At 39.3% G+C, this 575163-nt stretch overlaps 5 protein-coding genes, 1 long non-coding RNA gene, 3 other non-coding genes and 1 pseudogene across 16 annotated transcripts; 8 read left to right on the plus strand and 2 right to left on the minus strand.

Annotated features, from left to right (window-relative positions):
- Nucleotides 1-37120: 37120 nt before the first annotated feature.
- On the minus strand, nucleotides 37121-37429 carry LOC106539400 (transcription initiation factor IIA subunit 2 pseudogene; annotated as a pseudogene).
- A 59050-nt stretch (nucleotides 37430-96479) lies between these two features.
- Nucleotides 96480-325377, minus strand: PREX1 (phosphatidylinositol-3,4,5-trisphosphate dependent Rac exchange factor 1). Of its 2 annotated transcripts, none has more exons than XM_087720448.1 (40): nucleotides 324963-325377; nucleotides 214389-214460; nucleotides 209342-209464; nucleotides 205928-206032; nucleotides 204123-204224; nucleotides 191171-191332; nucleotides 184849-184982; nucleotides 178103-178218; nucleotides 176309-176458; nucleotides 174044-174191; nucleotides 168604-168704; nucleotides 161879-161982; nucleotides 161009-161058; nucleotides 158961-159036; nucleotides 154729-154801; nucleotides 149494-149636; nucleotides 147296-147388; nucleotides 138357-138505; nucleotides 137700-137785; nucleotides 137088-137224; nucleotides 135432-135603; nucleotides 133744-133931; nucleotides 131988-132149; nucleotides 131107-131317; nucleotides 129140-129404; nucleotides 125227-125430; nucleotides 119865-119953; nucleotides 118727-118809; nucleotides 116756-116846; nucleotides 115018-115146; nucleotides 113512-113553; nucleotides 112577-112794; nucleotides 109679-109778; nucleotides 108868-109011; nucleotides 106918-107032; nucleotides 105768-105834; nucleotides 104382-104569; nucleotides 102607-102709; nucleotides 101710-101777; nucleotides 96480-99854 (listed from the first exon to the last, which is right to left on the minus strand). In XM_087720448.1, exons 1-40 carry the CDS (start codon nucleotides 325152-325154, stop codon nucleotides 99812-99814), a joined length of 4998 nt encoding a protein of 1665 aa, XP_087576574.1. In that variant the 5' UTR covers nucleotides 325155-325377; the 3' UTR covers nucleotides 96480-99811. The 2 variants fall into 2 exon arrangements, with proteins under 2 accessions (XP_087576574.1, XP_087576573.1); XM_087720447.1 differs by having other exon boundaries at nucleotides 191159-191332.
- Nucleotides 325378-362831: 37454 nt separating this feature from the next.
- ARFGEF2 (ARF guanine nucleotide exchange factor 2) lies at nucleotides 362832-410279 on the plus strand. Of its 2 annotated transcripts, XM_087720449.1 has the most exons (39): nucleotides 362832-363154; nucleotides 372594-372624; nucleotides 374208-374331; nucleotides 374814-374960; nucleotides 377113-377292; nucleotides 378095-378314; nucleotides 379715-379786; nucleotides 380083-380246; nucleotides 381618-381748; nucleotides 382577-382811; nucleotides 383064-383163; nucleotides 385827-385966; nucleotides 386342-386450; nucleotides 387073-387274; nucleotides 387824-387935; nucleotides 388913-389118; nucleotides 389918-390002; nucleotides 390092-390263; nucleotides 391244-391395; nucleotides 391763-391891; nucleotides 392321-392479; nucleotides 393369-393516; nucleotides 393973-394072; nucleotides 394671-394711; nucleotides 394798-394967; nucleotides 395974-396125; nucleotides 396229-396401; nucleotides 397474-397634; nucleotides 398145-398275; nucleotides 398376-398505; nucleotides 400167-400302; nucleotides 401595-401733; nucleotides 401822-401876; nucleotides 402152-402260; nucleotides 403205-403335; nucleotides 403555-403723; nucleotides 403940-404078; nucleotides 405258-405375; nucleotides 405976-410279. In XM_087720449.1, exons 1-39 carry the CDS (start codon nucleotides 363016-363018, stop codon nucleotides 406150-406152), a joined length of 5388 nt encoding a protein of 1795 aa, XP_087576575.1. In that variant the 5' UTR covers nucleotides 362832-363015; the 3' UTR covers nucleotides 406153-410279. The 2 variants fall into 2 exon arrangements, with proteins under 2 accessions (XP_087576575.1, XP_087576576.1); XM_087720450.1 differs by lacking the exon at nucleotides 379715-379786.
- A 4023-nt stretch (nucleotides 410280-414302) lies between these two features.
- CSE1L (chromosome segregation 1 like) lies at nucleotides 414303-442045 on the plus strand. The gene is made up of 25 exons (XM_014054364.2): nucleotides 414303-414437; nucleotides 418526-418618; nucleotides 419084-419226; nucleotides 420050-420151; nucleotides 421823-421968; nucleotides 422103-422193; nucleotides 422505-422612; nucleotides 423919-424011; nucleotides 426021-426188; nucleotides 426279-426408; nucleotides 426969-427034; nucleotides 427252-427454; nucleotides 428592-428676; nucleotides 429081-429142; nucleotides 429694-429830; nucleotides 430188-430291; nucleotides 430826-430923; nucleotides 432995-433145; nucleotides 434152-434360; nucleotides 434909-435006; nucleotides 435136-435221; nucleotides 435792-435873; nucleotides 438099-438245; nucleotides 439363-439594; nucleotides 441543-442045. Exons 2-25 carry the CDS (start codon nucleotides 418534-418536, stop codon nucleotides 441630-441632), a joined length of 2916 nt encoding a protein of 971 aa, XP_013909839.2. The 5' UTR covers nucleotides 414303-414437; nucleotides 418526-418533; the 3' UTR covers nucleotides 441633-442045.
- A 4562-nt stretch (nucleotides 442046-446607) lies between these two features.
- STAU1 (staufen double-stranded RNA binding protein 1) lies at nucleotides 446608-483086 on the plus strand. Of its 6 annotated transcripts, XM_014054367.2 has the most exons (17): nucleotides 446608-446785; nucleotides 454931-455000; nucleotides 458775-459054; nucleotides 460978-461102; nucleotides 462111-462267; nucleotides 464651-464789; nucleotides 468551-468716; nucleotides 472791-472889; nucleotides 474372-474602; nucleotides 475026-475163; nucleotides 475841-475987; nucleotides 476343-476415; nucleotides 477340-477656; nucleotides 479511-479633; nucleotides 479935-480020; nucleotides 480614-480669; nucleotides 480762-483086. In XM_014054367.2, exons 3-17 carry the CDS (start codon nucleotides 458850-458852, stop codon nucleotides 480767-480769), a joined length of 2070 nt encoding a protein of 689 aa, XP_013909842.1. In that variant the 5' UTR covers nucleotides 446608-446785; nucleotides 454931-455000; nucleotides 458775-458849; the 3' UTR covers nucleotides 480770-483086. The 6 variants fall into 6 exon arrangements, with proteins under 6 accessions (XP_013909842.1, XP_087576577.1, XP_013909840.1 ...); XM_014054365.2 differs by lacking the exon at nucleotides 480614-480669 and having other exon boundaries at nucleotides 446609-446785; XM_014054366.2 differs by lacking the exon at nucleotides 480614-480669 and having other exon boundaries at nucleotides 446609-446785; nucleotides 474390-474602.
- Nucleotides 483087-486347: 3261 nt separating this feature from the next.
- LOC106539561 (uncharacterized) lies at nucleotides 486348-490182 on the plus strand. Its single transcript, XR_001312818.2, has 5 exons — nucleotides 486348-486489; nucleotides 486939-487067; nucleotides 488203-488323; nucleotides 489666-489743; nucleotides 490102-490182. It is a non-coding gene; the product is annotated as an uncharacterized LOC106539561 (long non-coding RNA).
- LOC148044727 (small nucleolar SNORD12/SNORD106) lies at nucleotides 486741-486832 on the plus strand. The gene has a single exon (XR_015697443.1). It is a non-coding gene; the product is annotated as a small nucleolar SNORD12/SNORD106 (small nucleolar RNA).
- Nucleotides 488042-488132, plus strand: LOC148044728 (small nucleolar SNORD12/SNORD106). Its single transcript, XR_015697441.1, has one exon. It is a non-coding gene; the product is annotated as a small nucleolar SNORD12/SNORD106 (small nucleolar RNA).
- LOC148044729 (small nucleolar SNORD12/SNORD106) lies at nucleotides 489499-489590 on the plus strand. Its single transcript, XR_015697442.1, has one exon. It is a non-coding gene; the product is annotated as a small nucleolar SNORD12/SNORD106 (small nucleolar RNA).
- A 17089-nt stretch (nucleotides 490183-507271) lies between the features above and the next one.
- Nucleotides 507272-525481, plus strand: LOC106539552 (somatomedin-B and thrombospondin type-1 domain-containing protein). The gene is made up of 5 exons (XM_014054358.2): nucleotides 507272-508007; nucleotides 513661-513855; nucleotides 516766-516844; nucleotides 518794-518970; nucleotides 523874-525481. The coding sequence occupies exons 1-5, from the start codon at nucleotides 507773-507775 to the stop codon at nucleotides 523989-523991; spliced, it is 804 nt and encodes a 267-aa protein (XP_013909833.2). The 5' UTR covers nucleotides 507272-507772; the 3' UTR covers nucleotides 523992-525481.
- Nucleotides 525482-575163: the final 49682 nt, after the last annotated feature.

Below are 575163 nucleotides of genomic sequence, written 5' to 3' on the forward strand. Positions count from 1 at the left end.
TTTACAATAAAGTTCCAGTTGGATTCTCCTCAGTGCCTGTGTTCTCTGTGGATTTTACTCTGCTAGTCATTGACGACTATAGGGGTGGTGCTCATCTCCATTTCAAGGCCATTGAGCCAGCACTGTCTGAAGACATTTCTCTGGTCATGTGGCCAGCATGACATCATGGAGCACTGTCACCATCCCACCAAAGTGGTATCTATTTATCTATTCACATTTCCATGTTTTTGAACTACTAGAGTAGCAGGAGCCAGCTCAAAGACAGGAGCTCATCTTGTCACATGGAGCTTGGGTCTCGAACCTGGGCTGCTGGCTTTCCAGCCAACAAACACAGCATCTTAACCACTGAGCCACCATGCCACCCGTACATTGAGAACATAGCAGGAATTAATCAATAAATTTAATAAAAGACAAGTACTGGATTTAAGATTTTCTGAAAGCGTCAAAGAACTATAAGGAATAACTCAATGAAATGAATATAGACAGAGTCCCTGTCTTTCCTATTGGGAAAATATCTGGTAAAATATGGATATCGCTTCTCGGCCTTTTGGCCAAGATCAAATGCTGTGTGTGTGTAACAAGAAACATGAAGGAGGGTGGAATTATCATGATTGCAACTATTGCCAATTCTAGAAGCTTTGAATAAGTCCTTGAAAAAATTTCAGTTTCCATAATGGAGGAATGAACAAAAAGACAGATTGAAAATAGAAAAAATAATGTGTATTTCAATCTGAGTGACAGAAAGAAAATGACCTGAGCTTTTTTAAAGACAGTGACCTGATGAGAAGAACAATATTGTGAAGCAGCAGTTCTACATGCTCTAGGAGGGGGAAAGTATGGTGAAATAGTAAATTAGAAACGTAGTTATAAAGTTATCATTTAGCATTCAAGCAGTTCCGTGAGGCATTTTAAGCAAGGATTAATATAAAAACTTGTTCGAGGATTTCTTTTAATTGGAGATTTCAAATATTTACCCTCCCTAAACCTAACCCCAGCCTGCTCCTTCCAGGTGTTTGACCCTGCTTGCTGTGAATTCTGCAAATTGAAATATGGACTCTCCAAAAAGCACCAGGTTGCAGAAAGCACACAAACACAAAACAACTAAGCTAGCTGTGGGTATTGGAAGTTGTAATCCATCTTTAGGGCACAAGGTTACAAATGATTGTTGCAAAGCAAATAGATTTGCTCTAACATAGCAAATACTTGCAACCCCACACTCTAGTCATAGTAACCTCTGCTTTGTGTCTTGAATCGCTTCTTGAAGTTCTGGCATGTCTTATCCCCATGATGCTTTGAATTCTGAAGAGGCACATTGATCTTGCTCACTAGCGCACCTTTCAGTATGACATATCTACATGCTGGGTTTCCATAAGCAACTGCTGGGCATGGCAGGCAACCCTGAAGCCGTCTGGCTCTGTAAAACTCATTTGGCAGATATGCAGAACACTTCTCATCAAGGGTTTCAGCTTGAGTGGCTTGCTTTTAAGATCCCTTTTTTTTTCAACAAAGCACTTCATTTAGGAGATCGTGGTGATACCATTATAACATGCAAGGTTTTTATCCTGACTTTACAGAAAATAATCACATCCAAAGTCTTATTTACTGGAATTTGCAGCTGTTTGTGGGCTATTAAGCAGCTGTTTGTGGGCTATTTTGATGAGAGGGGGGGAAGGGAGGGAGAGAGAAAAAGAGGGGGGAGGGAGGAGAGAGGGAGGGAGGGAGAAGGAGCGAGGGAGGGAGGGCAAAAGAGAGAGAGAGAACTAAAAATAAAAAACCAAACTTGTCAGGCCTGCAGCCATCTTTTCTTTTGGATCTTTGGCCAGCCACACTTTCTATTGTGGGAAAATGGGAGGTGGGATTGTAGGAGTGAGATGTTGTTTAGCCATAACAAAATTCTTTCCAGAAAGCCAAGGTCATTATTTGTCTTTGCACCTCTGCACCTGACCAGAGCTGGATGGGTGGAACTGCCAGCATGGCAATGGAAGATTGGACCATGTGATGGACTTGTGGGTGTGGGGGACAAGATCTTGAACTTTCAACTGGATGGGGAAAACCGGGAAGCTTTCAGATTCGGGTTTTCCCAGATGTGCCAACATGGCTCTCTTAATAAATTGGAACTTTGAGCAATACTTTGCCTTGGACTCTGATTTACTTTTGGATGCTATTTGGAACCCTGACACAACTTATATTTGTGTATCCCATCATTTCCTTCATAGTCTGTTCTACCCAAGAAATGATTTATACAACAGAGCATTTAGGATTGCTATGAAACATACATTCATAGCAAAGAGCTCTTTGCTTTTAACTAGACTTTCATTTTCAAATAGAAAATGCAATCATATTTTATGTTTTAGGTAATGCTTGTAAGCAAAGAAATACATTTCAAAAGAAAAAAATGCGGGGTGCTTTCAATAACTAAGAACTATGTAAATTATTTGAGCCGGATTCTACAATCTCATTATTGGATCTGTTTCCTTCTATTCTCTTTCTCTTCTGCTTGTTTCCACGGCATGTCACATCTTGGGCATTCCTAATTTGAGGCCAGCCCAGTATCATGTTTAAATTTTCTCCACAAACTTAAAAAAAATGGCATTGCCAATCATTATAATTCCTTAAAATAGTGGACTTAAATAATAAAAAAGAAAGGGATTCAGAACAGACCATTGATTAACCTAGTAATGGGTTGCTTAGAATAGGAGTCAAATTCAAAGAACACACACATTCAAAATGGTAAAGCACTCTATGCCGTGATGCTTGGTTGTGTTTAATAGACACAAAGGATTACGTGACCCTGGAAAAATAAACTAGGAAGTTTACCAGAATGAATAAACTATGAAGTGGAACTGAATGAATTATCTAAGGTGGGTCGACCCAACCAAAAGCATCAGAAAGTTCTGCAGTTCAACCTCTAATTCAGTTTTGGCAGCTTGAGTTGAAGTCTATAGATGGTCTAGTTGCCAAGATTCTAATTGATCGCAATCTGTTATAGACATAGTGCAAGAGATACTTTCATAACAAGAAATCAAGAAAATTGAGGGCAGTGAACCATATATGCCAGTTATGGCTAAATGTTTTGTCATAATGTGCCAAAAGTGCCTGTGTGCGGGTGACAGTGCATGTGCATGCATAATGCAATCCGTGTGTGACTCCCCCGATCCCCCCGTGGATGTGGGGGTGACCCCTGTGCTCCCCCACCCCCTGCACTTGCATGGGTGGTCTCCTCCGCATGCACCACACCCATGCGGATGCACATGTGACTCCCCCATGCATGTGCATATGTCTCCCTCATGCCCCCTGCCCCCCCACATGCACAACAGAGACCTGAAAACCAGCTGTCCAGTGGGAGGCGTGCGTGCACGCACAGTGGAGCTGAGCTGGGGCAATAGCTCGCGTGTCCGCAGAGAGGGCTCTATGTGCCACCTGTGGCACCTGTGCCATAGGTTCACCATCATGGACATAGGCTATTGCAGAGAATGGATATTTGGAAAACAGTTGCTTCAGAGATGTACAGCTTGACTTGCCTGAAAGGAGCATCTGGTTTATTTCTATATAAGTTCTGCTGCAAAGTAATTTTTGCAGCTTTTCACATGCCAAGCCTTAGATTGTATAATAGTTAATGCTTTCAACAATTCCACCCCCAAATTAGCAACAGACAAGAATAACTAAGGGTATTGTAGACAAGGTGCCTGGTACTTAGAGCAAAGTCATAGTGATTCATATGTTAAATCATATATTCCCAGTATATCCTATGAAATGGCAGTATTTCTCCAGATATAACATATGCCGTATACATTAAGAGTATTTTCATGGTAACATTACAATGAAATACATGTATCCAGTTTTTGTATCATTTTGATCTATCTGTGCCTTTTGATATGTTAATTTTTTCATTATTCATATTCAAAGATCCATATGCCGTCTTTGGCAAAACTTAAACATAAACAAGATAAATCCATAAATAAAAGGCAATAAACTAGGTTTGCAAATAAAACAATTATGCACAAGAACAATCTAGTGTTTCTGTGTGGGTGATATTCAGCTTCCACAGCCAGAACGATGTTAAAACTGCTGTGGTCGAAGTACAAGAAGGAAAAAAGAACATTTCTTCAGTTCCATCAATGGAGTTGATGCATCAAAGTAATACATATCATGGCTATTTGGCTCTGGCTTAGCAGGAGATGGTACTCTAGCCATTATAAACCATGTTTTATTCTGTCAGTGGGACCCAACCGATTGTGGCTTAGGCAAGGGTTAATGATTTATGATTATGATTGATGATTAATTGGACAATGATAATGTTTTAACTAATGCAATCATAACCCAACAATTGATTCCAGGGCTAGTGTAATTTCAGGCCAACTATGAGGAATATTGGGATATGAATGCACGCTCTTATGCTCATAGGCTTATGTGCAGTGGTGGTATTCAGCCGGTTCAGACCAGTTCAGGGAAACTGGTAGTGATGACTTGCGGTTGGCCCGCACACATGCCTTGATGCTATGCTGGCCTATTTAGCCACATTTTCTAAGCCATGCGCATGCGTGCAAGCCGTGGATGTGAACAAAGTGCATGCATTGAAGGCCGTGCACATGCTCCCATTTTTGATGTGTGGCAAATCGGTGATAAAATTATGTGAAACCCACCTCTTCTTATGTGGGTACCAGGACAATGGGGCAACTCTGGATTGTAAAGGAAAAGTTTCCCTGTCCAGTTGTGTCTGATTCTGGGGCATGGTGCTCATCTCCATTTCTTGGTCGAGGGAGCCAGCATTGTCTATAATGTTAAAATAAGTTATATATCTTTAGTGTAATGTAGTAAATGCTAAATACCATGTTTGAAATTTTGGAAAACCGAGTTTCTTTCACATGATGTTCAGTTGGATATATTACGAAATTGTTTCTGGATTAAATTCTAACTGCTCAATTGCTGATGCCCAGTTTCTAGGTCTAAGAACTTTGGCTTTAAAAAAAATGAAATGGTTCAGCCAGAAATTCTTTGACATTATACTACAGAGAAGCTTAAGAGTCTGCCGCATTAAGTTAAAGGTCTAATCTCATTCTGCAGCCTGCCTCCTATTGCAACGAGGCAGATGGCTCTTCAAACCAGGCAAACATCAAGGCCAAAGAAAGTTGACTCCTTCAGTACTTTTCAGTTCTGAGCCAACCCAAAGCAATGCCACTTACCCAGGCAAAGATATATCAGTTATTCTCCAGTTTTTTTGAGAATGTAAAGGACTACAGAGGATGAACTAATAATGTAAAATAGGCAGAACCTCATAACGCACTGTTGAAACCAGATTTTTCAGGGCTCTGTTCTTTTTTGGGGAGAGGGGAGGAATTGAATTTTTTAAGCCCACCTTAGAGTTTACAAAACACTTTTACGTATTTCATGCCATGAGAAATCTGCTCCGTTCATTTTAGCAATCCCACTGTTGGAATTTGCAGCATTGTTCAAGTTGACTGCAGCATTTGCAAAAATTCGCCACTGTGGTGAAGATCTAGGCCATACTTTTTTGCTATGCACTAGAAGAACCCAAAGCATTTCTACAGTTAATTGCTTTCTACATAAAAGTGCAGAACTGAAATATTGTTATTTACCATATTTTTTGGAGTATAAGATGCTCCGGAGTATAAGATGCATCTAGATTTTGGGGAGGAAAACAAGGGAAAAATATCTGCTTCTGCCTCCCAGCAATTTGACTCCTTGCAACAAACAGTACAGACAATATACACTGTTTGTAGTGTTATATTTCAGACTATACTTGTACAGATGCTGTTAAAATTGATGTGCTTTGTGGAAGTATAGTTATTCTCTGCTATTTAAAAGAATAGCACTTTTTAAAACAATAGCACTGGGCCTCTTCAGATCAAGCATTTATTTTAAAAAGCTTCTTCATTTTGTTAAGTTGTCTAGAACAATAATAAAGCAAAGTCTTTAAAAAATAAGTCTAATAATTTGAACATTCTATAGGCATTTATAGTTGTTGACTTGCCTCCTTGCAGCAAACAGCTTGATTAGCACAAGAAAAAAAAACCTGCCAATTTGCCATGTGAAACAGCTAATTTCACTTTCAATTTGAGATTGAGGTTTATTCGATTTATATGCCGCCCTTCTCCCAAGGACTCAGGGCGGCGTACAACATTAAAAGAAACACATACTACAAACATTAAAAAGAAATTAAATAGGATATCCCCAAACCCAATTAAAATTAACAATGACACATTTTTTAAAAAGAATTCAAACTAAAATTAACAATAATCAATACTTTGATTTGTTTTGTTCAGGCCAGGCTGGCTTGTTGGAGAAGCCAACTTTTTAGGGCGCGTCGGAAGGATTTCTCCCGGTCATCAGCTGTTAGAGGCTGCAGGGATTGCTATAGTTTATTGAAGCCTCCACAAGCTCCCATTTGCTGCAAAGAGGTAAATTGCTGGGAGGCAGAGGCCAAAGGGTGGGGGCCGGTGGGTGGGTGGGGCTACATTAGGTGTATAAGACACACCCAAATTTTCACCCTCTTTTGGGGGGGGGAAAGGTGAGTCTTATACTTTATACTTATACTTTCAAATTTATTAAGAAAATGTATAGGGCCACTCAAAACACTCTTGGTAACTCCAGGTGGCTTACAGAAATAAAACCCCAAAGACAAAACCCAATAAGCCTCTATTCCCCTAGCAACTAACTACTTGATGGAATCCATATCACCCTAAGATCCTCAAGCCTTCTGTTTCTTCAGGCCTTTTGAAAGATGTCAAGGTGGGGTCCAACCTTATTTCTGTAGGGATGATATTCTACTGCAGGGGTGTCAAACTCAAGGCCCGGGGGCTGGTTCTGCCCCATGGGATTCTTAGATCTGGCCTATGGGGTTGCTCTGGAAACAGAGAAGGACTGGCCTGTGATACCTCTGCCAGAAAAAACAAAGCTCAAGAGAGCCACAGGTGGCCCTCTCAAACTCCATTTTGGCTGGCATAAAGTTGCAGGAGGGCATCGCAGCCGAAAACGGAGCTCAGGAACCCATTTTTGTTGGCAGATCGCTCGGGCCTCCAAAGGCACCCCTGACATGAGTGATGATGAGCTGGCCATGCCCACCCTGGCCACACCTACCCTGGGCCCTTGAGGTCAAACACAACCCTGATGCTGCCCTTAATGAAATCGAGTTTGACACTCATGTTCTACAGAAAGGAAAGCATCACAGAGAAGGACCTCCTTCTTGATCCCGCTGGATGGAGCTCCTTAAGAGGGGGACCGGTACCCTGTCTTGCTGCTCTGGTGGGTCAGATAGATATAACTGGGAGACGGGGGCAGAGGGACAAGAAAATTGTAACTGGGGAAATACGAGAACAATTTTTTTTTAACTAAAATCTCTTTTTACAACTGTAATACTGCTAGCCCAAGTAAACTAATTTCTAATGAATTCACCATTTCCATCCACAGTCACATAGGGTGGCTCAGTGGCTAAAACACTGAGCTTGTCGATCAGAAAGGTCTGCTGTTCAGTGGTTTGAATCCCCAGTCCCACATAACGGAGTGAGCTCCCGTTACTTGTCCCAGCTTTTGCCAAACTAGCAGCTTGAAAGCATGTAAATATGCAAGTAGGAAAATGGGGACCACTTTTGGTGGGAAGGTAACGGTGTTCTGTGCGCCTTTGGTATTTAGTCATGCTGGCTACATGACCACAGAGACGTCTTCAGACAGTGCTGGCTGTTCAGTTTTGTAACAGAGATGAACACTGCCCCCTAGAGTCAGGAACAACTAAGACATATGTGCGAGAGGAATCTTTACCTTTATCCACAGTGAGCATCAAGATGACAGTTGTGGCAGTGCAATTAAAGCTGTGTTCCTTCTGTATGTGTATTACTGTTGTACATACACAACCACATAGGGAAGGAATTTTAGTTACACTGCTGTAACAGTGGTCCTGACTCTTTTGCCAATGTTCCCTTCATCACCTGAACACTGCTGAACCTGAATGCATATGAGTGTTGTTTACTGGTATTTTTAAGAAAAGGTACATCTATCCAGGAAAGTAATATCTATCCTTCCTTCCTCCCTCCCTCCCTTTCTTTCTTCCTTCCTAACACTAGACAATGCTAGATGATCTCATATACATGTATCTATGTGAGTCTGCCTATATTGTCTAACTTGTCTGAATCTGCCTGGCCTATTGTTCTTTCTTAATGTACTTCAAAGCTGTCCAAGGAGGAGCAAGTGTTGAAACATGTACATGTGCTAATGCTAGTATAAAAGGGTGGAATTTCAATGGTGACTCTGCAGTTCATATGTCACGATTTGTATATTGTTGTAACTCTGCTAAGCACACCAGTATTTTTATAGCAAAATTTCCTCTAAATATACAGCTAAATATTGTTGCCTTTATTTTATTCAATGAATCCAAAAATAAAACAATGGCAAGAGGAAAAAAAGAAAGGATAACAAAAGGAGGGGAAACACCTAAGTCTGCTGTTGCCCTGAGCAGTAACTTGCAAAAACTAGCTTCATAAATTCATCATCTGGAGGCGTATAGAATTGAATTTCTCATCCCCCAAACTTCCCTCAGATCTCTTGCAACCACATGAGCTGTAATTATTAGTTTATATGGGGTGCACATTAAATTCAAAGCAATATTCTATTTCTTTAATTGCAAGTTTATGTTCTTTGTGTTTATTGCATAAGTCTAATCACTTACTGTAATTAATAAAGCCGAACTGTTCTCAATGGAGTGGAAAAATAAGTAGGTATATTTCACCCTATACTGAGGTTTTTGTCTCACCAACCAAATTAATAATAACCCTTTGGAAGAGGTGACAAAGTGATAACTAAATATGAATTAAGCTTCTTATGAAGGAACCAAGGAGTTTGGTACTGATTTTGCCCAAGCAAAATGGTCAGGAGTGGTAAAAGTGACTCCACCTTCAACCATCAAGTAATAAATATCCATGTCTGCCACAGTCTATAGACACTAGTAGAATCTTGGTGACTGCACTATCAACAACAACATCAAGCAAACATCTTAAATTGACCCCATGGCAAAAATCATGTTGGGAGACAAGGGGAAACATTACTATAAAGGAAAGAGCTTCATACAGTTTTAAGCTGCCTCCACTGTAGGTTGGGAACATAATGAAGACAACATTAGGAGGACATATCATTTAAAAGTTCAAAGCATATATTCATGTTATAGTCAGAGGGATGTGCAGATGGCCCTGCAAATTTTATCACGTTTTTTTTTTCCTTGCTGCAATCTGCTTTCAGGTTAAAAAGCTCTACACAAAAATAGATGGAGGGATGAAAAAATTGGCATACAATGAAAGATATTTTTTCCATAAAACATTCATAGCATATCATACAGGGGTGGGTTCTTGCCAGTTCTAACCTTTTTTATAGAAGAGGTTCCACAAATCTACAGTGCCATTTAGAACCAGTTCCAGCTCTCTCCCCCCGCCCGGCCGCACATCATCAAAATGAAGAGCGAGAGGAGGAATTCTGGGAGTTGAAGTCCACAAGTCTTAAAGTTGTCAAGTTTGAACACCCCTGGTTTTTTTTCTAAAGGGTTAGGAGTGCAAGGGTCTTGTAACTTGACAGCTTTAAGACTTGCGTGCTTCAAATGCCAGAGTTTCTGAGCCAACATTTTGGTTGCTAAGCAAGAGTGTTGTTAACTGAGTTTCACCACATTTTACAAGTTGGCCATGCCCACCCAGTCACATGACTGCCAAGCCACTCCCACTCAGTCACATGGCTGGCAAGCCACTCCCACAAAGCAGGCCACACCTACAGAAGAGGTTCTAAAAAATTTTTGAAACCCACCACTGATATCATATGAAGAATTACAGTGCTAAGTATATATTTTGTAAAAAAAAAAAAAAGATTATAGAATCAATGAATGTAAGGAAATCATCTAGATCAGTCACTTGCCCAGTGAAGGAATCAACTTCAATAGGTCAACTATGTTGTGGCCCGCCAGTGGCCAGCAGAGCTGGCAGCAGATTCGGACATTGAGGAGGTTAGGGAGGAACATGTGCCAATCTGGTGAAGGCTCTGATGAGGGCTCTGTGTCAGAGGCAGAGAGGGAGCCAGAGTCGTATGCCAGTTATCAGCTGCCTTCAGAGTCAGACATCAGTTTGGCAGACAAACAGCTGGAGCCTATTCCCAGTGTGTGCATGCACAGAGTTGCCAAATGATGGGAACAGCTAACGAACAGCGGTCAAGTAAGGCCACAGGTAGATGATGAATGACTCCTGCCAGGGGAAATAAAAGAGGAACAAAAGGGGAGTGAAGTTTGTAGGAAACAATTAGTTTGCTTAATTGATTCGTGACTCTCCAAGACTCCTTGCCAAATTTTGCAGATATCAGCCTGTCAGCTCTCCAAGACAGATGAGGTCTGTGACTGTAAATCCTCCATTGAAAGACTATGCTGGAGGTGAATGAGCAGAATTCACAGTAAATTAATAAAAGGGGTGTTTGTCTGGACAAAGCTTTTGCTTCATGCTCTTGGGAAGCCTAGGTCAGAATAAACTACAAGTCAAAAGTGAAACAAATACAATTCACTCTACTTCCTTAGAGTTCTAGTAATCTGCTATGATAGGTGTAGCCAGCTGTAGGACTCTGGATACTGCTGATCTATGAATTATAGCACCACTAGTATTGTTGGCTGGACACTATAAAAGATGATACTGGGATGACCATGGCAGGAGGCAGTGCGAGGGGGCCATGGAGAGTGCTGATTCATAGAGTGGCCTCGGGTCTGGCATGATTGAATGGCTGACAATGAGGACGAGAAATGTTGAGAGGTGAGGAACACTGAGAATTGCAACTCAACATTCAGTCTGAACTGAATAAGTTGTCTCTCTTTATTGTAGCAGATTGGAAGTAATAACACTTTATTGCACCATAGCCAGGGGCGATGCTCAAATCTGTACTGAAAGCAAAAATACTCATTGTGACTCAGGAAAAAGCTAAACATTTTCATAGCAACTGTGTTTGCTTTTCCTGGGAATACTGCTAGGCAATCTGCAACCACACCCAATTCTTTGGTTTATAAATTATATACAGTATAACACTGCGTTGCACACACATGTAGCTGGACTGGCCTACGGCTGGATTGGGACAATCATATATAACATCAAATAAATTGTGCACATTGAGTTTTGCCCTACAGCTTGCAATCTGTAGTCTGGATGCCTGGGATAGGATTGCATAAGTGCTATATATTTGTTAATTGTGGAGATGTCCAAACCTGTCTCCTAGCAAATCAGCTCCTCACTATTTTCTTTAAGGCAGAAACAATTAGATAGAGACAGGTTCTAATTTAAACATTGTATAGAGTCCAATATGTTTGGCACCAGCAGGTGGTTATTTTGATGTCTTTTAACATGGTGCTTTCGTATGATAGTATCAAAATGAAACCTTGATTTTTCACAGTTTCATTTAGTGGCCTTCAGAAACAACAAACCATATTGTTTTACTGGAAAGAAGAAACTGAGTTGTGCCAAGCCTATCCAGAAAGCTTGGAATCAACTGAGAAGGGGAAGAAGTTTGCCCCATGAAGCTGGTATAGGAATGCAGCAGGAAAAAAAACGGGGAGACAAGGACAGGAGGGACAATGCAATGGAAAGCCTGGCTATTGAGGTAGCTCTTGAGAAGTTGGTAATGGTTTGCCTCAGAGCCAGCTCCCAGCTGGCAGCTGGGCTGCAAGGAACTCTTCCCAGTGACCTCTGTCTTTTCTTAACCAAGGTGCCTGGAGACATATGGCACCAAGGTAACCTGCATAGCTTTAAAAGTTGATTAGATAAATAGATGAATGACAGATCTATCATGGCCGAGTTCTGAGATTCACTATTACATGTAGTCCTTGCTGAACAACTACTCAGATGGAGACTGTTCAAACTTACAATGGCACTGAACAAGGAATACTTGCAATGGTTTTATTGGTTGTGGCTGTCACAGTACCCCCACATGCAGAGGTGGCACTCAGACCACTTTGCCCAAACTGGTAGCAGCAATTGCAGGTGGGCCCACCCTGCTCTGCCCTGCCCTGCCCATCCACCCCCCCTGGCTCTATGCCATTCTATTTAGGCACATTTTTTAGGCCTGGTGCATGCGCAGAAGGCCCGTGTGTGAGCAAAGCACAAGCACGAAAAGCTGGGCGCATGTGTGAGCGAGTGCAGATGCGGCAAATCAGTGGTAACATAATGTGAAACCCACCACTGGTCATGTGGTCATGATTTGGGCACTTGGCAAATAGCGCACAATTGCAACGTCACAATGTCCCATGAACATGTGATTGGCATTTGCAACCTTCACTGCTGGCTTCCAGCAAGCAGTCATTGGGGAAGCTGACAAGAGATCTAGTAACCATGTGATTGTGGGATGCTGTAACTATGCAAGATTTACCTAACAACAGCTGGGACTGCTGGAATTGCCATCCTACATGAGAGCTGTCACATGATATTGTGTCTTACAACTGTGTTTTTTACCAACAGGGTTCTTAGTCCTAATTATTGTTGATTAGCAAGGATGAACTGTATTTGCAGGTCAACACAAAGCCTTTAAACTGAAGGGGGCAGGCAAATAACCCTGAAATAAGATACTCAGTTGAGGATTCCTGCACTGTAGAAAATGGAAATGTTGCTTAAATTAACCTCTTAAAACCCCTGGAATTAAAATGAGGAAAAAAATGGGCTCATAGCATTCATCGCCTTCACTGCCTATGTACTAATGCTTGGAGTGATGAAAAATAAATGAGATGAGCTTGAGCTGTTAATAAAAAAGCAAATATGATTTAACAAGACTTTGTGGGACATCCCTCATGACTGAAGTAGAGTAACTGAAGGGTACAGAAAGAAATGGAATAGCACCATATTACAAAAGTCAAAATAAATACTGGTAAATAGGAATTATTCTGAATTTTCAGTCTTGGATTATAAAAATATGCACATTTTCTTTTTTATGAGGTGGCACTTTTTTCCTCCCAGTTGAAAGACTGCCTGAAGTCAAAGTTCAATAGTTTATTTTAAAACTTCAGCTGAATTTTATATGTTCAAGCTATAACCCGGTGTTGCCCGGATATTTATTTATAGGAGGAAAAGGCCTCTTAACGCCTCCACAAGTCCTGTTTTTGGCCTCCTCGGCATTCAGAATGTGGGTGGGGGCCAGCGGGTAGGTGGGGTGATGTGGGTGGGGCAGCCTCATGGTCCCACATGGGCTGGATTAATGGCTTCAGCGGGCCATATCCAACCCGCAGGCTGTAGTTTGAGGACCCCTACTCTAATTCCTACTTTATTCATTTATTGAAAATTTTCAGTTTTACTCTAGCGGGGGGACGGGGACACAAGTGTTTTTCTTCTGTCAGAGGTTTTGGAAACAGGGTCCAAATTCCTGTCCTTCTGAATGATGTTACACGGTTTGAAAAGAAATAAAATGCAGCTTTGTAATGTCTTGGCACCAACAGTGAAATAGCTGAAAAATGTAGTTCCTATACACTGTTGTGCTTGATCTTATTTTCCTCATATCAGCAGCGATATCATAAAAATATATAAACTTTGTGGTGCTTTATAAGCCTGTTTATGGCAGGGTTAGACCAAGAGATTGATAAAGATCCTGCACAAATTCAGCTGCTGTTGGTGCGCGCTATTAATAGCATAGCAGCTGGTATATCTGCTTTGATTATCAGTCTGAGGACCATTAAACTTTAGGAAGCCAATGAAATTATATCCAACAATATCTGACATTAGTCTGTTACAGTTTTACACAAAGCCAGATTGGAGCTATTAAAGCTCCTTTTCATTTATCTGTATTAAGCTGCAAATTACTCTGCAGATGCGGCTGAATGTATAACATCCAAGGAAAAAAAATGTTCTCCATTTCAACACACAAAGCAATGTTGTATTACTTTACTAATGAAGTGGCGATATTATAACACAGTGTGTTTCAGCATTTCCTTTTTGCAAAGAAACATTGCAACACCTTCACATGATGGACTGCTATAGCCTTACACAAAATCAGAGTATTGATCCATCTGACTTAATGCAGAAACTGAATGGTCCTCCCAGATGCCATGCAGCTGTCCTATTCTATACTATACAAGAACACCAAAGATTCATAAGTATGTAGTTGGGGCTGAGGGTAAATAGCAATGAAACAAGTACCGCACATCAGGCATTGGGATGTAAATACATACAAGCAGGTTTTTCATCATGTAGTCATCGTGTTATATTTGTGGCCTTGTAGTTCATTGCAAACATTAGTCTTTTTTCCTTCATCATCCTAAAGACTCTCTCTTGTGAGTATTTATTCCAGAGTCATGACAGTGATAAATGGAGCTAGTCTCATGGTGCAAAAAAAGCTGCTGTAATCAAAGCTATTACCTGGCACCTGAGCACTAAAACTAGCATTTTGGTCAATCAAACAGAATTTTCTTGAAAGACTTAAACCTAGACTTAGAATTAAAATGGGTTTGTTATAGTTACCTCAGAGGCAGGAATGGTTAGAGAAACAAGAATATGTGTATGTCAAACGTTCAACAAGAAGAGAAGAATAGCAGAGTTGGAAGGGACCTTGGAGGTCTTCTAGTCCAACCCCCGGCTCAGGCAGGAGATCCTATACCATTTCAGACAAATGACTGTCCGGTCTCTTCTCAAAAGCCTCCAGTGTGCTCCCACAACTTCTGGAGGCAAGCCGTTCTACCTGTTAACTGTTCTCACTTATAACTGAGGGCCTCCATTATTTTCCATAGCCACTAATTAAAACTTGAAATCTTCAGGAAGATGTCAGAAATCCAAGAACTTAGAACAGAGATTTGTTTTGCTTCAAGAAATCTTAAGTTTCTATAGATATAAAGTGTAAAGTGTTTAGTCAAGAAATAATGCAAACATGTAATTCCACAGTTCCTCTTTTTCTTTATTTTGTTTGGCCACACACGAATCATCAATTCTTTAGGTACCCACTTTCCAAATACTATATCATCATGTTTCTATGGGGTACACTATAAACATTTCCTACAACCAGCCTTTTTCAGGAGTATCTGACTCCATCCCATTGTATTGTATTGTATTGTATTTGGTTTATTTGTATGCCGCCCTTCTCCAGGAGGGACTCAGGGCGGCGAACAACTCAGGGGGGAAAGGGAACATTCCTTCCAAAAGGAAAAAAAAAAAAGGGGGGGGAATCCCAAGTAAACCAAATGTTGGCAAACAACACATTTTAACAATTCACTGCAACATGTCTGATCTAGATTTCTTCTAGTGCTGAGCTGTAATTCTTTTAGACAATCCATTTGCTGAAAAGTTAACAACTCTTGAAGTCTTTATAGATTTTAAGTACTGGGGTTATAGCCAAAAAGAGTATATGCATCTTTAATATACAGTGATCGATTTACAGTCATAAAAACATTTACTATCTCTTTGCAGGTGGTAAAAAAAATAACCTGGGGAAGCGAGCAGGATTACTCATCTTCACCTTGCATTAGCCAGTGGAGAGAATCTCTGTCTTCTTTCTCATTTACAAGTGTCAGATCTGTCAATCTATTTTTTTTAAAGTTCTCCAAAGTACACCAGTTTGCTAGAAATTCATTCCTTGCCTCTCGTACTACAAACCTTTAAGACAGTGCTAAAAAGTGTTGCTTTTGTATTCATGGCACCATTCATGATAATGAAAATATAATCTCTAGCTACCAAATAATCTGCATTTGTCAGATGCTTGTAAAAACACATTCTGATGTCTTCTTCTATCTAATCAATTAATGTTACGAGTAAAGAAAATCCAATCCATTGAAGTCAGAAGGAGAACTTTTTTCATCTCAACCATAATATTATTTTGATTAATTCGGTATTAATTTGTTTGCTTTAAATTGCTAGATCATGAAGGACAATCCCTATACAATTCCTTCTAAATTCTACACTACCTATCCCTACAGATCGAACTACTTATTAAGAAAAATACAGATTCATGCTGACTTCATAACCCAGCTGTAACTGTTGACTTCAGATAGATAGTCCAAAGAGGCCATATATGGTATATAATGTAAGCTAAGGTAAAAAGTCAGAATTACCTGGAGAAAAATTACAGTTAATTGCTTCATAAAACTTATTTCTCTAGGTCAGCTTGTCTCATCCTAACACACAGACACACACACACACTTGCTCTCTCACACACATTTTGTCTCTAACACACATAAGCATATCAGGGAAGAAGGTGCCTTGAATATTCAAGATTTGCTTGTAATGAACAAAAGCAAGGAGATGAGATAGAAAGGAATGGGAAAACTCATTTAAAAAGGGGACCTAATTCTGCCAGATTGGTACCAATAAATCACAGAGAGGTTTGCAAGTAAAAGTTGCTTAGTATTCTAACTGGGGGAAACCGTGACCATTATTGTTTGAACAATAATGTCCTATGCATCACTGAACAATGTTCGGTGAAGAGCAAGAGAAATTTGAATGTGGCAGAGACATCACCTTATAGCAGGCAGTGACATTAAGTGTTGGAAGTACTGACCTTTTGTAGTTATAGGTTGCGTCTGTTTCCACTATCCAAAGCACGGCCACTTCATTTCCTTGATTACTGTGTAGTGTTAAAAAACATGATCAATGTGCTTGGTAAGGCTTTCTGGGATCAAGGGTTTCTGATCAGAGAAGCCTCCCTAATGATTTCCCAGACAAATTACACATACCAAGAGCTGCTTTAGATAATTTGTTGAGATTGTAGCTATGTATGCACTGTTACAAATTAAAACTAAAGTCTCCCTTGAGTCATGCTTAACTCCTGCTGTTTCTTAGCAACAATATGTGTGTGTCCGATTATGCTTTTTTTTAAAAAGACTTCTCAGTCTAATTTCTAAGTAGTAACCAGGCCCAATCCTAGTTAGGTTTTTCAAGATCAGTCATGATTAGGTACGTTTTCCTACTTGCTGTAATAAGGTAGCCTAAAAGTGAGTAGTCAGGATATGGCCTGTGGAAATACGGTCTCTGAATGTAGTGAAACAGAGATAGGGAAGATCAAGATGGAGTTGTAGTAGAGATGGCAGAGATTGAAGTGGTGTTGAAATGAGCAGCAATGAGAATAATAGTCCTGGGCTCGTTAGCTCTTATCTGGTTTAAGAATAATTTCATAAGGCTCCTCGATATGTTCAGTTTCTTATACACAGGAGGAAACTCACTCAGAGAACAGCCTCCAGAAAACCAGGTGAAAAAGAAAGGGCGGAAGACAAGCAGAGTCAAGATCTGACAATTCTATGAATAAGTTACCACTACCTTTATGGAGTAGCATTTTTCTAAGTAACTTTGCTCCAAGAAAGGGAATTAGCCTGGTCTGGATGATAGAGACAAGCGCAATCAACCTCTGACCCCACCCAAAGACAGTTGAACCAGATCCAGTCTATCATCCTTCAACAGGTTCTTCCTGATCAGCCCTGTCAGGTCCATCCGTCTACAACTAAGCATTCCTCTGTCTCTGTTTGATGTTCCATCTTCAGATGCTGGTGTTTTCAGAGATTGGGTGCAAAGGGCTCTTCAGCTGGATCAGAGACTACAAGTTCAAAAGTAAAATTGTGAGGTGTGTGACTACCGCAGAATCATTGATGTGGGTCTGATTTTTAGGACACCTCATCCTGCTTCTCTGTCGTGTCTGAATGGGATTGTGACAAGAAGGCAGCAAGAGTTAGACAGATTAAAAGGAAGAAGGGAGTGATCCCTGAATTAGAAGAGAGGAAAAGAAGAGAAGAGAATTCTTTATTCTTTAGAATTCTTTATTGGCCAAGGGTGATTGGACCCAAAGGAATTTGTCTCTGGTGTATAAGCTGTAAGTGTACATGTAAACAACAAAGTGATAGGTCATAGGTCATAAGGCAAAGTTACAATCATTAATCATAAGAAACAAACAGCAAGTGATAAATCATAAGATACCAATAGGAGAAGATAATAGTAGGAAAGATAAGAATATGAGAAAGAATGAGAAGATGAGAAGATGAGAAGGATAATAGCCTACCACATGGCTAAAATATCTTTAGGCGTATGCCAATTAAGTATTTAGCAGAGTGATGGCATTGGTGGGGGAAACTGTCTATGTGTCTAGTTATTTTGGCATGCAGTGCCCTATAGCATTGTCCTGAAGGGAAAAGTTAGAGATAGAGTTAAAGATAGAGCCCCATGCACGATGAATACTCTGCAAGGACACAGGTTATGTCATGGCCAACTGCCTCATATTTGGCAGTGCATTATTTCTCTTTTGTGCATACTCTTTTCCTATTTCACAATATTAAAATGCCATCTTGCGTTCTATATAGATGGCGTATATTGATTCATTCATTCAATCAGTCAGTCAATCAATAAATCAATCAATCAATTTATATAACTATCCTTCCCACAACAGTGACTATGCACCATTTACAACTTTAAAAAAAAATCATAAAATTTGCCAACTTCACAATACCAATTTCAAAGTGTAAAATCATCATATCAGTCTCCTCTTGAATACCGTATTTTTTGGAGTATAAGATGCACCTTTTTCCCTAAAAAAGGAGGCTGAAAAGCTGGGTGTGTCTTATATATTGAATACAGCATTTTTGGCCTCCCAAAACCCCACTCCTTCACCAATATGGCCATGCATAGCCTTTAGGAAGCTTGCAAAGAGCTCCTGGGGGCTGGAGAGGACAGAAATGAGTGAAAAACAGGCCTTTTTTGCTCAATTTTGCCCCCCCCCCCAGCCCTCAGGAGCACTTTATAAGCCTCCATAAAGCTATCCATGGCCTTTTTTTTTTTTGATAAAAAAACAGGCCTGTTTTCGTGAAACATTGGCCCTTTTTTGCTCATTGGGGGGATGACTCCCAGGAGCACTATACAACCCCCTAAAGGCTATTCATGCCTTTTCTTGGGGAAAAACAGGCCCATTTTTTGCAAAAAATGGGCCATTTTTGGGAGGTTTGCAGAGCACAATTTTTTTTAAAAAAAATTGCCTCTTCAGAACCTTGGTGCATCTTATACTCCGAAGCGTCTTATACTCTGAAAAATACGGTATATCCTATACCATCAATATAGGTATAGTGTTAAATTGCTTACAGCAACCATGTTGATCAAACAATCTGATTACCTAGTATTCATGATAAAAAATATAATTCTCAACGTTAATTAGAAGTTTGAGGCTGTTCAAGATATTTTAACAATCTAGATGCATAATCATTTTACATTATGGCCTCTGTTAGCCCAAGAGCAGGCTGAATTTATAGACTTTCCTCACTTCGTTTTGGCAAGTTTTTCCTCAAGAAGTCTGGGAGCTACCCTGAAAAGAGCTTCACATATCACACTAACATCTTTAGCATGACAAAAGCGAAATGTAACTGCAATGAAATAGAAAAAGATCGATAAACCACACTGGAAGCACTTATTAATTAACTTTTTAGGGAAAGTTATTTATAATGGTTAAATGGACAGGGAAGTCATTCTAGTTCAGAATCTCTGATTATCTGAATTGCTCAATTAACTTCTTTTCTTCTCTTGAGAAGATTTGACAAGTTCCATTTAAAGTCAATAACTCTGGAATGGGAACAATCACGCTACTTTGTCTTAAAATATGTTCCTAAATTCACGAATAATGAGTTCCCCCCTGTCTTTCTCCCTTTCCTTTCCCCCTCTTCTTTCTCTCACTACAATAACAATGTTACAAAAAGTATTCAGGTGTTCCTTGATGAAATAGTAAAGTATCAGCATTCATTGACATGGCTTTTATCTGAGTGCTTTTAATGTTCTACTTTCAAATCCAAGGTATAAAAGAATCTATTTCTTACCAGTTGGGTGTCTGGTAATACAGTTTTTTTGAGAGAATGAGAAGAAAGTGATTGAAATGCTTTGAGAGTATTTCACATATAGAGTGCCACTGAAGAAGGACTAGTGCAAAACACTTTGGGATATAAAAACAAATATTTACAATAGGAAGTGAAAGGTTTTTCCCTCCCTTTGATCTTTACCATACTCTGATTTTCATGCCTTCCATGAGCTTTGACCAAACTGCTTCAAAACTTGCAGGGCACATCTTCAATCCCATTGTTTTGCCCTACAGAGAAATGATCTTTATATACTTCCTTCTCATAGTTCAAACGAGACAGATTCTTGGGTGATTCCAGGAGCTGGACTTCAAAGTCTGAGTAATAAAATTTGATTTTATTGGGAGCTACCCATAGTTTTCTGAAACATGGGTGGCTATATAAATGTTTTAAATAATTAAATAAAAAATAAAATAAATCTACACATAATGAGACTGTGCTTCTTAAAGGAACAATGTACTGAATAGAGATTCTTCTGGCTCTAGTTCAGACACTGAACAACCACATAACTTCTATGATGATTCAGCTGACACGTTTCAGACAGATGTCGATAAAATGGCCACCAGAGGACAATTGGTAGTACTGCACCTACAGTATTGGGGAGGTGGGGTTGTGGGAACAATTACCCAGTAGATAGTAATGAGTCCTTTTCTGTCTCACATACTAGTCAGGGGTGTCAAACTCAATTTCATTGAGGGCCGCCTCATGTTTGTGTTTGTCCTTGGGGGGGGGGATTGTGGCCAGGTGGATGTGGCCAGCTCAATGTCACTCATGTCAGGGGCACCTATAGTGGCCTGAGCACTCTGCCAGCGAAAATGGGCTCCCGAGCTCTGTTTTTGGCTGCAACAGCCTCCTGCAACCCCCTGCCAGTAAAAATGGAGCTTGCAAGGGCTGTACAGCGTCCTCAGCTCTGTTTTCTCTGGCAGAGGCACCATGGGCTGCTCCTTTGCTGTTTCTAGGGTGGCCCCACTGGCCAGATCTAAGTACCCTGCAGACCGGATCCAGCCCCTGGGTCTTGAGTTTGACACCCTTGTACTAGATCCTCTAGCTAAGTTTTATATCTCATTCCTATAGAATCAGTGAGATGTGAGAAGTCCCATCCTAATTTTTATTTTCTCATATATATTTACATCAACACTCTAGCTATTTTGCATCCCAGAAAAAAACAATCTGTTATCAAACACAAATGAATCACGCATAATCCACAGAAAACCTTTTTCTATATAAATTCTCGGACATCCAGGTCATGGTTGTCCCTAAAGGTGCTTTTTCAAAAGGCAGCTGGGCTTACTTTGTTTTTGCTTGAAGATGGTTTTGCTTCTCACGCAACAAGCTAAAAGATTCCTTTTAAAAAAGCACATTTGCGATCACAGACTACTTCTTTAGCCATTGGCCATTGGAAGGATTTGGACAAAAGGATGATAGGAGATAACTCCAAACTCTCCCCGTGGAGTTTAATTGAATTAACTCCATTGTATTTTTTTTTTGTTTGGATGGCAGATTGGTGTGTTCCTTTTTTCTTGTTTTATGTTTTTTTTCTTCCTTTTGGCTTGTTTTATTGTACTTTTGGGAATAGATGCTGCATTTGAACTGTGCTCTGCATATACACTTACACTGATACGTGATTAAGCAGCAAGCATTAATTTTTACAAAAGGTGACTGAGTCATTCGCTTCACCGGGCAAGTCTGAACCATTTTGACAGGAACAACTAACAGCTTAGAAGAATAGGATTTTTTTAAAAAAAATATTTTATTTCTATCATAGCAGTTGCGTAATATATTGTTTCCCATGAAATGGAATTTGGAGGAAGAAGAAAATTATTTTACATGCAGCCTGCAGGTGCATTAAACTGATTGGGATCCCAATTAAACTGAATGCGCCATCAATAAAGAGACTCGTGTTGCTTCTCCTTGCATTAATTACCATCTTTTGATCACTTAGCAGCCAGAGTTCTCATCAGAGGCAAGGCTGGATGGTTGAAGGTCAAACCTGCACCTGTCTCTTAGGATGCATTAAGGAATTCTTCTTGCCAAAAGGGACAGCTTTTCTTGACTGGTTTCTCCTTCACTTCACATGTTGCATTTTCTAATGAAAGGAGAGAAAGCCCTACTTTTCAATAAAGAAGAAAGGCGGGGAGGAGAAGAATGGAATGAAGCTTTTAAAATCGCTCAGACAGTGAGGTGGAAGAAGCAAGATGACAGGAAAGTACTGCATTTATTAGCAGCTAGTAGGACATGACAACAAGCCTTTAGAGAGGAGTAACAGCTATATCCTTGCAATCTAAGTAGTGCAACGTGATTGAATTTTTATGGAAGGCAATGAGGCCCCAGAACACTATTTCTCCCACTGTCATCCTGATGCTTGCTATGTTTTCACTGGCTCTGCTTGTGACAGAAGAAAACAAAATTAGCATTAGCTTTTGTGCTCAACTGTCAGGATGGGTGGTTGGTTATAGATGGGTAATTATTACAGTAAGGGTGAATTATATAAATTCCAACTTGCAGAAACCTGCAGAGGCCCTGAAAACGTTCTATTAAAAAGCAAATATTGTCTTTTCACTATCAGAAGCTTAGTGAAAGCAGCTCTTTTGGGCAGAAGGGCAAAAATGATAACATCTCAGTGGTTCACTGCTCACAGTCTAATCCTGTAATGATTTTAATATAGTCTCACAGATGCAGGAGATTCTTTCCTCCAAAGCAGAAACCGGGATTTGTAACAGGCAGATGGAGCAATGCTTTTCATTCAAGGTATTAAAATGCAATCTCAAGAGTCATTTCAGCAGTTTAGATTTCTCACATATGCTTTAATAGAACATTGGCTTCAGTGGATGAAAAGGAAGGGAGAAAAAAAATACAAGATGCTAGGGATAAAAGTGGCCAAAATGAAATTCATATTTAATTTTCTACATCTCAGCCTTGATCCTGCACATGACTCCTTCCAGATTTGGCCATTTGTATTCAAATGACTAGTTGAGGACTTAATTTTACCAAGAGTCGTAGAATCTTCATTCTGAGATGCAGAAATGGATCTCTTTAAAATATTGTTGCTTAATCCACATCTCCCTTCCATTTGTTCACCAACCCTTTTCTCTTGTAAGGCTTCCGTTAGAATGAAGACACCATCTTTCTCAAATGTAAAGAATGTGTAGCATTGTAGGTTGCAATATTGTCATAGTATTTATGTGTTTGAAGTGTTTTCTTGCACTGATAAATTACATTCTCATACGTGTTCTTTCCCTCTTCACTGACATTTCGTTCTTCACACCCTTGACAGATGTAGAGTTTCCGTACAAATGTCCATACACCTTCTCAACTCCTTCCTTCCTATCATGTTTACACAGTTGTAATCCATTAAGTCATTGAACTCAAATTAACTCATGCACACCTTTTGGCTTATGCCAGAAACGTTTTGTGTAGTCTTGATTATTCTATCTGTGTGATTGTTTATAACAAAGTCATTCTGAAATCTCTTTAGAATTTAACTCATGTATCAGAACTCAAGGAAGCTGGAATGCTAAAGCATGGTCCTCGAGCTGGTACAACTTCTGCTGTCCTGCTCTAGACTAATAATTAAAAAAAGGAACAGCCAAATATGAAAGATGATCTGAGCATAGCAAAGGACTGATTTTTTTAAAGTCAACTTTCCTCAGATCATATACTAACAGAATCTTATGACAACAGCATGTATCAGTGGTGTAATTATTTAGAAAAAGGCATAGTTCTGATGGATTCCAAGAATTCCCAAACCTATCCCAGCACCAAAGAATGGGCAAAATCTGCCAGCAGCCCAGTGCTGAGGTTAATGAGATTGGAAAGAGAGTGAGGTGGGAATGGAGATTTTGCAATATCCTTCTCCCAGGAGTGGAGAGGGAATGGGGATTTTGCAGTATTCTTCCCCTGCCAGGCCCACCAGGTCACAGCCACAGAACTGGTAGAAAACAAAACCTTGAATTTCACCACTGCACCATATCTCTCCCTAACATTCATATCAAGGCTAGTGTAGTATCCAAAGCCCAGCTGGGCAAACCAGAGAAACACCTCCAGACATCCTGGTTTCAGTGATGAATGCCAGACCCATTTTCTTCTCCAAGGTGAATAGATGTGGCAACATACAGACAGATCTGGCATTCCACAGAAAAAAAAAACTAACTGGAGTTCAAGTCATTCAGGGCCTTGGATTGAGGCTAGGGAGCAAAAAAGAAATCAAATTTCTTTTCCCCCTATCCCTATAAAGGCTCCTTGTTTCAGCATCTCCTATTATGCATCCCTTTTCCCATCACTGCTACACTCCACTGCTCATTCTTTGGCCTCCTATTAGTTTTTATAGATACTCCTGTGCCCACAAATGTAGCCTTCTGTCAGCTTTGATTCCACATAACCTCCAAGTGGCACACCTGAATAATCTCTGATGTTTAGCCAGAACCTTCTCCAGCACAATGGGCCATGGAGCATCACCAGGTTCTTTTCTTTAATGAGGACTCCTTTCCATTTGTCCCATTCCTGGGGCAGCTGTTAGAAGAAAACTTTTAATTCAGAAATAATTTTATTCATGAACTCACTTTGAACTCTTTTTCGTTATCAACATGACCTGCAAGCAGCCAAAACCAGGAGAAACTTCATTGCGAATGAAGACAATACACTGTTGAGGGGATCACTTAAGCTTCTTCCAGTTGGCAATTAACAGCCAGGCTGAAACCTTGATAAAACTGTATCTCTCAAAAGAATAAGCAAATATTTTTCGGAGTATAAGACACACTGGAGTATAAGACACACCAAGATTTTGAAGAGGCAAATTAAAAAAAAGGGTTTGCACTCTGCAGACCTCCCAAAAATGACCCGTTTTTCGTGAAAACAGGCCCGGTGGTGCAGTAGGAGCCAAGGTGGCGCAGTGGTTAAATGCAGCACTGCAGGCTACTGCTAGATCAGCAGGTCAGCGGTTCAAATCTCACCGGCTCAGGGTTGACTCAGCCTTCCATCCTTCCGAGGTGGGTAAAATGAGGACCCAGATTGTTGGGGGCAATATGCTGACTCTCTGTAAACCGCTTAGAGAGGCCTGAAAGGCCTATGAAGCGGTATATAAGTCTACTGCTATTGCTATTGACAAAAAAGGGCATGAGTAGCGTTTAGGAGGCTTGTAGAGTGATCCTGGGGAGTTGGGGGGGCAAAACTGAGGAAAAAATGGCCCATTTTTCACAAAAATTGACACATTTTTGTCAATAAAAAGGGCATGCATAGCCTTTAGGAGGCTTGTAGAGTACTCCTGGTGGCTGGGGGGCAAAATCAAGCAAAAAATGCCCCATTTTCACTCATTTTGCTCTCCCCAGCCCTCAGGAGCACTCTGGAAGTCTCCTAAAGGCTATGCATGACCATTTTGGTGAAGGGGCGGAGTTTCAGGAGGCCAAAAATGCTGTATTCAGTGTATAAGATGCACCCAGATTTTCACCCTCTTTTTTGAGGGAAAAAGATGCATCTTACACTCCGAAAAATATGGTAGGTAAAATCCCTTCAAGATTCAGAGCTGTCCTGAACACACAACTGTGGCACCCGAAAGCCAGCAAACAAAAGGGAAGAAGATGCACACATTCAGCAAAGTAGATGCATCACCTTGTTATAACTTTAAAAAAATCTCACCGAGTTTTCCCGTAAGAGTTCCTTATATTTTATGCTTAGTGAAATATAGTAGGGCTATATGTCTTCGGACAAGCAGATATTGACCAACTGCCTGGTCTTGAATTCACCATTTTGCTTTTCACAACTTCTTCTGCAGCATTGTGACTGCCACATTATTAGTGATCTGTAAACCTCACCACATGGTTTATAATTATTCCTTCTGCAGTTTATCCTCAAATATAAAGGTGACTCAAATATATATCCAATAGCCTTCAGACATTAAACTGAACAGCAATAATTTGACTGTAAAATCTAATCTTAATCTTATTGTTGCAGTTATGAAGAACAGTTACTTACTAATACTGTTAATACTTCTTGTTGTTGTTAGTTGCAAAGTCATGTCCGACCCATCACAACCCCATGGACACTGTTCCTCCCAGTCTTCCTGTCCTCTACCATATTCCAGAGTCCATTTAAGCTCACACCGACTGTTTCGGTGACTCCAGCCAGCCACCTCATTCTCTGCTGTCCCCTTCTTTTGCCCTCAATCTTTCCCAGCATTAGGCTCTTCTCCAGTGATTCCTTCCTTCTCATTAGGTGGCCGAAGTATTTGAGTTTCATCTTCAGGGTCTGGCCTTCTAAAGAGCAGTCAGGGTTGATCTCCTCTAGGACTGACCATTTTGATTGCCTTGCAGTCCAAGGGACTCGCAGGAGTCTTCTCCAACACCATTGTTCAAAGGCCTCAATTCTTTGGCGCTCAGCCTTTTTTTATGGTTCAACTTTCACAGCCATACATTGCAACTGTTAATACTAGTGACCCATTATTTAGAAGAACTACACAAGAATATCCACTTTCACTCTTCCTTTTTCATATTTGTGCAGAACTCTTGGCATGTATTATCAGATAAATGAGGAAGATTTAAGGAGTAGTACATAATTCAGTTGAATATAAACTGTTTTTATTTGCAGATGATAGTCTTCTGTTTATGTTTAAATCTCACACTACTATTCTGGTGTTGACGCAAGTGATTGATATCTCTATTAAATAGCAGAATATTCTACTAACTGGTCCAAATGAGAGTGGATGTCAATGGGTGAACATTTGGTTATCCATCCATTTAAGGAATATCAATTCCTTATCTGTACAAATCCATTAAATATTTAGGTATGTATATACTGAAAATATAACTCAGTAACATGTAATATCAATAAAATATATGAGATTTCTTCAGATATGGATAGAAGGGAGTCATTAAACCTCACTCTTTAGGGAATGCTCTCAAAATGAATATTATTCCCAGATTACTTTACATTTGGGGAGGAATTATATTTGTTCAAATATCTATTAAAAAAATTCAGAAAATAAATTCTTTATTTAGAAAAAATGTATGAGGTTCTTAGGTTCTGGATATATCTTTATAGAAAATGTAATTACCAGTTAATGAGGGAGGATATGGTTTTCTGAATCTGTAGCTATATCATCAAGCTTACCTGCTATTAATAATGAAGCTAACAATTTTTGTTAATTTTCCAATTGGTCAGCTTTCGAATATAGATATATAGCTCCTTAGGTTGGATGGACAGTATTATGATTTACATCCCTGTGACGGTCCCTCAACAACTGGAAGTCTGCTATCATATCAGCCCTACTCCTTCTATGCTTTAGACCAGCATATCTAGTTTCCTCAATCATTCATTATATGGTTTAGCCTCCAAAAGCCTTATCATCATCATATTAATTAATATCAGTTAGAAAGCTATGGAATGTAATGTCTAATAAAACAGATTTGATCTTTTCCCCATGTTAAATTGACTTTATAGGGAAATCCAACTTTAAGAGAAAAGCTGGTAATATCGAAAAACTACATGAAAGCGGGGATATTGACTTTAGACAAATTGATGCTAATGAGGATGAATTTTTAACATACACTGTGCTGAGAGATAAATATCCTCTCAGATGTAACTCAGTGACAATTCTCACAGCTACAACATTTGTTAACAACATTGTTTGGACCAGCAGCATTTTCACTTGAGATACTGGAACAGCTGGTTAAATCTTTTAAAACTAAAAAAACCTACTGCACATTTTATAGACATTCATTATCAATAATTTGTGATTCTTGTTCTGTACATGTCTCCTCATACTGGCATTTTTTTTTATTTTCCAGCACCAAGATAAACTGTCTGCCCATTCTTCCCGTTATATTAATAGGACACCCACGGGATGGACTTTTATTCAATGTACAGTTTAATTATTCTGTCATTTTAGATTTTACACAAAGAAATACAAGGGGTGCATTCCTAAATGCATTCATTGGGTGTAAATAATTAAAATCAATAAAATGTTAATCTACAGAACAGAATTATAACCAAATAATTTGCTTGAATCTTGGTTATAGTTAGATTGCAATTTTGAAGGTATACTTGTTTTTCAGATGTAATGAAAAGAAACCAAGCGATTATGCCTTAGCTAGAAAGTTTAAACTCCTACTCATCTGCTTCTTCGTTTATGTCCTCTCTCTATATATATATATTGAGTTTCAACTTGCAGACTCCCCAATCATCATAGAAAACATTCAAAAGAAAAATTGGCCATGTTATTGATTTCCCTTGTGAATCGTACCTTCGCTTACACTTTGCTCCTTATGTATAAGTGATGATCAACTTTACAAAGTTGATATGAGAAAAAAACTGAGAAAAGCATTACCAGATTTTGAGTATGAAAATGACATTCTTTTACATAGTTTTCTGGGTGTTAAGCCTTACCAAACACATTGGGGCTTGTTCCTGAGTAAAGTTCCACAGATTGCATTGCATTGTCAACTCTGTTGAAATATGTCCAAGCTTACAAACCTTCCATTATATATCTGATCACTTTATGTACCATCTGAGCAAATACTGTTAAAAGTTTAAAATAGCAATAGTACTTAGATTTATATACAGCTTCATAGTGCTTTATAGCCTCTCTAAGTGGTTTACTGAGACAACATATTGCCCCCAACAATCTGGTTTCTCATTTTACCAACCTCAGGGGCAATGGAAGGCTGAGTCAAGCTGGTCAGGATTGAACTCCTCGCAGTGAGCAGAGTTAGCCTGCAATACTGCATTCTAACCACTGTGCCAGTATGGCTCTTTAAAGAAAATAAAGAAAAAGAAGAAAATGTTAATCTGTGTTTAATAATGCTGAGCATCTCTTTATTGGTTTTACAGATCATATTGAATCAGAGGAAATATGGTAAGTCAATCTTCCTAATTCATAGGAAGTATCAATTATTCTCCATTCATTCCTGTCATTTAAGATGGTCTTCTACTGCAAATTGTGAATTTGTGAAATTGTGAACAGTATCCACAAGGACATTCAAAAAAAAAACCAAGATAGTGGCCAAGACTATGCAATGACAGCTGTCATCATAACTTAAAAAAAAATTCCTGCAGGCACTTCTGAACTTTAAATGAGCAACCAGAGTTTCCCAATCAACAGAAGTCCAACACACACAAGCCCCCATATTAGCATATGATGACATCAAGTAACATTTCTAATAAATTGCAGCTGCTATGCAGATCCAGCCTAGAAATAACAATCCTACATTCCAATCACTTTTAAGGTTAGGAAACAATAGTCTTAATAGGATTTTGGTCCCTGAATATTTGGACAGTTTAGGACAGTGGTAGTCAACCTGGTCCCTACCGGCCACTAGTGGGTGTTCCAGCTTTCATGGTGGGCAGTAGGGGTTTTGTTCGATACTGAAGCACTTTCCTTTTTTTTAATTTAATTGACTTTTTAAAAAAATTCACAGCATTATTTAAAAACATTTTCATTAGGTTTTCATAAAATCACTACTGTGGAACCGGTGGGCGGTTAGAAAATTTTACTACTAACAGAAATACAAAAGTGGGCGGTAGGTATAAAAAGGTTGACTACCCCTGGTTTAGGATAAGCTTTTTACTAAACATTTACTCATATTGTGAGATTATGTTTCCTGCACTGGAGAACTTATAAAGTGCTAAGAAGAAGATGATGATGATGCTATGTAGATGCAAGCTTTTTTTCTTTTTCTTCTTCACAAAACAAACACTGTAGAACAGGGTTGTCAACATTTGGCACTGTAGTGCAGGGGTGTCAACTCAAGGCCCATGAGCCAGATATGGCCCCCAGGGTGCCTAGATCTGGCCCTCAGTTTCATCCTGGAAACAGTGAAGAACTGACCCATGGTGCCTCTGCCAGTGAAAATGGAGCTCAGGAAAGCAGCATGCAGCCCTCACGAGCTCTGTTTTCACTGGCAGAAGGTTGCAGGAGGCTGTCGCAGCCGGAAACGGAACTTGGGAGCCCATTTTCACTGCCAAAGCAATCGGGCCCCCACAGGTGCCCCCGACATGAATGATGTTGAGCTGGCCATGCCCACCCTCCCTCCAAGGTCAAACACAATCCTGATGAGGCCTTCAATGAAACAAGTTTAACACCCTTGCTTTTGGTGAACTCTTGAATGCATTATTTTCAAAACTATACAAAAAAACCCTCTCTTTTGCATTTGTTTTCATAGCCAGTTGACTATAGTGTGAAGAAAGAGAACTTTACTGCTGTGTGATGAAGAGAAATTCACTTAAAAGAGAAGGTACTTTAAGCGAAAATTTCAGGGAAGGGATGTTGAACTTCTTTAGTGATGAAGTGACCCTAGGGAGTTTTTTTTAAAGTAGCCTGTGTTTTGAAATACAAATATTTCGCAGCTTTTTTGACTTCAACAGTCATCCAAGGGGTGGATGGAAGTGTCTGTGTGAAGAGGGAATGGGGGAAATTATAAAATAAGCTTCATGACCGCAGGATGCCCTGCGTCTTTTGTATATCCCCGTGGATATGAAAGGACCAATGGAAGAGAGGAAGAGTGAATTCTATCTGTGGCACAGTTAGGGACTCTTTTATAGTGAAGAAAAGATGTGAACAGAAGAAGCAAGTCCACCAGTAGCACATTCTTGTAATCTTCAGCAATAAACTGAACTCAAAATCCCGCCGAGAGGAATTCAGAAGGAATTCTCCAGCATGCTGAGAATGAGCTAAAGAGAATAGAAGCTAAAAAAGAAAACATTTGAGAATGTGCCAGGCAGTTTTCATCATGTCATCAGTTCACACACTGTCATCAACTGACAAGTTATTGTTTGTCAGATATCAAGTGACAGATACGCTTGAGTGACTTGGATCCAAAATTGGCTCATTGTAATATTAAAGAAAATTTCCTCATGGATTTCTAAAGGAGGAAACCAGAGGGAAAAGACAGGCAGGAGGAGCAGGCAGCATTTCCTCTAGCAACAGCGTCTCGGTGTTGTTGGCTAGATCAGATTTTGCAAGAGAAATTTATAATGAAGTATTTGATTTCAAGCATCTTATTTTTCCTAGTCAGTGCAAAGTTTGTCCTGCATTGCTGCAGGATTCCCTTAAGTTTTCTACCAGGTTTTAGAAGAAATATACATCTGTCATGTTTCCTTTCGGCCGGTTTATTTTAAAACTCAGCAAATGATTCTTCCCTCCCCATTATCATTCATCAGATCCACTTCCTGTTCTCTTTGTGTCCATGCTTAATTCCATATGACAGGGCTGAAGGAAACATGTTCACCCGCTATTTATTTTTTTCTGATTGAGTTCAAGAAAATATTACAGTTTCCTTCAAGGCCATTTATATTCATTGTCTTGGAAGGACTATAATAATAGAACAATCATGTTTTCCTCTTCAAAATATAATCACCTTTTTATCTCAATGGCTGCACTATAATTGCTATGGAAAACTCCTGCTATCTATAATACATCAACTCCAGACCATGGCTTTAATACACTCATTTCTATCTGTCAGCCCTCAAGTCTTCCTCTCGTCAACAGATTCAAAAGGGCACATCCTTTTATTCACCAGGCCATCACTTTCATCAGGCCACTAAATAACCACTTAATCATATCAGTGTTCCACATTATGAATTGATTTGGATGAGCAGAATGAAGTCAACAGTGCTCAGTAAAGGACAAATATTTTTATCCAACTTTTTAATAATGAATGTGGAGAACAGGTATGCAGAATGAAAACCTTATCCATTTCTTCAGTTTCTCTCTTTTTCTCTTTCTCTTTCACTTACTCACTCACTCACTCACTCACTCTGTCTGTGTTTATGCATATAAGCAGGATCAGACCTGGTTAGCATCTATATGAGCCCCGCAAAAAAACACCAAGACTCTAGCTTAGACTAGAAAGTTTGAAAACCCATCTCATAAGAAAGAAGAGGTGTAAGGCTTCTGTAAGGTTGCCATGTCCATAAATTCACTACAAATCAAGTCTGACTGAGCAACAGTCAAACTGTTCATGAGAATATTAAGAGAATTCTAAAAGATCAAATAAGAAGCAACCTATTGTCAAATTTGATTTCATTGAGAGCCGCATCAGGGTTGTGTTGGACCTCGGGGGGGGGGGAGGCGGCAGGGTGTATGTGGCCAGGGTGGGCATGGCTATTTAAACACCACTCATGTTGGATGGCGCTAGTGGTCTGCCAGCAAAAATGTGCTCCCAAGTTCCGTTTTCCGCTGTGATGCCCTCCTGCAACCCTCTGCCAGGGAAAATGGAACTTGTGAGAGCCGTCCATGGCTCTCCTGAGCTCTGTTTTTGCTGGCAGAGGCACTGAGGGCCAGTCCTTTGCTGTTTCCAGGGCAGTCCCACGGACCAGATTTAAGCACCCCACAGGCCAGATCCAGCCCCCAGGCCTTGAGTTTGACACCCATGACCTACTGTTTCGTGAAGTCATCTGAACAGTAGCTAACCTGACTAATGAAACAATTACATTTGTTTAAGATTATCTTTGGCATAATGAAACAATATCCCACATTTGAATCAATGCAGCCCTAGTTTTTGCAGAGTGAAGATTCAGCATGGTCAAGGTGAGTTAAATTTAGCTGCCACTTCTTCCTTGCATTGGAATAGTTATGTCATAATATTGTGGAATTTTGCTAATTGGCTGCCAACTAACTACAATTAACCATATGATACAAATGCAATTTTCAGCTACAGCAATAGATATAACAATTTCCAAATCATAGGAGGTAAATGTTGCACTCTGTTCTGTTTTTGTCGGAACAGACTCCCAGTATTTTATCCTGTTTCAGAAAATGCTCTTATAAGAAGGATTCAGAGAAATAAGAACAGGTTCAGAAAAGCATATTAAAGATGATCAGGGCACTGGAAGCTAAACCTTATGAAGGATAAGGAGCTGAGTATTTTTAGCCTTGAGAATAAAAGACTTGAGCAGGGGCATCACAGCACTTTTGAAAAACCTGAAAAGATGTCACACAAAGAGAGGTCAGGACCTCTTCTCGCTCATTCAAGAGTGGAGGACATGGAATAATAGATTCAAGGTATAGGAAGGCAGATTCCAACTGAATGTTATATGCACAAGGCACGCTTTCTCCTATCAGTAAGAATAGCTTCCCAGTGAAACCAATTTCACAGAAAAGTTAAATTTATCAGAGATGTCTGAGGTTGTTTGAGATGCTTTAATTTGGCAAGATGTTGGATTCAGTCGTCTAAATGGTCCTTTCTAGATCTATGGCACTAAACACAGCGCATGAGGCTATCCATCACGTTGCCTATAAAATGTGGGAGGGTTAATAAAACTGCCTCCCTTGCCTGCTAATTGCAATATAATCAATTCAGTGGTTGTGGTGCCGAAACATAATGTCCCATGTCAGGCAAGCAGCTGTTTCAAATAGTTCAGCGTGAAATATCTCTTATGCATATTTTTTTTCAATCCTTCTCATTTAACTCAAGGAAAAAGAAATAGCTTTCCTTTTTTGTTTACTTTGAAAGAGGATAACAGTTCCATAACATTCTCACATTCACCATTCACACCCTGGTCAGTGTCTCTTCGCACTTCTACCATCGGGCAGAAGACATCAGAGCATAGCCAGCTGAATAAATAGGTTTAAAAATAGTTTCTATCCTTGGGCTGTCAGACTCTTAAACACAACCACAATCACTCCACGCACATGCGGACTAGTTTTTTTTTCTTTCTTTTTTTCCCTCTTTCCCCCTAATTACTTGCACTGGGATTATTCCTTATACTATTTATGTGGTTTGTATTTGTTGTCATGGATTGAACCAGTGAGGCTAAAACCAATTTCATCATATTTATTTTGTACAATGACAATAAAGACTATACTGTACATTCTCATGGGTATGTCTAGTATGCTGAAAAGAAGGACTAGGGGTGATATGATAGCAGTGTTCCAATAGCTCAGGGGCAGCCACAAAGAAGAGGAAGTCAAGCTATTCTCCAAAGCATCTGAGGGTAGGACAAGAAGCAATGGGTGGAAGCTAGTCAAGGAGAGAAGCAACTTAGAACTAAGGAGAAATTTCCTGACAGTTAAAACAATTAATCAGTGGAACAACTTTCCTCCGGAAGTTGTGAATGCTCCAACACTGGAAGTTTTTAAGAAGAGGTTGGATAAACATTTTTCTGTAGTGATGTAGGTTTTCCTGCCTAAGCAGGGGAGTAGACTAAAAGACCTCCAAGGTCCCTTTCAATTCTGTTATTCTATTCTATTCTATTCATAAACAGGCTATGGAATTCATACAATTATCTGAACTCTTTTGAAAGAGCCGGGTGAATGATTGATCTCTTATAAATATTTAGTCTAGTTCTATGCTAGCATTCTTGCTCCATATTAATCTCATGTTGACTTAAAAGGAATGGGATATCTTAAAACTAAGCAGGTAGAGTGAGAAAGCCAATAGCCCATGTACTATCACAGTCCTGAAAGGTAACATCATCTTCTTTCTTCTTCTTATAGAAGATCACTTGATCAGCATAATATCAAACAAAGACACACCAGTGTCCATAAGGAAGGGTTATGGCAGCATGATCAAAGACGTGTGTGTGTGTGTGTGTGTGTGTGTGTGTGTGTGTGTGTGTGTGTGTCAAAAGAAGTGAAGTTTTTTGTCATACAACTACAAATATCATCTTTCCTTTTTTATGTTTCCCTGCAGAATCAGTGAACTAAGAAAATGTTAATACTTATTATTGTTGTTTTAAAGAAAACAAGAAGAAAAAGAAAAATCAACCAAGTAAGAAATTCTTGCCTCACAATGACTAATCCATTTTTCCACCAGGAGGAGATTCATCTCCTTTGAAGGGAATAAACCCCCTATAAATGCTAGACCATGAATGTAGCCTGGCATTGTGTTAATCCCTGACTTCCTATTCATTCCCTTTATGGATTCAGTTAATACAAAGGGCAGAAATAATAATTCCTCCTACGGGGCTGCAGAGATACATAAGAGAAAAAGCAGCTCAAGTACACTCTGACCTTTTATAATCCAAATTTCCAAAGAAAGAAAGGGTTTTTAAAAAAACAACAACAGGAAGCCGCAACCATTAGATCACGAAAGGGCAACCCAGAATTATCAGTGTGGCTAGTCTAGTGAAGAGAAGGACCAGGGGAGACATGATAGCAGTCTTCCAATATTTGAGGGGCTGCCACCGAGAAGAAAGGATCAAACTATTCTCCAAAGCACCTGAAGGCCAGACAAGGAATAAAGGATGGAAACTGATCAAGGAGAGATTCAATCTGGAAATAAGGAGAAGTTTTCTGACAGTGAGAACCATCAACCAATGGAACAGTCTGCCTTTGGAAGTTGTGGGAGCTTCATCACTGGAAGCTTTCAAGATGAGACTGGATTGCCATCTGCCAGAAATGGTGTAGGGTCTCCTGCTTGGTGGAGGATTGGACCAGATGACCTACAAGGTCCCTTCCAACTCTATTAATCTATATCTCTATCTGAAAAACCTACAGAATTCACAAAACTCCATTTGTATTCCCAAGTCCTTCTTAAGTGGGTGGAACTGAATATTTTTTGCATTTTTTTTAAGTTTTGGGGATTTAAAGATCTAAGCATACTTAACGATTTCAGTTTTTTAATCGGGCAAAATTTCTATTGTTAACTCCTCCAACTCACAAAACACACACAAAAAAAGTGAAAAGTTCAGTCCTATCACTTCTGTGATAGTTCACAGATAATATATAGTATTATAGTAGAGCCCCCAAAGCCAAAAAGGATTGTTAACCTTGGGTTACATTGCTGAATTACAACCAGGGAATGTTCAACTTCATTGAAGCTCAATAGACGGTTTGGGGACCAATTTACTTAGAAAACTTGTTGCTATGGGGATAAAATTAAAGAAACGATGTACGGCTCCCTGAACTCCTTAAATAAAAAGAGATGGATTTAAAAGGAAATAGCATTTGCCAAAAAAAAAAAAAAACCCTTCAGAGATTTTGGAAGACTGATTTCCACACATCATCAATCCCTAATTCCTTTATGGGAATACTGTTGATTAAGACTGGGAATTCAAACACCAAATATAAAATGTCATGTACCACTGGACAATGAATAAAGTGTAATTATACAGCAGTTCTGCTTTATATTTTACATATATCTGCTTCTTTTTATTCTATCCACTTCACTCAGATGACTCTTTACAGAAGTGTTTCCAACTTGGAAATAAAAATAAGAGAAAAGGAGTTTGAGCACTGAAGTCCCTGGTATAATTATTCTCCTTTGCCTGACAATCTAATTTAAACCAGAATGATGCAGTAATTCATCACAGTTCTTTCAGGAACATACAGAAAACTTTAGTTTCTGTCCCCCCCCCCCCAACTTCCAATCAAGCTCCGTGTAAATGAGATGAGCTGGAGTGCAACATTCACTACCTCTAATCAGTCATGTTCTTGGTTTATAAAGGTCCAGTAATACAAAATGCTAAAATACATATAATATTTTTTAAAGTTTTAAATAAAATATTTATTGGTGACCTTGATGAACCCAAAAGTAGCTATGTAGGTTTCATCTTTATTTTTAATCCTCTTTTTTTAAAAAAGCAAGCTTGCTCATCTTTGACACTGAGCCAATGCTCTGAGCTGCTTTATGGGACCTTGATAAGACAGCTTACTATAACATTGCCAAAAAGGTATTAAGAGTTGTTAACCTAATTCTGTGAAGCTTCTTCTCCGGTAACATTGTACTGCAAACTAGGGCATACAAAACCTTTGCCAGACCAATTCTCTAATACAGCTCATCTGCCTGGAATCCACACTGTATATCGGACATTAATACAATTGAGTGTTTCCAGAAATATTTCACGAGAAAAGTACTCCACTCCTTTGCTACAAAGTGTCTGCTACAACGTCTTACCTACCAATGACTACATCATCTTCAACCTCAATAATACTCGGGAAAACAATAGATACAAACTCAAGGTAAACCGCTCCAAACTAAATTGCAGAAAATATGACTTCAGCAACAGAGTGGTCAGCGCCTGGAATGCTCTACCTGACTCCCTTGTTACATCTTCAAACCCTCACAGCTTCATCCTTAAACTGTCTACCGTGGACCTCACCCCATTCCTAAGAGGTTGGTAAAGGGGGCGTGCATAAGCGTACCGGCGTGCCTACCATCCCTGTCCTACTGTCCCCATTTATTTGTACTCATTTTTTTCGTTCATGTCCATGTTTGACAAAATAAATAAAATAAATAAAAATAAAAATAAACAGTTCCACAAGAACTTCCAGAAAAGGCCTGCATTATTAAAACAACTCTGGACAGAGTCTTTCTTTGTCCAGGATGCTCCCCTGGAAGCCCTGCCCATTCCAGTCCACATGGGCTCAGAGGCCCCGATTCCCCTTCATTCCGCAGCATTGGAACCTGTATTTTTCCCGTCGGAGGTTATGATTTTGACTTCATATGCTTTCACCACCTCGGTAGCCTCTCTGAATTCCACATCATTCAGTACAAAGGTCCAAACATTGTCGCAAAACCTGGACGCGTTCAGAGAGCCCCTGAAATTGTCTCTATTTCTGACCCGCTGTGCCAATGCAGCACTGATAGTTTTGTCAAACTTTAGGAGGACAGCAAGCTGAAGCTGAATGAGCTCATCCAGGCTTTCTTGAAGACTGTTTCCCCGGATAGTGTTTCTATACAGTTGGTAAGCCATGGCTCAAGTAGACGCTGATCATCCACAGATCTGAAACCACCTGATTTTTATTAAAGATCTCTTGCCCGCAAGGGGCCTACCAGGTTCCTCCAGACCTCCAATGGGCCACCGGCTCCTATCCCTGCCTCTTTCTGATACCACCCAATATAATCTAAGGTGCTAATCTAGGAGCCAAGGTGGCGCAGTGGTTAAATGCAGCACTGCAGGCTGACTGCTAGATCAGCAGTTCAGCGGTTCAAATCTCACCGGCTCAGGGTTGACTCAGCCTTCCATCCTTCCGAGGTGGGTAAAATGAGGACCCGGATTGTTGTTGGGGCCAATATGCTGACTCTGTAAACCGCTTAGAGAGGCCTGAAAGGCCTATGAAGCGGTATATAAGTCTACTGTTATTGCTATTATTGCTATTGCTTTCAAATAAGGACCATTAAGGAAGACATAAAATGATGGACTCAGGGATTTTAAGCCACACATTGACATCATTTGGAGTTTTCAACATAGGTTACATACCCATTGTTATACACCACCTACAGAATGTGCAGGCAAGTGTAAAAAAATATTAACATGTGGCAGAAATTAACAAATTAAGAGCCTCAAAGCCTCTAATTTTGAATGCCACTATAATTTTATGTCCAGACAGACAGACCAGGACTGAGCACACGAATAGGACTGCAGTAAACTTTGAAAAATTCTAGTTCTAACACATTCTGCAGCTTCAACTCATTGCCATCCACCTGAGAAAATTATGGTAAGGAAACATTAAAATATTTTTATAAGTTTCACCAGAGAAGCAAGAATGTCTTCTGAGGGAGAGAGAGAGAGAGAGAGAGAGAGAGAGAGAGAGAGAGAGAGGGAGGGAGGGAGGGAGGGAGGGAGGGAGGGAGGGAGGGAGGGAAGGAGGGAGAGAGAGAGAGAGAGAGAGAGAGAGAGAGAGAGAATATAAAGAATGATGCTTGCATAAGTTAATTTTACATCCTCCTTCACTTACCTCATGCCTTTAATGTCTTTCTCTTGTTATTTCTTGCTCCTTTTTTGTTCACTGCATAATATCTGGAGAGAGAGAAGTTCCCTAAGGTTGTGCTCCAGCACGAGTTCAAAAGCTTGGAAGAATAAACCTCAGGTCACGGTGACCGACTCAGATTGGATACTGCATAATATTGTTTATCCAAAAAGTGAATTATGTGATAAGCAAGCAGGATGTTTACAAGTTGGGAAATTTGCTGCCCATTTTTTTCCATACTTTTTAATCTCAGAGTTTGGTGCAGAATTTTGTCGTCTATGTTCCATGTCAGAATCACTGCGTCTTACTGAATCTGATGCTTCACAGGTATTTGACAGTCCGAGAATTACTTGATGCTCTCTGAGCGTGGCTGTTTGCTTGCCAAAATGTCATTTACCTGTCTAGATTTCCTCTATACTTCTTTATTTCAACACTCATGTACTTCCTTGTAGAGGATGCTAAGAAGTTTTACCTTTTTCTGTAACTGCCTATTTACCTAAATTCTGCATATCTTTGTCATGCCAGAAAAGGAGCGGATGGGTTGTCACTTTGCCTATGACAATTGCATATAATTTTTTAGAGGAGTTCATTGTTCCACCTACCAGCATTAGAAATTTTAAAGGCAGTGGAAATTTGCCAGCAGAGCAAATGTCAAAATCTGAGGGAAAACAGTTTATTACCTTTATTTTTTGTGAAGGGAATAAATTGTACTGTGCATTTAAAATATGGACCACAGAAGCTGAGATGAGTCAATTCTTGGCTGGCAATTCTTAGCAGTATATGTATATGTGTCCATGTTTAGGCCAAAATGCAAATGTATTAGAACAGAGTGAAAAACAAAAACTCACCAACTACAATCCAGTACAACTTCAATGCATTTAGCTGGATTTAGAGCTGTTGGGTGATAAAAAGATTGGTTGCCTAGAATTGCCTAAGGAACTTGCTCTTAACCCTTCTAAAAATGTTACACACAGCCCCAGAAGGTTACGTATTTCTGTGTTAATGGAAACAAGAAGAGGTAATGTGGAAATGCAAAATTTAAGGCATACATAGGAAAGCATGCTACATTTGGCTAGATGGACTTGTGGTGTGTCTTAAATCATAAATCATCTTCATTGAGCAGAGCTAGATATGAACCAAAGCAGCTGCCTTCCATTTATTAGACTAAGTTGTAAGACTTGTAAGTGATGTACTTTGAGGTCCATTTCAGTAAGAAGTTTTGACAGTCATGTTAAAACACTGGCTGTAGTTTGTTTGTTTTTAAAAAAGAGTTTTGATGGCTCACAAGTAAGGAAATTTAGAGGATGTCTATCTCATTCATACAAATATATCAGACTTCCTGACAAACAATATTATAAAAATAATAATAGCCACAGAGCAGTGGTGGGATTTAAAAACTCTTACTACTGTTTATGTGGGCGTGGCTTGGTGAGGGTGGCAGAGGAAGGATACTGTAAAATCTCCATTCCCTCGCGATCAGCTGGGACTCGGGAGAGAATAGATGGGGGCACTCAGAGGTGGTATTTACTGGTTCTCCGAATTACTCAACATTTACACTACCGGTTCTCCAGAACTGGTCAGTACCTGCTAAATACCACCTCTGCCACAGGGCATGTTTCAGAATATTTCAACTAACTTTTGTTGAACGTATCCCCAAAGTAACCAAATAAATGAATTTCTTTAATGGTTGATGATTGGAAGAAAGCTTCCCTGATTAAAGACCAGAACTGACAAAGTATCAATTACTGCTTCTTTTGATTAGGCCCCATACTAATCTTTGTCACTGTATAATGACTAACTTGGCAAACAGAGTCTGATTGCTTCAGGCAATTCATTTGCATTAATCAAATAAAGTTTTAAAAAAAGACAAGGATGCACTTGACTGTACAAGGCAAGATGGTACGTATCTCATTGAATAATAAAAATGGTGTGAATTCACAAATATGAGCATTGATCTGTGGAATTCTATGCATTAATCAGGTTCTGCATGCATTTGTGAATCTCCCTTAGCTGGAGACACATTACTGGCAAACCTATCCAATATTTTTTATCCTGACTACATGATATGAGGGTACATTACATTTAACTGCCCCCTTTGGGGGAGGGATTTACAGTCTGATAACTTTTTTTTAATTAAACATCTGTAGGAAGAAAAATCACCAGACTGGACTTTGGGGAAGGCAGAATTTCACTTACTTTTTAAATTATTCAAGGTGACTGAGTGGGAGCCTCCATCAAATTTAAGAAGCTTCATGTTGTTTGCTGAACTAGAAGCCTCTTCTTTGAAGCTTTCCTGAGGAGACGGAGGTCATCTAGGACAGGGGTCCCAGCCCCCTGGTCCATGGACTGGTACCAGTCTGAAGCCCGTTGGTAATTTCCTGACAGTTTTTTTAACAGTTAGAACAATTAATCAGTGAAAAAACTTGCTTCCAGAAGTTATGAATGCTCCAACACTGGTAGTTTTTAAAAAGATGTTGGATAACCATTTGTCTGAAGGGGTGTAGGGTTTCCTGCCTAAGCAGGGGGTTGGACTAAAAGACCTCCAAGGTCCCTTCCAACTCTGTTATTCTATTCTATATTATGGGAATGGGACCACGGAAGCAGTGGGCGAGCATATAAAACTCCATTTGCACAAGCAGTGGGCACGCACAGGAAACCATCCTCACTCACATATACACCTGCTGTTGCCACTGCCACTACTAGCCCATGGAGCCAGAAAAGTTGGGGACTGCTGATCTAGGAGGTGTCTTGGAAAAAGCTCTAAAACTGGAATGAACTTAACACTTAAAGTTAAGTAAGAAATTATATCTTGGTTTAGTATCCAGACTATAGTTTTTAGCCCATTTCATCCAGATGAGGCATATTACAAAGGAAGCATGAATGGATTTGTGGAGGTGGATTGTTTAACTTTTTTCAAATATGCCTTCAAGTGTAAAGGCAGTTTTCTTTTTTTTAAAAAAAAAAAACTCCAATTATGACCCCACATTTCAAAACTTTGTGACCTTTATATCTTCTCTTTTATAAGGTACGGCAGAAAAGATATATTTCTAAATACTTAAGTCTACTATATCTTTTCTTATTTGGAAACAATGCTGTTGTGCAAATCCCCTTTATTCTTTGTATGCATAGGCAATAAAGTCATATAAAGCAACTCACAGATGGAGAATAGCGGTTGATGAGATGATTTGCTGTTTACTCTGGCGCAAAAAGTTACTTAGAAATTATCTCTATGAAAATCTCTATTTATTTGAGTTTAGCAATTGGTAGGACTCCAATGTTGCTGTCCCATAATTCCCAGTCCTAATCAGCCAGCATGGTGATTGGCCAATTATCTGAGGATGATGAGAATTATGGTCCCACACCCTGGGATGGCATCACCTTTGAAAATTCGGCATAGTGAATTACAAATAAAACCAATAAAAACATTTATTCTGTATATTCTGTGAGGTAGTGTTGATGTTATCTAAATTATCTTAAGCAATCTTTTGTAACCTGATACCTTCCAGGTGCCCTAAATGCTATTGTCAAAATCCCGGCGTCCCAGCATAGACCAATCACCATTCAGACAAAAAGTTAATATCTGGATGGTATCAAATTATAATATATCTTACACCCATTCTATGAAAAAATATTTGAGAATCACACCTAGAATATTGATTGTATTACCCTAGGCTCCCTGCTATAATAGATTCTGTAACATGAATAACATCACCGAAGTCTTAATGAACATTCCCTGCTCTGCTAATTGTTATTTTTTTCTTGTCTTCAGTTGACCAAACCTGTTTTTGTGCCAAATAATTGATGCCTGTAAGGTGTTGTGTATGATCTCAGGGCCACCGTCAGAATAAATAATTACTTGGAAAAGGGGATGATGTGCAGCTCATTATGTGCTGCATTCCTTAATTTAATGCAAATATTCAAGATTAGCTTTCTTCACATTGAATTCCAAGAACTGAACAAATAATAAGAGACGTCTATAAAAATGCATTCAAGAAATATACATATAGTAAAGTAAATTGAAAGAAAGAAAAGGAGTGACAAAGAAAAAGGAAGATGGAAAAAGAAAACATGAAAAATATATAAAGAATCAGCTGAAAAAAAAAATTAATACTATTTTTTTTAAAAAAAGATGATAGGTTGATAAATGAAGAACAGATCAAAAATATGTGCTGCAGCAAAAAGATAAATTGAGCTTGTCAAAAGTTCTAGGCAGTGATGGTTTAAAGAGGTATGCCATTCTCAATTTCTGATAAACCACTAGGATTTAAAAGTTACTGAAGTTTTCCCAATGCTTGAATATCTCCTTTAGTTTCTCAAATTCCATTATCAAAATCTGTAGTCTGATCATGAATCAGTTTCTCTTAATGTGACCAAATTCTTTTAGGCTGTATGAAAAATTAAGCAGAATTTGACTGCCCACAGATAACCCACCATCAATTGTAATATCTTATTTTTTCAGTGTTTTAATGATTTTATTTGTAATGCTGGGACCATAATGAAAATTGATTGATTGATGATAGTTTGAGATCAGTGATTTGACTCTGTTGCAAACACATCCCATACTTAGATAATGAGATTGGCCAACAAGCTTCACATTCAAGATTAACTCAGCCTTCCATCCTTCTGAAGTTGGTAAAATGAGGACCCAGTTTGTTGGGGGGCAATATGCAAACAATGCTAACATTGCAAACTGCCTAGATAGTGCTGTGAAGCAGTATGGGGTGGTATGTAAGTCTAAATGCTATTGCTATTCATGAAGAACAGGTTCTGAGTAGGTCATGGCCCATCCACAACAAATGTTGCCAACTAGAAATCTGTGCCAAGAAGAATGTGTCATTGGCAGTCAAAATCATTTCAGACATCATACTCTACAGTTTGGTTGAAACAGAATAAAGTACACAAAGTTCGCTGGATTTGGGTTGACGTAGCATTTAAATTTGGCTGTCTCCCAATCTGTTATGGCACGCCTGGGTGTTCATAAAAGTAAGATCATTTTACAAAGCACTATGTGGTCAAGGCATTCATAAACCATAATCTCTTTAATGCAATATCACATTTTTCTACTGCCGTGCCATAGTATTTTTAGAATATTCCCTGATGTATTGACAATGCCAGCGGCTACAGCCCATAAATATTTGACGGTAAAGCACGGGATTTCTTTTTTAAAATGTCCTATGGTTTCTCAAAAGATCAGCTGAAAATCTGCCTACACAACTGTATCTGTAAATCTCTATTTGTATTTAAAACTAGGTCATAGTACTCAGCATAACAATTTTTCAGTGCATTTGAGGCCTTCCTTGAACAGTGCCCCTAGGTCAATCTTATTTTTAGTTTGGTTTGTTTGTTTGCTAAGAATTCATCTCAAAACAGAAGCTGTGTTCCATACAATATGAAAATATAACATACTGTTCAATCGTGTTCCAGTTGCTTAACATATGTACAGTAAGAAAGCTACTATGCTTAGTATAATTTTAAAAACCATTATATCCATAGAAATATATATGTGTGCGCAAGAAGAACCAATGGCAGGTTGACCAAGCCAATCATAGAATGGATTCCATTTGATAATAAGCACCCATGAAAGAGACCTAAAACAAGATGGATCAACAACATCAACAAGTACTGCGGGCCCAATTGGCAAAAGCAAGCTCAGGACCATTTTGATTCGAAATGTACACGGGAGAGGCCTTCATCCTGCAGTGGATAGACAATGTCTAGAATGATGGTATACTCTAGTTTTCAGTCTATAAGAGGCTCGGGACCATAAGATGTACACTAGGTTTGAAGGAGGAAAAAAAGAAAAAAAAAAGGGCACTGCCTCTGCCTCCCAGCATCTATCCGGTATTCATCTGGCTAACATCCTTGCAGCAAACAGCAAACAGCCTGGTCAGCTTCAGCACATAATCACAGCCCCAGCACGTGGCTTCTCAGGGCTCTGCTCCATTGCAGCCACCACTGGTCAGCTGAGCAACAGCTGGATCCTGGCCTCCCGTAGCCCCACCAATCAGTGGGCTGGCCAACTGGAAACACTGCCATTACTGCCTCCTCCATGTCTGTCCACTGGGAACTCTGGAGCCCTCGCTACCAAGCAGCTGATTGGCAGTTGGAATACCAATGATCAGCTGTTCTAGGCAGTGAGGGGTTGCTGCCATTGCCATTTGCTGCTGCCACCTATCACCTCCACTGATCATGATCAGCAGTAATAGGCAGCAGCAGCGATAGGCAGCAGCAATCCCCGCCACCTAGAATAGCTGATCAGCAGTATTCCAGGAGGCCGATCCAACCACCAATCAGCTGCTCAGCAGCAAAGGCTCCAGTGTTCCTTGCCAGTGACAAACAGCGGCAGCAGCGATGGTAATCAGCCGTGATAGGTGGCAGCAATCCCCGCCACCTGGAACAGTTGATCGGCAGTATTCCAGGAGACCAATCCAACTGCCAATCAGCTGCTCGGCAGCAAAGGTCCCAGCGTTCCCCAACAGTGGCAAGCAGCGGCAGCAAATGCCACCGCCACACCAACCCCCCCTCCCCTGGCCACAGACATTTCCACCGACTTGGGTGGGGAGAGAAGTGCATCTTATAGACCAAAAAATACAGTATGTGTGCATATAATGTCTTTTAAATTATAAGACTAAGAGCTGGAGAAGTCTCTATACTCATATAGCAGGGACTTTCTCACTATACATATTTTAAGCATCTGGAACACGTTTTCAGTTGAAAAGCTCATTTCTTACATGGAGCTTTGAACCAAGATAATATTAATGTGTTTCTAAAGCTGATTTTCCATTGGGCAGAACCAGGATTCTTTTTTTTTACTCATTCAGATTTAATCTTTATTCTTATACCCATCTGTCATAATAGTGAAAATAAGATTTATTTTGAGACATTCACCTTTCCCCAAAGGATGAGGTTTAATGACTCCCATCTAGCCATATCTAAAGAACCTTCTTTATATATTTTATTTATATTACATGGTACTGAGTTATATCTTTGGATATGCACATACCTAAATATTTAGAGAATTTAGTCAAGTGCAGAATTGATATTTCTTAAACAGATGGATAACCATTATTTTTTTAATGGCATCAACTCTGATTAGGACCAGTTGATATAATATTCTGCTATTTTAGAAAAAATATCTATTTACCTTGCATCTACATGAATACATAAATCTCCCTAATGTTTTCTCAGAAAGCAATTTCATATTAGAAATACACGCATGCACGCACGCGCGCGCACACACACACACACACACAGATAATGTTTGCATTAGATAGCAATAACAATAGCACTTAAACTTATACACCAATTCACAGTGCTTTACAACCCTTTCTAAGTGGTTCACAGAGTAAGCATATTGCCCCCAACAATCTTTGGGGTCCTCATTTTACTGATTTTGGAATGATGGAAGACTGAGTAAACCTTAAGCCTGGTGAGAATTGAACTCCTGGAGTGAGCAGTGAGTTAGCCCTGCAGGAATGCATTCTAACCACTGTGCCACCATGGCTCAAGCAATTGTAATTGTTTGTTATAGTGACATAGTATACAATATAGTTTTGTTTTGTTTTTATTTTTGGTGGTTGTTTTATTTTTTTTAAGCTCCTGTGTATTTTTTAAATAATGTATGCATTTTGTGTTCTGTTACTTTTGTGGGGGTTTTTTTCTTTTCTTTTCCTGTTATAATTTTAAAAGGATTTTTTTTAAAAAAATTAAAGGATGGAATTAATGAAAGATGGAGGATTGATAGAATCCTTGCAAACTCCTTCAGTTGCAGCTCCAATTTCAGAGAATATTGAAAGAGAAAATTCACAGTCAATTTGGTAAAAATACCTGTTTGGGGGGCATAATAAATAATTGGTTATTTTCAGTCTAGTTTCAAAAGAGTCTCCTAGCATTGTACTCAGCAAAAGAATAAAAATGAAGGAATCCCACAGTCATTTCTTAGCTGGCATGTGTGACAGAAGGAATGAATTCAGGTGTTTTCATATTGAATGACAATGCTTGCAACAAACCAAGTTAAAAGAGGCATGCTGCATGGAAGCCCAGACTGTATGGCCTACATGTGCAACTTTTAAAAAGAAAGAAAAGAGGGAAATAGAGACTATTGCGCAGCTAGCATCTTGTCCTAGTTCACATTCAGCAGGATATTTCAGCTCTGGAACTTGCTGTACTGCTTCCCACACCTACAGTGCATCATTTGGAAGGTATAAACCAACTGGGATATTACAGGAATAGTTAACAGAATACTAATAAAGGAGAATATTTGGAGCTCATGATTGACATGAGAGGTTTTCTTGAAGACAAAAAAACAAGCCAAGTAAGTAACATTATCAGACGATAATGAAATGTCTACAAGAAAAAAGCAAGCTCAAAGAGCACCAAGGACCCCTCAGTTAATAATAGTTGGAAGGAACCTTGGAGGTCTTCTAGTCCAACCCCCTGCTTAGGCAGGAAACCCTACACCACTTCAGACAAATGGTTATCCAACCTCTTCTTAAAAACTTCCAGTGTTGGAGCATTCACAACTTCTGGAGGCAAATTGTTCCATTGATTACCGTGTTTTTCAGAGTGTAAGACAAACCTTTTTCCCTCAAAAAAGAGACTGAAAATCTGGGTGTGTTGGCCTCCTGAAACCCCACCCCTTCACCAAAATGGCCACGCATAGCCTTTAGGAGGCTTCCAGAGTGCTCCTAGGGGCTGAGGAGGGCAAAAATGAGCAAAAAAATGGGCTGATTTCCCCCCCAGCCCCTAGAAAAAATGCACCATTTTTCTCATTTTGCCCCCCCCCAGCCCCCAGGAGCACTCTACAAACCTCATAAAAGCTATGCATGCCCCCTTTTTAACTAAAAACGGGCCCATTTTCACAAAAAACTGAGGTTTTTTAGAAGGTCTGCAGAGTGGAAAAACTTTTTTTTTTTAATTTGCCTCTTCAAAATATTTGGTGCGTCTTATACTCTGAAAAATACGGTAATTGTTCTGTCAGGAAATCTCTCCTTAGTTCTAGGTTGCTTCTCTCCTTGATTAGTTTCCACCCATTGCTTCTTGTCCACCCCCCAGGTGCTTTAGAGTATAGGTTGACCTTCTCTTCTTTGTGGCAGCTCCTGAGATATTGGAACACTGCTATCATGTCACCCCTAGTCCTTCTCTTCGTCAGACTAGACATGTCCAGTTCCTGCAACCATTCTTCATAATGGGAATTCTGTTGGGGTTTCTGGAAGTGATTGGCGAATGAATCAGAATGTAGCCATTTTTATGTTTACGTTTACGCCATCTTGCTTTAGGAATAGCCAATTTACAAACTGGTATATATGGTGGTTCATCTAACTTTCTGTTATCTCACAAGACATTGTTAAAGAAGAATGTAAGAATGTAAGAATGTGATGGCTCATCCAACTGTACCAGCTATAAGGATGAACACACTAGTAGGAAGTTGTTTGTGTATTGAAGTACATTTGTAGTTTTGCTGAATCGATCCTAACTGCTCCAAGTATAATTATCTTATTGAATATGCTAAACCTTAGAAGGCAGACTCAGAGGAAGAAAGGGTGGAACCTCTTTTTCCTTACTTGCAAGCTTAAATAAACATTTGTCTTACTGTTACCAACTGCATTCAATAATTGTCCGTCTTCAGAATGTGAATCCTTTCTTGTCATATGCAATGATTGTCCCTGAATAAATGTAGAAGCTGTAAATTATTCTGTTGCATCTTTGAAATTATCACAAGCAGTGTAGTAGATCTACCGGTACCTTTTTGAATTGTGTCTGACAAGTACCAATAACCATAAGAGTCTTGATGGATTAAATATGGATTAAAATATGCTCTATTCAAGTACAAAGTCTTTTTCCTTGCATTGTAGTGCTACAAGCGAAGTAGGGTCAAAAATAGAATTCATTACGTTGCATCTGAATGGCTATATACCCACTTCACATTTTCAAATCAATACTTTAAAAAACTGAAAATAATTTAGAAATTTGCAGGAGTCTAAATTTGTCATCAATTAGAAAATTGTATATCAGGAAAATGTTTTCATGAAAATCTGATGTAAATAATGTTAAAGGTACATTATATTAGGATACATTATTTGCAAAATAGGGCCAGATCTTTTTTTTTACCTTTGAAGAAATGGATGCCAAAGATGTAGAGACTTAAATAATGCACATTTAATTTTCAAGTTCAGTGAACTGAATATGAGGCATGTGCAAAAAAATAAACTAGGAAATTAAACTTCATATATATGCTTATCTTGGGTAGAAACCTGAGAAGCAGCATGTGACAACAGTGGCAGTCCCTGAGCAGCTTTTGGGGGTTATTTGTTGTGTGTTATTGTTGGTTTATTAGGATATTCTTTTGATTATGTGCCATCAAGCTATTTTCAAGTCCTAGTGACATAGATTTTCTCCATAATTATCTTTTCTGACCCCCCTTCTCCGTCCAGGAACGAAAGCCAAAAATAAACATAAATGAGAATGTTTTTTAATCAGTCCAGACTCTCGTTGGCTGAAAGCCACAAAAACAAAGAGATAAGCACTCTGGCAGCAAGTCCTACAAACTTTGGCAGCAATGCAAACAAACTCTGGCAGCAATCCAGCCTGCCAAGTTTGTTTCTCGTTAGTCCTTAACATTGACTTCTGCAAGAAGGGCAGTCTCTTTTATAATCAGGAGAGGATCTTAATGAGCATCAGCTGAGCGTAATTACCTCCTGTAATTACGTAGTTGTTCTTGATGCCGAGTAGCCCTTCGATGGCGTGCATCCCAGAACAACTTAGAGGTGGTTTCTGGATCACTCACTCTTGTCTCCTCCCCACTGATCCAAGGCTCAGGCGCCACCTGGTGGCCAACCAGTCTCTCTGCGCCCTGCTCAGAGTTGGAACCCTGTCCAGGGTCCTCCACCACATCCAGGGCCGACTCATAAGACCCCTCGCTGTCGGTGTCTGGTGGCAGCTCCAACGGCTCCTGCCGGGCCACAACAATTATCTGTTTCTCACCTGGTCTTTTAAGTCTTCCAATCATGCACTCATTGCCTGCTGCTCTTCCTCTTCTTCTCTTTCCTTCCATCTTTCCCACCATTACAGCCATTCCCATGAGCATCTCCTCAGACACTCCCTTCAGACACTCCCATGAGTGTCTGAAGTTGGATAATTCGAGCCTGGTCATTTGTGCCTTGAACTGTGGTCTGTTTTTGACAAATCATTTCTTTGTTTTCTTAGCTATCCACAGCGTTCTTGTCCAACACCAAAGTTCAAAAGCATTAATATTCTTCCTAAGGGATGCGGTAGCTCAGTGGCTAAGATGCTGAGCTTGTCGTTCAGAAGTTCAGCAGTTCAGCAGTTTGAATCCCTAGCGCCATGTAATGGAGTGAGCTCTTGTTACTTGTCACAGCTTCTGCCAACCTAGCAGTTCAAAAGCACGTAAAAAATTCAAGTAGAAAAATTGGAAGGTAACAGCGCTCTGTGCGCCTTCAGCATTTAGTAATGCCAGGCACATGGCCACGGAGGGGTCTTTGCACAGTGCTGGCTCTTCGGCTTAAAAATGGAGGTGAGCACGCCTCCCTAGAGCCAGAGACGACTAGCACACATATGCGGGGAATCTTTACCTTTACCTTATTCTTCTTAATCCACTGTTTCAATGTTTCTTTTGTATTAGATAATAGAAATACAAAACTGAAAAGGGATTGCTTAAAACAGACAGACCCCCCTGTGTTCTGATAGACTCTCCTGATAGACTCTTTGCTATGGAGTCCTTTTCCAGAAGTGCCCCTTATTCTTGTGGTAGTCGCTTTAGAAGCATGGTTCAGTCTGTGGCATTCCTCAGACTGAAATCTTGCAGGGTGGCTATGCCTCCTGCTTTTACAGGCCCTTCATGACATGCTGCTTTGGCAACCATTTCAGAATAATGCATGAAGGATATCATACATAAAATACTGTTATTACAAGAGACTTCTTGAGCCTTGGGGCTCAAATTTCAATCATTTATTTCAGATGCTTTTGAATTTAGCACCCGGGCATAAAGCACAATAATGAATGATTGTGGTTAGCATAAAACTATCCTTATTTATTGTTCCTTAAAAACAGAAAAGTGTTGCATTGAAGGGTTGAACTATTAAAATTTAAAATGCATAAAGCAAGAAACTAATAATAATCTTAGCTGTGCATATCTGAAGATGTTGACAGGAATCTGGGAAGCCATATAACCCTTAATTTCATGAATTCATCATTCTGGAGCATTCTGGGAAATTTTAAATTCCAGAATCCCAGACTTAACTTAGCAGTGGGAACAGAGGTGGTATTCACTTACCTTGTGCGTGTACCTGTATGTGGCGTGCACCTCACTTCATTTGTATGCGCCACCTCCATGCATGCACTCTGCCTTAGGCGCATGCGCTTTGCCTTTTAAAAAAGGTCTAAATGGAATGCCGTAGAGCTAGGGCAGGTGGGCAGGGCCACCCATGATTTCCGCTACCGGTTTGAGCAAACCGGTCAGAACCAGCAGAATAGCACCTCTGAGTGGGAATGTGTACAGCAGCTGATTAGCAGTAGGCCAAGCTGAAAGATTTCTGTTCTGATCTTGTCTCTCCTTCTATCTCATTTTCTTTATAGGACCTCGCATCCTACCTTATCTTTCACATGTCCTAGCATTAAATTTGGGAAGATAACATAAGCCCATAGGCCACATGTGCTTTCATCCCCTCTCAAATTTGTAGTCCCCAAAGCACACTGAGATTTCACCACTGAAATTCAATAGCAAAATGGAAGTTATAGCAAAATAGCAAAATGAAAGGTGATACAGTGACGGCAAGACAAGAAAGAATGGATGGAAACTGATCAAGGAGAGAAGCAACTGTGGAGAAGAACTAAGGAGAACTTTCCTAACAGTGAGAACAATTAACCAGTGGAATGGCTTGCCTTCAAAAGTTGTGGGTGCTCCATTACTGTAGGACTTTAAGAAGAGACCGGATGGCTACTTGTCTGGTACGGTATAGGATCTCTTGCTTGAGTAGGGGGATGTGGATTAGAAGACCTCCAAGGTCCCTTCCAACTCTGTTATTCTGCTATTCTGTTATATACTTAAATAGATCTCCAAGTGGAGATGTCAGATGTCATTACTACTTATGATGTGACATTACTAGATATTCCCAATACATGTCTTGCAGGCCAAAATACTTTCTTTTTTAAATGCAACCTCCAGGCTGAAAAGGCTTGCTGATCCCAGGTTAAGGGAAATATCATACATTCTTAGGAATGTGATTCAGGCAGCATTTTTCATTTCCTGGGGAAAATCACACCCAGAGTACATTGGATGCTGGCTTCTGGAATCTAGATGACTTCCTAATTTCCTATTGTAGAGAAGGTTCAGTTTTACCTATATGAGCCTTTCTTCTTCCCGTTGGAAGTATTGGGGGAAAATCAGACCTAATAAAAACTGAGGAGAAATAATGGAAACAAGGTTATATGAAAACCACAGGGCAGTAAAGGTAAAAGTTCCCCTTGCACATGTGTGCTAGTTGTTCCCAACTCTAGGGGGTGGTATTCATCTCCAAAGAGCCAAAGAGCCAGCGCTCTCTGAAGACGTCTCCATGGTCATGTGGCCGGCATGACTAATTACCGAAGGCGCATGGAAAGCTGTTGCCTTCCCACCAAAGAGGGTTCCTATTTTTTCTACTTGCATTTTTATGTGCTTTCCAACTGCTAGGTTGATAGAAGCTGGGACAAGTAACGGGAGCTCACTCCGTTATACGGCGCTAGGGATTTGAATCGCTGAACTGTTGACCTTTCTGATCAACAAGCACAGCGTCTTAGCCATTGAGCCACCATGTCCCCTGAGCCACCATGTACAGGACAGTACTGAACTATATAAGGTATCTCACATACTAAAGCCATAGCTTACTTCTAACTGAGCCTCAAACATAGAAAGCTCAGAGGTCATTCTCAAATTCATGCCTGTTATCATTCTCAGGTTGGATGTTTTTGCAAATCCCAGGCATAAACTTCCTTAGGAAAAAAAATGTCACTAATTAGCTATAGCTCAGTTAATTCATGTATTCCTCTAGTTGTTAGCAGATTTACATGGTCCTCCTGTCAAAAAATGGGAAAGAAGCCAGACAGGATCTCATTATTCCACCAGAAATCCTTGACCACTAATGAGTTCTTGATAAAGGTTAGATAGCTCCCTGCCGACATTTGGCTATTAAATTGCATTTATACCGTAGCCCTATAAACACTATAAATTCTCTTTCATTAGTTCACTGTTCACAAAGCCCTTTGAAAACAGAAATTACATGGAGAGCATCTGCACCAAGCAGCATTCAAATTAAGGCAGGAGGGCCTCACACAGTTATAATTTCTCAGTGGGTAGAAAGATTACAAATAATTTCTCAGCCATTGGGTGGTTATGGAGCTTCCAAGCAAGGCTACAGAATGCAAGGCAGAGCAATATGACTAATTTTTTTAATTAAAAAAAATAGGTGACAATGTGAAAAACAGACCCTTTAGTCAACTTCTTGAGTGCATTTCTTATAATTTACCAAGGTCTATGACAACCATATCCTGGTGAAAAGTCAAAATATGCATTCCCAAACCAGGATTGGCTGGAGATTGACTCCAACTTCATCTGTCTGGTTTTCTTGTCATATTATGAAAAATAATCTGGTACTCTTTTCTACTGAGGATCGTTCTTAATTTCCCAAGGGAAAGCAAATGGGATTTTTCAGATTCTATTTATTTCAGATTCTATTTCAGATTCCAAAGGAAGATATGTCCTCTTTTTTGTCCTCATGTTCAAAAGGCACAGCTTTAAAATCAAATATTGTCCCCCTTCATGTGTATCTTTTTTTATGGTTTCCACAATAACAGTCATTCAAATTGTCATTTATTGTCCATGTAAATTGTCTGCTTTTCTTCCCCACCCCCATCCATCAATAGACTTGACAATCTAGACATATATTATTTAATCCCTGATTCCAGTAGCTGATTTCAATCCAGCCCCTTCAAACCTATGATTGCCACAGTTTGTAGATCACATAATTCTGCATACATTTCTAAGGTCAGATTTGAAAAGCACATCATCAACAATTCATTATTAGTGCTAGTATATCTTCCTGAAAATAGATTTGTTGTAAAAATATCTAAATCATTCATTCTGATATTGGAAAAAATTAATTTCAATACGTATACGTTGATGGTATTTTTTTTTCAGTTTTCCACTATAATTATTTCACGGATGCTAAGAAAGTTAAACAGTGAATGTGCCCACTTTTCTCCCATGGTTCTTCTTTCCAGCTGTGTATGTCCTTCTTTGGCCTGTTCAGATCACTTGTAAACCAGTGGTGTATTCCGGATCCCATTCCAACTGGTACATACCTGCCAGCGATGCCTCCGAAAGCCTCCGCGATGCTCTAGCTGCTCGGCGGAGCGTCGCGCAGGCGCTGTACGTGCCATGCACATGTGTAGAAGCACCGAAGGCTTTAAAGGAGAGGTAAAGAGCTCGGGTGGGTGGGTAGGCCCACCGGAGCACCGTACCAGAATGGTACCTGGTGCTCCGGGCAGGCTCCAGTACGCCCATACCGGGGCGTACGGCCTGCAACCCACCACTGTTGTAAACCTAACCAAGCCCACAAGATTTTTTTTAAAAAAATCCAAGCCATTACGGGTACTAAAAAAATGGTTGTAAGGTTTGAACATTCAAAGTTACAATGGCACTAAAAAAAGTGACTCATGACCATTTATCACACTTACAACCATTGCAGTAATCCCATGATCAAAATCTGGACATGTGGCAACTAACATGTCTTTATTGCAGTGTCCTGGGGTCACACAATCACCTTCTGCGACCTTCTAACAAGCAAAGTCATTGGAGAAATCAGATTCGTTTAACAACTGCATCACTAACTTAACAACGGCAGTGATCCACTTAACAATGATGGTAAAAAAGTTTGTAAAATGGGGCAAAATTCACTTCACAACTTGCTTAGCAATGGAAATTGAGGGTTCAGTTGTGGTTATAAGTTAAGGACTACCTGTATGCTTTAAAAAAGGTGATGTATTGTGATAAAGTACCCATAAACAGCTTATGTTCACCAAAATTCAATAATGAGGCCAAGCAATCTTGCTGTTCTCATGACATTTAATGGGAGCTAGTTTCAAGGTTTCAACTGATGGGTTCCCTGTTGTTGTTCTTTCCCTTTCCAATCAGGGTCACCTATTGGCACTAAAGTCAGCTACCAATCCCTCACCTGATCATGTGGCAGAGAGGGGTTGGGAGTCCAAGCTTCAGTTTTTAATCGCTTTGTTTATTTCATCTTATTTCCATTATTTGTAGCATGCTGCTTCTAACACAACGATCGATCTTCTGGGAGATCGATTGTCCTGTCAGAGAAATAGAAGATCAATTTACCTATGCCAAACAACCCACCCACTCATCCACCCAAAATCTGCCTGACTGATCCAAAATACAAGTTTGAAATACAAAGCAAAAAGCTTGAACCAAAGAGCTGTCCGTGCTATAACATCTCCGAATCATTCCTTCAATTCTTCTTCAGTCCTTCCAATTTTCCTTGCTAAGTGTTTTTGGCCCAGCAAAAAGACTTTTTGACTCCTTTTTCACATTTGTAAGTATAGCTGTTGTTTCATGTGTTTTTTTCCTGCCTTGCAATCATCCCAGCACACACACAAACACACAAATAGCTGGAATTCTGACTGATAGATTTATTTACCTCCAGGGAATTCAATATTCTAGTATAAAAAGTAAATTCACCACAAACCCAATCTCTCTCACAGTCAAAACCAAATTAGCCAAGAGGCCCTGTGCTAGTAACAGATGAGGAGAGGACATAGCTTTCGCAAAGTTGGTGGACTAATTCAATGGAGAAGACTGCTTGTCTTTCACCGTGTCATCTCCTGGCTCTTTCTGAAGATAGTTTATATTGTCTACATCTGAGATTTTGTGTGGAGAGGAAGAACATGTTGCACTCCTCCTGAATCAACTGGTGTTTTGGGGTACCTCAGCAATAAGCTAAATGTTCTGGAAAAAAATGTCTCTCAAAAACAGTTACAAGAGTACCTATGAGCCATGCCAAGTGAGACATGAGAATAAGACCCAGCGGCTAGAAAATGCTTCTGAAAGTGTCAGAAGAGATTGACAGGAACTGTGGCCAATTTGCAAGGACCTCTATAAAAGTAGTCCTCATCTTACGAACACAATTGGGATCAGAATTTCTGTGTTAAGCAAAATGGCCATTAAATGAATCAGGTATGATTTTTTAAAATTTATTTTTAATTTATTTCTTTTGTCAAGCATGTTTAGGATAACAGATATAAGTACATACAAGATTATGAATGCATGAAATGAATGCGTATAAATGGGGTTGTTAGGACAGGGATGGTAGGCACGCTGGTGCGCTTATGCACGCCCCTTACAGACCTCTTAGGAATGGGGTGAGGTCAACAGTAGACAGTCTAAGGTTAAAGTTGTGAGGGTTTGGGAAAGAAACCACTGAGTCAGGTAGTGCGTTCCAGGCATTGACCACTCTGTTGCTGAAGTCGTATTTTCTGCAATCGAGTTTGGTACAGTTTACCTTAAGTTTGTATCTATTGTGTGCTCGTGTATTGTTATGGCTGAAGCTGAAGTAGTCACTGGCAGGTAGAACATTGTAGTAGATAATTTTATGTACTACGCTTAGGTCAGACTGAAGGCCGCGTAGTTCTAAGTTGTCTAAGCCTAAAATTTCAAGTCTGGTGGTATAAGGTATTCTGTGGAGCAGTGGAGTGGAGGACTCTTCTCGGGAAATATCTCTGGACTTGCTCAAATACAATTTTCACCGTATTTGTTAAGTGAATCACATGGTTGTTATGCAAATCTGGCTTCCCACATTGACTTTGCTTGTTGGAAGCTGGCTGGGAATTTCATGAATGGTGATCACATGACCTTGGGGCACTGCAATGGTCATAAATACATGCCAATCATCAAGCTTCTGAATTTTGATCATGTAATTATGGGGATGCTGGAATGGTTGTAGGTATGAAAAACCAGCTGTAAGTCACTTTTTCAATGCCATTGTAACTTCGGTCACTAAATGAATGGTTGAAAATCAAGGATTACCTGTATGTAGACATGTCCTGATTAATCTTCACTCTGTTCATTTTAACAAAAATATAATTTATTACATCACCCTTATTTATCATATAGTTGTGTTTCCCAGTGTATTCTTTCTTGTTGTTTATTTTATTGCTCTATTATCTTGCTTCTGTTCACACTCCTTTCATTTCTTCCTTTTTATTGTTGGAAGCTGCCTAGAAGTGAGATAAGCAGCAAATAAATTTAACAAACAAATAAATGAAATGTATTTAATTACATTTTTTCCCAACTGCTTTCCAAAGAAGTAGAAGCCACGAGAAGCAAATCAAGCAAACGGGTGGACCACAGCAAATCCTTAATGATGTCTGGCCCATTATGTCACTTGGTCCCTAGACTGCCAATCCCTATTTAATAGTTCCTCACATCCCTGTTACATCAATTTACATACCTTGCCTGTAATCCTTCACATAGCATCTGACAGAAGATCTTTTTGACAAACATGAAGGCATACACTGCTGGCTGGAGGAGAGGAATGGATAATAACCATATTAGTTTCTAAGCCACGCTCACAGACGGCTACATTCATCTGGGAAAGTCTCAATCCTGGTCTATTGATTTTGCTTCTTCTTATTAATGGTAGCCTTGCAATGAAGATTACCTGCTTGCTTGTTTCAGTCTCTGCAAGGAAGTTCAGTGCCCTGTAAAACATCAGTTCAGTCTCATAATGACAGAGGGAAGGACTTCTTGGTATTCAGGTCTTAGCACATCAAAAAGCACAGTTTCAGCTGCATAGCATAAATCCTACTGAAACTAACTTATTAATACATGCAATTAAGACTAGAGCTTTGGGTTCATTAAAGCAGTGAAGCTGAGCATGTACCCTCACACAATGCTTAGAGTCAGAAATCGGCACCCTGCTAGTGCCACCAGAACCATTATTGCTCTACCTGTCCCTTGTTAGATAGCTAGGTCTAAGGAGTTTTTAAAATACCCTCAGAAGGAGGGGGAACTGTGACTCTTATATGACTTGTGGACTTCAACTCCCAGAATTCCTGAGCCAGCTGGACTATCGTTCCCCACCCCTGCTCTATGGCAAAAATGGGATGATGAAAATTGAAGCCAGACAAATTTTGAGCCTAGTAGAGAAAGAGAAGTGAAAAGAGCTTTCTTATGAGCCCTTCAACTCAATAGCTGATCTGTTAATCAAAGTTGGGAAACCCATATACTCCAATGTAATGGGAGTAATGGTATGTGGGAAAAATCTTGGGAGACAAGGCAAAGAGATGTTGCCTAAGGAACAGTCAGATAAGAAGTAGTATAGCCCACAACTGCATTGTGGGTAGGGCAAGAAGCTTAGAAGGATCACTCTGTAAGTTTTGGGGTTGTAATAGAATACCTTATGCCACTAGGCTTGAAATTTTGCACCTGGACCACCTAGAACTATGCCGCCTACGATCTGATCTAAGCTTAGTACCCCAAATTGTCTGCTACAATGTCCTACCTGTCAATGACTACTTCAGCTTCAACTGCAATAATACATGGGCAAACAATAGATACAAACTCCAAACTCAATTGCAGAAAATACGACTTCAGCAACAGTGTTGTCAATGCCTGGAACGCACTACCTGGCTCTGTGGCGTCTTCCCCAAACCCACAAAACTTTAACCTTAGACTGTCTACTGTCAACTCACCCCATTCCTAAGAGGTCTGTAAAGGGGCGTGCATAAGCGTGCCTACCATCCCTGTCCTACTGTTCCCATCTATTTGTACTCTTTTTTTATGTATATACATATACCTGCTTATACCTCAGAGGTGGGTTCCTACCAGTTTGCACCTATTCGGTAGAACCGGTTCGTCAAATCTACTGAACCGGTTAGAAGAGGTTCCACCAGTGGATCCGGAAAGCAGGCCACACCTACAGAAGAGGTTCCAAAATTTTTTGAAACCCACCACTGTTATACTTATATGTTTATATGCTATATTCATATGTAGTTGTTTTCTCATACATGCTTGACAAACCAAATAAATCAAATAAATAAAGTAAAAGTGGCAGTGGGGAGAATTTGACTTGAGAGCCGAGGTGGCGCGGTGGTTAAATGCAGCACTGCAGGCTACTTCAGCTGACTGCTAGATCAGCAGTTCAGCGGTTCAAATCTCACTGGCTCAGGGTTGACTCAGCCTTCCATCCTTCCGAGGTGGGTAAAATGAGGACCCAGATTGTTGGGGGCAATATGCTGACTCTCTGTAAACCGCTTAGAGAGGCCTGAAAGGCCTATGAAGCGGTATATAAGTCTACTGCTATTGCTATTGCTATTGCTATTCTGCCAATTACCTCCCTGCGACCAATTAGATCTCACAGATTGGGCCTCCTCCGAGTTCCATCTGCCAGCCAGTGCCGGCTGGCAACTACAAGGAGGAGAGCCTTTTCAGTTGTAGCTCCGACCCTTTGGAACGATCTCCCCGTGGAGATTCGTACTCTCACCACCGTCCAGGCCTTCCGCATAGCCCTTAAGACCTGGCTAGCCCGTCAGGCCTGGGGACAAAGATAATTGCCCCTCCCGAATGATGAATGAATGTTGCTCATTATTTTATTTTATATTTGTCTACGTTATTGTTTGTATTTCCCTCCCCTGATTTTATGTAAGCCGCCCTGAGTCCCCTCAGGGAAAAGGGCGGCCTATAAATGTTAATAAACCTATAAACCAACCTATTTTACTTTCAATATTGCAATATTCTATCAAGGTAGCTTTACAATAAAGTAGATTTATCTGATTGCATTTCTTTTCTGGACTACCTGACAAAGCTGACATCCACTCTTTAATTCCTAGGCCCACCCTTGCATCATTGCTACATACCTGCAGCATTCAGACAGCTGATTGCCATTATTTGCAGAAGTTCCATTCTAGAGAATTGCACCAAACATTCCATTAGCAAATGCTGTACTTCAGTTGGGAATATGTGGGTAGGGTGACTCAATTTTTTTTTTTTGCATGTCTGCAAATAACTGCAAAAGTATTGATTCAATAATAAAGGCTGATTACATATCCTGACCACATTGTTTTTGATTGATTGCTATCTGGAACATTGAATGAACCCATTCATGGAATAGGGCCAACCTTTACAGTGGGAACTAAAGAAGGGTATGTTGAATTTTGATATACGAGAACAAAATAGTTTCCGTCACAGCATTCTGGAAATGATTACTTCTTAGGCTATGTTACAGTTCTGGGGTTTCCTGGTAATCTGCCATTATGTACTAATCAAGTCCAACCTTGCTTAGCTTTTGAATTTGGATGTCAGCTAAGAGCTGTCACCAGGAGTGAGCTGCTGGGGGTTCGCAGGGGTTCCAGAGAACCTCTAGCTAAGATTCTGTGTAGTTTGGAGAACTCCCAAATCCTACCCCTCACCTCCCAGAAGTCCCCAGGGAGAATGAAAAAACGGCCTACTGGAAGTTCAGGAAGACCAAAACCAGGCCCATTTCTAGCCTCCAGAGGACCTCTGGAGCCTGGGGAGGCCATTTTTGCCCTCCCAGAGGCTGGAAAAAAGCCTCCAGAGCCTGGGGAGGGCAACCCCCCCCCCATGGTGCAGGAGGCCAAGTAGGCCATGCCCACCATGCCCATGCCCATCCAGCAACCAGGCAGAGAACCCCTTGCTAAAATTTTGAAGCCCACCCCTGGCTGTCATAGATAGTTAAAACAAGATGGCTTCAAAGAATATCCACATACTTTGATGTTTCATTGCCTTATGAGATGTTATTTTTACATTCTCCATCTAGGAATTTTAGGAATTCATGGTAGTCTCCTATTTAGGTACCATTTGATTGGGGAAAATGTTTTTTTTTTAAGTTAAACCAAGACTAATTTACCATCTAATAGAGAGGTGGGCTTCCATTCGGGGGTGGAGAACTATGGCCCCTTTATGATTTGTGGACTTCAACTCCTTGGCTCAGGAATTCTGGCTCAGGAATTCTGGAAGTTGAAGTCCACAAGTCATAAAAGAGCCTTAGTTCCCCACCTCTGATTTACTACGATCTTTTTCTGCTGTATTATCTCTAAATGACTGTGTTTTAAAGGGGATTCCAACATTTGATGAACTGATCAGAGAATTTTTCCTTCAACTATTTCTCCCCCTTGCCATGATGAAGATTGATAAAGTAAACATTATTATTGTTAAGGACCTGCTGCCATCACCTGGTTAGCAAATAAAAATGAAATGTTTACCGCTCCTGTCTGCTAAAGTAGTTACCAGAGAATGGGGGAAGTCAGTCATATGACAAAGGCATCTCCATGGGTTAACTTCCTTGTAGAATTGGGCCATTGTATACAGACACCTGGATAATTTTCTAAAAGAGTTTCAGACCTTTTTCAGACTCGGAGTCCTGGAGTCTAGATTGAATGCCAGATATAAGCAAACACCATCAAAAGTATCCCAGGGCAAAGTCAAATAGCAAGGGCTTTCCACATCTCTTACTCTCCCACACCCATGCACAATGCAAATATATCCTGTTATTGATCTTTAGGCACATTCACAGATAAGAAGATTGATACATCCACCCCCAAAGCAATTAAGCTTAGAAGCAATTAAATTTCCATTGAAAGGTCTGTGGCTACAGGTCTTTGGGGAGAGAAAAGGGGTTTGATTGTATGGGGCCATAGTTTATAGAGCAGTAAAGTTAGTTCTTCCCTAAAACAGAGCATTTTTCATGCTTCTATGGCTCAAAATCACGTTTGGAAACAGAAAATCTAGGATGGTAAAATTTGCACCTGTCTATTAAATCCAATTAAGCTTCTCATTTAATATTGTCATCGAATGAGAGGTAGCGTTACGAAAGATATAGACACCAGGAGAAGATTCTCTCTTTATCTTCTACATATTGGAATGCAGGATATCGAATTATTCTATCTTAGAAACAGATTGATATATTTTAAGTTATTTCATATGTTTACTACCAAGGAACAATTTAGAATAGAATAGAATAGAATGGAGATGAGTGGAATGGAATGGAATGGAATGGAATGGAATAGGAATAGGAATAGGAATAGGAATAGGAGTAGGAGTAGGAGTAGGAGTAGGAGTAGGAATAGGAGTAGGAATAGGAATAAGAATAGGAATAGGAATAGGAATAGGAATAGGAATAGGAATAGGAATAGGAATAGGAATAGGAATAGGAATAGAATTCTTTATTGGCCAATTGTGATTGGAAGGAAGGAAAATACCTTCATCAAGACTCATAAGATGCAACACTTAGTGATAGTTATAGGTTACTAATAAGCAATCAAATCATACTAGGAAACAAATAAAACAATATAAATCAGAAAGATAAAAGCAACAAGGTTATAGTCATAAGTGGGAGGAGATAGGTAATAGAAAGGATGAGAAGAATAATAGTAATACACCTAGTAAATAGTTTGACAGTGTTGTGGAAATTAGTTGTTTAGCAGAGTGATGGCATTTGGGGGAGGGGTCTATCCTTGTGTCTACCGTTACCATATTTTTCGGAGTATAAGACGCACCAAGGTTTTGAAGAAGCAAATTTTTTAAAAAAAGTTTTCGCACTCTATAAACTTCCCAAAAACGGCCTGTTTTTCATGAAAACAGGACTCGGGTTTTTTTTTTTTTTCAAAAAAAGGGCATGAATAGCACTTAGGAGGCTTGTAGAGTGCTTCTGGGGGATTGGGGGGACAAAATTGAGCAAAAAACGGTCCATTTTTTTCTCATTTCTGCCCTCCCCAGCCCCTAGGAGATCTCTGAAAGCCTCCTACAAGCTATGCACAGCCGTTTTGGTGAAAGAGGCGGGGTTTCAGGAGGCAAAAAATGTTATATTCAATGTATAAGATGCATACAGATTGTCAGCCTCTTTTTTGAGGAAAAAAAGTGCGTCTTATACTCCAAAAAATACAGTACTTCTACTGGTGTGCAGTGCTCTATAATGTCATTTTGAGGGTAGAAGTTGAAACAATTTATTTCCAGGATGGGAGGGGTCTGTAGATATTTTCACATAATAACACACAAATAACTAAAGAGTTATTTATTTAACATAAATAACATTTTAAAAAACCAGAACAAATCCAATCTCCTTCTCCACATTCTTTCTTGCCAACTTGTTAACTATTAAAAGGCTTCCTCCTCCTGATACTATCTAGATCTGTTGGGATTATATCTCCCAGAATTCCCAGTCACTGACTCTATTGGCAGTGCTGTTTAATAATAATTGAAATTTTAGTTCCTGTAGAATTGGACAGAAAGGAATGAGGGAAGGCCGATTAAAAGTTTATATGTGAAGAAAACACATTTCCTCCCTGTGGATGTCCATCAGCCAAGGAGAGGACCTTCATCTGCAAAAATTTAAAATAACCACCCTTGACTTGAAGTTTCAATATTAGCAAACTTTGCCCTTTGTCTGTTCAACGTTCTTATGTACATTGAGTGCTACATGGCCTGGGACTGTGAAACCAGTTTTAATAAAAATCTGTCTTCAGTAACTCTTAAATCATGTGGCTGATACAACCCATTGTTTAATTTCCTGCATTTGGTTTTCACCTTGGATTTTTTCCAGGCAACTATCAACACTGAAACTCACTTGAATCCAAAGACTAATTATTAGAATGGTCTGTATTAAGGGGATTTAAATATTTTGCATATAAGCTACATTCATTAACTAATTAGCCTGCGGCATTTACAAACAATCTAAATATCTATGTGGACAGCCATCTGTGACACGAGACACATTAAATGGGAAGAAAGACAGGGCATTACCAGTGTTTTGTCAATTTTATAATTTTCCTTGTGTCTCAGCTTGTTCTTCTTCTGGGCTCAAACTTTTACCCAGACTTATGGACCTCTCATTGCACAGAGAATCTGGTGTCATAACAAGCTCATCCAAAGAAAGAACAAATATTGCAAATACATTGTTCCCAAATTGGAGTAAAGGTTTCTGAGAAGTGGCAGATCTATTACTGAAGCCATATGGCATTATACTTACACTAACCAAAAACAGCAGTATTTGTAAGAGGTGAAAGATTAAATTTCTGTAAAAATATTTACTGTCAATAATCAGCAGAGCTTCATTTGGCCTTGCATAATCCCAAAGGCTTCCAAAGCATGACTACAGGTAGACATGTTTGAGTTATATGCATATGTATTGGGAAAGGAAATTAGGAAAAGATATTACATCTTATACAACAATGTTCATCTTTTCATCAGGATAGGCAAAAGAGGAAATAAAAATGGAATACCACTTAGGGTTTATATGGAGAAACAGTCCATACACAGAACAAAGAACAAAACCTCAAAATTCATCTTAAATTCAGCTTCCTAGAATGGATTTGGAGAAAAAGAATGGAGAGAGTGATGCTCCCGTACTATCTGGCCATTTGGTATGAGTATGTCTATTAGTCCTTTTTCAGGCCTTCTACATTGGGCTCCTGCAAAATAAATGGTAGACCATGAAAGTGAGAGAGCCTAGGACTGTGATGGTGAATCTGTGGCATGTATGCCACAGGACCAGGGACGTGCAGTCAGGGGAGGCAGGGGAGGCAGAGCCTCACCACTGTCATTATGAAGAAAAAAAATGTAAAAGGAAAAAGGCAAGAGCTGACGTCAGGCTGAGCTAGTTGCTGCCAGAGTCACCATGGATGACTCTGCTTAGTGTTTCACTATTTAAAAAATGCCTCTAAAAAAGTGCCATCTACAGGAGGAGGCAGGAGAACGATGTGCCTCATCTAGTCTGGCATTTTATGATCACTTGAGCAGAGTTGAGCAAGGGTTAAAAGCCTAAAAATTCCTGACATAGATGAGGCACATTGTTCTCCTGCCTCCTCCTGTAGAGGGTGTTTTTTTAGAGGCTTTTTTAAACAGTTAAGCAGAGTCATCCACGGTGACTCTGGCAGCTACTAGCTCAGCCTGACCTCAGTCTTGCCTTTTTCCTGTTACATTTTTTTTTCTTTTCGTGATGGCAGGCACGAACAGAGTTAAAATCCTCTCTGAAACAACTGGAAAAGGTATGTGTGGGTCGGAGGGAGGGGGCGGAATTCAAACTTCATCCTCAGGTGTAGATCCCTCCCCAAGTGTAGTTTGATTGCAGTCAGAGCCACATTGCCTTTTCAAACATACACACACACACACACACACACACAGAGAGAGAGAGAGAGAGCTGGATAAAACTATATAAGGCCAGCTTCACTGATTACAAATTTGAAAAGGCAACGTGGCTTCAACTGCAATCAAAGGCTCGGATTGGCTCCAATCCAACTTCTGTGTTTGTGTTTGTTTGAGAGAGAGTGAGTGAGAGAGGGAAGGAGATAGTCCAATCCAACTTCTCTGTGTGCGTGTGTCTGTTTGAGAGAGGGGGGAGGGAGGGAGAGAGGGAGGAAGAAGGGAGAGGGAGAAGAAAAAGAATGAAGGAAACTTTTTCGCAAAGGAGAAAAACAAATGCTGTCACTTTAAATCGGAACTGAGCATGCCTGGCTGTGGAATTCTGGGAGTTGAAGTCCACAAGTCTAAAAAAATTTGAAACCCCTGTGTCAGTGCCTCACCAGCCATAAACCTCACCGCACGTCACTGCCACAGGTGGCACATGGGGCCCTCTCTGCGGGCACACAATCCATTGCCCAGCTCAGCTCCATTGCACATGCACACATGCCTCTTGCTGGCCAGCTGATTTTTGGGTCTCTGCTGTCCAGGCAGGAGATGCACATGCATGTGTGGGGGCAGCACGCCCCCCCCATGCCCCGTTTTTGTTCCCAGGAGGCTTCAGGGAAGCCTACTAGGCCCAAAACATGCCATGGGGGGGGGGAGTGCGGCCCATTTTTAGTCCCAAGAGGCTTCAGGGAGGCCTGCTAGGCCCAAAACGGAGTGTGGTGGAAGTGCAGGAGGGTTGTGTGTGCATTGCATTATAGGTGTGGGCATGTATAAGCAGTTTCGGCACGCATGCGTGTTTTTATCGCACAAGGACAAAAAGGTTAGCCATCACTGGCCTAGGAAAAGTCATTTTCTCCCTGCATAATAAACCATCTTAACATACGTCTTTCATATGGATCACTCAATACTGCAATCCTTAACCATATCTCACCTTATATTTTCACATGCATGTCTTAAGTATTCTATTTTCACTGCAATTACCCATTGTTGCATTTATCTTGTCAGCTTACATCTTCACATAAAAAAGTAAATGGAAGCACATCCCTTTATGCAGAAGTTTTCACTGCTTTTGGCCAACATTCATTCTTCAGAACAGACCGCACAATATCTATCTACTGTTGTTCATGTGTCTTCAAATTTCTCCATTTATTTTCCCATACTTAGTTAACCAAAGTATGCTAATTTGTTTACTTGCTTTAGTTTTTCACCCTTTTATGTGAAACTTGATTCACATAAATCTAATCCTAACCCAAATTCATCTTTGATTCTTTCCTTTTCTGATCAATATTCCACATTGCATCATACAATTTCTCTAACATTATTCGTAATCATTTGGATTATCAACCAATAACACAGCATCATATGCATGCAAAACTACATGTATATTCAGACCTCAAACCAAAACACTTCTAACATCACTGTTTACCGTGGACCTCACTCCATTCCTAAGAGGTTTGTAAAGGGATGCCTACCATCCCTGTCTTACTGTCCTCCTTTATTTGTATTCATTTATTTCATTCATATCCATATTTATATGTATATGTATATATATACACAAATGTAACAAAGGCAACAGTAAAATATTGGGCTTTCTGTCTGGATGGTCTCTTGTGACGAGCTGATGGATAGAGAATGGAAGCAGTTAGCTTTCTCCCATAATTGGGGCATACCAGGGGTTGTGACTTTATATATACATATACATATACATATACATATACATATACATATACATATACATATACATATACATATACATATACATATACATATACATATACATATACATATACATATACATATACATATACATATACATATACATATACATATACATATACATATACATATACATGTGTGTGTGTGTGTGTGTGTGTGTGTGTGTTATATTTGTGCTGATAAATAAATAAAGGGAGACTAGTATAGATCTATTTCAAGCTATTTAGCTCTCATCAGCTAGCCATACCCTTACTGGGATTCGAACCTGTGCTATATTACATCTTAGGCAGACGTCTTAGCCACTAAGCCACAGGTCTCCTCCTTATATATATATATTCCCCATACACCTGTAATGTTCTCAAATTCCAGTTTAGAAATGTGCAAGATAAGAGACTATTGCTATTCTACTCCATGCTATCTGAGTTATTATAGGGATTACAATAGAGAAGGGCAAAAGATTAAGCAAAAAGTTTACGTCTTGTGCTATAAAATATAGCAGAAGGTATACCGGGGGAAAGGAAATTATCCAAATTCTCCCTCCTGAATCACCCCTGACATCATAATATCTTGCAGAACGAACTAACAAATGAAGCACGCAGACCAAACAGAAACTTCAGCAGAATACATTTCAGGTTAGAGATATACCGCAACATTTTATTGTAACTTAGTTGTTTTCCAGTTATTAAACTTGTATTTTTCTTTAGGGAGCTTTCATGTTTGTATGGAAGTATTTTAAATGCAGTTCCAGCACACTTTCAAAAGAATCGGCCTTCTTGACTTCAATGGCACTTTTGCATGAAAGTTGCCCTGTTCGTGACTTAACCAGTAACCAGAAACTACTTCAGTTTTTTAAAGGAACAAAATCTTTCCACTGAAGACATAATTTAGCCAACCTCACCCATTTCCTTTCTGACTTCCATTCACTGTTGAAGTATTGTTGAATTGTATGGCTCTTAAGTCAGTCTTTTAGTTTATTCTGTGCTTATATTAAAAGTTCTGTAAGAATAATTTTCCTGTGAACCTTTACGGTGGCATAATTGTTTCCTACAATTGCTAGAAAACTGGGAAATACAAGAATTACAGTTGCTAGGAAAATATAAATACATCCACACTATTTGTTGCCAAGATACCTCTAAGAGAATGTATATAACAATTACAGTCTGGAGAAACACAGATTCATATCTCTGTTCAGCTAGGAAAGTCAGATACCATCTAGCTTACCTCACATACAATCATATAAATACAGTCAAAGAAAGGGTGGTGGCCATCTTGAGGTTCCTAGATACAGGAATCCAGGCTTCATTTTAACATCAAGCCAACAAACAGCTCTTAATTATAGCCATGATGTGCTCAAAGTGGAATCTAGACATTTACCTAGGACAGCACAATTGACCAAGTATGGACAGCAGATAGCCTTAGTTGATATGAATTAGTAGTAGAGATAGAGAAAACTTTCATCAGGGTCACATGAAGTGTTAATACCACTTTATAATGCCATGCTAAGGCCACACTTGGAATACTGAATTCAGTTTTGGTCATCACGGTGTAAAAAAGATGTTGAGGCTCTAGAAAGAGTGCAGAAAAGAAGAACAATGATTAGGTGACTGGAAGCTAAAACATATGAAGAACGGTTGCAGGAACTGGGTATGTCTAGTTTAATGAAAAGAAGGACTAGGGGAGATGTGATAGCAGCCTTCCAATATCTCAGGGGCTGCCACAAAGAAGAGGGAGTCAAGCTATTCTCCAAAGCACATGAGGGCAGGACAAGAAGCAATGGGTGGAAACTAATCAAGGAGAGAAGCAACCTAGAACTAAGGATAAATTCTCTGACAGTTAGAACAATTAATCAGTGGAACAACTTGCAGAAGTTGTAAAGACTGGAAGTTTTAAAGAAGTTGTTGGATAACCATTTGTCTATAGTGGTGTAGGGTTTCCTACTTAAGCAGGAGGTTAGACTAGAAGACCTCCAAGGTGCTTTCCAACTCTGTTATTCCATTCCATTCTATATTGTCCTCTAGTGGATAATAATTATTATTTTTTTACTGTCCAGATCTGGGAGAACTAGCACTAATGCACCCTGCCAGTTCTGCATTATCCCTAACAAAGGGATCTATGCTGCAGCTGCTGCAGCTTACATACCTCCTTGTGTGTCCAAGCACCAGACACCAGAATTGGCTTGCTCTCTTCAATTCAACCACTAACTTTCTGACATGTCTAAAATTAGAATAAAGGGCCCTTCTAAGAGTTAGACCCTTAGGTCTAAAGAACTCTGCCAATGCTCCAGCTTATAGGATTGTTTTTCAAAGAAAGAATTGGAGATGAGCTATTGTTTCCTTGCTTGCTCTGAACTTCTTCAATAAAAAGTGGATTTCATAAATAATCCAAACAATTACCAACTGTTCATTTGTCTTATGCCCACAAACAAGTTTCTGGATATGCCATTAAGTAGTGGGGGGGAGAACTCTTTGATATCATCATTCAAGTTACAAATTAACTGTCATGCATCTTAATACCACAAGTTTTTGTCTTCATGTTGTGCATGTGTCACACATGTTTAGGGCTTCCACCCAACGCAGTTATTCTGTAAAGCATGACATAGGAAACAAGGGTGGGCCAGACGGTCTCCCAGACAAAATATTTTATACTCACGAATATAACAGTAATATATTAGAAGATACGTTCCATCCAGTCTTAGAAGATGGAAGGGGGAAAAAATTAAATTGCTTTTCCAGGTTGACCAAGGACTATGTTGTGTTTTCAAAATATACTGCATAGCAATGCCTTACAGCTTTTATCACACAAAAGCAGGTGTGCATTCTGCAGAGAAGATGGGTTATATTCCTAATGCAGGCTCAAAGAAAAGAATATTTTATTTTCGCAGGATTGAGAAGAACAGACAGCAGAAACATCAGTTGCCTTACCTCCCAATGTATCATTGAAAAAAACTATCATATGTTATTTTCATTGCACATTTTTATGCAAGTCAAGAAACATAGTCAATAAAAACTTCCAAAAAAATCGGCATGATTTCCAAAAGCCTGTATTTGTCAAGAGCAAATCATAGGATACAAATCTTTCCTTATGATTTCATTTTCTGTTAGGTGGTTCCTTAGTAAATTGTTGGAATGCCCAGAAGACAAGAGAGCAAACAATTAGTTTACCTTACAGAAATACAGATGGACATTAGGGGGGAAAAAAAGTCCTAATCCTAAAAGCAAATTAACAACAGAATAGTATGATCTTGGAAGGAGGGTGATTCTCTTTCATTCCAGGTTTCCTGGTTTAGGGAGAAAGTTTGACCCTTCCAACCTTTCCATTCTATAATTCTGATTCTGTTGATATTTGGTATCCTTCTGCGAAGACTGCGGGAGGTGGGAGTGGGAGGCACCGTGTTACGGTGGTTCTCCTCCTACCTCTCGGACAGGTCGCAGTCGGTGTTAGTGGGAGGGCAGAGATCGTCCCCAAGGCCCCTGAAATATGGGGTGCCGCAGGGTTCGGTCTTATCCCCCCTACTATTTAACATTTACATGAAACCGCTGGGAGAGATCATCCGTAGGCACGGGATTAGATACCATCAATACGCGGACGATACTCAATTGTATCTGTCCGCCCCGTGCCAAATCAATGAAGCGGTTGACGTGATGGACCGGGGACTTGAAGCCGTCATGGACTGGATGAGGATTAACAAGCTTGTGCTCAACCCAGAAAAGACCGAGTGGCTGTTGTGCTTCCCTCCCAAAAATTTGGCCATTAATCCAACACTCAGGCTGGGGGGTCAAATTTTACACCCCTCAGAGAGGGTTCGCAACTTGGGAGTCCTCCTGGATCCACAGCTGTCATTCGACCATCATATAGCGGCTGTGACCAGGGGGGCATTCGCCCAGGTACGCCTGGTGCGCCAGTTGCGACCCTACCTGAACCGGGAGGCCCTCACAACAGTCACTCGGGCCCTCGTGATTTCTAGGCTGGAATACTGCAACGTGCTCTACATGGGGCTGCCCTTGAGGTGCATCCGGCGACTTCAGTTAGTGCAGAACGCAGCCGCGCGAGTGATCGCGGGTGCACCCCGATTCACCCGCATTACACCTATCCTCCGCGAGCTGCGCTGGCTACCTGTCGATCTCCGGATGCGCTTCAAGGTGCTACTGATCACCCATAAAGCCCTACATGGCAGTGGATCTGGATACTTGAGAGACCGCCTTCTGCCAATTACCTCCCTACGACCTATAAGATCTCATAGGTTAGGCCTCCTCCGTACTCCATCGGCCAGCCAGTGTCGGCTGGCAACTACAAGGAGGAGGGCCTTCTCAGCAGCGGCCCCGACCCTTTGGAACGAGCTCCCCGTAGAGATTCGTACCCTCTCCACCGTCCAGGCCTTCCGCATAGCCTTGAAGAACTGGCTCGCCCGTCAGGCCTGGGGATAAGGACCATTACCCCGCCCGAATGTTGTATGCATGTTGCTTATTATTTTATTATGTGTTGTCGTCTTAGTGCTGTATTTCCCCTTCCCTGGTTTCTGTGAGCCGCCCTGAGTCCCCCCAGGGAAAAGGGCGGCCTACAAATAAAATCAATTCTAATTCTAATTCTAATTCTATTTTCCTCTGCTTTCCAAAGAAATAAAAGCTGCAAGCTTAATAAGAGAAGGTCAACTGTTTCTTTGAGAGCCGTGGTAGCACAGTGGTTAGAATGCAGGCTAATTCTCCTTACTGCCAACTGCCAGCAGTTCAAGTCTCACCAGCTCAAGGTTGACTCAGCCTTCCATCCTTCCGAGGTGGATAAAAAGATTGTTGAAGCAATATGCTGACTCTGTAAACTGCTTAGAGAGGGCTGCAAAGCACTGTGAAGCGGTGTATAAATCTAAATGCTATTGCTATTGCTTTGAAGAAAGCTTTGATGTTCCCAGTGTTGGAAAGTAGAAAACTCTATGACAGGGATCCCCAAACCCTAGGCCATGGCCAGAGGTGGTATTCAGCAGGTTCTGACCAGTTCTGGAGAACCGGTAGTGGAAATTTTGAGTAGTTCAGAGAATTGGTAAATACCACGTCTGACTGACCTCACCCCCATCTATTCTCTGTCTCCCGAGTCCCAGGTGATCAGGAGGAAATGGGGATTTTGCAGTAACCTTCCCCTGGAGTGGGGTGGGAATGGAGATTTTACAGTATCTTTCCCCCGCCGCGCCCACCAAGCCATGACCACCAAGCTATGCCACGCCCACCAAGCCATACCATGCCACGCCCACCAAGCCATGCCCACAGAACTGGTAGTAAAAAAAATTTAATCCTACCACTGGCTATGGCCCACTACTGGACTGTGACCTATTCACAACTGGGCCATTGGCCAGCGCACATGTGGGTGCAGCTTGCATGGCTCAGTTTCCCTCTCTCCCCCCCCTCAGCCAGGCCACCAAGCCACAAAGGTTGGACCACTGCTCTACAGCACCTCCACTAGGCAGGCCGCACACCAGACCTCTTATAAAATTCCACACCAAGGAAGAGATTTACAATCTAAGAACAACATATCCCCTTAGGACACAGAACAACTTTCCTTTCTGGAATTCACACATTCCCAGGGCAAGAACCAGTGGTGGGATTCAAAAATTTTTACTACCAGTTGTGGGCATGGCATGGCTTGGTGGGCATGGCAGGGGAAGGTTACTGCAAAATCCCCATTCCCTCCTGATCAGCTGGGAATCAGGAGGCAAAGAATAGATGGGGGTGGGGCCAGTCAGAGATGGTATTTACTGTTCTCCAAACTACTTAAAATTTCCGCTACTGGTTCTCCAGAACTGGTCAGAAGCTATTGAATACCACCTCTGGCAAGAACACTTCAATTTACACATATAACACATCTCACGATCAAAGTTCATTATTACTATAAATATTGCTTGTCTCAGCATTATGACTTCATGGCTATCTTTGAATTGCTGACCCTCATTTTGCTGTCTGGCTTTTTGAATGAACTCTACCTCTACCACCTCTACTTCGAGGTAGAGTTTTTGAATGAACTCTACCTCTACCACCTCTACTTCGAGCCATTTTTCTGCATCTTGGGTTCCCAATTCAGAATTGGACCAAAACTTCTTCTAGCACCAGCTAGACAAGATGCCTGTAGATTAGAAAGTTCTCTTAGGTTTTTTTTTCCTAGATAGGCCAAGAACTGCTTTTTATTACAAAAGGCCCAGCTGCTCCATGCTCTCTTTCACCCTAAAGAAATAAGCAAAGGCTGCTAGGATAAATTTGAGATGAAATTTCTGTGATCAAAGGCACAACGTAGCAGTAGGATCCCATCTAAAGAAAGACAGGAAAGGAGATGTCAGCATTTTATGCAGCTGTGCTATTACCACTCTAAATTCTTTCCCCTTCTCCTTTCTCCTTATTTATGTTGTGGCCTGAATCCAGGCCGTGTCCTTTCTCTACTTTTGGGATAGGTCTATTGGGATTTAGTAAAGGCAATTGTTTCAACCTTCTCTTTTGTTTCTAGGGAAGATTTCATTCCACAAATTGGAATCCTTCCAATTTTCACTTCAATCCCTTGAAGTGATATATGGGCATGTGCTTGAATTTTTCTCTTTTCTTATCTTAAGCTTTTTTTTCTCCCCTACCTCTGATAACAGGGAAAGACAAACCTGATTCTCTTCATTTAAACTTCTCCCTTTGTCATAATGATCAAAATGTTCAGCTCCTGCCAGCAGCCATTTCATTGCTTTTCTCAAGTCAATTCCACATCACTGATTGTCCCGGACCAAATAAAATAGCATCATTTAAATCCACAAGCCAAACTCCTTAGTCCAACCTTAACTGCAAATACGCTTATTTCCTATGTGTATTGCACAATGCTAGTAGTAGTACCTATTTGAGCTTCACTGAATCCTTATTTTACTCTTTAATTTGCATTTTGAATTGGAGTTCTAATTCCCCTCCTTCAGTCATTTGAATCTGTAGTATGTTTACAGTTTTTGCTAGTTCCTCCCCAACATTAGTGAAATCCATTGTGTCTGTATGTTTTGTGCATTTTAATTGGAACAGACTGTTCTGAATGCTATAAAAAATGTAAAGAGGCCTTAGAAGGTGGGGCATTGGGCACTACGTCCCTCATTTTGAACATTTGAAGAATCTTTTTCCATCCTATTTTTTTTCTCAGCCTGACCATACAGTATCTCTGGAGACAACCGATAAAAGCTTCCTAAGCAAGTGTGTGAATTTGGAAAAAGACAGGAACGCTTTAAGGATTCCAAAAGAGATGGATAGCTATCCACACCAATATGTTCTGAATCATCACTTCAGAAGGATTTCACAGCCTTAAAGTCTGCACATTTTTGTTTCATTGGTTGCAACAGTGAAAAAATAAAGGGGTTGATCTTGGCCAATACCTCCAAGAGAAGAATTCTGATTTAATAAATAAATTATTAAAAAAACTCCAATGCAGAGTTTGAACCAGTCTCAAACCATGACTGTTTTTCATTTCTCATTTGTTCCCATTATAATTTTGTGAATGAAATCATGAAGAGTTCCATTCAAACCTGAATCTCCTCACTTTACAATCACAACTGAGCTCGGAATTTACGTCGTAAGCCATTACAGATGTTAAGCAGGTCACCATATGAGCTGACTCAATTTTATGACCATTTTATGGTAGTTGTTAAGCAAATCACTGTGGTTGTTGAGCAAATCATATGGCGATTTAACAAATCATGTGATCATTAAGCCAATCCAGCAAATGCAGTAGGTGTTTTTGGCCATTGTCTGCTAGAAAACAGCAAAGAAAAAAAAATGCAAATCACGCTCACATGATGGCAGGGCGCCGCAACTGGCCATAAATGTGAGTCGGCAATCACGTTTCCAAAATGCAATTATGTCATTGCAAGGGGAGGTGCAACAATTATAACTTCAACAGATCATACGTAGCTTTTTTTCTAAATCTGTCGTAACTTCAAATAGTCATTAAGGGATCGTTCATTAAGTGAGCAGGTAGTTGATTGAGTCATCCAAGATATTCACAAAAGATTAAAGACATGAACTCAGTACTGAATATGTTTCTGGGCCTTTTCCTACTTGTAGCTAACCTTGGCACAAACTCTTGTAAAAGAATATTTTGCTGTGGCATCTCAATGCATCAACATTAGGAACAGCCATTATGCCCTACACTTCTCTTTCACTGTCTGCATAAGCAAAAGTATTTATAGGTCTCTGCCATAAGCTGTTCAGGGAAGTTAGCTGCTCATAAATATAACCTTTGCTTTCTAAGCACTTATAGTTCTTTTCCTAGGCATCAACAAGGGGAGACTATAGTATCTTAAGATCAATGTTTCAGTCTAGCTGAATAGGTATTTTCTCTGTTTGTTTGTTCACCTTGCCCTAGGAAAACAGTAATAGCTCTGTTATCATTGTGTCTCCATTTTGTTTTCTTTCTTTCTTTTTTTTGTCTCTCCATTTCTGTTTATATCCTCAAGTATAAGATGCCTGTTCCTCAACTAGTCACTACGAATGTCTGCTTTTATTTATGGCAATCTTTTCCAACTGTCCCAACTCTCCAGATATGTCCCAACTATAACTTTTGGAACTGTAAGCCACTGAAAGTCATAGCGGTGGACAGCTATAGAAATTGAATGAATGAAGGAATTAATTAATTAATTAATTAATTAATTAATGCTGGAACTACACTGCTAGATGTAGTTCCAACACATCTAAAAGGTGCTAGGCTAATGAAGATTGCTTGTTGGCCTTTTTAGGGGATCTCCAAAGCAGAACCATTTGATCTGTGCAAATAAATGAACATTAAAGGCTGCTGCCATAAAGAGATTACATTTTAATTCTCTAAACAATGCAAAATGCATAACTGTTCACTTGCACTTTTCTCAATTCTGTCAGTCTTGGAGGGACAGAAGACAACAGGGTCTCTAGATATGTTGTCTTTGGTAAGTTTGCAATAAATCTGTTCTGACAGATACAGTTTGTTAGAAAGGAGTGATCATTATATGACCTGCCCATCAGCATGAAATTGGCCAATTCTTATTCTGCCTCTGTTGCTCTGCTCCCAGCCACTGCAAGGCATCTGACTTCCTTCCAAGGCAAATGGTAAACAGATTTACACATCTTTAGGCTGCCCCCAGGATGGACTTTGGGCTGTAGGAAGGTATAAGTAGGGGGGGGAGTCTTTTTAAAAATACTGATGCAGGAGGATTTCAGTCTTTCTTAGGCAAGGGCTGGCAATGAGATTATGGCGATTTCATAGGGTCATGGCAAAACAGAAGTTCTCCTCCTCCTCCTCCTCCTCTTCTACCATTCAGTTGGCCACTAATTAAGAAAAAGAAAATACATCACCTTCTCCAAAATATAAACCACAGAAAGAGGCAACTGATTTGCTTCATCACTTTGATCAAATTATCTTTGAATCAAATCTTCAAACTGAATATTTGCACAGACCTAATGTGATTAGTTCTCTCAGATCTTCCAGATGTTCACTATTCACTGTTTCAAATTTCCAAATGCTTCCCCTTTTTCTCATTTTTCATAGCACACTGAATTTGGGACACTGTATTTAATACAGATACTGCATATCTATTAAATAACAGATGTATTCAAACAAAGGACTATGCCCATCTTAATATGAAAGCTTTTTCCTAATAACATTGAAGGATGATCACACTTTAGTGGAAGAGAAATAATGACAATAGGTGAAAGTTTCTAACACCTAATTTTTTAGCAGTGGCTAAAGTGAGTTTGTGCAAGTTTATGCTCATAGCACCAACTCTATTTGGGCTTGTTGACGTGATGGGTTTTGGGCCTGGCATGAACCCTTCTCAAAAGCCGAGATGATTTTGCATCTTGGATTCCTTTATCCAGCATCAGAGTCCTGGCAATGGAACTCCAATTATCCTGTAATCCTTGAAAGCAGTTACAACAGAACATGATTTACATGAATTGTCAGTTTATATATTGCAAATCTGTGGTCGAGTTCAATTCTGTTTCTAACAGCTGTACTGTGTTGTTGGGTTGGTTGGTTTCCACTTTGGGTGCATTCTTATTTTTTCTTTCTCCACCTTCTACACAGAGGGGTGTTATTCGAAGCCTTGCACATAAAATGGAACAGTGATGATGTTCGTCCATCATGTTTGAAGAGGATGTTGACATCTAACAGATTGTGGGCGGTCCACGATGTGTCTGCAGCAGAGGTGGGCTCCTACCAATTCGCACTGTCTCGGCCAAATAGGTAATAACTCGGCTTGCCGTGCCCCCAAACCGGTTCTCTCGGCAGCGTCATAGGCGCCACTATCTTGTTTTTTTGCTTCTGCACATGCACAAAAGCTTTTTTAGTACTACGTATGCACACATAACGTGGATCAAGCGCACATGTGCAGCGAATCCCTGAGCAAACCGGCAGTAGCAGCAGCTGGAATCCACCACTGGTCTGAACATGGCTGGTAAGGCCTATACGGGCACAAAATGTTCTGCCACATGTTGGGCACATGGAATGTAAAATAACCACAAAAACACATATTCATTCACATACCAACAAATTATATTTTAGACCATATTATCAACCATTTCATAGCCCCGTTGCCACCTCCCCTCCTTCTCAACCATGTTTCAGTGAACTCTATTTCCTTATAAAATTGCCTGAAATCAGTGATAATATAATTTCCTTGCTTTAAAAGCAAGGGCAGGGGAAACGAAGGGAAAAAATTAGTCTATTTGTGCAAGAATATTAAATTGTTGCATTTGACAAACGAAAGCTGCTGGAATCAATAACTAAGCAGAGAACAGTATTAAGTGGTGTACATAGCAAATGGAAAAACTGTTGCTTTTTTTAAAAAACTTTCAAAAACAGGCAGAAAATGGGCACTTCAAGTGAATTTTTTAAAGAATAGAAAATAAAGCTGAATTCATTCATTTACTGAAGCATTCAGTAGGCAAAAAGCCACAGAAACATCAACATTTCTCTTCCATATTCTGATGAGACAAAAGGCTGCTTCCTAAGAAGGCTTTTATTTTCCTTCACAATTGACTCAGGGTTGAAGATGAAGTTACTTAACCAATTTTTCACCATGGCATTATTTATTTTTTTAACGGCTGCCTTGAAATCAGATGCTTAATGGACATGGAAATCAAGACATGGAGGGGTAGTTTTTTCTGATGGCTACATTCAAATAGCCTGTGTTATTTTACCTGCGTGTCAAGGATTCTTGGTTTGACCATTTCTGTCTGTAGCAGTTTTGAAGAAGGAGATAGCTAGTCATAAATCTTTCTGCCATTGAAAGCTATGGATGAAGTAGCTCTGTCTTTTCTAATAGCATATTTGGGCTTTGGTCTAGTTTAGTTTATGAGGCAGTTCTGCAATTCCTTGAAAAATGAAATTTATTGCAGCAACACATTTCATTTTAGGTCTATGGCTCAGCATATTACAGTCATATCCAATTTGGCATTCTTCTGGTGTCTTAGAACTTCAGCTGTAGAATTCCCAGCCAATAAGGTTGGAAATGTTGAGAGTTGGATGGCATATCATTGTGTCATATTCTGTAGAGAAATATAGATATGGCCTTGAAAAAAGTATTGGGCAGCTAATTGTAAGAAACAGTTTATAGCCCAAGAAAGAAGGAGGGAGTGAGAAAGAAACTCAAGATCACCCCACTTTGATTCTCTTTGGAATAGGAGGACAGAATCTGACAGAATTTAAAGATGCTATTATTATACACTGCAACAATAAAATAATGTTTCAATAGACCTTGGTCCAGTCTGTTTCCTGATTTGGCACAGAGGTTCTGACCAGTTCTAGAGAATCAGCAGCAGAAATTTTGAGTAGTTCGGAGAACCTCTGATTGGCCCCACTCCCCATCTATTCTCTGCCTCCCGAGTCCCAGCTGATCTGGAGGAACTGGGGATTTTGCAGTAACCTTCTCCTGGAGTTTGGAGGTAATGGAGATTTTACAGTATCCTTCCCCTGTCACGCCAACTAAACTTTGCCCACCAAACCATGCAACGCCCACCAAGCCACGCCCACAGAACCATAGTAAAAAAAATTGAATCCCACCACTGATCTGGTCTATCTCAAAAGGATGACATAATCATTATTTTTAAAGTTATTTAAATAATTTTGCCTAAATAATCAATGTTGGGTAGACCAGTAGTACAGGTAGTCCTTTACTTACGACCACAATTGAGTCCAAAATTTCTATTGCTAAGTGAAACATTGGTTAAGTGAATTTTGCTCCATGTTATGGCTTTTCTTGCCACAGTTGTTAAGTGAATCCTGCATTTCTTAAGTTAGTAACATGGTTTTTAAGTGAATATGGTTTCCCTATTGACTTTGCTTGTCAGAAGGTCACAAAAGAGGATCACATAACCCTGGGACACTGCTACTGTCATAAATATGAGTCAGTTGCCAAGCATCCGAATTTTGATCATGTGACCTTGGGGATGCTGCAACATTCGTAAATGTGAAAAACAGTCATAAGTTCGTTTTTTTCAGTATCGTTATAACGTCACTAAATGAACTATTGTAAGTTGAGGATTACCTATATTTCTAGGAGTGGAGAAAGGGAATCACTTGGCCAAAGTTCAATTTTAAACATAATTCTGCAAGCACTTCCCTGGAAATGATACTGTGCTAAAATCTTCTCCAATTTCCTAATATGTTTTTCATTGAGAAACATCTTTACATTTATCTCATTTTAAAAGCAGTTTTCAGCCTGACTTATCTGTTGTGCGATGGCTGGAGGTGCTGGATGTTTTGATATTGCACACCTCTTTAAATTTCATCAGCCTCCCAATTGCCCTCACTCCCTAATCTGAAAAGCTCCTCGTGTAGCAGCTTCCTCGGGAGATTTTTGTGCTGTTAGATCTCAAGCATTGAGCAACATGGCCTAATAGATTCTTGGATGAGAGGGGATTTTAACCAATAATTTTTGTAACCTCATCTCAAGGCATTTTATTATCTGAGAGAAAAGGAAAGATGGTTCCCTTCCCCTTTCGGATATTTTACTTTAGCAAATTGCATTATGTGTGGAATTTATCAACAGTGATGTTGGAATAAGATCTCCTATTTCCTTAGTTTCAATTGCTGGACTGCGTTTGTAGCATCCACAAATCTCTCAGGTCAAAGAGAGAGCAACGGGGCACACCACTGGCATACTTGTGGGTTCACTTATAATGTGTGTTATACTGTATTTTTCAGAGTATAAGATGCACCTCAAAAAAGAGGCTAAAAATCTGGGTGCATCTTATACACCGAATAAGCATTTTTTGCTTCCCGATACCCCACCCCCTTTACCAAGATAGCCATGCATAGCTTTTAGGATGCTTTCAGAGAGCTCCTGGGGACTGGGGAGGGTAGAAATGAGCGAACAATAAGCAGTTTTTTGTTCAATTCCCCCCCCCCAGCTCCCAGGAGCACTCTATAAGCTTCCTAAAGGCTATCCATGCCCCTTTTTGGACAAAAATGAGCCCGTTTTAGCAAAAAATGGGCCATTTTTTTGCTCTCCCCTCCACCCCCCAGGAGCACTCTACAAGCCTCTTAAAGGCTATTCATGCCCTTTTTTTGAAAGAAAAAAAAACCAGGCCCGTTTTTGCGAAAAATGGGCTGTTTTTGGGAGGTTTGCAGAATGCAAAAACTATTTTTTTTAATTTGCCTCTTCAAAACCTTGGTGCGTCTTATATCCCAGTGTGTCTTATACTCTGGAAAATAGAGATGCTTTCAGATTTGTATATGTACTGTACATGTCTATGTAAACCTGCTAAAGATATATAGTGTTATTGTTTCATACAAATAGTAGAGTAATGCTATACTCAAAGGGACATGGTGGCTCAGTGGCTAAGATGCTGAGCTTATTGATCAGAAAGGTCGGCAGTTTGGCGGTTCGAATCCCTAGTGCCATGTAACGGAGTGAGCTCCAGTTACTTGTCCCAGTTTCTGCCAACCTAGCAGTTTGAAAGCACGTAAAAATGCAAGTAGAAAAATAGGGGCCACCTTGGTGGGAAGGTAACAGCGTTCCGTGCACCTTTAGTCATGCCGGCCACATGACCACAGAAATGTCTTTGGACAGCACTGATTCTTCGGTTTTGAAATGGAGATGAGCACTGCTCCCTAGAGTTGGGAACAACTAGCACATATCTGCGAGGGGAACCTTTACCTTTTACCTTACTATACTCAACTTTGGATTCTGAATGCCAGCAACAAAATAAAGCTGTTTTTCTAAATAAATGTTGAGTCCTTGTTACCACCTATACTAGGCTCTGCAGGTTTTTTGCAAGATTTTTCAGCAGTGGCTTGACATTTGCCTGTTTCCTATGGCTGAGAGGGAGTAACTGGCTCAAGGTCAACCAGCTGACTTAGTGCCTAAAGTAGCACTAGAATTTATGGTCTCCTGGTTTTTAGCCAGGTGCTTAACCGCTACATCAAACTGGCTCTCTACTTTCTACATTAAGTGGAATGGTATTTTGTTTTGGCTGTACCACATGAATTACTCATTCTTAATTCTCAGCAGATGACAGCCTCAACTAACTCACTTGGGAAGCCAACTCAATGTAGTATGTGAACGGGAGACTGCCAGAGAATCCTAGAACTGTCACTAGAATAGAAAGTTTTACTTTTTCTGGGAATAGTAAACTGGTTAGATGGCTCAGTGGCTAAGAAACTGAGTTTGTCAATCAGAATGGTCAGCAGTTCGGTGGTTCGAATCCCTAGTACAGGACTCCTGTGTGAGCAGGGGGTTGGACTAGATGACCTCCAAGGTCTTTTCCAACTTTGTTACTGTTGTTATTAAACCATTTCTATATTGTCCATGATGCTAGGCATTCATGAAATCACCCAATCAAATTCCATTCAAAGGAGACTTTGCTTAACTTTCTATAACACACGTTTCCTACACCATGGTTAAAAGACTGTTAACTCATGTCCTGCCTAACTTAAAGATGTATGATGCATGATGGAGCAATCCAAAGCCTGAATTCCATCTAGCCTAGGGAATCCAGTTTCAAGGCTCTACTGTTTCAGCCTTTACAGGGTCATGAGGATAAAACAACTGTGAAGCCAGGGAATCCTATTTTTGAACTGCAGGCTATAAATCTAATAAAGAATGACTCAGTTCCAATAGTATAGAATAGAATAGCAGTCTTTATTGGCCAAATGTGATTGGACACACAAGGAATATGTCTGTAGGAAGTTATCACACAGCCCTCTCCCAGAAAAATGAAATATCCTAGGAAATATTGAAAAGGCAGAATATTTCTCTGGATGTGAAAAGGAACAAACATGTTTTAAAAAGGCAAAGTAACTCTCCCTGCAGCTTCCTGCCCACACCCACTTTGTCCATGAGCCATTAAAGCCTGAGCCAGTCCCTTTACATAATAAAGCGTTCTCCCCTTCAGCTCCAGGGAGTGGGATTAAGGCATGACTAGCCTTTACCCAACTGACCATATGGCATCTGAGAATCCAACCAAACCTAGACTCAGCCTAGATAGTTGCCCCTGCATGGCCCCATATGAGTCTGACAACCAATCAGAATACATTTCTTACACAGGAAAAGGAAACAGATAGGTGGGGCTGAACAGATTATAAAAAGCCCTGCAAGCCCCTCCCTTGGCCTTTCTTCTTCTTCACCCAACACCTGGAAGCATGTGATCACCCTTTTTCCCCAGGACCTCAAGCCATGCGGTCCTGTCTACCATTAAAACATTAAACCATCTTTCTAAGCAGCCTCCATTCCTCCAGTGTCTTTTTCCCCACTTGGAGCCGAACCCAGAAGGACATTTCTTCCAACATGTCTTTGGTGCATATGCTCTCAGTGTACATAAAGAAAAATAAAATAGAATACATTCATCAAGAATCATAAGATACAACACTTAGTGATAGTCATAGGTTACTAATAAGCCATCAAATTATAGTAGGAAACAAATAAAACAATATAAATTTTAAAGATACAAGCAACATGGTTATAGTCATAAGTGGAACAAGATAGGTACTAGAAAGGAAGAGAAGAAGAATAGTAATACAATCTTAGTAGATCGTTTGACAGGGTTGAGGGAATTAGTTGTTTAGCAGAGTGATGAAGATTTAGTATTTCCAAGGATTAGCACTTGCCTATTATACCAGCAGCACAAATCAGGGATGACCTGGAGAATCCGAAAAGTCAAGATGAAAGCCACAATCATGCAAAGCTCTACCCTTTTTATATATCTCATACCCATGTTTGTGACCCATGTTTTTTTTTAAAAAGCAGTGGGTTTTCTAATCATAGTTGCAATTTACTTTTTTTAAGCTCCCACCCCACCCCCTCAAAAGATATGGCTTGGTGATTCAATGCAGACTAGGTTGATCGAGGCTCACCTCCCGGTCTGTTTCTCCATTATTCCATAATTATTATATCTTTTCCAAACTCTTCAGTTTTGTTTCTTCCTCTTCTCCTCTCATCTGTGTGAACTCCCTCTTCATTTTTACTTCCTTGCGGGCTCCATTCTGTCTGTTAGAACCCTTTTTATCTCATCCTGTGATCTCCTGTTTATGTTTACATTCTCTTCCCATTCTTCCAATTCCTGATAATTGCAAAGTCCCGCCACTCAAATTCCTAGCATCACATTTGTAGCACTGGAGTTAGTTCTTTGCTTCCCGTAGCAAATCTCTACCAGTTTCACTGATTTCCCCACCTTTATCACAACCCTCTGGCTTACAAAACTTTCTAAAAGGAGAAATTGTAAATAGAAACATATAACATGTTAAAACAGTCAGTTAAAACAGTAATGAAAACCGCTAGAAACAGAATTAAGACTTGAAAGCACAGCTGCAATGTAAATATAAAGTTAATATTAAAAACCCCTGGAGAAAAATTGTTCCTTAACACTAAAAAGATAATTAGGTAGTTGTCAGGTCAGGATATTCCCAGACACTATGGAGAAGACATGATTGTGAGTGGCAGAGTTTTGCCAACATTTTGGGCCTTTTAAATCACTTCAGCTCCAAAGTCATCAAGATTTTATAGCTTGGTGCCAGCACTTTGAACAGGGCAAAAAAAGAATAGGAAGCCAAAAGAGATGGGTATGCTATGTTTCTGAGGGGTTTAGGACTGTTCGCCACATATCCTTCGCCGTCTCTTGTTCGCCCCCAGGGTTCTGCCCCCAGCCATTGACCTCTACCATTTCTCCTCCACTGAAAAGACCCTAGCTGTTCGTCCTGAGCAATAGGACCCAGCCTCTTTGAGGGAGAGATGCAATTGCATTGGAGAAGTTGCAGTAGATAGAATATTCCTTTCTTTGGCCTGACACTACTAGAACCAGAGGTGGGTTCCTACCAGTTCGCACCTATTCGGTAAAACCGGTTCATCAAATCTACCAAACGGGTTAGAAAAGGTTACACTAGTGGACCCGGAAAGCAGGCCACACCTACAGAAGAGGTTCCAAAATTTTTTGAAACCCACCACTGACTAGAACCATCCAATAGACTGGACTTGATCAGCATCTTGATCAAACACCCTCAATATTTGTTTCTTTATGTAAAACAATCTACACCTTTTTTTTTTTTGCATGACTCCAGGAGATCAAATTCCAGTTGTTGCTGTTTTAAATATATATAGTAGTTTGGGGCTCTGTGTTATATTCAAGCAATTAGTGCCATCTTCTGGTCAATGTGAAGCCCAAACTCATTCACAAAAGGGATGATATTGTTATTTTAATATTCAGCCTTGGCAATATGTAAACTTTGCTGTTTATTTTTTCAGACAAACTTCCTATCTATCTTTTAACATCACAAGACAATTCCAAAATATTCTTAAGGAGCATTGAGAGCTACCCAACATACAAGATTTTGTTCCTGCACTTCATTTATTTGGCCTCCACATGCCTCTTTCTATGTAATGCATACATTCAAAAATCAACTGATGGTTCTCCATAATGATTAAAATATTTCACTATGTTCATTGTCATTGAAGTGTTGCCCTATAAATATATTAGAATTCTGATAGGCCCAACCAGAGCTTTTTGCAGCAATGAATAATGTTCTGGGATTTGTTGTTGTTTTTGTTATATTTCTTGCAAAGAAAAAGGATGGCGGATGATGAAAGGATAATATGGTGAAATCAACATTGTTATAGATGTTATATGTAGGAAATGATAGCATGAGTGGTAGCATACCTCAGTTCTCTGAGCTGCATTAGACCACCACCCCACCTGTGCAAGTATGTCTCCCCCCAAGTGTTTCTACCTACCCCATCAGATCCAGGCAAAGAAGTATGCAACAGGTCTTATCAATTAAGGAATGCCATATGCCCATGATGGCGAACTTATGGCATGCATGCCCAAAGTGGCACTTGAACCCATGTCGCCTGGCACATGTGGCATCGCCCGTTCCTCTTCCGGGTTTCTGGAGTGCATGCGCACACAACGATCAGCTGACCTTTGTGCGTGCAGCAGTGCTGGAAATTGGAAGAGTTGGTCTTCTATTTTCCAGAGTGAGCATGCACACCAGCCAGCTGATCGGTGTGCGCATGAATGGCAGTAATCAGAAGACTTGCCGCCCAGTGCACATGTGTGCCCCACAAACCGGACGTTCATTTTCCAGTGCACGCATATCCCCCGGGCAGCTCCTTTTCCCGGTCACAGACCAGACGAGGATGCACAAAGTGCCATCACTGCCATATGCCCTTTGGAGCTTCCTTCTATTGGAGATTAGATTGGTCCTTTTGCAAGATCCAGAAGACAGGGCTGTGTTGCAGAGCTTGGAGAGATGGTTACGTTAATTGTGATTCTACCAATTTTATTTTATTATTTTAATCCTTTGTTGTGTTTTTCACTGCTGTTAGCTTCCCAGCATCACCATGGTGAGATGGGCAGCCTATAAATGGAATAAAGTCAATAAATATAATTGAATTGAAAGTTTTTTCCTAAGGAAGAATGGGATCTTGTGGTCCTCCAGCAATGGGTGGGTTTCAGCTTCCCACAGCTTCAATAGCATGTGGAGTACTGAGAGATGCTGGGAGCTTTCAGCTGCATCCAAAGAGCCGTGTTTTCCTAGCTTAGCTCTGTTCATGGTAAAAAAACATTTTCTCAACCTGGTAACCTTTTTGGTAGACTTTGTCTCCCATATTTCTTAGTCAATATAGTTAGCTTGGGGGAAAGCTGGGGAAAGCTCATTAAGTATTGAATGCAATAGTTCAGGCATGCATATTGCATTAAGCCTGTGTGCGCTAGTGAGACATTTCACAGCCTGAGGTTTTGACTGTGTGGTTTGTTGCAATGTTATTGATTCCTAAGGCAAAGGACGGGATGTGTGGGGAGGAGGGGTGTATCTGCCCATGTGATGCATTTAAAAAGGGTAAATTCATAGTCTGTCTACCCCAAAAGGCAGAGTCAAAATGAGAAACCTGAAGAGTTGCTGGAGTGCATTGAAACACCAGTCGTTCTTTTCTTTTTTAAGCCACATCAATTCTGAAATCCACTCATAATTGGAGTGAATGGAAAAGACATCATATGCTAATGTTCACTACTCTCAAGTTGCACTAGCAGAGTCAGTGGCCATGGTCCAGCATAAATCCTCATTTAGGTTAGGCTTTCACAAGGGTTTTAATGCAGGGATGGTAATGTAATGCAGGGACGTGCAGTCAGGGGAGGCAGGCGAGGCAGAGCCTCACCGAGTTCAGGCTGAGCTAGTTGCTGCCAGAGTCACCATGGATGACTCTGCTTAGTGCTTAACTGTTTAAAAAAAGCCTCTAAAAAAGTGCCCTCTACAGGAGGTGGCAGGAGAACGAGGTGCCTCATCTAATGTGACTTTATAATCACTCGAGCAGAGCTAAGCAAGGGTTAAAAGCCGAAAAATTCCCGACGTAGATGAGGCACGTTGTTCTCCTGCCTCCTGTAGAGGGCGTTTTTTTAGAGGCTTTTTTAAACAGTTAAGCAGAGTCATCCACACAGTGACTCTGGCAGCAACTAGCTCAGCCTGACCTCAACTCTTGCCTTTTTCCTTTTACATTTTTTTTCTTTTCATGATGGCAGGCAAGAGCAGAGTTGAAATCCTCTCTGAAACAGCTGGAAAAGGCACGTGTGGGTCAGAGGAAGGGGGAGGAATTCAAACTTCATCCTCCGGGTGCAACTTTGTGTGTGTGTGTGTGTGTGTGTTTGAGAGAGAGGAGGGAGGGAGCATATTGAGACAGTTCTTTAGTTTATGCACTATGTAACACTCTAATACTATGCCTTTGGGGTCTTCTGAAATTTTAATTATCCAATCATAAGCAAAAACAATGTTTTCAGTAGAATGAATTTCCACTTCTACTTACACCTGCCAGCCAAAATGCTGCTAGTAGTATTGCTAACATGGGTTGAGGAGGAAAACCGAAATTTTCTGAATCCTGGTGCAACTTTGTGTGTTTATGTGTGTTTGAGAGAGGGGGGAGGGAGGGAGAGAGGGAGAAAGGAGGAGAAGGGAGAAGAAAAAGAAAAAGAAAGAAGGAAACTTATTTAGCAAAGGAGAAAAACAAATGCTGTTGCTTTAAATCGGAACTGAGCATGCCTGGCTGTGGAATTCTGGGAGTTGAAGTCCACAAGTCTAAAAAAATTGCTGCCTCACCAGCCATAAAACTCACCGCACGTCACTGGTGTAATGATACTTTTAATCAGAGGCGGTATTTGATTGGTTCAGGCTGGTTTGTCCAAACTGGTAGCAGAAATTGCAGGTGGCTCTATGGCATCCCATTTAGGCCTTTTTTTCACCAAAAAGCACATGCACACATGCTTACATTTGTGAACTGGTAGGGAAGATAAGTGAATACCACCCCTGCTTTCAATGCATAATCATCCCTCCACCCCTTCCATCCCCAAGACATATAGATAAAAACACAAAGCAATCACTGCAAAGAAAACCCTTTCCTAGAGACTTAAAGCTGTGTTCTTCTTTAGCCAGCCTTGAAACCTTCAGAGAACATTGTTAACACCAGTCAAGGTGCTTTTTAGTTGGTTTTGTCCACTTCGTATGAACATTTTTTTTAAATCTAAGAACAGTCAGAGATGGAGCATATCCAGATCCCTCAATAGCCATCACTGAGTTGTCCTAGTCTCCTGGATGATCATCAGACCCAATTTAGAGGAAGTCTTGGCAGAGCCCTGTGTGTCAGAATAGTTCCAGCTGTTATTTAACTGCTGCTATGGTGCCTGGCATCACCTTCTTCCTCTTCCTCCTCTGTGAATCTTCTCCAAAGACTACAGTGGGAGACTTGGCAGGAACTCCTTCACAGCAGATGGTGGCTTCTGCTCCATCATTCTTCCACAACTTTTTCCTAACACTGGCACAAACACACACGTCAGCCTCCAACTGCTCCCACATCTGGACCTTCTGGTAACACCTGCCTCTTGTCGCTAGGTAGCCCATCCATGCTGAAAGAATAAGAGCCTTGCTGGCTCCTGCCATCACCACTGGTCCACTACCACTTCCACTGAAGGGGAAGCATCATAACCCGCATGCCTCTTCCTCTTGCTTGGCTCAACCATTTTGGGAACATTAAGCCAAAAGGTGAAGTGGTTGCTGTCTCATTAGATAACAACCCTAGCAGTTGCATTTTAGTTGCAAAGTGTGTGCTGCCTATAAGTAATACTAATTTTTATCCTCCCAAGCCTTTTGAAATTTGTGATTTTTAACTTTTATCCTATTGCTGTGATGGTGAGCCTGTGGCACGCCATGCTGCCTGGCATGCGTGATGTCACCCATTCTTCTTTGGGGTTTCTGGTGCATATGCACACACAATGATCAGTTGGACTTCATGCATGTGGCAATGCCAGAAACCTGAAGAGCTGGACTTCTGTTTTCCGGAGTGAGCATGTGCATTGGCCAGCTGGTCACTGTGTGCGCATGCACAGCTGTAACTAGAAGGCTTGCTGACATGCACACACTGAAAACTGGAAGTCCATTTTCCGCTACACGCATGCCTCCGGGGGCAGCTCCTCTTCCTTTTGGTGGCCCAGATGAGCACATACATGCACGGACACTCCCTTTTTGGCCCTGAAAAGTGCTGAAAAGGTTTGCCATCACTATCCTATTGAATATCAACGGAGCCTTTGAACTGTGCTCTGAAACCTCTTTATTTATAATGTTATGCCCTCTATTGTGTTTCAAATGTTGCAAGCAAAGTTATCTATGGACCTTTCATTGATTTTTATGGAAGTTCATCGTAGTGAGTACCAGAAAGAACCAATTCTTCAGTGTTGGAAATCAGCTTTGTACACAGCACCTTTCACCATCTATAAACCTACTGACCAACAGGGTAAGACATGTAAACATAGATAATATTCAGCGTGGTTGTTTTTTTACAAAATTTTGCACATGTCTAAATATCAAGGCTTTTACAGATATTCTGGAGGTTTTCATTACTTCCTTCCTCTCTCAGTTCCCTTCTCTTTTTCTTCTGCCTTTGAACTGGGCAATGTGGGGACTCCTCTCTCCATAATGGAGGACAGCATGCTGCAAGTTTTTAGCCGTAGAAAGATTAAAGTAAGCTTTCTACCTGCTATTTCCTAAAGAAATCTCATCTTTATTTTTTTTCACAGGAAGTACGTTGCAAGAATATTTTCTTCTACAAGATACACTCCTAACTTCATTGGTTTTTTTTAATCCATGCATCTCTTCCACCAAGAACACCTCAAAGGCCTCATTGCCTGATTGCCACTTCTTCCCTAGTTGCCAAGTAGTGATGTGTCAGGTGTTCAGTTGCAGATTATTTTTAGTTTATCTCCCTCTCCTTCCCTGATTTCTCCCTCTTCCTCTGTTGCTCCCTCTCCGTCTTTCCCCTCAACAAGTTGGGTAGGTGTGATATACACTGCCAAACAGAAAATTATTATTAAATAACATAAACATTTATTAATGTAACTAGAATGTATTATAGTTAAGATTTTCAAGACCTGCTAATAATGAATGAAGGCAAATATACACATCCCAAGATAATGATTGCCCAATCAAATCTGGGTCACCTTAGTCTTCCAAGTTTTTGAACTTCTGTCTATCTCAAGTTCCCTGAGGATGGACTCCAGCAGAGGTGGTATTCAGCAGGTTCTGACCATTTCTGGGGAACCAATAGCAGATTTTTTAAAAAAGAATTTTAATTTTTTTAAAGACAAAGACAAATAAAACATAAAACATAAAAACATCTTCCAGTTACATCTAGGGTGCCGGTTTGTTGCAAAACTTTTGTGCTTCCTCTCCACAGCATATTATTATAATTTTTAATCTTTTATTTGACTATAACTATTATTCCTTCATTTTATATGAGATATTCTAAATTTTAAATTAATTTATATTATAACAATTCACTACATTCTCCTAAATCCATCCAATAATAGTACATCTTTATATTATATTCTATGTCATTCCGTTGTCCTTGTATTGTAAAATTCTCAGTCATCTTTCATTTCCATGTTTTTTTTTGTCTAACCATTGATAAAATAAATGTCATATCTTATAAAATTGTTTATCTTCTTGTTCTCTAATTTCAAATGTCAATTTACTCATTCCAGCACATTCCATTATTTTATAAATAACTTCCTCCTGCGTTGGTGTTTTCTCGTTTTTCCACTTTTTAACAAATACAATTCTAGCCGCTGTTAACAGATTTACAATCAAATATTTTAATTCTCTGCTGTATGTTTCCGGTAAAATCCCCAATAAAAATATCTCTGTTTTAAGGTCAATATGTTTTTCTAACCAACCATGTGTGGAATTTAGTCCAGTATTTTTTAGCTTCTGCACACATCCACCACATATGGCAATATGAACCCAGTATCTGATGACATTTGCAACATTTTTCGGATTTGTTCTTAAACATTCTTGCAATTCTCGTCGGGGGTAAGTGCCACCTGTAAAACATCTTATACAAATTTTCTTTATATGCTTTATATTGTCATTTTGTAATTTTGAGACCACAATTTTTGCCATTTGTCTAAATCTGTAGCGGAAATTTTGAGTAGTTCGGAGAACCAGTAAATACCACTCCATCAGAGTCCGGGCTAATGCAGTTTTCACTACAAGCACTTACCAATTGATCCAGCATCAGATGAACTAGCAAACTGTGGCCAGTCCCGGTTTACTGATTAACAAACATTTTGAAGTTCCTGGACAGCTCATATTTTTTGCTTATTAACTATATTAAAATAGGTCTTTAAAATAATAAAGTTGGTGCAAAATATATGTGTCCCAATTAAGTTAAAACTACACTTTCTGGCTAGCTGGTTGTATACCAATGTTTGTGTGTAAAGAGATTTATTTTCACCATTCCCATTTCTTCTTTCAGATTAAAAAATGGCATGAATTTCCAGTTTCTCATGTTTGCATCCAAAGACCAGAAGGGAGGATTAATCTCTAATTAATTCTCCTGTCCAGATTATGTGTGATGACGCAAATAAAGCAACCAGCCAACCAGTCAGGCTTGGTTGGTTGTGCACAAGAAGCTGTTGCGTGGTTTGCCTGCCCCACGGCATGGGAGCTCTTTGAGGATAAGGCCTCTCCTCTCCTTCCATGGATGGACATTTTTCTCAAACATTATAAGCAATTGTCACTTCAACCTGGGCAGGAGAGGAGATGCATCACCACAGTATGAGCAACCCCATCATTTCTCAGGGCAACAATATTAATGTGTTCACAGAGCCACAAGAGATCTGAATGTTGTACTTCCAGGAACCAATACTTAGATCCTTAAAACAGATTGTAAAGATTTCTCTTCAGAAACTCTTTACAAAGCAGCGATGAAATAATGGAAAACAGCATGCGTTGCCATGTGGGCTGCCCTCATTCCACTCCTGTCACGCCATTATCTTGCCAATAATTGTGTGTGTGTGTGTTTTTTTTTAAAAAAAACTTGGCATCCTGATAGATCTAGCAGGGTAGCAGTTGCGAACAAGTCAACACGTTCCAGGGATGAGTCATCGAGCAATGCTGGCAGTGTGAAATAACTCAGGATAGATCAACATCTGATACATCCAACACTTTCTTGCAGAAGTTTATTGAATCAAGCTGTGAGAACTTTTCACAGCTGAAAAACATTTGCAAGCTTTCTTTTGCTTGCTTGCTTTCTGCTCTTATGTGTGCATGGAGAATGAGACTGACACAGCAAATCGCTTGTAATGGCTGGAAAATTAAAACCCAGCATATACATACATACATACATACATACATACATACATACATACATACATACATAGTTACAGAAGCCGGTTCCACCACAAACTGCGCTCGACTAAACCGCATCCGACTAAACCGCATAGCTGACGTTATCAACAGGGCGACAACAGCGCGGAGACAGAAGCACGCTGTAAACCCTAAACCTAAAATTAACCCCTAAACCTAAACCTAATCCCCTAAACCTAATCCTAAACCTAACCCTAACCCTAACCCTTAACCTAACCCTAAACCTAACCCTAAACCTAACCCTTAACCTAATCCTAACCCTTAACCTAACCCTAAACCTAACCCTAACCCTTAACCTAACCCTAAACCTAACCCTAACCTTTACCCTAACCCTAAACCTAACCCTAAAGCTAACCCTAAACCTAACCCTTACCTTAAGTTGAATCGGCTTGCTTTCAAAGCGCTATTTAAAGCGCCCTTCTTTCTTCGCGCTGGCTGTTGTCACCCTGTTGATGACGTCAGTGACGCGGTTTAATCGGGCGCAGCTTAGTTGAGCATGGTTTTGACGGGTCACGACAGAAGCCATTGCATGAAACTAATGAAATTATCATTTTCTCCTTTCACTGGTCACAGTGAGCTTTTATAAGTTTAATTGGCATATAAAAAATTCATTGTAGCAGCTACTTGTAATTTTTTTTTGAAAAAAAAAAGCTCTGTATTTTAAAGAATTTGTAGAGCATAGTCACTCAAATCCAATATACCAGTTCCATCCTGTCAAAAAAAGTAAAGGTGGCAGTTGCAACTGTGCAATTTGAAGCTCCCCCCTTTTTTTCATGGGCATTGCACACGTGCCACACACATACAGATGGTGTGGAGCAGTGGTGGAATACGACCGGTACACCCTGGCGGTACAGGTAATGTTTCGTTACGGTGCTCCAGAGGGCCTGCCTGCCCTCCTTACCTGTATTTGAGCCAATCAGGATTTTCGCGCATGCACACGGAGCATACGGCGCCTGCACAACACTCCACCGAGCACCTGGAGCGTCACGGAGCATCGTGGGCGACAAGTACGCATATGCGGGCTGCATGAGTGCTGCATGCGTGCATGTGGTGGACGCCCAGCCCAATTGCACCATACTGGTTGCAACAGGATCTGCAACCCACCACTGGTGTGGAGTTTCAGTCAGGGAATTACTGGGAATTGGGCAGTATGCAATTAATAACTTATTATTTAGTTTTTTAGGTCGTGAGCAGAGGTGGTATTCAGCTGGTTCAGACCGGTTCAGCCGAACTGGTAGTGGAAATCTCTATGCCATCCTATTTAGGCACGTTTTTGAGGCCGGGCGCATGGGTGGAAGGTGTGCATGTGAGCAAAGCACATGCGCAGAAGGCCGGGCGCTTGCATAGAGGAGACGCACGGATGCAAAGCGGGCGGGTGAGGGCAGGTTGAACTGGTAGTAACAAAACAGGAAACCCACCACTGGTCGTGTGCCATTGAGAGTGTATATATGATATAAATATACTCAATAAATAAATGTTTCAGCCTTGGAATATATTATGAATTAACCCTTTGTGGCTTATTCAATAATCCATGATTAAGCACACCATAAATCAGTGTAATAAAAATTTGTTTCTGTTTTCCCACTTGTACATGCACATTAAACTTAGTATTAAAATAAATGCTTAACCTAGAACTAATCTAGAACTTTTCTGAAGTAGAAATTGCAATTATTCATTTAGAACAGCAGTCACCAACTGGTGGTCCGTGAGAAAATTTTGGTGGTCCGCAGAAACATTATTTGCATTTTTTATATTGCACTAAATCGGGGGTCCTCAAACTACGGCCCCTGGACTGGATACATGCAACGAATGCTTGTGCTGCTGCAGAGAGTCTCTCTCTTCGGGGTCTTTTGGTCGGAGGGGGGCAGAAATTCTGACTTGGGGTCTACTTCAGCCTCCTGGTTGAAGGGACTTTGGGCAAAGGCTGGAGGGAAGCGCTGCTGGTGACAAAGAGTCGGAGCGCCTCATTCCAGTGGGACTGCATCATGGACTGGAACTGGCTGACCAGCTCAGCCCGCTGAGCCTCGAGGCACTGGCACCTGGCCTTGCACTCCTGCTGGGAAAGCTTATGCTCATAGTCCTCAGTGAGATGCCTCTGCTGAGCCTCTTTCTCGATCAGATCCAATTTGAACTGAGCCAGCTGTTTTGCCAACTCTTTCTCATGGTGGCTGCTTAGCTCCAGCAACTTTCCTGTTGAGGCCCTAAGGAGCCCGGGCAGGCAGGCAAGGAGTGGCGAGTAGAGGCTGGCAAGGCGCCCCTCGATGTGACATCAAATTGGCCCCACCCACCCAGTCACTATCACCTAGCCACGCCCACCCAGCTGGTCATTAAGCAGATGATATTAGTGGTCCGCAGGATTTAAAATTATGAATTTAGCGTGACCCGACAAAAGCGCTAACGTCATAAGCGCACCGACAACACTGCGGCGCTAAAACCGCGATGTCAAAAGCGTGCCGACAACAGTGCGCCGACAACAGCACGCCGACAGAAGCGCGATTTAATTTAAGGTAAGGTTTAGGGTTAGGTTTAGGGTTAGGTTTAGGGTTAGGTTTAGGGTTAGGTTTAGGGTTACGTTACAGCGCGCTTCTGTCGGCGCGCTTTTGTTGGCGCGCTTTAGGGCTAATTTGTCGCTCATTCGTCGCGCGGTTTTGTCACCGCGCTTCAGTCACCGCGGTTTAGTCAGGTGCGCTTTTGTTGTGCGCGCATTTGTGGTGGAACCGAATTTAGTGGTCACTGAGGTCCAAAAGGTTGGGGCCCCTGATTTAGAAGATGTTTTCAATTTATGCAGATTCAACAATGTTAACAGCCTGGCAATTTTAAGTATGAGAAGAATCTACTTTATCTCTGGAATAACACTGCTGTGTTCACATTACATATTATACCCAACAAACTAAACCATATTATGGCTTAGGTATGTACAGAAGCTAACAATCCAATCAATCCTTCTTCAAATCACATTACGCCAATTATTCTGGAGTGATCCATTAATCCTCCAAATTAGAAGTAGCTAGTGGCAATTGTGATATTCTGCACATGGCCTAACTCCACAAACAAGGCTGTTTTGTTTGGAAAACTGCATCACAGACAGCTTGGTAGGTCTGAAGAAGGAACAGAACATTCCAGAATTCTCACTGTTGGAACATTCCAAATGTTGCACCTCCAGAACACTTGGTTTTGCACATTCTGATAATGGCTTATCACAATAGGCTACTTAGCATGCTAAAAGATGCCGGGTTTTCATCACATTCAATCACAGAATACCTAGGTTTTTTTAGCCTAGCTTAGGATGTTAAGAAAATCCAATCAAGATTTAGCTGTAGTTCTTGATGAATGGAAGCTTATGACCACACATCTTTACCGATATAGACAGGAATGACATCACATCAGAGGTGATATTCAGCAGGTTCTGACCAGTTCTGGAGACCAATAGTGGAAATTTTGATTAGTTTGGAAAACTGGTAAATACCACCTCTGACTGGCCCCGCCCCCATTCTCTGCCTACCGAGTCCCAGCTGATCTGGAGGAAATGGGGATTTGCAGTAACCTTCCCCTGGAGTTCGTTTACGTTTCGTTTATTGGTTTTGTATGCCGCCCACTCCTGAAGGACTCCGGGCGGCTCACAATAAAACAGGGGAGGGGATAATAAGACAATACAAACAATATTAAAATACACAACAATCACAATTGAAGCGGGGCTGGATACTTCAACAGCCCCCAGCCTGCCGGAACAGCCAGGACTTAGTAGCTTTATGGAAGGCCGGGAGGGTAGTAAGGGTCCGGATCTCCACGGGGAGCTCGTTCCAGAGGGCCGGAGCAACAACAGAGAAGGCTCTCCCCCGGGGAGTTGCCAGTCGACATTGGCTGGCAGATGGAACCCAGAGAAGGCCGAGCCTGTGTGATCGAATCGGTCTTTGGGAGGTAATTGGCAGGAGGCGGTCTCTCAGGTACCCAAGTCTGATGCCATGCAGGGCTTTATAAGTAATAACTAGCACCTTGAAGCGAGTCCGGAGACCGATGGGCAGCCAGTGCAGCTCGCGGAGGATAGGTGTAACGTGGGTGTACCTAGGTGCACCCACAATCGCTCGCGCAGCTGCATTCTGGACTAGCTGAAGTCTTCGAACACTTTTCAAGGGCAGCCCCATGTAGAGCGCATTACAGTAATCTAGTCTTGAGGTAGCGAGGGCTTGAGTGACTATCTGAAGTGCCTCCCGGTCCCCCGAGTGGGGTGGGAATGGAGGTTTTACAGTATCCTTCCCTTGCCGGTCCCACTAAGCCACGCCTACCAAGCAACACCATGCCCACAGAACCGGTAGTAAAAAAAATTGAATTCCACCACTGTATCACATACTGCATTTTCATCTAGACCCCTGGGACCCTGGTCTGGATTATGGGCTGCATTCTTTTTTGAACAAAGTTCTCCACCAGTTTTTAGTGAAGATATTTGCAAATTTAATGGGAAATGGCCCTGAAAGTGAAACCCAAACTCACAGTAACGTAATGTCTGAATCAAATGCCAATTTTTCCATATTATTCTCTTCATTAGGACAGTAAGGATCCTCAGAGTTAATGAAACACAGATGCTATTTAATGCATCAGGTCTGCTTTTAACTACTGATAGCTTATGTTGAGATTTCCCAAATGAATTTGCCCTCCCTCCCCCCAATATATATATATATATTTCCCACTTTCCCAGCTAAGAGGTCTGGCAGAAAAGAGAGGAATTAAAATCTTCTCCCATCATGGTTATAAAACCAGGAAATGGCAACTTTTTTAAAAAAAATAAAACATGGTTTTAAAAGGAACTTTTCTGTGGGAACTGCCATTTCATAATAGACAAATATCTGCTTGAGAGATTAATGAAAACAAAAACAAAATTTGATTCATCAGTTTTCTATTGAGTTATGAGAGTAACCAATTTGAGAGGCAAACAAGCCAGCACCAATAGAAACCACATGGATCATCAATGAATGGACAAAATAGGTTAGACATCAGATGTATTACCTCATTTATCTTATCACATACACATATACATACCATTAGCAATACAGCAAGGAAAAATGAAAGAAAGCAACTGGAGCGGACCAGGACGGTGTACTTTTTATATACATACAGTACATCTGAAAATGCCAGTTACATATTGCTATAAAAATATGTTCTGTTACTTCCCCAGATTGGCAAAGCCAATGTCTTCAGAAAAATCCCATATAAGTTTATTATAAAGAGAAGCAATTGCTCCTTTACTGTGTATGACAGAGATGAGTAAGGGAGCTTCCAGGAGCCTGTTTCAGTGCTGCGATTGGGGAACTGTCAGTTGCAGGCTTCTAAGGGAGGAAACCATGAAAAACATGCAATGGATGTTCAATGTAATTGCAAAGGGAAATTTCACCTAACACTTACTATGCCAGGGCTCTCCAACCTTGGCAATCTTAAGACTTGTGGACTTCAACTCCCAGAATTCTTAGCTGGTGAAGCTGGCTGAGGAATTCTGGGAGCTGAAATCCACAAGTCTTAAAAGTTGCCAAGGTTGAGGACCCCTGTACTATGCTACCCAAGTCTAACCCTCTACAGAGCAACAGTGTGTGACAGCAGCTACTTAAGCATTACTAGGCAATGGCTGCTACAGCTAAGGATTCTGGAAGCTGACATCCAGCATATCTGGAGAATTAGATGTAAAAGACTGAATTTAGGACATGGTAGTGGAGTTCAGCTGGAGTAGCAAAAACAGCTCTACACCATGCTCTCTGTAGTTGGTATCTGTCACCACGCTTTTGTTCTTCTACTGAACCTATTCCAAGGTCTTGTGATCTTTTCAATGTCATAATATATACCTGGTTCTGGTTTGCAGGCGTTCTCCAAATGTGCAAATGTTGTTGCAAGAGCTGTACTTCTACTTTCTCTTCTGTATGCTCCCTTCTGTGCACTGGACAATGCTTAAGAAAATATAGACTGCAGCCTTGGTGAATTCTCACATGCCAAACAGTTCAAAATGTGCAGACTTGAAGATGAAAAATGTGAATTAAGCCAAACAGCAAGCAACTGGTTCCTTTGAAAAGAATCCTTAACTATCCCATAAGGCGTTTCATGCTTGTACATTACTCCAGCAGAAGAGCCTATGGTACATGATGTTTACATTCAATGGGGTGTATGGGAGGCAAGAGCGCCAATAAAATTCTTGACATTCTAATTAGGCCCCAATATTAGTTACATGAATCAATCTTCACAATTGTCTCAATGAAACTGAAGGGCACAAGGCAGATTGATTGATGCTGGGCCATGCAGATTAATCGATGCAACACTTAAGATTCCAATCTAATTTTTCCCTAGCTCAGCAATCACGTATAGACAAGCTTCGTTGGTTGTAGACCTAGATGCAATTTGCTGAGAAAGTCTCGCGTAAAATATTAGTCTCTATCCTGGATAAACTATTTGAAATGAGCCTATAATTTGGATGCTCACCATGTTACTGTATATAATGGGGAGAATAAACTGTTATGTTTCAATTATAGCATCCAAGCAGCATGGACTAAGACGATTACTCCAGTTTGCTGAGCAAATCTTCCAGAAAATTTTACTAACTTTAAATGAGTCCCATTCAGTAACTTATTAAAAGCAACTATTAAATGTTATTTTTCCAACTAAAATGGATTTTTTAAAATCCATTTTGCGGAGGGGAGGGTAGTACAGTGGTTTTCACCAAGAAGCCTAAGACTGCCATCTGCTGGCCATTTAGTTATGTGACGGTTATTTATTCTAATACAAATAAACGAGTCTTATGCACCAATCAGAAATGAAATTGTACGTTTAACGAGAATCTCAAATAAATTCAGATATGACAGCATGTTTCTTCCTCATCAACTTCCTCACCCAGAGTAGAAGCAGAGGGGCCATTTTCAGTGTAACACATAAAAAATAAAGTTTTTATTATTAGCAAACACTGACGCTTATTAAATGCCCCCATCAGACTCCCTCCCTCACCACGCAATTCTTTTCTGCATGCCTTAAATACCATAAGTCACTTTAAGGAATTTCTATGCATGCCCAGAAATATGCATTTTCCAGCATATTATGCTGTTAAATTATTATTGATATAGACAAGTATTAGTTTTATTCCTCTTAATTTATCCTAGTCACTTGACCGACTTGGATAATTAATTTAAGGCACTCACTCCACGAAAACATTATTTCTGGCCTGAGATTGCTCTTTTTTTTTAGGAAAAAAAAAACCATTGCAGATGGTAATTTAAAAGTAAGTCACCATTCCAGTAATCATCCTGATCAAACTAAAAACATTTCTAAAATTGGAAAAAATTAAGTACATTATATACACAACCAAATTTTTGTTTTAAATTACAACCTAATTGTATTCTATTTTTTTTAAAAAATGATTAAAGTCTACTTAAATACTGCAACGTTTTAAATATCACAATAATATTTTCAGTAAACTACTACATAGCTACCAGTCTATTGGCCCCTTTGAAACAAATACTTTTTTATTTAAATCTTGCATATATAGTAACATATTCCGAAACAGACCTTCTATGCCACATAAATAAGTATATTTCTGTCCTTGCTTCAAAAACCTTCACATGTTTAAATTAATGAAGCAAATAGCTGCATCTTGCTTCTCTTTTGTAACAACTTTTTTTTAAAAAAAAAATCCTTCATTGTTATTCTCACTGGTAAAATATAACTGTATTTCCAGAATACATAATGGACCATTAGTTTTTTTTTAATGTGTTAACTTCTGAATTTTACAGTAAAAATTAAAAGGAATTTCTTGTAAAAAGTCTCATGGAATGTGTATTTTATAGAGTTGAGCTTTGTTTATATTAATAGGAAATGAAAAATTCTTTGAACAAACCAGAGAATGTGTGCCATTCAAAATTTCAAAGTGCAAGTGAGTGTTTGTGAGACTCTTATTCAAGGCAACTGGCCAACATTTTGCTAGAAACTCTGTGTAGTCCAAACACCATGGCAGGTAGGTTTGCATTAGCTTGGATCATCTGTGCCCATCCAAAATTCAGAATCCACAATGTTCCATGTCAGGCAACCTGAGACAGGTGATTCTTCCATCCATCCCCTGGAGATTCAATTTTGAAGAACTTCTGCATCGAGCCCAGAGACATTAAGCATGCCTGCTCTCGTAATTTCGCAGGAAACAAGGGGAAAGAGAAGTCCCTAGTGCACTAGAGTACCTAAAAAATAGAAAACGGGACTGTCCCATCTTCTGGACTCAGCACCACTGGCATGACAGTACTCAGGCAGAATTGCTGTCTGCTGAACCCTTCTGTGACTCCAAGATAATCTGTTTCTTTTCCTCTTACAAGTCTCCATCTGCAGGAGGTTGACATAACTGGTAGAGTCTGTAAAATGTGGCAAAAAAGTTGGTGTTAGAAAAGGATCCTTAAGGATAATGTGGCAGACCAAAGTAAACCAAATTGTTTTAAAACCGCCATATTCAATGTCTTGCCCTCCAGACCTTAGATGCCAGTAACTTTCATACATTCAGTCAAACTGGTGAGGAATTAGGATGCAGTCTATGATATCTGAAGACAATCTATTTATTTGTTTACTTGTTTTATTTATCACTGGACTTATGCGGTTGTGCAACTCAACAACATGACTTTGGGTGGTGTACAACCACAAAAAGCAAACTGTAAACCTAAAAAGGACCACATAACTTTAAAATGTACACAATATATAAACATACAGTATATAAACATAAAACACAGACTGTAAACTGGTGACCTACACCATAATAAATCAAGAGGTGACTTCCTTCAAGTAGCCCCAAAATGCCAGGGGTAAAAGTCAGGTTCAGTTTGGGACAGGGGTATGCTAAATTACCTCCATCAAAGGAATAGATGATTAAAAGTAAACTCTAATTTACCCATGAAATATAAAGATTCATTTGAATGCTTTTTTACTCTCTGGAATACTGAATGATATGAACATGCAAAACTAATTCACATTGATGAGATTATTGGATCATTTTGTCCTCTACTGTTTCAGCAGCTGCCTAATAGTTAAGAGCAAGTTTTTTTCTGATTTCAACTATACCAAAAGGTGCTTTTTCTAAAAGCAGTTGAACTTTCTTTGTTTTTCCTTGAAGGCGTTTCGCTCCTCAGCCAAGGAGCTTCTTCAGTTCAGTTCAGAACTGAAAAAGGTTATTGAATGAGAAGCGAAATGTCTTCACGGAAAAACAAAGGCAGTCCAATTGCCTTTTCAAAAAGCACCTTTGAGGCAACCATGTCCTGAGGACTGAGAATCTCCATAGATATTTACTTCAACTATATTTTACATGCAAAATACTACTTTGCCTTTGAGATACAGCCAATGTCTACTATGATTTGCTAACAGATAATAGAAAATGGGCTGAAAAAGTATATTGAAAATTCAGACAAAATACGGGACAAGGGAATGTTGTCAGTATCTTCAGACAAAACTTCTCTCCTTCCCTTCTTGCCCGAAGAGTAAGGTGTCTGTCAGATGTCTGATAGATGATCATCTGAACAGATAACGCAACTGGTAACTCGGGAGCAGCTATGTTTAGCTGCTTCCAGCAGTAAGTCCCGCCCAGGAACGAATTTTTTTAACAGGCATAGAAAAAATAAAAACAAATTAAAATAAAAGTTTAAAGGAAAAGTTTTAAAAATTCAAGAGAAAGAAAAAAAGAGAAAAAAGGAAGAAGAAATAAAGATACTAATAAAGAAGTGACTTTCAATCTACAGCATACTGAGCACTAACTAATTATACTTTTTACCCTCTTTTAACATTTCAAACAAACTTCCTATACTATAACTTGTATTTATATATGCAATCCAGAAATCTTCATCTGTTTAGTCCTGGTTCAGAAATAGCCATTAGAAGCTACCACTTGTTTCAAAGAAATTATTTCTCCCTGATCAAACAGTCCAATTTTATGTTCCTTTCTTCTGCATTTAACAATTGTGGCTTTTAAATCATCTCAGTGGTTTCCTCAGGATTTGATTTTTCATCAATACTTTACATTCCAAACATCCCCACCCCCAAGATTCTTTAAAAGAGCCATATTGACACAGTAGTTAGAATGCAATATTGCAGACTAACTCTGCTCACTGCCAGGAGTTCAAACCAGGTTGACTCAATCTACCATCCTTCCCAGGTCAGTAAAATGAGGAGCCAGATTGGAGTGGTACATGAGTCTAAGTGCTATTGCTATTGAACCCAGCTACCTACCGGGGTGCGGATTGCGGCATCTGATCCATCACTTTCAGGTTTTTTGCAGAGATTTCAACTCTTGGTCCCTAAAGAAAAACATACAAAAACAGTTAAGCATGGCCCTGGAGGAACACCAAGGTAGAAATACAGTATTTCCATTTGAAAAATCTGTTCATAGCTATAAAGCAGTTCTGGAAAGGGGGGAGCTGGCAGTGTAGTCTTCTGTGCTTGCCTAAGATGAAAATCTTCAATATATCTTGCAGCTCTAGTGAGAGTGCGACAATACCATAGCACAGGGATCTCCAACCTTGGCAACTTTAAGCCAAGAATTCTGGGAGTTGAAGTCTTCCAGGCTTAAAGTTGCCAAGGTTAGAGAGCCCTGCCATAGCACATTGAGAACAGAGGTGGGTTCCTACCGGTTCAGACCAGTTCGGATGAGTAGGTAGTAACTCGGCCTGCCACGCCCCTGAACCGGTTCTATCACCATCTTGATTTTTGGTTCCGAACGGCAGTAATGCTGGCAGCAACCCCCCCGATCGACGAGTGTCCTGATTGGGTACATGAGGATATTCTGCACACTGCACTTCTCTCTTGAAACCAAGGATGGGCAAACTTGTGGTTTTTCAGATGTTGCTTCCTTGCCACTTCGCAAAAGGCAGGGCCAGTAATGAAGCACACTCAAAACTGTAATTTGCTAACATCTGGGAAATCAAAACCATTCTGTCTTGCTTAAAGCAAGACAGGTTTGTAAATAGTTATCATAAGCATGTCATTTTTATTATCTCTTGTATCATTAAATGATATAGAGACTGCATATAAAAATTCTGTGTAATTCATACAAATATACATATTCAGTGTCCCATTTGGAAATTTATGGTTCTAATATTACTTAGTGAATGCTTCATTAATACTCACTTGCTTTCTCATTATGTCTGTTGCCTGCATAATACACTTGGGCAAGAGTCCATGACTTCGAGCTAATATTGCTGCTTGTTCCAATGACACACAGAGTGTGCTCCTAATAGTATAACAGCAAAGAATATTGCATTCAGAAACTCAACACTTCGTCAGAAAAGCTGATTTACCCACCCACCCACCCCATCCACGTTATGGATATCCATAACGTGTAAGCTGCCACCAGCCACACTCCTCCCAGAGCATCCTTCAAAACATGTCAGCAAATTAGACATTTCAATTGTCATAGGAGTGAAATGATTGAATATTACATTTATGCATTTACTAAATATTATATAATTTTAATTATCTCCACATTAAATTCTATTATCTTTGGGTTTGCTACAGTCCCTACAACTTCTTTGCCCTGTTCCCACTCGTTCTATCTTGTTCTTGCATACTTTAGGGAATGCAACACTAAAGATAAAAAGGAAAGACCAAGTGTGGGACATGGGCTAAAACACTTTCTGATCTACATTTTTTTCCTGCAAAAAAGGAAAGGTTTCAGTCATGTCTGACTCTAAGGCATGGTGCTCATCTCCATTTCTTAGTCAAGGAAGCCAGCATTGTCAGAAGACAATTCCCATGGTCTTGTGGCCTGCAAGCCTAAATGTCAAAGGTGCACAAAACGCTGTTTCCACCAAAGTGGTACCTATTATTTTATTTGCACTTTGCATGCTTTCAAATTGCTAGCTGGGCAGGAGCTGGGGCGAGTAATTGGAGCTCAACCTATTGCACAGAGCTCAGGTCTTGAATCCGGGCTGTCAGCTCTCCAGCTGAAAAGCTCAGTGTCTTTAACCGCTGAGCCACCGCACCCCCCACATTTTTCTGCAAGTTTATTCCTTGAGCTTGTTTGAAGGTTCTAGCAGGGGAGCGCAGCTATCGTATACCCTTGACCGAAGATCAGTACACTCCTTCTATCTGGGATGGTCGTCCTCTTCCACTGAGCACACAGCTTTGGGAGGGACGTACGTGGAGCGGTGAGGGAGGAAGGGGAGACCTGCCTAGCCAGCCAGATCAGCCGAATCAACCCTGGCGATCAATGGGGTGACAGATGTCACAGCCAGATCGCCCTCACATCTTTTCTGCAAGTTTATTCAAAGGCACGGGACCAGGGGTGGGATTCAGCCGGTTCGCACTTGTTTGGGCGAACTGAGTGTTGCAAAGACTGACTGGCCCCGACCTCCCCTCCCCTCCCAGGAGTCTCCACGGTGCCCGTTCATCATGCCAGATTAGCACAGGGCCCATGTAGAGGCTCTGGGAGGGCAAAAGACGGGCCTACCAGAAGTCCGAAAACAAGCCTGTTTCTGGCCTCTGGAGGGCGTATAGATCCTGGGAGGGGCCGTTTTCGCCTTCCTGGAGGCACGCAGAGAGCCTCTGGAGCCTTGGGAGGGCAAAAAATGGGCCTAGTGGAAGTTCTGGAAGTCCAGAAATAAACCCGTTTCTGGCCTTCGGGGAGCCTCTGGAGCCTGGGGGAGCTCATTTTCGCCCTCCCCGAGGCTCAAGGAAAGCCTCTGGAGCCTGGGGAGGGTGAAGCCCCCTGCATGAGGAGGCTGAGTAGGCCACGACCCCCATGGCCAGGCCCAGCCAGCAACCGGGCAGAAAACCAGTTGCTAAAAATTTTCAATCCCACCCCTACACGGGACGGATGTCTAAGAAATACTTAGGAGATACAGATAGGGATATAGCTAATGTTTGCACTTCATTCTTGATCCCACTTCTTTCTGAAGCCTCACCTTTGCATCCCGGTGCCACACATTACAACCTGGCAGGCTCCAAGGCGGTAGCAGAATTCAGAAGATATAGGCAGCAGTCCAGCCCCTGCTACAGAATTACTAGAGTACCCAGACTGATTGCTTTTTGTGCTGACGAACGATTTCATTAATCTGCAAAGCTCCTGCATTGCATTGATGGGCCGAATAAGCTGCAAAAGAACAGAAAACCCGTCTCAGTACAACTTAAGTCTTTTACCTTCCTGAAAGCCATATTCTTCAGATCTCTTAAGACAATAACTATTCAGTATTAGTTCAATATTTTGTGCTTTCAAGTGATGCTTGGCAAATAGGTTAAAAAGTCTATGCAATTCTAGGAGTTTCTAAATTAGAATATAGGACACAGTTTGGTGCAGTCGTTAAGGCATCTGCTTTAGACTATGAGTTCAAATTCTGCCTTAGGCATAAAACCATCTGGGTGACCTTGGGCCTGTCACTCTCTCTCTCAGCCATAGGAAAGAGGCAATAGCAAATCACTTCCAGAATCTTGCCATGAAAACTGCAAGAACTAATCCAGGCACTTGCCAGGAGTCAAAAGTGACTCGAAAGCACAAAATAAATGAAAGAAGAATAGAATAGAATAGGAATAGAATAGAATAGGAGTTGTTAGCCTATTGAGAATTGAGACTATATGGAAAGTTATGCTGGAGGTCTTCATTTAATTGAAGAAAAAGCAGCCATAGAAGAAAATAGTGAATTGAATGAATATTTATGTTTTAGGGAATGATTTGAATCTTTGTCTGTGCAATAAGGTCCTAATCCTAATTATTCTTTAAAGCTGAGTTTAAATCTGGGAAGGGAGAAAAAATCTGCACTCTTAAAACATTTGGAGTCTCTAAATCTTTTTTATGGTGGTTAACTACAATCCCAAAGGGCAAATCAGATCAGGATTATGAAATGAAAACTAGAAGACCATTTTACTCATGAAGTAGAAAAAACAGCTAGGCCACAAGTAACCTTGGAATTTCAGCAGTTTGACATTCCTGACATTTATTTCTTTCTTTTTTTTAATCTATATTCTTATGTACTAAGAAACGTGAAGGACAATTGGAAAAAACGCTATTTCACTATTTTGCATTGGATAAAAATATTTGGTTATGCCGGCTTCCTTCATCCAATCACCTTTCAAATACAGCAGGGATCAGGTTGGAAGGCACCTGGTTCTGGAATCCTTCTTTAGCTAGTAATGAGGTCTGGTTTGACCAGTTTCACTGAATAGGTTAAGCTTGAACTCTTTTCCTTCTGTGACTGTTAGGTTAGAAGCACTAACTTTCATCCTAACAGTAGCCGCCTCTCCCAGTTCCCACTTTGCCAAATATCTGAATATATATAGACAGAAAGTTTCTATACCTGATGAATTTTCATAGCTGTGGTGTTTGAATCTGTAGGCAAGTTAGATCGTTCAAGGTAAAATGTCCTGAAATGAAACAATAATTACCTTGTAATTACATAATTTTAAGCACTTCTATAAAGTATTTTAATTTCCAAAAGGAACCAATTACTACATGTGTCTATCAAGATTCTTATTCTTGGATGAGAAGCAAAACATCTTCAAAGAAGTCTAGTTGCCTCTTGAAAAAGCACCTTTGGGACAATTACTACAGGCCCCACATGGACTAGCTATATTTGGATGGTCCAAAAAATGACAAATTAAAAATTAGACAGATTTCCAGTTCCAATTCGTCTGCAATTTTGAGAGTCCCATGCAAATTATTGTGTGAGCTCACTTCTTTCTTCTCTCTTGTTCCTTTTCACACTCATCCAGGGGTGGGATTCAGCCATTTCAGAACGATTTGGGTGAACTAGACGATAATTTTAATCTGGTTTGCCAAACTGGTAGTTAGGAGGTGTAGCTACCATGCCCCTTTCCTCCCAGGAGTCTTCACATGGCCCATTTTGGATGCCAGGTAAGTACAGGGCCCACATGGAAGCTCTGGGAGAGCCAAAAACGGGCCTACCAGAAGTACCAGAAGTTCGGGATCCATTTCCAGCCTCCAGAGGGCCTCTTGAGCCTTGGGGAAGCTGTTTCGCCCTCTCAGAGGTTCTAGGAAAGCCTCTCAAGCCTGGGGAGGGTGAAAACGCCCCCCCCCCAGCTGTGGTGCAGGAAACCGACTAGGCCATGCCACCATGGCCATGCCCACCTAGCAACCTGGCAGAGAACTGGTTGCTAAAAATTTTCAATCCCACCCCTGCTCTCATCCCAAAACCTAGCAACCAGCTTTGATGGTCTATTTTCAGTCCCAGCCCACATTGCCTGATCTCTTTGATCTTCTTCTTTCTCTTATGTATTATTAACATTCAAAATAAAACTTGAAAGGAATTCCAATTTGTATGATCTCAACTAAAACAGTCAATTTCTAGTAGCACAATAAAGCTTCCTATCTTCACTAACGTGGCCTGCCAAAGGCGAGAGTAACAAAAAGGGGTGCACTTTTTAAGAATAATTTTGATGCAGTTGCCAAGACTATTTACAATCAGATTTTTATTAATGCTATAGTACCTGAGCTTGTGATAATACTGTTGAACCTTCTCAAGAGAATAGGAATTGATTTGATGCTGAAGCTCCTCCTGAGGTGAACCATTTGGTAGGACTTGGCCATCCAGATTTTCAAGGACTGTAAATAATTTAATGAAAAGTTTAAAGCAACTTTTAACAATTATCATATGTCTGTTGTATCTATTATTACCATTGTATGTATGTATGTATGTATGTATGTATGTATGTATGTATGTATATATGAGTGTGTGTGTGTATGTATGTATGTATGTATGTATGTATGCATGCATGTATAATGGGTGGGTGTGTTCCAGCATAACTCTGGAATGCCTTAAGCAATTTCAACCAAACTTGATACACAGATACAATACAATACAATAGCAGAGTTGGAAGGGACCTTGGAGGTCTTGTAGTCCAACCCCCTGCCTAGGCAGGAAACCCTATACCCTTTCAGACAAATGGCTATCCAACATCTTCTTAAAGACTTCCAATGTTGGGGCATTCACAACTTCTGGATGACTTACTCTCTGGAAACAAATACTGTGGGGATAAGACACCCTAACATCCTTCGGAGGGGGGGGTGTTCTGTTAAGATACAGCCTATTGTGCATTAAAAGGGCTTCTACCGTACTTCTGTAAAATGCCTTCTGTTGTGCAGCGCAGTGGAGTTGCCATGGTAACACCTTCACAGTACTCACAAGGGGGCTCCCTCTAATAAGGGGGAAAATCCAACATTAGAAATTACATTTGGTCTGGACATTTTCAACAAAATCAGGGCTTTTCCTGTCTAATACAGGATTAGGATAAAAAAAACCTGGGCAACTCCAGATTATCAGCTAGTTCTACAATAAGAAGGGGGAAACTTTTGAATTTGGATCTATTTGGATCTATTTATTGATTAAATTTGTGTGCTGCCCATCTCACTATTGGGCAACATTTATCCCTCTCATCTTGCAAATCTATCTTATTCTCCTTGCCAAGAAGAATGGATGTGTTAAGTTTTAAAAAAAGGAATGCTTACTCATGGGGTGTGGGGGGAAAGGACTTCTTCCTTGTCATGACATCCCAACATACGTAGTGGAACCCATCGATAATGTGAATTGTGTAGTTCTTTATGTCATGATGGAAGTAATGCAAATGACAAAGCTTGTATCATTTACATGAGGATGTCATGATGAACATGATGTCACTATGGATCACCAGGCACTTGTGTGTGCTGGTGATCAAATGAAGTCTTGGGAAAATGTAAGAACAAGCACACTGAATTTATTAACAAATGACCATCCTTTTTCTTATATATCTAGCTTACACTGAAATAAAAATAAATAAATCTAAATAAATAAAATAAACACAAAAATAAATAAATAAAAAATAAATAAGCAAGCAAGCAAGCTAGCTAATGCACCTCTTTCTCAGAATTGAACAACTTGCTGCAGCCAACTCGTCATTGTCAACTCACCCTGGTCAACCCATCACAGGACAATTTGGTGAGAGCATTCAGAGAGTTTAAAACTAAAAATGGCTGCAAAAAATTATCCTGCTTATTCCAGAGGTTGCAAATAATTGTTGGAATTATGTCCATCCTGCAGATTGCAAATATTGCACCTATACGATTAAAAATGTGTCTACAATCATTATTTAAATTTTCAACAGCTGGTCCAATGGTCCAATCATTCATTCCAATAAATCTGTAGCAACCCTGACTGCTCTTTAGCATGAGCTTAAATGGACTCCAGAGGATGGTAGAGGACAGGAAGGCCTAGAGGAATGTTGTCCAGGGGGTTGCGATGGGTCAGACACAACCTCGCAACTAACAACAACAACAAGTATCTACTTTCTATCTGCCTTGATTTGGCTTTAAAATGTGAAATTTCTATTTAACATCCATTAACTTGACCTTCAGTTCGACTGTGTTAGGAGCTCAATATAAATGAATGAACATTTGTCTTGTACCTTTTGTAAAGAGCACTGCATGCAGTTTCAGACTTCCTCCATTCTGAAATCGGGTAGGTAGCTTAGAAAAGTAGTAACTATCCAGGAATAAGGTCACTTTCAAAACTTGCCGATTTCCCTCCACGTGATAAAATACATGAGTATCTGGAGGAATCAAGGAAAAAGACATTACAAATTTCAGGGGAAATAGTAACACAAGATAATTGACACGTGAATACTGAAAGAAGGAAACCCACTCATGGTCAGGCCTGGAAGCCATCTTTTTTGCATTGGGCCTTCCGGCCTGCCACATTCAATGCTGTGGGAAAATGGGAGGAGGGATTATACAGACTATGGGTGATAGATAGTCAAAATAACATTCCTTTCCCAGAGAGTCAAGGACATCTTGCCCTGCACCTTGAAGGGTGTGGGTGCTGGGCAGGGACTTGAACTTTCAATTGTGTGTGGAAAACCTGGAAGCTTTCCGATTCGGGTTTTCCCAGATGTGCCAATATGACATTTCTAACAAAATGGAACTTTGAGGAACTTCATGCCTCGGAGTCTTCTTTTGTTGGGGGTGTTACTTGGAACCCTGAAACTCATAGGTTTTTGTCTTTTTGGGGTGGGGCATTGCTCTTAATCAGGGATGTGCTACTTCTGTTGAACTGAGTGTTGCAATAGGTATATCTTAGAAAAGGTGAGGTTTTGCAGCTTCTATTGAAATTCCAGTCTTGGTGAACTTAAGACAACCGAAGGCATCGTTTAACTGTTCAAACAAATAGAGTCATAGGAAAAATTCAAGGGAACCCATGCATCTAGTGACTCAACTTACTTGCTACAAAACATTCATCCAGCTGCTTGAAATAAAAGGCAACCTTGTCCAGCTCGGAAAGGGTGGCCTGGATATCTTCCAGCATGGTTCGCTCTTCTTTCTAAGGGAGGAAGAAATAGGATAAAAATAGATGAATAGATTGCAAAAAGGAACAGATTCAGGTAGTTCCCAACTTATGACCAGTCATTCAATGACTCTGAAATTATGATGCAATAAAAAGCTATTTATGCCTGCCCCTTAGAATTGTGACTGCAGATGTTTATGCGCAGCAGTTAGGTGATCACATTTCAAGTGCTTACAGCCTCCAATGCTCACATAACCAGTTTACTACAGTGTCTGCTGTTTTCTGGCAGAAAATGGCAAAAAAAAAAGTCCAGTGAATACACTGAATTAGCTTAATAACCATGTGGTTCAGTTAACAATCATATGTTTTGTGTAACAATCATCGTAAAAATGGTCATAAAATTGAGTCTGGTCACACAGTGCCTCAGTTCAGGACTGTAGTAACTTATGACTGAAATCCAGAGTTTTATTGTAGTCGTAAGTATACAAAACATTCTCTTCATAATAACTGGAATTATAAAAAGGAGAATAGATGCATTCCCCAAGCCTAGGCATCACAAGCATCAAAGGTTGGTTGTGACTGTAACTAAAACCATATCTAAATCCTTAGGGGACTGGAGGCTAAAACATATGAAGAACTGTTGCAGAAACTGGCTATGTCTCGTCTGATGAAAAGAAGGCCTAGGGGTGAGCTGCGTTCCAATATCTCAAGGGTTGCCACAAAGAAGAGGGAGTCAAGCTATTCTCCAAGACACCTGAGGGCATGACAAGAAGCAATGGGTGGAAACTAATCAAGGAGAGAAGCAACCTAGACCTAAGGAGAAATTTCCTGAGAGTTAAAACAATTAATCAATGGAACAACTTGCCTCCAAAAGTTGTGAATGCTCCAACACTGGAAGTTTTTAAGAAGATGTTGGATAACCATTTGTCTGAAGTGGTGTAGGGTTTCCTGCCTAAGCAGCGGGTTGGACTATATTGTATATTCATTCATTCCCTTAAATTTACTGTGTTTTTTTAAAATGTGTCTCATATCTGTAACACACATTGTCCATTACAGGTCTCATATATTTCTCATATGGGTTTTCATATTTTTGGTTTTATATATTTGGGTTTTATATTAAAAATTTGTGAGCAACAACAACTTGAATTTTCTGTTCAAGAAAATTGCTATTATACATGTTTTTGGTACCTGTTTCAAATACATTCAGTGCAATGCAAGATACAGTTTCTCATCAGCAGAGGGCAGAATATTTCAACACTTCACACAACTAGTTATCATTTACAGCACTAATATGTAGCTAATTTTAAAAAAAATAGCAATGAATGTTGCTATTACAGTACTTTTTTTGCTCTTAGCTTGTCTTTTCGAGAAGCCAAGGAGATAAAATTCTTGCACATGTAATATACTTATGCAGGTCACAGAATATGGTGAGGTACAGCTTGTCACTTAAAGGGGCAGAAAAGACTGAATAGATGAATTTGTTGTACTGTTTGATGAATTAAACTATTGGTCTGATTATTCAGTATTGTCTGCAATCAATGCAGTAGCAATCAGAAATATCTTCCCTGCCAGAATTTAGTCTTGCATGCAAAGCATGCTCTCAAGCAATGAACTGCACTTTATTATTTTTCTCTTAATTATTAAAAGAATAAATGTGATGTTATGCAACTCTTTCAGAGTGTCTTGCACAACAAACAAGGCCAGTTTCTCTCTTCTTATGCATATTAAGGTAATATGCACATACCTAGAACCCATAGATCCCTTCACGCTATTGTCCAAAGTAGCTTCTCCCACTTCAGTGGTTTCAAACTCAAGGCCCGGGGGTCAGTTCTGGCCCATGGGGTACTTAGATCTGGCCCATGGGGCCGCCATGGAAACAGCAAAGGACTGGCCCATGGTTTTGTCAGGAAAAAACAGACTCTCGAGCCCTGTCTTCGGCTGCTACAGCCTGCTGCAACCCTCTGCCAATGAAAATGGAGCCCATTAGGGCCACATGCAAAGTGCTGGGTGCATAGGTGCCCCCAACCGGAATGATGTCAAGCTTGTCACACCCAACCCTGGCCATGCCCCCGCAAGGTAAAGCACAACCCTGATGTGGTCCTCAATGAAATCAACCCGCCAATATGTTGTGTCAACTCCAAACCGACTTTAGCTGAAGCTATATCTTTTTTACTTCATTTCTTGGTTGTCATACATATGGGGGGGAAGGGGAACTATGGGGGGCGGGATAATGTCCTCCCAGGTGCCAGACATAACAGCGATGAGGCCTGTGAGAATCAAGGTAATCTCAACAAGAGCTCGTAACAGCCAGAGGGAGTAGCTGAGTAGCCTGCCATCTACCTGATTAGTCAACGTGACCAGTGACACTAGCGGGGTAGGTGATATCTATCTCTCTTATTATACTGAAAACACGGGAAATATTCAAGAGTTGGATTCACATATGAACGTGCCGATAGGATGTATCCAATAAAATGGACTTCTAAGAAAAGCTCTCAGAATCCTGAATTGATTGGGACCATTACTTGGAACAATGATATGTTGCATATAGGAAAGGTTTGGCTGCACGGTTCAACACAGCTGAAAGGCTGCTACCACGCAATGGGTCACACTTACTAGGTTGAGATTTTGCACATATATATCCCAGCTATACCAGAAACCAGGCTGAGTAGGTGTGAATGGGGTTTGAAATGCAAATGCTACCACACTGCAAACAACAGCAGTTTTATTTCCCCAGCCTTTGCTAATATATTTAGGTCAGAAGATGAGTAATGAAAGAACTGCCTGGTTCCTTATTTTGGTTTTCTGTGTTTGAGGAAATGGTCTTCTAGCCTTACCACACTGGGAGACAGCAAGGACTGGTAGTTGAGCAACACTCCTGTGGCTGCTATCTGCTCCAGCCACTTTTTACTGGCTTCCCGACTGCTTTCTTCATACTCTCCATTGTTATTGTATCGATAGTTGAGTGCTCCCAATAACTGCTCCGAAAATGTGCAGACGGCTGCCACCAGGGCCTGGCAGAAAATTACATCTCGTCTCACTTGCAGTTCTGTATCTGGAAGAAGAAAGAGAGACAAGAATTGGGACCAATAGGCTAAGGTTAGGGTTAGCATGTATGGTTGGAATTAATGCCCCAAGAGTGGTTTTGGCTTTTCTTGTTCAGGGTAGCTCATATGACACTGATGATATTTGGGGAAAGGTGCCTCCCTGCTCCTGAGTGTTTATTCTCTCATCATCACCCCAGAGGAGCAGAGAATTTTTCACAAGACCAGCAAGAAGATTAGGATGCATAGAGGTATCCACATTAATTATTAATCTTGAAAATAATGGTTTAATGCAGAGGTTCTCAAACTTTTTTTCACCACAGACCCCCCTTTAAATAATTTTTGAGGCCACAGATCATGGCCATGCCGCCCCCCTCCCAAGACTCGACTCAAGATTTAAATCATAACATTTCTTCAAGCCTTTGTGGATCTCCTGGGATGACCTCACGAGCCCCCCCCCCCCCGAGTTCTGGGACCATAGATTGAGAACCACTGGTTAATCCCTGAAATGAAATGAAAATATTCCTCAAACTGCATGTCTGTCTCTTAACACTGTTGAGGTGGTCAGCTGTAATGGGCATCAAGGAGCTGCTTAGGTAATGAGGTAAATGACAAGGGATTGAATTCATAGGTGATATAGAGTCTCCTAGCCAGAAGGATGAAAGGGAGCTTGGGAAAAGTTCTCTGCAACAGAAGACAAGTCAGTAGTATGCAAAAAGCTGCTTTACCTGTGCATTTCAACAAAGCCAACAGGAGCTGATTCTTTCCATCTAGAAAAGAAAAATGAAGCAGAATTTATTCACCTTAACTGAAATGACAAGGCAAGCTCAGACGCTTATTGATAGATGCTGGAGCTGAAGCAGAGTTGGAAAGAGAGCACTGTAATCAAGTATAGGGAAACTGTACTTTGTAATAAAACCCATAATGAAAGTGCTAGAAACTATAAACTATTAATGTCTAGAGCAGTGATGGCTAACCTTTTTGTCATTACATGCCAAAAACGTGTCCGCACACAAACCCCATAATGTAATGTGCATGTGACACACATCCGGCATGTCCCGCCCCTTGAGCATGCATGTGCAACCCTCCCATGCTCCCCCCCCGAGGCCCCATTTTGGGCCTAGCAGACCTCCCTGAAGCCTCCTGGGACCAAAAACAGGGCACAGGGGGTTCTGCTGCCCCTGCGCATGCATGTGCATCTCCCACATGTGTTCCACACCAGGCGCATGTGCAGCAGAGACCCAAAAACCAGCTGTTTGATGGGAGCACAGTGGGGAGCACACTGCGCATGCACAGTGGAGCTGAACTGTGGCGACAGCTAACGTACTCATAGACATAGGTTCACTATCACCGGTCTAAGGACTGCAAAGACAGATGCCACCAGAATTCATAAAATTTACAGATGAAGGGGCCATAGCTCTGTGGTAGAATCCATTTCTGGAATTAGCTAATACTAATGAATATTAATATTTAATTCCAGGCATTTTCAGATAGAGCAGAGAAACCTAGTTTTAGTCTTCTATTAGTCACACATGTCGCATGTCCTACCCTTCGGGATTGGGCGGCCTATAAATAAAATTAAACTTAAACACCAGTGGTGGGATATGACCAGTATGCCCCGATACGGGCATACCATTGCCTGCTGGGAGCACCAGGTACCGTTCCGGTACGGTGCTCCAGAGGGCCCGCCTGCCTGCCATCCTTACCTGTATTTGAGCCGATCAGGGCTTTCGTGCACATGCATGAAGTGTACGGCACCTATGCGACGCTCCAATAAGCATTTGCAGCGTCACAGATGGTAACTACGCATGCGTGTGCATGTGGTGGATGCCGGGCCCCGTTGCAGCATACTGGTTGCAATGGGATCCGGCACCCACCACTGAGTCACACTTATTGAGTATGCGCTCTTTCAGTCCAACCTGCCTCACAGAGATGATGCTATGGTTTTGAACTGTAGTTTTGTACTAGGTGTAGACATAAGTGTATAACAAACAAAATGCTAAAATTAATTCCCATAACAGTTGAATAAGAAATAATATTGAAATAGATTATGGCAACTTCCTTTTCTGTTCCTAAGATTCAATCTACCTTCATATTCTAGTTACGAAGATCTTATCAGCAATTTTCCATTATTTATTTAGTTACCCTACTCCTTCTGATCCCAACCTTCTCTACTACTTTCTTTATAACATTGAAATTTTTAACAGCTCTTTTCCAGCTTTCCATTCACAAACCTTCCACATATTTCTGAATGGTATCAACAAGATTTTTAATGCGAAGTGGGAGGTTCCAGGGATCTTCCTGTATGCTGATCTGAATCTTGTTCCTGCTCCGAATTGTGGTTTCTTCTTTCTGCTTAAATTCTGCAGAACAAGAAAAGATTTCTTATTAGATAGATTTAAAGATTTGTGCAGAGGGTTTGGAAGGCCTGCAAAGTGCTCCTGGGAACTGGAGAGACAAAAAAGGAGCAAAAGGCGGGCCATTTTTTGCTTGTTTTTGCCCCTCCCCCAGTCCCCAGGAGCACTTTGCAGCCTCCTAAAGGGTATGCATGCCCTTTTTTTGGTAAAAAAATGGGCCTGTTTTTGAAAAAAACAGGCTGCATTTTGCTCATTTTGCCCCCCCCCCCAGCCGCCAGGAGCGGCTGTTCCACTCTTCCTTGCGCTCCTCCCAGGCTCATGATGCCCTGGCCAGCTCTCCCTGCAGAGCCAGGGCACCTCCATTGCCGCCACCACCCCCACCGCCATCCCAGCATGGCTTTTTCGGCGGCTTCCAAACCGAGTCTTCCAGCAGTGGCCACTTTGGCATACGCTCTATGGTTGTATGCTCTGCCGGCATCTGGCCCACAACCATAGAGCGTTTGCCCAGAGCAGCCACTGCCGGAAGACTCGGTTTGGAAGCTGCCAAAAAAGCTATGCTGGGATGGCGGCGGTGGCAGCAGAGGTGCTCTGGCTCTGCGGGCAGAGCTGGGCCAGGGCATTGTGAGGCTGGGAGGCACGTGAGCGGAACAGCCGCTCACGCAACCCCCCTCTCCAGCGGTGCAGAGCGCCATTCATTGGCATTTCGAAGGCACCAAGCCGCGGGATCCGAGCGGCAGTGAACAGGCTTGGTGACACCCTAGGTCATTGAATGGTGCTGTGCCCGGCTGGAAAGGGGGTTCGCCGGGTGGCTGCTCATGAGCGTGGTCGCTTCATGGCTGTTGTGTTACGCTGCTGGGACATTCGTCCATGAGGCTGTGCACGGCTCTTTGGGAGCCTGCTCGCAAGAGAGCAGCCACCCAGCAACCCCAAAACAATAAACCCTCCCCTCATAATAAGGCCCAAGCATGGTAGTATCTTGTTAATTTCTGGCTAAGGCTTAGTTTTCTTTTGTGTACTTTTTGAACATGCTCATCTGATTTATACATTCTCCTCTTAATATTGCCTTCACCTTCTTGGTATTTCATTATTACTATTATTTTTTAAAAAATTAAAGTTTGAATTAATCATTGCATTGCTGGTACACTGCACAATAAAATAGGATTAAAATTATAAATCCCTATCCAAATAGAGCAAATTCTGCTTAGCATTTTTCAGTCAGACACTACCACTGGCTGTGAAGAAATAGGGGAGGGGGGGATAACATTCACATCATCACTAGTTTGATCATTCAGGAGGATGAGGCAATGCTTCTGAAAAGCAACCTCTGAATCAAAACCAAATAAATAAATGCACACTGCAATTTGCCATTTGTAAATAGCAAGCTCAACTGAGGAATGACCGCTATTTTGCCCCCACTTTCCCAGTACGGACATAATACAGATATCTCTGAAAATGATTGAGTGATATTTATATACAGAAGGACAGGAAGAGAGAGAGAGAAAGAGATAACCAGACTATACAGAGAAATTATCTCAGTCTTTTAACAATTGACAGGAAATGGAGAAATTATATTGTGCCATTTAAGAAACACTTTTCCTGAGCCAGGCAAGATTACCTTGCAAAGTGTGATCTATTGGGAAATGTTTGGTTTCTTCAAAAGCTTTGCTTATTACTGGTCCTTTGAGAAGGACATTGATAGCATCCACCTGCAAAGAAGCACATTTATTCAGTCTTTAACATTCTTCTGGCCTTTTTGGAGATAAAATCCTATTTGCAAAAAAAACCTCTATAGTAATTACATTTTATCTATTGCACTTTGATTGAAAAGCAACCTGGAGCAGATTAAAAGTACTGAATTTCTGATCTGAAATGAGAAAACAGTAGCAGGAATATTGCTTCCAGTAAAGCTATTATTAATGAAGACTGGGACAGCAGTAGGACATGAAATACTAGTAGAAACTAATACTTATTAACTGTCTATGTATACCCCCCAAAGGTAAGCCAAGAACTATTAATTTAGATAGAGATGAACATTTGCTGCATGTCCTATGTGATTAAGTTTTTAAAGTCTAAGTTAGAAGATGTATTTATTCAATGTTTGTATTCTATTTTCTTTCCTGAGAAACCCCAAAATAGCCAACTATATAATTTTAAAAGATCAAAATGAAGTAAAATAAAATAGTCCTTTTCTAATCAATCAATAATCTTATTAATTATTAATACAGAATAAATTATTACTATTTCAGTTAAATCTAAAGTAAAGGATTAAACCAGGGGTGAAATTCAGCAGGTTCTGACAGGTTCTGGAGAAACAGTAGCCGAAATTTTGAGTAGCTCGGAGAACCAGCAAATACCACCTCTGGCTGGCCCCAAGAGTTGGGAGAGAATGGAGATTTTGCAATATCTTTCCCCCAGGAGTGGGAATGGGAATTTTGCAGTATCCTTCCTCTGCCAGGCCCACCAAGCCACGTCCACAGAACCGGTAGTAAAAAAAATTGAATTTCACCACTGGATTAAACATTCTACCATATTAACACCAATCATTCAATTTAGTAAAAAAAACAACAATCAATCATGCATTAATATTACATTACACAGGTGAGATTTAGGAACTGAGTACAAAATTGACTTGCATAGGAGAAATCCAATTTTACAGTTCAATTTCTTCAGATACTCCAACAAGGCACTTCCAGACTAGAAACTGGGAGACTGTGAATTTTAGTCCTGCCTTAGGCATTAAAACTGACTATGTGACTTTGGGTCAGTCACTCTGTCTCAGCTCAACTCACCTCACAAGATTGTTGCTGTGGGGGAAATGGGAGGAGGAAGGAGTATTTAGGTATGTTTGCTGCCTTGAGCTCTTTTTAAAAATGATAAAGGCAGGATAAAAAAAATATAAACTCCAGAAGTGACAAAAGGTTTATGACTAAACCCACAAAGAGAGCCATAACATCTTTTCCCTTACATTTTTCTCTTACATAAAAGGAAAGAGGAACATAATAAAAAGCTCTGGATTATGACCTCATTGAGGTCTAGGAAGAGTCAGTCTAGTACAGGGGTGTCAAACTCGTCATGTGATGTATTGGGATTTTTTTCTCCTTCACTAAACCGGGCGTGGGCGTGGTCAGCTCATGACGCATCCAGACCGCGGGCCGGGAGTTTGACAATCCTGGTCTAGTATCCCATTTAATTATTACCTGATAACTTTTTAGCTTTGATTTTTCTTCCCTAGAATTCTCACCTGAATCATGACGGATGGCAAATACATTTGATAAACAAACGAAAAAACAATGGTTGGCAGAAATTAGCAAGTGACTTTAAAATGTTATTGGCTACATAAATTAAAGGAAGTTTTTCCCTGAAGGGCAGGCGCTGGTGACAAACATTAGGAAAAAAACACAGTGTTTTCATGCCATGACTATGAAATTCCAAAGGAGTGACAACTAGTATTAGAAGCCATATGTTGTGTTAAATAATGCTTGATGCCTTGAATGACAGAATATCTAATCTAACCCTCCTTCAGAATCTGCTAATACAACCTCCACATCATTAATTGTACAACTATAAAAAGGTAAAATCTCTTTACCTGGTTAAAAAGATGCTCAAGGCAGCCATGAAGCTTGTCTTGTTTGTCTGAGGGTATTCTCATATCACTGGGAAGTTCATCACCTAAAATGAAATAAATAAACTTTGATCTTTATTCCCACGCTGAACTTCACAAGCACACACTGATCTTTAAATTTGCTCACATTTTTTCTTTCTCTTTCATCCTATATACATTTTCCACTCCTTGTTCATTTCCCTTCATATTTCCATCTAACTATCCAATGTCTAGCTTTTGATGAATTCCACAGCTTCCCCTAAATTCTTAGACATGATCTCTTTCTAACAAAGCAGATTCATTATTGGATTCATTTACTGAAAAAGCAAAAACAAAAATATTTGCATTGATTGGGAACACAATTTTGCCCCATTTCTAATAATGTTTTTGGAACAAATTATATGAGCTACGATAGGGAGATTTCATCAGATAACCTGCAGTTAGTTAAAGTGCCTATAATTAATAGGGCTGCTGAAACTCTTTTTCACAAGCTCTGGATAAATAACTATGTGCCAAACTGAAGTGGCAAGATTCCTTGAAACTGATGGCATTGCTCATGTCATTTTGAGAAACAAAATACATAAAAATTATAGCAAGCTATAGATCCTCAGTATGAGCCCTAAATGTGCTAATATGCCAACAGAGCATTTCCTTAGCAGCCTACATTAATTAAATTCATTTAATTCTTTTCTCTTTTTTTTTTACTACTGAATCTGCTAACCAGGAATGATTAGTATTGTACACCAGTGGTGGATTGCAGGAGGTATGCCCCGGTACTGGCATACTGGAGCCTACCGAGAGCACCGGGTACCGTTCCGGTACGGTGCTACAGAGGGCTCACCCGAGCTCCTTACCTATCCTTTAAAGTCTTTGGGTCTTCCGCGCACACACATGGCACATACAGCGCCGACCAGCTGGAGCATCGCGGAGGCTTGTGGAAGCATCGCTGGTAGATACGACGCATGCGCACACCGCGAGCATCCATGTGGGTGACGCCAGACCTGTTCCAACCGTACCGGTTGGAACAGGATCCGGAACCCACCACTGTTGTACACATCTGGAAAATACTAGTGTGGTGTATCATTTAATCCGTGTTGAAAACTTCTATATAGCATTTACTTACCTGATCCCATTTCATCACTGCCTAAGTAAGAGCTGTTACTCCGGACACTGGTATAAGAAAGGACTGAATCCCTATTGCTGTTACATTCACTGGAAAGAAAGAAAAAATGGATATAATATATAGCTTGGGAAAAGAAGAAAACATAGAGAGAACTTGTTCATTTCTATCTTATCCATCTCCAAGAATTAAGACTCTGCTTACAAAATTCCATGAAGGGAATACTAGCCTTTAGTATTATTATTTTTTTAATTGAACTTCCATCTTTCATACTTTGTCTTCTACTGATGAAGATGCATTACAGAATTAATACATTACTCTTGATGAGAATGGCTAAACATGATAAAGATTCATTATTAAACCTGTCATGGTTCTTCATGACCTTTAGAAACCACATCCTGTAAGAACCAATTAATATAATCAACACGATAGAAATCATATTCATATGAAAAGCCATTCATCTTTTGTTTATCTGAATGAAAATTCTTGCCATATGCAATGGGACTTACTTCTCAGTAATATATATTCCAAAAAATATCAGAATAACAGAGTTGGAAGGGACCTTGGAGGTCTTCTAGTCCAACCCTCTGCTCAAGCAGGAGACCCTATACCATTCCAAACAAGTGGCTCTCCAGTCTTTTCGCAAAAGCTTCCAATGATGGAGCACCCACGACCCAATCAGAAATCAAAAGGGCTGAAAGCTGTCTTCCCTGAACATTGAGGTTTCCTGGGTTGGTGACTCTTCAAAAAAAATATCTCTTTTAAAATAACTTTCTACTTATAATATTTCATTCCCCCAAACATCTCTTTCTCCCATTTCTAAACAGGATACAACATACAGGTAGAAGGAGCCAAAGATGTATACAGGAAATTAAGGGATATAATCAGTGGTGGGATTCAGCCAATTCGCACCACTTAGGGAGAACCGGTTGTTAACTTTCTGAGCAGTTTGGTGAACTGGTTGTTGGAAGAAATCATTAGGGCAGCGAACCAGTTGTTAAATTATTTGAATCCCACCACCCTATCAACAAACTCTTTTTTTTATCATTCTTGTAAACTTTACATATCTATTCTCCAATTTGAAAGCTATCAAAATATATTTAATTTATTCTTGAACAGTTGTTCTGCAAGAACTATGTTTAACTGTTTATGTCTCAAGTACATTTTTCATTTCACTTTCATTTCTGTCCAAATCTGAAAGGTAATGGCTCCTTGAGGAATTTGCTTTGATCTCGGTAATCTAGGACAGATTATTCTCAGTAATAGAAAGCATTAACCAAATCATGATGCAGAACTAAAAGCCATAAAACAATGAATAAAATCAAAGTCAATTGGTACTGACACATATTCATAGTGCATTGAGTTTTAATGTGGAGGCACATTGCCAACTGGGTAGTTTGCTGCTGTTTTGCAAAATATTCCTAGACTATCAAAACCAGGGATTTAAAGCATACAAATGTGCTCTTTTATTTGTGCAATGAACAGCTCTTAAGAGGAAATAAATACCATTAATTCCTATGACTAGGAATCTTGAGCTCATGACATCAGTGGTTTAAATTTAGAAAGGAAAGGAAATAACATTTCACATTGAATTGCTATGGCCCACTCCATGCAATGTGCAGATGCAAAACATGTTAAAAAATTTCTATAAACTCCCACAGACATTGACAACTCTTGGCTTCTACCTCAGAGTCATTTATGTTAGCTGTGGCTCAGAGAAAACAATATTTTTCTTGCCAGCAGAAACATTCACTCCACCTGCATAGTCATGCTCATAACAAGTTTAAAAAGTTACCATGTTTGGGAACCTCTAAATTATGAAAGAGATGTGAAAGTAATATCAATGTGTAACTGCTATTCTACTCAGCCAAGAAGGACTATTGTGGTAAACTACAATCATGTGATGTCCATGCAAAAAAGAAATACTGTACTATTTTACTCTTTATGGCCTTTTTTCATTATCATTTACTTTTAAAATTGAAAAACAAAACTGTGTATATTATATAAAACAGTGTTTCTCAATGTTGCCCATTTTAAGAGTTTTAACAGTCAGATAAGACACAGCGAAGCCTATAGCTGGATGGTAGGCTGGACAAGATACTCAGAAAGGACCCTCCCTAGTTTCTTATGCTAGAAAGAGATAGTGGGACAATTGTATTTTCAGAATTGTAAGCTTTACAACAAAGTAGAATTAGCTTATCTGGTCATGATCTTTAATTGGTTGACCACGAGCTTGCTATTGCTACACATCTTCAAAGTCTTTGTGGCTGTCCTCTTTTGGAAGTTTTTAACCCAGACTCCAACTATGTAGTTTTAAAAAGTTTTAAATGAATACATTTAGTACACCCCTTATTCTCCCCCTAAGCAGGGCAGCAGGTATTTGAACTGTTGCATAAAAAGAAGGAAAAGGAAAAGGTCAGATTAGTGTGATGATAGTAATGTATTCCAGAGATATGAAACAAGAAACCTCTGAAATAGAACAAGTGGACTTCTGGAAATAAGTGCATTTCAAGCCTAAGGCAAAGGTAAAGTTTCCCTCGCACATGTGTGCTAGTCGTTCCCGACTCTAGAGGGTGGTGTTCATCTCCGTTTCAAAGCTGAAGAGCCAGCGCTGTCTCCATGGTCATGTGGCCAGCATGACTAAATGTCAAAGGTGTACGGAACATTGTTACCTTCCCACTAAAAGTGGTCCCCATTTTTCTACTTGCATTTTTACATACTTTCGAACTGTTAGGTTGGCAGAAGCTGGGACAAGTAACGGTAGTTCACTCTATTACACGGCGCTAGAGATTCGGATCACCGAACTGCTGACACCTGCTATTTCAAGCCTACAATGTCTTTTTATCTAGAGTTCTGAATTACAAAATGAAGAAACCTCTAAGAAGGCAGTTTTTTCCAAAGCAGTATATTTTCTTCTGTTCTACTCTGCTCGTGCTTTGTATAACCCAGACTTTGTTCACAGAAAATGTAAAATACAAAATGCCATTGCTACCATTTCTGGTTGTGAGGTGCCCCCCCCTCCCCCAGCAGCAGGGCTGTGGTTCATTCTGTGTACTTTTAACTGTCTCAGACTGGTGCCTATCATTTTGAGTCATAGAGCCCTTCTTGTGATTGACGTAATCATTACTTGAAAGTTCAATTATTCTGTGTTTTCTGTGGATGGTTGTGTTTGTGCACATAAGACAACAAATCATTGGTTCTGCAAACAACAGCTGCTGTGCTGGTTTCAGACTAAAAGGCTTGAGCTTCTGGAAAACCCACAAAAGATTCTCTCCTTCCAGCTGCTTTACTTTGCTGGATAAAAAGGGAAGAATTCTTCTTTCTGACCTTACCTGACCTGCCTGAACCTTGAAACCAAGTTGTAAGTTGATCCTGTGACAGACATATGAACCATGTCTAATTATGGAGGACTTTGCAAAGGATACACTTAAATTCATGCCGTACTGTCAACAATTACAGACTGGTCAAATATACCACAAATGTTCTATGGTGCTCTGTAAAATATTGAAGTCCTCATTCTATAGAAATAGTGTTCCTATAAATTTATATACTTATCTAGTAGTTGATTTTAGGCAATCAGTGCTTTTCCAGGAATTGACAAGACTAAAAAACAATACTTTTTCAGCTTCAGGAAAGTAGGACTGAAAAACATTCCTGAGAAAATCAAACTAACTTTGCCAGGGAATATTACATGCACTCTGAATCAGAAGAAATAGTGCAAAGATTTGGAAGAATCATGAATATTGTGTGGAAAAAGCTATATGTAATGATACATAAACTCTTACAATGTAGAAATGGTGATATTTGATGAATTTAAATAATAGTGAACCTTAAACTTCATTCTTTTCTTTTTTTTTTGCTTATAGCTGGGGACCCCAATCCCAATTCACACCCCGATACTGGGCCATGGCCCATTGTGAACTGGGGCAGGCAAGTGCATGAGAACACAGAGCTCCATTTGTGTAAGTGGCGGACGTATGCGTAAAACCATCCCCTCTGCCCCCGCTGCCATCGCCAGTCCACAGAGCCAGAAAGATTGACGACCACTGGCTTATACACTAGGTATTCCTTTTATTCAAAACTTGGGCAGATTTTATGTATGTTTGTATGAATTCCTCCATGGCAATAAGAGACATAGTAGAGGGCAAAGGGATCTTCTGTATCCTTCATACAGGGCATTTTCTAACAAAACCCAATAGGCACAAACACACAAATATGTACTTTTAAGCAATTATGTGTAAGTATGCACAAAGTCCATAATGCATTTTCATTGTTTCCAAAGTCATAATGAAAACAATGGCTGAATATAGTTGTCAGAAGTTTCAACCTTTCTTGCAGGACAGAGTTCAAAAGATGGAAGAAAAAATGAGCAAAGAGATAAGAAAACTGTGGATACTGACAACAAAGTGAGCATGGTTGGTAATGGCAAGAGCGGAATATGGAAAGGGGAGATGGATGGATTGGAACTCTACCAGACTTCAAAGCACAGAAGAAGAACAGAGAGAAAAATTAACAGAGATAAGGAGAGAAATCTTGATAGAAGCACTAGCGATAACCAAAAATAAGCTGATGGAAAGAGCAGATGTTGGGTTTCAAGCTTTTGTGAGATACGAAAGGAACAGCATGTTGCCAAGGGAGGTTTATAAAAGATTTATTAAGAAAGTAACTAGAACATTAATGCTATAAATGGCAAGAGATATAAGACTGTACTCTTGCTGTATGGATACAGGTTGATGCAATGAAAATGTATAATAAAAATTAAGCTAAATTTAGTTTACTAGTAGTATGTATAAAATGAAGCGACAATAGCTATAGTTAAATAATGATTAATAATGATAACAATACATATAGATATATTAGTTTGATAATATGAAATTTTATATAAACAATATATGGAGATTATGAGAGGAGGTTTAAAGCTTTATCTAGAATATGTTATAAAGATGTATTGTGATTGGATGATTTTAGGATGATTTAATGGAATGTTATCATATAATCCTATTCTAGATTTTGAATATTATATATAAAAGGACGTAAAACCAATTATAGTCAAATTAAGGTTGAGATATAATAATTGTGATATACATGAATATAGGTGAATTTAAAATATGCGTTTTGATATGAAAAGCAGGTGGTGACTATGGAAGAGATGCATGGAAATACTGTAACTAACTGACACACTTTCTACAATTTGTAATAGAAGATGGTTTTTTTAATTTTAATTTTTATGTTTGTTTATCCTTGTTCAAAAACAAATAAAAATTGTTTTTTTTAAAAAAGAATTTTCAACCTTTCTTATCTGCCTTTCATTTTCTTCTATGTATCATTTTACTTCCTTCCAAGCAGACGGTTTCACAGGACTTACCTGTAGGAATCTCTGAAACTGATTGTATCGTGTCCAGAGTCTTCCTGGTCTTCTTCAGATACTTTAAAGCACACCTTCTTCATGCCATGCTCCGCTTTGTCAATGTCACTTTCATCTGCAACCAAAGAAGTGGAGGATATCTCCTCTGTGGTGGGAGGCTCACATAATTCTTCTGCTGTTGGTTCTGTGATAGTCGACAAAAGCCTGCAAGTATAGAAAATGTTATGATAAGAAAGGTAAAAACTATGCCTGGGAGGGACATAGTTATTTTGCTAAGCTACATAGGAATGACATATGTGCTAGTCGTTCCCAACTCTAGGGGGCGGTGTTCATCTCTGTTTCAAAGCCGAAGAGTCAGCGCTGTCTGAAGACGTCTCTGTGGTCATGTGGCCAGCAAGACTAAAAGCCGAAGTTGCACTGAACACTGTTAACTTTCCATCAAAGTGGTTCCTATTTTTCTACTTGCATTTTTACATGCTTTTGAAGTGCTAGGTTGGCAGAAGCTGGGACAAGTAATGGGAGCTCACTCTGATACGCGGCACTAGAAATTCAAACCACCGAACTGCTGACCTTTCTGAACGACAAGCTCAGCATCTTAGCCACTGATATAAAATGGAGTTTTGTAAAGTCCCATATGAGCTTCATTTTTAAATAAAGCACAGAGCATATTCCTTAAAGTGCTGACTGAAGCTAGGACTTAGTGAAAGCATTATGATTCTGAAATGACCCTCCCGAGGATACTCAAGTGTGCGTTTATTCGTTTTAACTACAAAGGTGGCAACCTTATTTGTCCTAGTATTTAATAGATTATGTTTTAATTGTTGGGGTCAGCATTTTGGGTAGCTATTAGGTACTGTGTTACAATCTTGCAAGGAGGCAGGATATAAGTATGTGCACTGAACCCTTGCTAGTCTTTATGAATTATAACTCAATTATAATCTAAATTTATCCCCTTGAAATATATAGAGGGAGTGTTATAGAAGAAAGACTGACCAACTGATCCTGAAGAAAATTCGGTTTTGGAGAGAGGCAGGTCTAATAATACACCTGAAGTTCATTAAATGAAACGTTTTTATAAAAGAATTCAGGGAGGAGAAAAAGTCACCTGAAAACACAGGGAGTCCCCAAGTTATGACAACAATGGAGCTCAAAATTTATGTTGCTAAGTGAAACATTTGTTAAGTGAGTTTGCCCCCTTTTCTTGCCATAGTTGTTAAGTGAATCAGTGCATTTGTTAAGTTAGTAAGGAGGTTGAGTGAATCTGGATTTCCCATTGTTTTTGCTTGTCAGAAGGTTGCAAAAGCTGATCATATAAGTATAATATTTATTGTCATTGTACTTAAATACAACGAAATTGACCCTGGGACATGGCACTGTTATAAATATGAACCAGTTGCCAAGCATCTGAATTTTAATCACGTAACCATGGGGATGCTGCAACAGTCATAAGTGTGAAAAAGCGGTCAAAAGTCACTGTTTTCCGTGCCATTGTTAATTTTGAACAGTCACTAAATGAACTGTTGTAAGTTGAGGATTACCTCTTTGCTTTCGCTTATAACAGGCACACAGAAATAAACAGTACATTTTAATCTGCAAAATATTTGTGAAGCATTTAAAGTTTAGTCACCCAAATAAATTACATAAGCAAAATTTCACTTTTGCATGGAATAAAAACAAAAACAAAATGATAGATGGCATCCCCCCCAGATTGATGTAATTAAAATTGTCTGAAAATATCTAATTCTGCATGAATGTGAACTGAATATCTCAGAATTGATACTGACAATCTGAAGGTTAAAGCATTTTGGATAAAAATATGGTGGATTATGCAAAATGTTCTTTAAAAAAGGATAAAGTTTACCTCTCAGTTATTTTTGTTGGTGGCGCAATACTGGAAGAAGGAAGATATGCCTACTATTCAAGAATGGACATTGAAAGTAACAAACCTACCGAGATGCCCAAAATATCTGCATATCTTAAGGACCATTCAAACAAGAGATACAAACTGGAGTGGAAAAGATGGATTGACTATACTCAAAACAAATATGGGACTAAGAAATTCCAGATAGTTTATGATTAGAGACCAGGAATTATAAATTGTCTAGAGCTAGTCCAGCAAGGAGGAGCTAAAGCTCAATTGAAAGACGTTATTAACTATCTTTTTTGGTTTGTTTGTTTTTTAAGTGTACCTTAGATTGTTTTTGTTAAAGATTTATACCCTGTATTGGTTCTGGGAAGTCGGGAGGAGGGGGAAGGTTGGGGAGGGTTGGGGGGGCTCGCGGGGGAGGGTGGGGTGGGAACTAAATATTTGTAAAAGTTTGTTTTTTAAAAAATGCTCATTAAAAAAAAAGATACTGACAATCTGTAATCAAATAGAGTCCTCAAATTATGACTGGTTGCTTGGCAACTATTCAAAGTTATGATGGACCAACTTGAAGCTACTTATAACCCAGATTCGAAGTTCCACTGGCTAGGCATCGCCTGCAGTCAGGTGATCAAATTTTGGGCGCTTAGTAGTAATGCCACATTTACAGATGTTGCAACATCCCTGTGTTATGTCCCAAAGGTGCTTTTTCAGGAGGCAACTAGAGAAAACATGGCACACTACAGGAACCAGGAACACTACTCGATTGACCCTGAGGACACAGATAAACCTCTAAGTGCTTCAACGACCCTCTAAAAGGATGCAAATGACCAGCTGTCTCAAGGAATATAAATCCTTCCATTCTCCACTATCCTGTCAGAGCTGAAGAAGCTTCTTGGATGAGAAGCAAAATGTCTTCAAAGAAAAAACAAGAAAATGCAGTTGCCTCAGGGGTGGGTTCCTGTCAGTTCTAACCTCTTCTATAGAAGAGGTTCCACAAATCTACTGTGTCGGTTCCAGCTCCCTCTCCTGCCCATCCGCACATCAGCAAGATGAAGAGCCAGAGGAGGAATTCTGGGAGTTGAAGTCACAAGTCTTAAAGCTGGGGGGGGGGGGGTGTTTCCCTAAAGGGTTAGGGGTGCAAGGGTCTTGTAACTTGACAGCTTTAAGACTTGCGTGCTTCAAATGCCAGAGTTTCTGAACAAATATTTTGGTTGCTAAGCAAGAGCGTTAAGTGAGTTTCACATTTTAAAAATTGGCCATGCCCACCCAGTCACATGGCTGGCAAGCCACTCCCACCCAGTCACACGGCCGGCAAGCCACTCCCACCTGGTCACATGGCCGGCACTCCCACAAAGCAGGCCACACCTACAGAAGAGATTCTAAAAAAATTTGAAACCCACCACTGAGTTGCCTCCTGAAAAAGCACCTTTGGGACAACCATGATCTGGATGACTGAGAATCATAGTGCCCATAGTGAACCATCGGTTTCATTAATGATGGTGGCAGTTGCTTTACGTACAAAACATTTGTATATCTATCCAATTTAAAAATTAAGTTCTAAGCAACTTACAACCTAGCAATAAAACCAATATATATGCAGGTAGTTCTTGGTTTCCAACTATTCGTTTGAAGTTATAACAGAACTGAAAAAGTGACGTACAACCCGTCCTCACGCTAACGACAGTTGCAGCATCCCCATCGTCACATGATCAAACTCTGGGTGCTTAGCAACTGGCATGTATTTGTAATGGTGACAGCATCCCGGAGTCATGTGATTGGCATCTTCCATCTTTCCCGCCATCTTCTGACAAGCAAAGTCAAAGGGGGGAGTACAATTCGCTTAACAATCATATGACTTACTTAACAATTGCAGTGATTCTCTTAACAAGCAGGGTAAAAAAAGGTTGTAAAATGGACAGAACTCATTTCACTGCTGCCTTGCTTAGCAATGGAAATTCTGATCCCAGCTGTAGTCCTAAGTTGAGAACTATCTGTACCCCTATAAAACAAACAACAACAACAACCACATCCCAGTAATCGACTTACTTATGTATCTGAAGGACATATTGCTTCATTTCCTTAACTGCTACATCTAGCTTGTTGAACAGCTGTAAGTAGGAATCCTGTATCTCCCGATCTTCTTGCTTCAACAGAAAAGCAAGACCTCTATCTTCCTGAGCAGTTCCTCCATTCTCTTGCCCATAGTAACCATCATACTGTCCATCTTCATTTTCTGGAGTCAAACACCTCCATGATGGCGCAGCCATCGTCGTGATGCAATGCTGAGTGTATGAGACGGGATTTAAGGTTCCTGTTAAACATTAAAAAACTGTTCAAGCTTAAACCACTGCTTTTTAAAGATGAGCATTTGAGTTACTTTAATATGCTAAATAAACTGTCAGGGTTGTCACTGTTTTTTTTCCCAAATATGCTAAGCAACAGTGCCTTATTGTTAAACTGGTTGTTTTTAATGCACAATAAAATGGAATAAAATTGAATGTGTTTGATGGAATTCTTAAATAATTAGCTAAGATTTAAGATTACAGGTGAATGTCGGTACAGACTGTTGGAAAAAGACCATTAAAAATACTCTACCCCAAAAGAATATGGGAAGTTCCTTGAGATGCTATTTAGTATATTAATGATGAGAAGTGGAAGAGGTTTTGCATGGAAAAAAATCTGAAAGCATCCCTAAAATACCAAAGGTCTGTTGCTAATCTGAGTCAAATGACTGTCTGGTATACGGCAACTTTCTATATAATTTATGTCAAACCAATTGTGAAATAATAAAGTCAAAGAACAAGATTGATTGTGGACATAATTTAGAAATAGAGTGATAAAGAGTCCTGTTGTAGCTTTTCTATCTAACCATTGAAGAACCTCTGAAGACTCAGTAAAGAAATTATCTGAAATTCATCAAGACCATCAGAATGTTATATGTGGTATGTACGTAGTTGAAATTAATGGAAAGCTAATAGATATATGGAAGCTTATCAGAGCTCCCTTAACACTTAATTAGACCAATGAACTTCCCTTCCCTGGTGCCAGTATTTCAGTAGCTTTTGCATCATCAGGAAATTTCTCAGAAAAATGCATTAGGAAACAGCAATTAAGATTAATGCTATTTAATTGTCTGCTTACAAATTCCAAGCCTGGTGGCCATGAGAAATAGGCACAAGGATGGATCTCTTTAATCATTCAATATCTTTTAAGGTAAGAAGACTATACTTTCTAAATAAAACCACAAGAAAATCTGTTCTGTTCTAGCTATTGTCATGTGTAGGGTATTAACTATGTCTAGGGGTGGGCTTCAAAAATTTTAGCAAGGGGTTCTCTGCCTGATTGCTAGGTGGGTATGGCCTAGTCACCCTCCTGCACCACAGTGGGGGAAGGGTGGAAAAAGTGGGTTCCTACCAGTTCAGCTGAGTAGGTAGTAACTTGGTCAGTTCCCCCCCCCCACCTCGAACCATTTCTATCGGCTTGTCTTCTGCTTCTGCGCATACACAGAAACATTTTTTTTTTACCTACTGTGCATGCGAAGCGCATCCCTAAGCAAACCGGCAGTAGAAAAAGACAGAACCCACCCCGGAGGGGGACATTTTTCCCTTCCCCAGGTTCTGGAGGCTTTCCTCAAGCTTCCGTGAGGGTGAAAACGGCCTCCCCAGGTGCCGAAGGAGTTCCAGCATTCCTAAACGTCCGGTAGGCCCATTTTTCACCCTCCTCAAGCTTCCGCACACCCCCTGCATTTACCTGCATCCAAAACGGGCCACGTGGGATTTGGGGATTCTCCAAACCGAACAGAATATTAGCTAGAGGTTCTCCCAAACCCCAGCAGCCCACCCCACCTCCATAGACTGTCTATGGACTTCCTATGACAGTCAAATATTCCGATGTAAACTTCAAAGCCTGTCTGACATTTTTGCAGAACTATCTTTTAATGCAATCTTAATTCCAGTCAATCATTTCACTCCAGGGGAAGATAAGATACTACTACTCTTATTGTTATTAAACACCTTGTTCTGGATCAAGGCCAATAATAGAAGGCTTCCGTCCAATGCGAATGCTGAATGACCTTCCCGTTGAGGTAGTGGTTTTGGGGTATGACACTTCCATGAGGTTAATGTGGCAGTTGGTAGGGCAGAAATCCATGCTGCACAAGGGGTGAAGATCTGTTGTGGCTCGTTTGAAGGATGGGCTCACTTTCATTTTCAATTCATCTGAAAACTAGAGCAAGGAAAAAGAGGTTTAGACCACTATTATGAGCACATTACCTCATAAAATAACATGTACCTGAGATCTTTGTTTCTTCTATAATTACTTCACCCACCAGAGTAATTAAGTTCTGTGGGCAGTTTTCAATAATTAGAAAAATCCAAAAGGGGGCAAATATGTTCACAAGAACTACATAAATCCATGTTACATAAGTAACAATCAAAATACTCAAAAATTCCTGGAGGAGAACATGAATATGAAGAAAAACAGCTGTGACAGAATATTGATCTGCAAATCAATGTTATTGAGAAGATCACTTAAAAGAAAGAAGAAGTAGATGTGTAACTGCAATGTTTTAAAAACAGCTAAATGTCAATAATCACCCACTGGATGGAGAAAGCAGTTAGGGACTAAACATATTTAATTAACAGGAAATTCCATTTTGCAATTTAATATGTATATGCAAAGGCTGTTCACCGTATGAATGTGGGTGTTCTATAATGAGATGCTACTATGAATTTGCCTGCTCAACAAAATCAATAAAGCCATTGAACATTGAAAATATGTAATTGAATATGTACACACCTACCCTCATAAACCTTGTTGTTAAGGTCCTGAAAGCATACTAGTTGAAGTCATCACTGTGCTGTTTGACACATAAGATTGTGCATTATTATCCTACCTCTTGATAACTGTCAATTCTTCTGCTGATGCTTTCTAGCTTTGTGTCACAAATGTGCCGGAACTCATATTGTGGCATGGTGACCATTGCATTGCTGAGAGACATGAGCCTTCTGCAATTCTTCACAAAGTTGCTGTCGTCTGTTGCAAAAGCCTCCAAAATCTAAAGCAGGAAAAATATATAGATTTCCTCAGTTGGGTTATTGTGACACAGGTTGCTAAGCAGAGGTGGGTTGCCAATTTTTTTACTACCGCTTTGGGCACACTTCCAAGTATTTACCAAGTATTTTTGGTACTCTTCTGTTTTAATTTGAGAGTCGGCATGAAATACTGTACATCCAATGTAACTACTAATCCACTAGAAGCTTATTTAGAACAAAAATTCATGGGATTTATTTTCCAAAGAGTGGAATTACATAGAATCGTCACCTAGTTGACTAAATTTTTGTAATTGTGGGTAGTCTATTTTCCACAGTCTAAGAATTTAGTGGGCCAGGTGACGAACTGGAAGCATGTTGACCTGATTAATCAACAGACTGATGGTTAGCTTAAAAAAATCCTCCACAACATGACAATTAACGCCATACATTCCACATACCACAAATTCTAGTTTACGGTATCAACTCTATAACCTTTTCTAGAAGTTCAGGGAATAGGTCTTAATCAAAGGCTTCCAAAGCTCAGCAAGAGAACCATTATTTTTTCCCAAACTTTGGTCTAGCCGCCGTGATTGCTCCTTTCATACAGTAATTACTAGATATTGTTGCAATGTGTGAGTCTAGCCTCCAAGATCAACTGGAAGCATTGTTGGATACAAGACTTGCAGGAATATATTATAACTATACACACCATCTTTATCTCCTCTGCTTACTTCCATCAAGAGTGAGATGTCAAATGGTAGGGTGAAAAATTGGGCTTTGGCTGTTCATTGAATGCAACTGATTGGATTGCTTCTCCAAGGCTGTTTTCTTCAACCCACTGCCCTTAATGCATTGATCTTAGTTAATGCAGCTATTAGTCATCCCCTAATTCCAATTTCCTTGATTGCATATTTTCATCAAACAAACCCATTCTTATTTAGGAAAAGCACTGTTGTTGAAATTTTAATTTTTCTGTTTGGACAGCTAAAACGTTATCTAAGCCTACTAGTTTTAGACCTATTATTTCAACCTATAAATATATATGTATTTTTTTATGATCGCCTTTCTACTTTATTATTGTGCTTTCCCCTTCACTTTTGATACTTCAGAAATATTTTTATCAATTAATCTCTAATGTCTCTTATAATTTTTTTTAAATGAAGATTAATGTCTTTCTCATGCTACATTGCTAATGCATTCTCAACTGTTTATTAAAACCTCCTAATAATGATCACTGTGTAGTCAGCTGTTATAGTAAAAACATGCAAATCTCAGCTATTGAGACTTCTGCATTTTCAGGCCCCACAGTTTTCAGTTGCAGAAAGCTATATAAATAAAATAGCTGGAATTTATTTTTACCAAGTTAATATATTTTCTACATGGTTATTATCTAACTCTGAGAAACTCTTATTCCAGAGAGAGAAATCTTAAAAGCTACAACCAAAATATCTGCCATCAGCAAAAATATCTATTAGTGAAACCTGCATTTTAATCCATCTTTATTAAAACGTATTACTCCTGACTTAAAACTTTATTAATCCTTAATATCCAGACAGGAAAAGGAGAAACCTGAAATCTGAATTGAGAAAATAGAAAATAATGCCCAGTGATGTAAACCTTTGCTGTGAGGATGAAGGACCCCTTCGGTTCAATGATCTTCTCCAGGACAAAACATTTGATTCCAGCAGTGCTGACATATTCGTAAACAACAGCATGTTCTAGATGGACATTGTCCACTGTTAGACTTATAAGATGAGTGTCTTCTCTTATAATTAGAGGAGAGTCAAAAGTCTGAAGGGGCAAGTCTGAAAATCAAAGTTTAATTATTACAATACTATACAGGGATAAGATGACTGTCTGTATAGCCTGTTGACACAATTTGTCCATATTTGTAGAAATTGCATGTACATTGAATAAATGGTGCAGTTTATTTATTTATTGGATATTAATAGTTATACTTCATTTACTTTCTTCATTTATGAGTTTTATAATATACACATATGAACAAATCTTAATGGCACTACCATCAGATATCAATGTTACTTGTTGACTTTGACTCCCTTTATATACCACTAAGACTCACATGAAGCTTGGGAAGCACAAAGTGATAAACATTTTGAACATCTAAAAGTGGCAATTTACTTTTCACAGAACTATGGAGCTCAGCAACAATCCGAGCCCAGCTTTCCCAAATGTGCTATTAGGTTTGTCCAATCCAATCACAGCGGTTTTATCATATATAATTTAAAAGTTTTATTTTTTCTCCGCTTCTGTCCCAAATTAAAACATTGCTTCCGAACTATGAAGGGTGACATTGGATTGATCAAATTTATGGTAAACATTTGATTTTATAGTAAATAAGAAAAGTTTCCTCTCAGTGAAGCTGTGCAATTCCTTTCAGAGGGAAGCCACGTAGACAAAATATCAAACAGGGATCAGATGTCTTGAATAAACTTTCCCTTTTTATCTGGTTCATAGTTATAGCCCTTTTCTTGACAACATTCTTGTTAAGACTCCCACAGATCAGCTGCAAGTATATCACTTCCAATTTAGGTAACCAGCTAAAAGAGACGGGCCTGAGCTGGCATCTTACGTGGCACACTAAATACGATAATTCTGTTTTTAAAAATACCACAACCACATTGCTCACTATGACAGATGTGGACATGCCAAGACACTATGTAATTAGGCTGGTTTGTGGCTTGGCATTGCAGCTACCAAATCAATTATCCTGCACCATCACTTCCAGTAGATTAGTGATTTTTCTTTAGTGGGCAACTGATCTGCCTGATTTCTTGCTACTGCCTCACATTAATACAGAAGCAAGATATTGTTTCACCAGCAAAAGCTAAATATCTCTCCATTGCTTCCAGAACAGGTCCTGAATTGACTGGAAAGCTTAAAAAAAAAGTTCCTTGCAGACAATTTCAGCACTTGATTACCAAATAACCCACAGGTTTCAGGAACAGTTCAGTTATATATAATTGTGTTTTTCTCCTTACATCAGTAGTTTTTTTTCTTGTCATAGCACCATTCCCTGAGGTATAATTCAGACATATGAAACTACTTTACATTGAGGCCTACTTTGGTCAGAAAAGCTTAATTTCTCTGGAGTTTAGAAGTTCTCTATTTCTCTTTTCTTTTTTTAGGAGGAGATGGCAATATCTACACCATCTGAATGTAAAGCACACAATATCTGAATGTAAAGGACACAACTCATCATTCAAAAAGAACTACTCCCTTTTGGAAAAAAAAAGCTACCTGGATCATTTTCTCTATTAGTATAGAATAGGTTTTCCCCATACCTTCTTCCTGCCGGCTGTCATTAAGGGGATCAAGATCTGAATTTTCTTCAATTGAGAGGTTTCCTTTAAGCATCTCTGAATGACTTCCATTCAGGTATGAGTTTGAAGCTGCCTGAAGAGCTCTCTCCTCTTCAACATCTTCATGCGTTCTGTAAACCCATTGGTAGAAACCCTTCCAGGAAAGTAGGAATAACAGAGAGTCAGACTGAATAATTCACCAAGCACTGGCTTTAAAGAAGATTTACCATTGCTTACTGTCATCATTGTATACTAACTGACTTGATTTTGTCTTCTTGGAGCTTGGTTGTTTTCTTGCAGAGGTTTCATTGGAAGAGTAGGCAATAGTACACGGGAGAATGGAGTTTCCTAGTTGTTTATAGGTACTTCTCAACTTATGGCTGGCCACTTAGCAACAATTTAAAGTTACAACAAACCTTATGACCTAGTTCTAAAGTTCCAATGGCTGCTCTCCAGATACAAGGTCAAATGACCGCATGTTCAGCAACCAGCCTGCATTTTCAGCCATTCGTAGCATCCCACATTTTTGCCATTTACTTCTGTTTTTTGGCAAAACTGGGCCATAGCAAATCATTGGTTTGCTATCAACTGTGCTTAACAATCACTTAATAACTGCCATAAAAAGGATTGTAAAAGTGGGTCAGTTTTATGGATAATTCTATTTACCACCATCAGCACTTATGGCCATGATGTCCACGCACCATTATAACCATTTGCTGAGAATTACCTGTGTTATTGCAATCTTGGTGAGGGTAAGGATTTCTCCTATGGTGGTTCTTTGATTAGGATGCTGTTTCTTTTCTTTCTCACTATTTCCTGCTTATCTGAGTATTCACTACCCTGGGCTGTTTATTTTCTTCTTTTGATTTTACCTTTTCTAAAAAAAAGTTATAGACATGGGATTTACCCTTAAATGTCTGCTGATGACTGAATTACCTGAATGCTTAGCTTTCAGAAACTCCCTTGCACCTTTGGACTTGGATTAGTCTACAATGTTGACAGTCTTTCCAAAATATAAACAACCAGCAAATTCCACTTCCTGGTGCATTGATGATGCTATTTCAAACGAAGCATCTGCAGAAAAACAGCCAAGCTCAAAGGACACAGCGAATCCAAGAGTTTAGCCCTGAGCTACAGTACATGTATTCCCTATATGTTCTACAAATTAAATTGTTAAATGGATACATGATATAAAAAAGATACACAGGTGGATTTATATGATGCCTGCAGAAACTAAATTAAGTCTCCTGCATTTGTATTCAATTTCTCTTGTTCTCTTGCTTCACCTTCCCACAAAACAACCAATATTCTTCATGGCGCCATCTGGAAGAAGAGAATAGCAAACCTCTGAATGTATTGTATCTGTCTCTGTACATTGCCAATCTAGGGCTTTGTTAGCAGGGTTTATCCCAGCAAACTAAAAGGGAAATTATCTGTTGTATCTGTCAGAATATTTGTGTCTGAAAGAAATATATATATTTTTTTACTTCTGAACAGCTGAAGAAAGGATATTAAAACATTTATTTAGCAGATTAGTTTCATCACAAAGTATTTTTTCTCTTCTCCCTTCCCAAATCATTGTAAGAAAACACACTATTAAAAAAACCCATCCCTTCCTTCACACACCTACTTACTCACCAGAAATTCTTGCTGCCTATTCCTATACGATGAAAAGTGATCCAGAACTTCAGTGTAATTTTCACTCATCACGTTATTTCCATTTACTTTCAGGACACATTGGCCTGGGTGAAGCCCCAAAGCTGCTGCTTCTGATCCTTAGAGGGCAGACAGGAGAATCTCAACAGATTTTCTCAATAACAGGATAGATAGATAATGTGTTTACATCTTCTACATATATATAAAAATGGCTGTGTGTATGTTCCAGCATAACTCTGGAACGCCTCAACCAAACTTGGTACACAGATGCCTTACTTTCTGGAAAAAAAATACTGTGGAGGTAAGACACCCTTAATACCGCTTGGTGTGTGTGTTCTGTTAAGATAAAGCCTGACGTCCTGTACTGGCTTCTACTGTACAGCGCAGTGGAGTTGCCATGGTAACAAATTCACAGTATTCCACAAGGGGGCTACCTCTGGTAAGGGGGAAAATCCAACATTAGAAATTATGTTTGTTCTGGATATTTTCCCCCTATAAATAAATACCCGGGCAATGCTGGGTTATCGGCTAGTAATATATCAAATACAATGTAAAATGTTGTGCTTTTCAGAAAAACACATATTCTTTCCTTACCTCTCCCCACAGCATGGACATAGGGTGGTGCTTCTCCGCATATCTGGAAACACAACTTGTCATTGAAATCTGGAATTTTGATAATCCTGCCAAAAATTAAGAGAATTACATATAAGACAAAAGTCGTGACTGGCAAAGTATGAATATTAAGTTCTGTTTAAGTTATTCCATGTCACTGAATATCTAGGAATATATTCTAAAGGGAATTAAAACTAAATCAATCGATCAATCACAGCTCCTAATATGCTGTTTATTATAAGTGAAACTACCAAAATTAACAGACTATCAAAGGTCAAATGAAAGAATAAAGAAATACTAATTATCAGGAACATGGTATCAGAAAACTCTGTTCTAAAGATGTTGCACTAGGGAATTATTTTATTATTGTTAAATATATGTTTTCCCCAATTCAATTTCAAGCGTATGTTTAAGCTATTAAGTCAGATTCATTGGATAAACCTTGTGTAGTCTCTTTTATGGTTAACAGAAGACTATGAGTCATGCTTTTGGAATCCAGATTTATAGGTTGTTCTCTGAATCAGGGGCACAAGATTATAAATCTATTGTGTCCATATTCACATGTGTTCTCTCTATCTCCCTTGGAATATGCTTCCCATACAAGAATCCTCTCCTGGCTGCATTTCTTTAGGATCTTACTCTTTAGATTTGGTGGCCACAAGAAGTCGAAGAGGACGCCGAGAGCAGAAAGACTGGTTTAAGATGGTCTCAACCTCTTGAAATGAACGCAGGAACACAAGGTCCTCATTCATGGAATAAATTTTTCGACCAACCTGCAAGCCCGCCATCTGAAATGATGTATAAACATTACAAGCTGTGCCACATTATTAAACATGTGAATGAAAAAGCAGAAGACAGTTAGTGTGTCTTTTCCCCCAAGTTTTGCTTTGGAGATCTCTATTTTCTTATAGAAAACTGAGACATATCAACAGGTAAGCTTATAAAAAAGAATGTTTACCAAATTCTGGTGCAATAAAAGTCTGATTAATGTAAGAAAACACAGGGTATACTCTAAAACATTCTTGATATACCTGGGCAAAGATGAGACAAATAAATAGCTCCCAAGAATAAGAACAGTAGGAACTATGCCTAAAAACATACACTGTGATAACACACTATGTTCCTGGCATATGTTCTGTTATTCTTTTGTCAACTGATTTGCTATGATGCACCTAATTGGAAGATTACCAGGAAATACTGGAGGTTAAGAGTGTGATGACAGAAAATAAAATCCAGAGATTAACATTGCAAGTATACTTTCATACTATAGCTAAAGAAACCTCAAGGACATGTCCGTGAAATCATCAGGATGCAAACTCAACTCAAAGGAGACTTTATCTAGGGAGAAGAAAACTACAAGAGTGACAACGGAAAAGATTTCACAATCAAAGCTACATTCTAGGTTTGGTATCAACTATTTTTCTTCAATTTACCAGAATAACTGCTATCTTCTTAGAAATCCTATACATAACTTTCAACAATTTACACAAAAAAAAAAAAACAATGCACAACCATACCAGTGGTTGGTTGCCTTTATTGTCACTCCTGTTTTGGTGATTGTGCATACATGCCTTCTGTTCATGCACACACCTGACTCACTGGCACAATACACTGCCCCTGTGACAACCAGCTGATTGTCAGGGCTCGTGCAGGCCCTGCCTACTGTGTGCATGTGCGCAATTTACCTTTTGCCATAAAACAGGTATAGACCACAGGCGGGCGGGTGGGCCAAAAGAGCCACCATAATGGTTTGCTCTCAGCTCCTCTGGGCCACTACCGGTTCTACTGAACCAGACCAAACCAGCAACAATCTACCTCTGAACCATACATTTAGTAAATAAGCTATGATGCATAAGTGTACAATAAATTTAGCTACAAACTGGAATTTCAAAAAGTGGCAGCAAATTTAAAACAATGCAATTAATTGAAATAGTTACTGTATTCCCTGTTTCAATTCCTAATAATCAGGTATAGTTAGCTGGATGTTGGCTTTCTATGTGAGCTTTTGCATGGTCATAGATCAAACAGTTGTTAGATGCTATTAAATTAAGTTTCAGACAGCTGGTTGTCAAATGTTTCCTCAAAACCGAGAAGTAAACATGTTTGAGGGAAAGCGCCTTGGTTTGTTTCTTCATCTTGACTGTCTGTGACTGTATTTAGTATGAAACACGCACAGATGAAATATACAAATAAATTCCATCAAACTTGACTTACTCAATCATTTACAGAGCTAACAATTTTCCAGAGTTGAAAGCATCTATTGACAAGGCAACACGAACCCAAAAATTCTGTAGAAGCCTGAAAAGGTACAAAGGTCTTCAGCTTCCAGAAAAAGAGGTTTCTAGATTATTTGAGAAGAATTAGGAGTGATCAAGTTTTGGATTGGGACATTTTTCCCCTCCCCATAAATTTAGTAACTGAGTTCTTGTGGGCTTGAGCACCTAATTAGAGTATAAGGATAGTCATAATGTTGCCTACGTTATTGCAAATATTGAATCACTAAAAATTATAAATTATTTTGACCATACTAAAGAATTTTATAAATGACATTACTACTAATTGTTATTGATGATACTAGTGCGTGAAATGTGACTCAGAACAGAATCTGCTGCAGCTTATGCTATATTTCTATCTGCATTTTATTGGTATTGTACTGTAATGTACTGTACTGTACTATATAGGAATTGCCACAAAGAAGAGGGAGTCAAGCTATTCTCCAAAGCACCTAAAGACAACACAAGAAGCAATGGATGGAAACTAATCAAGGGGAGAAGCACCCTAGAACTAAGGAGAAATTTCCTGACAGTAAGAAAAATGTATCAGTGGAATGACTTGCCACCAGAAATTGTGGTTGCTCCATCACTGGAAGTTTTTAAGACGATGTTGGATAACCGTTTGTCTCAAATGGTATTGGATTTCCTGCCAGAGCAGGGGGTTGGACTAGAAAAGCTCCAAAGTCCCTTCCTACTATGTTATTTTGTTCTGTTCTGTTCTATATTCATATACTAGCCAGTTTAGTATACTGGTTAAGGAGATTGTGAGTTCTAGTCCTGTCTTAGGTATCAAAGCCTAAGTCAAAGTGACTTTGGGCCAGTCAGTCTCTCTTAAATAAATGACTGCTCTTTTTCAACACACCAAGCTAATGAATTAAAGAGGGATTTTTGGATTGAACCTCTCATAGGAGTTTAGATTAGAAGAAAATCTGCCTACTGTAGTTTACAGGTAGTCCATTTGTTTAATGAATATTTGAAGGTGCAAAGGTACCAGAAAAAATGACTGACAATTGGTCCTCACATAACTGTTGCACTATCCCCATGGTCACATGATCAAATTTTAGGGGCTTGGCAGCTAGCATGTGTTTGACAGTTGCAGTGTCCCAGTCATGTGATCACCATCTGTGACCTTTCCAACGAGCTTCTAACAAGCAAAGCCAGTGGGAGGAGATGGATTTGCCTAATGACAGCTTAAGTCACTTAATAATTGCAGTGATTCAGTTCGTTGTGGAAGCACAGTAAAAGTCAGCTGTAGAGGCAGCATGGCTCACCTATGTCGAATAAGTAGGTGTGTGTGGGGGGGGGGGGTGGGTGGGTAGGTGGATAGATGGATAGATGGATAGATGGATAGATGGATAGATGGATAGATGGATAGATGGATAGATAGATAGATAGATAGATAGATAGATAGATAGATAGATAGATAGATAGATAGATAGATGATGAAAGAAAGAAAGAAAGAAAGAAAGAAAGAAAGAAAGAAAGAAAGAAAGAAAGAAAGAAAGAAAGAAAGAAAGAAAGAAAGAAAGAAAGAGGATCCACTTATAATTCTGATAATATTAAGTGGCAACAATATGCAGAAATTCAGAAAATCAGAAAGAATACTTTTTCAGAGAAATGTAAATGTCGGTTGTTTTCCAAAATCTTCTGAGTTGAAAAGTGAATTGTTGTCTTGTTTTCCTTTTTTAGATATTACCAAGAACCCCAACTAATTTGGGCATTTATTAATGTTGCACATAAATTAATGAAATAACTACTGACTACCCCAAGACCAATGCCAATTTATTATTTGTGTAGGAAAGCACATTGGACTAACATGCACATAAACAGAAAGAGCAATAAATTTGCATGGATTCTTTTCCTAAAGATCTACAAAAAAAGGTTATAGGGAAAACTGTCACTTTTGAAATCTTATTGGACGAATATTCATCCTTATGACATACGTAATATTTTGTGTGACTTTTCCTCTATAAAAAAGAATTATGTTTATTACTAAAAGGTGTCCCTTTCTACAAGAATCATATGCTTACATCTTATTTAATTTATCAGAAAATTGCTTCAATTAAGTTCAGAGCAGTATGAATTCTATGTGGAGTATGTTTTAAAATGTAATATTTGATACCAACAATGATCAAGGTTTTCTAAAGAATTTTGGATTTTTTTAGTGGGAAAAAAATACATTCCTAAAATTTTTCTCAGATTATTCTCAGTTCCTGGCTCATGGTTACCATAACCACAGTTATGCAAAACAATCAAAACTAGAGAATATAATATGCAATTATACAACCACCTATATTTTCTGTAACTTTTACTGGACTTCAAATATGTTTTCTGAAATGCATGAGGTACAAAAGATTATATAAATGAGTCTATATCTTATTTCTCTTATTATTCATATAGTGTCAATAAACACTATTTAATATGACATTTTACAATCCCATAAATATCACCAAGATTTTACAAGCCTATAAATATCACCAAGATTGTATAGCTCCCAGTCTTCAACCTGGAGAGCATCAAGCCACCAGAGGTTTTAACAAATGATTTTTACCTACTTAGCTAGTTCTTTTGCTTGATGCTTTGCAATCAAAACACAATTGAAGAATTGAACAAAATATTATTGTCACAAGATTTCAAGTCCTGGAAACAGAGCCAATGGTTCATAGCAAAAATTTAAGGAAAGGAAGCAAATATATTTTTAGAATGTTTTTTAAACCTTTTTTAAAAACACACTTGCCAAATTGTGTGCAACTATAGCCTTTTCTGTTTCCAACAAAACCCTTTTAATAGGTGACTGTCCTATGAAACTAAAATAATGATTGGTCAGCCAATAGTTCAGCTATTAAAATACTCTCTAAGCAGATACCATCAATCATGACAAAATAGATAATCAAGCACAATCTTCTCCAGCCAAATGACCTCTGGATGAAGTACATCTCCCATTAGTCCCACTCAACGTGGCCAATGTCTAGAGATAGGAACTGTAGTTCAGTCTTTCTACAGGATAATAGGTTGTAGTTGTAATTGTGCGGACAAGCACAATCATTTTACACAAACTGCTTGGGAGGCAGAATGCTGCCCTTGGGAAACTAAGCAGGTCTGGAAATGCTTAGCAAATAAAAAGATAACCATCCAGCAATTCCTTCCTTCTACATGAGAATATTTCATCTCAACACCTAATCAACTCCTTCAAACCAGTGACTTTTTAGTGAGACCAATGGGAGCAACAGCCAAGTAACCTTTGCAAGGAGAGGATCTACCTAGGGTTTAGTTCAGCATTTGAAATGATTGGTTTTTTAAAAAAAATATTTCAAGAGAGTCGAACAAATAATTTAGGTTTCATAGCAAAGGTCACATTTCCCCAAGCTCGTGGTCTCCAGGTGTTGGCAGGTAGTTTTTTTAAACTTATTATAGAATTGGAATACAGCATCTAGTTCTGGTCACAATACAAAAAAGATGTTGAGACTCTAAAAAAGAAGTGCAGAGAAGAGCAACAAAGATGATTAGTGGTCTGGGGGCTAAAACATATGATGAACGGTTGCAGAAACTGGGTAGGTCTAGTGAGTCTAACCAAGAAAAGGACTAGGGATGACATGATATCAGTCTTCCAATATTTGAGAGGATGTCACAGAACAGGGGGACAAAGCACTTGATGGCAAGGCAAGAATTAAACTTATGGAAACTAAGCAAAAAGAGATCCAGCCTAGAACTAAGGAGAAAGTTCCTGAGAGTAAGAACAGTTAATCAGTGAAGCAGGTTGCCTCCAGTAGTTGTGGGTGCTCCACAGTGGTGGGTTTCAAATTTTTTTAGAACCTACTATGTAGGTGTGGCCTATTTTGTGGGTGTGGCTTGGCAGTCATGTGACCGAGTGGGAGTGGCCAACTTGTAAAATGTGGTGAAAATCATTTAATAATGCTCTTATTTAGCAACCAAAATTTTGGGCTAAATTATGATCATAAGTTCTCTTTCTTTTTCTTCTTTCCTTCCATTCTTTCTTTCTTGTGTCTCTCTCCCTCTTTCTTTCTTCTTTCCATCTTTTCTCTTCCTTCCTTCTGTCCTTCGTTCCTTCCTTTGTTCTTTCTTTCCTGTCTCTCTCTTCCCCACTTACTTTCTCTTTCTTTCTTTCTTTCTTTCTTTCTTTCTCTCTCTTTCTCTCTTTCTCTCTCTCTTTTTCTCTTTCTCCCTCTTCCTTCCTTTTATTCTCTCTTACTCTTTCTCTTTCTTTCTCTCCCCCCCCCCTCTCACACACATACCTTCCAATTGGTGAAAATTTCTGTTTTGCCAGCTGGGAAGCTGGCAAAGAAGACTTGTTCTCCCTGCTGCCTGCAGCTCTCAGAGGAAGGAGGCAGGGAAGCGAGCCCCGGGCTTCATCTCTGCCTCCTTCCTCGAGAGTTGGCTCGGGGATGGCCAGCCTCTCCTGTCACTGCGCCCTTCACTCGCATTTCATCCGGAGATTCTGCGAGTGGGGCACCTTCCATTTCACCTCCCGAGAGAAGCTCGGGAGATACGTGCAAACAGCTACAACTTGAGGTTCCCGAGGAGGACACTGGACACTGGGGGTGGAGGTGGCGCCCGCCGCTGATCCTTCTGCTGCTCCCAGTAATGCAGGCTTCTTGAAGAGCATTAAGTTGCAGGCGCACAAGGAAGCTGAGTTTTGCCTTGAAGCTTGCTGTTTCAGCAACCTAAAAGGGACATTCTCCCAGCGACATCTCAGGCAACTTTCTCTCTTGCCGCACAAGGAAGCTGGGTTTTGCCTTGAAACTTGCTGTTCCAGCAACCCGAAGGGGACAGTGCGTGCCCTTGGGCTTGTGCAGAGCCGAATCCTTACCTCCTGTTCTTTAGCTGCTGCACAAGCCCAAGTGGCGTGCGCTGCCCTCTTTTCTCTTGACAACTGCCTGGTTAAAAAGAAGAACGAGGCTCCGCTGGTCCGAAGCCCATCTGCGGGAGGAGGGGTCCCCCTCACATTGCTCGTCTTCCCGGATGGGCTCTGGACCAGCGGAGCCTCATTCTGCCCGAATGTTTGAATCAAGGAGGCTGCAAACTCCTTTGCCCTCGGCTATGCAATCTCCTTTCATTCTCTGCTGCCCAAACGAGTGAATGAGGCAGATGGAGAATGAAAGGAGATCGCGTCGGGCAGGGGGAGCGAGCCAAGCGTTCCAACCAGTTCTAAACGGCATGGAAGATTTGTGGAACCTGTTCTACCGAACTAGTTAGAACCGGCAGGAACCCACCCCTGTTGCTCCATCACTGGTGGTTTTTAAGAAGAGATTGGGCAGCAATTCGTCTGGGATGGTATAGGGTCTCCTGCGTGAGCTTGGATTAGAAGACCTCCATGGTCCTATCCAACTCTGTAATCTGTATTTTGCATATAGACCAGGGGTGTCAAACTCACGTTGTCAGGTGACATATTGGGACCTTTTTTCCCTTCACTAAACCAAGCATAGGAGTGGCCAGCATGTGGCTCATCTGGCCTGTGGTCCTCGAGTTTCACAGCCCTGATATAGACATAACATCTGAATCCTTCTTTGGATTATAGGCAGCCCAGGATCCTCTTTTGTTTACTGAGCAATTTGAGGATATGAAATAAACAAATATACAGCAAGACCAGAGTTACACTGTACAAGTTCACTTACGGTGTAATAGTGCTGGTATCAAAGAGGGCTTATTTTTTCCACCTCCTCTGTCTCCTCACTGAACATCTCACATACACACACATCTCAAGGTCTTATTTGCTGAGACATTCAACATATGCTGACCCTTAAATTTCATTCCATACGTTTGTTTTCCACCATTTCAATGAAATTCCAGCAGGTGTCAGCACTTTGCTGATATTTTCTGAACTTCAAAAGATAAGCAAATCTGGCCTGGCTATTCAATAGGAGATCATTAGGCAATCTTAGATTTGGGAGACCAGACTGAAAAGTTGAAGGAACTGGAAAAAGGCAATAGCCAACTAGTTCCCCATTGTTAAGTAACTACATAAACATGTCCATATAATCATCAAAGTTGAATTTGATTCAAGGGAGCCTTTCTTATCTCAATATGATCTGCTGTGCAACTATATTCTCAATTATCAGTTTTTTGATCATCAGAAAATGATTATTACTACCATATATAGTATTTTAATTTCCAGCTGACACACTTTTTTCCCCTTAAGAGCCCTATAAGCATTTCAGGGAAAGCTGGTGATCAGGATCTCTTGTAGCATTTTATTTTTAATTTCAGAGCAATCAGAAAGGCTATTAATTTAATGAGGAAATAGCTCTGTAGGTGGGTTGTGGAATTAACCCTTTCATTTCACTCTCGTTTCCTGATCTTAATCCTTTCCCCTAAGATATTAATCGCTCTGCTGCAGAGAAAAAAGGCAAACCACTTGCAATGATTGAAGATTGAAACGCAGATTCATAGCAAATAGATTCACATTTGCAAAAGGGTACATTATTCTGCCTTTTGGTACCGTCGATGGGGTTTTGAAGTATTTGATGAAACTCAAATACTTTGGCCACCTAATGAAAAGGAAGGACTCACTGGAGAAGAGCCTAATGCTGGGAAAGATTGAGGGCAAACGGAGAAGGGGACAACAGAGGATGAGGTGGCTGGATGGCAGTAGGAACTGCCCCCCGTGGAGATTCAGACCCTCACCTCCCTTCAGGCTTTCCGTATAGCCGTTAAAACCTGGCTTTTCCGGCAGGCCTGGGGTTGACGAGTTCCCTTCCCCACTCGAATTGTGTGACTGTTGATTGTTTTTAAATTTTTCTCTGTATTTTGTCTGTTTGTGTTACCTTGTGTGGACTACCCCCCCCCCCCCGGGGTTGTTAGCCGCCCTGAGTCCCTCAGGGAATAGGGCGGCATATAAATGCAATAAACCTTTAAACCTTTAAACCTTTTAGGTGTGAGCTTAAATGGACTCCAGAGGATGGTAGAGGACAAGAAGGCCTGGAGGAATGTTGTCCATGGGGTCGCGATTGGTCAGATATGACTTTGCAACTAACAACAACAAAAACATTATTTTGGGCTTTTACTGTATTTATCACTTCAACCAACTTTCATAACTGGATGCCTTTCAGATATGAAGGCTTAGTGTTTGGGAAATGAATAGAATTTTAGCCCCAACATACCTGGAGAGCAGTTTACTGAATTTTTCTGCAAAAATGCTAGATCCGAGGGTGAAAAACCTTTCAGTACCCCAAAGCAATTTAATGAATCAGGGATTGTAGAAGGTGCTATGTGTTTTACCATTTCTTAAAAACATGAAACTCTGAAGTTTTATTTAGGAAGAAATAGTTACAAATCAGAAGTGCTTACCTCTGCATGTGAACCTCGGTGAACAGACTTTACCACAATGGCTTTATTCTTTTCTTCTATGTCAAATCCATAATCATCCTCTTCTGGAAGAACCTTAGAACAACATTAAAAAATAAAATCTTTAACACACAAGGGTTCTTTTTTTTGCCAAATAATAATAATAATCTATTTGGCTCCAAATAGTTTTGCTATTCCAATTCTTTCTTCCAAACTTCAACATCAACTAAAAACAAAATATTGTTCATTTCTTTCCATTACTTTCCATTACAAAATCAGTAAACTAAAAACTTACAGAGGAGAATCTTCTTCTTCTTTAGCCTTTAATGATACAGTTTTACTTATTTTTTTTCCTGAATGATGGAGATCTTTTTACTGAAGTGATTATTTGTTAAGAAAAGCTGCATCCGTACTTGTAGAAATGCAGGGTTTCAATTGCTTCTTGTTTCAGCTCAGTATGTACAACTGATGCTTTCAAGACAGTGACTGGCATACAGATCAGATAAAAGATAAAAAGGCTGAGAGCTAAACCAATAGTAGGTATGATAATTTCATGTTTGTACTGTGTCTTAATCATATTAAGGATTAGGACGGTTCTTAATCCAAATTATATTAAAAAACATCACTTCCTGCAAAAGCCTTTTTTTTTAGCTAAAATCTTTGGATGAAGGCCTGTTCTTCCCTGGTAATTAATTACAGGTATCCTGACTTAACAACCATTTGTTACCAACTGTTTAAAATTATAATGATGCTGAACAAATGGTAGTTTCTAGCTGTTAAGTTGTATAGCAGGGGTGTCAAACTGGCAGCACATGCAGGCCAGGCTCACTCCAGCTCTGCGAAGGGGAAAAACATTGCCAAACGTCATGTGACGGCAACGTGATGCCACGAGTTGGACACCCGTGTTCTAGAGTCAATTGGATCTAATGAGGAAACTCATTAACTTGATTTTTATTTGGAAAGATTTCAAAATTGTTTGAAAATGCACCAAATGATTTTTTTTTGTTTTTTCCCCAAAGTTATGACTATAATTCAACCGAATTCATGTGGATAAGCCCTCAGCAAACGTGCATTGTTGGAATGCTAACCAGAGCAAATCATTTATAAATATGATATACCAGTGATGTACTTAATACAAAATAATTCCGGCATAAATAAGCTTTGATTTTAAACTCCCTTCAAATCCAAAATAGACTTACACAAAGTTAGAATTAAATGTAATCTCAGCGCATTAATGCAAATATTTATTTCTACATCCATCTAGGTTCTCATTAAATTTATCAGAATTGTAGAATAACATTTCATCCAACTAAAGAAATATCTCTCAGTAGTTATAACCTTTAATAAAAGTCTACTCATAAATTGGAGGACATTCCATCTTAAACACTGTGCAATGTTATACAAGCCAGTTCATATTAAACAAATTTAAAGATAAAGGTAAAATAAGTGCTAGTTCCAAGCTCTAGGGGGCAGTGCTCATCTCCATTTCAAAGCCGAAGAGCCAGTGCTGTCCGAAGATGTCTCTGTGGTCATGTGATCAGCATGACTAAATGTCAAAGGCACACGGAATGCTGTTACCTTCCCACCAAAGGTGGTACCTATTTTTCTATTTCTATTTTTACATGCTTTCAAACTGGTAGGTTTGTAGAAGCTGGGACAAGTAATGAGAAGCTGGTACAAGTAACTTCGTTAAGCGGTGCTAGGGATTCGAACTGCTGAACTGCTGACCTATCTGAGCGACAAGCTCAGTGTCTTAGCCACTGAGCCGCCACGTCCCTCATAAATTAAAAAAATTATAGAGGTGCTAATGGCCTGGTTTAGAGAAAAAATTAAAGTTAACTTTTTTTTTAGATAAGCTAGTTTAGATATTAGGAGACAAGTATCTGTGGCATACTTTGTCTGCTACTATCACCATTTCTTCATGCCTAAACCACAATTTCTGCCTCCTCCCCTGACTGGGTCTCCTATGTCTATTCCAATAGGCCAAGTGATCCATTTTTTCCCTCTGTGGAACAATTGTTCTTGGCTTCTGCAGTGAAGCCCTTCCTAGGATAGTCCTCAACTTATGCAAAATATCCATTCATTTTTATCTTAGAGGGATATACAGTTGAAAATATTTCTCTAGCAGAGCGCAGAGATGAGATTTTTCTATTTACAACAGATTAATTGGCACACAATTACAAGGTTTTGATTTTTCTTACCAGCAGGTTTTTAGCTAAGATGTTTTCAATAAGCTTGAAGTCATTTCGCAGAGGCTTACTCTTCGAATTTGTACCTTCCATCTCCTCATCAGCGTAAAAACGGAAGTACTGAGATTCATCTCTGAATTCACTCTTCTCCAGTACTTGAGTCCAAAAAGCAGGAAAACATGACATTACTTTCATAAATCTATATGGATCTACAAGTATAGTCACAGTCTTAAATTAATGTCAGCCATCGCAGTCTTATATGTAGCTATATATGGTTTCTAAAGAGTCCTTAATGCCCTCCTTAAATGTCTGGGGTTGGGTGCTAAACTTTGGGTTATGTCATTTTTCATTGAAAGGCATTACAGTTACATCCTGAGATAACTCTCTGAAAAAAGCTTTCCAGAAGCATGTGCTTTGTCCTATCTGGGCTGGAAAAAAAGTTTTTTTTAAAAAAAAATATATATAATCAAATCACATTAACAATGTTTCTTTCTGGAAAATAGACAATTGACACTGTAGTTACAGAGAAAACCTCAGTGTGAAATTATCGGGATTCCTCCAACGTAAACACAATGTTCAAAGCAAGTTTTTGGCTGAAATCAGTTCCTTCCCTTCCCTTATCTCTCTCTCCATTTTTTCAAACTCTATAAATTGATGGTTTGTGTCTTGCTAGCCCCCAATGGGAAAAAGTTGTTCTCTTTGCATCATGTCTGACACTGTGTCCCTGCAGCTAGCCAGGAGCCTGGCTTTCACACTGCTGACACAGAATCTAAAATATCCAAAGGAGGACACAAAACAACGCCTGCTTTTCATCCATGGCTTGGAAAAATTCAAATTGGTAAACATAGGTCCATTGTGAGGCTTCCAAAGGCCAGCCCATTCCATGAAAAACTGAAAATGGACATAGTGCTAAATTTACTCCTCAGCTGCATGCAGCTCCTCTCCTTCAGCACTTTTAAAGTCATTTTTACTTGTCTGAAATGCGTCATACCCAAGTTTGAACACGTAAATCATATACTAATAGCTTCAAGAATAGTATTATCTATGAAAGATAATATAAAAGGAATGAGCAGATGCATTGCCTATCACCCATTTTTATAGTTTATTCAGATTTACTGAACTGGTCCTAACAAAATTCCTGTTATCATATAGGAAGAGTCTGTTTGGTGTGGTGGTTATAGACACTGGGCCTGAAACTATGTGTTCTATTGTTGCCTTAGGTATGACACTAACTGGGTGACTTTGGGCCAGTCATCCTCTCGTAGACTTAAGGACACATCAATAGAAAACCTCTTCTGAAAAACAGAAGTCCACTTGCCTTTTGGGAAAGCACCTTTGGGACAACCATGACCTGGTGGATGATTGAGACTCTCCATAGACATAATGCAAGAAAAAAACATTGACTTGCCAAAACTTCCATTTGGTTGCCAAAAGTTTTACTTGAAGGCACAAAAAAAAGTATCACATTGCCCCTTCTTGGAGTTATTTCATTTGACATTCCATATTGACATAATGGTAGCCTTCCCAAGGCTGAAGAAATGTTGAACTATCGCTCAATCCTTAGACCTGCAAATTATGGGGGGCTATAATCTAACTCCTCTTATGGTAAATCACAATAGTTTGACATCAGAGGTGGGTTTCTACAGGTTCGCACTGGTTTGGTGACATGGTGGTGGAAATTTGGCCTTGGTCCTAGAACTGGCAGCGACCCAGGGTAGCCACGCCCCCAAACCGGTTCCCCGGTTGCTGCTGCTGTTGCTGGCATGTTTTTTAGTAGTTTTTCATGTTCTTTGCACATGCACAGAACAATTTACAGTGAACTGCGCATGTGTGTGAAGCAAACCGGTACCAACGCCAGTAGGAACCCATCCCTGTTGACATAGAATAGGCCCAAATTATTTTCTCTATCTTTCATGTTCAGCAATGAATATGGGTGCTCAGTCATCCCAAACAGTACCATCAATAAGCTTGGGGTAACCCTGAAGTCTGAATCAATGAAAAACAATATGTGGATAGTGGAGCAGGGACTCCAAAACAACCTAATGAGGGAAATGGACATGGACTTAAAGAAAGGACAGAGAAGGTTTAGTTCTGAGCATTCAAGACCAGCACCAGTTAAATGGTACTGTCCACAGCCCCTGCAAGGTCCTGTTTATATCTATTTTGATGCCTTAAAACCTTTAGGGAAGATATCCCTGTAGCCTTTGCACTTTGATCCTGCTACTATCAATAGAGGGATGACTGCACGTGTTTTAAGAGTAGAGGAGATGATTCACCAGAAGGCCTGCCAGTACCTCTGATAAATTAGGTTACACAGCATAAATTTGAAATGTCCCCACCTAAGGCCATAAACGAATTGGATCAGTGGTCTCATAACCTCAAAAATAATGTAAATGGTCATCTCATTAATAAAATGCAATTCTTTGGATGCAGGGCCTTTGGATTATTATTATTAAAATATACATATGGCATTCTGCGTAAAGCCGTGCTTATGGAGTATCTTTGCTAATTCAAAAAGAACATTATAAAAGCATAAATGCCAGTTTGGTCAAGAAGAGGTTCAAAGAATTTGGCTCTCTAGAAAATGTTCTCTGCAGAGGTGGGTTGCCTCCGGTTTGTCCCAGATCAGGCGAACCGGTAGGCTCCATCCTGCATGCACAGAAGTGTTGCGTGCACGCCCCCCTGAACCAATAGTAAAAAAATTGACACCCCACCACTGGCTCTCTGTGTTTCTTAAATCTGTTTATTTTTCCTTCAAATGTCCAGAATACAATAGTTATCGGGACAAGAATACACACAGAAGTGGAAAATAAATTACATTAATTAAAGCTGCCTGAAAAGATGCCAGAATAATCTGAGGCCATTGTGTCTTCCTGTAGTTCTACTTTATTGCATAGCAAACAAAGAAAAGAAAGGCTGTGATGTGTGTGAATGAATTGCCTTTCATTTCATGGAACCTCTGCTGCTCACTGAAAGACATCAGTAGACAGAGAAACCTTGGAAGTAAAATCCAAGTTGGATATACTTATCTTATCTAATAATATCCCTATGAGTTTGTGTTCTGGATGGAGGGTTATGCTATTTATTGTTTATAGTGTGTGTGTGTGTGTGTGTGTGTGTGTGTGTGTGTGTGTGTGTGTGTGTGTATAATAAGAAAAATGAACATAAGCAAGCAAAAGAAGAAAAGAAGAAAAAATGATTCAGAAAAATACTATCTATAAGGAATTTTTAAAATGCTATCTATAAGGAATTATAGCACCAGATTGTACAGTTAGTGTTCAAATCTCAGGTGTGATTTTAACAATAAAAAACAAAGTACATTAAATTATTTTAATGATGTAAGGATTTTAATCTGAACTGGATGAGACAAGTATATAAAATGGCAGCTAATATGAATTTACTAAATATGTTAAATATACAAAAGAAAAAACTACTAAACATTACTAAATATTAGTTTCTAACTTCCCTTTGTTGTACTCTGTAGAATAAAATAGAATAGAATAGAATAGAATAGGTTTATTAGACAAGTGTGATCTCCAATGCTTGTAGATTTTTTTGTGTCTGTGTTTCCAATTTCAATTCTTTTTTTCCTTTAAAACCATATTTTAAATATTTATATTTTCATTGCTGAAAAATATACAGCAGATATGGAAGTTACTCTTGCTTAAATAGAGTTAAGACTTCAATTATGAATATATGTTGTTACTTTTGCCATTACTTTGTACTCTCAAAGTTTAAGCTCTAGTCTGATATCTTTAGTAATTCACCCCTTTTTAAATGTGCTAAATTTGTCATAGCCATAAATATATGTCTTAATAAACTGTGATTTTTTTTTCATTGTTTATTGATTCATTCACTCATTTTCTATGGAAAATGCTTGAACCCCTATATAAACTGATACTGTAGCTGTTTCAAAATTATTTCTCAAACAAAATAATCAACAAATGGACTGGTTGTCTTTTATCACAACTATTCACAAATCTTCACAGATTGGACTAGGTTCACATACCACACAAAGCCATACGTTGGTTAACCATCATTTACTTAACCTCAGTTGGCAGGGCTTGAAAAGCACATTAAGTTATAAAATGTGGTTTACATACCACAAAGGCTGGGTTCATGCAATATATAAAGCCAAAGCTAAATGAATTGTATTATAGCTGAGCTAAAACCTCTCTTCTCTTATTGCTTTCTTCTGTACAAGAGAGCATTTAACATACAAGGATTTTCATTTTCTTTCCTTGATTCACTTGCCTCACTTTTTCTTGCTGATTTGTGATCTGAACCAGTGATGGGCTTCAAATTTTTTTACTACCGGTTCTGTGGGCGTGGCTTGGTGGGTGTGGCGTAGCATGGCTTGGTGGGTGTAGCAGGGGAAGGAAACTTTAAAATCTCCATTGTCTCTCCACTCCAGGGGAAGGTTACTGCAAAAACTCCATTCCCTCCCGATCAGCTGGGACTCGGGAGGCATAGAATAGATGAGGGCGGGGCCAGTCAGAGGTATTTACCAGTTCTCCGAACTACTCAAAATTTCCGCTACCAGTTTAACAGAACTGGTCAGAACCTGCTGAATACCACCTCTGACCTGCACACTTCCAGATATCCAGACAGAGAGACAGACAGAATAGGGAGTGTGAGGGCATAGAATTCCAATCCTCAGTGTTACAATTCTTCTTTGTTGTTGACTCTTTAGAATGAAACATCTGAATTGTAATTTATTTGCAAATATATTTCTTACCAGGGAAATCTAGCATTAGCAGACTGATTTGGGTAAAAGGTCTTTCTTTAAGTTTGTTCCAAAAATCTAATTTTCCATCACCAAGAGAATCTGGTGAGATTCTGTGCTGCTTCTGTCTCCTACTTTTGAGTAACTAAATCTAGGATTTAGATTTTAACCTGCTTCCCTTACTGAGAGACACCCACTTCTACCAAGTTTAAACTATGAACACTTCTGCTTTTCAAATGTAGCTCTCATCCTAAATTGGGATGAAAAAGATTCTTTACCAGAATTTTACTATTTTTAGACAGAGGGGAAGCAACTGGAATATCTGGGCTTGGCTGTTGCCTAAAGTCCAGTTTAGTAGCTGTCAAAAATATATTGGGGGGAAAGATTGTGATTCTAGGAGATGTAATTCAGAGTGTACTTGATTAAAAAGTCTGTCATAAAATTGACCACGTTTGTTGGTTAAAGAAACAAAGTTAAAATCCTTGATAATTGGTTAGGATAAGGAAGAATTAACGGCTTACCATGATGCATAAAACCATTGTTACAGAGCCCGACTCCCAGTGCCACAGCATCCTCTCTGGTCTGGCAGTCACCCTAGTAACAAAAGAAGATAAATGTTATATCCTGGGCAAATCGTAAATCAAACAATCCTACCACAACCAGATCCCAGTTCCCAAATGAACAGAGCAGTCTTTAGAAAGAGACAGTAGAAGTAATTAAAGCAGGACTCCCTTTACTTAAATCCCATTCACTCCTAAATATAGTACCTTTTGTCTTCCTTAAGCTTTGGGAGGACAAAGACCAGAATCTCATAAAGGAGCTGTTTTTAACAGTACACAGTTGCAGCCAGTTGTCTCTATGAAGAAGCTTTCTTTTACTAGCCATATAATCAAAGCCATCTATAGCTGGCTTTGATTTACACATACCATAAAATATCAGAATAAGAGGCAGCAGAACCTACTGAAGGATAATGACCCCTTATTTAGAGTTCTCCAAGAGCAGTTTTAATAGGGAATAAATACAATAAAATATGAAATATCATGCCTGTGTGCCCCATGAGAAACAGCTGCTTAAAATAATTACATATAGTCATATGATTTCATTGTGTTCAGTCTAATAGTTCTAGGAATGATGTAATAGGTGTTTTTGGCTGACAAGACGAAAGCGGAAGAAAAAAGAAACACATTTATTTTGGTGCCAGATTCCCATTTTATCTGCTCAACCACTTGTGTGGGTGGCCACTTGGAATGGAACTATATAGGCTTAGTTCCATATGGCAAGCAGTTCACGAGAGTTGGGCAGTTTTAAGTTTATTAGTGTAGTTTTCTCTCTTTACCAAAAGATCACTCCCACTGGAATACATTTCCCCTCTGTTCCACTTGAACTTAAAGATACTTTTTCATTCCTCAATCATACCAGAAACAATGCTCATGGATACTGCAGTTCTTGGCCCACTCTAAAATGTGTAATTTCTTATTGAAACAGTCAGTAACATAGATATTCAAAGTACCGTATTTTTCTGTTTATAAGATGATAATTTTTCTTAAAACTATTTACCTAAAAATGGAGGAGGGCCGAGAGAACTATGGTTGCAAAACTGTCGATACATTATCTTTGCAAATTAGCCTCATGAGTGAAACTTCAGATTGCAGAGACAAGCTAACAAATTTTCTCCAATCATGAGCCTTATGTATCTGACATCAGCTGATGCTGTGTAGAGTATGTAGTCCAGGGGTCAGCAACAAGCGGCTCTGGAGCTGCATGTGGCTCTTTCATCCCTATGCTGCGGCTCCCTGTCGCCAGTCAACTCCACAATTGATAGGGCTTTCGGTTAGGACAGATAGAGGAAAAAGGATGCTGTGCTAGGAGAATCTATGGTGGGGAAGCCGGACTTACGGTCGGCTCCAGAATTGAACTGGGGGCTTCCGGTTAGGACCTTTGTGGCTCTTTTAGTGTTTAAGGTTGCCGACCCCTGGTGTAGTCAGTGCCCAGGTGCGACAGGGAGCGATAATGTCAGTTCTGTGTTCTGAGCCCATAAAAATGTCAGAAAACAAAAATAAATAAATATCGGTAACAATAAATGAATGTTTTACTCTGCAAAATAAATGTCTATTATATTGATTTCTGATTTTTGGGGTATGAAACGGGGGGGCATCCTATACATGGGGGCATCTTATAGATGGAAAAATACGGTGTGTTGCCCTTGGTTTGAAGTCCCTTCCTTTCTTGGATTCCTAAGTCAAACTAATCAATGGTTTGGAGAGAAGGCTTAGTTATGAGTTTTGAAAATTTCCTTTCTTTTCATTAGAGAACTTTGTCCAGTAAAGTTAATATAGAAAGGAACAGAGGAGGGAAATGGATAACTCTGTCTGCTAAGCAAGGGGTTGGAATACATAGCACTTCTGCTCCACTTCCTGGTCTATACATGTACAAATCTCCATTGTTTCCAACTATAAACATACAGGATGAAATTATGGCCAGGAGCTTTGAATAGCAATAGGATAAAGTAGATTCATTTGGCTTAGCAACTCATTCATACCCAGGACAATAAACCAAGCAAAACAAAGACTGAGCCTTGCAAAGACTACTAAACAGACCTTTAGTAATAGTTTTAAAACTAATACATAATAGTTTTAAGATGACAATATTATGTGCACCAAAGTCTCAATTAGCTGTTATAATTATCAATACTCTTTCTAGCCTTTTCCTTAAAGAATGGTAAATTAAGTATTTCGTTTTGCTTATCTTTTGTCTCTAAAGTAGTTGCTTTCCCCTGTGCTCTTTGTTTCCTTTTTCATTCTGCACCAGGATGAAAAAGGAAACAAAGCAACTTGATACCTTCCTTCTCTGTATTTATCCCTGGGAGTTGCCTCAAAAATAAGGTACTAATTGAAAATGAATAGCAAAACTTCTCTTGATGAAAGGCAATCTCCAGCACTAGGTATCTTGTAACAGCTATGGATGACAGGGCCAACAGATCAGGGCTGAAAAAATTGGGTATTCACTAGATGACAGCAGAGCTGTCTGTGTCTCTTTGAGGTTGAGAGGTCATCTGGGTTTCTGCAGCTCAAATCTGGTAACTCTAATACAGTGTTCCTCAATTTTGGCAACTTAAAAATATGTGGACTTCAAGTCCCAGAATTCCCTAACCAGCATGGAATTCGAGGATTTAAAGTTCATATATCTTCATGTTGCAAAAGTTGAGAAACACTTCTCGAGTTGCCTAATTTAGACAATATGTATACAGCAGTTTCAAACTATTTTTAATTTAGATCAACCACACACTTTCAGTGCAGAATAAGCTTTTTCCCCCCTTTTTTAATGGGCAAAGTGTCCAGAGCCAGAAGCGCTGATCAACACTATTTCATAACTTTTTAATTGAAATATTATTTATATGCCATAACATGCTGCTTTCCCATTTTAACATCCTGCCACATGGCTTCTTTGCTTAGAAAATTATTAAGTGAATTTATAAAGGCTACCATTTAATTTTACCCCCAAATGAGTTTTAAAGTGACATCTGTTTGACACTGTTCTTAAACTAGCGTTTGGGAATCTGCTTTGTTTACAAGAAATAGCACATAAAAACAGTGACACAAACATGGCTAATAATGCAACTTAGATTCACATATTATTACGCCTTGCAAACCAGTAACATTCAAGTCAGGAGTTGACTGAATCTGTAACTTCTCAAATACTTTTATTGGATATAATACAATAATACAATAGCAGAGTTGGAAGCATCCAACCCCCTGCCCAGGCAGGAAACCCTATACTGTTTCAGACAAATGGCTATCCAACATCTTAAAAACTTCCAGTGTTGGGACATTCACAACTTCTGGAGGCAAGCTGTTCCACTGATTAAGCTGTTCCACAGCTGTTCTAACTGTCAGGAAATTTCTCCTCAATTCTAAGTTGCTTCTCTCCTTGATTAGTTTCCACCCATTGCTTCTTGTTCTACCCTCAGGTGCCTTGTAGAATAGTTTGACTATTCTACAAGGCACCTGACTATATAGTTTGAGATATAATACAAATGGAACAAGAATGGCCATAATAAAGTAGGAAGCCTACTTCTCCTTGTTCGGATAAAGAATTTTGCATTGTTGATATCTAAGCATAAATGGAAGACAAACTAGGCCTACTTCTGGTATCCTAACATAGGATTAAACAGCGACAATTTGTTCCAGACCACAAGAAATTATTCTGCAATACAAAGCTACTTAAATTGTATTTTGATAACTGATCTGACATTTTTCTTTCACAAGAGCAGTTTCTGGATATCAACAGTTGTGTTTGGATTCCTATCTTGCTTGTAAGCTTCTCAAAGGCATCCGAGTAGTCAGTGTCAGCACAAGGTACTAAAGCAGGGGTCACCAACCTTTCGAACTGCTAGGTTGGCAGAAGCTGGGACAAGTCATGGGAGCTCACTCAGTTACACGGCGGTAGAGATTCAAACTGCCAAAATGCTGACCTTTGTGATCGAAAAGTTCAGCATCTTAGCAACTGAGACACCGCGTCCCTTTAAAGAATGTAGTTAGTAGAACATAAAAAGTTAACATCTGGAACATCCTTATTTCATCTCCAGTTTGATAAATTCAATATTTACAATATCAAAGAAGTCCTTCAGGTTGGACTCCAAAGGCTCCAACAGTTTGCGCAGAATAATTTTATGGAATAACATTGCAAAATGTGAGAGAGTTGAGGCTGAACCCCAAAAAGAAGAGAAACATCAATATTTTTATAATCTCATTACCTGAGCAATCAACCAATCCACTAGTTTATTTGCTGGGATCACTGATTTGTATGTCTTCAAGTGATAATCTCTATCTCTATGTCAGAAAAGAAAATTAAAAGATAAATTAAATATTATGGTTGGCCAGACACATTTTTAAAAAGTCAATGTCACATTTTAACTTGGGAGAGAATTGATAGAAAGGAAACCACTTCTCTCTAGATTTTCTGAAGTTTGCAGTTTAAATATTTGGTTGCACACCAAAGGAGAGGGATAGCCTGGAATGACAGGAAGAAGAGCTGCTACCAAGGAAACTGTCAGATAAAAGAGGCTTGAGCCCAAGCCAAGAAAGTAAAATAGTGTCTCAGACAAGCTGCTTGTTAGTTCACACAAAAATAATGGAAGGGAGGAGGGAAGCACATTTAGATATGCAAGATTCTGTTACTATTGCTGTTACCATTAAAGTAGTTCTGACACACAGAACATTGATTTCTGAATCTGATCTACCCTGAAGGGCTGATACAGTCTTTTCAAATCTAGTCTCCTTTACATTATGGGACTGTAATTCCCAGAATTCCATATGACCACAGTGGCTGGCAATTCTTAAAGTGACAACCATAATTCATATGGAAGCTACTAAGTAATAAAATACTACTATATTATCAATACATTTAATTGTGGCAGTTCTTTTAAACTAGACAGGGGGAGTCAAATTTGACCTAAAGCTCCTTTAAGAATGTATCTCTCAAACCTTATCATAATTTCCATCAGTCTTATACATATTATCTCTCATTTTATTACAAAATTCTTTGAAACAGAAATTTTATGTATGTTTGCTATACCTTTATTATGTGTCAGAAGAAAGCTATAAATCTCTTTAGGGAACCAATCATATTGGAATTATCCCCAATCATGTTTTATTTTATATTCCACTCATCTTTCCAAAACTGGCAAACATAATGCATTTGTTTTGGTTGCTAATTGTCAGATCCACTTGTGACAGTCCAATTAAACTGATTTCTTGCTAATTATGCCTATGTACAGTAATCTTCTCAATTAATGGTTAACACCTGCTTGAAGTTATATAAGAATCAAAAGAATTCAAGGGAAGTTGAACTTAGTTTGCTTGTGGCTACATAAGGATTCCAGGCGGATCCCTCTTTTAACTCCATCCTCAGATTTTGCCACTCTTCTCCTACACTAATGCTGCTGAATCTTAGGTCATCAAAATGCCACCATGAATCAGGGTCAGTATCACTTCCTTGATTAATTTACTAATACTTTTTGTTTGCCTTTCAAATTATTTTTTAAACACAAGCTGAAGCACAAATATGGGCAACACACACACATTCATTTACACATTTTAAAGCATCACTCCCCATTTCTTAAGAGTTCTGTTGTCCCCTAGGAAACAATTTTCAATTAAACGGAACTATGCTTCATGAGATGCTTCTATGCAGCAAAATGTACTAACATGACAAGGAATGTTCATTTAAGTTACTGCATTCTAGGAAACTTCAGAATCTAGGGGGTCAGCTTCAGAAACTCCCCTTTCTAAACAGACTTCATTACTTTGTATAACCAGTGGTTTATTCTGATATAGTAGTCTGTTATTTAATAGTAGTGATCATCTGAAAGCTAAAACAGACAATCATTCAACCATATTTCAGTATACCAAAAAATAGCACATTGTGTTAAAACATACAATAATATTTAATTATAAAACATATGATAAAACACTAAGCTAAAATTATTTTCCAGTTCTCTTGCTCGTTGACGTAATTATAAACAGCATATTTGTTCTTCCTCCTAAGAGAATCTTAGGCTACGTTTTTAAGAATGCCTTTAAAGAAATACAGCTAGAGATAAGTTATCTTTAGAAAATTGTACTATAAGAGACAATACAGTAGAACAGGATGTCACACACTCTTGACTAACTGAAACATTAAGAAGGAATACAAGTTATCCCAAACAGACAGCATTTTTTTCTGGTTCAATAACAAAAGGGAGAAAACTCCAAATGATGTGAGGCATAGTACTGTATGAGGATCTTCAAATAATTAACTTACTTTATCACTGGTGTGTACAGACTGTGCAGACGACAATAGAGCCTTACACCCTATAAAGAAAAGCAATTGACAAGGTTGCAGTCTAAAATACAGGTTAAAATAGAATCTAAAACACATACAGAAGAACAGAGGTAAGCCTGAGTAACACTTTGAGGGTTGCTGAGTTACTTATACCATAACAGTTCACTGTCTATTAAAATAAAATAGAAAAACTGAGGTAAAAATGTTTTACTTATTTCATAATTTCCCCAATATTTCTTGGAACTAAAATATTTTAAAACAACTATTTTGTTCTCACAATTGACACTAAGTTAATTATGTCTAGTCTTCCACTCAACTGTACTTGAATAGACAATGAAATCTATTTGGCTGCAAAACATGCTATTTCTTCATCAATTATAATAATAGTAGTAATCACAAAAAACAAAGTCCTGCAAAGAGAAGTAGAATGACTATGAAAGCAAAGATAGTACTAATATTAATAGGCGTTTTGTACTCAATTCCAAAATATCTGGAACATCACTTGAACATCCTTTGCATTGATAAAGTCAGCATCAGTCAATTGCAAAATACCTTTAATACCATTATCTGTGTTATCACAGGTCATGGGGAAGGATGCAATAGGTGGATAAAAATGCTAAATCCAGTTAAAACATCTGGCTGACTGTGCAATCAACCATATCCCATATTTCTACAGAAAATACATCTTGAAAGTGTTAGTGTGGGAATAAGGAAAATCATTCTTTAAAATATAACAGACAAAGAAAATGTTATCAACAATGTAAAATAAGTTATAGAAAGTTGAAATATCTTATATTATTAAGCTACCACATATTTTTTCCACAGTTTCAGCAGCAAAACCATAAGTACCTTAGACATGATGTCTTCTAATTCACTCCGTGGCTTATATGTCCCATCATCATAACGAAATCTGTACATCACCTGTTCATTTTTGAAGTGGTGCTTATCTGCAACTAACCATCAAAAGTAATAAACAACTTTTATTTTCCATTCTCTAGCATGAAATCCTCCAAACCCATGATTTGTTGAACAAGATTTGATTACTATAAAATAATACAGAAATTCTCAATTAACAATGGTAAGTGATGCGGTCACAATGTGTGACACTACATAACCACCCTACTTAGCAGTCGCAGTACCTGGAGTCCCTGTTTACAATTGTTAAATGAGGACTGCATGAGAAATTAAGCAAGGATGTCACAGGATTGCAATTTCTAACTTCCTGCCAGTTTCCCCAATGACTTTGCTTGTGGGGCGCTAGCAACAAAGATCACAAATCATGATTATGTAACTATGGGACAATGCAACAGTCAGAAATCAAGGCTAGTTGTCAAGTGCCTAGATCGAAATCATATGACTGGGGGAGGGGGGAACTGTGCTGGCTAGAATTTAAAGGACTGGTTATAACTACCACTCATTCAGTGACATTACAACTTTGGATGTTGAATGAGTGATAATTAAATGAGGACCACCTAGGCACAAAGACAAAAGATTGTATTAAATGGTAGTTCTTTCGTAGCAAAACATACTTCTGCTTGCACAGATCATTTATATCTGTACATGCAAAATTTTCTGTAGCCAAGATAAAAGTGATATTATTAGTAATTTGTATTTAAAATAATAATAAAATTGCTCTTTGTTCATGTATTTAATTTTAATTTACTTTTCTTATTTTTTCTCTCATACTGCATATTACAATTTAGAAACAACACAACATCCAACTGGACACTACATCTTTCTAGATGTAGAAAGTAAGAAGGTTGACTTTGTTGGAAATATGGGGGAATCATTACTTAGGCAAAAAAAGGCTGGAATATTTTTAAAATCCAGATCAAGATAACCTAGGTTACACTGGCAGATGCCTCTCTAATTCACTGAAGTATAAGGAGGAGGAGGAGGAGGAGATACAGCATTGCCAGATCTGCAAGATTCTGTTATAGTTAATCTCAATAAAAGCAGTTTTAGCCTTTATGAGGAGTCGATTTCCTGTTCTGATCTACTTAATGGGCTTGACACTAGATTGCCTTGGGGGATCAGACAGTGTACTTTTGCATTAAGGTAAAGCAATTACTGGATTTAATCCAATAACTAATAGCAGTGAGATCGCAACTTAGTGGTAAAGCATACGGTTTATGTGTGAAAGGATTCAGATCCAAACTCTGCAATTTTCACTTAGAAAACAATCGAGAGGTATAAAGTATGAGGAAGACTTTGCCATGGAAATCTGTAACAGGGGGCAAACAGGGGCAAATGACAATATTCATATGATAATGTAATCATGCAAATACTATGTTATGCTCATAGTGTAATGGCAGTTGTATATATTGAGATTTTGCTTCATTGCTTTTTGCTGCAGAAGACACTGGGTTTTTCGTTGCTGGAAACCCTGGAGAGCTCCGACCAACAATAGTAACCTACACTGACAAATAATAGTTTCCTGCGACATTGCAGTATCTTTCAGATCCTTTAAAATGGCATTGAATTAGCTGGAGAGGTGTCTTTCCATGAAGGGCTGACAGAGATCATCAATCAAATAGTTCTTCATTATTGTGACAATTACATATAATATGAAGATGCATTGTATCAAAGAAGCAACAACTTTGTTAATATTGTCGTGCCAAGCGGCTGCTGTAACAGAAGGAGATTATTGAGTAGTATATCTTTATGTAATTACATAATTACAGCTATAATAAGTCTTTTTTTCCTAGTACATTGACTAAAAGAATGGCTAGATTCTAATTATTTTCTGTGCTCAATATTTCATCAGAGCATACTTGAAAATTGAGTGCACTGAACACTCAAGAACTGATGCTGTCTATTCCAGGACTAAACAAATGGATCTTCTCAGGATTTCAGTTTATGAAAGTATCTTCTACTATTGTCTACTAACACTGTTAGAAAAAAAGATTTCTGGTGTACTAATGCAAAGAGATTATCAAAAATGTCAGTCAAATTTAATAGATCTCCCGCATGTAGAAATTTGTTTCAGAGAGTTTGCATAGGATTGTGATGGCGAACCTATGGCACGGATGCCACAGTGGCACACGGAGGCCTCTCTGCCAGCACACGAGCCCCCCCCCCCAGCTGAGCTCCACCATACATGCGCGCAGGCCTCCCGCCAACCAGCTTATTTTCAGGTCTCTGCAGCGCGTGTTGTTTAATCAAAATGCAGTTAAAACATTATACAAGCCATCGAGAAAATAACTATATACATCCAACAGGAACAGGAAATGCCTCACAGGAGCAGACAGAGGTAAATCCTAGAGGGACAGGAAATGCATCACTGAACAATGGAGATGAATGCTAGAGAGGAATAAAGCTGCATATACAAGGGAGACACAATATCCTTTAACAGCGTCTGCATGCACGGGAGGCAGGGGAACGCAAGGGGGTCTGGTACACCTCCCGTGCCCCATTTTTGGTCCCAGGAGGCTTCAGGGGGGGGTTGCATGCAAATGCGCAGGGTGGGGGGGTCGTGCACATATTGCATTATGGGTGTGGGCATGCGAGGACAAAAAGCTAAGCCATCACTGGCATAGGAATTAAGATGACTCAAATTCTTTAGGAAGAAAATGTCTCATTACTTTGGAGTTAATTTTCCAGCTTTGAACACCTGAAGATTGCAGCAGGCAACCCTGCTGCTTAAATAAGAAACTGATACTGTTATTGGGAAGCAGCAGGAGAAAAACAAGTTCTGGGTCTCATTGCTGAAGGAGAATATCCTGTCCATCCAGCAAACCGCTGGAGAGTTATTTCACACACTAGAAACAGATTTTGATTGTGCTACCCAGGGGCATTCTGAGAGGAAAAACAAATTATGGCTCTGTGAACAAATACATCTGTTCAACATATTCATTTGCTCAATGACACATCTTGATATGTATGTAAACATCTGCTTCTTAGATCTAAAAATGTGCAACCCGCAAGATGGGAGCAATTTATTACAATGGCACAGGAAACAAAGGGAAAAAAACTGGTAGGGTTCTAAACCGTAGGTATATACTATTATTTTAGCTTTGCCATAAAATTTTACCACTCTACGCAAAAATATAATGTAACATAAGCTTTGGGCTGAATTATTCTAATTCTAATACTGAATTAGACTGAAGTCATCTTGGATGATGCACTGTTAAATTTCAGCAGAGTTTGTCACAAGCACAAATAACATTGTCCCTCAGTTTGCCACATGCTTGTCCACTGGTTAAAGGCTACCACTTGTGAAGTAAATGTTTGATTCAATATCGCACAAACTAGACTTGAAGAGATTATCACAATTGCTTACCTGGAAGTAACGCCTACTGCATTTCCTCAAATTAAAATTTAGACATTTTAAATTAGAATGTATTTAGTCTGCACTTTTTGTTCCTATTTTTGTGATAAACTCCATGAGACACAATGGAATTTACTATTGAAGGATATGCATACAGAACCACAATGCCAAATGCATTATTCTATTTTGCAATCTAAAAGAGAGGTTACTTACTTTTAATTACAGAAAACTATTAAAAAATAATATATATAATATTATACACATACATATATAATATTTAATTTATTTACTTATTCATCATATTTAGACACTGACCATCTCCCTCATAGAACCACTCTGATATACATATACATATACATATACATATACATATATACATATACAGTTGCAAGAAAAAGTATGTGAACCCCTTGGGATTACATAGAGTTTTGCATGAATTGGTCATAAAATGTGCTCTGAACTTCATCTAAGTCACAACAATAGACAAACACAGTCTGCTGAAAATAATACTACACAAACATTAGATGTTGCCATGGTTTAATTGCACATAACATGTAAACATTCACAGTGCAGGGAGGAAAAAGTATGTGAGCCCCTAGCCTAATGACATCTCCAAGAGCTAATTGGAGCCAGGAGTGAGCCAACTTTGACTCCAATCAGTGTGATGATATTGGATGTGTTACTGACAGCTGTTCTGCCCTTTAAAAACACATACCTGTTGTGGGTTTACTGGTTTCAAGAAGCACTGTCTGATGTGAATCATGCCTCGCAGAAAAGAGCTCTCAGAAGACCTACGATCAAGAATTGTTGACTTGCATGAAGCTGGAAAGGGTTACAAAAGTATCTCCAAAAGCCTTAATGTTCATGTGTCCATGGTAAGACAGGCTGTCTACAAATGGAGAAAGTTTAGCACTCTTGCTACTCTCCCTAGGTATGGTCGTCCTGTAAAAATGACTGCAAGAGCACAGTGCAGAATGCTTCATGAGGTAAAGAAGAATCCTAGAGTGTCAGCTAAAGACCTATAGAAATCTCTGGCACATGCTAACATTTTTGTTGACACATCTACAATAAGGAAAACATTAAACAAGAATGGAGTACATGGGAGGACACCACGGAGGAAGCCATTGCTGTCCAAAAAAAATATTGCAGCACGTTTGAAGTTTGCAAAAGAGCACCTGGATGTTCCACAGCATTACTGACAAAATATACTGTGGACAGATGAAACCAAAATTGAGTTGTTTGGGAAAAACACACAATACTATATGTGGAGAAAAAAAGGCACAGCACACCAACATCAAAACCTCATCCCCACTGTAAAACATGGCGGAGGGAGCATCATGGTTTAGGGCTGCTTTGCTGCCTTAGGGTCTGGATGGATTGTTGTCATTGATGGGAAAATGAATTCCAGAGTTTATCAAGACATTTTGCAGGAAAACGTACAACCATCTGTCTGCCAACTGAAGCTCCGCAGGGGATGGGTGATGCAACAGGACAATGACCCAAAACATAGAGCCGAGGTGGCGCAGTGGTTAAATGCAGCACTGCAGGATACTGCTAGATCAGCAGTTCAGCGGTTCAAATCTCACCGGCTCAGGGTTGACTCAGCCTTCCATCCTTCCGAGGTGAGTAAAATGAGGACCCAGATTGTTGGGGGCAATATGCTGACTCTCTGTAAACCGCTTAGAGAGGGCTGAAAGCCCTATGAAGCGTTATATAAGTCTACTGCTATTGCTATTGCTATTGCATACAAGTAAGTCAACACAAAAATGGCTTCAACAGCACAGAATACGCCCTCTGGAGTGGCCCAGTCAGAGTCCTGACCTCAACCCGATTGAAATGCTGTGGCATGACCTTAAGAGAGTGATTCACACCAGACATCCCAAGAATATAGCTACACTGAAACAGTTTTGTGAAGAGGAATGGTCCACAATTACTGCAGATCGTTGTGCAAGTCTGATCTGCAACTACAAGAAACGTTTGGTTGAGGTTATTGCTGCCAAAGGAGGGTCAACTAGTTATTAAGTCCAAGGATTCACATACTTTTTCCTCCCTGCACTGTGAATGTTTACATGTTATGTGCAATTAAACCATGGCAACATCTAATGTTTGTGTAGTATTATTTTCAGCAGACTGTGTTTTTCTATTGTTGTGACTTAGATGAAGTTCAGAGCACATTTTATGACCAATTCATTCAAAACTCCACATAATCCCAAGGGGTTCACATACTTTTTCTTGCAACTGTACATATACATATACATATACATATACATATACATATACATATACATATACATATACATATACATATACATATACATATACATATACATATACATATACATATACATATACATACATACATACATACATACATACATATAATGGATGTTATTGAAGTATCAATACCAACCCTGTTCAGAGTGGTTCTATGAGGGAGATGGCCAGTGTCTAAATATGATGAATAAGTAAATAAATTAAATATTATATAATATATATATATATATATATATATATATATATATATATATATATATATATATATATATATATATATATATATATATATATATATATATATATAATGAGCCACTAATAGTGAAACATCATTACAAGAAGTGTAAACCTCCTCTCTTCATCTTGGTTTCCAGTTTAGAAACATAGAGATGAGTCTTGTAATATGTTGGTCTCCTGGTTGGAATTGATTTAACCATTGCAAATTTAAGTGCGCGATGGTTCAGCAGTTAAAGACACTGAGCTTGTCAGCTGACAGTCCAGGTTTGAGCCCCAAGCCCTGCGCATTACTTGCCTCAGCTCCTGCCCAACGAGCAGTTCAAAAGCATGCAAATGCAAGTAAATCACTTTGGTGGGAATTTAATAGTGTTCCATGTGCTTCGGCATATAATCATACTGGCCACAACATCGCAGATATGTCTTTGGACAAAGCTGACTCCCTCGACTAAGAAACAGAGATGAGCATCGCCCCGCTACAATCGGACATGACAGGACAGGAGAAACTTTTACCTCAACCTTTTTGTGGCTGGCCCTGGTTTGTTTAGGAACTCTTTCAAATACACACATATTTATGTTGGCCACAAATTTATAGTATTATATTATTTCTGGAAACTATAGTAAATGAAAAGCAATCTATAAAAATGTTAAAATAAGCTCCTCCAATTAGGGAGCCTCCCAAAGTTCTGATTGAAAGATTAGCTTTAGTATATATTTGGCTTCTTTTACGTTTCTTTAACTTAATTTAACGTTATTACATCTGATGTAACTTTATGCTAAAATATAAAATACTCACCATGATGGATGATGCCGTTCTCCAGCAGAGCTTGTCCCAGATTGACCCCTTCTTCTGGTTTGCTTATCTCCCCAATTTCTTTCAACCAACAAACGAACTCACTGGAAAGAAAAAGAGAAGCAGTTTAACGAACGAAGCTAGTTTCCTCTTTCCTTAAGGCAAAAAATAAATGTGCAAGATGTGACATGACCCAAGGCATTTTTCTCTCTACTAGGTAAAGCAAAGCATATTCACATGGAAGCCACATTGTGGTTAGGGTGCTGATGTTCAAATTCCTGCCCCCTTCACAAAATGCCCAGAGAGACTCTTAGCCAATCATTTTCTGTTCACCTGGTCTACTTCAAGGATCCTTCGTAATGTGTTTAAACAGGCTGACATGGCAGCATTTTACGAATCTTTCCTGAGTTTGTGCATGCATGATCTTTGAATAGTGACATCTCTGTATGAGCCTTTAGCTTTCTCTCCTAATGATCAATTCTTAAGATAAAACTCTGGAAATTTTACCTAAAATGCATCCTATTTAAATCATCTGTCAAATTGAATGTGTTAACTTTTTATTTAAAATGTATGAACATATTATGGTTATAGATTTACTCAATATGTGCTGATTGTGTATAAAGAAAGGCATATCTCTCAGTCACTTATAACTTTGACACTAAAGTTGACTGTGTAATAAAGTACTGACATTTCTACAGTCACCTTAAAGGTCATTGAGACTACTTCTGCAATTAATCCGTGATTAACACTTGGGCTTCTGAATTGCATGCCAGAGGCTGCAGTCTAAGAAAATATGGGTGCAAGATGGGGAAAAATGTATTAATTTGTATTGTTACTGTCTCATTTGCATGTTCTGCCTTCTTTAAAATTACCACTTGGATTGAATTCCTAAATCTCAACTGTAAAAATCCCATCAAAACAGCAGATGCATATAAACATGGAGGAAACACCACACCTACTCACACTGAGGACGTTATCTAGCTGGGTAATGAAAGGTCTGCAAATGAACAACTAAGCTCAGAATGGCCCAAGACTTCATAGTTCAATCCTGAACTACATATATTCAATCCTACTGGAATGCAGAAATTCATGTCATTTATTCAATGACATGAATAAATAAAGTTAAATAATAAAATATTGTCAAATTACAATAAAGAAGTCAGCAACCTAACTTATCTTTTATTTATTTCCTTTGTTCCAGAATTTCACCATGAATAAGAAGAACTGAAGAAGCTTCTTGGATGAGAAGCAAACACTCCAAGCAAAAATAAAGCAAGTCCAGTTGCTTTTTGAAAAAGCATCTTTGGGACAACCTTGACCTGAATGACTGAGAATCTCCAAAGAACATGTGGTAGAGACTGGTGTTCTTTACTGGTCATCCATAAACATCAGAAAACTGTATCTACCCAATTTGTTAACTCTGATCAACTTTTTCCATTCCAGTGCCTTTCAGAGATTCCAGCTGTCTTTCTACAATTCCTATTAAATCTCATCCTGTTTAGACAGTAATTTCAACATGCAGAAATTATGTTCAGCCACACTAACTGCTGAGAAGTCCTGCAATGAGTTTATTCAGCCTTTCTTTTTTTATTCCCCTAAATGAATTTTAAAATGTAATTTATTTCCCCCCCCCCCTCCCCAAACAGACTACCTGTGGCTTGGATGAGTCAGCCGTTCCTAAAACATGTTGAAATTGTAGAGTCAAATTCACTGCAACTGGAGGCATGGTTTGGATAAGCAAGTGACATACACAAATGGCAAGAATTACAGCTATTTTATTGTACATCTATTTCCTCCGCAGGGGTGCACTTTCATGCTTTGTCTGGCTTTTGCAGTGCTTTGAAATAACCGATTTTTCACTTGGCAAACTACCAGATTCCCTCAGGAATAAGGGTAATGCCCCATTCATCAAGGGTTTTTTTTCCCTTTTTTCTTTGCCCAATCTCTTTCTTGTTCATCCATGGCTACAAAACAGCTGCAGTCTGTCTGGATCGGAGTTGTGGCTTATGCGTTACGACATAGCATTGCAGTCATTCATTCAGAGAAGAAAGAATACCTTCTAAGAAAGCAAGGCTAAATGCCTCCAATGACATTTCATACAGAGTTTCCATCTTCTCCCCGCAGTGTGTAACTTAACTCATGTGCTCATGTTTATGATTTTCCTTTGAGCCATGTCTATGATTACTGGAAGAAAGCTGAATTTAATAATAGCTCCAACTAGGTATAAGAAGTGTGTTGATTTTGAAAAACTAAAAGTCAGCCCTGGTGTGCCTGGCGGCCCAGGGCAGCCATTCTAGCGGGGAACAGAGAAGCCAGGATTTCCTTTTACGCGGGGACCCAAGAATAACATGGCCACCGTGAAGCTAAACCTATCAGACCGCCGAGCCCACACCAGACCTGTTGCCACTGCTGACATCAACACCAAACAGCTGTTGGTCGGCTAAGCGGCTGAAACAAAAGCAGACGCTTTTGAAAAGACTGTAGCTGGTGATGTAACTCTGCTGGCCTCCCTGCTTAATGTCTACTGACTCAGCTTAGGGAAAAATGGGGGTGGGTGGGATGTGCGCATGAGTGACTGAGGGGCTAGGGAACAGTTTAAAATGGTGGGACAGTTACTGGACAGTTAGTCCTGACTTTGAATTTCCTGTTGATGGATGTCAGTTTGTGCCGGTGTTTGTGAGGGAAATAAAATTTACACTTCAGAATTTTTCCTCATGTTTACCTCAGAACTTCCTGTCACATGATTTTAAAAAACAGGGGGGGGGAGATACCTTACAGCTACTCCTTGCACTTACAAACCATCGCAGCATTCCCATGTCACACGATCAAAATTTTGGCCCTCAGCAACCAGCAGATATTTATGAAAGTGGCAACATCCTGAGGACATGAGTTTGTCAGCTTCCAACAAGCAAAGCTAATGGGGGAAGTCAGATTTGCTAAATGATCTTGTTTCATTTAACAGCTCAAGATCACGTGAAGTGTTAATACCACTTTATAATGCCTGGATAAGGTCACACTTGGAATACTGCATTCAGTTTTGGTCACCACCATGTAGAAAAGATGTGGAGACACTAGAAAGAGTGCAGAAAAGAGCAACAAAGATGATTAGGGGACTGGATGATTAGGGGACTTCATAAAACATATGAAGAACGGTTGCAGGAACTGGGGGTGTCTAGTTTAAGAGAAAGAAGGACTAGGGGAGACATGATAGCAGTGTTCCAATATATCAGGGGTTGCCACAAAGAAGAGGGAGTCAAACTATTCTCCAAGGCACCTGAGGGTAGATCAAGAAGCAATGGGTGGAAACTAATCAAGGAGAGAAGCAACTTAGAACTGAGGAGAAATTTCCTGACAGTTAGAACAATTAATCAGTGGAACAGCTTGCCTCCAGAAGTTGTGAATGCCCCAACACTGGAAGTCTTTAAGAAGATGTTAGATAGCCATTTGTCTGGAATGGTATAGGGTTTCCTGCCTAGGCAGGGGGTTGGACTAGAAGACCTCCAAGGCCCCTTCCAACTCTGCTATTGTATTGTAACTGTTGTGATTTGCTTAACTATGGCAGAAAAGGTTGTAAAACTGGGCACAATTTATTTAATAACTGCCTGGCTTAGCAATGCAAATTCTGGTCCTAGGGATGGTCTCAAGTTTAAGACTAACTCTGTAAGTTAAAAAAAAACTATTATCTCTGTGACCTCAACGGAAGATATTACCAAAGAAACAAGACTAGTGAAAGAGATTTTGAAGGATCAGGTCCTGCACATTGACTTTTGTCTGGTCCTAGTGAGAAGGATGCAATTCATAAGAAAGCAAATTTGCACTGATGCAAGAAGAAAGATTAGGAAGGTCATGGACAAGTAAGGCCTTCAGAAAAAGAGCAGCTCTGTTTGCAACCAATATTAAGTTCTCTACCAACAACTTTGTATACTCTGAGATCTGTCAAACAAACTATAAAAGTCCCACTTGCTGTGCGTGACAAGATGCAATGTTAGTGGTTTGAGATCAGAATAGCAAGAAAATGTGCAGACCATATTTTGAATGGGGGGAGCGTAGTAAGATGAACAGATATGAATTAACTGATCTGTTATGAAAAGCAAGCTGACTGCTAAAGTTAAGTTAGAAGCTCACCATTCTATTCTTATCTTTCATAGGTATGGTAGTTGTGGGCAAAGCAGAAAGATTGCTACCTGGAAGGATGAAACCTTGTTTATAGTTAGATATGTGAATTTGGAATTAGAATACATAAAGGAATAAGTTTCAGATCAAAATGGGGGTGGGGTGGGGTCATGTTTTAAAAAACGGTGGGGAAACATTAAAGTACTTATAGAGAGATATGTTTAAACTAGACAAAAGCAGGATGGGGGAAAAAAGTAAACTACAGTGGGAAATATTTCATGCACCTCAAAAAAAATTATTGCAAGATCTAACACCTTCTACAGGCATTTGGAAAAGACAACTTCCACAGCAAAATAAACAAGAGATCCCTCATGATTTAATGCAGGGGTATCAAACTGGCATCCCAAAGGCTGGATGAGTCATGCACTGGCCATGCCTGCCCCAGCTCCATGAAGGCAAAAAACATCACGATACATTATGATAGATCATGTGACGCAATCGAGCTTGACACCACAATATTCATTCAAAATATGTTGTGGATCAATTCAGAACCTTAATGCTGACAGTATCTAGATTAGGGATGACAAACCCATGGGCCAGATGCATCATGTGCTGACCACGCCTACGCCTGGGTTAGCGAAAAGGGGGGAGAGTTGCGATGCATCACATGACGATGCTGTGACGATGAGAGTTTGACACTCCTGATCTAGACCCATGAATGGAGTCTAACTAATCATCCTGGCACAGCTTTTCCCATCAGGGAAAGTAATCCCTGCAGTTGTGTTTTGTCTATTAGAAGAAGATGCTGTACTCCATGCCCATGATTGCTTCTTGAAGTGTCCAATTGTGGTAGAATGTAATGTAGAATCCCAGGAGTAACAGGATGCTTCCCAGAGAATAAAGAGATAGCAGAGGCATCATCCTACTTTTATTTCTGCATTTTAAATTCAACATTATAAGACAAAATAACTGCCAAGAGTACCTTTTTTTCTGTGCAAAAAGACAGGGTTAGGGGAGAAGGAAGGCTGCACAAGGTAGGCTGTCGAAACTATTTTCAGATTGTAAGTGCTTGTTTTGCATTTGATTCCTTCCTTTTCTAGTGATCTTGTCTCTCACATCCAAAAGAATCTGCTGCCATTACATAATCCAAGGGCATTATTTAGGAATGAATGATTAATTTTAATAAATTAACTGTAATAGAGGTTAAAGACCTTTCCAATTAAGTTCCATCAAAGCACATCTGATTTGGCTCCACAAACCATCCACAGAAAACTCATAGTCCTTTCAGTTAATTGGAAAGAAAGGCCCCATTCAAACCAAAATCACTTACTTGCCAAAAAAGCACTTGGGAACAGTGCTTAATTTTCTCCTCCTGTCTTTGATAAGATTCACTTTCTTGTTCGTCATCATGTGATACAGTTTTTCTCCTTTCTCAGCAATCATAGCATAAGCATCTCTCTCCATGCCTAGCTTCAGACCTAGAAAACAAAAGCAGAATCTTCCATAAACACTTCCCAGATAAACTTGATCAAAAAAAAAAAAAAGGTTGGCCTATTACCAACTAGATCACAAACATTTTCCTTTCCTCGGTGGAAATAATTTTGTAAACAAGAGAGACAAAAACAAGCTTCTCAGTTGTGAATAGACACTTCTTCTCCCCTAAATAGAGTAAGGGTAAATCTGAAGATTCTTTTCTATCCTTTTTCAATGGAAGCCGTTCATTCCTTTCCATCACAACTAAGGCTGTGTATATTGACAATGCATCCAAATCAATCATAAATATACTGAATAGACTGCATCAAGTTTCTGATCTAATTAGAGAAAGTGTAGTATTATGTCCAGTGCAATTCAGAACTGTTTTCATGATCAGATTTCTACTGAAATTATTTGCAGGGGGGAGGGACATTCTGGCCAATTGCTATCTTCTCTCCATTCTATAATACATTACTCCAAAACACTTGCTGACAAATTCTGCCAAAGGTAATTTGCAAAGTCAGATTGGGATAGAAAGCAGTCTGTGTAATTCAACACATTCTCAATTTGCAACTACATCATCGAATTCCCTAAGCTCTGAGGTAAGGACAAGATTGCAACGCATCCCTTGCTCATCTGGTTAGAGCATAAAACATTTTGTCTTGGTGCTGATAATGGCTTGGCTGTTGAAGTATCTCAACCAGATGGGATTGCTTTTCAATAAAATCTTGAATTCATGCCTAAAACCTCCTTGATTTTCTTCTTCTCTTTGACAAATAGAAATTGCCTCTAGGCAAACAAATGAATCTCTAATTGTCAGCCCTCCCAGGTAAACCAGACAGGGAACATAAGCAGATGAACTAATTCTTCTTTATAATGTAATGGCACCTTAGATCAAATCCACTCCCTTGAATAGGTTGGGGCTTTTCTTTTGACAGAAACCAGCAAAAAGCATCACAAATCAGGTTCACAAGCCAGGATGCTGCAACTGGTTGCAAATGCGAATAAGTTGGCAAGTGCCCAAAATGCTATCATAATTTCAATGGAGTATGTGTCAGTTTGAATTGCCTCCATGGTCAATTTTTCATGGCTTATGGAAGATTTTAAAAGAGTTTAATAATACAAGTAAATGCCAGAACCTTAACGAAATGTGTGTTATAAAAACTATTATAGTTTTTCCATAGTTATTAGCATAAGGAATACTAATATACATTCCTTCCCAGAACATCTTACAGCAGGCTCGGGAATCCCTTGGAAACAAAAGAGCCTGCAACAAGGCTTTATTATATATTAATTTTTAACACTCTCCTGTGGTCTTATTATATGTAGGTTTTATTGTTTTTGAAGGTTATTTAAGATATGTTTTATCGTTCTGTTTTTATTGTATGTCATCCAGAGTCACATTCGTGAGTTTAGTGGCTATATAAATTTCACAAATAAATAAATAATAAAGTTACCGTATTTTTCGGAGTATAAGGCATACTTTTCCCCCTAAAAGAGGCTGAAAATTTGGGTGCTTCTTATACTCTGAATGTAGCTTTTTCCGAACCTTTTTTTCAGCCCTAATGAGGCGCTAATGAGTGAAGTGATCATCCCTATTTGCCTGCTTTTCTCTTGCTTCTCTCTTTGACGATCAGCTGTGCATTAGAAGCTGTTTTTTATTCCCAACCAGGGGATAAAAAGCACGCTAGCGCTCAAAATCAGCAAACCTATGTGCTGAAGCTAAGCGGACTAAGGATGCTAGCCAGATGAATACCTGGTAGGCAGAATTTTCCCTCCTATTTTCCTCCCAAAAAACTAAAGTGTGTCTTATATTCTGAAAAATACGGTACTTATTTGCTTTTAAAACAAGAGCCATAAAACTTTTACATGTTGTGCAAAATAAACTCAAATATGACTTTATATGTGCCAAGAGTACTTCAGCGCCACATCTCTGTATCTGTTTTAAGGGAGAAACTTTCTACATTGTAGATGTTTAAATTATACCTTTGTACCGGCATCACCATATTTTTTTTTGACTATAACAATGAAAGTAAGCTGCTCCTTTTTTAGATGGGAAAATTCTGCAAATGTATACCGACTTTTGTTCCTAAAATATAAAAAGTGTCAGCCACACACTTACTTTCTCTTTGTTCCCGCTCCTTGATTATAGCATCCAGCCATTTCTGTTTGTCCTCTGCTGTCTTGGCCATACAGACAAACCATTTGTTTTTTGCCGTGTTGTGTATCTTCCATCCATTTGTTACCGTGTAACCATTACTGTGGTAATCTGCTGCAAAAGCACAAATGGACCAAGAAGAGAGTGAGTGCAAACCTGGAGCCTAAAAGGAAAATAAATTCAACCTGGGCTTCATCATTGTTCGTTTTTTATGGTAGTAATAGAGACAGCTAATAGGTGTTCCAAAAGTTTCATCACAATTTTTAGATATTGAATTGGACCACAGATGGAATGAAACCTGGTTCCTATCTTGCATGCCACTGAAATACCTTGTGTGGGGAATTGTGAAAATAATACTGAGAGTATTCCAATATCAGGTAAGAAAATGATTAATGAGAAGGTATCTATTATATCAAGTGATAGAGCAGTGGTTTATTCCAGATCCTGTCGCAACCAGTATGCTGTGACAGGGCCGGCATCCACCTCGGGCACACGTGCTACGCACGTGTGTGCACGCCACCACCCTGCGATGCTCCAGCTACTTGACAGAGGTCGTGCAGGCACCGTACACTGTGCGTGCATGTGCAATTGGCCCATTTCCCTCAAAAAGCAGTAAGGAACATGGGCGGGCAATATTCCGGTATGGTGGCCGCTGCTCCCAGATGCGACCGGTACACCCGTACCGGGCCATACCACCCAGAACCCACCACGGTGATAGAGTCAACTCAGCTTCATCTAATGGTTACTTGAATCAGAAATAGAACAGTTGATCTGAATTGCTTTTAATCTTAAGGAGTTCAGACTCCTAAAAATCAATAATATTTTAGTTTTTACATTGGTACACATTGGACTACATTAATTTTCAGGTCCTTGGTTTAATTTGGTGAGTGATTTAACACATTTTAGGGGTTAGTGCTAAAATGAACTACCAACTAACTATAATTTAGCAAAGTTAAGAGTTTCTGGGGATGGATTATTTAGATCTTTACCAGACCTAGTTGAATGTATTAACAGAGACTTGGAATTTAAATACCACTTCAGAAATGCATGTATTCAATCCAAACTAAAGTGACGTCTGCCAAGAAAACAACTGGATTTTTCTTTGACAAATAAAATAGATTTGTTCATTTGTTTGCTTACTTACTTAATTTCTATGCACCCATTCTTGAAGACTCAGAGCAGCTAACATTCAAAATCATTTCATAAACTAAAGACAACACCCTCCAAAATAATACATTTGCTTATTCATTTAAACCTATTGGCCACTTAACTCCAGGAGAACAAATGTGCATGCAATTATAAGCAACATTAATATGTACAGGTAATTCTCATTGAACGACCACTCATTCAGTGAGCATTAGAACCTATCATGGTGCTACATGTGGAAGACTTACCATAGGTCCTGATATGCAGCCATCACAGCACACCTGTTGTCACATGATCAAAATTCAGGCACTTGGCAACTGGCTCACAATCGTGAACCCTGCGGTATGTCAGTCATCTAATTGCCATTTGCAATTTTCACTGCTGTTTTCCAACAACCAGTCAATGGAAAAGCAGGTAGGTGGTGACAAATTATGATCAAATTATGGCCATGAGATGCTGCAACCATACCACAGCCATCACCTCATAAACTGAATTCAGGAAGACACCCACCCACCTCCAAATCACCTCTGAAAGGGTATGTACAATTCCATTAAGAATCAAAAAAGAAGAACACCACTTGTCCTTTTGAGACAAAAATCAATTGGTCCTTACCTGTCCCATCTTCCACATTCTCAACTTCCATTACTTCTGTGTTTATTCGCCCTCTGAAAATGTAGAGGGATCCATTGATAGACTTAGTACGCTTAGATGTTTTCTTCCCAGCAACTCTGTAGTTAATGAATATGTAGTGAACAAAGAAGTTTATTATGTATTGGACAGTTTCAACGCAACAACTTACCCCTTACAAACATCCTGCCACCTGAAATTGGAATGGGAATAGGAGTATAATATATGCCACCCCCTGTACTGGTAACCACGTAACCATAAATACTGTATCATAAACCTGTTGTGGAGGTGTATTTTATAAAGGCAACGATACAAGCACATAATGACAGATGGCAGAGGAACAGTTGGTAGCTAAAAATATAATCCATCTTTATGACAGGATCTGAAACCATAGTAATATTAGAGTGGTTAGTTAGTTATATATGTATGTGTGCAGGTATGTATGCTTGTATCGTATTGATTTATGTATCTGTCCATTTCTCAATTGCTTTTGTTTAGTGGTTGCTTAATTTGATTTAAGACGAAAGTTGTCAAGGGTCAACCATAAAAAGGATGCTGAGTCAGAAGATTTAGTTTAAGCAGAGACTGGATGAGGATGATGAGGATGATGAGGATGATGCTAAAAGTAGAGAACACGTAAGAAATGAATAATAAGAGTCCTGCTGGATCAAACTCAGAACTATCTTCTCCCTCAAGGCTGGTCAAGATGCCTCTGAGAAGCACACAAGTAGAACATAAACTTGTCCACAGTTTTCTTAATCACCATTTAATACCATGGTAGCACATCATTGTAGATGACAATGATAAAAACAAAGAAGCAAATTTGACAAAACACAGGCAACAGCAAGAAGCAAACCTACAGAAGGGGGACTTCAATCCCTTTCACCAAAGGCCAGGGTGAAAATCCAGTGCTTCAAAACCTTCTGACAGGATGGGGGAGGGGTCCATCCGGATCTTGGTGGGAACTTCATTTCAGAGGATAAATATTATTGCAAAATAGTGCATTTCCAAGGTGGCCAGTACTGTTCCGTATTTCCGTATAAGACGCACCAAGGTTTTGAAAAGGCAAATTTTTTTAAAAAAAGTTTTTGCAAACCTCCCCAAAACGGCCCGTTTTTCATGTAAACAGGCTCGTTCCCCCCCCCCAAAAGGAATTAATACCCTTTAGGGGTTTTTCAGAGTGCTTGGGAGGGGGGCATTTTTCACTCATTTCTGCCTTCCCCAGCCCGCAGGAGCTCTCGGAAAGCCTTCTCTACAGGCTCTGCAGGGCCATTTTGGTGAAGGGGTGGGGTTTCGGGAGGCAAAAAATGCTGCATTCAGTGTATAAGATGCACCCAGATTTTCAGCCTCTTTTTTGAGGGAAAAGGTGTGTCTTATACTCCGAAAAATACGGTAATTGAAGGAACCAGGACAATGGCAAACCTGTTTGATCAAATCATCCAGTAGATACTATGGGGGGGGGGGGTGTCCCTCAAGTAACCAAGCCTTAATTGTATAAGGCTTTCTTAGTAATGAACCGGACCTTGAAATGCATCTGGAAACAAACTGGCACTCTTTCATTTTGTGGAGCAGATATGTTACATGGGCATGCTGAAACATACCCATCACTGTCTGCACTGCTACATTCTATATACATGCTACATACATTCTACATCCTACATACATGAGCCACAGTGGCACAGTGGTTAGAGTGCAGTACAGCAGGCTATTTTTGCTGCCTGCCGGCTGCCTGCAATTTGACAGTTTGATTCTCACCAAGCTGAAGGTTGACTCAGCCTTCCATCCTTCTGAGATGGGTAAAATAAGGACCCAGATTGTTGGGGGCAATAGGCTGACTCTGGAAAACTGCTTATAGAGTAAAGCACTGTAAAGTGGTATATAAGTCTAAGTGCTACTGCTATTCTGATCTGGTTGTAATTGTGAACTGCCCAGAATTTTGTTTTAAGATGGTCAGCCACATAAATCTTATAAATAAGTTTAATAAATAATGTTTTCAAGTTTCAGATGGTCTTCAAGGGCAGCACCACATATAGTGCTTTACATTTGTCAAGCTGTGAGGTGGCCAAAGGATGTCTGAAAGCTTTCCTGAGCTAGGCGAGAGCACAACTGTTATGCCAAACAAAGCTGTGTAAAGGGCTTCCTGGATGCAATTGTGCATTGAGCAAAAGCTCTGAGTCCAGGAAGATTCCCTCAGATTGCACATTACTCTTGACTGAGGAAGTGCTACCCACTCCAAAGTTTTCCCAGATCTAGATGCCCCAAACACAGTCGCTTAGCCTTAACAGGCAAAAAGTCAGAGACAGTTCTTCCCCATTTACACCCTGCATAGTCTCAAGACAGAGACTTAACAGTCTCATTCAGCTGGCCTAGCAACCCACAAAGCAGATACCTAGGGAGCAATCTCTTTCACCCAACCAATATCAATTGAAACCATCCCTACAGAAAGGAAGACAACCTCTGTAAAACAGTGGTCCCTATCCCCCAAACATGTAGGTGGCTTAGAAAGATACCATTATTAATGGAACTGAAAGCCATTGAGAAATCAAGGAGTACCAGGATACAATGCACCACCCCATCTCAGTTCCATCATAGGCATCTACAGCATGACCAAGGCTGCCTTAATACTAAATCCTGGCTTGAAACTTGGCTGAAAAAGAACTAAATAATCCACTTTTACAGGATTATTATCAACTGCAGACTGGTTACCCTCTCCACAAACCTCCTCAAAAATGGAGAGTTGGAGACTACATAATAATTATGGAGAACATTTGGGGTCAAGTTCCAAAGGTGCTTTTTCAAGAGGCTCCTGGATTTTGTTTTCCTTGAAGATGTTCCATTTCTCATCCAAGAAGCTTTTTTAGAGATGTAAAATGTATTCAAGAAAAACAAAGCAAATCTAGTTTCCTCTTGGAAAAGCATCTTGGGATACTATGCATGACCTGGATGATTGAGACTCTCCATAGACATTTGAGGTCAAGGACTTTGCTGAAATAACAGTGTTTTTGTTTGTTTGTTGTCATTGTTTTGGAAGAGTTTACAGTATGTTGCCAACTTCACAGAGATCTGTCCAAGGTTCTGACAAGCCTTTTTTACCTTTGTGTTTTTAAGAAAGAATAGATAAAATGTGACATCAAATATACACATGCTCTTCTTTCTATTACTTTGGATAGGTATTCTTGATGATCCAAAAATTGAGCTATGGCAGAACAGAAATCTTCATAGCTACCTGTTTGGGTTGCCCTACTAAGTGTTAAAAAAATGGTTTTGAATATTATAGATTGTGTGCTTCTGTTTTTGTTGTCCCACATGATTAATAATCATCATGTGTCAATTAAAGATGATTCTCTTAGAGTTAAGTCAGGGAATGGGGCAAGGAATGAAGTGTACTATAAAAAAAAATATTTTTATGCTGGTCTATAACCATAATAGCTTTAGCACTTAGAATTATGTACTACTTCACAGTGCTTTACAACCCGCTCTAAGCAGTTTACAGAGTCAGCATATTGCTCCCAACAATATGGGTCCTCATTTTATCCACCTCAGAAGGATGGAAGGCTGAGCCGACCTTGAGCCTGGTGAGACTCGATCTGCCAATTTGCTGGCAATCAGCAGAAGTAGCCTGCAATACTGCATTCTAACCACTACGCCATGAAATATTTGGTTTCATTTTTATTTTACAATATTAAATCATTTGTATCCACCAGACTAAATTATATTCCAAGCAGTGTTTTTTTTAAAAAAAACAGAAAAGCATAAAGTCCAGTTTATAAAGGAGGAGTAGGTAGCAATAATCAGTGATTTTACACCCACCTAATTATGAACTGCAAAACAGTGTGTGTGAGTAAGTAAATTTTTTACCCAAAGTACAGCAGTAAATTCTAAGTAGAAAAGCGGATTTCACTGCCCCCCCAACAATCCTGCACATATCTGCATGGATGTGAACATTTCTATCCATGATGCAAAAGAACATTGTTTCAGTTGTATGTAAGTAACTGCACTAAGTAGGCAAAGAAAACACTGTGGTTTTCTCCTTCAAATACTGTTACCTTCTTTTGGAGTCACTTGATAATGAATCGAAAGACCCGTGAAACAATCCTGTAAATTTGACTCCAGTCTATCTACAGAGTGTGTGTGTGGGGGGGGGGGGCTGCAGCATGGAAAAGTGGCTCTAATAATATATATATTACACAAGAAAATATCCGAATATATTTGAACACTGTAGCTGAATAGTATGTCACTTGTTGAAGCCTGATGCTAACTAACGCCAGCAAGTAAATAGCTTCATTCTGCACTGAATTTAAACAGCAGACAGAGAGAGATAAACCATCCCAAATTATAGCAGCCTTGCCACATCTAAATATAACTCTTAAATAGTAGGTAGCATGCAGAAAACTCCTCCACTTTTAATGAAAATCAGATTCTGGAGAATGGGATAGAGCTTGCTTTGGAATTACAGGAAATATAAACACAAACTCTTTGGGGAACTGAAAGTGTCAGTGCTGCCATATCAATCTCTAAGCCAAACTGCAGAAAACTTGCTCACTGATGCCTGTTCTGTACAAACAAGAGCACTCTCTCAAAAGGCAATAGAACATTTTGTTTCCCAAAACTCAGTGTTCTGGGAAAACTGCCTGCAGAAAGGGAGGGGCTGTATTAACCCAAACTGCTAAACTGAATGGGAGGAGGGGGGCTGACAAAGAAAGACTCAGGAAGACTCCAATGAATGAGGAGGAAGTCAAGATTTACTAGTAAAGGACACTTTTGCTTAGCACATTGATGGTCATGGGATGACATAGTCTAATACATGTAAGAGGCTACTAGGTTGGTTAGGGAAGGTTACTGTAGAATGAAGAATCTCTAGCCTATTAGTCTATTCTGTTCCTAACTGACTTACAGACCTTTAGAGTAGATATTTTCCCCTTTCTACAACTACTGCTCTATTTCACCCATGCTTTGTCCTTCCTCTTTAAAGGAGGATGCTCTTAAATTCCTTTAAGAGTATGAATAAAGTCAGCAGAAACTCATCCCACAGGTCACCAAAATATTACCGTGTTTCTCCGAAAATAAGACCTTGCCTTAATTTTTTTGCCAGAAAAAAAGGCACCAGGTCTTATTTTCAAAGGGGGGTATTGTCCACTGACTCACTTCACTTGCACAAAGCTGGCTGAGGAATTCTGGGAGTTGAAGTCGACAAGTTGTCGAGGTTGGAGACCCCTGTTCCAGAGGGCTGTTATAACCTGTTTCTTCCCCCCCCCCCCCCCCAAGTATTAGAGCCAGGGCATTTGTGTTTTGGCTATTTGTTTCTTGTACTGATTATTTTAATTGGTTCTGAATTTTTGCATTGTTTTTGTATGGGCTGCTCACTACCGCATTATGTATTTAAGATGGATAGCAGATATATTTTATAAATAAATAAAAATAAACTCCCACACAAAGATGCTTTTTTTCAAGAGGCAACTGAACTTTCTGGTTTTTCCTTGAAGGCGTTCCGATTCTCATGCAAGAAGCAAAACGTCTTCAGAGCTGGAGAAGCTTCTTCGATGAGAAGCGAAACGTCTTCAAAGAAAAACCAGAAAGTCCAGTTGCCTCTTGGAAAAAGCACTTTTGGGACAACCATGACCTGGATGACTGAGAATCTCCAGAGACAATTCCAACACAAGAATATGACCATTGTAAATTCCAACCTATATTCTGAACTGTTATCCTTGGATCTTTCTTGATCATGATTGTCCAAAAAATAAAATAAAAAATTCTTGATGTTTTAAGAGAGATATTATTGAGATATTATTGGAGTATGCTTAGCATAGTATAAAAAGAATGTTAAGTAAACAATACCCCAATCAAGGAACTACCAACACAGAGAAACAAACTAACAGTAAGCAACAACCTAATCAAAGAAACACCAAGAACACTTCCACCAACACTGACAGGGCAAGCCAATCTATATATATAAAAATGGCTCTGTGTGTGTGTATGTTCCAGCATACGTTTAGTTGAGCAATTTCAACCAAACAGAGGTCTTACTCCCTAGAAAAAAAAACTGTGGGGGTAAGACACTCCAAACACCCCTCGGGGTGGTGTTCTGTTAAGATACAGCCTGTTGTGCCTAAAAATGGCTTCTACTGTATGTCGTAAAATGGCTTCTACTGTACAGCGCAGTGGCTGTCATGGTAACAGCTTCACAGTACTCACAAGGGAGGTCCCTCTGGTAAGGGGGAAAATCCAACATTAGAAATTATCTTTGGTCCGGACATTTTCCCCCTATAAATAAATACCCAGGCAATGCCGGGTTATCCGCTAGAAGTATATAAAACAAAACAATTCCACTTCTTTTAACACTGATGATGCTATACCTAATGATAATGAAACATCTCCAATAAAACCATCAAGCTCAGAGAGCACCAAGGACCCCCAGAATCCTTTTTTGTAAATAAAAGCTTATTTTAAAACAACGACAAAACAAATGACTCCTCCACTCCTCCACGTTGCATATAGAAACTTGGTCTCAGCTTCATCCCTGTGTCTTTTGCCCCCTCTTCCCAAAAATTAGAGTCCCAGGGTAAGATTGCCCACTTCTTTGCTAAAGTCATACCTCTAGAGCCCTAAAGCTCAAAACGTAAGATGAGTCTTCATAAGAATTAGAATTTCTTATCCAGAAGCAACATAAAATACTTATTTCCATGTATTTATTATTAAGGAAACTGAGCAATGGATATAGACAGTACCCTCACCTGGATTTCCGCTTGCAATAAACGAGCAAGTTATCAAAAAGAAAAAATGTTCTCTCCTGGATGTTTCCGGCTGAGATTTTTAGTAAGTTTCCTTGAAGCAGAAGCTGGGTTGAAATGTCAGTCAAATTGGAGCCCTAGAATACAAAAGAACTATTTCATGATTCTATCCCATTACAAAGCATATAATTAGAATTCTGGAGACTCAATGTTAATCCATTCAATCTTTCACTGTCACTGCTTCTTAGAAGATATTTGACTAACTCTGTTGATTATGTTTCTTTTTAAATATCATCTCTCAAAAAAATCAAATTTTAAAAAAGTAACTTAACTTTCTCTGTCCTTACTAAGGTTTGTTTTAATTTAATACACATATTAACTATTCAGTAACCAGAATTTGCTAATCTGCATACATGGATATTTTTTTTAAAATGCCTATACGAAGCCACTGGCAAGAGAGCACTAATACAAAGTAAAACCGGTTGTAAAGTAAAACAGAGTAAAGATATAAAAACATTGACATCATTATGTAAAAGCCTGAGAGTATTTATCACCTCCCAGAAACAACAGATAAACTGGGGTGTACCAAAAAGGAGACAAATGCCACCAATTGGGTGTGTGTGTGTGTGACTTTTTTTTAATTGATGAAAAGAATGTTGATGCTCATTGATGAGTACTGATTGCGTATGTAACCTAGCTTAGGTAATGAAATATGTCTGCAAGAAAACCAAGTTCAGAAAGCACCAAGGACCTCCCATTTCAACTCTGATCTAAAAATATCCCCCTTTATTGAAGCCTTCTTTCAGCTACCAACTTGCTATAGTATATTTGGCAAAGGTATTCATCAATTTCCATAATATGTAGGCAGTGGTGGGATTCAACCAGGGTAACAACCAGTTTGCTGAGCGAGCGCTGAATTCAATTTATAAGAAACACAGAACAAAAAAATAGAGAAAGTATAAAAATATATTTCTTATTTTGCAATGTGTTTGACAGGGTCTAACTTCCTTCTCTGCAGTGCAAACCAGACTAAGGAAGTATATTAGATTAATATGACCTACTGATGTCTTCCTAGAAAAAAAGACAAAAAAATAGTCCAGAATTGTGAAACACACAACATCAGTAAAATCTTTCCTTATATATTTTGATGCACCCACGCTAGCAGGGGTAGGTAAATCACAACCAATTTTGCAGATTTTATAAGTAGTAGTGGTAAGGCAAAGGAACATCAGCATCAACAGGAAGCATTCACATAAGTACACAAAAAAGATGAAGCTTAGAGAGACTAGCTTTCTTCAAAACATTTGCTGAATTGGTATCAAATGTGAAACACAGATTTAAATCAGGAACTTCCTGACTCACAGTTCAGTCTCATAGGTACACATTACTAACTGTTATGCCACATTCTCAACTCTATTTAGAAGAACCTGCAGGTTTTGAGTTCAGGATTCCATAACACTTATTTGAAATAAATTAGTCTTTATTCAGGAATGATTCTGTATTATAGGCCTGTTTGATCCACCAATTGACTTTTTTTATAGTCTATGTCATAATCGGCTATAGCTGTTCAGATAGGTGTATATGATATTTCCAGTTCTTAAAGATCAGTTTTTCCCAAAACAGAATCTTCCAGATGTGTTCAATAGACAATAAGGATTTAGTCTAACAAACCAGTTGAGGAAAGCTGTTTTAAAGAGTATAATTTTCATATCTTGTTTGAAATTAATGAATCTGCATCCATGCTTAGTTATACTTAGCTACCCAATTAAATCAAGGACTGGAAACTTATAATTGGCAAGCAAGATTACAGAAAATGTGTTTGGTAAACAAATGTGATGCACCTCACTCAGATCTAAACAAAGAAAGGCAATCACAGGCTGCACGCAACCCACATAAGCTATTTATTGCTGTCCCTCTGCTCCCCAAAGAAACACTACTGAAACTTGGCAATACAATAGGAAAATATTGGTGGTAAAATTTCAGCCTGTTTTCTAAACTATTAATTGGTTTTACCAATAGAAATGGGAATTATTTGCATATAAAAAATTTGTACTCTCATTCTAACATTAAACCCCACTAAAACATGGGCTAAATATACAGCACTGATATTTAAACTGATACAGCACCAATACACATAAAAATTCAAAAACGCTAATTAAACATTCAGATCATCAGGTGTGTAGCACGTATACCCTTAATGATGGATAATAGAAAGTACTCCATTAGAGGAGAAAATAAAGTAAATATTAAAAAAGGACAATTATTCTTATATTAAATGTAAGAATAATTCTGATATCCATGTATTGTTGCAACTCTTTCTCGATATTGATTTTTCTTTTTTAAAAGTACAATATTTTAGAGATTTTCCTTCTATATTTCTTCTGAGGAATATAGAAGAAACATCCCTTCTGGTTATATTCCTTTCTGGCCACAAAAAGTATATTCAATTAAGGTCAGCTTCTAGTATAGACAAGAAGTACATGATGTTACTTTTTCAAATTCTCCTTGCAATGGAATAAATCAGCAAGACGTTTTCATTTGTCTAAAAACCCTGATAAACATCTCAGAAATTCTTCCAATTCTCAGAGTCTTTGTTGTGCTCCATTTAAATCCTTACAGCAATCCTTAACCAATCTTAATTGTTTCCTTATTATTACTGCTGTTAATCCACTACTATCCTAGCCAATCCCATTTTTCTTCTTCTTAGTGTGGTGGTTAGTCCACTGCTATCCTGGATTGATTTATTATTTTATTTATTAAATTTGTCTCCTGCCCCTTTCACCACAAGGTGCCCCTTGTGGTGAAATGGATTTGTTTAAATGTTTAAATGGAACAATGGAAACAATGGAAATGTTTAATAAATGGATTTAGGTTGGCAAAGTAGTCACTGAGACTACGAAGCTGACCCTCAATTCAGAATAGATTTATATTTGTGCTCAGATAGTCTATCTGAGTTCTGTTGACCAACTTGCTCTCCAAAAAAAATTACATAGCTGGCTATTTACATCATCCACATGGCTCCAGTTGGATGCCAAAAAAGAAGTCTGAAGGAGAAAATGAATAAGTCAAAACAAAACAATTTCAAAGTGGAATAAACACTCTAAACATGAGGAAATTCATATGACTTCTAACAGATGTGTCCAGCAAAAGAATTTCGGCTGGTAACCATCAGCCTCTCAAACATAGGATACTCCAGACACCAATAAGTCCAGGAAGTTATTTAGCAAATTATATTCTAGACAGTGGAATAAAAAACACATTTGCTCACTGGAAACCTCCCCTCCTGCTTAATCAGTGGCCTCTGTCAAATTCTTATGCCTATCAAAACAGTTGCAGAAATTATTACTGGATGGCCTTTTGTCCAATTTAAAAAAATCATACTCAATTCATCAAATGAATTTTAACCAACTCCGTTACAGATGCAAAAATTAGACAGATAAACTGTACTGTAATTACCAAATCAAAAAAGGTAATAAAAATAAAAAATAAAATAGAAAAAACCTAAAAAATGGAACATAGTAAACAAATATAAATCATGGTAAAATGTTTTACCATGGTTTGGAGCAGAGGTGGCAACCATGGTCCCTTCACAGCCTGTGAATGCTGGTTTCCAGCAAAAACATCATAATCTGGGTTGAAAGTACCTTTTGGTAGGTTCATTGTAACTTTGAACAGTTGCTAAGTAATTGATTGTAAATCAAGGAAGATAGATAGATAGATAGATAGATAGATAGATAGATAGATAGATAGATAGATAGATAGATAGATAGATAGATAGATAGATGAAGGAAGGAAGGAAGGAAGGAAGGAAGGAAGGAAGGAAGGAAGGAAGGAAGGAAGGAAGGAAGGAAGGAAGGAAGGAAGGCTGGGATGCATAGTGCAATATCATATTTTTGCAAATTATATTTAAACCATACATTGGTGTACATATTTTCATTCTGTTTTATGATGCACTAATGTATACAAATTTATAAGCAAAAGAACTGGAAAGCATTTGGAATTTTAACAGATAATTTTTAAAATTATTTATACATCTATAAATGTATTATTTTTAAAAGCAATTCAAATTATTTAACGTACAAAATAAATCTTATTACAATGAAACATCTTCATAAGATATTTGTAAGCATTACATGGAACAAGGGGGGAAAAAGCCCTTCCAAACATTTTTTTGACTCTATTCATGTTATCTTCTTTGACGAACCAAGCCAATTTTCCTCTGTGGCAAAACTTTAGTTTCATAATTATTGGGGCTTAGGGGGAGCTGAATGCAGAGCTCTGTAGCTGATTCCCTGGACAGTCTTACCCTTAAGTGCAGTCTTAACCCATCTTGCCTATTGAACAATATGTACCATACTTTTGCCTTATCATGCCTTATAACCTTTGGGCTCATCAACTCTCCTTTCTTTCCCGGCCATGGATATAAAGTCATACAGTGCGACATGACTGAAAATATTACCTGGCTGCAGTACTGTAGTTTCATGTCATGATTACAGCTTTCAATGGAAATATGCAGGAAGAATTATATTTTAATAATCGGATAGTTTTTACATCGTACCAGCACGATTCTTTGGAAAACTATGAGAAAATGTGCACACGAAACATTATTCCTGTCTGCTTTTTGCAGTGAGTGGATGTGAAGCTCACATGAAATAATATGTTATATAGTCTTAATAAAAAGTCCTGCAACTATAGCTTATTATGTGACTAGTTGATTGGTAGATCAATTGATTATCAAGCTAGTGACAACTCTTAGTGACCACACGTATAGGTTTTTTTTTCTATGACTGTCTATCCCATCCTGGTCTTTTAGATCTTCCAGTGGTTCACCTATTGTCATTGTAACTTAGTCCACCCAACTTCCTGCTGGTTGTCCCCTTCATCTCTTTTCTTTCACTGTTCCCAGCATTATAAAATTCTCAAAGGGTCTTCACATAACATGTCCAAATATGATCATTTGTGGATCGAGTGAGAACTTTGCATCCAAACAAATTCAACATATAATACTGCTGTTGGCAAGTAGCCAAGTGGTACTTTAGAATGCCTTGGTAAGGCCACACTTGGAATACTACATCCAGTTTTGGTCCCCACAATGTGAAAAAGATGTGGAGATTCTAGAAAGAGTGCAAAGAGCAATAAAGATGATTAGGGGAATGGAGGCTAAAACATATAAAGAACAGTTGCAGGAACTGGGTATGTCTAGTTTAATGAAAAGAAGGACTAGGGGTGACATGGTAGCCATGTTCCAATATCTCAGGGGTTGCCACAAAGAAGAGGAAGTCAAACTATTCTCCAAGGCACCTGAGGGTAGATCAAGAATTGTATGAATGTTGTGCTTTTAATGATGTACTGTCTTATGTGTTAATTTGTTTGTTTTCCCCTCCTTTCAAATTGTAAGCCGCCCTGAGTCCCCCCAGGGAAAAGGGCGGCATATAAATAAACTAAAAAAAAGAAGAAGAAGAAGAAGCAATGGGTGGAAACTAATCAAGGAGAGAAACAACCTAGAACTAAGGAGAAATTTCCTGGCAGTTAGAACAATTAATCTGTGGAACAACTTGTCTCCAAAAGTTGTGAATGCTCCAATGCTGCAAGTTTTTAAGAAGATATGAGATAACCATTTTTCTGAAGTGGTGTTGGGTTTCCTGCCTAAGCAGGTGATTGTATTAGAAGACCTCCAGGGTCCTTTCCAACTCTGTTATTTTGTTTTCCCAAAGATCTATTCATTGTATTATTCAGGCAATACTTGAGGTGGTGGAGGTGCTGATTGGTGTGGATTTCAAATGTTACATATCGGAATGATATATAGAGTAAATAAAGTAAAGAAGGCAGGCAGGCAGCATTTGCTTAGCTAATATAAAATCTTGATGGGGTATAACTAAACCAGGGGTGGGAAACTATGGCCCCTTCACAATCTGTGGACCTGAGCTAGGAATTCTGGGAATTGAAGTTTTCTTCCCGTTTTTGGCAAATCACCCCATAGCAAACAATAGGTTCACTTAATGATCACTGAATTTGCTTAATGACTACTTTTAAAAAATTGTGAAAAAGGGTCATCTCAATATCATAATTTAGAACCATAATGGGCAAGCTCCTGTAGCTTTAAGTACTGTACAACATGTTAACTAGCTTCAATTTATTTCTTTTTCGGTTCACATGTGAATTCATGAACTAACCTAACATGTTAAAGAAAGTAAGATACAGAAACAAAATAATGAGTTAACTAATGAATGGCTAGCCAAGTTAAATTTGTTCCTTTACTTATAGATAATACTACTTGATGACCAAAAAGCTTAGAATTAAATCTATTACCCACTTTCCACCATACCTCCCATCCTTCAATGTGAGACTGCAATTGCTCAAGAGCTTCCAGCTTCTCCATCTGCCTTTTGGTCTCATTGATATTGGAACACACTGTTTTCATTGCCTGTAATGCATTCAATACCGCTTGATAATCTGGGTGTTTAGTGGGTGTCCTCTTGGCTAATTCCTGGAAGAAAGTTGTAAAAAAAGAAAAGGGAAAACAGAAATAAGTTACAGAAGTTATAAGACAAACTGATTTTCTATTGCGATTAAGACAGAATGCAATTACTGAAAATCACAATGGCAAGGAGATGCCTCTAACTGAAAGATATTGAGTTCAAGAATTTTATTAATTCTTGAAGACTGCAAGACAAGACCGACCAACTTGCAATTCTCTAATCTTAGAAGGTTAACCGTAGTTTTCAAACAGGTAATTCTGAACACTCAAGTCTCTCAATCAGCTCAACAGGGTGTTAGTTCCTGTATTTTTTTTCCTAAACATTCAGATTCCATATATATCACTTCCTCCCAAGGATTGTATCAAAGAATGTTCATTCACAGATAGAACAGTATCAGCCCCTAACACTTATTACAGGTAATAAACATAATTGAGCCCAACATTTCCATGGCTAAGCAAGATAGGTTAAGTGAGTTTTGCTCCATTTTATGAGCTTTCTTATCACCGTTGTTAAATGAATCTGGCTTCTCCACTGACTTTGTCAGAAAGTCGCAAAGATTGATCATAGGATTCTAGAACACTGAGACTGTCATAAATACATGCCATTGCCAAGTGTTTTAATTTTGATCAGGTGACCACAAGGATGCTGCAGCAGATGTGTGAAAAACAGTCATAAGTCACTTTTTTGGTGCCATTGTGACTTCGAATGGTCACTAAATGAATTGCCGTAAGTCGAGGACTAACTGCATTTTCCTCTTCTACCCCTACACCTTCTTTATATAACCTTCTTCATAAGTAACAGAATTTGCAGTGCACACAGGAAGAGCAGAAGACCTACTTCTAGAGTGACTCATTCTAATATTATTGCTCAGTACCACTTCAAATTGAAATAGCATCCTGTTGAAAATATACATTCAGAAGAGCCAGAATATGTCAGGGACAGTCATCCTTTTAATAAATGAGGACATCATTGGATATTTATACATGTTCCACGTATACAATCATTAGGATCATGGCACATAAATGGCCACATTATGTCAAATATATGGCTGGCTCCCTAGCTTTTATTTCATTTCTAGTGATCTTTTTTCCTCTTTTGCTTTTCAAAAATTACAAACCAATTTCAATTACTGGAGGATGTACTTGATGCTTCATAAAAGGAGTCCAGGTTGCATTTGATTCTGGTACTTCAAATTTCTCATCCCTGGACGACATAAAAAAGTGTCCTCATGGATTATGTTCGGATGTCACAATTAGTCTGAATTCTGAATAACTCATACATTTATCCTTTAATGGACTCAACATGTTGGAATAGAGGGGATTTTAACCTACTCCAATTCCATGTACTTTCTGTTCATATCAACAATGCCATAGGGCAGACTCTTCTTCTGAGCACTTGTTTTAGTATCAGAAAGTACGGAAGCTGTGGGTGAGGCCCTTGTTGCTAGCAAGTTCCTCAACTGGAATTCCACATTCAAAGAACCTCCACAGGACATCCCATATTTCTTTCCAGCTCTTTATCAAAATATTTTGATGCTTAAAAGCATCTGAAGGATATTGTTTGGATGTACTGTTTCAATGAGGCTGGGCATCTAATATTTTTGTTGGCTGCTTGCTCAGAATACTTTAAAAACATATTTAACAGTTGTTTATTTCACAGTGCAAAATTTTTACATTGTTATAATACTTTTTTGCCAGGAAAACATAAGAGGAAATCTGGCTCATGAAAAAAAAATCTTCAATGAGGTTGCAATGGTTATCTTAATGAGAAGGAGTCTTAACATCTTTTTAGATCTTATTTAGAAACTATCATTTTTAATGGACCTAAATTATGTGGCCAAAAATTATTCAAATCTGAGAATAAATTAATATCAATATTATATGTAGTCTTGACCAAAGTTGCTTTGTTGAAAACAGTCTATGGAAAGCTTTTAGAAATCAGCAATAACAAAAATTTGGCAAATAACATAGTCCACATCAACTTGCAATGAAATAATTTTTGGACTAATAACAATTTTGCTAAAGTATCGTTTCATTTAAGCCTTATAATCTGTTCTTTCTTCTTTCTATTTATTTGTTTTAATGTAGACAGGTTGTAGCTTGACTGAAGTACTCAAATATTCCAGTAAGTATTTTCTTCTATTTGATTTTTATATTTCATTTCGATACCTTTAAAATCCAAGATCTAATGGCAAAATTGTGGCATAGCTGTCTCATTCCCCATATAGTGAGAAGACAATGAGATGGACTGAGTATTGGACAGCACTGACTGCAACAGGATTCAAGAAAACCGTAATCTACACAGTAGAATTGGAAGGGACCTTAGAGGTGTTCTAGTCCAAACTATGTTTTCAGGTTGGGAGGGGGAGGAGGAGAAAGAGGAGGAGGACTCCATGTTTTAACTACTATCTCAAGAAAAAATTAATTCTGAAAACTGATATTATGAGGCATAAAGAGAAGTGTGTATACTGAGCGTATGTTTTATTCTCTTGTGATACATTGCTCGACAGAGTGTGCCATCAAATCAAAGTCGGTTCTTAGTGACCACATAGATTTTTCTAAGACATACTATTCCCAACAGGTTCCTTCAGATTTTCCATGTTGTGGTCTGCCAGCAGAACTGGCAGCAGATTCGGACAGTGAGGAGGTTGGGGAGGAACATGGGCCAGTCCTGGAGTCTGGGAAAAGCTCTGATGAGGGCTCTGCGTCAGAGGCAGAGGGGGCCAGAGTCGTATGCCACTTATCAGCTGCCTTCAGAGTCAGACATCAGTGAGGCAGACGAACAGCTGGAGCCTGTTTCCAGTGTGTGCATGTGCAGAATTGCCAGACGAAGGGAACAGCATAAGAACAGGAGTCAACTTAGGAGTAAGGCCACAGGTGGACGATGAATGGTCCCTGCCAGAGGAAATAAAAGAGGAGCGAAAGGGGAGTGGAGTTTGCAGGAGACAATTAGTTTGCTTAATTGGTTCGTGACTCTCCGAGACTCCTTGCCAAGTTTACAGATATTGGTCTGTCAGCTCTCCAAGCCAGATAAGATCTGTGATTGTAAATCCTCCCTTGAAAGACTTTGTTAGATGTGAATGAGCAGAATTCAAAGTAAATCACTAAAAGGGGTTTTTGTTAGGACAAGGAGTTTGCTGCATGCTCTTGGAAAGCCTCGGTCAGAACAGATGTTCCCATTGCCACTACAACTGAGACTATTCACCTTGCTGATGATCATCCTTTTTTCCTAATTCCTTTCACCTTTCTCAGAATCATAATCTTCTCCAGCAGGCTAGATCATTGCATGACATGTCCAAAAATTGATCACTTAAGCTTAGTTATCTGAACCCTGCGTGTAAATCTTCCATTTTTCTGTTTGTTTTCTTGGTTGCATATATACAGATACTCCTTAGCTTGCAACAGTTCATTTAAAGTTCAAAGTTACAACAACACTAAAAACAGTGACTTATAACCATTTTTCACACTTACGCCCATTGTGGCATCCCCAGGGTCACATAATCAAAATTCAGATGTTTGGCAAATGACTCATATTTATGATGATTGCAGTGTCCTGGGATTATGTGATCACCTTTTGCAACCTTTTGACAATCAAAGGTGATTGGCAAGCCAGAGTCACTTAACAACCATGTTCCTAATTTAAGAACTGCAGTGATTCACCTAACAACTGGGGAAACAAAGGTCATAAAATGGGGCAAAACCCACTTAATGAATGTCTCACTTAGCATCAAAATTTTGGATTCAATTGTGATTATAAATCAAGGACTACCTGTAGTATTGTCAGACATTTTCACCAACCAAGTTCAAAATACTTTTTCTATCCTAGTCCATCATACTCCAATTTCTGCTCCTGTAAAGTGTCACAAACCATTCGCTGCCTTTTTCTGATCTTTGTTTTACATCATGGGCATCTGAATATCTTTCCCATGGCCTCCATTACTCTTCTCCCAAGTGCTAGCCTATGGCATACTTTTTAACTTCAAGTTCCTTTACTGTCAAGAGAAGGTTGTAAAACAAAAGCTATCCATCACTTCAACATCTTCACTGTAAATTCTAAAGCAGGTTGTTGTAGCCCCTGTCTAGTCTCATTGACGTTTATTATTAGAGCATGTTTCAACTATTTCATTCACATTTTTCAGTTACTGATTATCTGTGAATTAGAGTAGAAAACTGGAAAAGCCTTATTGATTAGATTGCATTTCAACTAGGCCTGGATCTTCCTGGGATTCTGAAATGTTATTGTCAAATAGATTAAACAGAAGTGGTGAGATAGACTTAAAACAGGTCTATGTGTATGTATGTATATGTATGTAAATATGTATATGTACACACACACACACACATACTTCTCACTTACTGACCACTCATTTAGTAATTGTTACAACAGTGCTGAAGGAGACTTAGGAGACTCAAAGTTGCAGCATTCCTGTCATCATATGATCATGATTCACACACTTGGCAACTGATGTGCATTTATGATGGTTGCAGTGTCCCATGGTCACACAATTGCCATTTGTGACCTTCACATCCAGCTTCCATCCCAATCAGGATGATTAAGAGACTGGAAATTAAAACATATGAAGAACGGTTAAAGGAACTGGGCATGGCTAGTCTAGTGAAGAGAAGGACAGGGAGAGACATGATAGCGGTGCTCCAATATTTGAGGGGCTGCCACAGAGAGGAAGGGGTCAAGCTATTTTCCAAGGTACCCAAAGGCCAGACAAGGAATAATGGATGGAAACTGATCAAGGAGAGGCTCAACCTAGAAATAAGGAGGAACTTTCAGACAGTGAGAACAATCAACCAATGGAACAGCTTGCTTTCAAAAGTTATGGGTGCTTCATCACCAGAAGCTTTCAAGAAAAGACTGGACTGCCATCTGTCAAAAATGGTGTAGTGTCTGCTTGGGTGGGGGGTTAGACTAGATGACCTGCAAGGTCCCTTCCAACTCTGTTAATCTACAGTTAATCGAAAACCCAGCAGGAAATCTCAAGACATCATATGTGACATGGCACTTAATGACCCACAGTGAGTCACTAAGTGACTGCAGCTGGAACTGATATCATTAAATCAGCATGGTTACATCATGTCATGCTTAACAACTATGCCTCTTAGTGATAGAGTTCCTGGTTTCTGTTCGGTAAGTGAGAACTACCTGTAGAGGCATATCAGTTTTTCAAAAGAATCCTTTTCCGATTATTACCTCAGGTGCTCTCCCCTTTAAAATGCAAAATGCAACTATCATGATTCATTAATAGGGATTACTCTTGCCCTTACGAGCAAAAGGTACTTAGTTCAAAGTAACTTTCATTTCTTCTTTTCTTTCTCACCTTAAATGACTGAGTGAACTCTCCTTGAATATTTCTCAAGTGATCATTAATCTTTTGTAGATTGCAAAAAAAAAACCAACAATGGCTAGTAACAGGCATGCCAAGTTGAATTACTTTTTTCATACCTAAAAAGGTAACAAAAATGTTCAACTCCACTTTTCTACATACAGAGCCAAAATCTACTCACACTTTAAATACAATCAGCAACAGACTGAGAGGTTGTGCAGGTTGAACTTGAGCTAAGCCTGCCAAATCATAGAAGAGATATCACAATCCATCAACACAACAGATGTACACTACTTTGCATGTGACTATCCTTCTGTCTTTATAGAGTATATTACATGTTTGGTTTGGTTTGAGCAAGCATCCAAGCTGCCCTTAGTTCCTTCATTTAATATTGATGAAACTGATATTCTTGCTATTTTTCAAGAATCCAGAAGTACCAGAATCTGTTAGATAGCATTCTAGCAAAAAATATTCCCTCTTGAGCCTTTAATTAAATTCTTCCTCTTAAGCTTATAATAGGAACACTGAAAGCCTGAAGTTATCTTCCCTCCCCCATCCCATCTTGACAGACAGACTCTGCCTTTTCATCCACAAAATAAATCCAGCACTTCAAAATTAGGTAATGTGTGATATCATTTCTAAGTCTGTTTCTAAGTACTGGAACTTGTATTCAAGTTCCAGCTTGAATACAAATTTGGTTTAAGGACAAAGTTAGGGAACAGAATTGGGATTTTCATCCATTCCATTCTTGTTGTATCCTTAAATCAACCCTCAGTTGTGCTGTAAGACCCCTTCTTGTGCCAGAGAAAGAGTCAACTGTCAATCCAATCAGCTTCTATACAAGGAAGGGAGCCCCTCCAGTGCAAATGGTTAAAGAGAAAGGGTTGTTAGCACAAGAAACAAGTACTGTGCAGTGAAGAAGGCAAATGCAGAGAAATGAGCACACAAAAAGCAGCATGAGAACGTCATTGGGAACAAAATGCACGAAGCACTTCAGTCTCAGCAATCATTCCTGGGGAAAGTTCAGCTTCATATTGTAGTTACTAGGGCAAAAGATCCAAAAACAGGCCATGACCCAACAAAAGCCCGCACGACAAAAGCATGCCGACAAAACCGCATCGTTAAAACTGCAACGTCATCAACGTGGCGACAAAAGGGCGATTTACAACAGCGCGTCGACAGAAGGGCGATTTAAATTAAGGTAAGGGTTAGGTTTAGGGTTAGGTTTAGGGTTAGGTTTAGGGTTAGGGTTAGCGTTACGTTTAGGTTTAGGGTTAGGTTTAGGTTTACAGCGCGCTTCTGTCGCCGTGCTGTTGTCAGTGCGATTCAGCGCTCATTCGTCGGACTGCTTTTGTCACTGAGTTTTAGTCGGGCGCGCTTTTGTCGGTCCCCCTTTTGTCGGTGAACCAAAACAGGCTGCTTAGGGATTAAGAGAAATTCTGAGGAAAAAAATATTGTGATAAAGAAACGCTGAACCTGATATTAAAACAAGCAATAAAGGAAAATATTTTGTTTCTAAACTCTAACCTTGTTACCATCAAACTAACTGTGCCATAGATCTACTCATAGAGGCCTGAGAGTTAGAAGAGTTTTAAATTCAGAGGGAACTAATACAACTGAAATATCAGCATTCACTATTGAATGAATACCATAAAAGAGACCTTTTTAATGTATTTTAATTTCTCATGTAAATGAATAAGACCATGGGAAGTAATTCATTCACACAGTCTAACATGCATAGAAAAAGCAGCAGTTCTTCTAACAGTCTTTGTATTTTCAGCCTGTTGGCCAAAAAGCAAGAAAAATGGTGGAAATTCTGTAGAAATTCTTAATCATCCAGGTCATGGTTGTCTCAAAGGTGTTTTTTTTCAGGAGGCAACTGGACTTTCTTGGTTTTTTTTTTCCTTTGGAAGACATTTTTCTTCTCATCCAAGAAACTTCTTTAGCTCTGACAGGATAGTGGAAATCCCGTCAGAGCTAAAGAAGCTTCTTGGATGAGAAGAGAAACGTTTTCAAAAGAAAAAAAACAAGAAAGTCCAGTTGCTTCCTGAAAAATCACATTTGGGACAAGAAAGATTGTGGCTCTTTGCATCATTTTATCCATACTTGTTCCATACAGGTAGTCCTTGACTTACGACCACAATTGAGCCCAACATTTTTTGTTGCTAACAAAACATTTGTTAAATAAACTTTGCCCCATTTTAAAACCGTTTTTTTGCCACAGTTCTTAATTGAATCACTGCAGTTGTTCAATTAGTAACACTGTTGTTAAGGGAATCTGGCTTCCCCATTGACTTTGCTTGTCAGAAGGTCACAAGGTGATCCCATTACACTGCAACCAGTGTTGCAGTGAATTCAGATCACATGACCATGGGGATGCTATAATAGCCATAGGGTGAAAAACGATAATAAATTACTGGTTTTAGTGATGTAACTTTGAATGGTCACTAAATGAACTGTTGTAAATGGAGAACTACTTGTACATGTGTGGAAAGTTATCACCCAGCCCTCTCCCAGAAAAATGAAATATCCTAGGTGATATTGAAAAGGCGGAATATTATATTTCTCTGGATGTGAAAAGGAAGAAACATGTTTTGAAAGACAGAATAGCTCCCTGTAGCTTCCTGCCTCCACCCACTTTGTCAATGGGCCATTAAGAAGTCTAAGCCAGTCCTTTTAGATAATAAAGAATTCTCCCCTTCAGCTCCAGGGGGATGGGATTAAGGCATGATAATATTGGCCCTTTACCCAACTCGCCACATGACATCTGAGAACTCAACCAAACCTGGATTCAAAACGCAGCCTAGAGAGTTGCCCCTGCATGGCCCCATGGGAGTCTGACAATCAATCAGAATACAAGCTCAAGATCAAAGGCCAGAGAGGGATAAAACCAGGACTCAGCATCTCAGTCCTTCCTTCTCTTCTCCACCAACATTGTAGCATGTTATCACCTTTTCTGTTCAGGACAGAAGCCATGTGGTCCTGTCCACCATTAAAACCACCTTTCCAAGCAACCTCCATGTCTCCAGTGTCTTTTTCCCCACTTGGAACCAAACCCAGAAGAACATTTCTTTCAACACATGCATGAACAATGCAGTACAACAGAAGCTGCAAGTTTGTAGCTGTATTTTACAAACAAACATTCATTTAGCACCCTTTAGAAATTACAGAAGCACTGAAAAAAGTACTTTTTTTCTCACCGGTTCTCACCCTTATGACTCATGCAGCATCCTCACAGTCACATGATCAAAATTCAGGTGCTTGGCAACTGGCATGTATTTAGGACAGTTGCAGTGTCCCAGGGTCATGTGATTGCCATTTGTGACTTTCCCAATCACCTTCCAACAAGCAAAGATTTATCAATAAGGGAAGCCAGATTTATTGATGACCGTGGGATTCACATAACAACTGCAGTGATTCACTTAAGAATCGTGGCCACAAAGTTTGCAACATTGAGCACAACTCATTCAACCACTGCCTTATTTAGCAATAGAAATTCTGGCCCGGTTATGGTTGGAAGCTGAGGACTTCCTATATATCTCAGCTGTAGAATCTTAAGCTTATATTTACCAAACAAAGGAACTGCCACTTTCGAAGCCCATGAATTATCCCATTTCATCTAATCTACTACTAATGCCAGCAACATTATTATAAAAATAAAGCGAATGGTAAAATACAATATAACCTACAATATTATGGGGGAAAAAACAAGGCAAGCATTCAAAGGGACATAGCACTTCCTAGAAGAAAGGATGTTGTTCTGTTGAAACCTGCTTTGTTTTTATATGACTATCTTGTTGCCACCCACTGACTTTTTCTTCAGCATGCCAATAATATTTATTTATTCACTTAGAGAGCAGAGCATGTTTTTTCTGCAAAAAAAATCTGCTACTATCATATACAATTATTCTCTTTCTCCCGGCTCCTTGCCTTTTATGCCAGTACATTGGAGTACTGCACAATACAAAACTGCTTTTCCATTGGATCATGCTACTTGTCCTAAATTATACAACAAATAAGCCGACATTATTTTATTAACGGTGAAATAATTATTCTTTTGCAGAACTGAAAGCACATCGCTGTCAATTTTCCTACAGAGCTTTAAGCTAGGGGAGGCTGATATTTTAGCACCTTAACATCTAGCTAATTAGCACCATCCTGTCTTTTTTATACAATCCCAGGGAAAAGATAAAAGGCACTTGGCCAGATTTCCATCACAATGCTTCTCTCTATTGATTTCTGACACCTACCATCATGAAGGGTGGCAAGTATTACACTGTTTTGCATTTTCTTTCAAGTAAATCTGGAAGTCTGGTAACTCTTGGCTTTTGCCTCTAGGTGATCCTTTCTTAGGAATAGAGAAAACTCCCTGCCAAGGCTACAGCCTGTAATTATCAAATAAATGCCCTTTCAAGTGGTTCATACAGCTGGCAGGCATGGAAACCAAAATAATGCAGCCTTGAGCTGCAGCCAGATACCTGAAAAGCTGAGATGCAAATAAATGACAGCAACTGTCCATAATCCTTTTGCCAAACAACCTTCAGTCTGTTGATTCCAAGGATGTGTTGTGCTACTATGACCTACATTTCCCATTAAGTTGGGGGGGGGGGGACAAGAAAGCAGAGAGAAATGCTACTAATCTCCACCCTGAGGATGAGATTTATGTGTAACCACACTGCTTCCAACTCACTCTAATCCCTCATTTTATTCACAGAATTTGTCCTCTCTGAGTGGAATACACTAATTCAGTGTCCAGAGATTGAACCATGTAGCAACTGCTGAACTCAACAACAATTAAAAGTACCGTTGTTTCACAGCACTAAGTATAAATGAAACCATATGCTAGAAAAACATTGAGTAAATAGCTTAAATACATGGGTTGTACAATGTTACTATAAATTTCCCATCCGGCAAACTTTAATAATACCAAACATTTTTTAAGATTTATTGCAACTCAAAATATGCTTTATGTCTAAGAATTGACTCAGGTATTATATCTAACACAAATTAAGTTTTTAGCCCATGGGAGGAGAGGAAAGACAGCTGTATCAATGGGGACATTTATCACCATTGTAAGATGAAAAAAATATGAAATTTGTTAATATAACATCCATGGTGACTGGTTTAGTCCACATGTAACTGGATGCAGGAGTAATCATAGAGTAGAAGATGTCTTATTTGCTACCTAACATAATTAATTTGCTGAGAAAAAGAAACAACATCTATTCTAGAATTGAGCATAGCAACTAGACTTCTTTTCTTGTTGATTTGAAAAGTTTCACAGATTATCCAAGTTTCTTCCTTAGTCTATTCTAGAATCTCTCTTCTTGATGTACTTGAGATAGTATCCACTTTCAGCAGCCTAAATTGTTTAAATTCCATTATTTGAGATTTGGGTATATGGCCCAGATTTGTCTTTTAGAAAGGGGGAAGAACAGCGTGAGCAGATTCAAGAGGTAGGGGCATTAGATTAATAACTGCAGTAAGAATATAAATGTGGGCAAGACTTGAATTAAGAGTAAGTAATAACTAAATTAATCAATATAATTATTTTTTCTTCCACCATAGTAAAAATTACAGTTTGGCAGCAACTAATGTATTCACACAATTTGCTTATGCAGATCAGTTCAGGATTTATTTTGCACAGTATAAAAGGCTTGGTCAGCTGTAACTTTAATTATATTCTTTTGAGTTAACATTTTACATGAACCTAATGTATTTGTTATCGTTATGTGTAGTGTATGAATGCAGGTAAGGGGGAAACAACAAGGCTAAATAGGTTGTGTGAAAGCAGTTCTAGGAAGTACCAATTCTGCTCTTCTGCTTTTCGTCATTTCTGCACCATCTCATAAATACAACTTCAAGTCAACCAAGCAATCCACATCAATGTGAATGTTTAAGGAAGTGAAACATATAGTCTGGAATGAATTCTGGGCACTTTTATCAAATCCCAACTTCCTTGGCTTGTTTATCCTATTCTAGAGGCTTTGAGAAGGCTCCCAAGTGTCACCCATAATCCCAGAGCAAATCCATGGAATAAACATGCCCTCTCTTCCTGCTTAGCCTTGACCCAATGATTATTTTGGGCCTCTTGCAAAAATTCAAGAAACAGTTTAAAACAGACTAATTTTTAACAGTCTGACTCATAGGCTTAGGTATGCAAAAAAGGATTAAGATTTTTGGACTTTTGAAGCATTGCCCTATCTCAAGTATCTCAAGTTATTAGCACTAAGACATATATTTTCACAAAGAGGTCAGTCCTGTTCTCTATTTGCAAAGGCATGTTGTTTGCACATCTCTCTTGTATACTTATCCCCATTCTGACCTTGTCCACCAATTCAAATTCACACAATATTGTGGATTACACATTTGTAGCTCTTTATAGGACATATGCAAACTTTCATAATTAAGTTTTGTATCAGAGAACTCTTTCTCCTCATATATCATAATGACCTTCTTCCTTTACTCTGTTGGCATATGTGCATTTATTTATATGTTCTTTGTCTGTAAGACAATATTTGATATTGTTTGGAAATAACAATAAGTTTATCATTTCTAATAGTTTATATATTGATTCTATAGATTTATGATTTCATTACTGTTTTGTATCATCTGTTATAGCAATAGCAATAGCAATAGCAGTAGACTTATATACCGCTTCATAGGCCTTTCAGGCCTCTCTAAGCGGTTTACAGAGAGTCAGCATATTGCCCCCAACAATCTGGGTCCTCATTTTACCCACCTCGGAAGGATGGAAGGCTGAGTCAACCCTGAGCTGGTGAGATTTGAACCGCTGACCTGCTGATCTAGCAGTAGCCTGCAGTGCTGCATTTAACCACTGCGCCACCCTGGCTTTGATACTACCTATAAACTAGGTAGTATCAAAAGAGTAGATGGCATATACTTACATAAATAGATACATGAAATAAATAGGCAGTACACAATCTTGCCTCCCCTAATTCATGATATAGTTTCAAATAAATGAATGGGGAAAGGACAGAATGGCGTAACAAAACAAATGCATAAACTTAAAACCAATTCTTTAAATTTTTATTCCTAAGAATCTACTCCGATAATACTGCTTTTTAAATTGAAAATGTTTCTCTTCTTCAGAATGGTGCTTTCTAATTAAACATGTAACATTGCCATTTAAACTTACTAAGATATATATTTTACAATGTGGAGTACTGGAGTATAAGCATGATTCAAATTTAGTTCAAAACAACAATTCCATAAGGCCTCAAGTCATTCATTGTAACATAATCAGGAATGAAACAGTTAAATGATATGTCATCTGCATGAAATTTGTAGTAAGCCATAAAAATCGTTCTTATTGTATTCAGGTTTTATGAACAGCCTATAAGCAGGTAAGTGGAACTTTTCATGCAATGAAGACAACTGAAAAACTGCAGGATAAAAATCCAAGAAAATAACTATCAGGACAAAGTCTTCATTTGTGTTACCTTGAGGAGAAGTGGGTATTTGCAAATCCTCTGTATTGGAGTTAGGAGATAACCTTCAAGTGGAATGTCTGTAGTCTTTCTACCTCCCAAAAGCATGCAACTCTGCAACCAGAAAAGAATAAGAATATTGCATTTCATTCAGAACGTCTCAAGATATTATGGTAATGAATAACATTTTGTAGAGCTAGTTATCTGTAGAGCATTATACGATGATGAACTAAGAAAATATATAAAAATACCTACTTTCAATGCATAGAGAAAAGGAATATTTTATTTATTAAAAATGTATAGTCTGTGTTTCTTTAATAGGACTCAAGTGTACATATATAACAACGCTCCCTAGCCTTTCTGGCTTTGCGGACTGGCAATGGTTGGCAGGGGGAGGGGAGAAGAGAGAAGAGATGGTTTTGTGCACGCATCCACCCCTTGCATAAATGGATCTTCACATGCTCACATGCCACTTGTACAGAACAGCTCCCAACGGTCCACAGATCAGTACCGGGCTGAAGACCAAAGGTTGGGGACCCCTGATATACAGGTTTCCCAGAAAATCTCCCGATCAAGCACTGCCCATGGATGTGGCTTCATGAGCCTTGGTATTGCAATTCAACACACTTTTCACTAAAAATTCTAAAGTCAACATAGTTCAACACAATAACATCTGGATAGCCATGTGTGTTTTATCCAAATAGCCATTCCATTCACAGATAAAATGAACAGCTAAACTGGAATGCATATTTTTAGAAATGAAATATTGTAAAATTTGGTTCTTAGGCAACATGATGGCATCTGCGTACAAAAGCATCCATATATTTGCATTTCCAATCAACATAGACTTAGAAGACTTAGAATAATTACATTGTCCCTTTGAAAGTACACTATTTGGCATACATTAAAACGAAATTTCGTTGCATATAGCTCTCAAAGGGTCACCATCTCCAATATACACTTTATAAACATGACAAAATAAATAAATAAATAAATAAATAAATAAATAAGTTTGGATGTATACATGTATCTTGTAAAATTCTTGGACATGGTGCCAAGTGCCCCAATGACAGTGGGTATCACTGTCACATGCTTCATCCATAGCCGTGTAGTTTCGATGGCCAGGTCACGATATTTCATTATTTTTTCTCTTTTTATTATTTTTTTTCATTATTATTATTATAAATTATTATTGTGTAATCTTTGGTTAGATTCACAGCCTTTGGGGCTGGTTGAAAGCTCAAAAGCTCGAGTCCTAACCAAAGACCTAGGAACTGTTAAAGTAATGTCGGAGGATATAAGCTGTCCCAAATAGAGTGGTTCATTATTGTTGTTGTTGTTGTTATGGTCTCATATATATTTGTATTTGTTTCTTTTGAGTTTGTTCTAATCTTGAAGCTTTAATAATATTTTTTGTTCAGTATGCCTTAATAAGTGATTTAGCTTCAATGGACTGAAGCAGCATAGAAGCACAATAATAAACTTAATAACTCAATCGTGACAGTACAAGAGGGGGCCGGGAAACAACTTTTCTTCATAATCCATCCCCATGGAACAATTTACCCCAAGAGATCTGGATGGGGCAATCCCTGATGGTTTTCAAGAAAATAATTAAAACAGAATTGCTCTTTAGCGCTTTTAATTGCTAGTGCTGTTGGGACTGGATGCCAAGGGACTAGTATTATTTACAGTTTTTTAATGCAAATCTTTTCCATTGTGTTTTACCACAGTCTGGGGCATTTATGACTCTACCTTGGTTTTGAGTGTTGGAGTTGGCTTGTCTATAGAAAGAGATTTATGGTATTATTGATCCTTACCAATAGGAATTGTCTCACAGGAGGGATCTTGTTCAGTTCCATCAAAAGCCGGAGTGCTTTTTCATGATTGCTGCAATACTCCTCATACACAATGAACTTGTCTTTCTGTGGGAATGAAAAAAGGAATATATGTTAATTAAAGCTTTCAATTATTATTGGAGGAATGTGGTGGCTCAGTGGCTTGTCAATCAGAAAGGTTGGCAATTTGGCAGTTCGAATCCCTAGCACCACGTAATGGAGTGAACTCCCGTTACTTGTCCCAGCTTATGCCAACCTAGCAGTTTAAAAGCTCGTAAAATGCAAGTAAAAAAATAGAGACCACCTTTGGTGGGATGGTAACAGTGTTCCCTATGCCTTTGGCATTTAGTCATGCCGGCCACATGACCATGGAGACGTCTTCAGACAGCGCTGGCTCTTCACTTTGAAACAGAGATGAGCACCACCCCCTCGAGTCGGGAACAACTAGCATATACGTGCGAGGACAACTTTACCTTATTATTATCGGTATCTTATTGAATTAGATCCAGAAGCAAACCGGGGTTACATGACCAATCCTAGGGGTGCCCAGAGCTCTTGCATCCATTGCATTCTACATCAGCTGCATTCCAGATACTCTTGACGAGTAACCCCACATAAAGCATATTACAATAGTCCATTTGGGCAGCAGTGGGTATGGAATGAACTGCCCCTTCATAACTCCATAGCGGTCTGAACTTAAAAATTCAACTATCACAATAACCTGCCCACATTCCAATAAAATAATCTGTGCTAACAAAATCAGTCCGTATTGGTCGATCCACATTGTGCTAGGATTCTGAATCGTAATGCAACCCAATTTAGAGCATAGGACTAGAACTAGACATTTCCATAAATCTGGAACACATTTTCCCATATCTGTTTGTAATTTGAATTACAAGTAAGGACCTGAATCACAGGAAGAAATTACAAACAGGTTTTTAAAAAGTATATTTCAAAAGAGAGCAGAAAGCTAAATTTGTACCATAATCCTACATAATATCAATACCTGTGCTGCATGGGAAGATAGAAATTACATCCCAAGATGTCCGGAGAACACCATGTTGAAGATTGCTTTAAGATATAGCTCAATAATGGTAAATAAAGCCCCAGTGCCGGATGGAGCGCAGATGGGAATTTATAGAAGGAAAAACATTATATGACTTAGTTCTTTAGTATTGTAGCCATTAATATCACTCAGTTCTTTGCAGCTGACCTTATGCTTGGGGAATAGCACCCAGTGTTGTTTTGTTTATTTTGATTGCAGCTCTGTGATACTGGTCATATTTTTAGAGATTATATTTAGATCATGACATCTCCTGGCAAACCACAGTTCAATATATTCAATAATTATAAAGATGCCAGAGGGCTTTCATCATGTCTTACCAGCTGTCCTTCATGCACAAGACCACAAGAATGAAAGCCACGCTTTAAAATTACTTAGTGCTTTAAGTATTTAATTTTCTCTCTGGGTGACACTGAGGTTTCTTCATAGGATGAGGAAACTATCAGTTACATAATTAGAGGCGCTACCCTCAGAAAACTGAACCTGCACAATCAAAGCATATCATGATCACTGATTAGAACTCTTTAAAAATAGATCTTTTCTTGCTCAGCAAATTCTTTCAGCATGCTACCCTGTAACTTAAGACCGCCACACATATTACCACATTACTAAAGTCACTGGATGAAGTCCTGCATTATACATGTGACAGTCATGTGTAACTGCAATTCTGCAGGCATCTGTAGGCAACAGGCATATGCATCTAGCCCATTTCCTGATACAGATACACTGTATGCACTGTATATTCAGCATTATTATTGATTATTATTTTTAGATTACTATTATTCTCTGCTCACAACAATGTAAAGTCTTTAAGTGGTGCCTTCATAACACTGAGTTCTTCCTAAGAACCTAGGATGTCGTAATGTATAAATGTAGTACATGTGCAGATCCAAGCTACGTGGCATTTTGAAATTGGCTGATGGAAATTTTGCCAAGATACAGATCTTCTAAGGATCATCCAAGATTTTTTGATATGGCATCCAGTATGCTGATAACCACTGGAACCACCACAGCCGATTTATGCCATAAACTTTCAATTCTGATTTCCAGATCTTGATACTTGGTGGTCTTCTTCAATTCTTTATCTTCTATTAAACTATCCCCTGATATTGCCCCAGCAATAATTGATACTTTCGGTGGTGAGATCTACTCCTCTCAGCAATACTGCTAGATACTATCTGCCCACCACCATACTGCTCAGCTAAACAAATGTCAGGTCCAACTGACCCAGTTGCTCAATTTTTTATTGCAAAAAATGCCTCTGCAGCCCTATATGTCAAAATGCAGACATATTGTAACTTGGATGATGTGTTTGGAATAATTGACCTGTGGGAATAACTCTAGGAAAAAGGAAGGAAGAGGAGGAGGAGGAGAGGAAGAAGGAGGAGGGAGGAGGGAGGAGGGAGGAGGGAGGAGGAGGAGGAGGAGGAGGAGGAGGAGGAGGAGGAGGAGGAGGAGGAGGAGGAGGAGAAAAATAGTGAGCGAAGACGTTATTAGTCTGTATAGTATTCAGAAATATCCTTGGCTATGGGGATGGGAAGGAGAAGAAAGCTATGCAAACATCTTCATAAAGAACAATTAGTGAGACATGTGTGAGCCAAAGTTAGGGGAACATATGGATATGCCTCTCCTCCTCCTCCTCCTCTTTCTCATCTCCTCCTCCTCTTTTTTCCTAGAATTATTCCCACATGTCAGTTATTCCTGACCAAACACAGCATCCAAGTTACAGTATGTCTGCATTTTGACATATATGGCTGTAGAGGCATTTCTTGCAACCAAAAACTGATTGACTGACTTTCTCAACAAAGGAAGGAATGGACACGATATCAAGTTATTTTGACCTTATCAAAAAAAAAAAAAAAAAAAACCTCTACAGAACTAGATTTGTCCTCCTAAAAAAGTTATAGACATACATTAGGATAGAGAGGGCAATGGACATGAAGAAGATGTAAGAGGACTTTACACAAGTCAGTTCAGGTCTGAAACTCTCCCCTATAACCTGGCAATGTTACAGGCACTTTAATTTCCAGTTTTCAGGGGGGGGGGTTAATCCCCCATATATGAGACAGCCCTTTCTTCAGATACTTAAGACAAAATTCACCTTTTTTTGCAGACATACTGATCTGGTGTGATTTATTAATTTCCGCTTAGAATAAGATGTGAAGCCAGAGTTGTGAAATGAGGTTTGGTCTACTTAAAGGAACCTTATATAAATTCAAATATCTTATGAAACCATGTGATTGCCATATCCAATATTTTTAATTTGCATCAAGATACACAATTTCCAAGACTGGTCACAATCCAGAGGATGTATTTTAATGTATCATACTCACAAATTTTAAGAAGACATCTCCCAGTTCGTGCTGAGAATGAGGTTCCGGATGTAAACAATATTCTAAAGCAGTCAGGAAGTCATTATGAACATCAAGTATATCTTCCATATTGGAAAATAAAATCTGTAACATAAAAAAATAAATCCAGTAATAATTGCTAGTGAAAGCTTTGCAGATTCTTATCCCTCCATCCATTTGAAATCATCCTTATTGTGTTTGTTTTACATTGTTTAATATTTCATAATAAAACAATTTAGAATCTAATTGAGAAAATTAGAAAACAACATGGAGTAAAAGCTATGCAAGAACTATAAAACTTAATTAACTATAGTTGGCATATGCCTGAACAAAGATTATCCTATTGCAAAATGTTAAGTCCTTGATAACTCAATATTTTCACTAACTCTGCAATGAAGACATACCTGGCAGAGTTTTGAAATGAAAAGTTCAACCCTTTGGTTTGGTAACATAGTAAAAATAAAAAAATTAAGCAGTGGTGATGTGTGTGTGTATAATAGACAAGTTAGCAGTAGATCACAATCCTATCCCCATCCAGTTTGCATAAGCACGTGATGACATATCCACCTTCTTGCTGAATTTCACACACATACACACCTGTAAATTCTACTGGTCTTAAGTGTGTGTGTGTGTGTGTGTGTGTGTGTCTGTGTGTGTGTGTGTGTATGTGTGTGTGTGTATCAGAACATACAGGAAGTTTAAAAAATTAGACTGAAAACATTCCAAAATGTATTTTTCCACAATGCAACACAATGAATATTTATTGCTAATTTTCAGTATAAACCTTTAAGATGGAATGGTAGTTATAACTACGTTTTATCAGACCAGCTATCCTAAACAACCATAGCTACCATGATTACTGGTTGTAAATCAACTTCATCTCTGTTTCAATTCTGATTTGGCAGAAGAATGCAAATCACCAGTTCAGATGTTATACTAAAATAGAAGCTGGTTTCATCATGAATTTCTTATGGCATCTTGGCCAACTGGTATTGTTATCATCTCTTTCACCATTAAAGCTCTAATACTCTTCTCAGGGCCTGAAGTATCTACAGAGCAGAAGCAGTTATATTAATGGAAACTGACAGACTTCAGTTATCCAACTGTATGCACTGCCTTCAGTATGTACTGCTTGCTTCATTCTGAAAGTGCCCCATTAGTCAGCAGTCAAAAACAGTAATGGCTAACTATTACTAAGATGATTTTAATGAAATAATAAAACCTTTCTTGAGAAAACTAAGTAATCCTGAAGAGGTTACACAGAAAGTTCCAAAGACTTAAAATTAATTGTTCTTGTTCCTTTTCAGTTATAACTTATAAACAGAAAACAGAACAGTAGTTCTCTGAATTTAAAATTTCTGGCAAGGAATACACCATAGGCTTCTACATCATTTCAGTACTGAAATCAAGTTACCATAGAAGGACCTATCTGTATTAAATTGAAGGTTCATCTAGATCAGGGGTGTCAGACTCCCGGCTCTTGGGCCAGATGCATTACTCGCTGGCCACGCCTGGTTTAGTGAAGAAGGGGGGGGGGGAAATGTCCCGATGTGTCATGTGACACTGCGGGTTTGACACCACTAATCTAGATTAGCATCCTGAGTCAAAAGATAAACAGTTATCGGTTTCTGGAAAGGCACCTAAAGTGTTTAAGCCAAAATCACAAATGGGAAGTCTGGAAGCATCAATGTAATCACAAGGAAAATAGTGAGGAAGAACTCTTTGTTGCTGTGTGCTGAGACTGTACAATACATGGAATCATAAAAATAACAAACGTTCTGTGTTCAATATCTCACTATCATAAAAGAATTAACCAGTGTTTTACTATAAGCATGTTGTCCAAATCCAGCTATTAGGATTGCAACTGTCTTGATTAAGCATTTTGTGTACATCCAGCCTTGGAAAATAAAGAAAATGAGAGAGGTACAATTTTTTGCTTTGTTGAAAGTGGGTTCAAGAATTCAGAAAAGATACAGATAAGCAGCAGCAGCAGTAAATCTCCATGTGAGGGAATGTACAGAAGCGAGAAGGTAGATTTTCAGGAGGAAAGGCCTTCATTCCACAGGACGTAAGAGGCAATTCAGCTCAGATATCATGTGTGAAAGAAAGAAGGTGAAGACAGTTTCTCCCTAATAGTTCCCAGAGTATATTATGGATGCAGATAGCGGAGTGCTCATTCTGGAAAGATTTTCTCTATAGTTGGGAAACAATAAAGAATTCAGCTTGGAAGAATCACCATTTCGCCTGACATGCTATGACACCAAAATGGCAATACATGAACAATAATGTCAACATGCAAACCCCAGCATTATTGTATTTACACTTTGACATCACATCAAGTATGTAAGTTTCATCATCGGTGATGTTGTCATGCACTGATTGTTATTCCCTTCCTTTGTTCTTCCCTCTCATAGATGCCCATAGTCTTCATCCATCTAACTCCTAGTTGCTATATTTTGTAACTGGTCACATCCAATTTATAAAACATTTTGAAAAGGCACGTATCTTTTCTTTGGCAAGTATTCAAAGATTTAATACACTAAAGTTTCATTTACCTATCATAATAGTAATTTACAGAACTGTCTTCCATAAATCTAAAAACTTTTAGCATAATGGTTGGACTATGAATAGGAGATCCAGTTTCAAGCATTTAAAACATAAAACCAACCAGAAGGTTTTAGGCAATTAAATTTCTCTAAGTTTGAATGGCTTCAATATAAAAACTTGTGAAGCCTTTTAAGGGCATGGCTAGTTTAGTGAAGAGAAGGGCCAGGGGAGACATAATAGCAGTGTTCCAAAATTTGAGGAGCTGCCATAGAGAGGAAGGGGTCAAGCTATTTTCCAAGGCACCCGAAGGCCAGACAAGGAATAATGGATGGAAACTGATCAAGGAGAGATTCAACCTAGAAATAAGGGCAGAAATTCTGACAGTGAACAATCAACCAATGGAACAGCTTGCCTTCAGAAGCCTCGTCGCTGGAGGCTTTCAAGAAGAGATTGGACAGCCATTTGTCAGAAATGGTGTATGGTCCCCTACTTGGCCAGGGCTTGGACTAGATGATCTACAAGGTCCTTCCAACTCTGTTAATCTGTCCCCAGCTAAAGAGTTAGTGGTTATTTGAAATGCTCTCTTTTCTACTTGGCACATAGGTTGGATAAAAATATAATTACAAAATAGAAAAGGGTATATGTTTCCTTTAAAAGTCATCAAACTACCACTACTACCGGTCATTTCATTTGGTACAAATAGTTCAAACTTCTATTATACACCCACAGAATAAAAAAAATAAATTAGTTGTGATTATAAGAAAAATTATTTTACAGTCATAAAACTGAGCAAATACGAAATATAAGTTATAAAATAGCAAGGCATACTATTCATCAGTAAAAAAAATAGTAGCCTAAGTGCTTAAAAGGACCAAAAATAAAGTAGCTAATATAATCTGATAAGGCATTGCTACAGTTCTAATTAGAGTAAACCAAATAAAATATATTGCTGGAACCATTTCAAAACTGAAGAAAGGCCAGCTACGTATATGATAAAGAGCTGCACCTCCACTGCAGAAGGCCTTAGCCCTGAAGTTTTATTTATTCACTAGAAATAAATCCCACTGAAATCAATGAAGCTTACTGGGCACAGAACAGCCCAAAGGGCAGAAATAACAAGGAGACAGATCAGTGGGGTGAGCTCAGATGGAGGTGAGTGTGTGGAGGGAAGAAGAGATGGTGATGAGGCCAGTGAGGGCGGCAGAGGAAGAACGGTAGAGCAGCAGGGATGGGAAAGAGTAATGCAGGCCAGAGCACAGGATGGCAGGGGAAGTGGAGTACAGGGCAGGGAGCAAAGTGGCAGGATCAATAGGGGTGGTAAGGGCAGTAGAGTGCAGGGCAGTGGGGATGTAGGGCAGGGAGACAGAGCAGGAGGAATGGCAAAGTGCAGGTGGCAAGAATACAGGGCTGCACTTAGGGCAGGGGTCAACAAAAAGAGCAGAGATAGATAGACCCATTGGGTATAAATTAAGCCCACCTGGGTATAAATGTGGATGAGTTTGCCAAACACCTGATCATGGGGCTGCTGCAACAGCAGTAACTTTAAAAACCAGTTGTAAGTGCCATTTGTTCAGCACTGTAATAACTTCAAGCACACACTAAATGAATGGTTGTTAAGCAAGGGCTGTCTGTCTGTCTGTATGTATGTATGTATGTATGTATGTATATCTTTCTTTCTAAATTGTCTTTTAAAATCTCCTTAGGAAATTCAGCAAAGAGAAATAAAACAGAAATATGATTGTGCATCTGGAGAAAAGCCCAAAGAAACTTCAGGCATAAACATACTTAATCAGGTGAGAAAAGCAAATTAATTTAAATGCAGAATTTGATTGTAAGACAGATATATTTAAAATGTTGACAGGCAATAAATTAATTGTGGTAACAACAACAGTGACACCACCAACTTTTTTATCTGCAGCATTTAAAAGCCACAAAAACTTTGTTACCAATTTTTGTATTTATTGTTTGTTTGTGTGTTTGCCTAGGACAACAGAGTAGCTTGAGAACTAACTGGCCTTGGAAGAAAAGTCAATGACATGCATGAAATGAAGGAATTTACAAGGAGGGAAAATAGAAGTATCTAATTTTCCAAGTCAGAAATATAGTACTTTGCCTTTGAATTGAACAAGGAATTTAAAGGAAGGAAGATTGTAAGTAAAAATCATATAGTATTTATCCAACTAGACTTTCTGTTGGTTTTAAAAGAAACAATGTTTAGGGACTGAAGTTGGACCTGAGTTTCATTATCTGCCTGTGGCCGCCACATTCATATCTTCATTCTTTGTAGGACACTATATTATTGGACTTTTCAATTAAACATATAGAAGAAAAGATACTCCCTGCTGTTTTCTACCTAACGTATCTTGTATATAGTTTCTGTTCATTTAAAGTAATGTGGCAATCCAAGCATTGCCATTAACAGAATTAATGTTGAACTTCACATTATCTCAATCTTAACCCAAAAATGTTTTGGAAACATTACCTTGACATTTTCCTCTGTTATATATTTCTCAGCTTTATCCACCGCATTTTGTCTAATTCGATGCAGAAAGGCCTGCAGGGAAATCAAAAAAGATAATTATTTTCAAGCTGATCCTTCTTTAATTTCATTTTATTCTTTCTTCTGGATTTCACAGCATGAGCCATGAGATACAAATCTGGGATAAAGGGGAGCTAATTTTACATACTTATAATCATCAGTTGTAACATTTTGGTATTGGGACTCCATGCATCTTGATAAAAGCACCTCTTTCAAGTTGCTTGCAGCGTGTCTGACAACAAGCAGCTTCCTTCAGAAGTGCTTGGGGTACTTAATTATGCTTAGACAATTGGCACCACTGGCACACCAAAGGAAACTACTATTTGCTTAACCCTTCAAAAGCTCCCTTTAGTCCTATAAAAAGGCGACTGTTCTGCATTGATTAGGGAGGTGCAATGTCTGGATTTCGTCAAGCAAAAAAATATCTGTATCGCGTTAGGGGGAGACAGGAGAGGGTAGAACTCAATCAAATAGAATGGAGAAAATAAGGACACTTTGAAACCAACATATAGCATATGTGTTTATGAAGTCCTATAAAAGTGAACCTTTTCGACACCGAGTGCCAAAACGGGAGTGTACATGCGCACACGCACATGTGCCAGAAACCAGAAGAGCAGCCGCCCAGTGCACATGTGTGCGTTGGAAAGATGATCTTCCGGTTTCCACCACACACATGTGCACCAGCCATCTGGTCTTTCAGTTTCTGACAAACATGCGTGCGCAAAGACCAGCTGGCCGGGGTGCATGCGCATGCTGGAAACCAGAAGAGAAGCTGGCTGGGGCGCGTGTGCGCCCCAGGAAGATGATTTTTCAGTTTTTTGTGCAGGCATGCACATCAGTCACCCGGTCTTCTGGTTTCTGGCACACAAAGACCAGCTGGAAACCAGAAGATCATCTTCCCAGCACGCACAAGCGCTCCTCCGGTTTCCGGCACTCCAGCAAGCATGAAGACCAGCTGGAACCCAGAAGAGCAATGGGTGATGGCTCACTTGCCTGGAGAGATGGCCATAGGTTCACCATCATGGTCCTATCATGTAGTCTCCCTAACCACCACCACTACCCCAATTTTCAGTTGCATCTTTGTTTCAACCACACATCAACATAGAACTACAAAATTGGAAAAGGCCTGGAATAGTATGTGAGAAATACCTTGAGGGACGGGTCAAAGAAATGCTGCCTAAGTAATGGTCAGATAAGAGAGGGCAAAGCCCGCAGCTGCATAATAGGCAGAGAAAGAGACTCAGAAGGGACACCCTCCACACACCAAGTTCTCAGGCTCTAAAGGAGATTGAGGGAGACTTTCAAGAGTCAGTTGATATAGCCTTATAATAAAGTAGAATGAACTCATCTGGTCGTGTATCCTAACTGATCTACCTGGGAAAGCTGACAGGGTCTTTTAGTCCAATCCTTTTTAGGAATCCAAATTATACCATCCCTGGCTGCTGTGCCTCTACTTGAGCACATCCAAGGAAAAGATGATCATTTCTTATGGTAGTAATTGACCTCCACAGTTGTTAAGAGGTATTTTAACTGGAATTTGTTTTCATGAAACTTAAAATTATTATTACTGTTCTGCTCTCTTGGAAAATAGAATGTAACGTCCCAAACAATACTATCTTAAGAATACCCAGGTGCATATACTCCACTTATATTATCTTACATAAAAGCAAGAGGAATAAAAAAAAAAATTCCTCTTGAATCTCACCACTAACTTTCACTGTACCTCTTCCAATTTATCTAGTCATGTTTCCCTAAAACATAGTGTCTCATTTGAAGTCTGCCTAGTGCACAATATAATGTGAGATATTAAAAGAATTGCTGAATTAGCTCAAGATCCATCCAAGTCCTGCATCATTTCCTGATCTAGTTCAGGGGTGTCAAACTGGCAGCCTGCAGGCCATGTCCTCCCCAGCTCCACAAAGGAGGAAACGTTGCGATACGTCACATGACAGCAATGTGACACTGCAAGTTTGACACCCGTGATTTAGTTGATCAAACGCCTAGTAGGATATATTAATAACTGGAAATACTTGTACTGTCAGGATCTGTATTTGCTCAACAGATCTTGGGATAAAGACCATTAAGTACCATAACATAGAATTAAAGGTAGTTCTCAACTTACAATAGTTCATTTAGTGACCGTTCAGTAACAACGGCACTGAAAAATGTGAGTTACGACTGTTTTTGCACCATCCCCATGATCATGTGATCAAAATTCAGATGCTTTAAGCATACTCGATAGTTGATTGGCGGAATTATACATAATTGAAAACAGTGATATACAAATATAAATGGTTGGTAAATCTCTTTCATATCGGGATCTATGATTATATAAGGGTATATTGTTATTAAACAGAAAATCAAGAATGTAAGGGAATTAGGTTTATGGAAAAAAAAAATTGTAATTGAATATACATTGTACAATGAAAGTGAGGTATTTAGTTATATTAGATGAAAAATCTGTTATTGTAAATGTAATTGAGAATATGGATGCAAAAACACTTGTAACCAAATGACATGCTGTATGTAATGGATGACATCATTTTTTAAAAATATTGTTTTTTTATTTTTATGTTTAAAAATAAAAAACAGGTTGCAAAAAAAAATTCAAATGCTTGACAATTACTTCATATTTATGACTATTGCTTTGTCATGTGATCTCCTTTTACAACCTCCTGACAAGCAAAGTCAATTGGAAAACCAGATTCACTTAACGACCAGGTTACTAACTAATAAACTGCAGTGATTCACTTAATAACGATGGCAAGAAAGGTTATAAGATATGCAAGACTCACTTAACAAATGTCTCACTTAACAACAGAAATTTTGGGCTCAATTTTGGTCATTAAGCCGAGGACTACCTGTATGACACAATGTCTGGTCTGCTCTACTCCATTTTACGAACTTTCTTGCCACAGTTGTTAAGTGAATCCCTGCAGGTGTTAGGTTTGTAACTATGGGGGTGGTGCAATAGTTATAACTGTGTAAAATAGTCACAAGTCACTTTTTTCAGTGCCATTCTAACTTTGAATGGTCATCTAATTTTCTTCATAAGCCCCAGATCTGAGGGAGGGAGGGACAGGAAGAGGGAGAGAAGGAGAGAGGGAGAGAGAACATGAATTGGCATACCAATAATGTTCATTTTTTCAAATACAATTGGAGTTAGACATTCAAGGGAATGAGGAAGAGACACAGGGAAAGTATCAACTGATGCCAAAAATTTCTTTTAGTCTCATCAATCCTTTTTTACTAATGGCAAATGGGATTCAATTTTCAAGACTCTCAGTAATATAGAATGCGGAAAACAGCTGCTACTTAGAAAAAGACTAGCTGCTACTATATTTAGAAAACTAAGCAGAGGTCTTTTTAATTCAGGATAAGCTGTGGATAATTCCAGCTAATTGAACATTTATTACTCACAGTCACAATTGCTAACAGAGTACCAGAATTTATCACAACTACATGAATTGTCCTCTGTGATATTCTGCAGTAAGGGATGTGTGTTGCTTCTTGTTCTCATATGCATTATTAATTACTGCTAGTGTATTATATATCATCAGCCCACAGCCCTATTGATTAAGATTTAAAGTCCAATAATCTTCCAACAGCTATAGTTTCTCTGCTGTGATTTATGGGATGTATAATTTGTTAAAAGTATTATAATACAACAAAAGCTATTTCCTTGCCTATAATGCCCAAACTTCTTTACGGAGAGAGTGAATAGTACTTTGCCTATAATATACAAATTGGTTGTAGCAGATTTACCACTGTAACGTTCAAATTTTTCTACCGATGAGCCGGACCTAGCCAAACCTAGCTGATCTCAGAAATCTAAGCAGGACTGGACTGGGTTAATACTTGGATGGAGGGCAACCAGGAAATACCAGGGTTATAGGCAAGAAAGGGAAGTTAAGCTGAGGTTTTTAGAGAACAATTGAAGCAGCAAGTCATTCAATAGCAGGCTTTCAGACAACTACAATGGGATGCAAGTAAAAATGAGAACCACCACAGTGACTCAATGAGAATTTAGAGTGAAGTAAATCTACCCTAAAGGGATGTGGTGGCTCAGTGGCTAAGATACTGACCTGGTCGATCAGAAAGTTCGGCAGGTCAGCGGTCTGAATCCCTAGCACCACATAATGGAGTGACCTCCTGTTATTTGTCCCATCTTACGCCAACCTAGCAGTTTGAAAGCATGTAAAACGCAAGTAGAAAAATAGGGACCACCTTTGGTGGGAAGGTAACAGTATTCTGTGTGCCTTCAGTATTTACTCATGCCGGCCACAGAGACTTCTTCGGACAGTCCTGGCTCTTCAACTTTGAAACAGAGATGATCACTGCCCTCTAGATTTGGGAACAACTAGCCCATATGTACGAGAGGAACCTTTACCTTTACCTTAGAACTACCCTACTCCAAAATAATGTCAAGTTTTTGAAGGAATAGAAGCAGGTGTCATTCAATTGTGCTTAATTTATTTTTAATGCAAGCTGCCTTATGTTAACTTTCTGTCAAAATATTAATAATAAGGATTTTGACCACTATCTGCTGCACCTCAACTTACCTAATGCCTCTTCCCTGCACACACTCAGTGCAGAAAGACATTACAGCATAATGGATGCTTATCTAAATTCTTCATCCCTAGCACTGGTGAAATCACGATGCCAAATGATTTTTATTGGACTGAAATGTTAAAATTGGAGGTCTGTTGACAATCAAGGTATTTATTTATTTTTTCTCTGATGTTCTCGATGAAAGCCCGTGCCTGACCCAATTAAATGTTTTCATCTTCTTGAGCATCCACAGTCCAGTTGCAAGATCAACAAATTTGTATAAGTTTTATATACAAGATTTATAGCAGTCAATGGAATGCTTGTTTTCTTTCAAACTCTACTGGCTACTGTAACCCACATGTACCTAATGTTTACTTATTCTTTCCAACTTGCTTGACATAACTGCCAGCTTTCCAATGTCATAGAAGGTAGCTTTGTCACACATCTTCATAAAGTGTAAAATGTTTTAGATCATTTAGACAAATTTTTAAGAAGAGATACAGAATTCTCTGTTGCACAACTTTAAAAAACCTGAATCAAGGATAACTTGCATGATATCTAATTTTCAAGGCCAAGAAACATAGACCAGAGCTTCAATCTTATAAAGCACAGAAATCATCTGGTTTTCTAAAGATATAAAAAAAGAAAAAGTGAAGTTCAGCATTAGCAACAAATAATAACTAGAGCTGCTCTTGTTCATTATTTCAGCAAAATAAGTATGGATCAGGCAGAAATATTTTTAATTCAAATAATTCAATTAAAATTTAATTTTTAACTAAAAACAAAAACAAAAAAAAATCCCAAGGGCAAAGTATTTTTTTCCCCTACTTTATTTAGAGGTGGTTTTAAAGTCCTTTGGGTGTTCACTTTGATCAGAAAAGGGCAGCATATAAATCAAACAGGGAACTAGTTAGGTAGATAAACCTGGCCTGTCAAATAAAGACATTTCACAGATGTAATATAGTTTCTTTCTTCACTGAGTTCCTGTCAAAAGTAGAATTAGAGAAGGTGGTATATTGGGTTTGTATTGTAGAGGGCATTTTCTATATAAGTGAGGGCCGTGTTTATTACTCAATGTTATATGCCCTGATTAAGCACAGTAAATATGTGATTGTATAGAATGAAAACATAATAAAATATATATATTTAAAAAAAAGTAGAATTAGAGAAATAGAAGTGGGTTCTAAACAGAAATGACATTTCTCGACCTCTATAAATTTCTATAAATGAACCATGGCTACAACTGAACAATCTCACATTGAAGATTCTTAAGTCACCAGGAAGAAAAATTTAAAAGAACTTTCCAATATTTGAGCTTGCTGTTTTAGTTAGATACCCAAATCTCTCAGAATATCTCTGTAAATTTTATGTTTGGTAAGGCAATTTATCCGCAGTTTGCAGAAGAAATGGATGACGAGGAATGAAAGATAGTGAAAGCTCAGTTGAAATATGACCCAGTTACCTCCCGTGATGTGGTTATTTTCTTGAGCTTCAATGCTAGATTTCTACAAGATAAACAGGCAGCAGGCAACATTTTGAATGGTGTTTTCTATAACCTATTAGCACAACAGGCAAACTGCTTTTCTATTTAAAGCTGGTATGAATTGTTGTACAACTATCTTCTTGTCACTCCTGATAATTAACTATAGAAGACATCCTTGTATGTTTGAGTTATTAACAGAAAATATAAAATAGCTCCACAGGCCTATCTGTAAATTGCAAGGAGCATTCGTACGTGTGTAAAAAAATACATTGTGAAATTGGAAGAAATTCAAAGCATTTGGAAAACAATTTTCCACACCAGAGATGGGGCATGCATTCTTATGTGAACTTTCATAATCGGCATTTCCTTAACTTTTATGTGAAATGTCATGCACTATATGGGGATTTTTTTAAAAAAAAAATTCCATACAGTGCGTAGCTGTAGAAATGGAATAAGATAAATTTAATATTTTTTAAACGTGAGACATTCTACAGATCTATATGCTGCCCTTCATATGTCAAATTAGCTATCACACTCAGTCAGATAAGTTTGTTTCAATGATAAATGTTTCTGTTGGTTTTAAATACTCAGCTTTGATGCAATGTTAAATCTGCACATAACTGCGCACTCAAATAAGGTGTGCAGGGAGTCATCGACACAATTGAGTCCAAAATTTCTGTTGCTGAGAGTGGGTTTTGCCCCTTTTTAAACCTTTCTTGCCACAGTTGTTAAGTGAATCACTGCAGTTGTTAAGTTAGTAACAAGGTTGTTAAATGAATCTGGCTTCCCCATTGGCTTTGCTTGTCAGAAGGTCACAAACGGTGACACACATGACCCCAGGACACTGCAACCATTATAAATATGAGCCAGTTGACAGGCATCCGAATTTTGATCACCTGACCATGGGGATGCTGCAACGGTCGTAAATGTGAAAAATGGTCATATAACTCAATTTTTTTTCTGTGCCATTGTAACTTTCAGCAGTCACTTAACACACTGTTGTGAGTTGAGGACTACCTATATTTTCCCTCCATTTGAAAAAACAGTCAGTACTACCTTAATGGGAATACTTCGGTGCAGTTAGGTTGATAATCTACCCACTTCTTAAATCCAGTGTTTACATACTCACTACAAAAAAAAAAGAAAAAGTACCTTCTCTTCATCAGATATAAACATACAAAAGAACCCTGCTATGTTTTGGAACTTTCCTCCGGCACACTGCCAGTTCACAGGAACTACAAAGGGATTTTTCTCCACTTTGCTCTTATGAAATGCTCAAATCCTTTAACCAGAAGCTCCTGTTCAAAAGTGGCACTGAAGCCAGCGGGATTTGCTGACACTTAACTGAGGGCAGATCTCTACTCAAACCAGTAATGGCTCTTAATGTCCACAGAAGGAATCGAAAGAAGTTGCTGAGATCAAACAATGAGTTCTTAGCAAGGGCAGATTTAAAGCCAGGGAGACTGACAAGTGCAGATGGCTCCTGCTGTTTCCAAGAGTCCATGTTCTCCAGCCCTTGCCAGGAACTGGACCAATCTTTCCTGTTTATAACATCAGTAAATCCCTCATGACAGTGGAAATTATATGCTATGGTCAAGCAACCTGGAGGAGTTCCATTGGATCCAAACTGCATTAGACTTTCCTGTGGAGGAATCAGCCAATCAGATACCCGCAGTAGATATCCAAACCCACTTCTAAATCCATTCATTAAAACCGGGTGTACTAATCCTCAACAATGTTTAAATAGGTGGATTCAAGAAGGGTGTGCAAGAAAACACGTGGATTAGTGTGGATTGCTCTGTTCAGTACTCCAGTCATTCCTCCTTTCCATTCCCAGCCATCCATGAGTTCCCATCTACTTCCAATGATGACTAAATCCATCAGGTTAAGTCACAATGTTCTTTGTGTACTGTGTTTTAGCCACAATGCCCAAGGGGTAGGTTGCAGCATAAGCTGCTTAGAGGTGACTGTAAAGCACTTATAAAGTTTAGACTTTATAAGTCTAAACACTATTGCTATTGCTATAGGCCAAGCTAAGCCTGAACACACTTGTTAGTCTGGTCCTCATGTCAAGCTGCTCTCTAAGAGGCCTTAGAGAGGCAGATCTTTCAACAAAGTTGCAAAGCCACTACTCAAAAGCTAATCACAACTGCTCTGAAGCCTTCTTATGGATACTTCTATCGGAACTAGCCCAGAATGGCTTGCACAAGCTCTTCCCAAGACAAGCACTGCACAATGAATAAAATTTGGAAGATGGACTTTGCCTATAATCATTGAAAGATGGGTGGCCTACAAAATAAAATAAATTACATTACATTAAAGTAATCAAATTAAATTTCAAATATATTCCTGACAGAGCTACTGATCGTAAGACTTCGGTGAAGAAATATTTTCCCAGCACCTGGGCTTTTTAAGGGAGCACTACAGCTTTCAAACTGGTTTTCTCAGTTGCAATGTATGGCTGTGAAAGTTGGACCATAAGACAGGCTGAGCGCCAAAGAATTGAGGCCTTTGAACTATGGTGCTGGAGAAGACTCCTGCGAATCCCTTGGATGCAAGGTGATGAAACCGGTCAGTCCTAGAGGAGATCAACCCTGACTGCTCTTTAGAAGGCCAAATCCTGAAGATGAAACTCAAATATGTTGGCCACCTAATGAGAAGGAAAGACTCACTGGAGAATAGCCTAATGCTGGGAAAGACTGAGGGCAAAAGAAGAAGGGGACAACAGAGAATGAGGTGGTGGATGGAGTCACTGAAGCAGTCAGCGTGAACTTAAATGGACTCCGGGGGATGGTAGAGGACAGGAATGCCTGGAGGAACGTTGTCCATGGTGTCATGATAGGTTGAACACGACTTTGCACGTAACAACGAATATCTTTCAAAAACAGCATCTTACATGTGTATTATATCTAGATATTTAATTCATTATTTATCATAATAGTTGAACACTCACAATTGGATGCTATGTGCTGCTCAGTAGCAGTTCATGGGGAATACAAGAAGAAGGGGAATAGTCCTGACCTTGTGTCCTGCTCCTGGGCTTCCCAGAGCATCCAATTGTTCACTGAAGGAAACAGGATGCTGCTAGGCTTCCCAAGACTTCGGTCTATTTCTACAGAGTTTCTTTTATCTTCATACTGTTATTTGTTCTCTTCAATTTGTATAGTGTGGTTTTGAATCATCCTAGCTGCCCTAGAGATAGATTAGAAAGATTATCTCTAATCTTCAGAATTTGGAAATAAACTCTCTTAAATGATCTATAAATTATGAATAAATCTTCTTGGGGGAGAGAAATAACTCGATTACCCCCCCCCCACCTAAATAACCCAAGGAATTTTATGAGAGGAAATGGAACACAAATGTTTTCTTTTCCTTCTTTCCTGTTTATGATATTGCTCTAAAAGCAAGCTCTTTTTTGCTTTTAGAAGAAAGAAAGGCTCTTTGGAAGGCCTTTCTTCCAGCAGAGGAAATGAACAACAAATTGTGGAAAAAGTGTTTCAAAAGCATGACACAATAGGAATTTAAAAAAATAACGGCTACCTCAAGTTGAAGCTGATTCCAGTTCTCTGTGTAGTTATGTCTAGGTCATTTTCTTGGCAATAATATGGGAATTTTGCTATTGCCATTTTCCTGGAGTTTTTTTTTTCCAACTTGTCATTCTATCTCATATTTCTAGGTTGGTTTGTTTTTTGATGATCCCTCACCTATATCGTAACCAGGTCTGAACCCACTTGGCTTTTCAAATTAGTTAAAATTTGGCTAGATTCTGCCACACGGAGTTTAAAATATCACACCGAAAAAATGCTAAATGTTACCCCTAGTGAGCCACGGTGGTAGAGTGGTTAGAGTGCAGTACAGCAGGCTACTTCTGCTGACTGCTGACTGACTGCAATTTGGCAGTTCGAATCTCACCAGGCTGAAGGTTGACTCAGCCTTCCATCCTTCTGAGGTGGGTAAAATGAGGAGCCAGATGGTTGGGGGCAAAATGCTGGCTCTGTAAACCGCTTAGAGAGGATTGTTAAGCATTGTAAAGTGGTATATAAGTCTAAGTGCTATTGCTATTGTTCATTATTTTTCCTTTCAAATAAAACCAAACAACAATAAGAACCAAGAGTATAAAAAACTATCCTGCTGGATCAGACCTGGAACACTGTCATTCTGTGTTTTACTTCCTACACAGGTCAAAAATTGCCTCTAGAACATCATAGTCAGGAAAGAAAGAAAGAACCTTCTCCCACGACAGTATTGTTTGTTGGGATTTGGAGGCACGCCATATATGGGATAATGCAATATAGCTAATATCAAGGCATGCACACATGAAAAGCATGCTAAAATTTACCAGCTATTACTGACATCCTTAACTTAATCTAATGAGAAACTTAAGGCATCTGGGTTATTCCATAAAGATCAGTCCAAACAGCACGTAAATCCATCTGCAGCCTCTCTTCAATCTAATACTAACTTGCAAATCCTGGAATAAAATGATGAAGTTCCAATATGCATTTATTTTAGTCAAGGATGAAATGCTACCGGTTCGCCCAAACCAGTAGTAAAAAAATATGCAACCAGTTCAGGCGAACTGGTATTTCCAATGATACTTACCTTTGTAGGCGCGCTTGCTAGCAGGCTTGTTCCGTTTTGACACTTTGTGCATGCGTGGAAGGTCCACACACTCACATTGCTAACAAACCGAGAGCAAAGGTAAGTTGATTTCACCCCTGATTACAGTAATACAGAATTGCTTTCTATTGAGCCAGATCACTGTTTCATTTAGACCAGCGTTGTCTGTTTTTGCTGATAGTGCCTCTTTGGAGGCTCAAGCTGAAAAAAGTCTTTCCCGTCATAGGATAATGTGCAATTAATATACTTCACTCAGTTGAAATCCAAATGCATGCAAGTGATCTTTCTGCTGTGAATTCTTCTACTTCAATTGGCAGTCATTGGCAACCACTTGGTCTATTAAGTATCTGAATGCTTAAAAAAAACCCGAGCCATTTATTTTAAGTGGAAGAGCAATAAAAATTCTAGGCTTCTATACATGGAAACAGTTCGTCTCCTGAACATGTATGTAAATGTTTGCTACTCACAATTACATGTTTATGAACTTTATGTTTCCAAGTCCAGAGCACTGCAGCAACAAATTTTGTATTATTCTAGAATAAAATGCAGGTAGTTTCCAACTGTCCAACACAAACTAAAGGTGGTTAACTGTAGAACTGCAAATCTTCTTTCGTATGACATCTTCTTTATACCCTGCATTGCCTTTGTGAAAGGAAAGGAAAGCTATGTCCCAGCCTCCATTTCTTCTTAGAATGCCTGTTCTTACAAAAATACAACCCTATCACATGCAGCCTCAAATGCCAGCTTCCTCTGGGTCAAGGAAAAGAATCAAGCCATTCTTTTTTAAAACATAAAGGGGAAGTTGGAGAGGAAAGAAAGCCGCTAGTGTACATTACAATCAAATGCTAATCAAGAATTTACCCGCTCCAGTATTTCCCCACCCCCCCTTTGATTTGGCTTCATTCTAGGAAATCCTCTTGGTCACCAGCTTTGAGGTCTTGACCCGATGTCCCTTTGTCATTTCACATCCTTTGTGATTCGCTGGTGCCAGCTTGGAATTGGTCTTATGCAAGGTTTATGCAGTGTGCACAGAAATAAGGATTCGGATGACATTATTTTTGTGATACTTGAATCGTAACATCCAATTTACATACGAGTACAGTAGATGTAGCTGCAACTCATATGATGATGGGTTATGAATAACACAGAAGCCACTGTTCTGTTCCACACCCGGGGGGGGGGGGGGATCTTGGAGAAAAAAGATGCGTAGCCATCTCCCTTACACATAGCTTTTCAGTATGTAAAATGTGCAGTGGCAGCCAAAAAAGCCAATGTAATCCTAAATTGCATTAAGAGAGGGACACAATCAAGATCAAGTAAGGTACTAATACCATTTTATAAAGCCTTAGTAAGACCACATCTAGAGTACTGCATCCACTTTTGGTCACCAGACTATAAAAGAGATGTTGAGACTCTAGAAAGAGTTCAGAGGAAAGCAACCAAAATGATTAGGGGACTGGAGACTAAAACATATGAAGAACGGTTACAGGAGCTGGGCATGTCTAGTCTAGTGAAGAGAAGGGCCAGGGGAGGCATGATAGCAGTGTTCCAATATTTGAGGGGCTGCCACAGAGAGGAAATGGTCAAGCTATTTTCCAAAGCACCTGAAGGCCAGACAAAGAATAATGGATAGAAACTGACCAAGGAGAGATTCAACGTAGAAATAAGGAGGAACTTCTTGACAGTGAGAACAATCAACCAATGGAACAGCTTGCCTTCAGAAGTTGTGGGAGCGTCATCACTTGAGATTTTCAAGAACAGATTAGACTGCCATTTGTCAGAAATGGTGTAGGGTGTCCTGCTTGGGCAGCTGGCTGAGGAACTCTGAGAGTTGAAGTCCACAGGTCTTAAAGTTGCCAAGGTTGGAGACCACTGGACTAGATGACCTACAAGATTCTTTCCAACTCTATTAATCTGTAATCTAAAGCATTTCCTTTAAATTGGTAAATATTCAGCAATATGCACCTTATGTTTCTTCTGAAATAATGTGTTCTAAAATTAGATTTTTCATTTATAACATTAAAAATGACTAAAATCTATTTTTTAAATACAATGTTGCCACATTTAGCTATAATTAGGAAACTGATTAGAGTGTACCAATAGTCAGACCTCTCAAACAATTTATTTTACAAATTACATAAAATGTTTGAATGGGTTGCCTTTTTCTCCTAAACACTTCCTTACAAATGAGCATGGAAAATTCTTCAGTAACATTTTCTCTGGAAAAAAATTAATAGAACAGATTGCGACTTGTCCAGGAGGCTGACTTTTGGTCCATCTTGCATATAAACTCATCAAAAAAAAGAGGTGAAAATATGGTTACCAGATATCTAAACAGGCAGAAGATGACATGGGGGTAGAGGTGGAAACGGGACACACTAACTTTCTTGGTCTCTGCAACAAAAATTAGAGTGAAAACTGCAAAAGCAAAAAAGTTCTCAGTTCTACATGTATTTGTTCCAGCATCACAAATAGTGTTTTGCAATGGCTGGAATGGACTAGAGTTGCTAAAGAACCTTCAGTATGTTACTGAATAAAGTCTTGTCAATTTCAGGTAGCAGCTCAAGCTGACTGAAAGGTACTAATCAAGTAATTTAAGATCACAGAGCTGAGCTGACAAAGGTAGCATTTCTTAGGGAGGTGTTCTGCTACAGAGAGAGATATATGTGACATCTACTTAAAAGAATATCAACTCCTTCCATTTCATAAAGTCATGCATGCTCTATATCAGTGGTGCCCAACCTTGGCAACTTTAAGGCCTGTGGACATCAATTCCCATAATTCCCCAGCTAGTTGGGGATTCTGGGAGCTGAAGTCCACAAGTTGCCAAGGTTGGACACCCTGCTCTATAATCTTCTTCAAGAAGCTACATTTGTGTTTCTTTCCCCAGGCAACTAAATTGAGGATTATACTGCCTGAATGCCAGAAATGTTTCAAGAACACCAGGGATTCAAACAGGCTTTTGCAATTCTTCCAAAATTCTAATCAGCACCAAAGATGAAAAGTATGCTCAACATAGCATTTCAAAAGGTATATGAATATGTCCTACTTTTCCAAACAGACCTCCTTGTTTCTGAGCTATATGAGCATCACTTTTAGGTCTCTGTAAACTGAACCTTTTGCCGGATGAATTTTAGGGAAAAAAATATGATTTTCCAAATTCAGCAGAAAGAATACAAAATGCATTGTAACTACACAGAGACCCAGATGTTAATGTACTGAGTTGTTTACTCAAACCATTTAGTTTGAGTTTCCATTTTCTCGTTCCACTTTATCATCCATTTTTGAAAACTAAAATGTATATCCCAGGTAAGGCACAAGGGATATCCTTTGACGTTGATGACCCAAGCAGTATAATTATTGTTCAATGTGGGAGTTCGCTACTTCCTTCAGATGCTACTCAAAGGACATTCCCTCTGCCTCTCAACCTCAGATAAACTCCAGAACCGCCGACCAACCCCAGAGTTCCCATCAGAATACACAGGCCAAGGCAAATATCTGATTTAACACTTCAGTTCCTAATTTGCATGCTGGATTGAATTTAGCCTTTGCAAGCACCTTCATCACAGCTGCAAGCTCAACTGAGTGCCAGAGTCACATAAAACAGGGCTTTTATTTGACATGGAAAGAGGGAAAATATTCCTGAATGGAATGAAAGCAACACTCTGAAATTGCCAAAAATTTGTGGTACATCCATTGCCCTTCTTGGAAATCCTTGAACGTCAGCTTTGAGCTACTAACTGGAACCGATTCTCAATGGATAACTTTGGATTCAAGTCATCTACCATGTTCTGAGTCTGTGTCAGTGGAGTATTCATCAATAATAATAAATTCATCAATTGATTAATCATTCGATCTAATAAAAAAAGTATTGCTGATTGACTAACTAGCACTTTTTTCTCCCAAGTATTTGGGCTGTCCAGCTTTTTCTGAGCTTGGAAGCTAAGAAGGGTCATGCCTGGTCAGCATTTGGATGGAAACCCCTAGGGAATACTAAAGATGTAGACTAGACAGGAAAGTCGATAAACATCCTGAAGGAAGACAATAGCAATAGCAAACCACATCCATATAGCTGCCAAAAAAACTGCATGGATGTCTCCATATACTGAGTTATTATAAGCTTGAAATAGAAGAGAAAGTAGCATTAAGTGAAACATTTAGCAGATTTTTGGGACAGCACTCAAATTGTTCGTGGTCTGGGCTGTTCGGGACCCGAGGTCCCACTGTACAGGCACAATGATTTCTCCCATGTATGACTGTTATTTCCCCTTTAAACCTCTTTAAACAACACAGGGTTAACACACAGAGCTTCTAGAGTTCTTTCAAGGCTCCTTACCACTGTGGCATCCCCATGGTCATGTGATCAAAATTTAAATGCTTGGCAACCGACTCACACTTCTGATAGTTGCAGTGTCTTCAGGTCATATGATCATGTATGCATGTGAGGCAAAGAACGATCTCCAAAATCCTCAATGCTCTAAATCAGTGTTTTTCAACCACTGTGCCGCGGCACACTAGTGTGCCATGACATAGTGTAAGGTGTGCCGTGGGAAAAACACCCGCCTATAGTCAATATAGGCACAGAGTTAATTTTTTTAAACATTTTCTAATGGTGGTGTGCCTCGTGATTTTTTTCATGAAAAAAGTGTGCCTTTGCACAAAAAAAGTTGAAAAACACTGCTCTAAATCACGCGTGTTCAACCTTGGCAACTTTAAGATTTATGGACTTCAACTCCCAGAATAGCTGACTGGGGAATTCTGAGAGTTGAAGTCCACAAGACTTAAAATTGCCAAGATAGGACACCCTGCTGTAAACATTTTAGGAGATTTCTTGCACAAAGTAAACATCTGTTTCACTATTTTAAAAAAAGTATAAGAGATACAGAACATACTACAGTACTATAAATCACATACCGTAACAATATTTTATGTTATTATAATAGGTTACAATCATGTAAAATTCCCTATGAGAAGACTATTTGGAAACTTCAAAATAGGCTATTAAATAAGCCATATAGAATTGACCCTGGCTTCAAGTCTATCAAGTTCAAAATTGTGCTCCAATCTCTAACACTTTGATCTAAAGATAAAAATTGCTGGAATCATTTTAACCTGTGCTGTTGAAGGAAAGCCTGGAAGATCATTATAGATAAGACTTGGAGCCAGGAATAGTCTAGGTGTTATCCTTCTCATTTTTTTTTTTTTTGCAGACCTAAGTCATAACTGCAAGACCATCCTTGTATGCTGATCAGCCCATTTCCTGTTTCCTCTGTACTCTTAAATAACTTTGATTTTCTACTGGATTAGTTTTAGCATGCTTTTTTACCAGGAAGTGGCAGCTGGAAGGAATAGGAGCATAGCCTTCCCTAAAATCCTTAGTAAAAAAACCAAAAATCTATATTGTAATAGGTACCTCGTTAAGACTAGCCAAGATCTTTATCTTTTTTCTTGAGTTCCTGTTACAATAAAGGGATATTTGGCAGTTAAGAAAATGTGCAAGAGGAAAGCTACAGGGCAGGGAGCAACTATTTTTTTAAAAACGGTTGCTGGGAAGGGGGAAGGAGCCCACTTAATTTTTAAACTAAACTGGCAAATAAATAAAAATAAACAAAAACAAACAAAAGATTGCTCTTTTCCAGCTTACTATCAAGCTGGATGGAAATGTGTTTAATGCAATGCTAAAGAAACTATATTGGATTGGTATTAGAATGGATGTCAGTTTTATAAACGTCATACCTTAACTGTATATATTTAACAGAGATGTGCATAGTTTGCAAATGTTTTGAAAACAGTGCTTAAGATTTCATACAAATGCAATATATATTCTGTCAGTGAGTAACAAACGGTACCAAGAGCTGGAGGACCAGAAAAGACTAATGGCAGAAGTCATCAATCCTCTTTAGGTGTAGAACAGATATGTCAAACTGGTGCCCCTCAGGCCAGATGGGTCATTTACAGGCCAGACCCACCCCAGTTCTGCGAAGGGGGGGGAGTCATGATACATCATGTGACTGCAACGTGATGTAGCGAGTTTGACACCCGTGATGTAGAATGTGTGAATTCTTGAAACTTACTTATGTCATATAATGCAGCTGAGAGTTCTTCAAGTACTTGTCTTTCTATAAATGGCCAGATAAAGCCTGCCATCTCATAACAGGCCTGGACAGTAACAGTAGCATACATACCATCATGTATATTTTGCCTAGTATTTCCTTACTTTGCATGCTCTAGAGGGGTTGCATCTGTGTTGCAATTTTCATAATTCCTGGCTAAAATGACTTCAGGTGCCTGACATGGGGGGAAACAGCCGTGATTGTAGTTCAATATTTCTAGATGCCAAGTCAGAAAAAGTGACTAACTCTTTTAATAGAGGACAGTAGGATGAAGCATTATCTCTGCTAATTTGCCAAATAGATTATGCTAATTTAGTTGCATGCCTTGCTTCATTATTTGTTCAGCTGCTGGTAAAGGAGATTGACAGGACTAAATTTGTTAATTTTGAGTAGTACATTTTTTTAACCATTAATTTTTAATCCTTATTCTAAGAATGCTGCCAAACTGTGAAGCAGATAATTAATATATTTACTACATGGTACATTGGCGAGTTTATAAGAAAAGAAAATGTTAATTAGCAATGAAGGAGACACAGACAAGGAGTACAGTTCGTCCTTGAATTATGACCGTATGGGAGCCTGGGATTTTGATCATGTCATGACGGTATTGTAAGAAGTAATCACGCAACACCTCCCCAGCCCCATCCTTCAGAATGAAAATGTTGGGGAATATTAAAAGAGGCACAATATTGTATTTCCTCAAAGGAAAAATTGAGAAACATGTTCTTAAAGGCAGAAAGCAGCTCCAGTCTTTCTTAATAAGCCTCCAGCAGATGCCTGAAGTCTTTAGAGGTGGATATTTGAGCCCATTAAGGAAGACAAACAAAACACCTTCACCTCCAGCTATGAGATTAAAATTTACATTCCCCTCCACCCAAATTCTAAGAACAGGGCATGACCTTTAGGACATAATAAGATTAACCCAACACCATTAGAATAGCACAAGACACCAGGCTCACTACATTGCACAACCCCTGCAGCATTTCAGAAACTGTATAGAAATCCTTGCACTCATCAAGCTGATTTGTCAGCTGTCCCAGAACCACATGCTGGTTCTGCTCATCAATAAACAAGATCCTTCTTTCCAATCAGCCTCCATTTTATTTCCAGTGCCTCGCTCCCGGACTGGAACTGAACCAGTTGGATTTTACTTCCTGCACTAGTATGTTGAGGTACCCATTTAACCAACCCAATTTTACACTTTTTAGACCAGTTGTTAAGTGAACACAACAGTCATAAAGTGAATGTGGCATTAATTAAGCAAACGTGATGGTCATTAAGGGAACCCATTATCTGCAATAGATTCTTTTTGCAAGAAATCAGAAGTAAACACTAGTTTTCAGCAGAAATGCCATAAATTGTAGTTATGTGACCATGGGATACTGTAAACAGCCATAAATGATGAGCAATGCTGAGCATCCAAAATGCATTCACGTGACTGCAGAGTGGGTCCAGCCATTGTAACTTTCAATATAGGTCATAAGTACATTTGCAGGAGGAGGGTCTGTTGCGACTTCGAATGGCTGCTAAGCGACCGGGTATAAGTCAAGGACTACCTGTAAGTGTGCAGGATTAATGCCTTACACCCATGAAGGTGAACCCACACGGAGCTCTCTCTGTGGGAATGCGCACCATCGCCAGCTGCTCTTCTGGTTTCCGGTACCAGCTGGTCTTCACAGGTGCCAGAGCACCGGAAAACGGCCTAAAAACAGCCAAAAACCAGGTTGTTTTATGGTCCGTTTTCAGGCCATTTTGGCCTGAAAAATGGCCTGAAAACATCCTGAAAAGGCCCTGAAAACAGCCCAAATGGCCAAAAAATATGCATGCACACGCCAGCCAGCTAGTCTTTGGGTTTCTGGTTTAAGTACATGTTCCGGTTTGGGCACTCGGTGCCGAAAAGGTTCGCCAACTCTGCCTTATACAGAATTTTATACTTATAAAATACAGTACATATAAAAATATTGAGCAAAAGATGGAGTGCTTTATGGTTTTCTATTTTTTTAATCCATCAAAATCTGATTTCAAACAACACCAATGTCTATGCTTAAGTTTGATCTTCTCCTTTAAATCTCAGTTGCACAAATTTATTTCTAAAAAACAAAGTAATTACTGGGAAATTAAGATGCTTTAATTCTAATTAGAGTTCTGAAGTTCTAATTATTTCTCAGATACTAAATGCTCCCTATTATGCATTCTTAAGACATGCAGAGAAGGAATGTGTACTTATTTATTCACTCAATTTACATGCTGAATTACATTCAAATTTAGTAGTTTAGAAAAAGCCCACACGAATGTGTGAAGTCAAAGACTGGTGTGCACTGTAGATTCGTTCTGTTTGAATTGCACAACTGAACTGGAAACTTAATGACTGTGTTATGGCTATTTGCACAACTGCTACAAAATAATGTTCTGTCTCCCAAATGTTTGTTCCATTGGGTGTCAAAAGCACAACAGGTTATAATGCAGGGAGTTAACTACATATCTGCTCTTTCTACTGATTAAAGTACTCAAAATTGCAGATCAGAACTGGCTTTCCAATCACTTTTTTGTGTCTGAAGTGTGTTTTGCATCCTGGCAACAATTTTGGCAAATTTCACTACATATATTTAAATTAGAAGCTATTTTAGATTTAGCACACATACTTTAGTTGTTTTGACAACCCAATTCTCTAAAACGGAAGAAAAAAGAGAAGAATAAGTGGGCTACCATTCATCCTATAATTTCACAATATACCCTACAATCCTTAAAAGTTAGTAATTTTAAGTGCTATTTCACCCATGATGTATGTGAATTAAACCACAAACTCTGCTCATACTATACAAACAATCCAGACACCCATCGGCCATTCAACACTTCATGCCAGTAGCAAATATTTTACAAATGAAGGCAAAATATACGTGTCTCAGAATGATGATTCGGACCTTGAGGAGGTTGGGGAGGAACATGGGCCAGTCTGGGGAAGGCTCTGATGGGGGCTCTGTATCGGAGGCAGAGAGGGGGTCAGAGCCGTATGACAGTTATCAGCTGCCTTCAGAGTCAGACATCAGTGAGGCAGATGAACAGTTGGAGCCTGTTCCCAGTGTGCGCATGCGCAGAGTTGCCAGACAATGGGAAAAACTAAAGAACAGAGGTCGACTTGGGAGTAAGGCCACAGGTGGACGATGAATGGCCCCTTCCAGAGGAATAAAAGAGGAGTGAAAGGGGAGTGGAGTTTGCAGGAGACAATTAGTTCTCCAAGAGTCCTTGCCAAATTTTGCAGATATTGGCCTGGTAGCTCTCCAAGCCTGATAAGGTCTGTGACTGTAAATCCTCCATTGAAAGACTTTGCTGTATGCAAATGAGCAGAATTCATAGTAAATTAATAAAAGGGGTTTTTGTCAGGACAAGGAGTTTGCTTCATGTTCTTGGAAAGCCTAGGTCAAAAAGAGGGAGGGAGGGACGGAAGGAGGGAGGGGGAGGGGGGACGGAGGGACGGAGAGAGGGAGAGGGAGAGGGAGACAGAGAGAGAGAGAGAGATTTGTGAAAACAATCATTCAAATCTCTTCCAGACTTCATCTTGATCCCAAACATTAGAAGGAACTGTTCACTTTTTCATAAGTAGTTATCATATGCCAATTATGTTTGGTATAATTCAATGCCAAACAAAGCCAGTTCTGTTGGGCTAAACTTCCTTTTAGCTAAATAGCTGGACTATGGTTTAAAGTTTGCATGACATACTAATTCTTCCACATCCCATGATCTGGTTAAGCAGGTCATATGAATAGAGATTTAGGCATATATAGGCCACCATACATAACCCTTTGCTTAGGGCAAGAATGAGAGAGAGAACATAAACTACAGATTTGGAATTAAATCAATTCTTACTACAAACAAATTTACTTTAAAAATTGTTTCCATATGCATGATAATAAGTATCAGAAAATATAACTTTTATTCCCATTAACTCTTCCAAAACATCCTCACTATATTTTCTAGTATGTAACTAGTATTTGAAAGTAAACTTGGGCCAAACAATGATTGCCTATAGAACATGACCACTTATGTCTTTATGAATTTCAGTAAATGGGGCAGAAAGTGGACATTAAAGTGCACTTTAAACTGTTCCTGTTTGCCTGATGCACAAGTAGGTCTTCTATTGCTTTATTTATTTATTAAAGAGAGTGGTGTTGTTAGGCAATGCAATGCCACCCCACCTTAAAGGTCAGTGAAGACCTGACTAGTTCTCATTACAGTTCGAACGTCCTGGAAGAGATAACTTGTTCCACTCTGCCAACTTCTAAAAACTATAAATAGAGAGTCAAAGTAGAGAAACTTTTTTTTTTTTTTTGGAAAGCTCACATTTCTTGACCCATTTTTAAAGTTTACAAATTGAGGACAATTTCACAAGGAATCAGCAAAACAGAACACCTTAATACTTCTCTTAAAAATTAGTCCACATCCGTTTCAAAACTTTCCATCCTTTGGCTGACAGTTTACCCAACAACAAGTGTACCACAAATTCATTTTTTTGCCAATTGCATAATTTTTCATAAGTAGAAAGGGAAAGAAAACAATGGCAAAGTCGTCAGTTAAGCCCTATGCTTTTCCAGAAGTGTTATACATCTCTCTCTCTCAACAGAATTCCCAGTTTTCCCTTCATTTCAGAATCAGTTCTGGATACAGGACAATCTTGTTACCTGGGAAACACTGGGAGTTGAAGTCCACATGTCTTAAAGTTGCTAAGGTTGAAAAATATTGATCTAGAAAAAGCAGCACAACTTGATGGGAAGGAATTGCATTTCTGTTATTCTCTGCCTACAAAATATCGGACCCTGCATTCCACTATTTTTTGTGGAATTGTCAACTAGCCTGTGTCCCTTTTCCTTCCCCCCCAAAAAGACACTTTCCAAATGGGACAGCTTATTCAAAGTTTTTATTCAAAGTTGAATAAGTTCATTGGCATAACTTAACTAATATTTGTAGACATACTATCCATGATCCTTTCAGGTAACATTGTAAATATGAACTGTAGAAATATTATCCCAAACTCACAGTTCTTCTTTACCTTGCTTTTAAGGACAACATATCAGCTGAAAAACTCTATAGCTGTGATGGCACATGTGCCACAGGTGGCACACAGAGCCCTCTCTGCTGAGCTCCACCTCACATGCGTGCGTGCCCCCCGCTGGCCAGCTGGCTTTCGTGTCTCTGCCACACATGGGGGGGCGCAGGCATGGGGAGCGCAGGGAGTCATGTATGCATGTGCGATGGGTGGGGTGTGTGTGTGGGGGAGCGCAGGGGGGCACACACATGCATGTTGGCATGTGGGGGGTGCATGCATGTCGGTAGATGGAGCTGCAAGGTATGCATCTGCATTGCATTATGGGTGTGTTTGCATATGCTTTCAGCACACAGCAACGAAAAGGTTAGCCATCACTGCTCTATAAGATAGTCTAATTTACAGAAAAAAATGAAAAATCTAAAATCATAGACTTTTCATGATCTCTAGGATACAGGTTGTATGTTTTTCATCCAGCCCAACACAGAACATGTTCTGCACCTCTCTGGAATCATAGGAGTGGAGCTTTCCATCCAACAGAGCTTTTTAAATATATATTTACCATCCAATTCTGCAGAGGGGAGAGCATGGGATTGGGCAAGAGGGGAGTTTTCCAATGGCTGGCTGTTTCTAGCTGCAACACAAAGGTTCCTGAAGCAGTGACAATATATCTGTTATGTACTGGTGACAGGAAGACCTAACACAGAAAACCATAAAATATGTTGTGTGGTTTGGGGGGCAAGCCCAGAAATACAACCTTGCAAATCTTTATACACGTACGTACGTACGTACGTACACACACACACACACACACACACACACACACACAGGATGTCTTTTCATGTGATTCATATTAATTTTGCTTTTGGTCTGGGCTTGTGCAACACGTGCTGAAGTCAATTATTTCAAACTGTACAGGCAATGTTACCGACTGTAGAAACTGCAACTTAGCTTTCCCTATGATTTCCCTTCTGTTGCAAACACATCACATTTTCTAGAAATCAAATGAAAGCATTTTGTTGCTGGGAAAGTACCACTCTGTTGCCTAGAAGGGTATGTTTAGTTCTGGGAATCCTGGGAGTTGAAGTCCACATATCTTAAAGTTACTGATTCTTTCAAAACTGTGGAGGAAAAAAAATCTTCTCCAAAATTCCCCAAAACTATTATTTTGGCAACACAAAACTATTACAGATAACTGCAATTTTCATTATTTATGAAATTTATGCAAGAAATCCTGTTTAATTATCAAGGCAAAATATAAAATTGAAACTGTAGAAGAAAAGATAACTTCCTGAGCTGACCTGAACAAAAATTGCAGATACACTAACAAGTCTAAAATGTCAAACATATAGAAACATGCACAATTAAAGCTCAGCACACAGTGGGGACCCAGGCACAGAAAACAACAAGAGAAATGAAGGCCCAGAAAGTGGAAGGTAGTAAAATATATATTAATGTAATAGAACAGTTATTCAGATATAAGCAATTTCTCAAATCAAAGAATTAGCTTAACATAAGAAATCCTGATTATTATTTTTAAAGGCTGAGTTATGTAGAAATTAATTTAAGTGCTTGGACAAGGAACTGAACATGCAAATATTTTAGTCTTAGCTAATATCCTAGGAAACTCAAATATGGTGCAAGGCGTTCAAAGCTGATTTTTTTTCTCCTCTAATTTCTTACTTTTCATCCTCTTTGTTGTATTTTCCTCAACACTGCTAGTGAATGGCTCTTTTTTAAACAGCTTCATTTTAAAGTAATTACACTGCAAAACTTTATTACCTGTATGGCTAGCTAGGAAAATGAAGAGAAGAGGATGAAAATGAAGGAGAAGAGAATAAAGAATGAAATGCAAAGAGATCAATAGAAAGATCTCCATGTTTTTTAATAATCCAACTCTACTAAAAGCTACTCTAAAGAGATATACACAGCAAGGGGAAACAAATGGACAAAGATATTTAAAATGAGCCATTTGTACAGTGCTTCAGCCCATCATCTTATTCAAAATTAACCCAGACTTGTTTGTTCTGCCTTTATTTCACACTCTTTTGCCCTGTTTTTTTGGGTTCCTTACCAGTGGTTAAATTTTTTTGTTTTGTTTTGTTTTTAAAAGGATTTACACATGCTTGAAAGAAGAAACTGTAGCACCTACTAGAGATTTATTGGGGGTAAGTGATTACATATGTAAATTATGTCCCAAGGGAGTTGGGAGGTTAAGAAATGTGAAATATAAATAGATTAAATAAATAAATTTCTTGAAATCTGATTGCATGAGTTGATAATTAAGAGTTCCACTTTCTTTTATGTGAAAACCAATTTTGTGAAATGAATAGATGGACAGTTAGATGGAAGGATGTGTGTGTGCGCGCGCATATGTGCATGTTCTAGCTTGTGCATTAAGTACCAAACAATGAGTGGCAGGTCAAAAGTTTTTAACATTAAAATATGTTGAGCACCCAATTCATTAAGTTTCAAAGCAGTTGAGCACCAAAGTACCACTGTATAAAAATATTACTTTATGACTATTTTTTTTAAAGCCTCACTCAGTATTTATTAATTAACTTTACTTGGTGCCCATCTCACAGCAAGACGATCAAAGAAGCAATAAGAAGGGGGGTGTTTGGGAAATAGGAGGGAAATTAAAATATATACAAAATAAAAACCATGTCCTATAAATATTTTGCATGATGCTTTTTTTTTCCCTTTCCAATGTCTGGGGCTTTTCATCATTTATTTAATCAAGATGCCAAAGGCAGTACTGCACTTGAAATAACAAGATGCTTGTTAGAGGCTTCATCACCATATCGGGATATACTGACAAGAACTTTGAAAAGCAATATGAAATGTTAGAAACCAAAAGGGACAGACTGAAGAGTTCGTTTTCAGGAAAGCAGTTAGCTCAAAGTGATTTCTAAAATTATCTGTTGCCAGAAATGATAAGCTTGGATCGTTCCGTTAAAAAAATCAAAAGGATGCTGTCGGCATTTATTACTGATAAGGCAAATTCTAGAGCATCACTTGAATGCTAAAAAGTATGAAAGAGACTGCTTTTCTTTTTAATAAACATTTTATTTGGCATTCTAAGACTCCCTTTTGCAACTGGTATTTATTTCTGAATGCTTTCAATACTTATCCTAATTGGATTTTGAACATTCTATTATTGCGTTACTTTTCATTGTTTCCGGATTTGCAAGTACAATGGTTTACATGAGATCTGTACAGTGTTTCAGTTCTCCAGTTCCATAAAGACAGTGCATGAGTGAGTGAATGAGTAAGTACCATGTTTTTTGGAGTATAAGATGCACCTTCCCCCCACTAAAAGAGCGTGGAAATGTTGGTGCGTCTTACACACCAAATACAGCGATTTTTTATCTCCCAAAGCCCTGCCCCTGCATCCCATTTTTGTGGAAAAAAACCAACAAAAACAGGCTATTTTTCACCAAAAGGGGGTGTTTTTGCCTTCCCCCACCCCCAGAAGCACTCTGCAGACTTCAGCAGGGTTGGGGGAAGGGAAAAATGCTCCCGTTTCAGCAAAAAACAGCATTGTTTTTGCCTTACCACAGCCCTGCTAAAGACTGCAGAGTGCTCCTGGAGACCGGGGAGGACAAAAACTTTTTTTTCTTACTTCTTTACCTCTTCGAAATCTTGGTGCGTCTTATATTCCGATGTGTCTTATAGTCCAAAAAATACGGTAAGTTAGTTAAGATGGAATCTCTTTTATTACTTTGAAATGCTTCTTCCTAGGTTGCTTGGCATCTGGGCTAAGTATGCTAAGCCATATTCCATACGTCAACCAATTCATCCACCACCTCTTATTTATTCATGTCTACATACTTTTTCATTCAATCTTAGGCTACACACAATCTGTCACACAGTTTAATTGCTATATTTGACTAGAAGCATTATTTGATTATTTGATAGGATGGCCTAGTAAAATGAGCATAATTTGGTCTTAACACAAACAGGCTGTTATTTTAAGCTTTTAAGAGCCCAATAACTGATCTGAGAGGGAATGACATCTACAGCACTATGAACTTCAGGGGGGGGGGGAGCTAGATATACATGTAACAATTAAATGCATTAAAGTTTTATTCATGGTTTTGGCATTTTTGTCTTTCTAATTAATATTATTTTTCACTAGAACTGAGCTAAAGTAGCGTGAATGTGAAACCAACATTTCATCAAATGTTATTATATCCTTTGCTAGGGGAATGTTTTCCTTTCAGAAGTTTAATAGATACAGAGACAGCTGTATCTCAAATGAAATTTCTGCATATCAACCTGAGTAACAATTTCAAAGCAAGCAATAAGTTCAAAAATATAATTGCTCTTTCCTTTATTCAGTGTGGAAAATCTGTAACTGACAATCTTACCACAGTTAAGAATAAAACAATAATGCTTTCTAACAAGAGATAGAGAATGTAAAAAATAACCCTTCTATTACAGAAATATCTGTTGACTGGAATTTAGCGCATTCCCTTTGGGTGAATACACTTGAGTGAGCTGCAGCACAGTTTCCCCTAAAAAGAGATTTAGATTGATTTATAATTGTGAACAAGGGATTGTATTAAGAGCTTTCTACTACTGCACTAATGACTTGAGTTCTTGTAATGAGCAAACCCAGCTGCCCTTAACAATGGCCCGTAAGTCTTAGTTGGCAAGAAGCAGAATTACACAAAGAACACAGTCTCTTGAGCATGCCTCTCCGCAAAAGAAGAGACTTGTTCTTGCTAATCATGATGTTATCCAAAACAGGAAGCTGCCCCTAAAAGGTGCATGCAGGGGTGGGATGATGCAACGGAGCCACCATGAATTTCCTTTCATGACAAAATTGTGCTAGTCAAGATTTTTTTAGAAAAATGTGATAAATGAGGGGGGATGCGTAAATTATGTTGAGTTATTAAAATGTAAAATAGTTGCTGTGGGGGAGATTTGAAGCATCATCAGGTCAATAGAGTGAGTCCGGGGAGATTAATCCTTATAATCTCCTCAAAACTCCCCTCCAAGTGAAAAAAAACACAACAAGTAGGGGGAGAAAAATCCCACTAACGAGGAAAATTCTATCCTGAGCATTTCAGACACAGTTTCAATTAGGAAATTTTGGAAAGGGGCAAGGCAAGCAGATATAATATGGATTCTTAGGGTGAGCCATTTCATGGTACAGACTACGCCAAGCTCGTAATTGCAGCCTACTTACCCCAAAGGGAAAATAAACACACAAGCAGGAACACCACAAGATAATTGAATTCGGCTTGAATTCCACGTTTATAAGACTTAGGAAAACATTCCGTTTTTTCCAAATTGGACTTTTATTGTGTGGTGTCCCTGCATTGAGAGTCAGTTTGGTGTGGTGGTTAAAGTATCAGGCTAAAAATCAAGAGACCATGAGTTCCACTTTGGACTCAAAACCATCTGAGTGACCTTGTGCCAGTCACTTTCTCTCAGCCTTAGGAAGAAGGCAATGTCAGGCCTGCAAGCCATCTTTTCCATTGGGCCTTCAGGCCTGCCACATTCAATGCTGTGGGGAAATGGGAGGGGGGATTATATGGAATATGGGAGACATATAGTCGTAATAACATTCCTTCCTCGGAGAGTCACAGACAACTTGCCCTGAACCTGGAGGGGTATGGCTGAGAGGCATCTCCAATTGGGAAGGTGCCTGATTGGGCCATGTGACAGACACTTGGGTGCTGGGCAGGGGCTTGGACTTTCATTTCGGTGGGGAAAACCTGGAAGCTTTCAGATTCGGGTTTTCCCAGGATGTGCCCAATATAGCAATAGCAATAGCAGTAGACTTATATACCGCTTCATAGGGCTTTCAGCCCTCTCTAAGCGGTTTACAGAGAGTCAGCATATTGCCCCCAACAATCTGGGTCCTCATTTTACCCACCTCGGAAGGATGGAAGGCTGAGTCAACCCTGAGCCGGTGAGATTTGAACCGCTGAACTGCTGATCTAGCAGTAGCCTGCAGTGCTGCATTTAACCACTGCGCCACCTTGGCTCTTATATGACATCTCTAATAAGATGGAACTTTGAGGAACTTCAAGCCTCTGGGTCTTCTTTCATTTGGGGTGTTACTTGGAACCTTGACAGACAAATCACTTCTGAAAAACCTTGACAAGAACTTGCCTAAGCGGTCTACAAGATCCAATTCAACAGATCAACAGGAGGAAGAAAAAAAAATCCTTGCATTAATTTTCAAGCATCAATGAATATTCAAATAATGTTAGGTTCCATTTGTAACCTTCTCTATTACTGTCACTTTTTTTCTTTTCCCAAAAATTCCAAACAGGAGGAAAAAAATCAAAAAACTAGTTTCATTTGATGGGGTGTACCAGGAGCTCTTCGTGTGGAATCACCTAAAAAACCATAACCAAGAGAGACCTCCTAGTTGAGGGCAAAAAATTCTCAATTAAACACATCTGGGAAGTACCAAGGATGATCAGATGGAGAGAGGAGCAAATTTCATCTATTAAACCAACCCAAATTATGATGAATTAATTGTTTTGTTTTGTAAACAAATTTTAAAATGTTAAGAGTACCCAGTTAGCAAAGAAGGGCTACAACCTTAGTACTAAGGTTGTAGCTAAGGAGTATTTTGGTCCTGAATCCAATTCCTCCCTTTGCGGGCAGGAAGATGGGAAAATTTGGAAAACTACAGCATCACTGGTATAAATGTCTAAAGAACAGAATGAATTTTTTATTGGCCAAGTGTGACTGGACACCCAAGGATTTTGTCTCCGGTGCATAAGCTCTCAGTGTACATACTAGCAACAAGTGATAAATCATAATCATCATAAAATACCTGCATCATAAAGCATAAGATACAACACTTAGTGATAGTCATAGGATACTGAATAAGCAATCAACATAAATCATACTAGGACACTAAATAAAACAATTAATATAAATCATAAGATACTAGCAACAAAGTTATAGTCATAAGAAGATAAGGAAATAGGTAACAGGATAATAGTAATACGGCCCTACTAGGTACTTTGCCACTGCTATGGGAATTACCATAATTGTTTAGCAGAGTGATGGCATTGGGGTGGGGAACTGTCCTTATTTCTAGTTGTTTTGGCGTGCAACATCCTATAGCAGGGATGGCGAACCTATGGCACGCGGGTCACAAGTGGCACGTGGAGCCATTTGTCAGCTGGCCAGCATGCATGTGCCCACTGGCCAGCTGAGTTCAGCCTTTTTTAAAGCCATTTTTTGTCTTCCCCAGGCTCCAGAGGCTTTATAGGAGCCTGGGGAGGGCAAAAGGAGCCTTTCCCCACCGGAGGCCCTCCAGAGGCTTCAGGACCTTTCCTGAAGCCTCCGGAGCACAAAAAACCGGCCCTATGGGCAAACCGGAAGTTCGGGAACGGACTTCTGGTTTGCCATAGGGTCGGTTTAAGCCTTCTGGAGGCTTCAGTTTGCGCGTAGGGTCCTTTTTAGTCCTCCCGAAGCTTCAGGGAATCCTCCTGAAGGTCCCTGAAGACTCCGGAGAGCCTCCGAGGGGGAGGCTGTTTTCACCCTCCCCAGGCTCCTATAAAGCCTCTGGAGCCTGGGGAGGGGTGAAAAAAGCATGCAAAAAATGGGGGGGGCTCTCGCATGCGCAATGAGGGGTTGCACATTGCATTATGGGTGCAGCACGCCCATGCACAACCCTCCCGTGCTTCCCCCTTATGGCACGCAAGCCAAAAAAGGTTCACCATCGCTGCCCTGTAGCGTCTTCTTGAGGGAAGAAGTTGAAACATGTTTATGTCCAGGATGTGAGGTATCTATAGATATCTTCACAGCCCTCTCTCTAGCTCGTGCAGGTCCTGAATGGAAGCCAGGCTGGTTGTGATTATTTTTTCTTCAGTTTTCACTATCCATTAAAGTCTGTGTCTGTTTTGTTTGCTTGCAGTGCCAAACCACAGTTCTAGAAGTGCAAATCAGAATCAGGATAGAGCTGGAAGGGACCTTGGAGGTAGAGACTTATTAATTCCTTTGTAGAACTGTATCACCAGCTCTTTGGGCAATCTGAGTTTTCTGAGTTCTTTGTTGTGTTTTTTTTTTTAATGAAAGTTTTGATGTTAGGTGTCCATTTTAAGTCTTGAGGTATTATAGAACCTAGAAACTTGAAGGTTTATACAGTTGATACTGTGTTGTCTAGTATTGTAAGAGATGATAGGAGAACTTCTCCTAAAATCTGCTATCATTTCTACAGTTTTGAATGTGTTCAGTTCACAATTGTTCCGGTCACATCACAAGGCTAGTTGTTCAACTAAAACAGCTTTGTGTGGTTCTGTTTTTTATTCTTTCACACAGGAACTAGGAAGACATGATTGAGAACAGTGAACATAATCTTGCTCCCTCAGAAGCTTCCCGGTAAATGATATTAGGGCTTATAGTATTTAAATAGAAGAAAAAATATTGAAAAATATTTTTCCAGTATTATGGAAATTTTGCTTTGTTTAAGCTTCTTTACTGCAAAGGCTCCCATTCATAGCAATTTCTCATCTGTACTTTTTCTGCAAGTGAGCTAGCATCATCGGGCTCAGTGTGGGAATTTGTTCTGAGAGGGAAGCTTGAAAAACCACTAAAGGCAATGTGCTATTCCACAAAGATAGAGGTGGAAATTATCCTGCTTTTATCTATCCACAGTCCTGCATTCACAAAATTCCTCAGAATCACTTTTTGGCTTTACAAGAATGAATGAACTACTCCCTTTTGAGTCAGCCAAGAAATGTAGAGATATATGGAAGTACAATAAAAGGAATGCTAGAGATGAGGTATTTTATAAAAGTAATGCATGAAAAAAATGTTTAATTTTTATCAATGATCATGTGCATATAAAACTACACCACAGTGAATTTTCAGTCCCCTAGCATGTATCCTATGACTTATGGCAACTAGTCCATGTTCATGGAAGAAGCCTTGAGAGATTGAGATTGAGATGCTTTATTTGTATGCTGCCCTTTTCCCTGGGGGAACTCAGGGTGGCTCACAACTCAAGGGGAGGGAGGACAAACGAGTCACAGACATGAAAACGATACATAATTAAAAAGACAACAGTCATACAATTCGAGTGGGGTTGAAATCTTTAGCCCCAGGCCTGTTGGGACAGCCAGGACTTAAGGGCTACGCGGAAGGTCTGGAGGGTGGTGAGGGTACGAATCTCCACGGGGAGTTCGTTCCAGAGGGTCGGAGCAGCCACCGAGAAGGCTCTCCTCCGGGTAGTTGCCAGCCGACATTGGCCGGCTGATGGAATTCGGAGGAGGCCTAATCTATGGGATCGTATCGGCCTAGTGGAGGTAATTGGCAGTAGGCAGTCTCTCAAGTACCCAGATCCAATACCATGCAGGGCTTTGTAGGTGACAAGTAGCACCTTGAAGCGCACTCGGAGATCAACAGGCAGCCAGTGCATCTCGCGGAGGATAGGTGTTACGTGGGTGAAACGGGGTGCACCCACGATTGCTTGCGCGGCCGCATTCTGGACCAGCTGAAGTCGCCGAATACTCTTCAAGGGCAGCCCCATGTACAGCACATTGCAGTATTCCAGCCTAGAGGTCACAAGGCCACGAGTGATTGTTGTGAGAGCCTCCCGGTTCAGGTAGGGCCGCAACTGGTGCACCAGGCGAACCTGGGCAAATGCCCCCCTGGTCACAGCCGACAAATGGTGTTCAAAAGTCAGCTGTGGGTCCAGGAGGACTCCCAAGTTGCGGACCCTATCTGAGGGGCGTAGTATTTGACCCCCCAGCCTGAGAGATGGAACACTTGACCAATTAGCGGGAGGGAAGCACAGCAGCCACTCGGTTTTATCTGGGTTGAGTACAAGCTTGTTAACCCCCATCCAGTCTCTAACGGCTTCAAGGCCCTGGCTCATCACATCCATCGCTTCATTGAGTTGGCACGGGGCGGACAGATACAACTGTGTATCGTCCGCGTACTGGTAGCCTTCCCAGTCCTTCTAATTAGGATTGAGATCAGCTCTATACAAAATAAGTGTTCTACTATTAAATCAGTCTCACACCTTGTGTGAAAGTCCAGGAGCTCAAACACAGTTATTTGGAGAGATATTTAATTAATTAAAATGGGTTGCTAATTTTCAGAGCTCTACCAGTTTATACAATGCCAAAACTAGGGTTAAATCATTCCAATTAACACTCAATATGCTAAACTTCCATGTTCCTAACATGCTTCATCCCTGAAAATCCTGGTTTTTTTCAGCCCTTCATAAGCCGAATAAAATATAAGAGGATTGGCTATCCAGGATTAAGCTCCACAAAAGGGAGCCTATCTATAAAAATATTCCTCCCTGGGTCTCTATAGAAAGTATCCCCTCAGAGAAAACACCTCAGCAAACTCTCTCTTCTTGATTTTACATGGCAGGCAGATTTAGTCAGAGAAGGTGGTCTCATAGATATCCTAAGGATTTCATGTAAAATTTAATTACAGATGGAAATGGGACTCCTTTGTGGCATTCCATAATGGAGCTCCTCTTCTTGTTGTTGTTGTTAGTTGCGAAGTTGTGTCTGACCCTTCACGACTCCATGGACAACGTTCCTCCAGGCCTTCCCTGTCCTCTACCATCCTCTGGAGTCCATCTAAGCTCACCCCTACTGCTTCAGTGACTTCATCCAGCCACCTCATTCTCTATGTGTGAGGAACATGTCTGCCGAGCTCACCGCTCCGGCTCCGTACAGGAGAAACAACTAATAGAGAGGAGAAACCGAGCTCTGGAACTGAGCCGAGAGAGGCTAAGGTAGAGTGAACTTTAGCGGTCCTGGAGCTGGCAGTGGACTGGCGAGTTTTTACTCCCCAAGGCTGCCGCTTCTGAAAGACGCCGACACCGCTGACGCCGCTGACGCCGCTCAGTGCCGCGGCCCAGCTGACTTGAGAAACCCGACCCCCCGTGTCTGCTGCCTGACCGCCGCGGCCGCAACTGACGCTGTGCCGCTGGCTTGCCGATGCCGGCTCGAGAACGCCGCGGCTCAGCTGTTACAAGACTCCGAGCTGCTAGGGGAGTCCTGATCTTCCCCCGATATTGCTGGCTGCTGCTTGAGAACGCCGCGGCTCAGCTGTTACAAGACTCTGCGGCCGAGCTGCTAGGGGAGTTTTGATCCTCCCCCGATTATTGCTGGCTACCGCGACCACTGTTGTCTGTTGGCTCGCTGACCCGCTGGCTGTGAGATCGCCGCGGCTTAACGGCTTAGAAGACCGTACGGCCCAGCTGCTTTTGGGGGGAGCCTGACTTAACTACGATTACCGCCCCGACTACCATAACCATCATATGTCGTTGTTGGCCTGATAACTCTCTGGTTTGCTGAGGCCCCTTTGAGAACGCCGGGGCCCAGCTGCTGAATGGGGCACCCCCCCCCTCCTTCCATCTTGGACGAAGCTTTTTTTTTTCAATCTTGGGCTTAGACTACTAAGGGGGCTGGTACGATTGGTACGACTCTTGTTGTGAACTGACTTCTGTATATTGGGCCTTTGACCATCATGATTGGCCTTCCGGTTTTTGCTGCTGCTGCTGATATTTAGATCTACTCTGCCTTCACGCTGTAACTAAAAGAAGAGAACTGGTGAGGGAGGAAACTGCTCGAGGGGACGGAATTGAAGGAGAGTGTGATTGGTGATTAGAACATCTTCCCCCTGTCTTTTTCCATCAGAGACAGATACTCTTTCCCCACCCTAGGACCTAACTTAACCATCAGACTTTCCCCACTATGGTTAGCCCCTTGACTCCCCCTGTTACAGCTGCTGCCCAGATCCACCTTGTCTCCCATCCTCCCCTCCCTTGGACAATATTGGTCTCCTTAGCGGTGCTCCCATTAAGGTGCTACCCTCCTCAGGAGAGGTGGAAGGCACCTTTGGACTATTACGAACTGCGCAACTTTTTCCTATATTTCTTTTAATCGGTATGTTGAGTGCATGGGATTGTTTGAGATGATATGAATGATCTCACTTTTTATTATTATATAGTTGTATTTGTGTTTTTAACTTTTTTAGTGAGGACTGTTTGTGTGAGAGCTTGGGTATGAGTGATTCGGAGGACCTGGCGGGGTATGCGGGGGCCATCGGGGTGGTTGGGGGGGCTATATCCACGGGAGAGGGTCGGAGCATTGCGGTCATAACAGGGAGAGGCAGATATGGCGGGGACTTTAGGGCAGGCCATCATCGGGGAAGGAGGGCTCGCTGTGTTATAGAGATCCCTCCTTCCGGCCCTGGGAGTCCCACTCCAAGGTCAGATGGCGCGGGTGTTCAGGACCCTGGTCTCAGGCTGCTGTCGCTAAATGCCAGGTCTGTTGTTCATAAGGCCCCCCTCATCCGGGACTTGATAACTGATGAGGGCGCAGACCTGGCATGTATTACTGAGACTTGGCTGGGCCCTGAGGGAGGAGTCCCCCTCGTTGAGATGTGCCCAGCCGGATTTCAGGTGCTACACCAGCCGAGAGCCCAGGGAAGGGGTGGCGGTGTGGCTATTGTAGTCCGGGAGTCTTTAGTACCTCGTAGGATCCCTGCTCCGGAGCTTGTCGGGTGTGAGTCCCTGCTAGTGAAGCTGGACCTCAAGGGTCAAGTGGGTTTGCTGCTTACGTACCTGCCTCCCAACTGCGTTGCAGCAGCCCTCCCTTCGCTCCTCGAGTCAGTAGCTGAGCTAGCGGTTGAGTTCCCTAGACTTATAGTCCTGGGGGACTTTAACTTGCCTTCGCTCGGTGAACACTCTGATGGAGCGCAGGAGTTCATGGCTTCCATGACAGCCATGGGCTTGACTCAAGTAATTCGAGGCCCAACTCACTCAGCGGGTCACACGCTTGACCTCGTATTCCTCTCGGAGCAGTGGAGTTACGATCTTGGTCTGAGGGGTAATGAGATCATACCCCTGTCGTGGTCAGACCACTACCTACTGAGGCTAGACTTCTGGAGGCCAAACCCCCACCGTAGGGAGGAGGAACCGACCAGCTGGTTCTGCCCCAAGCGACTGATGGATCCTGTTAGGTTCCAGACGGAGCTTGGGGTTATTCCTGATACCCTCGCCCACAGTTCGGCGGAGACCCTCGTCGCTGCCTGGCACTCGGCAGCTTCGGAGTCTCTAGACCGGATTGCGCCGCTACGGCCCCTCCGGGTCAGCGGCCCCCGGAGGCCTCCTTGGTTTACTGAGGAACTCCGGGAGGTAAAGCGCCGGAGAAGACGCCTAGAGCACTCGTGGAGGTCCGATAGGTCCGAGTCGAAACGGGCACTTTTAACAGCATGCACCAAGGAGTATATTCGGACTTTAAGAACAACAAAAAGAACATACATTGCCTCCTTGGTAGCGTCCGCCGAGTCCCGCCCAGCCGCCCTGTTTAGGATAACCCGCTCCCTCCTAAATAGGAGGGAGACGGGGGACTCCTTACAGGGTAAGGCTGAGGAGTATGTCCAGTTCTTGGCGGACAAAGTTGCCCGGTTTCGAGCGGACCTGGACTCCACCCCAGTAGATCCAGCCGAGACACAAGGAGAAAACTTGGCAAACCATCTCTGGGTTGAGTTTCAGGAAGTTGCCTCTGGGGATGTGGACAAGGCTATGCGAGCTGTGAGTGCCTCCACCTGCATACTGGACCCGTGTCCCTCCTGGCTGGTTGCCAACAGCAGTGAGGTGACACGAGGCTGGATCCAGGCGGTTGTTACCGCTTCTCTTCGGGAGGGGAACTTTCCCACCGCGCTCAAGACAGCGGTGGTAAGACCCCTCCTGAAGAAGCCGTCTCTGGATCCAGCTGTTCTTAATAACTATCGTCCAGTCTCCAACCTCCCCTTTGTAGGGAAGGTTGTTGAGAAGGTGGTGGCTCTCCAGCTTCAGCGTACCTTGGAGGAAGCTAACTATCTTGACCCCTTCCAGTCTGGCTTCAGACCCGGTTACAGCACAGAAACCGCTTTGGTCGCATTGACTGATGATCTCTGGAGAGCTAGGGATGGAGGCCATGCTTCCATCCTAGTTCTCCTGGACCTCTTAGCGGCTTTCGATACCATCGACCATGGTATCCTTCTGCGACGACTGCGGGAGATAGGGGTGGGCGGCACTGTCTTGCAGTGGTTCTCCTCCTATCTCTCGGACAGGTCGCAGTCGGTGTTAGTGGGGGGGCAGAGATCGTCCCTGAGGCCCCTAACCTATGGGGTGCCGCAGGGGTCGGTCCTATCCCCCCTACTATTTAACATTTACATGAAACCGCTGGGCGAGATCATCCGAAGGCACGGGATAAAATACCACCAATATGCGGACGATACACAGTTGTATCTGTCCGCCCCGTGCCAACTCAATGAAGCGGTGGACGTGATGAACCGGGGACTGGAAGCCGTTAAAGACTGGATGAGAGCAAACAAGCTGATACTCAACCCAGACAAGACCGAGTGGCTGTTGTGTTTCCCTCCCAAAAATTTGACCAACGTACCATCACTCAGGCTGGGGGGGCAAAATTTATACCCCTCAGAAAGGGCCCGCAACTTGGGAGTCCTCCTGGATTCACAGCTAACTTTTGACCACCATCTCTCAGCTGTGACCAGGGGGGCATTTGCCCAGGTTCGCCTGGTCCGCCAGCTGCGGCCCTACCTGAATCGGGAGGCTCTCACAACAGTCACTCGAGCCCTTGTGATCTCTAGGCTGGAATACTGTAATGTGCTCTACATGGGGCTGCCCTTGAAGAGCATCCGAAGACTTCAGCTAGTCCAGAATGCGGCCGCGCGAGTGATCGTGGGCGCACCACGGTTCGCCCACATAACACCGATCCTCCGTGAGCTGCACTGGCTACCTGTTGGTCTCCGGGTGCACTTCAAGGTCTTACTCACCACCTATAAAGCGCTCCATGGTAGTGGATCTGGCTATTTGAGAGACCGCCTTCTGCCAATTACCTCCCTGCGTCCCATCAGATCGCATAGAGTTGGCCTCCTCCGTATCCCATCCGCCAGTCAGTGCCGACTGACGACTACTCGGAGGAGAGCCTTCTCTGTTGCAGCTCCGACACTATGGAACAATCTCCCCGTGGAGATTCGTATCCTCACCACCGTCCAGGCCTTCCGCACAGGCCTCAAGAACTGGCTAGCCCGTCAGGCCTGGGGATAATCTTATTTTCGCCCCTCCCGAATGCTGAGTGAATGTTGAGTTTTACTGTCTAATTTACTTTGTGCACATCTTTTTTTTGGTATTGTCCTACACTCCCCTCCCCTTTTTTGATTGTAAGCCGCCCTGAGTCCCCTCAGGGAAAAGGGCGGCCTATAAATAAACAAATCTAAATCTAAATCTATCGTCCGCTTCTTCTTTTACCCTCAATCTTTCCCACCATTAGGCTCTTCTCCAGTGAGTCCTTCCTTCCTTCTCATTGAGTGGCAAAAGTATTTGAGTTTCATCTTCAGGATCTGGCCTTCTAAAGAGCAGTCAGGGTTGATCTCCCCTAGGACTGACCGGTTTGATCTCCTTGCAGTCCAAGGGACTCGCAGGAGTCTTCTCCAGCACCAATAGGAGCTCCTCTACTATTGATTAAATCTGGCTGGTCAGAAGAGAACCACTGTGAAATGGTACCTCCAATTTCTGGAGCTGGGATTAAGAAGTTATGATTAATGGTCTCAAAGACTACTGAAAGATTCAGCAAGACCAGGAGAATTGAGTTCTCTTATTCCAGTCCCATGGCAGGTCATCTACCAAGATTTTTGTCTCATAGCCAGGCCAGAATCCCAACTCAGAAGGGTCTTTTCAACAACCTTCCCGCCAAATGATTGAAGGCAGGACAGCAGTTGCTTATAGTTGCCAGGCTGAGTCATAGTATTTGAGAGGGATATACCACTGTCTTTTTCCAGCTGAAAGACAAATATGCCTTCCCATAAAAAAATTCTTAATATGAGGAAACAGGTGAATATCAAGAAATAGAGGCATCTCTTGCTGTGCTTAAGGAAACTCCACAGTCAAAACCAGAAGCCAGAGAGATGGAGGAGCACTGATTTTAAGAGATAGCCCTCAGGAATACTCTGGCTGGAAATTTTTATGAAAATGCAGGAAAGCTCTCTACTTTGAGAGCAAATAACATCTGTGCCCGCCTGGCAGTGTGGATATAAATAACCTGCTACCTAGCTCCTAATTAAATCTTTCAGATCACATCAAGTCTTAACAATTATTCTCTAAACTACTATTTGTATATATGAGAATGTCAACAATCCAGGCTACCATCAAAAATGACCTACTTTTGACATATGGCTAAATGCTAAATGCCCTTCAATATTTTTCATCTATGAATGCACTGCATTTTCCACATTTCCATATCTCCCACACCATCTGTGTGGTAGTTTTCTCAATCAGTTTTAATTCTACAGGCAGATATTTTTTTTAATTCTCAGCAATATATAAATAGAGGACACCTTAATCCTACTGCTGGTCATAACAGAGATCATCTGGTTTTCACAGCTGATGACTGAGAAAAGAAGATATGGATAGATAAGGGATAATTTAATTACTAGATAAACCTGGCTATATTTTTGAATACTCTATTTTCCCTAACTGGGGGTGCAAATTAGTGATTCAGATATCTAGCATTTAATTAATTAAACAATGTGAATTATTGCATGACTTTTTACTTCTGCTAGACTTCCTATACAGTAGATCAGCTATTCCAGGTACTCCAATCTTGTATGCTTAGATCAAGACTTCAACAAGCAAGGCATTTATCGGTAGCTTAAAAGATGATGACCCATGGATGAATATGCATTGTAGACATATAAAACTCTATTTACAATAATAATGTTCCATGGCCTAAGGCTGCCATAGACTGCAAATCTACTTGGGAAATTATTCTGTAGGGAAATCTTCCACCCATTGTCAGTCAGTTATATTTTAGCAAAGTTCAAGACATCAGTGCCATGGCTTAGATTCATGTCAGCTGGGCCATTACCTAAAGAACCATCCATTTCTGCTAGAGAGATTAGAGAAGGGGGAAAAATCTCTTTTCAAATGAGATCAGAGGCTTGGAACCAGCATTGAGAAGAAAAATGGTTCCCTAGAGATATGGAGGAAAAATTCTGATATAATTGAAACCAAGAGAAATCTGTTTCAGGAAACTATAATTTCTGGAATGATAGGTAAAATAATGTATTTCTGTGGTATTTATTTTCTCTGAATAAGCTCTATAGTTGTGTTCTATGCAATTTAAAACCGATTTAAAGCAGCACTGCCTCTAAATTTGGCACAGATCAACATAATGTTGCAGCATGCTTTAGAATTTTACTTTTTAAATATTTTAAGTTCTGATTTGCAATTTGAACAATTCAAAAGGTTTTATCTATGTTGCTAATCAATGTTTTGTGTTTAGCTTTTTATAATTTTTTCATTTAGCTTTTTGCGTAAAGGGAATTGGATACTTAATATAGGAACATCTTGTTTTATGGTGCTTTGCTTTATTGTGTTTTGCAGATTTGTGGTTTTTTACAAGATCCTCCATCAGCAAAAAGGTTATGAGTCTCTGAAGACTCAGATGACGATTAGCATTTATATAAATAAAGTATTTTTACTTAAGATATGTACATTGTTTTGTAAAGACATAATGCTACTGCATACTTAATGGACTGTAGCATACTGTAAAGATCATTTTTATATGCATTGGAAACCAGAATATTTATGTAACGCTTTATAAAACCAAACGTGCAATATCTCTAAGGTATGCCTGTATTCTTGTTTTTCCTTTTTTTTTTTACAAAAAAAATCATTTTATTTATATCTTGTGAGATTGCATATGACTCTCTCTATATCCCTAGCCACATGTTTCTGTGCTACAGGATCAGGAGGTGACACTATACATTATGTTTGTGTGTGTTCCATTTTTACGTCTTTAATTTCCTCCTGAGAAAATCTACATGGTTGCTAAGACTCAATTTCAATTGGATAGCACCCAATCAAACTGTCACAAAAGCAGAGCCCTATCTCTTTTACACTAGAGCTGTGATGGCAAATTTGTGGTACGTGGAGCCCGTTCTGCGGGCACGTGGGCCGTCGCCCCAGCTCAGCTGCACCATGCATGCAGCGTGCATCCTGTCGGCCAGCTGGTTTTAAAGTCTATGCCATGCATTTCCAGGGGACAGAAGCACATGCGGGAGATGTGCACATGCAGGGGGCACAGTATGCCCCTCCCGCGCCCTGTTTTTGGTCCCAGGAGGCTGTAGGGAGGCCTGCTAGGCCCAAAATGGGGTGGGGGAACAGAGGGGTCATATGCATATGTACAGGGGGTGGGGCTCACAGAGGGGTGTCACGCATGCATTGCATTATGGAAGTGGGCACACAAAAGCTGTCATGCACACACGCACTTTCGGCACGCAATGACAAAACATTAGCCATCACTGCAGTAGGGGGTAGGCAGAAGATCCTCTGGGAAACCAGGCAGTGGCATCAGCAGATCCCAAGCCATTACATCAAACCAGGATATGGTGCTACCATATGTAGACCCAGTGAGCTCCTGAGAGAGGAGGTACAAGTCATACAACCTTTTACCATGCTTGCAAAGCTACGCTGTTGAGACTTACTTCATATGGTAAGATCAACCTTCCTAGCTATATAAGAGCTTATGCTGGAAAGGGGTACATTAAGTTCAAACAGAACTGTTATATAAATAGAAAAGATATATAACTCTTCAAGGCTGGGAAAGGGATCACTAAGAGTCCAACTGATTTGAAAAGGCTAGGGGGAAGTGTAAGTGTAAATCCTGGATATGACATGCATATCCACATGGTTTGATTTCCTGTATTCCACAGTAGGCCAATCCTCTCTTCATATCTGGCTTTTGATATCTACATTAAAAGCTACATCTAGCCATATCATGTCCTTGAGGTTGTGCAGTTAAGAAATATAGAATAGAGTTTTTCTGAAGAGGAGGCTCACTGCCAGATCTGATATGAAGACGAAAAGCAAGAACACTCTACTCCTGCTCTGAATATTAGTGGGGGGGAGAGAAGCTGCACTTTAACTACGACAGTAAACAATGGCTAGACTCCCCCTTATATCTTCACTAACCATGCATCAGGTCACTTACATCTCGTTTCAGTATCACAATCAAACAGTAGCCCAGATGGACCAGTTATGCCAGATGATGAACCAACTAGCCATGCAAGTAAGACAAAATTTGCCTCAATCAGCAATTCCTATCCCAGCCCAAATCTAGAAACTATTGTTGTAACTCTCCAACACCAAACCCTTACCCGTTAAATAGGATTGGAGCTTTGGCAAATGTGTAGTTTACTCATTGTATCTCCCTCAGCTGAAGGATTTTCCTAAGCAGAATAATAATCAGTCAACCGACAGAGGGAGCTCTACAATGGGCAACACACACACACACACAGACACACACACACGTCAGGTTTGGACAATTTGATTAATTTCATACCACTCCTAAGAGTGAATTTTGATGATCCAGTAAAATGAGTAACCACAAATTACAAAATTCACTCTTCCTGATCATGTAAGCACTCTCGGCACAACTATATTGCTTTTTTTTTCAATTGCTAGCTCAGGATGTGGGCCGAAGAGAAAGGGTGTTAACTGATCAATTCGGAAAGTGAAATTCAGATAAAACACAGAACTCATTCATTCATTAAGACATCCCAGGGAATTACAGTTTGGATATCAATAGAGGTCTCTAGGCATTACCGCAGAGTATTCTCTTCCATAGTTTCAGCCCCCAGCCCCTCCTCTGAGATTTCTAATGTAGCATGAAACTATTTGTCCAAGAAAACACATGCAAGACTTATGTCTAAGGCCCCATGTAGTGAATGTGGAGAAATTCAATTTCAAAAGGTTCAAATCAGATATAAAAAGTTAAAGAAATGTAACCCTCTTTGAGACCGGCTGGAAGCCAGGGAGCAAAAGAAGCCATCGCAGGCAAACACATGGCTGGAGTTAATAACTCGGATGTAAGGATCAGTGAAGCTAGTTAAATTATAGATTTTGTTTTATTTTTATGGACAAAAATCTAGGCCATGTGAAATTATATTGGTGTGTGTCTGAAAGGAAGAGATCTTGGGAGCAGCTGAGATCAACTTTTTCAGCTTGTGATTATTTATTTCCTTTTTCTTTTCTCCTCCTGTTCAACTTTCTGCTAAATCTCTGACCTTACTATATATATGATAAAGATGTAAATATCTTACTGGATCAATGGTGCTTATTCTGAAAAACAAATCCAGCCTTCAACCAAGGAAAGAAGGAAGGGAGAAAGATTACCATTTACCTCCTCCAGAGTAATTCACCAACACAGCATATTTTAATGGAGTAAAGTGGCTCTTGGCAACTTTCCTTTCAGATGTCCCCAGGAGATGTAGGGAGGGGGAAGCAGAGCCATGGGAAGAAGTTTAGGAGGCCCTCCCCCCCTTCCCCCACATAGCAGAGGAAGCCACAAAATTGTATACATATGTATTGAAAGATATCCCCACTGCATGCTCCTCTTGAAGCATCAATTGAAGTGCTGTATTTATGGAGAGCGGGATTTTTGCAAACAGGCACCCTAAACATTCCAGATCTGGCCTGAATCTCTGGGAGGTCAGAAGTTGGGCGCTTAATTTTTGAGCCCTGACTTACAGCATCAAACATACAGATAGTCCTAGAATTACGATCGCAATGGAGCTCAAAATTTCTGTTGCTAAGCAAGGCAGATGTTAAGTGAGGCTTGCCCCATTTTACAACCTTCTTTTGCCATGGTTGTTGAGTGATTCAGGGAGTCATTAAGCACTGTCTTCCCCCACTGACTTTGCTTGTTGGAAGCCAGCTGGGAATGACCCCAGGACACTGCATCTGTCAAATACCTGCCCGTTGCAAAGAACCCAAATTTTGATCACGTGGTCATGAAGATGCTGAAACATTCATAAGTGCGAAAGCTGGTTATGCCACTCTTCAGTGCCGTTGTAACTTTGAACAGTCACTAAATGAATAGCTGTAAGTCTCTAATATGTATAAAGCTGCCTGGAGAATTCTAGGCATCACTTAAAGTGGCTGAAGTAGAGAAACACTTATTTGCACAAACAGGCTGATCAATATGGCTGAAGAACCATGGTGACACAGTCGTTAGAATGCAGCATTGCAAGCTGACTCTGCTGACTGCCAGCAGTTCGATTCTTACTGGCTCCAGGTTGACTCAGCCTTCCATTTTTCCGAGGTGGGTAAACTGAGGACCCAGATTGTTGGGGACAATATGCTAACACATTACAAAGCAGTATATAAGTCTAAGTGCTAAGCCTCTAGTAGACTCTAGCATTTCATCAAATCCCCAATTGTACTTGAATATGCCCACTTAGCCTATTCATCTCCCTATCTGGGTTGAGATGATTAATGGCCAGGGGTTTTGTCTGAATCCACCACGGAGTGCAATGAACTTCCTCTACTCATCATCAGCAACCCTTGTAATTTTATCTGGCCTCTCAGTTACATTTCCCAATAGTCTTGGCTTCAGACTCACCATCCATATATTCATTGGGACCAGGAGGACTTAACCTTTGATTCTCTGGCAAACAAAACATATCGCCTGCTGAGCTTCATATCTCCCCCCCACCATCCCACTGCAAGAACTCCCCCCACCCCTGCCTTGCCTTAAATATACAGACTTTGCTGATGTGTTTGGAAAAGGAAAAGGAAAAGGAAAGTACAGACTCGTCCCCCAATATGAATTTTGATCGTACTATCAATCTCATTTCTGTAACTCAGATTTCCCAGAAAATGCCATTTCCATATGTCACAGAACAAATGACCTACCTAAGTGAGTTATTGATAGCAACTTATAAAAAGGCTTTATCTGCCCTTCCACCTCCCCATTAGTGATCAATTTTTTTTATATGTAGGATGGCTCTTGCATAAAGACCATAAATACAAGTTCTTGAACTCTATAAACATTAGGGATTTTTATTCCCCCACCCCCAATTTCTGAATTCCTACAAAGCTCCCTGAAGGCACACACTTTTACCAATTGGATTTCTGATTTGCATGAAAGATTATAAATTTTTAATGGCATTTGGTTCCTGTTATAGGAAGTTTGGATGTACAATAAAAAATTATGAATTGGGCAATGAGTGTGCCCTTGGGCACACATATTTTATGACCTTTGCACAACTTCTTATCATTTATTTAGACTATCTGCTTACACACTGAGGATCTTGCTGCCACAGTCTTTGTGCTAAATTAGAGAATCGTCCCTTTGATTTTTCTGTAATGGATTATTTGATCTACTATATTTTTTATTCAGAAGACAGCCAATTTCACCTAGTTCTTTTTGTGTTGGAAGCACAAATTCCTTCTGGTTTAGAAGGATTAGACCATGACATCACCGTTAACCAGGGGATGCCCACTTAGGGCTCCTGTCAGCTCCCTGTTAAAGTGCCCACAAAGTGGTACAGTGCCTATTTATCTATTCACATTTGCACACTTTCAAACGGCTAGATGGACAGGAGCTGGAGTGAATGACAGTGGATTGATTGAATGCATTGCTTGCCAAACTTTTTATGTTGCCGCTTGTTATGATTTTAAAAGGCTTTGTATTTCCTAGTTTAAGACGAGAAGGAACCAACTAAGGGATATTCTGTTTCTTTGATGAAGAAAACAGTTGCCTGTAATTGGAAGTTCACAGTAATGACAGGCTAAAAGACCATATCCTGCCCTGAACACTTACAACCAGAAGTCTGGCATCCTAATTATGTTGATTAGGCACCTACAATATACAACTGTTGTGAATTGAAGGAGAGTTACTATAGAACCATGCTGCATATTAAGTAGTTATTGCACCTACTGTGCTGCCATTCTGTCTGACACCTGTTCTTTGTCATAAGAAGCAATTTCCTCCTCCTATAGATAATTAGGGGTAGGTGCTGATTTGACGTCTATGAGCCATTTTATTTTTGCAATTCATGTGACAATTTTAATACATCCAGGAGGCTCTGGAAATATGCTAACCTTCACTTCAGAAAGGTTAAGAAAATAATTTGTTGTTATCTGCTTCATAGAATTTTATAGCAGGAAAGAGATTGACTCAGTGGAGGACCCTACTATAAAATCTCTGATAGATGCCCAGGCAGCCTCTGTCTGAAGACTTCCAGTGAAGGAAAATTCACGTGGGGACTTCATGTGGTAGCTTGTTTCAATGCCTGACAGATCCTATAGTCAAAGGCTCATTCTGACACCTGGCCTGACCCTACTTCCTTCTAGTTTTAAACTATTGGTTCTGATCCTACCTTGGGAGGTGACAGAGGCTAAGGTCACTCCTTTACTTCAGATATTTGAAGCTCATTACTGTCAGAGTTTGTGGCATAAATTCAAGTCCAGAAGCACACACAGATAACTGATGCAGCAGGATTCATTAACTTCTTTATATACATAAGAATAGATAAATAAATGTACAATACCAATAGGTGGTTCTTCCAAGTAAACACAAGGCAGGAGAGTTACAGGCAAACACAAGCAGTTAGTTTCATTTCAGCAGACAAGCCCAGACAGACTGCTTAAAGTTCTGTTTCAATTCTCTGCACACAGATCAAGCTCCCATTGGCTGACTTAGTTGCAATGCCTATTCATTGGCTGACGTTGTTCCCATGTCTCTCTCAGTCATTAATATTTTAACAATTACCACGTCTCCCCTAGGTCATTTTTTCTGCAATCTAAACTTAGTCAGATCTTTTAACTGTTTATGACAGCACTTGGTTTTCAAACTGCTTATTGTCTTGTTAGTCTATCTTTGAAGTAGTCTTTGCTCCAGTCTATCACGATTTTTTAAAACTAGATTTCTAAGAACTGGACACAGTGCTGCAAATGGAGGATGAACTGAGCCAAGTAGAGTGGAATAATTACTTTCCATGGTGTCTCTATGCTCTTTGTTAATGCATCTTCTAGCAAGTGTATCACACTGCTGGCTCATGTTTGATCAACAAGAATAACAAGGTCTTTTTCATCAGCTCATTTTCAAACCAGTTTCACACACACACACACCAGTGGTGGGATTCAATTTTTTTTTACTACCAGTTCTGTGAGTGTGCCTTTGTGTGGTTTTGTGGGCATGACAGGGGAAGGATACTGCAAAATCCCCATTCCCTCTCAACCTCGCTAACCTGCTTTCCAGCTCCGTTCTCCTGTACAGGGCAACAAAAGAAGATCAGCTGGGAGGAAGCGGGGGCAGGGCCAGCCTATTTGCCGGTTCTCCAAACTACTCAACATTTCTGCTATCGGTTCTCCAGAACCTGTCAGAACCGGCTGAATATCACCCCTAACACACACACTATACTCGTACCATTCATATTTTTTTACCCAGATGCAGAACTTTGTATTTCCTGCCTCCTGAATAGCTCAAGCTGTCTATGCCTTTTTCAGTCTTCTTTCTGTCCTCTTATTTTGCCTGACCATCTGTGTTTAAATAGAAAAAGCAAAAAGTTTAAAGCACTTCTCAAGGATGTCTGGCTATTGTCATTTTATGAATGTAATTGAATTCAATTTGGATTTTCTTGGTTTTCAAATAACATGAAGGAAAGCTACCATGACTAAAAATCCCTTTCATAATAAGAAATGGGGATGTATGTCCATATCACCTTCATCACTTTAAGTAGTATTTTCACACATATGACAAGTCTCCAGATTGTATAATATGACAGGGAGAAAGTAAAGGCCTAAACTGTAGGATTCAAATGCAGAAGGATTCCATGTTCCACATCTAGTATCTACAGCATAAACAGGATCACATAGTAAACCATGAAGAAAACATTTGTCTGAGGGCCAGGTTAGGTACTGCCAATAAAAGAAGACATGGTGGACTAGGGATAACTGGATGGAGGTTTGATGAATAAAGAGATAAGATAGATGAACCAGTTAAATAGTATTTTGAATAGAAACAGATCCATCTGTGGCATTTGCAGATAAAATAAGCAGGTAACAGGTGGAGGGAAAAAGACTATTGACTGAGAATATAGAAAATCATTTAATGAAACTGAACTATAATTTAAAATCAGTCAACCACATGCCAGACAGCTTCCTTGTGCAAGATGTTTCTGGAACACTTTTCAGTAAAAGAGTGGACTTTAACAACCCAACAAAAAGTATCTTAAATGAAACCAAATCTGTTTTATGATTAGCCGAAATGGTTAAAATATATTGAAATCTGAGAAGCAATTACATAATTTTTATTTTATTTTAATAAGTGAATCCTAAAGGGGACATAGTGGCTCAGTGGCTAAGATGCTGAACTTGTCGATCAGAAAGGCCGGCAGTTTGGCGGTTCAAATCCTTAGCACTGCATAATGGAGTGAGCTCCTGTTACTTGTACCAGTTTCTGCCAACCTAGCACTTTGAAAGGATGTACAAATGCAAGTAGAAAAATAGGAACCACCTTTGGTGGGAAGGTAACAGCGTTCCGTGGGCCTTTGGCATTTAGTCATGCCAGCCATATGGCCACGGACACATCTTCGGACAGCGCTGGCTCTTCAGCTTTGAAACGGAGCTGAGCACCGCCCCCTAGAATCGGGAACGTCTAACACATATGTGTGAGGGGAACCTTTATCTTTACCTTTTAGCATAAAGCTGAGGAAAGTGTAGAAGCAATTAAATAATAAGAGGCTCCGGGAAGCCTAAAACCTCACTTTCCTACAAAAGACAGCTGGAATATATTCGAGATGTTAGATCATTTTCATTCTACCATATGACTTTTGGCATGAGACTGCTTTGATGTATGTCAGTTCCAGCTGTTGACATGAAATCTAATTTCTGATGAACAAAGTTCTTCATTGCTCACATCCGCCTTTGACTGCCTTGTGAACTAGCTTATTTACATCAATTTAGGTAATTTTTTGTAACTTAATATCCCATTTGGTAAACAAATGTAGGCTAAGTCATTGGTTTTAGGCATTAATTTGTTGTGTAAACCCAGCAAAAACAATTAATTTTGTAATCAGGTTAACAGCTTAGCTACAGTGCTTGAGAAACTCGCCTTGACTGAGCTTCTCCACAAACCAATCCTCTGGACCTGCCTCTTGATTAGTCTGCACTTATATAGGAGAGATTGGACAACCATTTTTCTGAAATGCTACAGGATTTCCTGTCTAAGCAGGGAGTTGGACTAGAAGACCTCCAAGGTCCCTTCCAACTCTGTTATTCTATTCTATTCTATTCTATTATGTTCTATTCTATGTGAATTTGTCAACATATACCATTTATTTTTGGAAGTGCAATACTCAAAGAAAACCTAGGTGAACTGGTAGATATGAATAGCATGTCTTCTTAGTGGTGGCCCTCCAATTAGGAAATCTCTTTCTAAGTAACATCTATTTTGTCTCCTCAGAATGTTTATTTGGCTTGTTTCCTCTCACAGGTTACAGTATTGCAGATCTAAAACTGTACTGAGAATAATCTAAACAGGAAGAAAAGCTGCACCCAAGACAGTTGTCAAGAAAGAGAAATCCAAGGCAGGAATGTAATTTGAGGAAAATGTCTCAGACAATTCTTCCTAACTCTATTTAGGATAATGGCAGGGATGAGGTAAGTATTTTCGAATTTGCAATTCTGTTACTTTAACCCTTTAATAAAAGTAGTTTTGTATTCATAACTTTTGTGCCCAAGTCTGGTCTGCCTCAAAGGGTTGACAGAAACTATTTTAAGTTGTATGTTTCTAATTGTTTGGCTTTTTGATAATTTGATATTGTGATTAAAATGAGGGTGCTTTTATCAAGACATGGAATTATATTCTTTTATCAAATTAGTTGTTTTAGTTTTTCTTCCTAATGGATAGTAAATGAGAGTTAAACTAAAGAAAATAAACTAAACTAAAAGCAATACGAGTTTATAAAGTCAAGTGTCCCTCAGACTAAATTTATTCCTGATGAACTCATAGATACACCTTCATAATTATCTTGGCAACAGAGAGAAGTGGTTTCTGTTTGTTTTATTTCCCATAGTCTATGGACTGCCATCCAAGGACTAACCAGACCCAACCCTTAGTTTTCAAGCCCAGACAAGTTAATCCAATGCTATCATATCACTGTTGATATTACTTACAGAGATGGGAAGAACAAATTCTTTTGAAGGTAGGTAGATCTTCTTCTGCATTAATGATAACCTATTTAATAGGTTGGTGTTCTGCCCCTCCTTCACGGCTCTTAACAAATGCAAGCAGAAAAACTTAAAAGGACTTTTCTTTATCAGTTCTCGGCTCAGACTGGCTTCGAGCCCAAAAATAACATAAATACAAGTCTCCGACAAGAATGCAAAACAAAACTCTTACAAGCAATGCACTTCTTCCAAAGTCTCCACGAAACAGGGTTACGGAAACACCAAAACACTTATCCAAGTGTATTAAGCAATGTTGTACACACGAAGGAACGTTGACTTCTGCGACTAGGACGTGGCAGCATCCGTCCTTTTATCTCCAAACCTGCCTCTCACAAGCCCCAGCTGCATAATGAATCTTGTACCCGAAAAGACTCACAGCAGACATCTGCTGAGTCACAACAGGTTGGGTACTTGGCTAATGAAACATTTGCAAGCAAACAACTAAGTTCAGAGCACACAAAAGATTCCACAGTTCAATATATTCTCTTCTTTTGATACTAAGGGACATGGTGGCTCAGTGGCTAAGATGCTGAGCTTGCTGATCAGAAGGTCAGCAGTTCAGCGATTCGAATCACTAGCACCGTGTTACAGAGTGAGCTCCCGTTACTTGTCTGGCTAGCAGCCAAACTAGCAGTTCGAAAGCATGTAAAAATGCAAGTAGAAAAATAGGGACCACCTTTAGTGTGATGGTAACAGCATTCCATGCGCCTTCGGCATTTAGTCATACCGGCCACATGACCACGGAGATGTCTTTGGACAGTGCTGGCTCTTCCGCTTTGAAACAGAGATGAGCACCGCACCCTAGAGTTGGGAACGACTAGCACATATGTGCGAGGGGAACCTTTACCTTTACGCTATTGATACCTATTTAATAATATCTGCAGCAGATTTCATCTTTTCTCAGGAATACTTGTATCTTAGCAAGATCATTAGTGCTTAGTCATCCTTAGGATAAATATTTGGGGTTTGCTGTAGATTATAAACACAAAATATCTGTGCACAAAATAACAAAAAAAAATCCACCCTGTTATTTTACAGTAGTGTTTCTCAACTTTGGCAACAGGAAGATATATGGACTTCACACTGGTTGGGGAATTCTAGAAGTTGAAATCCACACATCTTCAAGTTATCAAGGTTGAGAAACACCATTTAGAAACATTGCTCTAAAGCATGTTGTCTGGGAATGATAGTTTTCATAGTCCAAGACTTGCATAAAGTATGATAGGCAAAATCTTTCCCACTTAAGCCAAACTATCATTAAATAAATCAGGATCTATCTTTATGTTGATGTCTATTTCTTCTTTTGTTCTTTCTTAGTGTGTTCTTGACTTTAAGTTCTATTACTATTACAGAACCAATTCAAAATAACACATATGTATTTTATTTCCAGCATTTGTTTACTTTTAAGAATTTCTATACCCACCCAGCTCAACTGGCTCTTGGAAGATTTATTTCATGGATTTATTTTTCACAGCATGTACTCCGTATTGGTATATGATTTGGGACTTACTTTTATGATCTTCAGAGCTATAACTTTTGCATACAGTCACTAATTAGAAGACAGTGGGTGGGATAGCAATTTCTCAAGTAATTTGTCAAAGATGTACAAAATAATTGGCACTTTGCTTCACAACGGAGGTAACACTGATACCAGCACAGCCTCAGGTGACAGCAGCTCTGCCTATTCAAAGACTATGAAAATCTGCAATCTATGAAATCCTTTCCAATGATGAGGGCTGCATAATGAGAGTTTTCCTAATTGAACAAAATCTCCTAGTAAGCCTAAGACATTCATGTATCAGACATACAAATGATGAAATGTGATCTATTGTTGAAAGGGGACACCACCACAGAGTAAAACAATATCAGATTTGCTCAGGCTGCATGGCCACGTCCCCCTTTCAAGATACAAGCAGGTCACGTTTACCCCTGGAACACCACAAATTAGACATCTGTACAGAAACCCCCAGGGATATACATGGCCTTGATTGAAGAAATTTTGTAAGAATTAATGCACTAGTACAATGTGCCAACGGCAAGAAAAAGTCAGGAGAGGACTGGTTTTCTGAAGAAACACACAGGAGAAGGAATATCCCTTATTTCCTTTCTGCCACCTCATCAACCCAACCCAGATGAAGCTCCCACATTGCTATTAGTTTAAGAAAAGAACATGTGAATCCTTATCACAGAGGAGTTCAAAGATGCACTTTAAATCACATGTAATTTGACCCTTTGGAATCGCTTTTCATAACCTGGTTCCCTCCAGATGTCTTTGATTACCATTTCTGCTATCCCCTTAGCCAGCGCAGTCATGGGCTACGCCAGCTGGGGATTATAGGAAGAGAAGGCCAACACATCTGGAAAGCACCACACTGGAGTGTAGACTGCTTCCAAAGGAAGATTAATTTATCTTTGTAGAATGATTCTCCAGCTCTTGAGTTTAGACATGAGAAATCTGTTTCATCCTTAATTCCTCTCAGTGATGATCTACACAGCTAACCAGATTATGGAGGCAGCGGGAGTCTGTTTCAAAGCTTTGAAAAGCCGCTAACTCAAGTTCAGTATAGATTATTCTCATATGGATTTGGTAGCATGGAGATTGAAACCATCCAGCTATGGTTTTTTAAATAGGATTTTGTTTATTTATGTGTGCATTGTTGAAGTTGTGAACTCAGAAAAGATATGAGACTGTCCTTGCCAGGAAGAATTTCTTGGATTTCAGTAACCTCAGGGAAGCTTCCAGTACCTTTAATAACTTGCATCACCATATAAAATAACTTCCAATACCTTTATAACTGGTATCACCATATAAAACAAAAGGTTTCTAAGTCTATTTTCATTTAAGCTTTTAACAGATTGTTACCGTTTGGACCTCCGAAATAAGCACTTGGCCTTATTTTCGGGGAGGTCTTATTATTTTTGAGGTGCATGAGGCGGCAAGCATGGTCACCTCATGGCTGCTGCTGTTTTGCAATATTTTGGGGGATAGCTTATTTTCAGGGGAGGGCGCATGCGCTTAAAAGCCTGATTGGGCTTATTATCCAGGGAGGTCTTATTTTCAGGGGAAACAGGGTAGAAAGTTAAAGATGCAAAACATTGAGTAAGAGAAAGTAACTACAGAATAAAAATCATTAGGCTTTTTAGGGGTTGTTTATCTCTTTCCCTTCCATTTGTTTGCCATACTGCTAACCTAAATATTTGTAGTTTACATTGAGCATTGAGGATAATTGCTACAATATGTTTAAGCCATGTCATCTGTTATTTTTGGTTGGTCATGTAACTCTTTTGCTAGAAACCAGACATTTTGAGCACCACATCCCATTATCCTTCTACATGACACTGTTTGAAAGTGCTTGTCTACGTATTTTTGGGAATTCCACAAGAAATATAAAAATACAGCAGCTCTGAAACACAGATGGACGAGGACTAGAAATTTCCAAAATCTTTTTTTGAACAGGTAAGTATTCGTACACTTTTCTCTCCTCTATTATCTCCTTCCTTGAATTTTTAAAAAAATATAAATACGCTTGATGGTTCAGAAGGTAAATACAACACTGCAGGCAAACACTGCCCACAGCCTGAATTTAGATCCTGGCTGGCTTAAGGTTGACTCAGTCTTCCATCCTCCCAAGGTCAGCAAACAATCTGAGGTCCCAGATTGTTGGGAAAATATGCTAATCAATGGTGGGATTCAAAAAAATTTACTACTGGTTCTGTGGGCACGATTTGGTGGGCATGGCATGGCTTAGTGGGCGCGGCAGGGAAAGGATGCTGTAAAAGTTCCATTCCCATCCCACTCCAGGGGAAGGTTACTGCAAAATCCCCATTTCTTCCCAATCAGCTGGGACTCGGGAGGCAGAGAATAGATGGAGGTGGGGCCAGTCAGAGGTGGTATTTACCGCTTCTCCAAACTACTCAAAATTTCTGCTATCGGGTGTCCAGAACTGGTCAGTACCTGCTGAATACCACCTCTGATACTAATATGATAAACCACCCAGAGAATGCTGTAAAGCAGTATATAAGTCTCAGTGTTGTTACTATAAAAACTCTTGCTTAGAGATTAGTGATGTAGAAGAAAATACTCAGAGGAACTAATTTTTTAGTTGATTTCTAGCACAACTTTTGTTCAGGACCATTTCCTCCTCCTACATTTCCTCACAATAACAGACAACTCTGACAGGAGGGCTAAGGTTTTGTGGCTGACAGAGCATTACTAGCTGGGTCTTTGCAGTGCCAGTCAGGAATTCAACTGCTAAACCACACCTGACATCAAGATGAAGAGGCTGGTCTGCTGAGAAGGCAGCCCCTGTTTTACCTAGCCATATCAGTCTTATAAGTCTGAAGGGCCATTATCCTAATAATACAGGCAAGCCCTTCACTTACAGTATAGCCAATTTTTAAGCAACCATTTGAAATTATGACCAGCCTTTGCACTTACAACTGTTGGAGCATCCCCATGGTCTAGTGATTACAATTTGGGATTTTGGCAACAGTCACGTATTTATGATGGTTGCAGCATCCTTAGGGTCACTTGACTGTCATTTGCTATCTTCCCAGGGATCTTCTGACAAGCATAGTCAATGGAAGAACTGTGTGATTTCCTTAACAAGCATATGATTCACTTAACGACCATGGCAGAAAGGTCAATAAAATCAGTTGCAGTCACATGATGCCTTACTTACTGACCACACTGTTTAACAATACATTTTCCAGCCTCCCTCTTTTGGGGCTTTAAGAACTACTTGTATGTTGAACCCTTTACCTTAACTTCATGTATTCTTAGGAACTATGGTTTGGAAACAATGACTCAATAAACTGCGTACGCCTAGAAACTTGTGGCTTACTCAGTACATCATGATTAAACTATGAGTTAACACAGAGATGGGCTTCACATAATTTAACAACTGGTACGCCCACAAATAAAGAATGTGAGGGTGCATGCACCTTGTGTACATTCACGCTGTATCAAAAACACGGTGATTGTATAGGATGGGATAGCTTTGCTCAGGCTTGCACCTTACACACATGCGTGCTGCGTCAAAAACAGGGTGATTGTGTAAGATGGGATAGCGCTGGGGTGAGTGGGTGAGCCCAGCCGCTGGTCGTAACTGCCAGTTCATTCGAACTGGCTGAATCCCACCTCTGAGTTAAAGTGATTTGTGAACTCAGTATGCCCTAACCATTGTTAGCTGCTATCCAAACATTAACAGTGCTATTTGTTCATCTAATTCATTTTTTAAACTTTTTTTACTTTAACTGGCAGAGATTTCCCAAAGCCCAAACCAGATTCTGCTCATTGTTTGCTACCTGATACTGATTCTGAATGAGACAGGTGGTAGCACACAGGTGGTATAAGGAGCAGCAACTCAGTTTTTTTAAACTAGATATGCCTAAGTGGAGTATGAGATCTTCTACCTTTAAACAACGTGTTTAACCACTGAGCTATTCTTTTCTTAAAAATGTATTCATTCACTTTCCAAGTTGCTGCGTAAGAACACAGTGACTAATGAGAAAATTATAACTGGGTCTAATTGCAGGGGTACATAATCTCATGATGGTGTACTCCGAAAAGATTCGTTTGTTTCACATTCTAGTATCTTTTACACAAGGAGTACGAAAGACTTACATCTTTAATACAATTGAGTAACCATCTGGCATGTTTGCTTTCATGATGGAAACTAGATTTTAAAAAAATTAACTGCAGTTCATAGGTTCTTACTTCATCATAAGTAAGTTACAGCCAGACACATTCTGCAGATAACTCTCAGGCAACTGTTAATAGGCAGCAAAGCATTTCCTCTGGCTGGGGAAGAATTTACAGCAATCTATGTAATCCTTTCTTCCTGATCCCACTAAAAATATAAAAGAACAGAATTTTCTGTAGCTCTGTTTTGGAACCATGACAAAAGTATTGTCTCCAAAATTTACAGAAACCAAGGAAGATATGGTATAGTGATTAAACATTAAACCATTTTCTGCCATTTGGTTTTAGCCAATAAGTAGGGGTTTTCAGTCCCCACTGAAGCTGAAAGTACAGAGTCTATTGATTCTTAAAAGATTAGACAAAGGTAGTCCTCAATTTTCAAACACAATTGAGTTCAAAATTTGTTTCTAAGTGAGATAATTGTTAAATGAATTTTCCCCCATTGTATGACTTTTCTGAGAGTGCAAAAGTTGGCTTGAAACTCAACATTAAGAAAACTCAGGTCCAAAAGAAAAGATGGCTATTTGGAACCCTGACACTAAGAACATGGCATCCGGCCCTCTCACTTCCTGGCAAATAGATGGGGAAGAAATAGAGGTAGTAACAGATTTTATTTTCCTGGGCTCCAAGATCACCTCAGATGGAAACTGCACCCAAGAAATTAAATTTCCTCCTGGGGAGGAAAGCTATGGCAAATCTAGACACCATACTAAAAAGCAAAGACATCACCCTGCCAACAAAAGTACATATAGTCAAGGCAATGTATGGCTGTGAAAGTTGGACCACAAGAAAGTCTGAGTGCCAAAGAATTGAGGCCTTTGAATTATGATGATGGAGAAGACTCCTGCGAGTTCCTTGGACTGCAAGGTGATCAAACTGGTCAGTCCTAGAGGAGATCAACCCTGACTGCTCTTTAGAAGGCCAGATCCTGAAGATGAAACTCAAATACTTGGGCCACCTAATGAGAAGGAAAGACTCACTGGAGTAGAGCCTAATGGTGGGAAAGATTGAGGGCAAAAGAAGAAACGGATGACAGAGAATGAGGTGGCTGGATGGAGTCACTGAAGCAGTAGGTGTGAGCTTAAATTGACTCTGGAGGATGGTAAAGGACAGGAAGGCCTAGAGGAACGTTATCCATGGTGTCATGATGGGTTGGACACAAATTCGCAGCTAATAACCACATGACCTTTCTTGCTAGAGTTGTTCAGTGAATCATTGCAGCTATAAAATTGGTAACATGGTTGTTAAGTGAATCTGGCTTCCCCATTGACTCTGCTTGTCAGAAGGTCACAAAAGGGCAATCATATAACCGCGAGACACATCAAATGTCATAAATGAGTCAGTTGTCAAGTGTCTGAATTTTGATCATGCAACCATGGGGTCATGCAACGGTCATAGGTGTAAAAATGGTCATGAGTCAACTTTTTCAATGTCGCTGTAACTTTGAACTAAAATCTGATCTGAAATCAGATTTTAAAAATAAAACTAAAATTTGATAGACACCAGTGAGAAAAAAAAAAGTTGTGCATGGATCTGATCCAATCCTATACGCTGGAAGCCATTACAATTCCCTCCTCCAGAAATATGTTTTTTATATCTATATTTACATTTACATTTATATTATACTTTTTATCAAAAAAAAAAGAGAAGGAGAAGGAACATGCTCTGTTTTGGCAAGGAAAGGTGAGGATGGGAGGGTACGGGAGAAAAGGGAAGGGAAGAGCTATTTAATTCTTCAGTCAATCTTCTTTGGATTTGAACTAGCATTATATTTTGCAAAACATTGAATAACTTTTTAAAAAAATATTGATTGTTCTGGGAAATTCAGAACATTTTTGGCAGTGTCTAGAAGCTTGTGCCTTTTCAAGGGAAAGAACCGGAAAACAAGGTCATGCCGCTGGTTCCCAAGAAGTAACAATGACCGCATCTATTCTGATAAAGCTTGAAAAGAATCTTTGAGAAATTCACTCTTTAGCATAAAGTCATGATGAGCATATGCAGTCCTGCACCATGATGGAAAGGGTTAAGTCTGAACTTCCACCTTCTGACCTAAATCAAAATGCAACAACATTATAAAGGAGGCTTGTGACAAGCCTGTTAAATCATAAGACTATTCTTTCAAGAGTCTCCTTCTCATGGAGGAAATAATAAATGGAATGGCAGTGAGATTAAAAAAAAGGAACCCATATCACATTGTGCATGTAATTTTCAGTAACAAAAAAAAGGAACCAGTTTAAAGCTATCTAGGCAAAAGATCAAGAAAAATTCATGCTGCAAACAATGCACTTCCAAGCCAAACAACAATCAGACTTCACAGAGACTCCCAGAGCTTGGCCTGGGGAAGGAACCCCCTCTGTTCAGGAGAAAAAGGGGCCTGCCAGTTTGGCGGCATGGAAATTGAATAAAGCTTTCCTTTGTAGCTCTGTCCAGCAGGGAAGGACAAAGAACCTCTGCCAATGCAAGATTTCTGATGATGGAGACCTCGAAATGCCTCCCTCCACACACAACCCATAACAGCAAATCCCAGGAAACGGGAGTCTTTATTCATGACTCCAGCTCAGTGGATTTCCCAAGTTTCTGCCTTCATCCACCACTACAGAGTCTGACAATATCGTCTTTTACCACTCCTTTTGTCTGCCACTTCCACATTTAATTGCAAGTTCATGGGTATTAACTGGCCTGTGCAGCTAAACTCAGCAATTTTTATTTGAAGGGTTCTTTCCCTTAGAAAGGGAAACAACTCTTCCTCTAGTTTCATTCTGATTCCTTGCCTTTTTTTTTTTCTCCCTCTAATATGCAGGCATGCAGCCTCTTCCTCCTTCTACTTTCTTGTTTGGATACTGATTCATTTACTTTGTCCCGTAAGGGCAAAGCTGCATTTGTTGAAGGATGTTGGTGCTCTGAAGTTTTGCACACACACAAAAAAAACTTTGCTCCAGATTTTCAACTAGTATTGAAGGCAAAATTTTGGATCAAAGTAAAATTAAATAGCATCCTTGGATATACACTGAGATAAGAAAAAAAAATGAACCATCAGCTTAGATTTGCATTATACGGTACAATGAAAGTAGTATCAAGGAGACATTTTTAATCCCCTTTAAAAAAAAGTGGAAAATACACAACTGTTATTCAAGGAAACGCTGCAAAATAAAAACTGAGAAACTTCTGCAAGTCACTTCTCATATTACAGTTTCGGACCATATAAGAGACACTCCCATAAACTAAAAATAAATGCAATCATATGTCTGAATTACAACACACAACTAATTCTGCAAGAGATCCCACTAATAAATTCTAAAGAGGTAATGTTTAGATAATACATGTGGAGATTTGATTGCAAATTGCACAACAGTCCAACAGCAAAATCAGGATGCAAAAATTAGACCTGAAATGCTGTCTCGATTATGCTATGCGGTGCAGGTGGTTGCGCTTTCTGTCACACTGAACGTCATGCAAGAAAAGGCCCACTTTACCATGGAACATGTCCTGTTGTACTTAAATGACAATGCTTCTGCCCCGATGATGGATTGCAAGTATTATGGAAGCATCTCCCACAAAGCTCTGTAACTGGATGCAGAATTCCATTGCAAGTGGAATAAATCATAGAGAGAAGATTTTAAAGTATGTCCATGTAACTACTTAGAAAAACAATTCTAAACAGGAAATAAAAAAAATGTCATTGATTCAGCCTTTATACCGCATTTGATATAGAACAGAAGTATGCAATGTATGATTTACAGATTATACCCCCCCAAGACTGCACTGCTGAAATTCAACAGCAAATGGCTGATTTATTCACTGCAATTTGGCAGGTCCAAGGAAGAGAAAAAAATGTAAAATAGGCATAGTAAATCTCTGGAGGATTTAAAGCATCTATTTTACACTAATCTCCTAACTCTCCAAATCTCTCAAACATAAGGAAGGCTAAAATTTTAGCCTCACCAACTCTAGTGAAAGCACCAAGTACAGACCTCAGATGCTAAAAACAATAAAAGGGTTGTCACCTTTTTTGGAAGAAATTGCCCATTCCTGGTATATACACTATGTAACAATAGTGTAAATTAGCAGTAAATTTTTAAGTGGCTTTTTTTTTCTGCTTTTCTCTCTCCTCCAAAATAATCCAATCGGATTATAATTATCTGATACAGGATGCTAGAGTCACCTTTATAAGACATGATCAACATTCTTTTTTAAAAAATCCACTCAGCCTTTCTGTACTCTCGAAAAAATTTGAAGGATTCAGTTTTAAGAGATACACATGAACAGGCACCTTGATTGTGTCATTTGAGAGATGTCCACAATTCATAGCCCAAGGCTTTATAAATTCATGTTTCTTGCTTCTTAATTGGTAAAGCATTATCTTGAGGCCTACAGAAATGCATTACTGAAAGATCGTCCCAAAGGTGCTTTTTCAGGAGGCAACTGGAGTTTGTTTTTCTTTTAAGACGTTTTGCATCTCATCCAAGAAGCTTCTTCAGCTCTGACTGGATGTGGGGAATGGAAGGATTTATACTCCTTGCAGGCAGCTAGCTGGTCATTTGCATTCCTTTAGAGAGTCACTGAGGCCACTTGGAGGTTTATCTATTTTCAGGGTCACTTGAATAATGCAAATGGCTGTAGAGCCTTCTTGGCGTAGGATGTTTTCTGCCCTGTGTCCCGTCACTGTTGAAAACATGCACAGGCGGTTGGGGATGAGTCTGTATTGTCTGCATCTCAAACTGAAATGCAAATGGTTCCCGTAGTCTGCAATTTTTCTGGAAACCAATTCATACTCCCATACCATTCAAAGGGTGTTCATCCCAAAGTGCGTAGCTGTCACCATAGACTATTATTGAAAGATCTGGTACTAATCTACCTAATAACCTACCTGACTTCAGAATACAGATATGTATACTTTGTTACAAATAGTCTTGCAAACACTCGGCGAGGTCCCACTCGCTATCTTCAGGCTGGTGTTTTCGGCTTCATGCTTTGCGAGTAAAGATACTCAATTGTATCTGTCCGCCCCGTGCCAACTCAATGAAGCGGTGGATGTGATGAGCCGGGGTCTTGAGGCCGTTATGGACTGGATGAGGGTTAACAAGCTTTTGCTCAACCCAGAAAAGACCGAGTGGCTGCTGTGTTTTCCTCCCAAAGATCTGACTAATATCCCATCACTCAGGCTGGGGGGTCAAATTTTATACCCCTCAGAGAGGGTTCGCAACTTGGGAGTCCTCCTGGATCCGCAGCTGTCATTTGACCACCACCTAACGGCTGTGACCAGGGGGGCATTCGCCCAGGTTCGCCTGGTGCGCCAGTTGCGACCCTACCTGAATCGGGAGGCTCTCACAACAGTCACTCGGGCCCTTGTGATCTCTAGGCTGGAATACTGCAATGTGCTCTACATGGGGCTGCCCTTGAAGAGCATCCGGCGACTTCAGCTAGTGCAGAACGCAGCCGCGCGAGTGATCGCGGGTGCACCTCGATTCACCCGCATAACACCTATCCTCCGCGAGCTGCGCTGGCTGCCTGTTGATCTCCGGATGCGCTTCAAGGTGCTATTAATCACCCATAAAGCCCTACATGGCAGTGGATCTGGATACTTGAGAGACCGCCTTCTGCCAATTACATCCCTGCGACCAATAAGATCCCACAGACTAGGCCTCCTCCGTATCCCATCGGCCAGCCAGTGTCGGCTGGCAACTACAAGGAGGAGGGCCTTCTCAGCAGTAGCCCCGGCCCTTTGGAACGAGCTCCCTGTAGAGATTCGTACCCTCTCCACCGTCCAAGCCTTCCGCATAGCCTTGAAGAACTGGCTCGCCCGTCAGGCCTGGGGATAAGGATAGTTACCCCTCCCGAATGATGAATGTATGTTGCCTACCATTTTATTATACGTCTCTATTTGATGTTTGTCTTTCCCCCCTTCCCAGTTTTATGTGAGCCGCCCTGAGTCCCCTCAGGGAAAAGGGCGGCCTACAAATTCTAATAAAACTACAAACTACAAAGTGTGGTCAGAGCTGCCGTCTCTCTATAAATCTTGGGGTGGGGGGAGTGCTGGCTTTGTTGCTGTAAGTGGGTTGATTGGCTGTGTATTTGCATCCTGATTGGTAGATGGAGTTGATGATTGTAGATTGGTCGGCTGTTTTGTATCATCCTGTGTGGCTGAGGTGCTGGCTGTGTGTCCTTTGTTCTTTTGTGTTGTAACGACCTGGGTGGTGGGGCTCGTTTGTTCACTAGGGCTGGTTTCCAGATGTCTGGTAGGTGGGAGGTATCGTCACATTTATTCATGTTGTGGGGGTGTTTTTCTATTTCGATGGCTTCCATAATTATTCTCTTGTTGAATAATTATTCTCTTGTTGAAGTGTTCAGTTTTGGAGATTAATTTGGTTCCTTCAAAATCAATTTCATGTTCTGTTGCTTTAAGGTACTGGAAAAGGGAGGAAGTTTTTTCTTTTTTTCTGACTACGTTCTTGTGTTCTGCGATGCATGCATTTATTCTCCTATTAGTTTGTCCAATGTATGTGGCAGGCCAGATTTTGCATGGCATTTCATTCACTCCTTGGTTTTCTAGCTGGATCTTATCTTTTGGGTTTCTTAAGATGTTGGCTATTTTTGGGTCAGTGCTGAAGGCTGTCTTGATATTGTGCTTGTGGAAATTTTTGCTGATTTTATCCACAGTGCCTTTGATGTAAGGGATGAGAGCAATACCATTGTCCCACCCACCACCCAGGTCATTACAACACAAAAGAACAACAAACACACTTAATATGATCTTTTTTTACATATGTAGTATTGTACGTCATAATAGTATCAATTATTCCTATGGTTATACCATTACAATCTATACATTTGTTGCTTTATGCATTTTGATTTACAATTGTGTACCTTCCAATAGCTGTATTGCTTGCTATGTATATTCTTGTATATATCTTTATATTTGTATTTATTTCTAATTTGTTAATCCTCTTTCATTATTACCGTATTTTTCAGAGTATAAGATGCACCAAGGTTTTGAATGGGCATTTTTTTAAAAAAGTAAGTAGGTAGATAGAGGGATAGAGAGGGAAAGAGAGAGAAATACAGTAAATAGGTAGAGAGAGATAGAGAGAGTATGTAGGTACGTAGGTAGGTAGGTAGGCAGGCAGCTAGAGGGAGAGAGAGAGAGAGAAATACAGTAGATAGGTAGGGAGAGAGAGTAAGTAGGTAGGTAGGTAGGTGGAGAGAGAGAGAGAAATACAGTAGATAGGTAGGGAGAAGAGAAAGTAGATAGGTAGATAGATAGAGGGAGAGAGAGGGAGAGAGGGAGAGAGAGAGAGAGAGAACGAGAGAGAGAGAAATACAGTAGGTAGGTAGGAAGAGGGAGAGAATAGGTGGATAGGTAGATGTTTCCAGGTGTATTTAACCATGTGCTGGAGAAGAAAATCACTGACAATCTGCAGCACCTGACTTTGTTTCTGCTGGCACAGCACTTGATCAATGTAATTCTCATCAATCAGTTAAAGAGCTTTCCAAAGGGGAAAAAAAAGTTTTTGCACTTTGCAAACCTTCCAAAAACGCCCCTTTTCGTGAAAACGAGCCCTTTAAAAAAAAGGCATGAATAGCCTTGGGGGAGGGCTTGCAGAGTGCTCCTGGGGGGGGCAAAAACGAGCAAAAAATGACCTGTTTTTCATGAAAACGGGCCCATTTTTTATCAAAAAAATTGCATGCATAGCCTTATGGAGGCTTATAGAGTGCTGCTGGAGGCTGGGGGGACAAAATATGGTCCGTTGTTTGCTCATTTCTGCCTTCCCCAGCCCCCAGGACCTCTCTGAAAGCCTCCATAAGGGTATGCAGCCCTTCATGGTATTGGACCTGGGTACTTGAGAGACCACCTGCTGCCAATTACCTCCAATAGACCGATCAGATCCCACAGATTAGGCCTCCTCCGAATTCCATCCACCGGTCAATGCCAACTGGCGACTACCTGGAGGAGAGCCTTCTCTGTGGCTGCTCCGACCCTCTGGAATGAACTCCCCGTGGAGATTCAAAGCTTCACCACCCTCCAGGCCTTCCGCAAAGCCCTTCAAACCTGGCTATTCCGACAGGCCTGGGGCTAAAGAGCTTCTGCCCCACTCCTCGAATGGTATGGTTGTTGTGTGTTTTAAATTGTGTACTGTTATGTTCGTCTTTTTATCCCCTGTCTGTACCCCTTTCCCTGACTGAATTGTGAGCCGCCCTGAGTCCCCTTCGGGGAAAAGGGCGGCATATAAATGAAATAAATCGAATCCAATCCAATCCATTTTGGTGAAGGGACGGGGCTTCAGGAGTCAAAAAAAGCTGTATTCAATGTATGACGTACCCAGATTTTCAGCCTCTTTTTTTAGGAAAAAGGTGTGTCTTATACTCCGAAAAATATGGTAAATTTTCTACTCTCTACACCTATTATCCAACCATTTTTACATTAAGGAATTAATTTAAATGTAATTAAATTTTAATTATTTAATTTAGTTCATATCTTTGAGCCAGTCACTCACTTTTAGTCCAATCTACCATGCAGGTTGATACTGAGGGAAAGACAAGAGGAAGAGGAGGGAACATTTTGTACACTGCCTTAGGCTCCTGTATAAAAGGTGGAATAAAAAATAAACACTTAAAATGCTGTTGCACTTCTGTATTACCTACATAAAAGAGGATATCCAGAGATGGATTAAAATATACTGAAATATTTTAAAAATATTTATGTTCATGGTGAACCTTTTATGGAGTTCCAATATTCTTGTTTTTAAAGTATATTTGTTAGTGTTAATAAGATCCTACGAAGATACTGAAAATATACCATTGTGGTCCTTGGAACATAATGAAGTGCTAGGTTCCATTTATAGTTGAAATGCTGTTATTTTTTTCCAGACGTTTTAATTTTATGAACCTTTTTGAAGAAAGAAATTAAAATCTGATTGTAGTTCTTATGAGAAATTGATGCTTTGGAATAAAAGGGCTGCAGCTCAACAAGTAAAGTATTATGCCGTTCAGTTCTCTGGAATAACCAGATGAAATAACCAGATGAAATAGGAAACAGCAAGACCGGCCTGAAATGCCTCTGCTAGTGAAAACGGAGCTTGGGAGGGCTGTGCGCAGCTCTCCCAGGCTCTGTGTTTGACCATGATGGCAGAGGGTTGCAGGAGGCCATCACGGCCGAAAATAGGGCCTCAATGAGTATGTTGAGGTGGCCATGCCCCCCCCAGCCATGCCCCCCCAATCTGCTCCCAAGGTCAAACACAATCCTAATGCATAGGGGTGGGTTCCTGCTGGCATTACTACCAGTTCGGAACCCGAAAATTTTTACTTAAACTTAAAAAGGTCTGCGCATGCGCACAACATTTAAAAAGGGGGGATTACATTTTTTCAATGAAGATTGTTCTGTGCATGTAAAGAACAGAAAATCAAGATAGCGCCACCGAGGAGAAAACCGGTTCAGTCACGTGTCCAGCCGAGTTATTACCCATTCGGCTGAACCGGGAGGAACCCACCTCTGCTGATGCAGCCCTCAATGAAATCAAGTTTGACATCCCTGATATACACCAAAACTGATTTTGAACAAGAGGAACGCACAGAGAAGAACCAAGAGTCTGAGCTGCTTTAAAGCAATAGCCTAACTTCTCATTCAGGAATGGCTTGATAATAAGTCTGACAAATGTTAGAAACTGTCAACTGAACTAATATTCTTCCAGGCAAAAAGACTTTTGGAAGTAGATACTGAGAATACTGTAGTAAAGAGACATCAACTTGGCTTTCAGAGGAATTGGCATAGGGCACTGAAACAGATCTGCTGTGAGCTGATAGCAGCCATAGAAAATGCAGGGCAAGGGACACCTGAATGGCAGGAGGATATCAGAGCATGCATTGTTGGAAAAAAAATAGCTTTCTTTCTGGAAACGACATTCAATACAGAAGTCCATTCAGCAAAGGCGACTCATTTTTTTTAACACCCTTTTGATGCAATCTGCTTATTGACAGAATGTAGATTCCTTGTTTCTTGCACAGCATCTGCCCCTCTGTCTTCAGGACTTCCACTTTTCTGTGGAAGTGCCACATTTTCCTAATTCAAATATTGTGCAGCTAGGAAGGGGGGGGGGATAGCTCCCTAGTTAAAACCGCAAGACTCATCCAGGCAGTCATCAAAAGTTAACCCTAACTTGAAGGTACAACAACAAAAAACCTACACAAGTTTAAGTCTGCAGAGAAAATCCAAAGAATCAATTATTTCAGGGATTGGAAATTAGTGACAACTCTTCTTAATGACAACAATAAGATTATGCATGTAATAGTGGGACTCTGGGAATCAGTTCCGTAAGTAGATCCATGATAGAAACCCTGGAAAATAACAATGCAATTGACGCGGCTATTATGATGACCTCATGAAAAAGATGGATAAATTTGAAGATGTATCACTAGATACTCCTCTGAAATGTGAGAAATCTTCAAGCCAGCAACTAAGCATCTGCTACATCTGATCATATCATGCTAACAGACTGCAGAAACAGATTGTAGAAAATAGGACCATCTGGGTCAGCTTTGTACCTCCATTCAGGAAGATTGGCTGGTAATCATACTACAAATGTGTTGTGTATGTGCAGACCTATCGGGCAAAAAGAAGGGAATGTAAGGAGAAAAAAAATGCAACCTGCAACTTTCCTGTTTGCAGAATGACAAGGACAATCTTGTGTGAGTGAGCTCACACACATAGCTGTGAGGTTGCTCTTCTGACCTACAGTAACTTGGCTCACATGAGCAGACTATATGCATGAATTACAAGAGTTCGTCTGCAGCAATAGTATCTCTCTAGCTCTGGGAATCTGAGAATAGCAAGTAACAGTATAGTAACAGTACAGAATTACTAATTAGGCTTTATGGGACTGTCAAAATACACTAATGTCTTGTAATGAAAACTTTCTTTATACTTGTTCTTCCTTGCCTGGTCCCTTTCAAAAGTAAATAAAGGCCACAATTGCTAGAGCATGACATATCCTGAAGCACAGTATAGACATATAATAAACAGTTAGTCCTTGCTTACCAACTGTCTCATTTAGTGAACATTGAAAGTTAAAAGACAATATTAATTTTTTTTTGCAAACAATGCTCCCATTTATGACCATCACAGTACTCCACAGTCGCATGATCACCATTCAGACACTGAATGGTCATATGCTCGCCATTTACATGTTTGCAACCAGTTTTCTACAAACAGAAATAATAGAGAAAGTGGAATTAGAATCATAAATAATATTGTACTATTTTTCGCTTAACAACCATAACTTTGCTTAATGATTGAAGGGGAAGTTACATTTAGTAACTGAGCTGCTGTTCCCAATTGTGGTTGTTAAGCAAGGACTACCTCTAGTAACATAACAGTACATAGTCTTGTTGCAATTTTTAATAAGATATATTTTACGGATGGATGGGTGGGTCAGTGGAGGGGTGGTAAATGATGATAGATAGATAGATAGATAGATAGATAGATAGATAGATAGATAGATAGATAGATAGATAGATAGATAGATGATAGATAGATAGATAGATAGATAGATAGATAGATAGATAGATAGTCTGAAGCCACTTTAAATGCATATTATTTTTTACAGCAAGATCTAGTTACTAAAATATAATCCCCCTGTTTTACTCTATGACACATGGATTGAAACAGTTTACAAACAGGATATAGAATTCTACACATTTATAATAAAGGAAGACATTACTGTATCAATTATTTTTCACTACTGTACAAATGCTTTATAATTCCCCCTTTGCATTATGACATAAAGAACATCTATTTTTAATAGCAATTTAATAGTGCATGAATTTATTGAAATAAAAATGCCAAAACGTTAGTAATCTGAATCTGGGGCTGAAAAAAATGTTCTCGCAAATGAGAATACATCATAGCCATTCAACCTATAGTTTTATATTAATTTTCCTAGCTTCCTTCAATTTTCATTTCAAGACAATGGATTATTTAACTGACTCATTTGCCAGAACCACCTGAATCAGCCAATCTCAATATCCTTCAAAATTTCCCCCCTTTTCTTGCCTTGACAATTACAATTATCATAATCCACTGCCATCAGGAATCCTTGCAACTTTACCAATGGAATAGATGGTTAGTTCCTGAATGGCTGAGAATTAGGTAGAATTATTGTAATAGCATAATAAAAAGTCCCCAGAGAAGGTCACTAGAGAGTAACTTCAGAGCAAGTTTTCAGAGCAAGAAGGGTATGCTGAATCCAACCAAAGGCTGAATGCTCTTTGAGTAGGGTTATTTATTACCAAGGGTTGGGGGTTCCAGAGGGCTGGGAGATTTTGTGATGGTTCCCTTACTGTATCTTTTTAACTATTATTTTAAAATTTGTGACTCTTTCTTGACTCTCTTTTATTTTTAGCTAAGTGCTGTACACTGCCTAGAATCACTTTCATGTGAGATAGGCAGCTATACAAATATAATAAATAAAAAATAAAAAAGAAGCTTCTTCACAAAGCTGTAATTCTCTTTCAACAGAGAATTACTAGGAAGAGGAAGGGAGGAAGGTCTGCGGGGAAGCAGACAGAGGAAGTTGCAAGCAATTGGAGGAGGATGTATAAGATTTATGGTAGGAAAAGAGGAGATGATTGTGGCTACAGCAACTATCTGCGTGCCAATATTTTGCTAACTGCAGCTGTTTAAGAGAAGTGGGCTTAAATCAAGGAAATTTCCCCTTTTTCATGATTTTGGGTAAAGAGAACTTTCATCTCCAAAAACAAAACCTGATTTCAAGATTAATGCAAAAGCAGATATAAGGTTTTAAATATTATTGGGATTTTTTTTTACTTTATTCTAATAAAACAGTTTTATATTATAAGACTATGTATTATTCGATGTAGAAATGAAGATATTAAATAGCAATAGCACTTAGACTTAAATATCGCTCCATAGTGCTTTACAGCACTCTCTGGGTGGTTTACAAATGTCAGCATATGGCCCCCAATAACCTGGGCCCTCATTTTACCCACCTCGTAAGGATGGAAGGCTGAGTCAACCTCAACCAGTCAGGATCAAACTGCAGTTTGCCGGCAGTGAACCTGCAATACTGCATTCCAACCTCTGGGCCACCAGAGCTCTTAAATGATTAAGTGATAGTCATGATAATCATTTAAGTGATTAAATTATAAATAAACAATAGTTTCTATTATCTATTTAGTTTCTATTATGTATTTAGTTCAGCTGATGAGCTACCACTTTTGCTTTCTGTAAAACTGCTTCATCTGTTTATGTATCATCTATGGCTACTACAGTTCATGTATCTTTAAAAAAAAAAACTAAGATGGTCAGGAGTAAGAGGCAACATATGGCAGCATTTTGTGACAAGGGGTCAAACCTCTCCCAGGCTGCTCGTGTGTCCTTCAGTGGAAGGGAAAGGCCTTGCCGGCGCCCCGACAAAGGCCAATCCACCCCTGCGGCATCTGCGCGCTGAGAAAGAAGGCGCAAAGGCTAGGAAACGGGCTGCCAGAAAAGCGTGCCAAAAACACGCTTAAAATGGCTGCCGCACCTCTCTGGAGTCTACGGGAGCTGTTTTGTGGCGCTCCGGGCCTCTGTCGAGGTCTCTGAGCGAGTCGAATGGCAAAGTAACAGCTGGGGGGAGAGAAAGCTTCCTGCTGCCCCACTCACTCGCCAGCAGCCACCAGACACACACCGCAGCTCTGCTGTCCTTGAAGCGGTTTCTCTGGACTCCCTCAGCCTGTAATGTAGCGATCTTGCTAAACACTGCTTCTTTTGCCCTATCTAGCTGACAAAAATAATAAAAAACACTAACTTATTTTGGAGAGTTCAGTTTATTCGTCCAAGGACCGAAGAACCAAAACCACGTGCGAACTGGGCTGGACTGAGTTTTTGAACTGGCCCTCAATGAGGAAAGGAGGCATGGCCAAAAGAATTAACTCAGTCCTTGGGCGAATAGACTGAATTTAACCCATGCTTGGACTCTCCAAGCAGCACGCAGGAGAAAATAGTTTCTATTATCTATTTAGTTTCTATTATCTATTTAGTTCAGCTGATGAGCTACTACTTTTGCTTTCTGTAAAACTGCTTCATCTGTTTCTGTATCATCTATGGCTACTACAGTTCATTTATCTTTTTTAAAAAAACTAAGATGGTGAGGAGTAAGAGACAACATATGGCAGCATTTTGTGACAAAAGATAATGTATCTTCTGCTGATCTATTATTATTAAATAATGTATTAAGCCATACAGGCAAGATGATTCATCTTGTTAATGCAGTTTTTCTTTATGCTTTTTACCAAAGCAGTTGTCCCATTAAGTCAGTGATGGAGATGGGTAGAAGAATATTCTCCAAGTAGTTTTAAGGCCTGATGTTAGATTAGATAGTATGATTCTGATACTCACTTTATTTTATGATGTTAGGCAATCCTGAAAAAAAATGCTTAAGAAATAAAATTGGCACCTGTTTGAAATTGTTTAAAGTAGCTGCATCTTTTCCTCTTAGCTGTCACCTTTTGGGAATCAAATCCCAAACACTGCACAGCTCTGGTGCTTTCAGGCTACACACTATGGGCTTATCAGAAGGAAATTAATCTTCCCTACTTATAACAGTTTGCCATATTCTTAACTGTTAATGCTGCATGGAAAGATCAAGGGAGCCATTATCCAGCTGTTGGGCAAAGCAGTAATTTAAGATACCGCATAACTAAAAACAACCTTTCATTATTCAGAATCAATAGTTGAAAATCCATGTAATCATTAATTTTATTTATCCCTATGTTTTTATTACTGGCTTTTACATCTCATCGTTAATTTCACCAAGAATGTTTTAAATTACAAATTAAAAGTAAAGGTTCCCCTCACACATATGTGCTAGTCATTTCTGACTCTAGGGGGCGGTACTCATCTCCGTTTCAAAGCCGAAGAACCAGCGCTGTCCAAAGATGCCTCCGTGGTCATGTGGCTGACACGACTAAACACCAAAGGCACACTGAACGCTGTTACTTTCCCACCAAAGGTGTCCCTATTTTTCTACTTGCATTTTTACATGATTTTGAACTGCTAGGTCGGCAGAAGCTGGGACAAGTAACGGGAGCTCACTCCATTACACGGCGCTAGGGATTCGAACTGCTGAACTGCTCACTTTTCTGATCAACAAGCTCATTAAATTAAATACAAATTAAAAACCTACAAATATGAATGTTTTCTTTTGAAGCCAAATAAAGCATCTGGCAGTAAAAATCCCAACAAATTGACTTTAATCAGTTGGATCTGTAGTCCCAAAAGCTTTTCTCAACTCAATTGGACTTAGGTTACAATTCAATCTGTGCAGAAACTCCTTGAAGAATAAATTTGCCTTGGCCTGACATCTAAACAATAGGAAAGGCTCTGCACAGAGCCACATGCTCTAGGATAGAAATTCACAAATCTAAAACCCACTTATTTATCTTCTGATAATCAAAATAGGAAAAGGGTTCATTCCACTTCGATAGCTATTTTTACCACGTTTTAGGATTATCAACTCTTGTTATATCTAAATAAAGTCTCTAAATAAAGTCTCTTGGCTAGGTTGCTGGCACTCTGGTATTAAAAAGGATGGTCTACTCATGGTTCATACAATGCACTAAACACTAAAATGTCAAAATAGAGATGAGGAACCTCCTGCTAGGTAACATCAGGACATGCAAACAAACAGAATTGGGAACTGCATAGCAGTCCACAGAAGAGGAACATTAAGTGGGGGATTCCTATGGAGATAGAATGTTTAAGTGTTAATAATTATTTACTGACTGCATTCACGCATTACAATAATCTAAAATGTTTATTTGCTTGTAGCTTTGCATATTATTTGGATCTTGCCCCCATGATTTAGCCTGTATTTAACTTTTGGTGTGTTACATTTTTTTAATATTTGTAATTGTTTTTATATTTATATTTTTTAATATATTGTAAGCCATCCAGAGTCGCTCTGCATAGCGAGATGGGCAGCGTATATATTTAATAAATAAAATAAATGATTCATAAATAATTAATGGTTTAGCTTTGGGCAAATCAAGCCAACTGTTTATTGATTATTCAATCATGATTGAACAAGTCATGGTATTGGGGTATTAAACTCTCTTCTGGTGATGCTAAATGTAATTTACTTTGAAGATGAACTAAAATTTGTGAACTTGGTTTCACACTGTGTGAAATTTCACAAAATTTGTGAAATTATTAATAGCAGTTGTAAAAGATCACTTTCTGCCATTTTCAGAGATAGTTTGGAGGCATCTTTTAGAGATGCTATATGATGGGCATGGTGAGAGTCTGTCCAAAAAGGCAAGTCAGCAGCTGCAACCACACAATCAAAGCCAGATGAATTTTTATATGCATCACATGAAAATAAAAATGTAAAATAAGGAGGGGAAGGGAAGGGCTTTGATCACAAGGTCACAACCATCTCTTGGGGTTTGTTTGGGTTGGTGTTTTTTGTTTTTGTTTGTTTGTTTGTTTGTTTGAATGCCAACTAATCTCTAGTGGAACATCATCAAATATGCATACTGTATATGTATATTTATAGGTATGTATTTATTTCACAATATTTTTACAGTGTTCCAAACTCACTTGGGGAGCCACATGTAGACTTGCAGTCTCTGTTGGCCACTCTTGGCTTAGTGCAACATATAAACACAGGAAATGTCTGGGTTCACACAAGAGATAATAATGCTAACTGTAGCACGTTAGATCTCTACTTCTCCTGCTAAATATACTGAATGATTTGTAAGAATAATAAATGGGATATGGGCGGATAGATGGATGGATGGAGATGTATTAGACAGACAGATTCTGCAACACCTATGAGTTACAGGGGCATAAAGTTATACAGACACAGAAAGAGAAACTTATGTTAAAAATTCAAACTAGCAACAACTTTAAATGTGCCTAGGCTTTAAGTAATCACTTTGAAGTTACAACTTGTCTGCCCTTTCCCCTACAGCTTGATATATCCTCCAGAGGACAGGGAAGATTGAAACAACTGCATTAAGAATAGGGATAAAATTAGGAGAGTTGTGAAAAGTTGTAGACAGTGATTGATGTGTAAATCAACACTTTCATCATGTTCTTCCAGAGGGAAAGAAAGCTTTATTAAAAGAAAGAAGACTGGCTCTAAACCATTGTACTTCTTTGGAGCGAAAGGATGGGGAAAAAACACCCACAATGTTTCAGAAAAAGAACGAAAAAAACCTCACAATGTATTTCTCTCTTTTCTTTTTCTAAAACTGCAAATATTTTGAACTAACCAGCTAAGATCACTAATAGAGAAAAGGCCAATATGCAACCTATTCAAATAAAATCTGATTTAATAGCCCAGTCCTCGATTGTCTACAGAAAGCACGGCAAGCTAAATTAGGTTGAGGCACATGGTCTGCAATAAAGCCAAAATGTGATTTGCTTAGGTTGCCATGTACTGTACAAACTCAACTCTAGTTTTTAAATCATTATTTAATTATTTAAGATGATTATGTACGAACATAACCATAGTAGCATATTCAAAAAAACACAACTTAATGTAGTGCAGGGACCCAACTACCATGAATATCTGAGATAAGCAGAAGGCCCTGGCTACATTCATAACCTTGTTACCTTGCAAGATTACAGAAATGCCCCCTTTAGGGAAGAAAACTTGACGATCACTGGAAACTATAACTAATGCAAAATGCACCAGGCAGCATATTAATTGGGACAAACTGGCATTGTCATACCAACCTTGAGGGAGCTGTATTCACTATGAGTTTCATTCCAGCCACAAGCTGGAAAGATGCTGGTGATCACCTGGGACACTGTTCCAAAGGACTAAAACTGCCACAGAAGAACAGTACTTTGACTGCCCTACTTTTCCTGGAGATTCTCAGCCATCCAGGTCATGGCTGTCCCAAAGATGTTATTTTAAAGAAGCAACTGGACTTTCTGGTTTTTCTTTGAACACGCTTCACTTCTCCAAGAAGCTTCTTCAGTTCTAACTGGATGGTGGGGAATGGAAGGATTTATACTCCTTGCTGACAGCTGGTCATTTCCATACGTTTAGCCAGTAGTTAAGTCCACCTGGAGGTTTATCTGTGTCTTCAGGGTTACCTCAGTAGTGCAAAGGGGTGTGGAGCCTTCTTGGAACTATTGAAAGGACTGTGTTGTAGACTGGAAATAGATGTCGTAGCCCTCCCCCTCTGTTCAATTTTGACATAGATGATCTCTTTTGGCCACTTTCAAACCAGCAGTCCTCTCTGTCCAAAACGTGGGGTTTTTCTATCTTCAAAAGAGTGGCATTTGTCTTTTAAATGCAGATGGACTGCTGAATCTAGTCCTGATGGGTTTGTTCTCCTATATTGTGCATTTATGAAGTGGTTGTCCCCAATGTACAGATCCACACATGGCTCATTGCATATACCATGTTGCTCAGTTTGTATCTGGGTGTTTCATCCTTGGGGTGGACAAGCTTCTGCCTTAGTGTTTTCTTGGGTTTGAAGTATGTACATATGCTGTGTTGGCTGAAGATCCTCCTGAGCTTTTCCGATATTCCTGCAACGTATGGAATGATAACATTGCTTGATTTATTGTTATCGTCTTTGTCTGATATGGAGGAGCTCCTTTACAGTCTTTTTTGAGATTTGAGGAAAACCGGCTTGGAATAGCCACACGTTCTGAGGGCTTCCTTGATGTGCTTTAGTTCTTTTTCTTTCCCATCTTTCCAGGCCTTCAGCTCGGTGGTGTAGGGTTCTGATGACTTCCATTTTGTGCTCCAGTGGGTGATGGGATACATTGAAGTGGCTCAGTCAATTACAATTTGCAGGACAATGAGGTCCTGCAAATAATATGCCAACCATCCCATATAGATTAGTTATCAGGACACTAGATTGCAATTGAAAGCTTGTCGGTGAGCATTATGACACACTGGCATAATATGTTTCTACCAGATAGGTGGAACTTTGATCCTAATGCAGACTCTGACTGATCCTGAAGGGCAGTCCCTTGTAAAGCATGTTGCAACAGAATAGTCGCAATATTCAAGATTAAACTACTGGTCTTTAGATGTGCATTTGGGTCTGAGATGAGAATGGAAATTGAGATGAATCTGGATGCTTTGGTGTTACAGGGCACTATAGGTGTTAGGAGAATATGAATACATTGAAGTTATGTTAACACTATTTATTATTAGTATTGTCTGCTATATTTGAGAATGTTTTGAATTATTGTGTGTCTTGCTTAGTTATGTGATTAAACTGCACAAAAACATTTGGAAAAAAAATAAACGGATATAACATTTTTACAGTTTGTTATGCAGCTGCAGTTCTCCTGCATTCCTTGGAGAAAGGACACAGTCCAAGTGAAGAAGAATATTGCTTCCCTTTTCTGAGTATTTTACAAAACCTAAGGTGATGGAAGGTTCATTTGTCCACTTTGCTACCGAAGAGGTTGCTGACTCAAAATGAGCTCTTCTGATTCAGTGGCTAGATACGCACAACACACTGAACTAGAAACTAAACAACCACATTTTAGACTAGCACACTGCCGTGTGCAAATCCTGCTCATGTGTTTATTTATGACTTAGAATATCGTGCTGATTCAAAATGTTGGCTGACTGTGTCCACCTGAGTAAGAATAAGATAAAAATAGAGTAACTAAATATATGTAACCTATAAATAAAACAATTAGGTATCATTCTCAAGTAACACAACCAAGAGTTTCAGGTATACACATATCCTATGTTCAGCTGGATACTCACCTAATATAAAGAAAACAAACTTAGTTCTCAGGAATTATATTACTCTTTATTGTGTCCATCTAGAAATGGGACATATACATCAAGCTAGCAACTTTGAAGAAGCAGCATTCTACTGGTTGAAAAAAATAACTTGCTCACTTTTTCCTAGTCATTTTTAAGATTTCTAGTGGCACAGTGTATTAGTGCAGTATTGCAGGTGAATTCTGCCAACAACCTAGAGTTTGATACCAACAGGGCTCCAGGTTGACGGAGCCTTCCATCATTCCAAAGTTGGTAAAATGAGAGCCCAGATTGTTGAGGGCAAGATGCAAATAATTCTTACTTTATAAACTGCTCAGAGCGTACTGTAAAGCACTATGGGACGATATATAAGCCTAAATGCTATTGCTATTGCTATTTTGGGGCTACTGTTTAATGCTTACGTCCATACATGGCTTATTAATTGCTTTGTCAGAAAGTAGCCGGAACTGCAAATTAAGATTGCAGTCCAATTCACACTTACGTGAAAATAATGGAACTTGCTTCTGAGTAGGACTAAATTAGATTTATCCTTTAATGCCTTTTATTTTTTATTCAGGGGCTATGGACAAGGTATTCTGTCCAGGTCTATTTTTGCTAAGCAATCTTTCCAGCATGCAGAGATGCAAACATCAAACCTTATTCTTCTCTATCTTACAAACAATGCCCTCCAAAATACGCCCTGACTAGGTTTGCACATTATGTTAAGCTTTGGTTTGTTTGTTTTTGGCTTAGCAGATTATGGAAATCCAGCCACTTGTGGTTCATTCAATAAATGTTTAACCATAGCTTCTTACAATATAGAAACATGACTCAAGTATTCTACAGAATTTTACTTCCAAGTGATGTTAAAACTGTGGTCTTTCTCTGCAGGTATTAATTCAGAGCCAGACTGCAAAATAAGCTCTACCAGGAACTAGAATTTAAATACATTCTACATTTTCAAAAATTAAAACCATGCAACTTTATTTCCACAAATTTCAGTTCCTCTGTTTGATGATGACATCCAGTAAGCTTTGATTCATACTTTGCTTACTTCTTGGCTATGTTTTGCAATGGCTTGAGAAAGATACAAAGTTTCTGTCTTGGGCAAAATCCCGCTTTTAGAACAGGAACACAAGACAAGCTTACTTAAACAGCTTTTGCTTTTTCTATATTTAGAAGGAATGAAAAAAGATAAAAATATAATAAAGTTGTCAGCTAAAAAGTTGATCAGCTCTTAAAATTTCATGGTGCCTTGATCAAAACAAGAATACAGTCCAGGATCTGCTATTCAACTTTTTCCATCCCTCCAAACCCTTCATGGTTCTTAAGAGGCTGCTATAGTTTTTTCTCTTTTATTTCAGTAGCAGGGAAGTTCATAGATTATAGTTGATCCAGGGAATCGGTTTACTCCCAAAAAATCCTACTGTTTGGGCTAAAATTAATCCTTTCCAGCTATGGCACAAAATGGTTTGGGTGCTCCCATAACATGCGAGGCCCCACTCCCCAACTCAGTGTTTCTCAACGTTGGCAACTTGAATGCTGGCTGAGGAATTCTGGGAGTTGAAGTCCGGACATCTTCAAGTTGCCAACGTTGAGAAACACTGCCCCAGCTCAATTATTTGTGTCTTGAGCCATTCTCTATGTCTGATAGCAATACTAACTCAGCAATGCCACGTTGAGTCCAAGTCACTCATCTCTCTGTGAGCCCAGAGTTGCAGGCCCCAACCCTTGGCTGCAGCTATCAAATCAGGCTATAAATAGCTGTATGAAGAACCTCTGTGGGGCAGTGGTTAGAGTGCAGTACTGCAGGCTACTTCTACTGATCGCCAGCTGCCTCCAGTTTGGCAGTTCAAGTCTCATCAGACTCAAGGTTGACTCAGCCTTCCATCCTTCCAAGGTGGGTAAAATGAGGAGCCAGATTGTTGACTCTGTAAACCGCTTAGAGAGGGCTGTAAAGCACTGTGAAGTAGTATATAAATTTAAGTGCTATTGCTACAAAATACAGACCACTGGTACTTGGTGGCAAAGAGATTCTAACTCTATCCTTATTTGCTATCTAGTTCTTCTCCAGATTTTTGCAGCCGCATACAACACTCTTGCTCTGACGTTTTATAGTCTTACTCTTCCAGGCCAGGCTTTCAAGTCCTTTCCCCACTTCCCCACTTTCTTCATTTATTTTTTCCCCTGCCGGAAGGTTCATTTTTTTTAATCTGTACTGGTGGAAACAAGATTATTGCACTACAAAAGTAGTCATCCTCAATTGACCCCATGTGGCATGGCTAGCCAACAAAATTAGTTCAACTTCTTTACGATTAAATGGTTGAGTCCCACTTAGTTCATTCATACTAGCGGAGCTTCCCCAAGCCAGCAGTTGTCCTCTATAAACATCGCCGTTATGTCCTAATGCAGGAGTCACCAACCTGTGGGCCATGGCCCACTAGTGGACCGTGAAGGATTTGTAACCAGGCGACAGAAACAGCCGATGGGCACACACAAGCGCATCCTCACTTACACAAGCAGTGGGCGAGCGCACCCATGCTCCATTTAAGTGAGGGGCAGGTGCGCATGCAGGCAGCTCACACAAAAGAAGTTGTGTGCGCACTTGCTGGCTGCTCACGCGGAACCATCCTCTCCCCCACCCAACGGTCCAAAAAGCCAGAAATGTTGGGGAACTCTGTCCTAATGTATTAAGTTTTGCCTTAGTTAGTATGTTGTATATATCTAGGAAGATATAATTCCATATTACAATCTTACTTTTTTTTGCAACTTTATACTTCAAACTCATAACTTATAAGGAAAGGGTAAGACTCTATCTCCACTGTTGGAAAAGGACAATATTTATTTATTCATTCATTTCTCCATTCATTCATTTATTCATTCATTCATCTTATTTATATGAGGAGAAATATGAGATTAACTTACAAATACACTCCGTCACAATGTTGGGAAAATACTCTCCTAAATCAAACCAGATGGCGCATCCATCCATTTTCAGAAGAAAAGAGATATTAAATTGGGTGACTAATAAATTGAAATAAATAAAATGAAATAAATAAATAATATGGAAAGGAGAAACATTTCTGTAGCTCTATGGACTACCCTAAAATCCGTGAGAGACTCCAGAGGCTTTACTAAGTTGACTGTAAATTAAGTAGAAAGGTTTTTAAAAGGAGTTCACCCCTTCTACTATAGTACCATAACAGCCATGATGGTGCAGTGGTTAGAATGCAGTACTGCAGGCTCCTTCTGCTGACTGCCAGCTGACTGCAGTTTGGCAGTTCAAGTCTCACCAGGCTCAAGGTTGACTCAGTCTTCCATCCTTCCGAGTGAATAAAATGAAGACCCAGATTGTTGGGGGCAATATGCTGACTCTGTAAACCACTTATAGAGAGTGGTAAAGCACTGTGAAGTGGTATATAAGTCTTAAGTGCTATTGCTATTTGATATGATTTGCTCGGTCAGGTACAATTGCAGGATTCATGCACTGCAGTAAGCCATAATACACTGTAGTTTGTTTAGTTCCACCAATACAGAACATTTGAATGAGGAATATCATTGTACAGTTAGTCCTTGACTTACGACCACAATTGAGCCCAAAATTTATGTTGTTAAGTGAGAAATTTGTTAAGCGACTTTTGCCCCATTTTATGAGTTTTCCTGTCATGTTTGTTAAGTGAATCAGTGCAGTTATTAAATTATTAACACGGTTGCTAAGTGAACATGGTTTCCCCATTGACTTTGCTTGCCAGAAGGTTGCAAAACATGACTTTGGGATACTGCAACCATCATAAATGTGAGTCAGTTGCCAAGCATCTAATTTTATTCACATGTCAGTGGGATGCTGAAACCATCATAAGTGTGAAAAATGGTCATAAGTCACTTTTTTCAGAGCCACTGTAACTTTGAATGGTCACTAAACAAACTGTTATAAGTCTAGGACTACCTGCATATATGCAGGTTTTAAAGTGATAACTGTACTATAGTAGTGGTGAGTTCCAGATCCCGTCGCAACCGGTATGCTGCGACAGGGCCGGGCGTCCATCAGGGGCACGTGTGCTGCACACGGATGCGCACCCATCGCCCTGCGACGTTCCAGCTGCTCGGCAGAGCGTCATGCAGGCGCTGTACTCTGCGCGTGCGTGCGCAAATGTCCCGCTAGCTTAAAAAAAGATAAGAAACGAGGGTGGGCAGGTGGGCCCAACAGAAACACCATTCCGGTACAGTGGCAGCTACTCCCAGCTGCCACCGGTACGCCAGTGTCCGGGCGTACCGCCCAGAAAACCACCACTGTATTATAGGCATATGACACTAAAAACTGCAGTTTGGACTCCCAAACGGCACTTATGGTGCCACCAATTTTGAACTAACCCCAAAATATTAAATTAGCCACTCCAATATTAAGGGATAGCTTTGTTTGATTTTGGCTTAGTTTTCTAAGGTTACTTAGTAAGTTTACTTAGTTTACTGCACTTACTATGTGCAGTAAATCTAGCCACTCTGGTTTGTGAACTATGTTTATGGTGTAACACAATGTGAACACAAATTACAAATTATTTGACAAATAACTGTTAAAGTAAGCAGTAATGATCCAACCCTAGCTGTATATTATGACTGAGTGGTTTGTAGTCAGCAAGCATTATGACTGAAGAAATACCTTAACAAAGTGACTGATCTTCATGGCTCATTCACACACGCAAAGCAACAGGTAGTTCTGTAGTCGTGAAGCAATAAACACCCATATGACAAATAATTCCTTAAAAAACCCAGGAGAGCTGGAAACAATTCTGTCTCCAAATTCCTCTCACCCACAACACTCTACTCCTCTGAATAAATGAAGATCCTTGAAACGCTTTCAGATAAAGGATAAGTATCTTCTTGAGCAGAAAGCAACTGTGAAATCAAACTATCACTCTTTAACTTCAGTTATCACTTCCTTCCTAGTTTGGGAAGGAATATCAGTTAAAATCACAATATTTTAACTGAAGCCAGTTTTATCCAATCTTCAATCTTTATTCTTATTTTTTATTTTTTTTCCCTCAATTTTGTGTTATTTATTCTCATTTTTTTACTTCGATTGTCATGAGTCATTCTGAGACTATTTTGAGGTGCAACCGAGAAGCCAGTATATAAACAGCCACCCAAGAAGTAGTTTATCTTCATCAAGACATTACTAATTTCTGTTTAGTGCCCAAGAATCTGCCTGCCTCCTCTATCTGATTGCCTATCCCTACACCCCAGAATGTGTTATTTAGTCAACATATCAATGCACAATACGTTCAATCACAGCACTCATCTATGTGGCATGCTATTGCTTTCTCTGTTGTTTTATTGCCCTTGATACTGTCTGACCAAGCTATGTACGTGACACTAAAAGTGTTACTTTAAATTCTATTAGTGTTTTTACATCAGCAAAGAAGTGGAAATGGTAACTGAGCATGATTAGAACCCATGAGTAAAGTTTAACCCTTCCTCTTCTATCATGGCTAGGAAAAACCTCCTTCGCATTCAAATACTGGAAGAAATGCCAACTGGATTTTTATTCCAGTGTGTAAGCACAGTTTTAGATGGAACAATTTCCATCTAAATTCTACAGTCACTTAGGTGAGATGGAATTTCCACAAAGTACATAAGAAAATCAAGTTAAAATTTGTCCTATCAATTCTTCCCTTTGAGAGTCCAAATCCTGGTCAGATTTCCCTATAGCTGATCTTTACATTTGGAAAAATATATGTTGTAAGATTATGGTGATACATTATTGATCAAATAAATAGCAATAGGCTACTGTTCATTTAGCAGACTAAACTGTAAGCCACAGGTTGAAAACAACAATAGCTACTCTCATTCTATATGCTAAGACCACATTTGTGTGGGCTGCTAACAAAGGGGTCTTCCTTGTAGCCTCACTCATAGTTTGATGCCTGGAAAACTAATCTTCTCTTGCTAATTTCATGAAGCAAAGGTACAGTAGCTTTCTAGGGGTTGCAAAGCTGGAAAGTTCTACGTATTAAGGAAAGACATGACAGAGATGGAGAGATGACAGGCCTGTCATCTCCTATAGGGCATCTGAATGAAAGACATTACAGCCTGACTAGCAATATTGTTACAGAAAGAGTAGAATTTTTGGAAGTAATGCAGAAGTACCAAATATGTTGTATCTCAGTAATTATTTGAGGCACCAAGTAAAGATGTTGCAAGGAGAAATTGGGGAAAGCCAAAAGTCACATGCAGAAGGAAAATCTGCTGGTATAAGAAGTATTTTTAGAAAGTGTTCTTGATTAGGGACCTATTCAATGAAAAACCTATTCAACCCACCAATGAAAAGGTTACCATCTCTTACTTGTGATTTATGGTGGATTATGCCTATGATTCACGATCCCTGTGACATTTACTCAAAAGATTGCTTAAATTATGCATAATGATAGCAATAGCACGTCTCTAATGTGCTCTTCAACAATGCTCTTAGGGAAGTTACATAAAAATGTTGTTGGTTTACTGTTGTTTGTGGCTCACTACAGACTCAGCCAATACATTTAATTTCTGGGCTCAAAATGTTGCGAAAAATCTGTGTCACCGAGTTAACTGAGGAATGTACAAGTCACTGAGTACCAAAATGAAAGCCAATTAAACAGGGTGTTTATGTGCAATTTACTTAACCTAGTGAACCTTTTACCCAGTCTTAGCAACTTCTTACAGGATCTGGCAATCCAGCAACTGTGGCAATGGATCTCTTTGTTTTGAGAAATGCAAAGTCCCACCTACTTCCTCAAATTTCGCCAGCTATCTATGTAAGCTCTTCATTACATTATGGGCCTCTTCCCCATTGACCAGACAAAATTCAGTGGCAACAGCTTGGGCAATACAACAGATCAGTTTGAGACAGATGTTCCGTCACTGACGGGCTGGGTCAACAAGCTTTATAATGCATTCTCATTTCTTTGGAAGACTGACAAGAAAGTAATTAGACTTCTGACCATGAGAAGGTATCGTGGGATTAGAATGGTTTTATGTCCTAAACTGCCTAGGATTCTCGTTTGCATTCTAGTTTTTGGACCTACAAATGGCTTGGCTAAATAGCTAAATTATGCCCTTCATATTTTAGCCTAATGTGCTAATTTATGGAATTCACTCACGTCAATCATACCAGAGTAAATTTAGGAAGCCAAGGGTAAAGTATATAACGCAAATACTACCTATAATTCAAACTTAGCTTAGGTCAGTTTATCTGAACCCTAGTGCAAAGTATCATCTGCTTCAAAACAAATTATTATTTTATATTTTTAAGCATTCATTATTCTTTTAAGGAAATGGCAGGGGCTCGAGAGAGACCCGGAATTAAAAACGGCATCCTTGCTGCCCCCATCCAGCCTTCCCTTCATCTACAATGAACACCACAGATTTTCTCACTTTTTGTGCTTAAAAACAAAGTCCAAGCCATCTACTGGAAAGGGAGATGATCAGGTACCAACTAAATGGAATAACTAAGAAAATAGGACTATTTGTTTGTTTGCTAAGAAAGTATCTTATTCACTTTTAGTCCTAAACCACAATGCTATTTCATGAAAATACGCTCCTCATGTAACAATTCAAGTAATGCTACTTGTCTCCGCCATAGAAAGCAGGGCCAATATGTTATATGTAATAGTGCTCAAATTTCCTTCATATGCTTTTGTTTTGCTATACTGGCTGTTTCTTGTAGGAGAAATCTACAGCATCAGGAAATCAATTCACACACTTCTGCAGCTTTACAAATAAAGGGAGAAAAGGAGAAATGAATCTGCTGTGGTAATCATACTGTTTTGGTAAGTGGTGGTCAAACTACATGTTACACTTACTGCCTAGCACAACACTTTGCTTTTTTAAATTTCTTTCATTTCTACTCTCTAGTGATGAATTTATGATTTACAGAAAGCAAAATATGTCTTGCATCCTTAGAAATATACGCCACCCTCAATAATCTCTGCTGATCAGCTATGAGTAATATAAAAAAAATTATCATAATCACAGAGCAATTTTTATGCTAACTGCAGTAGTTGGCAAAGAAATTAGTAAACATACGGTATACCCTACAACCCCCTTTTCTGCCCATAAAAACTCTCTCATTGCCTGTAAATTTATTTTTTTTACAAATCAAAGGCAAGGTTGCCTGGCACACAACCTTTAATGTTTTGTAAATATGGTAACAGATATCAAAAGACTGCATGTAATTTAAGTTTTAAAATAATTTTGATGAGGGTTAGATGATAAATACTTTCTAACAGACTACCCGTATGAGTTAATTCAGATATGATAGCAAAACATGGTTCATCACTACAGAGGAACACCCTGTACTAACTTTGCATATCCTGAACATACAGTGCCTAAACCTATACATTTCTGCTAATATAGATTTGCCCCAAAGATAACATTTAGCTCTTAGGTTGCCTTTGCAAACTAGGCAGGAATTAACCACCAGTGATAGCTTCTCTTCTATCTAATTTTTTTAGCTATAAAGTTCCTCTGTCAAATTTCTACCTACAAATGGATTGTGGTTAAGACTGAAACCGCTACTTGTATACAACTCTACATAACCTATTTTTAGTTTGCATATCAGGGGTGTGACCGGGAACATATGGTAAATTATACTTGGTCAATGGGCCTTTGTTGGTTATGCATACTTCATAAACTGCAGATAATACTGAGCATCACTATTACACATTTTATAAGTTTCTAAATATTTTAATGCTGTATTTAGCTATTAATCAATCAAGTATGGCAAACAGAGATACATATTTATAACTGTAGGCTATTTTATTCATAGTTTATTTAATAAGGCCCAGTAGCAGACTTTACATATTAGGCAGTGGTGGGTTGCACTTACCGTCACTCCTGGTTTGGTGATCTCGCGCACGTGCATTCCATTCGTGCACACGCCTGACTCGTGTGCACAACCCACCACCCTGGGACAACCATCTGGTTGTTGGGGCTCATGCAGGCGCCGCATTCTGTGCACGCGTGAGCAATTTGCCTTTTGCCATAAAAAAAGGTATAGAGGGCGGGGGGGGGGGGTGCAAAAGAGCCACCATACCAGTTGACTCTCAGCTCCTCCGCCACCTGAACCAGCAGCAACCCACCTCTGACATTAGGCTAATATGCAACATTAAAACAACATCAACCACAATGCTTCTGAAATGTACAGGCAGATGGGTTACTATAAGCATTTATCTTAATAGAGAACCCTTATCCCTTGGATCATTGATATTAGGATCCCGTCATTCTCGTGTTATCTAGCTATAGCAGAACTGCAATTCTGAGAATTCTTAGCCCACCCCATCACATCTGGGATAGTATCAGATTGATGAAAGTTGCTCTGAGCCATCATTTTACACCATGGATAGCACATTTCAGAAAATCTGAATATCCAAGTAATTTGCAAAATTACCAGCATCGTTCTTTTATAGGTAAAAACTAGGAACTGCATTGAAATTGTGCTTATAATTTAGCCTGGAAAGCAAACAATGCAGTATCTACAGAATACTTAATTTGGATATCACCATTTGTGATGGAGAAGAGTCGTTATCACAAAAGCAAGGGTTATCTCACTCTTTTAAGTCTGGGTTGACATCTGGTTTTGGAACAAAATCCTATTTAGTTGGTCTGTTAGATAATCTTTTGCAGAAGAAAATACAGGAAGTGTATCTTGATTAATGCTAATGATCACTTGTACTGGGGATACTGCTCTTATTGGTGGGGTAGTCTCAATGACAAATTCAGACAACAAGCTTAATCAGGACAAACAAATATTTAGTAAATTCTGTATTAAAAGATGCTAAATTAAAATTAATTTGGGTAATTTTTTTTTAATTCTGGTTTAACGAATTGCCTGAATTCACACTGTTCATTTAATTCAAGGTAGAATATATTGTGCAATCCAGAAAATAAATTAATTCATCAACCTTGTTAAATGTTGTATATGACTGCAAGAAGGGATTCATACTGTATGTTTGTGTCTCTGCACCTGTCAGGCATGCTATGAGGTGCTACAAGACACTATTTGTCCCTAATAGTTTTGTCTACGAAGCTGCTGGGGAAGATCATCAGACAATAGGCTGAAAAATGTTTATCTATCCATTACTTCGGAATCAAGAGAGGCTACACATGTGCTGAACCATGAAAATGCATAATAGGGGGAAATGATAAAGGTCTTGTGAGTGTTTTTTTCCCAGGTAGCATGGTCTAAAATATTTTTTTCTCTTCCTAGAGTTTTCCAGCAAGTATACACGCCACTTATTATTTTTTGCTTCAACCCAGAGTCGATCCTTTGGTTATGACAGGAATTGACTGACCGGCCTTTCTCCTGACCATGACATCATGTCCCATAATCACCCAGCCAGCTTTCATGCCCAAGACAGGACTAGAACTCACAATCTCCTGATGCCTAAATCATCAGACCAAAATGATGCTCTTTGTTCTAAACGGAATGTCCTTACTCAAAAAAGCAAGTCTGGGATATCCCTAGAGTCATCGTAATTACTGGAGGTCCAGGTAATGTTCACAGCCAAAAACCATTACCAACTTTGGTTGGTGCCTCAGCTATACCCTAAACTGGGCAAGGACAACTCTGCTCACAGTTTGGAAACCTCATGTTTAGATCACTCTAATATTATCTATGTAGAGCAGGTAGTCAAACTCGATTTCATTGAGGGCTACATCAGGATTTTGACCTTGAGGGCCCAAATGGGTATGGCTGGTGGGCATGGTCAGGGTGGGCATGGTCAGGGTGGGCATGGCCAGCTCAAAGTCCTGAAGACCTCTGCCAGTGAAAATGGAGGCTGAGAGGACTGTGCACAGCTCTCCCAGGCTCAGTTTTCGCTGGCAGAGGGCTGCAGGAGCCAGTCACAACCAAAAACGGAGGCTGGGAAGACCGTACGAGGCCCTTACAAGCTCCATTGTTGCTGGCAGAGGCACTACGGGCCAGTCCTTCATTGTTTCCAGGGCCGGCTAGATCTAAGCACTCCGTGGGCTGGATCCAGACTGTGGGTCGTGAGTTTGACAACTCTGATGTAGTCACAGGCACTTGATATGACACGTGATGTCACTTGGATTCCACAGAGTTACTCTTGCACCTGAGCCAAACGCTGCAACTGGATTTGCCCAGGTGACCACTACATCTGTATGAACCAGTATACTATTACATCTTTTAACCATCCATTATATTTTATATAATTATTTCTTTCCTATATTATGAATTGCAACCCCTTCTAATCTAATATGTTTGTTTTTTTATTTCACTTTGTTCATTGCATTGTATTACATTTTATTATTATTTTTACACTAGCCCACTTTGAGATGCAATGGCAAGGAAAAAAAGGATAGAGATATAAGTCCACAGCCCATCCAGAATTTGTCCATGACAAATGAGCTAAGCCTGTAACATTTTTATTGTACACATAAGAAAGGACTGAACTAGAGCCAATCACCTGCCCGTTGCAAACTTCATTTATGGACAAATCTCAGAGTTGCACAAATTCTTTCTAAAAAGTTTGGGGAGGGAAGGGGTGAGTGTTGATAAAGGACAACTGTTATGGAAAACATTGTGGAATATGCATTTGTAGAGAAAAAAACAAAGAGCAGATTTTTAATGATGTTACAGTTATCCTTGTTCTTCCTTCCCCCCCAAAAAAAAGTGGCAGAACTTTCTGTACTGAAGTTAGCAATAAACACAGAAACATCTGAAGCAAAAGGCTCCTAAAAGGAAATGACCCCATTGCCATCTCTAGCAATGGTGAAATCAGATCTCTGGGTGATTTGCAATCCACTGAGAGGGATTTCTGACCATCTTTTTAGAGCAGTGTTTCTCAACCTTGGCAGTTTGAAGATGCCTGGACTTTAACTCCTAGAATTTCCCAGCCAGCCATGCTGGCTGGAGAATTCTGAAAATTGAAGTCTATCATCTCCAAGCTGTCAAATTTGAGAAATACTGTTTTAAAATGAGAGTAAGACATATAGTTAGAAAGGGCATCCACATCCTTCTCCCCAAAACAATTTGATGCTTGTTTACAAAGAACTACATTCCAGCGGTCAAGTGTAAACACTACACTAACCCATAATGTGATTTGTTTGACCTAGCTAGAAATTTGGAGATGAACATCCCAAAATATTTGGAGAACACCTGTTTGGGAAGAACTATTTAAAGCAGGGGTGTCAAACTCAAGGCCTGGGGGCTGGATCCAGCCCACAGGGTGCTTAGATCAGGCCCATGGGGCTGTCCTGGAAACAGCAAAGTACTGGCCCATGGTACCTCTTCCAGCAAAAACAACTCAAGAGGCCTCCCGAGCTCCGTTTTCGCTGGCAGAGGGTTGCAGGAGGCTGTCGCAGCCAAAAATGAAGTTTTTTCTGGCAGAGCACTCAGGCCACCATAGGCGCCCCCGACAAGTGACACCGAGCTTGCTATGCTCACGCTGGCCATACACACCCCAGCCCCCAAGGTCAAACACAACCCTGATGTAGCCCACAATGAAATCAAGTTTGACACCCCTGATTTAAAGGGATCATAATGCTACTTTGCAATTGTTTGTTAGCCTCTTAAATATTTGTAAATGGGAAAATTGGAGATATATCTATTCCCTGAAATAAATTTTGTAAATTAGAGTCTTTTTCTTTTCACTCATCCTGACTCATCCTACTGCAGCAGTATTATTTGGAGCATGGTAGTAACTTGTGTGTGATTTTTATGACAGGCAAATGCACTTGACATTTCAAAATCTCTGAGCACAAAGTAAGTTGGGTGGTCACTAATAAGGAAAAGAGTGGGGCTTACTTGTTAAATCAAGAGGTGACCTAAGGCCACATCATGGAAGCTTCAGAGATTAACTATTTGGTCATGCTGCTAATTTAGTTCCAGCTGCCTGACAAGACAGCTGTTCAATTCACTAAGTGCAACACAAACTCGGCCTCTTAACAGGTGGAGTTGGCAGATGCCAAGTGCAACTGAAGCACTGATTTTCAGCAAATGAAGCCGCTGTCAAAGTTGCAGGACTGGCAGATGTGGCAGTCAAGTTTACACACACACACACACACACACTCACTCCCTCACTCCCTCACTCCATTTCTAAAATAATAAACAACCACATATAATCCTCAGCAATTTTTCAGCCGGGCTGTCCTCCAAAAAAACTAAACAGGAATAATAATTGGATGGGAGATCCCTGGTCTTTGAAGATAAGATTTTTTTTAAAAAAAAACACCTTAGATAAGGACATTGCCAAACAACTTACTATTATCAAAAACACCAAGCGTGGACTAAGGGTTGAGCAAGGAGGAAAGTATCATTACATAACACTTAGTGTACATGTAATATTTGGGTTATTCAAAGTGTTTTATAAACAACACCTCAGTAATCTTACAAGTTTATAAATTGGTCTGATCCATACACTGTGCCAGACTTTGTTCATGGTTTAGCATGCTGTGGGACACCTAGTAAAATACAGCTTATGCAATAGACATGGTTTAGCAACTTGTATTAAGTATCATGTACGGATCCAGTTTTATTTCCATGCTATACTGGGCGGAGGGGAGGGATAAAGCTGAGAAAGAACAGTTGCCAGAGCCAAGTTAATTAATTCACATCCAAAGCAATAACTAAACCCAGAATAGCATCACAATCTTATTTATTCAGTTATCAGTTTGATAAAATAAAATGGGTTTACTTCAGTACAATTACACTCAGAGCTACAATCTTAGCCCTTATAGATTACTGGATTTGAAGATAAAAGTTACTGGCATACAGATACCAGCAGTGCCTGTCAACAACTATTTAATTCTAACACACCTTTTCTCAGGCTGATGCTCAGCTGAGGACAGCTGGCATACAATCCTGGAGAGAAAACTATGGTTGCTTTAAGAATCTGCATTTAAATGCCAGATAAACATCACAGATAAACATCAGCTAATGCTAGTTAAACATAGAACACACCCTAAAGTACCCCCCCCTTTTAATTCAAAATGATGCCCAGCTACTGTATGGAACACAATAGAACAAGTTAGCATAGTTTAGGCATTTCAGTTTGAGTTTCATCATCTGGAGATTCTAACTGCGATCTCCTTTGAGAGCACTCATTTTTACATCAAAAGATACATTATGACCCTAATCTGAGTAGCAGCCCATATGAATAAGGAATTGTATGGGGTGATCTCTCCTTTTGCTGGAACGTAAGAACCTTCAACACACATGATCAGATCAGGAGTACCCTTATTTCTGAAAAGGAGCACCTCTGTGGGCTCTTAGTAGGTCTTTCCCATTACTTAATACCAGATCCTTAGAAAGGACTATCTCAGATTGCTACTCTAAGTTCATACGCCATTGATGTTAAGATTGTGACATTAATCAGATTCTACATGGCTACCAGCTGTTAAATAGCACAATGCTTTCCACTTAAAAATATTTTTAATCTTTTCCTGTACACGAGATTTCTATAGAATCTTCACATTTTGGAAAATGCAATTCCAATACAACTAGAGAGGCTTAGATAAAAAGTATTTATACTTTTTATTAGGCATTGAGCCAGGCAACTCCCTGTCTAAAAATGAGAAAAATTCCAAGCTCAAAAGTGATACCAATTTCCATCATTTTCTACATGATGATCACTCCCTAATCTGATCCTTCAAGTCTTCCAATGGTAAACCCATTGCCATTATAACCGAGCCCATGATTCTGCTGTTGGTCCTCCTTCTTCCCTTTCCTTCCATTTTCCCTAGGGAAAGGGTCACGGTTCCAAGTAGCATCCCCAATGAAAGAAGACGCCGAGGCTTGAGTTTCCTCAAAGTTACATTTTATTAGAGATGTCATATTGGCACATCTGGGAAAACCTGAATCTGAAAGTTTCTAGGTTTTCCCCACCCCAAAAAAAGTTCAAGTCCCTGCCCAGCACCCACCTGTCCATCACATGATCCAATAGGCACCATCCAACACTGGAGATGCCTCACACCATCACAACTGCAGGACAAGAAGAATGTTATTTTGACTATATATCACCCATATTCTATATAATCTCCCCTCCCATTTTCCCACAGTAGAAAATGTGAACGGCCTAAAGGCCCAATGTAAAAGATGGCTTCCAGGTATGACATAAAGAGTTTTTCCTAGAGAGCTATCCCTTCACATAATATATCCAAAGTAGGATTATTTTAGCCTCATTATTTGTGCCTTGAGTGAGAACTCTGGGATGATTTGTTTGATGAACCATTTATTTATTTTCTTGGCTGTCCGAAGTATCTTCAGGATACTCCTTCTACAACACCAAAGTTCAAAAGTGTCCATTCTCTTCCTATCTTCTTTAAAGGCCAACTTCCCCTTCCCTAGAGAGTCACAGGGAACACCATATCTGATCTTTATAAGTATACTGATAGATATATCATGAAATTTGAATATTCCTTCCAAGGCTTTCAAAGCTTCTCTACCACATTAGTCTGTAGTGTATTTCTTGTTCCTTTATGTGTATAAAGGTAACCTTTATACCACATTAATAGAACCTTTGTACTATTTAAGTGATATTATTCTAAGCATTTAAGAGTGATTTTTGAAAGAATGATTGGAAAGATTTGTGATTGTTTCAATTTTTTTGCATTTCAAGATATATGTCTGATTGTGGATTGGTGGAACTCCGGATCGTTGGAAAAGAAGTTCAGAAATGTTTTTGTCCAAGGTATAACATGCCTCTAGAACAGTGTTTCTCAACCTTGCTGGCTGGGGAATTCTGGGAGTTGAAGTCCAGACATCTTCAAGTTGCCAAGGTTGAGAAACACTGCTTTAGAATCTATGTAATGAGAATTCCCTTGTGATGCGGGAAAATCTGTGAAATATAGAGCAGGATTGGCTCAAATCAGCCCCAATTGTTTAATGAAATATTCATACAACTGGTTATAGTTATCTCTTTAATTGAATTAATTGAACTAGGAAGCCTATTGGTTCTTTATTCTGGCACATCATGTGTTGGGTGATTTTGTTTATGGAATGAACAAATAACTAAATTAAACAAGCATCACATTTTGATGCTATTCTTTCACTCACACTCCCATTATACTGTATATTAGTAGGACCCACTTGAAGCTGTGACAACATTTAGGGACAAAGACACAGAAAAATTCAGAAAATCCTAGCGAGAGGAAATACTTTTTCACAGAACAGTACATCAAGAACTCAATGTTTCTGTCTAATTGCTGTGATCTACCAAAGGCTAAAGATCAGTTGTGGACACTCAGCATCTTTCAATTTGACACCTACCCTTTTAATTAACAGGGATCCACATTTTCCAGAGGGAAAACAAAGAAAAGCATAAGCTATTTATAATAACTATAAAAAAACTCTTGGTTTCTAGCTTGGTGCTTTCACCACTAGGCCAAATTGAATTTGGTTGAAAGTTGTCCTCTCTAGGGGAATCTCTTGTTCTTTCCTTGATTCCTTTTTCTATTGTTTTAATACTTAATTGGCCCCCAGAATAAACTGTAGTCAGGTACCCTTAGAAATATAATTTATAAAATTAATAAACAGCGGGCCTACATCTTGCTGCTTCATCCTCTTTCTCTTTGATTTCTTTTTAACGGAGAAGTCTTGTTTACCACCTTACTGTATATAACTTCTCTCTTGTATCTCTCTTTAAATCAATTGTTTGGTTTCAGCTTTCTCCTCCAGCATCATGTTCCACTATAGGTAACTACGTGTACTCATACCGTATCTCACACCATACAGTATTTGCCTTTCACTTCTTCTTATATGACAGCCTTATTTCAAACATCAAGAGGCCCATGGATAGGGTGCTGTTTCATGCCTGTTCCATTTTCTTCTCTTTGCATCTACATAATAACCTATCTGCACCAGTGGTGGGTTCCGGATTCCGCTGCAACCTGTACGGTGCAACGGGGCCGGGCGTCCACCTCATGCATGCGCGCAGCACGCGGGCAGAGCACGCCTGCATACTTACCACCCACGACGCTCCAGCTGCTCGGTGGAGCATCACGCATGCGCCATACGCTCCGTGCGAGTAAGCCACAATCGGCTCAAATACAGGTAAGGAAGGCCCTCCGAAGCACCGTACCAGAATGGTACCTGCTGCGCCCAGCAGGCACCGTACCGGGACATACCGGTCGTATCCCACTACTGGTCTGCACCTATATAATATCTATATATATTTTTTGCCTCGCATTGGAATTGTCAATTGAAGTCAAAGTCCAATAAATAAAAAAAGCCTAAACAGTAAAAACAATATAAAACTTTTGAAACATTTCAATCAATTAGTTTCCTCCCCTGATTCGGAAGTAACAATCTGATCACTTCAAATTCTCCATCAATTTTTAAATTCCTTCAACTACCTGACTCCTGGCAATTGTCCCAATTCCCTCTTCTCCAAAAAGCTACAGTTCAATGACCAAACTAAGTACAATATTCCAGATGTGCTCATGCACTATATCATATTTCCCCATAGGGACCCACTTTCTTCCTCAGCATAAGGGCCACCTTTGAGATGAGATCTGCAGTTCTGTTTATAAAGCTGTCCTTGAGAGGGGCTCTTGTGCCTGACATAGGCTCAGTATAGTAAGGAACAGTGTTGCTGGTTCAACCAGATTTTTCCCTACTAATTTGCAAATAATAGAAGCCAGTTTTGGCAGCACAACAGGGAGAAATGTATGGATTTTTTTTTTTTTGAGCAAAGGGAAGTGATCTATAGCCAAAAGTTACAAAATACAGGAAAAACTATCCGTAACGACTGTCACACTAGAAGAAAAGTGGATGTGAAACCCACAGTGGCAGTGTACATTGTTTGTTTGTTGTTAGCACTTTAAACTAGCCACTCCATATATACCCTGAAACTCGATTACTAGGTGAATATATCCATCCATAGATCTTCTTGTCCACCAAGGTCACAAAACAGCACTATTGCTGTGTAAACACAGATTAAGTGTTCCATCCCAGTTTGCACTAAATGAATCACATAGTCTTCTCTGTCTCACGCACACACACCAAAAAGGCTCTGAGTTTTGTGTGACTAAACCAGCACTTTTGAAGGGTTTATCCAGACTTCCCTTGGGGAAGGAAACGACCCCACGTGCTGTGAAGAAAAGTCAGCGTCATGACAGACATTTTTCTAACAAGACTAAGATAGACAGATTCAGAAATATGAAATAGGATTAACAGATGTTTAACAAATGGGATTTGAAGACTAGTGTAATATTTGGGCTAACCTGTTGAATTCCCCCCCCCCTTTTATTATATATTAGATGTTGAGTCGATATGATTATTAGATAGAAATCTCATCTGAAATACTTATTTACATATTTTTGTTGTTAAATAAGGATGCACAATTTTATAACTGTAACACATTATGTAAGGGGAGGAGAATTTATCAGGCTTTTTTATTTTCCCTTTCAGCATCCCGCCAAGATGGATTTTTTAAATATGTTTAATGCCAGATGTTTGTGTCACTTTTCTCCCCTTTATGTGTACATTTTTTCTTGTTGTTACTGTTCAATGTATGTTTTTTTGTTTTGTTTTTCTGTTTTGTATTTTATTCCTATTGATAAAACATAATGAATATATACTATATTTTTCGGTCTATAAGATGCACTTCCCCCCACCCAAAAGTGGGTGGAAATGTCTGTGCATCTTATAGAGCAAATGTTTCCGAAGCCCCGCCTATCCACCAGCCCCCACCGTTTGGCCTCTGTCTCCCAGCAATTTGTTTCCCTGCATCAAACAGCAAACAGCCTGGTCAGCTTCAGTGCAACCCAATTTAGCACAAGCAGCTGATTGGCGGTTGGATTGGCCTCCCACAATACTGCTGATCAGCTGTTCCAGGCTGTGCAGATCACCGCCGTTCATTGCCGTCATCGTCGCCCATTGCCTCCGTATGTCCCATTTTCGGGCTCTGCACATCCTGGTTTTCGGCCTGTTCCAGGCGGAGGGGATCGCCACTGTCCCTGCCTATCACCACCAAATGGTGGCGGCGATAGGAGGCAGCAGCAATAGGTGGCAGCAGTGATAGGCAGAAAACAAGACATGTGGAGGCCAAAAAGAGGGTACGCAGAGACAGCAATTGGTGGCAACGGCAATTGGTGGCAGCGGCAATGGGCAGCGATGACAGCGATGGGCAGCAGCAATCCCCGTTGCCTGGAACAGCTGATCGGTGGTATTCCAGGAGGCCAATCCAACTGCCAATCAGCTGCTAAATCAGGCAGTGCTGAAGCTGACCAGGCCGTTTACTGTTTGCTGCCAGGAGGAAAACTGCAGGGAGGCAGAGGTAGATTTTTTTTCTTGTTTTCCTCCCCAAAATCTAGGTGCATCTTATGGCCCAGAGCATCTTATAGTGCAAAAAATGCAGTACATAAAAAAAGAAATAGGAAATAGGAGAAAAGAAGAGACGAACTCCAGACATCAGGCAGAAGAGAAGCATCTCAGTAGCCTACTATCCAGTCCAATGAATTAAGATTTTCCCAAGCTTGATGGGTACTTTCTGTATGCAAAACCTGGATTCGATTACAGAATAAAGGTCCTTTCCAAAAATAAGACATTTAATGGTATGGTACTACAATAGTAGTGGTGGGCAACTTCTCATAGGAGGAGGATCCCACTTTGCATTCAATGGGAACAAGTTATTTTGAAACAAATATGGGTGTGCCCTTAGTATCTCTCTGCAAGTCCTTATATCAAAAATACCCCTCCCCACAGATTACACTGCTGTTGAAGAGACCCATACAATCCCAGGAAAAGGTGCATTTGTTTCAAGAAGTGCAGACAGGTATTATGTAGGTGCCCTGCATGCTCTGAAGCACCTTTGATGGTCTGAACTGGACCTTTGACTAGAAAAAGCAACGCAGACTTAATGCATAGTATCCACTAGTTGTCATAAAGGTCATGAAGAAAGTGACTGGCTCTTAAATGGAAAAAAATGATGTTTACTTTCTAGTAGCAATGTAGGTATTGGTAGACTGTCAGGAAATTAATTCTGTGGAATTTTGTATGAAAGACTGGAATATATTTCTGGATATTGCTACTCTGGCTTTATATGCTATGGATCATTAAGTTAGGCGGAAATGTATTTTGCTATTTAGAGTCAAAAATGTGGCTTCTTACTTAGTCATAGCAAGAATGAACTGCAATGTTGGTGCAAACTGAACCCTGGATGTGACAATATCAGATTCAACTTGCAGGGGAATGAGTCTGACAGCTATGCCAAATCTTGTTGATTTGGTTAAGCATGTTTTATGAACATAGCCAATTTCCAATCTCAGCCACACCAGGGAATTTCTCTCTCAAAATAATCTTGCCTGGTACCAAAGTCTACATTCAATATTTCCCAATACTGGGCTTCCATGGAAATGTTGGTACTTAAAATCCAACCTATTGCCTGCTGGACCAAAGCACATTAAATGATGCTAACTACAAAAAAGAAAGAGTAATATTAAATAAGCTGAAAGACTGAAACCTGCCCCTTCCATTTTTTTTTTTACATGATCCTCAGCATCAGTAGTGGGTTCCGTATTCAGTATGGTTGCAATGGGCCCAGTGTCGTCCACATGGATGTGTGCAGCATGCATGCACACACATGCAGTGCGCATATGCATCTTACTGTCCAGCGACGCCTCCGCGAGCCTCCGTGACGCTCCAGCTACTCGGCTGTATGCGCCATGCATGTGCGCAGAAGCGCAGAAGACTTTAAAGACAGGTAAGGAGTGTGGGCGGGTGGGCTGTCCGAAGCACCATACCCTCAGCGGTACCCAGTGCTCCGAGCAGGCTCCGGCACGCCTGTACCAGGGTGTACCGCCTGCAACCCACCACTGCTCAGCATGTTGAATATTTTAATGATGGGTCCCTGTACTTCCTGTGGAGTCTTGATGAAGCTTCTGCAAAACGGCAGCAGGGTGGCTGCAAAACAGCCAATGACTGAAGGGAAGACAGAGAAAAAGCAAATATCAAAGACTCAAGGTTTTCTAAAAGTCACTATCTTTTACTTGGAGGAGCTTCTGCAGCAATTTCAGGTAAGGAGGAAACAGATTGAGCCTTCATCACAGTGGCATAAAACCGTGAACAATCTCCAACATATTCTTGTTATAAGTCATTGTTGCAGGGTGGAGATTTCCTGTGCAGTGTTTACTCGTTCTATTACACATCAAGTAGGTTCGAATTTGCATTAAGCAATTGCTTGTATCAACCTCGTTTGCTGAATGAATTGCAAAGGTGGATAATATTTATGTTTATTTTATTTATATCCTGTGTTATTTTTACAAATAACTCAAGGTGGCAAACAATGCCGCTTCCTCCTCCTATTCTCCCCACAACAACAATCTGTGAGGTGGATTGGGCTAAGAGAGAGTGACTGGCCCAAAGTCACCCAGTTGGCTTTCATGGCTAAGAACAGGACTTGAACTCACAATCTCCCACTTTTTAGCCTGATTTTTTAACCACTAGACCAAATGGACCAAAAGGCATGATTTATTAATAACAACTGCCTCTTCATACACTTCATACTGGCGCACAATGTGATTTAGTTTAGTGTAAGAAAACATTGGCCTAGCACAGAGGTGTCAAACTCACCACATCATGTTGCCATCACATGATATTTCGTGACATTTTTCCTTTTCGGGGAGCTGGGAGAGGCGTGGTATGTGTGTGACAAATCCGGCCTGCGGGCCACCAGTTTGACACCTCTGGCCTAGAATAACATATGGACACAGCTACTGAATCTTCGTGAAAGGGCAAATGGACAGCCATTTTGTACTGGGAACAAAAAGGAAATGAAAGTTGGATCCAACAAACTGACCCAAGAAACATTTCCAAACTTTGCCCCTTATTTGGCTTACTTACTATCCAACCCAAAGTGAATATTTTTAGTAAACTGCAGGTCTGAGATTTCATGCTCAATTTTTAATATTTCTAATTTCTAATATTACCCGCTAAACACTTCAAACCACTTTTAGGCATGGATTTAGAATTAAATGACAAATGAAAATACAACCTACAACAAACCAACCTCTTTTGAGTCAAATTTGGTATATAAAGGCTAAGATGAAAGTTTTGAAGATGAAACTCATCTTGTCTCCCATGCTAATTTTCATCAGAAGCCTTGAAGCACATCAAGATACAATATCTCTAATTACAGCTAGTCCCAACAGCTTAATCTTTGGTGCATACATTGTTTTTCCTAGCTGACCTTGTCTAATATCAAAAAATGCTGAGCAAGCTCAGGCTTGGTTAGTATCAGGAATGATAGTCAGGAAATCCCAGGGCTATAGGTTAGATTAAGAATTGAAAGAATATTCCAGAATAGGGAAATGGCAAAGTACTTCTGGAGTGCTGCCAAAGAAACAACTTGAACACGCCCATGAAGTCACGGGAATCTAACAAAATTCAAGGGGAATTTTACCTTTAACCATTTTTCCCTGTTCAAAATGCTAATTCAATATGTCCATTTATTTTAGTGTGGTTGGTTATTTCCCTGAAGACAGGCTTTGGCCTGAATAGGTTGTACACTCATTCAGGACAAAATAATAGATTGAAAATGTATTGTTTTCAATTAAATAGATGTGACTCATTCACATCAAGTGTGATGTGCACAAGGTGTTATGGTGCTGGAGTACAAACCATGACTTCAATGTCCTACCTTAGACATCGAAAGTTGGCTGGGAAACTTTGGGCCAGTCACTCTCATCTCATCTGAATTCACCTGACAGGTTGTTGTTATTGTTATAGAAAAAATAGAAGGCAGGGACATTATATACACAACCTTGAAATTGAAGGCAGAATGTACATCTAATAATAAAATTGCATTGTACATCAATAATTGATAAATTACAGACTAGAGCTCAGTTGTTTATGCACATCTGCTATTTTGGCCTTTCTTTTTGATACCTAAAGCATGACCAAAATGGAGAGTGGGTGTTTGCATATCTATATAGTAAATTTTTCAAGGGTTAGTGTTAGGTCAACAGGGCAATGCACTTGTATTTTCTCTTCCTTCCTTCTGTCTCAGCAAATCTTACATCAGCCTGGTTTCCTCATAGAAGCCGGCCTTCTTCACAGCAAATCACTTGGTAAATGATGGAGGTAGTAATCCATGAAAAAATAGCTAATATTGGATCCTTTGCTCCATGGAGCTCTTTCACAATCTCAGTGGAGGAGTCTCTTAATCACATGATCACATGCTCATGCTGCCTACAGGTGTATCACTGACTAGAGTACTGTGGCACAAATGGGAGATTGCCATGAGCAGTCACAATGCTTGTACTGCCCACAGACTCTCAAGAACCCCCTCTGGTTACCACAGACAGCACTAGCATCCAGTAGTACAATTAAGAAGTCACATCTCCAAGTTCATAAAAGAGTGACCCAGAAGCCAGTATGAGCAAATGTGATACAAATCAGAGCAACTCTCTCCATCACCAGCCAAGTGAATTCATCTGAAGATTGGTAGCTGCTACAAGGACTCATAATTCAGCTGACCCAGGGAGATCCACTACAACCACACAAGAAGGAGAAAGAGGTATCACTATGGAAGGAACCACTCATGAGAGGAAGACAATGACTTGCCAACTTTAAGACTTTGTGGACTTCCCAGAATTCTGGGAGTTGAAATCCACAAGTCTTAAAGTTGCCAAATTTAAAGACCCCTGGCATACTATTGAACCTACACCTTTAATTCCCCTAAACTCTAAGTCTCATTATTCAGTTTCATTGTCTACAATTTTACCCTGAACCTCTGAGAATAAAACACCACATGTATAACATTTTCCTCAAGGAAACCAGGAGTGACAATTTTACCACAACTAATTTTATTCCGTCATAGATATGGCTTCCTTATGAAGCCCTTAAGTAACTTACTACAAGTCAAAGGCTAAACAAGATCAAAGCCTATTCAAATAACTGACAGCAACGAATTATGTAATGGGGAAAGACCAGTGAAATCTCTTCCCCAGGCTTTAAAATATCTTGGAGCAACCTGAAAGAAAATTGTCAAATTTTACAAGATAGTTCTACTGCTGCTTTCCTACATCTCTACACATACATTTATGCAAAATATCATTCATTTTAATTTAAGGCAACTTTGAGGAAAAGCTCGTTAACTGAGGACGCAAACAATTCACAGAGGCACAAGCTCAGTGGCTGAATATAGCTCTGAGCAGACCACTATAAAACCACAGGATGCATCACAGAGCAATACAGATAATTATCTTGCTTGGAAAGAGGCCTTTTGCTTGTTGTGAGAAGGCAGTTATACGAGACTTTATTAGAAAACAGTAATTACCTGACTCCTCTTTCATCTGGGTAACCTGCAGCATTTTTACAAACCCTAATGAACAAACCCTCATAAACCTGCATGAGGTAGAGATTATAATCTATCCCATTTGGCAGATGGGGAGGAAATCAGATCAAGTACCAGGAGCAGATTCAAGAATGAAGCCCAGGACTTCTGCGTTATCTGCTTTCAGAAGTGCTCTGATGCCTTCCGGCCAATGCGGCAAAGAGAAGGCATGAGAAGTGGCAACAGCACTGGAAATCAAAACTGTAATTATTACTTAGCCTTGATCAATCCAAAAATGCAAAGCTGCATGGTGAATGCAGAGGTCAAGGCCATTAACATCCACATGGGTTGATTGGAGCATAAACAAAATGAAAGCTGTAGCACTCAGGACTGACTACAAAGGATATGCTCCCTAATAGGAAGCAAAAACATAAAAGGCATGAAAATACCAAGGGAAACCTTTATTCCAGTCTAGGAGAGGGGAAGAGGCAGGCATGCTCACTCTGATGGCTGATTTGCATTCAGTTTCCTCTGCTTTCTCATTTAAAAAAAATCATCCTCCATTCAGATCTCACTGAATCAACTGGACATAAATACCACACACCAATCTGAATTTCAAAGTCATTCATTTCGATTCCTATAATATTAACTGGTTTTTATGGTGATGGTTTGATTATTACAATTATTTCAATTGACCACCCATTTGAGTAAAGGTGGCATTGATTGGTTTTATGTACCATGTTAAACCATAATATGGCTTGATTTGACACAATATCTGGATCATTGCAATTTACAGATTGTGATTTAATTAAGGATCCCAATGGAGGTGCATCATTCTGGAGGTAATTAACAGACTAAGATCCCATCTCTCCCTTTTATGCACCTTGCTCCCTTTCTCCTCATCTTTGTCAATTTTAGGTCAATGTTGCTGTTTATTGCTTTGATGTTTTAATGTTTTTATCAGTTTTTTTTAATCATTGTAATTTGCCTAGTGTCCTCCAGGTAAAATGGGTAGCATATATGTTGAATAAACAAACAATATAGTTAGTATAGTTTGCATGATGCATGGGCCCTAAAAAATTGGTTTAATTAAAATCAGGTTAAAACATCATGGCTACATGGCTACAAGTCCCTAAAAACATGACATAATATGCAAGATAACATCCCCCAAACAGCTTTCAGCATCCAAAAAACATGAGTTAATCTGCATAAAGACTACAATTCTGCTTATGTTGTTTTAGGGAATCTATGTATGTCTTTAAAACACTAATAACCTGGTTGATCACAGGGAGAAAAATCCATAGGTACTATTTGGGGGAACACAAAAATCACACTAAAGAACATGCAAACATTTAAGAGTTTGAGGACAAATGTCAAGTGTTCATGGTAATTAGGATGAATCAATGTGTTGAGGGATAAGGTAAAGATTCCCCTTGCACATATGTGCTAGTCATTCCTGACTCTAAGGGGGGTGTTCATCTCCGTTTCAAAGCCGAAGGGCCAGCGCTGTCCAAAGATGTCTCCATGGTCATGTGGCCAGCATGACTAAATACCGAAGGCACACAGAATGCTGTTATCTTCCCTCAAAGTGGTTCCTATTTTTCTACTTGCATTTTTATGTGCTTTCGAACTGCTAGGCTGGCAGAAGCTGGGACAAGTAATGGGAGCTCACTCCGTTCATGGCGCTAGGGATTTGAACTGCCAAACTACCATCCTTTCTGATTGACAGGCTCAGTGTCTTAGCCACTGAGCCACCCCATAGTTGAGGGATACATAGGATACAAAGGAAAATAATTGTGTTTCCAGAGCTCAGGAAATATCTGATGAAGCTGTTGGACTTTCTTGCTTCTTCCTCAATCCCTGTTTATTATAGTATCTTTTGTTACTAACAGCATGAAGAACCCAAAAACTTGCATACACCGGTATACCTTTCCAGATGATCCTAAAATACTCATGCCAGAAAATCCTATTTTTAATTAAAACACAGAAATAATTCACTGCCCCCCATCATTATCATACTAGTTACACATATCTCAGTCATACAGCAGAATCACATTAGTAATAGCCAACTGTAGCACAAGGTTGGACTAAGTTGGAGTTGATAATTTCCAAGACACCTACAAGCCCTTGCATTTACGATTCTATGACGGTCCTTAAGACACATATATTGGATTGCAGACATTTTAATCTCAAGGTTCATTAGAGACCTACAGCATCAACAGCTTCAATGCAACAATGAGCTGTGGGGATCCCCAAGTTAAGTTCTCAGCTAATCAAAAATGAGATTTCAAAGAAATTCCCACTCAACTTGACTTAAACTATGAATTGTCTGCTTTCATTTCACATTCATATCCAGGTTGCTTTCCTATTGGGGAAATATACATTGTTGTATTTATACAATTAAACCAGAGGTGGGTTCCTACCAGTTCGCACCTATTCGGTAGAACCAGTTCGTCAAATCTACCGAACCGGTTAGAAGAGGTTCCACCAGTGGACCCGGAAAGCAGGCCACACCTACAGAAGAGGTTCCAAAAATTTTTGAAACCCACCACTGGTCCTTGGATATGATTATTCTACACTATCATGCTCATATTTATAAAACTCAGTGCCTCTGTGAAAGGTAAGGATGGCTACTGCGTTTGTGGTGCAATCAGAACATTGCGTGTGTTGAAGTTGTTTTAACGCAAACCAAAGATGCCTTTTAAAAAACAAGTTGACATCATATTCTTATGCATGCCAGTGCTGTGTGTGAGGTAACTTAAGGTGGTTCTGACAAGTGTCGTCGGCATCTTCATATCCGGTCACATGGGCAGCAAGCAACTCCCATCCGGTCACATGAGCGGCACTCCCACAAAGGAGGCCACACCCACAGAGTAGGTTCGAACAATTTTTGAAACCCACCACTGAATTAAACTGTTTTCTGGAGACATCCTACCTTTGGATGGGATCTTTGTCTGTTTTCTTGAGTACTTAAGCAATACTGCTCTGGAAGAGAAGATGCTTGTATGAAATCAAGCATTTTGAACAAAGTAAGCAACACTTTCAGAATGGAAATACATGGTCCAGCTGCCTTTCAGATAAACGCCCTGTGGCAAGTGCCAGGCTCATGCATCTGATCTATACCTCAGCAATAACAAAAACAGGAAAGTACATTTCAACCTGCCCTTTTCTATATTTTACTCTCCCTTCCTCCCTTCCAAAGCCACCATGCATACAACTTGTTTTACACCAGTGTTTTTCAAACTGGCAACTTTAAGAGAAGAATTCTGCTGGCTGAGGAATGCTGGGAGTTGAAGTCCACACCTCTTAAAAGTTACCAAGTTTGAAAAACAATGTTTTACAGAAACCAGATGGTTTGCCTTCTCGGGACAAACAGCTTTATTATCAGCACCTACTGAACCTAAGAAGAGACACAAGAGCTGTAAGGCAGGACACAGGAAATCACCACCAAGAAGTGACCAAGACAAACATTCCTTGTAATGGTTCAAAGGCCAATTGCAGCAGCTAATCGCAGAGGGGGAAAAGAGCAGCGGGCCATGTACAAAACAGCTGCTCCAGATTACATAGCATCCTAAATACCAAGAAGCTAAATACTCAGCCGAGTTGCAGAACAAAATATTTTTAAGGCAACGGATGTGGTTTTACTTTATCTGATAGCAGCCTGTGTGCTAATGTTACACACTTATACAACAGGGAATGAAAGAAGTCAGCACAAAAAAACGCCCCAACAAAATTAACTGGCAGCAATTTAATCAATGCAAACCAAAATTTCTGTGGATGCTAAGCTCAGCGTTATTTACATCAGTCTAACGTGATGCTTGGAAACAGGAATATATGAAATGACGTATTACGTATCAACAGAATTGATGAACATTTGTTTGTAAGCAAATAATTTCCAATGCCAGTTTTGGGCATGTGTGTGATCATTTTTATATCCCAGATCTTTCATATCTGTGTCTTAAAATATGGCCTGTCAATAAATTTAGCCAAATAAAGATTAAATTTAACCTTTAATGTAATAATCACACATAGGGCAATAGTCAGATGACCATGATGAAATGCAATCCACCGGGCTTTAGCCAGATAACTGTTTGCCTGAATAAAATTCACTGCCCCTATAAGACAGGCCCTCTTCTGTCACAGTAACACAGTTGGCAAGCGGTGCTGTCCTCACTTTTAATATCAGGCAAGCTAAGGAAAGCATTGCCTGTTGGCAGAAAGCAACTATCATTCATTCTCCCTAATTGGACAAGTGTAGGTGGGTTCTTGGCAAAAATTGTGAAAATATTGTTTTAATACTGGAGCAGGTTTTTTTTAAAAAAAAAAATCAAACCATTTTATTGTGAGCTAGGAAAGAGACAAAAACAATGTCGTAAGGACAAAGCATTAAAAATAGGGGTAGGTTGCAGTTGTATACTTTTTTTGGCAACTAGGGACCTTCAATGGCAGGCCTAGTAGCAGGGCAGTAATGCAAATGTGCACACCTAATACAGGTAGTCCTCGAGTTAAAATGGTTCATTTAGTGACCGTTCAAAGTGACACTGAAAAAGGTGAGTATTAACCGGTTTTCACGTTCACCACCATTGCAGCATCCCTATTGTCACGTGATCAAAATTCAAATGTTTGACAACTGGTTTATACTTGTGACATTGTTGTCCCAAAGTCATGTGATCATCTTTTGTAACCTTCTGGCAAGCAAAGTCAGAAAGCCAGATTCACTTAACAACCAGGTTACTAACGTATCAACAGCAGGGATTCATTTAACAACTGTGGCAATAAAGGTCATAAACGGGGGCAAAACGCACTTAACAAATGTCTCACTTAACAATAGAACTTTGGGGCTCAATTTTGGTCTTAAGTCAAGGACTAACTGTTCTTCGTGCTAGTTTGGGTAGGAAGAATCTTTCAAGGGTATTTAGAGAGTTCTAGTTTATGTATTTCAAGACTGCAGATTGCTGAAAAGTTCTTCTGTTAAAATTTGGCAATGTAATCCTAACAGGCTTTGGCATTTAAAAAATACAGTAGAGATTTGGGGCATGTATACAGGCCAGAAGCTACCTTTAAAGATACAGATTAGGTTTCTGTCTGTCTGTCTGTCTGTCTGTGTTTGTATATTCCAACTGTTTTCAGCTTTACAACTTCTGCTACAGTTTTGTACTCACTGAAAATCTAGTTCTGAAATGTAGAGATTGGAAGCAAAAGAGTTTGGGGAGATGAGTCAATCTAAATATACACAGTGCTTCTCAATTTGTTCATCAGACAGTAGAGAGCCCAGCCACTGAATTCTTCAGAATCCATAAAAAATAAAGAATAAATAAAAATGGGTAAAGGGTAAAAAAAAAAAAAAAAGAATGCGGCAACTTTTTGAAATTCTGTGATTTCATAATCCAAAGGAATCTAGCAGCCCTGGATTCAACTCAGATTCAAAGAAGCAAAGCAGGACACTGTCAAATAACTGCCAAGCCAAGAAAGAAGCATTTTATAATGCGTTATTGTAAAATTGTGTTAATGCATGGAGCTAAAATTGCATTATATTCCACAGCTCAAGAAAGAAGCTGCACCGCTTTCTTGCAGGGAATATGGTGGCTTCCTGAGGGAACTCAGAAAATGTTGTATACTGTAACATTCAGGCTGCCCTCTCCTACCACCACCCCACCCCCACACCTCTTGCTCCCCCTTTTGACCCACAGAAATAAAATAAAAGTGGTGGGATCTGCCCGACAAAGCAAATAAAAAAGGGGCCTTTTGTATCTGCAAGAAGACCCCCACCCAGCAGAGGGGAAAAGGTCTCCAGGCACACACAGAGAGAAACCTTTCCCTTCACTGCTATATGGCCACATGCTAGACTTCTAAGAAAAGATTTTTTTAAAAAAAAAAAATCTGCAATTAACACAGCCTGATTTATAGGCAAGACTATAGCATCGAATATAGAAAAGGATTCTTTCACATTACTACGGGAGCCTGGAAGTCCTTGGAAAACTCCTGGCTCCCTACTCATTGAATTGGGCTCTTTGCTCCTTCGGCGTTATTTATGGAGACGAGAAACAAAATCTGGGGCTTGTATGGTAAATGTTTAACCAGGGCCCAGCCCCAAACGCAAAACACCAACTCCTTCGTTCATCCCTGTGGTATTTTGTTGTCACAAGACGAGAAAAGCTTTCTGGCATTGCGTTAACTTCTATGCTTTTTTCCCTCTCCCCAAAGCTGTTTTCTTTGTTTCCAATTTCAAGCATTGTGATAAAAAGGACGAGTTTCTAGATAAGCTTGAGGAAGGAGCTTCCACAAGCTAAGTCCGCTTCCTACCAAGTTGAGGGCAATGTCACATTCTCATGTATTAAACCAGGCAGCGTATTATAAGCATTAATGGTGTACTTGGGCAATTTTCAATAGTGGACTTAGTGTCCTAAGATGCTTTTCCAAAAGGCGAATGGCCTTTCTTGGGGGTTTTTTCTTTGAAAATGTTGAAAACCAAAGAAGTCCAGTTGCCTTTTTAAAAAGTACCTTTGAGTCAACTTTGACCTGGATGATTGAGAATCTCTGTAGACAGTGGACAATGGTTCTCAAGTTCTCATGAAATTCAGACAATTTATAATTCCAGATTGAGCTTCGTGTTCTGTGAAAAGTGCTCCAGAGCAGGGGTCACCAACCTTTCAGACCTCAGGGACAACTAAATTCATAATTTTAAAACCCGTGGACGCCTAATATGAATTTTTAAAGAAGATAAATAATATTTACTACAATATAAAAAATGTAATTTTTCTGCAGACCATCAAAATTTTCTCACAGATCACCAGTGGTCCACGGACCATTAGTTGGTGACCTCTGTTCCAGAGAAGAGGGGAAAAAGAGAGGTTTTCCAGCCTCTCTTTCCTAAATTAGACCATCAGCACTCAAAAGAGTTAAGTACTGATAGTGGGTTTTGAAAAAGCTGTCTCAGAGGTTTCTACTGTTTTCTGTGGAATACACAGAACATAAAAAAGTGTCCTTGGAGAACTGGTCTGGTCAATGCTTTACAGCTCCAGGACACCAAAAAACATTTCCCTTTGTGAGATCTTGTCAACTTTGAGAAAAATATTCTTCTCTAGAGTCTTCCAATTGAGCAGTAGTAAATAGCATTTTCTTGGACTCCTTCTCTGCCCACTGATACAAACTTCAATTGTGTGAGACTCAGATATAACCTGACATGGCTTCTAGGTTTTTTTCTGGAAACTTATCATTTACAAACCTAGAGCATGTGAGTTTACTATTCCTAGGCAAAATTAGCATGCTTGAGCTGCATTTGCCAAGCTTTTCATTTCTGGTAGGCTAAAGCTACACACACTGCTCAATTGGTATAGCTGGGTATTTAAATATTGAAGGTATACACACAATAATTCTGAAACAGTATTAGAATTAGCCATCACTAATGCACTGACACACTATTACAGCCATGTAGCAGTATAACACTATTGGGCTGCATCTGCATGACATGCTGAATTATAAGCTAATCAATCCTATTTTGGCTAATAGGTCCTGTAAATAATAGAAGCACTGTCTATAATTTCTAATTTAGTATGTCTTAGGTACTTAGGTTACTGTAAATGTGTAAAATGTGGCCCAGTTAAAGATGTGAACACAGTCACAGATTTGTTCCCTAACTCTCTATTTTTTCCACCAATTCTTGAGAGATAACATAAATGTAGGTTCGCGTTCAGTACCCAATGATATTCACAAAATATTGTGGAATCAATCAGTGGCTGGACTCCACATTATGCTAAGGATAAGTTGCTTGATTTTGGTTACTACACACACACAGAAACACAAACAAGGGAGCACAGTGCCCATTCTATTCACAGCAAGAAGAACGATTCCATACAATAAAAACAGACACATATTAAACTATGATTTGTCAAAACTAAACATGCTCACCTTACTCCTGGCAAAGAACTAGTGGCAAATAACCTGATCTGCAAACAACAAAACTCTCTTCTTCAATAGCCAGAATACTGGCGGATGATTGGTTTGTTTTGTCTAGGCAGGGCAGAACCGTGATGGTTAAGTAACAAGTGCTTTTTATAGAAGAACATTCCAATGAAATAAAACATCAATAACTTGAAGCCAAAAGCCACTTTAATTGACAGTTTTGGAAGATTACATACTTTTGATGTCTACTAAAGAAATCCAAGATTTCAATTGCTATTGCTCCTTCAAACACCACATTCTTTTCAGCCAACAGTAATACTACTGAATTCATGTATTTCACTTATAGAAAATATGTATAATATTTTGCTTTGTACATGGTGGAATAAGTCATGATTTAAACTACTGGAGTCACACAGTACCTTTAAGCCAAAACATACCACATGAAATTGTGACAATGTACTGTGCAAATTAGAGGAACACAAAAAATAAAAATAAAAGGAAGAAATATATAACTTGCAATCTTCATTAGGCACAGCCATTCATTTTAATTTTACCCCATCTTTTTTTCAGGTTCTTACATAAAAATGAGGGATTACACAAAAAACTTTATCCAATTTTATGCAGTTAATATTTTTTCTGAGAAAAACACATTTAAAATATCCTTATCCCACATTAAAATTATCTGATTAACAAAATTTGTAAGTTTTCCATTCTTCTTACATGTTTATATAGTTTTTATCCTGTCTAATAAATTGTTATTTATGTGTTTACTGTTCTTGCTTTTATGGTTTTCTTGATTGCTTGATTTGTCAAATCTGTGAAATTGCAACTGTTTCCCCACAATCTTAATAGTTTCATTATAGATTAAAGATAATTATATAAATGATTCAAAGAAAATGGGAAGGTAATATCAAAACAGGGGTGATACACTGCCATATTATCTATAATCATACTGTGATGGAATTGTACTCAATTGTCATAAATCAGCCTCTGATGAAAACGATCGGGGAGAATTGCCTTCTGCACTAGCTTGGGTGGTATACTAAAATTGTAAACTGGAAAGCATAAACTGAAAATACTATATTGGATTGTAAGTTATTGAACAGTAAAAGATTTATCGTTACAATTGATATCACTTTAAAAGATTTTCAATATAACAAATACTAAATTTAAGAGTCAGTTTGGTGCAGTGGTTAAGACATCAGCTAGAAACCAGGAGAATTTTTTATTATTATTATTATTATTATTATTATTATTATTATTATTTATACATATACATACATACAAGGCTGTATGTATGTATGTATGTACGTATGTATGTATGTATGTATGTATGTTTGTTCCAGGATAACTCTAGAGCACCTTGAACAATTTCAACCAAATTTGATACACAGATGACTTAGCCTCTGGAAACAAATACAGTGGGGGAGACACCCCTGGGTTGTCTGTGTGTCTGTCTGTATGTTCCAGCATAACTCTAGAATGCCTGGCCCATTAAAGAGAGTGAGTGTGGCGTCCTAGAGCAGCAATTGTTTGTGATATCAGTTGCTTCGCAGCTTCCTCTGGAAAGCCAGCCATGACATTCACCTTCCAGTGGACCAATGGGGAAGTGCCTGATGGATTTGGGGCAGTTACCAGGATTGTAGAGAGGGCGGGAAAGAGGAGCACATGGGAGGGGGAAGGGAGGGGGCAGGGATGATGGGCAAGGGAGTAGAGGGAAGAAAGGCCCCTCTCAATGGCTCCCTGTCAGACAAACGCTTTGACATCGATAAATACCCGGGCAACACCTGGTTACCAGCTAGTATAGTATATATTAGAGTATTCAATAAAAAGAGTGTAAGATAAAATTAATATTGTATTACAAACTACTTTGAAATCCATTTGTTAGATTTGCTTAAGAGTAGCCAAAATTTTATACACAGAATTTCAAAATATTAGGCCATGGTTTCCACAAACCTGATCCAATTTAAAGCAAGCAAAGAACAGAGCCTCTCACAGAATTTATAAAGATTCAGGGATTTTCATGCTAATATTTATGGTCCTTCAAACAACTTATCTCTTTTTGGCCTCTAAATAAGGTAACAGTAAACTCACCCTTGAGTGGAGTATGATTCATGATGACTACATAGGCGCATGTAATGTTCTGAACTCAATATAGAAATAACCTGTCAATGCCTTCTCCTCTGCAGTGCTTTATTGACTCTCCAGTCTATCCCAAATATTCTGGAATTTCCTGGTGGTCTCCCATCCTAACTAAAGATCAAGTCCAGTCCAGCTTTCTAGCTTAGCTTTTTGAGATCAGACAGATCAGACAGCCAAGTGTCATGACCTGCAGTAAATTAAAAAAATAATAGTGGGAGGGAGGGAGGAACAATGAAAATGAACACAATAGGAAAAGATGTCTAGCATTTTAATGACTAAACTTTGCACCTGACTTGTTATGGCTTTAAAAGGACCCACTGTAGAAGCTCTACCAATAGTTTGGTCTGAACAGAACCAGACTGTGTATCAATGCAAACATTTCATTCCTTAAAATTATTCCTTAAAGATGGGTTGCTTTTGCAGGACATTTTGTTAATTGCAGTTGAGCCAAACTAATTCAAGTACACTGTCCTTGCTAATGAAGAGGTTTTACAAAACTAACACCATTATAGATGTTTTTAGGCAGTGCTCAAAGCTAAATGTTTGTTCCCACAGTTTCAGGAGAGCATGAGGACAGAGTTAGCCACAAAGCAATTGGGTGCAAAGACAGAAGAAATGTTTCGGAATGCTGATGAGTTTCAACTGCCACGGCTGCAAAACTAAAAGGCAAGTACTAATCTGGCCAAGAAATAAAAATTACTCTGACATGGATACAAATAGCTTGACTAATCCAATAAAAATACATAAGTAATCCAAAATTCAAGCAACAAAGAAAAGTTTCTAGGACGACTACAAGGGTGCCTGGAATTACTTTTAAAATAAAAGGCAAGAGAGTCTCAACATAAGCCAAGATTTACTGCTGAAAAAGTCACCCAAGTCTAAAACATGCACCCTAAACTTCTCTTGGGAGAGAACAAAGTGGGGGGGGCGCTTTAAAACAACCCTTCAGACAAGAAAAGGTTTTATCGTTCAGCTTAAAAAATAAATTTAAAAAATCCATTAGTAATACTATATCACTGTTGCTTGCAAAGGGCTCCCCCTTACGCCCAACCAGGCACCTGATGAACTATCGCAAGACCAATCAACAGCGTGTAAACATCTTGAAGGCTTCTGGATCTTGAAAGGGGTGATTTAAAAACCACACCAAGTCTCTCGGCATCAAGGGCCAGTTTTCCCACCATGAGGCAAACGCTGCCCCTCCTCTACCACCCACTTAGAAGCCCACCAGTAGCAGTTTCCAAACGCCCCATGCGCCGGCTGCGCATTCTGCCAAGAACATTAAAGATGGGGGGGAGGGGGGAGTTCAAGGAAAGCCACATGATGGATGAGCTATCCCAGTGTTGACATCCCAGGTTGCAAACCATCTCCGGCCCCGCTCAACCCAAGATCCGACGACGGCTGGCCTTTGCCGAGCCCTCTTCAACTTCTGAAGGCGATACCCTCTGCCACCCAGAATCCCAAGTCCTTTTTTATCCCGAGGGAGACCCAAGTCCGCTTTAACCAGCCGCAGGAACCGAGCACGGTGTCCTCAGCTGCCCCTCCAGCCCACTTGCCCTTTGGCCAAGTTGGCCGCTTCCAAGCCCTACAGGTGATGCCGCCCGGTAACAACGGGAGTAGGGAGCACCCAATCTGACGAGAGGGTCGACTCAACCCCCCTCCCCTTCCCCTAGCGGACTGGATACGGATTCGTCTCCGCACCGCCTTCCAGAGACAAGTCTGGCGCGACTACACCGGCGCCGGCCAACTTCGCAGCTCATTTCGCAAGGCGGCGAGAGTCTCCCCAAGGCTGGCACCTCCACGTTCCCCGCAGCGGGTCCCCTCGCCGCAGTCGAGGCGCAGCTGCCCTTCCTCTTCCTCGCCTGCCCCCCAATGACCCTCTCCCCCACGACCCTCTCCGGAGCCCCGGCTCTTACCGACTGCAAGAAGCGCAGGGTGCCCACGTAGTCCCGCTCGGTGCCCAGGATCTCGTTGAGGACGCAGAGGCGAAGGCGCAGCTGGCGGTCCGTATCCTTAGCCGGTTCCGAGGGGGGAGCGCCGGGCCCGGGGGCCGCTGCCGTTGTCGCCGCCGCCACCGACGGACTTCCAGTCACCGACTGCACTTCCATGGCTCCTTTGCCTGCCTCACCTTCCCGAAAAACCGTCCCGAGCGCGCTCTCCTCACTCCGCGGCCGGCTTTAGGCGCCCTCCATCCCCCCAAGGCGCACGCCAAACGCACCCCAAGCAAAGGACGAGTCGCTCTGCTCCCTCGCTCGCCTTAGCAGCCGCCAGCAGGAGCGCCGCGCTGGGACATGGCGAGGAGAAGAAGGCGGCGGCGGCGGCGGCGGCTAACGCGGAACGGAGCGCGAAGAGCGCTTGAATGGAGAGAAGCGAGCAGGCAGGGAGTGGAGCGCGCGAGGGGGGCGTGACCGGGGCGCAGCGGGGCGGAGAGGAGAGGAGGGTCGGCTGCGGGCCCGGAGGCGGGGGCAGCGCTCAGAAGCGAAGGCGGCGGGACGAACCCAAAACAGAAGTGTGGGCGGCGAGGAGAGAGGCGAGAGGCCGGAACAAAGAAGAGCGGCGGCCGGGAAAGAGCTGCAGACGCGGGGAAGATGCGGGGATTTTTTTACGATCCGATGCAAACAAAAAAAGCTTTGGCGGGCCTTTGCCCTTCCGACCCAAGGAGGAAGTTGCCTTGCAAACGTGTTTGCAGTCTGTTTCTCGTGCAGCTATTTGTCTTGCCCACCTCCACCCTCCTCCCATTCACACACACACACACGAGCAATTTTTATTTATTTGCTTTATTTTATTAGTCAACACGTACAAGGTAATAGATATTAGTATAGACGTGGACATGATCGCATGAGATTGGTTAAAATAGTTGGATATAAATAAGTATAACATGGCCGTGAACATAAAGTGAGTACATATCAATGGGGGCAGTAAGACAAGGACTGCAGGCACGCTGGTGGGCTTATGCACGCCCCCTTAGGGACCTCTTAGGAAACGTGTGAGGTCCACGGTGGACAGTCTAAGGTTAAAGATATGAGGGAGTTGAGTTTGAATCGAATGAGTTGAATTTGAATTGTTGGTCGGCAGGGATACAAAACGCGGCACAAAATTCTACACTTTTTGCCTGCTTTGCCGAATGAGAGGAAAGCCTTCCCTGGCGGGATGTTTGCAAGTGTGCGTGCTTGTTGCACGCGCCTGCTTTTCTGCGCGGTTGGGGCTGCCTTTGGCTGCACGGAAGTCTGGTTCGGCAAAGGCTTGCAATGGAGAAGCAGCGGCTGCTTACTTTGCAAGCCAGCCCGCCAGCCTTAAGATCTGGGAGTCCCACCATTTTTTTTTCCTCCCTGCAAGCAACGGGCAAAATCCATCTGGCGTGGAACCCACGAATTCGGGAGGTATTTTACGCCCGGGGAAATTGTGAGAAATTGAGGCACAAAAGTGTAATTCAGGGCTGATGCTGCTTTGAGATCCTTGACGCTCAGAGTTAGATCAAGCAAAGATTTTGGAGTCGTTTGTTTTAACAAAACCAATCTACAAATATAAGCTCCACTGAAATGAAGCTGAGAGAGTATACCACAAGTGGGCTTTTATAATAAAAACTCTGACATCAGTAAGGGTGCTCTAAAACAGTTTCCTGGGCATAATTAAGCAAGTCATTAAGTGCCAAAAATGTCAAGGTAGTGGCCACAACCATATAATTGAAGGTCCCCCTTTTTAAATGTACAGGCACTAATTTCATTTTTAATTTTTTTTAAAAAAAACCTCAGTGGATGTTCCTGCTTTAATGGTAATAATGTTACCCTGTTTTCCCGAAAATAAAACCTCCCCGGATAATAAGCCCAATCGGGCTTTTGAGTGCATGCGCTAAAATAAGCCCTCCCCGAAAATATTGCAACACAACAGCAGCCATGAGCTGACCATGTTGCCACCTCCTGCACCTCAAAAATAATGACTTCTCCAGAAAAAAGGCCAAGTGCTTATTTCAGGGGTCAAAAGAAAATAAGACCCTGTCTTATTTTCGGGAAAATACGGTATTTGATATGGTGACTTTGAAGCACATTGTTTTCATTTTCTGAGCCGATTCAGTTAGATAATTTCAAAAGAAGAAGGGAGGGGAAGGAGCAAAAATGCAGAAATCCAAATGATCCCACATCCTTTATTCCTACAGTCCCTGTCTGTACACTAGTTAGCAAGTGCCCACATTACTATGATGACATTGCAACAGGCACAAGTTCCAGGACCAGTCATGAGTGTCCTTTTTGGTACTATCTAACTTCGATCCGTCGCTGAATGAGTGGTCAATAAGCAAGGACTACCTGTATTGCTCTCATTTCTTCTAGTTTTCTCCTGTTTTTATCTTTCCATGATAAATATAGGAAACATATTATGTATTTATAGTGCACAAATTTGATGAACAAACAAATATGCACATCCTAGTACAGTATGGAAGCCTCCAGCTGGGTTATCTGTAGGACAGGCAGTTTGGTATAGTGCAGTGATGGCTAAACTTTTCAGTGCCGAAAGTGCGCAAATGCACACATCCATAATGCAATGCATGTGCAACCCCACCTCATGCCCTGCTCCCCCCCATATGCACAGGTGAAGCACCTGCATGCACTCATCCCCTGTGCATGCGCGTGACCATCCCGCGTGCATGCATGACCCCCCTGTGTGCAAGCCCCCTGCACATGCATCCTATCCCACCCCGCATGCATGTGTGTCTCCCACACGCACCCACCCCCCACATGCGCAGCAGACACCTGAAAACCAGTTGGCCAGAGGGAGGTGCACGCACATGCACGGCGGAGGTAAGCTCAGGCGACAGCTCACATGCCCACATAGAGGGCTCTGTGTGCCACCTGTGGCATGCATGCCATAGGTTTGCTATCACGGGTCTAGTGGCTGAGGCATCAGGGTGGAAAGTAGCAGAGTTCTAGTCCCGCCTTAGGCATGAATGCCACCTGGATGACCTTGGTCCAGTCATTCTCTCTTGTCCCAACCAACCTCACAGGGTTGTTGTTATGGGGAAAATAGGAGGAAAGTGTGTTGTGTATGTTTGCTGCCTTGAGTTACATAAAGTCAATCAGTCAATCTCAAATGCAGCATTCTATGTTTAATTATCCTGAAGTGCTTCCAATTAATCAATCTCTGTGGAATTTTGAAACCATGGGAAGAACATACTCCCTCTGGGCAGGTTCCAGGGGTGGGTTCCTGCCAGTTCTAACCTCTTCTATAGAAGAGGTTCCACAAATCTACAGTGCCATTTAGAACTGGTTCCACCTCCCTCCCCCCGCCCATCCACACATCATTAAGATGAAAAATGAGAGGAGGAATTCTGGGAGTTGAAGTCCACAAGTCTTAAAGCTGTCAAGTTTGAACACCCCTGGGGTTTTTTTTCTAAAGGGCTAGGGGTGCAAGGGTCTTGTAACTTGACAGCTTTAAGACTTGCACACTTCAATGCCAAAGTTTCTGAGCCAACATTTTGGTTGCTAAGCAAGAGTGTTGTTAAGTGAGTTTCACCACATTTTACAAGTTGGCCACGCCCCCTGAGTCACATAGTCGTCAAGCCACTCTCACCCGGTCACATGGCCAACAAGCCACTGCCACAAAGCAAGCCACACCTACAGAAGAGGTTCTAAAAAAAATTGAAACCCACCACTGGGAGTGACATATTTCTAGGCTGGATCCCTGCCATATCTTCTGATGCAGATTTATGCCACTCCCTGGAACAAGTGGCTTTTGGTAGTATCTTCTCACCTGGTGTTACACTAGCACATGCAAGATTGCACCATACCGTCTTTAAAGATTGAGGCTTTGAAGCATTGCTTCTGCATTTGTGTGAACCTACCTTCCTTCCTTCCTTCCTTCCTTCCTTCCTTCCTTCCTTCCTTCCTTCATTCATTCATTCATTCCTCCCTCCCTCCCCTTCCTTCCTTCTTTCCTTCCTTCTTTTTTTCCTTGATCTTCATTCTTGTCAATCAGAGAGTTAAAAGACTGGTGAACTACAGTTGTAAGCCAAGAGGTGATAAATAAGTGATCCTTGAAGAACAGGTCTGATTAGACTCTTGATGTAATGGTTCATTTCATTAGAGGTTTGATTGCATTCAACACCCTACTCTTGATGACATTGCAGCAGCACTTCAAATTATCTCCCTTTCATCTTTGCCACAGGTTAAAAAAAAATAACAACTACCCAACCCCTGCATAGACACAGAGATGTATTTCATGAGATGAAATGCCAGTATCAATAAGATTTTAGCAACACCTCACACACGTCATGCATCCTAGAAATATGGTTTGTTCATTTTGGGTTGTGGTTTCTTTAGCAGGTAAACAATAAATGGAAACAGCATGGTACGGGATGTAGTGTTTTGCTGCAACTTAGGGATTCACTTTTCATTGAAATCAAATAATGTACTTCAAAGGACTGGGGTGATGCAATATGAAGAGAGATTTGAGAGTAATTAAAGGCGAAGATGTGTGTCTCGGAGTAAAGTACTAACTTTGCACCTGAAAACCTGTTCAAAATGGGAAACTTAGCTAGATTTGGGGCTTATTTAGGGAGTAAATTCAAGATTTAAAATATGAATTTAACTCCTTAAAACAACTCTCTCATTAGACAGGATAAAAACCATGTCTAATTTAGTGAAAAGAAGGACTAGGGGAGACATGATAGCAGTGTTCCAATATCTCAGGGGTTGCCACAAAGAAGATGAAGTCAAGCTATTCTCCAAAGCACCTGAGAGGGTAGGACAAGAAGCAATGGGTGGAAATCAATCAAGGAGAGAAGCAACTTAGAACTGAGGAGAAATTTCCTGACAGTTAGAACAATTAATCAGTGGAACATCTTGCCTCTAGAAATTGTAAATACTCCAACACTGGGAGTTTTAAGGGAGAGATTGGATAACCACTTGTCTGAAGTGGTGTAGGGTTTCCTGCCTAAGCAGGGGATTGGTCTAGAAGACCTTCAAGGTCCCTTCCAACTCTTATTCTATTCTATATCAAGACTTACAGGCACCTAATATTAATTAGGATTGAACAAAAACATTACATTTGCTTGTTTTTTTCCCCATACTCAATATCTACATTTCTTACTTCTATAAAGCAAACCCTTCCCCTGAGCACAGTACAGTTTAATTTAAGGAGGCACTTAATTTGTAGAAAATTTATACTTCATGTGAAAAGTTTTTGACATTAAAAGGGGAAAATCTATAATTTGCCAGCATGAGGTTTTCAGCTGTAAAGCCAGATTGGCGGCCAACATCTATTCAGTTATTGAAGTTCACGGTGCCTGGCAACAGACAAACAAAATGTACTTTTCATTCTTTTGCTTTTAAAAATCAACATTTTGAAGACTATTTCATATAAGGTAGGTTGCTAATGGCATAATGCTTGCCGAAACTGAAAGCCATAAACTATAGCCTTTTTGAAACAAATACCCTTTTGTCAAGTTTTTTAAAATAAAGAAAATAGAATTTTTAAAAAAAGTATCCTCTTATTTTTCACTTTTGTTTCAGTTTTACAGTACTGGTCTTCATTCTTGTAGGAAAATGTTGCCAAAACATTTTTCCACTGAAAATACAGCTTGGAAAGGATTATTGCAGGGAGGGCAGAGAAGTAGCTTATTTTAACGTATTTATGTGCTGCCAAAGAGGAGGAATGCATCACTTCAAAAGAGATGAATTCTAAAAGATAGAATCCAGATATGCATACAATTTGAATATATTAGGAATGGAGTGAAATGGAACAATTTGAATATATTAGGAACAGAATGAGATGGAGTCTCTGCTACTAATGTATTTATATTAGTCATCATTGGAATACAGGTGGTCCTCGACTTACAACAGTTCATTTAGTGACCATTTGAAGTCAACATCACTGAAAAAAGTGCCTTATGATCATTTTTCACACTTAAGACCTTCGCAGCATCCCCATGCTCATGTGATTTACATTCTGATGTTTAACAACTGGTTCGTATTTATGATGGTTGCCTTGTCCTGCGGTTTTGTGATCCCCTTTTGTAACCTTCTGACAAGCAAAGCCAATGGGGAAGCCATATTCAGTTAATAACCGTGCTACTAATTTAACAACTGCAGTGATTCATTTAAGAAATATGGCAAGAGAAGTTGTAAAATGGGGCAAAACTCACTTAACAAATTTCTCACTTTGCAGCAGCACTTCTGGGCTCAATTGTGTTCGTAAGTCAAGGGCTACCTGTAATACAAATACAATAGTTGTAGCAAAGATTATGTTTAAACAACCTGGGTGCCTGATCATTTTGTAGTCTACCAGACAACTGACCGCATAAAGGACTGTTGATTTCTCTTCCTAATCGGAAGGACTCTGCAGTTTAAATCTTTTTTAACTATAAAGCTCATGAACTGATAGATCTTCAAAATAAGATACCTTTCCAAATTGGAACCACAGGGTCATTAAAAAGGAGATATTTTTTTTCATATAGAAAAGGGCTCATTATACCTGTCCATTCTACAGAAAAGCCACTGAAATTTTTGTCAAAGAGGCAAAAAAAAATTATGTAGCTTTTTCTCGCGGGAACTGTACTCTTTATTTTATAAACACCCAGCCCCCCAAAAAATCATGTACATTAATTTGTTCCAGCTACTAATCTCTCTCTAATTTTTTGCTTCACTATGACATTCTTTTGCTGCTTTTTTAAGTGCAAAAGGGGTTGAGAAACCATTATATGATTCTAAACTACTGTGGATTTTGGAGTATAGTTGAAATTACTCCAGTTGCCACAATTCAGCCTCCAGATAACTTTACCTGGATGATTGAGAATCATCATTAACATCCTAGAATATAGATTGCTTATGTTCTAAGATACAAAAAGAATTTCCTGACATAAAGTACAGTAGCATTATCTTCCTGTGGATAAGGGTGGATGAAAGACTGCAGATTCCTTAGTAAACCCTTTGTATTTAGCTTCCAAATTCAGATGGTTTTTCTGTAATCCAATAGGAAAAGAGGTAGATGAATAAACTACCAATGAAGGAGCAGACGCTAATGCATTACATATTGTAATAGCAGAAATGTTTGCATAAAAGGATGTTTGGGAAGTACTTAATACTGTCCAGGGCCGGGGAATTCAGAAGATCCAACAGTTCAAATGAGTATAAACATTAATTGCAAACTTAAACTCTCTATGAATCTAACCAACTAACGGTCAAGGGAAATGAGTGGGAGATAAGAAAGGCATTCAAGGTGGGCAGGACTTGGATCTCTTGCAGGCACGCAGGGACTTGTGACTTATGACACATTTCACCCCTCCCTTGGGCTCAGCCTGATCATCTCCTTCATCTACACATGTAACAAGTATAGTCCTCAACTTGCAACCAAATTGGGATCAGAATTTCCATTGCTAAGCAAGGTGGTTGTTAAGTGAATCACCCCCAATTTTATGACCTTTTAAACTGTGATTCACAGTTGTTAAGTGAATCACTGCAGTTATTAAGTGCAATTTGTAAGCAGATTTGACTTCTCCCATTGACCTTGCTTGTTGGGACTCTGCTAGGGAGGTCTCAAATAGTGACCCCAGGCTCCTGCAACTGTCATAAATACATGCCAATTGCCAAGCACCCAGATTTTAATTACAAGACTGTGAGGATGCTGCGACAGTCATAAGCGCAGGGAGTAGTAATAAGTGTTATCATCCAACGGTCACTAAACAAATGTCAAATGTAAGTCAAGGACTCTATAATCCCAACCATAAGAGCATAATCATTTGCACATTTGTGCAACTAACGTGAACTGGCTCCTAGGGAAGCTGTCACTGCTGTAGCATGTTATTTAATAAACACTAATGAGTCAACATTAAGGAACTATTTTGAAACCTTGTTGTGCAAATTATAGGCAGGCTGAGCTATGGTATCCAATTATTAAAAGCACCCATTTCAATTTGACCTACAATTGCATAACAGAGTAAGATGGCCAATGTATTTATAAACGGTATTATGAAAGAAACAGGTGTGTGGTCAATTCACATGACCATCTTGGCAGGGAGACCTTTTCATAGACTGCTCTATGTTTTTCTATATGTACCTTCCTGGTAGAATGATAATGAATATCTCTTTAGTATTATATTACTAAATAAATATAGCTCAGCTCTGGCTTACCACAAAATTCTTAGATTGTGTGGGAAAGTAGAGTGGGGAAGGTATATTATTCTTCATTTGAAATACTATGACTGTTGCCAAGTCCTTGTGCCTCCGACCACGGGTGTCAATCAAACAAGGCGCGAGGCTATTGGCCCTGGTGCATCTGCCGGCTAGCGGGAGCATTGGAGGCTTCTTATACAGCTCGGGTATAAAGAGCTGTCAGGCGGGGAGAGTTGTTAGTTCGTCATAGTTAAAGTTAAATAAAGGTTGTTGCATTACTTCTGTGTCCGTGCTTTCCCTCAGAAGCTCAGAGTTTAGCAATTATTGCAGGGGTGGGTGGATTGCTGAAGATTCACAGGGGTTTGGGAGAACTTCTAGCTAAGATTCTGTGCAGTTCGGAGAACCCCCAAATCCCATTCCTGGCTGGCCCCACCCACCCTACCTGCCCCTCCCAGGAGTCCCTACCCGGCCCATTTTGGATGCAGGTAAGTGCAGGGTGTGTGTTGATGCTTGGGGAGGGTGAAAAATGGGCCTATCAGAAGTTTGGGGGCCTCCAGAACCTAGGGAGGCTGTTTTCACCCTCCCGGAGGCTCCAGGAAAGCCACCGGAGCCCGGGGGGGGGCAAAAATGCCCCCTGCCATGTTGCAAGAGACCGACTAGGCCACGCCCATCAGGGCTACACCCACCCAGAAACTAGGCAGAGAACCCCTTGCTAAAATTTTTGAATCCCACCCCTGGATGGGGGTTCACATACCACACTCAGCCATTATTTTTAACCATGTTTTATTGTATGGGGTACTTGGTGCTCATGATTTGCTTCTTCGTTGGAAATGCCACATGGAGAAACTGTATTAAGTCGTAGAGAATGCGTTTACTCATCATAAAAAAACCACAACTAAGCCACATCATGACATAGTACAATGCACAGCCTGCCTATGTCGGTAAATGGTCAAAAAGAAACAAAAAGGCAAATGCTTCTGGGGACTTGCAAACAAAGATCAGAATCAAGCTGGATCTGTTTCACTCTAATAGTCTACTCCGAAGTCTCTAGGATTGCCTGCAACTGAGAAGCCATTGCTACAGAGGTGTCAAACTCATTTTCCTTGAGGGCCACATCAGGGGTGTGTTTGACCTCAGGGGGCCAGAGTGGGCCCAGCCAGGGTGGGTGTGGCCAGCTTGACTTCACTCATGTTGGGGGGCACTAGTGGTGGCCTGAGCGCTTTGCCATAGAAATCAGATCCTGACCTCATTTTTGGCTGCAAAAGCCTCCTGCAATTCTCTGCCAGTAAAAATGGAGTTTGGGAGGGCCACAGGCGGCCCTCCCGAGCTCCATTTTCACTGGCAGAGACACTGCGGGCCAGTCCTTCACTGTTTCCAGGGCAGCCTCGTGGGCCAGATCTAAGCACCCCGCAGGCCAGATTCAACTCCCTGGGCCTTGAGTTTGACACCCCAAAATTGCTGTCTGAATTATCTTATTCAACCATAGTTATAGGTCAGAGTCCATCCTATAATTATTCCAATGCAGCTCCTTCTCTGTGTATTGTGTGTGTGTTTGTGTGTGTGTGTGTGTGTGTGTAGAAAAAAAGTGACAATAAAGGTTCTCACCTCACCTTACCGTCTCCTCTCCCACCCCTTCCCTGCTCCTCTCCTCTCTCCTCCCACATATTGTACCCTGTCCTGTCCTATTCAGTCCTATCACACTTAGCAATATCACTTAGACTTATATGCCACTTCACAGAGCTTTATAGCAGTGGGAAAATTCAATTTTTTTTACTACCAGTTCTGTAGGCGTGGCTTGGTGGGCATGGCAGGACAAGGATACTGCAAAATCTCCATTCCCACCCAACTCCAGGGGAAGGATACTGCAAAATCTCCATTCCCACCCCACTCCAGGGGAAGGATATTGCAAAATCCCCATTTCCCTCACCACTCCTGGGGGAAGGATACTGCAAAATCTCCATTCCCACTTCACTCTGGTGCCAGCCAGAGGTGGTATTTGCTGATTCTCCAAACTACTCAAAGTTTCCACTACCGGTTCTCCAGAACCTGTAGAACATGCTGAATTTCACCCCCGCTTTACAGCCCTCTCTAAGTGGTTTACAGACTCAACGCATTGCCCCCAACAATATGGGTCCCCATTTTACTGACCTCGGAAGGATGGAAGGCTGAGTCAACCTTGAGCCAGTGAAAATTGAACTGCTGAACTACTGGCAGCCGGCAGTCAGCAAAGTAGCTTGTAGAAGTGCATTCTAACCACTGCACCACCTATCCTTGTGGCGATCCTATTTTGTCCTGTCCTATCCTATCCTATCCTATCCTATCCTATCCTATCCTATCCTATCCTATCTTATCCAAAGTTGTTAGTTTTGCTTCGAAGCACTAAAATATTCTTGGGAACGCTGGCTACATACAGTATTTGCAGATGAGAGCAAAACTCAGCATAACATAAAGTGGTGCTATAGGCTGATTCTCAGGCTTCTGGTTTAACAGGCAGCATCTGCTTTCCCTCTCTCCTGCTATCCTTTGCCTTTAAATGTTTGCGTGCAAGAGCCCCGTGCATTTGCAGTTCAAAGGAGAAGTCAGTGATTTCCCTGGTTTTCCTCTTCCACCAGCATACTTAGAATGGTAATGAAATACACAACCGCATAAACACAAGCAAATGCATGAACATCTGGTCAATCAAAGATCTCATTTGCACTGTTTTGCAAAGAGACAGGCTCCTTTAAAGAGTGAAAAAATTATTTAGAGGAAAGTGATAAGCAGGGTGATAAATCAGTTAAAAAACGACTTTAATAACTGAAAGTCTGTCTAAATAGTAACTTAGCTAACCAAAGCAGTTCCTCCCAGGAAGGATGCCACTTTGAAGCAGAAATTCTGTACAACATATGCATCCTGTCTCTAGTCACATGACCTTCTGAAGCCAAGATGAACTGACAAAAAAAGTCAAAGCACCAATTAACATCCTAGTATCTGAAATCTTTCTCCTCATCTTTGTTGTTCGGATTCAGTTAGCAGGAAAGCCAGCAGGAAAATTATTTTTTTTTTTAAAAAAAATCTTACTTCAGTTTTTGTAGTGAAGTCACTCCAGTTTTGTTACCAATTGCAGAAGGCCAGCACAGGCTATGCCTCTCAATGCATGACAAGAGGGAGTTAATCTGAGATAAGTGGAGAATGCGGTTTACATTGCCTACTTCGTGTAAGGTTGCATATTTCTTCCTAATGAGATGTGCTTTTTTCGGAGTTGCGATACAGTGTTTGTATTTCAATATCAGCAGTTTCATAAAACAATCCGCACCAAAGTCTTAGATGTCTTATTTAAAAACAGATGAAATCTAAATTACAGTAAGAGAAAAGTCAGGGTGGACTACGCATGGAAACTGGAGCTGAAATCATTATCTTAGCCTTCTAAAACCATTCCGTTTCTTCTAGATCTCCAGCAAGGAAATTAATTAGTTCTGTTGTCAAACTGCTCTTATTGTCAAGAGCTTAATTCCCATGCTCTTAATGTCCAATTTAGCAAAGGCTAATTCTCCCTTTTGGGGCAGTAAAGAACAAGCTTTGCTCACTTCTCTGCTTCATCTATTCAGGCACTGAAGAATACTATCATATCGCTTATCAGGGTTTCTTTTTTTGCTTTAGATGAAATAAGCTCTGTATCTTTCACTTTTGTTTCAAGAAAGATTTGTTTTCCATGATGTTGGAAATCTTGGTGGTTTCCCTGTCAGTTCATTCCAATGTCTTTTTTTGAAAATGAAACTTCAATCAGAGTAGAGCTGGAAGGGACCTTGGAGGTCTTCTAGTCCTTTGCTCAAGCAAGAGACCCTATGACATTCCAGACAAATGACTGTCCGGTCTCTTCTTAAAAACCTCCAGGGATGAAGCACCCACAACTTCTGAAGGCAAGCCATTCCACTTGTTAATTGTCCTCACTGTTAGGAAGTTTCTCCTTAATTCCAGGTTGCTTTTCTCCTTGATTAGTTTCCATCCATTATTTCTTGTCTTGTCTTCTGTGCTTTGGAAAATAAGTTGATCCTCCTCTTCTTTGTGGCAGACCCTCAAATAATGGAATACTGCTTGAATATGTCACCAATGCTCCTTCTTTTCTTTAAGCTAGCCAAATCCAAACCCCACAACTGTTCCTCATATGTTTTTTTCTTCAGGCCTTTGATAATCTTAGTTGCTCTTCTCTGCACTTTTTCCAAAGTCTTAACATCATTTTAGCAATGTGGTGACCAAACCTGGATGCAGTATTCCAGGTGTGGTCTTATTAAGGATTTATAAAGCGGTACTAATACTTCTCATGATGTTGATTCAGATTCTATACTTCAGTGAATATACGTTTTCCCTCTATCTACTGAGTTAAATATCTCTGGGGTGGAGGGGGAACCACAAGATAGTTACAAATAAGATATGCTTATATCATGCCACAACTGCTATCTGCATAATTTTTGATGAATAAGGCTGAGCACTTTTCTGTTCAAGCTACAACTGGAAATATGTGCTGAGTCAAATAACTGACCCATTTATTGTATATTTTCTATTCTGACTTAAAGCAAGGGATCCAAGATAGCCAGGTTTTTTTTTTAAGTATCCGGTGATCGAGATAGATGCTTGGGTCTTCTGTATGCTATGTCTGTTTTCAGGCACTGTATTGCAGCTTAACAGCAAAAGGGGAAAAATATGAGAGGTCCTTGGTGCTCTCTGAGTTTGTTGTTTACTTAAAGATATTTCATTATCAAACTAGATAATGTCATCAGTGCTAGTGCTGAAGGGAGTGGGGTTTGTTCTCATTTTAGATACTAAGTGTGTGTGTGTTGCATTTGTGCTGATAAATAAAAAGGGGAAAAGGGAAGCAGTATGCTCCCTCCCATATTTGGGCATACCAGGGGTTGTGACACTGCGCATGCATGCGCGCACGTGTGCACACACACACACACACACGCACACAGACACACACACACGTGTGTGTATATATATATATATATATATATATATATATATATATATATATATATATATATATATATACACACACACACACACACACACACACACACACATACACACATACATACACACACATACACCAACTCACTTCTAGCATTGATGATGTTACCTAGTTTGGTAATGAAATGCCTGCATGAAAACAATCAAGAACTCCACAGTTTATTTTATTGCACCAAGTTGATGAACTGCTCTAGAAAAGCCCCCTTTATACTAACCTTCAAAATAAAAAAAATGCCAAATAAATATTTTAAAGTCACAATTAAAAATAAATAAATTTAAGAATAAGAGTTAAAGATAAAAAATATCTAACATATAAACAACAATGAATATTAAAACAACAAGAAAATTACATTCTAAAGGTATCTTTATGGACAATTCATTCGAATCCCTAGCACTGCGTAACAGAGTAAGCTCCCATTACTTGTCCCAGCTCTGTCAACATAGCAGTTCAAAAGCATGTAAAAATGCAAGTAGAAAAATAGGAACCATCTTTGGTGGGAAGGTAACAGCGTTCATGCTGCTTCGGCATTTAGTCATGCTAGCCACTTGACCACAGAGATGTCTTTGGACAGCATTGGCTCTTCAGCTTTGAAACGGAGATGAGCACCGCCTCCTAGAGTTGGGAACGACTAGCACATATGTGCGAGGGGAACCTTTACCATTATCTATTATGGAGTATTCATTATAATTCTGATATGTGATCTGAAAATCCTAAAAACCTTAATTTTGTCCTCCAAGTTCATATGTTATTAGGTGTTGGGTCAAGGAGTTGCAGTTTTTAAAAGTAATACAGAAGACTGGGAAAGAGGAGAAGGGGGTTCCATTTTTTTTAAAATCATTTTTATGATGTCACCAACACTCACAAGATGATTTCAGACAGGAAATATAAAAACACATCTGTAGCTCAGCTGGCATCATATTAGCATGAAGAGATTCCCTATAACTCCTCACTATTCAAGTGAGAAGTTTTTCAATTGTTTTAAATTTAACTTCCAGAAGAAATGAGCAGATCTCCAGGGCTTTCTAAAATGGAAGAGTATCTGAAATTTCATTTTGAATAAATAGGAGTATTAAATTAAAGTGTTACATTAAGCACAGAATTCTTTTTCACAAAAAAAGCATTTGCAAGGAAGAATCCAGTAATCTTATGAAAGTAAATATAATTTTATTATTTTATGATACTATTAATCCACTTTTATTTTCCCTTCCATAGACGTTTTCCTGCAAAGAATGGAATCCACGTATTAAATTTATCTTATCAGTCAGAACATGACAAAGCTTTATCAAAGCAATCATATTTTGAAATATCACATAAGCTTTAACAAGATAAATCTCAGGTAATAAATTATACTATGAGGAGAAATTTGCAAAATCTGCAACAGAATAGCAAAAGAGATTAGAAATTATTAAACCAAATAAGTGAAGATATTTAATCCTTACAGCTTTCTGCAAGGATTATTACTGAATATTATTTATTTAGATTCACTATTATTTCTCTCAATAGTACAGTGTTTTCTAATTGAAATTATGTCTCTCAGTAAAATGTCCTTTTTGGATAAAGCTTTTTCGTTAATTTGAATGACATTGAAACCCAAGCTTTGATAAGATTTTAATGCACTTTAATATTTACCATGGATTGCATTAGTATTGACAATAAGAGTGAAAATGTATTGTAATGTAGTTACCAGCTGGCATTCTGGATCTTAAAGCATTCCTGGTCTTCTGAACCTGAGCTTACATTTATTTCTTAAATCTAGAATATTTTTAAAATCATATTCTTCAGCCAAAAAGAAAAAAAGTGGAAGGAGTCCAAAAGCTGTTTACAAAGATCAATAATCAGAATAAATAACTTTCAATCTAAAATAATGAAAAAGGAGAGAGTAGGGATGAAGGCCAGGGACATGGTGGCTTAGTGGCTAAGACACTGAGCTTGTTGATCAGAAAGGTAGGCAGTTCAGCGGTTCGGATCCCTAGGGCTACATAACGGAGTGAGCTCCCATTACTTGTCCCAGCTTCTGCCAACCTAGCAGTTCAAAAGCATGTAAACATGCAAGTAGAAAAATAGGAACCACCTTTGGTGGGAAGATAACAGTGTTCCGTGTGCCTTCGGTGTCATGCTGGCCACATGACCCCAGAGACGTCTTCGGACAGCGCTGGCTCTTCGGCTTTGAAATGGAGATGAGCACTGCCCCCTAGAGTTGGGAACGACTAACACATATGTGCAAGGGAAACCTTTACATTTACCTAGGGATAAAGAAGATTGAGGGGAACACCACAAGCAATCAAACAAATTCAGATGTTGAGTCAGTCTGGGGAAGTGGTTAAGATCTAGGAACAGGGATCCCAAGTTCAAGTTCCCCTACTTCCTTTAATTATGGAAGTTTGCTGCCAAGCTTTTATCCTGGCATTATTTTATGCCATGTCACTTCACAGAATTCTTTTTGTTTGGAGAAAAAAAAATGTGAAAAGAGTGTGATAAGAGTATCAACTTGAGCTGCTGCAGGAAAGGTGAGAAACCAGTTGAATGAATGTGTACGGTAACTTTATACTTGTGATGACAGACTTCCAGAATGGAAATCTATTCAAAAAGTCAGGTTCCCAAAATTGTTTATCTCTCTGTGGAGAAAGAGATATGATTCAAAGGCCCAAATTCAAAAGGCAAAATGTTGCTTGGGAAGTGGGAGCCCACATAGCACTGGATGTGAATACCTTAAACAGGTAGGCCTTTTCCTGTGCTTGGTAGCTCCCTTTGCAACCGACACACAAACTTGGGAAAAGATACGGAATAAAATATTGCCTTTCAAATTAGGTTTGCTATCCAGGCTTCCATGCAGTGGAAGCTCCTCTTTTTCTGCCAGATGGAATGAAAATTAATAGTTGAGGAGGGTCAGGCCAAGCCTGTTAAAGTAGCTTCTTGTTGCCTCCCATTTCTTTACTGGAATTCTGCAATGTTTTATCTCTGCACACACAAACAGGCTTTGTGAGGATTAGGAGGAAAGGGATACAAAGATAAACCGAAACTACTGAAAGTTTTGACTGTATTCATTGTACTGATTGTATTGATGCCAGATTCACTTAACAACCAGCTTACTAACTTATCAACTGCAGTGATTCACTTAACAACTATGGCAAGAAAAGGTTGTCCAATGGGGCAAAACTGACTTAACAAATGTTTCATTTAGAAAATGTAGTTAGGCTATAGAGCCTAGAGCAGGGGTTGGCAACCTTAAACACTCAAAGAGGCACAAAGGTCGTAAGTGGAAGCCCCCCGCTCAATTCTGGAGCCAACCGGAAGTCCGGTTCCCCAACCATAGAGTCTCCTTCAAGCACAACACCCTTTTTCCGCTACCTGTCCTAACTGAAAGCCCTATCAATTGTGGAGCTGACCAGAAAACCCAGTCTTTGCCATAGAATCTGCTCCTGGTGTGCTGTGCTTCTTCCCCCCCACCCCAAACCGGAAACTCCTCTCAAAATTGTAGCACTGACAGCAACAGGGAGCCACAGCAGTGGGATGAAAGAGCCACATGCAGCTCCAGAGCCATGGGTTGCTGGCCCCTGGCCTAGAGTGATGCAGAATAATGTTTTATTGATTTATCCCAATCCAATGGTTTCTTTAATGCTAAATCACACTTCAAAACAACCAAAATGATTCCTATATCATGGATGTTCCCAGACAAAACATACAAACCTCAAAATGACTATCTTATTGGCGTAAGAAGGTGGAAAGCTTCGCTATAATGTCAAAGAGGTAGTCAGAGGCTGACTATAAAAAGATCATGAATTGCTCATGTGCAAGGTTCAAGTCAAGCTAAAGCTGAAGAACAAAGCCAAACCGTTTCTATGATCTTGATCTTATAGCCACCATTCTCAAGAATATCAGGAATCACTTCAAAGACCAGAACTGATGGCAGAGAAACTGAGGAAATGTGGAATGAAATGAAAGAGAAGAAAATAAGCTGGATATCAGAATAAATGACAGAAATTGCCAAAAAGTGAAGAGAAGACAACAGGTACCGTATCGGCTATTAATTGTAAAAGAACCAGAAATGAAAAACACAGGTTCTAAAGCCGAGCAAGTGTTCTCTCCATGGAAACTAATTATTTCCTAAATTGTGTGTATTTTAGAACCAATTTTCTTGCTCCTAGCTAGCAGTTACATAGAAGCACTTGCTTTGTGCAAATAGTTTGCTTAAATAATACATTAATACATTAAACTGGGGACATGGAGAGGGACTATATTATGGGAAATTGCAGCTTGTTAATTTTCTTCATTTTCCAGACTGAGTTATTTACTACATGGTTTTTCTCAATTTCCCAGATTGGAGCAGACTCTATCAGTAATAGAATTTATTTCAGCAGTGAGATTGAATGTGTAATTCATTGTATCAGGTGGAACCCATCCTACCTTTATTTCTCCCATATCAAGGGAATAACCCACAAGTAAGGGAATGTAGTCTGGATTCCCAGGAGGGCGGGACCACATTCCAGAAGAGCAAGAGGCAGCAATGTTTATATAGTTAGGTTGGGAGGAACTGGGTCAAGAGAGCTCCTCCCTAGAGGTTCCCAGAGTATATCTTTAATGATGCAAGTAGAAGCCTTAGTTTGGCAAGGTTTCTGCCTATAGATAAGGAACAACAAAGGAAACTGCTTAGAAGTAACTCTAGCCTACATGACTTCCTTGGTTTTTGGAATCTGACATCACTTTTGGTGTGGGGACATTATTGGGACAACCCCTTTTGATTCTTGGATTTGGATCATTAGCAATAGCACTTAAGACTTATATACTGCTTCACAGTGCTTTACAGCCCTCTCTAAGCGGTTTACAGAGTCAGCATATTGTCCCCAACCATCTAGGTCCTCATTTTACCCACCTCAGAAGGATGAAAGGCTGAGTCAACCTGGTGAGATTGGATCTGCCAAACGTCTGGCAGCCGGTGATCAGCAGAAGTAGCCTGTAGTACTGCACGCTAACCACTGCGCCACCACGGCTCTTAGCTGTATCTTTTTAGTTGCATTTGATCCTATGAATCTGACACGTTTCACTTCCTTCTCAAAGATACGTGCAGAAAGTTGGGTTTCTCCATCCTTCCTATAATAGTTGTTTGAGGGCAGGGGGCAGCTTCTTTTTGATGATGGGCTGTTTCATTTGTTGTTGTTTTTTGTCGTTCATTGCTATTACTTTTCCTTGTGAACTATAGTTCATTCTTAGAGGAAGGGAGATGCTGCCCCAGATGTCTGCCCATGGCTATAATAAGAAATAGAATAAGACAATAAAAGTTTTTCCTAAATAGGCCTTATAGGGAAATGATGGAAGGGATACTCTTCTTCTGTATTGACTTCCTGGACACTTTAAATAAAAGGTGTTTCCTGTTTTCTGGTGTAAGAGCAAAAATACTAAATGAATGAAAGTATTGCTCCCAACTTGTCTAGGATTTCTGTCTGAGCTAAAGAATATAAAGTATTTTAATTCAGAGTGGCTTTCTAATTTCATTCTGAAAAAGGCATTAGTAGTTGTTGAATGTTCAGTAATATATGACATGACTGCCACCTTCATATTATAGAACAGATAGAACTCACAGATAATGTGTCTGCTTGTCTATGATCCTCTCTTTCTAGATAGATTACTACATAATATGTAAACTTCCATCAGCTAGGTGTTGGTACAGTGAAGGATTTTTTCCCCCCACAAAACCAGACATGACTTGAAAAGTATAATATTAAACTGTTGTAATCTTTTCTTTCGTCAGATAACTCAATGTGGTTTTGTCCAGTTTGATGGATTTACTCCCTACTATACATGCTGTGAATCTAGTCTTACTTCCATTATGCATCACTTTTATAATTATTAAATTTATGGTCTTTCTATCCAAGGGGCTTGAGCTGCTATAAATAGTAAAATGTAAAATATAAATCAGGAAGATAAAACATCAATGAAACTAGTTCACCTTTATATGAAATACATAATTACGATGGGCATAATAAATCAGCTTACGATGTCAGAAGCTTTTCTAAATAACTGTGACTTTTTCCAGGACTCATACTAAATCAGATGATTGGTTCTATGAAGCCAGATCAGTTCTATACCATGGATTTTCAAAATGTTTTCTGGTACCCTTCAGGATATCTATATTTGCTTTGGGTGGGGGGTAGATTAGGAAGCAGGAAGCAGTGCAAAGCAAATCTGTATTTTCAGCAATGCCTCTTGGCCTTATGAAGCCTCAGAAGATAGAATACACAGAACTGGGCTGCAAAACCTCAGACAACCACTAAGGAGCAGCAACAGTCAGATTTTTAAATATCTATTTTTTGCCATCTAGTGGATAGCAGGTTTTTTTGCAACCCAGATCTAATAGTCTTATCAATGTTACATGAGTCAGAAAAACTGAGGTAGTAAAAGTGGCTTGGAATATTTGGGTTGATGTGAGCAACCTTGGTCTTCTCGTGAGTGTTTTCCCTGCAGTCATTTTGACAATCTTTCAAGGTTAACTACACATGCTTATAAAGCTTGTCCATTTTTAGTATACAGCACTGGATTTACACTGCATATTTATCCACAAGAATTTGCTGTTTAGGTTTACTCGTAGAAAACAGTGCATAAGTGTGGCATAAATGAAGTTGAAATTCCCACTTTCCTAGAAATCTTCAGATAAGAATTAGCTGATCTGAACTCACTCCATGAGTTTTGATTCAAGGACTAACCCAGTGCAGTGACGTGCGGTGAGTTTTATGGCTGGTGAGGCAGCAATTTTTTTAGACTTGTGGACTTCAACTCCCAGAATTCCACAGCCAGACATGTTCAGTTCCGATTTAAAGCGACAGCATTTGTTTTTCTCTTTTGCTAAATAAGTTTCCTTCTTTCTTTTTCTTCTCCCTTCCCCTCCTTCCTCCCTCTCTCCCTCCCTCCCCCCTCTCTCAAACACACACACATACAAAGTTGCACCAGGATTCAGAAAATTTAGGTTTTCCTCCTTAGCCCATGTTAGCAATACCACTATCAGCATTTTGGCTGGCAGGTGTAAGTAGAAGTGGAAATTCATTCTACTGAAAACATTGTTTTTGCTTATGATTGGATAATTAAAATTTCAGAAGACCCAAAGGCATAGTATTAGAGTGTTACGTAGTGCATAAACTAAAGAACTGTCTCAATATGCTCCCTCCCCCCTCTCTCAAACACACACACACACAAAGTAACACCAGGAGGATGAAGTTTGAATTCCTCTGCCTCCAACCCACACGTACCTTTTCCAGCTGTTTCAGAGAGGATTTCAACTCTGCTCTTGCCTACCATCATGAAAAGAAAAAAAAATGTAAAAGGAAAAAGGCAAGAGCTGAGGTCAGGCTGAGCTAGTTGCTGCCAGAGTCACCATGTGGCTGACTCTGCTTAACTGTTTAAAAAAGCCTCTAAAAAAAACACCCTCTACAGGAGGCAGGAGAACAACATGCCTCATCTACGTCAGGAATTTTTCGGCTTTTAACCCTTGCTTAGCTCTGCTCGAGTGATCATAAAGTCAGACTAGATGAGGCACCTCATTCTCCTGCCGCCTCCTGTAGAGGGCACTTTTTTAGAGGCTTTTTTAAACAGTTAAGCACTAAGCAGAGTCATCAATGGTGACTCTGGCAGCAACTAGCTCAGCCTGACCTCAGCTCTTGCCTTTTTCCTTTTACATTTTTTTTCTTTTCATGATGACAGTGGTGAGGCTCTGCCTCCCCTGCCTCCCTTGACTGCACATCCCTGACCCAGTGGTGGGTTCCTACTGGTTCGGACTGGTTCAGATGAACAAGTAATAGCTTGGCGGCCTGGGTTGCTGGAACTGGCAGTGACCCAGGCCTGCCATGCCCCTGAACCGGTTCTCCATAGGCACCACCATCTTGGTTTTTTGCTTCTGCATATGTGCAGAGCAATTTTAGTTGTACTACACACAAGTGGCATGCCCCTGAGCAAACCAGCAGTAGTCTCTGCGGGAACCCACCCCTAGACTAAGGAGAACTTAATACTGTTTCTAACGTCTGAGAGGGTGATCTCTAGACAAATGCAATTAATATGACCTAAATTACAACCTTTCCTATTTCTTGTCTCCAGCCCAGTGCTTGCCATACTTTTTCCTTTGTCACCCAAAACCATTTTCGGGTTCAACAAACACTTTTGTTTTGTCCTCTTTTTAAAGGCAAGGGGTTAAAATCTTAGTTCACTCATGTTGGTGCTTGGAAATGACAATAATTGTATTATAGTCTCCCCAGCTGTTACAGGATCTTGATGATGTTATCTGTTCAATTGTGTCCAATTCTGTGCAATTCTATGGACCAGCTCTCTGCCCATGATCTGATCTTGTACAGCTTCTTTTGGTTGTTTTATGCTCGGGCTGGTACTAGCTTTGATGATGTCCAGCCGCTGTGTGTTATAGTGCCCTCATTTCCTTTTACCACTGACCATTCCATCATAACTGCCTTTTCCAGGGCATTTGATCCTGAAATGAGTAAAGCAGAATTTTGTGATTTTTGCCTTCCAGCAATGCCCCTGGTTTTATACACTTCAGTAAAGGCTTATTTGTCACCCTTGCTGTCCAAGGAATGCACAGGACCCATTTCCAACACCACAACTTAAATAAGTTGATTTTCCTGCTGTCTCGTTTTTTCATGGTTCAACTTTCATGACCGTTGGTTTTAAAGACTCAAGCCTGAGGTGAATGCAACAGAACCTTTATTGAAAGAACTACAACGTTGGAACATAACACGAACGAAGAACCAGCCCACCTGACAGCTATTTATACTTGACAGCTGTCAGGCGGGTAGCCAATCGGTGGCGTGTATTTCTCCCACCGGCCGGCAGCCGCACCAGAGCCAATCAGCAGCCTCGGGCTCTGGCTGAGGCTGCTGGCTGCATTGGGAGGACGCAACAGTTGGTAGCTATGGGAAATGCAATAATGCAGACTAACCTGCATTTGGTTGCCAGACTGATATTCTTGCTTTTCCATGATCAATTAATGCTCATCATTGCTGAATGACCCATGACTATTCAACAATTAATTTCTGGACTGCATTCATTGCTTTGATCAATCTGCAATCTTAGGAAAGTGAACTCTTGCATGGATTCAATCTCTTTACCGTCTTTACCATCAATTGTTATTTTGACATTTCTATTCCACACATTGGTCACTGTGAATTGTTTATTAGAAAGGTAATGGTCCTTCTTTTCTTCAAAATAACCAGCAGCCAATGCAAAATAACCTGTTGCACTGAACTGCTTGCTTGCCCTAAGCTGGTTCATTTGCTCTGCAAAACTATTAATGGGTTTGTATGTCGTTACCCAAAGAAAAACCACTTTCATAGGTAGTCCTTGATTTATGGTTGGTAATTTAATGACCATACAAAATAAGATAAGCTTTTGAAAACCTATGTACGTCCAGTCCTCCATGTGATGGCATTTGGGGCACTTGGCAATCAGTTCTCGTCTATGACAGGTTGCAGCATATCAGTTATGTGACCTCAATTTGTGACATTTTTTGGTGTTTGGATATGCATTCCAAGTAACATACCCCAGCAAATAAAACTCTGAGGCAGGTAGATTCCTCAAATAATAATTTTATTGGATATGTCATATGAGCACAGGCTGGTGAAAACTGACTGACTATTATCGTGATTTTCACCTAATTAAAGGTTTTTAAAAAGTTCTTTCTCAAAACAATGAATCACCTGGTCCAATCAGGATGTTGTCCAGTTGCTAGGTGACTCCCATCCGCTCCTTCAGAATAACTACAGGAATGCCCTTGGTTCTCAAGAGAATGTATTTTGTTTTGTCTACAACACTCCAACTATCTCTATTCCCCCCTCCATGTCCCTCTTCTCCAGTGTGCCAGTGCTAAAGTCTCAAAATGGCCTCAATCAGGCCAGCTTCGGGGTTGACACTGGATTTGCTTAATGATTACATGATTCACTTAATGACCACAAGATTCACCTAACAACCCTGGTGTCTTGCTTTACAGCTATCATAAAAACCATCATAAAATCGAGTCCAGTGACGTGGTGTCTTGACTTACAAGCACAATGAACTTACAACCAAAATTCCAGGCTCCATTGTGGTTGGAAGTTGGAAGACTATCTGTACCCAATTTGGGATAATTTACCCATATTTGGGGTATATTTCGCTAGTCTGTTTCCTACTTAATACAGCTCAAAATCAAGAAACAAAGCAATTACAGTAACAGTAGAAATCTTGAGTCTTCCAAAGAAGCACAATATGCTTGACTTCCCTTGCTTATCTACTTTGGGTTAACAATTTCTTGCTTTCTTTATGAAAGAAGAAGACAAGCAAGGAAATTTAATTCAGCAGAAGCCAAATATGCAGAACTGAAATGACGAGCACTTCTTAGTTTATAAAAAGGAGCAGATTGCTGACGATGGGGAAAGAGTAGCAGTGGGAAGTCGTGCAGTGAGACCACTTCTTGGCATTGTAGGAAGAATTTCCTCTTTTGTGTAATTGCCCAGTATCTGCTACTCTCGCAATACTGGAAATATTCTTGGGTGAGCAGCTCAAGTCACAGAATACACATGGATGCCACAAACACTGTTGACTGTTATAAAAAAGAAAAGCAGCAAAACTAGGCACTGTCTTCTAAAACCAGAGTAATTTTATCATGACTATAAAGCACCTTGCTTTCTAGTGTTGCACAAACATCAGAGGAACCATTATAATCTTAGGTGGCAGATTCTGACAGTGGGTAGCAGTGGTAGTGCTGGTCCACATGAAGTATTCAGCCATTTCTTTCAGCTGAAAGATAGAACTTGCCTTGCCCTCTGCCCTAAATTATCCTTAACTTTCAACTGCCAATCCACTCAGCTAAGCTGTTCAGTAAGGTCACCCACAGGGAAGATTCAAAAAAGTCAATATGGGGGCTTCCTGTGGGAGGAGCCTGTCGATGAGGAGCTCAACGAAGCCCCTCTTAAAGATCTGGTTTGTATATCTAATTAAGATCAATAGATATCATCCCTTTCTGGCAGAAAGGGACAGGCAGAAGCTCAGGTGTTAGGATTTATTCGTAGTTCATAGCCCTCTTCTTTTTTTTTTTGGGCTGCGAACAGAGAATGGATCCAGCGTAGCTGAGCTTTCATCTCCAACCATTTCTTTACAGCTGCCTTTTTGCAGCACTAGACAGCCTCCCCCGCACTCAGGACTATGACAAATTGCTTTTAAGATAATACGAGCGGGCCACACCTCTGTGATGTGTGTGTGTGTTTTTTTTTTAACTATCTAAATACCAGCCTTGTTTTTCCTTTGAACTTCTCTGCGCAATTGGGACACAAAATGGCGTTTTTACTGTGTTGGTGATTGATGACGTAATTAACTGGCTTTATTTCCCCGGAGACCGCTACTCCTTAATGAGCAAAGTCCACAAATAATTTATTGAGAACTGGCCAGCTGAAGACACTGTTTATCTGTCTATTCTCAGATTTTATCTATAATGCCTCCCAAGTCTAAACAGGCAAAAAAACCCTCCCCCCTTGTGCCTAAAGAACTTGCTACCAAGTCGCTGCCCTTGTCTCCTACGCCATCTACTGGAGATTTTTTGACACAGGAGCTTCTCTCCCAAATAATTAATGGCTTTAGAAAAGAAATTCAAGAATTTGTGTTGGATTTATGCGATAAAATACATGCCAAAATTGCCCAGATGAATGCGAATGTGTATGAAGTCGCGTCTACTTTAACAGATTATGTTGAAGAAATGGAGACGAAATTGGAATCTTTGGAGAGGGCTAATCTTGATTTGTCTTCTAATATTCAAGCTTTACAACAAGAGATTATTAATAATCAAACACAACTTACAATGATAAATTATAATACAAAGGCGTTTGCAATACGTGTAAGAGGATTGCCTGAAAGGAAAGGAGAGAGTTTGAAACAGACTTTTGTAGAAGCTTTCAGCCAACAGGTGGGAGGCCCAGGACTTAATTTTGATTGGAATATTCGGAAAATCTATCGCCAGAATTCGCATGTGGCGGAGCAACGACAGCTTCCAAGAGACATAATTATATATTTTTTCACAAGAGAATCCAGAAATGCGATTTTACAAAAGTTTTATAAAACCAGGCTCCGAATTGAGAACCACGATTTGCTCGTCTTTAAAGATATTCCGCTTCAGATGCTCCACGCAAGGAGAAGTTATACTTTTTTAACCCAAGAACTCAGAAATCGTCAAATAAAGTATAAATGGGAGGCTCCAGTTGGAATTACAGTTACATTTGAAAAGCAAAGATTTCGTATTAATTCTGTTTCGGAAGCTTGGGACTTTTATTATAAAACTCTGAAGGCGGGGCTTCCTGACTCACCCGGAAATGCGGAAGAACAAGGTGAAGGAAAGACAAGCAGCAACTCATTTGACTACAAGAAGGAGGGAGTTACTCTCCCCCCACTGGAGAGGCAGAAGAGCGGAAACTGAGCATTCAGTTATATCTTCAAAGCAGCGGGATATGTGGTTATAAGGCAGAGGGTTGCCTTTTCTTTCCGGAAGGACAGAAGAGTAAAGAATACAGACCCAGCGATGTTTTTAAAATACTTTCTAAGCTTTTGGACTGATTAAAACTTTAGGATTTCTGTTTGGTATGAAATGGTAAAGCTGTGTACTGATACGGGACTTTTACAAGATTTATTTGAGTTTAAATCCGAACTGCGCACGAAGTGTTTTCTGTGAGGAAAGCGGGGACTAAGATTTATTTGAATCGCGGTTTGGGGTGAATGGAGTGTAGAGCAGAAAGGAAGGTGGATTGGGATATTGATGAAGGAATCTTGGGATTGAACGAACTGGTATGAATTTTGGGCATATGTTTTATGAATCTACAAGTCTGAAGTATAATATAAAAAGCTCAGGATTTTAAAGTGAAGAGCGAGATCCTAATCTTATGCAATCTGGGCTAGGGAGGAATAGAGACGTGAAACGAAGGATAGGAAGATGAGCAGCGAAAATATGAAGACAAATTGATTTTTGTATAAACTAATATTTGAATATAAGCTTAAGAAAGACTATCTGGAGACCCTATAGGAAGATCGGGGTAAATATCAAAGAACTAAGGGACGAGGACAAAATATAAATGGAATGATTTATACTGTTTAAAATTTGAAGAATGATGGGAGGCTGAGCATAATGCAAAAGAGTTTTTAATTTTACTTTATTTACTTTTTTGTTTTTGTTTTCTTTTTCGGAGTGTTCTTTTTATTTTATTTTCATTATTATTGTTAATAAGATACTTTGAAGGTGAATGGTACTGAACTGTGCCGGGCGTGTGACCTGGGAAGTCGGAGGGGGTTAGGGAGGGGGGTTCAATTAAAAATTTAAAAAAAATTAAAAAAAAAAAAAAAAAAAAAAAGTCAATATGGTCACTGCTACATAATTGGCCCCGCACCAGGGGTGGGTTTCTCACCCCGTTCCAACCGAACCGGTTGGAACGGGGCCGGCGGCGTCCTCGTGCACGCGCGCAGTGCACGCATGCGTACTAGCGTCTGTGCGATGCTCCAGCTGCTCCTGGAGGATCACGCAGGCGCTGTATGCATCCTGCGCATGCGTGGAAGCGCAGAACTCGTCAAAATCAGGTAAGGAGCGCGAGCGGGCGGGCGGGCCCTTCGCCGTTCCTGGAAGTTACTTACTTCCGGGTTCGCCGACCAACCGGTTCGCGGGGACCGCCGCGAACCAGTTGAAACCCACCCCTGCCCCGCACCCATTTTTTTTTTTACATGCCAAAAGAGTTGGGTTTTGATCGCACATTTGTGACCACCATCCTGATATAGAGATATCAGAACAGTTAGGATTTCCAGTAATCAGTTTGATAAAGAAGATCACTAAGTCACAGATACTGTACATAACAGAAAAGCAGCAGTGTTTTATTTTGTTTCCGCTAAGGCAGAGTATTATATTGGGCTTCTAAATAGTTAGGAAGCAAAGTTTAAAGCCAATCAAAACTCCTTGAAAATTTTTGAAGTATTGTTTAGAAACAGTGCATTGCAAAATTGAAGATATTTTCATTTAGCAAGGTTTATTATTGCTTTCAAAGTCAGAATAACAGAGTTGGAAGGGACATTAGAGGTCTTCTAATCCACCACTAATCCATCAATCAGGAGACCCTAAATCCTTACAGACAAATGGTTGCCAATCTCATCTTTAAAATCTCCAGTGATCTTATCTGAATAATAAACCTGAATTTGGTATTATCAGCAGCCTTATAGCTATTAGGTCTTAGTGTTGGTGTTGTGTTTCCTTAGTTTGGAGTAAAATTTGAGCATTGGAAGCTCAAATAAATTGTTTCATTAGTAGCACTTTCATGACCTAAAAGTATTTGCTGCTAATCCTGCAGTCAACCACAATCAATCTAATCTTTTTACTTATAAAACTTTTAGTTTGGAAATTTTAAAAATGGAAGATTATTTTATGCAAAAGAAAATTCTATTTCCGCTTAGTTCATCTTCCGTGACACCCTTGATATACAGTACGTCAACAGAATCTGAAGGGAAATTACCAGCAAGGAAGAGATGGCCTTTGAAAAAAATGCAGAGCATATGAAAAAGAATTAACTTTCCAGTGCTTTGGATTAAGACACAAGCAGCTGGAGGAAGTTGAAAAACAGAACAGACTCATTTTTATAAAGCAGAAATAAAACGCACTTCCTCACACTTTAAGCTACTCTGACAAAGCAGGAAGAGACGTTACCCACAAGCTAGGGTTTAACAAAAAAAAAAAAAAGTTCACTAATGCAACAGTACTAGGAGTTACCAAATCTGAAAAACACTGCATTAAACCATAGTACCATTTGATATGGTTTAGCTCAAAATGTTAGATCGTGGTTCAAATATTATGGGCGTCCAACTATGATCTATTCAATAAATGATGTTAAACAAATCTGTGACTCTGTTTCCAGATGAGTTTTTTTTAATAGTGGAATTATAATATCTTGCCACCAAATTGTACAAGACATCAATTTTTATTGCATACAAATTAAGGCCAATGAAGTTATTTATGCAAATGAGACAAAACAGTCCAAAACTCTTTCTTCCGTCTTTTGTGCACATATATACATACACATCTTTGTTTATTATTATTGATATGTTTTTTGCTCACACTGAGGTCATATTTGATGTGTATTTATGCCTCTAGTTGTAGTCACATGTGTCTCTATTTTAAGGCAGAAATTCAAAACACATTTTTCTTCAAAGAAAATCCTAGTGCTGGCTTATCATAGTCCTTTATTGCTGAATTGGCAAACAGTTTTTGCAACTCTTGAAATTAGCGGAACTATATGAATGAACAAGTTTAGAATTATGCTAGAGTAGGTAGGAGTAGTAGGACAAAGAAGGTTACCATAAATTGTTTAACCAGTTCAATGGTGCCCTCATATGGAAAAAAATAGGAATACTGGAGATTGTTTTATATTTTTTGTGTTTTTGAATAATGTTAAACCTTGTGATTTTTTTTAAGCATGAAGGCAATGTCATGACAGAATAAAAATGGTTATGTGATACTGAATGCTGAAATATAGAACTAGAATGTGAGGCTGATTTAGTGGAACTCTTTTTTAGAAGAAAATCCTTATGATTTTTGTGAGACCACCTGGGACTCTAAAAGGACATCCTCACATCCTACTACCGCTGAAAAATGTCTCACTAATCTTCCTTTCAAGACACATCCAGATGACTTTCATTCCCAGATCACAGGCAAAGCCAGCTAACTTTGGCATTTCTGAACTGATGTGGAAACTGTTTTCCATCTTCTCCCAACACACTTTGGCATGATGCATGATGTTTTAGTAGTGGCCAGTGGTGAAATTCATTTTTTTTACTACTGGTTCTGTGGCCATGGCTTGGTGGGCGTGGCAGGAGAAGTATACTGCAAAATCTCCATTCCCACCCCACTCCAGGGGAAGGATACTGCAAAATCTCTATTCCTACACCACCCCAGGGGAAGGATACTGCAAAATCTCCATTCCCACCCCACTCCAGGGGAAGGATACTGCAAAATCTCCATTCCCACCCCACTCCAGGGGAAGGATACTGCAAAATCTCTATTCCTACACCACCCCAGGGGAAGGATACTGCAAAATCTCCATTCCCACCCCACTCCAGGGGAAGGATACTGCAAAATCTCTATTCCTACACCACCCCAGGGGAAGGATACTGCAAAATCTCCATTCCCACTCCACTCCAGGGGAAGGATACTGCAAAATCTCTATTCCTACACCACTCCAGGGGAAGGATACTGCAAAATCTCCATTTCCACCCCACTCTGGGGCCAGCCGGAAGCGGTATTTGCTGGTTCTCTGAACTACTCAACATTTCCACTACCAGTTTTCCAGAACCTGCTGAATTTCACCCCTGATAGTGACCAAGATGATGCCAGGGTTCCAATGATATCAGGAGTTTGAGATCTGTCCAGATCCTATTGGCCAGTTTCAGCAAGGGGTGGCGTGCTACTTCCTTGTGAATATAAGCTGCGAAGGGGGAGTATGATTTATATTTGGTAAGTTCTCAGTGATTTCCTGTTGCACTGCAAGAACAAGAAAAGTGGCAGAAGAGTTGGAACATAGAAAGACAGAAGCTGTACTGGATTTGTTGGTTCTTCCAAAAAGCTCCAAACATGTAGGATCATTTGGTAAACGTCATTCTCATGAAATCTGCAGTGAGTCAAAAGTCATGTGAAAAATGAGGTGATGCACCTGAGAAATAACTTCTGCTTCAGGGCTGGGTTTCAACCGGTTCGCACCGGTCCCTGCGATCCGGTTGGTCGCCGAACCCGGAAGTAAGTAACTTCCGGGAACGGCGAAGCCCCCCCCCCTGCGCCCGCGCACGCCTGCACACCCGCGCCCGCTCCTTACCCGCTTTTTTTGAATTTTGCGCTTTCCACGCATGCGCAGAACGCCTGCGCGATCCTCCAGGAGCAGCTGGAGCATCGCGCAGACGCTAGTATGCATGCGCACACCGCGTGCGTGCATGCGCGCGCCGCGTGCATGCGCGAGGACGCCGCGTGCATGCACGCGCACGCCGCGTGCGTGCGTGAGGACGCCGCCGGCCTCGTTCCAACCGATCTGGTTGGAACGGGGCGAGAAACCCACCCCTGTTCTGCTTCCAGATTCCTGTGACTTTCCAATATTCTACACAGGACAGCTAGTTTGGTATAGTAGTTAAAGCACCAGGTTAAAAACCAGGAGACTGTGAGTTCTAGTTCTAGCTTGGAAAGGCAGTTGGGTGACCTTAGGCCAGGAAAAAGGCAATGGCAAACCACTTTTGAAAAACGTTGTCAAGATCCCGCAGGGATCAGTGTAGGAAGTATCTGAGAATTGGATACAATTGAATGGAAGAAAAAAAAACATACACACACATGAAATCTGGGAAGGAAGAATATGATTTAAGGAATCATGTTATTCTTTCCAAATTTAGCCTGTGACTTACACAGTCAATCAGGAAGTCTTTCTTGCTTTAGCCAGAGCTTCTCCACATGAATGCTGACATGCCTGCAGCCTAGTGTCAAGCTTCCCACCAAGAAGCTGGATGGGCAGAGAGAAAAAGACACACAATGATGTCATAAATTTCAATATATTGTAGAAAAGCTAAGAAGCCATAAAGGTTAATGGTCATAATACTCTAAAACATATATTGGATTTGGTAAAGCTATTCTAACCCATACATCATATTGAGACCAGGAAATAAACTAAATGTAATCTGTGGAACTTAATTCTAAATAGGCCAAAATCTGTTGCATTAAAATTGCAATAGAAATTGGTATAATATTTGGTGAAAATGACACATACATATGATAGCCCAAAACTATTAGAAGATATAGCTAATAAAGTTAGGCAATTTATTACTCCATCTATCTCTTTTTTTCTAAAGCAGTTTTGAAATCTAGAGAACAGACAAATGCTTGTTTGCTTTTGGGGGGGGGGATATACAGTACTTTAGATCTGTTTCTATAATCCAAAAGGTATACTTTATAAATTGAAAATCATAAATATATAATGATGTACTCAGATCTATAGCTTCTGGCTCTTATAAATGGAAACACTGAATTGATTCCAGCAAGGGTGAAAGGAATTCAAGTCATTTTTGAATGAGCACAATTTTACTCTTGTGCAGAATCAGTATCAAATAACGCTTTAACATTAAAAAAAAAAAGAATCTTGACATACTGTAAAATCTTGAGCCAATATTCTATAATAGTGGAATTTATATAGCCAGATTGCACATACATTTATGTGTTTGGCAATTCACATTTTAATTTGGAAGTGTTCAATAAATATGTATTTCTCATTTCAGTTAATAAATCTTTAATTAATTTTAATTAATTAATAATTAAATGATTCATTAAGTAATTAATCTTTGCTATGTTATTTCATATTTTTTTCAGGGATAATACACACCTAAATGTAATGTTTGGGGAGGAAGCATTGGTTTCATTCATTTCATTTCACTTATTTTGAAAGTAAATATTTTGTTGAATTGAGGTCTGCTCCTGATGAGTACATGAATGCATTTGTATTTTTTCATACAGAAGTTATCTATGGGTTTTATACTGCCATCCATTGGTCACCTTGATTTACCCTCAAAGAATTGAGGTCTTTGAACTATGGTGCTGGAGAAGACTCCTGCGAGTCCCTTGGACTGCAAGGCAATCAAACTGATCAGTCCTAGAGGAGATCAACCCTGACTGCTGTTTAAAAGGCCAGATCCTGAAGATGAAACTCAAGTACTTTGGCCACCTAATAAGAAGGAAGGACTCACTGGAGAAGAGCCTAATGCTGGGAACGATTAAGGGCAAAAGAAGAAGGGAACGACAGAGAATGAGGTGGCTGAATGGAGTCACCGAAGCAGTAGGTGTGAGCTTAAATGGACTCCAGAGGATGGTAGAGGATAGGAAGGCCTGAAGGAATGTTATCAAAGGGGTCGGACACAACCTTGCAACTAACAACTCCACAAGGAACAATCCATTCTATTTTTCTTACTGTAGTTCTCTTCTCCTTTCATTTTTCTCCTATATCTATATTCTATTCTATATTATCTTGTGTAGTGGAACAGCTGATATACATGCATATATGCGTATATACATGAACAACATACATTAGGTAAAAGATTGAACATCTCAATGCCCTCTCTCAGGCTTTCGATGGGCGGAGCCTGACAGAGGGTTGTTATCTTTAACAGCTGTGGAATCTTGGCATCGTTAATCTGTCTAAACAGCAATCTATCAAGCTGTTTGGCAGTTTATTTATCCTCCCTTCAGGCTTAGAAGAGAGAGATGAGAAGCTATGCATCGGAAGCTTTCCAACTGGCCCTTTCAGCCTAAACGCTGGGAAGAAGGGGGAAAGCACCGGCTATAGCATGGCAGCTCCGAGCCGGGATTCATTCTGCCTTTTGTTGCAGAATGAAGGTTTTCGCTCATCCTCAGCACAATGATTTATTATGGACTTCAAGTCGAGCTGAACCAATACCTGTGAACATCTTAATTGTATGTATAAATCCTTAGCTCCATTTGCAAAGAATTCCTTCTGCTGATTACTTGTTGAAAGTTATATAAAAATGGCGCCGAGCTGTGTAGGAGGGGCGTGTCTCGGATAGAGCTTTTGCGAAGCCTAAAAGTGATTTATTACCAAGAAGTGATTTATTATCAAAACAAATAGCAATTGCTGTATAATTGGACTGCCTGGACTTTTTAACTGACTAAAGAAAATTAAGTTTGAGATGGCTTCTAAGCAAAAATTCCCCCCCTCCCCCCGCATTGAAAAGTGCCGGAAATTCACCAGCGCCTTCTGCTAAAATACAATCATCACTCCCTTCTACTTCTGCAGGGGACCCCCTGACAAGAGCAATTCTGCAGAAGGAATTAATCGATGCGTTAAAAAATCATGCTGTTACGATGGAAGCAAAACTTAAGGAAGAGATAGCTGCTTCTAACAAACAGATGTCTGAAGAACTTATGACATGTAAACAAATGATTAGAGGGGACTTTCTGATGGCTCTGAATTTGCTAGCTGGTTATGCATAGGGCCTTGAAGAAAAGGTAGAAGATCTTAGTGACTGTAATACGAACTTGGTAATGAACATGGAGGCAGTCCAGCAACAGGTTAGCGATGCAGAAAATGAAATAATAATGCTACAGTATAGGCAAATGGAATTTGCTTTAAGGATAAGGGACCTCCCTGAAAATACACAAGAGAACCTGAAACAGACTCTCTCTGAAGCCTTCGACCTGATGGCGGGAAAGTCAGGAGGGAATCTTGATTGGCAAATCGAAAAGGTTTACCACGTTAATTCCTCGCTGGCAAAACAAAAACAATTACCAAAAGATATAGTGGTCTACTTCGCCATTAGAGATGTGAGAAACACGATATTACAGGAATCCTACAAAAATAAGCTTCAAATCGAGAGTCGGGAGGTGACTGTCTTGAAGGAGATACCACCTAAAATGCTGAGATCTAGGAAAGACTGTGCCTTTTTAGTGGAAGAGCTTAAAAATCGCCAGATACAGTTTAGATGGGACGCACCAACCGGCATCGCATTTAGCTACCTTGGATAAAGACATCGCCAAGGTGGCGCAGTGGTTAAATGCAGCACTGCAGGCTACTTCTAGATCAGCAGTTCAGCGGTTCAAATCCCACCGGCTCAGGGTTGACTCAGCCTTCCATCCTTCCGAGGTGGGTAAAATGAGGACCCAGATTGTTGGGGGCAATATGCTGACTCTCTGTAAACCGCTTAGAGAGGGCTGAAAGCCCTATGAAGCGGTATATAAGTCTACTGCTATTGCTATTGCTATCGCCTCAATACAGTATGGAAGGCACAAGATTTCTACACCAACATACTGAAGGGTGGACAACCCTCTTCCTCTAGATCTAGACAAAGAGAACAAGAAGGATATGATGGAAAGCAAACCACTCAAATTTTAACAAGGGGGGATCAACTTGTTCTTTCAGAGGTACAAGAAGCTAAAGAACAAAGACAAGACCACATGGTTACCAGACGAATGGAACAGGAATTAAGAAAGCAACATACACAAGCCACTGTTCAGGAGCATACAGGTGTTACATCAGAAACAGTGGGAGGAGCTAGGCCAAAGGTTAAATTCCAAGATGTTCAGATGGCTATTAAAAAGTTTCAGGGGCTAATGATGGTAATTAAGTCTCTAATATGGAATGTTAAGCGATTGGATCAATTTAGCAGGAAGTGGAGTGCTCAGTATTGAAGGGTATGATTTGGTATATGGCTGCTTGTTTGCTGTATAATAAAGAGGTGGATGAAAATTTTAAAAGTCATGCTCTGGGGAATGCCTTGCTCTGGGGAATGCCTTGCTACGGGTTGGGAAAAAACATCAATATTAATTAAATGACATGGTAGATTTATAAAAAGGTTAAGGTATTCTGGATAAAAATATGATGGATTATGCAAAATGTTCTAAAAAAAAAGGATAAAGTTTACCCCCCACCTATTTTTGTTATGTATAATTACTGACTGTACAGCAGTAGAGATTAACTTGACTTTGCATTTGATAACTGCAGCTAGGTTGTTGGTGGCGCAATACTGGAAGAAGGAAGATTTGTTTACTATCTAGGAATGGACATTGAAAATCACAAACTTAGCAGAGATAGCTAAAATATTTGCATATCTCAAGGATAATTCAAACGAGAGATATAAACAAGACTGGGGAAAATGGATTGACTATATTCAAAATAAATATGGGTCTAGGAAATTTCAGATAGCTTATGATTAAGATCAGAAATGATACAAATTGTTTATAGTTAGCCTAGCAAGGAGGAGCTAAGCTCAATTCAAAGATGTTATTAACTTTCTATGTTTTCTTTAAGTATATCTTAAACTGTTTTTGTTAAAGATTTATACCTTGTATTGGGTTTGGGAAGTCAGGGTGGGGGAAGGTTGGGGGGATCGGGGGAGGGGGGAGCGAGTGGAGTTTACTAAGTTGGAGGAGAGATGTTGGATGATTGTACATATATACTGCTATTTTTTCTTTTTTATGTATATTGAAATGGAATTATAAATACCATCAACACAAAAGGGAGTTTGTTCAGAAGATGAAATACACCAAGTGAATTAGAGGAAGAGTGGGAAGCAGAGGAGAGAAGAAAGATAGGAAGAGAGGGATAGGAGAGAGGGTGAAGGGGGAAGATGAGGTGTATAAGGAGCAGTGGTAAGGGGAGAGAGTAGAAGGAGAAAGGAAGGGGAAGTAGAGTAGAAAATGATGGAGGGAAGACAGAATGTAGAAAGGGGGAGGAGAGAAGGGGAAGAAAGTGTCGGATAAGGTATAAATATGGTGTATAGAGAGCAGAAGAGCCAATAACTGGGTTTTCTTTTTCCTTTGGTAGTTGATGGTAAGATGAATCGATGTAAGTACTTAATAATACAACTTGATATTGACTATGTAATAGTATACATGTGATTATATGCTATGAAAATGGAAAATAAAAACTTTTTATGATCAATGCCCTCTCTCAGAAACCCTCTGGATCTTCACAGTTCGGTCCTGCTTCTTGATTTGGGATAGTGGCTTGGCAGATTTCACTTCCATCACTTTCTTTCTCCACCTGATCCTGGTGTAATAATTTATATATTGCCACTTTTGGGCTATATAGTGTTGAGGTACATGATTACCTTGGCCGTGAAAGGCTTCTGGGTGACCATGGGCCAATCACTTTCTCTCAGCCAAATTCACCTCAGACAGTTGTTGTTGGGGGGAAAATGGGAGAAGGAAGGTGTGTTGGATACTGAGTTATTTCTATAAATAAAAATATGGGATATAAACAAACAAACAAAACACAAATAAAATATGATTAGAAGGAAAAAGCGCTTCCTCCCACCTCCTGGATATCCCACTTCTTGGAGAGTGAGGGGACAAAAGTAAAAGTATTTTTTAAGTAAAAGAGAAACCTATAAAATATATTTTAACTTTAAATATTAAAATGAAACTATTTTGTACTAAAAAGGATTAAAGCACTTTTCAGGGATTAATGGCTGGAATTTAAAAAAAACATTAAAACACAACAGATAATAGAATATTCTGAGAAGACCACAAGATGGTGCTAGTATGTTACAAATGGGATTTCTCTATTCCAAAGTCCCAGTAAAGAGATGGGATACTCTCAAATATTACATCAAGATCATCAGAAGACATTAGAGTTTGGGGGGTGGGGGGGGATCATGAATGAAATATGAATCAACACTGACATTAAAAGCCCACTTTCTTAATCTATATAGAGTTTTAAAGAATCTTAAGCTAACTATAAACACTAAAAAAACAAACCAGAATCCCAACATAAATTCCTCACCTGGTTGTTATTTCTACAGAAATAAAAGACTGATTAAACAGATATTTCCTGTAGTTTTTTTTTACAATATACCTGGGTTTCCCCCAGATTCCCAGCTATTCTGGCTGTTTATCAGAGGCTGCTTGAAGCAATGACATACCTCACTTGTTTTCTGGCCTCTCTCCAACAGTTTCTTTTAAAAGGAACAAACCCACATTTTTTCCTTACCCGTCTTTACAAATAAAATCTCTCACTATGTGATAAAAAGTATTTCTCCCTTATGAAGACATTGATTCTATGAACTCTTCCCCGTTGCCGTTTAATGTACTTTCCTGCCATCCTTGACATGTAAGGAAAGTGGAAAACTCCTGCCTGCCCTGTGGTCTGTTTGCCTTGTTTATTTATTTAAAACATTTATATAGCCAACGGTATAATGTATGCAAGGGAAACGCTTAGGCAAGGCTACTCTTTCCTATGGTAACATGGAAGGTAAGACAGTTGATGTTTTGAAGTAACCATCACAACTTTTATGGTGTGTCAACCTGGCTCTCATGTGACTTCTAACAATGAAATTCTAACTGTAGCTCTGACAATGAATAGACCACCTGACTCTTTTCTATACAGGCATCCTATTACCTCTTGTCAACTACTGTCCCAAAGGTTCTTCCCCCCCCAAAAAAAGGAAATTAGACTTTCTTGTTTTGTTTTTTTCTTTATAAAATGTTTTGCTTCTCATCTTCAGTTCTTACTGAAGTAAAAAGCACCTTTGGGACAACCATGACCCTGGAAGATTGAGACGCTCCATAGGCATTTTATTTATTTATTTAGTTTGTTACTCAGGTACAAGATAACAGGAATAAGAAGAAACATGAAGAAGAACCCAGGAAATAGGTACAAATAAATAGGGACAGTAGGACAGGGACATTAGGCACGCTGGTACAATTGTACATCTATCTGGGAATCCGAACTAGAGCTCCTAAAGAAAAACATGATGATGATGATGATGATGATGATGATGATGATGATGATGATGATTGGACCTTTTAACTCAGGGGTCCCCAAACTTGGCAACTTTAAGACTTGTGGACTTCAACTCCTAGAATTCTCTAGCCAGCTGGCTGGAGAATTCTGGGAGTTGAAGTCCACAAGTCTTAAGGTTGCCAAGTTTGAACTCCTCTGTTTTAACTCTTTCTGCACAGCACCCCCATCCATTTCTTGGCCGGGTTCTTACTGAAGTAACCAACCCGGCCAAGAAGAACGCGCCGGGAACACATAAGCCCCACCCATCCGTCCCACCCAGTTCTCTCCCTCTTCCCACCCGCGATGCCAAGCCCCGCCTCCTGACATCACGGACTCGACAGGCCGAGGGAGGCGTTCCACAAGGTGGCTCCCGAGGAGGGAGGTCACGTGATGGTTTCAATATGGCGGCGCCGTGTTGCTGTCTAGCCTCAACACCTCCACCTCTGAGGGAATCGCGCGTCTTCCGGCTCATGGAGTTCCTCTGCGGCCGGAACCTCTGAGCGCCGATCCCGCTCCGGTAAGGGCAGGCCGGGACGAAGGTCTTTCTAAGTGCAAGAAGGCCATGCAGTTCCCGGCCCGCGAGGAGAACACTCGCACGAAGAGTATGTTCGTCTCACGGGCCCTGGAGAAAATCCTCTCCGAGAAAGAGGTGAGGCGTCCCCCTCACGGACAGCTGAGGAGAGCCTGTCAAGTGGCACTTGGTAAGTTGAAGGGGCGTGCGGAAGGTCGGCTATTTGGACGTAGAGGCGAGGGTTGATTAATTCCGGTTTCTCCACAGCCACCCCCCCGCCCGCCTGCTGCCTTAGCAGGGCTCCCCGGAGCCTGTCAGATGTTGGAAGCGCAGCTGACGATAATTGCCGCTTCCATTCCCAGTCCTCCTCCTTCGCCCAGCTCCTTTCCCCCGGAAGACAGTCGAAGGCAGCGGCCAAAGGGCGCTAGTTGAGCCTGAGGAAGCTTATCTGCATTATCAACTCCCAGGCCGTCTAAAGCTCACCTTTAAACTAGCCAGATATAGAATAGAATAGAGAGCACTGCACACCAAGACAACTAGACACAAGAACAGTTTTTTCCCCCTAACCCCCTCACTCTGCTAAACAAATAATTCCCTCACCACTGTCAAAACCTTTCACTAAGGCTGCATTACTATTAGTCTTCTCATCGTTTCTATTGCCCATCTCCTCCCACTTATGACTGCAGGACTGTAACTTTGTTGCTTGTATCCTTACGATTTATATTGATATTGATTGTTTCCTAATTGCTTATTTGTACCCTATGACTGTCATTGAGTGCTATAACTTATGATTCTTGATGAATGTATCTTTTTATGTACACTGAGAGTATATGTACCAAAGACACATTCCTTGTGTGTCCAACCACACTTGGCCAATAAAGAATTCTATTTTATTCTATGAGCCAGATATGAAACTCTAAACTCTGCCTCTGGTTATAGAAAGGTGGCTCTCCCCACTCAAGGCATCCTCATACATTTCTTGCTCTTTGGTGGAATTCTTGTTTCGGTCGGCTATCAGGCTTCTGTAAAAGGTACACATCTTTGGGTGTGAATTTGCAGATTTGCTTCTATGGAGTCTATAATAACTGTAAATAACCAGCTTGGGACCCTGCTCAGGGTTCTAGATCCATCATTCCTCAGGGTCAGTGAAAGGAGAAATCTAATTGAATGGGTATGTTCTTTACCCCTGTGACCCCATAGTGAGGATCTTTATACTTACAGGAACTCCCTCTCAAGTGTCTGGGGATTCATAGATAGATACCTGCTTGCACAGTTTCTCTGGCTCCCTAGTTGCTGTGTAATAATGTCAACAAATTAATGCAGTTGGTGGAGTCAGGACTTGTCATCAGAACCCGCTCTGTAAAATCTGCCACGTTGGATCCTCCCTGGTTTGTAAACAGCTGACTATTTCAGATCTTCTGGCAGGAAGTGTAAAACTGTTCTCTGATCAGGTTAAATTTGTACAAGAAAAGATTTCTCTTTGATTCAGGAAATGAAAGTAAGGTTTGCTCTGCTTATCTTACTGTAGCATGTGGTACTGCTTGCTATGAATTTCCTGGGACTAAGCAAAGTCCATTTTTTTTCAGTTTCTAACCAACTGCATGAGCTGTGGAGTTTTTTGTTTTTTTTTACACTTTTTATGACCCCAGTAATATTTTTTGGAAATCTGATTGGACAAAATCTCTTATTACAAAAATAATGAATTTACTAAAAGAATAATCCATTGGGGCAAGGAAGGCTAAAAGAAATCCAGACTATCTTTTAAAAAAATATTTCAAACAATTATTTGGAGTTATTCAGTGAGGCTTTTATTTAAAAAAATCACAATTAGTATGCATTATATTATTGTATAGTCACTATTTCTGGATGTTTTCAATCTAAATATAAAAGACAATCTAACAAATTTTGAATGACAGTTAAATTTAATAAATAATATGTTTTAAACAAAGTAATAATTGAGATATTTTTTCCTGAAATATATGCCAACACTATGCTGTCTTTATAAAAATTGCACAATCCTGTGGGTAATGTTCAACTTAGCCTTAAGATTGATTTAAGCTGCATTTTTTTCATATTTATTTAGGAGTAAATCCACTGAACCTGCTAATCTGCTCTCATATCGCACTCATTTTTTAACTATGAATCATATTGCTTTTCACATACCGGTAATATGCTAAGCAATCAAGCAAACATACGGTAACAGTGCAGAATTTGTAAATGTGCAGGTTTAGCCATGACCCAACATAATTGTCTGAATTCAATTTCTGCTTTCAATAAACTAGTACATGAGAATGGAGCAATATATCGCTAAGAAATCTGCTTGCTTAACTAATCAATTATAATTTATTTTGCACTACAATTTTATCTTTTGCTTAAAAATAAATTATGTTAAATTTATATTGTAAGCTCAATTGTTTGTATGTTATTGTCCTTTCAGCTATTTATTAAAAAGCTGTTGATCTGGTATTCAATTAAAACATTGGCTTGTACATATTGCATTTATGCAGCACTTTGATTGTTATATAAATAATACATATTATAATTATATGACTAAATGAGAAGGAGAGAGATCACTATCATAGAGACTGAAGATACTAATAAAATTTTGTACTAAAAATGAATATATTAGAGTGTAGGGTACTTCGGTTGTTTCCAATAGCATACATAATATTTTTTATCTTTTCTGCAGTTCAGAACTGGTGATTACTGATACATTTACAGGTGTAGTGACTATATATTTCAAACTGGATTCAAGGCTGTTTATGAGATAGCAACTGAATTAATCAGTGATATGATTATTGGCAAGGGGTGATATGGCAATTTTGGAAAAAATGTGAAATCGTTAATAGAAACTGTCTACAGTTTGGGGGGGTTATATCAAAAGTATGTTAATGATAGCCAAATCTCTCTCTCCCCTCACCCAATTTGATTTCTGAATTAATGTTTGATATTTTTATTTATTAAATTTATCAATTAAATGCCACCCATCTCCCTGATAATGCAACTCTACAAATTAAAAATTGAAAACTATGCAATGGATATCAGCAATGGATTGGAGGAATATAAATTTGTAAAACTTAATTTAGTCAGACATGATCTTGATTTATATTAGATGTATCAGAAACCAGATCGAACACTAAGAATTCATTTTCTATTGAGTAAGGCTGGTTATTATTTTCTTCTGAAGATTCAAGTTTGGGCTTACTTCTACATTGATCCCTGAACTTGGATCCTCGGGTTCTGAAGTGATCTTAGATATTTACAAAACTAAGACTAGTGTACTAACAGATCTGAACCCAGAACATTAAGGAGGTAGAAGTTAGCAATGTTAATATATGGAGATGATTTAACATATTAAAGGACTTAAATCTTATTTTAATGAAATGAATTACTGGCTTATCCTATGAAGAGAGAGTTCTTAAGAAGCTCAAATGCTATTGTTTCGTACAGGTTATGCTAAGGATTATGTTGAATGTTCATTAATGGTATTTTATTTATTATTTGATTTGCATGTCCATCCATCTTGCCAAAGAGTTTTATGCCGCATGTAATTTTGAAACTTAAACCATTGCACACAGATTTCATGATAGATTAAAAAAAAAGGTAATACCTTTGTAGTACTTGTCTTATTTGAAGATTATTTGAGAGTCTTAGATATAACATTGTGTTAGATCTAGGGTGTCAAACTCGCCTCGTCACATTGCTGTCACATGACATCTTTCCCCTTTGTGGAGCTGGGGTGGGTGTGGCCTGCACATAATGCACCTGGCCTGCGGGCTGCCAGTTTGACACCTCTGCTTTAGATAGTGAGATGGGTGGTGTATAAATTACATAAATAGTAAATGAATAAAATAAAATAACTCCTTTTAAAACAGATATACGTAAGTACAGTATTAGACGATTTACTGTAACAGTACCAAGTGCTATACAAATCACTATCTTTGCAAGCTGAAAGACTACAGCTGCAATATGATTTTATTAAGCTGAAAAATATTTCTAATGGACGACAACTGTATATTATTGAAATATTCTTTGGAAGCCATTCATTATTTAATTCAAAAAAACTTGTTTTGACTGCCAACATTGTTTTGGTATTCTGTAGCAAATAACACTATTTGCATTCTGCCCTATTCCACTTAACTGCAGCACTGCAGGCTACTGCTAGATCAGCAGTTCAGCGGTTCAAATCTCACCGGCTCAGGGTTGACTCAGCCTTCCATCCTTCCGAGGTGGGTAAAATGAGGACCCGGATTGTTGGGGGCAATATGCTGACTCTCTGTAAACCGCTTAGAGAGGGCTGAAAGCCCTATGAAGCGGTATATAAGTCTACTGCTATTAACTGCCTGAAGTTCAGAAAACACAATGAATAACTTCCAAAACATCTATGAAACTAGTTGAAACCATGGTAAGAATCTTACCGCAGCTGACAGCACTCAGCTCAAACTGGTGGCTCCAACTGCCATCAGTCACTAAAACTGTTCTTATCTGCACTTCTGCAGATACAGGAAGAAAGGAAACAGGATAGAAGATTTCTTTGAATTTTTTTTCTGGTAGCAACCACATACTGAACGCACGTGTTCCTTTTGTACTGAATACATTGTTGATCCAAGATTTACTATAAAATATCTATAGCTTTTTAATAGTGAATGTAATGTTTTTTCCCAAAACACACATCAAATTATATCCTAATATACGTATTTCAGTCTGGAATTAAAACAATCACCATGTGTTTTCAACTCCTGAACTAGTTAGGTGCTTCTGAATTTTGCATCACGAGGAACATGAAGTTTTAATCTAATTTAGAAGTAATCATTCTAATATTGCCAAGTACGAGTTGTTAAAATACAATCATTCATTCTTTTCACAAAGTTTATCAGCATTTAGAATTAGAAGTTGAAGGTTCTGTTCTAGCTTACAAGTGAATATTTTTGGCTTTCTTTTCCATTCCTATGCTTCTCTACAAATTAAAATTAACTATATTATGATGTTTAAAATTGCATAATAGAAACTATGTGGAATTAATATTCATAATAGTAACACATTATTTATGGCTATGAAAATAGGCTTGTGTTCCATTATACAGCTTGTCAGAACCACCTTTATGAATTATCACCATGAAACTTTAGTAGTCATTATTTATGCTTTATGCATGTCATATTCTTTTGACTGGACATAATTTCTGCAGCTATTCATCTATCATATGTAAGTTTGCATACCAATTTTTGTATTTGTTAAAGTGTATGTTAATCTATGATAAATTTCTTTTATTATATTAAACAGGCTGCTCTTTGAAAACAAAGTGACTGTGTGCATTTCGACCAATCGGATCTGGGAATGTTCCAACTTCCCCATTCAAAGTGCATAATTTGGGAGGGGGTATCTTCCCAGACACACAGTTCCTGCCCAACGAGTAGGTGACAGCTCTGGACAGGAAGATTTTTACCCAGCTTCACCTAATGTGCCAGTTGAGCCAGTTGCATCAGTTCTTAGAACAAGGGCCCTCAGGCAGTCATTCATGCTCTAATCACCTCACAGCTGGTCTATTGCACTACATTCTACAAGGACTGCCCTTGAAAAGAGGTCCAGAATGCAACAATGTAGACAAAGATGGGCATGCCTCAGTATCCTGGTGTAACACCTCTGCAACCTGCACTGGTTGCCAGTTTGCTTCTGGTGTGATTAAAGAGTGTGGTTGCCACATATAAAGCCCTACATCAGGTGTGTCAAACTCACGTCGCTACTTTGTCATCATATAATGTAACAACTTTTTTCCCGTTCGCTAAAACGGGGGTGGGGGTAGCCAGTGCGTGCCGCATCAGGTCCGCAGGCCATGTGTTTGACACCCCTGCCCTACATGATGTAGAGCCTCATTATTTGAGAGCCTGTCTGTCTCCAACAATATTTGGTCAGTTCAATCTGGCAGGATGGTATACTCCAGGTTCCAAGGATAAACAGTGCCATTTGTCTGGACCCTGGAAGATGCCTTCTCTGTAGCAGTCTTCTGGAATGAGGTTGTCCCTAAACCATTGGAGAGAAGGAATTATGGTCCTTTCTTCCTTTCTGTTGCCTTCTGGGTTTGATTTCTTTGCCATCATTATTCTTTTCCCTTATGCTGTTTTTATATTTTTTACTTATTCTTTGTTTTTAAGTGTGTTAAAAATTGTAAGCCACCCACAGTTGCTGGGAGTTGGGTGGCATTTAATTATTTTTATTAAGTTGGTCTCCTAGTCTGCTTTAGGCTGTGTTTAGCATTTTTGTCCTATACTGAATGCTTCCCAAGGATCTAGGATAAGCAGTTGATATTGTTTAATAATATTAAAGATATTGTTGAAGGATGTAAGCTGCTTCAAGTAAACTTCCCTTTGCAATTGACTGATGATGATTTTGTTAGTGCTGAATGATTTGGATTGCACCCAAACCATCTATTACTAGCTTTGCTTTCTTTTGTCACCATCTATTGGCAGATCTTTATATTTTGCGATTTTTCTCCAGTTCTTTCTCTTCTGTACTGTTGTTCCAGGTATTGCAATGTTTGCTCTCCAGAGTTTTTTTTTTTTTTACTATTTTATTAACAATTGTAAAGTCCTTGGTGTTGTGCAGCAGATGCTTGTCTGATTGAATTCTAGCTTCTTAGTTTTCTATATTGTAGGCTACATGATCAGCCAGAGGTTTAGACTGGATTTGGCATTTGTTATTATGGAAGGCATTATGTATCATTTCATTTTTAATATTATTTTTAATAAAGAAAGCAGCTTCTTTAAAAACACTGATTCATATGGTTCTCAGAATCAACACAGTAATCACAACATCATAATCACACTTTGAGGTATTTTCATTACATTGAGAAATATAGGAATGTGGAAGCAGAAAAGCGGAAAAGCTGGTGGTACTGTAATCATAAAGCATTTATGGTCAAAATCCTAAAATTAAATAGAAGGGAGACATACATTTAAATAACTTAGTTTCTCTTAGGTGTTCTGTAAGATTTAGGTTAGAATTTGGACTTCTGGGACAAAAAGCAAAACAAACAAACCCCACCTGATTCTCTCATTTTTCAAAATACCAAATCTAGTCTAACAGAGATGAACTGTCTATGCATGTGTACAGTTTGTATGTGTGTGCATGCATGTGCATGTATGTGTGTAAGGAATGTGATAGGTGAAGCTAGAAAAAAACCAACATTAGGTAAGAAAGTCTTGTGCAATGCCTCCTGGCATTTCATGCTGCAATCTTAATTTAAACAAATCTGTCTTGGAAAGTAGCCAGTTTAGATATTTTTAAAACTAGACTTTCCAAGTACAGGTATCAGTGAAACGGTATGAAAGTTCAGTGCCACATCATCATATTATAAAGTACAGTAGTATGCAGAATATATTTCTGAAAATTTTAAAATGAGTATTATAATATTAGAGCAACAGCATATTAATTACTGGCTTCTCAAAGCATATGCCATTTAAAAGTCTAATGAAAACAGATATTTTAAAATACCATGCAGTAATGTAAGTCAAATCTTGATATTATTTGCAGTTAAACTGCAGCAGAAGTTGGATAAGAAAACACAGTTGGGCAAATATAATGGGTCATATTTTTTAAAATTATAAATGTACAGAAAGATAATCTACTTACCATATAATTATACTGAGTACCAAAACATTCTTAACTAGCTTACAAAGCCAATAAAGTTGTGACTCATCTCATTTTAGAAAATAGTAAAGGACTGGTAATTGAAGGGACATTGATTTTTAGATAATTTGAATCGGAAATTCAGGACATTCATACATTCAAATGTATTCTGGATGATTACATGTTGTCCTCACTGTAAAACATTTCTCTTAAGGTTAAGACAGATGATTTTATGTGTGACTATAAGACTGGATTAATAGTTTCTAAATTTTGGTTTCCTATTGTTTTATCTGAAAATTTTTAGAAGTATATCATATGAGATAAAATTCTGCCTTTTGTATCAAATGATAAACCTGGGGACTTGCTATTATGAGCAATTTCAGTATTTGAGGGTGAAGGTTCGTTTTCTGAGCTTGTGGGTTGGTTTCCGAATGTTTCATTATCAGGCTAGGTAACATCTTCAGCTAAGATGTTAAACTCTCCTGAAGATGTTACTTAGCCTGGTAACGAAACGTTAGGAAACCAACCCACAAGCTTGGAGAACAAACCTTCAACTTCATCCTACACCCGAGCTACAGATATTTGCCACTATTGCAAATTTCAATATATCCCTGTATTGCTGGCATTGTATTTGTGGATGGGACAATGCCATTTCAAAGCAGCAAAAATTGTTTTGAGACACAGCAATATCTTAGTGCTTCTCGTCAAGAGGCAACCAGGGCTCCCATTGGAGAAGATTCTTGGCTTATCCTACCTCCCACTTCCAAGTATCCTGTGGTAGTTGCATGCTGGCATGATTAGATAATGAGTCCAAATGCATAATTGCCAAAGTACCAGCATTTAGATTTTGGAAGGCAATTGGAATCTGCCATTGTGGCAAGCTCAGAAATGTGGAAAAGTACTAAAGTTTTATTTACTTTTTTGTTAATCAAGAGGAGAAACAGATATGTGTTTAGGCATAGAGCTATGGAAGCAGATAAGGCAGTTTCAGACCAGAAAGTGAGCTTCTTATTAATTATTTAATCTCTTGGGTGAAGAGATCCATGAACTTGATTAGCTCATAGTTCTCTGGAAATTAGTAAATGTATAAAAATATCCTTGCTCAATATCAGATACATTTTACACTAGCTTCAGAAGAATTACAGGACAAAGAGGCTGGTAATTTAGAAGTGTCCTTATTAAGTAAATTACATGATAAACAAGGTTGATGGTGAAAGAAGGTAGCTCAGATCTTCAAATACATATTATGGTCTGCTATATTATTATTATTATAATTAAATCAGCAGAGGTACTTGTGGCACTTAAAAATTACATTTATTATTTTATAAACTTCTAGGACTGCTAATCAAAGACAAACAGTATAATCTGGGCAAGGCATATGATGTATGTATTCATTTATTAATATTAGATTTATTACTTTTAAAACTTTGAGAAGACTTTCCTGCTTTCACTGCAAAACATTAAATATAAATCCAAATGTTTTTCCACAGTTGGGATACTGAAATGTAGATTGTTTTACTTTGTGTATTACTTAAATCGTTTGTTTTGAGAAATCTAGGCAAACATGCTTTTCACAAAATCTTCAACATATAGCTAGGAACCTTAATGAAGTAACAATTAACAGTTCAGAACACACCCATTGTAACATTGAAAAAAACATATAACTATGAAAATAAATTGAGATTTTCATTCTCCATACCATATCTTGTACACATTGAATATTATAGCCACATGGGATAGATTTAGGTTTCTAGGTTGCCAGTTAACATATTCAAGAAAGTCTGGAAGTATGTGAAGAGTTTTAGTAGTCATACAACACCATTACAAATTTGAGGGATACTATACTCCATAATTACTAGAAAAGTGTTATTTTAAAAACACTTGATAAAATTAGCCTACTGTTATGTAGCGAAATCTTTGTTGATACCATCTATCTTAAAAATTCAAAGTTATTTCATGATTATTTTAAACTTTCAACTTATAAAACATATTTCTTTTTTCCCTAGATGAAATAAAAGCAGAATTAGAAGAACAAAGGTAAGTAAATTCTCTGACAACACAATATGTTAAAGACTATTGACCATCTCATTTGAGATATTTGTACCGTTTGTTAAAATTGCAAATAGATTGGCATTTGATATGCACCAAAATGTTATTTTGTTGTTTTGATAAGCTATATAAAGGTAAAACTTTAATGATTCCTTCTGCTAAGTGATATGTTTCCCATTTGCATCAAGACAGGGAGGAGCAGGTGGACAAAAATAGTTTGGAATGCTGAAGAAACTTTCAGAGTTTCCAAAACTTATTTACAACTATTTAGAAAAGTGAAGGATTTGAGGAAGGGGTACATGTTTAAGCAATTCTTGTGACTATGCATGGTTTACTTAGAACTGTCATTCTATTTCAGTTACTAGCAACGACTTCCACACTTCTGAAAGATCATGCATACCACTTCCTTTCTTTTCAACCGGAATTTCTTTCCATACTTATAATTTATCTATTTTCTGCTATTCCTTTTCATCATTGTTCATATCAGCCATAATTTAGGCATGTAAATGGCAGGGACACAGCTAGATTCTGTTTATTATGTATTTATTTGCCTTTCCAATAATGTTGGCTTTTAACATATTCTGAATCTCAGTTTGCCTAATGATATGTTTTGCTTGTCATTAATATAAATCAATGGTTTTAGAAAGAATTCTAATGATTTTTAATACTTTTATGTTTTAGTTGATGATTATTCACACTGTATTTTTGTTAGTAGTTTTTTATCATCTTAAACTCCATAATCATATGAAAAAATAATATTGTAATAACATTACATAAACATGTTATGACTTTCATGTTCTTAATTTATAATTTTGAGGTTGACAAAATTTTTACTTTATCTGCTTGTATGATGTGAGAATCAGTCCCTTTTTAAAAAAGAAATTTTAGACACAGAAGTGATGTCTAATAGTTTAAAAGACTATTTTAGTGGTAGCAGTATGTGTTTGACATTTTCTCACCCAAAAACTAATGATTTAACTTCTAAGTTAAATATAACAGTGAAGAAATACTATCAATTGGTTTGCATAGCAAAAGTATACCACATTACCATAACATACTTGATAAATGAAAGCACAAAATGAAATCTTGTTTGTTTTCTTGAGACAAGTGTTTATTCTGTGCAGCTACAAATTACTGTCTTTCTTGAACACATCTGTACACAAATTTTCATCAGAGAACAACCCCAATCGTTTGTATTTGGGGTGGAGTTAAATTGTCATCTTGCAAAAGGGAACTGGTAGTGACTTGGTGTTATAAGGAGACATAGGGAGTTCTCCTTGCCTTTGTGCTGAGTTTTAATAAGCATGGAAGTTGAAGATTATAACCCTAGGCTTCAGTATTTCAGTTGCCTGCTGACAAACTTAATTCCAAGCAGGTATGAAAAAGTGTAAGCTTTCTTACTCCCAAGTAAAAACAATTGGGATAAATAATAAATGATGAAAGTATTGAGCCCGTTAGATATATTTAACATGTAGAGGATAGTCTGATACAGAACTGGCACTAACTCTAATGTGAAAATAATGGATCAATTTATCACATCAAAATAATTTTCTTTGAATTTTTCTAATTAGCCAAGGCAGCGAAACCATACCAAAAGCAAACTTCATTGAAGCTGATAAATATTTTCTCCCATTTGAGTTGGCCTGTCAATCAAAATCTCCACGAATTGTCAGCACCTCTTTGGATTGTTTACAGGTATTTTCTTTAATTTAATATGTTATTACCTTTGGGTAAATTGATTTTATTTGCTGAGTTTATGTTCTACAATTGTGGGTATATGTGTGTGAATATGTATATAATCGTGCTGTAGAAGGAATTAAAACTTAATTATCTTTTCCTTTGTGCAATGTTTTGAACATTCCTGCTTGATATCTGTTGATTTAGTTTTTAAAGTGCTTTATTTTCCCACACATCATGCTTAAAATATTCTTTTTAATGCCATTTATGTGTGATGTAGGGTTTTTGTTTTTTTTTGAGGGGAAAAATAGAAGCAGATTGATTTTTTTCTCAAATCCCCTCTTTCCCTCTAGCAGAACTTTAATAATTGTAAAGTTCCATCCCCTTCCCTGATTTATTCATGAAGATGTTCTGGTATTTTGAATACATTAAGAGATCTAAGCCATTGAGGGCTTGAAAACGAGCATAATACTGTGGATATATATCTATTTCTTGCCTAGAAACTCATTGCTTATGGACATATCACTGGCAATGCTCCAGACAGTGGAGCTCCTGGAAAGCGCCTGATTGACCGCATAGTTGAAACAGTATGCAACTGCTTTCAGGGTCCTCAGACTGATGAAGGAGTACAGTTACAAATAATAAAGGTAATGTCTTATTGTACCTTTAGAAAACTGGATATTTTGTTAGTCACAGTTTTTTGTTATTTCAAGAAAATCCTTATATTTATTTATAGATCATTTACTTTTTACATTCCACAACATTGATGTATCTCTTTGTATTTATGACTGTATGCCTTATTTAAGAAGTAAGTTCCTTATGGAACATAATAAAACAATTTTTAATGCTTTCTGCCTCCTCAGTTATTTTGCTAATTGATGTTGCATTCTGTGCATTCACTTTTATCTTATTCAAGTCCCTTGTGTTTGTCATTTGGCATCTCATTTACTGCTGCCTGTTTTTAAGTGACTTTTTAAGTTGCAGCAACACCACCACTGTTTTAAGACTCTTTTCAAATTAAAAATTCTTGTTGTGGATGAACTTATTTGCCTTGATATTATCAGTATAATAGATGAATAGTTCTTGAAAATATTCCATATATTTCAAAATGTTTGTCAATGTTTTAAAATATGTATATATATTTTCAGAAACGTTCTCTTTTAAGGGCTTAAAATTGAATTTGAGTTACATATAACATTGAGCCAAATGTTATTTTTCTGTATGTAAATAGAAACAAATTGGTAATGGGAAGTATTGAGAAGGAAAGTATTTGGAATAGGGAGAAAATCTCAGACTTAAAACTTACCGTAGTCTTAAATAGAGTGAGCTGAAAAGTTAAGCTCCCATTGAATTTTTTTGGTCTTGCTTTTGGACAGGCCAAAGTATATGAGTACTTTCATCCAATGTGCTAATTCATATAAACTGTAATTTACTGGCTTTATTCATCAGAATGGCAGTTCACTCAAGATGCCTCATCATAATCAAATCACACTACAGCATAAGATGATTTGAGAATACAGCCAAAGATCTGTAAGAATGTTACATTAATTCCTGGTTAAATGGATAAGATTATAATAGTGTCATTTTAATAGCACATAAGAGTACAAGTTCTATGATACATACATGTTCCTAGATATACAGTTCTTCGACATTTCCACTAGTAATATGAAAGCAATACTATATGAGCCTAAGAAACAGAAAATGCAAGCTATAAACATGCAAGGATTGTCTTATTTCACTTATAAGTCCTTTAGACATTAGACATAAAATAGCAGTATGATTTATCTGAAAAAAATCTGACATAAAATAGTTGTTACAGATGAGGTGGCATTTTCCCAAACAAGAAATTGCTTCTGTCTTTGGGGTATATTTCCTGCCTTCTAAAAAGACGGATTTAAGATACATATACCCTGTTTCCCCCAAAATAAGCTACAGTATGTTTTTACAAATGCGCCTAATATAAGCCCTATCCCCCAAATAAGCCCCACTTAAGAGCCTGTGCAGCTGTCTGGCCACCCATTCTTTCTGGTTATTTGTGTTGCTGTGGCCGCGAGGTGGTGGAGCTGCCCTATGCACTCTGCACGGGCTCACTTCAGGGCCTCTGCAGCCTGGCCATCCATGCCCTGACACCTGCCTTGTGGTGGCAGCACCGGCATCCATGTGCAGCTAGAGCCCACGTGGCCACTGACCCACTTCTTCTGCTTGTGTGCAGCTGCAACTGAGCAGAAGGCTAAGTGGTGTGTAGGTGCCGCGGCCATGAGGCGAGGCAGATGTCGGGACATGGATGGCCTGGCTGTGGGGGCCTTGAGGTAAACCAGTGTAGAGCATGTGGAGCAGTTCCACCCCTGCTCTTCACCTTGTGACTGAAGCATCTGCGCATAACTCAACCTCCTCCATTGTGGCCATGAACAAGCAGAAGAAGTGGGCAAGTGGCACACAGGGTCCTGCTGGACTGGGCTGTTGCAATCGCTGCGAGGTGCAAAAGGTATCAGGGCATGGGTAGCCTGTCTGCGGGGGCCCTGAGGTAAGCCAGTGTGGGGCATGTAGGGAAGCTTCACCCCCACATCTCACAGCGGTGGCATTAGAAGCAAGCAAAAGTGGGCCTCCCGTACAATGAAAAAAATAAGACACCTTCAGAAAATAAGCCCTTGTGCTTAAATAACACCCGGTCTTATTTCCGGGGAAACTCGGGTATCGTCTCTTTTTTAACCTTTATTAAAGTGCCAAATAATACATATTTTTTTAAAAAGATTTTGTCAATTTTCATTATTATAATGTCTATGTGCCTTTTTTCTCTAGGCTCTTCTCACTGCTGTCACATCTCCATATATAGAAATTCATGAAGGAACAATCCTTCAGACTGTTAGAACATGTTATAACATCTACTTGGCCAGTAAAAATCTCATTAATCAAACAACTGCCAAGGCTACTCTCACTCAAATGCTGAATGTCATTTTCACACGGATGGAAAACCAGGCTGTATGTAACACGTTTCTGTCTCTATCTTATATACACATCTTTAAGTACTGATATATGCTATTGTTTTTCTTTTTTTATATTCATGTTGTACATTATTACTCAATTGAGAGAGTTTGGGGGGGTGGTTATTTGCAATTTGCTTATTTTAGAACTTGCACCACAGTTGTCATTGGTTTTCCTCATAATGGTGGGATATTGTGCTATCAATAGCTATCCTAATTAGAAAGCATTCCAAGGGTGGCAAAAATGGAACTTGGTAATTAAAAGTTTTAGGATTTAGGATAAACCTTAAAACTTCTATCTGCTGTTTTCTTCCCCACTTTTTCTTTATTTGGCATATTACAAATGTGATATTGTCTGAATCAGGCAAAAATCTAGTTGGTAAGATATCTTTGAGTCACAATGTACATTTTAACTTGTTGTTTCCTATCCAAGTTGTGGTTGATAATTACCGTATTTTTCAAGAACACAAGAAAATGTATTACATATGAAATGTTATTTAAAATTAACTACCTAATCACATAGGCTTTGGGTGTTATTTTAAGCAATTAAAAACATACAACATCCAGTAGTCTAGTCTTTAAATAATAATCATAACAACAACAACAACAATAATAATAATAATAAGTGAAATCAAACCCCAGCCCGGAGTCTCTTGGAACATTAAACAAGGCATTAAAATATGTGGGAAAGCAGAAACATTTGTAACCACTTTAGAGTATTTAATTAACGTTTTTTTCTGTTCAATATTTTTGGTAACATATTTTGATGTATGTTGTGCACACACTTTCATTTTTTTAAGATACAAGAGACAAGAGAACTAGAAAAATCAAATCAACAAAAACCCCAGTCTCCTATGATTCATACCATGTCAGGGTCTCCTAAATTTGGCCGATTGAAATATAGTCAACAAGAAAGCAAACCCTCAACTCCTGTGAAAGCAGACTTGACTAATGGAGAGCCTGAAAAAAAAGAAAATGGAGATGACAAACCACAGGATGATTCCACTTCTGCAGTACTTGGTAAATAAAACTTTAGTATATGTGGCTTAAAGCTTTATGAAACTCTGCTTCAATGCCAGAATTGCATTCCACTCACTTCACCTATTGTGTGCTAACTTCATTATAAAGACACTGGTTTGAATTTTGCAAAGCTCTCTATTACATCTTAACAATAAAACTATGAGATTGGCTTAGTCAACAAACCATGCAAAATATCTAGTATCTGAGGATGGCCTTGAAGAGCTGCTACTAAGGCAATGTTCAGGCAAGCATGGCTTCAATCCATTCCAAGAAATTAATTTGAGTAAATGACCCAGATTGCCCCCCCCCCCAGGGAGGAGGAAAAGCACATTCAGAATTGCAAGATTCTGTTACTGTAGATGTTTTAATTAAAATAATTTTAGATCTATATGATCTAAATTTAGATCTATTGGTTTTTTAGTCTGATGTGTCTTATAAAGTTAAGAGTGTTCAACATTAAGTCAAAGAACCCTAACTTAGATGTAATGGCTAATTGAAGCTTAATACAAATCAGAACTGTTGCAGCAAGCCAGAGCATGATTTGGGAAGGGGAGGGGGGAAGAAATGTAATGCCATGGCATTGATACAGCTGCATAAATCATAGTTTTGGATAATTCTTCAAATGTAGTTAAAGTAAAGTAAAATGATTAATCTAGAATGGCAATTTTGATTTATATATCTTTCTTAAGAGAGTATACTTGTACATTTTGATGAATTCATTTTAACATTCCATCGGTTTTCTTCTGTTGCCCATTTTAAAAACTCCAACACACAAGGTATTTTTTTAAAAAAATGGTTGTCGGTTGGCAATAGTCATATCAGTATATTAAAATAAAGTATGTAACAACTTTAGGATTTCTGTTCTACCGTTCTGTGTGTAAGGTATATAAAGTATAGTTATCAGTATAAATTTTCAGATAGGCTCTATCTCAACACAGCTATTGATTCTCAGTGATTTTTAATATCTCAGCACTGAGCAGGATGTATCCATAAGTTGCAATTCAGGGTACGATGTATGTTACAATTATGTGACATTGTGATATTCTAAAATGATATAGCATCCGATTTGCCTTTGAAGAAAGTGTACAGGTATCTTGGTAAACATGCACATTGAGAAATCTCCAGGAAGCTTTTGATAATTGTAACCACATTCTAAGGTGAGCCTTATTTTATGAGTAGTGCAACAGCTGCCAAGCTGGTAGTTGCATCTATCAGAGAAGCCTAATTACAACATTGAGGAAGTTTATAAGTCTCCTGTGCAAATTGGATATGAATGGTTAGTTTTTCCTAACTAGGCTTTATGGATTTACAAAACAAAATAGGGAGTACTTCTTTTTTTAAAAGGGGTGACGAATTGCAACTTTTTTTTCCAAATAACTTCTTAATATATATTTTATCAGAAGAAGAAACTGAAGGAGGCAAAGAAATTGTTAAAGAAATCTTGGAGGATGTGGTCACTTCAGCGGTTAGAGGTAAACGTTATTTGGTTAGGTCTCTGTCTTTCTTTCTGCCTTTTAAAAAAGAACATCCTCATTCTTAATTTTCTTCTTTAGCCTAGCGCTCTTGCTGAGAATAAGTTAAAACCAGAACTAATTGCCTTTTCACATAAAAGATTCTGTAACAGCCTCTAACAATTCCCATATCATTAGAGGAAAACTGACTCAGTACTTCAGCAAATTTCTATTCTCTTAGTGTTTTCTATTGACTCTCTGAATTAAATTATTTACAAAATGCTTGGTATGTAACTATGGCAAACATAATTCTTCAGCCTCTTTAGACGAAGAACTTCTGAAGCAAAGTCTGCCTGAATCAAGTAGGATTTTGTCTGAGCTGGGAACTGCAGTTCTTGCTTCTCCAGGTGGCAGTCATGAAAATCAGCAAGCAAATGGAATTTCAGATGATAGACAGTCTGTCTCCTCCACAGATAATCTGGTAGGGGTTTTCATCATATCATAATTTGAATGTAAAACTCTTAACTTTTGGGAGAAGGAGGATGGTTTGTAGATAGGAATCTGAAGCTAGGGTTGGAGAAAGCTCTAAAATATTTGAAAGGGCAAACAAATGGTCAAAACCTATGCATTTCATTACCAATGTATCTGCTTAGGTTGGTATTTACTACTATGATAAAACAGATGCTGCCGTGTTTTGTTGAAGCATGAATTTGGAGCAAATTATAACAAAATGTACACGTTATTTTGAAACATTAGCCTAACAATCTGTTATGCGGTTAAATTGTACTTTATATCAAAGCTTTTAAAATTCCACCTTAATTACTTTTATAAGCAACTCAAGGTGGCACATATGCCTAATACTCTTTCCTCCTCCTGTTTTTCCACAACAACTCTGGGTTGGGCTGTGAGTGAGTGACTGGCTCAAAGTCATCCACTGGTTTTCATGCATAAGGCCGGACTAGAACTGACAGGCTTTGTCTGGTTTTGCTCCATCTAATTAGCTGTAGCTATGATTTATTAACATATCCAAAAAAATTAGTTGTACTTTGTTTTACTAAGATAGCATTGCATAAGATTTCCTATATTCTTATGCTCTGATGATTTAGTTACTGTAATGATAAATATAATAAATATTGCTGTGTCATAGGTAAGCATACATGAATGTGCTGATTTTTTATAATGCATTTTTAACCCACCACAACTGGTTAGATATAATACATATTTTAATTCAAGCACTTGGATCTTAACCTTAAAACTTTCACACTTTTAATAGAAAATTATAATAGAAAATCCTAACAAAACAATTAAAAATACAATTAAAATGTTTAACAGGAGTTCAAATGATATAAATATATGTACTGTAGTTGGCATTAAGAAAAGTTTTGAGAACTGACAGAAAAATTATGAACATCTTTTTGAGCTTACACATTAATTAATTTCTTAAATGAATGAAATAAAGTAAATGAATGTTAGATTCAACAGTAGTAATATCTTTTATATCATCTTTATTTAGGATCTGACTAAAATAGATTGTAGGCTCAAATGATTCACATTCAAATTTAATCAATACCTATCTACTTGAATGCTATCTACTTAAATTGAGTGTCTGTGTTTTTACTGGTATTTTGTTGGAAAAAATGGGAAATTGTTAAAGCTTCATGAATCTCAGATCTCACACACACACATAAATACACACACACACATACACAGAGTTACAAGTTCATTCTTGCTTAAGGTTACTCTCAAAAAAGTTGTTCTGCCTTTTAATGTTAGATTATAATAATCATTAAAGAGTCAAACATCTGTCAACTTTAGCCATCCTAACTAATTCTTCTGTGGCTTTGATGTTTAGGAAACTGATGTCCCTGGGCCTCAGACAGCTGCCAAGTTCTCCCATATCCTTCAGAAAGATGCCTTTCTTGTATTCCGGTCATTGTGCAAACTTTCAATGAAACCACTTGGTGATGGGCCTCCAGATCCCAAGTAAAAACTAAAATAAAATTTTTGATTTGTATTCTCTCCATATGCTAATACAGTTATCAGAGAACAAAATTAATCACTTACAATTTGATTTTACCTATTCATAACTGCTTATGTAGAAACTCTAAAGTATTTTAATAAAAAGAAGAAACATTCTTTTAATAATTTAATTTACTTTCTGACTGAATCTGCTGTTTTCCCAATGACATGTAGTACTAAGATTGTATATACTGTATAATCAGCTACAGATATAAAACTTGAACACCTTGCTTTTCTTAAGTGATCCAAGACTATCCAAGTACCAAGTTTAGGTTCTTGCAAATACCAGTGGGCCAAACAGATGCTTTTGGACCTATCAACTTACATGTTTTATTCTCAAGTGTCAGAAAAGGCAATAATATGTAGATTAGTTATTGAGTTATTGATATTGCTGCAAGAATAGAAGATGTATGTGTGTGCAAAGAAGAAAAGACAATACTAGAAGTAGCAGAATACATGAAAAGACATGTGAGATTATTTTTCCAAAATAATTTGCTTTATTTCTTAGTTTAGTTAAGACTAAAGTCGAGTCTTGTAAGTTTTAGTGCCTTTAATAAAATAATCGTCCAATACTGCAGTGCTATTCTCAATGGCATGTCATAAAAGAAAAGTTGGATATTATTTCTCTTGATATCTATAATGAAGTGAATTAGAATCTATCCATTTTAATTATTCACAAAAGTGGGACATGATCAAAGATTTTGAGATTTCAGAGTCTTATTTCAGAGTAACATTCCACAAGTATCTTAGCAAAGAAGAAAATGCTCTTTTCTTTCTTTTTTTGTATTTAAGATCTCACGAATTGCGCTCTAAAATAGTATCACTTCAGCTGCTGCTTTCGGTTTTGCAAAATGCTGGTCCAGTCTTCAGGACACATGAAATGTTTATAAATGCAATCAAGCAATACCTTTGTGTAGCATTGTCTAAAAACGGAGTGTCTTCTGTTCCTGATGTGTTTGAGCTTTCTCTTGCAATCTTCCTTACCCTTCTTTCAAATTTTAAGATTCACTTAAAAATGCAAATTGAGGTAAGAATGTTTTGGATTTTTTTCTTTATATTAAGGGATTTATATTCTCTTTTGGTTAACTTTGTACTAAACATCACTGGTTCTGTATATGGTTTATCTCTCGGATGGATGTAAAATGTTTCAAAATGTATAATTTCAGCATTTTTAAAAAAAAATTGAATGAGTTTCACCAAGAAAGAACAATATATATGTAGTTGGAATTACGCTTATACTACAAATATTTTTGCTGCTTTTTACATATGTGTTGAACAGGTGTTTTTCAAAGAGATCTTCCTGAACATTTTAGAAACTTCCAGTAGCTCTTTTGAGCACAAGTGGATGGTTATTCAGACTCTGACTAGGATTTCTGCAGGTAATTTGCTAATGTCTTAATAAACCTTATATTTCTTTGCTTTCCTAAAAACATATAAAGGAATATTTCATTTCATTTCATTTCATTTATTATATTTATATGCCGCCCTTTTCCCCCGAAGGGGACTCAGGGCGGCTAACAAATCAAATCAGGGAAAGCAGGGGGGGGGGTACAGACAAAAAAATAAAAAATAAACGATACATAACAATACATAATTTAAAAACACACAACAGTCATACCATTCCAGACGGGGGCAACAGCTCTGTGGGAACAGCCAGGTTTTAATGGCTTTGCGGAAGGCCTGGAGGGTGGTGAGGGTTCGAATCTCCACGGGGAGTTCGTTCCAAAGGGTCGGAGCAGCCACAGAGAAGGCTCTCTGGGTAGTCGCCAGTTGACACTGGCCGGCGGATGGAATTCGGAGGAGGCCTAATCTGTGGGATCTAATCGGTCTAGCGGAGGTGATTGGCAGCAGGCGGTCTCTCAAGTACCCAGGTCCAATACCATGAAGGGCTTTATAAGTGACGACTAGCGCCTTGAAGTGTTTCCGGAGACCAATAGGCAGCCAGTGCAGCTCGTGGAGGATAGGTGTTACGTGGGTGAACCGAGGCGCACCCACGATCGCTCGCGCGGCCGCATTCTGGACTAGCTGAAGTTGCCGAATGCTCTTCAAGGGCAGCCCCATGTAGAGCAGGTTGCAGTAGTCCAGTCTAGAGGTCACAAGGGCACGAGTGACTGTTGTGAGGGCCTCCCGGTTCAGGTAGGGACGCAACTGGTGCACCAGGCGAACCTGGGCAAATGCCCCCCTGGTCACAGCCGACAAGTGGTGTTCAAAAGTCAGCTGTGGGTCCAGGAGGACTCCCAAATTGCGAACCCTGTCTGAGGGGCGTACTGTTTGACCTCCCAGCCTGAGAGATGGAAAACTTGGCCAATTAGTAGGAGGGAAACACACCAGCCACTCGGTCTTATCCGGATTGAGAACAAGCTTGTTAACCCCCATCCAGTCCCTAACAGCCTCGAGGCACTGGCACATCACGTCAACTGCTTCATTGAGTTGGCACGGGGCGGACAGATACAGCTGCGTATCGTCCGCATACTGATGGTATTTTATCCCGTGCCGTCGAATGATCTCACCCAGCGGCTTCATGTAGATGTTAAACAGGAGGGGGGACAGGACCGAACCCTGTGGCACCCCATAATTGAGGGGCCTAGGGGTCGATCTCTGCCCTCCGACCAACACCGACTGCGACCTGTCCGAGAGGTAAGAGGAGAACCACCGTAGGACAGTGCCTCCCACCCCCACCTCCCGCAGTCGTTGCAGAAAGATACCATGGTCGATGGTATCGAAGGCCGCTGAGAGGTCAAGGAGCACTAGGACGGAAGCATAACCTCCATCCCTGGCTCTCCAGAGATCATCGATCAATGCAACCAAAGCAGTTCCGTGCTGTAGCCAGGCCTAAATCCCGACTGGAAGGGATCTAGATAATCGGTTTCCTCCAAGGACTGCCGGAGCTGAAAGGCCACCACTTTCTCAACAACCTTCCCCACAAAGGGGAAGTTGGAGACTGGACGATAGTTGTTTAACACAGCTGGATCCAAAGATGGCTTCTTCAGAAGGGGTCTCACCACTGCCGCCTTTAGAGCGGGGGGAAAGAACCCCCCCCGAAGGGAGGCGGTAACAACCGCCTGGATCCAGCCCCGTGTCACCTCCCTGCTGTTAGCGACCAGCCAGGAGGGGCACGGGTCCAGTACACATGTGGAGGCCTTACAGCTCCCATGGCCTTGTCCACGTCCTCAGGGGTAACAGCTTGAAAATCAATCCAGTGATGTCCTTCCAGATTCTCCCCTGGTGCCTCGGCTGGCTCTGCGCAATATATGCATCTAAATGTAGGCATTTAGGGGAGATCCACCCCCCCCCCAAAAAAAATTCTTGTAATTGTATCCTGGTGTTTGTGTCATAAGTTTTTCCTATAAGAGTTGCATGAAGAAAAAAATGTAGCTGATATGTGGGATTTTACTGTATTGAATACATTTGCACAATTTAATCTCCTGATAAGAATAGTAGGTTATACGATCCAGTCCAATATTTGTGGTCTCTGGAGGTTAACTCCCCTACATCCCATTAGCAAATTTTACTAGCAAAATGAAAAAGTCAGCAGCACATTTTTTTTCTTAACAGTTTTTTTTTCTTTAAAAAAACCCTAAATTAAAATTTCTTCTTCTAAAGCAGGCTGAAAATTTCAGACCAACCCTCTTTGCTGTTTCTTGCATCCTATTTTCTGATGCATGTTTACATCTGTCTTTACATCTGTTCAGGGGTTTTACTTAAGTATTGAAATCAGACTTCACGCATGGTTAAATAGCACCATATCCAAATCACCATTTAGAAGCAGTCTTACTAAAGGTGTTTTGGATATGAAGGACAAACGAGAACAAAAAGGACTATCCGGATTTGCATGAAGCATTTAGTCCCTTTTGAAAACTCAGGTCCAGGACTTTTATAAGGTTAGGAAACATTCCAATCCTGATGTCATAATGCAAACAACCCACTCTCCTTTTCCTCAATATATGTTCTTGATTGCAATGGAAAATGCCTTGTGATATTGTATTGTCTCTCTAAACCATTGCCAGTAAACTGAATTTCATAAACTATATTTCCATTGTAGATGCCCAGTGTGTGGTGGACATATATGTTAACTATGACTGTGACTTGAATGCTGCTAATATCTTTGAACGGCTTGTAAATGATTTATCTAAAATTGCACAAGGACGTAGTGGACATGAGTTAGGCATGACACCACTACAGGTAGGATCTTCTTCTTGTTGTTTTATTCTGAAATTATTCACCACAATCAGTAACACTACCTCCTAAATAAATATGCATAAATGTTTAATAGTAATATATGTTTGTATTCTTGCTTCTTTGCACTAGTGTATCCATGTTATTCTATTAACTTGTGTATCATAGAGTTTAGGAGTATATTTACCTTGGACATAGATCCAGACTTGAGTAACAGTGATAGAAGAGATAGTACTATAATCTATGCGTTCTTAAATCATGATTGAGTTTATTTTATACAAATCCATGGTATTTTTAGTCAATCAGCACTGCTCTTGTTTTAAAATAAAGCTAATGACCATTTGCAGTATAGTTGATTGTTCCCCACTCTTTTGCATGTAGGAACTAAGTCTAAGGAAGAAAGGTCTTGAATGTTTGGTCTCTATTTTAAAGTGCATGGTTGAATGGAGCAAGGACCTATATGTGAATCCAAATCATCAAGCCAGCCTTGGTAAGAAATCCAAAAACATACTTACATATTTTTCTTGCTTTCCACTTATTAATTGAGTCTGGTTTCCTGATCACAGAGTTTCACAAAATTAGAATTTTCTATGGTAATTTTTATAGTGCTGCTTGAAGGAGGTGGAAGTAGGATATGCCAGTTTTTCTCTATTTTTCTCTTTTTGTGAGAAATATTGAGAAACGTTATAGGAATTGAAATTCAACATGTCTGGGGGTCAACGTTGTAGAGAAAGCTAAAATGCATTTTTATGAGATAGCTGGCTTCTAGTTTCGATTAACTAGCAACTTTTTGAATTTCTCAGTTTGGAACTATAGCATAGTTACAACCATGGTAAGATGGGTGGTCCATGAATTTTAAAAACAAACAAATAAACATAAGATTATGTATAATGACAAACAAATATTTTTCTCCTGGAGTTCCCACATATGAAAAGCCAGTTTACATCATCTTGAACTATTCGCTCTGTGGGCTATTGGGAAATTTGGAGATTGGGAATACTGGTAGATTTGCATCTTGATTTTTATAGTTCTGATTTAAGTATGTGCAGCAGTCTAAATACATTTCTCTCAGTTGTATGTAGATTTTGAGTATGTCTTTTTTTTATGTGCAGGCCCAGATAAATCTTCAGACCAAGAAATAGGGGAAGGAAGATGTTTGGAAATTGGAGGGCGAAGAAGCAGTGCAAGTTCTTTAGATTCAACTGTATCCTCAGGAATTGGGAGTGTTGGTATGCAGTCTGCTCTTGTTGATGATCCAGAACAATGTGAGGTCATCAAGCAACAAAAGGAGATAATTGAACATGGGATTGAACTGTAAGTTGAAATTAATGCTGGAGTAGTTTCCAATCAGTCTTTTCCTGATAGATGTGGAAAAGCAAACTTCCTCTGTTTCTCTGCCACAGAGAAAACTATGTGGATGTGTAAGTGAAGTCCCCAGTAATCAAGCTTAGTTTGATGGAGACTTTATATTCTGCAGTATTTTTAATTATACAGTACATTCTGAAAAGGGATTAGCTGAGGACAATGATGTGGGGAAATGCTTTAATAATATTTGTGCAGTCTGTAGAACCTTTTTAGAGTTAAAGAGTCTTTCTGTGCCACTTTAGGATGGATTGTGTAATAAACATAACTCATTTTCTAAGTTCACTCAACACATTGAGTCATAAACTCAGCTATGTTAGTATGGATTTCCATGATATGTCAACAAAGGCAGAGAAAGTAAGTTAAGTATGTTGCACATACAGTATATAACTTTCCTACTTCTGTTAAGCTTGTTTCATGAAGTCAGTCTTGCACCAAGAGTACAAGAGTCACAGTTTACACTTTTTCCTCTGCCTTCTGTGTCTTACCTCCATCAAATAGATTTAACAAGAAAGCCAAGAGAGGACTACAATATTTGCAAGAACAGGGAATGCTTGGAGAAACAGCTGAAGACATAGCACAGTTTTTTCATCAAGAAGAGCGCCTGTGTTATGTAAGGTTACATACATTAACAAAACCTTCTTCAAATTGCGAAAATTACATTTTCATGTGATTCTCGCAGGTTTTTGTTTTTCATGGTGTCACGGAATCTAAATATTAGACTAAATATTTACTAGTTGTATTCAGATGCTTCCTCTTACCAAAGCCTAAGAACATTGATGTCCAGTTTGGCAACAAGGTCACCACAACCCTCTTTGGAAGTTGTTACTCTGGCATTCACTTACGGAATCATTGTGAGGAATATACTGAGCATCTGACAGATGAAATTGCTCTGATTCTCTCCGCATCAGATCCTGGCCTTGATGTAGGGTTGATTCTGTTTCAGGACCTGTAGTCCCAAGGGTGGGAGGTCCCATCTCCTGGTTGTTTTCACAATAATGATACCTTCCTTGAGTCCTATGTATTTTAATTTTTGCATCTTTTCTGAGAATTCGTTTTTAATTTATTTTAAAATAGTTCATTACAGAATCACTTGCTGAGATGGGCAGGCATACAAATTGAATAAATAACATAAAGAACACACATACCTAAAATCTCTTAGAGCTTGTTAATGAGTTGTCTTGTTCTAATTTTATAGGCTCTTTTGATCAGATGCCAAGTAAGTTTGAAATGGTGTGACTGTTTACTTAGAAATAATATAATGCACATAAAAAGGAGAGGAGACATCCCATACACTGGCAGATTCACCTAAATTGTTTCCCCATATTTTGTTTATCTGTGTTGAGTATAATTAATAATGCTTGGATGTGGATCTCTCTCTCCCCCCCCAATTAAAACACATGATGATAGGCCCTTCAAATGGTGACTTCTATAGCAATAGTAATCAAATATGGTACTCTTGTATTCTATTTATATGTCCTACCAGTAGGAATAAAAATAATCCACAGCAACTAAGATTATAAAATTTTAAAAATGAAGCACTAATAACACTCTTTCTTCCATTTTTTTGTTTTTGTTTTCTCATGTTAGAGCCAAGTGGGAGAATTTCTGGGGGATAGTAACAAATTTAACAAGGCGGTGATGTATGGCTATGTAGACCTGCTTGATTTCTGTGGAAAGGACTTTGTCTCTGCTTTACGCATATTTCTGGAAGGATTTCGGTTACCTGGTGAAGCTCAGAAGATTGACAGACTAATGGAAAAGTTTGCTGCTAGATATATTGAATGCAACCAAGGGTAACTTGAAATATATGGTGTACGCTGTATAATACTTAAAGGGCTGAAAGAGATCAGGGAGACAAGGTGCAAGCCTACTCATGGAAGCTGTTTGATGACTTTAGACCAGTCACAAGACAGGAAATCTAATGAAGAAATACATAATGTTATAATGCAAGTGACTGCATTTTTTTAAAAAGCCTCCATTAAAGGAAAACTGAGGAGATGATTAGCTATGGCAATTGCCTTGCTATCTAGTTTCACAAAGCAGAACATGCTAATATTTCTTTTTTTAAAAAATAAGCACGTTACTTATCAGCTACCTCAATCTGGCATTCTCCAGATATGGTGGGAACTGACGTCCAGCCAACTTGGCTAATATACCCTCAAGACATATGGAGGTTTTCAAGTTAGAATTTGTTTTAGCGGTTTAAAATAAAATTGTGATTACATTTTTTCAGTTAGATACATATTTTAAATGTGGAAATGTTATTTCCCAATGCGAGCAAAATTATAGAAAATGATTTTTTTCTAGAGGTTTTCTGTTTATATTTTGTGGTAGTTCTTTAATAGGGTGAATTACTGAGATACAGTAGACATTCACAATTATCAAGTTCCTGTTTTTCTGTGCCGAAATTGGAAGAAAACCTGGAGAAACCTCCAGTTACAGATAATGAATAAACAATTTCAACTTTTCTGTATGAGTGACATTTTTAAAATGAGTATTTTCAATAAGAATCATTTTGTATATATGAAGGGGGTAATAGAGACAGAACTGTAATATTCTAAAATCCTGCTTTTTTTCTTCTTTTCTTTCCAGCCAAACTCTCTTTGCCAGTGCCGACACTGCTTATGTTTTAGCATATTCTATTATAATGCTGACAACAGACCTGCATAGCCCTCAGGTAAACATGTAAAGAAAGATGTTGCCAGACAGGTACGGTTGAGTTTCTAGGAACTTAAAATCTTCTTTACTGACGTTTGAATTTAACAGGTAAAGAATAAGATGACAAAAGAACAATACATTAAAATGAACCGTGGGATCAATGATAGCAAAGATCTTCCAGAAGAATATCTGTCTACAATTTATGATGAAATTGAAGGAAAGAAGATTGCAATGAAGGACACAAAAGAATATTCAATCACAACCAAATCTACTAAACCGAGTATGACTTTTTCCTCTAAAAAAATCTTAGCTTTTCTTAGTATGCCATTACTGTGTGGATTAAGCAATTAAATTGTTGTGAGTTAGCCAAATTTTCATTTGTTAACACTGGGCCAACATAATTTGTAGCCACTGTTATCTCCTAAATGGTAACGTAAAATATCTACTAAAACTTCTTGGATGAAGAATGTTTACAAGATTTAAAATCATTCTTTTAAAAACTTGAATCTAACCTGGCCTTTGGTGTGCAGAAGTAGCCTCTTCTTTTACCTGATCCTCTGGCATTGCTTGGGAGTCAACTTGGAGACTCCCTCCCCTTCTACCTGCCACCTCTTCTAGCCTGGACAGTTGATCCTCAGGATAGGAAAGGGAACAGGCAGGGGACTAGGGATGAATTCTAGCAAATGGCTAGACCCTGGGTCTGTTTTATGTTCCTTCCACATCACAAATCTCACGTTATCACTTAAGAAATATCGGGCAGTTTTGAGAATGAGATTATTCCAGTGGAGGTTGCTACTGTTACACTTCTGTTTGAAAAGGTAGGGTATCTGATAATAGAGAGTAGTAATCCAGAATGAGAAACAACAATGGAAGCCAATATTAAAGATTGTAGGAGTTTCCAGGAGCACTTAGGGCCTGTTTGTAATAGAAGAATAACTTTAAACAATAAGTTAACGATTGTAACTTATCTTTAGAGTGTATTGGTGATTTTATTGCTTACAGATAATCCTTGACTTAAAGTCTGAAATGGTATAGAATCTCCTGCTTGAGCAGTAGGTTGGACTACAAGACCTCCCAGGTCCCTTCCAACTCTACTCTGATTGACATGATCAAAATTGAGTCCAAAATTTCTGCTTCTAAGTTGGGATTCTTTGGGAATGTAGAAAGTATATCTTTTCCTAAGGTCTATATGCTGCCTTGTTTAGAGTTGTGTGTGTGTGAGTGTTTAAAAACACATCTGGGTAACAAGATATTTTTCAGGTGTAGCCAATGAGAAGCAGCGACGGTTGTTATACAATCTAGAAATGGAACAAATGGCAAAGACTGCGAAAGCCCTCATGGAGGCAGTAAGCCATGCAAAGGCACCCTTTACTAGTGCAACCCATCTGGATCATGTCAGACCTATGTTCAAAGTAAGTGTGCAGTTAAACTTAAAGGTATTTAATACGGTTTTCAAATATGCCAAATGTAAAACTGAAATTATATCAGCAAAGTGTCTATTTAATAAGTGGGGCATTTAGAATATTCAGTGACCCATCATGAGTGTAAAAGACAGGCTGGAAATAATGGAAACAATGTATTAGATATAATATATTAGACTTTGCTATAGGCAAAATTAAAAAAAACATATTTAAAAACTTATTTTATTTCCTGGTTTAAGGTTAGGGTTAGGAGAAGCAGTCACTTTTGTCTTTATACTAGATTGTTCTTTGGTGCAAGATGCATTTATATGATAATAAATTTAAAACTATTTATTTTTCTCTACCCTTTCAACGTTAGCTTGTATGGACTCCATTACTTGCTGCTTATAGTGTTGGTCTTCAGAACTGTGATGATACTGAAGTGGCCTCATTATGCTTAGAAGGAATACGATGTGCTATCCGAATAGCCTGCATTTTTGGCATGCAGGTTGGTATAGTGTTGTCTTATGCATACTGTATCCTATGTTAAACATTCTGAAATTACCAAAAGAATATTTCTTAGCCTTGGTCTAAAGCTATGTAAAAATCTAGCAGTTAGAGGATGTGCCTGATATGCCAAACCCCAGATTAAATCTTTGGCTTCTCAGAGGGTAGAAAAACTCCTCTGTGGAGCCTTGTAGAAAAATTACCTGACTATTACTTACCGTATCCGACTGGATATGATTTATGGCAGTTTTCTCTTTAATTCCATTAATTCAAATATTTCTATGTTTCATATACTCCCATTCACATCTGCATATCAGGCTACCATGCTTAGCTAGCCTTAGATAACTTTGTTATATAAGCCCATATGATTTCTTTTGAGGAAAATTTTTATTACAATGGCTTGTTTCAACTTTGGTTTTTTATATTTTAGCTTGAGCGAGATGCTTATGTTCAGGCACTTGCTCGCTTTTCCTTGTTGACTGCCAGCTCCAGCATCACAGAAATGAAGCAGAAGAACATAGATACAATTAAAACACTTATTACAGTGGCACACACTGATGGCAATTATCTGGGAAATTCTTGGCATGAGGTAAATCATCACCATTTGCAACGGTTTTTTTTTTTTTTTTTGCTGGTTTCACATATTTATGTCCAGTTCCTGGCAAAAAATTCCCACTGAAGAAAATGATTTGCTTAATGACCACCACATTTGTTTAACAAAAGCTGCAAAAAATCAGGTCCAGTTGCATTATTGCATGATTTAATAATTGATTGCCTTATGATTGCAATTCCAAGCTCATTTATGGCCATAAGTCAAGGATTACCTGTAAGATGCTATTTACCAACTTAGAACAGAGGAGTGGGCAGAGCAGGCATATTGTGGAATTCCAGCTGGTGGGGTACAGAAGTGCCTTCTCTGCCAGGGCTCCTGCCCTTTGAAACATGTGGCCTAAGGTGAGATTTGCTACCATCCTCCCAACTGTTTATAAGGGCCTGAAGATCTGCTTCTGCCAGCTGGCTTGGGGTGTAATGGGGAAATATCACGTTGGAAATGGTTGATAGATCCCACCTTCCCCCCATACATTCTGTGCCCTCCCTTCCCCATTTATCAGTCATAACCTGTATTTTTATTGTGCTTAAATATATACATATTTTTATGGATTTATTGCTTTTAATGGTGTAAGTTGCCCACAGTCTCCTCACAGCGATAGCCAGCAAATACAACTAGCTAGCAATATCATTAAGTCCATAAAATAGATGGGCAAATAGATTTCTACCTATTTTTGGAGACTAGAGGAAAAGGTTTAAGAGATAAAGTGGGTGCCATAAGTTATAACACCAAAAAATAGGAAAAATCAAGCCAAAATTTGAAACTATATAATACATTTAAAATAGGAATTTACCTTACATTTTGGAAGTTCTTCACTTAGAAAGTTTGTTGTTATTAGATTTAATAATACTGAATTTGCTTTCATTAGATTCTAAAATGTATCAGCCAGCTGGAGTTAGCACAGCTGATAGGAACTGGAGTTAAAACACGCTATCTCTCTGGGTCTGGTCGTGAGAGGGAAGGGAGTCTCAAAGGTTTCACATCTGGAGGAGAAGATTTCATGGGACTTGGACTGGGTGAGAGTTTGACTCCCTTCTTAGACCTATAGTTATACTATTCTGTGAGAGCATTTTGTCAATGCAGTAAATGCTCAGTTTTTTTTATTTCTAATGGATCTAGCTATTTCAACCTAATTGCACAAATGTTTTTAATGCAATTTATGATAATAAACATAAGAAATTGAACACACATTATAAATCATTTTTCATCTTAACGTTAGTCATGTTGTCATTCTATGAACCGCTAGAACTAAAGTCCCCTTAGCAGCTGAATCACATGTAATTTTTACATGCAATATAAAATGTAATATATTAAAATGGTCACCTCAGTCAGACAGTTTTGTAATTTTTTCAACATTTCCTGCTATTTTTCCAAATGTTGAAAATATATTGAATCAGAGTGAAATAGCCTTATAATGGATCCTAATAGTGACTTATCTTTTATATATAACATCTTAATTTTGGTCTTTTTAGGTAACTTTGTTGGTGGAAGTGTTGATAGAAGACAAATAGCCTGCATTCAGGAATCTGTGGGAGAAACCAGTTCTCAAAGTGTGGTGGTAGCAGTGGACAGGTATAGTATTGTTACTGAATGAAGTATGATAAATTATTTCAGTATGATGTAACATTGATTTTGGGATTCACATACTATTTAAATACTTTTTAAATAAATAAATAGTATCACAATTTGGTTATATTTCAGTCAAAATATGAGATTTAACATTGGAGAAAATGTTAATTGTTGTTTAGTTGTTTTAGTTTTTCACACTAAACGACAGTTGCAACATCCCCATAATCATGTGATCAAAATTCAGATACTAAATCATATTTATAACGATTGCAGCGTCCCAGGGTCATGTGATCACCTTTTACGACTTTCTGACAAGCAAAGTCAATGAGGAAAACAGTTTCGTTTAATATGTTGCTAACTTAACAACTGCAGTGCTTCACTTAACAACTGTGGCAAGAAAGGTCAAAAAATTGGGCAAAACTTACTTAACAATTATCTTATTTAGCAACAGAAATTTTGGGCTCAGTTGTGGTCATAGGTCAAGGACTACCTGTACTATATAGAAATTCTGTTTCTTCAGTATAGTATCAAATTCAGTATTGTACCATGTATTTAATATTCTGTATATTGAGGATTAATACTGCTTCTCTGCTTTTCATAGGATATTCACTGGTTCTACTAGACTAGATGGAAATGCTATAGGTATGTTGTAAAAATTTCTGATGAAATGAACAATAACTTTATCAGACCTTATCATATTTTACATGTCTTATTTCTTAATCTTATAGTTGATTTTGTTCGATGGCTGTGTGCGGTTTCCATGGATGAGTTGGCTTCCCCTCACCATCCCCGGATGTTTAGCTTACAGAAAATAGTTGAAATCTCCTATTATAACATGAATAGAATTAGACTGCAGTGGTCCAGAATATGGCATGTAATTGGAGATCACTTTAACAAGGTATGTTAAATTTTAAACACTGCAAAACTTATTTGATACAATTTAGATATGAAAATCAATTTGTATGTACTTGTTTTAATTTAAGACTTATAAGTTTTTGTAGCAAGTTCCTGTACCTGATGGAATACTGATTTGCATTATAAAATGTTGACATGGAATTTTATTTTTTTATTTATTTATTAATACTTATAGGCCGCCCTTTTCCCTGAGGGGACTCAGGGCGGCTTACATAAAATCATTATAGTGTACCCTGCGCAGCTCATACATGGATCATGACAGAAAATGTCAATTTTTACAGGGATTCGAGTCTTTCAGCCTGGAGAATTTACGTAGCAGATTGGCAAAATTACACATTACTTGTATAAATACCTAATGTCTGTTGCCTGTAATTTTATTCTAAATTTTCTTGTGATTTTAAGATGGGAAGCTCAATATAATTGCATTTAAATAAAATGTAATACTGCAATAACTCCAGTAATGTAATCCATAATTTCAAATTTCATAGTGTGATGAATAATTATTATGAAGATGTTTGCCTTAGAAATAAGGCAAGAAAGAATTTAATGTGCTAAAAGCTTTTAATTATATGTAAAATTCACTTTTATAGCATGTAAAAGTATACATGGCATAAAATGCTTCTATAATTAAAATTACTGTACTGTAATTACATTAACTGTAGTACTGTTCTGTACTACAATGTTTATTTTTTTATTCTATGTGTAATTTGCCTTAAGCTACTAATATTTTAAGATTACTTAGGCTTGAGTACTTAGCATTTATATAGTTGTATCTTGATTAGAATTATATCAATAGAATTTCCTGCAAAAATACAAGTTTAGGATTACGATGATCCTTTTTGAAGAGCTTCAAATCTGGATTTATTCTGATTTATGTCTGTTGCCTAAAGTCAAAGACAGTTACAACAGATGGAAGCATTGAATTTCAGTAGTCTGATCTATCTAGGATTATTCTTCTTTAAGGGAATTCCTGTTTTTCTCATTTATAGGTTGGCTGCAATCCTAATGAAGATGTGGCAATTTTTGCAGTTGATTCTTTGAGGCAACTGTCCATGAAGTTTCTTGAAAAGGGGGAGTTAGCCAATTTTCGATTTCAGAAAGACTTTTTGAGGCCTTTTGAGCATATCATGAAGAAGAACAGGTCTGTTATGCATCTTGTAATGTAAATGTTTTCTTTTGCTTATTTAGTATATATTAATGCTGTGCAGAAAAAGTTCTCTAATAAAATAGTATTTTCTCTTTAGATCCCCAACTATTCGGGACATGGTAATACGCTGTATTACTCAGATGGTGAACTCTCAAGCTGCTAATATTCGCTCAGGGTGGAAAAATATGTTTGCAGTGTTTCATCAAGCAGCATCTGATCATGATGGGAATATTGTGGAGTTGGCATTCCAGACAGCAGCACATATAGTTAGTAAGTAAATGTTATGAAAACTAATATCCTCAAATCAATAATGACCATATTTATATAGTAGAAATACCATATTTTTCTCACTGTAAAATGCACCGGACCATAAGACACACATTAGCTTTAGAGAAGGAAAACAAGAAAAAAAATATCTGTCTCTGCCTCCCAGCATCCATCTGGTATTCATCTAATTAGCGTCCCAGCAGCAAACAGTCTGATCAACTTCAGCATGTTATTGCAGCCCCAACATGTGGCTCGTTAGGGTTCCGTTGCACCCACTACTGGTCAACTGAACTGAGCTGTTGCTACCGCTGAGGAACACTGCAGTCTTCGCTACTGAACAGCTGATTGACGGTTGTATCGACCTCCCAGAATACTGCTGATCACCTGTTCTAAGCGACAGGGATCGCCGCCACCGATCGCCATGCTGCCGTTGCCATTCAGCGGCGGTGAAAAGTATTCTGGGAGGCTGATCCAACCGCCAATCAGCTACTTGGCAGTGAAGGCTCCAGTGTTTTCTCTGGCGACGATGGCTGTGGTGACAGGCGGCAAATTCCACTGCCACACCAACCCCCCTCCCCCCCTCGCTGCAATATCCGCTCTATAAGACGCACAGACATTTTCACCCACATTTTTTGAGGGAGGAAGTGTGTCTTAGAGTGTGTAAAATATGGTAATGAAATTTGAAATATACTGTTTTCTTGGGTATGCTACACATGTATTTCTCATTTCTCATGAGTATGGGCTTGGTGTCAGTTCTCTTCAGACTGTTCAGATTACTGTACGAGAAAATTCACTGAAAAAAGAATGATTACATTTGCATGAAACTAATTTGTTACTTGGTTGCCACTGTCTACTTGCTGGGCCATGTAAATATAATTAATTACAACTTGTAAGATATGCAGGCTTGATATAGCTGGTCAGTTTTCAAAACAGATTCTTTGACTTTTTATTATTATATCAAAGATAAATGTTTCTTTCTAATTCATATGGTTTCCTTGAGCATCAACTACCCAAGATATCCCATAGTAATGTATTTTTTTTAATGGCTTGTTTTTCCTTTCATTTTCTTCTACAGCTACTATCTTTCAACAGCATTTTCCTGCAGCCATAGATTCATTCCAGGATGCTGTCAAATGTTTATCAGAGTTTGCCTGCAACGCCTCCTTTCCTGATACCAGTATGGAAGCAATTAGACTTATTCGTTACTGTGCAAAATATGTTTCTGAAAGACCACAGGTATTTCTTTTAATTTTTATTTCTCTGGATTTTTAAACTCCAAATTAATATTTCAAGAGAACTTTTAGAATTTTTTCCATTATTTCTTTCCTTTTTAAAACTCCAGCAATTTTTAGGACCAGTGCTTACTGGTTTTTCCTTTTAAAACTGAAACTTGCCATTATTGACTTTAAACTTGTTTACAGTTCTGGCTGGAGAATACCAATATCATGAATTACGAAACTATACTTTTAGTGAATGAATAATATATTTTAAAATATAATTTAAGAAGGCTTGTGTCTCCTAACTAATTACAAATATATTTATAAATAAATACATTGTAAAACATGTTTCAATTTAAATTTTGTTTTACAGGAAACATGAATTTGTTGTAAAATGTAGATTTACCTGCATTTAAAGTCTTTTAAAAACATTTTCTAATTTTGTTTACCTTTTTTATCAATTGTGCAGCAAGATCTGATTAAATGGCACTGTATTTATACTGATTTACCAGCTCTCATCTGTTCACAGGTTTTGAGAGAATATACAAGTGATGACATGAATGTAGCAACTGGAGACAGGGTTTGGGTTAGAGGATGGTTCCCTATTTTGTTCGAACTTTCTTGTATCATCAATCGGTGCAAGCTAGATGTGCGGACAAGGTAATGAAATGTTGTGATTATAATTGTTAATAAAACATATTTTCTCTTCATTCTTTTCCCAAAAGATAAATTTTTGATAGCTGTTTTTCTCACATTGTAGGGGTCTAACAGTTATGTTTGAAATCATGAAGAGCTATGGCCAAACATTTGAAAAGCACTGGTGGCAAGATCTATTTCGAATTGTATTTAGAATATTTGACAACATGAAGCTTCCAGAGCTGCAAACAGAGGTATTGAAAGCAACGCTGTATTATCTAATTAGTTTAGAATGCTTTAAAAAGTTACATAAAACAAGAATAACAGCCAAATATAATAATATGTTTCTGATGTTTTGTTTGAGAAAAGAAAGGCTTTAAAATTAAAACATTTAATCTAGTATTTTCCCTGTATGTTAAAGTTTAATTGCCACAATCCCTAGTTACCACAGTTCTAATATTCAAAATTACAAGAGTTGGAACAAGGCAACTGGTTGGAATAAGCTAAGTTATAAGGCTTTTGTAGTGGAGAGAATACATCTAGCAAACAAAATTAAGACTAATTCCCCCATCACACCCCTCTATCTTTTAGATAGGACCCAGGTCAAATCCAGTTCATCTCTTTGCCTAATCCCATCATACCAAAATTGAGCCTCCCTGCTCCAGACAAAGCCCCACTGTATTCCCCTTTAAAGCAAAGAAGGGTCATTTTGCCTGATAATAGAACTGACTCCAAAGACACTTATAAGGGCTGGCCTAGCTTCCCCTAGCTTCAGCTAATTGTTGTGGTCCGGTGGTGGCCTGCAGAGCTGGCAGCAGCGTCAGACAGTGAGGAGGTTGGGGAGGAACATGGGCCAGGCCTGGAGTCTGGGGAAGGCTCGGACGAGCCTCTGCGTTGGAGGCAGAGAGGGGGCCAGGCCCATCTGGGAGTTATGTGCTGCTTCCGGAGCCTCCAGTGTCTGACATCAGCGAGGCAGAGGTACAGGGGGAGCCTATTCTCAGTGCGCGCATGTGCAGACTTCCAGAAGGCAAGAGCAGTTAAGACAAAAGGGGCAACTCAGGAGTAAGGCTTGAAGATGATTGGCCCTTCCCATAAGACATAAAGGAGGAGCAAAGGGACGTGAGTCTTTGCAGGAAGCAACTTTATTCTGGTCGGTTTAAACTCTGAAGCTCTGTTTTGACTCTGTGCTTCGTTTGGCCTTGCAAAACTAATTGGCAATTAGGTCTTTGGCAGCGTTTCAAGGGAGATAAAGGTGGGTGCTTATCAGTCTTATCCAGAAAGACTGTGGAAGATTTCTGTCGGACTATTCACAAACTCTTTGTGACTCATTACGGGCTGTGAATGAACATAATTCACAGCCGTTGAAATAAAAAGAGGATTTTGGGGACTAAGGGTGTGATTTTTACTATCTCAAGAAGCCTAGGTCAGAACACCAATCAAATTCCTAAGGTTTCCAACCTCTATAAAATATTTTCCTTTTCCATTTTTCAGGATCCCTCTTTCTTATAAAGGAGCCATGCCATCTAATAATAATTGTAATAAACATAGTGCTTTCTTTTGTGCTCTTTCTTCAGAGTGAATAAATCCACAACACTTAGTTTGACCTGGTATGTGAAAGTATATAGTGATGGTTTTCATTCTTTAGTTCTTGAATCTTTGTCAAGTGGAAAGGAAATATCAGGCACTCTGTTCTTCAGATAGCCCTCCAGTTATCATTTACATGGCAATATATGGTGATTCCTTGGCTAATTTTTTTTAAAAGAATAAATCCTAGCATTTGTACTATTGATATAAGGAGAGGTGAATTTGTAAACACAGGTAAACTAAATATTTTTATTAAAGTGATTATTATATAATCAGAACCCTTCCCTGTTAGCAATCAGAAACATACGACCTTTGATTCTTGTCTCCATAGAAATCTGAATGGATGACTACTACCTGTAATCATGCACTTTATGCAATCTGTGATGTATTTACCCAGTTCTATGAAGCTCTGAATGAAATTCTTCTTGCTGACATATTTACACAGTTACACTGGTGTGTAAAACAAGGTAGCTTATTTACATATGTGTCACTTTATTCTGAATGAATATTTTGGGAGCAGCTGTGTGTGAAATTAATCTTCCTCTTTTTCCTCCATACTTCCTTGCATTTCTAAAAAAGGATGAATCTGAAAAAAACTTTTTTAAAAAAAAAAGACAAATTACAGTGAAAAAGAACAGCATAGGTTTTCTGTTTTGCTAATGTGGTATTGTATTGATAACAATATCTCTTCCTTATTGCTTCTTTAACAAATTATTTATTGCATAGCATGTTCTTTCAGTAATCTAGGAAATGGTCTTAAATGCTGTTACTTGTTAAATATTGCACATGTTAGTTTAAATAATTTTTACAAATGTCAACATTTTTTGTTTGCAATCAAGCTGCAGAAGTAAATTCTTATTTGAAAAATGAACTCAACCACTTTATATATACTTTAAAGCCATGTTTAAATAAAAGGGTTTGCAGATTTTAAAAAGAACAAACCTGTTCGTTGCCATGAAAAGAGACAAAGAATGGCTTTTGCAGTTCTATTACATTCCATTTTCTCCTTTAAAAAAAAATCATTGTGAGCATTTTTTTTGCCCCTTCTCATATGTGCAATATGAGACAAAGGTAGTCATAGTCTCACACCAAAAAATACTTGCAGCTTTTGGTTTAGATTTTCTATATCACAACATTGCTGGAGTGCAAATATATTTTGGTGCAAGGACCAAAGGATAATATAAAGCTATTATCAGATTTGGAATAGTATACTTTTTCTTTTCTTCCTTCTGTTCCTTGAAACAGTTTATCCTCTTGCTTCTTAATATTAGCCATGGTTTTCTTCTTTTATATTTATAGTTTTGGGGTACAGGGATATGTGTGGAATAAATTTAAGCAACCAAGCATGGTTCTTATTTGGGTTCCATAAAAAAAATACCCAGACTTTGAAACCATTGAAATCTGCGAGTAGTTTGTTCCATTGATTTCAATGGAAAGTAAGTACAGCTTTTTGTTTTGTTTTAAAATGGACTTTGGATTATGTTTTCAGGGAACTGAATGATTAGTAAGCACCATAATTCTGTATTAGTATAACTATATGAAGAATGTTGGGTAATCAAATGGTTGGGAACTATTTTGGAGGAGAAAGATAGAAGTATCAAACTCTCACTAACTATCAACTTATTTTCAGTTGTGCAATAGACTTATCACATTTGGAACCATCTTATAGCACAACTAGTTGTCAACTCAAACTGTACAAGTCTCTGATGTTCTTGTGATAAATGTTCTTGCTTTCATTTGTGATTTATTTTTTCTGTAGACAATGAACAGTTGGCTCGATCAGGTACGAACTGCTTAGAAAGTCTGGTAATATTAAATGGGGAAAAATTCAGTCCTGAAGTTTGGGACCAAACCTGCAATTGTATGCTAGACATCTTCAAAACTACCATTCCTCATGTGTGAGTGTACAATATTTCTTTAATATAAATTATGCCAGTGTTTTACATTTCAGCACTATTATCTGATTTAAGTATTTCTTTTTTGAAGTTTGCTGACATGGAGGCCAGCAGGGATGGAAGATGATTCATCTGAAAAACACCTGGTACGTGCTTTAGTTTTTTACCTACTAAAGATACATGTGACAGCTTCACATTTATTGACATTTCACATGGAAATCAAAATTACAAGACTATTCATTTTCCTGTTTCTTAGAATCTGTATTCCAAGGTATTAATCACATAAACAAAGGAAAAATAATGCCAAGGAGCAGCTATATTATACTTTTATTGTGAAATGTCTGAAAAATTTAAACTGTCTTGAAACTGAGATTTGTGACTAAGATGTAAAAGAGGTTAACACAGATGTATTTTCTATTAGGAGGTAGACCTGGATCGCCAGTCTTTAAGTAGTAAAAATGCTTCAGAAAGAGGGCAGAGCCAGTTTTCAAATCCCACAGATGACAGCTGGAAAGGAGGCCCTTATTCAAGTAAGTTTGCATCTCACACATTGATGCATATATTTTTATTCCAGCCCTTTGGAAGGTAAATCTTCAGCACAAATTAAGAAGTGCAAGTACGTTTGCAGCAGCAGCTACATCCAATTTTTGGTAGATGAAGATACTGTTGTTGCTCCCAGAGTCTCATATTTGATTTTATAATATTACAAAGGGTGAGAGAAACAATTGTGGCAATTTACCACAAATTGTTTTATTCACCATGATTCTGCCTGCCCTGTAAATGCTTTGAGGAAGCACTTGCTTAAGGCCTGTCAGTGCAATATGTAGGGCTTCTCTGTGACAAACCTCAAAATCTTGGAATATGTTGTCTTGAGAAATAATTGGCTCTGAAAATTTTCCTTTTAAAGTAAATGTTTGATCTGAGATCATGGTTGCTCATGATTTTATCCACATTGTGTTGGTTGGTTTTAGGGCTCAGAGTTTTACTTTGGATTATTTTATGTTTTAGTGTTAACTGTCCAAAGTTATTTGAATGGTGTAGTATAAAGATAGTTTCATTCAGTAATGATATAAATAAGATAAGATATTCTCTACATCATCTTGACTGAACCAATTTTTAGAACAGTTTCTCAAAATCAGATTATGCTGGTTGATTGTTTCAGCCTGGTTAATTTAATGCCTAAGTTTAAAAGGCCATATAAGTAATAAACAATTTTGCTTTTTCACATGTGCATGTCATGTAATTCTGCCATGGGTTTATTTTTAAAATATATTAAAGAAAATGGCATGGAAACTATTTAGAGATTTATTTATTTTTACCAACAACACAGTAGTAGAAGAAATACATGTGTGCCTTAATCTCTTAAAAACTAATGAGTAGTGTGCACATGGAAATCTTGTTAAAAGGGATTGAGGCTTTGAAGTACGAAAATTATTTTTTTAGAGTAAAATCTAAATATGATATATTATTTCAGACCAAAAACTCTTTGCCAGCCTCCTCATAAAATGTGTGGTCCAGCTGGAATTGATTCAGACAATTGACAATATAGTATTTTACCCAGCAACAAGTAAGAAAGAAGATGCTGAACATTTGGCTGCTGCTCAGGTAAGAAATCTGCTTCTTTGATTAACAGAGCACTCTCTGCTCTCATTGTGTAGATGTGAGATTCAGTGATCAAAATATTAATCTATTCAAATATATTTGAATTCAGTTCAAAACTAGGATCTGCTCTATTGAAACTTTTCTGGAAACTATGTAATGCTCTTTAAAGGTTAAACCCTTGTAACCTGCGTCCTTAACTAATATTTCCTATCCTATCTTTAGAGGGACACACTAGATACAGATATACATATTGACACTGAAGACCAGGGAATGTACAAATTCATGTCTTCCCAACATCTGTTCAAGTTACTGGATTGTCTGCAAGAGTCCCATTCATTTTCAAAAGCTTTCAACTCAAATTACGAACAAAGGACCGTCCTATGGAGGGCAGGTAAACATAAAATAGGGTGGAAGTTTTTAGAAAATTATTGTAACAATTATACTGGTTTACACTGCAATCTAAAGTGACTACTGGCATGGAATTATGAATGTATAATATTATCATACAATGTAGCATACATGAGAGTAGAACTTATTTAATGTTCAGATGTACAGATTATTTCAAGTTTCAGTTTCAAAGGTGTTAAAGTATGTCATTAATTTTCAGGGTTCAAGGGCAAATCAAAGCCCAATCTTTTAAAACAAGAGACCAGCAGTTTGGCTTGTTGCCTAAGAATTCTCTTCCGAATGTATGTTGATGAAAACCGCAGAGATTCCTGGGAAGCTATACAAGAGAGGCTCCTGAAGTAAGCTTTGTTTCTAGATTTCAAAGTAATCCCAACACAATTTCTTCAGGATTTCAGAGGCGACATACAATTTTTCTGTTCAATCATTTTAAAGGGGGGAACTTAAACAAAGCGTGCAAAAGAAAACTCATTCAGATTCAATCTTTCATTAAGAGCAACTGGGAAATTTTTATGTGAAAACAATCAGGATATAGGTATCCCATGATTTTTTAAAAACTTGAATTAGCTGCCATGAACTTTCCTAATGCTGAAAAATGTTATCCTAACAAAATACAATGACTGAATTAGAATGTTCTGAGAATGTTGTCCACTCCTTTTTATTACATATTTACTTTTTACTTTTTTCTATTGACAGATCAAGTTTTGTTAAGTAGATAATCACTATCCTCAATATCTATGTATTTCTTGATAACATCTGCTTTCCACTGCTTTTCTAATAATTTATAGACAGTCCTTGACTTGCAACTGGTCACATAATGACCATTCAAAATTATGATGGGCTCAGAACAGGCACTTTATTGCCCATAATGTTCATCATTGTAAAATATTGTGCCACACACGTGCACCCTGTGGTCATATGACCACATTTTGGTTGCTTACCAACTGGCTCACTTTTATGACCGGTTATTGCTCTCCGTATTCATGTGACTACAATTTGCTATGTTTTTTGCCAATTTTGAGCAAAATTCACCCATTCTGAAGAATGGACTGATGCTTAAACTACAGCTGTCCCTTAACTACTATGAATTTACTTAATGACCATAATGATTCACTTAAGAGCTATTGTAAAAATTTTCATCAAATTGGGTCCAGCATATGACTGCCTCAACTTATGATCATAACAATTTTGCAAATCCGATCCCAATTGCATTCACAAGTTTCCCTGCTTGCAGTGATAATAGAAATGGGAAAAACTTGTTATTAAATTAATTGAGGCTATTTAAATTACTTTTGAAAGAAAAGGAAATTTATTAAATGCAAGTTTGAAAAATATTAATACGCCTGAATTTCATAATCCAGATTTTTAAATATGGATGTTCTGTCACTTTCTGTTCTTCCTTCTTCACATATGCACCTGAAAACTTTTTGATTAGAGCAGAACTAGCAAAATCTACTTCACTGAATTGCTTGCTGTTTTCTGTTCTGTGGTTCTGAATATTCACATGTTCTTTTCTCTAGTGTGTGCAGTGAAGCTTTGGCCTATTTTATCACTGTGAATTCTGAAAGCCATCGAGAGGCCTGGACCAATCTCTTGTTGCTACTTTTAACAAAAACACTAAAAGTCAGTGATGAAAAGGTAAGAGATGTTTACTTCAGTTTCATAAGAAAACATGGAACTTTTACAGGCTGTTGTAGCCTCGTTCAAGTGTAGATTGTGTGAGGAGCAAGGCATATAGGGCAGGACTCAGGCCCTTACTTGATTGGGACAATTTATGTTCACTGGTGAGCTACACTCTTTGACAGTAATGGAGTGATAAAGAAAGAATTAAGGCAAGGATGATATTCTAATGCACGGGTGTCAAACTCGCTGAGTCACCTTGCCGTCACATGATATATTGTGACATTTTTTCCCTTTGCGGAGCTGGGGTGGGTGTGGCCTGCATGTGGTGCATTTGGACCGCAGGCCGCCAGTTTGACACCTCTGTTCTAGTGGCAAGGTGAAGGTGTAATAGGAAATAGGTTGCAGTCAATAGAATTTTGAGAATTGCTGGTGAAATATTTTGGTCAAGACTAGCGGAAGATGTGGAGTAGGTTTTACAGAAGCATATTTTTTAAATGTGGATATTGCAGTGCCATTCCCTGATCGTGGGAATTGTACCTTCAATTGAACCGTACTTCTTGTAGAAACAGACTTGTATAATTTCTTACTTTTTCTTTCCTCTTTCTTCCTCCCAAGTTTAAAGCACATGCGTCAACATATTACCCCTATTTATGTGAAATAATGCAGTTTGATCTGATCCCAGAACTCCGAGCTGTGCTGAGGAAGTTTTTCCTGCGCATTGGTGTAGTGTTCAGAGTTTGGATTCCTGAAGAACACTTGCGAACAACAGGGACTCAATCCCTTGCATGGTAGTTCTGTGACTGCTGTTTACCAAAGCTTGAATAATGCTCAGTTCACTGAATGAAAGCATAAACAAAGCAAAGAAAAAACGATAGGTCTCCAAAGAAAAAGAAACTACAATAATCTGAACAGCAGGGTTATATTGGTCAATCTGGTATTTCTGAAGGCTCTTTCATTACTACTATAGTTCTGGCTGTCCTATAGAAATAGCTGTTCACATTTGACAACTTATTGCAGTAAATGTCAAGTCATTCTTACCATTCAGCTTGTCTGTTCAAATTGATTTTGCAGTAGTTCCCTCTTAATACCTTCCAGCTGTTTGCTCATAAGCTGTTGGAAATGATGAATGAAAACCCTTTATATAAGTCTGTGATGCTAGCAATTGTATTAATAAATATTTGAGAAAATGAAAATTTATTTGAAAATTGGCTGGAGCGTTTCTCCACCAAGAATGCATACAGTTGAAAATGACTTGGTGCTGTCTCTTCTTTCAATACAGATTCGAATGATTTGGTGCTGTCTATTGTGTATATCTGTAGCAAGATGGTGACTAGGCAGTAATATACGTAGTCACCCAGTTAAAATCCAAAGCAGTCTTATCTCCATCTCCCTTTTTGCTAATTCTGCCATACGTTGCAGAATGTAAATGGTAAATCATCTTCAGAGCAGCACTGTATTTTCTCTAGGACTGATAATTTTTCATCATATGAAAATTGCCTTGTTACTGGGTTACTATCAATAAAGCAATCTGCAAAATGTATTATGAAGGAAACACTCTCCCCAGAAACTGTAGGAGAAAACCAATTCACACTGCCTTTTAATTATTTTATCTCTCATGACTTGAATGTTTAAGTAGTTTGAAAGCTTTGAAAAATGCTTCTGATTCTTAATCTCTAATGATTATTAAATATTAAGCAAATGACAAACTCAAATTCTTTGATTAATTTTGAAGTGCACATTGAATAAATCAAAATTTATACTCGTATTTCCCTTTTGGAGTAATGTATAGATTAACATTTGGGTAGAAACTGTGTATCTTCAATGTGTTTTCAGATATTTCTATTTTTGCTGCTGATCTGTGAGTTATGGTTGTTTTAATGGCTTGGTTAATGCTTTATTATTATAAGTTGTATAAGACAGGGGAGTCTGGTTCCTATTGGAACCACTTGATTTATTAATATAAGTGCACATGTACTTGTAAAGAAACCTGCTTTCTGGGGCCAGTAGGAAGCAAAGTCATCGCTCTGTGCTATTGGCTCTTCTGAATTTGGGTCCAAGGAGGGATTTTAATATTATAATTATTATAAGACTAAGTCTTACTATTCTTGGCCCAATAAAAAATAGTTTTGTAAGATATGGCAGGCAAATTCTGTATAGTTGTAATAATGTAATGGTTTCTACAAGAGGGCAGGAAGGAGGTAATTTCTGTCCAAATGTATTAAAATGCAAAAGTATTAAATATACTTTTTCTTCTGATTGGCAAATATGAACTGTAAGGTGTTAGTGAAGTGGGGAGCAGGGAGACATGATACGTGGGTGATACGCAGCCCTAAGGAAAAGTCCTGAAAAGGTTCGATCCAAGGTGACAAGTGTGATGAAGAAAGTGAAACTTCTAGCGCTGTAAATTGAATCTGGCTACTAACACTGTTATCATCGTTACAATTAGGGAAGAGCTATGGCAGGATTTTCTTTTAAACACTAGTGCGCTATCTCAAAGAGTTTCAGTAATAAAGCGGTATAAGTTTTGCTTTTTTTTTTTTTTTTTTGGCACTTCGCAGACATAAAAAGTTTCGGACGTTTTATTTTCTCTACCAAAGACTTTTGTACATAGCAAGTGAAAAATATTGTTTTCTGTGAAATATGTTGGAAAACATATAAACAGTTCATTAGAAAGGATTGTAATAAAACAGCTTATTTAGTTATTTATGTTTGCAGTGAAAAGTTGGATTTCACTGTGTGCAGAAAAAAAGTTATTTATTTTTATATCCTGTTATTTTAATCCTTTTACTGACCAGAATTCTTCTTTAATTGGACTGCTTTTCCCCATTTCTATAATTCTGATGTCAATATGTTCTGCAAATACAGCGTGGTCTTCCCCCCCACCCCTTAAATGTTTTCTGTTCAGATGTGCACCTCTTTGACTTCATTAAAGAAGCATGGCAACACTGCAAGTAATGTTTAGAACCTGAATAAAAAGTGCAATATCCATAGGGTTTAAAATAGTTATCTTCCAAAGTTTTGCAATGTAAAGCACTGTGAAGAAGCTTCTTTTGTGTGATCTTTACTTATACACAGAATAGAATGATCATAAAACTTAAAGCCTAGTCAGTAGTATTAAATTATTCATTTTCTTAGGAAAGCTTTATTTAGCAGCCAACAGCTACATTTTCAAATGGCTAAGACTTTAATTAAAAACATAGGTGGGAATCTAATAACCATGTAATTATCATGAAGGGTAGCACGTGAGTATCTGTGTGCGTGTTTGTATGTGTTTGAAGATGTTCCATAATAGCCTTTCTTTGTGATATTCCTGAAAATTGTGAAGAATGGTAATAATGGTACATGTATTATTTGAATGTATTTTTATAATGACTGTGGGCATCAATACTGCTTAGTTTTGGCAACACCAATTTCCATGGACAATCGTAATAATGTTAGGAATATTCTCTAAAATTTTCTATGGTAATTGATTTAAGATCAGATCATAAAACAGGTTCTGCAGAGTAAACCAATGTTTCTTGTATCTTTCTTTAAACACTCATAAAATTTTGTTTGAGCTGGCCGCATAACAGAATTCTATATCATGAATCCAGTGCAAGATGAATTGTCTGTGTGACACACAATTCCAGTGTGCAGGCAGTCGTTGATCTCTTACCAATTGTAGTAAACCTTAGACTTGCATGTTGAGCTATAGTTGCCTCTTCCCTCTTTGATATGAAGCTCCCCTTCTTTTGCCAGCATTATCTTTGCTTTGATTTTATATCTTCAGTAGCAGCAATTGTGATAAACACGAAATAAATTCTTTCTGAATCAAATTTGCAGCACTGATTCTACCAGGTTTGCAACACTAATTTAAAATAATAGTTTTGATTACCATTAATTGTGGCCACAGCTAACAGCAGATAAAGTATTAATCTTATCATTTCAGCCAAAGAACAGGAATGCAGAAATAGTAGTAAAAAAAAGAGGTAAGAATGTAGAACTTGGTCATTCAACGCTTGGTCTTATAAGTACTCTTACATTCTGAAATAGTTCTGGTGAAGTCACGCTGCAAACATTGAATACACTGTGCAAAAAGTGTACAGAGTTATATGTAATCTAATACTTGGAGGAAATATTTTACAGTAAATGAGCTAGAAAAAAGCCCAGCAGTAGCAACAAAAGCATCAAAGTGATTGCTCCCTGGGTTATCAGGTGGAGCAAAGCATAAAGCATTGCTCACTTCAGAGTTTAGGAAGGGGTAGTATTACATTATATTCTAAAATACCAATCCCAGTAAAAAATTTCCCATTCCCCTATTTTAAATTGAGAATGAGGTTGAAAACCCACTTATTTAAAATCTGCAAATTTGCACATAAGGGCCTTTTAAAAACAAACAACATTGAATAAAAAATTGCTTAAATGCTTGGTGCATTGCATTTTAAAGAATAATTCACCACTGTTATACTCCCACTGAGGTTAACGTAAGCCAGTATAAATTGCCAGTGAAATTTGTCCCTATTAATAAATATGTTACAGTTCAATCAGATGGTGTGATGTGATTCTTGGCTTGAAGCAAGAGAAAATTTTGATTTGTGAGAGGTGCAGTTCTTTAAATGTCTTGATATTTTTGTCCAGAATATCTCTTTGCAACTTTAAATAAAATATACTTTGTGCAAAATGTATGTTTTATCTATATAATGCTTAAAATTAGTTATAAGCTACTTTTTTTCTTAAGAGACCTTCTATTATGAAGTACATTTAATATCATTAAGTTAATGAAAAGCATTCCTTGCCCGATGGATGTATACATTTTTGGGAGAATAGCATAATTATATACTGTAATACAAAGTTATGTAAAGTTTTTATATAAAATATTATGAAGAATGTTGTATTCCATGCTTTAATCAGGTGGTAAATAAAGTTTAACATCAAACATACTTTTTTTGACCTTGTGATTAAAAACTTATTTCTACTATTTTTTGTCACCTTGTTAGGGAGTAATGGTAAAGGCTATAGAACAGAGACATAGGTTATAGTTCACCCTCAGTATTCAGAACATCCTTGGACAGGCATAATTTCTGAGTCAGTGAGAGGAAAAGGTCTACAACCTAAAACGTGATCTATTCTCCCCACGATATTTCTGACTTGAAATTGTTCTGTCAGAGAAATGGGCTAAAACTCCTCTAAACTAATGCACAAGACTGATCTAAAGTTATTGGAAAGATTTAGTTGCAGTTATAGGTAGTCCTCATTTAAAGACCACTTGATCTATTACTGTGCAAAGTTATAATAGTGCTGAATGAGAGGGACTTATGATCAGTTCTCATAGTTGCTGTTGTCATGGTGTCCCCATGGCAATTTGGATGTTTGGCAACTGGCTTACAATTACGATGTTGCAATATCTCAGGATGACTGATGATTTCCCACAAGCAAAGACAATGAGAAAGCTGGCAAGAAGTTGCAAACGATGATCACATGATATTGCAACCACCCTGGATTTGCATAATGATGGCAACTGGGATTGCTGTAACTGCCATTGTAAATTGACTCAGTCATGTCATATTGCCTTTTATGACTGTATCACTTAGCAATAGTTTTTAGTCCCAATTACTGTCAGTAAGTGTAGTGGAATCTCCACCTAGAGTTGGAGGGAGAAATATGAAGAGACTGGCTAGCTTAGAGATATTGCACAGCAAAAGGTAATTGCAGACCTGACTTCCCCCAGAATCCCTGAAATCCTTAGCTGGCTGTTCCCAAGGCAATGCAATCAGTCTGGTGGGATTCCTGTAAATAGGCAAGAAACAATAAGGAAGCAAACTCTGATCAGTTCACAATGTCACTCTGGTTCCACCCAACAGTATGCAAGGGCTACCTACATTGCTGCTGGGATGTGGGGGGCACACCAGTTATTGAAAGCAAAGGTTCACATTTGCCACACACAAATATGTAGTTTTGGATCATTTTCCTCAATAAATAAAACAAGTATAATTTTGATTCATTTAAGTCTATCTAGTTTTAGGACTTATTTGAAAAACATCACACTTTAGGTTATATTTATGCAGAGTTATTGAAAATTCAAAACATTGTCCAATTTTTATGCACAGTATATTTGAAGAGCACTCTTATAATCTACAGAACCCCCAGAATTACTGATAATGCTGATAAAAACTTTCAGATTGGAATCTACTCCTTTATCAGACCTATGAGATACACACTTGGCTCAGTACAACTCAATAGTTTGTACTATCGTAACAATAGTGATTTTGTAATTCTTCTGTGACTGTCAGCAATTAGTTTTGAGGGACTGGAGACAGGATGTCATTTTATTTTACTAAAGCATTGCTTTATTTGATTGATTAAATAATCCAGAGTTGCCAGATTCATGGATATGTGAAAACAGAAGGACCAGCATCAAGCTCTGGATTGAAGAAGCTTGGATTACAAGTGAAACATTTTCAAAGAAAATACCCAAAAAAAATCCAGTTGCCCTTTGGAAAAGCAGCTTTGGGACAACCATGACCTGAATGATTGAGATTCTCCATAGATAAGCACCAGCTATGTTTGATATTTTTCACCCAGTAACCAACCTTTCCTTTTTTAGGAAAGATATTGAGAAAGTGATAGGGAATCAATTAGAGAGAGTCCTAGGGGAAGCATATTAATCTGGATCTTTTTCATTTGGTTAGAGTTGTAGGGCAGTGACCTCCCAAAGGAGATGGCTCATGTCTTAGAGATATCCTGCTTAAATAGCAAGTAAGTACTTAGAGCTAAGTAAGCTTCAGCTGATGACCCATTTACAATTCTAAAGCATTTTTTTTTACTTCAGTACGGGTGACTTAATAACCCCAAGGGGCTCCAAGGACCAGGGGTCACCAATCTTTCGGACCTCAGGAACCACTAAATTCATAATTTTAAATCCAGCGGACCACTAATATGAATTAGTGATGGGATGGTGTACTTCAGGCACTTAACTTGGCTGCCTGTTAGCAGAGAGAAGCGCCCAGGGTCAACCCTAGCTTTGCTGTCCATTGCAACTAGGAATCTCAAATACAGCCAAGAATGAATGTTTGTCTTGTAGCCAGCCCGGGCGCTAAATTGGCCTCCTGCAAACTCTGTCTCTTGAGGAGCCCAGCCAAAGATTCATATGCTGCTCACTGAAGCGCCTGAACTTCAGGGAGGGAGGAAGGGGCTGGAACTACTAAACAGGCAGCCAAGCTAAGTGCCTGAAGGACCCCATCCCACCAGTGAGCGGGATTAATTGCTTTGGTGGCCAGGGGCCATAGTCTGAGGATCCCTGATTTAGTGCAATATAATGTAGGAAATTAAAACCTACCCCTCTCCTAGAAAAATGAAATATCCTGGGAAATATTGAAAAGGAAGAATATTATATTTCCCTGTATAAGAAATGGAGAAACATGTTTTAGGCAGGAAACAGACTAACTCTTAATAGCCACCACCTCTGTCAATGGGCCATTAAAAGGCCTGAGTCAGTCTATTCTACATAACAACATAACATAGCCAGTCTATTCTACATAACACCCCCTTCAACTCCTGGGTGATGGGATTAAGGCATCTCTGTCAATTTTCTTCACCTAACAGCTTGAAGCATATGATACCTCTTTTCTTTTAAGGAACTCAAGCCATGTGATCCTGTCCACCATTAAATCATATTTCCAAACAGTCTCCATGTTTCCAGTGTCTTTTTCCCCACTTGGAACTGAAAACAATGTAACAATAAAAAAAATAAACAATCCAACAATAAAAAATGCAAAGATTTTTCTGCGGACCACCAAAATATTCTCACAGACCACCAGTGGTCCAGGACCACCAGTTGGTGACTGCTGCCTTGGACTATACAACAACATGCATTATGGGGCAGTCTTTGGAAAAGACCCAAAAGCTGTAGCCAGTACAAAATGCGGCTACCAGATTATTTTACAGTTATTTGCAGGCAGTTCTGGGCTGGATGAAAGCCAGCAAATCTGAATCTTGATAAGACTGATGTTATGAATCAGTGATTCTTAGGAACCAAAAAAGCGACCAATTTTAGATGAGTATATCCCTTTCAAAATGGTATAAAGTTAAATGACCTTTCCTCGATTACACCCTTCCCCTAAGGGTCCCTTTATTAAGACACTTTGTAAGACTGGGTTTTTTTTCCATTTTCCATTAACAACCCGTGTGAAGGAAAATAGTATGGTAAGTACAGGTAGTCCTGGACTTACAACCACAATTGAGCCTAAAATTTATGTTGCTGAAACGTTTATGAGGAACTTTGCCTCATTTTACAACTTTTCTTGACACTGTTCAGTTAATCATTGCAGTTGTTAAGTTAGTCTCGCAGTTGTTAAGTGAATCTGGCTTGCCTATTGACTTTGCCTGTCAGGAAGTCACAAAAGGTGATCCCATGATACTGCAATTTTCGTAAATGTGAGTCAGTCGCCAATTGTTTGACTTTGGCGATGCTGCAATGGTGTGAGTGTAAAAAAATGGTCATCAATCCCTTTTTTCAGGGATGCTGTAACTTTGAACGGTCACTAGCTTAACTGTTCTAAGTCGAGGACTATATGTATTTCTAGGGAGGGGGGGGGGCAAGACTTTTTACACCAGGCTGTGTTAGCGTGCACTGCTCATCCATCGTTCCCCGCGGTCTAACAAGCCGTAAGCCAGCCAACAGGGCTGAGTTCCCAAAAGTCAGGCTAAGGACCGGCGTATAACCCACCCCACAACGATCACAGGACCCTAAAAACTCATTCGGCGGGGGAGGAAAGCCCGTTTCCTGTCTCTCTGAGGACCCCGAAAGATTCCCCCTCAGATTTCGTCACCCCGCAAAGACCTTCTGGGACGTCCCTGCACTGAAGGGCTCTTGGTCATCTGGATTCAGAACTAGCCCGCCCGTGATTGGCTGCCGGTTTGGAAGAGTCGCTTGTGGATTGGCAGCGACGCGAGGGCGGGGGGAAAGCTGGAGCCGCCTCTTGCGTGGTGGCGTCACCACGTCGCCGCCGCCGCCGCCGCGCCGCCTCATCGAGGTTTGAATGTGAAGCTGAGCCCTAGGAGGCATTGCTGCTAGATCGCACTGTCAGGAGACCCGTCAGGTAAGGCCAAGCCGTTAAGCGCGATCCGCCGCCCCTTGGCGTGCGGCTGGGCCTCTTGGGCTCCGGAAGGGAAAGCCGCGGAGAAGATGGGCGACCGAGGCAAGCCTACGAGTCTGGGGAGACGGTCGCGAGTGCGGGCCCACGGCCCACCAGAGGGAGGTGCCTCTAAACCTGCGGCGTCTCTCTTGGCCTGCCTCCTTTTGCCTACGCGTGCCCTCGTTGGCTCCCGAGCCTCGCCCGTCGCAAAAGCAGCCTGTTGATTGGCTAGCCTCTCCTGTCACTCGCTCTGGAAACGAGATAGCGTGAAACGAGCACCTCGATCTCTGTTTGTCTGTCTCCCTCACTCTCCATTTCTCCCCTTTTATCGCCGAGCCTTTCCCCTCGCGTAAACCCAGTGGAGATGGGACAGGACTCTCAAGGGCGGGAGGTTCCTCGTCCCGTTAAGGGAACTGTGGTGGTTGTTTGTTTTTTTCATTTCCTGCAGCCTTGTCCATTTTTCCCCCCTCCCAAAAAAGAAAGATGCTCTGTGGGCTCTTTCTCGGGTAAAAACAGCAAAATCCTGTTGCAGACATTGAAGAAGGAAATGCTCTGCACTGGGGAGAAGCTATTTTGTTTGGTGCTAATATGGAGGATGAAAGCTTTGCAATAGCATTTACTGTATTTGCATTTGTTCCCTCAGATACCCTCAAACAGTATTTTTGGGGTGGGGGGAGAGAATTGTTATAGCCACTTGGTGAAGGGAAGATTTAAACCAGCTGCAATTTATTCAATATGTATGAATGGCTACTTGGAAATAAGCTTTATCTACCCTATAGCAAAGGGATGGGGTGGCTCAGTGGCTAGGACTCTGAGCTTAAAAGGTCAGCAGTTCAAATCCCTAGTGCCACGTAACGGGAGTGAGCTCCCGTTACTTGTCCTAGCTTCTGCCAACCTAGCAGTTCAACAGCATGTAAAAATGCAAGTAGGAAAATAGGAGCCACCTTTGGTGGGATGATAACAGCGTTCTGTGCGCCTTCAGCATCTAGCCATGCCAGCCACATGACCACGGAGACGTCTTCAGACAGCCCTGGCTCTTTGGCTTTGAAATGGAGATGAGTACCGCCCCTTAGAGTCAGGAACAACTAGCACATATGTGCAAGGGGAACTTTTACCTTACCCTATAGCAACATTGCAGCTTCTTTGCAAAATATGGTTGGGAGACTTGGTTTATTGATGTAACATTCTTTTCCCATTCTTTTCTCTCCTCCTCCCAAGCCCATTTTTCAGACACGCAGCTATTCTGCATAGTATCCCTTCTGTTTTGATCCCTTCCTTCCAGTCGAAACATAGTTTACTAATTTGTAATCTCATTCATGCATGTTCATGGTTTTTTTTTTTTTTTTTTTTGTGCATGTGTGTGCTCTTCCTTCCCTAGTGTGTCTACCAAGGTTTAAATTAATTGGTCCTCTTTGGAGAAGGTTCCTGAACTATAGAGGAATTAACAATTTAAAAAATAGTAAATAGGCCCATCACTGATAATGGGTTAAAATAGGGGAATATTTCACGCATAAGCCTAAGTTGATTTATATATTCCTCCTTTGTAAAAAGAACAAGAACTGTGTGCCTAATAATGAGAAAAGTTCTGGTTAATAGTAACAGCATGGCATATACCATATAAAGATTGTTTTTAAAAATTAATGTTAAAATAATACATTAAAATGCAGCTATTCCAAATTGAGGTTATAAATAGCTATCAACCAAAGATTCAAGTATTGCCAAATTATATCTAAGGGGAAGGTCATACACTTTTTTTAAAGCTGTTCTTAAAGTTGATCATGGCCAAAACGTGTCATAAAGATTATGGAACATAATGTTAACATAGTTTCAGTATGAGTATATAAAAATCCTGTTCCTTTAAAACAATGTAATAATTGAAATGAACATGAATTTGTCAAGAACAAATTTTGCAAAATCTTTTTTCATGTTTTTGATTGGGCATATTTTGGAGATGATATTTTGTGGAAATTAAGATATGTCAACAGCATTTCCTAGGAGTATTCCATGACAAGTTTAATTAGCAATGACTTAAGAATAAATTGGGTGACATGACATTCAAGTAAAGAGATCACTTGAAATTAGGCCAAGAATTCTTATTAATGGTCATGATCAGATTGGGGGGAGGTAGTAAGTGGAATGCAAGGGTGAAATTCAGCAGGTTCTGAAAGGTTCTGGAGAACCGGTAACGGAAATTTTGAATAGTTCAGAGAATCGGCAAATACCACCTCTGGCTGGCCCCAGAGTGAGGTGGGAATGGAGATTTTGCAGTATCCTTCCCCTGCCACATTCACCACGCCCACCCACAGAACCGGTAGTAAAAAAAATATGAATTTTAGTCCTGGTGAATCTGTCCTGGACCCTTCTGATCATTTTAATGAGTTAGATGCAGAGATGGAAGAAATATTTAGCAAATTTGCAGATGCACAAATTTGTGTAGTTAAAAGAAATAAAAATTCAAAATAATATTAATAGGTTGGAGAAATAGCTTAATGTTACTTACAATAAATATAACAGGTACAATAATAGCTGGTTGCAAATTGAATATGAGCCAGTAGAGTAAAAACTGCAAAGAAAGGCAAGGATAATTCTACACTGCATCAACATATTTTTTAAATCATGAGAAGTAACTACTTTATTCTTCCTGCATCCTCAGATCTCACTTAGAATCCTATAAACAGTTCTGTGAACAAAGAAACTGAAAACAGGTTACAAGAAGATCAACAGACATTATTAGAGGGTTAAAAATGTTCAGCAGGAACTAAGTATCTTTGGCTTTGAAAAAAGACACCTGTAAAGATGAGAGCGCTCTTCAAATATGTGAAAATATGCCATATTGAAGGTCAAGTCTTGTTTTGTATCATTGCAGACCTAAATAATAGATCTCAATTACAAAAAGGCAGATTCCAGCTTCTTCACAGCGCAATTAACTGGAATGATGGTAGATTTTTCTTCCGTGTTTAAGCAGATTCTAGAGAGACATTCATCTTAGTCTTTAGCTTGACTTTCCAGGCTGAAGGTCTGGGAAGGATAGCCAAAATGCTTCCTTCAAACCTTTAGTTCTAGTCAGAAATAGATAACCTAGTTTAATAAAGAATAAATAGATAGGAACTGGAACTTGGTTTTAAAATACAGCTTCAGTGTGATTCAATATAGTTTTCCATACCATGAAAAACTTGGAAAAATTGAAACAGCTTGAACTGAAATGTGTATGTTTAAAATGAAACAATTTCAATAAGGTCATGATGAATCTCAGTCCTTCAGGATAAGCAGGGGCAGGAAATAGGAACAGAAGGGATTTCAGGGATTACACCTTTATTGTAGGGTATAATAGAATTTTGAAAGTCTGTTAGAGCTTTCAAAATAAAGAGGATCATCATCTACTAGACTTATTAAATTGTATTACTCTTAGAAGAAACATTGAATAGGATGTAGGAAGAATACAGAATTTATTCTATCTGGTACTATTTTGAGGTCATACTTTCCAACCCAATATAGGCAAGATTGAATTAGATTAAGCAAAGTTTTTGCTTATGCATCTTTAATTTCACCACAATTATGCACTTTTCATATTTCTTCCAGATAATTGGGGCATTTTCCAAGCAGATATGAGGCACAATTAATAGGATAATGAGAGCATCAGGAGCCTGCAGCATGGTCTATAATATTGGTTATTACTGAAATCTTAGTCCACATGATATCAGATCATGAAAATTATAATTTACATGTCAAGAAATCTATTGTACTATTTTTGTGTATGTTTTTATTCACAATTATAGGTTGCATTTACTATTGGCTAGGAGACCATACAGTGAATTGTGTGTATAAGTGTGTTTTTACTGACAGGACATTTGTCAGTTCAACAGTGGGATTATCCTAATTGAGAGCAAAAAGAAGACTGATTTAAATTTCCAATAGTATGCGCTCTGTTGCCAAAATGATATTTTTAAAATAATGCATATTGTAGTGTTTGTTTTGCTGAGAATAAGGTTGATCCTTATTTTTCTTAATGTACATCATTAAGAGTTACTGAACACTATTTTTTAAACTTTTAGGTTTGGTTATGGAGCTGAGTGATGCCAATTTGCAGACTTTAACAGAATACTTAAAGAAGACGCTAGATCCTGATCCTGCCATAAGGCGTCCTGGTAAACCATTTAAAAATTAAGAATGTGAATAAAAAACTTGAGACTACATTAAATGGCAGCCTGTGATAGTTTAGAGCACAATATTAGCTGAGTAGTTGAATTCTCACGTTACTTCTTGAAAAATTGAGTTCATTGGGTTCAGAAAGATGCTGTTCTCTGCTTCAGTACATCCCCTATAATAAACTCTCACTCTTTTGAGCACTATAAGAAAGTAGTCCATAAGAGATGTCTTTTCAAAATATAACATTTGGAGTATAAAATCTAAGAACACCATCCTCATCTGTGCTTAGCAGCTACTGTACATTTGGAAACATTTAATAATAGCAGGATGACAATAGTACAGTCAATATAAAGTATTGATTTCAATTTATTTTCCTTACCCAGTCTTTTTATTTCTTTTTGATGTGAAATAATACAAGTTTGACAGTAATAAAACTATAAACTACATTTATATTTTTCTTACAGCGGAAAAATTCCTTGAATCTGTTGAAGGAAGTCAGAATTATCCACTGCTGCTCTTAACATTATTGGAAAAATCACAAGATAATGTCATAAAAGTTTGTGCTTCTGTCACATTCAAGAATTATATTAAAAGAAACTGGAGAATTGTACGTATTTTAACTAATAAAATTTTATTATATCTTAAATATTAAATATTATTTTATTATACCCCATATTGGTTGTTAGGATTCTGTAAAGGACTTGTAGGAAATCCAGTAGGTTTTGTGCTGCATACTGTTGAAAGTAGAATCAGTTTTATACCTGCATCTGAAAACAATAACTACATAAATATCTCCCTTATACATAAAACTATATGCACATTCAAATTGATGATATGATCATGCATTCAAAATTGGCTTGAGTTCCTAGGTCCTATGGCTAATGCAGAAGTCTTCACTTATCGGTAGCACAAGCATAAGTAGCAAAAATAAATTGTCTAGCCTAGGTCTGTCAAACTCGTCACATGCTGGCCACGTCCACATCCATTTTAACAAAGGGAGAAAAAGTCCTGATACATCATATGAGGTCGCTATGACAATGTAAGTTTGACACCACTGGTCTAGCCCTTTTCCCCCTTTGGAAAGGTGAAAACTAACTAGAGAGAAATTATTAAAAAGGACTAATAGTTTCACTCTAACAATTTTAAGTTTTCAAGAAAATAGAGAAACCACCAGTAGGAATGTGGTCCAGAGATTTGCAACTTTGATTTGAAGGATATTATATAATTAGGATTGAACTTTAATTTTATAACTGTTTCAGATTTTGTAGCAACTGATATTAATTCAAAATTATATCTATCCTGGCATGATGAGTAATTAATTAGAGGTATTGGCATAGTATTTCTTTCCTATTTATCCTCTTTATGAAGCAAACAACTTATCAGTGTCTAGAAAAGGCATGGCCTTAAATTAATTAATACTTTGTTTGTAGATTGAAGATGAACCAGACAAAATATGTGAAACTGACCGGATAGCTATTAAAGCCAACATCGTACACCTGATGCTTAGCAGCCCAGAACAAATTCAGAAACAGGTAAGGCAACTAAAAGTGGAATTCTGTCTATTATTTTGCAGGGAGATTGATTGTTACATAAGGATTTTAAGGAATACTAGAGGTATCAAAAGACATTTAGTTCAAGTGTATAAAGACCAATGTTTAAGAACTGTTATATATGTATTAAATATATCTAAGTCAAATGTAAAAATTGGCAGGGTTTCTCTTGTGCTTAAAAATTGTGATAACATTGGCTTATCTAACCTGTTTGAAGCATGCTATGGATAGTTGATAATAACTAATACTCCAAAGCTTAAATCATATTCAATGACTTAGGCCTGGAAAGCCATTGAAAAAAAAGATGATGATTATATTAGAATGACAGTTTGAAAGTACATTTATTTCTATTCAGTGCATGATTATTAGAGGAGCATGCACATTCACAAAATAAAATTGAAATAAGGCAAGATTATGCAGTGGCTGTTTTTTGAGAATAACAACTTTCGCATCAAATATTTTTAATTGGAGAGGAAACAGAATCTGCATTGTCATTCCACATTTGTTGTGTTTTTCTCCACTCAGTATTGACAAATTAATGGCCTCGGTGTTAAAGATGTCATGTAATACTAAAGATGCATGTCACTGCAGAATAAAGACATTGTATGAAAATTCCACCATTTTTAATCCAATGAAGTTTTTGTTTTTAATTTCCATATGTAGTATCTTTTCCTAGTAGTATTGTTTTAGTTAAAATAATAAATATGTGCACAGTTGAAAAGAGAAACTTGTATATGTAATTATTTGTCCATAATATTTATTAGAACTGATAGCATGATATAGTCTGCGACTCATTTCCATTTGCTGGATGCAGCTATTTATATGGGGTGGCAGAAGTATGTGTGTGCATTTGTGCGCACGCACGCACGCACACACACGTATATATATTCATTCCTCTTTTAATGACCCCATAATCCCTTGCAGAGTGGAATCTTGAATGGAGCTTAGTATTTATTGGCTGGATGCCCTTCCTGTCGCCAATGTGGAATTTTTTGCAGTGTGAAAAAAAGAGAGAAATATCTGCCTTTACCTAGGCTCGAAGCTTCCTGATTGTGAGGCGAGAACTCCACCTCTCAGTGTGCCCCAAGAGAGAAATATCTGCCTCTACCTAGGCTCGAAGCTTCCTGGTTGTGAGGCGAGAACTCCACCTCTAGGCCAACACACAGACACATGTGTGTCTATGTGTGTGTGTGTGTGTGAAAGAGAGAGCGAGCGAGAGAGAGAGAGAGATGATGGATGTATTAATCAATGTGCCATAACACTTTTAAAATATATAATTATAACAATGAAATATAATACAATATAAGGAGACATTTTGTGCCAGAGGCAGTTGAAATAATCAATGACAGTCACTTAAGATAGGCTCCAAAAAACCCTGATCCAATATCAAGGAGAAGAATCAAGCTGTTTTAACAGCTTTTTGAAAGGAGACAGATGAGCTCCTCATTTTCCTCCAGCAATGTGTGCTGGGTGTCTCTTCTGCAGTCTGATGTCATGACCAAGATCTGAAGAAAAAGAGAGGTAGACACATGCTTAAATGTTTTCAGCTAAAGTGTGTAATTGGGTTCTTTATTCTAAACAAGATTGTGTATTCCATTTAATTAAAGCAGCTTTATCCCTTTTCAGATATCTTTATTTCTTCTCTTTTTGTAGTTAAGTGATGCTATTAGCATAATCGGTAGAGAAGACTTTCCTCAGAAATGGCCTGACCTGCTAACAGAAATGGTAAATCGCTTTCAGAGTGGTGACTTCCATGTTATTAACGGAGTTCTTCGTACCGCACACTCTCTGTTCAAAAGGTATGGGACAGGGCTCTGACTCTCTTATTCTTGTTTGCAAGTAAAATTGCTCTGTTCTGCAGGAATTGGGTTTTGACTGAGTGTAGTTTACCAACTTCTTTTGAAAATTACTTAAATTTTTCTTTCTTTGTTAGGTATCGTCATGAGTTTAAATCAAATGAACTGTGGACAGAGATCAAACTTGTCCTTGATGCATTTGCACTACCATTGACCAATCTGTTTAAGGTACAATTTTGTTTTGACATTTGAATCTCCACAAAAACACTTTCATCTTCAAAGCATATTTTAAACATGCTGTGTACCATGAGGTTGTGATTTTCGCATTAGTATTTTGAAGGTTAACTTCCTAGGAAAATAAGAAAAACTACTAATATTGAAATCATTACTTTCTTTTAAAGTAGCACTGTTAATGTTCAGACTTTTGATGACAGTGCCTGTGATTGCTTTGCTTATTTTTTAAATATTCCACTTTTGCATTTTAATAGAAAGGAAACAAAAATATTGTTTAAAGTTATTATTTTTCTTTTCTTTTCTAGGCCACTATTGAACTTTGCAGTACCCATGCAAATGATGCCAGTGCTTTGAAAGTTCTGTTCTCCTCTCTGATTCTTATTGCTAAGTTATTCTACAGTTTAAATTTTCAAGTAAGCCACCTTTATATTTTCTAGTTAAGAATACTGGTTCATCCATATTGGCATAGAATTCAAGCAGCTACAGTTGATGAAATATTTTGGTAATGCTAATTTTAAAAAGTCTTCATTGGTTTTTGAGATAGTGAAATGTTTTAAAACAATCTGAATAAAGGTGAATGCTGGCTGTATAAATTACATGGACAAAATCTTTCTTATTTAGATGAAAAATAGTGTGTATATCACCTTTTAATATAATAAGATTGTTTTTTTTACATTTTGTTTCTGCTCCATTTTATTTCAGTAAGAACAAGCCTGATCAAAATTTGTGTCACAAGAGCAAAGAGAAGAATTATAATGGATGTTAACAGTCAGGGTATCTAATTTAGAAATAGTAGATGGACTATTCATATATTCATCTGTAATAAAGTCAAGACAAAGGCCACTTTTTTCTGAGTGTGCATAATTTCATGCTCGCTGCCCTTAAATGAGGGGTGATTTTTGAATAAAAAATATTGGTTAAAATTCATTTCTGATTCATTCTGTACTGGAACTGATAATCATGAAAGAAACCAATACACAACTATTCCATTTGCATTTCTGAAAAACCTTGAATTTCACCAAAAATGTCTTATCATATTAAAAAAGATAACATGGCATACAAAAATAACAATAGCCTAGTGCTGTACAGTTATACCTCAGTACTCAACTGCTTTAAAACTTGTCAAATTCTATGCAAAACTAAACATTTTGACACAATTTTTTGTCTCAGTGCTTGTTTGTTTGTTACTCGATGCACAAGCTAGAACCTGTCATCCTCAGCTGCCCCATGACTTCCAATACTTTCCAACTGAAACCAGGGTCCTCGTGTTAAGTCACATGGTTTGTTTGGTACTCGTCATTTTTAGTGCTCTTTTCGCACTTGCCTCCCGGAACTATTAACAAGTACCACTGTATTTGTATGGGTTAACCTTTACTGAGTGAAGCTGCTGGAAATTAATAGGTGTCCTGAATGATTAAATAGGATACCAGAATGCAGCTCCTTTGTTTCACTTTCTGGTAAATCACTTTTTCTACAATGCTTTTCTTAAACTTCTAATAATATGTTTTCATATATTCATTGATTCAAAAATGTTGGGTCAGTTATACTAATCAAGAAATGAAAAGATTAGAATGCTAAGTATAAAAAATATAATTCTGATTTCATAAATTCCCTTTTTATAACTGTGTTTTGAAAACTTTTCTTTGAGCAGGTGCTGCTGCCATAAATTATTTATCATAAAAATGATTAAAAATAAAAACTTGTATCTGAACTCTGTAGGATCTTCCTGAATTTTTTGAAGATAACATGGAAACTTGGATGATGAACTTCCATAATCTTTTAACATTGGATAATAAACTCTTACAAACAGATGTAAGTAACATGATAAACATTTTATTAAGTTTCTATGAAATGATATTCATACTCAGTAGTAAAAATAGTATTATGACTATATGTTAATTGGTAGCAAAATTTATGTGGATCTTTTAGATGGTAAAGCACATTGAAATGTGAATAAAATAAGTTAAGGAGGGACCTGGACTCCACCCCAGTAGATCCAGCCGAGACACAAGGAGAAAACTTGGCAAACCATCTCTGGGTTGAGTTTCAGGAAGTTGCCTCTGGGGATGTGGACAAGGCTATGCGAGCTGTGAGTGCCTCCACCTGCATACTGGACCCGTGTCCCTCCTGGCTGGTTGCCAACAGCAGTGAGGTGACACGAGGCTGGATCCAGGCGGTTGTTACCGCTTCTCTTCGGGAGGGGTACTTTCCCACCGCGCTTAAGACAGCGGTGGTGAGACCCCTCCTGAAGAAGCCGTCTCTGGATCCAGCTGTTCTTAATAACTATCGTCCAGTCTCCAACCTTCCCTTTGTAGGGAAGGTTGTTGAGAAGGTGGTGGCTCTCCAGCTTCAGCGTACCTTGGAGGAAGCTAACTATCTTGACCCCTTCCAGTCTGGCTTCAGACCCGGTTACAGCACAGAAACCGCTTTGGTCGCATTGACTGATGATCTCTGGAGAGCTAGGGATGGAGGCCATGCTTCCATCCTAGTTCTCCTGGACCTCTCAGCGGCTTTCGATACCATCGACCATGGTATCCTTCTGCGACGACTGCGGGAGATAGGGGTGGGCGGCACTGTTTTGCAGTGGTTCTCCTCCTATCTCTCGGACAGGTCGCAGTCGGTGTTAGTGGGGGGGCAGAGATCGTCCCTGAGGCCCCTAACCTATGGGGTGCCGCAGGGGTCGGTCCTATCCCCCCTACTATTTAACATTTACATGAAACCGCTGGGCGAGATCATCCGAAGGCACGGGATAAAATATCACCAATATGCGGACGATACACAGTTGTATCTGTCCGCCCCGTGCCAACTCAATGAAGCGGTGGACGTGATGAACCGGGGACTGGAAGCCGTTAAAGACTGGATGAGAGCGAACAAGCTGGTACTCAACCCAGACAAGACCGAGTGGCTGTTGTGTTTCCCTCCCAAAAATTTGACCACCATACCATCACTCAGGCTGGGGGGACAAAATTTAAACCCCTCAGAAAGGGCCCGCAACTTGGGAGTCCTCCTGGATTCACAGCTAACTTTTGACCACCATCTCTCAGCTGTGACCAGGGGGGCATTTGCCCAGGTTCGCCTGGTGCGCCAGTTGCGGCCCTACCTGAATCGGGAGGCCCTCAACAGTCACTCGAGCCCTTGTGATCTCTAGGCTGGAATACTGTAATGTGCTCTACATGGGGCTGCCCTTGAAGAGCATCCGAAGACTTCAGCTAGTCCAGAATGCGGCCGCGCGAGTGATCGTGGGCGCACCACGGTTCGCCCACATAACACCGATCCTCCGTGAGCTGCACTGGCTACCTGTTGGTCTCCGGGTGCACTTCAAGGTCCTACTCACCACCTATAAAGCGCTCCATGGTAGTGGATCTGGCTATTTGAGAGACCGCCTTCTGCCAATTACCTCCCTGCGTCCCATCAGATCGCATAGAGTTGGCCTCCTCCGTATTCCATCCGCCAGTCAGTGCCGACTGGCGACTACTTGGAGGAGAGCCTTCTCTGTTGCGGCTCTGACACTATGGAACAATCTCCCCGTGGAGATTCGTACCCTCACCACCGTCCAGGCCTTCCGCACAGCCCTCAAGAACTGGCTAACCCGTCAGGCCTGGGGATAATCTTATTTCGCCCCGCCCGAATGCTGAGTGAATGTTGAGTTTTATTGTCTAATTTACTTTGTGCACATTTCTTTTTTTGTATTGTCCTACACTCCCCTTCCTTTTTGATTGTAAGCCGCCCTGAGTCCCCTCAGGGAAAAGGGCGGCCTATAAATAAATAAATCCAGAAATCCAGATGTAATTGATGATTATTTTTGTTGGTGGTGATGCTAGGATGAAGAGGAAGCTGGACTCCTAGAACTTTTGAAATCCCAAATTTGTGATAATGCTGCTCTGTATGCACAAAAATATGATGAAGAATTTCAGCCTTACTTGCCCCGTTTTGTTACTGCAATTTGGAATTTATTGGTCACAACTGGTCAAGAAGTTAAGTACGATCTGGTAAGCATAAGTGCCTGGCTTTCTTTCACCATGCTTGAAATAAATATTGTACTTTTTCAAATAATTTTTGTTCATGTCTTTTTCTTGTAGCTGGTGAGTAATGCAATCCAGTTCCTGGCTTCCGTTTGTGAGAGACCCCATTACAAGCACCTGTTTGAAGATCAGAATACACTGACAAGTATTTGTGAAAAAGTTATTGTTCCCAATATGGAATTTAGAGGTACATTTATTTATTTATTATGTTTATGTACAATCAAATTAAATATCTGTACAACCAAATGACTTACAGCACTTTACCACAAAAAAGACAATGCATTATTAAACAAATTGTGGGGTCCTTGGTGCTTCCTGAGCTTGGTTGTTTGTTCATTGTCCAACTAGATAGCATCATCAGTGGAAGTGAGTTTAGGTTTTGCTTCCTGTTTATATACATTAGCTTGTGCTCCCAGGGTGATGTAGGTGTGGTTTTTTTCCTTAATAGTTCTGTGATTGATTACAGTATTGTCTTTTGCTTGATTTTTTGTCATTGTTAATCCCTGCTTATCTAACTGGATTGCTGGAGAGGATTTGTTCTGCACTTTTTGTTTTCTTCTTAGCTTTTTTATAGTTTCATTTGAATGGTGTGTAAGGTTGGCTTATTTCTAAATCTAATGATTATACAAAATTATTTCACAAATCATGCATGTGGTTGATTGGACAAATTATTATCAGGAATATGTACTATTAAAAACAAATTAGTTTTAACCAAGTGTTTAATCTTTACAATGTTATATCACCTAGCTGCTGATGAAGAAGCTTTTGAAGATAATTCAGAAGAATATATTAGAAGAGATTTGGAAGGATCAGGTAATTGTTTTGATAGTGAATAAACAGTAGTAGTGGATGATATACAGTGTGTGTAAATTGTTTCTTTTTTGTTGTTGTCAGCCTATCCTTCTTTAATCTACCATAGTGTTGTAAATCTTAGTCAGTAATATTAAAAGCATCTATCCAAATCAAGAAACAGTTATGCTGTTTAAGTATAACCTCCCATGCATTTGATTTTTATCTTTTTCTGGTATAGATATTGACACCAGACGCAGAGCAGCCTGTGATCTAGTAAGAGGATTATGCAAGTTTTTTGAAGGACCTGTAACGGGGATCTTTTCTGGTTATGTTAATTCTATGCTACAAGAATATGCAAAAAATCCATCTATCAATTGGAAGCATAAGGATGCTGCTATTTACCTTGTAACATCTTTGGCATCAAAAGCTCAGACACAAAAGGTACTTGGTTTTGATTAAAAATTAAAGGATATAATATTTGGATCCTTATGGGAAAGACGTAATAAAATCAGTTGAAACTTTGATTTACGTCATTCATGTTGCCCTATTTCAATCTTTAGCACACTTCTTAAAGGTGTTAGCCCCCTGGTATATGCTAGTTGCAATCGTTTAAGTTTAAAGGCAGACATCATGGAATACTTACCCTTAGAGATTGCCTATATGGACATTGCTCAGATTACCTTCCGCCAGTGGTGGGTTCTTACCAGTTTGGACCGGTTCGGCCAAACCAGTAGTGGTTTGGTGACCTGTGTCACTGGAACTGGCAGCGACCCAGGCCTGCCACACTAGTGAACTGGTTCTTTGGGCGGCGGCACCATCTTGTTTTTTGCTTCTGCGCATGCACAGAGCAATTTTTATTGCATGGCACGTGGCCACGAGCAAACCAGCAGTAGTGACTGCCAGAACCCACCCCTGCCTTCCGGCCATGTCTGAGGTACCTATTCTCCAGTGCTCAGCAAAGAAGAAACTTGTTAACCAGTGTTGGGACCTGAATAACAGTGTTTTGGGTTCAGCAAAATGAGCTGTGCTAGAAATGTGTAAGGTGAACCGTATAGTAATTATAGGTCCTGAATACAAGCATTGTCTTTTAGAGCTGGAATGAATAAGACTTTGGTGAAATGGAATCAGATAGATTTCTAGTTTTCAGTTGATTTTATTTCTTTTCAGCAGTAGAGTCAGATTGATTACTTAATTCATTGGAGAGATACAGAAGATGTCTACAATAAAATTTGTCATGGTCATGCAGATCTTTCAAAATCTCAGTGTTCATTCACTCTTGTGAATAAATTGGATTAAATTGGCTTACTATTTGCAGGGTTGCTTCTGAAATCCAGGATATATTGCTAAAGTACTATGCTTAATGTACTTCATCCTGGCATAAGTATAATAATAATATTTCGTTTAGACTAGAGGGTTGTTTCTGTTTTACAGTTTAAACTTTAAATCAGAAAAATAAGACATAATTTACAGAGACTGCTAGTAAGCATTCACAGCATATTTCAGCAATTCATATTTAAATTAAATTATAAATCAATTAATACAGCCTTTTAAAAAGTGATTTCCTGCTTCCCTCTATAGCATGGAATAACCCAAGCCAATGAACTAGTGAATTTGACAGAATTTTTTATAAATCATATTCTACCAGATTTAAAGTCTCCTAATGGTAAGTTTAACATTTTATACAAAATATCTTCAATATCTATTAACTATTAACTAACCTGGATATAATGTTGAAGCTGTGTTTGTATTGCATTGCATTGATTTTTGTACCCACCCATCTCAACAAGTGACTGAAGAGTACATCATAAAATTGTTATTTGCTTAATTTACCAAATAATTGTTGTTATTAATATTAGTGAAAATCTTGCTTCTTCTGTAAATTGGGAAGTATGCTGAAAAACAAGATTCATACATATATGTGTATGTATGTATGTATGTATGTATGTGTATATATATGTATGTATGTATGTATGTATATGTATGTGTATATATATATGTATGTATGTATGTGTGTGTATATATATATGTATATGTATATATATTTATAGAAACTATTTAATTTTACAGTAAATGAATTTCCAGTGCTTAAAGCCGATGGCATCAAATACATCATGATTTTCAGAAACCAAGTAAGTTTTTTAAAAGTATTTATTAGCTTTATATGCTGCCACCTCCCAGTAATTCTATTGCTTTGTCAGTCTTAAAATCCATCATTCTTGTGATATAATTTGAGAACCCATGGAAGCCAATATGCAGGAAGTGTTTGATCTTAATTTAAATAGGAGGCTACGCCCTTAATTCTTAAAGATCCTTATCTTCAGTATAGTAGGACTTGGAAACCTTGTTTTCTTGTGTATTATAAAGGCTAAACCAAGGAAGATGAGAGCAGTAGCCAAAACAAAAAGGAACCAATGTGTAAACATAAAACGGGGGGGGGGGGGTGTATTTAAATTTTAATAGGTAGACTATCTAAATATACTTTTACTTCATTCATGACTCTAATTCTTTATATAAATTTAAAAAGCTTCATATAGTTGTGACTAAAACTTAAGTACCTTGTGCATATTTTTAAAATAAGACAAATTTTAGTGGCGAACAGTGAAATATTTCACCTGTACTTCTATCAGATGAGTTGGTATTGTTTCTAAAATATTTTATCTGTATGCATTTTATTTTGTAGGTACCTAAAGAACAGCTCTTGGTGTCTATTCCACTCCTAATCAATTACCTTCAAGCAGAAAGTATTGTAGTTCATACATACGCAGCCCATGCTCTTGAAAGATTATTTACAATGAAAGGCGTTAACAATACCACACTGTAAGTTTTAGACTGGTTATAAATGTACTATATAAAGGATTTATTTCTTGCTTTCTTATTGCTCAAGTTGGAAAAAAAACCTTGATTTTTATTTTTGGCCTTTGGAATCCTATTTTCTAAAATTATCCACATTTATATGTAATGCTAATTTTTACATTTCTTAAACTAAAACTTGATTGAACTTCAGTTTTAGAGGGCTATAAATATAGCATGATTTTCTGCTTCTTGCATTTCTTTGTTCATTCTCTAGTGCTTCCTGCTTTCTCTCTTTAAGAGAAAGTCAGAGTATTTGTCTCAAGGTATTGATAAGTTATCAAAAGACTACTGGCGATATTAAAATATTATCATCTTCTACAGAATTTCAGCTTCAGAGATGGTTCCATGTGTTGAAATGCTGCTAACAAATCTTTTCAAAGCTCTAACACTTCCAGGATCATCTGAAAATGAGTATATTATGAAAGGTAGGAATCTGTAAGAAATGAAATGGTAGAATAAGTGTACAATTCAAAAATTTACAAATATACTGCTGAGTCAGGCCAAGGCCCATTTTGTTTCATTCGATAATGAATAGTGCTCGGATATTTGCAAACAGGAGATGGAAAAATAGCCCTCTCCTTTTGTTGTTTTGTTGTTTTCCTACTGTTGATATTTGGAGACATGCTGCCCACAACTAGAAATAATCATCCCTCCAAGTTGATGTCCTCCAAGTGAATAATTTGATAACATAGGAATGTCATGTTTATCATTTTCTTAGAGTAGAAACGAATGCAACTTCCGAGTGCAAACAAGTGCAACTTCCAGGCTAAATATTTTTTCTTAGCTTAACAACCTCTGAAACTTAAATTATATGCTTATTTGAAACTTATCAAACATGATGTTCAGTTTATCTTGATGCAGTTGGCATGATGTAGCATTTTTATGCAGTTTATAAAATTAGGTTACAAAAAATTGCAGTTAAAATGCCTTCATTTTAATATAAATTTCTGAATTTTCAGCTATCATGCGGAGTTTTTCTCTTCTTCAGGAAGCCATAATTCCATATATCCCTTCACTAATCAATCAACTTACAGAGAAATTACTTGCTGTTAGTAAGGTAAGGAAGAAATGTATTTCTACTTGTACCACCTGTTGCTTTTTCTCTTTTATCAAAATGATTAGATGTATTGCCACACATTTTCATGCCCCTTATGACTAGTTAAAGTAACAGCTACATTTTAGATTGGCTTTCTATAGAAAGAAGGAAGATATTTAGATTTGCTAGACTGTGAAAATCTGCTAAAATAATATAAGTATTTAGGATTGCTATAGTATATGCCCGTGAAGGAGAACCTATGACATACATGCCACAGGTAGCATGGGAGCCCTCTGTGCAACACACAAGCTGTCGGCCAGCTCAGTTCCACCGTACATGTCTATGTGCCTCCCGGCGCCAACTGATTTTCAAGTCTCTGCTGTGCATACAGGAGATGCTTGCAGTGGGGGGGTTGCGCATGCATGATTGGGTGGAGGGCAGGTGTGCACCCCTCCCCCGCACCCTGTTTTTGGTCTCAGGAGGTTTCAGGGAGGCCTGCTAGGCCTAAAACGGGCCACAGGAGGGGGGTGTATGCATGTGGGTAGGATTCATGTGTGGGGGGGAGTGTGTGATTTTGGCACATGAGGAGAAAAAGGTTAACCATCACTGGTATAGGCTAATAGACTATATTGCATGTGGCCCAGATGCTGGATGCCAAAGTAGCAAAACAGGGAGGAGAAACACAATGACATTTTGAAACAATATGGGGGGATTCCCCCCCCCCAATAGAGACAGTATATTAATAAAAAGAAAGGTGTGTTCTCCTATATTAGATCTGTAATATTTCTTAATGTTATGGAACTTTTAATATATACAATTGTTCTAATTTACCTTAGGCTAACATTAAGTGAATTTCATATTCTAACAATTGCTCCCTTAAAAATGTACAGCTCTTAGCAAAAAAAAAAGTTTGCTCAGGTGTAGGAAGCCTTCAGTTAAATACCATCGTTTAAAAGGCGTTATTTGATCCAAAATAATGAGCATTTGACAGATTTGTAACAGTTTCAGTTCTTGTGCTGCAAAGGAGAGAGTAGCTGTAAAAATAGAAATTTTGTGCACCCAACTTTTCTTTTTTATAAATGGGCAAAGAAATTTCTAGAAAAGTTAGGGAGGAGAACTGCTGTTCAAAAGATAAAACTTTTTTTAAAAAAAATCCTACTGGATGAGTAGAATACCTGCTTATTTTGAACTTGATTGTATTATGAAACTTTGTCTCACAAGTGAAGGTGAATATACATGTCGCAGGATAATGTTACAGGATCCAATCTGGGTCAGTCACCTGGACCAGAGGTTTCATCTTCCGATCTTTCAGACTCGTGCTAGAGAGGGAGGGAGTTCACAGAGGAGAGCTTCTCTTCACACAGAGACTTTCCCTGAGAATGAGTCTCAGCACAAGTCTGAAAGCTCAGAAGATAAAACCTCTGGTCCCAGTGACTGACCTGGAATAGATCCTGCAAGCTTTGTCTCATTTTATTTCAGTTCCAAGTAAAAGTTTTAAAATGTGTTTATATTACAGAAAATTATTTTTGTTAAATATAAGCAATAGAAATGGCCAACAATAGTTGCTTCTATAGCTCTTTACTCGATTTGATTTTCTGAAAGAATAAATTTTAATAATTGTAGGGCGTAGAAGATTCTATAAGAGGGGGGAACTGGGCCCCGCGAGCACTGGGCTGGTGTGTATGTGTGCATAGCTCAACTTGCGTAAATTGAGATGTGCACGTATGTGCATGCACGCCTGGCTGCCACTCATGCAAATCGAGCTGCACATGCACGTTGGCCCACCACTCACTGGATCCGGTTCCAAATAGGCCATGGCCTGGGGTTGGAGGCCTTTTATATAAAATATCTCAGTAATCGAAGACTATATTGATCCTTTTCTCTGATGAATCATGGGAATTCTAGTCAGATGCGAACTAAATATGGCCACCTGAAGTTATTAATATATTTATAATGGGGTAGGTCAGTGGTAATTGTTACAGTTTGAGTAAAATTCTCATAGTCTGTGTAGTCATGATGACATCATACAGAGTGGTAGACGTTTTCTCATTTTTATTTTATGTATTTTGTTCTGTTCATATCTTGGTTTCAGAATCCAAGCAAGCCTCACTTTAACCATTATATGTTTGAATCAATTTGCTTGTCGATACGGATAACTTGCAGAGCAAACCCTGCAGCTGTTGGAAGCTTTGAAGATGCTCTGTTTATGGTATTCACTGAAATTCTACAGAATGATGTGCAAGGTATAAATAAGTTGTTAATGAACCGATGGATGGCTCATTTTAAATGATTTATTTTTAATCTATCTATATCCAGACCTTTTTGTCTTTATATTGTTTGCAAGAGTTGAACAAAACATAGCTGTATTTACTAAGATTTATAGCCCATCTTTTATTCAAGCTTGGTATGTATTTCAGCTCAGGGATGTACTATGGGTGTTCAGAGTCGTATGTGAGTCTTGTGGAATGTGTCAGGGCCACGTATGAGCTTTGTAGAAAGGAAATGGCATTTTCTTAAATCCAGACTTCTTTATTCATAAATGGATTTCCTCTCCATAGCTGTTCCCTCCCTCTGTAATATATCATAAAGTCTTTTACTTAAAATTCATCTTAAGTGGATGAATTTTAAGTAAAAGACTTTATGATATATTACAGAGGGCGGGAATAGCTATGGAGAGGAAATCCATTTACATTCCATTCCATTTATTGAATTTATAGGCCGCCCAATCCTGGAGGATTCCGGGCGGCTTACAGAAATAAGGAATATTAAAAGGATTAAAACAAATAAGACACAACAAATTAAAAGAAACACAACATGCACCCAGTCTAAGCGGGGCTGGACCTCAATCAAGAGGTCAACAGCCCCAGGCCTGCCGGAAAAGCCAGGTTTCAGCAAAGCCAGGTTTCAGCAACCACAGATGATCATTGGACTAGCGATCTGAGAAAGAATAAATTTTGTGCCCATGATAAAACCTGGGCTAGTCAGCCTCTAATCTTATTGATGCTGTTAAACACCTAAATCCCACATCATAAACCATGTTGGCTCAAGCTGTTAGGACTTGAAATTTGCTAGCATCATGACATCCATAGAAGACAAACTGGATGGACCTACAGTGTCTCTGTACAAGGCAGCTTTTTAGAATGCTACAGGAATTTTGTAGCCTGATATTACTTTATGGCATTACGGTGTATGTGAATATAATCTCCTAATCACTAGTCCAGGCTATTAACTATTTCCTCCTTTTATCAGAATTCATTCCATACGTATTTCAAGTGATGTCTCTATTGCTGGAGATGCATAAAAATGATATCCCATCATCATATATGGCCTTGTTTCCACATCTGCTTCAGCCGGTCTTGTGGGAAAGGTCAGGAAACATCCCTCCTCTGGTGAGACTTCTTCAGGCCTATTTGGAGAGAGGAGCCAATGCAATAGCAAGTGCTGCAGCTGACAAAATTGTGCGTATAAACTCAAATGAGAATGATATCTTTAAATTTGTATGTATTTGGGGGCGGGGGGAAGAGTTACAGCACATTCATTACAACTGTAATTGAGCCTGGAATAGTGGTTGTAAGTCCTGCCTGTCTTTAGGCTAAAGACAGATCTTTTCAGGAGGGGTTTGAGATCTGATGCCATGTATTCTGTTTTGGTTAAAACTATTTTTTTTCATTGTATATTTTTTATATTATAAGCCATCATGAATGTTGTCATCATTGTACAAAGTTGATTAAATAAATGCTGTTGAAATCAAGGACAAAAAGATTAGCCATCACTGCATTAGGGAGTGCCATCTAATACTCCAATTTTTATATAGCTGAGCATACTCCAATTTTTAGCTTTATCATGCCAGAGTTAAGGAAATAGACTTTAGGATTCTTTGATTATTGTACTTGAGCAACCTTTGTTGCAAAATTTGAATTAGATTCAATTTTGTAGTTGTGGTTCCTTCATTGTGTTTTCAATTGCTAGTAACTGAGATCGTTTTACTTTCTATTTTAATTTATAGCCTGGACTACTAGGAGTATTCCAGAAACTTATTGCTTCTAAACTTAATGACCATCAGGGATTCTACCTTCTGAATAGCATTATAGAACATATGCCCCCGTAAGTATGGACATCCACATCCCGATTTTTGTAATGGGTGTGAATGATTATTTTGGCATTATTGAAACAATGTCTACAATGATGCACTAGGTGGAATAATCAGATTGCTGTGTTCTTTTTATTTTTTAGTGAATCCATTGATCAGTACAGGAAGCAGATTTACATTCTGCTTTTCCAAAGACTTCAAAATTCCAAAACAACAAAATTTATCAAAAGTAAGTTCTATATAAATGGCCCTTATGGTTTGGGAAATTATCTTGAGGATGGCTTGATAACAATTAACATGGTTTTTTTACCTTCACTTTCAGTTTGATTTTTGAGATGACAGAATAACAGAGTTGGAAGGGACCTTGGAGGTCTTCTACTCCAACCCCCTGCTCAGCCACTTCAGACAAAATGATGAAAGTAGCATGGGCTGTAGTACTCTTTTGAGATTTCAGAGTAGCATATTATTCCATGTAAAGCTTAAAAATGTGGCAAGTAAAAAAGGGTTGGGAGAATTGTGGTGGAGCCGGTCGTTTTTAAGGAGAATCCTAAAAGCCAGGAACAATGGGAGCGAAATGATGAAATACACACCATGACATAAAATCTGTGACTTATATACTTGCATCAAATGTTGGGATATAATTATATAAAACCAGGATTTTCTCCCTTATCCTCATGTAACACTTTGTCATAATCTTAATTTGTCCAAAATAACTCTGCTTATAAAAGAGATTGTACCAAATGCTCATACTGTTAGTCCTGTTTTTTACAACTTTTAATTATTTTCTTTTTTAATATAGGTTTCTTAGTCTTTATCAACTTGTATTGCATAAAATATGGAGCAATAGCTCTTCAAGAAATATTTGACAGCATACAACCAAAGTTAGTATGTTTTTAAAAATACAGTTTATTTTATACTGAGGATTTCTAACTGTTGTATTCTTAGGGCTAAATATAAGTGTTAATGCCAGTAATTTGATAATATAATTTCACAGAAGATGTGTCCAGATTGCCTATCCCTGTTTGTTATTACGGTCAGATATTTATTTCTTAATAAGTAAATATGTGTGGAAGATTTATATTATTTATTTATTTACTTTATTGCTTTTTAATTAATAACAAAGAAAAAATAAGAGTGATGAAAACACATTGTCAAACAGAAGAAAAGAGAAGAAATCTTTATGAAGATTTGTATTGCAAGTGAATTGTGGGGATGAAATGCTGCTACTTTGTGAACACTTTTCAAAAATGTTTACATTAAAACGTACTGTATTTTTCGGAGTATAAAATGCACCGAAGTATGATGCACCAAAGTTTTGAAGAGGCAATTTTTTTTTAAAGTAGGTAGATAGATAGAGGGATAGAGAGGGAGAGAAAGAGAGAGAAATACAGTAGGCAGATGGGGGGGGGGAAGTAGGTAGGTAGATAAAGAGATAGATAGATAGATAGAGAGAGAGAGAGAGAGAGAGAAATACAGTAGGTAGGTAGGGAGAGAGTGTAGGTAGATAGGTTAGGGATAGAGAGAGAGAAATTTTATATATATATATATATATATATATATATATACACACACACACACACACAGCAGATAGGGTGAGAGAGAGAGAGTAAGTAGATAGAGGGAGAGAGAGAGAGAAATACAGTAGGTAGGTGGGGAGAGAGAGAGAGAGTAGGTAGGTAGGTAGATGTTTCCAGGTGTATTTATCCATGTGCTGGAGAAGGAAATCGCTGACAATCTGCAGCACCTAAGACTTTGTTTCTGCTGGCACAGCACTTGATCAATATAATTATCATCAATCAGTTAAAGAGCTTTCCAAAAGAGGGGGGGGTGAGTTTTTGCACTCTGCAAACCTCCCAAAAATGGCCTGTTTTTCGTGAAAACGCCCCCCCCCCTTTTTAAAAAAGGCATGAATAACCTTGAGGGGGCTTGCAGAGTGCTCCGGTGGGGGGGGGGGGGATGAGCAAAAAACAGCCAGTTTTTCACAAAAATCAGCCCGTTTTTTCTCAAAAAATTGCATGCATAGCCTTATGGAAGCTTATAGAGTGCTGCTGGGGGCTGGGGGGCAAAAAACGGCCTGTTTTTTTTTTTGCTCATATCTGCATGGCCATTTTGGTGAAGGGGCAGGGCTTTGGGAGGCAAAAATGCTGTATTCAATGTATAAGACACCCAATTTTTCAGCCTCTTTTTTGAGGAAAAAAGGTGAGTCTTATACTCTGAAAAATACGGTACATCTATAATGGAGCTGGAGGCCAAGATTTTTCTTTGCAGGATCACTATTCCTGTGTGCAGGTTTTTATTTTTTCACACATAAGAATGTAGTAATAAAATGGAAGAAAAATATATACATCTGGCTATATTACTGGAATAAGGGTTAAACGTGATCCCTAATTTGGTACAGCAGTTTTGGCCAGAATCACTGAGAACGCATTAGTCTGTTGGAGTTAAATGTACAAAAAGTATCTCTGATAAATGTTTGTAGAAAAGGGATAGAATAAAAAAAAATCTCATAACTAAAAACAATTTTTACTTATAAACTACCAGTTATCGAGTAAAAAAAGTTATACAGGTTTCACTGAGGCTTGGAGCTTTTCTAACATGGTAAATTGTACAACTAACAGAACTATCATTCTGATATTGGCTAAAATCCTGCTTAGTCAAAAATTCTTATTGACACTTTAGATGTTTTCAGTGACATACTTAACTTTGGTGAGGTGAGTGATACAGAAATGGGATGAATAGATAAATTCTGTATTTTTTTTCTATTGATGATGAAAGTTAGTTGGAACATTGGGAAAGTATATAGTTCTGGGTATACAGAAATGTGAATGAAATTAATGAAGTGAAGTTTTTTAGCAAAGAAGCAAAAGATAAAAAATAATCTGTTCTATGAATTCAAATAGTTGAAGATTTTGGGAGACCTACTTATTGTAAAGGAATGATAAGCCCTCTTAAAATTCTGTGGGAATTTACATACTTCACTTATTGAAGAATTAATGAAATGGGTTGACAGCTGATGAATTTGTTTAAAATATAATACAATTGAGTTTTGATTTACTCTAGCTACTTACTAAAATAAAAATACATTTATTTCTTTTGCACTTGATAGGATGTTTGGAATGGTTTTGGAAAAAATCATAATACCAGAAATACAGAAAGTATCTGGACAAGTAGAAAAGAAAATCTGCGCAGTTGGCATCACAAAAATACTCACAGAATGTCCTCCAATGATGGACACAGAGTACACAAAGTTGTGGTAGGTACAGTCACTAGCTTGATAATTAAGCTTGGTCATTAACTCTGCAAGCAAAAATAATACTGTGTTTAATTTAGAAACTATTGCTAAAGTGGCAAGGATTATTCAGCTATTATGTTTCCTGCATGGCATCACTAACTATAGTTCCCAAACCCTTTAAACCTAGCCAAATCAAAAATCCCATTAGTTTTCTGAAAGAGACTCAACTATACGACAAGAAGAGGGACTTTTCCAGGCAGCATCCAAGAATCGGACATAATTGAACAGGAGAAAAAAAATTTAATTTATATATTAATGAAATTTAAAAAGAGACTTGAGTTACATAAATAAATTTGAGATAGATAGATAGATGTGTATGTGCATATAAAAAGAGAAAAATTATTTGAGCAGCCTTAGAAATATAGGCTGTTAGATAGTTTTTAAAGATACTTTTCTGTTCTGACCCCCCTCCGTACAGTGAATCACGCCGACACAAGATTACTGTTAGCCACGCTTTATTCACAGTAATTACTCACAGACAAGACTTTGGCAGCAACCCAGATTCCCACAGATAAGAGATACACACAAGAACTTCTCCAGCTTAGTAAAACGGTTGTGTCATGCAAAAGGTCTCCTCCCAAAGTCTCTTCTTATATACTCTCTTCGGAGGAGCCTAATCACAACCACCTGGCCCTGATTATCTTCTACGTCTCCGTAATTGCTGCCTGCGCTTCTCCGCCCTTCTTTGCCTAGCATCCGGGACCAACTCCCTTTGCTCTTCCCCACTGCTCCAGGGCCTGATGTCTTCACCACTGCTCCAGTGCCTGACGTCAGGGACAAACTCCCTTTGGCTTTCACCACTGCTCCATGCCTCAGGTGCCTCCTGGTGGCCAACCAGCCTCTCGGGTCCCTGCTCCAAGTTTGAACCCTACCCAGGGTCCTCCACATCTTCTAGAGCCGACTCATAGGACCTCCGCTATCGGAGTCCGTCAGCAGCTTCAACAGCTCCTGCTGGGCCACAACACTTTTCTAAAATTTTAGCTGTCATAGTTGTATCATTGTTAATCCCTTCTCTAGCTATGATAAATGTATCTCTTCTAACAAGCAATTTTATGAAAGGCATCTTCTGGTTTTTCAGGACACCTCTCCTTCAGGCCCTAATTGGCCTTTTTGAATTGCCTGAAGATGACACCCTTCCTGATGAGGAACACTTCATTGATATAGAAGATACTCCAGGATACCAGACTGCATTTTCTCAGCTTGCGTTTGCTGGGAAAAAGGAGCATGATCCAGTTGGCCAAATTGTGAATAATCCCAAAATCCATCTTGCACAGTCTCTTCATAAATTATCTACTGCATGTCCCGGCAGAGTAAGTTACTTTAATGTGGGAATATGTATAGAGCTCATTGAGTGGTTGTTAATGGAGGACCATCTGTATTTTATATTGTCTAATCTCTCCTGAAAATTCTCAGGCGAAAATTATAAAATTGTTCCTCACTTCACATGCTTTTGTGGGTGCCATCCTGACTTAACTTCTTCATAATTTGTAAAAGTGTTAAAACCTAGGATTCATTGTGTTGGAAGGGTAATTTCCTTAATATAGCTTCATTCTCACATTATCCAGTTCTGAAACATCTGAGTTTCAAACTCCAATTAGAAGTTGGAAGGCTTCTGAATAGCTGCATCACATAAGCATACATACATACATACATACATACATACATACATACATACATACATACATACATACATATTTGTGTGTGTGTGTGTACACACGGAGGAGTTGCTAAATAGGACAAGCAAAATAACGTGGTGACTTGATTTCTCTTGAAGCACAATGTCATGTTGCAAAGCAATTTTGAATGGATACTCATTGAAGTACAGCATCCATATGAACAGCCTTCCTATAAACATTTTTTTATTATTACGCTTACATGCTGCCCATCTTGCTGGAGGCAACTCTATGTGAAATGCAACTCTTTGATACAATAACTTGAGGCAATGTGGAAGACCAGGATATTTCAAGTTTAGTAACATATTTTGATTTCTTTATATTTAGAAAAGTTTTCAGGTTACGACTACAATTGAGCCCAACATTTCTGTTGCTAAGTGAAACATTTGTTAAGTGAGTTTTGCTCCATTTTACCACTTTTCTTGCCACAGTTGTCAAATGAAACACTGCAGTTGTTAAGTTAGTGATATGGTTATTGAATTTGGCTAACCCCTTAATTTGTTTGTCAGAAGGTCTCAAAAAGTGATCATGACCACTACCATCCCAACACTGCAACCTTCATAAATATGAGTGTGTTACCAAGTGTCCAAATTATGATCACAACTACAGGGATGCTGCAGTGGTCATAAATGTGAAAAATAGCAGTAGCACCTAGACTTATATATCGCTTCACAGTGCTTTACAGCCCTTTTGAAGAGGTTTTACAGAGTCAGCATGTTGTCCTCAACAATCTGGGTCCTCAATTTTACCCACCTCAGAAGAATGGAAGGCTGAGTCAACCTTGAGCCTAGTGAGATTTCAACTGCCAAATTGTAGGCAGCCAGAAGTAGCCTGCAGTACTGTATTCCAACCACTGCATCACCTCAACTCTTAAAAATGAAGTCACTTTTTCAGTGCTGTTGTAACTTCAAACTGTCGTTAAACAAACTGCTGCAAGTCAAGGACTAGTTATATAAAAGTTTAGAGTTCATCTCCAACTAACCTGCTTGTTTTTCAGTCTTGCTAAAAACAATAGGAAATGGTGAAGGGCGGGGCGGGGAGAATCTTTACAGAGCTGCAAAGCTTTTATCATTTTTGATGGTCTCAGACTTTCAGTTCCCATACCAAAGTCATATATCTCTTGGTCATGGTGCTAGGTTTTAATAACACGCTAGGCCTTTAAGCTGGGGACCTCTGCGCAGAACCTAGCATTGGGTACTGTATTTCTGCTATCATTGCAGCTTGTAAAGAGATTGAGATATCATCTAGGTTGGTATATATTCTTGTTAGGTTGTACTTTTAAATTGCTTGAGTTATTAATACATAAATATATAATATATAAATCTTGAAATCTCTTGAGTCACTGGTGTGCTTGTTGAATCTGGAACCAAAAGAATGAATTGCCTGGACAACTTATTGCCCTGACACTTGGCAAAAAATAACTGGAATTATAGTATGACCATACAATTCACAAGGTAGAAACAAATAAATTAATGATAGACAAATAGATTGATGGAACCTAGGATGCTTAGTTGGAATAATAGATTTTTGTTTTAAACTTGTAATTTAAATGCATTTTAAATATATATTGCTTATGTCTTTTAAGGTTCCGTCAATGATAAGTACCAGCTTGAACGCTGAAGCTTTGCAGTTTCTTCAAGGATATTTACAAGCTGCAAGTGTAACATTGCTCTGACATTTTTAATCTGAGTGGCAGAATTTCAGAGTTACATCAAAGAGTACTGATATTGACTGTCTTCTAAACAAAGCTCGGACAAAATGAAACGAGTTGCTATTTCAGAAATACATCACAGAATTATTGCTTGATGCAGAAGCTGAATGATACTTTGTTCATGTGTTCATAAGAAGGAAGTGATTTTCCTTTTCCCTGTTTGTTTTCAAAGGGAATAGTATTAGAAGTTTATAATTTGGGATTGATTGCAATTTCACATATGCTGTGATTGGATAACATTTTAAAATATACAGAATACTGGCTGCACACTCATGTTGTCACATATTCTTTTTTCCAGTTTATTGTCATTTGTATTTCTTTTGTGTCTTCTAAAATTTATCTAAATTGTGAATAAATAAGTTCTTGTTTAAAAAGTATTTGTCTAGTAGTATATGTATAACTCAGTACCATGCCATAACCACACTTCAACTTGCTTTACCTAATGCTGTTCATAATGGAAGTTAAAGGTTTTTGAAGCGCTCTTTCAAAGAATTCTACCTGTCTTTATTAAGGAAGACAGCAGTTTAATACTATACCTTTGAAGAATGTATTGCTGTAAAGTATCATTGAAAATAATTGCTTTGTATTATTTGCCATGCAGATGTTTCCTACTAAGCAACTTTACAGGTACTCCTTAATTATGATCATAATTGGGGCCAGAACTTCTGTTACTAAACAATGTGGTTATAAAGCTGATTTTATTATCCTTTTGCCATGCTCATTAAGTGAATCATGTGATTGTTAAGCAAATCTGGCTTCTGACTTTGCTTATCAGACTTGGGAAAATTGTAAAATGGCGATCACGACACAGGAATGCTGCAACTGTCATAATTATATGCCTGTTGTCAAGCAACCAAATTTTGATATGATCATAGGGATGCTGCAACAGTTATACGTCACTTTTTTCATAACTTCATAACTTCAAACCGTTGTTAGACGAATGGCTCTATGTTGAGGAATACCTGTAGCTTAGTTTTTTTTTTTTCATCTTAAATGTTTGAATGCTAAATCTCAGTTTAGGATGTATAAGTACCTTTGGAAGAACAGTTATCTTACTAATTATTCCTAGATGTCTGCAAAGCTAATGTAAATAAGGTTTGGGATGAGAATACATTTAAAAATGGTTGGAATTTGATGTATTAAGAAATGCTTTAAAATTTATGCTATAGAAAGATTGCCTATTTCTTGTGCCGCATATATAGTGAAAACTAAAATGCATGTTCCTACCTGAATGTAAAATGTACTAGGAGTCTTGTTTGGGTTTTAGAGTTGTATGCAGCTTTAGACCTTAATATGAAATGCAATTTATAAATCAGATGCTAGATCAGTGAAAAAGGTAGGATAATGTTGATCTGTTCCTATCATAAAGCAGATTAAGTCAAGCATACAATTATCAAAGCATCTTAGGATAGGTTATTTTATTTAAATCAGAAGTCCCCAACCCCCTTGTTGTAGCCCGATATTGGACCGCACAAGGGCCAGGTGTGTGTGCACATGCGCAGCTCCACTTGCATGTGTGCATGCACCTGCCGTTTGCACAGAACCATCTCCTCACACACACACACACCCCGGCCGCTGGTCTGCCAAGCCGGAAAGGTTGGGACAGCTTCAATGCAGCTTTGTCAGCTGTTTTTCCCAATGTCCAATTATGACAGTTAAGAGTAATGATGATCATCTGAAGCAAACTGGGATACTGTAATGGTTAAGGTGTTGACCTAGTTCTCCCACTTTAAGCATGAAAAATCGGCTGAGTGATTTTGGACCAGTCACTCTCACCCCAGTTTAATTCACAGAATTATTGTAGAGGAAATAGGAGGGAATACAGGTAGTCCCTAAACAAACACCATTGAACTCATAATTTTGATTGTACGTCGTTGTGGTTGTAAGTTGAGTCATGAACTCAAGTAGATTCCATTACTGTTATTAATGGCCATATGATTGTACGGTTGAATCCAGCTTATCCAATGAGCTATTTTGTTGGAAGATAGGAAAAAATATATATATAACAAAATGCAATCCCATGATGGTGGGATGCTGTAACCAGTCATAAATGTGAGCTGGTTGCCAACTGTCCAAATAGTGACATGTGACTGCGCTTTTGACTACAGCATTTTTGTAAATGGCAATGTTACAGGAGATTTATGCTTTATTTTGCAGCATAGCCCTTGATACCCACCAGATTGTCAGGCCTGTCTTTCACAGATTTAATTTTTCAAGAAGGGAAATAGATAATGCTGCAAAATAAGGCATAAACCCCCTCTAGCACCATCTTTATTTACTGTTTTCCCTCAGACTCTGAGGAATTCTTAGAAAACAAAATGGTATGTAAATGGAGTTTGATATTTGAATGATGAGTCTAATGTTTTATTCTAGCACAAATGAAAATCTTTGAGGTCTGAAGGTAATAAGAATTATTGTTTTGTGCCATCCAGAGTCACCTCAGGTGAGATGGGCAGCTGTATAAATTTGATTTATAAATAAATACTGTTTATACATTAATATAGCTATGATTTAGTTGGTATTGGCTTTATAAGAAGTGTGAACCTCAGCCAAATTGACAAATCACAATGAAACATCTTAACAATGCCTGAATTAGTAATTAGGAAAATTGTATTTGCCCCTTTCTCTAAATTTCCAACCAAAGTTGCAGAATGGTCATTTTAAAGCACCAGAAGCAATCTCCCAAAGTTGGCATTTATGTGCTAAATCTAAATTAAATCTTTGTAAAATATTCCCAAACAACAAATGTGTGTCTAACAGGAGCCCTTTTCAATTTGGTTGAAGCTTGAGAGTCCTTCCTTGAAAAAAACGCTTTGGCTAATTTTTTTTTTAAAAATAACCCAAAAGGTAGCTCCTTTTTTCACAATTCTTTCCTGCCAAATTCAAGGAGGCAACGGGAAGGCGTCCCTTTTTACTTTGATATTTTATAATAACGGGGGTTAAGTCAAGACAGATATCATGACTGTCTAAAAGGGGATCTGGAATCAGCCAAATTTCCACTGTGAGCAAAAGTGATTATTTCTGGAAGAAGAGCAGCGTTTTAGAAACGCGCTTCGCCAGGCGGCCCGCAAGAAGCGCAGCGGCTTGGTTTGAATCCACACCTGAAATGAACAAATTGGGCCTGAAAGTTTTTGCTGCAGTCTACCGCTGAAGACTTGGGCTGCTTTGCGCTATTAACTTGCAGCGCTGCCCCTTTGCCACATAAACACTTTACGATAGTCTGCTGCCGTCAATCCACTTTTGTTAGAGTCAACAGCTTTTGAATGCTTGGGGAAATTACAAGACCCAGAATCCACTAGGGCTACCCAAGGATAGAAGTAACTTGCTCCTTCCTCTCCCTAACAAATCTTTCCCATGCTTATAAAGCAGAGGTTTTCCAACTTGGCAACTTTAAGACTTGAGTACTTCAACTCCCAGAATTCTCCAGCTGGAGACTTGTGGACTTCAACTCTCAGAATTCTTCAGCTGGAGAATTCTGAAAGTTGAAGTCCACAAGTCTTAAAGTTGCCAAGTTTGGGAACGTGTTATAAAAATTCTATTTATTTTCAGGGAACAATAAAAAGGGTTTTGCAAAACCCTTTTTAAACCGAGCCAGGTCTAATTAAGAAAAAAAGGTGGAATTATTTTTTTTTTTACATTCATGGTTCTTATACATCTGTCATTCCATTTATAGAATTATAATATTCCATCTGGGTTGCTTTGTTTACCATCCCTCGCCTGTTTTGACACCGCCTTCTTATCCCTTTCTTTTTCCCCTCCCTCCCTTCTCCGAGTGAAGAGATTCTTGACCTCGCTTCTTCCGTTATTCCGCTCCGAAGGGGGAAAAGAAAAAGCGGGTTGCAACCCTCTGTATGGTTTATTAGAAGAATGAAAACCCACATTCTAGAGCTGGATAACAAATAGAAGTTGAAGTGGAACTTTGGCTCCAATGGGCTTGATGGGCGCCACTTAGCAACAACACGGAGAGTTCGCTGCTGCCTTCATCCAGAAACTTTTTTTAAAAAATTTCTCAGTCCAAATATTACCCTGGGATTTCTTGGTTGTCTCCTATTCAAACACCAATTATTAGATGCGACCCTTCTTCGCCTCTCCAGATCAAGCTGAGCCTGAAAAACAATCGAATCCGACGCCAAACAGCCTGTCTCCTGCTTTTTTAGTACTTTTTAAAATTGCAGACAAAGTGGAAAACTGCATCCTCTTCTGTTTTATTATGGTTGGTCAGAATACATAATGCCATGTATTATATTATTTAACTTCAGATCTTAGCTTTATTTTCCCAGGTCACCAAAAAAAAAACTGTTAAAAATTTAGAGCAAGTGAATCTCTTTGTATTTAAAAGGAGCTACCGCACACCCACACACACCGACACTGTTTAGATTTAGCAAACCGGGATTATGTCAGATCCACGTTCGGCAAATGGCAGCCTTCCCGAACCACACCAAAGTCTCCTTTTTCCAGCCCAGTGCGACTCCCACCAAGAATCTTCTTCCGCCTGGAGTTACAGGATCTGCAGGCAACCACGCCCTCCGCCGGCGAAGGTAAGGAAGCAATGCACGCTGGGAAATGTAGGGCTTTAGGAAGCACGTGGCAGAAGATATGTGTATAGGGCAAGATGAAAGAAAGATGAAAGAGAGAGATCTCTCTCGAGGGAATGGAGCATGCTGGGAAGTATAGTGGGTTTTTTTAAATTCCGAGGAAGGAAGCGAAAGCCGTGAGACACTGACAGAAGGGCAAAGTGTTCTTCGTAGCTACCCTGGAGCATGCTGGGTGTGGTAGTCATCCGTGCGACAATGCAAAACTCTTGAGAAGCCGGCCGCTAACTAGAACCGCGGCATGTGTGGTGCTAGGCGGCGCTATAAATAGCTGCCAAGGCCACAGCTCCACCTCTTTCACTCTCTCTCTCTCTCCCCGTGTGCTGCCGTCACTTCCTTCCCGGCCGGAGCTGGCCCCGCTCATTCTCTTTAGTGTTTGCCCTGTGTCTGCTGCCGCTGCGACTCGCTCGCTTCCCTCCCCTTCCCCGGACCCCCCTTTCCTGGGAGCTACCAATGGACTGAGCCGCCCGATAGCCCGCCGTCAACACGAGCCGGCCCGGGAGCCGCAGCCCAGACCAACATCAGGTGAAGGGGGGAGAAGAAGAAGAGAGGGGAGGGAAAGGAGGGGGCGCGCGACTGGGGGATGTGGGAGCGAGAGGCCTCGGCCCGGCCTGCGCCCAGGTTGGGGCCTAGCGGGACGGCCAGCCTCGGGCCACCGGCGGGGGGTGGGAGAAGATCGGGCTTCTCTGAGGGGGCGGCTGTGGCAGCGGCTCTCCTGGGCTGCCGGCAGGTGGAAGGCGCGAGGTTGACTGACAGGCGCTCCTTTTCCTCCCCTGGCTGGAGGGGAGCTGAAAGGGAGAATCCGCGGGAGATGCCTTCGGGGATAGCGGCTCGTAGCTTCTCTCTCCGGGCTCCTTCTCTGCCTTTCCTCTTCCCCGTGGTTCCCCCGCCACCCCCGAGGTGGGGAACCCAGCTCGTGGGTTGCCCGCTGTGGAAAAAGAGGCCGTGGTGGACTGCGGGAGGGTCTGAGGTAGCGCAGCTCTTCTCCTCGGCATCCTGGTGGATCGGTGTGGGTTAGGTGGGCTCAGTGGCTGAGACGCTGAGTTTGTCGATCAGTAAAGGTAGGCAGTTCGGCGGTTCGAATCCCCCTAGTACCAGGTCTCCTGCGTGAGCAAGAGGGTTGGACTAGATGACCTCCAAGGTCCCTTCCAACTCTGTTACTGTTTTTTAAAAAATTAAAATCCCATCCTGGGAGAAGTAAAAACTAGGCCTTGTTGTAACTTTAAATGTTTGTGTGAAGTGAGAAGCGTGTCTCTCTGGTACTCTGTATGCACCCATGCCCGATGTGTAGGTTTCTTTTCCTTAGAGCTGTGCAGTGTTTTTATCTTCGGGTGTAACGGCAGTGTGTGTGGGCTGTTTTTGGAGATTACCAGATTTCTTGACCTTTCCATATTCGACGCAGGGAGCCTTTCTCTGCAGAATAGCTGCTCTAATGTCTTTCTTTGCTTGGCACTGCAGCAATTGCAAAGTAGAAACTATTACTTATCTTAAAACAAATGGAAAGGGGTTCCAGTGGAGAGTTGAATGTAGATTCTGTCTACTCTGTTTTCCTTGGATTCAGATCCTGGACTATATCCTGCAGCCTAGCATCTGAAAGCTGGCAGTGTTTTATTCCTTTTTTTAGAAAAAGGCTTTGTGTGCTTTCATTTGACATTCCGTAAGGTGTCCTACCTGTCAACAGTAATGTGTCCTATCTGTCAATGACTACTTCAGCTTCAACTACAACAATACACGGGCACACAATAGATACAAACTTAAGGTAAACTGCTCCAAACTCAATTGCAGAAATTACAACTTCAGCAACAGAGTGGTCAACGCCTGGAATGCTCTACCTGACACTGTGGTTTCATCCCCAAACCCCCATAGCGTTAACCTTAGACTGTCTACTGTCAACTCACCCCATTCCTAAGAGGTCTGCAAGAGGTGTGCATAAGCACAGCTATGTGCTTACGGTCCCTGTCCTACTGTCCCCATTTATTCATATCCATTTCCTGTATTCATAATCATGTTTATAATTATATCTGTTACCTTATACATAATTGACAAATAAATAAAAAATAAAATAAAAAGGTATTCAGCTCCTAATGGAAATAAACGGCTAAAGGGTTTTAGATGCTGAAGTTTTCCCTCACAAAAACTCTTGTATTGTTTCACTTTTAGGAGAACTAAGCATTTGCTAAATCCAGAACCATTTTAAAAAATTAAGTGAACTTTTGTAAGTGTCATCTCTTGCTTTGGTTTTGACAGGGTGGGCTGAGTTTTGGCCACAGTTGGAGAAGAATAACAAATCGGCAAGCTTTAGTTAGTTAGTTTCCATTTATTGATTTCTGTAGGCTTAGTAAGCATTCTAAAGGGTAACTTTGCAACAGGGTACAGTAAAGTCTTTCAGTAGTAAAAATTCCATTGCAACTTGAAGATAGAATCTGGAAATCCTTTATTTGTTCTAGGGAAATAATCTATTCAACTAACATTGAATAATTTGAAGTTTGGAAGCTTGGGGAATTATAAAAAAAATCTTCAAAACAGCAGAGGAAAGCTTTTTCCACATCACATCAAGAAAACTACATGTGTCTTTGAAAGTCAGGCTCAATTCAAAGTATGATTTTATTCTCAGTACTATTTTTACCTTTTTGCATTGTCCTGACATGACAAACTCTTCTAGTAAAGTGTGTATAACTAAGACAGCACAAATTTGACCAAATCTTGTATAGACTACATAGTCAAGAAACCATAGTCCAAGTGTCTTGAATGGCATTGCATTTTGAAAAACTGTTCAATTTTGAACATCATTAACAATATTCCAATCTTTTGCTGGCCTTCCAGATTCCACTTTTTTGTGACTGGTAGTTAAATAAAGCAATACTTCGTCTTTTGCTCCAGATACTTAATAATTACAATAATTTATGGGGCTGGTTGCAGTTTTGTTATTGTAAGCTGTCCAGATTCTTTGGTTTGGGGTAGCATGTAAATAGAAATATTTCAATTTTGGATAGGTTTGAACTACATTGGACCTCATTACATCAAATTAAGCTATTAATTTAATCTGGGAAAATATGATATCTTAGGCATTTTATGGGGAATAAATTCTATTGAACTTCATATTTATACAGTTGGGTTGTGAAAATTAACATTAATGAACTTCCATAAGTAAATATATGTACAATATTCTGGAATTAAGGCACATTGTTTAGATTTAGCAAAAGCTGATTAGAAGTAATGAGCTGCCCCCGGAGCTTCGTATAATCCTCAACCTCCGGTCCTTCCGACGCGCCCTAAAAAGTTGGCTTTTCCAGCAAGCCAGCCTGGCCTGAACAAAACAAAATAAATTATTGATTATTGTTAATTTTAATCAAATTATTTTTTAAAATGCTATTGTTAATCTTAATTGGGTTTGTTTTTTGAATATTCTATTTTTTTAAACTTTTGTAATATGTGTTTTTTTAATGTTATACGCCACCCTGAGTACTTAGGAGAAGGGCAGCATATAAATCCAATAAACCAAACCAAACCAAGTAGTTTGTATATCACTTGATTAAACCAGATGAATAATTGCTTATTGTTTGAACTGTCTCTGTTGAAGAATGCTATAATTGATGATAAAAACTAATCTTAATGTATCCATTATGTTGTAGGCAGCCACTTCTAAAACTCTTAGCTTTTTAAAGTTTTCACAAGTCCTAATTGTAAACTACTTTTAGTTCTTGATTTAGGATTCTTACATTTTGGAGTAGCAGTTTTGGATGTCATGAAAAATAATCTATTATTTGTTTGGCTTATTAGAACAGAACAAAGGAGGACTAAACAGTTTTGATGCATTAGCACATAACTTGATAATATGCCAGTTGAAGCAAAAAAAAAAAAAACCACGAATTTACAAAACATGAGAATATGATAGTTTTCGGGAAAGATTTTATAAATTAAAGTCAGTGTGTGAATAATAGTCATTCTTAGTAACTTAACAACTATTATTCTGTTACTTGAGAATGGTTGAAACAACAACAAAACCTGAGCTGTATTGATTTCCCTAGTTGCAAGAGCATTGTTCTTTACTCTACTTTGACCCTTGAAATAACCAGAAATATTTTCCATGTATACAGATGTTAGTGTTAAATAATGCAGCTCAACAAAAACATTACTAAAAATGCTAACGCACACTCTGATATAAGTGATGGAATTAGCAATGCCATGAACTAGACTTCCTTTACTGCTTTTGTATTGGCCAGTCAAATTGCTTTGATTTCTAACTATGTATGTGTACTTTCTGTCTAGGCTAGAGAGGATAAAATAATACAACTTAAGTCACTTATTACAACCATAGACTGTCATTCACCAACAAATATTTGACCACACACACCTGCTGAAATAAATGGGAATAGATCAAGAATATGTTTTCATTCATTTAATTTCTTTAAAATGCACCATATTCATTTATGTGCTTCCAACAAAAATGATTCCTCTAGTATCTGAAAGTATGCTCTTACTTGCAACAAGAGCTTGGCAAAAGCACATGTAATGAAATGGCTGTAACTCCTGTCTGCAGAGGGGAAAGGACCACAGGATCAATTAAAAATAATAGTTGCCTAGGAGGAAATAGCTAGTGCATCAATCAGGTGTTTGGTTGAGCTATGATGACAGTGTTGGTGTAGCCAGGAGATGCTCAGCAGCATGCCTTTTGGTGCAGTGGCAGATCTTTTCTAAGGGCAATGCTATTTTGTGGTGGTGAACTTGAGTTTTTAAAAAACACCAATGGGCTATATGTTGTTCAGGCCTGCTTTAGATAGTCATTGTTTAAAGAGTTATTAAATGTTGCACAAGTTCCTTATAGTTTATGTCTTTATGAAGAAAGTATAGGTTTGGTTCAGAGGTCTACCTAAAAAATAGGGTAGGTGGAAGCTAATCTTCCTGCATTTCTTTTCTCTGCTATTCCCCAATACTTGAATCATTAGGGAATATTTATGGCATTGGGGAAAGGAGAGTAAAAGAAAGAGAATAAAGCATTGAGGATACGATATAATCATTTTATGAACAGAAAGGAATTGATTGAAGAAGATAAAATTGTTGTTTTTGTCAAATGATGTATCTGTAAATTGCAACTTGATGTGTTCATCAAATTACTTTTTAATGGAGTTGCTAATTACCATGTTTCCCTGAAATTACGACATGTCCTGATAATAAGACCATGCCACATTTTTCTGGTGGGCAAAAATATAAACCCTCCACCAAAAATAAGCCCCCTGGATAACCCCCCCACCTCGGACCAGGCAAAGCGCCGCTCACCAACCTAGCGGTATCCCAAAGGTACCAAGCCGCAGGAACTGGGGGGGGAGGCAAAGGTGATCACATTGCTTAGCGCCTTTGGGATACTGCTAGGTTGGTGAGTGGGTCTGTGCCCAGCTGAAGAGGGGGGTTGCCGGGTGGCTGCTCTCTTGCAAGCGGGCTCCCAAAGAGCCAGGCCCAGCCTCATGGGTGAATGGCTGTGTTGTGCTGTTGCAGCAGCGCAGCAGCCATGAAGCGACCACACTCATGAGCAGCTACCCAGCAAACCCCCTTTCTAGCTGAACACAGTGCCATTCACTGACCTTGGGGTATTGCCAAGCCATGTGAGCGCCTGTTCGCCGCCACCCGGCTCCTGCGACTTGGCACCTTCGAAATGGCAGTGAATGGCGCTCTGCACAGCTGGGGCAGGGGTTGCGGGCGCAGCTGTTCCACTCTCGCTCACACGCCTGCCAGCCTCACGATGCATGACCCAGCTCCAGTGTGGTCGCTTCATGTCTGCTGTGTTGTGCTGCTACAACAGCGCAACACAGCCATTTGCCTATGAGGCTGTGCCCGACTCTTTGGGAGCCCTCGCAAGAGAGCAGCCGCCCGGCAACCCCAAAACAATAAACCCTTCCCTCATAATATGGCCCAAGCCATATTTTGTGTGTAAAAAGAAAATAAGACCCTGTCTTATTTTCAGGGAAACACAGTATTTCTTTGTGCTATTTTCTAATTATATTTCAATGCTGACTCCTCAAGTATTTTAATTACTCTGTCACTGTCATTATGTATTTATACTTTACTTTATTGTGACTTGTTGCTGCCACTTCATAAAACCTTTATCAATCTCAGTCTGTCGTACTATAATATATTAAAGGCTTAAGTTTTCTAATATCTATAGTATTGCATAATCAAGGTGTTTAAATTTGGTTTTGTTTACTTCCCATACTGTTTAGAATGGTTAGTAGCTTTTTTTTTTATTTTAGTCAGTGAATGTCTGAATCCACTTCTTCCATCTTACAGAACATTAAACATATCACAATGAAAGAGTAGTTGTTTGATGTGAGGATCTACATACACTATATTGCCAAAAGTATTCGCTCACCAGCCTTCACTCGAATATTAACTTACTGTAAGTGACATCCCATTCCCAATCCATAGGGTTCAATATGACGTTGGTCCACCCTTTGCAGCTATAACAGCTTCAACTCTTCTGGGAAGGTTTTCCACAAGGTTTAGGCATGTGTTTATGGGAATTTTTTACCATTCTTCCAGAAGCGCATTTGTGAGGTCATACACTGATGTTGGATGAGAAGGCCTGGCTCTCAGTCTCCGCTCTAATTCATCCCAAAGGTGTTCTATCGGGTTGAGGTCAGGATTCTGTGCAGGCCAGTCAAGTTCATCCACACCAGACTCTGTCATCCATGTCTTTATGGACCTTGCCTTGTGCACTGGTGCACAGTCATGTTGAAAGAGGAAGGGGCCAGCTCCAAACTGTTCCCACAAAGTTGGGAGCATGGAATTGTCCAAAATGTCTTGGTATGCTGAAGCATTCAGAGTTCCTTTCACTGGAACTAAGGGGCCAAGCCCAGCTCCTGAAAAACAACTCCACACTATAATCCCCCCTCCACCAAACTTTACACTTGGCACAATGCAGTCAGACAACTACCTTTCTCCTGGCAATTGCCAAACCCAGACTTGTCCATCAGATTGCCAAATGGAGAAGTGCAATTTGTCACGCCAGAGAATGCGTCTCCACTGCTCCAGTGGTGGCGTGCTTTACACAACTGCATCCGATGCTTTGCATTGCACTTGGTGATGTATGCAGCTGCTCGGCAATAGAAACCCATTCCATGAAGCTCTCTGCGCACTGTTCTTGAACTAATCTGAAGGCCACATGATGTTTGGAGGTCTGTAGCAATTGACTCTGCAGAAAGTTGGCGACCTCTTCGCACTATGCGCCTCAGCATCCGCTGACCCGCTCCGTCAGTTTACGTGGCCTACCACTTTGTGGCTGTGTTGCTGCCATTCCCAAACACTTCCACGTTCTTATAATACAGCTGACAGTTGACTGGAATATTTAGGAGCGAGGAATGTCACGACTGTTTTTGTTGCACAGGTGGTATCCTATCACAGTTCCACGCTGGAGTTCACTGAGCTCCTGAGAGCGACCCATTCTTTCAGAAATGTTTGTAAAAATTGTCTGCATGCCTAGGTACTTGATTTTATACACCTGTGGCCATGGAAGTGATTGGAACACCTGATTCTGATTATTTGGATGGGTGAGCGAATATTTTTGGCAATATAGTGTATTTCCTTCTGTGATAATCTATTCATGAGCTATGTAATGAATATTATATATTAAATGTAACTGATCATTAGTTTAGAAAACTAAAGGCAGTTTACTAAGTAAGACAAATGTAAAATTTGTGTGTTGAGAAATTAGCAAGATTTGAGCACATACACTGTCACTAGATAAAATAATTTAAACTATGCATAATTAAATATTACAAAAACAGTTTTACTGTGTTTGAACTATTAATATATACACTGTTAATGTGTTAAAAAGGAATCCTTATAGCAATTGTATAGAACCATTGTAAAATACATTCAGTTTTCCTTTAAGTGACTATAAAATGCAAGATTGTTCATAGTTATAAGTGTAACTCATGTTATAAGTTATGGTATATATCAATTTTCACACAAAAGGAATCCACACCAGAGATGCATTGGCTAGTATACTGCTACACATTTAAGTTATATGCCTATTCTTACACATGTTGCTGATTACTTACCCTTCTAACATATTTTAACCAGCTTTAGTTAAATAAAAATTGAAACAAGAAATCAGAACACATTTTTTACAAGAGTAGATAGGAAGCTGTGGAACTCAGAATAAAGCTTTCTATCCTAATTTCAGAAGAAATAAAATCTGTGGATGTTAAAGAATAAAATGAACTTTAGAGATCATTGTGTGTCTGAATGCTGACTTATGCAGGATTAAAATAAATTTTATAGTTAATACTAAAAAGATACAATTGATAAGGCAAAGCTGCCAAAAGCAAAAGCAAATCAAATATATTTGCATGGGATATTTTTGCAGTATAAAAACAAAATACTATGTTCTCTTTTTAAAAAAAATAGCTTCCTAATCCTAAAGAACTGTCAGATATTGTTAAATAAATAACTGAAAAATATGGTATAATGGAGGTTACCTTTGGAAGTATAATGACTTATTTCAAATAATATCCTGAAAGAAATTAATATTTTATTAAATTGTATATTTTTTCATTGTTCCAGCTAATGTTGATGAATAAGGAAATGTAAATACTGTGCAACATTATTATAAAGTAAAATAGTATGAAAATCATATAGAGCATATTTGTAACTGTCCTTTTCCTTTTGATATAGCAATTTCCATCATAAAAATATTTTCCTTGGAACTAACACCAAAAGTAAACTGTCCCAGGAACACCAAAAGGTATGGAAAATTTGTATTTGGTGTATAATCCACTAATTCTGCATATTAAATGCTTGCCAGTTCTAATAATTAAATACTGGTCAAAAGATAGTGTCACAATTTGGTTTACTTGCTCAGTTGCGAAATTGATTCCCTGTCTGCATAGCCTCCAGTGACACATGATTCCTTATTTATCACTCTACCCTTTTTTTTGAAACACCAGGCATATCTTGTTCCTAGATTTCTTTACAAGCTGCTCTAGTTTGTATAATTACAATGGTGCTTAAAAGTTTGTGAACTATTTTGCATGTTCAACGTTTCTGTATAAATATGACATATACTGTAATCTGTTCTCTACATACTGCAAGTGCTAAATATAGATACAGGTAGTCCTTGAATTATGACCACAGTTGAGCCTTGAATTTTGGTCATAAGTTGTTATGCTTGTGGACTCAATTTTTATGACCATTTTTATGGTGATTATTAACTGAGTACCATGTTTGTGAAGCAAATCACATGGTGGCTAAGTGAATCATGTGGTTCTTCAGCAAATCACATAGTCATAAGTTTGAATCCAGCAAAAATGTCACAAAACATGGCATTGCAGCATTCATAATTTCAGTAATGGGTTGTAAGTAACTTTTTTTTAGTCCATTGTAAGTTTGGAAGGTTGTTAAGTGGCCAGTTGTAAATCGACGACTACCTGTAAGGAGAGCTTAGTTAAACAATAAGTCAAAAACATACAGTACTTGCTTGCTTGTTGGGTGCTTTCGCCTTCCAATTCTCTTTGAATTGCTTTGTTGATGACATGGGCAGTAAATAAATACTGCCATGTATATCATTGTTATTCAGTGTGTTATTGATGGTGCTGTCATGAACACTTGACATTCACAGATACAAGAGTTTAATTCTTTACATGAGACCTTCCGGAGTATTACATGCCTTGCACTTGGTGTGATCATGGTTGGTTGGTTTTACTCTCCTAAGGAGAGTAAAATGCCATTAAATTGCCTTCATTTGTACATGATCTGCTTGACCTTTGCTTGATTTGAACTGAAGGAGCCCAAATTCTTGGAAATAGTTTTGTAATACTTTCCAGCTTGGTGAGCATCTTTTTTTCATTCAGAAACCTCCTTTGTTCAAGCCATACATATCTGAGTGGTGAAAAATAAACTGATCGTGAATACCAGAATACTGTTCTCTAAATAAGATGGACCCCCCCCCACACACACACATATCGGATTGTCATCCCATTGATTTATTGAAACAACTGGCACTAATTTCCAAATGAACTGGTAATCCTAGAGGTTCACATTCATCTGCTGTTTAAAATATGTAGCTTTGGATCATTTTCCTCAATAAATCAATGAACAAGTATAACATTTTATTTAACTGACTACTCTTTATCTAGTTTTAGTACTTGTAGAGAGAGTAGATCATGTTTTAAGTAACATTTATGCAGATAAATTGACAATTCAAAATGATTCACAAATTTCTAAGCACCACTGTATTTATGTACTCATCATCTCTTCTCTCAGTTTTTTTTTTCTTTTCACATTTTTGACAGCTTAGTTTCATTTTGAATCTTGGACTTTTTGCTTTTTATGGAAGTACTGCTTGGAAATAGCTATGGCGAGGCAAGAACACAATTCTATTTTCTTTTTGAAATCTAAGCATTAGTTTTGCTTGCCAGTTGCAGTGCTTTCATTTAGGAGTTCTCATTCATAGACCATTGAAATGTATATGAAAAGGGACATGGTGGCTCAGTGGCTAAGACGCTGAGCTTATCAATCAGAAAGGTTGGCAGTTCGAATCTTTAGTGCCACGTAACAGAGTGAGCTCCCGTTAGTTGTCCCAGGTTCTGCTAACCCAGCAGTTTGAAAGCATGTAAAAATGCAGGTAGATAGAAAAATAGGGACCACCTTGGTGGGAAGGTAACAGCGTTCTGTGTGCTTTCGGCATTTAGTCATGCTGGCCACATGACTACGGAGACGTCTTTGGACATCGCTGGCTCTTTGGCTTTGAAACAGAGATGAGCACCACCCCCTAAAGTTGGGAACAACTAGTTCATATATGCAAGGGTAACATTTACCTTTTACCCTATATGGGGTAAAAGCTATAGAGGCAAAAGCTATAGCTCTATATAGCTCTATATAGCTATAGAGGCAAAAATAAACATACATTTTAAGAATATATTGTTGACAGTGGTCTTGGAATAGTGAAATTGATGTGAGCCTTCAGCAGACAATCTGTTTTTATCTTTTGGTATATCCAGGTGACTCAGTGCTTCTAATGTGCCAGTGATTCGTTCTAAACAGATTGTTTGATTGAAAACATCGAATGTGCATCAAGATACTGGAATGCATATACATTTTCTGAAAAGGACATTATAGAGTATTGCACTTCCATACTAATTATAGAAGATTCAATTAGTGTAATTCTTTCAATTAAAAAAAAAGCAGCAATAGATTTTGGTGGTAGTTCATGATAATTTTGGTCTCTCTTATGCAAGAACACTTACTATTTGTACTATTTATTTCAATTAAAATGGAAAATACAATGTCTCTGCTTTCATGGTTTCTGGAGAGAACTTCAAGCAATGGTGCTGTATCCTTGCTACAAAAATATATGAATGAAATACTACTTGGTCATTTCTTTCTTTCTTTCTGTGAGTCTGAAATTGGCTTTTTCAGCTCTGTCATAGCTTTGAACAATCACTAAAAAGAAGTCATTAAGCAAAGAAGCCTGTATTTTTGAAGGAAGATTTTAAACTATTACATATAAGCAACTCATTCTCCTGTTTGCAACAAAGCAGACAATCATTCCCATAATTTGCTCTATTATTGTATTTTTGCAGTATCACACCCCCACCCCCACCCCTTCTACTCTCTCTCTCTCTCTCTCTTGTATAGAAAAATTACCTAATCCAATCATTACAAAATAATTTTCCTGTTGTGGTTGTCCAAAGAAAAAAATAGTAAATACTTTAACTAGTTTTGCCTGGTTTGCAGCCAAATGTCAAAAAAATGTGTCCATAGTGATACTTGCATCTAGGACTGTAAGAAAATACATCCTGTGCTTGTCATTGTAATTTTCTTTAACTTGGCATACTTGCTGTTATTTATCTTATATTTGCTACTGTATAACTTTAATTTGTTACAGCATAAAACAAGAAAATGAAATGGAAATAGAGATAGCTTGCAAATTACTTTGTGTTTGACACATCCATTCTAAATTTGGCATCAGTTGTGAAAGCCTGTAGAGTACTTGAAAATAAATAAATGCTATTAGCATTCAACGTTTGAATAGCATTTATATTTCCTAAAGCTGAAAATAAGTCAGCTCATAGTTTTGAAGAAATATAGAATCTTTTCTACTAAATTTTTTAAAGTAAATAAACCCAATATAATAGACATTAGAAATGTTTAATTGTGACACTTGAAAAAGGAATAGTTTATCAAATACCATTATACATTTCATACTCTAGTATGTTAAACCTGACTCACTTGAAGAGCGCAGTATCCAGTGTTTTTGGAGTAAACTTCATTGGCTATAAAGATTGCCTACTGAAAAATTTTAACTATTTCAAGAAATCATTAATATATATTTTATGACTCTTATTTTATGTGTTTTTGATCCCTAGATGTAAATGGATTTAATGATTTATCCAGTAAGAATGGTTAGCTAAAAACTATAGGTTTGCTGTTCCTTGCAACCAAAACATGTTAACTCTTGTATTGTGTTGGCAGCCCTCTCAACATCTGACATAAATTTTTTTTTCTTTATTCTTTAAAGGTACAAATTCAAGCACTTATACAGAAAAGAAACCGTGCATTCAAGGCCAAGTTTACCTGCACTGATTAGGTTTGAATGGAAATAAACATGTCTCAAGTTCAAATTCAGAATCCAACTGCTACTCTTTCTGGCAGCCAAATACTAAGCAAGAACCAATCTCTCGCACAGCCTTTGAGTATTCCTTCTCCCACTAGTTCTTTGCCCTCTGAAAATGCGGGTAGACCTATTCAAAATTCTGCTTTACCCTCTGCATCTGTTACATCTACTAGTGTTGCTGCAGGTAAGCTTTATAATACCTTTGATATATTTCGATAATTTTTGCTATTATTCTTTAGTTTAAAACAGGGGTCCCCAACCCTCAGCCCATGGACTGGCAACAGTCCGCCGCATGCCAGCAGTCCACGCAAATAAGCAAAGCCCTCTCTTCAGGATGCAGGCAGCATGCAAAACCATGCCTCCTCCGTTCTGCAGAAAAACTTATCTCCAAGCTTGGGGGTTGGGGGTCATTGGTTTAAAACATTGGCTTTAAATTATGTTTTTAATGGAATATTTTTAAATAAATGAAATTTATAAAAGAAGTATTGCATATGATTGAAATGGGTGAAAACAACAAGTGTTTGCAAAAGAAATTAGTTAAACATTTTTGTAATTTTACTTTATAAATGTTTTCTATCTTTCACCATTTAACAGTAAGTCTGGGGTTTGTTTTGGTGGAGTGTTTTCTGCTCCAGTATATAAAATATGCAAGAATATTTGTTAAATGACACTTTTTAGGGAATTTGAGTTTTGATCCGCATTTCGGTTCTACTAGTAACTGACAAATTATGTGTCTTATTCTTTAAATAGTTTTTAATGTTTTCTTTTCTGTAATGTTTTTTTAAGTATTAAACTTGAGCAAAGCTTCTAATGACAGATCTAGAAGTCTGAATAATTTCCTTCTGCCCCAACCTGTTCTACTACTCAGACTTCAACTACTTGATTTAAGAGAAACGACTAGAAATATTACTAATGTATTCCTGCAGCGCTTTCTAATCACTATCACAATAAAGGCTGTATCTTCTTAATCACAATTTAGATTGAAATATTAAGATCTGTACTTGTGCTTTGTTAATTATTTATTATTTATTAATTATTATTTTCAAATTTTTAATCAGGTTTAGCTACACTAAGCAGGAATGTAATTGTTTTAATTTCATCTTGGTACAGTGTGTAAACCTGCTCAACGTGGTTTGTAAAACAGCCAATTGTTTAATAAACAAAGGTTTAACAATTTATGATTTAGGCAGATGTAAATAATCATTTGTCACCCTGAAGAATCCATCCAAATTAAGGTTGAAAGTCATGTTTAGGAAGCTGAATGCATCCATTATGTGCTAGTTTTTGAATTTGATAAAATTTAATACAATTTAAAAACCCGAGTATTGTTTCCAACTCTGATAAAATCAGGAAGCCTGTAAGATGTTTTCTGTTATATGATTCTAATCTCAGAATACTGTGGACTGGAGGACAAAAACATCATGCATTTGTGACTTGGATAACCTTGTTGTTACCTGAAATGTATGCTTTGGCTTAAATCCTAATTGGGATGGAATTAGGTGACATAATAGTAATGCTCTATCTGGAGTGAGGCACTAAAAAATTGCCCTTTTAAAGGAAGTATTGGGATAGACTGAAAGGTGAGAACTGAAATTTTGCAATTTTTTAAAAAAAGTATTAAAAAATAATGCAGATAACAGTAAAGACAAGTGAATTCTTGGGATAAGAACAGCTCCATAATGGCTCTATTATGAATATGCCATTGTAATAATGTTTCAATCCAATATAAACCACACAGCCTTTAATCATCAAAGCAAGGCCGGAGATGCATAGCTTATTTTCTTGCCAAACAAATTAGTTGCTATTTCTGTTGCCAGAATTTGTAATAGCAATACTCATTGAGCTTAAATATTGCTTTCAAGCTTAATTCTATTTTGACATATAATTTGGCTAGAATGAATCATCAATTAACTTTTCAGTAGTTCAGTAAATCAAATGCAATTGGCATGTTGTATAAAAATATGTTTTAATAATTGAAGGCTCGTGCAATATATGACACATTTCATTTTCTTAAGTTTACATAATATCACTAAAGGGCTAGGCAGTTTTTTAGTTTTATTGGAGGGATTATTATGAACTGTAGTAACACTTTTATCTTACCTTTCAGTTTCTTCTAACATGGCAAACCCCAAAGAGAAAACACCCATGTGTCTTGTGAATGAGTTAGCCCGTTTCAACAAGATTCAGCCTGAATATAAACTTTTGAGTGAGCAGGGTCCAGCTCACTCGAAGGTAAAATTGTTTGTATGATGGTCGTGTATTTAGCAAAAGGAGCTCTCTGAGACAAAGAGGCTTCATGTGTGTATGTGAAAGATACATACAGAAAGTTTACATATAATCTGTGGTATAGCTATATTAGTTTGAGATCCTAGGGCTATGATGGCGAGCCTATGGCACACGAAGCCCTCTCTGGCCGTGTGAGCCGTCGCCCAGCTCAGCTCCACTGCGCATGCGTGTGCACCTCCCACTTTATTTTGTGCTTTTCTTTTGAGTCAGTTTTTAATTCCTAGTAACTGTTTGGATGTCCCTGCAGTTTTCTTGGCTAAGTTTTTTGGAAGTAGTTTGCCTATTTTCTAGAGTGATGGAAAGTGACAGGCCTAAGGTCTCCAGGTTTTTAGCCTGATGCCTTAACCACTATGCCAAACTAGCTTTAATGTTCCTTGTGTAGTTACTGATTTATAGTGTTTTACATTTTCATTGTAACTTTATACAGCTTATCAACATAAAACAGTTATAATACAATATAAATTTGTTACATGTTTCAGCCAATCTTTATGTTGCTTCCCACTGGTTTCTTTTATTTTGGTTATACACAGTAGTAGGAAATTATATAAACAAAATACCTACTGAATTATTGTAGCATAGCAAATGAGGTTAAAGACCTAACCCTAATATACTTTGAGATGTTAGTTACAAAATAGTTCCCAGATTATGCATGTATTTAATATTTTTTTTTACCTTTCAAAAATTATTGGAAAGATATATGTAAAGACAGTTGGGGAGATGAAACCCACAAAAAAAATAAGGCCTTTATTAAAAATTAGATGGAATTTGAAGCAGTTCAATTTTGCTAAATAACTTATACATATTTTATACAGCAATCCCTAAGCTTTAGAGTTACATTATCACTGTGTTATAATAATGATATATGGATTTTACAACTTTTAGCCTTCATGTTTGAACACCATATACATATTATTTCTCAGGCAGAGAAAGTTAAAGTTTACTTCTCATTGCTAGGTGTTTACAGTGCAGCTGACTCTTGGGGACCAGCATTGGGAAGCTGAAGGAACTAGTATTAAGAAAGCTCAACATGCAGCTGCTGCCAAAGCTTTGGAAGGGACAAGATTTCCTAAACCTACAGCTCGCCCATCTCGCAATGAAGGAAAGAATCCAGGTACAGTATGAGCTGCTGTCATAAGAAAGGTAGACATTTCAGTGACATATAGAACTTGAGAATTTTGCCCTTTTGTTTTTAAAGTATAATCTTGTGCTATACTACCATGTTTTAAGAAAATAGACAGTATTCTGACCAATTTTTTTCTTTTTTTCTTGGCATTTTAGTGTGACTTGGCTTAAAAGAAGTAAGAGAAATAAACGTATATGATAAATTAAAGTGTGGTAACTGCTAGATAGAACTGAACAAATATGTGAAAATGAATTACCCATTTGACAGATGTAAATACTCAACTTTGAAATGATCATATTGATTTTTCATTTAAAAATATGAAATTCGGTTAACAAGAATTCCTCTATCCATTGATTTATTTAGCATTTCACTCCAGATCACATATATATTACCCAATATATCATGATGTGTTCTTTTACTAACTCAAAAATTAGATCATTTATAGTGTGCTTTGCCTGTTATTGTTGTAATGCCAACTTTAGAAGATGGCTGCAGAATTCGTTTTTCATAAATTGTTTTTGCTTTCCTTGAAATCACAAAGCAGTGTTTAAAGAATATGAAGTAGCTGATCTGGAAAACTTAGGCTAAGAAACAAAAAGCTCTTTTTGGAATGTTGTGGGCTTTTCGGTTTCATGTTAAAGGAATTAAATTGTTGTTATTTTATCCCGGCTTTTTATGTAAGTCAAACGTATCTAATGCCCTTGTCTCCTATTTTTCTCACAACAACCATATACAAATAGATTTCACTAAACTACGGCACTGTTTAGCAACAGTTCAGGTACAGCAGCACTAAAAAAGCAACTTTATGAACACTTTTCACATTTATGGCTGTTGCAACATCTGTATGGTCACATGATTGACATTTAGCTGCTTTGCAATCAGCAAACATTTATAACCAATGCAGCATCCCATGGTCCCATGATTATCGTTTGTGCACTCCACAGCTGGTTTTCCAACAAGCAGAGTTAATGTGACATGTGACATTGTAAACCCATTGTGTCAAGTGATGTTTTGTTTAACAAGTATGTTACTTAACAACAGAGATGCTGGTCTCAACTGTGGTCATTAAGCGAAGACCATATTTCTATTATATTAAGGGTGATTGTACAATTTTGGGATTCTGATCTTAAGATAAAATCGTTTTTTCCCCTCTGTTGTCCCTGCACTGCAATTACATGCCCATTAAGGCCAATCTATCTTCAACTAACTCTGCCATTGTCCTCTTCCATATCTGGCTCTTTTTCTCTTTTCCTGTTTTGCTTTAAACAGTTTTGGGGCTATAAAATAAGAACAATTATTTTTGAAGTACCCAGGAGAATGTATTCGGGGTGCACTGGAAGTTTTGCTTTAAACAGTTTTGGGGCTATAAAATAAGAACAATTATTGTTTGAAGTACCCAGGAGAATGTATTCGGGGTGCACTGGAAGTTTTGTGTGTAAGGCTACCTCCTGTTCATTCTTACTCTTAATTCTTTATCCTAAGATATTTCATGTTGCTTGGTAACTATTGTTAATATTTTGCTGTAAAGCTGCTGAATAGATGGGCTTTTTAATGATCTGTTGGTAAAATGAGAACTTCAGCCTTGAACTCTCTTTTTTTTGGTAATTCTATAATTCTTTCACAATAAAACATTGATATTTAGTCAGGGCAAAATAATCCAGTGAGCCTCTCAACGTGGGTTTTGAGATCTTAGTTGGCAACCAGAGAACTTCATTTATATGCTCTGTTCTTGCTGTCTCATTTATTCCCAGGTATCACTTTGAGATTTCAGAGATATATACTAGGTTGCAGCAAAAGTACATGCCTCAGAAAACACTAGTGTTCTTGGAAGAAACCTACTTATTACTCTTTAGGTTTATGTGGAATTCTGATTTGCAAACATTGTCATATTATGCATACAAGAAATGGTTGACTATTATGCCAAAGCGGAGTGCAAGCTAAAGGGGCCTTGTGCTTATACTCAGTGAAGTGGGGGGAAAAGCATTTGTATTTAATCAAGCATATATAATGCAAACCTTCTTGGTAATGTATAACTTTCAATATCTGCTGGACTTTTTTCCCCTGCCCATGCAGTTCAAGACTTTCTAATTACATGCTTGTATTTGAATACTGTTTGCAAATATCAGGCAGCCTATGTGTTATATAGGAAGAATGTCTTCAGATAACATTTCCATTAACTCTTTTTAATTAAAACAAGTACCTTCCCTTAGCAAATTTACATTAAGACTTGCAATATAGTTACTATTCATCATTTTACATAGAAGTCTTGTTCTTCTCTCCCTACCCCAAAAGCCTGCTTAGGTTAAGTGTTCTCAGCACTGCATGAAACTAAAGAGCTTCACTTTTAACTCTTGCTCTGTCTTTGTTTTAGATAGTGTAACCCCCACAGTGGAGCTGAATGCGCTTTGTATGAAACTGGGAAAGAAACCTATGTACAAGCCTATAGATGCTTACACAGAGATGAGGTCCACCTACAACTACAATATGAGAGGCGGTGCTTATCCCCCACGGTAGGTCATACCTCAGCACTTTTATATAATGAAATCCTGCGTTACTCAAAACAGTTTTGCTTCTGAACAATATTTTCTTATAAATTTATTATATAATATTATATAATATATAAATTTATGTACCATCCATCTTGTTTCAAAATGACTACCAGTATGTTCCAATGGTCTCCCCAGAAACAGCAAGTTTCAATTAACTATATTCATACAAGGAAGTCACTGCTAGAGCATTGTAATTTACCTTCACAAATTAATAGTGCAACCTTTCCAAGCATAAATATAATAGGTGGATGATTGAGCTGACATAGATTCCCCCCCCCCTCCTTTTTGGATAAGAAATGCATAATAATAACAACAACAACAACAACAACAATTTGCAACAACAGAATTGTATCACAACGGCCAGTTGTTTCGCCGGATTTGGCATTGATTACTAGTCGGGCCCCACCCAGGGGCCTAGGACACCGTAATGTATTTTCGTAATATGCATGCAGATCCAAGCAGTGCGGCTTTTTGCATTTGACTGATGGTGATTTTGTCAATTTTTAACTGTTTTAAATGTAATTCCAGTGCTTTTGGAATAGCACCCAGTGTGCCAATTACCACTGGAATTACCACTGCTGGTTTGTGCCATAATCGTTAAATTTCGAGTTTTAAGTCCTGGTATTTCGTGATTTTTTCATATTCCTTCTCGTCGACTCTGCTATCACCTGGTATTGCGATGTCTATGATTGTAACCTTATTTTTCTCAACCAGTTTTTGGTGACTTTTTCAGGCTTATGTTCCCACCAGTTTGTTGCAATGGATCATTTGTGCTACTGAATTGTGTTGTTGTTGTTGTTGTTGTTACACCAGACATCATTTTGAAATCTAAATTGAATGGTGGAAATACAATCAAGGCCATAAATACCTGGGCAATACCAGTTATAAGATACACAGCTGGTATAGTTAACTGGACACAAGCTGATTTGGACATTTTGGACTGAAAAACCAGGAAACTAATGACAATGCACTACAGTTTACATCCACGTGGTGATACTGATAGACTATACCTGCCCCGAAAATCAGGTGGCAGAGGATTATTACAAGTGAAGCAAATACTTGAAGAAGAAAAACATACACTGGCTGATTATTTAAAAGAAAGTCAAGAACATCTATTAATCGAAGTAAAGAACAAAAATCTATTGAAGGTCCAACAGACGAAACAAGAATACAGAAAAGATGTGATAAAATCAAGAATGGAGAGTTGGCAGAACAAAGCATTGCATGGCCAATTTCTGGAAAAAATAAAAGATAAAGTGGACAGTGAAAAAACTTGGTTATGGTTAACAGCAGGTACATTAAAGAAAGAAACAGAGTCACTAATTCTGGCTGCGCAAGAACAAGCTATCCACACAAATGCCATTAAGGCCAAAATCTAAAAATCCTCTGATGATGCCAAATGCAGACTTTGCAAAGAAGCTGATGAAACTGTTGATCACATACTCAGCTGCTGTAAAAAAATTACGCAGACTGATTATAAATTGTGGCACAATTCAGTAGCACAAACGATCCATTGGAATTTGTGCAAAAATTATAATATTAAAACAACAACAAACTGGTGGGAACATAAGCCTGAAAAAGTCACCAAAAATCAGATGGTCAAGATCTTGTGGGATTTTTGCATACAAATGGACAAAATACTGGCGCATAATACACCAGACATCATACTGGTTGAGAAAAATAAGGTTACAATCATAGACATCGCAATACCAGATGATAGCAGGGTCAACGAGAAAAAATATGAAAAAATAGCGAAATACCAGGGCTTAAAAATTGAAATTCAACGATTATGGCGCAAACCAGCAGTGGTAATTCCAGTGGTAATTGGCACACTCGGTACGATTCCAAAAGCACTGGAATTACATTTAAAACAGTTAAAAATTGACAAAATCACCATCAGTCAAATGCAAAAAGCCGCACTGCTTGGATCCTCACGCATATTATGAAAATACGTTACAACGTCCTAGGCCCCTGGTGGGGCCCGACTAGTAACCAATACCAAATCCGGTGAAACAACTGGCCGCTGTGATACAATTTTGTTGTTGCTAATAATGATGATGATGATGATAATAATAATATTGTCAAACTATATTAAGTTAACAGAATATGGGTGGGAAAATGTGCACTCTTTGTTATTTGTGAACAGTACTTAGTGGCAAAGCATGTGTTCTATTGTTGAAAAGCGCCTCCTGCTTTGCAGTGTTCTGAAAAGAATAATATACCTTCTTTCCCCAGCATTGAAGCCTGTCTCCTGTTGTCCTGGGCAAATAGACTTGGTCTCTCCAGTGAGAACTGCTTAACACATTTAAAATCCTAAAGCTTTTTAAAAATCACCTGTCCATCTGTTTACCAATTCAGAATATTGTCTCTTGTCCCTGTTTATTCAGAGAAACTGTTTGGTATTTTCCACCTTGTACCAGAATAAATGCTCCAGCAAAATGATGGGATTAAAAATGAATATTAAATAATTCAAATTAACAAGAGGGTGTTGGGCATTTATTAATAAGTTTAATGTTAGTAAGTTTACTTTAGTAAGTTTGATGTTTATGAAGCCACCCAGAGTTGCCTTGAAGCAAGATGGGCGGCAAACAAACAAACAAACAAAGTGGATGCCCAGGCACTTTAACAGAATCATGTCTTCAATGCCTTTCAGAAAGCCAGCAGGGTTGAAGCCAATCTAACCTCTGGTGGGGCTGATGTTCCAAAGAGTGGTTGTTGTGGTAGAAAAAGATCTCCTCCTGGGTCCTATCAGATAGCACTCTTTGATAGATTGGACCCGTAACCAGGGAAAGGTGATTCCTCAGATGACCCACCCCCATTCCAAGCTTTATATGTTATTATAAGAAGCAATCTGTCAACCAGTGAATTGAACCCAGAAGCAATCTGGCAACTAATGCAGTTTACAGAGCATGTTACCCTAAATTTGACTGAGTCATGGGCAAGCCAATAGTTGCCGACTTTTGTGGATGAAACCAGTTTTGTTCAAATGAATTCACACATGTCTTACTGTTAGATTGGCCTTTCTCTAGCTTTGTTAGCTACATTACAGTCATGAATGTTAGGTGGGATGGTCATAGTATGATTACTACCCATAGGTTTTATAAGTGCTTCTTTTTATCACATTATGACCTCTGGAGCCAGGCAGTACAGGTTTTTTCAGATTATAATTTCAGAAGTAGATTTTTCCTTCATTGTGAGGATGGCTTGAAGGAGAATGTGGGGACAACAGGTCTTTGCAACACATCCTCTCTTTACTATAGAAAACAAACACACCGAATTCAATATTGCATGCAAGTTTTGAAAGATATGGATGTCACCCATGTTTTTTGGAAATCAGATGGGGAATGTATTAAAGTCATGAAGAAAATGTTTGGGCTGGATTCATGATGTTTTTGTTTGTGTTACTAGATTTATATAAAGACAATTATGTAATTATACAGTGTTGAACTAAGAATCTTCCAAAGGGTCAACTCTTTAGAGTTCCCTTGTCCAAATTGGCTGGGAATTCTACAAACTGCCATTCTTTTATGTTTCTGAAGTGAACCAGTTTGGCTAATCTGAAAAACAGTGTGTGCTGTAGTCTGTCATTCAAACATGGAAGGGCCAACCATTGTGCATTTGGTTCAGTATTGGCTTTTATTGTAAGCTCTTAAACTTTGTTTCCTGGCAGAGTAACTTCATGTGGACTGGAAATCTGAAATGTAAAATCTTTCTGTTTTTAGGTACTTCTATCCATTTCCTGTAGCACCATGGCTCTATCAAGTAGAGCTTTCTATAGGGGGACAGCAGTTTCATGGGAAAGGTAGAACACGACAGGCTGCTAAGCATGATGCAGCTGCTAAAGCACTGAAAATCCTGCAAAACGAGCCCCTGCCTGAGAAACCAGAGGTAGTATGTCTGGAGCATTATCCAAGTCCATTCAAAGCTTTTGATTATGCTTTGAAGTTCATTGAAAATAACAGTGTTGTTCTGTTTCAATTTGTGCAATGCTGTGGCATTGATATTTGAAGACTTATATGCACTTTATTTTGGGGACATTTATCCTGTTCCTATGGTGGTTTCCCAGTTGAGTTATTGTGATTCCATCATGTACTTCTAGCTAATCAAAAATAAATCTGTTATTTGCTGTTGCAGCATCTGAGAGACATGGAAGCTGATTTCAGGATAATCAACATGTTAACCAGTAGAAATTGTTTTATTATAGGCACAATAAACAAAACTCTAATTTTGTTTGCTTAAAATATCTTTAGGCTGTATGTTAGGGTTCGGTGGTCTTCCAGGGCAGCTTAAAAGATAACAGTAGTACATTCAGTATGGATGTGTAATCCATTCTAGCATGTGGCTAGTCAAGGAGAGTAATATTGAGAATTGATTATAAATTGGCAGGATAGGAAACACTGCTGGCTTAGCATGAATCTGTTTTTCAGTATTCATAAGCTTTTCCATTGCCCAGTGTTGAAACATTTTCTCTCTGTTTCTTTTAGCTTAGGCCTGAATTTACATACTGTGTTAAGTTACATTTGTTAATTGCTTATTCAAAGAAATTGCAGTTTGATGAGTTCACTCAATAAAAATCATGTTTTGTTTATGAACTACTGTGGCTAGCATGTGATGCACTTTACCAAAACTGAACAACATTAAAGCCAGTACCTTACCAATTATCCCAATCAGTTGGTAACTAAACTACATTGATGGCAAAAAAAGGTGCCCAGTAAACCCATTCAAATACAATATGTTGGTAAGTCATAATGCATTGCAGAAATAGGATACTTTCTCCCCGGGAATAAGATTTAAGTAATACCATAGCAGCCAAGAATTCTGTAATTCTATTTCATGCAATGCTGGTGAAAAGTTATTAATAAGGTTGCCTCTTTTTTAATTGTATGATATGAATCCTTCTGTAATTATCAACACTTAAGCTGCACCACAAAATTCCATTATTTATTTGAGTTCTATATTTTAGTTTACAGGGGGAAAAATGTAATCTGTTTGCAGCAGAACTGAATTATTGGTACTATCCACATGCATTTGTGAAAGGCGATTGATGTATAATTGTTTAATTTGGTGTACTTTTAGAAGCTGCCTGTTTAGCCTAGTACTAGTTTTTAGAGAGACATTAGTCTTTTTGCAGCATATTAAAACATATTGTGGCACCTTGAAGTTTAACAACATTCATTATTACATTAGTTTTGTGTATAACAGTACACTTCATCAGATGCATGAGTGCTGTCCTATATGAAAAGTATTGTGCACTTCATGGCCTGCGATCTCTAGAAACTTGCTTTTGTTAAGCTAAGGTACCACAGGACTTCTTACTATAGCTAGTAATGTGCTAGTTAATAGCAGTTCTACAGGTTCTTTGGTAGGGTGCTTGTCTAACATTGCTATCAAACTCCTCTAAACTCAAAAGATCAAAATCTGCGAACTTGTCACTTCTGTATTCAAAGCATCCTCTGTATGAAAAGCTATGCGTATAAAGACACTTTCTAAATAGCATCAATCCTACTTGTTTCTTCTTTGTCTACCCACTTCATTATTGCCTTGTAGCAGTATAATTCTAAAGAATTGCTGTTTTCTTTGGCTTTCTTGATGATCCCCTTCATCCTGTATGAGGCTATTTTGCATGAAACTAATTTGAAAGAGAGGAGGTTGTGCTTGTGATGTGTACTATTGCATGGCATAGCAATATTGTTTTGCTGCTGTAAGTGAAAGAGCATGTATAACATACAGCTGCTTGCTATGAGTTACCTGAACAATGTGTTCAGGCTTCTGTGTTCGTATGATTTTAATTAGGCTTAAAGTCCTTTTATGTATGAGCAGAAGCTTGCTTGATTTGATTTTAAGTGGACACCATAAAAATAGCTGATATAAATACATCTATTACCTTTGTCTGATAACCTGACTTACTCTCATGATCTCCTTTATTAAGAATTGCTTGAACAAATAATTATTGTCCGAAGCATCTTATTTGTCAGTATTATTGAAATATATACAAATATGCATGGATTTGCTTAAATACCAGCTGATTAACTTGCAGTGGAAAATTTGTTCAGGAATTGAGAATAAGGAGAGTTCTGTCAAAGAAAATTCCTAGTTTTTAAAATGAAACATAGGAGGCTTCTTGCCTACATATTTCTAATGCCTTTCAGAGGGCAAAATCATTCTAATATAAAAACTAGAACAAGGAGGAAAGCATATTTGCTTTCAGCAAAACTGACATGGCAAGTTTCTATATATAAACAAAGTCCCACAGTCATGTACCCTATTGGGTAATGAAACATCTGCAAACATAAAATTGAGCTCAGAGAGCACCAAGAATTCCACAGTTAAACTGTAAGGTAGTCGTCCGCATTGGAAAATTAGGTATTGATTTGAACTACACATTTTTAAGAATTACTTTTGTGATTATATTTTCAAATATGATGTAGCTCATTGGACTATATTAATGAGATTTAATGTTGCTGGCTTGGACTGTAGCAAAGCTTGCACATTTAAAGCTAGGATGACATATACAGTAAGTCTTTTAAATCTCTCTGAAACTTGGAAAAGGAGTGAAAAAAAATGGAAGCCATGTCCTAAAGAAGCCTTATGCTGATGAAAGAAATCTGTTAAGCTACTAATAAAGGAAACTCTACAGATTTGTAAATTAATTTGTTCACTGCTTGTACTATTTGAAAAGTCTTCCTGAAGTTTACCAAACATTCCCTTGTTGAATTTTAAACCTCTTGGTCCAAGTCCTTTCCTCTGTTGGAAAACCATAAATTAGTTCCATTTTGTGTAATACTTTAAAAAATTGAAGATGGTTATTAGTTCAAATTCTTGAGATGTATGCAGAATTATTATCTACCTTTAATTCTGCCAGATTTTCAACATGTTTAATTTACAATTAAATGTAAACTTGTTGCCAAGTATGAAAACTTGGAAACTTTACATTAGGCTTAAATTTCAGCATTCTATGAACCTGTTCCCCCCCCCCTTATATTTTTAAAATAAGAGTGCCTGTTGGGTATGATCCTTCTAATGTGGGTGAAATGAGGACCCAGATTGTTGGGGACAATATGCTGACCTTGTGAACTGCTGAGAGAGTGTTGCAAAGCACTATAAAGCGGTATATAAGTCTAAATGCTATTGCTATAGCATGGATAGTAATTCCAAAAATGAAGTGTGCACTAAAAAGGATATGCAGAGTAATTGAACCTTTTGCATATTTTTTCCCTTAATATACAATCAGCTAAAATTTTTAAAAAATACTTGGTATTTTTCCAGGTTTCAGAAATCGCATTGATTTTGCCCCAAATAGGATTAGTTTTAATATTTTAAGTATAGAATAAATAGTTGGAAAAGTTTCACAATTGCAGTAAAGGAAAGGAGTTTATGCCTTGCCTATTATAATAGTGTGTTCCTTTCTACTTGCTTTAAATGCCCATACTGCTGTTAGTTTATAATATAATGGTAGGTTAAGGGCAAAGGACTAATGTTAGAACAATCCAGCTTCAGAGCTCCCCTTGGGCACACCGCAATAATTGCATGGCTCTTCAGAAAGTAGCTGAGAAAGGGTAACATGTTTAGGAAAAAATCTTATTGGTCTTTGTTTACATAATACGTGCTGAATTGTATTGTGCAACAATACAAATACAAGCAATACCTGCTGAAACTCTAAAGTTTCTTGCTATTTTTTTTACATGCTTAGCACAAACTGTTGCATGTATACATCAAATATCCTTTCCTTGTATGTATCCCTGCATCTTTCAGAATATTCACAGATTTTTCAGACAATAACTTTTGGGCACTTCACTTGCATGTTAGGTAGTCATAGTGAGACATCCCTGAGCCTTCAATTTAATTTGCCTTTAAAGACATGCTTAACATTCCTATACTAACCCTCTACTGTGTGTAGTAGTCTTGTTGTTAGTGAGCTAGTATGACAGCTGTGCCTCTTCAATGTAATTGTTCTTCTCTTAGATAAATGGGAGAGAACCAGATGATGAAAATCTCAATAAATCTGAAATAAGCCAAGTGTTTGAGATTGCACTTAAAAGGAACTTGCCTGTGAATTTTGAGGTAGGTTTAGTTAATTGCTCTAAAAGCGGTTTTATTTTAGCATATTGAAGGCAGTAAAACATTTGACAGGGATAATACATTTGGTCAGATCTGACTGACCTTTAAAATTGTATTAGGGTATGTTTCTTTCCTGGGTCCAATAGTTAAATTGTTTTCCCTCTTAATAGATTACAAGTATGAAAATTAAAAGAAATAATATGCTGGCAGCAGCTAAATTATTTCATAAAGAATAGAATAGAATGAAAGATGCCACAAGTATCCTGTTCTAATACTTCACTGTGTATTGATAAAGTTCATTAAATGATAGAATATACAAATATATTAGCTCGAATTTAAAATTTAAAGATGAGCCGAGGATAATTTTCACTTGCATGTGGAATTCCTGATTTTTGCTGCAATCCCTAAATCAGGTATGTCAAACTCACGTCACAGCGCTATAATATGATGTATGGGACTTTTTCCCCCTTCGCTAAAGTGGGCGTGGCCAGCGCGTGACGCATCCTGCCTGTAGGCCGGGAGTTTGACAGCCCTGCTGTATCCCATGTTATTCCAGAAGGGTCTCCAACTCCTTAGGAATAGCTGAGGAGGGACTGCAGTGTGAATGGGAGGGGGTGTCAAAGTGTGAAAGGGGAAAGTCAGAAATTCTTTCGGCAAAGGGATGTCTATGAATGATTGCTGAATCTATTGGCTGTGTTGACACATATTACCCAAAAGCAGTTCACTGTACTGTGAATCAACCACAACAGGCATTAAAGAAACCACAGTTTGAATTTCTATTTCTGGCAGTGGAGATAGTAGAGAAAAAAAGATGGGAGGCTTTGACTCATTTTGATTTCAGGCACATCAGTAAACTATGTTTTAGTGTGATGTCCAAATGCTGCCATTGGGTTCGATACTTCTTGAACATTAGAATTTAAAGATCACAACTGTTGGATGATATTGACATGACAGTTTTTAAAAGGTCACATATATTCATGTTTAAGAATGCACAGTACTATATTTCTGATATTGTTTGCATGAAATATAAAAGTATAAAAGTATTCAAATGTATCTCTTAGCAATAGCATATGATTCTTCATTGTGAATTAATATAAGGATATTGGTTTAATGCTAGTATGAATGCATGCCGAAGTGTAGTTTTATTTTATTTTTTTAAAAACCCAAAACCTTAAAATTTTGTGCTGGTCAAAATATTTACATCATAAGTGACTAAATTTATTACAATGACAATAAGATAGCAGAAACCATGCAATTAAATATGTAGATATGCATCTGTGTTTAGACTTACAATCTGGAGGGATGCTATAATAAACAGGGACGTTTTGAAAATACAATTATGTTCTAGTCCTGTTTATCAAGATTGCTGATTGATTGCCCCTTAATACTTCCCCCACAAATTTCAGTTTAGCTCATGTGAATGAAATTTGTTACAACCGTTGTACTTTACCATTTTTAATAAGTGTTTATCACGCTTTCACTCAGTTTTTACCTCTGAAACAGGTGACCCGGGAGAGTGGTCCCCCACATATGAAGAGCTTTGTAACAAAGGTATCTGTGGGCGAGTTCATGGGTGAAGGTGAAGGAAAGAGCAAGAAGATTTCAAAAAAGAATGCAGCTATTGCAGTCCTAGAGGAGTTGAAAAAGCTGCCTCCCCTTCCTACAGTTGAGAAAATGAAGCCACGAATCAAAAAGAAAACGAAAACAATAGTCAAGGTAAGAGAAAACTACAACTATCCAAGGAAATTTCAGAGGTGAAGCAAAGGAATTTTGGCTTACATTATTGAATATTGTAACTGTCAATTTCTGTTGTCATTGTATCACTCCTATAACACTTGTATTGCTATATGTGCTTGCTGCCCTCTGTAAGCCAAATTTTCTAACTCTGTTTCAATGAAGACTTGCTAAGTAGGCATTTCTTGTCTTTGTTTGGCTATGTTTAGCTTTATGCAGAAGTCGGTCATAAACGTGAAGTGCTAAGTACACTTGCTTGGCGCTTTCAAATTATCCAGCTCTCTAAAAAATAAAAAAATAAAAAGTGCACCCATGATCCTTAAGAGTGTGTAATGTGATTGCGCTGTGTTACAATTTTTCTTAACAGCTGTTAGCTGATGTCAGCTTTTTCTGTCCAAATTGCAGACGAGTCCTGAATACGGCCAAGGTATGAATCCCATTAGCCGTCTGGCTCAAATACAACAAGCAAAGAAAGAGAAAGAGCCAGAGTATATGCTCATCACAGAACGTGGGTTGCCAAGGCGTCGGGAGTTCGTTATGCAGGTTTGAACAGTTTGGCACTTTTTTGTGTGTGCATAAATTAATTCTAACAAATTCATTTACTGAATTCATAAATGCTGTTGAATATTAATATTTAGTTCACTTTCCTGTGCTAGTATCCAGCTGACCATGTCTGGGCTCAGAATTAGGAAAAGTCAAGTCTGGTTAATATTCCAGTAGGGAATACTTAATTAACTTACCTACTTGGTATCTATACTTATAGGAATAGTATAGAACAGTATAGAGGTTTTAAGAATCTAGACGTGCAGCATTGCAAGAAATTTCTAAGGGAGATCATGACATGGATTTGTCTGTGTTATTTGTCCTACAGCAGGTATAATAAATGAGATTAAGGCAGTGAGTGGACTAATTTATCTTTCCATTTGACATGGCTCCCTTCTGTCAGATTATATTTACACGAATATGTTGCTAATGATCATCTATCCTTCTGTTTTTTATAAAAAGATACAAGAGCCATTTGGCATGGTGATTAAGAAGCTGAACTGGGAATGAAGAAACTTGAGTTCTAGTTCTGCCTTAAGCACTGAAGCCAACTGAGGAACTTTGGGCCAGTCTCTTTTAGACCTAGAAAGAAACCTCTTCTGTGTCAAGACTAATTCAAAAGTGCAAAAACAAAACAAAATGAAAAAAAAAACATTTGTTTTTTTCTATAATTCTAGGTGAAAGTTGGCATGCACACAGCTGAAGGAATGGGAACGAATAAGAAAGTAGCCAAACGCAATGCAGCTGAAAACATGCTGGAGCTCTTAGGATTTAAAGTCCCCCAACCACAGCCCCCAAAACCAGCACTAAAGACAGAAGAAAAGGTAAGACAAGATTGATTGCTATTGCTATTTATGAAGTAATACCTATATTTAATGAACACTCAACTCCAGTTAACTATGGGTGCTTTCCCCCCCCCCCAAAAAAATCAAAATTAGACCAATAAGAAAGAAAGAATAAATGTCTGTCAATCTATCTATCTTGACACAATGTTTTTGCAGAAGAAGATTGAAATTACAGCTTTCATAGGTATTCATAATAGAGGGAAAGCAAATGCAAAATGACCAGGCTGAGTTGTAAAGGCATATTAAAATAAGACAGGAAGTTCGTTATTTTGACTTAGTCTCATCTTTTGATTCAGGTTACTATAATAATAAATCTGAATATATTTTCTATTAGACGCCAGTAAAAAAGCCAGGTGATGGAAGAAAAGTAACTTTTTTTGAACCTGGATCTGAAGAAACATCTAATAGTAAGTGACTTTAATTTTGCTTTATTTCTATAATAATTATATTAAGTGGATTAACTTAAATGATTAAAATCAAGAAATAGACCTATAGTAAATTGTTCATATAAAACAATTTAAAGCAAAATATAAATATATTATATAAATACTATAAATTTGAGAACATGAACCTAAGAGGATAAATATAAACGTTATTGTTTTGAAAACTAAGATAAGTTCATAGGCTATTAAGTAGATGCTTATGATTGGATGAAAATACATTAGAATTACTTGTATGTGTTTGTATATCGTTTGTCATACTATTTGCTCTGCAACAATTAATAAAAAGATAATCTCAAATATAAACAAGTTATTGGCAGCAGTGGAAGATAAATGTTCTCAATGACATAAATGCAGAGATCAGATGGTCAAGTAGGTATTAATCAGAAACAGACAGTCTCTCTCAAACAAACATTTTTGATGGTTTTCCAGTTAATGATTCAGTCTCAAACTACAATACATATGCACAAGCTATAAAATTAGTCCACTCCCCCCAAGTGGGTCATAAAGCATGATACATTACATTCAGGTTCATTTTAAATCAGGTTGGTTTTTTTTTTGAAGAATATACTGAATTAATAGGGAATCCATTATAAATTTCAAAATTAAATTCTGTCCATTCTGATTAAAAAATGAAGAATTGACAGAACACTTGCATTGTATGCTGAAAATGCATTTTCCTTAATTTTGTAAGCTTCTTCTAGTCTTTTGAGAAGACCAGCATTGAAAATCATTCAAATGATATTGGCCCTGAATTATTCACTCTTGTTTTGAGAAAAATGGATTTGATTTGCAACATCTTTTTAGACTTTATAGTCAATGATTTGCCAATTTGCAGGTAAGCAAATTTGCCTTTTAAATCTCCACTCTTGTATTGTGTCTCTTTATTAGGTAATAAAGAGGATGAGTTTAGGATGCCTTATCTCAGCCATCAGCAGCTTCCTGCTGGCATTCTTCCCATGGTCCCTGAGGTTGCACAGGCTGTAGGAGTCAATCAAGGACATCACACCAAAGAGTTCAGTAGAGCAGCCCCCAATCCTGCCAAGGCTACAGTGACAGCCATGATTGCAAGAGAATTGTTATATGGTGGCACTTCTCCTACTGCTGAAACCATTATTAAAAACAGTTCCTTGGGCCATGTTCCCCATGGGCCTCTCACGAGACCCTCTGAACAGTTGGATTACCTTTCTGGTGTTCAGGGAATCCAGGTAAACTAAAAGTGGATTATTTCAATACATCTCTGTAGGGTTGGGCTTGAACAACTCACTCTGCAACAAACTGTTTTGGAAGAGGGTTTAAGTCAGCTTCTCTTTGTGAAGGTTTTTCTGCATAATCTCGGCCTACAGCATAGATGACTATGGCAGCTATTCCTGTGCTACTTTACCTTATTATATTTTATTTTCCTTACTTTCCTCTATCTCTTAGCTACTCATTTTTCAGCATTGCAGTTGATGAGCCTCTATCTGTATTCGGATTATTGTAGCAAGTTATTTCATAAAACTTTTCCAAGGACACTTGTTAGTTGAGAGATTCTTGATTTTTTTTTCTATTTACCGTATTTTTTATAGTATAAGATGCACCTTTTCCCCTCCTTTGGCCTCTGCCTCCCAGCAATTTACCACTCTGCAGAAAATGGGGGAAATGGTGCTTGCGGAAGCTGCAGTAGGCGCTTAAACTGTAACTTGCTGTTTGAGGCAAATTGCTGGGAGGCAGAAGCAGATTTTTTTTTCTTGCGCTAATCAGGCTGTTTGCAATTTGCTGCAAGAAGGTAAGTCAATAACTATAAATACCTATAGAAGGTTCAAATTATTTAAAGACTGCTTTATTATTGTTCTAGACAGCTTAACAAAATGAAGAAGCTTTTTAAAATAAATGCTTGATCTGAAGAGGCTCAGTGGTATTTTATCTTCTTTTAAATAGCAGAGAATAACTATATTTCCAGAAAGCACATCAATTTTAACAACATCTGTACAAGTATAATCTGAAATGTAACACTGAAATGTATATTGTCTGTACTTTTTGCTTTTTGTTGCAAGGAGGCAAATTGCTGAGAGGCAGAAACAGATATTTTCCCCTTGTTTTCCTCCCCAAAAGCTAGGTGCATCTTATATTTTGGAACGTCTTATACTCCGAAAAATACGGTATATCTTGAATTAGTTTGACTTCTGTCTAATTACCCAATCAGCTCTTGCTAATCTTGACAACATTGCAGGGAAAGGTTTCACTCTTAAGGTGCTCCTAATGTGGTACATTTGAGAGAGCAGAGGTGGCGCAGTGGTTAGGGTACAGTACTGTAGGCCACTTCAGCTGACTGTTATCTGCAGTTCAGCGGTTCAAATCTCACCGGCTCAAGGTTGACTCAGCCTTCCATCTTTCCGAGGTGGGTGAAATGAGGACCCAGACTGTGGGGGCAATATGCTGACTCTGTAAACCGCTTAAAGAGGGCTGAAAGTCCTATGAAGCGGTATATAAGTCTAACTGCTATTGCTATTGTTATTTTAGTAGAAAGATAGATTGTAAAACTCACATTTTTACCCACTTCATAACAGCTTGTGGATTGGGTCATTATTAACATCACTACCAGTTATTTGAGATTCTTAGCTGTAAGAGAGGCTGGCAGTCAAACACCATGGGTGCTATAAAACTCATACAACTTCCATATTGTCCTATTGAGGTTTAAAATTTTTTAAATACATTTTTACATGGACCAAACCGTTGAGGTAGCTCAATTTTGACTGGGCTTTTGCATGAGAAGTCACCAATTTTTAAAATTGTGTGCAGTGCTTCTTGTTTCTATGAGTACTGATTATTTTGCTACCATAGCACACATCTCCTCCTGCAATGTCTTACTGGTTATTAATTAAACATCTCCTCTCCCACTTTTTCGCACTGTATTTGGATATGAGTTTTTCTTTAAAAGAAAATCCTGCAGTTATTTTTCATTACGACAGTACTTAATATGCCTGAATTTCTTGAATTTCTACTGGTTAAAGTGTTGGGACACTCATCACAGAAAAAAGATTAGGGACATAATTGAAAATAATCATTTTTTCCTTTGTAAGGTGGAGTACAAAGATTTCCCCAAAAACAACAAGAATGAATTTGTATCTCTTATAAATTGTTCCTCTCAGCCACCACTGATCAGCCATGGAATTGGAAAAGATGTTGAATCTTGCCATGATATGGTAAGCGTACCTCCCTTTTTCACACTTTGATAGAAAAGAACAGTTGACACCTATATTTATTTATCCTGCTTCTAAGAAAGGTGCCTGCAGAGAAATGTTAGTATTGGACAGTTTAAACTAGAATATAGTTGTCTTTCAGTGTGAAAACTGAAGGATGTGCTAATTCTGTATCATCAGAGGAACTATTTTTATTTGCATTCCCAGCAAATCCAGTATCATTGTCTAAAAAATTCTAATCAAATATGGTAAAAGTTGCTCTTCTTATACAACTAATTTTAATGGCCCACTTTCCCTATTCCAGGCTGCATTAAATATCTTAAAGTTGCTGTCTGAGTTGGACCAACAAAGTACAGAGATGCCAAGAACAGGAAATGGACCAATGTCTGTGTGAGTGAAAATATTTCCCATAACCCTGCAAAATCTGGGCTGCTGATTTTTATTTACTATTTTACAAAAGTTTCATATAAATATTTGCCTTAGTGTATTTATGTGAAAAGTCACAAATAATGGTGGTTGGAGATGGGGAATGTGTATCTGTTTAACTTTATAGTTTTAATACAGTTTGATATGTTTTAACTTTGATTGGAAGCTGCCCTGAGTTAGTTGGAAGATGGGCCGGCTATGTAAATATTTTAAATAAATAAATCTATTTTAAATAAATAAATCTATTTTAATAGATTTAAATAAAAAATATTTAAATATTTTAAATAAATAAATCAAATTGTACATCAGCATTATTTATTTATTTAAGCAATTGACATGGCCACCCATCTCATTAAATACAGCGTACAAGCCACCAGTGAAAACTGTGTCACTGCTGTGATCATCTTACTTTGGATTACAGCAAAATATTCTGCCATTCATTTTTCTCTGAAGGTTTTGCTCACATCATTTAGCTACCCGTTTGGATGAAGTAAATTATATTGCTTCATTGGAGTAGGTTTTGCTTATCGGATGTTACTTAATTGTATTGTTGGCAGTGCACTTAAAGCAAATGGACAAACCCATAGCAGTAATTTGCTGTCTGAAAGAAAAGGTGGGTCTTATCATGAACTTTTGAAGAACTGAATCTTCCATCATTCAAAACATGGCTCTCTTCTAAAAAAAGGTATTTTTTTTCCTCTCCAGATGCGTAAAGCAAGAAATGGAAAGTGACCCCCTCCTCAAACCGGCTAGCTCAAACACTTTGGGACAAACACTGGACACCACTGCCTAAACAGGCTTGACTGGACCCAAACCTGAAAGCACCAGAGAAAATCAAATGCTTCCTAATAATGTAACCTAACTGTTTTAGAGCGCTACAGTTGTTACAACCCACTGTAGTGTCTAAATCATAACCGTTGCTTTTCAAACAGTGATAAATTTTTTAGTTTCATTGCATTGTTTTGAATGACACTATAAATTTTTCATTTAAAAGTTTCTTAATTGTACCTAGTACTATAGCACAGTTTAGAAACTTGATTGTCTGACACACTTATCTATGAACTAACTTGGGAAGATCATATCCATGTATGTGTTAAGTTGTTTTTTTTTTAATGAAATTGTAAAAAAATGTTCACTGGAAAAGGTGTGCCTACCATTTGATTATCAAAAAGTCAGTAAGGTGAACCTCGCCCTAAATCTCAAGACAGTTGAAAAAATAATTATACATTTTAGAATTTTAAACTTTATTTGATCACTTTGATTTCTAGAATATTTTTGATGGGTAGGGAATAGGGAGGGAAACCTGAATGCAACAGAAGCTTCAATGGTCGCTAATCTTTGTTTTTAAAAAAATGTGTGTGTGTGTCTGTATATAAAGGCACACCAACTCAGTACAGTACAGGATATGATCTCAATGTAGTGCATATAAAGCTGCAGATTGATTTTCCTGAGTGCTTTATACTGTTTAATTACATCTCCATGTAGGGCTGAAAAAAATTACCTATGTTTATATATAAACTGTGTTGCTTTTGATGTTGTGTTTATTGCCCACAGCAATGTGGGCAATAAAGTTTTTGCATATGGTCCAGGTAAAGCACGATAGCATTGCAAGTTAAGTACTGCTTCAGTTCATTGTTTACGCTGGAATTTTTTCTCCCCATGGAATGTAAGTAAAACGTAGTGTTTGTCCAATAAATGGTAAATACTAAAAAAGAGGAGAAATTGTTTTTTATTTAACATCAATTTTTGTAGAACTTTCTTTTTTAACTGCAGCAAGTTTTGAATGATGTAATATAATGAGTGAAAATTTAAAACTAATACATTCATAACTGGTTGTGAAGTCATTAAACAATTTACTCAAAATTATATAGATATATATATATCTTTGTAAATACTCAGCATGGCTTATACACACACACTACATACATACTTTCATAAAAATAAATTCTAACTCTTAAAGAGGTAAACAGCAATCTCCTTCTAAAATATGAACCGAGTGGAAACCCAGAGATTGTTGCTTACTTGGGGTCATCTTAGGCTAGGGATACACAACTTTGGCGATGGGCAAGAAGCAGTATGCCAAACAGTGGCTAAAGCCAGGACAAAAACTAAGTTACATGTTTTTGTTAAAATTAAATATAATTAATAAGGTGACTTCATTCTGCCCACTGAAACTGGAATTGTGCAATATTCCCTGAAGAAAACAACAACGCTTTAGGCCTTTATCTAGACAAGTCCTTCCTGTTCAGACCACCTGCCCCTTCCAAATGAAGTCTGTTGTCTTCAATCAAATTTTAGGTTAAAATTTTGCAACAATTGGCCTAACTGGAAACTATGACTAACTGCAATAACCATGTAATCTATTGCACCTAAATAGAGTTACAGTAAAATAAGAGAAGCCCTACCATAAACCATACTAACAACAGCACATTCCCCTTGGAGTATTAAATAGTTCATTTAGAGATCAGTGGGAGCAATCCAAATTAAGTACGATAAGTTGTTCAGTGCCATCCTTTTATTCACAGAGGTAGTTGAAAGACTAGATACCACATTCATAATTACTTTGCTTTTCTCAAACCCTTTCCTAGCAAAATGGATGCAATGGTTGAATGAGGTCAGGGGTTCCCAACTAGGGGTGTGAAAACTTGGGTTTAGATGTTTCAAAATTATAGTGTGCATACATGATTTTATATATATAATTATTTACTTTTGTAAGGGGTGCAAGAATATATCAGAAGCGTTGTAGGGATAGAGAAAAGGTTGGGAACCCCTGAATTAGGTTTAAAAATAGTTTCTATCCTTGGGCTGTCAGACTCTTAAACACAACCACAATCACTCCACGCACACACGGAAACGTATGACTAGTCTTTCTTTTTATTTTTTATTTTTCCTAATTACTTGCATAGGAATTATTCTTTATACTATTTATGTTATTTGTATTTTTTGTCATGGATTGCACCAGTGATTTCGTTGTATACATGATGTACAATGACAATAAAGGCTATACTATTATTAGGTGATCTGAATCCATGCTAAGACTTCCAGTTTTCCTTCCTTCCCATCCATAGTTGTCCATGTTCCAAACATCTCTTCATAAAAATAATCCTGTGAAAAGAATGGGCTGATAAAGGCTCAAAAGTCATCCAGTACCTCCATTCATGAGGGTAGACTTGAATTTGGGTGGCCTTTTAGTATCTCAGTTTATTCACTACTAAGCTGGATATTGGATTAATTCTTTGGATCTTTGCTACAGATGAGATCTTGAGCTGCACTTTCATGTAGTTAAGTAAGATACACTGTAATCCAACACGTCTGGAAGATGCCCCTATTGCAGGGGTGTTAAACTGGCGACCCGCAGGCAGATGCATCACACAAAGGCCACGCCCACCCCAACTCTGAAGGGAAAAAACATGAAACATCACATGACAGCAACGTGATGCGGTGAATTTGACACACATGCCCTATTGGGAGGACAGTACAGTGGGATCTTGGGTCCCAAACGGCTCAGACGATGAACGATTCAGGTGCCAACTGAAAAATCTGCTAAATGCTTCACTCACATCATAAACACATCCTCGGGTGCCGAATAAATACAGCCGTGGCGATTTTCCCTGCCGCAGCGATTTTCTCTTCCGCACCATTTTTTGTGTGTGCACACATGCACAGTTTGTCTTTGCTTCTGGTCATGACAAAATTGGAACAGATTATGGTCGGCCCCCGAGGGGGCAGTGCTCATCTGTTTCAAAGCCAAAGAGCCAGCACTGTACGAAGCGCTGTGGTCATGTGGCCAGCATGACTAAATGCTGAAGGCGCATGTAACGCTGTTACTTTCCCAACAAAGGTGGTTCCTATTTTTCTACTTGCATTTTTATGCATCTTATCCACTGAGCCACCACGTCCCTTACGTATTATAAGCATTATGTATGTATACGTATACATATACATATATATATATATATATATATAAATATACACATACACGCACACACGCACACACACATATGCTGGTCTTGTATTCGGGTCTTTTCCCATGTAAGATTGAGATTGTCTTGGCAACGTTTCGGCAAGGTCTCACTCGCCATCTTCAGGCTGGTGTTTTCAGCTTCGTGCTTGTGCGAGTAAAGCGTGGTCAGAGCTGCCGTCTCTCTATAAATCTTGGTGTGTGGAGTGCTGGCTTTGTTGCTGTAAGTGGGTTGATTGGCTGTGTAAATGCATTCGATTGGTAGATGGAGTTGATGTTTGTAGATTGGTCGGCTGTTTCATATCATCCTGTATGGCTGAGGTGTTGGCTGTGTGTCCGTTGTGTTGTAACAACCTGGGTGGTGGGTGAGGCTTGTTTGTTGACTAGGGCTGGTTTCCAGATGTCTGGTAGGTGGGAGGTATCGTCAGGTTTATTCATGTTGTGGGGGTGTTTTTCTATTTCGACAATTCACTATGGAAATAGAAGCAAACAACCAACTTCCATTTCTGGACATTCTACTCTACAAAAAACCCAGTGGCTCCCTAGGACACACCATCTACCGAAAAAAAAAAAAACACCAACCGCTACATAAACACACAATCCTTCATAGCTAATGGTGCCCATCACCATCCTGCATAGATCAACTCCGTAGCCAAGACCCTCATCTCCAGAACCAAACTGTTAGCCCACAAAGACCACCTGAAAACTGAATTACACATTCTCACAAACATATTAATTTCCAACGGATTCCAAAGAAACACAATTACCAACCTAGTCCAAAAGGAGACAACCCCCCAAGAACCGAGACACATAACAGGACAATGGCATTGCCCTCCTCCCTTACATCAAAGGCACCACGGATAAAATCATCAAAATTCCCCACAAGCACAATATCAAGACAGCCTTCAGCACTAACCAAAAAATAGCCAACATCTTAAGAAACCCCAAAGACAAAATCCAGCTAGAAAACCAAGGAGTCTACGAAATACCATGGAAAATCTGCCCTGCCACATACATTGGACAAACTAATAGAATAAATGCACGCATTGCAGAACACAATACAATCAGAAAAAAAGAAAAAAAACTTCCTCCCTTTTCCAGCACCTTAAAGCTGCAGGACATGAAATTGATTTTGAAGGAACCAAATTAATCTCCAAAACTGAACACTTCAACAAGAGAATAATTATGGAAGCCATCGAAATAGAAAAACATGAATAAACCTGATGATATTTCCTCCCTACCAGACATCTGGAAATCAGTCCTAGTCAACAAACGAGCCCCACCCGCCACCCAGGTTGTTAAAACAAAAAACAACAACGGACATACAGCCAGCACCTCAGCCACACAGAATGATACAAAACAGCTGACCAATCCACAAACATCAACTCCATCTACCAATCAGGATGCAACTATACAGCCAATCAACACACTTACAGCTACAAAGCCAGCACTCCACACACACACACCAAGATTTATAGAGAGATGGCAGCTCCGACCACGCTTTACTCGCACAAGCACAAAGCCAAAAACACCAGCCTGAAGATGGCGAGTGGGACCTTGCCGAAATGTTGCCAAGACAATCTCAATCTTACATGGGAAAAGACCCGAATACAACAAAACGAGCATACCTACACCTGTGACAATCTACTAATATATGTGTGTGTGTGTGTATCAGCACAAATGCAACACACACACACACACACACATATACATACATACATACATACACATACATAGACATATACACACATACACATACATATATTCATATCTATAATATAATATATTAATATATTATAATAGTATTATTGTATTATAAAATTTTACTTTTTTATGAATACTTTGGTATGCAGTAGCAGGATTGTGATTGCTCTGACAAGGAAGCAAGATTTAAACTGGTCTCACAGCGCATTAAACTTATTGCCCTGTGCAAAAACAATAGGATAACCCTCCCAATAAACGGTAACCCATAAAGTCTGTCTTCCTCACTAAAGGTATGTTTTCTATTGAACTTCGATAAATATTCTTGAATAAGCGAACGCGACTGAGCTTTCTACTCGTTTTATGCAGAACAAATCCTCACATATTTGCCCCGTTTTATCCAAAGGTGTTTGCGCGTTTGCCTTCGGAATAAAGGATCATTGCCCGTTGCCATTCTAACGATTCCCACCAAGGCATGATTAAACCGCGTAGTATTGCGTAACTTCAGCGCCTACAAACCAAAGTGGCAAAGGTAAAGCGCTGCTCTAAAATTTAAATCCTCTAAAATTTAAATCCTCAAGTGTGATTTGTCCCCGCCCACAACACCACCTACCTCTCAAAGAAAAGCGCAGAAGTATTAACATACACCAGGCGCTTTGAAAAACCACATTTCCCAAAATGCCGTGGACAGACATGCGCACCAAGCTGCTCTAGCGTATATATAAGGGCGCGACGCAGACGCACGCGTTCTTTCGGGAGTCTTCCTCAAAGGTAAGGAGACGGGTTGCTTTTGGACGATGGAGCTGGGCAATCCGCCGCCATCTGCCACGTTCTTCGTTGTTCGCGAGAATTTTCGTTTGTCTCGCCGATTTCGCATCTCTCCTTTTCTTTTTTCTCCCTAAATTATCCCGGCTTGCTTGACTTTAAGATGATGCAGAATGTATTTAGGAGTCTTCCCCCTGTCTCCTTCTTTCACGCCACTCTTCTTCCCAGGATGCGATCTTAAGCGCTTAAAGGTTCAATTTGGTGCTCATGATGATTTAAGACTTTTTTCCCCATCAGAGCGGAAGTGTTGAATTTTGCTGTTAGCCAGAATTTGTCTGATTGCACCAATTGTACTATGGGGGGAGTAAGAACGGGACTGGCTGGGAATGATAACACTGTCCTTTTGTTAGAATGTGGAATAATGTTTTCTATCTTGGGATCTTTTTGTGTTTCAGGCAAAGGAAGAATTCAATGGAAGAATGTATGGCGGAAGCTCTTGCAAAACTTGCTCTCCAAGTTGAAAGATGTGGAGTCACCTAAAGTATCATCAGTTCTGTGGCAAACATTTGTTTGAAAGTTAAAATGTGAGTTTCTGGTGCCTATTATTTTTAATTGGGTGAAGAAACATGTTGCCACCTTATAACTGAAGGTTAAATGATCCACATAGTTTTTAGCTCCCAGCCACTGCCTGTACTAGTCCCTTGCAGTTCTCTTGGTAAAGCTGCCTGAGGAGTTTTGGGGAATTGAAGTCCACGTGTCTTAGAAGTTGCCAAGGTTGTGAAACACTAATGTGAAGGAGTGGCTTTAAATGTTCATTCAGTGGGTGGATGGCATAGAGGCATCCCCTGCCAAGCTTATAGATATGCTTTTAAGCAGCACCACAAAGCAAATGTGTGCATTTTCTATTGATGCAGAATGCTGTTCCTGTTTTTATTATCTCCTTTTGTAAATCTCGATTTTAACCAATTAAAGTTTGGTTACGTTGCATATTCGTTAAAAGCTTATTCTTGTAAGCGGTTTTTCAAAAGTACTTTATAACATTTGTTAATTTTTACATTTTGGGTTGCCGAAATTTCTAAGGAATTCTTTTCAAAAGCTGTCTGGAAAATACAATGCATTGGTGGATAACCATTTTAAAATTTAATTTAAAAATTTAAGCTATCTGTAGATTGTTCCTCCCCTGTCATTTCTTAGACTAGAATGAGCTGGAAGGGGACCTTGGAGGTCTTCTAGTCCAGCCCCCTGCTCAAGCAGGAGAACCTTATATCATTTTAAATAAGAGACTAGAGTCTTCAAAACATCCGGTGGTGGAATGCCCATGATTTCTGAAGGCAAACTATTCCACTGGTTAATTGTCCTTACCATTAGGAATTTTCTCCTTAATTCGGGTTACTTTTCTAATTAGTTTTCAACCATTATTTCTTGTCCTGCCCCCTGGTGCTTTGGAGAATAATTTCTTTGTGAAGTCTAGATTAGCAAATAGGGGGAAAACTTTGAAACTTGGAAATTACAGTTATGGTCACAAATACCCTGGGAATGCTCCCTTCTCTAATGTAGAGCTGATGTATATGATGACTAAAGCTTTTTTCCCCATCAGATCGATACTGTTGATCTTACTGTATTAGCCAGTCTTTGTCTGATACATCAGCTGGGGTTCCTGCTTATTCTCCAGACAGACCAGCCTATAATGTAACTGATGGGTCTTCTGTGTCATTTTAGGATTCCAATGAATCAATGAAGAAATAGTAGAATTCTTGCACCAGATTGATGAAAAAGAGGAGTTATGTACATCTAAGAAAAATTGAGCTGGTTGTTCCAAGCACATCCAGTAAATGTAGAGGTAAAAATGTTTTTATGTTAAGTTATTACATTTACTTATTAAAAGTAATCTCAGTATCCTGTTCCCTAAATGGAACATTCAGAAGAACTCTGAAATGTTACATTTCTCTCCTGGGCAATGCTGTTCTGATCGGTGGTTTTCAAGACAATTTAGTTCTAGAACAACTTTCGAACCAGAATGGTTGTGTTGACCTGGTCCTAGAGGAAATAGCATTTTGGAGTTCTTTGGAATCAAATGCTTTGCATCTCCCTATATAATGACTTCATTGGAGACTGTGCCATAGAATATCCTGGAGCAAATTCTGCCTCTCCCAAGACCTCATGGGAGTACACAACTTTACAGATAAAGACTAAAATGAAGAAGTAGCAGTATATGAATTGTCTGATCAACCTTGTTTCAATGATTTTGGGAAGGCTACATGACTTTCTTCGCAGTTAAAGAATGAGAGGTATTAAAAGCCTCAAGTTGAAGTCAAATTCTTAAAAACACGCAATGGATCAATGCCCTTTGAGAAAATGTGGGTGGAAGGAACTTGGAAATTCTAGTTGAGATTGATGAAATTTGTTCATAAAGCTGGCTCAGGTGCGTATGTTGGTCGCAAATTGACTGAAAAGGCAGTTCCTGGGAAATCATTATTTCTTTAGTTCTCTCTGCTGAGAACTGTATCAGTGAATGGAGAAGGATACAAGCCATAGTTTGGTTGTGGCTTGTTTGAACTGCCCATTGTTTGGCAATATGATATATTCCAGATGCTTGGGCTTTTACTCATTAGCTCCAGTCAGTATGGGCAGTATTTGGGAAATTTTCCACTCCTGATTTAAGCTGCTTAGAATCTGTGTAAGCTTGCATCTGGTAGGAACCATTGGGCAGTCCTGAAAATAAAAGTTTTCATTTACTCATAAGAAAAAGAGCAAGAATGAGCCTGGGGCTCATATTGTGCTAAACTTGGTTCAGTGTGGCATGTAAATTTACCCTCAGTTATAAAATGAATTGTGCTACTTTGACTAAGAGCTTGACTGCAGTGCCAGATTTGTATAGTTTTTACTGCCACAGAATGTAAGTCAGACTGTAATTGAAAGAATCAAAAGATAATAGCTATTCTGTGTGATTGTCTCCTATGAAGTGTGCTTGAAAGTCTATACTCTTTAAGACAAAGGGACTGCAAAACATGTTGCTCAGTGGTACATGATGACTATATCTTTTTTCCCCATCTTATCGACTATGCTGATCAAGCATGTGTTCTAGCCAAATAGCCTGATTCCACTGATGTTCAAGTCTTAATGTTGCACTTTTTATATGTGAAGCTAGAAGCAAATCTTAATTCATGTGGCTTATTTTTCAGGTGAGCAGTGGTTGGCCTGAAAGCACTGGTGATGAAAGAAGCTGCATCACGTTTTTCTGGAATTGCTGGTCCAGAAAGGTTTGTTTTACTTAGCATACAAATGTGTGCATTCATAATTTTATAGAATTACTTTGGAACAATATCTATTATATCTCTAAAGTATGTATGTATGATGGGCTGCCATATCTCATTTGATACAAATAATGGTGCTTTCTTTCTTGCTGGTCCATAATAAATCAACTAGTGCTGCACATAACCAGGGTTGACATATTTTGCTAAACCATCTTGTACTATCCTTAGTTTATCTTGATCTGTGAATAAGCCAGTAGAACAAGCCATGCATATGGGAACTGACTTAGGTTATTGGTGGAAAGTGTTTGTATTCATTTCTGCTACCTTAAACTCATTCTGAACATTTTTTCCCTTTTTTTAACAGATTCTCAACCGACGTGATGTTAACAAGAGCTGTTGATTGGAAATTATATTGATGCTCAATAAATACATCATTTGCACTATAGCAACATTAAACTGTTGAGTCTTCAATGGAGAACAAACTCAAAAAGTTTTTTTTTCAGCTGAGGAAGGCTCTTGATTCATACTGGCCCCATATGAGCAAGGGCTGAGGTGGTTGGGATAGTTAACAAAGGGTGTATCTTGGTAGGGCAGTTTGTACTGTAGAATGCCTACGGTAGGATATCAAGTAGCCAAACTGGAACAATTGAGCAAAAGTAGGTTGATATTGGGGATGCGGTGACTCAGTGGCTAAGATGCTGAGCTTGTCGATCAGAAAATTCAGCGGTTTGAATAGCTAGCACCATGTAACGAAGTGAGCTCCTGTTACTTGTCCCAACTTCTGTCAACCTGGTGGTTCGAAAACATGTAAAAATGCAAGCAGAAAAATAGGGACCACCTTTGGTGGCAAGGTAACAGTGTTCTATGCACATTTGGCAGTTAGTCATGCCAGCAACATGACCACAGAGACTTCTTCGGACAACGCTGGCTCTTTGGCTTTGAAACAGATGAGTACCGAATGACTGCGAGAGGAACCTTTATCTTTAGGTTGATATTTAAGATATAATCCCACATTTCTTAAATTTGTTAGATTATCTTTTTCATTCCTCAAGACACCATACATAGTGCTTTCTCACATTTTACCCCACAGTGCACTTTTGCTGAGAGTAGATGTCGTAACCAGCCCTCCGGATATGAGGACGATTTGAGCTTAATTGCCATTTATGTTCACAAAGAAGCTAGCAAAATAAGATCTGGTATGTTTTTACATATTTGCAGCTAATGCAATCAGAGTGGATTATAGCAGCAGCTCCCAACCTCTTGAGTATCAGGGAGGTTTTTCCACAGACTGGAGGGGACATAGTTTCATGTGCTGTCTGCATCCTGTGGATGGGGCTTCGCTTGTTTGTGTGCCCTGGTGTTTGTCCATGGTCTGGGTGTTGGGGACTCCTGGATTACAGGAAGAGCCAGGCATTGTATTGAGTGTTAAATGCATTCTTAGTGTTGTAGCTTTAGTGAATGCCGTTAAATGCATGCTTAGCAAAGCAGCAAACTTAAATTTCTACAATTCTAAACCAGCTGTATAATGATAGTTAACAGTATTATTAGCTTTCCCTTTATAGAGTTTAAATTTTATACCCTGCCTTTTGATGGGATGATTACCCTCGCACATATGTGCTAGTCATAGGGGGCAGTGCTCATCTCTGTTTAAAAGCTGAAGAGCCAGCGCTGTGGCCATGTGACTGGCGTGACTAAATGCCAAAGGCGCACGGAACGCTGTTACCTTCCCACCAAAGGTGGTTCCTATTTTTTCTACTTGCATTTTTACATGTTTTGAACTGCTAGGTTGTCAGAAGCTAGGACAAGTAACGGGAGCTCACTCCATTATGCAGCGCTAGGGATTCAAACTGCTGACCTTTCTGATCAGCAACTGAGTCATCGTGTCTCTGGGGAGGACTTAAAAGTGGTTTAATTTGTGCAGTATACAAAAACCTGTGCAGCAACACAACTTCTAATTTCCAGTTATTACAGATATCAAATTTTTAGTCTTCCTAGGATATAGGTCATAAATACCCAGTTGTCTTCTGTCTCTTGGCTATTGGCCCCCTTATGCTTTGCAAATCCAGGGATCCTTTTTGTTACCATTTCTGGTGGGTTTTTAGTTCTTCAAGCAGGATTTCTGGAGTTAAGAAGAATTAGATTCTTCTGGCCCAGAAAATTTCTTTTACTGCACATTTCCATCCCACTTCATATGCCTTTGGAAAAGAGATTTTATATCAGGTTAGACAGCTGGAAAGTTTCCTTCTCTGTCTGATGCTGATGTTCACAGTTAACCTTATTGCTTTCAAAATTACCATCTTTCTTATAAGGTGTTATTTAAATGTATTCTAGAAAATTTAGCTCTCCATAAGATTTCACCCCTCTTAAGGTAGGTCAAGATTAATTTGTTGACATTTACATAAGTGGTTAAAGCTCACCTAAGGTAATACTTCTCCTTAGCAATTTTTAAAATGTGTGTACTTCCAGGTCTCAGAATTCCAGCACACTGGCTGGGATTTGAAGTAAAGAAGTCATTTTTCCTTAGAAAAGGCAGGATTTAGAGATAATTTATGACTGAATTTTTTTTGAGCCTCCCTTTGCCCAAATTTATTTAATTACTGTGTGATTCACGTAACAGCCATGGCAAAAAAAAAAAGTAAAATTGGGTGTGACTCACTGCCTTGCTTAGCAACAGAAATTCTTGACTACCTATAAATACACCTTTAAGCTTATGTGTGTGTACTTGGGGCATGTGATGTTGCTGTTTGTTTAGATGTGGGAACAAAGTAAATGATTCATGCATGCAGTAACTTTGTAGGGAAAAATTTTAAACAACTACATTCACAAGGATCTATTTAAATAGATTTAGTTACAAAGTATGTACCTCATACAAAGTTCAGTGGAGTTGCTTTTCTGTGGCTTCATCTTAAAAAAGCTGCTGAATTCAAAAGCAGACTTGCATCTTAGCTTGATACTGCTCCAATGTCAAATACGCAATTAAGACAAATCTCAAAGACTAACCCTGGTTTTTAGATTTTTGTTTTGGCTTTGCATTTTGTGTTAAGACTTCAGAGGGTGCTATTTGCCCACTTTTTGCTCAGATGCAAAGAGCATTTACATCAAACAGTTCACTATTTCACATGCATTTTGCTTTTCATTTGAACGGGTGACCTAATTGGTTTATCAATAACATTTTTATGTATTTACTTTTAATGGGAGGAACACACCCATTTACTGCAAGTCCTTTAAATTGCAGAATGAAAGCTACTTTAGGTTCCAATGGATAATTAAAAGCTATTCCATCTCTCTGGAAAAGTTTTCTTTACACAATCACTGAACAGCATTCTTAAGGAAGAGCCACTGGCAAACTTGACATTGCAGTGATATGATGCAGGTGTTTTATGTGTTGTGACATTATTGACATTTTGGTGGAGTCTGGATCTGTAAATTGTCCCTTTTTCCAAAATATGCCTGGTTAAAGATGCTGCCTGGAATGAAAGCTATACAAACGAGTGGACTCATTGGAAAGGACCTTGATGGAAAAGATTGAAGGCAAAAGGAGAATGGGACACTAGAGGATAAGGTGGTTAGATAGTGTCATTGACACAACAAAAACATGAATTTGGGCAAACTGCAAACTGAGGATAGGGGAGCCTGGTGTGCTATGGTCTGGGGTCATGATTTAGTAACTAAACAATTGGTCAGCAGTGGGCATGACTTAGTTACTACAACCTTAATGAGTTTTGTAATACACTTCCTTGTCTTACTCTTCAGAACACAGAACTAGATATGCAAAAATTTTAAAAAGTTTGAACTAAAGATCAAGAGATGGGATAATGTTGGCTGTCTTCCAAAGAATCCAATATCTCCACATTGTTTTTTGCTGGTTTTCTCTATTGACATCCACATGAACACATGGGTTCACTTAATGCCCACAGCATTCAGTAAATGACATGATATAGGAAACTTGGGCTGAGATAGTGCCAATCTTTGAACCCACCAAACATCCATCCAACTTCAGGAATAACTTCCCATTATACTATAACTTCATTTTCCTTGGGTCTCCTCATCTCTCCAAAGTCTCCACTTTTATGTTTTTAATGCCTTTTAGGCAGAAAATGGATGAGAAAAGTCATGAGAACACACATGAAAGTTCTGCCGGCGCAGGGATTGTGGGAGTTGTATTTGTATTTTATTATTTGTATGCCGCCCTTCTCCGGGAGGACTCAGGGCAGCGAACAATTCAAGGGGAGAAAAAAAAGGGGGACATAAAAGACAAAATACAAATAATAAAAGTAGACAACAGTCGCACAACCATACATGTCGAGAGGGGAGGGAACTCATCACCCCTAGGCCTGCCGGCAAAGCCAGGTTTTAACGGCTTTTCGGAAGGCTTGGAGAGAGGTGAGGGTCCGAATCCCTGCAGGGAGTTCATTCCAGAGGGCCGGAGCTGCCACAGAGAAGGCCCTCCCCCGGGTAATAGCCAGGTGGCATTGGCTGGTAGATGGCACCCGGAGGAGGCCAACCCTGTGAGATCTAATGGGTCTGTGGGAGGTAATTGGCAGCAGGCGGTCTCTCAAGAGTTGAAGTCCACAAATCATAAAGGGGCTTAGTTCCCCATCTATTCTAGGGAGTCACATCATTCAGCAAATTGCAGCTGCCTCCCTCATTCCATAGTAATTTTCATGTCATCTTAGAAATCGTTATTACTGAAATCTAAAGTGAACAGATTTCCCCTGGGTGAATTTCTTTGCTATGCTCACCATAGTTAAAATAACTATAAGCCATTCAAATTTCTTGGCAGTAGAACATTTATAAAGAGCTAAATAAAGGGGGGGGGAGGATTTCTGAGTATGTGACAAAAAGCACATTTCTCAAGTGTTTTTAATTGTGCGGGATTTCCTGCATTTGTTAGCATTTTTTAAAATGTCCTGCCCATTTCCGTTCTTGTTGCTATTTTTCTGAACCTCTCCTTAGTGCACCTTTGCTACAAAGAGTGGTGGTGATCGAATTAAATAAGTTTGCTAAAGTTGTATAGTATCATTTATTTAATTTATATGCACACAAAGATACATGCGCCTTTGGACAACTCCCTGCAGTTTTCTTAGCAAGATTTCTGCAGAGGTTTTCTCTTACCTCCTTCCTATGGCTGAGAGAAAGTGACTGACCCAAGGTCACCCAGCTGGCTTTTGCTTCAGGTGGAATTGGAATTCCTGATTTCGTACCTGATCCCTTAACAACAATATCAAACAATCCATCTTCTTGTTAGTTGTGAAGTCGTGTCTAACCCATTGCAACCCCATGGACAATGTTCCTTCAGGCCTTCCTGTCCTCTGCCATCCTCCGGAGCCCATTTAAGTTCATGCCGACGGCTTTGGTGACTCCATCTAGCCACCTCATTCTCTGTCATCCCCTTGTTTTGCCCTCAATCTTTCCCAGCATTAGGCTCTTCTCCAGTGAGTCCTTCCTTCTCATCTTCAGGATCTGGCCTTCTAAAGAGCAGTTAGGGTTGATCTCCACTAGGACTAACCGGTTTGATCGCCTTGCAGTCCAAGGGACTCACAGGAGTCTTTTCCAACCTCATAGTTCAAAGGCCTCAATTCTTTGGCGCTCAGCCTTTCTTATGGTCCAACTTTCACAGCCAGACATTGCAACTGGGAAAATCATAGCTCATATTTCTCTCCATAATCTCTCCATAGTTGCCCTATATTACATTGTATAATTTTCCTGATCATCATAAGGCAGAGGAGGTGGCCTGGACTCTGGAGCATCATGTTTTTAAGGGCTATACAGAATTTGTTGCAGTCTACATAATCAAAAAACTTGATATAATCAGTAAAACAAAGATGCATTTTTGAAACCTTGCTATTTCCATTATTCTTTGAGTTATCAACGTGATTCTGGATGGTTCTTCTGAATCTGGCTGATCTAGAATTTCTAATAATCTTGTTACCAATAGTTGCTGACGAGGAATGCTGAGTATTATCATTCAACAACAATAGCAAGTTAAAAATTACAGTTTATCGGTATTGTCAAAATCTCAAGGGCCTCTATTTTATTCTGCATTCTCAAGTCTTAGTGCACCTTCATTTTTAATGGCTATTTTCTAACCAGAAAACATGCATAGTATAAAAAATTAAGAATGTGAATACAATATCTGCCAGTATTTAGATCCATTGTCTTCACAGTATGTCAAAAGAGGACCACGGAGGCTCATAATACCCACTTTCAGATAATGGCCTCATAGACTATTTCCTACTGTGTTACAATTCCATTACCCTTCTGTTATTGCTTTGAGCAGATAAGTTGACATTTCCCTTGAGTTCTACATGGCTGGAATCTATTCCATTCATCTCTGCTGTAATACTGGTAGCAGAGAGAGGTGGTATTAATCACAATTCTTGTTTTGTTTCTTTGTTTCTGAGAAGCCTTGCAAAGGATGGTAGCTTCCAAGAAATTCTCATTAGCAATAAGCTTCTGTGGAACAAGGCATTCTCCAAAAATATATCTGATCTTCATCTTCATATAGATCAGGGGTCTTCAAACTTGGCAACTTTAAGACTTGAGGACTGAAAATGAATTTTTTCAGTGCTGTGGTAACTTTGAACAGTTGTAAGTCGAGGATTATCTGTCTATAGCATGAGGATATAAAACACTATTTGGTTTTAGTCTGTGGACAATGTATTTTTAAATAATAAAACAAGATATCAATGTTTCCAGATTCTGTTTGACAAAATATCTCTGCCACCTTTGAAGTATTTTGCCCCATTTCAGTTTCTTTAAATTAGTATGATTGTTTTTTTTAATTATGATTCACATTTTTATGTGGGTTAAAATGCCTATTTTAATTGGCATATATGTGGTTATAAATATGATGGAGAGGGAGGGCCCAGGAGCTGATAAATTTGTGTGGAGCAATAAAGGAAGAATAATCTTCACAAAACTCTTTGGATTGGGGGCATGTACTGTGAACATTCCCCAACATTATATATCAGATTGCTTAAAGGCAAGCACAAATGGCTTGGGTCTTAAATTTGCTTTTCAAGGGGATTTTATTTTCCAAGAAAAGAGACTGAAAGGAAAAGCAAAAGGCCAGATAGTCGGATGGCAATTTGATAGCAGCTCCTTCAATCATTTGCTTTTCTGTTGGGTTGGTGAAGTGAACACCTAATTAGCAGAATGAAAGAGATGTTTAATGAAGAACTAGGCCGGGCCATTTTGTCTTCTTTTGTCACTGTGTCCCCTACCAGCATGCATCTAATAAAAGGGCAATATAATTGCACAGAATATGAAACCAAATTATTGTGCTCAGATAACATTGCCTGAGCGTAGGTGTTCCTTGTCCTACTAATGATTAGAATTTTCCCCTGCTATAACCAAAGATTATATCCCAAGACTTTTAAAGTAATAGGTCTCATGGGCAGCATGAAAGGTTCTTGGGAGCAAAGGAATATTTATGCTATAGTGGAGTGGTTCCCAAACTTGGCAACTTTAAGACTTTAAGCAGAGCTGGCTGGAGAATTCTGGAAGTTGAAGTCCACAAGTCTTAAAGTTGCCAAGTTTGGGAACCACTGCCATAGTGGAAGCGCTATGACAAGGAAGTTGTTAAAATGCCAGTGAAGGAGAAATGCTCTGGAGCTAAATTATTCCATGGTCAGAACAAGTGTTTATTTATTATACCTTCTCCATATATTTAGGCTTCTTTCCAAATGATGTCAAAGAAGTGTAATCCTGTTTATGTGTGTGATTTAATACTTGTACTACCTGTCACTTTCTATTGCAAACTATTTTGAAAAAATGGGATTCTATTGAATCAGCATTTAAAAGCTGTATATCCATAATGAAAAGTTTCCCGAAGGGGAAATACAGAAAACTGTTTCAGAAAGATGAGAGCCGAAATATCCTTTGACCATTTATTTATTTATTAAATTTCTAAGTTACTCATCTCACTGATAATACTCTTGGCAGCTTATAATATGATAAAAAGTAAAAAAAAAAAAAGGGAGTATAGAACCATTAAAATTAAAAGAATTAAACAGAAAAGCAAAATACTAAGATGATGGGTTGCCTGGGGGTGGGATCTTCTCTAGCCAATCAGCCACCCACAATGTAGAAGGCCCCTATTGGGCAAAGCTTGATTTAAAAATAATGACATTTCTTGTGGTTCCTTTTGGAAAAGGTGCAATCCAGGTGGGGATGGGTTTCGGCTGCTGCTGCTGCTGGTTCGCCCAGGGACGCGCTGCATGTGCACTTGATGCGTGCTATGCGTGCATGTGCAATACTAAAAAAATGATTCTGTGCATGCACCATTAAGAGAACTAGTTTGGGGGTGTGGCAGGCTGAGTTACTGAGTTACTGATCCAGGCCTGCAGGTAGCATGAAGACCTAGGATCCACAGGTATGCTTAAAATGGATCACAAGCCTTCCCTCCAATTCCACCTAGGCCATGCACAAATAGACTTGATGATGAAGAGAAGAGAGAAGGTTATTCCCCAAATGACTGCCCGGAAGGCAAACTTGTAAGTTTGATCTCCACTGTCTTGAAGCGGCACACGTTTCTCCCCACCCCTCCTCTCCATTTCCTTCTATTAAATATATAAATAAAAGAATTAGGCTTTTATATAACATGGAAAAGTCTTGTAGATGCCAAGGAAGGTTTCTGTGAACCTGCTGTGAACCATGTTGGAGACCTCAGCGTGGACAGCAAGAAATGTCAGCAGATTTGTTCAGGTGCTATTAGGTGGCTAGAAAACAAAGCCAAAGGGTTTTAGTTGTTTTGGTTTTAGAAGAAGCTGAAGTTCCAGTGAATGAGACTGGCAGAAATTATAGGCCATCTGGAGGGCACTGAACTTATGAAATATTGTATTTCCATTTTCATCTTCCTTCTGCACCAGACCATAAACTCCCTCATACTGTGAAACCACAGGCATTCTATATTCAGTGTGAAGTTGCAGTAATTTGAAACAAGAGAATTAAAAATCCATATGCTGTGGCAACTGTTCCTTATTTGTATAACCTAATGCCTTTTGGACAAGCTCAAACATCTGCATATATGCAAGCATCATGCTCAAGGTGTGCTTCCAGGTAGGTTTCTCCTGCTCCTACTGACATGAATTCAGGATATTGCGTGAGCATCTTGCCTGGAGCATCCCAACAATTCTGCTGGTGCAGCCAGCAAAGAACAATTAACAATTGCAAATCCCAGCAGCAATGAAAGTGAGAATAATTGTTCCTTTCTATCAATGCCCAGCTGCCAGGAGCTTCCGGCCAAATCATTTAACAAAAGACACTGGAGTGAGAGCTATTGGGAACTGGGTCAAAAGCAATTCCACCCCTATGCAGCATTCTTAATTAAGACAGAAAAAGACTTCTCAGTAGGGACTGGCACTAAACTTTCCCATGCCAGATGATTAGATAAAAGTGCTTGGTGAGGTCTCAGCAAATAAGTCTCTTTTATTTTTTTAAATTAATGCCACTATTGAAGCTTGTTTGTACCTCTCTTGCTAAACTGGGCTGATCTCCTTTCCTGTAACAAAATAAGATATCTAATGTATTATTGGACAAAAACTGGGAGATATCATCAAATTAAAACATCACTGTCAGAAATTCTAGTTGCCTCTTGAAAAAGCACCTTTGGGACAGCCATGACCTGGATGACTGAGAATCTCTATAGACCAGTGGTGGGATTCAAATAATTTAACAACCGGTCTCTGCCCTAATGACCAGGTGAGTAGGCAGGGCTCAGTGGTCATGTGCTGGGTGGGCATGGCCAGCTCAGCGTCACTCAGATCGATGGGCACTTTGCCTTAGCTGTTAACAATGTAATAAAGGTTAACTCTAGATGCTGTTTCTGTAAGCAGGGCAATAACGATTAGGCTGGAAACAACACCAGAATGTTTCCTTCCTGCCTTCCTTACAGGATTAGCCCTGTAAAGTGGGGAAAAAACAAAATGAGATTTCTTCCAACAACCGATTCTCCGAACTACTTAGAAAGTTAACAACCGGTTCTCCCGAGTAGGTGCGAACTGGCTGAATCCCACCACTGCTATAGACCCATGATGGCGAACCTATGGCACGCATGGCAGAGGTGGCACACAGAGCCCTCTCGCCAGACACGCGCGCTGTCACAGTTACTCTTCTGGTTTCCAGCGCATGCTGGCCAGCTGGTCTTTGCAGGTGCCAGAGCACTGAAAAATGGCCTGAAAACGAAAAACTAGCCTGTTTTTTGGACGTTTTTCAGGCTGTTTTCCGGTGCTCCAGTGCCTCTGAAGACCAGTTGGCTGGTGCACATGCACATATGTTCTGATTTGGGCACTTGGTGCTGAAAAGATTCGCCATCACTGCCATAGACATACGGTTGTCTCAGTTTTGTTATAAGGACATGAAGGTAGCAAAATCTCAGTGTCTAATTCTTTTGCAACTGATTAAAAAAAAGGAAGTTTCATCTGGTTAGGCCTGAAAGGTGGGGAATTTGGTTCCCCCCTCCATTAAATGAGTTAATTGCATTAAGTGTTAATTGCACCATTACACCCTTGCACCAGGAATCATTACTGTTTAACTCCAACTGTTACAAAGGTGCTTTTTCCAAAAAGCAATTGGACTTTCTTGGTGTTTGTTTTTGTTCTTTGAAAACATTCTGCTTCTCATCCAAGAAACTTCCTCAGTTCAAGCTTCTTGGATGAAAAGTAAAACGTTTTCAAAGAAAAAAATAACCTAAGAAAGTCCAGTTGCCTTTTGGAAGAAACATCATTTGGACAACCATGACCTGAATGGTTGAAAATATCCATAGACATCTAACTGTTATACTTTATATACCTACGTAAAAAAATGTACTAGTTTGACTTAATATGTGTAACCTACAAGTATATTAAACGTGAAAATTGAAGAATCCTCTGCATACGTAAATTATAAAACACTCTAATCACAAACATTTATGTTCTAATGAATATTTTTCTTTAAGCTAAGCAAGACTCATTTTCCATGACATACCTCTCTGACCTTCAGACTAATATGATTGAGCAGAACAATTACAGGAAGGAGGCTATTCAACTGGACTTAATTAAGAAATCTCATCTCATTTTTTTTTTGTAAAAGGGTTTGTAAAAGGTCTATGGATAATTCCTTTACCACACTAACCTTACCCAACAGGAAATATTATTGTGTTCTAGCTGCTAAGATTTGGGGCTCCCTAAAAGCTATTCATTTTTATTTCTTGCTTCTTTAAGTCCAAATTCCCACCTATTTGTAAAGGTCTAAATACTGAAGTGGCTTGAAGAATTCTTTTGCTTTCCTCCCTTCTCTCTATATCTGTATGTTGTATTAGTTAAGGTACATCATTTTGAACGATGATTCTCTTGAATTCTCAAGCATGTTTTGGACCATGAGTTATCCAACAAGTTTCAGTTACAGATAGCCTATAAGCTTTGAAACAAAATAGAAAATAAAAAGTACAATAAACAATTTTTAGACTGAATGATTTTATTTATTGAGCTGAGTAATGCATGTATATAATCATTTATGTTGTATACATGTCTCTGGGCGACTATCAGTTCAAACAAAATAAAATGCAACCCAGAATTAAAAACATGAATAACATAAAATAGTTGCTGAGAATAATTACAACATCCCACAATTAATACTACCAAAAAAATAAATTATGGATTACGTCAAATGGTGGATATGAATAATCATAATAATTGAAGCACTCTTTCAAAATTCTAGGCAGCCCAATAACACTGAATGAGATGTGTTCAAAATATTCACATTGGCAGTATGGAGAATCCTGACAGCTGCTTCACTTATCAACTTAACCAAAGTCTTTATGATTGATATAAAATGACAGCTGCACAGCTTTGCCTTTGTATATAAGAAAATAATTAAGTGAGCACTAAAATTCTTTTGGAGCACTGTCATAGGGTCTACAAAAGGTTAAAATTTAAATTTAGAGAAAGGTTTTGATTTGTACGGGTCAGTGGGAAAAAACAATTTCCAGAATTTTTTAAACCCGATAGATTAAAATAATTTTTCCTCTTCTCAAATATGGACTGATACAAGCTTCAGATCAACAACAAAGGTAGCTATTTACTTAATTATTCAAATACATTTTAAAAGTATATTTGGCTGTTTTAATATCAGCTACAGTCAATGATCGGGTGTTAAAATGATCAGTTTTGTATAGGCTATCAGAAAATCTTGAATATTCTTCATTTTAACCATGAGTAACAAAAACAAGAAGATGCCAGCAGGTTCCATCCAGAAATTAAGACAGTGGTATACAATCTTGCTGAGAAAATTACACTGTGTATTAATTACATGATTTTGAAAGAGTATGTAACAACAAATTATTTATTTATTTATTTATTTATTTATTTAACTTGTATGCCACCCACTCTCAGAAGACTCAGGGCGGCTTACAAATAAGAGAGAAGAGGGGATATAAAAAATAAAAACAACAATTAAAAATTCAATAACATCCATGACTTAGGATGAGTCTGGATAAATCAACAGCCCCAGGCCTGCCGGAACAGCCAGGTCTTGGTCGCTTTGCGGAAGGCCGGAAGGGTAGTAAGGGTCTGGATCTCAACGGGGAGATCGTTCCATAGGGCCGGAGCAGCTACAGAGAAGGCCCTCCCCTGGGGGGTCGCCAGCCGACATTGGCCGCCAGATGGAATCTGGAGGAGGCCTAGTCTGTGTGATCTAATAGGTCTCTGGGAGGTAATTGGCAGGAGGCGGTCTCTCAGGTATTTGATGGATAATATGGATAAGGGACACGGTGGCTCAGTGGCTAAGATGCTGAGCTTACCGATCAGAAAGGTTGGCAGTTCAACAGTTCAAATCCCTAGCGCCGTGTAACAGAGTGAGTTCCCGTTACTTGTCCCAGCTTCTGCCAACCTAGCAGTTTGAAAGCATGTAAAAATGCAAATAGAAAAATAGGAACCACCTTGAGAGGGAAGGTAACAGCTTTCCAAGCACTTTCGGCGTTTAGTTATGCTGGCCACATGACCACAGAGACGTCTTTGGACTGTGCTGGCTTTTCGGCTTTGAAACGGAGATGAGCACCGCCCCCTAGAGTCAGGAATGACTAGCACATACGTATGTGGAAGGGGAACCTTTACGGATAAGTATCATTCTTCTCTTAACTTCTCTCAGGAATCAACTTGATACCATTGGAAAGTCAATGAAAAAGTTTTTACTATGACTAGAAGACTTTCTCTTGTCTATCAATTTCTATAAAAACATCTTAGTGATGAACATGTCCTGGGGCAGAGTTTCAATAACATGGTGAATTTCCTGCCAGTTAGTTCATGACTGAATAAACCTGCCTTAGCCTGAAGATCACATGATGATTTGTGATATGTCCTCTGAGCATGGCATGGGTAAGGCGAGGTGAAAATGGATGCAATCAAAGCAGAAGGTTGGCAGCTACAGAAGCAACATTATTTTGGAATACCATCCACTTTTCTCATAAAATGTTCCTCTAATATCAAGTTTAATTTCAATTTCATTAGGACTGATCCACATGACCAGCTTATACCAGTGTAGGTACTAACTGTAAGGTGGCATCCAGTCCCTTCTTTTTCTGCTAAGCACTGAGAATAGACTTTTTGACTTGTGTAAGATCAAACAATGCTCTCTAGTTTGCCAGTGTACATCATTTCAGTGTAGGCAAACACTGCTACTCAACTGACTTGCGTGCTCTGGCAGGAAGGGCCCGCCCTTCTCTTCATCACTTGCCAATCTCCAGGCACAATTCTTTTTAGATGTTCACTGCAGTACAGTGAAAAACTAGGCTATTGTGCAGAAATCTGTGGAATAATGTTCCTGTTCTTTGCTGATGAAATACACTCGACTTACTACCATTCATTTTAGCAACCTTTCAGAATTACAACAGGCCTGAAAAAAGTTATTTATGACCATCCTTGCAATTCCGACTGTCGTAGCATCCCCATGGTCACCTAATCAAAATTCAGGCGCTTAATAACTGGCATGTACGTATGATGGCTGTAGCTTCCTGGAGTCATGTGATCGCCATTTGCAAACTTCCCAGCTGGCTTCCGTCAAACGAAGTCAACGTGGAAGGCTGGATTTCACAATCACATGATCCAGTTAACAATTGATCCAGTTAACAATCACATGATTCAGTTAACAATTGCAGCGATCCACTTAATAGGTATGACAAAAAGGTCGTAAAATCAGATGTGATTCACATAACAACTGCCTTGCTTAGCAACAGAAATTCTGGTTGCAATTATGGTCATTAAATTGAGGGCTACCTGCAGTTAAACACTGGGCCAGGTTCCCCCTCCCCACCCTCAAGTTTTATGAATTTACTAGCTGTGCTTTGCGACAAAACTATGTGGTCAGGCAATGCAGGAGAAATCTGGTTCACTCCAGTTCAATTTGTTGGCTCAGTGGTGGCCGGTGATTGAAACACATAAGGGAATATCACTCCTGCCGCCTTGAATCCGGAAGCAGTTCCATAGGTGGAAGGTGTAGACATTTTGGTGAGGTACCGACGTTTAGTACTGTAAGGACCCCCAGACAGCTCCTGAGTGGAGCATCTGCCAGTTTGAACTGAGGTAACGGAATGTGAGGCAATTGGCAGTTGGAACAGAGTTCTTTTCAGGTAGAGAGGGGGAGTAGAACTCCTTAGCATCAGAGTGTGTAAATTACTGTATAACAGGGACGTGCAGTCAGGGGAGGCAGGGGAGGCAGGGCCTCACCACTGTCATCATGAAAAGAAAAGAAAATGTAAAAGGAAAAAGGCTGAGGTAGTTGCTGCCAGAGTCACAGTGGATGACTCTGCTTAGTGCTTAACTGTTTAAAAAAGCCTCAAAAAGGTGCCCTCTACAGGAGGAGGCGGGAGAACCACGTGCCTCATTTAGTCTATCTTTATGATCACTCGAGCAGAGTTAAGCAAGGGTTAAAAGCTGAAAAATTCCTTATGTAGATGAGGCACGTGGTTCTCTCGCCTCCTCCTGTAGAGGGCACTTTTTAAAGAGGCTTTTTTAAACAGTTAAGCAGAGTCATCCATTGGAGACTCTGGCAGCAGCTAGCCCAGCCTGACCTCAGCAGCTCTTGTCTTTTTCCTTTTACATTTTTACATTTTCATCATGGCAAACAAGAGCAGAGTTGAAATCCTCTGTGAAACAGCTGGAAAAGGCATGTGGGTTGGAGGGAGGAATTCAAAATTAATGTAATTTGTAAGTAATTGTATTATTGTAAGTAAGTAATTTGTGTGTGTGTGTGTGTGTGTGTGTGTGTGTTTTACCCGCCACTGCTGGCACGCGGGCTGGCACTTTTTTTTATGTTTCGGAGCCATTCCCATAAATAAATGCATTTATTGGGCAGTAGGAAATCCCTCAGCTGGTGGGAAGTGTCTGAGTTGAATTTGGCAACCCAAAACTGTTAAAGCGAGGAGGCTGACCATTCAGCAGGCATGTTTATAATCATTTTCCATTTCCTGTCTAAGGGGAACCACTTTAAGTGTGGGGTGTCTTCATTAATATAATCTGCCCCTTTGTCCTTCTGATGCTGTTTTGTAGAAGAGGGGAGAAAGATGGGTTCTCCCTTGGTGTGGTAGAGCCATTCCGAAAGCCCTGTCGCTGGTGACATCCAGATCCTTTGGATTTCAACCCCACAATTCCCACTTGGTCTCCAGCACCTGAAAGGTTAATCTGAAGCTACTTTGGGGCATATTCTGGAGTAAGGGAGCAATCTGTACAGTAATTGCTCATTTGTGAGTCAAGGAACCAGTTGGGAACTGTCACTGCTGAGCTAATCGCATAAAACAACAGAGTCTGGATTTTTGTGTGTGCATTGAGACTGGGGGAAAAGAGGTAATTGGGTCAAACGGTTTTAAGATCTACTGGCTTAGTCAATGATGAGGTTGGTGGTATAGTCTGGACATGGCATCTGCCCAGTTGCTATTAATCACTTTAAGTTGCATCAGGACTGTCCTTTCCCTCTGTGAGCATTTCAGGTTGGGCACCAGGATTAAAGCAGAGTTCTGCCCACAATGCAAAGTGTTGGTTACCTCTTATGCAGGCTCCTTCTGAATATGGGTTTATGAGCTCTCAATCACTTGTTCCCTGGTCACATCTTGTTTGGATTACTGCAGTAAACTCTACATGCAGCAATTCTGGATAACAGTTCTGGATAACCCTAGGGTGGTGCATGTAACACCTCCTTCACCACTGTGCCCTTCTCCACTCATGTAAACCAGTCAATCAGGCTAGCAGGGTGTGTGTGTGTATGTGTGTGTGTGTGTGTTTGTGTAAACTGTCAAGCTAACAATCACAATCAAAGGTTCAGAAACCATCTTTTTTTCCTTGCATAAAGGTAAAGGTTCCCTTCGCACATATGTGCTTGTCCTTCCCGACTCTAGGGGGCGATGCTCATCTCCGTTTCAAAGCCGAAGAGCCAGCATCTCTGTGGTCATGTGGCTGGCATGACTAGATGCCGAAGGCGCACGGAACGCTGTTACCTTCCCACCAAAGGTGGTTCCTATTTTTCTACTTGCATTTTTATGTGCTTTCGAACTGCTAGGTTGGCAGAAGCTGGGACAAGAAAAGGGAGCTCACTCCGTTAGGGATTTGAACCGTCGGCCTTTCTGATCGACAAGTTCAGCGTCTTAGCCACTGAGCCACCACGTCCCCTGTTTCCTTGCATGGATACTCATAAAAGAGTCAAAGTTTTCATCAGGCAAGCATCAGACTTTTTTTACTTGTTTCACACCCACACTCACACATATGGGTTCCCCTGCAGGCTAATGTGAAACACATTAGGGAAACAGTCCCACACCCCGTCTATCCTTCAGCACACCTGCCCCCAGACCTCCCACCCCTGGCCGCTCTTCCCACACCCAGAAGAGTAGTTAAAGCCTCTCCCAGTTGGAAGGGAAAGAAAGTGTGGCAAAAACCCTTGGGTTGCCTTCCTTCACTTCTCCAGCACGAAAACCCGTAAGAGGGCATTTACTCATCAGCCTCATGACTGAGCACAGGGTTCAGCAACCAGCGCTTGCCATTTTACATGAGCTGGCTTCTCTGCCAAACCTCCCGAATTACGAGGAAAGCCCTTGAATGTGGATCCCCAGGCAGTATCCTAGAAAGAAAGAAAGAAGAAAGAAAGAAGAAAGAAAGAAAGAAAGAAAGAAAGAAAGAAAGAAAGAAAGAAGGAAAGAAGGAGAGGAAAGAAGGAGAGGAAAGGAAGGAAGGACTACAAACCTGGCACTAGACGCAGTTTAGGAGAGATCTGGAGGTCATCTAGTCCAACCCAGTCCAGTAGGACATTGTTAAAGTGAGTTTCTGTCTTTTGATCCCCCCTGGCCCCCCCAGTCACAAGACCCACCAAGCCACGTCCACAGAACCGGTAGTAAAAAAAAAGTATTAGATTTCACCACTGATCCCAAGTCAAAAGAAAAATCCCTTACAAAGTTCGCCGCTGCCTCCCTTGGCAAACACGCCTTACTTTGGAGTCACGGCTTCCTTCCCCTCCAGCCAGTCCAGGTGACTGGAAGGCGTCGACCGGCTCGATTCCTTTAAGCGCTCCTGAGCGGAATCCACACAGAAAAGGCAAAGGTCAGACTCGGGCAGGATTGGTCGGCAGTTAATCGCAGGCTCGAGTCAGCAGCTGGAACTCCGAAGATCAACTTTCGGGCCTTTTCTTGCGCGGATCCTCCACCGGGTGGGCGCAAGCCGCCCCGCCAAGATTGCGCAGGGAACTGTCGGGGTGGCTCGGAGAAGCAGCCCTACAAACCGGACCTCTTTTTTTTCCCCCTTTCGGGGGCTGCTTTCAGATTTTATGGGCCGAAACGCGCGGGAAATCCCTCTTCCGTGGTAAACAGGATTAGGATCCCCTCCGCGCGTGGGGAGCGGCAACTTGGAAGGCATCGCCCCGGGGCGCTGCATTTTTGGCGGGGCCGGGGCGCCCTCTCTTACGTCACCTCGGATTAAACGCGGCTGGCTCGGCAGCAGCAGGAGGCTGGTGCGAGGCGCTGCACGGCAACCCGCGTTTTTCTTCTCCGTGGCTTTTCTTTCCCACCGGCCGGGACAGCCATGCCGGTGACCCGCGGCTGTGGGAGCCTGGCGGGCGCTCTGCTCTTCTCCGCCTTGCTGGCCGCGGCGGGAGCGCAGGGCGGCTGCGGCGAGCTGGGGCGCTGCTGCTCGGGCAGGAGCCTGGAGTGCGCGAGCGCCGGTTGGCGACCCGACGGATCCTACGGGCTCTGCTATTGCGACCAGGCTTGCCTTTCCACCCTGGATTGCTGCGGCGACTACCGGCACTTCTGCCCAGGTGCGTCTCCGCGCGGGCCGGGGCGGGCGGGCAAGGAGCGTGCCAGGTAAAGCGAGCCTGGAGGGGAGAAGAGCTGGTTCCCGCCTGCTTCTCCCACGCTCTTTTCTTCGGAGCTCTTTCGTCTCCGCGGCTTAATTTCAGAATAGCAGAGTTGGAAGGGACCTTATAGGTCATCTAGTCCAACCCCCCACCCAAGCAGGAGACCCTACACCATTTCTGACAGATGGCAGTCCAATCTCTTCTTGAAAGTCTCAAGTGATGAAGCTTCCACAACTTTGGAAGGCAACTTTTGTTGATTGCTCTCACTGTCAGAAAATGGCTCCTTATTTCTGGGTTGAATCTCTCCTTGATCAGTTTCCATCCATTAAATTAATAATTAAAAGTCTAATACAGTTATTTATGGATATTATCAAGTTTGAGGTTATGTTATAGCTTCTCTCGCCCGCGCCTTGGAGGTGCCACTGCTGCGTCTTGGGGGCGAGGGGCCTGGCAACATTGGGAGTTAGATACAGGTACAGATTAACAGAGTTGGAAGGGAATTTATAGGTCATCTAGTCCAACCCCTCCCCCCCTCCAAGCAGACCTTACACCGTTTCTGACAGATGGCAGTCCAGTCTCATCTTCAAAGCTTCCAGTGAGGAAGCTCCCACAACTTCTGAAGGCAACTTCTGTTCCATGGGTTGATTGCTCTCTCTCCCTGTCAGAAAATTTCTAAGCTTGCTCAGCCTGTTGCTCTGATGACTCCCAAAAGAAATCCAGGAATGGTAGTTTTTACATAATATCTGAAAGGACCAGATCAGGGCAGAATGACCTAGGAAATTGACCATTTTTTTTGGGGGGGGGGAATGTTAGATCCTCACAGTACCATACAAATGGAGCAGTCGAGTGAAGATTGGGGCCGACTGGAATAGGCAACAGTTTAGGCTTACAAAGATATTGCTTGCTTTGTCATGCTGTGCCTTTGGTCCCTTGGTTAAAAATGGGAGGTTTTCAGCTGTGTCTTCCAAGAATGTTTAATACTCACCAATGCCAGGAATAACAGGAATAATGAATGAAAGTAGAATGTATGTATGTATGTATGTATGTATGTATGTATGTATGTATGTATGTATGTAAGTAACATTAGGTTATAGGGATTATAAATGTAAAAAGAAGACAGCAAGTGTAAAACGAATAGAAAGCATGTATGATGGGAGATACAGATGTCTTAGGAATGGAAAGAATGGTTGTTGAATATGGTCTTTTATGTTTTGTTTTATAAAAAGCTCAATAAAAATTATTTATAAAAAAAATAGTCACCAATGCCCATGGAAATGTGACAATTTCAAGGACCAGTGGTGAGGTCATAAGTGCAGGACCAGTTATAAGTCACTTTTTTCAGTAGCATTGTAACTTTGAATGGTCATTAAACAAATGGTTGTAAGTTGAGGATTACCTGTACATTGCCAAAAAGCTTCAAGGGCTAATCTAGGCAGTTGCCAGGAGATCCCATTTACTGGAAGGTATTATAAAGACATTCAAGCTTTTACTGGAATTTTACTCCACAGGTCTTCGCATGTGATGGCCACGTTAGAATGTGTTTAGCTTTAGAGCAATCTTGGCTTGGCAGCAACTGTGAAAAGAAAGGTAGTAAAATGGGACACGTCTCACTTAACAACTGTCTTGCTTAGCAGTGGAAATTTTGGGCTCAATTGTGGACATAAGTCAAGGACTAACTGTATAGTTCTTTTGCCTATTACCATTTCAGAGATGTGACCTTCCAGTCTCTTCTAACTCCCCCTAAAGAATATTGACATTTGCCCCAACAAAGATATTTATACATCTCAGAAAGGCAGGTAGTCCTCGACTTACAACAGTTTGTTTTGTGATCGTTCAAAGTTACAACAGCACTGAAAAAAGTGCTGTTGTAACTTATTTTTTATACTTATGACCGATGCAGCATCCCCATGGTCATGTGATTTACACTGAGATGCTTGACAACTAACTTGCATTTATGACGGTTGCAGTGTCCCTGGGTCATGTGATCCCCTTTTACGACCTTCTGACAAGCAAAGTCAATGGGGAAACCAGATTCACTTAACAACCATGTTACTAATTTTATAGCTGCAATGATTCTTCTAAGAAATGTAAGAAAAGTCATAAAATGGGGCAAAACTCATTTAACAAATTTCTCACTTAGCAACATAAATTCTGGGCTCCAATGTGGTCATAGGTCAAGGACTATCTATGTTTTATTTTTCTCAATTGACATTAATGCTTCAAAGCATTTGTTTCATTTTCTGGTTTCTTCCAGAAAAGTTTTGCAAGTTCCATTATCCCCAGCCCAGAGAGAAATGCTTAGCCTGAAAATAATTATTGACGATGCTCTTTAGGAGAGCCTTCCAATCTGGGACCTTGAAGATAGACTGGGGATTCTGAAAATCATAGGCCTGGCCTATGTTGGATAGTACTACAGTTGGGAAGGCCATGAGGGCTGGAATCTTGGTGTAAGATATAAAATCAAAGAAGCCTCCGGTGATGCTTAATGCAGAAACCTGCTGTGTAATTCTCCTATTATAAATGTACTCTCCTTCATTCCTCGCAAGTTTATGAAACTTAATGAATTAATTTCCATAGTTCTTCCTCCCCACACTGGTTGTTTCGTTTTTATTACAACCATTGAACTCTTATTTTTTGATAACCAATCAAAGGTTGATTTAAGTACTATATTGTATCCTCTAATACTGCCATCTTCTGGTGTTCTGTGGGTATAGCACGATCTTTGGAGTGGAATAAGATCAGGGACCTCAATGTTTCTCGTGAAGGTCAGCGGAATGCTTGTTTGCAAAGTAGTCTATATTTGAATTCGCGCTCTCCGAAATTCCGTGTCATCTTGCTTTGCTAAAGATCAAAGTGATTTAGCCCAGTTTTCCCAACCACCTCTACTTAGATCTGCAATTTATAGAACTTCCCAGCTAGCACTGCCAAGTGCTTTACTTTGGGTTCAAGCAGGAGAACTCAGAAGATGTTTCTTTTATAAAACGCTGAAACCGTATACAGTACATGCAAGCAGAGCCAGGGTTTATTGTACTGTACGTTTTATTGACAGCCACAGTTGGCTGGGTTATCAGAGCTAGTGAAATGGAGTATAAGATGCCAGGAAGGAACAAGGAGATTGAAGTTCTAGTAGTATATCCTTAACCACAGAAGTCAGCTGATGACTTTGGTCCAGTTACTCCCTCTGTGCTGTAATCAGTACCGGGCTCTGAAACAAGCTAGCTGAAAAACAAAACCTGCATCAAGTACAGATACGCTTTGCTGAATTAGGTGAGCACAAAACAGGCGGATCCTGCAGCTAAGGGAGATACGCACTAAGAACAACAACAACAACTCCAAGTTGCTGTTGTGGGGAAAATAGGAGGAAGGACTGGCTGTGTAGTCTTGAGCTCCTGCGTGAAAGGTGGGATATTTTTTATAAGCAAACAAAACAAACCAACCCTGGTTTACAAATTTCAGTGACTGGATTTGTGCCACATGCTAAACACAAAGCACAAAACTTTGTGTCTTGGAGGATTTTCGAGAAGCGAATTCATTTTTGAGTGTTAAAAGTTGAAAATACAGAATAAAAAACCTTGCCGGTGGCTACAGAGCTTTGGGCCCATTATTATGTTTCCGTTTCACCTAATATTCACATGAAAGCTGTGGGGATAAATTGGAGGAAGGTACACTGCTTTGAACTCAGAAAAGATAGGATATAAATGTAATAAATCTGTAGGTGAACATGGACTGTAGTGCTTCATCTTGTAGCTGGGAAATCACATTTATGAATATTCCTCCTGTAAATGAAACAACCTACCCTGTAGTTAGAAAATCAACATAACAAAAACATTTAGAAAGTCTTTTTAACTTGTGGAGGTTTTGATTGCCCTTCAATCTATCAGCCTCAATATGTAAACTAAGCCATGCTTCTAAAATACTAAAATATCTAAATAACAGGCATCTATGACCATAGTTGTGATCAGAATCACTGTGGCAAAGTTGTTAAATGAGTTACACCCAGTTTGATGAGCTTTTTTTTGTCATTGTAGTTAATCAAACTGCAGTTATTAAGTGAATCATGCTTTTGTGGCTTCCTTCGTGCAAATCTGGCCTCCTCCATTGACTTTGCTTGTCAGAAGCTGGCTGGGAAAGTTGCAAAGGGGAATCGCATGTCCTAGAACACTGCAACTGTAAATATATGCCAGCTAGTGCCCAGATTTTGATCACGTAATTGTGGGGATGCTGTGATGGTTATAAGCGCGATTGTAAATCACCTTTTTCAGTGCTGTTGCAACTTAGAACCATGGCTAAATGGTTATAGCTCGAGGACAACCTATAAACCACAACATGCTCAGATACTTGCTTAGCAGGAATGATTTGAGATTCTCTTTCTGGGATGTTCACCTGATACCGCATAGACTGGATCTCAGTGTTGTGGCTTGTTGGCCACCGGCCCCTCCAGCAGCTGAATCAGAGGAGGAGACGTGGGAGTCCTGATTAGCATCAAGGCAACCTGAGAGCTCTGAGGGAGAAGATGGATTGGAGCTGGCAGAGAGAGAGACAGACAGACAGACAGAGGCAGAGCCTGGGCCATCCGTCAGCCCCCAGATGGAGAGTCAACAGCCCCCAGGTCTAGAGGTGGCTGATGAGGAAGAGGAGGAACACCTGGGTCCTGGGCCTGACATACGGATGTGCAGAAGGCAGGAGAGGAGAGCAGTGGAAAGTTGTGGGCCGATACTGGGGAATCTCGACTTGTATGGCTGTATGACTTGTGTATTTTAATTACGTGTATTGTGTTTGTATCTCCTTTTCCCCTTTTGAGTTGTTCGCCGCCCTGAGTCCCTTCCGGAGAAGGGCAGCATACAAATAAAGTAAATCTTAATCTTAATCTTAAGGAAGAGCCAATGCTGTTAGCGAGGCCCCACCCTAGCTCTTGGGATAAAAGGCAGTGGTTGGACATGAATAAATGTGGCAGACAACTACCATATTTTTCAGAGTATAAGACGCACCAGAATATAAGACACACCAAGATTTTGAAAAAGTATATTTTTAAAAAAGTTTTTGCACTCTGCAGACCTCTGAAACCCACTGCACGCCTCATTTTTTGTGGAAAACAGGGCATGTGGAGAGTTTGAGAGGCCCTCAAAGTGCTCCTGGGGCTTGGGGGGGGGGGGAAACGAGCAAAAATGGGCCTGTTTTTCCCCCAAAAAAGGGCATGCATAGGCTTTAGGAGGCTTATACTCTTGGGGACTTGGGCGGTGGCAAAAATGAAAAACGTTTTTCACCCATTTTTGCCCTCCCCAGCCCTCAGGAACATTTTGCAGACCTCCCAAACCGTCTGCACGTCCATTTATGTGAAGGGGGTGGGGTTCAGGGAGGCCAAAAAATGCTGTGTTCAGTGTATAAGACGCACCCAGATTTTCACCTTTTTTGGGGGGAAAAGGTGTGTCTTATACTCAAAAAATACGGTATTCATCTTCTGGCAGACTTGTTAGCCTGCAAGAGAAACTTTTTGTTCGGGCTGCCGGCATTCCTAATAAAGGAATCTGTTGAGTTCACGTCAGAGGGTTTGTTGTGTTTGAGGAGCTGGGTAGAACACCCAGCTTTTAGAAGTAACATCTTATTCTTTCTGCAGAGGTTTCCTGCCTGGTCTCTGCCTGGAGTGAATGGAGTGGGTGTGCTGAACGCTGCAAGGCAGCTTACCGCCTCCGAAGGCGACAGGTGATCCAGGAGCCCAGAAACGGTGGAGAAGCTTGCCCCCCTCTTGAAGAGAAGGCTGGCTGTCTGGAGTATTGGACTCAGCAAGGAACATTGTGCAAGGACTCCATTCGTAAGTGGGGGAAGGCAGTTCAAATCCTCCTTTAAGTACCTTTTAACCACACTGCAAATCTTTTTGGAATATTTATGATGGCCCTTATTTTTATAATTGCATAATACTAAATGTCAGTTTGAGAGATGGGTCTGATTCCGCTAAGCACAGAGACTGTTAGCTGGAATGTTACATGGACCATTTCTGTGAAGGAATAAGGAAGAGGCGATAGGCAAATCTGGATTCTTACATGACTTGGACTCCGTCTGTGCTGTAGTCCCTGCTCTATAATTACTTTAATTGGAACTTACCTTCCATGATGTTATTGCAAGACGTTCCCATGTGCATAAAAATAGCAATATTAAATATAATTTTGTTCTCGCTTTAACCTTTAGTTTCCAGCAAAAGGCAACTGGGCCCTGCAAGAATCAGCATAATTATTGTGAAAGGCCGCTATGATCAGGTAGAAAGAACCTCCAGGTAGATGGATCCCTTTCGTACCAAGCTTAGGAACAAATCAGGCAGAATCCAATCAAGAGTTGCTGAGAATAGTGAAGCTGTTGCTCTGCACTAAGTACAGTATCTTGGAAGGTTATTCACGCAAGAGTGATCAGACCTCTGCTGAAACCAAGAATAGGACAAGGACAAAGAACAAGAATTAAAAGAAAGGAGATACTGGCTGACTATCAGAAATAATTTATTAGTGGTTAAGAGCTGTTAAGCAGTGGAATGATTTATCTAGAGCAGCCCTGGTTTCTCCCCATTGGAGGTTTTCAAGGAGGTTAAATGATTACCTGCCGAAGATGATTCATTGCGTTCTGGTATGAAGAGGAGGGCGTTGGACTAGATGATTAATGGAACGTTCCCAACTCATACATATTTTTATGATCTATTCTAGCATTTTAGAAGGTATGCTGAGAAAGCGATGGCTGTTCTATTGACACGAATTAATTAGCCAAAGTAGGAACGCTATTGTACCCTTATGCCTGTTTCCTTGTAATCACAATGAAGCATCATTTCCATCTGCATTTGAACAATGTCCTATTTATTTTATCACCTCCAGTTCTTCGATGAACCAAGGAACAGGCTGGATTTTAGAGTTCTCAACTGTTGTGGAGGCCGTTGGGATCCATAAAACTCTTAAGGAATAAGCTAGTTTAGCAGGTCCACTGTTCTTGTGAAAGGAGAAGGTTACTGCCTGCCTGATTTCTCCAGATAATGATTTATGATCATAAGGATATAGATCAGGGGTGTCAAACCCGATTTCATTGAGGGCAGCATCAAGGTTGTGTTTGAACTTGGGGACCGGGTGGGCATGGCCAGGGTGGGTGTGGCCATCTCAATGCCAATCGTGTCGGGCCTGTGTTGGCCTGAGCGTTCTGTCAGTGAAAATGGAGCTCGGGAGGCTGGGATGGCTTCCTGCAACCCTCTGCCAGCGAAAAGGGAGCTTGGGAGGGCTGCCTTCCCCAGCTCCGTTTTCGCTGGCAGAGGGTTGCAAGAAGCCATCACAGCCTCCAGAGCTCCATTTTCGCTGGTAGAGGCACCACAGGCTGGGCCTTTGCTTTTTCCAGGTCTGCCCTGTGGGCCTGATCTAAACACCCCACAGGCTGGATGCAGCCTGCGGGCTTTGAGTTTGACACCCCCAATATAGATCCATACTCGGATTTGGTCCAAAATCAACATCAAGAGTATTTTCTGCAAGATACGTTGGGCCAATGACATATGCTCAAAACAGAATGCCTCTTTAGATTTTGATGGTTCCATGCCTCACACCTTTGTCCTTGCAGCTCAGGACTGTTAGGAATTATAGTTCTGCAAGAACGGGGGAAGCAGAGGCTCCTCATCTCAGGCATATGGAAATACTTGTGTCAAGGTATCATAAAACCTTGAATTGGCTTCTAAAGCATCAGTGAATATGGAGCTCCCCTAGGAGAGTGATGGCTAACCTTTTCTGGACCCACTGCCAAAATCATGAATGTGCATGCGCACACCCGAACCCAAAATGCAATGTGCGTGTTGCCCACCACGTGCACCCCTGAATTTGTGCGTGTGGCCCCCTGCATGTGCCTCGCACATGCACGTGCATGAGTTCCTCCTGCACATGCATGCATGCCCCCCCACATGCGCACTTCCCCCCTGCCCCCCCTACTCACTGTACATGTGCGGCAGACGAGCTCCTGGCTGACAGGAGGCACACGTGCATGCATGGTGGAGCTGTACTGGGGCGACAGGTTGCGTGCCCACAGAGAGGGCACTGTGTGCCACTTCTGGTGTACATGCCATTAGGTACGCCATCACGGCCCTAGGAAAACAACCAGAAAATGGATAGGCAATTGTAGCTCTATATCAGCAGAATCCATGACATGACACTCTAGCTCAGGAGGAAGAACAAATGGGTCTCCTATGGAAGAATTTGGCGCAAGTGAAAGCTGTGCTGTTCCTTAGCTGGTCCAAATAGGCATGGCTATATTAGAAAAAATAAAAATAGTTGTTTTTCTGTGTTGTTAGTCTGGGTTAAAAAGTTTAATTAGTTACGGTTAGCTATTTTTTCCTTAAAAAACAAAACACGGTTGAGACCCAAATAAAATTTATGGCGATCAATTCAAATGTATTGCATTTCTTGCTACCGAACTATGGTGGGTTATTAAAATAGCTTCCTTCCTTCTACAGTGATAATAGGTAGGCCTGTTCCAACAAGAAAGAAACGGGATGAAAATTTCCCAATTCTGCAGCTGATGAATAATTATTTGTGATCTGGAATTGTGGGAGAAAATGTGCCTTTGGTTTCCCACTTGCAAACAACAACAAGGCATTAAACTCCATGAGCCTCCCAGTCTTTCATTATTCTGCTGATGTAAATGAGTTTGTGGGTGCAGTTTTCACTGACTGGTTGTTGTGGTTTTCTTCCCTTCTTCCCCTTCATGTATTCAGTCCCAGCATTAATAACCACCGGAGGCTACGGGAAAGCAAGGAGAAAGCGTGCTGTGGTCAGCGGAAAAGAAAGAGTTGGGTAAGTTCTGTATTTTGGCATTAAAAATCTATTGTTTTGCCTCCTTTAGTTGCACTGAACTGCATGGGGAATAATAGTACTGTAGTTAACAATCTCGACACTGAGAGAGACTTTATAGTCTTAAGTGCATGGCCCTAGCCCTAATTCCCCCCTGTGGTGGCCCACTAGTGGCCAGCAGAGCTGGCAGTAGATTCGGACAGTGAGGAGGTTGACGAGGAGCATGGATCAGTCCTGGAGTCTGGGGAAGGCTCTGATGAGGGCTCTGTGTCGTAGGCAGAGAGGGGGCCAGAGCCATACGGCAGTTATCAGCTGCCTTCAGATCAAATATCAGTGAGGCAGACAAACAGCTGGAGCCTGTTCCCAGTGTGTGCATGCACAGAGTTGCCAGATGAAGGGAAAAGCTAAAGAACAGGGGTCGACTTGGGAGTAAGTCCATAGGTGGACGATGAATGGCCCCTCCCAGAGGAAATAAAAGAGGAGCGAAAGGGGACTGGAGTTTGCAGGAGACAATTAGTTCGCTTAATTGGTTCGTGACTCTCTGAGACTCCTTGCCAAATTTTGCGGATATCGGCCTGTCAGGTCTCCAAGCCAGATAAGGTCTGTGACTGTACATCCTCCCTTGAAAGACTTTGCTGGATGTGAATGAGCAGAATTCACAGTAAATTAAGAAAAGGGTTTTTTGTCGGGACCAGGAGTTTGCTTCATGCTCTTGGGAAGCCTCGGTCAGAACATCCCCCAGCAGATCTTGCCTTCTCAGTCTCCTCACTTCTTCTACAGGTAGTCCTCTACTTACAACCGGTCACTTAGTGACCTTTCAGAGTTACAATGGATCTTCCCAGGGTTACTTACGACCTAAATTCAAAGTTCTAACAGCCTCCTTGTGGTCACATGATCACAATTTAGGTGCTTGGCAACTGTCCCACATTTATGGCTGTTTGCAGCATCCTGCAATTGTGATCCTATTTATGATCTTTTTGCCAGAAACCAGGATTTTCTTTTTGTTTCTGGCTTAAACCAGAAACCGTGGAGGACAATGGATTTGATTAATGACCACTGCGTTCACTTAACAATCCTGGTGATTCACTTAACCACCACTACAAAAAAGTCATAAAATTATGCATGTAGCCTGTTTAATGCCCGGTATGGTATAATTTCCAGTCATTATTAAAATTTAAATTAAAGAATTAGTGCTATGGCCTAGAGGTGAGGGCGGTCACCTGTTTCCCTGAAAATAAGACCTCCCCAGATAATAAGTCCAATGGGCTTTTGAGCACATACGCTAAAATAAGCCCTCCCCTGAAAATTAGCCCTCTCCAAAAATATATGCAACACAGCAGCAACTATGAGGTGACCACATTCGCCACCTCCTGCACCTCAAAAATAATAAGACCTCCCCAAAAATAAGGCCATGTGCTTATTTTTTTGGGGGGGGGTTGTCAAAAGAAAATAAGAACCTGTTTTATTTTTGGGAAATTAGGTAGTTTCCAGGTAACCACATGAACATGTCCATGCAGTTTTCTTGACCACACTACAAATCTGAGCCGAGGTGGCGCAGTGGTTAGAGTGCAGTACTTCAGGCTACTTCAGCTGACTGCTAGCTGCAGTTCAGCAGTTCAAATCTCACCTGACTCAAAAGCTGACTCAGCCTTCCATCCTTCCGAGGTGGATAAAATGAGGACCCAGATTGGGGGCAATATGCTGACTCTGTAAACCGCTTAGAGAGGGCTGTAAAGTACTATAAAGCGGTATATAAGTTTAAGTGGTATGTGCTATTGCTAATCTGTTCTGCCAATATCTTTGTTGAGGATATATTTTTCCAGTTCCCAGTCTACTCTTCAATCCTACAATTCCCTGGTTTTATCTCCTCCAAGGGTTAACAACCTAATCTTGCTTAACTGGGTGAGATGAAGAAGAATTCTGGATCACTTCTTTGATCTCTTCTATGACAGGTATTGTGTTGAGTTCCAGCTCATGGCCATCACAGAAGGCTGCCTGCATGGGAATAGTTCCTATACTCACTGGATGAAGTATCTCAGTGAAGGACACACGGTGTGTGTGGAATGTCAACATCCAGCCCTAGATCGCAAGAGTCTACACTGCTCCGGGGATGGGAGTGGAGCTAAGAAGTAAGAATTAATTACGTCTTTTGCTTAGTGGGGAAATGTGTATTGGGTCATTTTAAGTTCATGTCACTCAAATGTTGTACTGCAAGAAAGAAATAATATAAAAGTGAGATTGAAAAGTCCTGGGTAACTGTTGTAGGGATTGTTGTTGCACATGTCCTATGGCTCTTTTTCTGGAGCTTCTGAAGATGCTATCCCAGAAAAGGTGCTAAATTTGTTATGCTATAATATGGGCTTGTTCATACATGCAAAAGCAAAACCTGTTTAACCTATATTGGGTGATAGATTCCTTGGTCTTGACACCAATAAAGCAATGTATCTGAGTTAATGTGAGAGGACTCTGCAGATGTGATGAACAAGCCAAGCCATCAGGTCTTCCTGCAGCAGCTGGATCATCAGTTGGGGAGGTCAAAAGGTCAAGATGGGTAGAACCATGCAATCAAAGCTTCACTCCTTTTAGACATGTTTGAACATATAAAAACCAACAGGACCTTGATTGTGGCCACCATTTTGGTTTTTTTAAAAAAAAAATATCTCTCCCATTGATACCCAAAATAGTAGCTACTAATAACATATACGGTGGCTAAATGGCTAAGATGCTGAGTTTATCGATCAGAAAGATCGGCAGTTCGGTGGTTCGAATCCCTAGCATCGCATAACTGAGTGAGCTCTTGTTACTTGTCCCAGCTTCTGCCAACCTAGCAGTTTGAAAGCACATAAAAAATGCAAGTAGAAAACTAGGGACCACTTTGGTAGGAAGGGAACAGCGTTCGCCTTCGGCATTTAGTCATGCCGGCCACATGACCACGGAGATGTCTTCGGACAGCACTGGTTTTTCGGCTTTGAAATGGAGATGAGCACTGCCCCCTAGAGTCGGGAACAACTAGCACATATGTGTGAGGGTAACCTTTACCTTTACTTTAATAACATGTACTTGTGAATTAGACATGCCTCAAGAAGACAGCAGGGAGCTAGGATACAGCAAAGGTCAACTGGGTTGGCAGAGTGCAGGGTGTTGAGAGTGACCATGGATGAAACTGGGGTGTCTGCAGCTTCCCAGGGCATGGCAAGACACCCCCAGAGCTGCATGGTTCTGGGCTGAGGCAGAGGGGAGATAGGTGAGTGGGAGGGGGAGTTGAAGCCACCCCCTAATCTTACTGAGGGTCAAGCTGGGAGAGACAAAGGCCAATAGTCAGCAACCTGCACTTATTGGTTCACAATTGGGGCAATTAGGATTGCAGTCGCTACAGTCATGCAACATCTCACTGTACAACGTCAGCACTTAGCGACATAAATTACTAGCAGTACAGGGGGCCCCTTGTCTCCTAGCACACACTGTTGCTGAGCTCTCATCCATAGTAGTCTACAGTGTACAGCAGTTAACAGCTTAATTCCCTCTTGCCTTTCACTGCTAATGAACTTAAGTTGCTTTGTTTCGGGACTTGAAATAAATTTTGCTTTATACATGAAATATGTTTATTAGAAGCAATAGATGTGTTTAGTACAAAACTAAAGCCCATCAGATACAATTTATTTATAGTATTAAGCAAGAAGATTAAGCATTTTCTGCATGCCTGGTTTCAGTATACAGCTGCAAAATTATTTCGATAGCGCCCAATAGCAGCAAGTATAACTAAAGCTATAAAATATAGTAAAAATGCAAGTGAAAGTTAAAAGCCTGATATAATTACGTTCTGCCCAGAAATAAATGTATGAGAAGGTGAAACTGAAAATGGAGAATTTCAGACTGCTAGGAGAAGGTCTCAAACTTTCATAAATGCATGACTGACGTATTTCATTTGTTCCATCTGGAGATGACTTGTAAGGATGAGCGAATCTTGCCTATTAATTATCACAAAGAGAACTTTTTGTTAAGCTGAGGTTTTAGGAATTGTAGCAGAGATGGGCTTCACTTAATTTAACAACCGGTTCGCCTAGTGCAAAATCGAAAATGTGAGCATGCACATGGGGCTTCAAACGCATGGCAATTTCATGCGCTTGGCTTCCAGCACACTTTCTCGAGCAGCCGCAGTGCAAGGCATGGAAATCAGCAGGGCTGCATGGGCAGCGAATCTTGTGACCCAGTGAGTGAGATATATAGGACGGGATGGCGCCAGGGCAGAGGGGGCGGAGATAGCACCAGGGGAGGGGGGCAGGCTCAGCCGGTGGTTGGAACTACTGGTTTGCCCGAACCGGCAGCAGACCCCCTCTGAATTGTAGTCTTATACATCTAAAAAGCACTAGGTTGGGAAAACTTGCTGCATGCATTTTGATAAAACAAATTAAGCAACGAATTAGAAAAATTGAAAAAGGGCAAGGATTAAGAGATGCATCTCTGTGTTACTTATGGAAGCAGAAATTAGAGCAAATTTGTGTACCAAACAAATTTTGCAAGCATCATTTTATTTTTTATTTGTTTCTTTTGTACAGTATTTCCTCCCCTGTTTTGGAAATATTTATGTAAATATTCTTGACAAACTAAAGTGTGATCCACACAGTTTCCTTTTACTGGCTTGAGGATGGATACTTACTGTTTATTGAGGACATCTTGATGCCAGGCTGAGGCGGGGGATGAATGTGATCTGGCATGAAAATAGTGGAAGAAGACTTTCTATGCAGTCATTCTAGGTTGCATGGAGAAAAGGGATGTTTGTATCAAAGAACTACTGGCTTTCAATTGGCCCACTGCAGGACTACCTTCTCCTATTTGGCCTCTGAGCCAGATGTCTTATTGTCTTATTTCTTTTTTCTATGAGACAAACAAACATCCAGGGTTCATTAATGTTTTGCTGTTTGGATATGTTGCTCTTCTTTTGCTCCCTAAAAACCAACCAACCAACCAACCAACAAACAAGAAAGTGTAATATGGTTGAACTACTACAGTTTCACCCCAGCCTCCAGGGAAATAGTTTCTCAGTGATGAAAGTGGCTTCATGGCTTCAGGACGTCAACTCATTTAATTCGCATGCGAGTATGGCTGCAATGTTTTGTTGAATCAGCTGAGCCATGCCTGGAATGTCTCGTGAGGTTTCACTTGGTGCAACTGGAGACATCTGTCAATATTCCTGTCCTCCTTGCTTCTTCCTGAAATAGACTTAAGAGACATTGATCAAATCTACGAGGGGATATGGTGACATGAAGACCTGCCTGCCATGATCACTTGAGAAGATAGAACAGTTGAGGAAAGTCTTTAGAAGGGAGGGCAAGAGGAGAACACACTCTGAAGATCATTCATCTATTCAAAGAATTCTGTGAAAGGATAGAATGGCTGGGAGATTTCCTCTTCCTTTTTAATGGCAAATAGGCGAATAGGATTGGAGCCAAAGTTTGGAGAAACCCATGGTTTACAGAAATAAATACCCTTTCAGCATCACACAGTTACTTCACATTTTTAGTGCCTTGGACAAATCGACTTTTAAGTTCATTTTGTGCCTTATCGATTTATTCAGTACATATGGGCTTAAGAAATAGATTCTAAAAGCTGCAATCAATTTGTACACTATACATCTTTGGTACTTAAACAGGCAGCCTTTTAAACGAGGGAGTATAATTTAGAGGGTTTTTAAAAAAAAATGAAATGCTACTGGAAGGTTCAGGCCTGATTAAGCACTACTGACATTTGCAAAAAGCGTGTGTTAGAAAAGCCAGTGTCTCTTGTTTGCGAAGATTAGCTGTTCCTTAGGATTTGCAGGAAGACATGGGAGTTATGGAATGCAGGTTTGCAACAGATGGTCATGTGCATACAGCTGGAGAAAGAAGGAAGGAAGGAAATGCTTGTCTAGGAATAACCTGCCACCATCGCTATCCAGATTTGCAACAGATTAAAAGACAGTCTGTACATACTACCCAGGGGTGGGCTTCAAAAATTTTAGCAACTGGGTCTCTGCCCGGTTGCTGGGTGGGCATGGGTGTGGCCTAGTCGGCCTCCTGCACCAAGGTTGTTTTTGCCCTCCCTGGGCTTCAGAGGCTTTCCTTGAGCCTTCGGGAGGGCAAAAATGGCCTACCCTGGGCTCCGAAGGCTCCCTGGAGGCCAGAAACAGGCCCATTTCTGGCCTTCCAGAGCCTCCGGGAGACTCGTTTCTCTCCCTCCCCAGCCTCTGTGTGGGCCCTGCACTTACCTGGCATTCAAAAAGGGTCGCTTGGAGACTCCTGGGAGGGGAGGGTGGGGTCAGCCAGGAGTGGGACTTGGGGGTTCACCGAACCGTGCAGAATCTTCGCTAGAGGATGGGCCGAACCTGAGCAAATCCAGAGCAGCCCACTAGTACTACCTTGGTCAAGTAGGGTCCAAGAAAAATTAGTTTTGCAGCCAAGATTTCTTCATCATATATTTCTGCAGTTGGATTGTAAAAGGTTCTATGTTATTAGGAATACAAAGGATCTGATTCAGAATCCTTAACTCAAGAAAAGGTAGTCATGTATACCAGGGTTTTCTCATCCTTGGCAACTGTAAGATAGGTGGACTTCAGCTCTCAGAATTCCCCAGCTAGCTATGGTGATGGGGGAATTCTGGGAGCTGAAGTCCACCCATGTCAAAGTTGCCAAGGTTGACAAACATCAAGCCTACTAAATGTCTATGGGGATTCTCAGTCATCCAGGTCACGGTTGTCCCAAAGGTGCTTTTTTTTCAAGAGGCAACTGGACTTTCTGTTTTTTCTTTGAAGACGTTTCACTTCTCATCCAAGAAGCTTCTTCAGCTCTGAAGAGAGAGACACTTGGATGAAAAGTGAAACGTCTTCAAAGAAAAATCAGAAGGTCCAGTTGCCTCTTCAAAAAACACCTTTGGGATCAATCCTACTAATTTCTGCTCTTGTTGGCAGTTGCTGTCTGGTATTCATGGCCCTCTTAGCCTTCTATCCTTGTTGAAATGGAAATACCACTTCATGGTATGCTCTGTTTTGTTTTACAGGAACCAGCTACTGCACTGGCAGGCTGTAGGGAATCCGAGATGCAGAGGCACCTGGAAGAGGGTTCTTCAGAGGGATACTTGCACTTGTCCTTCAGTTCACAGCTTCTTGTTCATCTGACTTTCATACGATGCCACCAACTTTGATTTTGTCACTACTGTAGTTCTCATTTACAGAAATTCAGGAGATAATATGGAACCTGCTGCGTGGACTTTTCAACATTCTTCCAATGTCTGAAGCCCTACCTCTCACTCCCAATATTTTATATTTCAAAGTATATTGAATAGCAGGATTTAAAGAAGAAGCATTGTAGGAGAGACCTAGGATTGTTAAGGTTTTGTTCTGAAGGCAGACTCTGATCAATACGGATGGGTAACCTTGTCAGGACTCAATTCGGATCACCCTCAAGGTGCATAAAGCAGTTTGCTCTGAAAATTAAAATATTTCACGTTTGTTCTGACCTAGGATTCCTGAGACAGTAACAAATCACATGCTTAGTCCCCAAACCTCTCTTTTTATTTAAATGGCTGTGAATTATGTTCATTCACAGTCCGTAATGATTCACAACCAGTTTGTAAAGAGTCCGACAGAAGTCTGCCACAGTCTTTCAGGATAAGGCTGATAAACACCCACCTTTATCTACCTTGAAACGTTGCCAAAGAACTAATTGCCAATTAGTTTTGCAAGGCCAAACAGAGCACAGAGTCAAACGGAGTTTCAAAGTTTAAACTGACCAGAACGAACAAAATTGCTTCCTGCAAAGTCTCACGTCCGTTCGCTCCTCTTTTATGTCTTATGGGAGGGGCCAATAATCTCCAAGCCTTATTCCCGAGTCACCCCTTTTGTCTTAACTCTTCTTGCCTTCTGGCAGCTCTGCACATGCGGGCACTGGGAACAGGCTCCCTCTGTTCCTCTGCCTTGCTGATGTCAGACTCTGGAGGCAGCACATAACTAACAAATGGCCCTGGTCCCCTCTTTGCCTCCGACGCAGAGCCCTTGTCCGAGCTTTCCCCAGACTCTAGGACTGGCCCATGTTCCTTCCCAACCTCCTCACTGTCTGACTCTCCTGCCAGCTCTGCACGCTGCCAGCGGCCCACAACAAAGTTGAGCTAATGTTCACATATTACTCACCAAGCTCTCTTTCTGAGTTTATCACTTCTTTCATTTCGACAAAGCTTATCTGCCTAAGACAGCTGCAGCGAAGCTGGAGTCAGTCAAAGAGGAGCTAAAGTGATGTAATCTTTCTGTTCTATGTCCCTCCTCGGACTTTTATAATCTCCTAAATCTTGTATCAGAGCCTGAGCTTAGGGAATTTTGGTAACATTTTTCACAATTAGTGCAGGATGGTTTCTGCATGTGCAGAGATAAAGCACTGGTGTGATACTGATCACAGAACTCAACTTCCCAAGAATCTCCTTCCCTTATATTTCAAAAAGCAAGTTTTTAGATTTTATGGCTACTGCCAAGCTGTGCTTGGAACTTTTAATGCCTGCTGTAAACATGGAAGCTGTTGATGGTTGGAAATGATTTCCAGGCATGTAACTTTTGGTTTCATGGAAAGTCCCCTCTTTTATATTTAAATTGCAATTGCTGAATAAATATATACTGTAGTTCCAGTATCCTTATTTTCATACAATTTGCACCAACAATAGATTTTAGGGTTTGTACTTTTATACAGAATTTCCTAATTGTTTTGCCTATACACAGTACAACTGAACTGGTGATCTGAGCTGATCCTGTATATTTTAAGTCATCTGCTTCATTTTTGGGAAACTGGAAAATATGCTGGTTGGTTTTTCATTCCTTGCCATATCGGTTCTCCTTCCTTAAGTTTCTGTACAAAACAAAAGGCCAAAGAAATATTAGTGTTTGGACAGTAATGATTGATGTGGTTCCTAGCAGGTTAATGGCAGCTTTAGGGAGGCCATTTATATTGGGAAAATTGCCTACAAGAATGACTAATCTCCTCTTCACAGTTTCTTCCACTGGGAAGCCCAATCGTGGATGTTCTTAATGGATCCTTGTGTTTGTATTTCTACGCCTCCCTGTGTCTTTCTTTGATTTTGATGAATAAGAAAATAAGGCATCTTTTGATTTGTCTGATCAAGGTAGAATTCAGATGTCTCTGGACTAGTTTGGTTTTCACTCATTCACATATGGAGATGGGGTGGGGTCACCAACCTTTTGGACCTCAGGGGCCACTAAATTTATAATTTTAAATCCCGCGGATCACTAATATGATCAGCCTAATGACTAGGTGGGCATGGCTAGGTGGTCACGTGACTGGGTGGGCGTGGTCAACTCTGTCACTCAAGTCGAGGGGCACCTCACCGGCTTCTAGTCGCCCCTCCCCTTCTAGCCACTCCTGGCCCCAACAGGAAGTAGTTGCTGGAGCTAAGCAGCCACCATGAGAAAGAGTTGGCAAAACAGCTGGCTCAGTTCAAATTGGATCTGGTTGAGAAGGAGGCTCAGCAGAAGCACCTCACCGAGGACTATGAGCATAAGCTTTCCAAGCAGAGGAAAGACCTGTGGAGTGCAAGACCAGGTACCGGCACCTGGAAGCTCAGCGGGCTGAGATGATCAACCAATTCCAGGCCATGATGCAGTCCCACTGGAACAAGGTCGTGCGACTCTTTGCCACTAGCTCCCCCCCCCAGCCTTTGCCCAAAGCTCCGCACAAGGAGGCTGAAGCAGACCCCAAGTTTTGCCCTTCTCTGACCTCCACAAAAAGAGACTGAAGGGGGAGACTCTGCAGCAACACAAATGTTCATTGCATATATCTGGCCCAGGGGCCGTAGTTTGAGGACCCCTGATTTAGTGCAATACAAAAAATGCAAATAATTGTTCTGTGGACCACCAACATTTTCTCACGGACCACCAGTTGGTGACTGCCGCTCTAGGGTAGGGATGAGGCAATCAGCTGCAAATAAGTTGGATAATATGTCAAGATCTTTTCGGTTTTTTGTAAGAGAGCTTAAGTTCCAGGTATGAAAATGACTTCCTTGGTGTCCTCGCCCATGGCTGCAGTATCTCGAAGGGCTCCAAGACAGCAACCTCCCTGAAAGAAGTTTTCATTCCTATTCAAAATTATGACAGTATAAGATTAAAGAATTTAAGAAACTTGAAATTTGATTTTTTTAAATGAAATGCTTTATATAGACAACTATGTGCTCTGTTAGTAATATTTGAATGGGATTATTCAGTTCAATAGCAGTAGCAATAGCACTTGGACTTATATACCGCTTTACGGTGCTTTCCAGCCCTCTCTAAGTGGGTTACAGAGTCAGCATATTGCCCCCAGCAATCTGGCTCCTCATTTTCCCCATCTCAAAAGGATAGGAGGCTGTGTCAAGCTTGGGTCTGGTGAGATTTCAAATGCCAAATTGCAGTCAGCCGGCAGTCAGCAGAAGTATCCTGCAGTACTGTACTCTAACCACTGCGTCACCATGGCGCCTATAATTAAATGATGATGATGATTACATTGCAGGCTTTTAGTGGATTGAGACTTCTTGCCACTTTTCTCCAATTAAAATTGTTTCCTATATATACTCTGTGGCACCAAGGTGGCGCAGTGGTTAAATGCAGCACTGCAGGCTACTGCTAGATCAGCAGGTCAGCGGTTCAAATCTCACCGGCTCAGGGTTGACTCAGCCTTCCATCCTTCCGAGGTGGGTAAAATGAGGACCCAGATTGTTGGGGGCAATATGCTGACTCTCTGTAAACCGCTTAGAGAGGCCTGAAAGGCCTATGAAGCGGTATATAAGTCTACTGCTATTGCTATTGCTATGGTTAGAATGCAAACTGACTCTGCCCACTGTCAGGAGTTCGATCCTAACCGGCTCAAGATTGTATCAGCCTTCCATCCTTCCAAGTTCAGTAAAACGAAGGCCCAGATTGTTGGGGGCAATATGCTGACTTTGTAAACTGCTTAGAGAGTGCTGTAAATCACTATGAAGTAGTGTGTAAATATGCTGTATTCTCTACTGTACAAGTATGCTGTATTCTCTACTGTGCCTTCCATATTCAACCAAATAATTGTTCAGAAGGACATTGTGGTTGATTGAAAGTGCCCGAGAAGTGGAGGAAATGTAGCAGAGTGGCATGATTTATTCTGCATAAATAATTTTTCAGAGTGATCCCTCGGAGCTGATTCCATCTGCCAAATGCAAACCAGATACAAATAGATCTAAACGATCAGAATCTTCAACAGTACTTAAAAGTGGAAGCCACTATATGTTTCAGTAATTTACTCCTCAATGGAAAATTAGAATCCAAACAGGGATTGCTACAATAGTGGAACATACATTTGTTTTTTGTTTTTATTAAATTATGATCACTCACTGGTCCTTGCATGTGTCTTCTAAGAGGAGCTAAATTTTCAAACCCATCGTTGGCAGATTTGAGTAGCCAGAGTGGACAAGGACAAGGACAAGAGATGAAATGAATCTCCAAAGCTTTTGTGTGCTTTGGCTGTAGAAGCTGACGGGTAACCATAGCAACATTAGCAAGATTGTAGTGCAGTTCCTTTCATTTTAGATTCTATCCAAACTTAATGCTTCTGAAGTTAGAATAACTATGTGATTATTGGAAAAATGCACAATAAACTTCACATTCCAGACCATAACTCCCTTCATTCCAATCAGAACCTAAGTTAAGGCTCGGAGGGAAAAACCCCAAGAGACTGCAAAGAAGTATTAGATCAGGGGTGTTAAACTCAAGGCCCAGGGGCCATATCTGGCCCATGTGGTACTTAGATCTGGACCACAGGGCTGCCCTGGAAACAGCAAAGGACCAGCCCATGGTACTTTTGCCCGTGAAAACAGAGCTCAGGAGGGCCACATGCAGCCCTCCTGAGCTCTGTTTTTGCAGAGGGCTGCAGGAGGCTGTGGCAGCTGAAAACGGAGGTCAGAAGCTTGTTTTTGCTGGCAGAATACTCTAGCCGCCACAGGTGCCCCCGATATGAGTGACATTGAGCTGGCTATGCCCTTCCTGGCCACACCCACCCCAGGCCCCAGAGGTCAAACACAACCCTAATGCGTTCTCAATGAAATTGAGTTTAATACCCTTCCATTCCCAGAAGCCAGTCTTTCTGTTCTCCATTCCAGAGATTTTAAGTAGCCACAATTTCCAGTTTGACCAAGTATGCAGTATTAAAACACTTGATACAATGTAGCCCTATTGTAAGTGCTACTCAATACATTATATGAGATGAGTCCACTGAACCCGTAGTAATGCCAGCAGGAACCCACCCCTGTATTGGGTAGTCAGGATATGGAAAGAGCTGTTTGATGCAATGGAGCATATTTTTATGGATATGGAGTGATTTTATGTGAGACTCTTCTGTTTATATATGTGTGTGTGAAAATGGTTAATGTACAACGAAGCAGATTGGCAATACGAGATTCCAATATAAGTTCTAGCAAATACAATGTTGATTTTATAATTTATCTTCTGTGTGGACATATTAGTCAAGAAGCCAGCAGAGTATAGTCCAGAACCAGGCAATTGCAAATATTCTTGCTCAGTATTACCCTCCCTGTGAAAATATTGTTTTGTGCTTGAAGCAATAAATGTATACAACTAGGACTTCAAGGAACACAGCTGTGAAAAGATTTAATACATGAAATTGACACTGTAGGAGGAAAAAGTCACCTCTATTCTAGTTGTCCCTAAATAAACAATTCTTGAAGTTGAGCTCCTGACAAGAAAAGTGTGTGTAGAATTGGCTTGTCTTACAAGTGCTGCTGAGCCTGAAGATGAAGGATAATTCTAGGTCTCTTTGCAGTTCACGAACCTTCTAAATATAATGTGCTTCAAAATTACTCAAATATTTTGAAAGGTGAATGTTTTATAGTCCTTTCTGTGCAAATAACCTTCCATATAGGGAGCAGTTTCTAGTCTTCTCCTGATCTGCTTGGTGTGATTGCAATGCTTTTCTTATGTGATTATCTCTGGAGAAGGCAGAACTCTTGTGCAATAGGAATTGTATCTGTTGTCAGGGTTCCAAATAGCATCCAAAATAAAATAAGAATCCAAGGCAAGAGTTTCCTCGAAGTTCCAATTTATTAAAAGAGCCATGTTGATCCATCTGGGAAAACCCGAATCTGAAAGCTTCCAGGTTTTCCCCCTCAGCTGAAAGTTCAAGATCCTGCCCCAACACCCACAAGTTCATCACAGGGTCCAATCTTTCACTGCCACGAAGACAACGTCCTCCCATCCAGATCCAGCCAAGTGCAGAGACAAAGATGGCTCTCTAAGCCTTGGCTTTCTAAGAAGAATGTTATCATGGCTATATATCACCCAACTCTGTATAATCCCCCTTCCCGTTTTCCCACAATAGAAAGTAGACAGTAGAAAGTGTGGCAGGCCAAAAAGAAAAGATGGCTTGCAGGTCTGACATCTGTTTATATCTCTTTCATGTGCATGGAGTCTACATTGCAGAAAGTGCAGTCATGGTTTTGTTGGGGTGAAAAAGAGATGTCACAATGTACCACAGAGGTACAAATAAAGAGGACTATGTCATACCTTTGGAGCTACTGCCTGTCGGTGTTCCCACCCATGCTTATAGGAGTCTGATTTGGCTTTACCAATAATTTCATACCAAGCCTTTCCAGCAATTTATTAAAATTTGATTGATGGGAATGAGCTTCCTAGCACTCTGTAGAGAGCAAGCAAGATATAAAGGCTTAAAATAAAATGCTCACGCAAGAAGTGTGCCTGAGTATCAAGGTGGGGCAGTCTTCGGCATTATCAAATTGACTCTCTGTTCTTTGGAAAGAGATCATTTGCCTTGCAAAATACACAGATAAGCTCCATAGATATAGACATAAGCTCCAGAAGGCATTGCAGACTGAATGTGCTATAGAATAATGGAAATATCAAAAAGGAAAAATGTGCAGCTCAAAAACTGGTACCGCAGTGAAATCTACTAATATATTCCACAAGAGGGCAGCTCTCTTCTTTTAATACCAAGCCCATATAAGTAAATCCTGTTTTCTTTTTTATCTTTTTAAAGTCTGGAAATCATAGATGGAAAGTTAATATTAAAATAAGAGATGGACAGACTGTCACGAAAGACAATTTTTAAATCTATAAATGTTAAGAATCAACATCCAACCCAACTAATAAATCCTTACCACCTTTCCCAGCACTGCATGTTGTAGCTGTGTCTGAAATCACAATGGTGCACAGAGAGATATTTGAAAGAAAGAAAAATACTTTTCTCAATTTGTTTCCAACTCACCCTAGCTTCCTTATTTCTGGAAATATTATATACTCTGATAAAAAGGACTTAAACAGTAGAGGCAGAAGGACAAAAATAGTTCCTGTCTCTTTTTTTAAGTCTTCCCATCTTCGAACTGCAGTAGTTCTTCTTTTTTTTAATGCAGATCAGAATTGCATTGTGCACGAATAAGACTGCTGGCTTTACTTATAGCTTTTTTTTAAAAAAATAAAGAAAGAATGTGAGCTTTCCCATGGCAACTGTGTGTCTCTTTTGCTATTGGTTATAAAAGAAGAAGAGATGAAGCTGATAGCCTTGATCCAAATATTTTATCTGGTGTGATAGACTTGATTTCTAGTAGGGGGAGCTATATCTTGATATTTCTGGATCAAGAGGCACCATGATTTCTAAATAATTTGCTTTGTCTATAATGCAAGTAATAATCTGTGATAAACACAGCACAACTCAGAATATATTAATCAGATTTTGACAACCAGGAGAAAAAAAACCTACCCAGCTGTTACTGATAATACAATGAGGAGATATTCCAATTCTTCTGAGACTGCAGTTTAGCAAGATTGTCTCTTGTCTGAACATCCTGAAGACTTTTAACCCAAAGCCAAGATATCCAAACAAATGTATCTCTACCTCCTCCATCCGTCCGTCCAGGGGTGGGTTCCTCCCGGTTCGCACCGGTTCGCATGAACCGGTTCGTCGGTGAACCCGGAAGTAATTAACTTCCGGGAACGCTGGTACCGGTCCTGGCCCCTGTCGCTGCAAAGCACCCTTTTGCCAGCGCGTCGCAGCTCGCTCGCTCACTCCCTCACCCGTCCACACTAAGCCCAGCCTGCCACTCACTGATTGGCTGGAGTCCAGCCAATCAGTGAGCGGGCTGGCCTCGTTTAAAAGTGTGGCACCAACGGCTAACATTCCTCTTTTGAAAAGAATCTTTCTCTCAAAGAGTCTTTTCAAAAGGGTTTGTTGCCGAGACACCTCATTTTGTGCTTCACCTCGTTCAGTTCACCTTCCCTTCGCCTTCCAGGAGCTTGCTGCTTCCCCACAGGTAAGCAACCAAGCCCTGGCGGCGGGACTCGGGACGCTAGCGGCGGGACTTTGGGTGGGCGGTGGCGATGGTAGCGGCGGTAGGAAGCTGGAGGGCAGTAGCGGCGGTAGGAAGCCAGGGGGTGGTAGTGGTGGTAGCGGCAGTAGCAGCGGTAGGAAGCAGGAGGGGGGCAGTAGTGGCAGTAGTGGCGGTAGCAGCAGTAGTGGCCTAGCTTTCGCAAGGGAAGGCCTCCCGGCCTCCCTCGCAAAAGCCGCGGCTTCGCGTAAGCCGTGTGGCCGCCTTCGGGTGGGCGGGGCGGTGGCGGCCTCCCTCGCGAAAGCCGCAGCCTCGCATACACTGCGCGGCCACCATCAGGGGGCGGCGGCGGCCTAGCTTTCGCAAGGGAAGGCCTCCAGGCCTTCCCTTGCAAAAGCCGCGGCCTCGTGTATGCCACGTGGCTGCCTTCGGGTGGGGGCGCCGGCGGCGGCCTACCTTTCGCTAGGGAAGCCCCCCGTCCCCTCTCTAGCCTTGCCTGGCTGGCTAAGCCTGCCAGGCAACCTAAGTGACCCTAGCCTTGTCCCTCCAGTCAAGTGTCTTACCTGTTCTTGCTGCCTGCCATCGCGACGAGGATCCATCCATTGCATCGGAGTGCTGCTGATTCTGCCTGCTGCTGGTAAGTGACCCGGTTTTATTTAATTATTATTTTAATGTATTTTAAAATAATATTTTATTTAATGCATAGAATTTTTCATAATAGTTTTACATATAAGTATTGAGTATAGAATACTTTAAAATGTTTTACTTTAATTTATTTTGGATAGAATCTTAGACTATTTAAAAAAAGATTCTATCCAAAATAAATTAAAATAAACCAATTTAAAGTATTCTACACTCAATACTTTGAAATGTATTGTGCATAGAATTTTTAATAATCGTTTTATTGTAATTTATTTTGTATGGAATATTATTAATGGTTTCATTTTAAGTTATTGTGTGTGGAATAGTTTGAAATGCTTACAGTATAAATTATTGCTTGTGCTTTGAAATAATGGTTACATAAGGTGACCAGATTTTCAGATTGGTAAATTCTGAACAGTCACTGAACAAGTGGTCATAACTCAAGGACTATCTATATATCCGAGACAAATTATAAGAATGTAAACTTCAGAACATTGAAGATCTTCTTACAACCAGTGAAACAAATGTACTGATTTACTTGTCATATGCCATAGAATCAGAAGAGAAAAGTCATGTTATTATTCACAGCTGATTTTAGATGTTATGAAAATTTGTACTATATTTTTTTCCTTATAGGGTTGTTCAGTTTCAGCCACAAGAATAACTTTCTCTCCTGCATTTTGATGGTGTTGATCGGCAGGAGCAGTGGTGGGTTTCCAAATTTTTTACTACCGGTTTGCCACTCCCATCCAGTCACATGGGCGGGAAGACACTCCCATCCGGCCACATGGGTGGCAAGCCACTCCCACAAATGAGGCCACGCCCACAGAGTAGGTTCGAAAATTTTTTGAAACCCACCCCTGCGTCCGTCCGTCCATCCATCCATCCATCCATCCATCCATCCATCCATCCATCCATCCCACTTTTAGGCCAACTCCAGGAACTCTGGCCAGCTTTACAACTTTAAAAGCAAGAAGGGAATAATATAATTTAAGAAAAAAGTATTATCTCTAAGGGATCAGATAAAAAACACTCTCTTCCATCACTCCAGAGCCTAAAAGGGCCTGCCAGATCCCCTACTCTTAATGAAAGAACCAAATTTTTAGGGCTTACCTGAAGGCAAATAAGATGGGGAAAATATAAAAATCTCTAGGGCAGTGATGACTAACTTTTTGCCAAAAGCAGGGGGGAGTGGGGGGGATTGTATGTGCATGTGCCCAAACCCATAATTCTATGCACCCTGCCCCACACATGCGCACGTGATCCCCCCACCCTCATTTTTCATCTTCCCCAGGCTCCAGAGGCTTTCTATGAGCCTGGGGAGGGCAGAAACAGCCTCCCCCGGCCCATTGCAGGCCCCCAGAGGCTGGAAACGGTTGGTTTTCCGACTTCCAGTTTGCTTCAGAGAAGCCTCCGGAGGGAGAAAAATGGCCCAACGGGTAAACTGGAAGCTGGAGCTGACAGGGCAACGCCTCGCATGCCCTAAGAAATGGCTCCACGTGCCACCTGTCACCTTGCCATCACGGCTCTAGGGGAATTATGCCCCAAATTATACCATGGTTTAAGAAATTGTTTTGATTTAGGGAACATGCAAAGACAAATAGCTGTGTTCCCCAACATTCTAAATCACTAACTACTCCTTTCAACCTAGTTCAGTAGATTGTATGAACACTTTTCTTGCGAGATTAGGCACGTACGTAATTGTCATGTCTTTTTCACATAACTCAGTTTTAGTTTGTGGCGACTGAATGGCATAGCCCAAAGACAGCCATCATTACATGCTTGGGCAGGAAACTGCCATCATTCTCTTTACATTCAACCTTAAACGTGGTGGCAGAATTGAAAAACTGGATGACAACTAGCTGGCAGCAAACAGATACGGAAAAGGAGCTATTTGCATCCATCTAATTAAGCCCAGATCTTATGGTCTTAACAGTAATTGCTACAGTCAGAAGAGAAAATGAATCACTACAAAGCAGATAAGAGGTTGCCAGGATTGGGGCCCACCTATCTGGTGGCCACTGGAATAAGTCTTCAAAGATGTGACTACAGGATTTCTTGATCTGAACCGGCCCCAACTTTGTTTTGGATTCGTTGGCCTGATCGGTCCTTAGTTTGGTTTTGATGTAACTGGTTAGTTGGCAAAACACTGACTGGAAGCAGCTGGCAGAAGACGCCAGTCTTGGATTTAACAGGACAATAGTGCCTGGGTGATACTGAGCACCATGGCTTCCAAACTGCCATCTGAATCAAGTGGATCAGCATAGCTCACCAATACTGCTTGTTCCACTTCTTCTGATTCTCTATCTTCCATGAACTGCAATTACTGATTATTGCTTTATATAACTTATAGCAAAGATTTTATTGCTTCCCTGATCCTCATTTTTTTTTGTGCTGTATCACTGATGTGCCAAGAAGAGGAAGCAATAATCTTGCGTGTAGTCTTGTAGACACAACTGATCTGGAGGACGTACTGTAGATCAGATGACTGTTCATAGTGAAGTAGTTTAGATTATGCTGACCATGTGGCTAATCTGGCTATGAGAAAGATCAACAGTTGGAGGATGGTGGTCGTTTCAATGCACCTTATGGTGCACTAAACATTTTCCAAAGAAAAAAGGTAATAAAATGCATTTAATCACCCATGAAGCATTTTGTAAGGGTATAAATAGCAGCTTTTTTTTTTTCCATCTCCCTTGTGGTGGAACTTTCACAATGCTTCGTACCTATGTATTCTTTATCTAGGACCTGCTGTTTTAACTACCTTTAATTGACTATTAATTTTTATTGCTTTGCTGTTTTTTTTTAAAAAAAACAAGTATATGTTTTTGTTGGACTTTCTCATTTTATTGCTTCATACAGTTATTTTTGTGATTTTCCTTTTTAGTCCTGTAGTTTAATGTACGGTAAAGACACCCTTGAGTCAAGTATGACTCATAGGCTTTACGTGTATAGTTTTCTTGGCAAAGTTATGAAATTTCCTTCTTCTCGGATTCTTTTTTTAATTCAGTCTAACCAGCAAAAGGAATCCTCATAAGGATGCTGTCAGGCCTGCAGCGGTTCCTTTAAGAATCTTTGGCCTGCCACACTCTCATTAAGCGGGGGGGGGGGGGGGGAAATAGCAAGGGGTAGAATGTGTTGTTTTCAAAATAAAAAAATCCTTTCTAGAAGCTCAAGGTTATTCTTTGTCTCCACACCTTTGCACCTGACCGGAAGAAGCTGGGTGGAGATGCCGGTGAGGAAGAAGAGGATTGGACCATGTGATGGATTTGTGGGTATGGGGACAAGATCATGAACTTTAAACTGGGTGGAATCCCAGGAAGTTTCAGAATTGGGATTCCATAGCATGATGGCAACATGTCTGTTTTATTAAATTGGAACTTTAAGGATGACTCTGCCTTGGACTCTGATTTAATTCTACATGATATTTGAAACACTGACATTTGCTATTCAAGCTGGATGCTGCCTAACTTCCAAGATCAGCTAGGATCAACTAGATTCTAATACCTATTGAGGCTGATTGAATGATAGATACCCCAATACTGGAAGTCTTTAAGATGTTGGATAGCCATTTGTCTGGAACGGTATAGGGGTTTCCTGCCTAGGCAGGGGGTTGGACTAGAAGACCTCTAAGGTCCCTTCCAACTCTGCTATTGTATTGTATTGTAGTGTTTTATTCTTCCTTTTTTGACTGCTCTCTTTTTGTGTGCCTTTTCTCCTTTTTCTTTTCTTCGTTCTCCTTTTCTTAAAAAAATTCGGAATTAAAAATATAAAAATAACATTGTGGCATGGATTTGGGATGGCTAAGGTTAAAGATAAGCCTTTCCCTGCCCAATCAGTGCCTTTGTATGGTACCAGTGAGTGCATGTAATTCTGCAAGTGATCATTGACTGAACATTGTCAATTCTATAACAATGTAGCCACTGACTTTTAGCATCATTCTGTTTACTGCTGTAGCTTGTACGTCATGGTGCTCATATAAGTCTCATAGGATCTGGGTGGTAATCACAGGCCCGCTTTTTTTAGTCCGTTTCCTGACAGAACTGAATGTTTGCCAAAAAGCTTGTTAAAAGCTTCTCATCTTGTAAATGGCCTTCTGACAGCTGTTTGCGTGACTTTTGGTTACCTAACCCATAGCTTATGTTCAGAAATATGTCAGAAATGGTAATCATTAGGCATAGTTTACCACATCCCTATGATTATGTACGGCTACTCATGGCAACGCAAGGTGTTGCTGTGGAGATGGCTGTGATATTTCAAGCAGAAGATTATGGCTTTGTGTGAGGAAAGGTTATTGAAAATGGAGAAGGTACCTCCCTCCTTCCCACTTTAATAAGCCAAGATTCTGTTACTCACTAAAAGTCATACTCGCCATAGAAGTTGCCATAAAGCAAGTTTATTCTCATCTGCCAGATTGACTGAAGATATGAGGCCAGGATTTCTCCATCTGGATTGTGAAGGCCTGCAAAGCTAGTCAACGTGTCCTTGGAATAAACACAAGACTGGGGTGACCGAATGGAAGAATTTCATAGCTTTTCTACATTATTTAGACATGTTGTTCCACAATCTATTGCTGTAAAAATTGTCTGAACCATGGCTCTTTTGAACAACATTGGCCTATCAATAGGCAAAAAAAGGCAATTGCCTTAAATTGGAATATACAGAATGGTGCCAAGGGTGAAAACTCATTCCTTGTTTCTTTTGAACCAGTGCTTTTCATTTTTCTATCTTTAGAGAGATATACATATACATATGGATATATTTAAAGTCAGAACCCCTGGTATGCCCAAATATGGGAGGAAGTTCACTGCTTCCATTCTCTGTCCATCAGCTCGTCATAAGAGACCATCCAGACAGAAACCCAATATTTTTACTGTTGCCTTTGTTACATTTGTGTTGTATTTGTGTTGATAAATAAATAAAGGGAGACTAGTATAGATCTATTTCAAGCTATTTAGCTCTCATCAGCTAGCCATACCCTTACTGGGATTCGAATCCCTGTAAGGGTATGGCTAGCTGATGAGAGCTAAATAGCTTGAAATAGATCTATACTAGTCTCCCTTTATTTATTTATCAGCACAAATACAACATACATATGGATATATAAACACAAATACAGTACATAGGGGCACATAGATATACAATTCTGTACATATAGACTCTTCTGCTCCCCTAAACTGGTCTTCTGTTCTTGAACATGAGGAGGAATGCTACCTATCACCAGGGCTGAAATAAGATTCAATTAGTTCTTTGATCATCTTTTCTTATGTGGAATGGATTTCATGTTATTTCTTGCCTCAAATATACATACATTTAGATAGATAGATAGATAGATAGATAGATAGATAGATAGATAGATAGATAGATAGATATAGATATAGATATAGATATAGATATAGATATAGATATAGATATAGATATAGATATAGATATAGATATAGATATAGATATAGATATAGATATAGATATAGATATAGATATAGATATAGATATAGATATAGATATAGATATATATATATATATATATATATATATATATATATATATATATATATATATATATAGTTAGTTATAGTTAGTTATAGTTAGTTATAGTTAGTTATAGTTAGTTATGTATAGTTATGTATAGTTATATATAGTTATATATAGTTATATAGTTATTGTTATTTGAGGCAAGAAATAACATGAAATCCATTCCACATAAGAAAAGGTGATCAAATAACTAATTGAATATATATATACACACCCACCCATTTATACACACACACACACACACACACACACACACACACACACACACACACACACAAACACAAACATACATACACATACATACACACACACACACATATATATGCATGTATTGTGTCATATACATACATATATACATGTACATGTATACAATCTCTTTGTCACCTTGAAGTCTCCTCTGTACTAAAGTCAACATTTCTGCTTTTCAGAATCAAGAAATTTGATTTCTTGTGTGAAATTTTGACTTCCTATGTGCTTCGTGCTTTTTAATTTATTATTTCTTTTTTGCCTTGTAGCCTTTCATACTAATAATTGTGGATCATGAATTACCGGAAGGAGTGTGTGGCAGAATGCCAGAGCTAATGGACTCAAGATTTATCCATGTTTATAGCCATTCTTATTTCAATTGTGCCAATTTTTCATTCCTCCCCCCCTTGAGTCTGCAAATCATATATTTAAATCTGAGATGGAGCTAATGCTGCCTGATTGGAAAGCTTCCTTGAGATGTTTCCTTGATCTAAAACTGGAAATGAATCTCATGTGTGGCCCTTTCAGATTTGATTTCACTCTTTTATTGTGGAATTAGGATTATTTCTCTGATAAAATAAGATGTAAAATGTTTTGTTCATTTTACCATTTATCTCAGTGGCTTTCTATTAACTTTCTATCTAATATCAGGTTCAGGTTACTTGATAAACATATAAAAAACAATTCTCCCAAAAACCTTTTTAGGCTTTTTATACAAATAAAACCCTGCATAGCATTTTTTCCATGCTATATATGGTAAAGATAAGAAGATCTAAAGTCAAAAGTGATTCCCAGGAGATACAACTATGTAGCTTTTCACTTCCCAGCTAACCCTTATGTACTGATATTTCCTATGCTTTCCTGTTCAAGACCTAATTCTGCCCAGCCTATGAGACCAAAGAAGGTCAGTAGTCAGGTGATACAAAATGCTACCTGAAGACAATGTAAGGGAGATACACATGCACACAACATAGACACTAAGAAGCATACATTTATTTTATTTACAAGGACTCTCTGTCTTTCTTATGCCTATATTGAACACATGGTCTTGCAATTTTCATCAATTATTTGCACTCTTGCTATTTACATACATACATACATACATACATACATACATACATACATACATATCCATGATTCATGCACAGAAATTTCTCAAGCATATAAGATATTTCTGTGCAATCATGCATGCCAGTCAGGCACAATGTTGGTATTCCCATCCACACAATTAGGCTCATAGCTGATTACTAGTTATTGTGCCTCTCTGCTTCTTATCTTTATCCAAATTGTACCCTATAACGTTATATCCAAAACGTTTCTTGCAAACAGTTTAGCTCTTTGCAATCAGTCAGTTTATTCTTTATAATATTGGAGAAGTTTGGTCAATGGCTGTTTGTTTTATATAAACGTTCTTGAGAGTCAATTAAACAACATTAGTTTAGTTTATTTATAATAGCTACAGCATCTATATTGCTTTCTTTACTTTTCCTAGTGCAAAATCTAATCACCCTCTTATCTCCAGTTTCTGGACCTTCTGAGTTTTCCCACAGACGGTAATGAAATCCTCTTCTGCCTTTCATTGATTAGCATTCTATGTTATAATAGGCTGATAAAAATTAAATGTTTACGTTTTATTGTTCAAAGCGCTTCCCTCCCCTTATTTCAGAATATGCGCATTATTTACTGTGCCTATTTGATTAGGGTTTTGGGAAGGAGATATCAGCTGTATTGGCTTGTACTATTCCAGGTGGTTGCTTGTATAAATTCCTCACATCATTTAGGATCTTGCTTGTGCAAGGCTATAAGAGTTGAACATTATGACCTTAAGAAATGGTCAAACCAGCTGGGGATTTCCTTCAGCATCCTAATTGCAATGGAGACCTAGAATTGGAGTAGATCAGTGGTGAGATTCAATTTCTTTTACTACCGGTTCTGTGGGCGTGGCTTGGTGGGCATGGCATGGCTTGGTGGGTGTGGCTTAGTGGACGTGGCAGAGAAAGGATACTATAAAATCCACATTTCCTTCCCACTCCAGGAAAAGGTTACTGCAAAATCCCCATTCCCTCCCGATCAGCTGGGACTCAGGAGGCAGAGAATAGATGGGGGCAGGGCCAGTCAGAGGTGGTATTTTCCAGTTCTCTGAACTACTCAAAATTTCCGCTACTGGTTCTCCAGAACTGGTCAGAATCTGCTGAATACCACCTCTGGAGTAGATGGTGTAAATCTCTATGGTTTGGGAGGTTTGAGCAGTGATCTGGGTTTTATTTTTTCTAGCTTGATATGAAATGGTTTTCAGTTTTTTTTTATTGTGTGAGCATGCTTAGACAACAAAAAGTACCTTTAGGACAACCATGACCTGGATGACTGAGAATCTCTACAGCGTTTTAGCTATACAATTTGGGATGAACACCTTTTGAATGCAGTGGGAGTATGAACGGATTTCCAGAGGAAAAAATTGCAGACTACAGGAACCAGGGGCACTGCTCAGGTGACCCTGAGGACCCAGAGAAACCTCCAAGTGCTTCAACGACCCTTTAAAAGGATGCAAATGACCAACGGTCTGCAAGGAGTGTAAATCCTTCCATTCCCCACCATCCAGTCAGAGCTGAATAAGCTTCTTGGATGAGAAGTAAAATGTCCTCCAAGAAAAAAACAAGTAAGTCCAGCTGCCTCCTGAAAAAGCACCTTTGGGATGCTTAGACAATCTTGGCTGATTTTGAAAAGCCAAGCAAAGTTGGGCTTCATTAATATACTTGGATGGGTGATTGTCAGGAAATCTCAGGTTTGTAGGTTTGACTGTGAAACTGAAAAAAATATCCTGGGAGAATGTGCTGGCAAACACCGTTCATACCAGGGGTGGGTTTCTCGCCCCGTTCCAACCGCTTCAGTTGGAATGGGGCAAGCGGCGTCCTCGTGCACGTGCGTGGCGCACGCATGCGTACTAGCATCTGTGCGATGCTCCAGCTGCTCCTGGAGGATCGCGCAGGCGCTGTATGCGTCCTGCGCATGCGTGGAAGCGCAGAACTCGTCAAAACCGGGTAAGGAGCGCGAGCGGGCGGGTGGCCCTTCACCGTTCCCGGAAGTTACTTACTTCCGGGTTTGCTGACCAACCGGTTCGCAGGGACCGCCGCGAACCGGTTGAAACCCACCCCTGGTTCATACCATTATCAAGACAACTACATGATTATACACATCTGTAGAAAGAAGGACGAAAGGGAGGGAAAGTGAAAAAGCATCTCTTTTCTTCTTGTGTGCAATGCCAGTAAAAAAATGTAGAACTTGTGTTATGATAAGACAATGCAAATTTTAACATTTTGGTGTTATCATATTTGGAGCCAAGACCAACTTGAAGACTTTACTTTGAATTTACCTTTATTGATATATCACATTTAGAAACTGTCCATCTACTTCATAGCGCAACACTTTTGACTTTGTTTAGAATTCTTGATCTTAGTCCATTACATGGAGGTGATTTTTTGCCAGGGGAAAAAATAGAAATCAAATAAAAACAAACAATGAAGACGCAGTTCAGAAGAGAAATTGCCAAACAAGTGGAGTATTAGCGAGAAAGGCAGTTTAAAAAAATACTGGTGGGATCCTGCAGAATGCAGTGGGAATGCTGATCAGATGTTAGAAGTAGCCAAAACAAAAATGAAAATGGAGAAAAATCAAAAGTGCTGCTCAATAGTGTGAGCAGATCAACTATTTACTGAGGGAGACAATTCAAGCAAAAACAGGAGAAATCTCTCAGCCATGCTTTCAAATTCTCGCACTAAGTAGGGATTGGAACCCAAAGGGCTCCATTAAAAGGAAGTTGTCTTTGTGAAAGTGCCATAAGTTAAAAGTGAAGCATCTCTCTCTCTCTTTCTCTCTGTTTCTCTGTCTGTCTGTCTGCCTCTCTGTCTATCTCTCTCTCTCTCTGTCTCTTCTGTCTCTCTGTCTCTCTGTCTCTCTGTCTCTCTCCTCTCTGTCTCTGTCTGCCTGTCTGCCTGTTTCTCTGTCTCTGTCTCTGTCTCTTTCTCTCTCTCTCTCTCTGTCTCTCTGTATGTGTGTGTCTGTGTATCTGTGTGTCTGTCTGTCTGTCTGTCTGTCTGTCTCTCTCTGTGTGTGTGTGTGTCTCTCTCTGTGTCAGTCTGTCTGTCTCTCTCTCTGTCTCTATCTCTCTCTGTGTGTCTCTCTGTCAGTCTGTCTGTCTGTCTCTCTCTCTCTGCCTGTCTCTCTCTCTCTCTTTCTCCATCTCTCTCTCTGTGTCTCTGTCTCTCTCTGTGTCTTTGTCTCTCTTGTGTTGATGCAAAACTGAATGTTGGCTTTCCACCTACTGCAGAGGTCAGTTAGGAAAGCTATTTGTTATATACATACTGTAATCCACCCATCCTGCCACTGAAAGTTTTATAATCATATATTGATATATTCTAAAAGTTATATTTTCTCTCTCTGAAATTAATATAGTCATATTGTTATAGAAGTTGGCCTTTATCCTTTTCAGACAAATTACTTGATAATGACTTGTGAAAGCCAAAAAAGTGTCCTTGTATGGAGATTAATTGTCACAGGATGGCTTGGAAGACAAAAGGGATCAGCTTGAGAAGGTGATCTTCCTAATGAATAAATGGGTGTATGAATGGGTGTGCATGCAATTGTGTATGAGACAGAAAAACAATGAACTGTTTCAGAAGCACAGTATTTTGAGTTACCTATCAAGCTACATCCTAATGTGATTCACAAAGGAAGATGCATAAACTCAAGTATTCTGACGCATGAAAGCAAATATACAGTCCATGTCCCAGGATAATGTTGCAGAATCTCATCTGGGTCAATCAGACGTTTTGTCTTCCGAACCTTCGGACTCGTGCTGGAGGATGGGCCCCAGCATGAGTTCAAAAGCTCTCAAACATTCTGCTTTGTAACTAGGATTATCATTAGGTGTGAACTAAGCTACTGAGCCTCACTCAACAATCCATGATTAAGTAAATGCACTGAAGTAATGAACTAGATGGGGAAGGCAAAAGAATTCTGAAATCTAATATAATTTTGAATATTTGGCTTGGATATTTGATATGCAGTTTAAAAAGTGTGGCCATGGTGTGAAAACAACACCCAACAATGCAATACTATGAATATTTAGTGGGAACGAAGTCACGCAGAAACAACACAGTAGTGCTTATTCCATCTTCAAGAATGCAGCCCCATTGAATTTATATTACCAACGTACAGTCGAGCAATAAATGTATTGTAAGATAGTGTTGCTCCAGGCTACATTTGATATTTGGAAGGACTCCAATTTGCTGTCATGTAGTACTGAAATGTTATTTCTTCATCCTGATTGTAGGTAGTCTATTTCTAGCAACCCTGATTTGAAAAATGTTTTCCCATGAACCAGAATTAACAGTGTCTCGTCTCCTTTTCTAGAAATGCCAGAACTATAATTAATCTTTTTTATGGAATTAGAGGAATTACAAAACAAAAACAGACACTATTAATTCACCTTTAAAAAGTTAAAAAAAGAGTATTATGGTGGGTCTGAGACAACTCAGGTTTTTAAAGATGTGATCTTTGCCTTTTGTGTAACTTTATGGATGATCCACAGTGGCGCAGTGGTTAGAGTGCAGAACTGCAGGCTATGTCTACTGACTGCCAGCTGCCTGCAATTTGGCAATTCAAATCTCACCAGGCTCAAGGTTAAATGTTGGGGACAATAGGCTGACTCTGTAAACTGCTTAGAGAGGGCTGTAAAGCACTTTAAAATGGTATATACGTCTAAGTCAGTGGTTCTCAACCTGTGGGTCGAGACCCCTTTGGGAGTCGAACGACCCTTTCACAGGGGTCAGCTAAGACCATCGGAAAACACATATTTTCAAAAAAATACGGAAAACATAAAATAATTTTATGGTTGTGGGTCACCACAACATGAGCAACTGTATTAAAGGGTTGCGGCATTAGGAAGGTTGAGACCCACTGATCTAAGTGCTATTGCTATTTATCATTTTATATTACTCTGTAAACCGCTTAGGGAGGGCTGTACAGCACTGTGAAGCAGTATATAAGTCTGCTATTGCTATTACTTTTCTTAAATCAGGCAGACTCCAAAAACTTTGGATAATAATTCCCATATCTCAGTTACTGATTATGCTGCATAGGCGCTGTAGTTCAAAATACCTGGATAATGCTGAATAATGAGAAGTGCCATTCAAAATGGCAATGACTTGCTGAGTTTTCAGGCAGACATACTTTTCAATCTTACCTGGGCCTTCTAAAAAGAGAATGGGGCAATGTAGAGTATCTATAATATCAGCCTAGTTGATGCCTTTTAGGACTCTTAAGCGTCTCTCTGTACTGTCCGTGTTCTTGCACAGAATACTAATAGCAATACTAATTTAGCAAGCAGCCATCCGACACAGTTATTCTCTTCCAACAAAAGAACTTACATCTTTCTCAGTGTCACTGGTTATAAAAATGTGTAAACTGGAGCTTTTGGGATCAAACTTTTAAAGATCTGATAGGAAATCAAACAAGAGGCATGTGATCATGTGCTCAGATCTTACTTTAGAAAGAGGCAGAGTGGCTAGACTTGTTCTGAATTTGAAGAAACAAACCATGAGTTTGACTGCAGAGGAAAAGATGTTGCATTCAAACTATAGGAGTCTTCAAGCTCTCTGCTGAATGCCTGGAGGAGTATAAGGTGGGCAGAGAACTTACCTATCCCACCTCTTTCTCTCTCCAAACCAAGAACCTTGGGATATTCCCAAGCGGGAAGATCGGAAGAGCTTAGTCATATTTGCTTGAATGTGAATGTTAACTTTTTTATTCCTCTTGAAAACCACATTTGTATTTATTTGTATTTATTAGTTTGTCAAATATGTACAAGGTAGCAGATATGAGTGTAAAGATGGATATGAACAAAAGAAATGAATACAAATAGATGGGGAGAGTAGTACAGGGGAAGTTCCCATATTTCCCATATTTCCAACTAATGTGAGAACTTCTCTTTCCCAGAACTCTGAGCTGAGCAGAAATAGTTGAGTTCTGGACAGGGAATTCAGCACAGATCTGTGCCCATTTTCAAGCTCTTTGCATGTTCAGGTTGATACTTGAAGAGGGATTATGTTTGAGGTATGATGGAAGGAAGCATTGATGAGACTGTATGGACACATTACTGCTCATATCTGGTAATTGCCCAAATTTATTTCAAAATCTTTTTAATTACTATCAGCAGAGCGTAACTCATTAATCAGTGTTAACTATCATTTGGTTCATGTGGTTGAGCAATTAAAATATAACTGTGTTTTCTCCAAAAATAAGCCCTACCCTGAAAATTAAACCATAGCCTGACTTTTAAGCATGCGCCTAATATAAGTCTTACCCAAAAATAAGCCCTAGTGAAGGGGGGTGGGGTTCCCAGCACAGGAGGCAGTGAGTATGCGCAGGCCCACACCGTGCAGGTAAGTTGATTACCTGTCCAAATGTCAGGCAGTGGCAGAAATGTGGAGGGGAGGCATGCAATCTGGATGCACTGCATGAGCTGCAGGAGAGCCAAGAGTCGGTGGGCTGGAGCAGTGGTCAGCTGCAGGAGGCTCGACTTTGAGTGGTGGCAGATGGAGGCAGAGGCTCAGGGCTGAAGGCAGACAATCCGGATGTGCTGTGTGAGCCATGGGAAAGCTGAGTCAAGAGGCTGGAGTGGGTGTCCTCAGGTGGCTCATCTTCATGTCTTGGCTTACCTGCAGCCCGCGTGATGCATCGGGTTTGCCTGCCTTTCGCCCTGCATCTCTGCTTCCATCTGCGGTGTTGCCATGCGAAGATGAGCTTCCCACAGCTGGCCATCCACTCTGGCCCACCAGCTCGGCTTTCCCATGGCTCGTATGGTGCATCAGGATCACCTGCCTTCTCCCCACCTTTGCCTCCATCTGTTGCTTGGACAGCGAATCAACTCATCTGTGATGCACAGTCTGTACAGCCTCAGAGTGCGCCAACCAAGGGACCAGCAGACTGCAGGGCCCTTGGTCGACCAGTTATGGGGTGAGAAAGGGCCAGTTATGCCCTTTCCTGGACCGACAATCCCTACTCACAGTCACTCATGTCCATGTCACTTCCCGTCTTGACTATTGCAACACACCCTGCCCTTGGAAAGCATCTTGAAGCTCCAGTTAGTGTGAAATGCAGCAGCCAGCATGGTTTGTGCAGACCACAGTGTGCACATGTATCACCTCTCCCACAGGAGCTGCGTTGGTTGCCAATTTGCTTCCGGGTGCAATTCAAGGGGTTGGTTGTTACCTTTAAAGCCCTTCATGGCTTGGGATCAGACTATCTGAGGTACCGTCTCTTTCCTGTCACATCTACTGGATCCACTAAAGTAGGGAGGCAAGAGATGTTGCAGGGTCCCATCCCTAAGGATGTCTCTGGCTTTGAAGATTGCATTTTCTGCTTCTGATGAACTGTGAATCATAACATATACTGCGTATTTGAATTCAAATATACCTAATAATGCATTTTTAAACACATTAAAAAAACCACAGTGACAATGTAATTTATGTAAATTTCTGAATTTTGCAATGTAACTTACCAATAATTTTTAAAAATAATGGGAAGCGTGTGGAGCTCATGAAAATAATGTATAAAACTATGCACTATATTATGGAAAAATTGATGAAAGTAGTATTGTACATTAGGTAAAATGTGTAAGAATGCATAAAAAAATATGCAGCAGGATACATACTTCAGCTTAGATAGATATACAAAAATGATAAAGGTATATTAAAAAGGAAAGATATTGTATATATTTGTAAATATTGATTTGTTAATGTACATATATGAGTAAGCATACACTACATAGAATAATGATGTATAAAGAAAGTTGAAATAGCCATGAGGAAAATATGAGTGATAGTGATACTGAAATGCTGTTAAGAGTGGAAATGTGGTGTTCAAGTTGAAATATGTGTAATAAAAATTATTTTTAAAAAATAATAAAAAAAACCCATCTTGCCAGATTTCCACAAATATTGGGGGGAACCCCAAGGGAAACCTAATTTCCTAATCCTGCCTACATTATTTATAGTCTGTCTAATTTTCATTGGGAAAAATAGCCTTTTTTCATTTTCCATAGAGATACTAAAAAAACACACCAAATTAACTTCTTTCAGACATTTCTTTTTTTTCTCCAGATGATGTTCCCTGCTTTTTTTTAATCCTCTTATTGAAAAAAAAAATCTCACAAGTAAGCTACATCAGATGGCACAGAATCAGGGTCAATTCAGTGTTGGTAAGACAATTTAATTTTGTTCTTAGCACATGTCAGCCACTTGGCTTGAATTTCTGTCACATAATAGAGGGACAGATGGTTAAGAGAAGGAAAAAAAACCAAATTCATTCAGATTATCTATCAGGTTGCATTTTGATATTCACAACCACAATGACAAATGCAGGTTTCCTGCAGTGGTGCATTTCATTTTTTTTAACTGTGGGCGTGGTTTATTTTGTGGGCGCCGCCCCAATGCCCTATTTTGGGCCTAGCAGGCCTCCCTGAACCCCCCTGGGAGCCATAATGGAGTTTGTGAGGACTCCTGGAAGGGGCAAGGGAAGGGAAGGGCAGGGGAAGGTGCAGCAAGCTCTGGGGAGTGGGTGGGGGTCTAGCGAAACTTACCTGTAGGCAGGAGAAGACACCTCAGTTGGGGCGCAGGGCAGACACCATGTGGCAGCTTAAGCAGGCAAGCTGCCCGGGAGGTGAAGAGTGACTGGGTGGGACGGGTGGGCGGGGTGAGTGACCGGGAACCTGTTCGGGGGGCATGTAGTTTGGCAGCCTGGGTCACTGAAACTGGCAGTGACCCAGGCCGCCAAACCACTACCATTTTGGCTGAAGTGGTCTGGACCAGTAGGAACCCACCACTGGTTTCCTGGAGACAAGAAATGTGAAAAAGATATGTCACCAATAAAGGGATGTTTGTTTGGTGGAAAAATTGCAATGTTTAAAATAAGACAGAAATAAAACTAATTATATACCTGCAAATTCTGCTGGGAATTTGAAACTTATTAGGAAGTGCCATGTACCACAAAATTTGAAGCAGGAGACAATGTGATTTGACTCAGATTTCAGAATCTGTTATCAGTATGTTGCTGCTGTTTGAATCTACAGAATGAGAAATTTAGAACAGGAAATATGGATGGTTATAATTCAAAATGTTACATGCAGCGAAAGCCTTTCAGATGTTTAACTGAAATAGCGAAAGAATTTTTATGGAACGGAAATTAACTTTAATTATCATAATTCTTTTTGAAGTTATATCTCAGAATTAGAACCTAACAACAGATTGTGCTCTGCAGTTATGCGAAGACCACTTTTCCAAGATTGTTTAGCTACTTCCCAACCCAATTTATTTCCCAGTTCTCCAGAAGCTGTAGCCTCATCTGATATAGAAGTCAAGGGTTTGGGAATCATCCTAAAAACGGAAAATTTTCTGAATTTGGTCACAGGTGAACGTAGGACCTTAGCAGATAAAAAAATTAAATTCCGGCGTCTCCATTTCCATGGGTGGATTATTTAGGAAGGGATGGCAATAGATCATGACCTTGGACAGCTGATACCAATCAGAGCAGCCAACCTGGAACTAGAGAGACAAATAGGATCACTTATATAAGAGAGTTTCTAATGTTCTTATTAGGAATAAGAGACAAAATTACTTTTGTAAACAAAATATAGATTAGACCAGATTTCTGTAATATAAAATCCTCCAGATGTATAAGATATACTTTCTATTCTATCTTGCTAGCATGATTATAGCCATGCCAGCTGGGAGGTCCAGTGCTTTGTAAGACTACAAATTAAGTAAGGCCAGTGCCTTATTTTACTCCAAGAGTAGACAAACAGGTTATTCTTTCTCTGACCAACTTTTCCTATGTACCTCATTGCAATAATAAATAAAGATACATCTACCAACTTTCCCTCTTTTGCCCTCTATTCAGCTGATTTCTCCTTTGCTTTGCTTTGATTGGTCTGTCATTTAAATGATTTAGTGGAAATCTCAACATAAAGCATGTTCCAGTCAGGGGCAAGGGACACAGTGGCTTAGTGGCTAAGACGCTGAGCTTGTCGCTGAGAAGGTTAGCAGTTCAGCGGTTCGAATCCCTAGTGCGGTGTAACGAAGTGAGCTCCCGTTACCTGTTCCAGATTCTGCCAACCTAGCAGTTTGAAAGCACATTAAAAATGCAAGTAGAAAAATAGAGACCACCTTTGATAGGAAGGTAACAGCGCTCTGTGCACCTTCAGCATTTAGTCATGCCGGCCACATGACCACAGAGACGTCTTTGGCTAGCACTGGCTCTTTGGCTTAGAAACGGAGATGAATGTCACTCTTAGAGTTGGAAACAACTAGCATGCATGTGCGGGGGAACTTTTACCTTTAGGTCAGGGCCAGGTAATCATGGCAACTTTACAATCTGTGGACTTCAAGTCCCACAATTCCTGAGTCAGTCACTGAGAGTTGAAGTCTCCGGAATTCAGAGTTACCATAGTTCCCCCCCCCAGGTGATGCGCAAAAAAGGGCGCACTGTTTTACACATTTTGAAACATCCATTTTTGAGCTACTTGTTGTAGAAGTTGCTTTTTCATTTTGTGCTGACCATCCTCCTGGACCCTCAGCTGACTTTTGAACACCATTTGTCAGCTGTAACCAGGGGGGCATTTGCCCAGGTTCGCCTGGTGCACCAGTTGCGTCCCTACCTGAACTGGGAGGCCCTCACAACAGTCACTCGTGCCCTTGTGACCTCTAGGCTGGAGTACTGCAATGTGCTCTACATGGGGCTGCCCTTGAAGAGTATTCGGCGACTTCAGCTGGTCCAGAATGCAGCCGCGCGAGCGATTGTGGGTGCACCTCGATTCACCCACGTAACACCTATCCTCCGCGAGCTGCACTGGCTGCCTGTTGATCTCCGGGTGCGCTTCAAGGTGCTACTTGTCACCTACAAAGCCCTTCATGGTATTGGATCTGGGTACTTGAGAGACCGCCTACTGCCAATCACCTCCACTAGACCGATAAGATCGCATAGATTAGGCCTCCTCCGAATTCCATCAGCCAGCCAGTGTAGACTGGCAACTACTCGGAGGAGAGCCTTCTCGATGGCTGCTCCGACCCTCTGGAACGAACTCCCCGTGGAGATCCGGACCCTCACCAGCCTCCAGACCTTCCGCGCCGCACTTAAAATCTGGCTATCCCGGCTGGCCTGGGGTTAAAGATTCTAACCCCTACTCGAATTGTATGACTGTTGAGTTCTTAAATGATGTAATGTTTTTATGTTGTAAATTGTTTGTCCTTCCCCCACCCCTTTTGAACTGTGAGCCGCCCTGAGTCCCCTCAGGGAAAAGGGCGGCATACAAATAAAGTGAACTGAACTGAACTGAAGTCTATGTCTCTATTTTCTTTTAACAAATACTGAGCTTAGCAATTAATCAATTCAAGCTATTAGTCCTTATATCTGATTTTGATTAGTTGGAATACATGGCATTTGTATATTAGCATGAAGATGGAGCTAAACAGAAAATGGAGTACAGGTGGTCCTTGACTTATGACCATTCAGTTAACAATTGATTAACTGCTAAGGTCAAGATTTGTTAAAAGAAAATAGATAAGTTATAACAGACGTCCCTGGGGGTAGCTTATGACTGGATTTGAACCAAGGGTGCTTTTTTCAGGAGGCAACTAGACTTTCTTGTTTATAATTTGAAGGTGTTTTGCTTCTCATCCAAGAATGAGATTTTCCCTGCTATCCTGTCAGAGCTGAAGAAAGGTCTTGGATAAGAAGCTGTAGGAAGTTAGCACTCACTCCTTTCCTAGAAAAATGAAGTATTTTAGGAAATATTAAAAAGACAGAATATTCCCTTTTTCATTACATCATCACCCAGCAACAGATCAACTAAGCTTGGGACTCAAAGACAGACAGGCTCCAAAGTTAGCTGATCCCCGCCTCCTGGAAGTCTGACGACGAATGCATTTCTTATACAGGAACAGGAAGCTCCAAGGCGGGACCCAAGAGAAGGTATAAACATTTCCCTTTTTTCTTCAAGATCTTCAATGCATATGATCCCCTTTCCCCCCAGAACCTCAAACCATGTGGCCCTGTCCACCATTAAAACCATCTTTCCAAGCAGCCATCATGTTTCCAATGTCTTTCTCCCCACTTGGAACAGAACCCAAGAAGGACATTTCTTCCAACAATGCGAAATGTCTTTAAAGAAAAAACAAGAAAGTCCAGTTTCCTCCTTAAAAAAGCACCTTTGGGACAGCCATGACCTGGATGATTGAGAATCTCTACAGACTGGATTTGAAGAGTGCACATGATTTCACTTTGGGTGTTCAGCAACTGGGTCATATTCACAGCCGTTTGCAGCATCCCATGGCTGTGTGACCGGCTGTGTTTCACTATGCTTTTGCTGAAAACTATCCCAACTATCACAAATTACGACCATGATGGGCAAGCTGAATTCTGATTGTAACTTGAGGACTATCTATAGTAGAAACAAAAGAAAAAAGAAGCCAAGCACTCTTTCAAGGAGATACCCCTCCCCCAACCCTCTAGTTGTTCTACAGGGAATCTGTATCTATTAATGCAGAAATACAAAGCCTTGATATCTTGCTTCAATCCCCCCACTCTGTTTTAAGCCCTTTGAAGTTGGTAGAAAAATACATTGTAGGAGAGAACAGAGTAATTTGGCAGGAGATAATATTTACCTGAAAGGATTTGAATTCCCCTTCATAATATAAGAAATGTGTAGGCAGAAAAAAAAACATAAAAGTAGGAAGTTTATTGAAGGAACTGGCATACTTTGCACCAAAGTTAGGTAACTATTATTGGGGAAGAGTGACTTTCTTAACAATAGGAGCCATTTTTACTCAATGTTCGGTGTCTGAAAGAGTAACAAAAGGTGGCTAAAATTAGCTTGTCCCATTTTCATCCAGGGGCATACAGTCTTTTGGGGAAAATATTTGGAATTTAAAGAATATATAGTGGCACACTAGAAGCCACCACAAGAGTGTCAAAATTCCAAGTAATACATCCCCTTTGATGAGAACTCCGAGGCAGGAATATCCCTCAAAGAACATTTTATTAGGACATATCAAATTGGTGCAGACTTAATGGAAAACCACCTCTAGGTTCCCTCCAGTTTTACGCCCCATTAAAAGTAAAATTTTGTCACTTCCTCCCTGCCAGTCTCCAGTCACATGGTCCAATCATCATGTAGTCCAGTTGCTAGGTGACCTCAGTCTCCACCTTTCAAACACCTGCACAAACATCCTTGATTCCCAGGAGAAAGAATTTTATTTTGGCTACAACACCCCAGCTATCTCTACCTGCCTCCTTACTCCAGGCTGTGTCAGCCATGAAGCAACGTGAAGAGAAACCTCCTTAGAGGAAAGCTACAAAAAGAAAATGGCGACAGTTAGGCCAGCTTCAGGGTTGACAGAGAGAATACCGGTTCTACCACAAAACCGCGGACGACAAAATCGCGGTCGACGAAAGCGCGTATGTGACATCATCACAGCGCGACGAAAAAGATCGAAAAATGTAAAAATAAAGCGAAAACCTTACCCTAACTCCCCCAAACCTAACCCTAAACCTAACCCTAAACCTAGCCCTTAAGCTAACCCTAAACCTAACCCTAACCCTAACCCTTAACGTAATGAAAAACCTAACGCTAACCCTTAACCTAACGTTAAACGTAATGCTAACGCTCTAACCCTAACCCTAACCCTTAACCTAACCCTAACCCTAACCCTTAACCTAACCCTTACCTTTATGTGAATCGGCTTGCTGTAATTTAATTTTTATTTCAATTTTTCGATCTTTTTCGTCGCATTGTGATGACGTCAGATACGCGATTTCGTCGACCGCGCTTTTGTGGGACGCGGTTTTGACGGGTCACAGAGAATACCAGTTGCCACAAGGGACTTGCCTTTTCAAAAATAGCTGCTGTGTATTATGAGCCAAGCTTTTACCAATCTGTATTCTGAAACTCCACAATATTTTAACTTGCTATTTTTGACTACTTTTTTCAATTACACGCTCCCACCAATTTTTCATTATCGCCACATGATAATTTTTACAGATGTTCGAATGAATCATTCTAGTGACCGTGCTATATTGTTGTTTATAATCAGTTTGGGTGGCTGATTGCACTTCTTTCACAAGCTGAGTATATGAGCTATAGTTTCTGCTGCTTCTTTGCATAAGCTTCATTTTGAATCACTGGATGGTTTTGAAGACATTAATTTGAAAAGCTGGCTCTTGCACAGACAAAAATCAAGACTTCGGCTTTTTTTAATGGTTCAGTTGTTAGCCATTAACAAGTTTTATCTTTATTCACTTTCCCCTTGATCTTTTGTAGAAAGTATACTAAGCCATGGATTGTTTTACTGTAATCCAGTGGCAAGGCAAGATGAAAAATTTCACACATTGATATCGTAAACCCTAGTTTACAAGCAATGGTTACATAGTGTGCAGTTCACCAAATTATCCACAAAGAAACCACATGATTAGTGTGATGTCCAAACCCAATGCATTTGGCTCGATAACTGAATTAATCCATTTTCTGAATTTAATACGTTAAATAATTAACTAACCAAAAAGACTGGATACAAACAACTTGTTACATAATCACCAGTAGCAAAGCAAGCCTCCCACTGAAACAGTGGGAATCTTAATTCTAACAAAGTTTCCAGATTTTACAAAAGCAGCTACTTGGTTTATATCTGACCCAGTTAAGTGAATACAGCCAGTGACTGAATTCAGAAAATTTGGCTAAATTTAAAGGGAGCAATGCTGAGAGCGTGAAGGTTAATTAAGACAATTAATTTTAAACAAGATTGGAGGCATGTAGATATCATTGCTATAATTGCTGTGATAATAAGGAAGCATCAGATATGCTCCTTACCTTGACCTTTGCACACACCCATTACTGTTGCACAATTGTGCTAATACCTACATCAGTTGTTGTTCAGAAATTATAAAACAAGGCATTTGGCAGGCTGGGCACAAGCAGGCACAGTTAATTAGATTTTCCTCCAAAAGAAATGGCCCAGTATAATAATGTATTCAAAGTGTCATGGGAACTACAATTTTGCACTGCAACAGAAAATGAGTTAAAAAGAAAACAACTTGTGTATATTTAAATGATATACATTTAAATGGTGAAAAAAGGCAATATTTGCTGTTTCCCTTGTGAAGCCGTAAAGGCTGTTTTTAAAGGAAAAAAAACATAATGCCCAACCTGTAAAAAAAAAAAAATGTTTCTGGCCTTCCACATATACATAGTGGATTTGATGTCAGAATGGAAGAATAGCTCAGTGATTGGTCCATCTTCAAATGTAGAATACAAAATAACAGAGTTGGAAGGGACCTTGGAGGTCTTCTAGTCCAATTCCTTGCTCAAGCAGGAGACCCTATACCAGTGATGGCAAACCTTTTGGGCACTGAGTGCCCAAACCGGAAGATGCGCACGTGCCAGAACCTGAATACCACTGGCCAGTGGGAGGCAGGGCATCCCAATACCAGCAGCTCTGCAAGAGACATGATCTTTTTCTTTCGTGAGCTTCTGTTTTACCGTTTGTGGGAAAACGTCTGTTTTCCTGCAAATGACGGCGAGAAACTCCATGGAAAAAAGTGGTGAAGCTGAGCTGGGGCAACTGCGCATGTGCCCACAGAGAGGGCTCTGTGTGCCACCTCTGACACGCATGCCATAGGTTCGCCATCACGGCCCTGTACCATTCCGGACAAATGGATGTCCAATTTCTTCTTTAAAACCTCCAAAGATGAAGCACCCACAACTTCTGAAGGCTAGCCTTTCCACTGATCAATTGTTCTAATTAGGCGGGAAAGTTCTCTTTGTTTCCGGTTGGTTCTCTCCTTGATTATTTTCCATCCATTGGTTTTTGTCTTGCCTTCAGGTGCTTTGGAGAATAGGTCGACCCTAGAAGACAGGTTGAGCCTACAAGAAGAACAAGGTGACTTCTTATCTTGCCCTGAGGTACAATGTAGATATTCCATTTTGTATATTTTCTGGGCTGCTTGGAAAGAAATGGTGAGATGGTTAGCTCTTAAGATCAGAGTGTGGGGATAGAAGAAAATTGGAAACGGGGGAGATTGCTCTATATATTTTAGAGATGTGATGGCGAACCTTTTGTGGCTTGCATGCCAAAGCGGGGGGTCATGCATGGGCGTGCCACACCCATAATTCTATGCGCATGACCCCAGCGCGCATATGCTCATGACCAGCACTCCCCCCCATTTTTGGTGTGCTTTTTTCGCCCTCCCCAGGCTTTAGAGGCTTTATAGGAGCCTGGGGAGGGCAAAAACAGCTTCCCCCACCTCCCCGGAACCCCCCCAGAGGCTTCAGGAGCTTCCCTGAAGCCTCTGGAGCGCGAAAAACTGGCCCTATGGGCAAACTGGAAGTTTGGGAATGGACTTCTGGATTGCTCTTAGGGTTGCTTTTGCCCTCCAGAGCCTTCAAGGAAGCCTCCTGAAGGCTCCTGAACGCTCTGGAGGGCTAAAACCGACCCTATGAGCAACCCGGAAGTGACTTCTGGTTTGCTCGTAGGGTCGTTTTTTGCCATCCGGAGGCTTCAGGGAAGCTCCTAAAGTCTCTGGAGGGTGAAAAATGGCCTCAAAAGAAGGCCAAAGTCAGCTGGCCAGCGAGCATGTGCTGACAGGGCAACACGTGCTCGGACAAATGGCTCCACGTTCACCATCACGGTTTTAGAATAATTAAATTTGGATTGCAGAAATCTGGAGACCTACATCCCCCCCTCTCCCCCTCCAATTATTAATTATTTTTATAGCTCAGATTGGATAGCCCTAATACATCATTCCAATTTGTAAAACTTCTTGCAAGAAGCTGAGCCCCAATAAACTTGACTTTGACAGCAACAAACACATATGCATAGGGAGAAAATAATAAAATGTCCCTTCCTGTAAAACACCGTTCTTTGACACCAAGAATGCTGAAACACAGAAAGATGCTAATCTCTCATTTGGTGCAAAGGGAATTACTTGAAGCTCTGAATTAAGCAAAAGCTTCTTTATCCAACTCTTTCAAGCTTAATTCCTATCTGAAGAGAAATATTTCACATCACTGCATTTTCTTCTCATTCCTTTGAGATCAAAGCTTGTGGTTCAAGTTAGTGTTTGAATTTAGAATGTTAGATTGCATTATGAACACATATGCCACATTCACTTTATCTCAATAAATCAAGATGGTTTATACCTCATTACTCGACTGCTTCAGAATTCATCGAATTAGGTATTTAATAGAATAATAGAGTTGGAAGGGAGCTTGAAGTTCTTCTAGTCTAACTCCCTGCTCAGACAGGAAACCCTATACCATTTCGGACAAATGGTTGTCCAATCTCTTCTTAAAAACTTCCAGTGTTACAGCATTCACAACTTCTGGAGCCAAGTCGATCCACTGATTAATTGTTCTGTCAGGAAATATCCACTTAGTTCTAGGTTGCTTCTTTCCTTGACACATTTTGAATAAAAAATCTTGTCCAAATACTCATCTTTTTTCCAGTACTCAATACGTAAGATGCCTGGTGACTCCCTACTCCTTCCCACCAAAATAAAGGGTCACATGGTAAATCACATGGTTCTCATGGCGAAAAGAGTAAGGTTCTACATTTAGGCAAGAAAAACGAAATGCACAGGTACAGTATAGGTGGTACTTGCTCAATAGTAGTAACTGTGAGAGGGATCTTGGAGTCCTAGTGGACAACCATTTAATGAGCCAGCAGTGTGCAGCAGCTGCCAAAAAAGCCAACACGGTTCTAGGCTGCATAAACAAATAAACAAAGAATCAAGATCACATGAAGTGTTAATACCACTTTATAATGCCTTGGTAAGGCCACACCTGGAATACTGCATTCAGATTTGATCGCCACGATGTAGAAAAGATGTGGAGACTCTAGAAAGAGTGCAGAGAAGAGCAACAAAGATGATTAGGGGACTGGAGACTAAAACACATGAAGAAAGGTTGCAGGAACTGGGTATGTCTAGTTTAATAGAAAGAAGGACTAGGGGAGACATGATAGCAGTGTTTCAATATCTCAGGGATTGCCACAAAGAAGAGGGAGTCAAACTATTATCCAAGGCACCTGAGGGTAGAACAAGAAGCAATGGGTGGAAACTAATCAAGGAGAGAAGCAACTTAGAACTGAGGAGAAATTTCCTGACAATTAGAACAATTAATCAGTGGAACAGCTCGCCTCCAGAAGTTGTGAATGCCCCAACACTGGAAGTCTTTAAGAAGATGTTGGATAGCAATTTGTCTGGAACGGTATAGGGTTTCCTGCCTAGGCAGGGGGCTGGACTAGAAGACCTCCAAGGTCCCTTCCAACTCTTCTATTGTATTGTATTGCTTGGTATTCCTTGTTTTTAGTATTCATTGCACCTCCTAGAATGAATCCCAAACAAATACTGAAGTACCACCATATCTCAGTGTTCATTAGAGTTATTACTTCGCTATCAAGCAAAACAAACTGGCAAATGGAATATCAAATATCTACCCACCTACACACCCTGGTTCAAACAAAGCAAGAGTTATTTACCCTTTCAATAAATCTTAATGGAATCCCTTCCCATTTCTTCTCTGAATGACTTCTTGTATTAGACCAATTATAGATTTGCTTCTTCTCTTTTTAAAAAAAGTTTTTTTATTTTATTTTAATACAAACATACCATCTTTCATTAAACAGTGTGTAATCTGGGTACAACTATTTTGCACAATAGCAATCAAATTTTACAGCCATATTCATTATTTTATCTATTCTTAAATTAAAACTAATATTAAAACTAAACTAAATTAAAACTTAAATTAAAACTAAAACCAACTATTTTGCACAATAGCAATCAAATTTTACAGCCATATTCATTATTTTATCTATTCTTAAATTAAAACTAATACGTAACATACTATTATAACAATCCCCTTCTTAACTTATTTAACTTTATTAATACAATTTCCCTATTTCAACCCTCTGCTTTCCTTTCTAATTTTCATATTTATTCTCTAACCACTGATAAAATAACTCCCATACTATCTGCTTCTTCTCAGCATTAGAGATTTTTGATCCAAGGATGAATTACTTTATGCCTGTGTATTCTTAACTGAAGGATGAAAAAAAATAATGCTATTTTTATGATTCCACATTCAACCACTGTTGAATGATGTTGAAATCATGGTTGAAATTACAGGTATTCAGGGAAATCCATCCCGATTTACACAGGCAGGATATATTTATCTGATCACACACAGTTGAGCTACTTCGCTCAAAAATGATCACGTATGACTCTGAAATACCCATAATGGCTGGGGGAGATGACAGAATTAGACAAAATTGACTTGCCTGATTCTTAGCAACTAGAAACCCTTTCCGAACTTTTTACTGAAAAAAAGAAAAACAATTAACTTGTGATTTATGGTTGTGATGATTTCAAAAGCTAGATTATGGAAAGAAGAACATTATCTTGCAAACTTCGAGAGGAAAATATAAACGTAATGGCTGCGAAAAAGATTGAAAACAGCTTCTCCATTTTTTTCTTTTCTTTCTTAGTACTGTTTTCATTTATTTATTACTTTATTTTCTTTACCCTTTTTTCAAAGTTTGTATCACTTTTATTCTCTCAAAATTCTCTAATAACAAATGTATAAACATAATCTGAGTTTGTGATAAAAAAAAATCAGCGCGGTGGAGAAATACAATTAAGACTGACAGAGTTAGGATCAAATTTCCTTACAGCCATGCAGTTAAACAACTCATTTGCCTCTACCTCAAATAATTATCGTGAAGACAAAATGGTTAAGGAGAGAACAATATATGTTGTCTGCAAATATATAAATTTGGTAATAATAACAGCAACAACAATATCGATTTATGAGTTTGGATCTCCAATGACTGATATCCATTAGAAAGTTCCTCACTTGATGGAAATTACCAAATGACTACTATATGTGATCTCATCCCAAAATGTGGAAACACATTCAGATGCACGATTAATTTAGTGTCATATTTATCTCATTAAAATGCCATTTCAAATGATTGAGGTTTTTTTTTTTTTTTTGCAACTTGTCCTTGCTTCCTGTATCAGCAAGCATTCTGAAATTAAGTGACAGCTTTCAAACCACTATGTCAAAACAACACAATTAAGACAGTAAAATTCTGGAACGATCATCTTTAATCAGTCAAAAATGACTCACATCTAACTTGGTTGGTATTGCATTTCTAATTCTACCCATTAAGGCAGATTCTGAGTTTTTTGTTTTTTCCAGTGGCTGAGTAATCTGATATAATATCCGGCATTTTAATTTAAAACATTGGATAGAGTAGTAGAAAGAACATTTGGGCATTCTGTTTCAATTCTACAGTGCATCAACGGCGACAGTTCAATGCTTCTTGAATCGAGATTCTCAATATTTTGAGAATCATAATAAGTTGGTAGAGTTTGTTACAAAACTAGCTAAATATTAAAGACACAACCATATGCATACCGCTTTGATATATGTTAATATGGCTGGAAAAGTAGAATTGGAGAATACTTATGATTGTGTGTGTTTGTGTTTGTGTGTGTGTGTGTGTGTGTGTGTGTGTGTGTGTGTGTGTGTGTGTTGGTTCCCTCAAATCAAGTTGACTCCTGGCAACTGCCTGGACAAGTCCGTGAAGTTTTCTTGGCAAGATTTCAGAAGTGATTTGTCATTGCCTTCTTCCTTGGGCTGAAAGAGAGCGATTGGGCCAGGTTCACCCTGCTGGCTGAATCTAAGGCAGAAGAAGACTCACAGTCTCCTGGTTTCTAGCCAGGTGGCTTAACCACTACATCAAACTAGCTCTTAGGATATGGATTACTGTCTTATTAAGTAATTGTAGGTTGATGGAAAATCCATGCCTATCTGCTACCTCTTATCTTTTGTTCTGTAGAAAAGCAAACAAACAAGCAACTCAGCTGCTCCATTCAGATCAAGGTGGAGGACAGTAGTTCAGTGATAGGGGTACATCCACTTCCATGGTTGGGGAAAAGTACAGATAGTTCTTGACTTACAACAGTGGCCATTTGAAGTTACAACAACACAGAAAAAATGGACATGACCATTTTTCACACTAATGACCATTGCAGTATCCCCATGGTTGCTTGACAACCGACTCACATTTATGAGGGTTGCAGTGTCCAGTGATCGCCCTTTGTGACCTTCTGACAAAGTCAGCAAAGAAACCAGATTCACTTACCGTATTTTTCGGAGTATAAGACGCACATTTTTTCCTCAAAAAAGGGGCTGAAAATTTGGGTGCGTCTTATACAGTACATCGAATACAGCCTTTTTTGCCTCTCGAAGCCCCACCCCTTCACCAAAATGGCTGTGCTTACCCTTATGGAGGCTTTCAGAGAGTTCCTGGGGGCTGGGGAGGGCAGAAATGAGCGAAAAATTTGCCGTTTTTTGCCCCCAGCCCCCAACAGGACTCTATAAAGCCTCCATAAGGCTATGCATGCAATTCTTTTGACAAAAATGGGTCCATTTTCATGAAAATCGACTGTTTTTTGTTCATTTTTGCCTCCCCCCCAGGAGCACTCTGCAAGCACCCCCCAAGGCTATTCATGCCTTTTATTTGAAAAAAACGGGTCCGTTTTAGCAAAAAACGTGTCATTTTTGGGAGGTTTGCAGAGTGCAAAATCTTTTTTTCCCCTTTCAGAAAGCTCTTTAGTTAGAGTGACTGATGAGAATTACATTGATCAAGTGCTGTACCAGCAGAAACAAGGCTTAGGTGCTGCAGGTTGTCAGCGATTTCCTTCTCCAGCACATGGAGAAATACACCTGGAAACACCTACCTACCTAACTACCTACTCTCTCTCCCTACCTACCTACTGTATTTCTCTCTGTCTCTCTCCCTCTCTCTCTCCATCCCTCCATCTCCCCACCTATCTACCTACTCACTCTCTCTCCCTACCTACCTTCTGTATCTCTCTCTCTTTCTCTCTCCCTCTATTTACCTATCTACCTACCTACCTATCTCCCTCCCTCCCTCCCTACTGTATTTTTCTCTCTCCCTCTATCTACCTACCTGCCTACTTTTTAAAAAATTTGCCTCTTCAAAACCTTGGTACGTCTTATACTCCGGTGCGTCTTATACTCCGAAAAATATGGTAACTACTATGTTACTCATTTAATAACTGCAGTGATTCACTTAACAAATATGTCAAGAAAAGTTATAAAATGTTGCAAAACTCACTTAACAAATGTCTCGCTTAGCAACAGAAATTTTGGGCTCAATTGTGATCTTAAGTTGAGGACTACCCGTATTCACAATGATGAAGGTGTCAGGGTTCCAAGTAATACACCCATAACAAACAGAACTCTGAGGCAAGCAAGTTCCTGAAAGAACAAGTTTACAGGATATATCATATTGGCACAGACTGGTGAAAACCAACTCTAAAGGTTCCTGTAGTTTTCACTTAATTAAAAGTAAAAGTCCCCCCCCCCCCTTTCCAAACAATCAGTCACATGGTCCAATTAAGGTGCTATCCAGTGGCTTGGAAATTTCACTCCTCCTCTCTCCAGCCACCTGTGAGAATGTCCTGGGTTCTCAGGGGAAACTATTTTTGGGGGGGCTGCAAAACTCCATTTATCTCTATTCTCTGCTCCCTATCCCTCATCACCATTGTGGCAACACTGAAGCCTCGAAGATGGCCTCAGTCAGGCCAGCTTCAGAGCTGACAGAAGGATGATGAAGAAATCCTTCCTGTTATTATCACTTTCACTTCCAACTAGGTTTCTGGGATCTTAAAGGGATGCAAATTATAAAAACATAATATACATTTCTGGCTACTTTTTGGTAGTAGTAAAAAAAATAGCCTACTTTGCTAAGCCACATCAGAACATGACACTTGCTCACTACTCAGAGAGATGGATTGGCCATAGTATTGCTGCTTTGGCTACAATTTCACTTATTACTTTTTATCTCAATTTGAACACTTCTTAATGGTCTTAAAATAGAAAGACCTATCATCAGATATTTCAGTCATTGAGTCATTCACTGTAGTATCAAACAGGTTAGCTTTACAAGAAAATTAAATTAAATTCATGAATGTGGCCTATAATCTTCGTCCTCCCTGGCTTCTATGATCCACATGTGGATTCTCTCTCAGATTGCTGGAATGTATTTTATGGGATGTTTACTTTATTGTTGAAGGAAACTATAACGGTATGAGGAAATGACCTAAGAGACAGGAGAAAAAGCGGCCTACTAGGTAAGGGGCGGCTTATCAAGAAGCTATGGGATCATGGGAAATGGCTTAGAATGAAGCCTGCCTGCCTGCCTGCCTGCCTGCCTGCCTGCCTGCCTGCCTGCCTTCCTTCCTTCCTTCCTTCCTTCCTTCCTTCCTTCCTTCCTTCCTTCCTTCCTTCCTTCCTTCCTTCTTGTAGGATGGAAGAGATGTACTTTCACACTGGCAAGATTGATGTCAGCCTTGTGAGGCAGTCTAGACAAGAAGCATACTCTGAAGTCCTAACTTTATTGTAAGATTACATCAACAGAATCTCACAAGCCTGAAAGTGTATCTCGCTCTCCTTGCCTTTACAGTCCATTAACATAGTCTGCAGGTAAATACAGCCAGTACATCCAATTTATTGTAACCATTGGAGTGGCTCACCACTACAACAGGACCCTAAATCATGGTGATAGAGCAGAATCTTTAGAGCAGTGTTTCTCAACCTTGGCAACTTGAAGATGTCCGGATTTCAACTCCCAGAATTCCCCAAATGCTGGCTGGGGAATTCTGGGAGTTGAAGTCCGGACATCTTCAAGTTGCCAAGGTTGAGAAACACTGCTTTAGAGTCTTTCTAAAGTCAGAAGGCTAGCTCATAATCTAACTTCTGGAGAAATAATTTTCCAAAGAATATCACAGCAGAAAGGGTTTTTTTCCCTGGGTATCATCTTTCCTTACTATAGGGAGCCCATTACATGTCTTTCTAGCCAGATTGAATGGGATGGGTAGATATAATTGGGGAGAAGCTGTCTCATCAAATGAACAGCAAATGATTGTTCCATTAAACATTTTAGCACTCTTTAGTGCTCTTTCCATTGATTCATAATAGGAGTCAGCTACAGAGATAATTGTTGTTTGGAAGACCATTTAAAAAAGATTGCTTTGGCTTGGGGGCTGTATCAGCTGCTTAGGTTCTTATGCCCAGAAAGAATTATTCAGCTGGTGGTTTCTATTACCTATGAATGAGTTTATTCTGTCTCTCTAGTCTATTGCATTTCAGAGGTCTATCTTTTAGTCCAGATCATTCTGTCAGGCATTGTTAACCTTTTGTTCCAGGTGCTTTTCTTGGCAGGCATTCTATTTGCTGGAGCTACAGTTACTTTGAGGAGAATTATCAAGTTCTTAGAGAAACTCCATTGAGTTGCTTTATGTTGTACAATTAAACCGAAGGGTTTGCTGTTCTGCAACATGACTGGTCATGGTTTCCAAGCCTAGAAGAACAAATGTCATGTTCAGAGATGCTCTGAGAAGCCAATCTCTGTTGGAATAGCTTCTGGTGATAACTATCATATTTTTCAGACTATACCACGCACCAGAGTATAAGACGCAGCAAGGTTTTGAAGAGGAAAATTAAAAAAAAAGTTTTTGTACTCTGCAAACTTCCCCAAAATGGCCCATTTTTCGTCAAAAAAAAAGGCATGAATAGCCTTTAGGAAGCTTATAGAGTGCTGATGGGGGAGCAAAAAAATGGGCCGTTTTCCACTCATTTCTGCCCTCCCCAGCCCACAGGAGCTCTCTGAAAGCCTTCTAAAAGTTATGCACGGCCATTTTGGTGAAGGGGGTGGAGTTTCAAGAGGCAAAAAAAGCTGTATTCAGTGTATAAGACGCACCCAGATTTTCAACCTCTTTTTTGAGGGGAAAAGGTGTGTCTTACACTCCGAAAAATATGGTAAGTGGATTTCCTTCCATTTTAAAAAATATGCAATTGGGGGTAGTCCTTGACTTTTGACATAATGTAGCCTGCCCATTATGGTTTTAAAGCAGATCGCGAACAGGACTGACTCACTTTTATGACCTTTTTTTGACAGTTTGTAAGTGAACGCTACAGTTAAGTAAACATTGGGCTGTGATTTGCTTAACAATCATGATAAAAGTGGTCCTAAAATTGAGTCCAATCACTTGTTTAGTGACTTGTTTAAGGATAGCATTGTTTAGTGACCAAAATTCCAGTTCTAACTGGGGATATATGTTGAGGATTACCTGCATGTTATACCATCCTATCATCCCATTCCACATCTTCCTCTGATATAGTATGCTACAGAATGATAAAAACGAATACTACTGCTTACAAATTGTTTATAGGGGTGTTCTATATGCATATAACAAGTGAATGGATCATATCATAATTGAAAAGGACTAGAGTCAAGCCATTCATTACTTTCTCAAAAATATATTTATATATATGCAAATTCAATTTAATAGATAGTTGGCATTCCATTAATCCTTTCCAGAATGATTACACTTTCCTTTCCACTTATATACAGAAGTTGTTTTCATTTAAGTTTCTTTTTACTATCTCATTTCTTGGCCTATAAAGTTAAGACAAGTAATATAAATGCTATGATTATTTTTAACCATGCTTCCGTGAAGTTATTTCATATTAATTTGAATGTATCTTTTAAACTGTCCTGGCAATATCTTTGTTGAATGATGAAGATTTCTTTAAGCAGAAAGTAAACTTTTTTTAAAACTAACAGGAACTTGATTATATCGCTATTTTTTAAACAGTATTACACAGCTTTCTTTAAATTTAAAAAAAAATATTCCAGTTAAAAATTAATATATGTTTTAAAAACAATATTAAGTTTTAGATTCTTTCCCACTGCACTTCAGTGATGTTTACATCAAATTATCTAAAAACAGTAAAATGATTTCTGGTTACTATCTTTACATCAAATATTTTCTTTTAAAAACTGTATTTTAACTGTATTTTAAATATTTATTATTTATTTATATAATCATACCCACCTTTTTATTTTTATAAATAGCTCAGGGTAGCAAACATACCTCGTTGTCCTATTTTCTCCACAACAACCATGTGAAGTGAGTTAGATTGAGAGAGAGTGATTGGTCCAGATTACCCAGCTGGCTTTCATGGTTGAGGTAGAACTAGAACGCACAGCTTCCTGGTTTCCAGCCTGATGTCTTAACTACTACACATACATTTTTTTTTTCCTTTTTGAGGAAATCGTAATGGATTCCTCAATCCACTTTGAGCAATTTTGGCAAACTCTTTGCACAGAAATTGTATGTGCACAATGCACATGGGGGGGGGGGGAGGGAATCCAATTGATTATCAGGAAGTTCAGTTTCAGTTTTATTCCTTCCCTCCTTTGGGTCAGTTTTGCTTTTGACTTTTGATTAATTTTTATTTTATTTTAATTCCCTGTATTTTATTTTTGTATTATCGTAAGGTACCCTAGAGATTGTTTTGAACTGAGAAGCACAACAATTGCATGAACAAATGAATACATAAATTAATAAGTAGATGAAGTAAACAAATGCCACTTCCATTCTGGTATCCCACAACCTCTAATATCTGAACTGCAATTCTGATTTTCCATGTTTTCACACTTCACTTGTGAAACAGGTGGATTTTCTCACTGCTTGTAGTTTTGGAAGATTGGCTCCTCCACTTCTGTTAATTCTTTAAGAAAATATCACACAAACTTCCCAAACCTGAATGCTGATTTCCAGAACTTGAAGTCCATTTCAAAGCATCTGGAAAGAATGGGAATTGGGGAGAGGGATAATATAAGATGGCAACTGTGATTATGTAACCAAAGCCTATCCCCTTTTAAACATGCTTCCTAAAGATACAGATGCCACAGTCTTTTTCAATGCCCTTGTAGATGCTCCTGGATGAAAAAGTGTTTTTATTCTGTCATCCATGAAAGTGATCTGGAGGCCTAAGTGGTGAAGATTGTCACCTCCCACTCAGAAGGTTGAGAGTTCAATCCTAGGTAGTGGTAGATATTTCTCCCCTAGGATGAAAAGAAAAACATAATCTACTGTGAACTCCGTGTGGCTTCCGTGTGGCCTCAGGAAGGGCATCCGGTTATTTAAACACTCAGCTTCAACCAGTTGCCATGACTCTACCCTGAATTAAGGGATTACAGGGCATAAAAAGGATTTTTTTTATTCTGACATCCAATATATCATTTTTCTGAGCTTCCCCTCCTCTTAATTATTAAGAAAGAAGCCATAACGATCAGCAGAGACATTAGCCGCTGAAGAGAAGAGACATATCTTAATTTAAAAACATCATAAAAATAGTCTTTCTTTCATAGAATAGAATAGTGTGATTGGACACACAAGGAATTTTTCTTTGGTGCATGTGCTCTCAGTGTACATAATTGTGTATTATAAAATTATGAGACATAAAATTGAAAAAATGAACTTTGCTGTAATAGGAAAAAATGTAAACAGAAGGGAGAATTCAAGGCTAGGTTGTATATTAGCCACACTCCTGCAGTTACATTTTTATTGATGCAACTTACCCTTGTATTATCTTTCTAGCAGCCATGCTACACTCCTGGCTGATAGTCAGCTTGTGATCAACTATCATCTCGCAATCCCTTTCATAAGTGCTAACTCAGAGCCAAATATTTTCCATCCTGTACCTTATACATTTGGTTTCTTTCTTCTGAGGTCATAATTTAGTGTTTGCGTCTATAAATTTCATTTTGCTACTCTGAGATAACTTCTCTAACCTATCAGGAATGTTCTAAATTTTGTTTGAGTAATGCTACTTGCCTTCTGGTTTTTAGTATTCACTGTCTCTTCCAAAGGGACGTGGTGGCTCAGTGGCTAAGATGCTCAGCTTGTCGATCAGAAGGTCGGCTGTTCAGCGATTTGAATCCCTAGCGACGCATACCGGAGTGAGCTTCTGCCAACCTAGCAGTCTGAAAGCATGTAAAAAATGCAAGTAGAAAAAATAGGGACCACTTTGGTGGAAAGGTAACAGCACTCCATGCATCTTCGGCGTTTAGTCATGCCGGCCACATACCGCGGAGAAGTCTTCGGACAGCGCTGGCTCTTTGGCTTAGAAACAGAGATGAGCACTGCCCCCTAGAGCTGGAAATGACTAGCATATATGTGTGGGGAAACCTTTACCTTATCTCTTCCAAGGACTGAGTATAGGCAGCAACTAAATTGGGTGAGTTAATGGAGTGAGCTCCCGTTACTTGTTCCAGCTTCTGCCAACCTAGCAGTTTGAAAGCATGTAAAAATGCAAGTAGAAAAATAGGGTCCACCTTTGGTGGGAAGGTAACACCGTTCTGTGTGCCTTCGGCATTTAGTCATGCCGGCCACATGACCACGGAGACGTCTTTGGACAGCGCTGGCTCTTTGGCTTTGAAATGGAGATGAGCACCATCCCCTAGAGTTGGGAATGACTAGCACATATGTGCAAGGGGAACCTTTACCTTTTAACTTGGGTGAGGGTTTCTCAGCGACTGTTCCATCTGAAAAGGTAGCACATGTGCCTTTTTGTGACTTCTGACAACTGAATGGACAATGGTATTTTTGGTCACATTTTCAGAAGGGGTTTGCCAGTTCCTTCTTCCTAGGGCTGAGGGAGAGTAATCAATCCAAAGTCATCAAGGTGGCTTCATGACAAATGCAGGATTAGAGTTCACAGTCTTCTGGTTTCTAGACTGATGCCTTTAAGTCCTTTAGTTATGGCTATTAGTTTAACTATGGTTTCAAGTTATGTTGGTTTTTAAAAAGTGATTTACAACCCATCCTCAAAATTACAACCTTTGCACCACTCCTGTGGTCCTGTGATCACAATTTGGGTGCTTTGTAATCAGCTCGCACCTATGACAATTGTATCACTTTGCAGTCGTATGATTGTGATTTGTGATCTTCTCGGCCACCTTCTGACAAGCAAAAGCAGTCGGGGAACCCAGGTGATTGGTTTAAGAACCATGATAAAAATAGGCATAACATCAAGTCCAGTCATATGATGATATGATTAATGACTGCATTGCTTAAAGACCAGCTTTATGATATCCTACTAAAGCTGGCAAAAGCACAAATGTGTTTCCCCAACTGTATACAGATGATACTCAGATCTATACAATGGAGATTAATTTCACCATATAGATTGTTCGGTTGACTGACAAACTGGAAAAAGTAGCAGCAGCAACAACAACATGAGTGGGCAACACCTGGAATGCTCCACCTGACTCTGTTGTTACAACATCAAACCCCCACAGCTTCAACCTTAAACTGTCTCCTGTGGAGCTCACCCTATTCCTAAGAGGTCTGTAAATGGCATGCCAGTCATTTTTGACTGCTATAATTCTGAATACATCCCTGCCTGCTGGTAGCCATCTTATTGCTTACTAACTTCTGATGTGTCATGTAATAGATGACAGATGGCAGAGGAAGGGAACTGTGGGAGGAGAACCTAATTAGAGGACACCAACGACACTGGCTTATGGTGTGAAGAAGTACATTATACCCAAGGTTATGTTCAGGAAATGAAAAGACTTGACCTTAATTCTTGTGGTGGGAACTAATAATATTACACCCTCTGTCAAGCATGGTGGCATCATTAAGGCTTATTTTGAATTTTTCTTTTAATGAGAGGAAGAGATAAAGAAATGAGTTAACTCTTTGCATAGTACAGAATCTTTTCTGATTCTGTCGATTATTTTCCCCTCCTTAACATTATTGAGATTGTTTATGATTGAGTACGGAGGTCAGCAGGAAGGAGGGAGGGAAGGAGGGAGGGAAGCAAGGAGGGAAGGAAGGAGAGAAGGAGAGAAGAAAGGAGGGAAGGAAGGAGGGAATGTAGGAGAGAAGGAAGGGGGAAGGAAGTAGGAAAGGAAGGGGGAAAGGAAGGAGAGAAGGAGAAAAAGGAGGGAAGGAAGGAAGGAGGGAAGGAAGGAGGGAAGGAGAGAAGGAGGGAAGGGGAATGAGGGAGGGAAGGAAAGAGGGAAGGAAGGGGAGTAGGAGAGAAGAAATGAGGGAAGGAAAGAGGGAGGGAGGGAAGAAGAAGTAGGACTGTTGTAAGATAAGATGGATCTATGGGATGTTAAGAAAGCAATTGAAGATTGAAGATCTTCAAGTATATTGTCAACTGTAGGGAAAAATTGTTATAAATACATATTATTAATAACAGTTATGAGATCATATAATTGTGAATGTATATATGAAATTAAAAATAAAAATAAATAATAATAATTTTTTAAAAAAGCTATGTTGAATTAAAACAGCCAACACAATCCTTGCCCAGCCCTTAAATGTTTTAGCACAAAAGAGCTAAATTACCTTTTCAATAATGAGTTTAAGTGTTTTCTAGTGTTCAACCAAACTCTGATTTCCTATAATGTAAGCTACTATTATTGTTTTCTGGGGTAATAAAGAATTGACTTTTTGACTTTTTGACTTCATAAATTTGCAGAGTATTATGATATCCATGGTCAGTCTTTTTTCTCATTCTCATTTTAACTCTTCTTGTGTGTTCTTGGGTATTCTGTCACGGTCCAGAACTCAGACACTGAGTCTAGGTTTGAATTTGAATAAGCTGCTCCAGTAGAACCTGTTGAATGTGAGCCTTAGGAGACACAAAGCTAAGAATCATCTAAGGCTAATCAAACAGATACCATCTAAACAGCTGGAACAGTCAGATGATGATGATGTAAGGCCTCCCAACCTCTACATTGGGCAAATGGAGCAGAGCAAAAATGTTCTATGAGACTTGGAATACTGCATTCAGTTTTGATCGCCACAATGTAGAAAAGATGTGGAGACTCTAGAAAGAGTTCAGAGAAGAGCAACAAAGATGATTAGGGGACTGGAGACTAAAACATATGAAGAACAGTTGCAGGAACTGGGTATGTCTAGTTTAATATAAAGAAAGACTAGGGGAGACATGACAGCAGTGTTCCAATATCTCAGGGGTTGCCACAAAGAAGTGGGAGTCAAACTATTTTCCAAGGCACCTGAGGGTAGAACAAGAAGCAATGGGTGGAAACTAATCAAGGAGAGAAGCAACTTAGAACTAAGGAGAATTTTCCTGACAGTTAAAACAATCAGCGGAACAGCTTGCCTACAGAAGTTTTGAATGCCCCAACACTGGAAGTCTTTAAGAAGATGTTAGATGGCCATTTGTTTGGAACGATATAGGGTTTTCTGCCTAGGCAGGGGGTTGGACTAGAAGACCTCCAAGGTCCCTTCCAACTCTGCTATTGTATTGTACTTCTTGCCAACAAGGGAGTAAATTCCTTCATTAACATCAGCTGGCTGCACCCTAATTTAAGAGCCAGCCCTGCCCTTTGATCCATCATCAATTATCTGATCTTTGGCTCTTGCATGATGTTTCTGTAGATTCCGCTTGTGAAATTCTGACTTCTCATCTAGCTGATAACCCTGACTTGGATCTTAGAACTCTGGACTAAATGTTGACTATCCTTGTGCTCCTGTTGAAAGCAAAACCATTCAGGTGAGCTTCTTTCAGAGATTCTGTTTTGGTTTGCATTCCTTGCCTGCTGTTTATGTCCTTGACCTTGAGTAAACTGCTAATTTCCATAACAACCGTGCATGAATATAATCAAAACCAGAAACTAGACATATTCTGTCTATTAGAATATTCATTCTAGAATTCATGCTTGGTTAGGATTCTTGTCATTATTCAAACTGGAGTCTTTGCTGTATTTAGATTCCATTAGACTTTAGTTTATTCCCCCATCACCCATTTTGAGGGATTAGATAATGGCACGCTATCTAGTGAAGATAATGCCTATCTTGATGCATCGCCAAAGAATTCCAGCAAACCACATCTTAAGCAAGTCATTTTCAGGCTTCAAAGAGAAAACAGCATTTTAAGACTCCACTTTCCAGAGCATAACAACTAATATCTTAATGCTTCTAATTTATAGCAGTATTTGGCAGTCTGGATCATGCCAGCAAAGAGGCCTCTAATGGAAGCCTCAATAATGGAAATTAGTTTTTATAACATACTGTCCATTTTTACTTTTAATTAGATTAGTCTTTGTCTTAACAGTTATTCTTAGCTGTCATATTTAGAAGGTTTGAAATAGAAATCTCTCCTAACAACTGCCTTGTTCTGTCAGCTAACAACTACATCTGGCCCGTGGCCACAGCTTTTTTTGCAATCCCTGGGAACATTCCAGGAACACCTGAAACTATATTTCCATTATAGTTGGCTCCCATTTGTTATTTGCTTTGTTCACACCATTAACAGCTGAAGAACGGACAATATTTCAGTTCTGCTAAGCATTTGCCTCTTTTTTTTAAAAAAAAACAGACCAGTTTTTATTAAACATATTTCAACATTTACACTGCATTTCCACTCTTTACAACGTTCCAGTATCGATATCACTCATATTTACATCGTGGCTATTTCAATTTTCTTTCTTTCCAATTATATACATCACTATTCTATATATTGTATAATCATTCATACATGTACATAATAACTTTTAGTTTTAACTTGTATCAATATTTACAAATATATACAATATCTTTCCATTTCAATATACCTCTTAAGTAGTCTTTATGTATGGTCTTTACATCTATTTTCTAACCAAATATACCATATGTTCCAAATCATATAATAAACTGTTTCTTCTCTAAATGCTAAGCATTTGCTTCTACAAAGCAAGAACTATGATCTGGATCTTCAGCTGATTCTACATCCTAAGTAAGGTCCTGTCAGTTATGCCACTCCTTTACTTTTTCTTCCCCCAGCTGAGCTTGCAAAGCCATAATGGGCAGTTAATAGGTCTAGCTGTCAAAGTAATATCACTTTGGAACTATGTGACTGTACTGTAATGCCTTCAGTGGTCTTCAAGGGCCATTGAGACAAGATAAAAGATGTTAGATACAAATATTCATTGGTGTTTAGCATTCCGCTGGTGACTTGGGGTGTCCTATTAGAATGTACTCAGAAAGCCTCCTCCTCATCTTTCCCAAGAGTAAGGCTCTTCACTCCAAGTGACTCTTCCACAGGAACCAGAAATGGTTCATCTAACTAGCGGGGGGGAGGGGGAGAACCATTGTGAAATGTCTCAGAGTTTTGGAGGAGTCAAAGTGGTGGCAATACCTGGTGGTCCAATAAAACCAGCAGCAAAAAGGATAGTGGTTTTTGCAGGGCTTCCTTGGAGAGGTTATGTTGGCACTATTTGCTGGCTTACCATGGCTATTTTGCCAGGTATCAATATAAAGTAGCTGAGCATGGATTTGCCACCATCAGATGCTCATGGATCACATGATCACATCAGTGGTGGGTTTAAATTTATTTTATTAACGGTTCGCTCATGCGAACCTCCAGTGTTAGAGCATTCGTATCTTCTGGAGGCAAGTTGTTCCACTGATTAATTGTTCTAAATATCAGGAAATTTCTCCTTGTTCTAAGTTGCTTTTCTCCTTGATTAGTTTCCACCCATTGCTTCTTGTCCTACCCTCTAAGGTGCTTTGGAGAATAGTTTGACTCCCTCTTCTTTGTGTAATCCCTGAGATATTGGAACACTGCTATCATGTCTCCTCCTTTTCATCAAACTAGACATACCCAGTTCCTGCAACCGTTCTTCATGTTTTAGCCTCCAGTCCCCTAATAGCCTCCAGTCCCCTAATCATCTTTATTATTTCCTCCTCTTCAGGAAGTCCAGGCTAGCCAGCAGTGGTGGATTCCGGATCCTGTTGCAACCAGTACCCTGCAATGGGGCCGGGCATCCACCACTTGCATGCGCGCAGCATGTGTGCAGCGCGCACATTAGTACTTACCACCCGCGACGCTCCAGTGGCTCAGCGGAGCATCGCGCAGGTGCCGTATGCTTTGTGCGCATGCACAAAAGCCCCGATCGGCATAGGTAAGGAAGGCTGGTGGGCGGGCAGGTGGGCCCTCCAGAGCACCATATGGGAATGGTACCTGGTGCTCTCAGCAGGCACCAGTACACCTGTACTGGGGCGTATCGGTCGTATCCCACCACTGTTAGCCAGTCTCTTAACTCCTCCCCCTGTAGATTCCACCACAGTAAGCTAAGTTTCACATTCAATGGCCTACCTCTTAAGGGATTTCTAAAGCAGGTAAGTCCAGCAAGTAGTGTCTTCCTGTCATGTTGTTAATTTAGATGAGATCTAGGTACAGGTAGTCCTTGACTTAGAAAAGATCATTTAATGACCATTCAAAGTGACAACAGTACTGAAAAAAGTAACTGATGACTTTGGCAGCAACCCCAAGATCTTGTGATCAAAATTCTGAGGCCTGGCAACTGATTCGTATTTATGATGGTTGCAGTGATCCAGATCTCATGTGATAATGTTTTGCAACCTTTGGACAAGCAAAGTCAATGGGGAAGCCAGATTCACTTAAGGACAGGTTACTAACTTAACAACTGCAGTACTTCAACTGTGGCAAGAAAGGATATGAAATGGAGCAAAATTCACATAACAAATGTTTCACTTAGCAACAGAAATTTTTGGCTCAATTGTGGTCATAAGTCAAGGACTACTTGTAGATAGGTGCAATATATTATAAAGCCCATCAAGAAATGGCTTGAGAGCATGGCTTTAAAAATCAAGAGGAACTTTTGTGACTAAATGTTTGGTAATTGGTAAAGTGCTCTCATGGATGGTTTGATCATTTAAAGCTTTGATATGGATTCTTTTTATATATGATAGTACTGTTGTCTCCTTAAAATATCTGAGTTGATTAAGTGAATAAATGGAAGCAATTTATTACTTTGCTAAGTCTGCATTAACATATGCCTAAAATAAGTATATGAGTAATAGGAGCATCCTATTTAATTGCATACTTTTAAATTGCTTAATCTAGGTAGCTGACTGATTAAAGAGTGCAGTTTGAATTTCTGATGTCTTTCTTAAGTTATCCTAGCTCAAAGATTTATTTGTTGTTTATCAGATTTGGAGGCTGCTTGATTCCACAACAAATCTGGATAGCTTATAGTTGGAAAACAGAAAAAGGACAGAGTATATGAAACATCTGGACAACATATCCCATGTACAAAAGCCCCCCTCCAGCCCCCAGTCCCAAACCACTGACAAACCACAACAAACATTGGAAGAATTTAAAAACTTTTACAATGTAATTTAGGGCAAATTGCCTATTTTTGCTATCTGCAAAAATCTATCTACATATAAAAATGATTGTTTGTGTATGTTCTAGCATAACTCTGGAATGCCTTGAGCAATTTCAACCAAACTTGGTACACAGATGACTTACTCTCTGGAGACAAATACTATGGAGATAAGACACCACTAACACTCCTCAGGGTATGTGTTATGTTATGATGCAGCCTTTTGTGCCTTTAAATGGTTTCTACTGTACTGCCATAAAATGATTTCTACTGTACAGTGCAGTGAAGTTGCCATGGTAATGGCTTCATAATACTCTGCAAGGGGGCTCCCTCTGGTAAGGGGGAAAATCTAACATTAGAAATTACATTTGGCCTGGACATTTCCCCCCTTTAATTAATTCCCCAGGCAATGCTGGATTATCAGCTAGTTTA

This window comes from Thamnophis sirtalis, unplaced genomic scaffold, assembly GCF_051295495.1.
Source record: "Thamnophis sirtalis isolate CommonGarterSnake01/CBP01778 unplaced genomic scaffold, rThaSir2_p1.2 scaffold_7, whole genome shotgun sequence".
NCBI classification, from domain to species: Eukaryota; Metazoa; Chordata; class Lepidosauria; order Squamata; family Natricidae; genus Thamnophis; species Thamnophis sirtalis.

What these genes read in the sequence shown, in the direction of transcription:
- PREX1 (XM_087720447.1), bottom strand. Translation starts at nt 325,154, where the DNA reads ATGGAAGTGCAGTCGGTGACTGGAAGTCCGTCGGTGGCGGCGGCGACA. An exon ending in TCTTAGCTAAAAACCTGCTG is followed by an intron (nt 147,389 to 149,493) that starts GTAAGAAAAATC and finishes TGTTGTTCTAAG; the next exon opens with GTTCTTCCAGAAGAGGATGA. An exon ending in TGACAGCCGGCAGGAAGAAG is followed by an intron (nt 133,932 to 135,431) that starts GTATGGGGAAAA and finishes TTTGATTTTCAG; the next exon opens with ACTTGCCCCTTCAGACTTTT.
- ARFGEF2 (XM_087720449.1), top strand. Translation starts at nt 363,016, where the DNA reads ATGCAGTTCCCGGCCCGCGAGGAGAACACTCGCACGAAGAGTATGTTC. An exon ending in ATGTCAGACCTATGTTCAAA is followed by an intron (nt 391,396 to 391,762) that starts GTAAGTGTGCAG and finishes TTTCAACGTTAG; the next exon opens with CTTGTATGGACTCCATTACT. An exon ending in GACCGTCCTATGGAGGGCAG is followed by an intron (nt 403,724 to 403,939) that starts GTAAACATAAAA and finishes ATTAATTTTCAG; the next exon opens with GGTTCAAGGGCAAATCAAAG.
- CSE1L (XM_014054364.2), top strand. Translation starts at nt 418,534, where the DNA reads ATGGAGCTGAGTGATGCCAATTTGCAGACTTTAACAGAATACTTAAAG. An exon ending in AGATTTAAAGTCTCCTAATG is followed by an intron (nt 428,677 to 429,080) that starts GTAAGTTTAACA and finishes TTAATTTTACAG; the next exon opens with TAAATGAATTTCCAGTGCTT. An exon ending in GGCGTTAACAATACCACACT is followed by an intron (nt 429,831 to 430,187) that starts GTAAGTTTTAGA and finishes CATCTTCTACAG; the next exon opens with AATTTCAGCTTCAGAGATGG.
- STAU1 (XM_087720451.1), top strand. Translation starts at nt 458,850, where the DNA reads ATGGAAATAAACATGTCTCAAGTTCAAATTCAGAATCCAACTGCTACT. An exon ending in GGCGGTGCTTATCCCCCACG is followed by an intron (nt 464,790 to 468,550) that starts GTAGGTCATACC and finishes TTCTGTTTTTAG; the next exon opens with GTACTTCTATCCATTTCCTG. An exon ending in ATCTGAAGAAACATCTAATA is followed by an intron (nt 476,416 to 477,339) that starts GTAAGTGACTTT and finishes TCTCTTTATTAG; the next exon opens with GTAATAAAGAGGATGAGTTT.
- LOC106539552 (XM_014054358.2), top strand. Translation starts at nt 507,773, where the DNA reads ATGCCGGTGACCCGCGGCTGTGGGAGCCTGGCGGGCGCTCTGCTCTTC. An exon ending in CTACCGGCACTTCTGCCCAG is followed by an intron (nt 508,008 to 513,660) that starts GTGCGTCTCCGC and finishes TTCTTTCTGCAG; the next exon opens with AGGTTTCCTGCCTGGTCTCT. An exon ending in ATTGTGCAAGGACTCCATTC is followed by an intron (nt 513,856 to 516,765) that starts GTAAGTGGGGGA and finishes TCATGTATTCAG; the next exon opens with TCCCAGCATTAATAACCACC.